The sequence below is a fragment of the Corvus cornix genome, chromosome 21 (assembly GCF_000738735.6).
Source record: "Corvus cornix cornix isolate S_Up_H32 chromosome 21, ASM73873v5, whole genome shotgun sequence".
In the NCBI taxonomy this organism is placed as follows: domain Eukaryota; kingdom Metazoa; phylum Chordata; class Aves; order Passeriformes; family Corvidae; genus Corvus; species Corvus cornix.
Window position 1 is genome coordinate 3,363,936 of NC_046350.1, and position 549,770 is coordinate 3,913,705.

General features: G+C 49.2%; 5 protein-coding genes and 1 long non-coding RNA gene across 8 annotated transcripts; 2 read left to right on the forward strand and 4 right to left on the reverse strand.

Moving 5' to 3' along the window:
* The first annotated feature begins 717 nt into the window (after nt 1-717).
* Nucleotides 718-16,161, forward strand: WRAP73 (WD repeat containing, antisense to TP73). Its single transcript, XM_039563970.1, is given in 13 exon segments — nt 718-822; nt 824-848; nt 1,943-2,095; nt 2,643-2,759; nt 9,835-9,907; nt 10,696-10,799; nt 11,585-11,671; nt 12,208-12,342; nt 12,429-12,506; nt 13,787-13,892; nt 14,363-14,488; nt 15,205-15,396; nt 15,696-16,161. Coding segments are annotated over 13 exon segments (1,347 nt in total). The 5' UTR covers nt 718-781; the 3' UTR covers nt 15,806-16,161.
* Nucleotides 16,162-16,560: 399 nt separating this feature from the next.
* On the reverse strand, nt 16,561-20,458 carry TPRG1L (tumor protein p63 regulated 1 like). Of its 2 annotated transcripts, none has more exons than XM_039563972.1 (6): nt 20,227-20,458; nt 20,059-20,150; nt 19,366-19,542; nt 18,635-18,788; nt 17,683-17,904; nt 16,561-17,472 (listed from the first exon to the last, which is right to left on the reverse strand). In XM_039563972.1, exons 1-5 carry the CDS (start codon nt 20,428-20,430, stop codon nt 17,710-17,712), a joined length of 822 nt encoding a protein of 273 aa, XP_039419906.1. In that variant the 5' UTR covers nt 20,431-20,458; the 3' UTR covers nt 16,561-17,472; nt 17,683-17,709. The 2 variants fall into 2 exon arrangements, with proteins under 2 accessions (XP_039419906.1, XP_039419905.1); XM_039563971.1 differs by having other exon boundaries at nt 17,679-17,904.
* A 2,518-nt stretch (nt 20,459-22,976) lies between these two features.
* Nucleotides 22,977-99,413, forward strand: MEGF6 (multiple EGF like domains 6). The gene is given in 37 exon segments (XM_039564033.1): nt 22,977-23,790; nt 25,043-25,177; nt 28,846-28,955; nt 69,107-69,229; nt 75,576-75,701; nt 76,504-76,626; nt 77,209-77,331; nt 78,927-79,064; nt 79,638-79,760; nt 80,545-80,667; nt 81,400-81,567; nt 81,791-81,922; nt 82,019-82,035; nt 82,037-82,148; nt 83,553-83,681; nt 83,791-83,925; nt 85,110-85,244; nt 87,623-87,748; nt 88,706-88,837; nt 89,233-89,361; nt 89,647-89,778; nt 90,065-90,193; nt 90,741-90,869; nt 91,279-91,407; nt 91,680-91,808; nt 92,000-92,128; nt 93,410-93,538; nt 93,774-93,902; nt 94,525-94,656; nt 94,954-95,082; nt 95,657-95,785; nt 95,925-96,053; nt 96,212-96,340; nt 96,774-96,902; nt 96,985-97,113; nt 97,527-97,658; nt 98,269-99,413. Coding segments are annotated over 37 exon segments (4,566 nt in total). The 5' UTR covers nt 22,977-23,704; the 3' UTR covers nt 98,337-99,413.
* Nucleotides 99,414-100,894: 1,481 nt separating this feature from the next.
* ARHGEF16 (Rho guanine nucleotide exchange factor 16) lies at nt 100,895-111,905 on the reverse strand. Its single transcript, XM_039564093.1, has 15 exons — nt 111,848-111,905; nt 109,538-110,108; nt 108,884-108,935; nt 108,293-108,462; nt 107,777-107,833; nt 107,179-107,339; nt 106,555-106,707; nt 106,052-106,181; nt 105,226-105,300; nt 104,289-104,381; nt 103,738-103,892; nt 103,223-103,402; nt 102,780-102,853; nt 102,304-102,405; nt 100,895-101,905 (listed from the first exon to the last, which is right to left on the reverse strand). Exons 2-15 carry the CDS (start codon nt 110,081-110,083, stop codon nt 101,766-101,768), a joined length of 2,088 nt encoding a protein of 695 aa, XP_039420027.1. The 5' UTR covers nt 110,084-110,108; nt 111,848-111,905; the 3' UTR covers nt 100,895-101,765.
* A 2,146-nt stretch (nt 111,906-114,051) lies between these two features.
* Nucleotides 114,052-404,752, reverse strand: PRDM16 (PR/SET domain 16). 2 transcript variants are annotated; one of them, XM_039564043.1, is made up of 17 exons: nt 404,604-404,752; nt 300,311-300,660; nt 258,056-258,106; nt 164,901-165,035; nt 157,063-157,165; nt 151,676-151,874; nt 146,270-146,417; nt 144,754-144,907; nt 139,644-141,045; nt 135,997-136,084; nt 132,128-132,297; nt 130,383-130,460; nt 124,880-125,049; nt 123,755-123,929; nt 123,025-123,255; nt 121,600-121,774; nt 114,052-119,481 (listed from the first exon to the last, which is right to left on the reverse strand). In XM_039564043.1, exons 1-17 carry the CDS (start codon nt 404,638-404,640, stop codon nt 119,347-119,349), a joined length of 3,801 nt encoding a protein of 1,266 aa, XP_039419977.1. In that variant the 5' UTR covers nt 404,641-404,752; the 3' UTR covers nt 114,052-119,346. The 2 variants fall into 2 exon arrangements, with proteins under 2 accessions (XP_039419977.1, XP_039419978.1); XM_039564044.1 differs by lacking the exon at nt 121,600-121,774 and having other exon boundaries at nt 119,383-119,481.
* Nucleotides 404,753-427,499: 22,747 nt separating this feature from the next.
* LOC120411115 lies at nt 427,500-436,707 on the reverse strand. The gene is made up of 3 exons (XR_005603540.1): nt 436,545-436,707; nt 432,344-432,414; nt 427,500-428,290 (listed from the first exon to the last, which is right to left on the reverse strand). It is a non-coding gene; the product is annotated as an uncharacterized LOC120411115 (long non-coding RNA).
* Between the last annotated feature and the right edge of the window lie 113,063 nt (nt 436,708-549,770).

Here is a 549,770-nt window from a genome sequence, read left to right on the forward strand (position 1 = left end):
CCCCCTGGCTGTTCAGTGGGGAAGGGATGCAGAGCAGCCTCAGCCCGCGCGATCGGAGAGTTTTGGGGACACTGACTATGTTTTGGGAACACAGACATCCCTGTAACCCTCCTCGTCCCCTCTTGGCTCTTCTGCTCCCTGGCGGCCGGCTGCGCCGGGAGGGGGCTGTTTCCCAAAGGAATATGTCCCCTGAGAGGGTTATCTGGGATCTGCCTCTTCCCTGCTGTGCCTGTATTTATTTATTTATTTATTGATCGGTTCCAGTCAGTTCACATCCTTTTTGCTGGGGTATCTCTATTGCAATTGTTAGTTCCTCGGTCCTGTCCGGGGAACTTGGAGGGACATCCCGCCTGTGCTGCCGTTGCTGTTGGTAATTAGCCGGCAGTGGTGATTAGCCGGAAACGGTGGTTAATTAGCCAGAAGGGCTGATTAATTAGCCCGGGCAGTCCCGGGCGCGGGACGCTGCCCGCGGAAAGGCGCCAAATAAGGGAGGGTCCTCTGAGGATGGGGAGAGGAGGGGGAACACGCCCCTCAGCTCATTAATCGCGTCATTACCCAGCTTATTAGCGGCTCATTTGCATACCAATGCGGCTCACGCGGCGCTTTCCCGCGCGCTTCCCGCCGCCGGGCGCCCCCTGCCGGGCCGGCGCAGGGACCACAAACTCCCGGCGTGCCCCGGGCGGCCCCTCCCGCGCGGCCCCCCTTCCGGCGGGCCCCGGCGGAGCGGAGCGGGGCGGGAGGAGCGCGGCGGGTTCGAATCCCCGGCGGCGCCGCGCCCGCCATGAACTTCTCGGAGCTGTTCAAGCTCTCGGGGCTCTGGGCCGCTTCTCCCCGACGGAAAGTGCCTGGTGAGTTGCCGGTCGTGGTCAGCGGGGCCGCGCGGCCCGGGACGGGGCGGTTGGCGGGGCCCCGAGCGGCGCCGCGCGCGGGGCCCCCCGGGCCGGGCCGGGCTGAGGGCGGACACGGAGCGGGCAGCGGTGGAGCCCCGGATCCTGCGGATCTGAGCTCGGAGGCTGCTGCCGAGAGGCTTTGGGTCAATAAGGGTCAATACCGGAGACGTGAGTTAGGTTAAATTAACCTTAATCAGTTAGATGAATTAGTACTTTAAATTCAGTAGTACCTGAAGGGAGCCTACAGGAAAGATGGAGAGGGACTTTTTACAGCGGTTTGGAGAAGCAGGACAAGGGGGAATAGCTTCAAACTGCCAGAGGAGAGGGTTAAATGAGATATTGGGAAGAAATCCTTCCCTGTGAGGATGGGCAGGCCCTGGCACAGGGTGCCCAGAGAAGCTGGGATCCCTGGCAGTGTCCCAGGCAAGGCTGGACATTGGGGCTTGGAGCAAACTGGGATGGTGGAAGGTGTCTCTGCCCATGGCAGGGAGTAGAACTAGATGAACTTTAGGTCCCTCCCAACCCAAACCATCCTGGGATTCTCTGAAATAAAATAATAGTTATAAGACAGAAAGTAATTTTTTGAAAACTGGAGTTACTTAGCCAGCAGTGATGGAATCAGCAAGGATTCTATTTATTACTGTAAAACCCCCTTTTTCCCTGGGTTAGCTGTTCTCACAGTAGTTTGCAGTGGAGCTCAGTGCATATTGAATAGAATTGTAGAATCCCCAACTGGTTTGAGGTGCAAGGAACCTTAAAGCTCATCTAGTTCAAAGCCCCTGCCATGGGCAGGGACACCTTCCACTGTCCCTGGTTGCTCCAAGCCTCGTCCAGCTTGGCCCTGGACACTTCCAGGGACCCAGGGGCAGCCACGGCTTCTCTGGGCAACCTGTGCCAGTGGCTCACCACCCTGACAGGGAGGATTTTTTCTCTAAAACACAATATTGATCCTCTCTGAACTAAACCTGGGATCGCAGCGAGCCTGGCAGGGGCAGTGCCGGTGCTCCATCCAGGATCCTGCCCCACCTCAGCCCTGTCCCTGTTCCCCCCAGGCCTCATGTGTGCAGCACCGGTTGGTGGTTCGGGATGCGAGCTCCCTGCAGCTCCTCCAGCTCTACACCTGCCTGGATCAGATCCAGTACCTTGAGTGGTCCTCGGACTCCCTGTTCATCCTGTGTGCCTTGTACAAGCGAGGCATTGTCCAGGTGAGGATGAAAGCAGGACAGGGCGTGTTCCCTGCTGGGATTGGGGTGTGATGTGAGTGAGAGCTTAACAGCCAGCACTAGCGTGAGGCTTTGCTGAAGCACCTGATGTTATTGATAACGCAGTTCGAGCATAACACAGCATGCCAGGATTTTGAAAGCCATGACAAACATCTTAGTTTGAAAAAGAATATTTAGGATAAAAATACCTAGCAAAACAGATCAGAATTGGAGATTATTTTACCAGTTTCTTACTGCAGTAGGGAGTAAATGCATGCAAGCTTGTTAAACGGACTAAGCCTGTTTAAATGTTGGATATTCAGAAAAAAACAACCGCACATCATTTGCCATTTCCATTATCACCCAGAGGTGTGGGACTCACTTTTGCAGCGGGATCCAGCGCCAGTCCTTCATGGCTGCGGGCGGTTGGGTGTCCCTGAGCTCCCTGGGGTGGGATGCAGGAGCCTGTTGTCAGCTGCAGGGAGTCCTCCTGAGCAGAGGTTTGGGTCAGCTGTTGCTTCCTGCGCTGTCTGGTTGCTCCCTGCCCCAGGTCTGGTCCCTGGAGCAGCCGGCCTGGCACTGTAGGATCGACGAGGGCTCCGCGGGATTGGTGGCTTCATGCTGGAGTCCGGACGGTCGTCACATCCTCAACACCACCGAGTTCCATGTGAGTGTGGAGGCAGGGTTGCTCCCCACGGTGTCAGATGTTGCTGTCTGCCCTTTGCCTCCTAAAATAACCCAACCCTTAAAGCTGCAGCGGTGGTGGAGAGCACGGATGCAGCTCTGTATTCCTGTGTGTAACTCAGGTTAACTCCAGGTTAGGTGTTTGTTATTCTGCTAGCACTTTGTCCTCTTGCTTCTGGTGATAAGATAGAAAATGAACACTTAAATTTGAAGGTGAAATTATGTTTGAGAACATGTCTTGGTGTTTTTGATTTTGATATTTTGATGGCATTCAACAAAGCAGTTTTAGAAATCCAATATATTGCTTTCACAGTGAGAAAAGCTCAGGATTTCTAGTTAAAAAAACCCAAACCATAAACATTTCAGAGTGATTTTAAATTAAAACATACAGGCTTAGGTTTATTGACCTATGAGATGAGATTTAGATCCAGATCCTGGAAATATTTTCCCAATTGTTTGATTTGACACATAGGAGCCAGACTGCTGATGGAACCGCTTGTAAAATTAAAATTAAAACACCTCTAAGAGCTTATTAAGACCCGTATTGGGGAACACAGACTCATGTAGAATCCAAATTGGTTTGTGGATGGTGGGTTTGTTGGAAGACCTGTGATTTCTGACTCTTCCACCCTTGGATTAGAGCTGATGATTCCTGTTATTCAGTACAATAATGAAGGGTCAGAAAACAGCCAAGAACTGCATGTGAGACACTTCCTCTTTGTGTTTACTCTTTCCAAACCTGTGGGTGGGTTTTGGGTGGCAGGCTCTTGTGCCATAACACTGGCTAGCACAGAATTCTCATGCTGCAATGCAAGATTCCCCCTTTTTTTGGGCAAATCCCAGTGTCAGTGGGATACAGATGCGGACTCTGCCCTGTGTGTGTGTGTGTGTGTGTTTGCAGACCCCCCTTCCTTGCCCTTTTAGGTAGGAGCCATGAGTTTAGGCCTTGGTTTTCCCAGGTGTGAATTGCCCTGATAGTGGCAATAAAAATTAAAAACAAGCCCAGAATTCCAGCCTGGAGGCAGCAGAGCCATCCCTGCTGGTCAGGCAGCAGCGGAGGAGTCAGAACTGCAGGCTGGGGCTGTGTGAGGCTCCCAGAAAGGATCTTGTGGCACGTGCGTGTGGGGGTGGACCAGCGAGGATTTATTGCCTCCCAACAGAACTCGGTTTGACCTTAGAGGATTTCATTAAGCCTTTGCCAAGTTGGCATCTGTGTTGGGATAAGTTTCCTTTCCAGCTGTAAACAGGTTGCTAAATTAGCTGTTGTCAGACAGCTGCCAGGGCTGGGCCGCGGTTGGAGCTGTGTTTACTCCCTCCCTGCTAAATCCACAGGCTGGGGGGATGGATGTGGGCAGTGCTCAGGACAAGCTTTGGGGATAATTAATATCAGTGTGTTATCAAATCCAGAAATTGCCTGGAGGGTTTGGGGGTTCCCTATCAGGCAGCTCAGCTGGGCTTTGGTGGCTTGATGCTTTCAAACAGCACCAAGTAAGCAGTTGTTCTCGTAATTCTTCAGGTTCATGTGTGAACTCCACTGAAAGCTCACAAGGAACTTCCTTATTCCCTGAGTTTTTTAAAGGTTATGGTTGTGCTAATTTCCTTCTAGCAGTCTGTACTTACCAGTGCCTCAGAAAAATCATTACAGAATCCCAGAATAGTTGGGGTTGTGAGGGCCCTCTGGAGATCATTCAGTCCAAACCCCCTGCCAAGGCAGGGTCAGCTGGAGCCGGTGACACAGGGACACATCCAGGTGGGTTTGGAATGTCTCCAGAGAGGGAGACTCCACACCCTCCCTGGGCAGCTGTTCCAGTGCTCTGCCACCCTCCATGGAAAGAAGTTCTTCATGTTGAAGTGGAACTTGTTGTGTTTTAGTTTATGGCCATTACTCCTTGTCCTGTCACTGGCACCAAAAAAAGGAGTCTGGCACCATCCTCTGACACTTGGAATTCATCAGCTAATTTGTAGGGTTTCTTTGTGATCAGTGTTCCTTCTCTGCTGAAATCCACTCTGGAAGGCAGTTCCGCGTTATCAGTGTGTCCTGTGGAAGGTGTTGAACCCAATGTGACTCCTTCCAGTGCCATCATTCCACCAGAATTTACAGGCACAGGTAGAGCTTAACCAAGAGCTGCAGGTGAAAGATCTGAAGGAAAGCAAATGGATCCTCTTCACATTCCTGGAAGTGCTCAAAGCCAGGTTGGACAGGGCTTTGAGCAGCCTGGTCTAGTGGAAGGTGTCCCTGCCCATGGCAGGGGGTGGGATAAGATGAGCTTTAAGGTCCCTTCCAACCCAAGCCATCTTGGGATTCTGTGATTCTCTGCTTCCTCATGATCCTCGTGTTTTGGGATAAATAGTGTGAAGATGTTCTGGAGTGTTTCTCTGAAGAGCTGTGCTTACAAACGACATACTTTGTACTTTGTCTCATGCCATGTCAGGTCCTTAAGCATTAAGGAGCTTCTTTGGAACTCCACAGCAGGGAGAAGTGTGTGTTTCTGTGTGTGTATCCCAGCTAATCCTTAGTAACTGTGCGTGGCTGCATCGGCTGAAAATTGCTTCCTGGCGAGGAATGTGCTCCGAATAATCTTCTGAAATCCAGTGCTGACAGACACTGCTATGTAAGGGGACCAAGTGACCCAGTCAAGTCTGGGACAAGAGTTGACAGTCATTTGAGCTGTAGGTTGTTTAAAAGTGTGTTTTTGTCTGCTGAAAATCACCAGTCCTACACCTGCCTGGAGCTGTCAACATCGAGCCGTGGTCCTGGGCCCGGCGCTGGAGACTGTTTATCACGTTACCATCTAAATACTTTTTATTTCTCAGCTGTTTTCAGGCTATTTTAAAAATGCTTCTGCTTTTGGTTTGTTTTTCCACTGCAAAACAACAGCTGAAAACTTCTCAGACACCATTATCATGAGGATTTGAGTTTGACAACTCCACTCAATGGAGTCATCTATGCTGAAGAGAAAGTATCCCCCAAAAGGAGCAGTGGAGAATGGCTTGCTGCAACTTATCTGACCACGGGCTGTTCTCCTGCTATAAAAGCAATTGTCCCTTCTCCATGAATTCCCTGAGAAAGGCAACGAGCAGCAATGGAAATTTCCTGTCATTTTTGAAGCGTTTGGTTTCTTTTTTCACCCTCTGTGTTTGGTGTTTCTGTTGCTCCTGATCCTGTCTGCAAGCTGTGACACAATCCTTCTAATCTTCTTCATCTCATTTATGTTGGCAACGTAAACGAGACTGTGGAATGTTCCAGGTGGGAATATGAGGATTTTCCCTTTCTGTTACAATTGAGTTGTAAACACAATATTAAGGGAAGGGGGTGTGAAATCCACACATTAAGCACGTAATGTGAGTTTCTCAGTTTGTAGGAATGTCTGAGTGGGCACAAATGGAACAACAGGAAAGGATTCTACTTTCAGGAATCAAAATGATTTGGTTTTGCCTGTTCCTAGCACTAGGCTGAACCATCAGGTTGTGTGAGCTGGGTGAGAAGTTACAATGGAGTTATGGAGTGTATCTGTGTGCTTCCCTCCGAGCCTCCAGCCCTTGCTGGAGAGAGCGGAGTTGAACAGACAAAAAGCGCCAGGATGGCGCCAAGCTGTGCCAGGGAAGGGTCAGGTTGGACACCAGGAGGAATTTTTTCATGGAAAAGGTGGTCAGGCATTGGAAGGCGCTGCCCAGGGAGGTGGTGGAGTCCCCATCCCTGGAGGTGGCACTCAGTGCTGAGTGACAAGGTGGGGATCAGGCACAGCTTGGACTGGACTCAGTGATCCTGCTGGTCTTTTCCAACCTCAGTGGTTCTGTGAATAGAGGATTTGAAACAAGATGATCTTTAAGGGCCTTTCCAACCCAAACCATGCGGTGATTCTGTGATCTTACTAGATGTTAAAGGCTGATAGATGGAGTGAAGATGAGGGCTTTGCTTATCAGACACTTAGAGGCATCTGGTTTAGTTGTAGTCTGGGTTTTTGCAGGTGTATTTTTGTGTGTGTGACTGTGCCATGAAACGTGTGCTGGCTGTGCTCTCTGGGCTCTCCCCAGTGCTGCAGAGGCACTGGGGCAGTTTGGTGTCCATGTTTTTGGGCATGCAGGGCAGGGCAGTGCCCCCCCAGCAATATCAGGGTGTGATGGCACCCAAATATCTGGTGCCAGGAGCGTGTGCTCAGTAGTGAAGAACAGGGAAACCATTATTGTCCTCTCTGAGGAGTTATAAAGCTTGACCCTTTTGGAGAAGCTTCTGTCTTTACAGCAAATGGAGGTTTAGATTGGATATTAGGAAAAATTTCTTCATGGAAAGGGTTGTCAAGCATTGGGACAGGCCCCTCAGGGGAGGGATGGAGTCAACATCCCTTGAGGGATTTAAAAGACATTTAGATGTGGTGCTTGAGGACGTGGTCTACGGGTGGCCTTGGCAGTGCTGGGGAAGTAGTTGGACTCTGTGGTCTTTGAGGGCTTTCCCATCCTACATGACTCTGTGGCTCCCTGACGGAGCAGAGATGGATGCAGAAATATTTCAAAACAAAGGTGGCCTTGCCTTTTCTTTGGCTGAGCCTCGGGCAGGGCAGAGGTGACAGTGGGAACTCAGTGGTGTTTCTCATCTACAGAGATTTTCCTCTTCCTGTGCACCTGAGCTCAACATGAGCAGCAAGGTTTTGCCTCCTGAGGCTTGAAGCAGCCAGTGTGGTCCAGGATGGAAGTGTGTGTGATGCCCAGCAGGCCAGGGGAGCTGTTCATGAGGCCGAGCAGCAGCACTTAAGATGCCTTTGTCAGGAAAAATGATGATCCAGCCCTCAGCATTCGAAGCCTGCAGCTGCTAAGCTTGTATTAAGTGGCTGGAGAATGTGTGCTGTGTGTTTTGCTTAAGGGAGGCAGGGCAGCCAGTGCATTTAGGGCTGCAATTAATAGTCCCCAGCAGCATTTCAGTGCTGCAGTTGCTGCAGAAGAATGTGTGGAGGCATCGTGTTGGTATTTTTAAAGTAAATCTTGCCTGAGGAGCAGACTGACAACGCTGGGTTTGGGTGGCCGGAAGTGAGCAGGCCCAGGGATAAAAGTTGATTTATGTTGTTCATCTTGTGGATTCCTCCAGGAGCTGCTAAACTTAGAGGAGGAGGTTCTGCCCCTCTGCCCCGCTCAGGTGAGGCCCCACCTGCAGAGCTGCCTCCAGCTCTGGGGTCCCAGCATAGGAAGGACATGGAGCTGCTGGAGAGAGTCCAGAGGAGGCACCAAGATCAGAGGGATGGAGCAGCTCTGCTGGGAGGAAAGGCTGAGAGAGTTGGGACTGTCCAGCCTGGAGAAGAGAAGGTTCTGGGGCGACCTAATTGTGGCCTTCCAGTGCCTGAAGGGAACTTACAGGAAAGATGGAGAGGGGCCCCTATTTCCAAGGGCCTGGAGTGACAGGACAAAGGGGAATGGCTTCACACTGACAGAGGTTAGAGTTAGGTGAGATACTGGCAAGAAATACTTCCCAGTGGGGTTGGACAGGGCTTGGAGCAACCTGGTCTACTAGAAGGTGTCTGTGTCCATGGCAGGGGGTGGGGCAAGATGAGCTTTAAGGTCCCTTCCAGCCCAAATCATTCTATGATTCCATGGAAAAAAAATTTCTGTGTTGTTTCCTCAAATCTCAGAAGTTTGTCTGACGTGTAAGGCAGAAGGGACTGTTCTGGGACTCCACGGATCTCTGATGGGGAGGCAGCATTTATTGGGATTCTGAGGCTTGGTTTGAACCCTGTAAATCCCTGGAATTGTGCTTCCCACCAAAACTGATCATGTCAGCAATAAAAAAACATTCAGGTTCTGTTGCAACACAGCCTGCAGTGTTACCAGTAAAGCAGATCCATAGGGTGCTCCCTCAGGATCCTTTGTCACCACTGAACAGTGCCAGGTACTTCAAGGAAGGAAAAGGTGTGTTGAGGACTAACCTGCAAAAAGGTGTAGCAGAACCTTCCTCCCAAGACTGCTGGGATGCTGCTGGGCTGTGTGGGATTTGGGAGGAGGAGGAAACGGAGACGGTGCTGGTGTTTTACATAATGGATCAGAATTAATTTTGGCGTTCAGTGGTTCAGGGAAAGGCAGCTTCGTGATGGAGGTGCTTCACTGCAAAAAGTTCTACCTGTAGCTCTTCCTTGGTGCAGTAAAATGCAGGAGAACACAAGTTAAAAACCTGTCCCTGGAAGCATTCCTTGCTCCAGCTCCAAATGCAAAGGTTCACGTGCCATGCTGGTGAATGCCCATGTGTCTGGGGCTGCCGTTGCTACGGGAGAGGGAGTATTTGTTTTTAATTGGGTAATGTGCAGATGGCGAGGCAGGGCCTGGAGTGCAGCTGTGACCTTGGGGAGCTGTGGGGAGGCTGGGTCTGCAGCTGCCTGCCCTCTCTGCAGCTCTTGGTGCTTGTGGAAGCACAGTTCTCCAGAAATCCCCCAAACAGCAGTGTAAAGCAATGCTTTGCATTAGCAGGTTTTGGGTGTCTTCGAATTTTTCAGTAATTCTGTAACGGTGCCTCCTTGTGTGTGGCTGAGGAGGGAAGAGCAAAACACAAATCAGCCATCAAAGCTGAGGGTGACTAAATGTTGAAAAATACAGCTCAATTTTCACACGTGGTAGCCTTTTCCCAAGGGATACAAAGTTCTAAAGTGGCTGTAACTTGTCATCCGTTCGTAAGGGCAGGAAACTCCCCATCTCTCCTCCAGATTCTGTGATGAAATGCGTTTTTCCAACTGCAAAGTGACTCTGGGCAATAGATTGGGAAGACACATTTGTGCTAATGTCAGGAAATTCAGTATTCGTGAAGAGCTTTTCTCCATATCAGTGGTTTGAATTTTGTATCCCCATCTAGAGTACCCATTTAAGCTTGGGGTAAATTCCCTGCTAACTGCCAGAAACTGGGAGACAATTCCTCATAGTTGCTTCCCAGGGCATTGTGTTATCCAAAATAGCTGCAGAATTAATTAATCACAGAAGGTTAATTGATCCACTTAGTGTTGCTGAATTAGGTTGATGTTTTCCTATTAATTCTTTTATTTTTAATCTACAAAAATAACTAAAACTGTTCCCTGTCTCTCCGCCAGCTGCGAATCACGGTGTGGTCCTTGTGCACCAAGTCTGTGTCTTACATCAAGTACCCCAAAGCGTGCCAGCAAGGTAAGTGTCACACATCCACCTGGGAATGATCCTTTAATGCGGCAGAAAGGGAAAGCGAATTTAATGTAGTGACAAACGCCATGTTTGGGAACAGGGGCTGCTCCCGTCCCTTCTGAGCAGCACCTGCAGCCAGGTTGTGGTCTCTGAGTGAAGGATTCCAGCTGATCCACGTGCATCTGTGTTGTGTTTGCTTTTGAGGGATCTTTTAAGACATTAAATTATGCTGGATGTGCTTGTGATGAAAAACATTAATCCAAAGTGACTTTTATCATCTTCTGCACATGGGAAGGTTGGAAAGGGAAGCTTGTGTCAGGGCTGTCAGACCACATGGCTGTGGTGAGCAGGTTGCTGCCCAAGGCTTGTATCCCACAGATGACAAAGACAATTATGTGTTCCATGCAAAATCCAAGTGGATGGGGAGCAACGCCTGGGAGTTGGTGGAGACCCAATTGTTGCATAACTGATCCACTTAGCCAGGCTAAATGAAGTGGTTATTTGAAATCTGTTGGGTTTCTATAACAACTGTCAGTGGTTAGATGTGTTTTGAAGCACGCTGGAGCTCTGCATCCTGAGAAATTGTACATTCCAAGCTTAAAAATTGCTGACACCATGAATCAGTAACACTGTGCTTTGCCTTGATTAATGCGACCGTCTGTGAAAAAATTGTCTCCTCTTTTATTTCTGCTTTGAAATGGGAGTAACTGTTCCTCGCTGAAGACTCATCAGCTCTTCTGCCTTGTTGTCTGACTTCTATTTAAGCCAGTTTTAATTAATCTGTCCCATGGCAGGGGTGGTTTTCACCAAGGACGGGCGCTACATGGCCGTGGCAGAGCGACGTGACTGCAAGGATTTCATCAGCATCTTCGTGTGCAACAACTGGCAGCTCCTCAGGGTAAGCTCTGCCTCTCCTCCCACTCTGCTGGGGGGTTTACATGCACATATTGCACACTACTCCATTAGTGACAGTGAGAGAAGCAAGTGCTTGGTACTCGGGGTATGTGATATAAACTGTTCACACATGGGATCAGGCCATGGAGGGTGGCATTGGCCACGGGCTGGATCTGAGCAATTAAACCTCACTAAGAACTTGTCTGTATCTTGTGTCACCTCTAATTTGGAAATTCTGAGTCTCACCAGAAGCTGAGAGAAAATCTGGGAAACACCACTACATGTTTGTTGTGTTCCTGAGCTCTTTCCTAATGAACCTTGTAGAGGAAGCTGTGGAGGCCCCTGGATCCCTGGAAGTGTCTAAGGCCAGGTTGGACAGGGCTTGGAGCAGCCCGATCTAGTGGAAGGTGTCCCTGCCCATGGGACAAGATGATCTTTAAGGTCCCTTCTAACCCAAATCATTCTGGGATTCTGTGATCCTCTACTAGGCTTTGAGACAAGGAATTAGGCTTCCTGGGTTTTTGACTGATTCAGTGTAACTAATTTAATTTTCTTATGAAATGCTGTTCATTTGAAGGTATAGAAACTTTTGGCTTTTCTGTAAAGGGGATCAAAGATCCACTGAATGCAGCATGTATTACAGGAGGAAATATTTCTGTTGCTACTCTGGCACACAAAAAGCTCTTTTGTGTTTGTGGTAGCCCTCGAAAGGTTAAAAGTGAGCATTCTGTTAGCTTAGGATTCCTTGACATATTTCAGATGGTTTTGTGGTTTCTCTTTTGTGAGCAGCATTTTGACACTGAAACCCAGGATCTGTCTGGGATTGAGTGGGCTCCCAATGGCTGTGTGCTGGCAGCGTGGGACACGTGCCTGGAGGTAGGAGGAAAAGCAGATTATTTTCATGGAGAGTTCAAGCTGGTCTTTGGCCATCATGTATAAAGCAGTGACTAAAATAATTAGTGTTTAAAAAGTTTCTTTTGGACATAGAAGGTTGTGGGTCCAGCTTTTGTTAAATATAACACTTGTATTGGGGATGGGTGTCCTTGCAAGTGGATGTCACTGTTCTGTAAATCTTTAATGACAGCAAATTATTTCTACTTGCAAAAAAAAAAAAAAGTGAACATTGCAGAACCTGCTTTTGAAATAATGAAAGAATAATGGAAGAAGAACATTGGAAGAATTAAGAGTCTTTTACAGCTTTACTGGCATTGCATTGCACAGTGATTTTACAGTTAATGAAAGTACTCATCCAAAAAGAGAGCAACGAAGCCTCTTAACTCATAGATAACCATTGGTACCTTTGAATTGAACTTGCTGCATGTTGAACAGGCAGTGTTTGGCAGGGATGATTTGCCTGCCTGTGGTTTTTAACACCTTTGCTGGCTTTTAGAGTGGCTCTGTCTGTGTTTCAGTACAAGGTCCTGCTGTACTCCCTCGATGGGCGGCTGCTCTCCTCCTTCTGCGCCTACGAGTGGCCCCTGGGTGTCAAATCAATCGCCTGGAGTCCCAGCAGCCAGTTCCTGGCCATTGGCAGCTTTGATGAAAAGGTGAGAAGTGTTTCCTACCTCTTTTATCTAAACCATTTTGAGAACTTTGTCCTAACAGTCTCCCCTTGCCACGCTTCCTGAGCCAGGTGCGTATCCTGAACCACGTGACGTGGAAGAAGATCACGGAGCTTGACCATCCAGCAACCATTGCCAGCAAAAAGACTGTAAGTGTGGATCCCAAATCCATGGAGTCCTTAGCAGAGCTCAGGTGCTGCTGTTTGTATCTGAAACATCCTGATGAATCCATTTGATTCTGGAGACTTTGCTTTTTCCCCACTAGGTCTTGGGAAATTGCATGGCAACCTCGGAATGTAAGAAAAATGTGGGAATCCTTTCAAATTTGATGGAGTATGTCTGTGTTCATCTCTCTTGAGCAGTAATAGATTCTCAGATGCTCCTGTCACGTGCCAGTGTATTTTTTGTGTAGGTGGTGGCTGCATTACAGGTTTGGGTGTGCAGCCAGCAGCAAACTGGAAAACTGAACAGGAGAGATTTGTCCCAGCCTTGTACAATTCCTGACTTTAAACAGTGCTGGAACTGGATTGTGTTCAGATTTTCCATCCTGTGTGGACAGGCTCATCCAGCTCACCTAAAGGGCATTTCCTGGAACATCTGTCAGCATTGATTTTAATCCTTTGTACCTGTACCTGCAAGGCCTGACGGATTCTGGGCTGTTGGCAGCAGGTGCAGAGCTGCTGTTCCCAAAACCCTGAGCTGATCTCATCCCTGGAGGTAACAAGAACGGTATAGAGGGACTGCACAGACCTCCTGGAAGAGTTTGTATGTGGATTGTAAGCTTGCAATATTCACATGACTCTGCCTCTTAACCAGAAGCAAGGCACGAGCCATTAAAGCACCTCAGCAAAGCTTCTCACGGCTGAATAATGCCTTAACTTCCAGTTAGGTGTAAAATATGTCATGGAAAACAAATGGAAATAGCTCTGTTAATCTCCACTACACAGACAGGAATTGCAGTTGCTGTGTTTTGTCCTGGTGCTTGTGTTTGGGAATATGTTGCAGGCACACTAAAATATTTTTGCTATTTTCCTTCTGCAGTGCTGCACTTTATTTGTGACAGAATCAGATTAAAGATTTTTGGTTGCAAAAATGAGATTCATGTTCCCACTGTAATGGGGATGATTTATTTTGCTGTCAGAAATACTGAACGAGGTGCACTCCCTCAGACTTACTGTTTGTAGACTTTAAGGTTTGTGTATTTGTCACAGGAGTGTTTTTCCTGATCAAGGTTCCACGTGGCCCACGATTCACTGGGAATACTGGATTCCATACCTGCCTGCTGAAGCCCTTTCCTCTGTTGATGAACCAGGGGATGCTGAGATGTAATAAATGTGCAAATGAGTCAGTGGGATGTGGGTATTTGGTAACAGCCCATGTTCAAACTCTCCAAGGCCCTTCTGTAGAGCTCTCACTTGTTTCTTTGTAGATTGTGTATAAAGAAGTGGAGAAATCCCCAACTGTTGACACAGAGAGACTTTCTTTCCCTCCAACAAGAGAATTGGCTAGTTCTCTCTTCAGCACAAAGAGTAAATGTAAGCCAAAGTTTACTCAAACCAGACACTTGAGTTTGCCTTGGGAAATCTTTAAATAAACATTGTAGATGACCTCTGCCCCTTGGATGGTGGAACAGATCCTCTGGATGTTCTCAAGGGCAGTAAAAATCAGAAGCAGTGTTTGTGGCACTGTAAATCACCTCTGGTTAACACTGTTAGAAATATTAGTTAAAAGGTAGTAGAAAAATTCATCTCTCCTCATTTTCCTGATTTAATCTCAGTCTTTCCTGAATCACCAGCCTTTCCTTTTCTGTAGGAGGGCAGGAATAGTAGTAGGGTGCCTGTGTGAAGATGTGATATCTTAAAGCAATTGCAATTTTGATTGGAACATCTTGAAGAAGAGTAAAATTTGGTCCTATCACTTGAGAGATGAGAGGTTTTAACAGTTGGATGTAAATGCATTGTCCTTCCAGGCTCACTTAGTGAAATACTTTCATTTCCCGTTCCAGATGACATTTCCCAGGTGCCAGTTTCTTTACAGTATGTCAAACCAGTTGCTGACAGGGCAAATCCCAAAGTGGGAGTTGGGATGTTGGCCTTCAGTGCAGATAACTGTTTCCTGGCAACCAAAAATGGTAAGTTCCGACTGCCCTGCCTTACAGGGGAAACCATGTGGCATGTGGGGGGTTTCCTTAGCAGAAATGATCCTTTGCTCTATAAAAAGAGCAAAGTATGGCCCTGTAAAATCAGCTCTGTTGAGAGATGTAACTACAGAGGAATCCCAGCCTGTCTTCTAGTGTGTGTTAACTGTTGTGAGCTGCCAGAACTGCTGATCAGGGCATGAACTCAGCCTTGGCTCTGTATTTAATGAAAATAGTGGGGTTTTATGTTTCTTCAAGTTTATGTGAGCTCACTGTAATGAAACAAATCTTCCCACTTAGAGCCTGGGTCTCTTGAAAGGCAGAACGCTGCACAACCTATAGCAAGAGGAATTCTGAATAGTGAAAGTCATGGAATTAATGTTCCATTTTTCCCTTTGATGGTCCTGAGGGGCTGTTCATGCCTGGATGCCAAAGCTCTGGGTCAGGTGCAAAACCCATCAGACAGACTAATTTGATAAAAGCCAGGGAAGGACTGGGAGATGGACTAGGTCACTTTTACCTTTCTTTGCAATATTTCCAAGGCTGACTATTTCCTGAAGGCTCTGCTTGGCAAAACTCAAGTGGTGGTAACCCCAGGGTGTACCTAAAGGTTTGTGTTGTATGAATTCTGTTTGTTACTGTGCATTTAGAAAAACCAAGCGTGATCCTTTTATCCTTCCGCTATCACACGATTGCTGCTTCCTCTCCAGACAACATTCCCAACGCCGTGTGGATCTGGGACATCCGGAAGCTGAAGCTGTCGGTGGTGTTGGAGCAGCTGTGCACAATCCAGTGTTTCCAGTGGGATCCCTGCCAGCCCCGCCTGGCCGTGTGCACAGGCACCAGCAGAGTGTACCTGTGGTCCCCAGCTGGCTGCATGGTCGTGCAGGTGCCTGGGGAAGGTGAGGCCCTGCAGCAGCTGCCACAGCCTCTCAGCAACTGCTCAGTGACAAAATGTTATTCCATTTATAAATTGATCTGAGTGTTGTCATGGAAAATAGCGCAGGTGTGTTCTTGGAGCTGCTTAAAAATGGCTGTTTTCACCCTTGGAAAAAGAGGAGTTCCTAAGGAGACACAGCAAATGTCTCAAGGGCAGCATGGGGCCAGCAGGGATTTGTGTGGCTGATTCCAGCTGCCTTTGTCTCTGGCAGGAGGACGGGCTGCCAGCTCCTTGCTGACACACTCTGATTTCTTCCCGCAGGTGACTTCCAGATTGTGTCTCTCTCCTGGCATTCCAGTGGGGACTCCATGGTTCTCCTGAGTAAGGACAACTTCTGTGTGTGTTACTTGGAAAGAGAAGAGGTAAAATAAAAGAACTAAAATGCATTAAAAGTGCTCCCAAGTCTGAGGAAGAAAGAGGAAAGGAGTCAAAAGCTGTTGCCCAGTCTGAAGTGTTTGTATTTATAAGTTATTTATTTGAAGGAGCTCCAAGCTCAGTGTGTGAAATACTGTGACTGCATTTGAATGAAGTGATGTAGCAAGTGAAACGTAGGGAACGAGCCTCTGTTGCAAGAAAACCTGAGTATTGATGGAGTTGAACATCTCTTTTTCAACTCTGAACTCTTATTTTCTAAGACTGTAGCTCTGTGTGTATATAATGTATAGCTATTATTTAAATTTTCTAATCTCCAATAAATATTTTGATAGTTACAAACTATAAACCTGCACCTCTGCACTTGAAAGTCTGTTTCAGTGTGATCAGTGATGTGATGATGTAGTGATTTATCCTAGCACAAGGAAACTGTTGCTTGCACACAAGTAATTTTGGGTGACAGTAACTGTGCCTGGGCCACCATGGATTTGGTACATGGAATCTTTACCAGAGGGATCGCAACTGACACTTCAGGACACTTCAGGTAACTGAAATGGGAGTTTTTGTCCCAACTCTGGTGCCAAATGGGAGTGGATGGTTTGGCAGGGAAGGGCCAGTTGGATATCCTTCCTTGTTCTCTCCCCTGTGTCTTTCCAAGGAGGGAGCCTCTTGTTTAGGAATTTACTGGATGTTTTTTCTTCTGCTACTTAATTTCACAGCCTCAGTCTCCAGAAAATGAAGAACAAAGACCAAATAAGAGTTGAAATTTAACTTTACTGCAAGGTTAATGAAAAGTGAACAGATCACTTAGAAAATGCATGGAGAAGCTTGGAAAACTGGAGTCAGGATGGTCTGCAACAGGAGTTTCACAAACACCCACATTAAGGTCAGAAAAACTCCCCACCACTGCAGCACAGTGTTTATCCAGCAGATAAACACTCTGATTGAAAGGGCATGGAGAGAAGGTCATGCACAAGGAAAAAGCTTGTTAGAGTCACCTCCTGAGCAATTTCAGCAGTAATCTCTTGGGCTGCTTCTGAATTTCATCCCTGGATGAGAGGTTCAGCGCAGGAATATATGAACCAAGGCTGACACACAGTGCTGAAAGTTTTCTAGAGTAGGTTTAAGAAAAATGGCTAAGAGTATCAATCTAACCAAAATAGAATTCCTTTTCAGTTTTACAAAGAACAGCTTTGAAGGCAGATGTGTTTGTGAGGCTTTTGGCAACGTTCTCTCACAACAGTCTTTATTCTGTGGCTGCAGCGAAGAAACAGAAGTAGAGAGGAAGTTCCAGTAGGTTCTTAGAGGGGTTTTTACAAGAAGCTCATAAATGCATATTGAGTTCACAGACTGCTGCTGAGCAGGTGGGACAGTGCAGCTTTAGCAAAAGCCAGCAAATACTGTTAAAGACTGACTGACAGCCTCGAAAATTCCTAACAGGCATTAATCAGAGCACTGAGATCACGGTGATTGGAACAGCAGCTCCTCTAAACAGCACAAAGCAGTCCCAAGCACACGACAGGATTTGACACCGTACACAGGGATACAGCAGGACCGTGGCACAAAGGTTCTGCTCTGCACTGGGGGTTTTAGCAGGTTCCAATGGCACTTCATGGACTGGGAAGAACAGGCACTGGGACACGGAACACGCCACTGCTCATTCATCCTGTGTAAGGACCAGTGAGGGCTGTAAATCAGGTGCACAGTACAAGACTGACACCACCCTGTGTCTGCTTCAAATCCAGCCTGTGCATTCCCCAAACAAGCTGGGAACTGCCCTACAACCACCCCCTTCCCTTCCCCTGACAACTCTGCTTTATCACGTGCTCTGCCCCTCAGCACCCTCTCCCCAGGGCACCACCACCAACTCACTTGCCCTTGAACAGATGACACGCAAGGGGGTTTAAAATCCAATTTTGCCTCTTGTCATGGAGTATCCCAGCTTGGCCTCGTTGTTGATGAAGGACATCAGTCCCAGGTAGGTCTCGATGAGGATGGGCCGCTCCAGCACCAACACCCCATTAGTGCTTCCTGGCACTGGGCCCTCCTTGTGGGCTTTCTTCACAGCCTGGATCAGCTGTGTTTGAAAGTTTTCCAGCTGAAAGAAAAGAAATCACCTTGCTTTTGCATTGTTTTACAAACTGTTACGCAGCTGCTGGTAGGGAATGGTGAAGGATTAGCACTAAAGCTGTAGCTGTCAGGGCTGTGTGTGCTGTGATAGTCACATTCTGATGTTTAACCTCAATGATTCAGTTAATTTCACACGGGACACTGCTGGTGTGTGACTTACACAGGGGCTGGATGGGTAAAGATGTGTCAGTGACCACGTGTTTTTTTCTGACTGTGGTTCTGCCCTGATCACTGATGTGTTACACTTAATAGCGTTCTAATTTTAGGAAAACCTTCAGAGGGAAGCACTTCTTGCAACAAGAATTGAGAACCACCTCGGTGAAGGTTTTCAGTGAGCAATTAAACCAGCTGTTAATTAGCTGGCAGCCCTAGATGAAAAGTCCATCAGCCTGTCAGGTAAGTAAGAGCACGAATAGCCCAAGATCCATATGCTTTTGGGTTTTACAGGACTCTGCACCTTTGGAGGTTTTGGCCTCCTTCGTGTTTCAGCCAGTTATGGGTGGCTGGCATAAAGTGGGCACTGGGGCCACCCTGCAAGTCAAAATTTGGAGACTGGGGAGATGGAGCTCCCAGCTCTAAGTTCTACCTCTGATATAACTGATTTTGTTTGATTAACTGAGGTATTGCTTCAAAATAATCTAAGTTATGTCCACCCTAGGAGCTCAGTGCTGCCTGGAGCAGCAGAGGCCATTCCTTACCCGGCACAGGGACGAGATCTTCTCGTCAGCATCTGCCATGGGGTGCTCGGTGAAGGTCACGTAGGGGATGTTGGTGGACCAGGGGTTCCACCTGTTGATGAAGGAGGCGCGGCTTTGCTTGTCCCACTGAATGCGGATACCGACACCTTCCCTCCTGATAGTGCAGAATGAACAGGGTAAGGCTTTCCAGTCTTTGAGGCAAGATTAACTAAACATGTTCTGTCTGAAAAAGACCTGCTTGAAACTGGAAGCTGAGATAAAAGTGATAGTAAATTTTACTGGAGACAAGAAATGCAAGGATTCAGCCCCTGAAACATGCAAAGGGACATTCTTAGGAGCTGAGAGCAAGAAGGTAAAGCTCCTGGGACACCCTGGCCATCCTTCACAGCCTGTGACAGTCCCTGTGTACAGGGGACCTGACATTCACAGCTTTCTAGTCATGCTAAGGTGGTATTACTGCTTCTTACTGCATTATGTAATGGTGATGAGCTTCTGCTCCCTAATCTACTCATCTTATCTTGAAAGTCCTTGAGCAACTCCCTGTTACTGCAGCTACTGACCATCCCAGCAAGCCAGCAGCTACTCTGAGGTCTTCCAGTGCAGCTTCAGGAATCGTTTGCAAAGTTAAGCAAGCAAAAGGAAGAATTCTCAGACCTTTCCAGTGGTTAGGCTGACAGCTCAAACTGTTCCCAATAACCATGTAAGACTTACATGTGGCTGTGGCAGCTTACTTGTTCAGAGATTTGGGTGGGAACTCAAACTCCCCCACGGAGATGGTGTCCACGGCGCTGAGGGCAATCCTCGTCACATGCTGGCACTGCAGGCTGATGAAGTTGTACTTGCAGACCAGGAGGGACCAGTCTGTGATGAGGACAAGGCGCTCCTTCTCATTGTTCCAGTGATCGATTCTGTGGAGAGAACACAACTGAGCGTTAAATGGTTTTGACTCCTGGCTAGAAACACTCAACAGCTTGGCAGACGGGAGAGTTGCTGAGGAGAACAAATCTGAAGTCCTAGTGCTGCTGTATTTTCTGTTACAGCCTTTGCTTTGCAGCAGCAGGGCCAGTGCAGGGTTGAGGGTCTGTGCCTCGCTGCACACTCGTGCCTTGGAGTCAGTTTGTTAAAGCTACGTCCGTGCTTTACCGCAGGAGTAGGTTGTCTGTGGGACTGCATTTCGTAAGGGGTTAACTGGGAAGCGTCGGTCTGGATCTGGAGGGCTGGGTTACACAGAAATAATGAAGTAACGATGGCTGCAGCCAGCCTGGGCCATTCCGGGCCTTGCGCGCGCGTTAATATTCACCAGCTTTAATAGAGAAAAGCGCTGTGCGATGTGCGGCTCTGGCCCAAGCCCGCGGGGCCGAGGCTGCTCTGGCTCTCCTCTCCCCCCGTCCCGAGCGCCCGTCCCCTCCCGCCGCGGAACTCACTCGGTGAGCAGCCACACGCTCTGCACCTCCCCGTCCTCGGCGGGCAGCACGACCACCCGGATCTCGCTCACCGCCTGCTCGATGGTGCCGGGCTGCGGGGGGAGAAGGCAGAGGTCAGGGGGTGCGGGCCGGGGCCGCGGCTGCCCCCGCGCCCCTCCCGGCGCGCACCCGGAACACGAAGTACTGGCGCAGGCGGCCGGCGCGGCCCGCGGTGCGGACACTGAGCGGCCGCAGCGTCTGCCGGGGCGGCGGCGAGGCAGCCTCGAAGGGCGGCCCGGCCCCCCCCGGCACCAGCGTGGCGGCCCCGGGGCTGCCGGGGCTGCCGGGGCCGCCGGCCGGGCCGGACTCGTCCGCGTCCCGCAGCTGCAGCATCGCGGCGGCGCCGGGCGGGCGCTCCGAGCCTTCCGGGGCGGAGCGGGGCGGGCGGAGCGCCCGGGGCCGCCTCTCGCTCCGCGCCGGGCCGGGAGGCGGCACTGCAACCCCGCCCGGGATGCTGGCCGGTGCCCGGGCAGAGCCCGCCCGGAGGGATGCGGGGTGCGGGGCACGGGGTGCGGGGCACGGCAGCGCTCCCCGCTCCGCTGCCCTGGGTACCGGGTGTTGTCACCGTCACACAGCGGCGGCTGTACCTGGGACCGTCACCACCGCGCACCTGGGGCCGTGCAGGGTGGTGGGTGCTGTCAGTGTCGCTTGCTCAGAGCGATACCTGGGTACCAGGTGCTGTCACTGTCACACACCCAGGGCTGTGCCAGGTATCAGGTACTGCCACCATAGGCACCTGGGTTGTACAAGGTACTGGGTACTGTCATCATCACACAGCAAGGCTGTACAAAGTGGTGGGTGCTGTCACTGTCCCCTGCCCAGAGCTGTCTCAGGTACGAGGTGTCATCACTGTCACGCACCTGGGGCTGTACAAGGTATGAGGTGCCACCACTGTTGCACAGCCAGAGGTGTATGAGGCCTGTCTCAGCTCTGCTGTGGATTTTCAGGGCTCAGACAAGAACCCACACACATCACACAGTGTACAGTGGGAAGCCCTGGGCTTAGCCAAAATGATGCTCTGCTCTGCCCAGGTGGTCTGGGCAAGACTCCGATATACCCACACAGGAACAAGATTTGTGGGTCTACAGAGGCCAGGCAGAGCTGCTGTGAAGCAGATCTGGGTCAGATGTGCAAGATCCTTAAATATCATCAGGACAGACCTTGGGAAGGTACCAGAGCAGTGTGGGATAGGGACAGGATTGTGCATGGAGAGCCCTGGCGCCCATATCACATCCAGCACGCTTGATAGTGAAGATTAAATAATGCTGGGGAATGAATGGCACGTTAATGTTTCGGTTTCTGTGGTCTCTGGCATGACTGCAGATATTATCATCAGTATTTATGGAGCCATATCATATCTTGGACCACTTTCAGGGCTGTTTTACCCAGAGCCAGAGGATGACATCCTCGGTGGGCGGCTGTGCTGGGAAATTATATAAAATTGAAAACATACTAAATTGACTTCACAGGCAGGGTTGGGTTTCAGATATCTGTCTTTCACATGTGTCCCACAAATTCCCGGCTGTGCTCTCCGCAGCCCTTGCTCACACGGGCCTCTTTAGGTGGGAAACCTCACTGCTGGCTTTAAAGGGACTTTAAAAGAACTGCAGAGAACTTTAAAGGGGCTTTAAAAGAGCTCTGTGCTCAGTCACTCCTCGCAGCGCAGCTTTTCCCATCGGAGCTTCCCCTTCTCCCTGCAGGCAGCCTGGCCGGGGTGGCTGTGGCTGGGAAGGTGGCCATGCCAGGCCAGCCAGGACCGTGCAGTGAGTTGTGTCCCGCCTGTGTCACAGCCGGGATTGTCACCTGAGGCAGCGTGGCAGCTGCGCCTGGACCCATCAGTCCCCTTCCTTGGCCTCGAGCCGTGTCCTGGAGAGGGAGCCCGACTCCCGGCTCTGCACGGTCCCTCCCCATTGGGAGAAATCCCTGGAACTCTAACTGGGAGCAGCCTGCTCCCTACTGTAAGAAAAGTCCTAAGTTTTTAATTCCAAACAGGAAAACAGAGGCCTGGATTTATTGTATCCTGGAGCTCTCTCTGTTGTTATAAAACATCTTTATGTAGCTGCCTTTCTTCTTGAGAAAGAATGAAGGATGTTTTCTTCCCATCCGTTAGGCTTGGCTGGTATTTTACTGCTAAGTGGAAGCATTAACCCCCTCACCTGCTCTTTTCTCTGACTTGAGGATTTATGGCACTGCTGTGACCTTGGGAGGTTTCTGGTGTAAGGAGCAGCTGCTTCAGTTTTTTCCAAGAGCCAGCAGCTTTTGGGCATGGCCCCTGGGGACTTTAGTCTTGATTAATGGTTGTCCTTCAGCCACAAAATATGTCCATGACACTATCCTAGCCTTCCTCCAAACCTTCTTATCCTGCTTCTCTGATGGAAATCAGCACCTGCTACAGGCCAGGTGAGCTCTGGAGTGCCCCGGGGCAGCTCACAGGTGCCTGGCTGCTGCTCTGGTTCCTCCTGGCCCTTGGGGAGGGTTTGCTGGCAGGTGCTTGAGATGTTTAGTGCAGCATCCCTGCTCTCCTCCTCCCCATCCCGCTGTGCCGGCTGCTGTGTGCAGTTGGAGGTGTCCCTGCCAGCAGAATTTCCTTGGGAAGAGATCAATTTTGTTATCTGTTAGAGTGCATGGGGAAGACTGAATCTCTGTGGGATGTTCTTCAAGCTTCTGAGAAAGGGATTTGGGGTGGTGTGTCCGCAGCTGGCCTTGGGTAGTCCAGAAGAGCTACCTGCAGAGAAACAGCCCCGAAGCACCGCTGCTCCATCCCTGCGAGCAGGGCCTCCCCCTCCCCTGCTCGGGGCTGGGCACAGCTCGTGGGAGGGATTTCTGACTGACAGCGAGGAAAGAGGCAAGAGAGCATGTGAGGGAAAGGAGCTGGACCTGGGAAAGGCAGGGGGAAGTTTTGTTACTCTCGTGAACCGCAGGGAGGCTGCTCTGGGGTGTGTGTGCCGGAGTTCCTCGCTCCCGGCCCCGGAGGAAGGTGTGGAGCTGCCGGCAGGAGGATGCCTGCACCTCTGGGGATGGAGTGAAGGATCACCCTGCCTGCTTCGGGAAAAGCCCCTGGGAGGTGAGATTCTCCTGCCAGAAGAGCACCCCTCCTTTTTCCTTCCCCTTGCCAAGGGCAGGATTTCACAGTGCCTTGGGAAGGGGGTCGCAGCTCTGGAGCAGCTCAGCCCACGTGGGGCTGTGCTGCGGGGCACAGCCCAGGTCTCGTGAGTCCCCAGGTCCTCGAGATTTGTCAGGAAGCAAATCCCAGAAGGAAAAGTCACTTCAGCGCATTTCACTGCGAGCAAACGAGCATGAGAAGCCAGGTTTGGTTTGGGGGAAAACCCAGCTGCAACCTGCACTGTAATTTGCAACGAAGTGAAGAAACCCGCTGAGCGGAACCCGAGAGGGAGGAAGCATCCAGGAATGGTAAATCCGCTCTCCCCCTGCGAGGACTCCCCCGTGCTCCGATAGCTTTGTCCTTTGCGAGGAGAGGCACCGGCAAGTTGGGAGCAGGAGGCAGCAGGAGCCTGGGAGGAGGAGGAACCGGCCAGCCGTGCTGGAGGAGGCGGTGGGATTCCCGGGACCACCGCTGGAAGCACCTGGAGGGAGAGGAGCGGCTGCGATGGAGTTTCCTGCAGTGGCACTGTCACTCATCCTGGCGCTGCGAATGTCTCCGCTGGCTGCTGGGAGCAAACTGCAGCCCCACATGTGAGTAGGAAGAAAGAGTTCCGGAGCGGTTTTGTCGGGCATGGAATGGAAAAGCAGGAGCCAAATGCAGTGTTTTCAAACCAGGGGTGAAGCGAGGAGCAGAGAGTGAAGGGGCAGGGGGGAGGAAGCTGTTGTGGGTTTCTTTATTTGCTACCAGATGTGCAAAAAGGGGAATAGAAAATTGAAAACCTGGATAGTCTTTGCCTGTAGGGGGGAACTCCTCGGTTTAGCTGAAATGCTACTGTTGTGTGAGTGCGAGAGATGATGCTTGTGTGAATACTTTGCCCTTTCTTCCCAGACCTGCTGCTTTTATTTCTCTTCACAAATCTTTCTTACTCCACGTTCCTCCCTGCCCGCTGCTGTTACTCCAGCAGCACGTAGGCTGCTCTTTTTAATTACATTTTACAGTTACCGTTTGGTGTTAATCATTTGGCTGCTCTGGAAAACTTCCTTGCAAATTTGGCCTCCTGCCAGAAGATGGTCTCTCGGAGCCAGGGGATCACTGTAATTCCCTTTGTCTGTGGAGCCAGTGTGGTGTGGGGTGCAGACTCCAAGCCGCCTTCCTCAAGGCATTTAATTCTTCAAAAAAGGGGTGTCCTTTAGCAGATAAAGGTTTTGGAAGAAGCAGCTTTTTCTCCCCACGTCAAGGTTTTGTGCTCCTGCCCTGACAGTTACTTTCAGGACTTCTTGGATGAGGCACTGGAGCAGAGCCCTGTGCCAGCACGCTGGGGTTGGAATCAAGCAGCCCGGAGCAGTCAGATGCCAACTGCAACCTCTAAGCTTCACCACGTCCAAATCAGTTATTTTCACTTCTTTTATAGAAAGTATCTCTGTGAAAACTCTGGGTCCCTTTGGAAGAGTTGGAAGCAACACAAGCAGCCCCAAATACCAAGTGTCTCACAGAGTCAGGGACAAATGTCTCCCTCTTCATCCTTAGTTAAACCCCCTGGCTTGTGCTTGGAGAAGGAGTTAGGATTAGAGAAAAAACAAGGTGCATTTCTTTGATTTATTGGAATTACCCTTGCAGCCCTTAGCTCTGAACGAGCAAGAAACCACCCCTGTGCCTGGTCCACCTGGCACTGTTTCTTTTCCCTGCAGTGATTGAACTCATTGAGGAGGTGGATGCTGGGGCTGCCCAAGCCCTTCCTGCGCTGTCAGCAGGAAATTTAGGCAGTGGGAGCACTGCAGCCCTCGCAGCTGTGACCCTCTGGATGCCCTGCCTCCCTCACATCCCTGCATTTCTCTGTCCCAGGCCGAACGTCTGCGCGGAGCAGGAGCTGGGGGTCGTGGGGCTGCGGCAGCCGTGTGTGCAGGCCCTGACCCGCGCGGTCAGGGTGTGGAAGCAGGACTGCGGGGGCCGCCGCTGGTGCACGGGCTACGAGCGCAGGTAGGTGCACTTCCCTCCGCCCTGGGCTGCTCCCCGTGGGAGGAAAAGTGATTGCCACTCCTCAGCAGCAGCAGGGAAGTGAGGACGGTGCTCACCGGCAGCGGCTGCACAGCTCTTGAGGGATGGGGACAGCCACCTGTGCGCCCATCCTGCTGCCCTGGCTGTGTTCTGGAATGGCAAACAGCCTCGGGAATGCCTTGGTGCCCTCCAAGGGGTCTCAGTGATGAGCCAGTGTGGCTGGGGCTCACCTGGATGTTCCACAACTCTCAAGGGAAAGAGGAGGAAACGCCTTGGAGGAAGCCTGTGGTACCTGGCACTTACCAGGCTAGTGGAAGGTGTCCTTGCCCATGGCAGGAGGTTGAAACTAGATGATCTTTGAGGTCCCTTCCAACACAAACTGTTCTGTGATTCTATGAGCAGGGGACAGAGCAGTTCCTTTACACTTTGATATGAACAGTCCCATGAGCAGAGATGTGGCCCTGACCCCACAAACTGCCAGTAAGGGGTGGAGCTACTTCACTGCTTCTTGGCTCAAAGCAGGAGACCACGAGAGCTTGGTAAACCCTTTGGACATTTTGCTGGAGGGGCTTCTGGTTCAGCCTGGCACTTCTGTGATGCTCAGAGTTATTAAGCTAAGAAGGAATTTCTGAAGAGAAGGTCTATCCATTGTTTTTATTCTGAAGGAGCTTTGTCCTCGTGGTGGGCTGTTTCCCGTCTTCAGACAATGTATGGCATCTGTTTCCTATGACCCAGGCACGTTAATGGAATGGCTTATTCACATCACGTGCACTATTCCTGTACTTTTAGATGTCTCCTCCTCAAAGCCCCTCAGTGCCTCTTGTCTCACAGAGCTGATGGCGGGAGCTGGGGCCAAGTGAGGGTTATTGGCTCAAACAACAGCAGATGTGGCCGTGGTGCAGGGGATGGGGTGGTGCAGGACCACCTGTGAGGGCAGGGACTGCTGGGGTGGTGCTCAGCAGGATTTGCTGCAGGGTCACCACCTTCCTTTCACTCCATGAGCTGGACCATGCTCAGACCCACGTCAGAAGAGCAGAGTTGGGCTTGCACAGGTGAGCACAGAGTTGGAACATACCCTGAGTTCTTGTCCACCTATCATAGCATCCCTTGAGTTCCCAGCTGGCCAGAGCTGGGAGCTCAGGCAGGAGGCCCTGCGGAAGGAGGGCTCTGGACATGTGTTACAGGACAAATAATGAACTTTTCTTACCTAGCCAGCAGCCAAACCACAACATGCCCAAGCTGCTTCCGTCCTCCACCTGCTTTTCCGGCCTCATTAGGCAGTTACAAGCCTTTACAGAGTACAAATGATAGTTGTCTTTCAAAAAAACATCTTGGACTCAAGACAGCTTTTAAGTCCTGACTTTAGGAATTCCTCCTAACCTGTAATTGCCAGTAATTACCCTGGTGATGAGATCTGTGTCCTGGTAACAAAGGAGCAAACAGAGTCTGACTCTTGGTTGTGTTTTCAGGGAAGGCTTTGAAAGGATGGGTGCCCTGTCTGCTTTGACTTCAAAGGCTGGGAGCTCTTCAGCCCCAGCAGCCCCTTCAGCTCCTTAAAGGATGGGTTTGACATCACAAATCAAGGGATTGAAATGAAATAACTTTCTGTTCTGCTTCATTACAAGTATCAGAACAGCCCAGTGCTAAAACTGTTCCTGTTGGAAACACAGAGCGGAAGCCACTGAGGGATTTCACCCCAGGAGTTGTGAAATCCAGACAGGGAAAGCACTATCAGCAGAGCATTCCTTGGGCAAGGTTTTGTCCCAGATCCCCTCTCTCCAAACTTGTGGGAGTTCCCATTGCAGCAAGCTTTTCCAAGAGCTGGGAGCTGTCCTGCCAAGTTCCCTTGTGCCAGGCAGCTGAGGCAGTGGAGCGCGCGGTGTCGGCGCTCACAGGGATGCTGGAGCTGCTCCAGTTGGACCAGCTCTGGCAGCGTGGGGCTCAGGAAGTGTATTCACAGCTCCAGGATCTGGCCTGAAATTGGCCTCGGTGTCCCTGAGTTCCTGGAGGTGACTGGGAAAAGCAGCATCTGCTCAGTTGGAGCATCCTCGGGCTGCGTTGCTCCGTGTGCCTGGCAGAGGGATGGGTTTGCTCCCGGCTGTGCAGCTTCCCAGTGAGTAATGACAGCAGGTAGCTTTGCTCAGCCCTCCATAGCCAAGCTTGAAGGAATCACAGTGCTATCCCAGAGGGGCTGGAAGGGGATTTTCCAGCAGCAGGACACAGCAGGATTTCCTGGGTTCCATTAGTTCTGGCTCATTCCCCGTTTTCTGCGCCAGGGATTCCTTAAAACAAAGGAAAAGAGAAACACTGAAGATAAAGTATCTCCTGTGTGGCTCTTTCCCGTCTGCAGCACCCAGATACCCAGAGGCACCGAGGCTGTCACAATATTTGCCTGTCCTTGAGAGCTGCCTGGACCAGCTGAAGGGTCTGGAGTGTCCGACAGAGCCGCCCAGGAGGGTGGGACTGAGGCTGCTCAGGGCACTGCTGGGGCACAAGGAGCTCTGAGCTGTCCTACATCACTATTTCTACCTTTTCCTCCCCATTCCTGAGCCTCCTTGTCATGTTCACACCACCCTGCATCCAGCATCTCCCCTTCTCCTTTCCGCTGGGCTGGGCTGGAGAGAGCTCCTGGTACCAAGAGGATCCTGGTGGGCTGGAGCCTGGTGCCTGTGAATTGCTTTCTCAGCTGCTTCTGGAGCACAACAGTTTCCTTCATAATTTGTTAACAGCTCATACAAAACCAAAAAAAAAAATTGGTATCTGCTTTTATTTTCCTCAGCTGTGCTTCCACATTGGCACGCAGGAGTCGCAGAAGGTTTCCTTCCCGGGAATTAACAGTTCACTGTTATTTGGGGTTTTTTCTGTAGGAACATTCAGACAAAATCAAACAACTCGACTAAGTTAGGATAAATATTTTCAGTGGACATGCACAACACATCTGCTGTGCCAAATATTTGTTGTTGTTTGCCTGATTTGCTTTGGTGGAGCAGTTTCATGTTCTGCCAACGGAGCTTTTTAAAAATCGGCTTCAGAAGTATTATCTGTGTTTCAATTCTCACAAACACACAACACCAAATTTCCGGGGAAAAAATGTGTCGCTTTTATTTATTTACGCTTCAGATCAGTCCCTGCTTTACTCCCCCAGCTCCCACCCTGGAGGGAACTATTGGGAGTAGTTAAAGGGACCCTCAGTGTTCCCTTGCCAAGCTGTGGAGCCTTGCTGTGTCCAACACAGCTCTTGGAGTAGCTTGGTGTTGCCATCAGGGTTGTGTCAATTTTTTAGCTCGCCAGCCCCTTAGAGACACCTGCTCCTGCTCACTAAAGCAGGAACACCTGTTGTTAAAATTTACATTTCCTTTGTGAGCAAGTAGTGCAAGAGAGGAGCTCAGAGCTGAGAAATAATCTAGAAAAGGAGAAAAAATAATCTGGGGTGCCATGAAAACCTGGGTGTTGTCTCTTATGTTCCTAATTAGAGCAAATTAGGAGTGTTTTCTTAGCATCAGTGATCACTGCCAGCCCACGTGGAAAACAATGGCAGCACGTTTGCAAACCCAGTTCCTCGCTTTGTTTGCACCTGCAGCTACAAATTCTGCTCTTCCCGGTTTCCTTGTCCTGCGGGAGCTTACCTTGGCGGGGTTTTTGTGTTTCAGGGTTGTGTATTACACGGGCTACAGGCAGGTGTACCAGCTGAGGTCCCAGACCACGTACAGGTGCTGCCCAGGGTGGTCTCAGCTCGCAGGGGATGCCGGCTGCCTGCACCGTGAGTGTCGCTCTCCTCGGCTCAACTTCTTTGCTTTTGGCTCATTTCAAGTCCTGTGCCTGCAGAAAATGCTCTAAAAATGTCTTTAAATGTCTTTAAAAATGTGCTGAAAAATAACTGTCATGGGGTTTTTTTAGTTTCATTTTTTTCTGGTGGTATTATTATTATTATTATTATTGTTTCCTTCTGGCTTCTTGGGAAGTGCTGCCTGTTGCTTTCCATTTTTTGAGAATTTCCACATTGCTGCATGAAAGGGTTTCAGGGTTCCAGCCGTTCATCCACTTGCCAAATGCTACTACATGTTTCAAATCAAGCCCAATTTAGTGTTTCCAATGGCGCCACTGGCAGAAGCTCTGGAAGCTCCTTTGAGAAGGTGTGTCAGGGGCTGGGTTTGTTATTTTAAGACTGGCTGAGTTTGGAACTGCCCTGTGAGAGGTTTGGGATCCTGCATCCCTCCCCTTGCCTGCTCCCTCCCGTATCCAGAGGGTGAGCTGGGCTCAGGGTGCTGATTTTGCAGTGTCAGCCTGGAGGAGGGGACACACAGCCCCAGAGGAAGGGGTGGCACTGGTCAGGTCTGGGGTGGAGACCCAGAACTTGAGGCTTTGGGATTCTGTGGCTGGATTCCTGCTCTCTCCCAGTGCAATTCCCTGCCAGACAGAATTCCCTTCCCCCAGCTGGGGGGGAAGCTGCGAGACGTATTCAGGTTTGCACATGATGGGGATGTGCAAATATCAGCCTGTAAGATGATTTTATGCTGTTGTTGCAGAAGACAGATGCAGCTTTATCCCTGTGGGCCCCACATTCCCTATTTCCCTCCAGATTCTCTGCCTGACACAGGAGGCAGCTGCTGTGTCACTCCCCGCTCCTTCCCCTAAACCCTGCGGCCACGTCCAGCTGGGGAAACATTTAACTGGAAACTGCTTCTGAGGTGTTGAGAGCAAAGAAAAACCTCTTGAATCGAGCCGAACTTATGTGTAGAACCAAATGTCACCTCGTGCAGAGCCCTGCATGCTCCCAGTGCTGCGGGGTCAGTGCCCTGCCTCGGTGCCTGATTCTTTTCTGATTTGGGCCTTGGAGGTGCTCTCCACGTCCCCCACAGAAAAGCAGCTTGGATTTAAGCAGTAGGCAGGAGAACCAGCAGAGCATTTGGGATCTGAGCTGCCCTGCCATCAGCGGAATCAGAGCCAGCCATGGTCAACTCCATTGTGGATTGGGATTGGGATTGGGACTGACCTCCAAGACAGGAAGATGTCTCCCACAGCTGCTTGCCTTTTGTTCTGTGAAGAGGCCGTCTGTGCCTGCCCTGGGCTTTGTTGCTTGAAGCAAAGGGTTTTTTTTTTTTTAAAAAAAGGGATAAAAAGGTGTTTTAAAAGAAACCCCCAACGGGATAAAAAGGTGTGTCAAACAACCAGTCTTTATTCTTCCTATTCCAAGCTGTGGCACAGGAGAGCAACCCACTGGGGAGAGGAAGCTCCACGGGTGCCTTGTAACCCCCTGTCAGTGAGCAGATAATAACCTCAGCTGAACTCAGAAAAGCACCTTCTGTGATGATTTTTCCTGCCAAGGAGATGAGTAATTCCACACAGGAAGGAAGCAGAGAAAAGGAAATAGAGCTGCTCAGGCCATGCTCTGAACTCATCCTTCTCACCACTGGGGCTGGGAATGGTCCTCACACGCTGCTCACTGCAGGGCTGGGCTGGAGTGAAGAAGAGAAGGACAGCCAGTCCCAAAAGCAGAGTGACAGCAGCCCAAAAACTCCTGCAGGAATTGCTGCTGGGCTGCTGGGGAGGTTGAGGCGGATCATGACCTGAAGCTGGCGAGCTCTGTCCCCGCTCAGCCCTTCAAACCCAGTTGGATACCACTGGTTTCACATGCAGGATGTGCTGTAACCTTGTTTCTGGGACAGAAAAATGGGTGTTTATGTACCCCAAGTGCAACAGGCACAACAGGGAGCTCATCTCTGCTGGCCCTCAGCACAGGCAGGGGCACTTCCAGGGGCAGAAAACAAAATCATGTTGCTCTGTGAATCATCTGAGCCCCTGGGGACAGCAGGAGAGCAGCCACCAGGTTAGGGCTGAGGTGGAGCAGTGGGAATTGTGCTCCCTTTTTCCAGACTCCCACAGGCAGCAGCTGGAGGAGCATCCCACGGGCAAATGGGACAGCTCTGCCTGGCCCCTGCAGGTGCCCCAAGCCAGGGTGTTTGTCCCCATCTCTGGGCTGTCCTGGGGAGCGTGTCTGGGCTCTGTGGAACCAAACCCTCATCCCGAGGAGCTCCTGGGTGTTGGTTTGCAGGGGTGTGATGTCTTTTCCTGCTGGTGGCTTTGGCCTTGACACCAGTGTGTCCTTCTGGAGCAGAGGAGGGGTAGGAAGGTCTGGCAGGGAGCTGTCAGTAACCATCAGTGGGGTGCTGGGGCAGGGGCACACAGCCAGGGGATTGTTTATGGATGTTGGAGCTTTCTCTGGTCGGTGTGTAGCAGTCTGGGGTCAGCCTGTGCTTGCTGCTGTGGCTCTGCTGAATGCCCCAGAGCTGTGCCAGAACATGTCAGCGGGATTTGTGGCCCTTCCTATCTGCCTCCAGAGATCATTGATCGTGTTCCAGGAGCACTGGGGAGGGGAAGGGCATGGCTGCTGACAGTTTAATTAGGGCTGTAGTGCAGTAGAAACTCTCCAGTGAGGATGTCTTGCTCTCTCTTGGGGACTGGCATCTCCTCACTGCAGGGCTCTGTTTGCTCTTTGCTGGTCATCACTTCTCCTTAAAAATAAAAATATCTAGTCGACGTGAGGGGAAATTTTCAGCATTGCAGGCTCGTGTGTAACCAGCCACGGCCTGCTGCCACCTTCTTGTTTGAACATGACAATACTGTCTAACACTGATGGTGATCCTAAACACCGTTATGAGATGGGAGGTCCCAGCACCCTCTCCCAGCTCAGGAGAGTTCTTTGGGCTCTCAGAGCTGGCCTGGTGCCTGGAAGAGGAATTTGCCTTGTTGCAGCTACTGCACTGGATGTACTCACTGTTAGCTGTTGGAGGCTGTTTGTAACAGAACTGGGGTGTCCTCCCCTTCCTCACGTGCAGCTTTGTGTGTCTGAGCTCTTACAGGTGGGGAACTGGACACTGCAGAGCTCTGGGGACAGTACTGGGAGGGTGCCGCTCTGCTGGGAGCAAATAGCTCAGAAAGAGATGGAAAATTTCACAGATACAAAGATCTCACCGATCTCAAAGAATGTTTTTGGTCCTCTCCTTGTGTGCCCTCTGAAATGGTGACAGCTGGCCTTGCTCCTGCCACCCCTGGGGCTGTCAGGGGTGAAGGCACAGAGCCCTGTCCCTGGCAGGATTCTGTCTTTTGTCCCTTCTGCTGACACCAGAGGGTGAGGATTTGTTGCCTTCCATTGCCCTCTGTCCTGGACCGTTCATCTCTTTGGGAAGGAGAAAGGTCAGACGTCAAGGCACCCTTTGCATTTTTAGGATGGCATCAGCTTCTTTACCTGCCTGATCCCTGATAATTTAACTCTCAGACTGAGCTGCCTGGTTTCAAGTGGCCTCTGAGATTCTACTTAAATTCCACCTGGGTTCAATAACACAGGTAAAGCCCTCGGTGATTAGGGTGAGGGGCATGTCAGGTAATCTCTGTGATCTCCACTTTCAGCTGGAGATGTTGAAAAGCTGAGTCCCACTGAGTCTGGAACTCTTGATGTGAGTGGAAGAGCTGCAGCTCAGCCACCCACAGCCTGTCTGTGCTCTTGGGCCAGCTGCTGGCACCTTCAGAAAGGACATGGTGAGGCAGAAAGGCACCAAGGAGAGCTGTGAAGAGGCTGAAGAGGAGACCTTTACTAGATTTAGTGCAGGTGACACTGTCACTGTTGCAATGTGACCTGGAGAAGCTCAGCCTGAGCTGTTGGTCTGAAGCTGGTCTAAGCTGTCTTTAACTCAATTTTTTATCCAGGTGAGATCCTGCTGTCTTCTGATTTTCAGCTCAGGTGGAGGTAAAGCCTGGCCCTAGGTAAGAAGGAGATTAATGCTCGTTTGAGGAAGCATCGGGGTCTGAGACATGATGAAAACCCATGGGAGCATCCCCAGTGCTGAGCAGAAAGCAGCTGAATTGTAATTGCCTCATTAAAAGAAAAACTTCTGTTAGTCACAAACGGCCCGTGAAAGGCTCCAGGGGGAGTTACCCCACACCGAACTGGGTTTCTTTCTGCCAACTCTGCCGAGTTTCCACCTGGTGAGAAGGGAAGGAACGCACAGGGGGACCTGCTGTGCTTGCTCTGTTGACACAGCCCTGGAGCCTGGCATAACCGTGGAGCCTGACACAGCCCTGGAACCCAGCATGGTCCTGGGGGCTGGCACAGCCCTGGAGCCTGGCATAGCCATGGAGCCTGGCATAACCGTGGAGCCTGACACAGCCCTGGAACCCAGCATGGTCCTGGAGCCTGGCACAGTCCTGGAGCCTGGCATAGCCATGGAGCCTGACACAGCCCTGGAACCCAGCATGGTCCTGGGGGCTGGCACAGTCCTGGAGCCTGGCATAGCCATGGAGCCTGGCATAGCCATGGAACCCAGCATGGTCCTGGGGGCTGGCACAGTCCTGGAGCCTGGCATAGCCATGGAGCCTGGCATAGCCATGGAGCCTGACACAGCCCTGGAACCCAGCATGGTCCTGGGGGCTGGCACAGTCCTGGAGCCTGGCATGGCCATAGAGCCTGACACAGCCCTGGAACCCAGCATGGTCCTGGGGCCTGGCACAGCCCTGGAGCCTGGCATAGCCATGGAGCCTGGCATAGCCATGGAGCCTGACACGGCCCTGGAACCCAGCATGGTCCTGGGGGTTGGCACAGCCCTGGAGCCTGGCATGGCCATAGAGCCTGACACAGCCCTGGAACCCAGCATGGTCCTGGGGGCTGGCACAGTCCTGCAGCCTGGCACGGCCATAGAGCCTGTCACAACCCCAGAGCTGGCACAGCCCTGGAGGCCAGCAGAACCCTGGAGCCTGGCACAGCCCTGGAGCCTGGCATGGCCCTGGAAACCTGGCACACCCCTGGAGCTCAACATAGACCTGGAGCCTGGCACAACCCTGCACCCTGTAACAACCCTGGAGCCTGGCACAGCCCCAGAGGCTGGCACAGTCCTGGAGCCTGGCATAACCTTGGAGCCCAGCACAGCCCCAGAGCCCGACCACGTGCACCATCATGGGGCAGGCAGCTCAGGTTTGTGGCACAGGTTGGAAGGCTCGGCAGGAAATGCGTCCGGCTGACAGTTTAACTTCCCTGAGAGGCGGCTTTGCTTTGTCCATCGCCTCCTGGCTGCTGGAGGCTCATTGTTTAGTCAGCTGAAAGGCTGTGACTGAACTCCTGAACCTCTTGCCTGCTGGCTAAAGGTCCATCATGGGCTCCCCTGGGAGCCCATCTCTGCCCAGGCAGGGGGTGGCTGGGCTGTACCTCAGGGAGCCCAAACGTTTCTTTTCTTCATTGCTCGTTGTCTTAAATCAGTCTCATGTCTCCGACTTCCCGAGGATCCTGCCTCGCTGAACCCTCACAAAGGACACTGCCTGAGCACAAGGCGGTGATGCTTCCCATAATTTATTCTTTCTCTCCCGTTTCCCCGAACAGTGTCATTACCCTTTTCCCAAATTTCATCGCATTAAACTCTGTCGCTCTGAATTAGGAGCTCGTTGGCAGGAGGCCTGGAGGGCACGGAGGGGGAGCCCCGCAGCCCCCACCCTCCCCCGGGCTGGGAAGTAGGTTATTATGATTTCCACTCGGTATGTGCCAGCCTGCAGCACAGAGCAGGGAATTGTCCAGCTCATTCAGGAAATCTGGGGCACTGCCAAGAATAACACCCCTGTCTTCTAACCCCTGATTTGTGTTGCTGAAATTGCTTCTAATATTTTCCATTGTTGTGCTTTGGGTCTCGCTGAGCTGCTCGGAGAGCCGAGTGCTGCCGGCGAGTTGGGCACCCTGGAGCCAGGCTTGGCTCTGCTGGGACCCTCATGAAAATGTGGTTTCTAGGTGTTTAAGGTGAAAGATTCAGGAAAAACCAAGCCACTTTGTAATTTGGCTGGGCAGCCCATTCTGTCTTACGGTGCTGAGGCCTGCAGGAAAGGACTAAAAGAAAAGACAGCCCCTCTTGCATGACCAGAGCTGGGAAAACCTGGAGGCTGCAGCCCTGGAACACCTTGGCACACACCTGGAGATGGGAAGTTGTTCCTGCCTCGCTGTGCAGGGAAGTATTTGCAATCCACAGACATCAGGGCTCAGCTGAGCAGGGTGCTTGGCAAAGAGCTTCCCAAGTTCCAGTGCTCTGCCAGCACGGGATTGACATGGGATCACTGCAGTCCCCAGGGATACGTGGCCATGGAAAGCGACTAAAGCGTTAGATGAGAAGATAACTGGCTTTGTGAAGCAGCATTTCATCACGGGCTCATTAGTTCAGGGAGACGAGTGTTAGGGCTTCAATGCTACCTTTGTGTTATAAATAATCCTCTCTTCTGCAGGGAGGGGGTTTGAAAAATCATCAGGTCCTTAAAAGAGCCAACACTGAGGCTTGAGGATTTCGGCTCCAGTGCATGGAAGGTGCAAAGCTGGTGGTGTTTGGCCTAACCCAGGATGTCCCTGTGTGGTAAAAGAATTGATAGAAGAAAGGTCCTTTAAGCAGGTACATAGCTCTGTCTGGCAAGAGGGTGTGTTTTGGTGGCAAATGTGAATATTTGGAGAATGGCACATTCACCTAAACCTTCAGCAAACCTCCCTAATCACAAAACCTCCCCAGTCAGCACCAGCTTTGGCAGAAGGTGTTGTGTGAGCCAGGAGCAGGATTTAGCACAGAGGAGAAATCAGGAAGTCAATTGTGTTCCTGTAAGAAAAAACAGAGCCAATATTTGATGTCTGGGGGATTCAATAGTGGGAACTCAGTAGCGTGGTTATTAGATTTCCATCTACTGCAGGTTAGAACTGATTTTTCAGGCGTGACAAGTTGACACCCACCAGCTTTGGGTTCCTTTTGGAAAGGTAATCCCTGCCCTTTCCCAGCTTGGATTTCGTGTGGCTGCCTCAGACTTTTGAGTTGTCTTTGACAATTGGTAACTTTGCAGATTTATCTCCTGGTGTGCACAAGCTGTCCTGCCCCAAAAGTGCAACCCCTGCCTTGCACTGTTTCCATCTGTGATCCCTTTTTCTCTGAGTGCACAATTAGTGTTTTGGAGCCAGCGTGGGGTGTTCTGTGCCAAGAATTTTAGAGCCATTTTGGAAGCCTGCGCGGGGTGCCAGTTATAATGACACAAAATGAAATGTGTTAATCACAGACCTGCTTTTTCTGTCACTAATTAGTTACAGCTTTAGCTGGAATGGGAAGAGAAGCCAGGGGGGCTCCCAACTTGCAAATAGGAAGGAGAAGCTGCAGCCAGCACAGCCCATGTGCGATGGGGACCCTCAGTTCAGTGAGTGCTGCTGTAATTGTTGCCAGGTGGTCCCAGATTGTACGAGGGGTTGTAATTTAATCACAGCTTTGTATGTTTAGTTGGTAACTGACCTGAAGGCCCTGTGACACCATTGGTGGCTGCAGTGTGTTCCTTCCTGGGATGCATCAGCTGGAATAGATTGGTCCCCACGGCTTCTCTTAGCCCACGGCTCTCCACAGTCCAGCCTGGGCTCAGCAGAGGGTTGGGGTGGGAGAGTGGGAGCTGCTGGACCAGGTGTATCTTGCTCTGTGTCATCAGTTGATGCTCTTTGTTCCAGGTTTGCCAGGTTTTTGTGAGATGTATTCCCATTGCTCTTGGAGTTTGTAGCAGTTTGTTCAACGAAAAGTGGAAGGAAAAGAGGAGGTGAGAGAAAAAGAATGAGGAGGAGAGGAGCTGGCCGTCACTGCAGCTCTGTCCAGATCAGTGAACAGAGAGAAAATTTCATTGTCCAAATCTTTAAACAGATTCAGAGAGGAAGATGGATGCTTGTTCTGCGTCCTTACCCCCCGACAAAGCACCACACACGTGACAGTGCCCCTGCTCACAACGTTTCTGCTTTTGAGATCAGCATTTCCCAGGGGCAAATATAAACCATGAACTGCATTTCATGAGTTATGAGAAGTACACACTTCCCTGGAAAAACCATAACCTTGTTTGTGGGTTTATGGGGACGATTTGGAAAGGTGGATTTCAGAAGCCTAATTGAGCATTCTGTGTCTCTGTGTCCATTTTACACTCCGCTGGGTGAGAACAGAGAAACGTGGCTGCTGAGGCTTACTTACAGTTTAGCTCCATTTCATCCTCTGGGCCGCCCGAAGGTGACGCACGTTGGGGTAGCCAGCTCCCGGCAAAGCCCGGTGCAGAGGTGGGAGCAGCTCCCAGCAGATTGTTCCAGAAAGATCCCTCCAATTTCAACACAAGTAACTTGTATTTGTTGCCTCGAGATCTTGCATGAGTCATTTTCTGACTGTTTTACCTACTTGTTGGCTGGAAAAGCATCATCTCACCACAGCCCTGATGTCTCCTGTGAGTTCCCAAGGAAAGCTCTTAGACATCCCCCGAGGTAATTTCCTTCCTGTCCTAAATGTTGAGACTTTGTGCATTGAGCACCGCACGGTCAAGCAGAAAAAAAATCAACTTTCCCAAACGATTTGATGGTGGTTTTTTATCACTACTCAAGTGTCCTCTGGGGCTGTGGGCATGTCACCAGTGGTGGGGTGTTTGCCCTTCCGATGCTGAGTCATCCTCTTCTTCCCCCTTGCCTGTGGTTACGGCATTTGTCTCAACAGTGGGAGCTACCGAGAGGGATCCTCGCAGCTCTGTCACTGCTCCTCTGGCTTCCAGGGCCCTCACTGCCAGCATGGTAAGCAGCCCTGCCAAATTCCTCCTATAACTCCAAGCTGGAAGAGGAGAGGCTTTGGAGTGAGGGATGCCCTGATTTATTTATGTTTTATCGTCGCTGTTGTTTTATCTGCAAAGCTCCAACAATCTCCTCTCGGCTTTCGTGGTGTTTGGGGAACTTGGATGTTTGGAAAGGAAACACTTATCGTGACTTGCTGTGAAGCACAGCTCCATGCTGTACAATAGCCTTTATTCCTGGCTGCCATCCGCAGTGGGATTTGCTGGAATCAGAGAAGGAAGCTGATTAAATTTGGGTCAAACAAAGGAACCCTGGGGTCACGGCCTGTGGGGCGAGCTGGGCCCGGGGCAGCGTGGCAATGAGTGCCACCTTGGAAAGGAACGTCCTCGTATCTTTGGCCAGGCTGCATTTTGGGGCTGCTAAGCTTTATTTAATTAACCTTTGTGTGATATTCAAACTCCCTCTTGAAGGTTATTGAGTTTCCTATGTTTGGTGGCTCACAGATGTTCTGGTTTGGGGACGTGGTAGTCCACAGCAAAAAACCCCTAAAAGCTGGGATGTTCCCTGGGCTGAGAACATGTTCCTTGGGCTGCAGGGACACACGGTTGTCTCTCTCCTCCCTCTCACTGCTGGGTCTGCAAGGTCCAGGGCAGTGCTGACTGCTCACATCATCTTCAGATGATGCTGATTTATAGCAGCAAATTAAAGAGTGAGACTTCTTTTCTTTACCATCCATGAGTTCCTTGAGTCTGTTCCTTCTGAGACCCACGGTTCTGTCGTCTTTTGGAACCAGAGATGTGTGGAGGTAGGGGAGCTGACCTGGAAGGGCTGGAGAGGAGCATTTTATCAAAACCTGGGACTCCCCTAACCCTGAGTAATCAGAACCAAGGGCAGAAAGGTGAGGTGTGAATCAATCAGTGCAGGCAACACACACGTCCTCTCTTGTCCAAGCTGGTGGAGTCAGTGTTGGGTGTTTCCCTGTGCAGAACCCAAGAGGTGAAAAGCGTTTTCACATTTGGAAATGTTTAGCAATTCCCACAGTTATAATTGGCTGCAGCTTTGAAAATAAACCACACATTTTGGAGACCCCCCAATATTTTATTAAAAGGGAAATGATTGGCTTGATTTGGAGGAGAGGAAAATACTGGAGTGGCACTGACATTACCTGCCTTGCACAAGGGACCTGAAGCTGGGGCTTTGGGTCCAACACGCCTGCCAGGTTTTAAATAAATGTCTGAGATCCTGAATATCTGTTGTCAGGTCCCACTGTCCACATTTTGGCAGAGGGGAGGAAATGGGCTGTGAAAAAGGGATGGCTGAGGATACACAAGGACACAAATTATGGCTAAGCTACCTGAAGTTAAAGGAAGAAACCAGTCCAAACTCTGGTATTCTGGAGTGAACTAATTACAAGGAACAGGGAAGAATGTGGAGGGGATAAATCATTCCTTGTGCTGCTTGTCCTCAGTTTGTAAAGCATTAATTGTCCTATTGCCTCCTGGCAGAGCAAAGCCCAGCTGAACCAGGAGCATTCCTCTGCATTTGCAACCTCAAATTCTTTTCATTCTCAGGTGAATTATATTTCACACCCAGGGCAGAGATGATTCCCCATCATCCCATTCCCTGCCATCCCATTCCCTGCCATCCCCTTCTGCCAGACAACATTTTGCTGTTTCCCAAGCCCATCATTTGTAAAGGTCTGAGCATTTTCATTACCTGCAGGTGAAGGACAGATACAGACCCAGGGGACTGGGGACAGTGTTCATTTTGCAAGCACCTTGAGGAAACTTTTCTGACTTTCCAGTTTCATTTTAACTTTTGTTTCCATCCTGCTTTTAAAGAGACGTTGCCCCTGAAAAATTCCACAAGACCAGTGAAACAGCTGTATTAGCCCTAGCTTGCAAAAAAATTTTTCTTTTGTCTGTTGCTTGATGCCTTTTGTTATTTGTAGCATTTTTCAAAACCCGCAGTCCTTGCCACAGAGAATGTGATGATGGAGGATACAGGAAGGCCCCAGTCACAAGATCATCCTTCCCTTCATTTCTTACTGACTCCTGTTAATGGTTCTTTTTGGCAAATACTTTTTCTGGACAGATTTCTTGTGGAAACCTAATTGTCTGGATTCTCATCTTCTCTTTCACTGTTAGAAGTGCTCTGGGGGGTTGGCTTTGCTCATCAGTCAACATTTGTGCTGGATTTTCCTAATAGGATGAGAGGCTGCTTTGGGGAAGGACGCCTCGTCAGTGACTCATTCTTTCCTCATCTGTCACCTGTCAGAGGAACCATCCTGGTGTTTGAGGTGATGGTACCTCCTTGAGAAAGGATGGAGCTGTGGAGCACTGGGCTGGAGTGGCTCTGGAAGTGGGCAGGATGAGGCTGTTTGGTGAAAAGGACATGAAAATAACCAGTGTGAGCGAAGCTGTGATACTCCATGTGTCACTTGTCTTCAAGAAATCCGGGTCTGATCCGAATGGAACCGTTTTTTCTTGCTTGGAAAGAAATACAGACGTGTTTGCTTTAGAGGCAGGACGCTCCCTGTCCTGGCCAGACTCCTATCAGAGCTTTCAGCACGGGATATTTTTGCTGGCCAGCCCCAAGCAGCAGCAGACGGGTGTTTACCCTGGCGGGGCAGCCAGCGGTTCCCCAGTGCTCGCCTTCCAGGGTGAGGTGCTGTCCTTCCTGCTCTCCTGAGTGCTGACAGCGAGGACATTCGCTCACTCTCTGGGTTAGATCCCCTCGTGGTGAAGGCAGAGCCCTCGGTGGGGCTGTGTGAGCTCTTGCAGGAAGCTCTGCAGAGCATCGCGTGGGCCCGTCTGGGTTTCAACGCCTTTTCTGTTGCCTCTTGGTGGTTTTTGATCCTGTCACACGCTGTCAGTGTAGAAATTGGTTTTTTTTCCTGCCATCAGGTGGGCTTTGCTTTGCAGCAAACTGCGGCAGAGGTTGAGCTGGACATAATCACAGTGACCACTGATTGCTTTTGAGCTGAGGAAGCAGCCGGGTTGTCCTGAACTCCTTTTTGGTATCTTCCACCCTTGGTAGATGAAAGGGTTGTAAATGGAATATTCAGAGTTTGGGGTGAAGCTCCATTTAGATCTCCCTTTTGGGGGCTTGATGTAAATGACCTTTCAGTGCAGGCTCGTTGCTGGAAGGAGGGGATGGATGTTGGAGAGCCTGGGCTCTGCTCCAAGCCTGCCCAGCCTTCCTGGGAATCCTTGGACCACCCAGCGCTCTGGGGTCTGCTGCTGGTGAACCCATCGGACCCCAGTGAGTGCAGCAGAGCGGGACCTGTGTGTGTGGGAGGTGGCTGTGCCCGGGGCTGTGGAGGTGGGTGTAATTGCATCTCCTGCTGTAAATCAGCTGCTCGGCTTCACCCTTCGCTTACTGGAACCTCCCAGCAGAGTGGATCGTCTCAGCAACACTCAGGCTCTCGGGGCTCTGATGTGGGAACTGCGCCTTGCCGGGGGGCCGGGACCGTTCCTAATTAGCCCAGCTGTGTTTTGAAGCATGGGCCAGCCCAAGCCTCCTTTGGCTCGGCACAAAGGAGAGGTCAGCTGTGGCGAGCAGGGCCGTGATTAGTGTCGGTGCCTGGAGGCCAGCTCGGATGGCTTTGTGCCCCACCGCTTCAGGAGACCATTATTGTCTCTTTCTTTTATAGCACTGCCCTCATTTACCCAGCCTTTGACGTGCCCTCGGTGGTGCTTGATTGACGAAGGACCTGATTTCTCCTGCTAATCGCTCCGAGCTGTTCAGTTGGAAGCCTTTGGGTGTGTTAGGGCTGGGAGAGAGGGGTTTGCTGGAGACCAGAGAAACATGGGACTGTGAAACACTCGAAGTCAAAACAGGAAGGGTTTAGTCTTTGGAAGCAAAGGAAAGCACAGGCAGTATTTTCTTGGATTCAGGAGCCAGATGCTCTTTCCAAGATGGAGAGACTCGCGTGACAGCGCCGGTTCAGGCTCAGGTGACTTCCCCAGTCCAAGGAGAGCCCGGTGCAGACTTCAGAATGACGGTAGCAAGATACTGTGATCGATGCTTCCTGGGCTTGCAGTTCATGAGGCCAATTTAAAATCTGTTTTGTGGAATTAAATGGCTGCAATTGTTCTTCAGCTGTCAGTTCATTGGAGAGAATCCACAGTTAATAATACCAGGGCTAAATTAAGCAGAGCACTTCTCCAGCAGCCAAGAAGTCCAAATACTTTTATTTATAAGCAGCCTCCTGATTCACAAGGTTAGCCTTCTGCCGGGAGGGGAGAGCAGCCTGAGGCCAGAGGAGATTCCTGCTGGGATTTTCTTGTATTTTGGCTCAGGAAGGCAGTGGAACAAGGGCGGCTTGTGCAGAGCTCGGCCGCGTCCTGTGCTATCGGCTTGTCCATCAGCCAAGCGCGGTATTTAAGAGCTGGCAAACAGGTAGAGCTGAGCTCTTTGAAGAAATCTGTGAGAGGAAACAAGCCAAGGCGATGCAGGGGCGTATTCAGCTAAAAACCATCTTTTGTAAAGGGAGTTTGGAAGAAAAGAGAAAATGTGTTGGAGCTGGGGGGAACGTCTGTTGTTGTACCTGCAAAAGAAATGTCCTGGGACTTGTACCCGTGGGATGACCCCAGGTCCAATGTCCATCACCCACTTGTTGGTCAATCACAGCGCCATTCATGGCACCCACCACCGCCTCTGGCCTCCACGTAACACAGGGCAGTAACTCTGTGAATAACTGAGTAGTTCATACGATTGGAGTTTTCAGAGGTGAACTGGAGTACGGCAAGGAGCCCTTTGGATGTGTATGAAGCTGTCCAGCTCTGGCCAGCTCCATCGGTGAGTGATGGAGCACGTGCAGAGGCAAAAGAATTGCCGGCCATTCGTTTAAAGGAACGCGATAGTGGGTGAAACAGAACTGAAATCTGATGGGCTTCAGTGGATTTGAAATACAGCTGGCTTTGGTCTTTTCAAGCTTTCCTTGGGCTGAGCTCAAGAAATAAGGATTTCATGATCATTTAAAAGAGATTATCATATTGGGTGGAAGAAAAGATACGGCTCAAGTCCTTTGGATGAGTTGTAACCCTGTGCTTAGGTTTTGGCAGATAAATCAGAGCGGAATCTTTTCACTGATTTGAAACTTTACTGCTCCTTGTGTTAGGGTCTGTCAAGGGTAAGAAAACTGGGAAGGAAATGACTCCTTGTGCCACCTGAAGAAGACAAAACCCCTGCTTTGTTTTGAATGATGGGTACCTTGGGCCAAGTCATGTGAAGTGCTGGATGGCATCTCCAGAGTGCTGCATCCCCTTCCGTGAGAGCTGAAGCTCCCCGGCACCTCCCGTGATCCCTCCTCTGCTGCGGCAGCGCCGGTCCCGTGGCAGAGCCGCAGCCCCCGCTCTAATCTCCCTGCAAGGATTTCCTTGGGGCTTCCCAGCCAGCTGTGACCAATTAAACAGGGGCCGTGGCTGCAAAGCCTCAGCCACTTGCAGAGCGGAGCGAGGGCTGCTCAGGGTTTATGGTTCTGAGAGCGGCGAGGTCTGCCCGAGGTGTTTTCTTCCCGTAAACCACCCGTGGGAAGCCAGGCTTGTGAGCTCAGAGGTGAGTCAAGGGACATTTATGGAGGAGAATGGATTATTTTCCAGGCAATGTGAAATGCTCCAGTGTAACTGGACCACTGGGATCCCATCGTGTAATTGGTAATAAGAAGGATTTGTTACATGAATGCCAAGTAGACTGGATTAAAGCTGAGTTCTTGGATTGTTTCTGGAGAGGATTGAGCCCATCCCCCTGGTCAGGTAGCCAAGGACCATTCCAAGCTCACAATTCCTCACCCATTACTGGTTTCTTGCAATGAGAGAGAACATGATTGTGAGCGAGACACCGAGATCCTCAGGTCTTCAGTGAATTCACAAAAGAGAAATGACAGGCCACAGCTTAACTCCCTGACTGTGACAGAACCATCGAATCCTTTAGGTTGGAAAATACCTTTAAGATCATCAAGTCCAATCATTCACCGAATCTTCCCTTCTTTTCAAAGGATCTGCTGTAAATCAGTGGTGTGGGAGCCACGCTAGCCATGGGCACAAGGGCCAGGTTCCAGCCAAAATAGGAGGATTGGTGAGCGAGATGAGGAGTGAGGGCCAGAGCAGGAATGAGAAGCATTGCTGCAAAGCTGCCTGGAATTTGTAGAATTAATTTACGCTCAAACACACAGCCCACTCTGCAATAAATCATTGGTATGTTATGCTTTCCTTTTCTCGGTTTGGAAAGGTTGGAGAAAACATTTTTTAAAATTCATTAAGTGCTGCCTTCTCTGAGGCATCGTTTTAAAGCCGTGTTCTCTGGCAGGTGATAACATCTTCAAGCAGCCTCTGAAGTGCCTTATCCCCACCTCAGCAACTGGTTTTCCTCTCGTTTTTTCCGTGTGTGTTGTGTTTCTGTTTCCTCTCCCATGCTGCATGGGCTCAGTGCAACAGTGTAATTGGTTTAATAATTCAGAAACAATCACATGTTGAGGTTCCAGTCATTACAAATACCTTTTTTTTTTTTTTGGGAAGATGCTCAGAGAATTCCCTCCCCAGAGGTTTAATCCATGTGAGTTATATGAGGAAGGGAGGACACTTTTCATATATCCTTGATCCAAATTTCAGTGCATGCAAGTTCCTGTTGTGCAATGGAGTTTTTCTCTTGGGCTGGAGCTTGATGTTCTGAGCAGCCTGGACCCAAACTGAGTTGTTTCATAGTGGAGGAGGAAATCTCCCACTAACAACCCCCACAGAGAAATCCAGGTGGCACCAGCCAGTGAAGGAGCTTTTTATGGTCACTTTTTCCCATTTTACAAAGTTCAAATGGAAAATATTACCCTGGAAAATGGGAATCCTCCTGCATCAGTGGCACCAGGATCAAAGCACCAGCTCAGGGAATTTGTTCCTCTGCAGCTTCTTCATCATGGAATTATAGAACTACAGAGTACCCTGGGTTGGAAGGGACCCACATGAACCATCAAAGCCACGCCGGAGCTGTGTTGTCGTGACCCTGGGACTGGTTCTCCCTGCACATTCCTCAGCAGAGGAATCTGGAGGCTACAAGGAGAGTCCAGGGGACCCTCACCATTCTGGGCTGAGATTCCCCAGTCCCAGCGTGGCTGGTTTCCTCCCAGACACACTTAATTTTATGGGGCTGCCGTTTCCCGTGGCTCGGCTCGCAGACAGTGACACATGTGCTGTGTGTAACGGTGCAGCCGCTTTTCCCTTGCACAATTCAGTGTTTGTGGGACCTTTGCAGCCCCTCCACATTCCCGCTGGCCACAGGGGCACCTGTTAGACCCTCGCTCTCTGTAAACCAGCCAAAACCCAGTTTTGGAGGCCAACAGGTGTTTCTGGTTTGTGGTATGTTAATGGATGTTGATTGCCTGTCTTCCCGCCTCTCCAAGCCAATAAACCCATGGATCTGGAAACCCTCCACTCCACGCTGGAGCAGCAGGCCCGGCATGGGATGCCAAGAGGACAAGCAAGTTCCTTCTCCACGGCAGGCGTCAGGCAGGCTCACGGGCTGGGCGCTGGGGCTGCTGGCCCTGAGCTGCTCTCCGAAGTCATTCCTTTGTGGTTGACTTTCCATTTTTCCTGGAATGTTGGCTGGAAAGCCAGGCACGCTGCGGCTTTCCCGGCACTGCCATCGCCGTTGGGTTTTGTCTTGCACGGGGCTGTGCGGAGCTGGTCCAGCCCCATGAGTGGCCACCAGTAGGTTGGTGGTGGAAGAAGTTTTTGGTGGTTTTTGCCCCACTGAGGATGTCTGCCTTCAATCATGGCACCTCCACGAGGTCTTGTTGGTGGCAGAGCCACAACCTTGGTTTGAGGTGGGACCCTGCTGCAGATGGGCTCTGCTAATGCAACAACAAGTAGAATAACCTGTGTTTGCTGGTTAAAATAGGGATTCTTTCCCTTTAGAGTTTGATGTGGCTTGCTTAAAGACTGGCTAGACCATTCCCAGAGGTCCAACCCAGCTCTGCTCACCAGGAGCTGTTTCGAATCACGGATAATGGGAGTCAGTTCTGTGATTCATGGTCCTGACCTGACTGTCAGAGATCAAAGGGCCAAACTAACCGAGCCTGGTGAGAGAAAGGCAGCGGCCGGCGGGGGCTGGGCTGCCCTCACTGGGTTGAGTGGAGAAAGGGGCAGGAGGGTTCTGAGCAGTTAGAGAGGATCCGGGGATACTGTGCCTTTCCTTGGCGTGCCACTGTGTTGGGTGAGGGGTGTTGGATTTCAGCCCCGCCGATGCGGAGGCGATGGCTGCCAGATGTGTGTCATTAGAGGATACCTCTCCTTACCAGCTGCAAATTGTCCACCGCTTCCTCTGCTGTTTTCAGCAGGAGAAGCTTGAATTCCCACTATTTCCTGCCGTCTCAAGCTGCTCTTTAGCTGGTAAGTCGCGGAGCTGTGCAGCCCAAACCAGTCACGTGTGGCAAAGTCAGGCATTGGGTGTTGATTTGTATTTTTTCAGGAGCTCCATTAGGATTTGCCCAGAACATTACATTTTGCATGTAACTTGCAAAACGAATCCCTAGAAAACTCCAAGGATTTAACTGGAAGAATGCTGGAGATGGTTTTGTACTTATGTGAGAAGAAGACGTGGCTTTTCACTTTGTGGTTTCTGGTGCAACAGGATATGCTCCTGAAAAATGTGTGTTTTTAAACTGAAGAAATGGTTATAAAATAGGAATACAGAGCGCTCATGGTACAGTTAGGGCTAAATTGATTAGGAAAATGTTTTCACACTTTACCCAGGCTTTTCATCAGCAGGAATCTGAGGTTTCTGTGACGTTCCGTGTGTTTGATACCTCGCTGTAGGGCACTTGTTGAGTTCTGTGAATGCGCTGTTTTCCAGGCCCTTGGAAGCTCATTCCTTCCTGCCTGTATCTCCCAGACAGAACACTTCAGCAAGCTCCCTCCTTGAAATGGCTTGAAAGGTCTTTTTTGTTTTTTTTTTTTTTCAAACCTAGAAGAAAGGTTCATTATAAGGAAAACAAGGACAGCAATTCCCTTTCCTGAGCACTTCCTGTGGCTCTTCCCACCTGGCTCTGTGCTGGCCCTGCCTCGGGGCTGTGTCTGGCTGAGAAGGAGGAAGGTGAGAGTATTCCATGGGCTCCTAGGGCAGAGGTGCAGGAGAAGAGAGGAAAAAGGACCTGGATCTCTTCTAAGGAAAGTGTTTGGAGGTACCTGTCCCTTCCATGCCACCATCCTGGCACATTCTGTGGTTGGAAGTGCAGGATTGGCTTTGACCATTCCCAATACTCAGCGGGGAGTGACGGTGCTTGAAATGCGTGGGAGAAACAGATGTAGAAAATGAGTTTTGGGACGCAGCAGACCAGGTAATTTTTCTGGTTTAAAATGATTTCGGCATTATCCCCCTCCATACAGGCTGGGAACCTGCCCTGGATTGCACAGCAGAATAGTGACTCCTGGCAAAAGAAGACATTATTTCAGTCTCCTTTTCCCCCAGTTGCTCAGGATCTCACCTCATTAATAGTGGAGATTTTGGAATGTCAGATATTTGGCGTTTCTGGCTGTTGGAGCTGTACAATAGGTCCCTGTGGCTGGCTGTCACTGAGCCCCATCCTTCTGTGGGGAGGTGTTTGATCTGCACCTGGTTGTGCTGGGACTGACCCTGCCCAGCAAACCTCTCCCACCTTAAACAACTGCTCCTTCGAGGGGGTGAATTTCCAGTTTAAAACATTACATTTATGCTTTTTTTTTTTTTTTTTAAAACTCATGAATCTCCCCAGAAGCAAATAGCCCTGACCCTTTCATTAGAGACAAAAGGGAGTGTGTATAAATGTCTTTTGTGGCTTGGCAGTAAACTTGCTGAGGACGACATAAAACGTGCTCATTAAATGCTCTTTACCCAGCATTGCTTTTTGTTTTCAGCAGCACTGTGATGTTTCATCCCACCATTAATTGCCTAATACCAATTATGGCATAAACAAGCCATTTGCTAGTGTAACTTTTTCCATTTATTTTGCAAGGTTCTTACTCTTGACACCAACTATGCATCTGGGAACACGAGGGGCAATATTTGTGGGGTTATATAATAACAAGATTGGTGATCAATAGTTTTACACAGACCTTCCTGGTGCTCTAAATGCGACCGGGCCTCTTGAGAACCTTCCAAAACGCTCTCCCCCACTTGGATGCTTTGTTGTATTGAGCTTAATTATATGGAGACAAAGAGACTTGGAGAAGACTCTTTTTTCCCAGGGATGTGGCAGTTTTTCGGTGTAAGACACGGGCTGTCCGTTGTGAGCTGGCAGCCGAGCGAGCGGCCTCAAGGGAGAGGTGGGCATTGCCTGGGTGTCACAGACACCCCAAACGCTGCCAAGTGCCTCGAAAGACTGGGCACACGCAGAGGGGCAGAGCTGACCCCTCCTTACAGCCCTTCTGCATGAGGTCATCGTCTTCTTTGTGGCATTTCAGCTTCTGGCTCTGTTCCGGCCAAAATCTGGGAGCTGGCTGGAAGGAGCAGCAAAGCTCCAGCAATTTGAAAGGTACTGGTTTAAGATTCCTTTTGGAATAAAGAGTGTGGCTTTTGGAGCTTCCTATTGAGATGAGTGAGGTTAAACCTGATAGCTGGAACATCTGGATGTCACACTGACTGTAGCTCTCATTTCGCACTCTGGTAGCAGAGCTTTATCCTTTGTCATTGCTGCTCCTGGAAAATGGTGTCAAGCCTGGTGTCCCCAGTGAGGTGCAGAGATGGGCACTGACAGGCTCCTTGTGTTAGGAATCACAGCTAGAGGGACTCCTGAGGTGGGAGAGACTTTTGATGTTTAGCTGGAGAAATGGGAATGGCAGGTTATGGGCCTTGGCTGTGGGAAGCAGCACAGCCAGGCTGGGATGTGCCTGGAGCCCAGACCTGCTGCCTGGGGCTGTGTGGTGCTCAGAGCCATCCACTCCCCCAGTCCCTGTCTGAACCCTTGACAGCTCAGCCTGGTGCTACAGCGTTTCTTCTGAACCCTCCAACTAGATCTTGCTAAATTTTCCCCCTTGATTCTGTGTGAATCTCTCTGGCTTCATAAGTGGTGAGAAGGAAGCTCCGTGCTTTTCTCACTGCTATGCTGGCAGCAAGTCTTGGTCACTGATGTCCATTCAGAACCCACCTGCCATGGGGACGCAGCACTGAAGGTCACCAGCTCCCTGGTGAGCACAGAGCTTCCCCCTGGCACAGATTTTGCTGTGAGGAACAGCTAAAAATGGGACAAACCTGCTGGAGACACTCAAACCTCCCTATGCTCAGCTTTGGCAAAGCCTCTGTGATCTCACAGAGCTGAAGTCGCTTCAAAGGGTTGGAAACTTTGAAGGAAGTCTCTTCACCTTCTCTAGAAGAGGAATACAGGTTCTTTCCCAGGAGAGTCATCTTCCCGTCTTCCCATTAAATACAGTTTTGGCCATACAGTGGAAAAAAATCATCAAAGCCCAGCCGGCGCTCTGAGCTCCTGAAGGGAAGCCTTGGAAAGCCTTGGAAAGGCTGCCAGGCACAGTATATTTTTTATTGCATCCATTATATAATGTGTCAAAAAAGAATTCTCTGCACTATGGGGAGATATTTATAGTCCACAGGGTTTTATGGCAGGAGTGGAGTGTCTCAGGTTACCCTCGCTAAGCCGAGCCAGGCTGCTGCCTCTGGCTCCACGGGAGCAGCTCTGGGAGCCTGAGGGTGACCTGGGGAGAGGAGCAGCTCGTCTGGATGTCATTACCTGTCCCGTTACTTCAGCTCCTGAGGAACTTTGGGAGGGCCAAGCAGGAATTTGCCCAAACTCTCAACAAAATGGGCATGGCAGCAGGTAGAAACCAGTGGTGGGATGTAGGAGTGGGCAGGAGGAGGATGTCTCTGGTGAGTGGCTGAGGCTCATATTGGGCAAGGAGCTGAGGAAACAGCAAAAGATGTGACATCCATAGGGAAAAATGTATGATCTGAGTGGAGAGGGGACATTTGATGGACATACTTGGCTTGGCCCTTAACAGAAGCTGTGTGGAAGACACCTGGCACAGGTATGGGAGTACTCTGAGGTCCGTGTAAACTGGCCTCTCTTGTGGATGTTCCCCCCAGAACATTTGCACAGCCTGACGCAGCACCTCGCCCTGACCTGGCACGCACATTCCAGTGGGATGGATGCAGATGAAGAGGTGACAGATGTTACTTTGAGTCTCCTTTAGGTTGGGAAGATTCCCCAGTGGCAGTTTCCCCTGGAAGGATGGTTACCTCGCCTTGGAAGAGGCAGCTGGGAAAGCGATGAGCAGAAATGTGTTTATCCGAACCAAACCACTTGAATACTTGAGCTCAATTTTCCTCTTCTTTAAAAAATAAATACCTTAAAGGGCAGATAAAACCCTTCACAACTTTTCACGCCACGTCAAGGAGTCGAGTTCCAAAAGACCTGCAAAGTTTACAGGCAACTTTCTTATGCAACTTTTAAGTTCATGAGGATTGAAAGCCCTGACTGTGGTATTGATTAAACCTTATTTGGCAATCTGACATATTTATATTTATGAGGAGTTTAGCGGGAGCCAAGACTGATAATGCAATCGCTCTGGGGAGGCTGGCTCGCACTAAAGAGGGGGTGTCAGATTGCACATGCTGCTATGTGTGGGAATGATGCCACTGTGATAAAGTGAGCCTGTGGTCCCTTCTCCATCTCTCCTGGGACTCCCCAGAATCCAGACAGGGCACGTATGTGAGTGTGCTTGTGCATGTGGGATCTCTCCACGTGTGGTGTTGTGTTTTCCTACATCCACATGTCTTAGAAATCATCCCAGAAGTGCTTCATGCTGCCCTTCCTGCCACAGCAGGTACAGCCCTGGTCATGTATGAGGAAAACATCACAGAATCACAGGATCAGTAATGTTGGAAAAGACCCCCAGGATCATCCAGTCCAAGCTGTGCCCAATCTTCACCTTGTCCCCAGCCCAGAGCCCTGAGTGCCACCTCCAGCCCTTCCTTGGGCATCTCCAGGGATGGGGACTCCAAACCTCCCTGGGCAGGCCCTGCCAAGGCCTGAGCACCCTTTCCATGGAGAAATTCCTGCTGCTGTCCACCCTGAGCCTCCCCTGGCACAGCTTGAGGCTGTTCCCTCTCCTCCTGTCCCTGTTCCCTGCGAGCAGAGCCTGACCCCACCTGGCTGCACCCTCCTGCCAGCTTCAAGACCGTGATAAACAAAAAACTAGAAAGCACCAGACACATCAGCAGTGTTTGAAAGATTACCCAAAGATGACAGATGACATCAGTTTGGATGGGAAGTTAGGAAGAAATAAGGGGCGAAGGAAAAAGCCTGTGGGAAGCAGTGCCCGTGGCACAGAGTCAGCGTTATCTGAGCACCGCAGGAAGCTGCAGAGCTGTGACAGATAATCTTCTCCCTGCAGACCCCGCAGCTCCCAGCAGGCACAGGCTCCTTTTATTCCCAAAAAAAGAGATTTCCTGGAGGTGCTGTCTGTCATGGCTGTTTTATTATGTCTCTGTTATTGTAGGTCAGGAGGAGCCAGGCTGGGCTTGTCTCAGCATTTGGTAAAATCCATAGAAAGACGTTGACTTTACAGAGTATTAGATTAATAAGGAGGAGAATCTGGAGAGGAAATCTGGAGATATGGGAAAATCTAAAATATATCCTTACAGTTTCTCTTGTTCACAACTCTGGTTACACCTTCATGTCTTGCAACTTGGCTTTGCCACCCCTGCTGGCAGATCTCCTGGAGGTACCATGGGGAGACAGGGATTGAAATACCCCGGTGCCAAATCCCAGAGTGTGCTGAGCTGGAGAGAGGGGAAACAACACAAAAAGGAAGAAGGAAAACAACAAAGAAACCAAAGCCCCACCGAGCCTGGATTTTGTGTGTAATCCCTGTGTGCTGGCAAACTTCAGCAGAGCCCCAACACTGGGGGGATTGTGCAGCCCGGCTCCGGCTCATCCCCCTGGCACAATTTCAGAGAAACAACGGACAGGCTCCTCTTTCATCCCAAATTCAGCCACGCAGAAGTGCCCGCAGGACCCGCAGCGTCCTGCCAGTCCTGTGCTTCGCTCCTTGCCTTTTAGCGCTGCATTAGGCAGATTCTCTGATTTCCCCAAGGTTATCAGGAGGGCTTGTTCCTGGGGGAATACTGATGAGTTTGTAAAGGGTGAAATCCCCAGGACACCGCAGCCTTTTCCCCAGTACAGCTGGTTTCAGGAAAACCACCTACAGCAGCCTCATTTTTCGGGAATAATTACCCAAAGCTTCTCCAAGAGCGTGGAGCAGCCAGAGTCTGTGCGGTGTCCTCTCGGCCAGAGGGAGGGGGTAGAGCATCTCTGCTGTGCTCTGCTCCGCTCCGATCCGTCCCTGCAGCTGCTCTCTTTGCAGTGCCTGTCTGCCATCCAAGAGCAGCAGAGTTATCCCTTTGGAATGAGAGAAAAACCGTTTTATCCCAGTTTTAACCACTTTTAGGGGCTCTAGTAGTTATCTTTTTTTTTTTTTTTTGGTCAAACAAAATGCAGAAACTTTTGTTTGGTTTTTTGTCTTATGAAAAGTTACTTCCCTCAAAAAAAAAAAAAAAAAAAAAACAAAAAACCAAAACCAACCAAACAAACCAAACAACAAACCCAGGGAAAAAAAGCTTTTTAAAAGATTATTGAGGGTTTTTTTTAAAATCCCATTGCAGATATGAGTTACCTATACGTGTGTGTAGTTAACACTGCAGATCTAAGTGCATATTCTGTTGGAAAAACAGATTTCCCCATGTTTTATTTACTTCAGGACCATCCTTTTAAAGAAATTAATCTGGAATTTGGAAGGGCAGCCTCCAGACTTCGCTGGCTCCAGCTGCGTGCTGTGAGCTCGGGAGCCATGACTTTTTTGTAATCTTGGGTTTAACACTTGGTTTTGGTCTCCCAGATGATCTTGGGGTATGTTCCTTATATTTATAGAGAATATTTCATTAAAAATCTGCCTTCATAGGATTGCTAAAGGAAAAGTCCCAGCAGCAAGGTGGCTTTCCCTGGATACCGGGAATGAATCTAATCTGCTTGCTGTGTCCAAGGTGAGGAACCTGCTGGGACGGGGCCGAGGTTGGCACATCGGCACTGAAGTTTGGACCCTGGTCCTCCTTCCCAGGAATTGTGAGCACGCAGATGGTTGAGATGCTTTGTGTGCTCTGGAGAGCTCTCACCTTCAGGGTCACCAGGATAATGCTCAGACATTCCTTTTTCTGTCGAGTTCCCTGCCCTGAGTCGCGGACCCCGGCCGAGGTGTGTGCTCTGGAGCTGGGGAGGTGGCTGTCACTTTCTGGGAAAGCTGGGAAGTTGTTCAAGGGAAAGCCAGATGCTTCCAAACTGGGGCCTCTGGCATTTCAGCTTCCTTCAGGCCTTTTTTACTGGAGCTGTAAAATCACCGACAATGGCCATGAATATTAATGGCTCTTAGCCCGAGGGCAGAGAGGGAGAAGTGGGGGTTTGTTACCAGGTTAAAAGCGGACGGCTGCTTTCATGCGGGAGTGTGTAACTTCCATAAATAAAACACCAGATGTGCTTGGATTCTGCTTTCCTTCAAACGACTTGGGAATTCTCATAAAGAGCAGGAATACCTACGGCTACCAGGACTTCATTTCAAGCCTCTCCTTGCAGAAGTCACGCGGGGGGAGCTGGTGAATGCCGGGGCACAGCAGCCAGGTCGCTGCAGGATGGGTACCGCCTTCAGGCGGGGTCCTGAGGCTCTGAACCTCCAGATTAAGCCAGGTTTACCTGTAAATCCTCCAAAACAGAGCCTGTCGGCTCACAGGAACAGGATGTTGGTGCACAGACCAGCACCGTGCCCCAGGGAGGGAATGATGCTGAGTCCCCCTTCCTTGGGAGGGATTTGGACTCAGAATATTTTTGAAACAAATCTTGCACAGGTGCGAGGCTGGAGGAGTGGGATGGGGTTAAATGAGCACGGATTATCTGGGAAAAAAAAGTGCTATATGGGTGAAAGTTCAGCGTGATGTTCTCTTTCCCGTTCCTAGCTCTTCCTTGAAAACAAAAAGCAAACGTAGGTGTTTCACAAGCAGATTATTTGAAACAGAGTTTTGACAGAAATCATGGAGGAAGATTCATATTGGATTTATTTATGTTTACACGGCACTTTGAATAAAACTAAGACGCTTTCCAGGAGCTCCTCGACATCCACTGCGTGTGACCTTGGAAATCAAGTATTGGTGGAGCCTGTGGGGTGATTTGAGGCGACCCATACTTGGTTTCAAGGGTCTGTGGGGCATCTCCAGGAGGAGTGGACAGTGCTCTGTGCCTGCTCCAGTTGCTGCACGAGTCCTTTGGTGTCTCACCACGACAAACACATGAGCACAAGAAAAACCAGCCCCTCACTGCTGAGGATCGAGGTGGCTCGGTAGCATTCCTGAATTCTGGCTTGTTTTGTTTTGAGAAATCACCTGAAAAGTTACATTTCTGGGTGATAGGAGTGATCTGGACACAGCAGCTGCACCCGAGTCATCTGTGCCGTGTCCAGTCCAAGCCAGCATCAGTCCCTCAGGTCGGATTTGAACTGCAGAGTTTGTCCAAAGCTCCCAGAACTCAGGATGGCCAAACAGCCCTAAAATCATGAGAGGAAAATCCTCACCCCCAGCCAGCGGTGATGCCGAGCCTGTGGTGAGCTGGGGGATGAGGAGCACTCCTCGTTTTATTTATGGATCGCGTGTTTCGGTCACGGAGGAAGGAAGTTCCATAATGCTTTGATAAATACAAGCTCTAGGGAGCTGCAGGAGTGTTTGCAGAGCCCAACCACAAAGCTTATTTTGACAAAATGTGGAGGCAAGGATCATTCCGGCTCTGGCTGTATCTGCTGGAGAAACTCAGGGCTTACGGGGAACCTGCTGGGACTGGGTCTGTTTGAAAGATTAAAGGGAATTTTATATGAAAGCTGCAGTTAAACCTCATCATAATAACAAAAACAATAATAATACTACTAGTAATAATAATAATACTTCAGGTATGCTGGGCTTCTTCTGCATCCACACACCTCCCCTCAAACAGATCCTGCATTTAGGCACTTGTGCCGCCTGAAAATGTAATTAGAATTTATGCATTTACAGAATCCCTCTTTTTAAGACCTGCAGAGTGCAAACTACCCAGAGTGCTGGGCACCTCTTGCAGCTCCCTTCCTGGACCCTGCCCTGCCTGGGCCCTGCCCTGCCTGGAGCCCTTGGAAGGAGCCGCTGTCTCCAAATGCTGGCAGGTTGCTGCAGAGAGGGGATTAAGCAAATATAAACCCTTGGGGATTTCATTAAGCTCTAGCAGGTCTTAGGATTTCTGAAAAGTAAAACAAAACTTGCACGGTCTGGTGTTTTCGAGCAGCCAGGGCGCTCTGAGCCCAGACAGGAGCGCATTAGAAGAGGCTGAGGGAATTAAATGCTGGGGTTCTTTGATCACATCAGCCTTGTTTTGATGGCTGTCCTTCTCCAGCTCTGTTCTTGGCTGGAAATACATTTAATTCTTCATGACTTGACAGGTTTGTGTGCTGCCCGCAGACACCTTTTACTGCTGTTACCGCAGGGCTGATCTGGGGGCTGGTTTATGCTGGATAAAAGCGTCACTGCCGGGGATGGCTCTGCAAGGACCTTCCCGTCACCATCCGTGTCCCTGCCACGTTCCCATCCCCACGGATTGTCAAAGGATTCCCTCTGCAGCTGGCCTGGGAGGCAGCAGAGATCTGGGAGCGATGGGAGTGGGGCTGGCTCTGGGTGAGCAAGGGAACACCAAGATTTATCTGCAGTAGCAGAAGGAAACCCAGAGTACGGCGTGGCTGAAGCGCGTTCCTGGCACAGCTGCAGCCCATTCTTCTTCCATCCAGCCCAAATGCCTTCAATCCCTATTTGTCTTCATTTTTCTACTCTCTTGCAAGAAGGAAATGCTGCTTTACGGAGCAAAAAAAAAGCAACTCTTAAGCACAGAAACATTTTTGAAGTGCTTTGCTCGGTGCCAAATGTCAAAAATTTGCCAGCAACTGATAAATCTTTTTGAAACCGCCCGTTATATTCCACACGTCCAGCTGAAACTTGGAATTTCCTAATCTTGAGGTGATTTTGATCTGCATCCGAAAATAATGGAATGGTCTAACAGTGATGCAGGGGTGGAGAGCATCTCCAGTGCTGGTGCACGGACTCCAGGGGGGATTTTGGGGAGGATGGAGGATGCTTCAGGGGAGCAGCCCGGGTTTGAGCTCCTTCAGCTCCCCAGTGGAGTCCGGGGAAGCCGCTGAGGAGGGAGGGAGGGAGGGATCCGGTAACAAGGGGGTGGTGATTCCTCCCTTCCAGCTGCTGATTAGTCCCTCACGCTAATAAAAGGTAATTTGAGAAAAGTGCTCTCTGTGCCTTCAAGGTCTGGCCCACATCGTGCTGAGGGGAAGGGAGATCTCTGGTTTGGGTGGGGTGTCTCATTCTCGACTTGAGTTACAAAAATCAGCAGAAAATGTGTACGAGGTGGCTATTTTGTATTTTTCCACCTTTTAGTTGAGTTTTCTGTGGATTGATGCTATCCAGGGTACTTGTGTGTATTTATTTGACAGAGTTTTAGTGGAAAGGATTGATAGTTCTAAGACGAGAATGTGAAACTTCTAAAAGAACAGGTTTATAATGCAGAGAAGCTTTGTCTTCTCATTTTCATGAACAAGAGGGCTGTTAGAGGGTGAGCCAGAGAGCTGGGATAACAGGTGTGTTGTTAACCACGTGAGTCCCTCCAGGACAGGAATCTTCTGGGCAGTGACACGTTGAGTGTTTGGGCATGGGAGAAGGGGGAGCGTTTTGTACCTGTTAATGTTGCTTTTTCCTATTGGCACTGGAAATTCAGAATGGGAAAAAGAGCTGCAGCAAAAGCAGTGGGGTTTGGTTTTGTGCAGCATCTCCAGCACAGGCAGGGCCAGTGGCCATGGTGATCCAGGTAGGAATCACGGCCGTGCCTGGTATTTTATTGCTTCAAAAGGGATGAGCTTTGTCCTTCCCAGTCTGCGTCGCTGTTCCCTGTTCCGCCTTAAATCTCCTCCCAAAATGGAGTGGAAGAGAAGCCTCAGTGTTTGTGAGTGGGAATCCTCAGTGGGGTTGTGAGAGTGCAGTGCCCAGTGCCAGCTGTGCTCCAGGTGGCCTTTTGGGCTCCCCCAGCTGCAATCTGCCCTGCCACGCTCCGGGTGGGATCTTCCCGGCGCTTCCATCTGCGTGAGCGCTGCTGCTTCGGCTCCGAGTTGGAGAAATGCAAAAAGCGCTTTGCTCATCAGAGCCAAGAACAAGATTACAGTTTTTGGATCAAATCACAGCTCCAGGATTCACTGACAGGTCAGGGAAAGCACCTTCACCAGGCTCCTGCAGAGCAGAACCCTGAACCCCCGGATTCCCTGGAGTGACATTGAAACACCTGCCCAGGGCACGCTGGGGGCTGCTTTGGATGGTCATGGCTTTGTGGCAGAGTTCTTGCATATTTTCGGCACTGGTTTGCTTAGCAGAAGGCCAAAAGTATTCAAATAATTAACAAAGATTGCTGACGAACAGGGAAAGAGCTGTTTCTGTGGATATCGGTTCGGACATTAAAGAATTCCACAGAAAAATGTCACTTTCTTGCCAATTTGGTACATTTGTCTTGTTTTGTTGAAAATAACTGAAAACTATTTCCTGGCTCTGTACCACTGCAGAGATGTGTGAAATAAACAGCTCTGCCCTTATCTTAGCCAAGCGAAAATATTTCCAGTTTCCCCAGAATTCCCCTGATGAGGATTAGCTTCTCTGGTGATTAAGAGGTTCAGGATTTTGGTGGAAACAAGCAATCCTTTTTTTTTTATTATTTTTTCTTTTCCATTTTTTCTTCTATATTTCTTCTACTTTTAGGGGGCACAGTGTGAATCACCTTGCACGTATTCTTGGAATAATTCATAGCTCTTTGCTCCGTCTCTCCCGCGTTGCCTCTGACTCTGTGTCAGGGGGGCAGTGTGTGCTTTGAGTGCCATCGTCCTCCTGGAGCCCCTCATCCATCCTGTGTGGATTTGCTCTGTCTGCAGGTCTCATCATGACAAAAAAGAACACTCAGGGAAGATTAAGCCCTAAATTAAGTGAGAGAAGAGTTTGCACTGGGCTGCCTCACTCCTGCTTTGCTCAAGTGTAAATCTTTTCACCCCAGCAAAGCGGGTGTTGAGTTATTCCCCCATGGCTGCACTTCTCCAACAAACCCACTACTGTGTCATGGGGGATCCTGCTGTCCTCACCACTTTTTACATTAATTTGGTTTTTTACATCAGATAAGAAGCTCTTTCCAAACTCCCCACATGCTCTCACATGTTTTCAGGGGTGGACGAGGTTGGATCCGTGTTTGTGCAGACGGGGAGAATTTGGGAAGACAAAAGGCACTGATTAATGTTTACAGTTTGCAAAAATATTCAGCTTGTCTTGGTCAGAGTCCTGATGGAGCTGAATAAAGTCCTGAATAAAGCTGCCTGAGCTCCAAACCACAGGGTCAGATATCTGGAGCCCTGCGTTGGCTGGGAGGGTTTGGAGCTCGCACCTCTCCCGAGGGCGGCCCAAGAAAAGGAGCTGTGGGTTCAGAGGTCGGCAGTTAAAAGGCTTCATCCTTGGGATTTCGTTCCTGGCTCGGAGTGACATCAAGCTGGGCTTTCAGAGTTCCCTCTGATGTGTCTGCTAAACAAACTGCTCTGCAACAGCATCAGCTTTGTGTGGAGAGGCAGGAAAATACCGGGGACCAGCATGTGCTGCTAAGGTAGGGGACATTTTGAAGGAACAAACTTCATCTCAGCCACTCAAGGGCTTCCCAACCTGACCTCTGGTCAGAAGGAGAAGGATGTTGTAGCTCCGTGTGCTGCTTTTCCTGCCCAGAATTGCCTAAATTGTGTTGATTCACTCTCAGCAGGAACACGGGCAGTGGGTGGGGAACCATTGCAGCAGCACAGGGCAGACCCAGGAGTTCCTTTCACGCTGGGGTTGTGCTTGGTTGGCTGAAGTCTGGGACCTCAAATGGAGCGTGAATGTGAGCCCTGCAAAGAAAGGCAAGAAACTCTGGCTGTGTTTGGCTGTGGGAGCTCAGCAGGCTTGTCAGGAGTGCTGAGGTGGCCACATGTGACACCCTGTGAGCCACAGGACCCCTCAGCTGGTGCCCACGGCACAGGGTTGGGCTCCATGTCCATGTGGGTGTGCACTGCTGGTCAGCCCTCGCCTGGCACCTTGTGGAGTGATTCCTGCCCTGGAACAGCCTGGCAGCAGCAGCCTTTGGCTCTCCAGTGTTTTCCCCTCTGAGCCAGAGGGATTACAGTTAGCAGGGATTTATTTATCCAGTGTTGGGCTGCTTTGCTCGAGCCACCAGGAGAGGAGCCAGTCAGTGCTGTGCCCGTCGGGGATCGGTCTGAGAGCCTCCCTGAGTGCTGGCACCAAGTCCCCCCAGTGGCACCAGATCCCATCTTTATTTACAAGCTTGGAATTAGCGATCCAGAGTGGCAGAGAACTGCCAAAATGATTCTCTTTTACGCGTGTCAATAGTGCACAGCTGATGAGGTGCTGGTTCGCTCCGCAGGGAGGAAGGAAACGCTCTCAGAAGAATAACAAATATAACAAGTTTGGGAGAAACTCCTCCATATTTGGTCTGTGCCCCAAACAAAACACTTCACACCTTTTTTCTGCTGCTGTTTTCCAGGTGAGCAGCAATGAGGGAAGTAAAGCAGCTGGGGGAGGACAGAGCTGGGCTGGGGCTTGGGGTCCCCCATGGCTGCATCCAAAGGGATGCCCAGTTGCCCCTGGATTCAGTGCCAGCAGGAGCCACGGCTGTGGACATGGTCTGTATTTCTAATCTAATCTCCAGTGGAAGAGCTGTCTGCAGAGTGCTTTGGGGACACCACGTGTTGGGGTTTTTACAGGAAACAAACAGGTTTGCTTTGTTACAATGGTTTTTGAGGCATGGCAGGTTCTAGGGGAGCTCAGGTGTTGATGTGCCCTGGGCTCTGCCCCAGCAGCAGGCGTGTTGGAGCGACGCAGTGGAGAGCTCTCAAAAAATATCATAAACCAACCCCTAAACCACAATTCTCACAAGCTTTTGTTTATTTTATCCCTCTAAGCACCACTTGACATAGAGAAGTATATTTGTACTTTTCACGGCCTTCGTAGGACGAGGGCATTAGCTCCAAAAGTAAATGAAAATTCACATTTTAGCTGGATTGTGTGTAAGAAACCTGATTGAGCACATGGGCGTCTCAGTTTAATTCCCAGCTAATGTTACACATAGAGAAGTTCAAAAACCTGTCTGGAATATATTTGAGCATGCAGCCCAGGACATGCAGGCCCCAAATCACGGACCTCATCCTTCAGCTTGTTCCTTTCCTCGCCTCTTCCATGTTCCACCTCCTGCATATTTCTGCTTTCCCAGTCTCTATTTGGCCATTTCCTTTTATCTGGAGTCCTTTTTTCCAAATGTCAGAAGAAACGTGGTTCAGGGTTTGGGTTGGTTTAGGATGAACATTCCAGCCCTCCCGTTTACCTGAGCAGGCTGACTGTGTCTGTGCAGGGATGAATTAACTCTGGGATTTGAATTAACTCTGTGGAGCACCACATCACCAGCTGTGATTTGTTTGGGTCCTTACAAGGATTTTAAGACTGAATCTGAATGAAATTCCGTGAGAGTCAGGGGTTCAGCCCATCTCGGGTCCCTGTTAAAGGATGTTGGTGCTCTCCTGGCTCGTTCCCCAGGCACCAGGAATGACCTGCTGCCAATCCTGATGTGTTGCCATACTCCAAACAACTCCTGGTACTTAATCAGCTGAAGTAAATTAGGTGATGAGGAAGCTGGAGCTGGCTCTGACCTGGCCAAGCATAACTTATTACATAAGCAGGGCTCAGTTTGTGTTCGAGCCCCATGTGCTTTTGATGCCTGTGCTGTACCTCTGAGCTGTCTGGAGGAGCCCGAGCCTCTCACCATGGTGAGGTTTTTGTCACAGTCTAAGAAACCAGGGGATTGAGCCGGTTTGTCACAGAAGTCACACTTGTTTTGTGGGCTGAGGAGCTCTTTTTTGGGAGCTGCATGTGCCCAGGCAGGAGGAATCCCCAGATCGTGAAGCCAGTGGAAAGCTCCCTTTGGTGGGTGCCTGAGGAGTCAGGGGGTCCCTTGAGGAGCTGCTCACTGTGGCCCATCTGCACTCCAGGCAAGGACAATTTAAGATAGACAAGTCCTGGTAACATTTTGGAACGGAGGAAGTCGGCCTAACTCGTTTTTCACAGCTCTGTGGCAACGTTTATTTCTGCTTGTCAGCACCTCAAGAGACGTTTGCAGGAGCGGTGTCAGCGCTCCCCATGGCAGTGCCTCGGGTCTGAGGCAGCGTTCCCAGGATCTGGTCTGGGCCAGCAAGGACAATCCATGTCTTGCCGCGGGGTGTTTTGGAATGGGTGAGGTATTTGATAGATTTAAAGTGGCTCCTGGCAGGGTGGCAGCGTGTCTGTGCACAGCGAGGGCTGTTGGAAGGCAGCACAACAGGGCAGGGGCTTCACTGTGGGACATGGGGAGCGCAGGCAGAATTTCTGGTGGCTCTCAGTGACTGCTCTGACACTTCCCCTCCTCCTGTCCCTCCCTCAGTGCTGAGCATCTCCCTGGGGACTCTGGTGGACCTACCAGGCAGCTTGAGGAAGGTGTGTGTGCAGGATGCAGCACATCGGGCTGGACTTTTCCAGACCACTTCCAAACGTTCACAGCATCCTTCAGAGAGGTCACTTTTTTTTTTTTGTTCCACAAAGTAACTGACCCGAAAATTTGTCTGTTATTTTTGTTAAAGTCAAAATATTAACGAGAAGCATGTGGGCTGTTGCCTTGTGTAAATATTAAGATGAGCTGAAGTGGTCCCTGAAATGTTAGGAAGCTGCTCTTGGAACAAGCAGCAAAGGGGACTTGTGACTGGAGTCCACCTTCCTTTGGAAATGGCTGCAGCAATAGCATGAAATCCCTATTTTCTTCCTGGATTCAGCTTGTTTCAAAATTTTTTTGTGGAATGCTATTCATTGCAGCCTAAACCACAAGTTTTAATTTGGAATTTTACTATGGCCAAATAATACTGTGAAAACGTCTCAAAGTAGCAGGGCCTGCTTCCCCCAGCTCAGCCCTGTGAGCACATTGTTACAAAACATTCCAGAAAGTTAAATGAGGCTTTTGAGCTTGCCTCTGGAAAATCCAATAAGCTATTCCTACTTCTTGTTTAATGAAAAAGGTAAAATAAAATTCTAGGCTCCGTCTTGCAGGAAACGGGAATGAGCATTATGGTTTTCTTTGGAGCAGTCGCGGTGGCTGTTCCTCATTTCAGCTTAAATTCAGTGATTAAGGTTTACTTTTTGTCGTTATTTTAAGAACAGCCCAGCCCAGGTTTGGTGTTGGGTGCTGTTTCAGCAGCTGGGCTTGTTTTGGGGAGGCGTGATGGTAATGAGGCACTTCCCAAGTGAAAACCCCCCGGTTTGGTGTAACCCCGGAGTCCCCCACACCAGCCTGGCGCTCCAAGGGGGAGAGCCTGATCACCCCTGCGCGCGTTCATCCCTCCTCAGCCTGGTTTGGGGCAAATCAGGGTTTATTTCGCGGTGGAGAACCAGCCCGAGCCCCGGGGGCCGGATGCCACCGTGGGTGCCTCGCCTCGGGAGGGTCGCGTTGGGCTCCGGGGCTGTCTGTCTGTCCGTCCGCCAGCCCCGCCAGCATCCCGGCAGCGCCCGAGCACGGCGCCGGGAGAGCTCCTGCCCGTGCCGGGGGGGTCCGGGGCGCTCCCGGGCCCGGCGATACCTGCGGGGGGCGGAGCGGGACCGCCCCCACGGCTGAGCCGCTCCGCACCGCCCCGCGCATCCCTCCGCTCCGTCCCGCTGCGCCCGCCTTGTGTCGGCGCCCCGTCCCTGCCGGGTCCCGCTCCGTCCCCGCTCCATCCCTGCCCCGTCCCGTTCTGTCCCCACTCCATCCCTGCCCTGTTCCGCTCCGTCCCCGCTCCATCCCCGCTCCGTCCCCGCTCCATCCCCGCTCCATCCCCGCTCCGTCCCTCTCCATCCCTGCCCCGTCCCGTTCTGTCCCCACTCCATCCCTGCCCTGTTCCGCTCCGTCCCCGTTCCATCCCCGCTCCATCCCCGCTCCGTCCCTGCTCCATCCCCGCTCCATCCCCGCTCCATCCCCGTTCCATCCCCGCTCCGTGCCGCGGTCATGGGCCGGCTCTGGGTGCTGCTGTGGTGCCTGGGCTGCCTGGGCGGCATCCCGGGCTCCTCCGGCGAGCACTACCGCTACCTGTGGAGGAGCTGCTACCCCTGCTACCTGGGGAGAGCGGGGTACCCCGACCTGCGGCCAGGTACGTGGGGGACCAGGTGGGAAGGTCCCTTCAGACCCGAACTCTTGTCGGATTCTGTGTAGCCGGGCTGGGGCTCCCTGCCGGGCTCTGCCTCGAGGGGTTTGTCCCCGGATCCCCCAGGTGCCGGGTGGAGATTCCAAGCTGGTGGCCACCCAAGTGACAGGCTGGTGACCTGGCTGTATATCTGCCTGTGCTTTGTATGATTATATTTATTTTTACTATATTATTATTATTATTATTATTATGTGCATTTCTTACTCTGAAAAGTCAGTTCTGGCAGATGGGGGAGAGAGAGAAGCAGGAGTTTCTTCACATATGTTGCTGTCCAGCTGGGTTAAAGATAGCTCCTGTGCCACATTCCTTAAAAAGCCAAATGCTTGCGTTACGCCAGGGTATGTAGATTTGTTTTTTCCTCAGCTCCAAGGGATCACGCCCCAGTCCAGGGCAAAAAGTGAAATTTGATACCGTTTTGTCCTGAAAAAGTTGTGCCTTTCTCTCTCTGTGAGGCTGCGGGTTTGTCGGGGCTGTGTGGGTGTTGCTCAGCACATTCTCACACAGGACAGGGCTCGGTGTTACTTGGGGCTGGATTTTGTGCGAGGGGAATCCTCTGGCAGCAGCAGCCAGAGCCGGGAGCTGGGCACAGCTGGGGGATGCAGGCAGAGGAGCCGTGTCAGGGCTCACTTCCCTGCGCTGGGACGTTCAGCCTCAGTGTCTTTTGGAAGCCAATTCCCAGCCTGCCGCAGCGTGGGAAGCTTGGCCAGACTCGCCGTGGAGCAGGTGGAGGGGATGGAATCCTCCGTGCTCCCATTGCACGTGGCTTACGTGGGGTGGGAGATGTGGACACGGAGCCAGGTGTGAGTTCTGCCAGTGCACACCACCCCTTCCCTCTCTGTGTGCTCGGCTGCCTCCACGGCAGGAAAAGTTCGTGGAGATTTAGGGAATAATAGAGAATATGTGAAGGTCACTAAAGAGTTGGGAAGCTTGGGTGTAATGTAGACATCAAGGAATGCATTATCTCATCATGAGATAATGCTAATAAATAAATGCCCTGAGCAGTCGGTTATAAAGTGATACCAGAATAGCTGTGAGATGTGCCAGACCTTCAGAAAAGGGGCGAGTCGCTACTTTGTTATTTATAGATCAGATGTTTGTCTCAAGCTCAGATCGTGGTTGCTGTCTCCATCCAACTGTGTTGGCTCAAAGCAACTCTCCAAGGCAAGCTCCCGAGATCCAGCTTTGCGCTGGATCCAACCTTCCCTCCCTTAACACGGAATTCATCGGATCCTGATCCCGACTCTGCTTCTTGCAGCTCCATGGACAGGTAGCTCTGTGCATGCGTGGCTTCATCCTTGGTGTGAGGTATCTCAGAGGCTGCACAGCCGAGGGGTTTTCTCAGGTTCACCCATCTTGCAGCTTATCCTAAGTAGGTATCGCTGTGGGTTTGGTTAATTTGGTTAATTTTTCCTTCACTGCTTGAGCTTCTCTTTGACAGGTAAGAGAAGTCCTCTTGGTGTACTTTTAGAGTCCCAGATATTCTCTTGGAGTGATTTTTAGGGTCTGTGTGGTGTTTTCCATGCAGCTCCTGTCTGCCCAGCTGGCACACACGTCCCCACAGCCGCCACAGCACAAGGCTCTGCTGTGTGCGCGTCACCGGCAGCTTCGTGTGTGACAGGAGAGTGAGGAGGTGCTTTGTGCAGTAATGGTGGGGGTTTCACTGAGGCCTGGAGTGCCTTGATGTGCCTCGTGAGTACAGCCAGGGCTCTGCTGGGTCCTGGTGTTGCTGCAATGGCCCGTGGCAGCGCTGGGTGTTGTGTTCTTACACAGCCGCCCTTACAGGGGGAGCTTTGTGCTCTGCTGGGGACTCGCAATCCGTCATGCCAGTGACGTGGACCTGGTGCTGTGATATCCTCCCTGTGAACCTCTAAAGCAGCCAGAAAGCAGCAGAGCTGTTGTTTGATCGTTTTCCATTAGCTCCTTCAACAGCGACCCTCATTTCCATCCGGGGGTTCCGTTCCCAGGTCTGTGTCTGGGAATCCCTTGGCCTCCACAGCACAGCACGGGAATATCTTCCACTCAGAGTGACAGCCTGCCCAGGGAACAGGGTGAAACAGTGATGAAAGAAGGTTGGAAACGGTGAGAACAGCAGCAAGTCCAGAGCAAGTCCAGGTGCTTGTTGCTGCGTGCATCTCTGCTCGGTGCTGAGTAATTCCTAATTACAGCCCCATCCCGAGGCAGACAGAGGAGCACAAGTGGGAGCTGGGCGACTCTCCCAGCCCCAGTGCTCGGGGGCAGGAAAAGGTGAGCTGAGGACAAAGCCAGGGACTGAGGCAAAGCAGCTCCTGATGGATTTTCACTCCCTCAGGTTGTTGTGAAGCCGATGCATCCATTCCTGAGGTGCCTTTGGGATCTGCTGCTGAGAATGGCACAGGTGGCGTGGGAAAGCTATGGGCATCTCCCACCTGGAGAATGGCCCCAAGGAATGCTGGCCCCAATAACTCCCTGCAGCTCATTAAGTGCTTTTAGGGCTTTCTCCAATGCCTGGTTTAGGACGAGATGAAAGCCGAGGGTGTGGAGGTGCTCTGACCGCCCCAAATGGCCTTTTACTTCCCTCCAGTGAATCACTCACATTCCCAACCGTCCTTCCTCAGCCTCGAGAAGGAAAAAACTTCCAGGGTAGCAGAGAGGAAGCATCGTGCCCTCCTCTCCCATGGCCTCCTTGCACTGTTGGACCTTGCCATGGCTGTTTTGCCTGCACACAGGGAGTGTGGAATAGCAGGGCATCCGAATTCCCCAGGTTATCCATGTTGGGACTGTGTGACACATGCAAGGGATGAAGTAATGCAGACTTTTTTTTGTTCTAATCTATGTCCATAGTGTGGGATGGCTGTGCTGCCCTGCCCAGCAGCTGTTGGGTCCTCTCTGTCCAGTCTCTACTTGAAATTGCTGAATTATCTTCAGCAAACTGGTACTGGAAAGATAAAGTCACTAAATCCCACCCATGCTCATCTTGATGGATTTTAATTAACCTTTTCCCCGCAGCCCTGCTCTGTAATCCAGGCTAATTGCTGCAGGGATGAAAGCCTGGCACTGCTGCTCGGCCAGACAGAGCGAACCTCCGCAGTGTTCCTCCTGCCTGTGCTTCCAGCTGGGATCCATCGCCTCCTCCTCAGCCCTGCAAGGAGATAAACTGCCTCCGTACCAAATATTTAATACTTTGCAGAGCTGCTGTTGTGACTTACATGTAGCTCTTGGAGATAAATCAGTATTCCCTCTGGAAGGACCTGTGTGTGTTCAGAGCCAGAGCCATCTCCTCACTGCATCCCCATTTTTTTGGTTTTGTGTTCACCTTCCCTGTGTTTGATTGCAGCATTACCTGTGTTAGTCCAAGTAGGTGTCTGAGGTTCCAGGCATTGTTCCTGCTCAGGGAAGAGGCTGGGGTGGGCCCTCCTTGCAGAAGGCATGAACTCCAGTTTCCCTCCACAGCAGGGGTGTTTCCCTCTGCAGTGATCCAAGCCCCACTCCCCAGCCCTTGCTGAGTTGGGCTCCTGCCTCAGTGGGCTTTGCCTGGTACCCACTGCCCACGGAGCAGGCAGCCCGTGGGCTTGGCAAACTCTGTCCTGGCACGGCTCTGGCTTCCTCAGAGTCAGCTGAAGAGAAGCCTTCATGCTTCTCATTTTCTCTCCTTTGGTATATTAATTTCAACCAGATTTTGTCAGCTCTCCAGGAGGAAAATAACTCCGCCGTGCCACGAACCGCAGCTCGCGCGGTGTCACGTAGGGCTCCGGCTCCTGCTGCCAGGACCTGCACCAGGGGCAACGTGACCCTTCACAGAGCTGCTCCTCCTGGCCCTGGGAGCAGCTCCAGCTGCTTCCCAGTCCATATTCCTGGCTGACTCACTCGCTCGTGAGCCTTGGGCACGCCTGGAGATGCCGCCGCCGCCGGGGTTGGCTGGTGGATCTGCCCCCTCGCTGCCCCTGGGGACAGTTTTGTTTTGGTCACACCAAAACAATGCGGGGTATGTCCCAAAATCTCCCTGGTACTGCAGAGGAGATCAGCGAGGCTCCAGGAGGGACACTGGGACGTGGTGGTTACGTGGGAGTGGTGGCAGGGAAGGAGGTGGGTGATTCTGCGGCCACGGCGCGAGGAAGGACTGGCTGCTGTCCCAGGCCGGGAGGGAGTTGGGATGGGGACAGCCCTCTGGAAGCACGGAGATTTAGAGGGTGAAAAGTACAAAGGGGGAAGAGGAGACACGGAGAGAGGAGATGTAAAATTACTGAGTATGAGTAATGGGGTGAAAGTAAGAAGTTTACTCAACACATCACTAACTTTCTTGGACAGTAAATTCTCTATGGTTTCAGATTAGAGTTGAAGGGAAGCAGTGGAATAGTCATTTAAATTCAGACCAAAAAACTTTATTATGCTACATAAAACCTTCCCAAACCCCAGTTTTCCTGTTCTTGAACTGAATAGAGCCAGTTCTGTGTATTAATAGCTAATCCTGCCCACAGAGATGAGTAGGGAGTGCCTCAGGGGCTCCAGGGCTCTGCAGCATCCCAAGTGTGTGCAGAGGAAAATGATTTAATCAGAATTAGGTTGCTTTGACCAGCATCTCAGACTCATGCCGTGGCATTTTTCCCCTCAAAAAGCCACTTTGGCTTTGGCTCACTCTTCAGAGAGCATCATTCAAAGCTTATGTTTCACCTCAAAAATCTACTCATTTTCCTTTCTTTCAGTATTAAGTGTCTTGGAAAAAACAGGGAGGAAATACAAAAACCTCCTAAAAGACTCAGCCCACTGAATAAAACAAAGGGCTGGCATTACAGAAATGAGCATTTTTCTGGCTTGATGGAGACCACAGCTCCAGTGGGGAGCTCTGCAGGAGGAGCCCAGCATGGCCAGTGCAGCAGGACCCCCCAAAACAAGGTTGGGGCTTCCCTGGGAATCACTGGGACAGGAAGGGTTTTTGTGATCTCTAAGCTTTAGGTTTTAATGCTTTAAGCCTTGCTAAGGAAAGTGCTTTGAGAACACAGTAACTTTGTGTTGTTATCACTGTGCAGCTCAGAAACACCGACTCAGACAGGCGTCACCTTTCCCGCTTCGCTTCCCGTTCCATCCCTGACCCGGACCGTTCCCTGCTGCTGGCTGATTTTCTTGGCAATTAATCCAATTAACGTAAAATTTGGCTCAGCCAGGGTGGTGTTGCTCCTTTTTTGTGCCCTTTGTGTGGCCGGTGGGTGAAGCAGAGCTCGGTTGGGGCTGGGCAGGTTCCTGCACCTCTGGCGTGCGAGGACACGGCCGGGTCCCCGCCCTGCCGTGATTCACTCAGGAAATGTTTCTTTATCTTCTCAGTAACACTCGTGGATGGGACCGAGATGGGAACTCAGCTCTGCTCAGGGCCGTCCTGGCTGGGAGGGGCTTGGGTGAGCTGGAGGTGCAGAAAGTGCAAAGAGAAACACGAAGAGACCCAAAGCTGCTGAAGTTTTTCTCTCCATGGGGAAGGGAATGGCTGGTTGGGCGCTTTGCTGTTTGTGTGGGTGCTCTGATCCTTTCCAGTCTGAAAGGTTGTGTAGGTGCACACCTGGGCACACCTATGCACACCCACAGATGGCAGGAATTAAGGAACTGTGCAACTCTACCCATATTTCTGATTATGGCACAGGAAAAAATCTGCCCCAGAAACTTGGGATTTCCTCTGACGAGCAAGAAAGTGTAAAATATGAATGACTCCATTATCTTGGGGTCAATGGGAAAAGTGACCCTGGTGAGGTGACCAGATGGATGGGTTGCACTGAGTGACAATAAGATGCCTTTGTTTTCTTTCAGTTCTTGTTCACTGATTGCAGGTGTCCCCCTGGCATTTCATAAATAGCTTGGCTGACCAAACATACCAAAATGGCCAATCTTGTTCCCTTTGCATTCATTCCTCACATCCGGACTCGGGCATCAGAGGATAAATATTCCTGAGCTCAGACACCCTCCTGCCCACTCCCCTGAGGTTTATTCCACTCTTCCCTTGTTTTCTTGCAGATGTTGACGAGTGCCAGGTCCACAACGGGGGCTGCCAGCACCGCTGTGTGAACACCCTGGGCTCCTACTACTGCGAGTGCCGGCCCGGCTTCCGCCTGCACACGGACGGCAGGACCTGCCTCGGTAAGGCTCCCTTGGAAATTCCTTGGGAATCTCTCCTTCTTCACAGCCCTTTTCCTACCAGAAAATCCATGGCAGCGTACAGAAAACCTTGACTTCCTCACTCCCACCCATCCTGTGTGGCTGGAGTATGAAATGATGCTGATGGGTTGTGTGTTCCTTTGTGTCCCTGTGTCTCCCCTCACGGTTTTTGTCCCTGGGTTCAAAACATTTGCTGTTCTTCCCCGTGGTCACGTACGACTGGGGCTGCTTTGCTGTCCCTGAGTTTATTCTGGTTCAGGAGAAGTAACTCCCAAGTGCTTTGGTGCCTCTGCTTTTGATTCAGGATGTATCAGATAGGGCAGTCTCAGAACAGATACACAAATAAAATGACGAGAAATTTAAACATAAATAAAATGATGAGAAATTTCAACATAAATAAAAGGAAGAGAAATTTCAAGTCAGGCTTCATTTTGAGCTCAGTATTTCCCCAGCCCATGCTGTGGGCAGCAGGTGTGACAGACAAGTGACAATAAATGTGGCTGTGTGTGGAACTGTGGCCATGATAACCCCAAAAACTTCTCTGGGATGCTGGTCATGCATCCTCTTGGATGATGCTGGTCCAGACATCACCATCCAGGCACCAGCTTTGCCTTGCAGCTGATTTTGGGGCCAATTCCTTGAAATGTTGTTGTCTGCCTGCCCCATACTGGAGGCTCGGAGTGGAACTTGGAGTTTGCCTCCAGCATCTGTGGCTGTTTTAATTAAACCACTTCTCCCTCACAGCTTCGTTTGACACACTTTTCCATTATTTGAGAGATATTTTCATGCAAGTGGAAAGAATTCCTGGGCCATGGTGTTTGCAGAGAGCATTTGCTGGGTTTTCTCGGAACACAGTCGTGCTCCAGAGTCTGCGGTGCGAGCCTGCGTGTTCCAGTTGGGAATGGTGATGGGAGCAGGAAAAATCCATCCAGGGAAGCTGTGCCCACCGTGCCCAGCTCTGCTCTGACGCACATCTGGCCACAGCTGCCTCCAGTACATAATGACACCCAAACAAGAGCAGTGAGGTGCAGGATCCCCATATTTCGCTGGAAAAATCCAGAAGGAGAAGGATGGCAAATAAGGGACAAAGCCAACTCTCAGAGCCCGCTGCTCCAGCTCTGAACTCCAGCACTCGTGTCGGGGTGACGTGCTGCTGCTGCTCACATGTAAGTTTGCTGTGGTCTGTCATCTCCTAATTGTCTCTGGAATATGTTGCTCCTTTCTTGTGGCGTGCAGCGATCCTGCTGCCGCCTCCGGAATAGAACATGGGACAGACGGAGAGCAGGAGCTGTCGGCAGCGCCAGCCCCAGAAGGTGGAACAGTTTTCAGGGAAAGCATAAAATGGATTGCTACAGGGAGGAATCTCTTCTTTAAGGGGAATTTCCATCGTTTTCTTTCGCTCTCCAGGCTTCCCTGCTGGTGTAGCTGAGCATTCCTGCAGGATCCAGGCAGGCAGGGCTGCCTGTGCCCAGCGCTGCAAACCTGCTTTGCATTAAACCTGTGAGCAAGTATTTGCCGTAATGTGCAGTGCTGGAATTCATCTGCCAAAAGTGAGGGGGCTCTGTTCATGAAATCTGATCCACAGGAGTGAGTGGGGCAGTTTCTGAAGCTCTGGGGAGAGGAGCCTGCAGGATCTGCAGTGAGTTCCAGAGGGACCCAGAGCCCCCAGGAAAGCAAAGAAAAGCAGGGCAAATAAAAACCTCTCACTGCATAATTATCTAATAATGTTTCTAAAATATCAACAGTTCAGGGCCTAAAATGGGGCTTTCTCACTTCAGGACTGGTGGCTTTTGCTCTTTACACATTTGTGCCTGTCCATGAGTATATGTCACACCTTCACAGAGCTCCGTACTAATCCTTTAAATTTGTGGAGGGGTGGAACATCTTTTCCTTGTAAAAGCTCAGAACAGAGCACAGGCTCAGAGGTGATTCCTCTGCTGGTGTTTGTGGCTGCCCTGTTGTAACCCACGGACACCAGGCTGCCTTGTGGTCCATTCCCAGGGATTAGGGGCAATCAATCAAAGCTGTTTCTCTCTTCAAGTTGGGATGTCCTCTCATTTTCTGGAGAGATTCTGTGCTGTTAACACACAAAGCATTGCCACTAAATTTAGGGAATAGGCCAGGAATGAAGGGAACTGGAGACAGAGAGCACCCATCCATCCCTGCATGCATCCATCCTTGTCCTTCTGCTCAGGGAGGTCTCTGCTCCACACTGGGACAAGCACAAATTTGAGCTGTAGGAAGCTCCTGGCAGCCCCAGCAAGAGTATTCTGGAGACAGAAAGAGCCCTTTGCAGTGAAGTCTCCAGTTAAGGGCTGTCAAATCACGGATCTAATTCTTTAAATGCTTTCTGCTCCCCACAAAACCCACAAAGGCTCCGATGATGGACTGGCAGCGCTGAGCTGGAGCTGCAGAATTCCCCCGCAATGCACCGGTGTGGCTGAGGCAGCTTTTCCAGAGTGAGCTGGTACCTGGGGTGTGACTCAGGAGAGCACAAAACCAGCCTGGAACCACCTTCCTGTGTCCAGCTCCCAGCCCTGCTGGTGCTCTGCAGCTCCGTTGTGCAGGATCCTTTTGTTGTGTCTTTGTTCAAATCGCTGCTGAAGAGAGGGAGAGAAGGAGCAGCTGCTTCCATTGCAAGTGAAACAGAACAAAGAGAGACCTTGGGCGTCCTGAAATCACCTCTTTCTTTATCAGAACCACATGGGCAGGAGGCAGGAAGTTGACATCTCCAGGTCCTTCTCCACTGTTTCAGCCGAGGGATGCAGGCCAGGCCGAGGCGAAGGGGTTTAATGGGAGCCAATTGCTTTTGTTGGCCCGCGGAGCAGAGAGATGGTCTGGATTAACACACAACATGTTTCTGGAAGTTGTCTGAGGTTAGGATAAATCAGTTTGGGATTACATGATGGATCCCTGTTTATACTAGGAGAACTTTGAATGAAGAAATCTCAGCTATAGGGGTGATACAACGAACGGAAGGGCCGTGCCAGGAGGTTTGTGTGGGCTTGAACTGTGTGTGCAGGGAGTCAGCGACCACGTGTGCTTGCTGGGGCTTTTCATTTTGCAGACAACTCGCACGTTTTAGGGAATTTGACCTTTACTTCGCCCAGTCACACATTTTTCAGCCTTTTCTTAGAATCGATGGGGTTTGCGTGATGCTGCAGAAGGAACATTCTGCTCAGTTCTGGTTACAGCTGCTCACAGTCACTCTCGGGGTATCAACTCGCTGCTTCTGGTGGCAAATCTCTTGGATCTGGAGGAAAGGTGAGAGAGAGGAGGGAGGAGAAGTTGGAAGGACATCTGCAGGGTGCAGAGATCAGGTACTAAATCAACTCCTGTGTTAGGCTGCTGCTGCACAGATCCACTTCCTGTGTGCAGTCAGCAGCAAAAACCTCCTTTCCATCCCTCCCTATCCTTTTCCCAGGCCTGAGAGGGTCAGAATCTGGGAGCGGCATCTTCCAGCAGCACTGCACTCCCCTCAGACTGCGGGGCTGGAAGGAACGTCCCTCTCGCAGACACTGAAATATCATCTGTGGAAAATCTGTCTGAGCTGTAATTACAAAAATCTGTGTGATGTACAGGATGACACTGGGCTTGGCAGCCTTGTCACAGAAATGTTGAGCTCGGCAGAGCATCTGGGAATGGAAATATTTTTAGAGTGGTTCTGTAAACAGAATAAAACCCCGAGCAGTAATTAAGGCCAGCAGCGAGGTCTGCTGGCTGTGACTCTGCGAGGAGCCAGCTAAGGAGACCCAGCCTCACACGGGTCCTCTCTCCTGAAATCTTGCGTGGAAGAACCCAGACTTTCGGTTTTTTCAGTTGTCTTGTAGGAGTTTGCAAGGAGGCCGTTGTTTAGACTTTGAATTCATCTGAATAGCTTCATCCTGGGAGGTTATTTTAGACATAAGATGCATTGGCCTGTTCCATGTTGGCCCAGTGCTTTTCCCAGATGAAGGAATGTTTTGGCAGGCATCGGCATTGTTTTACTTTTTTTCTTTTTTTTTTTTTTTTTTTTTTTAAAAAAAGCTCTCCAGCAAGCACGTTATTTATGGCTATTTTTGAATATATGTTATTAAACATTTTAATATATTGGAATATTTTTAAATGACCACCCACCTCTGCTAGAGCTTGAGTAGGGGAACTCTGACCCAGAGCTTTTCAGGAACGTTGAGTATTTCTGTTGTTTCCTTCCAAATGGATTAAAGGAAACAATGCCAGCACAACTAACATAAACCTCGAGTTCTTGTTCCAGCCCTATGTTTTGTATGGCAAAATCTCGACCCTGTCAAGCTGCTTTTATTCCCCCAAACGTTGTTTAGTTAATTAGAGGCATAAAACGAGAAGTTGAGTTATTTTAACATTTGGAATGAGGATGAGCCACAGCTCTGAGTTAAAGCACATTTTTTTGCAGGGGAATGGTGTGCAGAAAAAATTAAAAAAAAAATATATTTTCCCTTTATTTTCATCCTGAGCCAAACATTTGTTTTCACCAATGTACAAGAGCAAGGACCCAACTTGGGATTCAGGGGAGTGTTACAAGCAGAGACTTCTACTGGCAGCTGCTTTCCAGGCTCTCCTGCTTCCAAAGCCCCGGAGGTTGTGGAGGGCACTGTGACCACCTGAGGGATCAGCCTGGGGAGAGATGGTTTTCATTAGAGATATATTTAGCTTTCCTATAAGATTCCTCAGAGCCAGCACGTTAGTTTATTCCAGAGTTTGAAAAACAGGCCAGAAACGTGTGAGACCACAGCTCATCATTCTGCTCCGCTTATGGGAGCCAGGGCTGGGGTTCCATCCTGGACCGGGGCCGGCTTGAGCCACGTTCCACCAACCCAGTGGGTTGTGACACTTTGGTGGCTCCTAAGAGCCAGAACAGGGTTTAAAGGCCATTTTCCCACTTCTCATATGGGACACCTCTCTTTGGAGAAGCTCGGTGCATAAGGAGTGGGTGGGTTAACTCAGGAGACATTCAGTGCTCCAGGAGGGGACTTTGATCACTTTGGAGGCATGTCACTATCCCACAACGGCTTCTCTGGTGGAGACCATGAATCCAGCTCCACAAAGTCCTTCCATGCTTTGTTTCCTAGCTCATGTTCCTCCTGGATCCAAGGTCAATGGTCCTGGAGAGCTGCAGTAAAAACACGGCGTCAGACGCATTCCCCTGGCTGCTCACAAGGTGCTCACATCCCAGTTAAACATCCTGCCCCTCTGCTGGTCCTGCAGAGACATCCCAGATTACAGGAGGAGGAGGAGGAGGCTGTTGCCAGGCTGATTAATGATAGCAGGCTTGTGAGGAGTCCGTGTGCTGGGTCACAGGGTCTGTTTTGTGCCGTAGCCCAGGCAAAACCTTCTGTTTTCTGCCTCTTTGGAATCCGCTGGGCTCCTTGCGCAAGGCCACACAGAAACTCTGCGGCACGGCCAGCAACTCCAGTTTGGAAGCTCCATTCCCAGTTGTGCCTGCGCTGAGGACGAAATCAGAGCTCCTGCTGCTGTATCTTCGTGTGCTCTGTCTGGGTGACACTGCTGGTCACGGCATCAGGGACCCCACGTGCTCAGGTTCCACACAGAAATCTGCTCAGAGCCCTGAGCTGGGGGTTGTTACACCTGGTCCAGGTATGGACACACAGGATGCATCTTAGACCGTTTTTCTCTGAGTGTTCCCAGAACTGGCAGTACCTGCTGGGCCTCACCCTGTGTGATCGGTCACTTTGGCACATCACAGAGCCAGAAGTTCAGTTTTCCACATCACTTTGTTACAGGAAAACCTGAATGTGCCTGAGCACAACTCTCTGAGCGGGAATGCCTTGAACCAGCTGTGGCACTGCACCTGCAGGGACTGTCCTGGAACAAAAGGATGGGAATTTCGGCAGCAGCACAGAAGGCTGGCTGCTGACACGGCGCCCTTCGGAGAGGGTGGATGCCTGGCAGGAAACCTGCTTCCCTCCCATGTAGTGCTGGACAGGACCTAACCCCGCTCCCCATGTCCTGGAATCACCTTCAGGGAGAGTGCTGGAACCTCTTATGGTGGAAAAGAAGAGTTTTAAGTTCCTACTCAATACTCTTGAGCTGATCCTGCCTTGAAAGAGCAGGGTGCCCACCTGGCACGGTGGTGGGTGGCCTCTCCTGCACTGCCCACAGGCTTTTGCAGTAACATCTTCCACTGAACACCCTCCTTGCTCATGAAGTTGGCCATGAACTTGTCACTGGATGTGCTCCAGTCTTAAATTCTCACGAGCTTTAAGTGTGTGCACTCTGCCCTGGTTCTGTGCAAGAAGCTCATCCAGGTGCCATCCTTTTGTGACAAATCTCGTGTCCCTTTGCCTCGCAGCTCTGAACTCGTGTGCCCTGAACAACGGTGGCTGTGAGCACGACTGCGTGCAAGTGACGCTGGCCCAGCACCGCTGCCAGTGCCGGCACAACCACCAGCTGCACGAGGATGGCAAACGCTGCGTCCGTGAGTCCCTGGGGGGCTGGGGAGCCACAGCTTCCAGCTGGGAGCTGCGGGATGGGGATGCTCAGACGTCCGACAGATCAGACTGGGGGATTTCCAGTAAAAACTCTGTGTGTTTTGTTGTCATGGACATATCCTGCGGCTTATTCCAAGGGATGGGAAGAGCTGGAGGAGCGTAGCCAACAAAAATGAAATGGTATGAAGGCACAGGCTGCTGTGAGAGTGGAGGGACAGCAGAGTGTGGCAGTGGGGTGGGATCCTCTCCCTCTCTGGCTGAACTGCTCCTGGCTCAGGAGGGGGAGAAGCTGAAGGGGACAGAACACAAGGGTTTTCTCATTCATAGCAGTTGGCATTCAAGAGGCAGGAAGGAGGGAAGTCCTGAGCTGTGAAGTTGCTAAGGCAAAAGGAACAACTGGGATATTACAAATGCAGCAGTCAGTGGGGTTGGGAGCATCTGTCCCGGTCCTGGAGCAGGTCAGAGATTGGCAAAGCTCTGGATAGGAGCACTCGGGGAAAATTGCCAGCACTTGCTCAGTAATTCCTCTGCAGAGGGATGTGCCCATGCCAAACTTCTGCTGGAGGGGTTTTACCCAGCTTAGTTCTGGCCCTTTGCAGGATCTGACACGGTGCAAATCCTCCCGAACGGGCGGAGCAGTGAACGGAGCAGCAGCGGGGATTTTCTGCCTGGTGCAGAGCAGGCTCTCACAGACTGCAGGCTTTCCTGCTGCTCCGTGCTCTGTCTCCCACAGTGCCACAGGAGGCAGGATCTGTGTGGGATGACCCGGGCTCTCTGCTCTGCCTGCAGTGAGGAACCCGTGCGCTGACAGGAACGGGGGCTGCATGCACCGCTGCCACAGCCACCGCGGCCGCGCCCGCTGCGACTGCCACCCCGGCTACCAGCTGGCCTCTGACGGCAAGGCCTGCGAAGGTGAGTGCCCTGCAGAGCTCCCCTGGAGGGAAATCCCTGTGTCTCATGGATGAGGGAGTGCTCAGTGTGAGCAGGACGGAGGGATGCACACGCCTTCCCATGGATGGCTCAGCTGGTGTCTGTGCAAGAGCCCTGCTCGAGCAGTCTGTAACAACAGACAGCTGCTCTGGGGGAGGTTTAGGCTGCACATTGGGGAGAAGTTCTTCCAGAAAGGGTGGTCAGGCATTGGAATGGGCTGCCCAGGGAGGTGGTGGAGTCCCTGTGCCTGGAGGTGGCACTCAGTGCCATGGTCTGGTGACAAGGTAGTTTTAGGTCATAGATTGGACTTGGTGATCTCAAAGGTCTTTTCCAGGCTAATCGATTCTGTGATCCTGTGAACACCCCACTTTCATGTGATCCAATCTCCTGGGAAGATTTACAGCAATGCCAAACTTCTAACTCTGTGTCTTTGTTGGTCTGGACCTGAATGAAGAGTTCAGGGTCCAAGAAACCAGTGCAAAACTCAAATACCATAACAACAGTCCCTTTGGAAGGATGTTTAAGGCTCAGCCTGCTTATCTTACGGCTTTCTCCCTCTCCCAGATGTGAACGAGTGCCTGACGGGGCTGGCCATGTGTGCCCACCAGTGCCTCAACACCCGGGGCTCCTTCAAGTGCACCTGTAACCCGGGCTACGAGCTGGGGGCGGATGGCAAGCGCTGCTACCGTGAGTACTGAGGTCTCAGCCCTGCCCAGCAGGACAGGGCACACGTGGGCTGCTGCAGGCACGTGTTTGTCACTGCCCTTTGGGAATTGCCAGGGCCAAGCCACGGCAATCTCTGCTGAAGGATTTCACAAGCAGTTTTGGGGCTGTTTAGTCCCCCACCAAGATAAAAATCTTGGTCTGGTCTTTAAAGTCACCACGAAGCTACTTTAGCTGGTTTAGGCAATTAATTTGGAGCCATTTGGCCTCAAACAAGCCAAGTTCTGCTCTTGGGGACTCGGTTGGACAAGCTCAGTCAGCTGCAGATGTGTCACTGAAGGAGGAATTGAGCCAGTGAAGGGATCACATCTGCTCCCATCAAGGAAAGAAATAAACTCTGTGATGCAAGAGTGAGCCGGACTGTGCTCCCAGCTTTGTGCAGCTGGTGCCCCCCAGCAGGGCCAGGCTGAATCAGAGCCACCAGCCCCTCACAGATGCCAGCCACCGTGGCAATCCCAGTGGTGGCAGCTGGTGTTGCTGGGAGCTGCGAGGGTCCCCCTGTGCAGCTGCTGGAGCTTGCCAGGGGTATGAGGGCAAAGCTTTACAGGCCATAAATGGGTCTTGAAAGGCATCAAACAGAGCAATGCAGGGCATCAGGGTGATGATGTGAGGTTTAAGAGCCAAAGCATGTACACAACTTCCTTCTTAGGGACACAGCCAATCTCACACCGTAACCATTGACGTTGCCCTGGCGTCACCAGAGCAGCCTTTCCACATGAAAGGTGTTTCTCCCTGCCCTTCCTAGCACGTTTCTTTTAAGCAAAACCCTGTTTGTGCTGCTTTAATAAGAAAAGGGAAGAGAGGGATGACAATCATGTTGTGAAATGTGGAATAAAGTCTTCCACTGCGGCACAGCTTTTGTTTTTGACAAGCACAGATCCACTGGGAAGCATCAAGCTCCCTTTCTTTCATCCTCCTTGGGTCTGAATGCATGAAAAACTCAGTGTTCTTGAAGGCAGAAATTGTTTTCCTGAGGTTCAGAACTGAGTCAAAGCTCCATGAAACAAGTTCCTTTTAGTTTAAGAAAGCTTAATTAACTAGACAAGTTTACAGAAACCTTGCCAAGCTCGGATGATCTATGGCTGCAATTGATGTTTGCGCCGACCACTTTTGACATGTCAGGAACTAACGATTCTCGCTGTAGGCATCTGGATGTTTCCCTACTTAGCTGTGTTCTGCTGCTCCCATTTCTCCCTGGCACCAGAACAGCTCTGCTCTGAGGCTGAGCCAACTTTTGGTTGGCAGCACACGCTGCTGCTTGGCAGGAGTGGGAGCGGTTTCATCCGCAGCCTGTTCATCCCAGAGATTGTCCAGAGCCTGCTCCATGACTCCATCCCTAAGAGGTTGTGTGAGATCCAGAGGTTTCTTTTTATACCCCGCTTCCCCACCCAGCAGCAGCCTCTGTGCTGAGCTATTTCCATCCTTTCCCACTGCAGATCCCCCTCCTCAGCAGGGATGCAGTGCCAGGAGCTGGCGGGGGCGCGGCACCGAGGGCAGGCAGGGGCCAGCGGTGTGTGCAGATGTGTCCCACGGGATCCTAACCAGGCTGCCTTTTCCAGGGATAGAGATGGAGATTGTGAACAGCTGTGAAGCCAACAACGGCGGCTGCTCCCACATGTGCCACCACACCAGCTCTGGCCCAGTCTGCACCTGTAACTTCGGCTTTCGGCTGGAAGAGGATCAGAAGTCGTGCACTGGTAAGGAACAGGAAAAGGCCAGACCTTGATTTCCAAGCACATCCCAGGTATTGGTGAGGATCCCTCTTGGGATCTTAGGTCAGGATCCCCCTTGGCTGCTGTGTATGTGCACTACAAACAGGCTAAGGAGGATAGAAGCCAATGGAAAGTGAGAGCAGATGAAATATTGTTCTGCTCAAAGACATCCCCAAACCTCCCCTCAAGATATACTTGGACAGCAATTATGACTCGAACAGCAATTATTACTTCCAAACTAATTAGCTTTTCCCTGCTGAAACTGCCCTAAGCAGGAGTCAGTCAGCTGGAATCACCCTGCTTGTAAGGACACGAAACCGGTAACCACAGCCTCCAACCGGGAATCACAATGAGCTTCCCTCAAGGACTCAGGATTCCTCCCTCCATGGGGAGGATGATCTGCTAACACAAAGCTCCCTGACTTCAGGAGGAACTCAAGAATCCTGGCTCAGCATTTGGCAGCAGATCAGTAGAAGCTCACCAGAGCTAGTCAGGGAGCAGTTCAACAGTTCCTGTCACCACTCTGCAGTGCATTAACACCCTTTGTTTCTCATTTAGATATCAACGAGTGTGACGCTGGTTCTCACTGTTGTCAGCAAGACTGTTACAATTACCCTGGGGGCTACGAGTGCTCCTGCCATGCCGGCTACAGGCTCGGCACGGACGGCTGCGGCTGTGACGGTCAGTGCAAACACCATCACGCTGGGCTGCAGGCAGAGCCAGGGACACACAGGGTCCCTCTGCTTCTAATCTGCCTGTGTTCACTCTCCTCAGTTTGTTCAGTGTGGGGCAGCTCAGTTCTAACCCCTACACCAAGCCCAGCACAACTGGAGAGGGACAATGGGATTTTTGAACACGTCAAGTTCAGATCAGGATGACTCAGAGTGAGCTGGCCCAGGCCTGACCCCATTAATTCACAAAAACCATTTGATGTTCAACCCCAGAGGCCAACACTGCCCATCACTTTCACCCAAGGGATAAAGACAAATAACAGTGTCTGTAGAAAACAGCCAAGACGGTGACTTAGTGAAGCTTTTAATTAGGAGAACGAGAAATTGTCCTACCTGGTTGCGAACAGCCAAGCATTTCTTCCATTTTCTCCCAGCTCCTACCAGTTTTCCTGCCAGCCTTCTGATGAGTCACCTTCCCAACAGAAAGAATGTGGGGAAAAATCCCCCTAATAATTGTTCTCACTTCCAAAGCTCTCAACATTTCCCAGGGGAAGGAGCCAAACACACCCACCTGTTCTTACACAATTGATGATGGATGGGAACTGAAGCCCAGCACATTTCATGTTGAAACCCAGGCATCCCTAATCCCTAAGGTGGTTTAACTCCATTTTTAGAGTTGATGGCTCCACATATTTAGCAGAGAGGATGCCACCAGCCCATTACTGCTGCATGGCCAGGCACGGCCGGGCCCCTGTCCCTGCTCCTGTCCCACTGGAGTGTCCCATGTTTTGTAGATGTGGATGAGTGCTCTGCAAACAACGGGGGATGTGAACACACGTGCCAGAACCAGCCAGGGTCGTTCCAGTGTGGCTGTGACATTGGGCACAAGCTGGACGAAGACAGAAGGAGCTGCATCTGTAAGTGCCTCATCCGAGCTGCCTCAGGCTGGGCAGTGGGTCCATCCTCTGCCTCCTGTCCGAGCCAGGACCACACAGACTGGAGCTCCTTAGCCCTGAACCTCTCATTTTCCAGCTCCTTCACAGCACCTGAGCAGTGGCAGTGCCTCACCCCAGCCCTGGAAAGCTTTCCCAGACAGGACCAGTCCTGTTTCAGCCTCATTCACAGCACTGTCCAAAGAAGTGCAGGGAGTTCTGGCACAGCTACACCTCCAGCAGCTACACAGCCAGCAGTGAGGGCTCCACGTTAAAGATCCAGAGCCCCTGCCACAGTTGCCAGCCTCTACAGCTTTTCCTTATAAGAAATAACAAATTAGTCATTTGCAGCAGTACAGAGATCTGGAGGTCACGTAGCTGACCTGGGCCCACTCTAGCCAAAAAATCCCTGAACGAACAACTTGGAAAAGCTTTAGAGGTGACAAAACAGGGTGAGATCAGTGAGAGAACAGAACACAAAGGGGTCTGGAGGATCTCCAGCCATAGAGTGACCAATCTCTCTCTGCAGAATCAAAGAGATTTCTGTATCTTTATTTATTTTGTTATCAACACTGGGAACAACAAAATAAAAAATGAAGGTGGGCAAACTTGAGACCCACAGAGAGTGCTGGTTTCCCTTTGCTGTTGCAGAGGTCCTGCCCCACTGTTAATCTCTCAGAGACCTTGTCTCCTTTCCCTTTCTGTCCCTCCCCCCAGCCATAGAGGACACGGTGGAGGCTCTGGATGGCCGGCGCCCCGTCATCCGCCCCATCCCTCACGTCGCCATCCTGCGAGATGAATTCACCCAGCTCTTCAATGACGACTACGAGGAAGAGGAGGAAGAGATGGAAGCACGAGGGGAGCACACGCTGTCAGAGAAATTCGGTGGGCATTTTGCAGCAGCGCTCAGTGCCATGCTTTGCTTGGAACCCTTCAGGAATAATGATTCTTGCTGGGTTCATTTGTTTGGTGAACGCACAGGACCTGTCGAGCACTTTTCTGTGTCTAGCTCTGCTGCAGCCTCAGCAGGGGCGTTTCTCTGCCCAAAGTGCCCAGGATGCTGCAGCAGTCTCAGTGAGGTTCTCACCCACAGTGCCTCTCATTGCAGTCTGCCTGGAGCACACGTTTGGCCCCGACTGCAGCCTGACCTGTGACGACTGCCAGAACGGAGCCACCTGCAACGCCGAGGGCAGCGGCTGCCACTGCCCGGCCGGCTGGACTGGCGTGCTCTGCAACCAGAGTGAGTGGCAGCTCTGTCCCCTGCTCTGGGGTGCACAGGGATGCAGCCCTGCGAGGCTGTGGCTGGGCTGAGCCTCATCTCCCTCTCCCTCCCCAGCTTGCCCGGCCGGCACCCTTCGGCAGCAACTGCAGCCAGAGCTGCCGGTGCCAGAACGGTGGCACTTGTGACCCTACCACTGGCGCCTGCCGCTGCCCACCCGGTGTGGCCGGAGAGCTCTGCCAGGACGGTGAGTCCAGTGTCCCCTCACCTGCTCTGTGATGCTGGGGGCCATCCCCATCCTCCCCCTTCCTGGTGTCAATGTCTTAGCAGAGGTTTGCCATCACTGGGTAAGTGGCTGCTCTGGCCATCGCCAACGCCGCTCTCAGATGTCCCACATGTGCTTCTCTGAAGCCTGGAAGTGTTTCCCATGGGATTCCCTAAACTCATCCCTTTGTAGCTCTTCACTGACAGCATCTTTAAAGCCTCTTGTTGAACCATCCACCATCTGATTCCTCTGACCACTGAGTCTTGTGCGGAAAAAAGCCGTTTTAAAAAGAAAAAGGTGTGGTAAGAAGGACTCTTTCCCCACAAAACAATGCTCCAGGGGTTCTGCCTTGTCTTTGCACTCAGAGACCTTTGCAGTCCCTGTCCAGTGCTCAGCCATGACTAGGGGCAGAGATCTCTATTTCATGGGACATTCAGTGACAGACACAGGAAAGAATGTCAAACCCACAATTTCCATGGTAAATTTCCATGGAAACCATGGAGGTATTTTCACCCAAAGCATTGGAAAGCTGTGACAGCAGTAGTTACCTGAAGTACCCAAAGGAGGTGTTCACTGCTGGTGGTGCTCACTTCTTGCTCCCAAAGGGTTAAAATCTGGGGGACATAATCTGAAAACCAGAAAGAGGGAGACAATCGGAGATTCAGACAAAAGGACTTCAGTCACATGTTGGGAGCATATGGGAGCTATTACTGAAGGAGGAGAGCGAAGCAGAATGCAAATGAACATGAGAGATACCCCGACCTCTTCTTTCTGTAGGAAGGAGGTGATTGAGGGGGACAGAGAGAAATCAGGAAGGTAAAATTAAAATAAACAATGCAGAATTGCTCTGTTGTCCCAGAGTGGCATTTCCTCTGCTCCTCTGGTCGTAGGGACAAGGCCTGTGCTGCTGGGCAGCTGCTGGCCAGAGCACTCTGCTGGCACAGCCTGTCTGCCACGTGCTTCCATGATGATCTTTAGCATAATAGAGAAAAAACAATAATTTTATTCACTTAATAGTGCAAATACCCCTGTGGCTTTTCAACAGGAGCAGCCTTGTGGGTTGCTTTCTCACAGAGGACAACCTTGAGAGCCCTGTGGGTGGGTTATTTCTGTCCCAACCAGTGCAGCTGCTGGTCAGAGTGAGTGCAGAGCTGATGGGTGTCCTGGAGCACCACGGCGAGTGGCAGCAAGTGACATCCCTTGTGACACTGCACAGCTGATTTGGAGCTGGTGCAGGGAATCTGATCACTGCCACCCTGGCTGCATCCCTTCCCTCGGTGCATCCCTGGCCTCACACAGCTCTGGTTCCGCTGTGCTTCTCTGCTGCTGTTAAAATGACCTGCTGAAACTGGCTCATCTTCCCAGGAAACCTCTCTCTGTCACTAGGGTGCCCTAAGGGATTTTTCGGGAAGCACTGCAGGAAAAAGTGCAACTGTGCCAACCGGGGTCACTGCCATCGGATTTATGGTGCCTGTCTGTGCGATCCCGGCTTGTACGGCCGGTTCTGCCACCTGGGTAAGCTGGTCCTCATGCCTGCTGTTCCCCTTGGATCCCAGCCTTTCTGGGAAGGAGGTTTCTGCCCCTCACCCGGGGTCGCTGACCAGCTTTTCCCCTCTGCCTGCAGCGTGCCCCAAGTGGGCGTTCGGAGCCGGCTGCTCGGAGGAGTGCCAGTGCGTGCAGCGCAACTCGCGGGACTGCGACGCCAGGGACGGCTCCTGCCGCTGCAAACCCGGCTACCGCGGCCAGCGCTGCGAGCACAGTGAGTGAGGCACAGAGTCACACAGCCACACAGTCAGCTGGGTTGGAAAGGACCTTTGAGGTCATCGAGCCCAGCCTGCGACCCAACACCACCTTGTCAACCGGACCATGGCACTGAGAGTCACATCCAGGCTCTCATCAAACACCTCCAGGGGACAGGGACTCCACCACCTCCCTGGGCAGCCCATTCCAATGCCCAGTCACCCTTTGTGAAGAATTTCTTCCTAATGTCCAGCCTAAACCTCCCCTGGTACAGCTTAAGGCTGTGTCTTGTCCTGTCGCTGTGTCCTGGGAGCAGAGCCCGACCCCAGCTGGCTGTCCCCTCCTGTCAGGGAGTTGTACAGAGTGATGAGGGCTCCCCTGAGCCTCCCTTCTTCCAGGCTCAACAGCCCCAGCTCCCTCAGCTGCTCCTCACAGCACTTGTGTTCCAGACCCGTCACCAGCCTTGTTGCCCTTCTCTGGACACACTCCAGCCCCTCAACATCTGCCATGAACTGGGGGTGCAGAACTGGACACAGCACTCAAGGTGCGGCCTCAGCAGTGCCCAGTACAGAGGTAGAATGACTTCCCTGGTCCTGCTGGCCACACTATTCCTGATACATGTGCCACTGGCCTTCTTGGCCATGTGGGCACAGCCAGCTCACGTCCAGCTGCTGTCCATCAGTGCCCCCAGGTCCCTTTCTGCCTGGCCGCTGTCCAGCCGCTCTGTCCCCAGCCTGTAGTGCTGCAGGGGCTGTTGTGGCCAAAATGCAGGACCCAGCATTTGGTCTTATTAAGCCTCAAATCCCTGGATTTGTCCCATCCATACAGCCTGTCCAGGTCCCTCTGCAGAGCCCTCCCACCCTGCAGCAGATCCGCACTCGCTCCCACCTTGGTGTCACCTGGTGTCATTCTGTTCCCACGAAGCACCCCCGGAACATCCCCCTTTCTTGTCCCGTGGCCTCTTTTCCCCACATTAATTTCTGGGGGGGGGAAAGCTCTGCTCGCTTTCCACCCTCCCAGGCTGCCTCACCTCTTGTTCACTCAGGAGCATGCCCTGCTCACCCTCAGCCACGTTCAGTGCTCAGCAGGAGCTGTGTGGTGGGTGGTGGAGCTCAGGAGAGTGCTCAGCACCTGGGGCCGGGCTCTGCCAGGGGCGAGGAGTAATTTCAGAGCTTCTTTCTCTCTAATTATGGTTGTTCACAGGCTGTGACCCTGGATACCACGGGGATGGCTGCAAGAAGAAGTGTAGCTGCTCGCCAGGAGTGCCCTGTGACCCTGTCACCGGGGAGTGTCACAAGGAGTGTCCCCCAGGCTACCACGGGGAGCACTGCGACCAAGGTAACGCAGGGCCGTGCAGGGCAGCTCTGTGTGCGCTGGAAACTCAGCAATCCTCACACTTCTGCTTCACCAAACGACACAAAAGCACTTCCTGAATCCCCTGAGAGCCCCAGGCCACTGCAGGGGATCTGATGGGTGGCCAGTAGAGGCTTTGGGGGACACAGGAGCTGCCACCCACAGGTCTCTGTGAGACGCTGCCGCCTCCTTAAAGTGGGAGAGAGAATTGCTCATATAAAATGAGCCTGATTCAGAAGAGGAGAACAAGGTTTCACTTCACCCTGCCACTGGACATGTCTGTGTTGGTAGATGGAAGTGATTGGGATCTAATTATCTTTCCCTGGCCTTGATGTCTTTTCCCTTCCAGGCAATCCCTGCCCAGCTCAACAATATCACATTTTCTGCTCCATTCTCTATTCCATATTGAAATTCTACTTCATCTGCAAGGGCAAAAGAGTATTTTACATTTAATTTACATTAGAATTCAAACTTCTGCCTCTGTGTGAACCTCCTAGAGCAGTTTTGTGCTCTTCCCATGATGTTGGGAGTCGGTGGGGCGGTGACTGAACTGCCCAGCTCTGTGTATGTCTAACTGTGTCCAACTCTCAGGCTCTGAGAGTGCAGTTTTCAAGATCCTGGGGGCAGTTGGTGTGTCAGAGAGCTTCACTTTGGTCAGACAAAGGTGCTTTGAGAGAACCTAAAGGCAGTGAGTCACTGGCACGAGGTGAGGATTACAAAATATGAACACAGCGCTTGGAAAAGAATAAGTTCTGCCAACTGCAGAGCTGAGTGGAGACTGAAAATCAACCTACTCCTGCTCTTGTGAGGCTGGAGCCTCCTGAACCGCCTTCAGCTGGTTGGATCCTACAGAAAATGCAAAAAGCTGGACACTTGAGTCCACACTGGAAGACAGACTGCAGCAGTAGAAGACACTGCATGGAGAGGTTGGAAATGGCCACATCTGGATTTGGATTGGAGCATCCCGGGAGTTTCTGCAGCAGCTGATGTTCAGCCATGCACTGCTTCACCCCAGCCCAGAAGTTACAACCATCGGCCTCATTCATCTGCCAGCACAGGGTCGTGGTGCAGAGCCCCATCTCTGACAGGACTTGGTCGCAACAGGAGCTGCAGACAGCAGCAAAAAATCCCAATGCAAGTGCTACCATAGTGCTGGCAGGAGAGATGGGAGCAGCTCCTGCAGGGCTGTGCCCCCTGGCAGGGTCTGACAGCCCCGAGCCCCCCGTGGTGGGATGCTGTGGCCCCTGGAGCCCCTGGAGCCTCATCAGGCTGGGTGCTCCCGCTCGGGATATTTTTAAAAAGGGTAAGAAAGGAGCTGAAGGCTGTAGGGGGGAGTCACAGGAAATAACACAAATATTTGTATAGAAATAGTAGGCTCTTGGCTGTTGTTCGGGTCTGGAAATTATTAAAGGGTGAAGACAAACATCTGCCATCAATTAGCGAAGAGGAGGAATAACAAAAACTCCACTGTGTCACTGGAAATGGAGGCGCTGCGTTTCCCCCGTGGTTTGTCAGTGCCGGCGTGTTCACCTCTGCTGAAGCTTCACAGAGCTTTGGCTCTGGTGAGCGTGGAGCTCTTGTGGGGGACTCAGAGAGGATTTAAGGATCTTTGGGTCTGGGGGCCTCAGTCTGCATGGCACCAGCTAAATTGTGGCATGGGGTACAAAGATCAAACCGAGCTGCTATGGGCAGAACCACGCTGGCATCCAGAGCAGAGGGAAGGAAAAGCAATCATTCCTCCTCTGGATGAAGATGTTCTTTCTTTCCTGCTTTCCATCTGTGTCCATCTGTGCAAACCTGGCTGATTCTTAAAATCCTGGTGCTCAGATCCTGGAGGCATTCAGCCAGGGAGATAAAAACCCTCACAGTGTCTTGGGAAAGCCAAGGGGTGGTTTAGTGTGGGGCTGTGACCCCAGTGCTCTGCACCCCAGCCCACAGAGAGCAGGGTGGCTTGGGCACAATCTTTATCCAAACACTGGAGACCAGTTTGGCCTCAGCTTTTGGGGATGTGAGTGGTCACTCAACATGAAGAAATTCTTGTTGGAAGGACACACAACAAGAGAGAAGTGATGGACAGACTGACCACAGTGGTGGTGGGAATGCTGGAGGTGACCGGCGTGGCCCACGGAGTGGTCACGCCCAGGCTCACAGAACCATTAAGGTTGGAAAAGACCTTCAAGACCATCAAGCCCAACCGTTGAGCAAACACCACCATGCCCACTAAGCCAGGAGCACAGGTGGGAACCTCTCACAGCTGACTGTTCCCCACAGACCCAGAGGCTCCTTCGGGCTGCAGGGCTGGGCTGGTAAAATGCCCATGGGCACCTTGAGGGGGAAGTTCTGACTCTGCTGTTCTCCCACAGAGTGCCCTGAGGGGACATTTGGGGCAGGCTGTCGGCATCCCTGTGCCTGTGGAGGAGCATCCTGTGACCGGAGCACGGGGCAGTGCCACTGCCCACCCGGCCGGATGGGACATGACTGCGCCCAAGGTGAGCACGGGCAGCAGAGCAAACACATTGAGAGAGGGATTTAGGTACAGAGGGAGGGAGTCAGATGTAGAGCCGTTAACTTTTCTTTTGCTGAAATGCAGTTTAAAAACACCCAGTGCAATTAGAATCATCTTAGTGGAAAATTAGAAAAAATTGCAGCTTTTGATGGCGAGTCCTAAACAACAGCCCTGCTCTGCTGTCGAGGCTGAGGGAAGCACAAGCAAACACACACGATGAAAAAGATGAAGAGATGTTTTCGGTTGTTGCAGTCCTTAACGTAGGAGAGGAAACTTTCTTTACCCATGCATGTTTTTAATTGCCTTCACCAGATTACTCTTTAACTGCTGGAAAACTAGAGAGTCCGAAATGAAAAGCTTTTGCATGATTCTGCAGCAGCTGGAAGGTGTTAGTCACATAGAGATGTCCCTCTCCTAAGAGTTTGGCTGAGCAACGAAACTACGTGTGCACAGTGCTTACCGTACATTTCAAGCTGCCTTTTTTCCAGGCCCTGGAGCAGTTGGACCAGTTGGAGAAGGATTCTTGCCCTAGTTTTAGCAGTTCTTAGCCTTTTGCTCCTCCTTTGCGACTCACAGCGGGTCCTGGAGCAGTGACTGATGTGCTGTCCGTGGTGTGACAGCAGCTGCGGAGTCCCTGTGCCAGCAGCACCATTTCCCACTGAGGAGCCCTTGGAGCTCCCTGCAAGTGGATGCAAATCCAAAATTGGCATGAAAACCCTGGAGCGAGCTCAGAATAGCGCTGACAGAGGGCTCGCACGCTGCTTGTGGAACAGGCACGGCCGTGCTGTGCTCGCTGGTGGCCACGTGCTGCGAACAAAAGTCCACGTCTTGCATGAGCACAGCAATGACGGCGAGAGGGAGCCCAAAAGGGCAGACATTTCCCTCTGCCACCTGGGCTCTGATCCCGGTGCTGTGTGTTCTCTGTCTGCTCACGCTCCAGCTTGCCCTGAGGGTCTCTGGGGACCGGGCTGCCAGGAGATCTGCCCCGACTGTGCCAACAACGCCAGCTGTGACCCTGTCACCGGAACCTGTCTGTGCCCACCCGGCTACACCGGCCAGCGCTGCCAGGATGGTGAGTGTGGGCTGGGGTGGGTCCCTCAGCTGGAATGTCCATTTCCAGCTGGAATGGGGGGCGTTTCTGCTGACCTGGAGCATCCAGTGACCGACAGGCACTGCCACGCTCAGCAGGGCAGGCTGAGCACTGTGCACATCTCTGTTCCCTCATTCATTGGGGTGCAGGGTGGGGACTTCAAAGTCCCTCTAGTCCCCTCTCCACAGTGGTAACTTCTGCAGCAGCAGAAAGGGAGGCAAAATGCTGAGCCCCTCGTCCTGCTCAGCACCTGCACTCGGGGTGTCAGAGCTGTGGCAGTGCTCGTGGCTCAGCCGAAGCACTGCGGGATCCAGCGGCTCTGCCGAGGGCCGAGGTTCCAGCAGCCTCCTGCGGTCCCTCCCTGTTTCCCTTGGCAGTGTGTCCACCCGGCTGGTTCGGCCCCAACTGCCAGCTGAGCTGCAGCTGTGGGAACGAGGGACATTGCCATCCGGTGACCGGGACGTGCAGCTGCCCGCCCGGCTGGACGGGGCACCACTGCCAGCGAGGTACGGCACCCGTGCTCTGTCACCTTCCCTCCTGGGCCACTCTGACCCGTGCCAAGCTATGCTGCCATCGCTCCATTCTCATCTGCATGCCGTGCCTCTGCCAGGGAATCTCTCTGAAATCCTTTTGGTTTCTCTGCTGTGTGCCCAGTGCTGGCAGTGCCACTGGTCTTTCTGCAGCCGTGCTTGTCCCTGTGCCCGAGGGACGTTGTGACTGCTGGCAAAGACTGTGCCCACGCCGTGCTCTCGGGTACACACCAGTGACAGGCTCCTGCTGTGTTTTTCCAGCCTGTGACCTGGGCCACTGGGGCCCCGACTGTGCCCACACCTGCAACTGCAGCAACAGCGACGGCAGCTGCAGCGCCGAGAGCGGGCAGTGCCTGTGCGAGGCCGGGTACACGGGCAGCCACTGCGAGCAGAGTGAGTGCTGCCCCTGCCCTGCCTGCCCTTACACCCAGCAGGGGCTGCAGGTGTTCCAGGCACTGGGCCAGCCCAGTCCCCTTCCCTGGCTGGGGTGCTGGTCCTGTCCCCAGGGTGGCTGGGTGATGTGGGTACACACCTGTTAGGGGCAGATTGGAACCCGCTGGCTGTTATCAAAAAAGAAGCTGCCAGGTATTTTTATTCCATTCAGAGTCCGGGCCCCTGCCTTAGGATAGCTTCCCTGGGACCTGGGAAAGGTCAGGCTCCTCAGTCTCATTTCTTTCAGAATGCCCGGAAGGGTGGTTTGGGCTGAGCTGTCGGCACCAGTGTCAGTGTGACAACGGAGCAACCTGTGACCACGTCAGCGGGGCCTGTACCTGCGGCCCGGGCTGGCGGGGAACCTTCTGTGAGCACGGTGAGTACCTCAACCTGGGGACCAGGGCTCCATCCCAGACCGTTTGTGCTCCCTGTCTGACTTTGCTCTCCCACTACAGCAAAGAGAATCCCTCAGGATGGTCATGGGGAGAACAAGTCTGCAAGCTGCTGTCTCTGGTTTTATTTACGGAGGGAAAAGGTCTAGGGAAACAAAAAAAGACTATGGAAATGTAAATAATAGGTGACCCAGTGGTTGTACAGCTGGTGTGGTCACCCGAGGGTGTACGTGTTGCACACAGGGTCTTGGAGCAGCCTCTTGGAGGGGTCCCTGGATGCAGGGATCTGGCTCCCCCAGCAGCCTCTCCATGGTCAGGAGCCTCATGCCATCACTCTCCTGATCCACCACTGCCCTCTCCTGTACCTGAAATGTCCACAGTGGACTCACATCTAATATGTGCTGCCCTTAGCAGTGGCTGTCACACCAGTGCAGCCTCACGTCGGCCACAAAGGCCACCAAGGGACACCTTTTCCCACTGGGAGAGCTCCAGCTCTGCATTTTGTGTGGATTTCTCCTTTGCTTTCCACAGCCTGCCCAGATGGATTTTATGGACTGGAATGTCGGCAGGCCTGTGACTGCCTGAATGGTGCCCACTGTGACCCTGTGACAGGACAGTGCCAGTGTCCCCCCGGCTGGACCGGCCCCCGCTGTGCCCAGGGTAGGTGTCTGTGCCCAGGTGCCCACCCTGCCCTCCACGGGCACTCTGGAGCCAGGGCTGTCTCTGCTGCCAGGTCATAGGATACGGAGGTTTGGGTTGGCTGTTCCCCACTTGTGGTTTTCTCTGTGTGGGATTTAATTTGAATTCAGAGTGGGGGGCTCTGCCTGAGCATGTTGTGGTTGGATACAATGAGGAAAAAACTTCCAAATAGGTAGTGATGGCAGTGTCTGTGTTCAGATGTCTGGCCTGTAGGACACATTACTTCCCTGTAACACCACAAAACCACCTCACACAGCAGCCAAGCACCAGCATCAGGTCCTCTCCCAGCCCCTGGCATGGTTGGTAGGAGCCTGGCTGCTCTAATTCCCACCCCCTGCCCACCATTCCTGCCTGCTCTGCTCCCCTGCAGCATGCCAGGAGAACAGGTACGGCCAGGACTGCAGCCAGACCTGCCACTGCTTCAACAACGCCTCTTGCAGCCACATCAGCGGCCGCTGCCTCTGCTCAGAGGGGTGGACGGGACCCACCTGCCAGCAAGGTAACCCTTCCCAGCCCAGCCTGCCTTCCCTGGCAGCTCAGGAAGGAATGCATTCCTCGGGGTGGGCGGAATGCTGCTGCCTCTTACCCAAGCGGGTGAAATACCAAAAGTCATTTTGTGGGCAGCTGAGCAGCCTTGGGGGGGTCACTGGCTCCTCTTGCATCAAAATCAGCGTGGCTCTGTATCAGACCATCCACCCACGGCTCTGGCAGCGTGGCACAAGCCTCCAGAGCTGTGTCCTGACTGGGATGTTTGTCCTGCTTCTCCCTCAGCCTGCCCGGCGGGTTTTTACGGGAAGAACTGCCAGCAGCGCTGCCTCTGCCAGCACGGCGGCACCTGTGACCCGGCCACGGGGGCCTGTGCTTGCCCTGCGGGCTGGACCGGGCTGGCCTGCGAGCTGGGTGAGGAAACAGCTGGGGAAATGGCTCTGGGGCAAACAGGTCCTGGTTTGGAGTCCCTCTGAAGGTTGGAGGTGACGTGCGAGGGGTTGGGGTGCACAGTCCTTCCTGTGCGGGTGGGGCGGTGGGAGCTGGGAGGGTGGGAGCTGGGAGGGTGGGAGCTGGGGCAGTGTCTCACCCTGTGCCCCTGCCAGCCTGTGCCCAGGGGCAGCACGGCCTGGACTGCCAGCAGCGCTGCGAGTGCCAGCACGGGGGGCTCTGTGACCGCCGGACGGGGCACTGCTTCTGCCAGCCCGGCTGGACCGGCGACAAGTGCGAGAGACGTAAGTGGGGCGCGGGGGGCTCTGGTCTGGGCATCGATGGCTCTGGCAGCACCTGGTGCTGCACAGGGAGGCTCTGGGGTTTTAAGCAAAGACATAAAATTCAGATTTTGGCCCAGCAGGGAGCTGGCAGGTCCGTGGGTTTGGCTGTGCCCCGGTTTTGCCCATTGCTGCGCTTTCTCCTTCCATTGAATCCCAAGAGGGGTTTGGGTGGGAAGGGACCTTAAGGATCATCCAGTTCCAACCCCATCTGGTTCCTGTCCTCTGAGGGCTGTCCTGAAAGTGCTGGTGCACACCCAGAGCAGCCTGTGGCAGTGCTGGTGGGAGGGGGATGGATTCCCAAAGGCACAGATCCCCAGGCATCAGTGCAGAGCCACAGGCCCCAGGCAGGGATGGGGGCAGGACAGCAACCCTGCAGGGTGAAACCAAAGTGCCAGAGGAGGATCTTCCTCTGCCACAGTGGGTGACAGAAGAATCATCCCCTTCCCATTCTTCCTCCTGTGTGTCCTTGTATCACACTGACCCTCGGGGCCTGGCTTTGCTCCCAAGCCCCAGCAAACCACGCCATCTGTCCCCTGGTGGCTCCGTGTCTGCTGTGTCCTTAGCTATGACACACCCTGGCAATCTCCTTCCCACGAGGAAAGGTTGGAAAGGCTCTTGGCCTTCAGAGCAGTGACAGGGACCTCCTCACGCATCAGCACACCAAGCAGAGATCCACAAGCTTCTTCCCTTCTGGGGTCATGACACCCCAGCCTGGCACATCCCTAAATCAGGGCGTAAAGTCCAGTGGCAGCACTTGCCAGCTGAAGTCTGGCACAAGGGAGCTGCCACTGGAGCCTCAGCTGCCACCAGCCGCTTTCAGGTTTCCTGCTGGGAATGTTCTTCCCTTCAGGAGGCTGTAAATCAGCTGGCAGCTGAGGCTTGGCCACACAAATCACCTCGCTGGGTCCTGCTGCATCCCGAGGCACAGCGTCCCCTCCCAGCATCGTCACAGGCTCTCAGAGCCCCACACGCAGCCTCAGCAGCACCAGGCAGTGCTAAGCACTTCTATAAATTCTTTCAATACAAATTAATGAAGAAACCCACCCAAAAGGTAGAAATTATGTTGGTTTTTTTTTTAAAAGAACAAGCTAGGGTCCTATCAGCTCCCCAGGGCTGTATTTCAGGCTGCCTGTGTGTGCACAAGGGACAGGCCCAGTCAGCTGTGGAACTACTTGGAAAAAGCCCCAAAAAGTCACTTTTTTTGTGCAACTTGTCCTCTCTCCTGTGTTTTCATCCCTGAAGCTTGTCCAGAGGGGCTGTTTGGGGCACGCTGTGAGGAGCTCTGTGACTGTGGGGACAACATCTCGTGCCACCACGTCACTGGCGCTTGCGATTGCCCCCGTGGCTGGAGGGGCCGGCGCTGCGAGAAGGGTGAGGAACACCCCTGGGTAAGGGAAATCCAGGGAAACAGCAGATGCTCCAGAGCCTGGGAAGGAGGGGAGCTTCATTTTTGATGAGAATTACAAGTTGTGGCAATATATTTTGAGGCTGTTGGGCTGGCTTGGCACTGGGGCAGGAGCCCCTCGGGTTCTGATGCCTTCCAGGCATTAACATTAACTTAAAATCCAGGCAGGAGACTCACATCCCGTTGTTTGTTTTCCCACAGCTTGCCTGCCAGGCTTCTTTGGGAAGAACTGTGCCAGCCGCTGCGCCTGTCCCCTGGGAGTGCCCTGCCACCATGTCAGCGGCCAGTGCGGCTGCCCGCCGGGACTGACCGGCTCTGGATGTGAAAAATGTACGGAGATGGGAATGAACCTCTTACAGCTCTGCTGCCAGGCTCTGGGAACGTGAGGGGTCAAGCAATTCCTACAGAAAATAGAAGGGGGGGAAAGAAAAAGATAAACAAGGGAAACCAGCCCGAGCAGAGCTGTGCCAAGGAGTGACTCCCAGTCTGGCGGCTGGGCACATGCCTGCGGAATGTTAGCGGGGCAGAGGGAGCCAAGTGGGAAATCAGAACTGGGTATTTATCCAGAGGATTAGCAATAAATCACTATTAAAATGAGCTCCTGTGGGTATGAGCAAGCCTGGAAGAGACAGAGGTGCGTGAGCACATTCCTCATGCAGAGAACAGTGCTGGATTTGCCATCTCTTGCAGAAATGTGAGGGCAGGTGGGGCTGGCATAGCAAAAGGCACCTAATGCCTTTAAGTACTTGCTTTTCCTTTCAATCTAAGTATTTCCTGGAGTGAAGGAACCTTTTGCATGTGGGTCGCTTTGCTTTTTGGGTGACGGAGAACTTTTACTGCCTTAAAAGGCTCTCTAAATCCTGGCTAAAAATAAAAAGGGGGGAAAAAAAAAAGCCTTGCAAAGAGGGGTGGGATGGCTCCTGAGCCACCTTGGTGCCGTGTCTCCTCACAGCCTGCCTGCCAGGGACCTTCGGGGAGGGCTGTGCTCAGATCTGCCAGTGTGCTGGAGCCACCCAGGAGTGTCACCCTGTCACCGGGGCCTGTGTCTGCCCCCCCGGCTTCCACGGTCCCACCTGCCAGCTGGGTGAGTCCTGCTCTGGTCCCGCTGCATCCCCTTTGCAGGCTGTTGCATGCTGAAATGCCGGTGCTGTGAGGGAGGCGTGTGGGTTGAGTTCTGGGTGCTTTGGGGCTGCTCTGTGTGACAGAGTGGATCAGAACCCCTTGGGTGGTGCCAGCCTGGCACAGACCCGCTCCCAGCAGAGCTCTCTGCCTCCTCCCTGGTGAAACACCCACGCAAACCCACCTGGTGGATTTTCCCGGGGTGTCTGGACCTTGTGCTCATATTTTTGGGCACTGAGGCTGCTGTCTGTTGCCCCCTCAGAGTGCTCCCCGGGGTGGTACGGCCGTGACTGTGAGAGGCTGTGCCAGTGCAAGAACGGGGGCCAGTGTGACACTGCCACGGGGATGTGCCACTGCCCGGCAGGCTTCATCGGCGCTGACTGCGGCATCGGTGAGCCCTGGCTCAGCCAGAGGGGATGGGAAAGCAGGGGAGCCTCCTCAGGGGGAGGTGAGGGGTGGGAGATGCAGATCCTGCCCACAGAAGGGCTGCTGACCTTGTGGAGGATGAGCAGCGGACCAGGGACTGACTCCTGAGAAAAGCTCCTTGCGTCCCTTCAGCACCTGTGCTGGCTGCAGGGCCCTCCTGCTGTGTCCCAGGGAATGAGCCCACAGCTGATGGTTTTTGCTGTCAGCCACGGAAACATTTCCCTGCTCCGTTTATTTTATGATAAAGTGATTTCTCCTGACACACCGTGCCCTCGCTGTACATGGGCATGGCTGGGCAGGGCTTGGAGCAACCTGGCTTAGTGGAAGGTGTCCCTGCCCATGGCAGGGCGTTGGAAACAGATGATCTTTAAGGTCTGTTCTAATCCAAACCATTCCATGGTTCCGTGATACAGCAGTGCAGGGCTGGAGGTTCCTTCTGCCTCCCATCGCTCAGCTCCAGTGCTCTGCAAAGCTTTCCCTCTCCCACCTCCCACCTCCCCAGCCCTGCTTTGGCGTGACCAAGGTTTTCCTCCCACCAGGATGCCCCGCTGGCCGCTACGGCCAGGACTGTGCAGGGCTGTGCTCCTGCGGGGCCGGTGTTCCCTGTGACCCCGTCACCGGAGACTGTGTGTGCCCTCCAGGCAGAGCTGGCCCCATGTGTGAGCAAGGCAAGTACGGACCGTAGGATTGTGCATCAGGACTGTCAGGCAGTGGGTTGGGAGAGGTCCTGAGCAGGAACTCATTTCCCTGCCCTGAGATCTCTGCTCGCGGTCCCTGTGCCCACCACCGCTGCCTCTGCCCCCGCAGGCTGTGAGAAGCACCGGTACGGGGTGGGCTGCCAGCAGCCCTGCTCCTGCCACAACGGGGGGCTCTGTGACGCCGCCGATGGCTCCTGCTCGTGTGCGCCGGGCTGGACGGGGAAATCCTGCGAATTAGGTAACCCTGGTCCGGATGGATTGTCCTGCACCGACCCAGTAACTGTGGAGCTCACATACTGGGTCCAGTTTCTCTTGTGCCACCCGTGCCTCACCGCAGCCCTCTGAAGCGCAGGTGTGGGGCTGCTGAGCAGCTCTGCCGCTCCCTCTCGCCCGCAGAATGCCCTCCGGGAAGGTTCGGTGCCTCCTGCCAGCTGCGCTGCTCCTGCCTGCACAACGCCAGCTGCGACCCGGCCACGGGGACCTGCCGCTGTCCCGCCGGCCACTACGGGCCCCTGTGCGAGCACAGTGAGTGCTGGCGGCGGGGACACCCTCGGCTTGGGGCGGGGCGCGGTTTCTAAAGCTCGTCCGGAGAGCAGGGCCGCGGGACACGGGTGTGACACCAGTGCCACACACCGCGGGGCTCTCCCTTTCCCAGTGGTTCGCAGCGAGCGCTTCCCAGGCAGCAGCGGCAGAGAGGTGATTCCTGATCTCTGCGTGACCCCACGGCCACCGCGGTGCCCTGCCAAGGCACACACTGCCCGGAGGTGCTGGCTACCGAGCAAATGCCGTGCAGCCGCGCATGGTGCTCGGCAGCTGAACGCGGGGCTCTGCCACCGCCACGGCGCTTGCCTGGGCACTTCTCGGGCAGAAAGGCTCGCTGCTTCTCCCTGCTGGGCTGACCGAGGCGCTGCTGCGGGCTTGCACCCACGCACGCTCTAACGAGCTGTTCCCGTCCCAGGCTGTCCCCCGGGTTTCCACGGAGCGGGCTGCCGGGAGCGCTGCGACTGCGAGCACGGCGCCGGCTGTGACCCCGCCACCGGGCGCTGCCGGTGTCCCCCTGGGCTGCGGGGCGAGCGCTGTCACACAGGTACCGCCCAGCCTCGTCCCCTTCCCGGCGGATCCCGAGGGGTGGGCACGAGTGCGGGTGATGTGTTCCATGTCTCACACAGGCTGCAAGGAAGGCACCTACGGCGAGGGCTGCCAGCGGCTCTGTGACTGCCCCAGCGATGTCCCCTGCGACCCGGCCACGGGGCGCTGCCTGTGCCCCCCGGGCAAAACCGGCCCCACGTGTGCTGCAGGTGAGCTGAGGCACAGCTGGCCAGCGGAGGAAGGGGGCTGTGTGAGGGGAATTTTGCTGCCAGGAAGCTGGAAAGGGCTTTTTTTTCTGGTGTGTGTCACCTCATAGAGCGAGAGGGGCAGTGGCACTCTCCTCTCTGGCCCCTGTTTGCAGTGAGATCTGAATGCAAATTCTCCCCCAGCCGCCAGAGCCCGCGTGTTCAGATTGACACGGCCAAAAGGTTGAGGATTAAAGGCTGAAGGAACATCCTGGGGATGTTCTGACGTCCCGTGTCACCACGGCAAAAAGCTCTCTCTGCCCTATCCCACACCCAGCCTTCACCGCAAAGCTCTGCAGCATCCCGGGAAAGCTCTGAGCATTCCTGCTTGGCTGCTGCCACGGGCAACAGCCTGAGCAGCTCTGTACCCTCTGCAGACTGCCGGCCCACCCAGTTCGGCCCCGACTGCCGCCTGGCCTGCCAGTGTGCCCCCAGCAGCTCCTACTGCAACGCCAGGAACGGGCAGTGCCTCTGCCTGAACGGCCACACGGGACCCACATGCCGGGAAGGTGAGGGCAGGGCAGGGACAAGTGCAGCCAATGCCACCGGCTGCAGCCGCTGGGGAATCCCACAGCAGAACCCGCAGGAATGCTGTACCCTGCTCGGGCTGTGGGCGCTGCTCCGGGGGTTGGGTTTGGGAGCAGTAAATCAACTCAGTCCAGTCACTTAGGGTAGCACCTGCCTCTTGCCAAGCCCTTCGGTTGGTCTGACCCATTTGCTGTCGCTGCAGCCATGAGGGAGGTTTATGAAGCCTCAGAAATAAAGCTGTTTAGCAGCCTGGCCACAAATGTGCCCCTGGTAAAGCCAGGGCACAAATCCCACCCTCTTAGGAGCACGCTGGAACAATGATCCCATGGAACCGCAGCGGAACCCCCACACTCCTCATTTCTGCCCAAACCATGACTGAACCTGTTGGCTCAGAGTGACCCCCGTGGGTGCTGGACAGGGGGGTGGGGGGCAGGAGGGTCTGACCTAAACCCAGAGACTGCAACCAGTGCTCCCAGTGGGGAGGGGAATGGGGAGGAGGCTGTGCCCCCCCAGCAGGGCAGGGTGTGAAGGGTCAGTCCTGCAGCAGGGCTGTCTGCAGCGAGGACTGACCTGTCCTGTCTTCCCTTCCAGCCACTCAGTCCCTGCCACCCACCAGGCCACCACCACCCCTGGAGGGGCTCCGGCCAGCAGAGAAGTAGGTCCTGCTCCGGGGAGCACTCCCTGGGTTTAACCAAGCAGCCACCTGAAGAAGCCAATGACCTGTAATGAACTCATTTATGAGCCACATGAGCAGCTCCTGTCTCCTGGCAACCCCAGCTGCTGCTTTTGGGGTGGTCTGATCGAGGCCGAAGCGCCCAGTTATAACCAGTTCACTGTGCCAGCGCGGGCTGGCCGTGAGGACACGTGTGCCTACACCGGTGCATGCCTTTGGCCAGAGACCAGAGGACCAGCTCAGAAGGGATCAGTTCTGGCCAGGGGACAGTGGACTTTGACAGCTCGTGACACATTGCTGGCCTTCATCTTTTGGGTGCTGGGCTTGGGGAGGGCGCTGCAATCGTGGTCCAAATCAGGTATTCATGCATAAATATTTATGGGAAGCTGCACCACGGTGCTGTCAGGACTGATGGCCGACAGTGCCCGGCTCTCCTGAGACTGGGCCTCCTGTGGATGCGCCACTTCACTTGAATTATTTTTTTAAATTTGAATTTTCCGTGGTGTTTTACTGTAAATGACTGTTTGCCAGGGGAAAACACGCTGGGCTCCAGCACTCAGCTGCAGAGCTGGTGCCTCCTTGCTGACAGCACACGCTGTGCTGGATGAGCTTGGTGGGGGCCTGGAGTCTGTTCTTCATGCCAGGAGTTTGTGAGCCCATGGACCAGGAGTTTGTCAGCCCATGGCATTGCCCATGTCACTTATTCCAAGAAAAAGGAAGCCTAAATCAAGTGTGGCAATCAGAGACACTGCGTGGATGTGGACAAAGCTCTCGCACATCTGGTCAATGCAAATCCCAGTTGGAATGTCCTCGCCCAGCCCTGAGCCCTGAGTTTGCCATTCCAGTCATAGCCAGGAGCTGGCCACCTGCAGCAGCGGGGAATGTCACCACTCCAATGTCACCACATCGGCCTGGCCAGGGCCCAGGGCCCCCTTTGTTTGCACAAAGCTCTTGGGCAGGTGAAACCTGAGAGCCGACACCGCCAGAGGAATCCCAGCTCTGCAGAGGAGAGGGACAGCCCTGTCCCCTCCCATCCCATCCCATCCCATCCCATCCCATCCCATCCCATCCCGTCCCGTCCCGTCCCACCCCATCCCATCCCATCCCATCCCATCCCATCCCACCCCATCCCACCCCATCCCATCCCACCCCATCCCCTCCCACCCCATCCCCTCCCATCCCACCCTGTCCCGTCCCGTCCCATCCCGTCCCGTCCCATCCCATCCCACCCCATCCTATCCCATCCCATCCCATCCCACCCCATCCCCTCCCATCCCACCCCATCCCACCCCATCCCATCCCACCCCATCCCCTCCCATCCCATCCCCTCCCATCCCACCCTGTCCCGTCCCATCCCATCCCATCCCATCCCATCCCATCCCATCCCATCCCATCCCGTCCCATCCCATCCCACCCCGTCCCATCCCATCCCATCCCGTCCCATCCCATCCCATCCCATCCCATCCCATCCCATCCCATCCCATCCCACCCCATCCCATCCCATCCCATCCCATCCCATCCCATCCCATCCCATCCCATCCCCACTCCAGCGGCTGCAGCACAGCCCTGCCCAGGCGCTTGGCCTTTAAATTATTCCCACAGGGGCCAACTGAAAATAATAAAAGGATTGTTTCTTTTCCTGATGGAATTTATTTTAATCTGTATATAACTTGTAATTTTTGGGCTAATTCCTTTCTTATTTTATTTCTTCCTTAACAGTATTTTTTTTTGCATTAGATACCATTCTTGTGAAGAAATCATGTTAATAGAAGTATGTAGTGAAGGACCAAAATCGTGTTGTCAGGGTTGGATGGTGGATAAGCAGGGAGCAGGAAGATTTTGTCCATGTGCCAAATGACCCCAGTCAGTGCTGCTGCCGATTCTCCAGACAATCATCCCTCGGCTTCCCTGTGCCTTGAACTTCCTGGGGCCCTGGAGGAAGGTTCCAGTGACTGGGAGCAGCACAGGAGGAGGAGGAGGAGGCCAGTGGAGATGCTCTGCCTCGATGGCCCTGCTCCAGGAGAACATGGAAACGGCCTTAACCATGGGGATAGATCCATCCTGTCCCATTCCAGCTGCAGCTCTGTGACTCCTGGCAGCTGCTCGGAGCAAACCACGTGTCTGAGCATGGGACTGCAGCAACCCTGTACCTGTATTTTTATATAAGGTTCTTTTCCTGTTCATATTTCTTAATACAGTTTGTTTGCTTCCTCTTTTCTTGATCTCTTTTTGGATCTTCTTTAATTTAGCACTGATGAAAAACGTTACTTTCTCCACAGTTAAAGAGAAAGAAACAGAAAGCCTGGCTGAGTTTCTACTTACCTTGTCTCTCTCAGTCAAATACAGCTGACAGCTGCTCCAGGTGACAGCAGGCTGGCACTCAGGGTGTTTCATGAGATACACATTTTGTGTGAGAACACACAGAGGCCACAGCAATACCACCAGCAGGATGGAACTTCTTTTTAAGGCTTGTAGCTGGGACAGCCTGGCTCCTTGGAGCTGTCATACTCAGGGACACTGTCACGGCTAACAGAGAACACGTGGTTCATTGGTATCCAAGAATTTATTGCTACTTTAATTTACAGTTTAACAGTTTGATCAGAACAGACCTTCCACCAGCGCTGCCCCTGTGAATGTGAAGCTGGCAGTGTGCGGGGCTTGGCTCACCCCAAAATTGTAGCTGCCATGTCCCCTGCACGGGGTGTGATGGGCTGAGCCCCGGGCAGAGCCCCCTCCCCAGCTTGGGAGGAGGGAAAGGCAGGTGGCAGCTGCAGCACCGCTCCTCATCTTGCCCCTGCTTCCCCCTCTGCCTGGAGCATCCATGCCCGGCCCCAGAGCTGACTCCATGGGAACAACTCTGACATCAAGTATTTCATCCAGTGACAGAAATGTGTCTGGCATCACCTCACCTGGGCAGGTCCTGGGACAAAGGGCCCAAGAATTATTGTGGGGGGAAGAGACAGAAAAAAGAGAAACAAATGGTAAAACTGGGTCGAGGCCTAAGCCAAGCACATGGATTTCAGTTCCTAACAATCCCTGATTGGGGGGTGCTCTCCCCACACCAGGTGTGCAGTAGGTGCTGGCCCTGGTGCCAGCAGGGACGGAGACGGCGGCGCGGGCACCCCAGAGCCCGGAACAGCCTCGGCCTTTCCAACTGAGCCAAGGCCTGGGCTGCTCTTGGAGCCTGTTCCAGGTCACCGGGGCCAGCACTGCCAGGAGTGCCCGGTGCCAGCTCCCACGTGCAGGAGCTGCTGCGTCGCAGCTGTCACACAGACCCGTCCTGGCCGGTGAGATCTGCAGCAAGCACAGTTCAAGAACAGCTCTGCTGCTGCCTCCTCCCCGTGGGCTCAGTCTGCAGAGGTCTGGAGGTCCCTGAGGCAGGTCCCTGAGGCCGAGGGGTGCCTCTGGGCTGTCCCTACACGTCGGTCTCGATGCGCAGCCGCTCCATGCGCCGCACGTTGCCCTCCGCGGCCACGCGGCTCGTGATGGGCCGGGCACAGGCCTGGGGGAACCAGCCCCGCTCCCCGTCCCGCAGCCGCTCCCCCCAGCACCAGCCTAGGAGAGAACAGAGCGGGTGACAGGGCCAGGAAGGGCCATGGATCCTGGGGATGCACCATTCCCCGCCCTTGGAGGTGCTGGCTAGAGGAGTCCAGGGATGGCAGGGGAGGTGGTTTCTGATTTACTGCCTGTTCTGGGGTGCGTTTCTCCCCCTCCTGAGGCCTCTACTGCTGGTGCCAGCCACAGCCTGCACACAGGAGTCACCCCTAAGGAACACAACAGCTGCCCATGGCAGTGCCACCTCCCTCAGTCTCTGCTGGGACACAGCACCAGCAGCCAGGGCTTCCTGGAAGCTTCTGCAATTGCTGAAATCCCACTTTCTGGTGATCACTGAAGATTCTCCCGCCCTGGCTCTGCTAAGGTCAGAGCCTGCCCCTGCCCTCACTGGCACTCACCGTCCTCTCCCCCCAGCACCAGGACAACGTCTGCCTGCTGCAGGGACAGCTCGTCAGCCTCCTTGGCCAGGTAGGCGCGGATGATCTCCACCTGGCTCAGGTCTGCAGGACAGGGGACAGCAGGGACAGTGAGCAGACACAGCCCCCTGCTCAGCCATGACCCCCGGCTGCCCACCCACCACTCCACAGCACAGCGTGCTCCATTCCCTCCTGTCCCTGCCCCTTATCCCTCCCAGCTTGCCAAACCTCCTCTAACAACAGCTGAAGGCATTCCTGGAATTCCACTGCGCCTCCCAGGAAATGTATTTAAGGTTAATTGTGACTGATAACAGGAGGCAACTCCTAAGGAGCAAGGCGTGGGGCTTTCCTCTCCATTGGCAGGAGTGGAGGAGAACCAGGTAGAAACCTGGGCCTGCAAAGGCTCTGGTGTAACAGGGAATGCCAGCGGAGCCAGGCTGCCCTCTGGCACACGGTACCTCCTTTGGGAGTGGTGTCAGGCTTCTCCTTTTCCCTGTGCATCAGCGCCGCGATCCACCGGGCCCGGTCACTCCTGCCAGAGGGAAACACAAAGAAAGCCTTAGGGACAGCATCCCTGTGGCCAGCAGTAGCTGGACATTCCCAGCAGGATGAATGCTTTCCAGGGGAGTCATTTGATCTGAGTATTCAGTGTAAGGACGCTTTTCCCAAGTGGCACACACAGCCCAGCTGCTCTGCTTCATTTGGACAGGAGAAGCTGATACGGGAATTATATGGGAAATCTAAGAGACAGGAAGGAACAGAGCCTGGGAGAAGCCTGTGCACATCCCCGTTTCTGGGAGGAGGAGCATGGGGGTAAAGGGAGCTTTGCAGAAGCCTCAGAGGATTCCCAGGACACCAGTTCATGCCAGGAGCCAGAGCAAAATCCCAGCGTGCCACTCACAGCGTCTCCGCCGACAGCACCACCTCTTCCCGCCGGCCCTCGCTGTCCTTCTCCAGCACCACCCGCAGCAGGTGCCCGCCGGCCTTGCCAGGAGAAGGGGAGGGTGGGTCCATGCTCTCCACCTTCTCCACGGTGACCTGGTCCAGTGTGGCGTAGTTCATGACCGTGTAACTCTCCTCGCTGCGGCACAGACGGGATCAGCGCCTCAGCTCTGGGGTCTGGGCCACTTCCCAGCTCCCAGCCCGGCACAGGAGGCTCAGCAGGCACTGCCAGAGCAGCCTGGAGCTGATTGTCAGGGTGGGACATGGCTCTGGGGACTTGCTGGCCACCCACCCACCCACCAAGGCAAAGCCACTGGTGGGACTGGGCGCTTCTCTTCCGTCTGACAAGGAACACCTCAAGAAGGTCAAACCAGGGAAATCTCACGGATTTCTCAGGTATGTGCCGCTTGGGAAATAGGGTTTAACCCCCTGGCTGTTCTCCAGGGAAAGGCAGGGCCCTCCCCACAGCCTCACCTCTTCTTCTTGGTGATGATGAGGACGTCGTTGAACAGGAAGAGGTGGCAGAGGCGGCCGGCGCCGCGGCGGAAGATCCCGGCCTCCTCCGAGAGCAGCAGGTGCAGCTCCCCCCGCTTCAGCAGCCACCGGGACACCGAGATCAGCGGGAAAGGCTGGAACAGCGCCAGGAACAGGCTGAGTTACTGCCCTCCTCACCAGCAGCACTGAACCAAGGCAAGAACTGAACGTGCAGCGGCCCTGGGGTCAGCTGGGACGGACATACCACATGGGTTTAAGTGCCTATTCCAAAGGATTTTCCAGGAGGCAGGTGGAAGGCGGAGCAGCCGTGCACCCCACTCCTGCACAGCCAGAGATGCAGCCCCTGGACCCCAACAGCCCCTGGACCCCAACAGCCCCTGGACCCCAAGAGTGGGTGACAATGTCATGGGGCTTTACCACACCCTTTAGAAACCGTGTGCATCCAACAGCCCAGTCCAGGCTTCCCAGAAGGATTCCCTGTCTGGACAGGCCCCAGAAGACTTCCCACCACCACTTCCACAAGAGCTCACCTTTTTCTTCCCAAATTCCAGCTGTTTCTGCAAGGTGTACATCTGCTCCGTCCTCTCCATAGCCCGAGCTCCCTCATTGCAGCTCTTGACCAGCTGGGAAGAGAAATAGGTCCCAAGGGAAATGGAGAAGGGTTGGACACTGAGCCCCATCCACCTCCCACACCACCCCCAGCATTAGGGACTGTCCTGCTTCCCTGAGCAGGAGAAAGACAAATCCTGGCACAGGCTTCAGGCCAGGTTTGGGAAAAGGCAGTGGGATGCTCTCCTGGAGAGAGACGGCACATGGGCTCTGCCTGGACACTCAAGTGAACCTGCACCAAAACCAAGGAGCAGCAGGAAGAGGAAGAATTAATCATCTGAGAAGAGCTCCAGGCAGGAGGATGGACAATCACACAGAGGGGAGGACTCTGCTTGGATGTGAGAGTGGGACTGACTGGGAGCACCAGGAATGTGCTGCCAAGAGCAGCTCTGCAGGGGGATGAAAGGAAGAGTCATCACTGGCACGGGGGTGGCCACAGTCTCTGCGGCCCTTTGGCCCCTGTGACTGACCAGTGGATGGGAAAACACAGCGAGAGGACAGCCAGGAGCATGGACAGTGCACAGCTCATGATTCCTGCACTCCACACTTCCCTCTCTGCTTCATTCACTGCCCTTTGCTCAAATCCCCAAAAAACACGGCCAGAGTTGTCCCAGGAAGGACAAAGATGGGCCAAAGAGGAAAGAAGAAAAGAGGACAAGAAAAAGGAACAAACCAAGATCAGGTGACAAAGGTGAGAAGGGAAAAGAAGTGTTCATCCAGCAGCTGTTTGGAGCAGAGGAGCCTCAAGTGAGCCGACGCTGGGAGGGAAATGAGAGGCCGGAATGGCAGTGTTGGATCAGCGCTGCAGAAGGCTGAGCTGGCAGGAGGAGAGGTGGAGGGCTGGCAGCTGGGCCTCACCTTGCTGATGGCCTTCACAGCGCGGGTGGCAGCTCCATACGCTGCAGAGTGTGCGTTTGTTTTTTGCTGGACGGTCTGGAATTCCAAGATAAGAAGCTTTAGTGATCCTGCACCACAGGGGAGGGAGCAGCAGCTGCTTCCCAGGGATTTCAGGATGCCACACGTTGATTGAGCCCTTCCCGGGGGTCAAAGGAAGGTTTAACAGTGCTGGCAGCTGTGAATCTGGGTGCTTCATGTCTGATACGTGCCTGGCCACCCCCTGGCCCTCACCCCTGCAAACCACCACGGACTGGGAGCAGTTACTGGAAATCCCACATCCAGCAGCTTTGCCATGTAGAGCAGATTTCCACGAAGAATGCAAGACCTGCTTTCCATTGCTGGGCTGCCTGACCACTCATCACTCAGGACACCTGTGCCACCCCACCAGGGGACCCAGATATGGCACAGAAGAACCTCAGGTCTCCCAAATGGGTGTCACCAAGGCATGAAGTGTTCTTCACAGAGCTTTAAGCTGCACACCTGACACCCTGCAGAGAAGCAGATTGCTCTGGATACAAATCACAGAACCACAAAATATGCTGAGTTGGAAGGGACCCATTAGGATCATCAAGTCCAACCGCTGGCCCTGCACAGGACACCCCAAGAATCCCACCACGTGCCTGAAAGTTATCCAAATGCTTCTCCTGAATAAGTGCTCAGCATTCAGGCCCCAGCTCCCAGAGGGCTGGAAGTCCAAGCAGAGGCTGTCCCGGGCTCAGCAAACCAAAGGGAATAGCAGAGTCACCTCTCCAGAGGTGTCAAGCAATGCCACCGTGTGACTACTTACATCTAAGAGCAGGGGAAGCCGTGTTACCCTCTGCATGGGCAGAATGAGAAACGAGATCATTGGCAGGCCTCCACACTCTGGTTTCCTTTCAATTTGTTTCAGGGTCTCTTTAAATAAGGGGTTTGTGGTTCTGGAACAGGACAAGAAATCTCCATTAACTCTGCTCTTCAGTTGTCAGGATTTTCCAGCAGCTCTTCACACACGGGAAATGCAGGGCAGTGATGGCACTGCCTCGGGTGCTCATTGTCACTCTGCCGGGCTCAGAGTCCCCAGCTGGGCAGAAATGGGACTGATCCCACAGCAGGTGGTGGAAAAGCACCCAGAGACAGATGGTGAGCCCACCAAAAGGTGGGTAAAGCCACAGATGTACCAACAACAGACTCAAACTTGGCCTGGAGATGAACAGGGCCCATCCGTGTCCCTACGTGTTATTGACCCCTGCAAACCCTGGAGCCCAGAGCCCCTCAGAGGCAATTCCTGGTCAGCCCAAGCCCTGTACTCACAGCAGCTTATCCAGTGTTCTCTGCTGATAGACTTCATTGGAGCAGTAGCTGATGTAGGGGTTGAAGTGTTTTGAGGCGTGTTCTTCCACGATGTCACTGATGTCAGGGATCAGGAGGTGCTCCTGGTGTCGCTTCTCCAGCTCTTCAAAGAAGCTGAGGCGAGAATTTAAATGACCTCACCACATGACTCACCAGAGCTGGACAAACTGAATGTTCCCACTGCAGCTTCTCCCCAGTTTTCCCAGAGGAGATGGGGCCTGGATCCCTTCTGGCAGGGCAGCTCCAGCAGCAGGGACACCCACACCTTCCCCAGAGGCACAGGCTTCCACCATTCCTGCACGGGATCCCTCCTCCACCTCAGCCCTCCATGAGGTTTAGTTTCTGTCCCATGGGGAAGCCACAAGCCCTGAACGCCCCCGCAGCCATTCCCAGGGCTGCTGCATCCTCCTCCTGCTGCTTTCCCACATGGACACAGCTTGCCCAGCACCATCTCTCAAGGCATTTGCTCCCCCCCTCCCAGGGAGTACCTTCAACAGTCCAAGGGATGGTTGGTTTTGCACTACAAACAAACAGCTCAGAGTCCCCTCCCAGGCCTGCCTGGTGCCAGCCCCCAGCCCCACTTGCTTTGTGCTGACTGTCAGGATGTCACCGATGTTGGAGAAGAGGTGGTGGTGCTCTGTCTGAGTCATGGTCTCCTTCAGCTCCTCTGACCTCATGAAGTGGCCCACCAGGATGCTCAGGCTGTGCATGTAGGAGTACTCGGAAGTGATGATCTCAAACATTGCCTGGGGAAAGCAGGGCAGGGAAGATGCAACAGCACAAACTGACTGCACAAAGCTGGGAATTAATTGCTAAATCTTGTTTATACTCTTTTGGCATGAAGCCACTGGAAATGACTTGGCTCCATGTCGGTTCTCTCTGTCACCTCATGCATGCCCTGGCCAACACCAATAACCCCAGTGTGTTTTAGGACACCCAGTTGCTAAAAAGCCACAGCATGAAGATGTTTTCCCTTCCCAACAGCATCCAGTGGAGCTGCCTGTTTCTCCACCAATTCATGCAGGTGAGCCCTCCCAGCACTGCCCAGTCATGGAGCAGCTGGAAGCAGCAGCACCACGAACTGAGCTGAGCCCAGCTCCACCTGGAGCCGACCCTGACAGAGCCACGTGTGTCCCTTTGGTGCCTCTGCTGCGCTCCCGGGCATGTCCCAGGCTGCTCTCACCTCCTGCCGCTTGCGCTCCTCGGGGGAGATCCTCTGCAGGATGCCCGACTCCAGAACCTGTGGAGAGAGGCCGGGATGAGCAGGAACGATGGTCCTTGCACGCCCTCTAGTGCGGCCTGGGGCTGTGTCAGCCGCCCCATCGCCCATCCCACACCATCCCACACCACCACCCACCATCACCCATCACCACCCACCACCACCGCTGCCCATCATCACTCACTCCTGCATCACCCACCATGGCATCACCCGGCCCCCCAGCCCCCCGTAGCTGGCTGCTGCCACTCCCTGGATGAAGATGACCATCCCCACAGTCCGCAGGGAAAGCCCAGGAAGGAGCACCCGCCTTCCCCTCAGCTGTGGGTGAAGCCCAACCACAGCAGCACCACCAGCACCAACGGCCCTGGGCAGACCCTGTGTGTCCCAGCCAGGGCTGGACAGCCCAGAACATCCCAGTGCAAGGACTAACGCTGTGGAATGATCCTCTCAGAGCTCTCAGACTCTCTGGACTGCCCCTACCTCTGGGAGCTGGCTCCATGTCACCTGCGCCGGGCGGTAGCTCTGCACCACGATAGCGGCGCCCAGAGGGGACGGCTCCTCTGGCACGGGTTCCTCCAGCAAGTCCTCGTCTGACTCATGGCTGACAGAGTTCAGACCTCTCTCACGGATCTCCTGATACAGCCGGGGCTCTGTGGAGGAGAAGACACAAGGTCAGCACAGCCCCTCCCAGCCAGGCCCACGGCTTCCCTTCCCACCACGGCTGCCTTGCCCTGTTGGCCATGAGCCACCAGCGCCAGTGAGCCCAGGCCAGAAACTCCCTGATGAGGTTGGACTTTGCACTGCAGTGATTACCCTGTGGCTCCTGCTCCCAACAGCCTCCCACAGCTCTCCCATTTTCCCTGGGAGCCATCCAGATGCCAGCACGGCAGCAATTGGAGAGTTATCTGCCCCAGGAATGGGAAAGCAGGGCAGCATTGCTCCTCTTGCTTCGGGGAAACAGACACAAAAGCCATGGCCCCAGGCCGTGGACAGGGAGCAGCACAGTGGGAAGGGAAGCCTTGTAGGGATTTGCTTGGCTGAGGCAGAAGGGACAGGGATGGGAGCACTCACGGTCCTTGAACGAGCCGCCGCGCTTCTGCACCCGCTTCCGCCCGAGGGCTCTCTGCGAGGGCAAGAGGAGAGCCTGCTGTGCTTACCACACTTCTGAGGCCCTGGGAAAACTCCTTCAGGAAAAGCGGGAGTTGCCTGTGCCAGTCAGCCCACACTGCCCTGTTCTTTCAGCCTGGCTCTTGTCTGAGCTCTGTTTGCCTTACCCAGGTGACTCAGCCTTCACCTCCCGCAATCAGGGTCACGATCCCAACCATTCCGTACCTACACTGCTGCTGTCAAATCTCCCTTGCACCTGGACTTTGCCTGCTCTGGAGTCTCCCTTTCCCCAGACGTGCTTCACCCATGTTTGTGTATGCCTGGAGCCGCTCTCCCTGCCAGCCCCACCCTGCAAACATCCCGCAGCCGCCTGCCAAGCGGCCCCGGAGCAGCCAGCTCCACTCCCCACAAAAACCATGTCAGCTATTCCCAGGCTCTCCAGGGACCTGCAGCATCTGCTGGTGACACGGAGCTTCCCAGGCACCAGTCACGACACCAGGCTCAGCAAACCAGCTCCAAAACTGGCCAGAGCTGTGGGCCCTGCAGCTCCTCTGTCACCACCAGGAAAGCAGGACCCCATCCCTGCCTGACAGGGGTGACAGAGGGTGCCAAACCCACCTTGCTCCTGCCGGGGCTGCGGTCGGGCAGGACGCTGCCATCCTCGGACACGGGCTTCAGTGAGGGAGTAGCCTTTGGTGGCTCCAGCTCGGCGCCCAGGCCCTTCATGGCCGCGCGGTAGGACATGTTCCTCAGGTTGCGCTTGAGGGTCCCTCCGCCATCATCCTCATCCTCCGCCTCCAGGGCCAGGATGGGGACGGATGCCCTCTTCGGGTCGGGGCTCAGGGGTTCCCGGCTCGCCCCGAAGCTCTGGTGTCGGGAGGGGCTGTTCTTGGGCTTGGAGGAGACGGCCAAGCTCTTGGGGATGAGCTGCTGGGTGCCCACCTTCAGCGCGGCCGGGCTGTCCGTGCTGAGGATGATGCGCCGGGGCTCGGCCGAGGTGGGGGAGGTCAGGGGTGACACTGGGGTGGCACTGGGAGCCGTGGTGGAGCTGCGCTTCTCAGGGGGACAGGTTGGGCTGGGGGGCTCTGGCCGCACCGGATGGCATCGGTACTCCAGGAGCAAGGTCTTGTCATCCACAGAGGTACCAGAGGGGCTCCGAGACATGGTGGAGGCTCAGAGAAGCAGCAAGCTGAGGAGGACAGACAGACAGACAGACAGACACCTCCCAGTGAGGCTTCAGGAATTTACACAGAGCCACGGGAACCTTGGGACAGTGCAGAACTCGGCCTCCACCTTCCCAAGGTGCTCCACAGGCAGGGCCTGTATGGACACATTCGGGATGCTGTCACCGCCTGCGCGCCTCGCAGGGCCACCCGTGTGCCAGGGCCAGCCTGGGGGCTCCAGGACGTGGCCGGGCACCGGGAGCGGCTGGGCACAGGGAGAGGCCGGGCACCGGGAGCGGCCGGGCACAGGGAGCGGCCGGGCACCGGGAGCGGCCGGGCACAGGGAACAGCCGGGCACCGGGAGCGGCCGGGCACCGGGAGCGGCCGGGCACCGGGAGCGGCCGGGCACAGGGAACAGCCGGGCACCGGGAGCGGCCGGGCACAGGGAGCGGCCGGGCACCGGGAGCGGCCGGGCACAGGGAACAGCCGGGCACCGGGAGCGGCCGGGCACCGGGAGCGGCCGGGCACCGGAGCGGCCAGGCCGTGCCGCAGGCACTGGACAGGATCAGGCCTGAGCCGGGCAGGCCTGGAGCCTCACCGAGCCCCACTCCTGCCACACCTCCGTGTCCTCTTATTCCCCTTTGGGGTGCTGCCAGCCACCACAGCCAGTCTGCACCCTCCTGAATGCCACCTCCCCCGGGCTGTGGAATCCCCGGCGGCGGCGCCTGGCTGTGAAGCCTGTGCTCCTCCAAGCTCGTACCTGCCCCAAATCAGGCCGAGGGCGGCTCCACACTGCCCACAAAAACACCTGCCCCACTCCCTGGGGCACCTCAGCCGGGGTTAAGGTCACTCATCCCCTCCTGTGCCACCCACAGTACCGTGAACCTACGGAACTCTGCCCCCACAGAACACACAGAGCGTTTTACGCCCTCTGCTTATTACATAACTTCGGGAGAAATTATGGTTTAGCTGTCCTCAACTGAGATCCCATTGTGCGCCAGTGCCATCTCCAAGCTGTTCCTTTTCAAAGACCAGGAAGCAAACCAAGGCTGGACCGTGCTTTTCCCTGCATGAATGACTGGCAGGAGCACAACACAGACCCATCCACAACAGCTCATTTGACAGAGATGCTGCTCATTCCACTGTCCTTGGATGCGGGACACATGCTCTGTGTCCAGAGGGCTGCCAAGTGTCCTGCTGACGAGGAAAGCGCCACATTCTGCTCTTAACCCCATCCTGGCTGAGGATGAAGCTTATCCTAAGCCCTTGTAGCAATAAACAGGCCTCAATGCAGAGGCTCTGGGGGCTGCAGCATCGGTGCCGGGCTGGAGGGAGGCTCGGTGGCAGCACAGGCCATCGACCCCCCGTATCCCTGCCCACGGTGGCACACGGGCACAGGCACCGTAACTCGGTGCTTCCATCCCTGCGTGCCCAGGGCTGGGCTCTAAACGGGCACGGTAGGATACCCAAACCCCCCCTAGGATGGACCCAACCCCTCTCCGCATCGCTGGCTACCGAGACCCTCGGGGACAGCGGGGACAGAGCCGCGGGAGGACGAGCCCCGGCTGCGGCTCGGGAGGGACGGGACAGCCGGTCCCCGCCGTGCCCTCCCCGGAAGGCGCTCGGCAGCCTCTCGCTCGGGGCCGCCGCCCGCACGGCTGCCCGGGAGCCCCGGTGCCAGTGCCGGTGCCGGTGCCGGTCCCTCCCCGGGGTCCCCGGTCCCTCCGCAGCGCCCCAGCCCCGACCCCGCCGCGCCCGCACCTACCCGCGCCCCTCGGAGCCAGAGCGGCGGCGGCGGCGGGGCGGGCCGGGGACGGGATGGGAGGGACCGGCATGGGCTGGGAGGGACCGGGGCGGCACCGGGGGAGGTGCCGGGCAGGCCTCGGAGGCCGTGCCGGGGTGGAGGTGCCGCTCGGAGCTCGGAGCTCGGAGCCGCGGCGGTGTCCTGCCGGTCCCGGGTCCGAGGAGCGCTCTGCTCCCTGCCGCGCCCCGGCTTCCCAGGAGTGAAAAATTAATTAATCGTCACTAGGAACAGTGTTTTACTGCTTCTCGATGAGTCTTAAGCAGGTGTTTGCGCGGAGCGGCGCTGCCGGCCGCTGGGCTCTCGGCATTCCCCGTCCCCTCGAGCCGCCTCTCCGAGGTCACTGAAGGCGAGGGGATTATTCGGTGTCGTTCTGCTGGCGCGTTAATGGGTGACAAACGGGTGTGCCCTGGCTGTCCTCGGGGTCTGGCCGGCGCACACGCGGTATTTCAGCAGCCCAGGGACTGCCCCTTACTCCAGGGGCTCTTCAGTGGTCAAAGGTAACCTCAGGCGGTCCCTCTGGATGCACAAAACATCAGTTTCGGCTGCTTTTGGGTGCTGCAGCTACTGGGAAAGAGGATCTGGGGGGTCAGGCTGCTGACAGCTGCCCAGTAACCCAGCTGCCCAGTAAGGCTCAACAGTGCTCTGTGTCTTTACTGGGAACAGACTTTTCCTTGACCTTCTCTTTTGCCCCCCTGTTCTGCTCCTCCTCATCCCCCAAATGGGGCCATTTTCTCACTTGTTTGTGGTGAATCTCAAGCACTTTGTGCATGACAAAGTCCACTTGTCAGCAATATTCTTTTAAATGCCTCTGTTCTTTCCACTCCGGGGCCTGCCTGACAATCGCCCCATTATCACAGCTTTCTTATCCCATAGATTTTTTTTATCCTTTCCCTCCGGGGCTAATAAGGAGAAAGGCTCCAGCGAGAGGAGGGCTCCTACTCAAGGGTTCAGCTCCGACTGAAACCCTCCCGATCTCCGGGGAAGGGCCATTATCCCGTACGTGGGACACCATCATTTGATCACCATGAATGACTTTTTGAAGCGAGGCCATTCATCAGTTGTGTAATGGGGTTTTTAGCTCAAAGACCCGGCTTTCAAGTAATTTCTGCTCCCAGGGTCCCCTGGGGCTGAACCATCTGACCGCTATCACTGGGTAGTTCACTCACTTTGTGCTCTGCTTCTGAAAGGAAATATGCTCGACATTTTCCATCAGCTCACTGATGAACCCCATCCCAACACATTCTCCCACCCTGGAATACTCTCACTCTTCCCTGTGCAAGCATCCCACCCCTTCAGTGGGATGTGGCACAGCAGCACTGCCTGCACCTGCTTTGCACTGGGGAGGCCTCGAGTGCTGCATCCAGCTCTGGGCTCCTCACAACAAAAGAGACACTGAGGGGCTGAAACATTTCCAGAGAAGGGCACAGAGCTGGGGAAGGAGCTGGAGAAGTCCCGTGAGGAGCTGCTGAGGGAGCTGGGGGGGCTCAGTCTGGAGAAAAGGAGGCTCAGGGGGGACCTTGTGGCTGTGCACAACTCCCTGACAGGAGGATAACAAGAAACAGGATGAGAAGAAACGGCCTCAGGTTGTGCCAGGGGAGGTTCAGGTTGGACATGAGGAAGAATTTTTTAATGGAAAGGGTGCTCAGGCCTTGGCAGGGGCTGCCCAGGGAGCTGTGGAGTGCCCATCCCTGGAGGTGTCCAAGGAAGGGCTGGAGGTGGCACTCGGTGCTCTGTTCTGGGTGACAAGGTGGGGATGGGTCACAGCTTGGACTGGATGGTCTGGGAGGGCTTTTCCAGCCTTAATCATTCTGGGTTTCTATGATTCTGACCTCAGCAGCAAGTGGGGAGGCCATAATTTAACTTTTTGGAGCTCTTTTGAATATTACAAACCGTGCACACACAAGAGCAGACCCCAGAGGTCCCGCAGAGCAGCAAAGCCAGACAGTGACACACCCAGTGTCCCATTCCCGGGGCTGTTCTCCATGGTTATTCCATGAAAAGAAGCTCTCGGGACCACTGCTTATAAAAGCACACAGGTTTATTGCATATCAATCTCATGTATAAATTCATTGTAGCATTGGAAAGATTACATTTGGTATACATTCCTATTCTACAGCATTAACCTCAAAATCAGCTTTTTCTATTCATTATTTTAAAGGAATTTCTCTACACAAGTACATTTGTCTTTTATCACAAGCATCAAAATGAAATTTGTAAAATTGCCTTTTTGTTTTTTTTTTTAATTATTTTCTACACTTCATATCTCTTATTTCATTATGCTCCCAACAAAGCGATTCCATATTAATTAATAACTGCCAACACTTTTTTCTTTCTTCCTTGGCAGTTCGAGGCTTCGAGCCTCGGATGCAAAATCTAATCACATATACAATAAGTGCATCTACGGAATTTTTTTCTTCTTAATAAAAATTTCACAAACGGACACAATAATGACTGCTAAACACAAGTCATGCACAGTTTACTTATAAACATAACAGAAGCAATATACAATCAAGAATGATATGGAACAAGCACCATCCTCTTTCTCAATGTTTTTTAAACATTATATGAAAACCAGACATTTACAATTGATTTAAAAAAACACTATACAGGTCTAAAGGAAAAAAAAAATCCAACCTAAATCATATCTGTATTGTAACAATGGGAAAAGGAATGACATAGGATGCACAGATTTATGATTCTTGCAAGCACAATATATATATGTTTTAAATTACATCTTCTGCAGGCTGGAAATGACATCAGGGCAAAACATCTCTTGCTTTGAAGAGAGCAACGAGAATGTAAAATACACTGAGAATTACTTTCAGAATTACTTTGTTCACATGTGAATTGCACATTTGGAAAATCAAAGCTGCCTTTTTTTTTTTTCTTCGTTCTTTTTTTTTTTTTTTTTTTTTTTTTTTTCCTTTTCTTTAAATTTCTTCTTCCAAAGTGGTAATAAGAATTAACGACAGAAGAAAGAGAAAAAAAGGAACCTCGGAATCATTCAAGAATGTTTTAGTCACAGTTTCACTCAACACTACGGAGAAGTTTCATGGCTTTGTGAGAACACTACTGACCACCGGCGAGGAGCAGAGGGTTTTGCCCTCGTGTTTCCAGCACTGACCCGAGCCACGCCACTCCTGCCCTCGGGGATGGCCCTGTCACCACGGGCAGGGTCCCCAGCACTGACCACGGGCAGGGTCCTCAGCGCTGCCCCCCGGCCCCCGCCACACACACACACACAAACAGAGTACAGCACGTAAAAACCGAGTGTAGAGTCAGCAGATTGACCTGGGTGGGGGCACGGGGGGCTCACGATCCAGTGCTTTGATGCTTAGAGTCGAACTCGTTCACCTCTTTGTGCAAGTGCTTTCGAAAGGCTCCGTCCGCGCCACGGCGGCGAGGGGCTGCTCCCACGAGCGGCTAAGTGCTGATTGGGGAGGGGGCAAAGCTTCCTCTGCACTGTCTGAAGGAGGACAGGACCCCAGCAGGGTGTTTCTCCCTGGACAGCTGAGCACACCCGGCTGGTGTTCGCTGTTGGGCCCCGTTTGGGTTTGGGGTCCCCATCGACGTCCCCGTGGCGCCCGGCCAGGCAGGACCTGGCGGTGTGGGGCACCTTGGAAAGGCACCCACCCAGAGCAGCCTGAGTACCAAAGGGCACGTCCCAGGGAAGAACCCAGCACCCCAGCAGGAGAACTGGGTGCCTCAACGTGTCCTGTAGGACCTGGCACCTCAGCACATCCTGCGGGAGAACCTCAGTGCATCCCACTGGAGAGCTCCCAGCTGCCTGCTCCAGCCACAGCGATCACACCAGGACCAGCCACGAGCTCTGAGCTGCTGGGAAGCAGGGAATGCACAGACACCAGACCCACGTCCTCCCCCCTGACTGACTCAGGCAGGAAGATCCAGCTCTGGCCAAAGCGAGGGCCCTTCACAGAGCACCGACACTTCAGCCCTGCGCAGCTCCCAGCCCCACCTGACCACTCCAAAAATCCCCAGGGCTTCTCCTTTCTCTCCTCTGTGCTGTTGTAGCTGTGAAAATACTTTAAATAAATAGATCCTACACAAAGCTCTGGGTTTAAACCACACCTGGAGCGGTGCCCTGGCTACCGGACACACCGCAGCCACTTCCCATCCCTGCCACCCTCACCTGCCCTGGATCCCGAGCACAGCGTGTCCATGGGGTTGGACACCACAGCTCCACGTCTCACCAAAGCTCCCAGAGCTTCCTCGGCACTGGGAAGCCAGCAGTGCTCGGATGGCAGAACGTCCTGGACACAAACCTCTCGGGAAACAGCCTTGAAAAGATGAGATTCTCTGCTAAAGCAGCAAAACAAAACCTCCACACCTGCTCTGAGCTGCAGCACGTTTCAAGTGCAATCCAGTGAAAGGTAGAGATTAACAGAGGTTCAGTGAGGCTTCCTGTTTCTTTATCTTAACTGGAAAAATCAAATTACAAAGCTTGTAATCAGTGCTAAATTAGAGGAGTCAGGAGATTCTACAACATAACCTAGAGAAAATGGGGAGGAAACTGAAATAGGAAATATGGAAAGGGAAAAAAAAAATCATTTCATGATTTTAAGCCCTATATTTTTAATGTCCTCAATCCCTGGCTGGATAATACCTCCCTATCCCTGGCCAGGGGCCCTCAGGAGATCCATGGGGAGCCAGGATGAACCCAGGGAGGGGAACAGCGACAGCGTGAGCTCAGTCAGAGCAAGGACCTGACCAACTGCTTCTGGAGAAATGACACAACTGGCAGCAGGGCTGAGAGAGGGGTGGGGAGACCATAAATACCCCCAAAAAATCCCCACAGTAACACTTGCATTCCTTAATACTGGCCCACATTTTGGTGTCCAGCTCAGTGCCGCTCCCTTGGCTGCTCTGTCACCTCCCTGTGCTGAGGAGTGCAGTGCTAACCTGCCCTAAGGTTTCTTCAAGGATGAGCAAACCATGGCTCAGGGCACACAAACACTCCCTGCTGCCCACAGATCCTGTTCCAGCACGGCAGGCAGTGCCACAGCCCTACCAGAGAGATGCTCAGACACATGGTTTGCTCCGAGCAGCTGCCAGGAGTCACAGAGCTGCAGCTGGAATGGGACAGGATGGATCTATCCCCATGGTTAAGGCCGTTTCCATGTTCTCCTGGAGCAGGGCCATCGAGGCAGAGCATCTCCACTGGCCTCCTCCTCCTCCTCCTGTGCTGCTCCCAGTCACTGGAACCTTCCTCCAGGGCCCCAGGAAGTTCAAGGCACAGGGAAGCCGAGGGATGATTGTCTGGAGAATCGGCAGCAGCACTGACTGGGGTCATTTGGCACATGGACAAAATCTTCCTGCTCCCTGCTTATCCACCATCCAACCCTGACAACACGATTTTGGTCCTTCACTACATACTTCTATTAACATGATTTCTTCACAAGAATGGTATCTAATGCAAAAAAAATACTGTTAAGGAAGAAATAAAATAAGAAAGGAATTAGCCCAAAAATTACAAGTTATATACAGATTAAAATAAATTCCATCAGGAAAAGAAACAATCCTTTTATTATTTTCAGTTGGCCCCTGTGGGAATAATTTAAAGGCCAAGCGCCTGGGCAGGGCTGTGCTGCAGCCGCTGGAGTGGGGATGGGATGGGATGGGATGGGATGGGAGGGGACAGGAGGGGACAGGAGGGGACAGGAGGGGACAGGGCTGTCCCTCTCCTCTGCAGAGCCGGGATTCCTCCGGCAGGGTCGGCTCTCAGGCTCTACCTGCCCAGGAGCTTTGTGCAAATACGAGAAGCAGTTCGGTCACACTGCCTGGTGCTCTCAGAGCCTTGGGCACTTTCACAGGATGTTGTGGAAAACCAAAAAGGGGAGGGTAAATTTTCCTGGGAAACACACTGCTGCTGCTAATTTACCTTTTGTTCCCTCTGTACCAAAGCCACCCCCGACACTTTCCTGTGGGGGCCCTCTGAGGCTCCCCAAAATCAGCCTCACCTGTGCTCTTGGGTGCCAAGCTGACTCGCAAAGGTGTCGCACCCAACTCCAACTCTGCTTTGCTCAGGGAGCTGGTTCCGTTGTTTTGGCCTGCTGGAATGAGGCTTCCCACACTGGACTGGCTTAGAACCCTCCATCTGCCCTTTTCCATGGCTTTCCTAACCATTCCATAAAGGAATATATTCTCCAAATTCCCTGCTCCAGCAGCAGATGGGAGTTGCAATGGAGAACAGCACGAAGCCCACAGGATTTGTGGAGGCTGCTGTGTATCAGCAGAGAAGATGCAGTGATTCGAAATCATTCATAAAATCTCTGTGAGCAATTTTAGAATCAGAGCCACAACCAGATTCTTATCTCTGTGCTCAGGCAGAGCTCTGCACCCCTCAGGCTGCTGGAGCATGGAAAAGTTCCTCTTTCTACTTAAATTACAGGCCAAGCAGCAGCGGGCGGTGCAGAGGGAAAACCAGGCCAAACCAACAGTGTGAATCAGAGACCTGTGCCACAGATACCATCGGCATGGGGTGAGGGCACCCTGAAACCCCTGGCAGAGCAGACGTGTCCCAGCTGCCCCGGGTGAGGCGAGGCTCTCCCAGCACACATTTCCTTAAAGCTGGGGAAGGCTTTACCCCGTGGTGTCTCTGCTTGGGGAAATCCAAGCATTTCCAGGAGCTCCACCACCCTGGCTGAGCATGGCTCTGTCCCAGCACTCCCAGCCCATGCTGGGCTCACAGGTACCAGGAGGGGCAGGGAGCTGTCCCAGCCTTGCTCAGGGCACAGCTGATGATCCACGTGGCACATGTGTCACCCCAACCTCAGCAGGGTTCCAGGCTGGAGATGTCTCAGCTGGGAGCTGCATGTGGCTCGTGACGACCGCAGGCAACGTGGCCTCACCTTGGAGGAGCTTTGCCAATGTTTGGCTGGGGACAAAAGACAGGATGATGTTTCTGTGGGAGCGCAGAATTCTGAATTCTTTTGGGGGGGGGTTCAGTTAAATGGGTTGAATTCGCCCTTCCCTGGTATAACTCCAGTGGCTGTGCCAGAATTGCACCAGGGACAGGTCACACCTGGCTCTCTTCCCGTGGTGCTTCACCATTCAGCTGGATGGGAAGGAAATGCTGCCGTGGGGTTCCAAGCTGTCGCTCCTGCTCAGGCTGTGCTGGCTCAGTGGCACCGGTTTGGAAGGTTGGAGGGGCCAATCTTTGATTGCACTGTTGCAATTCGTGTCTTGCTCATGAAATCCTGGGGCTGCTTCAGCGTTATCCAGTTTGGGAGAGGTTCATTCCGATAAATTAGAAAGGAAAACTCTGGAGAGATAAAAATGCAGGACGTGTAGGTCGGATGCGACAGGTTTCCTTCTCAGCCCAAAGTCCAGACGACTCCCTGAGGCCCTCTCATCCATCTTCTGCTCGCTGGGATTTTGCTGGGATGGCTGCAGCACCACTGCCGCCTCGCCTGGGCTCCGGCCAGTGCCTTGTGGACCTCTCAGAGGTGGTTGATGGGGTTAAAGGTCCCCGACTCTGAAGCTGCTCCTGCCATGTCCAACCAAGCCCCCAGAGAGTTCTGGGAGGACGTGTGGAGGGGAGCGTTCTCAGACAGGGACAGCATCATTGCATAAGCCTGGGGGAGAGAGGGACGCAGAGGAAATGAGTGAGAACAGGATAGAAACACTCCGGGTAAGACACAGCACCCTCTAACGCCGCACACCTGGGCCAGCAGCACCCTCTGCGCTGGGCTAAGCTCACAGCCACGCCCCAGGATGGCACCTGCCACTCCAGACAGCAGATTTGTCATGGTTTATAGGGACAGGCAGGAGACAGCATCATTGCCACCAGCTGTCACAGGACTGAACCCATCCTGCACTGCCCTGCGCTCGGTCACCAACCCCCACATGATTCCAGGCTCTGCTCCCAGGGCAAAGCAGCTGCTACTGGGGCTTGTTCTTAAAAAAAGCACATCCCCAGACAAGCCAGAGGCTCGGGGAGGCTGGGCTGGGGCAGCAGTGCCTTGGGAATGGGGCAGCGATGCCCAGTGGGAAGTGGTGAGCAGCTGCTCATCCTCACTCAATGCCTGGCATGGGCCCACTGGCAATGCCAGTGTGGGTGTTCAGGAATATGGAATTTTCATTGTGGTCAGGGTGGGTTTATCGCTGCAGTGAAACCCTTAAAGGAGTCTGCCGAGAGACTTGTTTGCCCTCTAACAAACTGCTGGCTCCTTGGAACCTGGCTGCTCTCCCTCCACCAGGACACAGGATTTGTCTCACACACCTCTGTGTCCTTTCACACGCGGGGTGTGAGGACGTGGACAGATGATAACCTCATAGAGCAGAGGTGAAAGCCAATGTCATTGTCACCCATGGCCTGAAAAGGAGGAGGACACTGTCCCCACCCTCCCTGGCCCAGGGAAAAGGTACAGTTTTGTCATTTTGTGGACACACATGCTTCTAAAATTGCTTAAAACTAAGCCAAAGGAGTGCTGTGCTGCTCACACAAATGTTTCCTATTGATAGCTTAAATTATTTAAGTTTCTTATTGTGATTCAAGTGTAAAATGGAGTGAAAACCCAAAAATACCCTCCCAGATCCAAGCATGGGCTGGAGCCAGCAGGGTGGTACACATTGGGAAAGAGCTGCTCCCAAAGAGTGAGTGCATTTGGGCGTTAGTGACAGGACACAGGGAAGAGTCAGGCAAGTGGCTTGTGCTTAAATGGGTGTCACTCCAAAAACCTGCTGGGCTCTCTCTCCCAGCAGCACCCCCCCAGCCTCACTACTGGCACCCACTCTGAAGGAGGACAAAAAATTTCCTGAGTTTTGGGTGACGCTAAATCAAAAATCATGTTCTGCATGGTGGCTGCCCTATGCTACTGCTCTGCTGGGCATTTGAAATAGATTTGGGGATAAATTCTGTTGCTTGAGGGTCAGAAGGGGACTCTGAGGTGAGAGTTGCGCTCATCCCCACCAGGGGCTGAGTGTCCTGTCTCCAGCCCAGACTGCTGAGGCACCTTCATGGAGCAGTTCTTTTGTGAGAATCCTCATGGGGGGATCAAGAGATCAACTCCATAAACCCAGAGTAAGTATTTTGGTGAATGAAAAAGCAGAAAGCACACACAGACCTGCCCCAAACCTCCAGATTTCTCTCAGAACTCCAGTAATTCTGAGATGCCATTTGGATGATTTTTTTTGGTGGGTCTAAACTGGTCTGTCTCACAGATTTCTTTTTCCATTTTCTGGTTTACTTTTAGGAATCAAGGAGATAAACAGGGAAGCCCTCTAGACATGCTGGGTTGCAAGTCCTGGCAGTATTATTATCTTTGACACCTGTTTTAACCAAACCCAAGGGCACTTTGTGGCTGTTTCTGCAAACCAAACCTCAGTGGTGACCGACAGAAGAGCCACCCCAAAGTATAAATAAATAAGGAGTTATAAAAACATTTATACAGACAGATAAAAACAGACAGATGCCTCTCTCTTCCTGTATAACCCTGTTCTCACTGCACAGGCTGAGGTAAATCCATCTAAAGGTGATGCCCGCTCCCTTCCTCCTCTATTTCAGTTTAGTTGCAACAAGACACGTTCATGTGTGTGTTAGAATTCCTGCTGGAAAGGGGGAATAACCCTCTGGAAGGGGAAAAGAACCCGCTGGAAGAGGAAAATAACCCTTGGCTAGAGGAGGCCAGCTGCTCCCTGATCCTGCTGTACACGCTGGTGGCAAGCTAGGAAAATGTTCTGGATATACCCACCTGGTTTTTAGCCTGCCTGTACAGAGTCTGTTTTATTGTCTCAGAGTCTAAGGTGGAATTAAACACATCTTTAACTTCAAATGCTTCCTCGGCTGCTTTGCGGAGATCCAGCCCCTTCCCAAAATTCGGCATCTGCTCCAAATCTAACAGGCCGGCTTCGTCCTCCTCAATACACCTGTACCAATGACCAGGGGAAGGGGTGACCTGTGTTAGCTCGTCTGGCCCAGAGCCTGCATGCACCACCCACGGGGGCTCACGAGCCACATGCGTGAAGGGACGGACAGACGGACACGGAGACAACACGGGATGGGAGGAGCGAGAAGGAAGTGGAGAGCAACAAGCAGCAGGTGTCTGAGATCCTCTCTGAGGTTCTGGGTAAGGAATTGCTCAGTTTTGTGTGACTCCCAGAAACCAGGGCAAACTGCAGCAAAACCAGAGCTGAGCCTGGGCTCTGTGCAGCAATCTTTCATTTTAAAGGTGTTTGGACATGGCTTGACCTTGGGGGAAAAATCCTTCACTTCTAATAGAAGCATGGAATCTGGTTTGGGTTGGAAGGGACCTTAAAGTGGTCCTGTTCCACCTCCTGCCACAGGCAGGGACACCTTCCACTATCCCAGGTTGTCCTGTCCAACCTGGCCTTGGACACTTCCAGGGATGGGGCAGCCACAGCTTCTCTGTGCCAGGGCCTCACCTCCCTCACAGGGAAGGATTTCCCCTGAAGATCAAACCTAAATCTCTCCTCTTTCGGTTTAAATCCACTCCCCCTTGCCCTGTCACTCCAGGCCCTTGGAAAGATTTTCTCTCCATATTTCCTATGTCTCCCTTCAGGCACTGGAGCCTTCTCTCTCCAGGCTGAACAATCCCAGCTGTCCCAGCCTTTCCTCCCAGCAGAGCTGCTCCATCCCTCTGATCATCCTGGTGCCTCCTCTGAACTCTCTCCAGCAGCTCCAGGTCCATCCTGTGCTGGGACCCCAGAGCTGGAGGCAGCTCTGCAGGTGGGGTCTCACCTGGGCAGGACCAAGGGGCAGAATCCCCTTTTTACCAGAGCTCTGAGAATTCTTGAAGCCAAGAATATTTTGCAACAACCCCAAGGACCAGAGCAGCACCAAAGGCATTGCACAGAAACCTCTTCCTTGCCCTGACCAGAGTTTTGGAGAGAAAAACAACATCTGCTGAGCTGTGGTACCCTGAAAACTCTGAGTTTTGTGTCTCTTCTCCTGATCCAGACTCCTCAAGCCTTGGACATCACCCCAGACTCTCCTTGCAGTCCACTTGTCTCGTGTCCCCCACCGTGGTGAAATGGAATCTGGAGTGAAGGTTTGAATCAAACGCATGGCATGGCTTGGAGAACAAACCCACAGCACTCATGATGCACCACGGACACGGGCAGGGGGCTGAGCCCCCCGAGGGGAACGGCCCCCTCACCTTCGGGTGTGGTCAAAGCTCATGGTGAGAGACGTGGGCTCCTCATCCTCCTCATCCTCGAATGCTCCTCGGGGCTCTGCCGTGGGCGACGCCGTCTCGTCCTGAGACTTCCCCGTCAGGCTGTCGTCATCTTCCTCTTCCAGTTCTTCGTCCTCATCATCCACATCTTCTGTTTTCTCATTTGCTAGTCCGTGGCACTGGGAATTGCCGTCAATATCCTGGATTTCTGGCCTGAAATATTTGGTTGAAGGGGAGGGAGGAGAAGAAGAAGAAGAAAGAAAAGGAAAGAAAAAAAGATGGCAAATGTTTAAGTGATGTATTCCCACTGGAATGCCAGACTTTGGTAATGTCCTACGTAGACATGAACACAAAACACATTTATGTACACATATATGTTATTTAAAATCTAACAAGAAGAAAACCAGCGTGCTGCAGGCATTTAAAAATCACTGTTCCTGAGGGCCAATAAGCCTGTCGAGAATACACCAGCCCCAAGGCTTTTTGAACTATGGATTTGTGCAGTCTGGATTTAAATGCTGTTTTTTCATCTCTTTAAATTTAACATCTGTGGGACAAGCAGTCTTCTTCCTTCTCCAGGCTCTGTCCTTTAACTATTTCCCTTCAAGCAGCCAGGAGGAAGAAGCTTCTACCAGCCAGTCTGAATTCCCTCTCCTATTATTCTGCTGTTCATGCCTGTCTTACCAGCAGATAATTTCATTTTCTTGCCTACCTTTTATCTGCTAAAGCTGACGCTTGATTCATCTCGCTATTTGCAATAAAATTTCTGATTTCCGAGAAATAGGAATCCTCTTTTTCGTCTAAAAGTGCATGGTTGTCTGATTCCGAGTTGGGGGAGGAGGCGCTGGTCCCGAGGTGGTTGGTGATGACTCCGGAGTGCTGGCTCACTGCAGGGCAGGAACACGGAGAGACAACAGGACAGAGAACAGGAGACTCCATCAGGTGTTGGCAAGGCCAGGATTAAGAGGGGACATAAAGGAAGAAGGTTCTCAACAGCCCTCTCACTTTATATTAATGACTGAATACTCAAGAGGAAAGTCGTGGAGCAAAGCTCCCAAGGGAAGATTGTGTTCTCCAGACTGAAATCCAGGTGATGTTCAGCACTTATGGACAACACACACAACCTAAGAACCATTGCAGGGCTGTTTGCCTGTACCTTTTCCATAATAATTTTTCCCCATGCTGGGAAATCACTTACTTGGCTTCATCACAGGAATTCCTTCCTTCCATTTTTTATGTTAAAACAAAACTTATTTATCTTCTGGAACTTCCAAAAAAACCCTACAAACAACCCTACAAACTCATCCTTAGGGGACAGTGCATTCCAGCTGATGCCTTTTCCTGGTCTTAAAATCAAGAGTCATACACGGTTAGAAGGGGAAAAGGGATTTTACCTTGGTATTTATTTTAAGGATCCTCAGGTGCACACATCCAGGTCATATGCATCGAGATGCACCCTGCCTGAGTATCCCCAAAGATCGGGTATAACATTCTAGGTGTTACTAATTAGCAGATCTATCACAGATTCCCCAATGAGAGGCTCGAGTGAGCCCCCCTCCCCAAGGAACCTTCCCCTGGATGGTTCTATCTTGGTTTACAGAATGTGTTCTGGAGAGGACCTTGGGCTCTGGGGCACACTGATCCCTAACTACAAAGCCTCTAAAATGCTGAGTCTCTCTTGGACAAACAAGTCCAAGAACGTAGGGAAAAAACACTAGGAGTACAGAAGTTGTAAAAAGGTATAACAGGAGTATAAAAGAAAAGGCAAAAAGTCTTCATGGCATCAGAGTCTCCTCTCTCCAGTGATCCCCAGCAGAGCCACAGAGCCTTTCCCCACCTGGAACGTTCTCGTGCTCGTGCTTCTTCAGGTGCCTGTCGAGGTTGGTCTGCTGCCCGAAGCACCTGTTGCACAGGTGGCACTTGAATGGCTTCTCCTTGTTGTGGATGTTCCGGACGTGCCGCTGCAGGTTGGAGGAAATGCTGAATGACCTGTCACAGTATTTACACCTGAAAATGCCAAAGAGTAAAACGTCAGGGGGAAAAAACCCAACCCAAACTGCAAAAAAAGAGAGAAAAATTTAACTATCGATACCCCAGGAAATGTTGGTCTATAAATCTTGACTTGGTTGAGGGAAGCACAAAGCATTAATCATCCCAGACAAATCTGATATTGTTGTTACTCAAGGAGCACAAAGAAAGGATTGAGATTAATTAGGAAGCGAGTCGTCCAAACAAATAAGAGTTTGAAACAAAATAATTACTTTTCCACGCATGGATGTAGGAATGAGAGAGGTGGATTTATTCCTTCCACTTTTTTTTGTGGGGAATCAGGTGAAATATGGCTGTGGAGGGAGGACAGGGAAGGGAGAAGAAGAAAGAAGGGAGGTGAAATGTATAAAGTAGTTATTAACTGGCAAATCCCTGCATGACAGTTAGCTGGACACACAGAAAATTCCAGCTTTATTTGCGAAATTCCTTGCGGTACTGGAGATGCAGGGAGTGCAGCGTGGCTTTAAAGGTAATTATGGCTATTCTTGTAGCAAAACAGCTCCCAAGAAATCCACCATCCTTTCCAAGCAGGATAAGATTTACTCCTGGGAGCGAATATCTGGTTTATGATGAAAAGCTGGAACGCAAGGAGCCAAGCCAGGATGTTCAGGGGAGCTGCTGAGTGAAGAAATATTCCCTGTCTCAGCTAAATCTCCTCAGGACCCACGGCAGATGGGCTGGGGGGGGTTGTTCAAAGCCATCACCCCCATTTTGGGTTTAGATTGCCCTCAAATAAATTGGAATTGCTGAGGGTGGTGCCGGGCGGGCTCAGCCCAGCGCAGAGCGGGAGCTGCCGGTGGACTGAAGGTGGCAGCTCCGAGCTGCGGTGGAGAGTTTGGGTCTAAAACTCCTGAAAGCCTCATTCCTGCCCGAACCCGCCGGATCCCTCCTTACATCTCCCTTGAAACACGTCACTCGTACCTCAGCAAAGCTGCTCCCCCACGGCTCCGCTTCCAAAACCCACGAGCAGCAGAATCTGTCTCCGCTGCAGAGCTCCACAAACCCTGGGCACTGACAAGATTCAAACTCTTCCCAAGCCCTTGTAATTCCAGAACAAATCCACTCCAGCAGGGCTGCTCTGAGCTCCTCTAACCCACAGCGACATCTGCCCCGCGGAGCTGAGCTGCTCCTCGATGGGAATCCTGGAATTCCAGGATGGTTTTGGGACCTTGAAGCCCGTCCAGTGCCACCCCCTGCCGTGGGCAGGGACACCTTCCACCCTCCCAGGGTGCTCCAAGCCCTGTCCAGGCTGGCCTTGGAGACTTGCAGGGATGGGGCAGCCTGTGCCAGGGCCTCTCCAGCACTCCAAGACATGGAGGGGCATCCACGCAGGTTTTGGGAGTACCTGGAGGCAGCTGCTGGTGTGCACAGACTCACCCCGTGCCTGCCTCACTCAAGGATGGAACTGGATTTCCCTGGACACAGAGGACGGGGGGTTCTTCCCTACAGACACAACAGGTTCAACTGCGAGTGTGAAAGATCCCCCCTGTGAAACACACAGACCCCATTTCCAGATGTGCTCCAGCTGTGATTTTTATTCGGTCTCTAAAAATAAATGGATATTATTTTTGGAAAAAGCGGGGATACATTTATGAAACACTCTCCCTCCCTGAATGTTTATGGACTCCATGTCCACCTCTGAATTTCCTACTGCTAAATCTCCAACAAGAATAAAGATATTTCAAATAATGCACCTTTATTAGGATTAAGCAAGGGAGAAAGCAAAACCTCTTTTCAAACCACAGCTTTTCCAGATTTCTGAAGTCTTTCTTCTTCTTTTTTTTTTTTTTCAAAAAACCCCAAATAAATCCAGAAAACAAGATGTTATTTGAACATCAGCAAGGACAAGCACAGTTTCTATAAGGAGAGTTCAACACGGATTTCCAGCACCAAGGAATCCTCTCTCAGATTCCTGTTCAGCACTCCAGCAAACTGCAATGTCCAAACCTGCCAATATCCCCAAATTCCTGCTATTCCATGGGATTTTCATGAGCGGTTTTGTCCAGTTTAAATGAGGAGCCCCTTCCTCATCCCTGCTGATGCCAGGGCTTTTCTCTCCCTGCCTGTCCTCACCAGCTCCTAAAATAATGCTTTTTTCATGTGTCCCAGTGCCTGGCACAGGGGATACCTGGCACAGGGGATACCTGGCACAGTGGGCACCGGGCTAACCCAGCTCCCCAGCCTGGCTGTCCCTGCCATCACCCCCAGGAGCAGCTCCAGCCATTTAAAGGCAGCCCAAGGCAGGAGCAAGCCGGCCTCCTCCGTGTCCATTTATTTAGATGTTCAGGAAGCCTTTGAAAAGCTCCCCGTGACAAGTCCTCGCCTTAACCATGAGCTATGTGGATGCAGGGTCGGGAATGGGGAGGGATCAAGAGCTTGTTAAAAAAATAGGAACCAGAGGGGCACTGGGAAGGAGCAGCGAATGCCTGGGAGCAAAGGGATGAGGGAGATGTCCGGGGTTATTTGTGGTCCCAGAGGGGTCGGTGCTGGGAGCTCTGCTGGTTTTAATCTAAATAAATGGCAGAGGAACCAGCTTAAATTCAGGGAGAGGGGTGAACGCGGAGGGAGAAGAAGAATAAAACTCAAAGGCAGCGGTGTTTGCTTTGCAAACAGCCCCACAAAGCTTCTCCCTTATCAGCTTAAAGGGCTGCAAACATCCAAAGTGGGAGGGAGTGACAGCAAGGAAGGAGCCAGGGCTGCAGCTGGGGAGCGCTGGGGAATGACAGGAAATCCTGGGAGCTGGAGGAGCTCCGGTACCTGGGACAACACGGGAGAAAGCAGGGAGCAGACCCCGGGAGTGTGGGGAGGAGTTCCTGAGTCCCTCTCCCAAAGTTTTGCACCGATCAGTGTGAGCTGAAGAAGAATTGCAGGGAAAAAACCCACAGAACACATGGAGAGCAACTCCCCCTCCGAGCGACTCCTCAGCCTCGAGTGCATTTATAGCAGGGGGGAGCTCAGGCTGCGTTTTGAAAACCAGAAAATGAGAAATATCTTCAATATTTATCGAACTGTGTGCAATCTTAGGAGATGTCAGGTGTGGCTGTGAGTTCCAGCTTAATGCAGATAACAGGACACGAGGCCTCCAAGGGCCTTTTTATCACTGAGTTCTGAAATTCATAGCGCTGAATTTCAGGTTTGGTGCAGAAAAAATAAAAGAGGGAAAAGAAACTTGTTGAATTTTGCTGTAGGGCACAAGGTCTCGGAGTGTTTCACTTGATTTTTAGGAAGTGCATTACCAGGTATTGCTCACTCCTCAGAAAACACGTTGCAATTTCCCTTTATAAAAAAAATCTGCCTCCTTTATTGCTCATATGCTATTAATTCCTACTTTATGCGTAATTAGACATGTAAGAAGTTTGAGTGACTTCCTAACTGCCCCCAAAAAACTCCAAAAAACCCATCACTTGACCAAAGGCAATCAGGAATCGAACCCAAAACACCTTATTTTCTAGCCTGTTGTCTTTAAGAACATTTAAATTAATATTTGGATTAATATTTGAATTATTATATATAGAAATATTTTTATATAGTGACAGGGTAAAAAAAAAATAAAAATTGAACAATCAAAAGCAAAGTTGCAAAGGAGACAACAATAAAACACTGAGAAGTCAACAACCTCCTTTTACCTGCCTGAAGTCAGCACTTAAAAACCAAGCTTTCAAAACAAGCCTGGCTGCCAAAGCTGCAAATCTCAGTTCTCTGAGAGGAAAAGCAAATCAATGATAATTAAAGCTCGTCTGTAAACGCAGCCCCGGCTCTCCGGGGTGCTGTTAGAATGCAACATTGTCCAGGAGTCAGACCTCTAAAAAACCCACACAGGCTATTTGCTGGGAGAAGACCAGATCAAATAAATCTTTATTTTCCTAACCTTTGTTAAGTTGCAAGTCTCCTTTTTTGGAAGAAAAACCGAAGGAACAATCTCAGAATAATCGGGAGTGAGTGTTTCCGTGGACAGGGAACACGCAGGACCTATTCAGGCATCTCAAATAACACAACCCCAAACATCACAGCAGGGAATGGATCCAAAATATATGTCTGCTTTTTTGGGGGGGTGGTGGGGTGGTGTATTTTGAATTTACCTAATGTCTACACTTAAAATTCTGGTAGGAAAATAACCGTGATTCTCAGTGTAGCAGGGATTACAATGTGGGAGAGTCAATTCTTAGGTTAAACTGAGCATAAAAATGCGGTGTATTTGACCACACGGCCTTTTGCTGCTCATAAATTTGTGTTTCTCTTTATTTCATAACTGCTCCATTTGCTTTGTTGTGAACTTATGGCTGTGGATGAAACGCTGCAATGTCAGCTACCCAAAGAGAAACGGAATTGTTGCCATTGTTTGACAACCTGCAAAACACTCGCTCACGTCATGGCAAACACAATGCTGGACTTGCAGCGAGCTCTCGATTCACCATTCCTTCAGGTTTGCTCATTTCTGGACCTCATTCTAACAAAAAAAAAGGGCATTTTTTGCCCAAGTTTTTTAAACTGTTTGTAAAGCACTGGGAGAAAATTCTAAGGGGAAGGATTTCCATGAGAAATAGTTATTTATACACCTAGGCCCAGATAATATGTGCATTTTGTTGTGAATTTTATTCAGATTTAAACCCTGACTTGGACAGGAGCCACAGAATCCACTGGGCTGGGACACTGTCCCTGTGCACACTGAAGCATCAAAATCACATCACCTTGTCCCCAACTGACAGAAAACAGCTCAGCCTCCTACCTTAAACACTCACAAACGTGTGAGACTCTGTGTGAATCCCCCCACTCCCAGACCTCCTTTTAAACTCCCTGATTTAAGCTCAGGAACTACCAAAATTCAGTTTGAAGGCAGGTAAATTGACAGGGTTTTTCTTGCCTTTGTGGTTTTGATCCCTTACTCCAGGCACCTCTGATGCTCGTTAAGAAAAGGAAAAAAAAACCCAGCTAGCCCCAGCAGTGAAGGTCCTGGCAAGCCCTTCAAACCAGCCCGAATTTCAGAGCCATTCAGCACCTTCAGCTGTCCTTGAGATGAATGGTGAACGTGAGTGTGAAACAACACTGCAAATCAGAGCCCTCATTTGCCAGCATACATCTAAATATAAGTTAAGTGTCTATCTTCGAGCTGCCAAGCCTGATTATTTTTGGCTGGTACACATAATATACAACCCTATGAATCACTCTGTGTAATGCTCCAGGCCTGTGGAATTCTGCTGGCACAGCTTTATGGAAGGGGGGGGGAAGGAAAAATACCGGAGTGGTGAGTGAGGAGTGTTTGGGAAAGGGTTTTTTATGGGGGACAACATCACCTGTAAGGCTGCTCTCCAGTGTGTGTCCGCAGATGCCTCGTCAGGTTGGCTGAGCGTGGGAAGATCTTGCCACAGTACCTGGACAGGGAAAGCCAAAGGAAACCATCAGGAGAGCCCAGGGATGCCACAGCACATCCTGACACTGCTCCCAAAACCCCTTCGTGCGCTCGCAGCCGAGGGGGACAATGGGGAGGACGAATCTGCCACCCCGGGGTTACAGGGGTCACTGTGCTGGCATCAGAGCTCCAGGAGCAGCTGAGGGAGCTGGGAGGGCTCAGCCTGGGGAAAAGGAAACTCAGAGAGGACCTTCTCACTCCTACAACTCCCTGACAGGAGCGTGCAGCCAGGTGGGGTCGGGCTCTGCTCCCAGGGAATGAGGGACAGGACAAGAGGAAACGGCCTCAAGTTGCACTGGAGGAGGTTTAGATTGGATATTTGGAATTTTTTTTCACAGAAAGGCTTGTCAGTTGTTGGAATGGGATGCCCAGGGAGGCGGTGGAGTCACTATCCCTGGAAGTGTTCAAAGCAAGTGTGGACACGGCACTTGAGGACATGGTTTAGCTACAGCATTCCTGCATCAGGGTACAGAGGGTTTAATCACTGCCTGGTCAGATGGGCACTTGAGATGTTTCTGCATCTCCTTTATAGCCCTGTTGATGTGGTCATCATACAGAATCTGCTCTTTCATCCTTGGAATTCACAGAATTTTCCTCTGGATAAAGGCTGCAGCACCGTGGTGGGGGTTAGGAGGCTGGCAGGCTGCTTAGAGCAGGCAAACACAGCCACAGGAAATTAATAAAGGAAGGAACTCTGTTCCACAATAAATCTGGTTCACAGTAAAATCAAAAAGGTATAAATAAAAACACTAATTGGGAAAAAAATTACCAGGGATGAGGGGCTGCACTCTGTGACTATGAAACCTATTGTAGGAGGAAGCTATGACAGACTTCCTTAATTTCAGGGACCTTCAGCTGTCCTGAGGATGAACGGTTAATGTGAGTGTTCCCCAGCAGTGGAAATCCAAATGGTAACTTGTGAGTGTGCATCTAAAATTTAAGTTTAGTCCCTGTTGTAAGTAGAAACCTCAAATTTCTAAATACTCAACTGAAATCCGAGCCTGCAGCTTTTGTGGCAAAGTAGAACATAGAAGACACGTCAACCAAGGTTTGTACCCACTTTCTGCACCCAAAAAAATCTCCTCAGCAGGAGCCACCATGAGAACCTCGAGGTAAAATTGCGACAGCAGACAGAGGTTTATTATTAAATACCCGTGATCTGCTCCAATTTGGAGCAGTGATGGGTACGTGAGGACTTCTGTGGATAGAACTGGGTTTGAAAAAGTTGTTTCCTGCATGCTGTTTTTTAAAATTCAATCATTTTTCCATAGCTGAGGTTGGATACAGCCGGGACTGCCATTGGGAACACCAGAGACTTGGCCTGGGGAGTTGGGTTTGCTTGAGAATCTCCAGATCCGCTCCCAAGGTTATTAAAAATTACAAAGCAAACAGAAGATGCTGATTTCCTACCAGACAAAACAAACTGTTTCTGAGGGAATTAGTCATCCCAGCTCTGCTCTCATTTTGCCGCCTCTTGTTTTCCCTCCTGGCAGAGACGTCGGCGTGGAGCTGCCCCGCTCCGTGCTGGTGCCCAGCGCAGCTGCCCAGCTGGGGTGGCACATCCCAGGGTGTTTCCACATCCTGGGGTGTTTCCACACCGCTGTGGATGCCGTGGGATGCCCGGCTCACCTGCAGGTGTAGCGCTCCTTGCCCTTGCGCAGGATGGGGTCGGAGAGCGTGGGCGGCGGCGATCGGAAGTTGAAGGGGTGGTGGGGAAGGGGCTGCAGGGACGAGCCAGAGTCGGCCTTCATGGCTGCAAAGCTCTCCAGTTTCTCTGTCATCGTCTCGATGGCCGACATCTGCAAGGACAAGGAGAGAGCTCCTGTCGGTAAAATCCCCGGGAAGGGCAGGATCTGAGGCAGGAACACCAGTTTTGGTTGGGCAAAGGCTCCTGCTGGTGTCTGCTCTCTTGGAATTTGGAGGCACAGCGGGAAATGGAGCCACTGAATCCAGCCAGGAAAGGCAGGAGTAGTGTATTGGTCCTGCAGAAAGCAGGAAAGGCACAGATGGCAAAGCCAGGCATTTAGGTCCCAGAAACTAGCACTTGTTCACTTTCTGCAGCGTGCCTGTGCTCGCTTTCAGCACTTCAGATCAAAACTAATCTCAGAATACACCTGAGATATCCGTTTTTCCTGGGATAACACTGAAAGCAAATACCATGGTCAGATGCCTGAGGTAGAACTCACTATGCAAACCCAAACCAAAGTCTTGGGAAGCAGAGAGGTCTGACGGCTCCTACAGCATCCTGGGGGCTCGGAGGGACAGGCCAGCGAGGGGTGGGTGGGCAGGCAGGGACACAACCCCAGGATAGGGAGGACAGAAAATTTTTGGGCCCAAAGCAGAAGAATCCTGGCCAAAGTGGAGTGAGAGGGATATGTGATGGCTGCTCGGGGAGCTGAGGAGAAGCTGAGGCTGAAGGGGTGAAGAGGAGGAGTTGGGATCAGTCTCCACAGGGAGCTTGCCTGGTGAAGAGGCCAACACTTTAATTATGGGTAGGGAAGGTTCAGCAACTCCTAAAGGTGGTGGAAGGATGGGTGGGAGATGGCTGAGCTTCCTGGAGTGAAAGGGAGCTCCAGCCAAACCCCTGGATGTGAGCGGTGGCTGGGTGAGTTACGGTCAGGAGGAGCAACACCTACACATCCCGTTGGGATGGGAGCAGCTGGCAGGCAGGCCTGGAGATGGGACACCAAGCAGAACATCCCTGGATGCTTTATCAGATTTAGTTTGTATGACTTGGCCACGTTCTCACAGACACGAGATTGAACACCACACCAGAAAGAGGGAGAAAGGGAACAACCTGGAGATACAGGAGCAGGGGAAAGCAAAAGAAGGAAAAACTGAAGCTGGACTATGTGCAAAAAAAAAAAAAAATTAAAAATGGAAGTGCATAAAAATCCACTTTTACAGCACTTTTACTTTCATTACAGCGCAACAGGAAATCCAAGTCCAAGAGAGCAACGCAGCTCGGAGGACGCTGCCGACATCTCCAACATCCAGCTTCATGCACTCCTGAGAGCATTTTCGAGATAGCAGGGGCAGAAAAGAGGGATAAAGCAAACAAGGCAGCAATAAAGCTGCCTCCTGGCTGCGCTGACATCACGGGGACAGGCGGGAGCAGCCGGGGCGGCAGCGAGGAGCGGAAGGCAGGAGGAAGCCATACATCACCCCGAGATGCTCGATTGTACAGGAAGGGCTGACCTTTTGCACGTTTACACTTTATTAAACTGGGCTTTAGAGGGGGAGGCAGAGGGGGGGAGAGAGCCAAGATATTGTTTAAAAATACACAGCAATGAAAAAAAGTTGTCTTAATCACCCCCGAAGACATTGTGGAGGGCTGACAACCATTCATAAGCTGTGAAAGAGAGGAGCAGTAACCCCCATTTCCCGATAATAGATCCACAGCCCCTTAGCTGGAGGCTCCCAGCCCATGATAAATAGTAAGTAATACTTAGCACCAGCCACTTGAAAAGGTTACTTTATCATTTACAGCACCAGCTCTGCCCCAGCTGCCAGTCATGCAACAAAACCATCACGTTAAAAAGCTCTCCGGACCTTTCAGAGCTGTGCTCTCAGCCCTTCGCCCAGGTACCTGGAGCTCTCCTTTGTTGTGCCCTGTTCTTTAGGCACTTAGTCAGAGATATTTGCTGGCTTGAGAGCCGTAGGCTGGTTTTAAAATTCTAAACACTGGCCACGGCCTCTCCAGTGGCAAAGGCACTTTGCTATTTAGGGAACAACTGCCTGTAAAACAGAAAGGGGGAAGAAAGGAAACGTAACAGGTGAGGAAAGGCTTTCCATTAAGTTATCAAAAAGTTACACCGGTTATTTATGTTGTCCAGAGTTTCATTTGGAATAGACAGCATAGGAAAACTCCCAGAGAGCACAGGAACTTCTGCCAACGACTGGCTAAGAAATAAGAGCTGCCTGAGATTCGTTTTGGGAGAGGAAACATCTCCTGAATGCTTTTATCACATCTTCTGGCTTCATCACATCCCAGTGAGGGCACTCCAAGAGAGCAGGGGATTAGTCACAGAGGAAAAGGCCGAGACCAGACTCGTGTTTAGAGTGAGACAAGCCCGAGTAGAACGTGACTCTGACTGACCAGGCACGGGAACGTTGGTCCTAATGAAGAAAGCAGAAGCAGGAGCCCTGGAGATGTGATTTCTTAGGAAAAGATCCAGGATCCAGAATTCTTAGGAATGCTGGGTCCAGAGAATTGTCACGGCCCCAAGGCTGTCAGAGCTCTCAGACACAGGGTGGGATTGTTGGGCTGCCCTGTGCAGGGCACAGGTTGGACTGGATGATCCTTCCAGCTCAGGATATTCCGTGATTCTGTGATAATACTGGAAAGGGATCTGGTGTTCCAAACCTCCCATACTCTGGAACAAATGCCCCGTGTTCCTTCGCTGTGCCTGGAACACCTGACTGACTGCAGCATGGGAACGGCGCCTCTCCAGATCGAGTGATCTGAGCACAGCGCTCGCCCTATTAAAAATCAGTTATCAGGAAGCTTTGGGCTGGAGTGATTGTAAATTTGAGGCTATTCTGCGTGATAAGCTGTTAGAGATAACCAGACCTTCCAGATCTTTTCACTGCCATGGGAAGAGGACGTGGTCAGGATTTCGGGAACAATGTTAACAACCTTCCACCCAGAGCTTGCTCCTGCTCGGGGTCTGGACGTTTCTCATCGTCTCCTTGGGTTGCTTTGCCACGCTCCTCCCTGCTATCAGATTCTTTACAGGCAGATATCCCCACTATTCTAACTCACACAAACACAGGATGTTCCTGGCCAGCCTGTCACCATTATCCAGCCTGGATGAAGGAAAAATCGGGGGAAGTTATTAACCAAACTCTGAGGTTGGTGCGAAACAATGAGGGAACTAAGTTTAGCTGTGAACGCAACCAGGACCCAGCTTTCACAAACCTGCGAGTTATTTATCTAAGGTGGGAAACATTATCAGGGGAGAACAATGCCTGTGAATATAAAGGAGAGCACAATGAGGACCACGGGGCTGGGATCCCAGCCTGGGCACAGCAGGAGGGACGGGGATAGCTGGAGGCTGTCGCACGCCTTTGGAGCAGCACGGCTGAACCCACTGCCCGCCACTTCCACGCACTCCTCGGGATGGAAGAGAGCTTCAGGCAGGTAGAAAATGCTGCTGCCTGGGGGCTGCGCAGTCCTTCTCTAGTTTGTACCGCTTTAGATGACCCCCCCAGGTGTTCCCAGAGGAAAAAACACGCAGGCATTCTGTGAAAGAGGCATTTGGCAGATCCTATGAGCTGCTCAGTTTTTCTGGCAAAAAGAAGCAGCAAGGCACAACTGCCATCATCCTCCAACTGTGAATTAAAAGTGTCTGGAAGGAACTGGTAGGAAAATAGTGGAGTTTCCAATCAAGCCCTTGGATGAGGAAGAGTCTGACCCCAGTGATCCCAGGGATCTGTGTGTACCAGCTCCACCTCAGCATTCCATCAGCACGGCACGACAATGTCACTGCTGTTACCTGGGGGTGAAAAAGCAGCGGGGAGGGTCGCAGGTACTTCTCCTTGAGGGCACCCACGGGGTCTGTCACCTTCCGCTTCTCCACCCTGCTGGACAACAACACAGAGGGTTACATACCTCACAGGCAGCCCCACGCAGCCACACCGTGCTTAAGTTACACACAAGGTTGTTCTCCTGCTCACACAAATGTCTTCCTCCCCCTTCTTCTGGACGCTACAAATTCTGATGCACAATTACCCCGCAGAAAGTGCTGGAAACAACATAAACAGAAATCCCCTCCTTCGGGCAGTATTTTTGACTAAGGAAACATTTTGCTCCTGCTCTGCTGCAGTGGTTTATAAGCCTCTGCTGTTGTGAAATGTCATGGAAAACCCTGCATTTAGAGCAAAATTGTCTGAGCAGGAGAAGCTCTAGAGTCCACAGCAGGCAGCCCCTGCATGGAGAAAAAATTTTCTTTGAGAGTTTGTGTTTATCTGAAGAGTTAACAGTGGGCCAGACTTTGCAGCCCCAAGCGTGCTGAAATCATTAGGTGTTTCATATTTGTTTCCTCCCTCGCAGCTGAGACATAATTTGCATTGAGTTTCTTTGGCAAGCCCATGTGGACAACGGTTTAAAAAGTGAGGGACTGGTGGGAGAATTCTAAAGCGACTCAGAAACCCGAGTTGTTCTGATATCACCTCAGCCCGTTCAAATATTTCATGTTTAAGCACCTGAGATGCAGAAATGACCCTAATGTGAGGCTCCTACTTTTGAAAATACTGGCTTTGCTTCCACAAAATATTCTACTTCCAGGGAAACCCAAGTGTGGAACCACCAAAAAGACAAACTGAGATGTTCTCTGAGGGAAAAAAAGTGTTGTGGAAGTAACTCCAACAAACACAGCTGCATCTTTAAACAGCTGGAATTGAGTCCATCCAGCTAAACCAGTAGAAATCCAAGAGTAAGAGTGATTTTAACTACATTAGTCCAGCATAAATTGAGAGCAAATTATTTTAGCTGCATTTCAGCTGATTGGTGTGTGGATCAAATTACCAAAGAGTTTAAAGAAGAGCCCTGCCGAGTGCAGCCAGTGAACTGTGCTTAATCTGAATTTAATTCTTCTTGGGTAGAGGGAAAGAGAAGAGCTGGATTGGAAATGCAGTCAGAATTAAGGGGCTTTGGAAGGGACGTGCTTTTATGGGGCTGAGTTGCCAGAAAAAACCAAAGAAAAGTAAAAAGTTGCTCCCTGAGCCCCCCTGACGAGCACAGCTTTGCTCTCCGTGAGGTGCTGAAACATCCAAGGGAACATCCCTGATCCCAGCAGAGCCGTCTGGGGAGAGCCCTGCCTGCTCCACATGCGTAAAACCTGGTGAATTGACAGCACTTCCCCAGCTCTGCCATCTCCCAGAGCCGGGAATGGGAACACAAGGTCCGAACGTCCCCGTCAGAGCCGAATTCCGCAGCGCCCGGAGGATTAAGCCGATCGTTTCGGCCCAGTGCCTGAGAACGTCACCCCCACAGGCCGAGCTAAAAATGCCCCCATTTCAGGCTGTCTGGCTGCATTAATTATATCACCAGGAGAAAATGTCAAGGATTTAAGTGGCCTTTGGGAGCAAAAAAACGGAGGAGCCAAATGATGTGAGAGAGTCTGATAAAGGGAAGTTTAGAAACAAAATATTTCCATATTTTTCAAGCTGGGACTTGGAAGCTGGGCTGTTTCGCTCATTACATCAGAAGTCTGATTCGCAAGCAACGCCACCGCTGACTTTCTATTTTAACACATGACTAAAACTATGTGCATCCCATGGAATGCAACAAATGATGCCCCCATCCTTCCCTTCCATCTGTCTTCTGGGCCTTTACGGTTTTCCCGAGGCCGCTGTTTTAATTGGCAGCGCCTTTCCCAAGCTGTGTTATTTCAGCATTCCCGCTGAACGTGCCCAGAGGTGGCAGGACCCTACATGGATTCTTTTGCCTTTCTATCCCATTTAGTGATTTTTTTTTTTTTTTCTTCTTTCCAGGAGTACTTTTTACGAACGCTGCTCACACCATGCCTGATTTCTCCAGGGGGAGATGGCCACGGTGGGTGCCAGGCAGGGCACAGCACCTCTCTGGCTGGGAGGTGTCCCCCTCCCAGATGGCACTGTGCGGGCACGTCACCCCTGAGAGCTGCCAGAGCGAGAGACGCTCGTTTTCAGCACTGAGGGCTCACTAATCCTCATCCCAGCCGACAGCTCCTTGGCCTGGCCAGACACTGACATCACTTTTTCCCACAGTTATCAGCCCTGCGACAGCGGCCGGCGGTGACATCGGCGCTGTCGTGGTGCTCGCAGCTCTTTGAGTGCCCATCCCGGCGCTGGCACCGTCATACCGCGGTGGCTCTGAGGCTTTCCAGGGCCAGGGACACAGCAGATCCTGCGGGGGAACAGCCATCAACCTTCCAGCAGGCTGGGCACAGCAAGGATCACCACGCATTCAGCACAAGGAATGCAAGGACAAACCGGACAAACCGTTCACCTCCACGATCTGAATCCAGGAGCCCTCCAGGCCAAGCCCACGTATCCAAGTGGATGCTGTGGAGCATTTAGACATGGCAATGGCTAATTTAGAGGTGGCAATGTCTAAGTCAAACTAGCTCAGGACATGTCTTTTCCCTGGACTTTGCTAAAACCAAACATGCCACATCCACCTTATGCAAAGGCAATGCCAGATGGGTAACACACAGATTTACTGTCACCCTCACCACAAAGTTTTAATAATGTTCCTTTGGAAACAGGTTTTATAAAAAGCTCTCAAGCAGCAAAAGCCCCAAGTCTTCCCTTTTCGCCTCCTCCTGAGCTGATTCCTTCTGGAAGTTTAGCTGGCATTTGGATAACTTCACCCAGCCTGCTCTACACACGCCTTCCATGTTCAGCTCATTCTGACGTAACACATCAGGCCCTCCTCAGAACCATCTGTTCAAGTGACACCAGAAAGGCCTTGTTATCTCCCAAGAAAGATAAATCTGTGAGAAATGTATCCGGGAGAGATCTGGGTAGTAACATGCTACCATGTGTTTACACAGTACTTGTTACTCCAAGAGTAACACGTTTCGGCAGGTTGGGTCTGCACCAGCAGCTCCTCGGAAAGAAAAACTCCAAGAAAAGGCAATAGAAAAGGAAAAGGGAGGGAAGGAGGGAGGGAGGGAGGGAGGGAGGGAGGGAGGGAGGGAGGGAGGGCGGAAGAAAGGTGAAGTGGCTCACAAAAGGCCCTCAAGTCAGTCAGTGGGAGAGCTGCATTTCCAGGCTCCCAGGGCTCCTGACTCATTCCCAAGCCATGGGAGCCCGGGGCTCCAAGGCATCTGAACTCTGCATTCTTATCGAATCAAACCTCTGGAATTTCCCCAGCAGAAGTGCCATCTTAGCGATGGCTCGTGGGAGAGTCCTTAAATAGGTCAAGTTTCTTCTTTATCAAAACAAGGATGTGTTCCTCACACATTGAGTATGAGGGCTCCTTGCAATTACTCAGCCCTTTCCATTCAGGAGATTCAATGTGTTGAGAAGTACAGACAACTACAGGAGATGTTCACTTTTCTCCCCAACCAACCTGCATCCTCCCCTGCCTCAGGGTGTGGTGTCAGCTGGAAAAGGAGCTGGTTAGGGAAAGGCTTAAGGCAGGGTATGTTAATACCTGTAGATGGGGTCCATGAAAAAGGGCGATGGCTTAGCGTAGTGCAGGGAAGGCTGCTGAGGCAGCTGGGACTGGGAAATCTTAGGTAAGACCTCACTTGCCATCAGCTTCCTCTCCCCATAAATGTGGTTTTTCCGTGGCTCTCTCCCTCCGTTCTGGCTGGCTCGGATGCGGTTGCCAATGCTCAGATCCAGTGGCTGCTCCTCCCCTGAGGACGGGGCTGGGAGGACCTTGGGGGGCGGCAGGATTGGTTTAATCTCTTTTGGCTTTGTGGTGAGATCGAAGGGGGACTCCGAGCTTGTGCCGCCGACTTTGTGGAGGTCCCTGGGTGACTTTGGTTCTGCCTTGACCAGCAAGTTGTGATTGAGGGTCCGCTCCGTGAAAGGGTAGAGGGAGTGGGGAAAATTGGGGAGGAACTGGAAGGGGAACATGGAATGATATGGGAGCGAACCCATCTTTTTCTCCTGCATCCCCATAAAGCCAGGCCCAAAATACTTCTCTGCGATGGAGGCGATAGCTTTAATTGAGTCATTGGCTGCCCCCGTGGTGGGCAGCAGGTGCTCCTCGGGGGGAGGAAAGAAGGAATGCTGAGAATAGAAGAGAGGGATCTCGCTCGTGGCGTTGGTGGAACTGGCAGACACCGAGCTGCTGACGAAATCTGGCTTGGTCTCCATTTGTTTGCTCTTGTCTTTCGTTTTGTCCCTGTCACTCTCCGCGTCACTGTCCAGGTCAGAGCCGGTGCCAGTCGTGGTGTCCAGATCCGTGCCCGTGGTTGTATTGACATCCTCAAAGTCACTGCCATCGGACATGTCACTGTTCCTGGCTTTTAGCTTCTCCAGGTAGGAGTTTTCCAGGCTGCTTTCACATTTCTCCTCCCCTGAAGGGGCCTGGTTGCTGTTGCTCACTGCGGAGATCAGCGGGAGTGCTGGGTTCCCGAGGGGGCTGGGGAGCTTCGCGTCCGGAGTGTGGTTGAGGGGACTTTTGAGCAGTTGCGTGGGTGGTAACAAGGGAGGCCTGGGGTACAGAGAGGGTGGAAAAATCCCCGGGAATCCCGGGGTGAGGGCGGGGAAGGCTGGGGGTGTGGGCGAGAACGGGAGCCCGCCCGGGTGCGGGCGGGATGGGAAATACTCGTTAAAGCCCAGGCTGGCGTGGTTGAGGTTGGGAGAGGGCTTGGATTTGTCCATCATGGAGGTGGGCGTGAGGGGGAGGCCGGGGGCGAAGATGCCGGCGGGGCTGTAATGGTTCTTGCCCTCGCAGAAGCGCCGGTGCTTGTTGAGGGAGGAGGTAGTGCTGAACATCTGCCCGCAGTCCTTGCACTTGATCTGGGTGCGGCAGTCCGCGTGCATCCGCTTGTGGCGGCACAGGTTGGAGAACTGCGTGTAGGATTTGTGACAGACCTCACCTAAAGCGTCAACAGGAACCAACAACAAAAGCGATATGAAATTAACAGGAAAACGGCAGGGATTCGCCACGGGATTCACCAGCCTCCCTCCTCCGCCCCATCCCGTCCCGCCCGCTGCAGCCCTGGGGTCTCCCTTCCCCAGAGCAAGAAGGGGGAGAGCAGTGGAACATCACCACCTTTCCCTTTGGATGAAGCCCATCCTGGTGGATCTCTCAAGAAGTTGCTCCACACAAATCTGAGGGGATGTGCTACCTCTGCTCAAAGTTTTGGGGAACTTTCAGGAAGGATAATCATGGAATCACAGAATGGTTTGGTTGGGAGGGACATGAAGCTCATCTCATCCCACCCCCTGCCATGGGCAGGGACACCTTCCGCTATCCCAGGTTGTTCCAAGCCCCCTCCAACTGTCCCTGGACTCTTCCAGGGATGGGGCAGCCACAGCTTCTCTGGACACCCTGTGCCAGGGCCTGCCCATCCTCGCAGGGAACAATCTCTTCTGTATATCCAACCTAAATTGCCCCTCTTTCAGTTTGAATACATTCCCCCTTGTCCTGGCACTCCAAAGTCCCTCTCCAGCTTCCCTGTAGCCCCTTCAGATCCTGGGAGGTGCTGTGAGACTTCCACACAACCTTCTCTTCTCCAGGATGAACAGCCCCAGCTCTCTCAGCCAGGATCCATAGGGAAGATGTTGCAGTCCCCTCACAACTTCACTGCCCTGATCATACATTTTAATGATAACATCTCTTTATCCCAGCTCATCTGCTTCCCATTAGTCCTGGCATGGCAGGAAGCAATGAGGGCTGGAGGGAGAAGAACTCTGCCTCATTTAATCAAACCTGCCCTTCCTGAATGCCCTCAGTGGTACAGAACCCCTCCAGGGGGCTGCTCTATAAATCCCCTGCTAGCCAGGCCTGGGTTCTGCCAGGGCTGGGATCTCTTTTTTTAATCCATTAAATCAGTCCAACACCCCTGCCCTGCTAAGTGAAGCCACATCAGCGTTTTCTTTAACGACCTGTAAATACCAAGCTTTCAAAACATGGATTTTTATGACCCCTTTCACCTCCAGACTTTGCTGCTGTGGAAGGAACAGGGTGAAGTGAGACAAAAATCCCACCCCAAACTTTTCCACACATCAAAACGCTGTGACTTTTTATTATCTGGTGCCTCTTTCGACATGGGAATAAATGTGGTGGTGAATTAACACACTCCTTCCCCCGGGGAACTGCTGTTATCACCCTTTTGTGAGCGGGGAAACCGAGACAAAGCAGGGGAAGGACATTGTTTGGGCTTGGACAGGCAAGGACAGGAATCCAAGTTCTGACACTCCAGCTCAGGGACTGCTCAGAGCTCCTTCCTCCCTCCCTGCTTTACTGATGGGTGCATGTGAGCGTGATTTTCCCTGTATTGTCTCCTAAATCTTTCCTAAATCTTTAGGATTTACTTCAGTGCTTGAGTATCAAATGACTGGCAGGGGAGTATTTCACTAGCAGCTCTGAAAATATCATAATACAATAAATTCTAATTGAATTTCAAAGCAGAAATGTATAAAATTTAATGAATTTGACATTTTAGTTCAGACGAGCACCCCAAAATCCAAAGGAGTGTCACTGAAGGCTCTGGTTTCTGACTGCACTGGAAATTTAGGCTGCACTGTCTGAGCCCAGAGAGTTTCATTGTTGGGCCCTGACACAGCCCAGAGCTGCAGGGGAAGCACAGACAGAACAAGAAAATCATCACAAGAGTTGCAATGTTTGAACCAATCCTAATTTTTGGCAATCACACTTTAAAATCTTGGGCCAGGTCTCCTGAACTGCTCTTGGTGCACACACAGGGTTTTATGGCTGTTGTATTATTTCAGCTACCTTAGACTTGCAAAGAAAGGGTTTATTTGGCTTTTTTACTTCATTTTAAAGTGTTTTCTTAAACCCATTTCTTAAACAATATCCAGAGCTCTGAAAGGAAGCACTACTGAATTTATTTTCCATGAAAATTCAGCACTACTGAATTTTATTTCCACGACAGTCTCTTAATTACAGCAATCTCTGGTTTCTTTCCAAGGGAATCAGGAATCACCATCCCTGGAATTGCTCGAAAAACCTGTGGATGTGGCACTTGGGGACAAGGTTTAATGGTGAACACAGAGGTGCTGGGTTAAAGGTTGGACTTGATGATCTCAGAGGGCTTTTCCAACTGAACCAATTCCATGATTCCAGGGTTCTTCCATTTTTCACCCCGGGAATTGTTGTTAGATATATAAATACTGCACAAAATTCCCTAAAGGGAAGTGCTACAGCCCTGAGAGCTCCCACCATCCTTCTAAAACAGGAAAACTGGAAGATTTCTGTCAAATCCAACGATTTAGTAATTCCACATGGAACGTCATCTCTTGCCCTTCTGATTTCTGCAGTTATAAAGTCACAGGTTTGGGGTCTTTTGAAAGCCAAATATAATATTTTAAAAAATTAAACACACACACACACACAGACCCTTTTCTTCCATTGAACCAGGATAAAAAATCTTCCTGGAGAATCCTGCCTCGTGGATTTGAAGTTGTTAATGGATTCCACGCTGATGGACAAAACAACCTGACATGTCTGACCAGGCAGGATCCCTCTGCAGTTGTTCCACCCGCTGATTTGGTCTGACAACTCCCTAATTCTGATGAGGTGAGAGTGAGGAGATTATGAGGAGAAATCCCTCATCTCCCTGCAGCAATCCTGGGAGTCAAATTATCCCTTTCATGTGCCCAGTGAAAGATTGCAGCAAAATGAGCAAGAGGAGGGGTTCTTCTTCCTCTGCTGACACCCAGCTGCTTATCTCAGGACACTGATTATCTCGGGACATTAATGAAATGAGTCTCCCAGGATATTCCTGCATGCTGTTCCCATTATACCAACAGGGAAAAAAAGGCAGGAGTGGGCTCAGTGGCTTCCCTGCCATAACATCAAAGCCTGGAATCAAACCCAGATCCCGGCCCGTGCCTGAACGACGTGTTCTGAAGTGTCAGGAAGTGATCCCTGAAGTTCCTGGAGCTTTGTTGTGACACCATGCACCTCCCTGCGCAGTTATCCAAACAGAGGGTGCTGTGTCAATTAAAAAAATATACAGCCCTGGGAATGACAGGGAATGAGATGGGTGGCTCTCCAGGGAAAATGCCCTTCTGGAAATATCCCAGCGAGGAGAGCACTGGGGACACAGTTCATCTGCTGTTTGTTTGGCTCCCAGCATTATCGAGATGAAACACGCAGTAAATAAAGGAGAAAAAACCTTCTTTGTAAAAAACACCTTCTCATGTCTGATTATTCCAAGTTCTTTACAAAGGCTCCAGGGTTTGAGGCACCCCTGTAAAACGTTTCGATCAGGCTGAGCCAGCTATTTATTTATGTCACCAACAGGAGCATTCAAAAACGATTAAGGCAAAAAGAGAAGAGAGAAAGAAAAGATATGAGAAAATGGCATCGCTGTGACCGCTGAGAGACTCAGCTTTTAACTTGTCAAGAAAGTCAAAAACTGCCACGAATGTTTGCTGAAAAAACAGGGAGCATGCAAAAAAAAAAAAAAAAAAAGAAAGAAAAAGAAGAAAAAAAACCTCATCTTATGCTCTGAGCTATAAAATTACAGCGGCCAGGGATGGGAGGGCTGGGGGGCCTCTGCAGGATCCCTGCAATTACAGCCAGCGCCGGGCTGGTGATGGCCGTGACAACTTACATATGAAAGGTTTGACAGTGCTGTGGATGTGCTTGTGCTGCTTGAGGCCCGAGGAGGTGGCGAAGGTCTTGCCGCAGTCGGGGCAGGCGTGGGCCCGCGCGCCCACGTGCTGCGAGCGGATGTGCCGCTGGAGGTTGCTGGGGTCCGTAAACACCTGCGGGGGAAAAACGCCTTCAGGAGGTGGGGGAAAGCAGGAGGAGAAGAGCCTACATGGGAAAACCTGATTTTGTTCGGTTTTTGTCACTGCTGCTCGTGGCATGAGGAGCGCGGGGTGGACAGGTGAGAACGGGTCATGGAAGAGCTCCGTTCGTGCCCTGCCAGGCTGTGGCACCTCCCTGAGCGTGTGGTGCTCACGGTTTGGCAGGTGTGTGGCACCTCCCTGAGCGTGTGGTGCTCACGGTTTGGCAGGTGTGTGGCACCTCCCTGAGTATGTGGTGCTCACGATTTGGCAGGTGTGTGGCACCTCCCTGAGTATGTGGTGCTCACGGTTTGGCAGGTGTGTGGCACCTCCCTGAGCGTGTGGTGCTCATGGTTTGGCAGGTGTGTGGCACCTCCCTGAGCGTGTGGTGCTCACGATTTGGCAGGTGTGTGGCACCTCCCTGAGTATGTGGTGCTCACGGTTTGGCAGGTGTGTGGCACCTCCCTGAGTGTATGGTGCTCACGATTTGGCAGGTGTGTGGCACCTCCCTGAGCGTGTGGTGCTCACGGTTTGGCAGGTGTGTGGCACCTCCCTGAGCGTGTGGTGCTCACGGTTTGGCAGGTGTGTGGCACCTCCCTGAGTATGTGGTGCTCACGATTTGGCAGGTGTGTGGCACCTCCCTGAGTATGTGGTGCTCACGATTTGGCAGGTGTGTGGCACCTCCCTGAGTATGTGGTGCTCACGATTTGGCAGGTGTGTGGCACCTCCCTGAGTGTATGGTGCTCACGATTTGGCAGGTGTGTGGCACCTCCCTGAGCGTGTGGTGCTCACGATTTGGCAGGTCTGTGGCACCTCCCTGAGTATGTGGTGCTCACGGTTTGGCAGGTGTGTGCCACCTCCCTGAGCGTGTGGTGCTCTTGGTCGAACAGGTCTTTGCTCACCCACAGCCCTCACCGTCACCCCAGCACCCAGCTGGGAATGGCCAAAGGAGAGTGGGTCAGGACAGGGCTGAGATCCACACCCCCAGTGGGATGCCCAGGACAGTGAGGACACCTCTTCTCCCTGGGACAGGGACAGCAGGGTCACCTCTCCCTCTGTCACCCTGCTCTGGGCCAGCATGGGCCACCCATCCCCTGCAGCCCTTCCCCAGGTCCCAGTGTCCCTTTCCAGGTGAAGCTGCCCATGGATATTGTGTCCACCACTCCTTTCCCCAGATCCCAGTGTCCCTTTCCAGGTGAAGCCCCATGGAAACTGCCCTATGCTCCCTCCCCAGATCCCAGCACCCACTCCTAGATGAAGCCCCCACAGACACTGTGTCCTGCACCCCCAGGTCCCAGCACCCCCCCAGGTGAAGCCTCCCAGGTGTCCTCACTGTACCTTAACACAGTTTTCACATTCAAACCGTTTCCCACTGTCGTGAGACATCTGGTGACGAATCAGGTTGGATTTCCAGTTGAAAGCCTTGGGACACTGGTCACACTTGTACTCCCTCTCCTCGGTGTGAATCACCATGTGCTGCTCCAGGCTGGGAAAGAGAGACAGGCTGACCTCCGGGCCACCCAAACCAGGCAGGTCTGATACCCAGAGAGGTGACAGAGATGGTGACAGAGAACCAGCTGTGGGGCCTGGGGGGTTTCCAGTTACCTGGTGCCTCAGAGCAGGAAGGGAGAAGCTCATGGACTGTGAGAAGGGCACTGACACCCAAAAACCATTTGATGTTTTTGATATTTATCTCACTGGTGGAAGATGCCCTGTTCTGCCTCAAAACGACTATGTGTTTTACGCTATTTCTTATTAATATCTGAGTCCATTCTCCAGGGGGAAAAGGTTCCTTTTACCCAGACCTGACCCTGCAGGTTCCTGAGGGGAAAAATGGGCACTTTGTGACCAAAACTTCTGTGGTATCTGCCTGGGGAAAGAAAAGATATTTGCTGCTGCTGCTGCTGCTGCGACTCTCACGTGTCCATTTTCACGGGCACCAGGCCCACGGCTTCCCAGAACACAGGGACTCAGCATTGGGAAGAAACATGATAAGGTGCAAACACGTTTCACTTCTAAATGTCAGACATCTTTGATTACTTCACTCAGCAATTTCGCCTTCTGCCAACTGGCAGCGCCTCCCGGACCGGGGGGATGATGGCAATCCCGAGTGGCTGCTGGCACAGGGCCACGGCAGGGGTGGCACACGGTGCTGCAGTGCCCTGTGCCATGGGAAACCTGCACATCTCAGGCCAGGAATCCTGCACATCTCAGCCCTTAAACCCTGCATATCTCAGGCCAGGAATCCTGCACATCTCAGCCCTTAAACCCTGCACATCTCAGGCCAGGAATCCTGCACATCTCAGCCCTTAAACCCTGCACATCTCAGGCCAGGAATCCTGCACATCTCAGCCCTTAAACCCTGCACATCTCAGACCAGGAATCCCGCACCTCTCAGCCCTTAAACCCTGCACATCTCAGGCCAGGAATCCTGCACATCTCAGCCCTTAAATCTTGTATCTCTGAGGCCAAGAATCCTGCACCTCTCAGCTCTTAAATCCTGCACATCTCAGGCCAGGAATCCTGTTTCTCTCAGGCCAGGAATCCTGCTCCTCTCAGGCCAGGAATCCTGCTCCTCTCAGGCTGAGAATCCTGCACATCTCAGACAGAAATCCTGCTCCTCTCAGCCCTTAAATCCTGCGTATCTGATGCCAGAAATCCTGCATCTCTCCAGCTAGGAATCCTGCATCTCTCATGCTGGGAATTCTACATCTCTCATGCCAGGAATCCTGCACCTCTCATGCTGGGAATCCTGCACCTCTCATGCTGGGAATCCTGCACCTCTCATGCCGGGAATCCTGCAGTTTTCAGGCCAGGAATCCACTTCCTTTCAGTCTGGGAATCCTGCACCTGTCAGAAAGAAATCCTTCATCTCTCATGCTGGGAATCTGCACATCTCAGCCCTTATATCCTGCATACCTAATGCCAGGAATCCTGCTCCTCTTAGCCAGGAATCCCGCATCTCAGGCTGGGAATCCTGCACATCTGAGGCCAGATACCCTGTTTCTCTCAGGCCAGAAATTCTCCACATCTCAGCCCTTAAATCCTGCATCTCTCAGGCAGAAATCCTGTTCCTTTCAGTCTGGGAATCCTGCACCTGTCAGACAGAAATCCTGCATCTCTCATGCTGGGAATCCTGCACATCTCAGGCCAGAAATCTGGCTCCTCTCAGGCCAGGAATCCTGCTTATCTAGGGCCAGGAATCCAGTTTCTCTAAGGCTGGGAATCCAGCACCTCTCAGGCAGAAATCCTGCTCCTCTCAGCCCTTATATCCTGCATATCTGATGCCAGGAATCCTGCTCCTCTTAGCCAGAAATCCGTCATCTCTCCAGCCAGGAATCCTGCATCTCAGGCTGGGAATCCTGAGCATCTCAGGCTGGGAATCCTGAACATCTCAGGCTGGGAATCCTGCTCCTCTTAGGCCTGAAATTCTGCACATTTCAGGCCAGGAATCCTGCATCTCTCTGGTCAGGGATTCTGCACCTCTCAGCCCTTAAATCCTGCATCTCTGAGGCCAGGAATCCCAGACATGTCAGGCTGGGAATCCTACCTCTCTGAAGCTGGGAGTCTTGCATCTCTCAGCCAGAAATCCTGCACATCCCAGGCCAGAAATCCTGCTCCTCTGTGGCCAGGAATCCTGCTCCTCTGTGGCCAGGAATCCTGCACATCTCAGGCCAGCAATCCCGCACCTCTCAGCCAGAAATCCTGCACACCTCATGCCAGCCCTGAGAAACAAGGGAAGGAAATCTGCATCCTTTGCTTCCTTTGGGGGAAGTGAACAGGAGTTACAAACACTCCTCTTACTGTGAATTCCAACAAAGACCAGCTTGCATGGAATCTGCTCCTGCCTGACACCCCTACACGTGGATATCAAACCATTCCCACAGAACTTTAAAGCATGGCTGTATTTTTACAGAAACATTAAAGCTGAACTGGCAGTGAATCCTGCCAGTCTTCATTAAATGCCACAGGGAACATACTCCCTGTGTGCTTCCAGAGAGCCTGAGGGGTTCAGGATCCCAGGAATTGCTCAGCCTTGGCCACTCAACACCAAAACTCCTCAGCACCAGCCCTGCTCCCAGCCAGATAATTCATATTCATGGCATGCCCCTCATAAACTGCCAACCCTCTCGTTTTAAAGTGGCAATATTCATTTTGCTCAAGAAATGGTGCTCTCAAAACGACCAGATATTTTACACACACAAAGTATCACAAACCTTTCAGATGCACATCCAAAAATACTCTCCTGTTAACTGTGATTTATGAGTTTATTTTGGAGCAAATATGGACAAACTAATGTGCTGTTTAGAGGCAAGTACCTACTGGGATTAGCAAAACATTTATTTATTTAGTCAGCTGCTAAATGCTCAATTTCAGGTCCCCAGTGGCACCCTTGATTTCATCTGTATTAACTTTGAAAAATTCTAAGACCATCCAGGCACTCTGAGCAGGTTTATTTTGTGTTTTAGTGACTTTAAGCTTGGCAGATTAATGGGAAAGAGACAGAAGTGGACATTTCCTTCCCACCCCACCAATCCACCAGCGTGTCAAAGGCTGAACGGGGATGCTGCTGACTCTCTTTTCCCTTGTCAAAAAAAATCAGCTTTATATTACTTATCCTAAAATATTGGGTCTAAAAGGCAAAAAACCCAAGGCCACATTGCCAGTCAAGACCCCCAGGGAGCCAGGACTACACAGAGGGTACAAATAGGATACAACACACACATTTTAAAAGGTTAATTCCTAATTAACATGAAAATTAGAGAGCGCTGGAAGCTAAAGAGGAGAGAGCTCCTGACACCAGCAGATAAAAGAACTGGAATTTTTACTAAAATCCAAACCACTGAAAACATTTGAAGGAAGTTCTCCTTGTCTTGTCAGGTAAAAAAAGGAAGAAAATTGGAGGCTCTTATTTCTGATGGAGAGCAGCCAATGCAGAGACACAAGGTGAGGGGGAAAGATGCCACTTTGGGCTAAGAGGATCCCACACAGGATCCATCCCAGCTTCCACAGCTCCCAAGCTCTTTTCCATGCAGATACAGGGAATGCTCTTTAGGCTTCACCTTCCTCTACATTTTTTAAAATCGATTTTTTTTTCCCCTGACTTCCTCACCCAGATCAAAATATCATCAATACTTTCAAAGAGCTGAAAGTATCGCTGTAATGAAGTTCAAAGTGACAAATGCAGGTTTTTAAATGTTAAACTGAACTGAAGCAGGCTTGACACGGGCTTTAACCTCGAGGTTTTTGCTCTGCTCAGTCAGAGCCTGACAGGGGATTGCCCATTCTCACAGTTTTATAACAAATCTTGTGGTGCACGGGGTTTGTTCACCCAAGAAGGCAAAAGAAATGAGTAAGTGAGAACTTCAGCCTCCGGTAAACACAGAAAACTCTGCTTTTATAGAATTTTATAAAGGCTTTTATCAAGGCTTAGGATGCAAATAAACACAATCTTAGAGTAATTAAAACAACCCCTCAACTTTTAAAGCTGGCTCCTAATATTTAACTGTTTGAGTCTCACTTTGCCAATGAATTAGGGACTCAAAGATGGCTGTGTTAAAGCTGCATTTCATTACTACCACATTCTGCTTAAAAAATGCAGATTTTCAGCTAAAACCTGAGTTAAAATATTTTCCCATTTAAAGAGAAGTTTAATTCTTCTTTAGAGTAACCATATAATCATAATAATAACTGAATAATTGTGGAAAATAAAAAAATGAGCTGGAGAATATCCGATCTTTTCTTTTCCTTTTCACATGGCTGTCACAAGGACATTTGGTGGACACAAAGAAAATTAAAAATTTCATTGGAATAGGATTTTTTAATTGTTCCTGCCAGATCAAATAGGAGCTGGTGACCACATTAAGAGTTCCTAGGGCATCAACAGCTCTTTAAACCCACTGATCTCAAACATCCAAGAATTAAATTTAAAAGAACACTTCATGCACATTTTTACTGAACTCATGTTGGTGTTTTTTTCCTCAGAAGCAGAGCACAGGAGAGTAGATGGTGAAAAGGTCCCACCCAGGTCTCTCAGAAAACGACCCTTAAACTTCCCACCAACAACCCTGGGGTGCTTCTACCAACGAGCAATGAAAAGCACGAGGTGAAATAAAACACTGCCCAACAGCTACAAAGGGTCCCAAAGGGAACATTCCTAAACCTTGTAAGGAAAGGAAAGGTTTCTATGGAGAAAGGAAAGGTTGATCCCCAAAAGAACATTCCCAAAGCCTGTGGAGGGAGGAAAGGTGTCTGTGGAGGAAGGAAAGGTTTCTTTGGAGAAAGGAAATGTTGATCCCAAAAAGAACATTCCTAAAGCCTGTGGAGGAAGGAGGGGTTTCTATGGAGGAAGGAAAGGTTGATCCCAAAAGGAGCATTCCCAAAGCCTGTGGAGGAAGGAAAGGTTGATCCCAAAAGAAACATTCCCAAAGCCTATGGAGGAAGGAGAGGTTTCTGTGGAGGAAGGAAAGGTTGATCCCAAAAGAAACATTCCCAAAGCCTATGGAGGAAGGAAAGGTTTCTATGGAGGAAGGAAAGGTTGATCCCAAAAGGAGCATTCCCAAAGCCTATGGAGGAAGGAAAGGTTGATCCCAAAAGGAACATTCCCAAAGCCTGTGGAGGAAGGAAACATTTCTATGGAGAAAGGAAAGGTTGATCCCTACAGTCTTCCCCAGCCGCCCATCATCCCCCTTTGGCCGGGACAGAGAGGGGAGGCCAGAGGAGGGTCCGGCTGTCTGTGGGTACCTGTATTTATTGGGGAACATCCTCTCGCAGTCCTTGCACTCGTGGACCTGTCCATCTCCGAGGCCTTCCTGCTTGATCTCGTCACTGAGGCTGTCGTACAGGGCCCCCACGGCGCTGCAGCCGTACTTCTTGTGGCGCCGCAGGTCCAGCTTGGACTGGAACAGCTCATCGCAGTCCTCGCAGCGGAACGAGGGCTCCTCTGCAACACACACAGCAGCCCATGGTCAGCCCTGCCCCAGGAAACCCAACCAGCCTGGGTTGTTGTACCCAGAGAGGAGGCAAAGCTCCCCGAGTCCAGCAAACAAACAAAGAGTGAATTTGCAAGTGAGAGGGGAGAGAACCCAAGGGAGGCTGTGCCAGCAGCTGCTTTCACTTTGAGCATTAGGAGAAAAAAATAGATCACACAACCAGAGGAGATCTTGTTTGCTTTGTGTCTTGGCCTCTGCTGGGATGGAGAGACCCACAGGGAGTGGGAGATGCACAAAATTCTGGGCTCATTGCGGAGTGCTGCGCTCGTCTGCAAGGAGGGGTTTTGAAATTATGAACGAGTGTTTCCTCAAAAGGGGCTGCCAGGGAAAAAGGAACAAGCCAGACTCGAATAAACACAGATAGTGGGAAAAGCAAACTGCCCCAGCACAAACCTGGAGAAGCTTCTTTCCAAGAAATTGCTGTCTAATGTTCGCCTCTTAATTTTCCACTGCAGGAGCTCAGGGCTCCATCAGCCCAAGGAGTCCCAGCCCAGAGCACCATGGAGGGAAGAGCAGCGAGCCAAAGGCTTTGTTGCTGTGCTCTTTGCTTTTTTTTCCTTTTTTTTTTAAAAAAAAAAAAAAAAAGTTCTAATGCACATAATAAATTACGGCAGTCAAGGTCAAACAAATTAAAAAGAGGGCAGCTATTATTAAGTTTACAAGGCAGCATCCTGACCATGGTGCCAAGCCAAACAATCAGCTCCAAGCTGTAAATTTTCCAGGAGAACAAGCTCTGCGAGGGAGTCGGGACAGCTCTGGGTTTCTCCACCCTGCAACAGAAGCTTTCCAGCCCCCACTGAGTCACCGGAGCCGCGTTTCCCTGTCCTCCCCTACCCTCTTCCTCCACGCTCTGCTTCGTGTTCAGTGTGCTTCTCTTTTTCTGATGACTTTACTCCCAGAAGGAACAGCCTGTGGTGAGTGCCTCAGCTCCGAGGGGGGAGTGGGAATATTCTGAGAGCTGCGCCCAAAGGCGGTGGTGTGATGGAGCTGATCCATCCCCGCTCTGGGGAGAGGAGATGTTGGGGTGGGATGTGGCCATGCTCATCTTCTCCAGGCAAAATCTGCAACCCCTGAGCAAACCTTTGCTTTGAAGTCCCCCCTTGCACTTGTTTACGCCAAATTTTGCAACCACTTAAGCTGAGCTTTAAGGCCTGGAACGGTGTTTTATATAAATCAAGGTTAATTTTGTTCTGAATGTGGCAGGAGTGGAAGCACGGGCAGTGTCACACCCAGACGCCACCGTGCTCCCACCTGGGCACTCACCTCCTATCTCCCTTCCTCTGCTTAAACCTGAGGTTAAAACTGAGCAAGGCAAGGTCCCAGAGGCTGCAGCAGCAGCGATGTGGGCAGAGGAAACCCTCTGCACGCTCTGCACACCTACACGGAAAGTATTGACATGGGAAAAGTCAGACCCAGCTGAAAAAGAAAGTATCACCAAAGCTCAGCCAGCACAGCCTTGCTGGGCATCCCAGCAGCCTGCCCAGGGCTCCCAGAGCCACCCACACCGGGCACAGATAATCCCACAGCACCCACAGGGCTGCAGGAGCATCTCCTGAGCTGCACAAGAGAGGGCTGCAAAAAGAAATAAAATCCAGCAGGTCAGCAAAGGGATTTTGATTAAAAAAGGAGAGCCAAGGGAAGAAAATACCCAACTGTTCTCATTTCAGCTCGTTTTGGGAGTTCATGCATTCTGAAATTGCTGCCAGCAGCCTCAGCATGAGGGGGTCAGGCCCTGCTCTGCTCCTCACAGAAATTCTCTTTATTGGCATTTTGTAGACCAGGACCAGTGTGTATCTCATGTGTTTTATGTCCCTGGGGAGGGAAACCTGGAAATCAGGACACCAGTAAGAGTGGAATGGAGAGACTGTGCATCACCTACCATTAAAATAACCCAAACTACTTTTGAGGAGAGGGAGAGGGAGGAAAGAGGAAAGAGGAAAGAGGAAAGAGGAAAGAGGAAAGAGGAAAGAGGAAAGAGGAAAGAGGAAAGAGGAAAGAGGAAAGAGGAAAAGAGGAAAGAGGAAAGAGGAAAGGAAGAAAAAGTGTAGCATCAAACTCTGGAGATGTGGAACTGCTCTGGTGAGGTGTTCCTCTACCTCAGAGCCAACGTTTCCCCTCTTTGCTCTCCTGTCAATGCAGCAGTGGCTTAACCGGGAAGGAATTTTTGGAGGAGCAACAGAAATCCTCCAGGCATGGAAGCCCCAGGTCCCTTCACCTCTTAACAGGCTCCTACCAAACTCCCAGCATCCCTCAAGCTCCACCTGGCAAATCCCCAGCCGTGGAAACACTTGGAATGAAGGAAACAGGGTTTTTTTCCCCTTTCTTTTGACTTCAGAGAAAACTCAACAAAATTCCTTCCACAACGCCAGGTGGAATTCTTCCTGCTCCAGTTTGAGATTTACATGATTAATTGCAGCTTATTTCACCCAAACTCTCCTCTAGGAAGCAGAAATCCTCTCTGGGTTTGGAAAAGCAGCTGTGGAGAATAATTTCCTCCATACTAAAGCTGGGTATCTTCCTCCCCTCCCACAGCACAGCCCTGCCTGCTCTTACCAATGACAACGAGACGTTTCTGTCCTTGTTGTGATCTTACAGAGCAGGGAGAGAGGTGAAATATGTTAATAGTCTCAAGAATATTTTGGAGAAGACATTTTGCTTCTCGTTCTCCTTGTCCTTTGCCAGGCCTCACCCAAATCACGCACGATACAAGAGGACATCAAACACAGCAGCTTTTCCACAGGTGGAAGAGATGGAGGATAGGAAAAGCAATTCCTGTGCTTGAGAGTATCTGAGTTAGGAAAAAGAAATTTGTATTGAATGGAGACTTAGAGAGCTGACAAAAATGTGATTAAAAGCCTTGTAGCCACGTGGTATTCATGTTGCCACTGGCTGTAAATCCTGTTTTGGTGCTCAGGCAGGCTAAAGAGAGGAAAAAACTGTTCAGGTGGAGAGCAGCTGTGGCTGCCCCATCCCTGGCAGTGTCCAAGGCCAGGTTGGACGGGGCTTGGAGCAGCCTGGGATGGTAGGAGGTGTCCTTGCCCATGGCAGGGGGTGGAATGAGACGATCCTTCCCTTCCAGCCCAAACCATTCCAGGATAACAAATCCATATCCAGCCCCCGTTCTTCCGGCATTCCCAGTTCTGAGCTCCAGCAGATCCCAGACCAGACTCCTCCATAAATACCCTGCAGGGAAGGACCCGACCCGCAGGCTTAGGGCAGCCCCCTGCAAAACCGAAACCTCAACCACCACGGAGGCTCAGGGCTGAACTGAGACCCGGCATCGATTTTGTGCCTAAATCAGACACCCACGCTGCAGACTCCAGGTTCGTTCAAGTGTTCCTTTTTTCCCCCCCTGTAAGTACCAAAAATAAAAAGGTCGCCCTTCAAAACAAGTTCTCGTTGAAGTTTTCTCCTCTCTTTAAGCATCACGAACGCAAACACTGCCCTTCACCAAGGTAACTGCCGCGGAGTGTGACAGGGAGAAGGGGCTGCAAAGAAAAGAACAGCCCCAGTTACACCGAAATTGCTGCCTGTTCTCTGTGTCTGTTTGTCAGATCTGTGGTTAAATGTGCCTATCTGAAGTTCCATCAGCAACACTCAGGACAAAGCAGGAATGTAACAGAAAAATAAATCAGTGCCTAATAGCTTTCAGAGAAACCAAGGGGAACACAATTATGTGGCATCTACATGCTAATCTACCAGACTCGAATCTCAAAGGAGTTCAAGTGCCCTACTCAAAATTCCTGCAGTGATAAGGGGTCTGCTGTGTTTGGCTGGGGTTGGGAGGAAAGATTTTTATGATAATTATCTTTGTGTGGAACAATTTTGCATTTTCTCTCCCGTTAATTCCGAAGTGAGCTGGGGGTGCGAGGCAGCAGGGAGATAGCCCCGCTGAAAGTAAAAAGTATTAAGGAGTCAAATATTTAATGTTGGCCTGGCATAATTTGACAGCAATTATGCAGCAAAAGCACTAGACGTTACCAGGAAGATCCAGATAAATGTTCCATAATGACAGAGATGGAAAACAAGGAGCACTTTTTGCTTGTTCACATAAAAGCCTGTTAGAAACTGAAACGCAGAACAGCGGTGAGTTTTCATTCAGATTTCTCCTTGACATCAAAAAAAAAAAAGGTACAGAAATTATTCATCTCTGAGTGTTAGTCTTGAGGAAATAATTAACTTTTTTTGGGGAGGGAGAACAGTGAAAAAATAATCCCAAACTTGATATGAGTGAGGGAGTAAATACCACACTGCACCCCCAGCTCGTCAGCAAATGAGATTCCAGCAGCAAAAATCCTCAACTATTTCCAGAAGTATTTGAAACTAATTGTTCATTCCTTTTAAAGGATTTCACTGCAAATTCGAATCAGAAATTATATTCATGTACAGGTAAAAGAAATGTATTGTGGGATGCCCAGAGAGAACTCCAAATTCATAAATTAATTTTGTGGAGTGTTATTTCCAACTAATAGTTTAAAAACACCTGGTAAACGAGGATGTATTTGTAGAAATAAATCACTGAATAATGATGTTGGGCACATCCTGCCTTGTTTTCCTCAGAGATCAGTTTCCTGCTCAGTGTCTGTAGTGTCAGAGAATAGGATGAATATGGGAAAAAGCATCCTAAAGGAGGAAAATCAGTGCTGGGAGCACTCTCAGATTTCCAGAACACCCCCGTGTGTGTGTCCTGCTACCTGCTCACAGCTGTGGCAGTGATGAGGATGTCTTTATTCCAGCAATAATAATTTTAGTGAGGACTCTTCTACTCCCTGTCTGCATCCCCCTTTTCCAGATTCCCTAAATCTCTGCAGAGCGGTGTTTTCCCAGCCTTGGGATGCTTTGGCCATTTTTATTACACCCAAAGGCACCTGGCAATCCTGGGGGTGGAAAAGGCTCCTCTGATCATATCCAAACCCACAAAGAGAAGGAAATGAATCTGCTTGAGGCTGATAAAAACTCACTATAACGGACTGAGACAGCCGCTGCCACCAGGGGAAGAGTGAAAATGAGCACAAAATCCAGACAGCGACAGAAGGGGAGGTCCTGGCCCAGGTTTTGCCCCAGTTCTGCCCTGCCTGAGGGGCTCAGCACTGTCAGGGGCACTGCAGAGAGGAGCAGAAGCTCCTGTGGAGGCCTTACCTTCCATGCTGGGTGCCATGTTCCCGAGGGAATAACCTCCTTCCTTCAGGCACACCAGGAGCTCTTCTCCCGGCTCGATCTCTTTAATAACTTTATAATAGACCTGGGAATGAGGAACAGAAATGGAGAGGCACGTTAAATATGCAGAGGCTTGAGTTCTGTATTGTAACCAATAACTCAGATTTCTCCCGGCTAATAGGGGAGGCTGTCCCTTGATTTGGGATAATTGCTGCTCGGAGCTTGTTCTCCTGCTTTTATTTGACTCTTTGGGTGTCAGAGTTTCACAGGGCTTGGACAATAAAAAAAAAATTATTTTGGGCAACAGCCTCTCTCCCTAAAATTACACAAAACCTCCCCGTTGTTTGCCCTTCCTCCTAAAAGCTCAGGGTGTTTGTCACAGGGAAAGGAGGATTAAACTGATGGAATTGCCACGTTTAAGGCTCTGCTCTTGGAGCCAAAATTGGCCTCATGATTAGAGCCGAATTATCACATCTCCACGGAGTTATTTTGTTGATTATTCTCCCCATCAGCCTTGACCTGACCCCTAACCACAGACCTGAACCTCTCCAGGTGAGCAGTTTATCCACATTCTGAGCTCCTGTCTGAGCACAGACCCTGGACCATCCAAAATGTCCCCAGCACAGCTCTGTTCACCTCCTGGACCTTTGTCACTGCACCAGGAGAAAGCCCCAAAACAGAAACAGGATTCAGACAAGGAGAGCCCACGCACCTCATCATCACTGTTCTACCCCCCAACCTCACAGAAACCAGGGCAGCAGGGCCAGTGACACCAGGGTCACCCCAATGGCCTCATTCCCTCCCCTGGACCTGCTCCAGGGCTCCGTGTCTCTTGTGCTGAGGAGATTCAGTGTCTTCCATATGTTTTCCTACTTTTTGGAGTACACTGGACCCTGTCCTAACACAACACCCTGAGAATCCACCTGATAACAGTTATTACAGTTATTAACTTCCAGGTTTTAGCACTGCATTTAACAGCAATCCAAAAAATTCTTTTTCAGGGTAAAAACCATATTTCACCCAGAACAATCCCTGAAATTCACTGCCACTCCATCTCTGCCAGCCTGTGTTTATGGGGCAGAAAGACACGCAGCTCCTAAATTCCTGCCTGGCTTGCATTAATTGTGTCACCACGATGCATTTTTCCTCCCTCCCTGGCACGGAGCACGAAGCCTTGGCAGATGCGTGCCCCAGGCCCGGAGGGAGCGGCAGCTGCCCGGGATGCTCCCAAATTTGTCCTCCCTGTCCCGGAGTTGCCGCTCCGAAGTCCGCTCGGAGCTGCAGCTGCGGGGAGATGTGATCACAGGGAGAGGAATGAGATTCCAGGGACAGGCGGCTGCAGGGACAGGGGACATCCCTCCCAGAGCTGTAGGGACACGGGACATCCTCCCAGAGCTGCAGGGACACGGGACATCCTCCCCCAGAAGCTGCAGGGACACGGGACATCCTCCCCCAGAAGCTGCAGGGACACGGGACAACGCCCCCAGAGCTGCAGGGACACGGGACATCCCTCGCAGAGTGTAGGGACAGGGGACAACGCCCCCAGAGCTGCAGGGACGGGACATCGCCCCCAGAGCTGCAGGGACAGGGGACATCCCTCGCAGAGCTGCAGGGACAGGGGACATCTGTCCCAGAGCTGCAGGGACACGGGACATCGCCCCCAGAGCTGCAGGGACACGGGACATCGCCCCCAGAGCCACCACGCGGTGCGGCGGGGACCGTGGAGCGCGGTTACCGCTCAGAACCTTCCCTCCACACCGAGCTCGGGAAGATCCCGACGAATCGCCCCGCGTTACACCGAGCACCAAGACGGGCCGAGATCCGCCCCGGTCACCGCACTGGTCAGGCAGGAGCACCCGCAGGTCCACGAGCGGAGCCGTTCCCCATCCCGCGGGATAATTAACGCGCTCCGCCGCCCCCGCCGCTGCCCGGCGCCTCCCGATCCCGCTCCGGCGGGGACGGGCGAGGGCTCTCCCACAGCCGTACCGGGGCTCCCACCTCTCCCCGGGACACACCGAGCAAAAGTTGCCCCTCCCGCAGCTACCGGGACTGGGATGGGGATGGGGACCGGGATGGGGATCGGGGCCGGGAGCGCGGCCCCCGCCCGCCCCAGCAGGTGGCAGACGCCGCCCGCCACCGGCCCCGCCACGGCCGCAGGGACCCCGCCGGTCCCTCGGTGCCGGTCCCGGGCGATGCGAACGGGACGGGCCGGGCCCGTCGGGACGAACCGGGCTGGGCTGGGTTCCCCTGACCTGCTCGCTCCTGTCCCGCGGCCGCTGCGCTCCTCCAGTGCCGGCGGCCCGGCCGGTGGCGGGGAGGGCAGGGAAGGGAAGAGGAGGGAACGGGAGGGGAGGGAAGGGAAGGAGGGCAGCCGGGCCGTGTCTCTGCAGCAGCTCCAAGGCCGGGGCAGACGGAGTCACAGCCGCCCCCATGAACGGGGTGTCGCGGTCCCCGCGTGATGTGACACGGCCCGTACCGGGGTACAGCCCTTACCGGGAGCTCCGGTACAGCCCTAACCGAGTGCTGTGACACACAGCTCTCACCAGGGTACAGCCCTCACGGAGCAGCCGGTACAGCCCTTACCGGGAGCTCCGGCACATCCCTTCCTCAGCACCCTGCTCAGCCCTTTTCGGGAGCTCCGGTGCGTCCCGGTCCTCACGGGCTGTTTGCTGTCCCCGGCTGCCTCCCTCCCCGCCCCAGCACAGCCGCCACCTCCCCACAGCCTCCCTGAGAACTCACCCAAAAGTCGGTGCCTGAGCACCGGCACCCGGCACTGCCCGGGCATCTCTCACTGAGAGTTTCAAAGCAGGGACGGTCGCAAACACAAAGGCTTGGGATGGGAAATGAAATCCGATTGCTGGCCATTGGCAAAATACCCCAAACTGCCCAGAAACCCGTCCCTGCTCCTGCCGGAATCCTTGGTGTGATTCCACCCCCGTTTTCCACTGCAAACGGTTCTCCCAGTGCAGACACACCTGTCCTCATCCTGCACCCAGCTGAGAGTCCACAAAAGGGACCTGGTGCCGTGGGCAGGATCTGGGCATCTCCCTGGACCTGCACAGCTCCAAACCCCTCAGCTGGAAGCCCTGAGCAGCACGAGGCTGACACGGGACACCTGTGCACAGGTGAGAACAATTCTGAGAGACCCCTGCTCCGCCCAGCCTGGGGAGGTCATTCCTGGGGGTTCCACTGCAAAATAAAAAGCCGTCTAAAATGCTCCTTTCTCTCGTTATCTTTCTCATTTGCACTTCAGTGCTCCTCCCTGCTTGTTCTACAAAAAAAGCTTTTCCCAGGACCAAACCGCACTGAAGTTAATGGGAAAAGTGCCTGAAAAAAACCCCTAAAGGAAGCCCAGGAGTGAGCCCAGAGCTCGGGGCTGACTTGGAAAAACAGAGCTTGGGATGGGCCAAGCGAAAATAAAATAAAATAAATAGAATTGCTATTAACAGACATTTCTCTTGCAGCTGGCAACCCAAACCTGTCTAAAACATCAGCCATGGTCTAAAAGGTCCATCAAGTTCAGAGTCACAAATTTTACAGGGGAAAAATCCCTCAGAATTCCCCTGCCAAGGGCTGACACTGCCCCAGTCTCACCCTTTAACTCCTTTTCCTCTCCTGGTTGTTCTCAGAACAAAGCAGCTCCTTGTATTTAAAAACATCCCTCCAGAAATATAGGACAGGCTCCTTTAATGATCAGGGAAAAATTGGATTCTGCTGGAGTCACATTAGTTTCATCAAACATTTCATTATAATAATTAACTTCACCTCTCAGCCGTGCTACTGATGGTCTGGGCTCATCAAAGCCTTTTTTTTTTTTTATTTGCCGTGCACTGAAAAAGCTCAGATTTACAAATGCAACAAAAGATTTACATTCACAAATCAATTCTGTTTGTTTACAGAGAAGTTGCACACTTGATCAGTTCGTGTTTGCCACCACAGCATGGGCAGCTCTCCAAATTACCAGCTTTGTTTTCCACTAAATAGTTAACAGTAGGGTTTGGTAGTACTGAGAACACTCCTTGTCTTGATTTTTATCAGAATTATTCTGGGCATGGGGTGTTGAAGAAAGAAAAAATTAAAGGAAAGTTTAAAAAACCCCAAAAAACAAACAAAAAACCCAAACCAACAACAGAAACAAACAAACAAACAAAAAAAGGAAAGTAGAAATCATCCAGAGGAATCCTTTTCCAGCCTGGGTTGATGCAGGGAGCTACTGTTGATGTGAACTTGTGGCAGCAGAAATCTGCCTCTGGCTGTCTCCGTTTGCTGCTAAAACAGAACAATTTGGTGCAATCACCGAAATATCGGCCCTGCAGAACCACAGCAACCACGCTCTGGGGCTGCTCTCACTCAGAGCCCAGAACCACCTCCTCTTTCCACTGAGGAAAAGAGTTCTGGAGCAGACAGAGCCTGGGGATGAGGTTTAACCATTCCCAGAGTCACGGCCAGGGATGGAGATGGAACACAGTGAGTGGGAAAAGTCCACCCCAGAATTACCTCGTTAATTAGGGCCCTTCCTAAGAACCAGCCCCATTTCCCTGCTCCAGGGATTTATCTGAGCTCCCACACGTTTGTACTTCAGGGGGAAAAGAGCATTAAAGGGGGAGAAAGCAGCTGCTGTGTTCACCTAAAGATCAAAAACCCACCCTCAAACACATCAGCTGCAGCAGACGAGCTCAAAAACCCAAAACCAGCCTGAAAAAAAGGTTCTTTGTGTCCTTATCTCACCAATAATTCACTCCAGGGGCAGCCCAGTGAGGATTTGTCCCTCCTGCTCCCTCAGAGTTGTCCGTGTGTCCAGCCAGCTCTGGGCACGGAAAAGTTCAGCCTGGGGAATGTCCAGCCAGGACAGGGCTGCACGTTTTGCTTTTGTTCCCGTGTTTTCCTCCTTTGGAATTGCCTCCCCTTTGTTTCCACTCAGTCACATTGCTTCTGATTTCCTCTTTTTAAGGCTCTGTGTGAATCCTGACCGCAGTTACCGAAGCTGTGTAAAATACACCCAAAATTCTGCATTGCACACACACCTCACACTGGCTGATTAAGCAGAGGCCTGATTTTTTCTATCTCCTGTTACTCCTTTTTTTCCCCCCACCCAACACCTGCGCCCCAACTAAAAGCAGCAGCTGTCACCCTGATTATTATTAATACATAATAATTATATTAATGGCCATTAATAGAATTGCCCATGGCCATTAATGTAATTATTATATATTATAAATATGTTATTACATAGATTCTGTTTAGTATTTCAGACTCCTGAAATCCTCAAGTATTTTCCTTTTTAAGGCAGGAGTAGCAACAGGAAAAAAGAAACCATTTCCCTTTTAGTAAAAGATATCATTTATCCACATTTTTTTCCAGTCCTCCTTCAGAACCACAATTATCTCTAACAATCAAGGATCTTCTTTTCAAATACCTCTCCAGCACGAATAAATATAAAGAAAACTGGCTAATCTTATTCTACATATGAAAATTGGCTTCATATTTGAAAAGCAGTGAATGAAATGTCTCAATTAACCTTCTAAACAGAGAAATAAACTCATTTTATATACATTACAATCTGTTAAGGGGTGGGGGGAAAAAATCACGGAGTGGTGCAGATTTTGCTGCCAATTTCCTCACTAAAAATCCAGGAAAATTCACAGTGCATTCCTGGGACTGCTCCTGGATTAAAGAAGAACAGAAGGGGACACATACACTCAAAGCACCATCTCCCCATGTTAAAAATGGTCATTTTTTTCCTGAAAAGAAAATTATTTTGATGAAAATTTTGTCCTGGCCCTTATCTCCACCGTGCTGCTTGGTTATTTAGAGGGCAATCATTTATTGCACAAGATTTTCTTTTCTGTGGGTGCTTATGAGCAACCCCAAACCTTTTCCTTCTGCCTGAAGGGCAAAGATCAAACTTTCCTCCTGCTTTGGGGTAGGGAAAAATGAGGCCTCTGGTGAAATAAATGAAGTTAAACCTAGCAGTGCCAGGAGACAGCAGGAGGTAGGAACCAGTACTGCTTAATCACTCTGGAAATGGCTTTGGGATTCACTCTGGGAAGGGTTTGGGATGTCTCCTGAGACCTCTCCCTTTGGGGACCTCTCCCTTTGGAGCTCTCCCTGCTTGGATCCCTCCCCTCTGACCTGCAGGGTTCCCTCAGAAGAATCTCCCCTAAAACGAGCAGCCTGTGGGGCTCAGTGCACAGCAAACAAAGCTGGAAGTCAACACAAATTCAGTTTTCTAAATTTATCCCAGCGGGAAAATGAGGGGATTGATTTTTAAAGACCAGGGCGGCCCTGGCCAGGAAAACACCCAGATGTGAGAGCCCAGCTCAGCTTCAGCTGCTCAGGCTCAGGAAGAACGCGCAACATCCCTCTTTTATTGGCACACAACTCCCAGTGACACCAGCCAACCCAGAAGGAATAAAGTCTGAAGACATTTTGTAGCCTGCAACTTGTCTAACTGCAGTGCCTTTACCATTGTGTGCCACTCTTGCTGTGGGGTTTGGCAGTCTGCTGTTTCCAAGGACAGTTTTCCAAGGACCAGGATGAAAAATTTCAATCTTCAGCCTAGAAATTTTATGTTGAGTCTCCGAGAGCTCAAATGCTCTTGCATTGCTGGGGTTTGTATCCAAAAGGCACCTTGGCCACTTGGGAATTACGAATACACTGAGTTTGAGGAAAGCCCAGAGCAGCTGGAAACACCCTAAAAAGCCCTTCACAGCCCCAAATCTGCCTCCTGTCTGCTGAGCAAGACAATATTTCTCATTTAAGGTCGGTCTGAACAGTAACATCTATTTGGGTTGTACTCGATTGGAGGTTTGCGAAGATCACAGTGTGAATTGCTCATTTTCAATCTGGTTTTGGGTTTAAGCCTTGACGAACTTTGCAAACATCATCAAAATCCTATTAATTCCATATAAACCCCCTCGCAGGGACTGCTTTACCAGCGCTGCTCTAACCTGCCTGGCAGGTTTCAACTTTCTCCTCAGCAGACCCCAAACCCTCTCCCATTCTCACTCTTAAAAGCAGACAACAACTGAATTTCCACCCCGGGATCGCCCTCCCCACCCTCTCTGCCTGCAATTTCCATGCTTCCCATTTCCAGGGCTGGTTTCCAGCTGTCCCAGTGGGGTTTGGTGCCATAAGATGGGTTTCACATGATTTTCTCCACCACCAGAGGAATCAGGGACTGGATCATCAGTCAGGGACTGGATCCTGAGTTTGGGACTGGATCTTGAGTCAGGGACTGGATCCTGAGTCAGGGACTGGATCACAAATCAGGGACAGGATCACCAGTCAGGGACTGGATCCCGAATCAGGGACAGGATCACCAGTCAGGGACAGGATCCCAAATCAGGGACAGGATCCTGAGTCAGGGACAGGATCCTGAATCAGGGACTGGATCACCAGTCAGGGACAGGATCACCAGTCAGGGACTGGATCCCAAATCAGGGACAGGATCCTGAGTCAGGGACTGGATCCTGAGTCAGGGACTGGATCCTGAATCAGGGACTGGATCACAAGTCAGGGACAGGATCCTGAGTCAGGAACTGGATCCTGAGTTTGGGACAGGATCTTGAGTCAGGGACTGGATCACCAGTCAGGGACTGGATCTTGGGTCAGGGACTGGATCACCAATCAGGGACTGGATCACGAATCAGGAACTGCATCCTGAGTCAAGGACAGCACCATAAATCTGGAAGTCTGAGCCCATCCCAGGGCTGATCCACCCCTCCCCTGGATGCTGCCACTGCCCAGCAGCCCCTGCCCAAGCCCCCCCGGCCGTGTTGGGGTGCGAGGGGAGCCCGGCAGCCCTGCAGGGCGGTTACCTGCTCGTTGATGTGGCACACTGCCAGGTTCTGCTCGTCGCAGGAGCACGACACTCGGATGTACTTCAGCCAGTTCCCGGCCCCGCTCTGGCCGCCGTCGCCACAGAACTTCTCAGTGCCCAGGGCATCGGGAATCTGCGGGAGAATGGGACAGGAGAGGGGTCAGCTGGGGCCAGATGGCAGCCACGGAGGGGAGAAAGGGAGGAAAAAAGGTTTGCAGGGCTGAACTCCAAACATGAAAGAGAAAAGAGAAAGGTGGGTGATTTCTATAGTTAATAAAAAGACCTATGACAAGAATAACGTCGGCTCTCAGCTGTTATCTGAAGGTCCTGGCTGGCAGAACCTCCAAAGACACAGAGAGTGATCCATGAGCAAAAGGTTCAGGACTATTCTGGAAAACACAGCTCAAGTAATCAAAGCAGGGAACTCCTCCAAACTGCACTGATTTTAATGACAACGTCCTCTACTGCTCCATCTTCACATCATCTTTTCATCCTTTCCTGCAGGATTGTTTTTAACTACAAACCTTCCAACGAGCTTTCAAGCCAGGTCACTCTCCACAGAGCTGTGAGGTTCTGTTTTAAAGAACTCTCTACCAAGTGCACTACTTTCATTTATCTGAGTACAGCCTGGGAAACACAGCGGCCACGTCTGTGTGGCTGAAGGTGAGATACGACTTGGCTGCTGTGCAAAAGAGGAATCCTTCAAAATAAAACCCCTCAGATACTTAAAAGTCCAGGTGTGAGGGGGGAAAAGGGTTAATTAAGGGGTGGCAGTCCAAAGAAAGTTGCTGGTTTGCCAGGAAGAGACTTTTCCTCTCTTAAGAGTTTGGTGAAGGAACGAGAGGAGATGCTCAGCATTCCAGAACAACCTTTGGGATGACCCAGTTTGTAATTCACTCAAAAAAGCACATTTAAAAAATGACACAGGACATGCCAAAACCAAGGAAAAGCCCTTTGAGTCCCAGCATAGCAAGGCTCTGCTCTGCTCCTAAGTGGGCCTCCCTGCACCAGAAACTCCTTTTTTTCCTTAGATTCAGATTTCCCTCTATCCCGACCAGCCCCTGTGTCAGTGCAAATTACTTCAGTCATCAAAAGCTCTTAACATGCTTTTACCAGCAATTAATTCTCTCAGAATCTCGTGGGACGTGATAATACTTTCCCATCTATTTCAAGACACAGAAAAAAGAAAAAGGTGGGAAAACAAAGGAGAGGAAAAATTAAAGCCCAGCAATGACAGCAACAAGTTGAGCCTAAGGCTGAGCTGAGAAACCTCAGGGGACAGGTCCAGTTCAGACTCTGGCTCCCGGCTCTGAACTCCTGTGAGGACCAGGACCTGCCAGCACCACCAGAGAAGCTCCCAGCGCCCTGCACTGGTCCCAGCAGATATTTCCTGGTCTCATCCCCACCACCAACTCTTCCTTCTGCAGCTCCTTGTCTGACAAAGGGATGAGGGAAAATCCCACCTTTCGTACTGGGCTTCTTTCTTGCTATTCAGAATGTGGTGCTGGGAGTCACTGAAATGCTGCATTTTCTCCCAGAACGTGTTTGGGACAGAACTGGAAGGAGAAACAGCCTGGCTGTGCTCAGTTTCTTCATCCCCTGCCTGGGAACACTCAGGGTCATTCTCTCATCCCTAACTAGACCCTGGCACTTTCTAGACACCCTTGGTCACCTCCTGGCAGCACCAAAGGTCTGAGGTGGGGCATTGATGGCACAGGAAGACAAATCTGTGTTGTTTGGACTTCTGAGGAAAAAAAAACCCAACAATAAAAACCTGTTCTGAACGTGGCTGAAGCAGTGCTGAGTTGAATCAAGCTAAAGTATCAATAACTTCTGATTTATCTCAGGGAGCTCTGGGAACACCGAGGCTGCCTAAAGCTGGTGAGATTAAAGTGCTTCTCTCAGCCTTACTGACCCCAAATTGAGTAGCCCAGCCAAGCCAGCCCCTTGAGTGGGGACACACCCAGACACCAAGTGACTGCAGCTCCCAGGGAAACTGTTTGGAAAACCAAATGAGATGAATCATTGATGCTTAGCTGGTCTGAAGCCTCTGAAGAGTTTGGGCACAGCTTGTAGTGGCTTGAGGAGCACAAACCTCCCAGTGCCATTAATTCCTACAGCAGCAATTGGTGACGTTCAGTGGCCCTGGGAACACAAGATGGCAAATCCAGGACACACAGATAAGATTTTGAATTAACAGCTGTATCTTACAGATGTTCTCTTTCATCTTCTAGGATTGCTTGGGAGGACACTTAGAGACACTGAATGGCCTAGGATGGAAGGGACCTTAAGGACCATTTCGTTCCAACCCCCTGCCCTGGGCAGAGAGCTGGGGGAAAGCCCAGAATTCAGCTCAAATTCATTTTGCAGGGTCCTGCTCGCCAGCTCTGCCTCAGGAGGAGGTTCTGCCGTAGCTCGAAATCACCTGAAACTCTGTGGTTTTATCTGCGTGGGCATTAAAACCCAAGCTGGGGGTGTGAAATCTGACAGATCAAAACGAGAGAAAGAGAGGTGCTATGAGAGCCTGAGAAGCTGAGCTGCTGTTCTCACCCACACTCACTGCCCTCCACAAACAGAATGCGCCCCCAGGGCCCAAAGCCCAGCAATGGGGTCCCTGCACCCAGCCCTCCCTCATCCCTCTGCTGCCATCGAGCAGGACCCTTTGAAAATGCAATAAGCGGGGTGATCAGCTGGTCTCAGGGTGCTGCAGGACCAGTTCCAGAGCCAGGGGAGCTCCTGGGCCAGCTCAGCCCTCTGTGGCCAACACCTCTAATTAAAGACCAGGTTCACACGCTCGCACTCTTCGCTGATGGTCTCTATCAAAGTTATTTCACAGCTCAAAAGCACCGAGGAACACAGCAGCAATCACCCAGCGCTATCTGCAGTATCTGCTCGCTCTTCTGTCCAACGTTCACACACAGAATAATATTTTAAGTCTCTCTTTCACCCCCCAACCTGAGAAAGCTCTGGAAAAACAAACTGAAACCTTTTACCACATCTTCTTCCAGTTCAGACCAGAAGGAAATCAGAAATTTCCTCTGGCGAAATTCTGCAAACCAGCTGTTTACGAGTCTTTATCAGTGACCAAAAAAAAAAAAAAGAAAAAAACAACCCAAAAAACCATTTTCACTTTGAAAACACTCCTGGGATGCTCACACAGCACTGGGTTTTCTGTGTTCTTTGGAAGAGCCAGGAGATAACCTGTGCTCTAGGACAGGTAGAGAAGGAAAATGGGTGCAAAAAGTATTGGCTACGGGCAAATTAAAGATCCCAGATGGAAGCACAGAGGGATTCACCCCACTCCTGGAAGGCTCAGCTCCCCACAGCCACCCACCTGGGGATGCTCTCACCACAGCAGGCATCTCCAGCTCTATTAAATCTGTTTATTCACAGTTAAAACCAGAACAAAGTCCCTCCCTAGCCAGGATTCAGCAGCAACTTTAACCATAAAACCATCCATCCCTGTTTTCCCAGGCAGGTAAAGGCTGACAGCAGATATTTAGCACCAACAGCAAAAAAACCCCCCAGAGATGCCACAGAAAGACAAAAGCCAACAGAAAATGATGTGTAATTATTAGCAGGACTCTGACTTGCTGGAGCTGACTTGGAATTTCTGCCTGTGCTCTGTGCTCAGGCTGGCTCTGTATCAGTGGAGAAGTCTCTCCCGAGGGTAATTTGGCTTAAAAGAAGTTGTCAGAGGGAAAGGAGAGGTGAAAAAAAAGGTGGGAAGATATGGGAGAGGAGAAAACAAAATAAAATCAATTTATAATTAGTAATTGGTGCTGGTTTTGCAAGTCTGTGACCATCACGGGCTGCTGTTGCAGGCAGGTTTGGGGAATGCACTTCACCTCCTTGATCCCTTTGGCTCTGAGGCACAGCATCCCTGCCCCACGGAGCTGGGCTCCCTGCGGGAACACGTTTTGTCCTTTTTATTCTGTCCCCAAGTTAAACCCCAGCAGTCTGGGACAGCCCCTGCTCTGGAGATGTGCTGGAAAAGCAGACTTTCCTCTGGCCTGCAGCCTGCGGACATGCTCAGAAAGTTAATTATTGTGGGAGCACTTCCTCTGGCCACTCTTCCCTTTCATCCCTCCCACCCCATCACGGATTTCTCCCTGCTTTTCTTTTCATCACTGAACACGCCAAAACTTCAGTTCATCTTCTCTCCCTCTGCTGCAGATGGTGAGTTCAGTCTTTATTTATTAACCCACGGCACCTCCCAGCACTTTTGTCTTCAAATCCAACAGCTCATCTAAGAATTCCCAAATCCCCTTCCCCTCCCTGCCAGTAACAGTGCCATGATTTCGTCTCGTGGAGCCCTTCCCTGACTCTCACAGGTCGTTCACAGAACTCTCCTTGCTCTGAAGTCCCCCATCCTCCTCCTCTCCAATCTATCCCCTCCAAACAAATGCACCTTCATGTTCCCTGGGATTACAGGGCTTTGACTGAGACACGGATTTGGGATGCAGAGCCAGAGCTCCGGCTGTGGCTGCGGTTCAGACCCATCCCCAGCCAGCCAAAAGGAAATTGTTGTCATGTTCCAGGGCTCACTTTGCAGCTTCATCTGCCGTCTGCCGAGCAGAGCTCGGGCTTTGGATCCAAAAAGCTCCTTGATCTCGCAGAGGCTCCGCTCCGTAATTTATGAACATCAGAAATGCTGAGTTATGGGGCAGAAGTTATGGAAAAATCCTCTCGAACGTTTACAATTTTTTTTGCACATCATTTGAGGTTTCCTGCCCCTCTAATTTGTGGGCTCTCTGTTGGGTTGTTTCTTTCACGTTTTAATGGGCAGCGTCCAAGGTTTGGCCCCGGCCGAGGTGTGCCGGGGGGCTGGAATGCCTGCGGATCTGTCGTCAGTTGGCTTAATGGATTCCTAGTGTGCATGGAGAAACGGAGCAACCAGGAGTTTGCCATCACTGACCCAGCGTCCTGTTGCTATAACATCCCTCCCCAGAAGCCCAGAGTGTAATAAACTTTCTCATCCCATGGTCGCAGGATCTGCCTCTGACAGCTTGGCTGATGTGCGCATTTTATTTGGCAGGAGTCAGAGATTTTTGCCTTTTTTTTCCCCCCCTTTTTTTGCTTTAATGACCCACGAGCTGATTTAGAGCAATAAACTGTTGCCATGAAGTTTTGTTGTGTTTCTTTTAAATAAAGGGGAGGGAGGGACTGCTGCAATTTATGACTTTCAGAAGTAACTGAAACAGAAAGTCCATTCTTGCCATGAAATGAAGAGAAAAAGACTTCATCCAGAGAAACACCTCTGTCAATGTGTAGACACGCAGCCTAGATGAACTCATAAATTCAGCACTCTGCCTGCAATTAAGCAGGCTTCCTGGTGACTTGACAAAGAGTTAATGAGAAACGTGTCAGACAAAAACAGGTCATAGCTCTGGAAAGCGCTGGGAAGAGCAGCTGAGCCAAACCCAAGTTGTCTGCTCAGGGCCACAGGAAAAGCTCGGAGTGTGCTCAGGGAGAGCTACTTTGAGTGATGTACAGTCAGCTTCTTGTCCGAATGGAAGGTCCTGGAAGGAGCTCCCAGCCCCAAACCCACCAGATAAAGAGAGAAGAGGCTGCAGAGCTCCCACCACCACCCTGCGTGAGATGGTCACACCCTCATCCTCAGCGTGACCCCAGGGACCTGGGCAGTGCAGGGGGTCAAGGCTCAAGTTCTAAGGGCTGGGAAATGGCTGCAGGATCACAGAGCTCAGTTCATCTCCCTGGCTCTCTGAGCAGGCTCCTGTCCTCAGGAGTCTCCTCACCATTCCTGTCCCATCCCCTCTGGAAACCTTCGGGTTTCCACCAGCTCTGGACAGAACCCCAGCATATCCCAACACTGGGAATGCTCAGAGGGGAGGAAAACAAATCTTTCTGGTTCTCCTCCTATCAAACAAGCACGTTTCTGCTTCTTCCAAACTGAGCCAGGGCCGGGAGAACCACGAATGTGAGGAAACCCAGCTGGATTGCACGGGGCCAGCGGGATCGGGGAGGCCTGGCAGAGAATGCTGAGCCCAGTGACACAGCTGAGTTTGGTGACAGCGCCAAGCCTGGTGGCACTGCTGAACCCAATGACACTGTGGAGCCTGGTGACATGGCTGAGTTTGGTGACTGCTGAACCTGGTCACACTGCTGAGTTTGGTGACACTGCTGAGTTGGGTGACACTACTGAGTTTGGTGACTCTGCTGAGTTGGGTGACACTGCTGAGTTTGGTGACACTGCCGAGTTGGGTGACACTGCTGAGTTGGGTGACACTGCCGAGTTTGGTGACACTGTTGAATTTGGTGACACTGCCGAGTTGGGTGACACTGCCAAGTTTGGTGACACTGCTGAGTTGGGTGACACTGCTGAGTTGGGTGACACTGCCGAGTTTGGTGACACTGTTGAGTTTGGTGACATGGCTGAGTTGGGTGACACTGCTGAGCTGGGTGACACTGCCGAGTTTGGTGACACTGTTGAGTTGGGTGACACTGCCGAGTTTGGTGACACTGCCAAGTTTGGTGACACTGCTGAGTTGGGTGACACTGCTGAGCTGGGTGACTCTGCAGAGCCCAGTGACAGTGCTGAGTTTGCTGACCCTGCCGACTTTGGTGACAGTGCTGAGCTTGGTGACACTGCCAGTCCTGGTCACACTGCTGAGCTTGGTGACACTGCCAGTCCTGGTGGCACTGCTGAGCTTGGTGACACTGCCAGTCCTGGTGGCACTGCTGAGTTTGGTGCCACTGCAGAGCCCGGAGCCGCTGCTGGCTCGTGGGAGGCAGAGCGCTGCTACAGCCAATGGGAGAGAGGCTGATTCAGGTTTTTCAAAGGCTGGATGTTTTTGAACTTTCACTCCCACCCAAGCCACACGTCTGGAGTGGGAATTTTCCACTGGTGTGTGCATTTCTGAGCTGCTGCTGGGCTGCTGCATCCTCTGGCTTCATGAAGGGTCTGGAGGAAAAGCATCCCAGGGAAGGCTGGTCCTGGGACATAGTTCTGTCACAAGAAATAACCTTCTCATTCTTTTTTCCCACCACATCTAAAGCACACGAGGAATCACATGAAAAAAGGCTGTTTTCTCCCAAAAGTCCCTGTCCAGGTTCCAAGCAGAGGAGCCTGGATGGCTCACACGAGCTTGGGAAGCGAGGCTGGATTTCTGGAGAGCGTTTGAATCCAGCGGAGCCTTTTGAAGGGCTGCCCACTGTTAACTACTCCTTTCTCCCACACCAGCACAGTGAGTATTTCCCAAGTGTCTGCTCTGCATCAGGATAAAAAGGTCTGGAAAAAGCTGCAGCGTCACTGCTGTGTCCTTCAGGCACCGCAGATTCGCTCCAGCTGAAGGAACATCAGACCTGACCCTACACTCAAAGCCTCAGGAAGAGGCAGCAAGAATCACACAGGACATCATTTACATTAAATTTACATTTACACTCATGAAATACAATCTCCAGGAAAGCATCTCCTGCTCTCCACAGCAGAGAGGCACCATGGATACGCGGCAGAGCAATGGGGCAAAGAGGGGAAGCCAAGAAATCTTGAGAAAAATCCACCCTGGCTCTGCTTTCCCTCCCCTGTCCCTGTAACTCCTTGTACTCCCATGCTGGAGGTGCAGTTTTGCTACTCAGAAGACACCCTGAGTAGCACGGGATGTCACAGAAGGTGCTGCCAGCGCCGATTCCTGTCGATGCATGAAAGCAATCCCACCGCTTTCCTCCTCTCTGAGGGCAATCAGCTCCACTTGCACAGCAACATCTCATCACCACACAGAAAAACACCGAGTAAAGATGTCAAAACAGAAGACGACTTCCAAGCTGATGGCAGGCATTTATCTCAACAAAAGCTCATTTTTCACCAGTAACGTAATTCATACCACACTGATTTAAATTAAACAGTAAACCATAAAAAACCGTGCTCGAATCAAGTCCCAGGGCTGCCTCAGATATTGTACACACGAGGCAAGGAAGGGATTTTGAGTTCTTTGTAATATACACAGACAAAGGCTTTGAAGTTTTCCTCTGCACCGAAAGAGTTCAGGACATCCCGCTTTTGTATCCTACAGCACTTCGGCTCATCCCAAAAGAATTGTAATTGTAAAGTTCTAAAAGCTAAATAGATGAGAAAAAATGGGAACTTGGGAGAAATCTTCCTCTGATAAACAAAAGACAGAGGCTGTCACAGGCAGGGGAGGGTTTGGAGTCTCAGGACATTTCAGTGCATTAGGGAGAGGGAGCAGCAGCACGAGGTGCAGCAGTGCCGAGCTCCCAGGCCTGCTCCAAGGGGTTAAAACAGACAAAAATCACTTGTATCCCAGAGCTTTTGTGGTGATCCAAAACGCTTTAGGGTCTGATTCCTCTGCTGCTATTTCCAAAGAAAGATGTGGGCTAAAATGGCTCCCTAATGAGCGGGTGCCAATTAGCCCAGGGGGAGGAAGAGCAGGGCAGCTCTCCTGGCAGAAGGGAGTGGGCACAGAAGCTGAACAGAACTTTATTGTATGAAGATGGGAACATTTTCCGAGGGTAATTTCTCCAAGAGTCCTCTCAGCACTGAGGCACAGCTGCTTCCCTTATCCCTACCCAAAAGGTGCTTCTGACACAAGGAAAACACAGCCAACCTTAACAATAAATTCTGATCAGCTTCTTGAGGTGCATCCCGGGAGTTCCACTGGATCAGGACGGACAGAGGGAGCTGCTGCTTGCTTTAAATCATTTCTTATTACTCCAGCCTGGGTTTAGTAACATTTTGGGAACGGAGCTGTGGAACACCACGAATGTGGAGGCCTCTCCGGAGTGATTTATGGGCAGCACTCAGTGCCAAACCCATCTGCTGCATTTCACACTCTGGCCAAAAAAGTAGCAGAGCCTTCAACTGCCCATTCCTGGTGCTGACATCAGCTCCAGAACACCAGCCTGGCAAAGGTCACAGCAGGAGAAAACCCCCAGGAAATGACATTGTCTTATGGCCTCTTCTGAGCCTCCTACTTGGGAAGAATCCGGAATCCTGGCAAATCTGCTCCCTTCCCCTGCAAACGCTCTGGGATTACACTGGGTCATTAAAAATACGTGAAACAATTTCCGACAACAGTTACCCAGGTGCCCCAGCAAGAGGTGAATGAATTCAGAGAGCTGAGGGGCTTCAAATAGCCCCCACTTTTCCTTTAATTAATAGATTTTGGGGATATATGGCCCAAGTTCAGGTAACAGGGGGACACAGATAAGGAAGCCCGTGCCCTGTGGTGTATTTGATGGACACATCTGGGTGTTTCACTCCTGAAAACTAAGAGTGTTATTCTTAAAGCTCGATACTGGGAGTTACCCTGCAGCCTGGTTCTGATGGTTGGGCCATGTTTGGACACCTCAGCACAGCACAAATCAAACTTTCTCTTGGGGAATGAAAGTTACTGGGAATCAGAAGTGCAGGGAACTGAAGTTACTGGCAAGGTACGCTTTAAGCAGTGCAACAACACCAAGGTGTCAAATGTCTGGAGAGGCTGGAAAGGATGTGAGCTTTTATTCCATGTGTGACCAGTGCCAGCTGCACCCACGCAACAAAAACCACCGTGTTGGTCTCACTTCTGTCTTCTCACAGAGCTTCTGCACCCTGTCTTTGGTGCTGCTCAAACAAGGACTGATGGGTACCACCACACAACAGCGAGACACAACCACGGAAAGAAGGGAATCACCATCAAAAAGCTGCCAGAGGTGTGGTTCAGAGTGGCAAGGCAAGCCCTGAGACACACAGGTATCACACTCTGCTAGCACTGAATTTAGAAGGTTAATAGAGGATGGGACCAGAGAGTTTAAAGGGCTTCTACCCAAGCTGAGAGCACTTTTTCTTTAGCACCTGCTTGACTTCTTTTGTCTTCTCTTGTGGTCTTGTCTCTCCTAGGACTAGCCTTGGAAGAGACCCAAAGCTGTGGCTGTTGGTCCTCATACCTCTTTAGAGGCATAATTAATTAACTTGGGTTTTAGGCTAGCTAAAGCCACCACAGCTTTGACTGAGTTCTTGCCCTGAGGCTCCTGGCCGGTTCGGTCAAAGAGCTCTCGATCCTGGTGCCCGGGCTTTTTCTAATCTTATTTTACAATTTTATTTTTGTACTGTTCCTGATTAAATCTTTGTTAAATAAATTACCTTTTTATGGTAATTTCAAGAGTTGTTGGTTTTTTTATAACAGGAATCACCATCAAAAAGCTGCCAGAGGTGTGGTTCAGAGTGGCAAGGCAAGCGGTGAGACACACAGGTATCACACTCTGCTAGCACTAAATCTAGAAGGTTAACAGAGGATGATTATCCCTCCTTCCTTTCTCCATCAGCATGGATAACCACAACCCAGCAATCCAGGACCACTCACCTGAATGTGTCCACCTCTCCTCACGTTGGCTTGAAAAGCCTTCAATTTACAGGCCCAAGGGGCGCGTGCTCCCATGGTTTAACCATGACCTGACACTTTCAGAACAGAGATTTACCAAAAAAAAAAAAAAAAGAGGAAAAAAAACCCCCAAACCCCACAAAGCAGCCCCAGCAGGGCTGTGCCTTCCCCCACAAGCACAGCTGCACCCCGGCTGCCCTGACACAGGAAACCCCCCCAAAGGGCCGTGCTGGGACGGGGAAGCCGAGTCCTCGTAACCTTTCTTATCAGCAGTGGGGCCGGCAGCTGCTTGGCAGCCCCGTTCTCGTGCTCTTTAGGTGTGAAATAGATGAGTTTGTGAGCTGGGCTGGAACTGAGAAAGAGAATGAGAGGATATTTGAGGTTCCCCTGCCGGCAGCGGATTGGAAACAGCAGCAGCAGCCCCCTCTTTGAGGAGCTCGGAAAACAAAGCAGCCCAAGAGAGATTTCCTCTCGCCACACTCCCAATGTGCTGCTCACCCCTCAGAGAGCTGAGATGTGTGATCTCTTTAGGGTGATGTTTACCAAAAACATGACCCAGAGAAGGTGCTAAATGAGGCACCGAGGCCTGTGGGCCTGTCCCAGACTCCCACCACTGCCCTACGTCATGCACGAGAGCTGCCTGCTGGTTTATCTTATAAATATCATCAAACGTGAGGGCAAGAGGCCTTCCCAGCACAAAGGCAGGGCTGAGCCTTCCTGAGAGGAATTTCGGGGATGCTCAGGCAGTGTGGGCAGGGCAGGAGGGGCTCAGAGGATCAACCATCAGCTGCTGCCCTTGCCTTGGGCTGCTGGAAGGACAACAAGGACCTGGGATGAGGGAGTTGTTCCAAAGTTAAGAATTCCCTCTGCTGTGGGTTTGTGAAGCATCCAGGATTATCCCAGCCCTTTGCCTTTGGATGTTGGCTGAAGAGTGAGAGCAAGGCAGATCCTCAGGGCGCTTCCAGAGAATCTGCTCCAGGGCTGGTTTGCCTCCTGAGGGACGTGAAGATTATTCATATGATCAAAATCTTGAGCAAGAACTTCTTCAGTTTGTTGCTGTTACACACAGTTTGTTTTCAATGTGAGCACCACTGAAACCAGAACTGGTGACACCAGGGTGGACATTTTGCCTCAAGTTTGCTTCTACATGAGAAAAGAAGGTTTTGGAGTCAGTTCCCACCTAAAGATATAAAAGTCTTTTACAGAAGGGGAGTTCTCCCCCCCAGCCCGACAGCTGCCTGTGGTTTTAGCAGCAATCTCACTCTCAGACACACAAAGAAAATGTGCAAAGTGTTCTGCCCTCAGATTTATGCAGTGAGTATGATTCTTTCCCCCCCAACACAGTGACTCATACTTCTAAAGAAATTCTAGGGTGCTCATTTCCCACCAAAATCTCAGACCTAATAATTTTCTGCCCATTGGTTGGTGAGACATCCATGAGAGGTTCACAAAGCTTCAAACCAAACCTTGTTCCTCCTTTCCAAATTATGACAAGGAGGGACTGATTAAATGATTTCCCCCTGCAGCTCTGACCCCTCTGCAGCTGAAAGCAAAGCAGTATCTTGTCTGACATCACCAAAACAGCTGAAATCTCAGCCTTAAGGAAGTACAAGGGTAAAACTGCACGGTCCCAAGTGCCCCCAGGGTGAACTTTACCCCAAGCCAATTCACCTACTTATGAAATGATACATCCCAGGGAATTGATTCTAATGATAAATCTGGCCTTTAAATGTGCTGAGAAACAACATTTCAAAATCTCCAGCTCGGGTCTGATCCCATCTCTGGGTCAAAAGACAGCTCCGCAGAGTGGTGGTGTCGAGGTAAGGGCTCAGCTGGAGCCACAGGAGAGCGTAGAGTGAGAGGGACCCCGATGCCTCTGCTCAGGTTGTTTTAGTGAGGCAATGCCAGCACATCTGGTTCTCTGACAGCAGGGCTCAAAACAAACCTGATCTGACACTCCAGATAGCTCACACTGCCCCAGCAGGGGCAGGTTTGAGTTAGGGAGATGCTGATAAGCTCCACACAGAATTCCTTATCTTCCATGGACACCTGTGCCCAGCCCGAGACACAGCACCCAGCAGCTCCAGCCAGCACTCTGCCCCCTGATCCACGTCCTGACCTGGCAGGAGAAGACCTCTGCTCCTTTTAATTCAGGCTGTTTTGAAGCCAAGTGGGAAGGACAAAAAATATACCAGCATCTGCCTTTGGAGCTAATTTCTCACCTCTCAGAAAGCCAGACTTCCACCCAAAGGTGGAGCTGGGGATGGCAAATATTTGCTTTATACATCAGGATTCCCTGGGCAGGAAAAGGGAACCCTCCTCCTTCCTGGGGCACTCTGGTCTTTAAGGTCCTGTCTAACCCAAACCAATCCAGGGTTATTTTCTCAGTCAACTCTCAGTTACAATAAATGTAAGGGTGGTTTTGTTTCTTCAAACCAAATACTCTTGGGAAAAAATCAGACCTGAGGTATTTAGAAGGTTCACCTGATAATAATCTCAAAGACTTCCTCCTCAACAGATGAAAACACTTTTTTTTTGGTGACAGATTTCTTCTTATTTTGAAGTTTAAAATCCTCAGTTACAGAACACAAGACTTAAGAAATCCCTTTCAACCCCACTAAAAAGCATTAATTTAATGCTAAGTAGAAATTATCACATTTTTAAGCAGTGCTTCAGCATCCGAAACAAACCAACGTGGTGAGGACATTATTGTCCCCATTCCCTTCACAAAGACTCACACAAAAGTTGAAGCAACTGCCCAAGCCTTGAAATGCTGCTGAAACAGTTTCTTGTGCTCTAATCCTGCAGCTTTTCAACCAATCCATGGAATAAATGATTGCTGCCTGTATCTGGCAGCCCTGGGAGTTCCCCGAGGATGAACATAAATTCAATTATACCAAATTAAATGGGAACATACATAAGCCACGTAACATTTTAATTGGGGGTGATTCTTCACTTTTTTTGGAAGAACTCTACAATAGCTGAGTCCACAAAGATGATAGACACATCTGCTTTCTCCCTGCAGCTGCCTGCTTTTACTAATTACCCTGCAGAGATATATTTATATTGATGTAGTCAGTGTGTGAACAAAACCTCATGGACAAAACATGGTTTAATTAAAGGAGGAAAACGTGGTTTACGGGTGCTGAGAAAATCTGGTCTTTAGAGTCAGTAAAAGTTTCATAAGCGATTAGATAAAAATAAATCCTAGGGAAACATTTGCACCAAACATGTCTTTAAATAGCATAAAAAGAATTCCTGACTCCATAATCCATTGGCTGCACCTGGGGGTGAGTTCAGACAACTCCAGCTCTCTCGTTCTCTTTTCCCTTGCTCTGATTAACAAATCTGCCTCTGCTGCCCCAAGCTGCTCCCTCCCTGCGCTCCTGTGTCAGTGTCAACCTCCCAAAATTAGGCAAAGGCAGGACCAAGCTATGCCCTGTCCCACTCTGCCTCGTGATGCCCAGCAGCAGCACAGTCACTGCTGGACTGGGGAAGGAGTGAACAGGAGCAGAGGCTCTGCCAGAGCTTTTCCCTGCCTGTTTCAAGAGCCGAAAGAAGACTCTGCCTGTAAACGACCCAGAAATGTTGGCAAACCGCTTTGCAACGCCGCCGCTGGTGGCACTCAGGTGTGTACCAAGCACACCTGGCTGTGCCAGCGCGGGCCGCGCTCTGTGTCCAGCAGCAGACACCGAACGCGGTGCTGAAGGGAAGAGTTTCACCCCGTCCCTGCCCCGGGGAGGCAGAGAACAAGGCAGGGGAACCCGGAGCAGCGGGAGGGCCCCCGGAGCTCCCCCGCCCCGGCACAACGCGCTCTTTGTGGCCGACGATGCTCCTGCGAGAGACGCTGCCTCAGCCCAAAGCCCGGCCAGAGATGGAGATCTCACACGCTAATAAATAAAAATAAATATCTGACCTCAAGTAAAAGATCCTTCGTTTGACACTCCTGATCATTTTTTATACTTCAAGCTCAGTTTTTACTGGACGGGATCCAGCCATCCTATGGAAATGGAACAGTCTTTTTCTTTAGGTGAACAAAAGTCCTTTTCTAGTCCTGAGGGCCGGCGAGTTTATCCAAATATTCTCAGTTTACTACTAGCCGCTCTTGGAGCCGATACACTCAGTACAAGCACACTTTGTATCTGCGGGCAGCGCCAGGACAGGGCTCAGCTCAGGGGCCACGGACTGCCCCGCGGAGCCCCTGCCCTCCTCATCCTCCCCCTCTTCCTCCTCATCCTCCTCATCCCCCCCCTTGTGGTCTTTATCCTCCCCCTCGCCTTCCTCATTCTTCCTCTGCCCAGCCTCACTCTCCCCCCGTCCTCCTCATCCTCCCCTTGCCCTCCTCATCCTCCCCCTGCTCTCCTCATCTTCCCCTTTTTCCTCTTCATCCTCTCCCATGACCTCCTCATGTCTCCTCTGCCTTCCTCATCCTCTCCCTGCCCTCCTCATCCTCTCCCTTTTCTTCTTCATCTTCCCCCTTTCCTCTTCATCCCCCCCCCCCCCCCCGCTCTCCTCATCCTTTCCCTTGTCCTCCTCCTCTCCCCCCTGCTCTCCTCATGGCCCTCCCTGTCCTCTTCATCCTCCCCCTGCCCTCCTCCTCCTCCTCCTCCTCCTCCTCCCCGGCGTTGCTGCCCACATCTGATAGCGCCGCAGAAAGAAACCACAGAGACAGCGCAGCGCCTCCTCCTCTGCTGCCATCTCCCCGGGAAGAATGTTTGGGAATGCTAAACGGTCTTTTCCATGTTTCTACATCAGTTCTTATTTTGGCTGAGCTCGTCCAGCGGCTGCCAAGTGCATGAAGTAATGAGAAAGCTTCGGGAGAGGGGCTGACTTCACTCCAGCGGCGCTGCAAACACACCCAGCGTGTCCTGAGCTGTCAGCGCGGCGCTGCACGGGACCTCATTAGCGAATTTTGACTTTCCCAGCCGGAGGAGACGCGTTCCTGGGTGCCACCGTCCCCCTGCCCTGCCCTTCCCCGTCTCACCTTCCCCGCATCCCGCCCCGTGCAGCCGGGAAGTTCCCAGCAAAGCGCTCTTTGTCCCCAAACGTGACCTGGGGCTGGTGACAATGACCTCAGCAGCCCCGGAGGCTGCGGGGGGTGTGGAGAGGAGGAAGAGGCAGGACACAAACGCTCACCTGAAGCTCTGTGGCTGCGCGGGGACGCGGCTCCGGTGCCCAGCGCCCAGCGGCTGTGCTGGGTGAGGTCTGCCATAAGCTGCCCCCCCCCAGAACAGAGAAATGCTTCCCTGGCAGGATTAAGACTCCTCTGTGGAATTACATCCTGTTGGGGGACACAAAGGGACCGGGGCCCGCAGGAGAGGGAGGCATTTTCACATGAGAAGTGTTGGTACGGCAGTGGATGGGGCAGAGCTCCCCAGGGAAGAGGCGGAAACTGGAGACAGACAAGGGAATGAGGGTCTGGAAACTGGGTTAACTGGAGTTGTTCCATCTTGAGGAGACTGAGGGATGGGGTGTAAAGACGTTCAGTTCCGACACTGGGACAGAAACAGTCCAGAGGGATGAGCAGAGGGACAGTGACTGACAGAGATCTCAGAGCCTCTGTCTAAATACAGGCAGACAAACACCCAGCCAAATGTCTGGAGATCGTGCACTGGTCTCAGTGCGATTTGAACTGGAAATGGACGGATTTGTGTGCAGCAAATGGGTAACCCCAAGTTGTTACCTGGTCACCTCTGGAAATAGCTGCAAACTGCTCCCAGCACTTATTCTGCAAGTGCTGCTATTTGAGGGGGAAAATATTCAATGGAAATTCCTTCTTTCAGTGAATCAGCAGAGGAACCCAACCCAACACATCCAATCCCTTCAGCAAGGTGCTGCCCTGGGATACACTTTCAAAAAAAAGTCTTAGGAAGGGTGACTTTATTCATACAAGCCTTGCCCACACCAAAATTTCGGCAGATAAGGGTCCATAAATCTCTCTACCTTATTAGAACGACTCCTGGCTGAGGAAACGAGCCCAGCTTATCCCTGGAGCATGTGCTGCCTTTTGGACAAGGGCTTTGCAACAACACAAGAGAGCAGGGCTGAGCTCGGTGCCGTAATTTCCATGGGGCCAAGTGCCACAGGTGCACTAATATAGGCATTAGTGAATGATTAGGCCCCATAAAATATATGAATGCTGTTTCTTTAAGAAGCCATAAAATTTTATTGAGGAAAAAATCCATGTGCAAGGCTTTTGGTTCGTTTCATGCGGTCATTCAGAATTTCACTCATTTCTGACAGGACTATGATAATTAAAACTGTGGCCTGGGTCTGGTTTCTATAAAGTCCATCTGGCCTTCCGTGATGGAGACTTTTGGAAGGATGTAATTGCCTGGGCAGCAAATAACTATTTTGCCATCCGCAGTAGTTTAATTTTGTCCCTGCAGCAGGGGAGCCAAGTCAGGGGGGCAAAAGATCATTAACGTCTGTGGGGGAAGAGGGGCTCCCAGAGCCGGGGCTGGCCCGGATTTGTTGAAACGCTTGACACCAATGGGCCCCATTAATGCATGGGTTAGATACAATCTGTGGAAAAGGGTCTATTATAAAGGGATTATTTGGAAGTGTTCTGTAGTTGGGGGTGGGTGTGATTGAAGGACTTAAAACTGTTACATTAACCCTTAGGGCACTCCAGGCAGTAACAAACCTGGCATTAAAGCGCTGGTGTTTGTCACAATTTCTCCACTTCCCTCCTTCCCTGCCACAAGGTCAAAGAGATTAAAAACATCCATAATGCACTCTTCGGAGCTACAAAGATGAAGCTTGTTTTCTGTCCATTTTATGGCTGCTGCAGCACCCCCCTCCCCACACCTCCCCTGCTCTCACCCCAAACGCGATCGTTAAACAACAAAACAAATGGCAAAGGACAGACAGCGGCGATTATTTTATATATACATGGAATATAGGCATGTATTTACTGACACATCAAAGGAAAGCCAGCACAGATGGAGTGGTGACAGGAGAAGCTCTAGAGCTCTGCTTAAACACCCAAAATATGCCTGTTCAGATTTTGCTTGACTTGAAAACCGAGCTGGAAATTTCAGGCTCGCGAGTCAATACCTTTCCTGGGAAGCTGCCTCGTTCTGCCACGTTCCTTCGAATGTCGGCTCAACAAAACTACTCAGGGACTTGATAGACTCTCAGACACTTTCCAGAAATCCAGCTTCATTTGCATCTTAAACATTTTAAGCATTTTGTGGTTTTTTTCTGCCTTGTCAGCTGTGCATGTGTGACTCCCGTGGGAGACCAAAATCCAAACTGGGGCAAGGTGGGGCTGAAGCTCATGAAGGGATCAAAATCTGCACCACCAAGGGCAGCCACTTCAACCAGCACCCAGAACTGTTCAGGTTTGCACTTTTTACACCTGTGCACATCCTTTAACTCCCCCCATGTTCCACACAGAGGGATTTCAGCCTTCTATGCAGCAAGTCCAACAGCAAATCCAACCAAGCCATGTTTCTATTTGCCCTGAGGATGAGGTATGGCTTTGTCAATCATTTGAAAAGAAGAGTCTGGATCAGCTGAATTTGGACATTCCAAGTGTTTAGAAAATTAATTTTTGGGATAAGAGGCAGAAAGCATCACAAAAAATAATGGAAAGATCAACAAGGGAATGAAATATGTCTCAGTGTGGAAAACCCACTGGTGCTACGAGGGGTTGGGATCCTGGAACACTTGCACATCACCTCGAGATTCTCGTGTTCTCTTCCAGGCCATGGTGAGGGATGAAGGAGGAAAGGACAGAGGTAGGACATGAGCTCCAGGCACTGGGCAGACTCAATCCAGGAGGACCCAGAGCTCCATCCTCTCCCTCTGGCTGAGGCTTGTCAACGTGACAAATTATTTACACAACTTTGTGCCAGAATAACCCCAATGCCTGCAACCATCAGCCATTGCCAGAGCAATTTTCTATGGAATAAGTGACTTCTGTTTTGCTTTCTTTTCCAAGGGTTCATCCATTTCATCTGATCTTGTACGATCCTCAAATCAATCACCTGATCCACGGGGTGTTTGCAAGAATATTGAGAATTTGGGAAAAGCCCCATTGGCCAGAGAATGCCCCATGTCCCTGGAGTTTGCGCCACACTTGGCTGCGGGAATGCTTGTGACTGGCTTTGCTTCTCTGGGCAGCTCTGGGAACTCTGAGGGAAAACGTGCATAGGAAGTGTTCCCCAGACCCCACGGAAACAACAACAGAGATATGGCAGTGGAAAACACACTTCAGAGAGAATTGTTGAAATTGTGGCTCTTCCAGTACAGTAGAAATGTCAGTTTGCTTTGGCACATCCAGCCCTGCTCACCACAGCAATCAGCACCGTCAGAAATGATTGATAGCTAAAAATGTCTGCTTGGAAGAGCAAAAGGGATGATTAAACCCCATAAAGGAGGGGAAAAAAGGTGTTTAAAACCTTTGTATGAGCCCAACCCGCAAAGGTTTATCCAGACCAAGCAGTCATGAAAGCAAACCTCCTCATTAACAAACTCTTAGAGCTGCTAATTCTGGTTGGTTTCTTCATCTGCTGCTCCAGTGCTGGGACCTGTTTGATGAGGCAAAGCTGCCCCAGCAGCCTCGAGCCTGCAGGCGCAGCACCAAAGGCAGGAACCAGCTGCCTCCCCCTGCCTGAGCAAGACACCCAAATCAAAGCCCCAGGGCCACTCTGATTCTCACCAAGCTGTGTTTGGGTATTTGGCAGGAAGACAACGCCTCCCAGATGATGCCTTGTAGGAAGCACAGCCAGGAAGAGCCTTCTGCAAGGTGAGCTGCCCACAAATCCACCCCAACTCAGACTTGGCCAACAGCATCAGTAAAAGGACAGAACTCCTGAACTGCTGTTGGTGCTGACACAGTCATAAAGGGAAGTTTAAATGGGTTAAAACCCAGCCCCTGTATTGTCATCCTGCTCCCGAGGCTTCCCTTGGAGCCCTGTCTGGCACGCACCCCTCTGGGTGTCAAAAAAGTCTCTTTATTCATGGTTTTATTGGGATAAAGCAAAGATAAGTGGAATTCCAGCCAGCCTCTGCAACCACCCCTCATTCCCTCATCCTTTTTACTGCCTGAGCACCACCCTGTGCTGTCCTGCTCAGCCCATCAGCACTGAGCCCACCAAGGCCTATAATCTTCATCATTTTCATCTTCAAATTAGATATATCTGAATGAATCCACCTTTAAAATTTGTTAGAATCCTCTTTATGCAACCACTTAGAGCATGAACAGACTTTTTAACTACAAAACAAAATCTTCTGCTGCAAGTTTGCAGACAACTCCCCCAAAGATTTTATTTTCCTGTTTTTTTATGGAAATCATAATGAGCAACAGGGCTCCTTATCCTTGGAAATCACATTAAAAATATTCTGCTCTGAAGATATTGTAGATTCATGAAACCTGCATCTTTTCTAAATCAAGGAGAGTGAAATTCTGCCTGGCAAAGCAGGCGGAAGAGTGCCAAAAACCCTGAAAAGGTCTCTCAGAAGGGGAAAAAAAAAAAAGAACCAGAATAAAAGAAGCTGTGAAAGTTTATGAGGATAAACACTGATGACAGGTGGAGTAGAAGCTGAAATCTGAACTCCAAAGTAACTGCAAATATAGATTTGTTACAGATGGTTTTAATATGACCTAACACTGGGATGCCAGCTACAGCATCACTTTTTCCTGTAGGCTGGACAAAACCAATAATGGAGTTATGGAAACAGGGCTGCAGCAGCACAGACAGCGAGGGCACAGACCTGAGATATGGCCAGTAAACAGGTGATAAAGGGACACAAAGCTGGAACCAGCAACGTGTATTTGTTTTAAAGAGAGAAAAACACAGAATGCCAAAATCACTGAGGTTGGAAAAGCCCTTCAAAATCATCCAGGCCAGGCTGTGCCCCATCCCCACCTTGTCACCAGCCCAGAGCACTGAGGGCCATGTCCAGCCCTTCCTTGGACACCTGCAGGGATGGGGACTCCAAACCTCCCTGGGCAGCCCCTGCCAAGGCCTGACCACCCTTTCCATGAGGAAATTCCTGCTGATGTTCACCCTGAGCCTCCCCTGGCACAGCCTGAGGCCGTTCCCTCTCCTCCTGTCCCTGTTCCCTGCCAGCAGAGCCCGATTTCCTCCCCCGGCTGCCCCCTCCTGTCAGGGACTTGTGCAGAGCCACAAGGTCCCCCCTGAGCCTCCTTTGCTCCAGCCTGAGCCCCTTTCCAGCTCCCTCAGCCACTCCTGGGGCTCCAGCCCCTTCCCAGCTCTCCAGACCCTCAAGGTCTCTCTTGTCTTGAGCACCCCACAGCCCCTGGGGTGCCTCACAAGCGCCGAGTCCAGGGGGACAGTCCCTGTCCCGGCCCTGCCGGACACTCAGCTTTTGGTACCAGGGGCCAGTGGCCACTCACATCCCAGAGCCCTGTGCTGCTGTAACTGAGCTGGCACCTGGAGCAGCTTCCCTGGAACCTGCTCAGAGAGCTGGGACAGCACAACCTGCTGAGCTCCTCCTGAGCCCCAAATCCTGAGGATGCTGCTGGGCCAGTGCAAAGAGCTCCCTCCCTCCCTCCTGCAGTGCCCAGCAGCATCACCTGGAGAAGACAGATGAAGGCAAAGAAGCCTCTTCTCTCATTTCCCCCATCAATTCATTGCTTTGGCAGCTGGGCCCCGTCAGATAAGAAAACAAAACTGGATCTTCTTCTGGAGAGCTGTGAAATTTGTGTGTCTGAGCGCTGACCTCCACCCCCGTTTCTGGAATCCCTGCGTCATTCCAAAAGCAAAATCCAGCTGGAACACGCGTGGTTGCTACATCTCTGTCTAGACTTCAAGCATGTAACACACTTGGCAGGTTGGAGCATTCTTGCCGACATCAGTGGCCACTAACCTGCTGCACCACAATTCCAGGAGGATTTGGGGTTCGGTTTTTTTCATTGCATGGTAAATCTGAAATGCAAGTCAGGGTAGGAAATGCTGCACTGCTGCTGTAGCTCCCAGTATCAGCTGGCTCATTAAGTTGTCATTGTTGCTTCAGTCAGCTTTTGGAATGCAAAAAATATTAAAGAAAAACCTAGCAAGATTTTCAGAGGTGCCAAATGCCCTGATATTTTAAGCCATGTTTATCAGACAGAACTTAATGGGGAAAAAAAAGAACTTTAAAGCATTACTGCACTGAAATAAACGTATGAACCATTAATGACCACGGTACCCTATTAGCCACCCAAACCAATTAGCACAGCTAATGACAAGCCCAAAATGCAAAGAATTTACTCCTGTTGCACACTGCAGACTGTGCAGATGTTCTGTTTTACTTTTCCTGCATTTCTATGTTCTTCTGATGGGGCAGGATGAGTGCAGACCATGTGAGCAGTGTGTGAAAAACAACTGAAAACTCTGTATAGAGAAGCTGGAACATCCTGAGCACTAAGACAGGACCAGGGACTCTTCCCCCTCATCCCTCCCTCTCAGGATTCCTGCTCAGAATGCCCCAGGCTGGATATTTAGGTAAGTTGGCTTGGGAAAAATCCGTGTGGGGTGAGAGGAGCCACCAGCAATGGGTGTGTGGCTGCCTTGTCCTGCTCTGGCTGCCACTCAGGGCACACATGGAGCCCTGGCCTGGCTGCAACAACCAGCAGCTCCTCCCATTTGCCAGTAAAATCCCACGTTTACCTAAGAATATCGTAATTGGGAGCTGGAGAGCGTTCCCCATAAATTCCTGGGGCACATGTGAGGGTGCCGAGCCCGTTCCCACGTGGAGGTGCCTGTGGAGCACAGGCTGCTACGGGCTGGCAGGGACATCCCGTGGGCTTGGTGGGATGCCATAGCTCATAACAGCGAGTGCAGTCATCAATAAACCCAACATCAGCAATCATAAAGTTTTACCACTCACCTTATGTAACTTTTATTTTACACTCGATTAACTTTTATTGCCAGCTCCGAAGAATGAAGGCATTCTTAGAGTGGAGAAGTAGAAACAGCTTTTTGGGAGGGAGGGGAAAAAAGAAGAAAAGTGTATTCTAATACAAGCTGAATTTGGACATTCCAAGTGTTTAGAAAATTAATTTTTGGGATAAGAGGCAGAAAGCATCACAAAAAATAACGGAAAGATCAACAAGGGAATGAAATATGTCTCAGTGTGGAAAACCCACTGGTGCTACGAGGGGCAGCTCAGGAATATCAGGGGCAAATATGGTGTAAAACATGCATGTTTAATGCCAATGGAGAGCCAGCCTTACCTTCCTCCAGCCTTGTGCAGTAACCCCATGCCTTCCCAGCACGCTGTGCCCTGCACTTCCCAGGATCAGATTCAAGGGAGACACCGAAGCAAGAACTCCCCGGGCTCTGTCTGTGCAGTAACTCAGTGTGACAGCAGCTGATTTAGCAATTCCTGTTTGCTAAGGGCAGCCGGGGAAGACCCAACTGCACAAACGTTTGTTCAGATCACCGAGGTGGGTGCATCCGAGCTGCACACACACACAGCTATTTCCCAGGAATTTGGGGTAGCAAAAGCACGAGGAAGCCACGCCTTTCTGTATTTCCTTTAACTCATTATGCCCATTTTCTGGCACTTCCATGAGCGTCAATCACCAGCAGCCCGTGCTGAATACACCATTGTTTGTTACACTGGACAGTGCCTGGGCCATCATGCCTGAGAAGTCAGGGGACTGTCTAATGTCTGCTTTTAATATGGGCCAAGTCCTTTTTCCCCTCCTGTTTAGTATAATTTTATACTGGGTGGACACATTTAGGGCCTGAATGGTTTGACAGTAATGATTAATACCCTGCATTAGGAGATTCCAGTGAAAGTATTCAGGAGCACGCTGTGCAGTTTGGTTCTCATCAGATGGTCAGGTCTACAGGCCTATTAAAAACAGCAGGAGAGCTGCAGGCTTAATCACAGAGGCTGGGCCCGTGGAGGGAGGAAGAGTGAGAGACAAAAAAGGGAGAGAATGAATAGAAGGACAGAGCAGAGGTGCAGCAGAGCAAGGACCAACTCACGCTCACAGCAGCCACGAAACCAGGTGAGGGTTTCTTTAAAAGCTCTGCCCAAAAATGTTTGAAATGTAAAACCTCTTTTCGAAACCAAAGCAGGTAAGGGTGGAAGACTTCACGAGGCAGTAACAGAGAGTGGGAGGTGAGAATTACTTGGGGTTTGCTGGCAAAAATTCTAGAAAGACAAAAGAAGACTCAAAGCAGAACAGGTAACACTGGTGCTCCACACGGCAGCAGGCCCTGGATAAAGAAATCAAAGTAGTTTTAAGAGTGAAATCAGAGCAAGCAAACCACTCAGAGAAAGGCATCACAAGCTATTGCTGCTGTTTGGTGCCTGGTTATTAGTCCATGGAGCCAGAGTTGTCTCTGGATAGCAGGAAACCTCAAGCAAACACCGGCCCAAACGAGGTCGCTGGCGGCACAGCAGGAACGGGGACAGCTCCAGGCTCAGAGGGCTGAGCTCTGCGTGGCCTCCTGACCCTGCTCTGCGGGACAGCAGCTCTCCTATGTGGACAAAGACCTGCAGGTGACATCCCCATCAAGGTATTGTCACCTGAGTAATGAGGTATTGGGGCATCCTCCACGTGGATGGACAGGGGCAGGGACACTGAGGGACAGCCCTGGCTCTGAAGAACCCCCAACAAAGCGCTCAGCAAACACAGAGGGGTTTTTCTTCTGCTGTTTCTCTCTTAGAATAAAAGCACAGAGGAAACCCAGAGATGCTGAGGTGAGCACCACAGCTCATCTGGGGGAAGGTGCTCTGTGCAGAGGGTGAGGAGGAGAGGCTGCCACAGCTGTGCCTGGTTTTGCCCAAATGATGTTCTAAGACATCTTTTTGCCCAAATGATGTCCTCCAGAGGGTGAGGAAGCACTGGGGGCTGGCCAACAACACTTCCCAAGGTGCTGGAGCCCATCTGAGCCCTGGTTCCACTTGCAGCTGTTTTCCTCTCACCCTTTCCTGCATTTCAAACATTAAGAATCCCCGAAACTTTCCCTTAAACCACCTTTTCCCGCATTCTGAGCAGGGAATTGTGCTCTCCACCACAGGAGAAACACCAACCCAACCCCAGGGAGATGGTAAATCCACCTCACTGGGAAGTCTGGAACTTCAGCAAGCTATTTATTCCTTCACCCAGCAAACAGCCCCACAGAGCACTAAGCAGCAGATTACATGCCTGTCTCACGAGAAACATGATGCTCCCAATAAAATGAAGCCATCAGCACCAACCAAAATCCCAGGACATTCCATCCAGTCTAATCGCACCCACGCCATCGGTCTCTAATTTCCACGAATTTTTCCAAAGTCAACATTTGCTTGCAAGAGGTTTGCACGAAGCTGCATTAAAGGCTGGGAGAGGCACGTTGTGTTCTTGTTTTCCTGATGGCCGAGCCCAGCCTTCCTGCCACCATCACCTGCTTGTGGCACGAAAAGAGTTTGATTTTTTACTAAAGGAACACAGCCAAGGTCACCTAAATGTGTTATCCATTGTGCCACGAATCCATATGAAAATCCTCCGAAAGTACTGCCAGAAAATAGGATAAAGGAGCTCCATGGTGTGTTGATCAACTGGGAAAGGCTCTTTTTAGGAAGGCTGGAGCCCCCCAGCCTGCAAACCCAGCTTTTTGTTATTGAAAGTAACCAAAAAGTTGAAAATGGGGTGACTTCAGCTGTTTTATAGCATTTGCTGAAAGCCCAGTTCCTAAAGACCCAGGCCTGGGGGGATTTCTAGGGTCTTGTGGGGACCACGGTGCTGCTCCTGAGGTTGCAGTGGCTTCGTGGGTAACCCAGGGCTGCTCTGGGCAGGGCTGTCACCTTTCAACAGGGCTGAATTTACATTAAAACCCAAACCATCATTAAAACCCCAACAACACACAAGCGGCCTATAACAAAGCCCCTGAGGTGTTCAAAGTCTGTAAATCCCCTTTTTTTTTGAACCTCTGAATAACAACAAACCCAAACCAGGAATTAATTCTTCTCCAATGCACAGACCCAGTTCAGTAACAAGCGCTAAAAATACATCTGAACCTTAGAAACAAAAGAGGAGGCACGGAGCACTTTGAAAGTTTGCTCCAATGATTAAATAAATTAGACCTGAGCTGCTAAGAAGGGAAGGACAGAAAGTTCACCACCAGCACGACAAGACGTTGCCAGCTCTTGACTTGTTTACCAAGGGAAAAAAGGGCAAAACCCAGCATATTTCAACAGATTTCCAAATTCCGGGCATTTTTGATATTTAAGTGACAATGTGATTTTCAGCTCTGTGAGAGCTCCCTTGGTTTTTGACTGAGTGCACGGGCACAGGGCTCCGACAGCTCCACTGCTGCAGAGAGAAGGGGCTCAGCCATGGCTCCCCACCACTGCTGGAGAGAGAAGGGGCTCAGCCACGCAGGAGGGACAGAGACAATCCCAACGGGGCTCTCATTCCCCTTTCTTTTCTCTGCTCCTCTCTGAGCACTCCAGGGCATCTCCAGTGCCACCACCTGGGGCTGGTGCTCCCACACCGGCACTGGGATGCACTGGGACCCCCGGGCCAGCCCTTTCCATCTCCACAGGCGCTGCAGGGAAACTCCATCTCCTCCTCCCCACTGAAACCACTGCTCTGGAAACCCAACACTGCTTTTGTGACACACGAGGAATGTTCTCTTCGTATTTAGAAGAGTCAGGGCAAAAGGTCGTGGTCTGAGGACAGCAACTGTTCCCAAATCCACGCACTGGCCACAAGGATTTCACTTTTCAGCTGGAGAAAATTTATATCAAGTTTAGCACTCTCTGCAAGCTGCACACAAAGCTCCCCAAGCCCCACTTTTCCATCCTGGCCCAGAAATACTCATTCAATATAAGAACTCTCTTCTTAAACACCAAAAGAATGCAGGGCTCCCTGTGACAGCGCTTCACGGAGCCTGTGAGGAAATTTCTTGTATCCCACTGCTTTCCCATGGCTTGGATCAGCTCGGGGAGCCGCAGAAGGAATGAGTGTTCCCCTTCTGGGAGCATCACCTCTTTTTTTTTTCCCCTTTGATTGGGCCCTTGCCTGTGATGGACAGCGAGAGAACACGGGGACAGGACTGCTGAACACCCCGCTGCTATCTGCGCATTATTTGGATTTGCAGGTTATCAGTGGGGCAGCAACTTCGGCTATGACCTCATTAACTAATGTGGCCACATCAGCACCTCTCCGCGGCCTTTATCACTCATCATGTGTCATAAAGCAGCCCGCTGACACCTCCCGGGGAATGCCGCTTGTATCTTATCTCCCGCAGGGGGAGGACCCTCGCTGGGAGACAGAGAGCACGTCTAGGAATGCGGCGAGGAGACACGGCCGCCAGCGGCAGCTGACAGGGGATGATTTCTCAAACAAACACCGAGGGGGAAATTAATGGGCTTTGGTTTGCCACTGACAATGCCGAGCAGAAATACATTAACTCCCGGCTGCTATAATTTAAGAATTATGAGTGTAATTTCAGCCCAAAGCTACTGGGACGCTTCCATCAGCATCCAGCGCGCAGCTGCTCTGCGCTCCTATCATCACCGGCACAGGAGCGAGGGCCAGGAGCTTTCATTTGCAGCCTTATTCCTGGTGGCTGGACGCTGGAATTCCCTTCCCACAGCTGAAAACCACAACAGCCTTTTCTCTTAATTTCTTCCCATAAAAGCCCTTCCCAGGTTTGGATAGTAGGAGGAAAAGCAGCTCGCTCAGAACGGCGCCCAGCCGTGGGGCAGAGATTGGGGTGATGCTGGGACACCTCACTCTGGTTTACCTCGTTTCATTCTTCTGAAGATGGTTTATTAAAGGTGTGTTTTGCCAGGAAAATGCCACCTCTCCCTGGCAGAAGCTGCGTGTTCCTCCTGATGCCCACAGAGTGTGGGCACAGCAGGGAGGGAATGGTTTCACATCCTCAGCAAACACCTTCGGGAGGGTCCCAGGGAACCCTCTCCACATACCAAAGTGCATATGGGCACTGGATATTTTAAAGTATGCAAAACCTCCTGTAAAAAAAGTAAAAACGATGTTTTAAATTTAAAAAACCAACAAACCCAGCTGGCATGGAAAAGTTCCTCGGGCTGAAATCGAGGTAAATAGGACATAACGCACACTGTGAGCGAGTTGGTCACTGCTGGCTGAATCGGGAGGGCTCAGGAGACCGCAAGAGGTGATGGGCAGAGCAAAGCTGAAGCATCCTGCCCGCCCTCGCCAGAAACAATCCCTCCAAGGAACAATCCCTGCATGGAACAATCCCTGCAAGGAACAATCCCCGCGTTCTTCCCCTCCCGGCCGGCAGCTGGCAACCCCGCTCTGCTGAGAGCCAGGAAAAGGAACGAGGATCTGCTGCCCACGAGCACAGGGATGGCAAAGCCCCCGGGCATGTGCCCTGATGGGGAACTGATGCTCTGCCCAACCTCGAGAAAGTTCTGGAATGTTTTTTTCCTTAATGCCTCACCTGTAGAGTTGAGTTAATCACCTCTCTGAGTGGATTTAGAGCCGTCAGAAGCAGGCAGTGAGGAATAAGAATAGGGGGTGGGTAAGAGTTGAAAATCCCACTCTGGAATGGGGAAACTGGAAAGGCAGTTCCAGTGTGTAACTGGATCCCTCACTGCAGCCCCAGGATGACCCTAGCCACAGCAGGCCCCACCCCGTGGCACCACTTTGCACCAGACAAATGCTACATTTTCCTAAATTAATGCACTGCCTAGAATTCAAAACAAACAAACCAACAAGGAAAAGCACCCTTCTTGAGATCTGGAATCTTACTGCCAAACTTCCATCTGGTGCTGCCCGCTCCCTGTGGGGAGCTAAAGGGAAAAGCTGATCACACTGTCCCTGGATAGGGCGGCTGAGATCCACCTGGGGAGCATCTCCTGCCAGGGGATATCCTGCCAAAATATCATGGATGCTTCTCTTACCACTGTAAGACCTCTGGGATACTCCAGAGTACTTTTCATCCTGACCCAAATGTTCTCATTTTTTTTCCAATTGTCTTCTTTTTTTCTCTGCTTTTTAAAAGAGCGTCTTGTTCTCATTGGCGTTTTCCCTTCTGTAAATGATCTGATGGAGAAACTTGGAAGGATCAGCCTGTGGGACCTGGGAAAGCCACAACTCTGACAACCTGGTCCCACCAGCTAAACTGAAAAATCACTGTGCCTTCCCTTCTATTTCCTCCTATCCCCAACCTGTTACTGAGTCTGGAGACTAACAGAGCCCTCGCCATCAACACCGGGATAGAGACCCTTCTCTACGCCTTTTCCAGACTTAAAACCAGATCTTTTATTAAACCACATCAACCTAAACATCCTCCCTTTATTCCTCCCCTGCTGGGTAACACCGTGTCAGAACATGAGCTGCCAGGAACGCACCAGGAAGCTGTAAGAGAGGCCGACGAAACTCACGGAGCAGAGAACATAAACACACCAGGCTGACGTGTTTGTTCTGTGTGGAATAAAGTGACCAGGGACACCATAATGACTTTTCTCAATCGTTACAAACAAAAGCAGAGCCCAATAAACATTTTCCGTGCCCAGGTGCGTCAGGAAAAGTTGGTTTTGAAAGCGAAAATGAAATCGCGGCGCTCTGAGGAGGTTCCACTTGGGCAGGAGCAGCTCAGCGTGTCACAAAGCCCAGATTGTTTCAGTCTGCACGTGCTCGATGCTCTGCTGGGCTCTAGAGGCAGCATTGGCTCATGGATGGGACACGGGGAGCAGGACAGGCCCCAGCTCCACCAGCATCTCCAGCGCTTCACGTCTCAGCTGCTCGTGGTTTCTGGAAGTGGCCACTGATCCCCAGCCCTCAGCTGTGTCACCATTTCCAGCAGTGGCCACTGATCCCCGTCCCTTGGCTGTGTCACCATTTCCAGCAGTGGCCACTGATCCCCGTCCCTTGGCTGTGTCACCATTTCCAGCAGTGGCCACTGATCCCCATCCCTTGGCTGTGTCACCATTTCCAGCAGTGGCCACTGATCCCCATCCCTTGGCTGTGTCACCCTCAGCTGCTCCTCTTTGGGAAGTGCTCTGGAACCCCAAGTGATGACACCCACCCACGTGGAGGTCTCTGAGAGCTCTCTGCTGTGACCCTGAGGTGACAGCTCCAGGACTCTTGGGTGTCACACACTTGTCACACTGAGCTTTGGGGCTTTATCTGCCCTGGCCCACCCCTGGCAGTGGCTCTCCAAGGAGGAATCAGTGGGAAAGGCAACTCTCTCTTCTGGTCATATCTCCACCATGAATACCCAAGGCCCAAATCACACTTCAGAATAAACTCGAATTTGTGTTCCAGCTCCTTTTAACTTGAGCTTTTCTTCCCAGAAAAAAACCCCAAAAGGACCAAAATAAAGGATCTCTGATAATTGGTGGTGTGGCCACAGAATTCCAAATATTGTGCAGGTACTGCCTCGATGGGGAAGCATTTTTCCTTTCTCTCATTCCCTGCATTGCCACTGAAGGTGCCCGGCCCTCGAAACACTCAGGGAATTTTTTTACATAATATTTTTCAAATGATGCAAAACATCTCCAGAGCCTGACACAGCCTTTGTTAGAGTCAAAATTCATAATTTCCTGAAGAGCCAAGCACGGTGCTGTGAGTCAGAGCAAGGGGACAGCTCAGCAAACTCTCAGCCGGTTGTGCCACGAGGCTTTGCCCTCACCCCAAATTCAGTGTGACCCACAGGGACACCTGACCACAGCCCTGCCCTGCCCACCCACAGACATGGACATTGCCCCACACAATTCCCTCTTTTCCCACACGATTCTCTGGAATTTAATACCCATTCCCACTTGTTTGCATGGCTGAAGTTCTCCTCCTCATCACCTGGTGATGTTCCTTTGTGTAGGAAGTGCAGGGGATCATTCTGTCTTTCCAAGGGCCACCCAAAAGCACAGGTGCCCTGCGAGTGATGATGTGGAGTTAATAATTCATCCTGGTGCTGCCTGCTGAATTGTCTGAATCAAAATATGATCAATGAAAACCAGTTGGTTTATTGAGTTTCCTGTCAGTTTTATTTCCTGAAGACACGGGAGAGAGTGCAGGGGATGCCTGCTGTGCAGAGAATGCTGCTGCAAAGTTACACTGGATCGATGTGAGTTTGCCCAAAATAATTATTCTCTTAGGGAATGTTCAAGACACTCTGTGACACACCAACCTCTTGCAGCTGAAGCTTGGGAAGTTCAAAGCCTTTTGCCTGTGTCACTGTTTTCTTAGAAACTTGAGAGACTTTGGAAATAAATATCCGTGCTTTAAAAGCCTGCTTTTAATTTTTGCGGTATCTGTTTAATTTTTTTATTATCTGTTTAGTTTTTGTATTATCTGTATGAAATGGATGTGGCTGGAAGGCAGAATATGGAAAAAAGAAGTCAGCAAGCACGCTGCTGGTGGAGGCAGAGTGCTCCAGCACCTCTCCTCCTCTCTGGCAAGTAAATTCAAAGCATTTACTCCGTGCTTCATCTGCCTTCAGATAAACTCTGCAACAAGAGCAGGACCCCTCTGCACCAAGTGTCTCCCAGAGCCACACAAGAAACCCAGACTGAGTCAATGCTCCAAAGAAGGTGAAGGTGTTCCAACAAAAATAAAGGGGAAAATGAGTGAAAAAGAGGGCTTAGAATGGATATTGGGAAGAAGCTCTTTACTGTGAGGGTGGGGAGGCTCTGGCACAGGGTGCCTAGAGAAGCTGGGGCCACCCCATCCCTGGAAGTGTCCAAGGCCAGGTTGGAGCAAAATGGGGTAGTGGAAGGTGTCCCTGCCATGGCAGGGGGTGGGATGGGATGATATTTAAGGTCCCTTCCAACCCAAACCCTCCTGGAATTCTGGAATTCCCTGAGGGTTCAGCACACGGGTGAGCTTGGCATGGCTCCAGGGCCTGGGAAGCAGGGTGGGCGTGATAGTCAGGGAAGCAGGACAGGTGTGATGCTCATCCTCCTCCCAAAGCAGTGACAAGGGATTCTGGCCACAAGGACACCTCCCCTGAAGATCAGATCCCTTCCCCTCAAAGCCTCAAACACAACAACATTGGGGTCTCCCCGTGGTGCTGGTTCTGACCCTGTAACTGCCTCGGTCCCTAGCGGAGCAGCTGCATTGCACGGAGTTCTTTGAGTGGGAGCCAGCAAACCCCACCCTCCAGTCCCAACAACAAAACCTGCCCGGGAAAAGGGCCTGGAGAGGTGCATTGGGCTGTTTTCCCTCACACACTGAGAGCTGTGGTCTGAGCTCAGCACAGAAAGCCCCCAGTGTTTGCCTAAGATGGGATCTGACTTTCTCCGTCCCTTTCAAGTGCCCGGACCCTCGCAGGTGTGCGCTGCTTCGTTTTCCCTCTTTTTCTTTCTTCCTCTTTTTTTTTTTGGGGGGGGGAAAGATTGATTACAGGCTAAGCAGGGCTCCTTTAGCCAGCACTCCCATCTCTAATTATTAGCACTGCCAACTTTTCCAGCACAATGCTCAGTGTCAGATAAACGAAATCTGTTCCTGTCTGTTTTGTAACTGATATCAGCTCCATAGTGACCGTCCCTGACCTCAGGACCCCGGGCTTTGTTTGCTGCTACATCTTTACTCTGCTGAGAATGGAGTCCCCACACATCAAAAAAATCACCAATATTAATTAAACCCCAGATAGTGTTATCAACTTCAGTGAATAATGGGCTTTGTCAAGCTGCATGGAGTGGCCTCAGCGAGACTTTGCTACAGACAACATTCAAAATATTAGATTTCCAATACTTCTTTCATCTTGCCCACAACCTCTTTGAATTAGTGGTTGCTGCACTGCAACAGTCAGGAATCTGTTAAAAATCTATCTGGACACAGCACAGTATGCTACAGACACACGTTTAGATCCTAAATCACCCTTTTTCTAATGGAAAAAATAATTAACCATGTTATGAAAGATGTAAATACCCACATTCTGCTGCAGAATGGATATTCTGGCAGTGTGGATATTGTGGGGGTGTCCGGCACAACAGTCTCAAAGTAACAGAATTTGGGATTTATAAGTGCATATGATAGGAGTAACAGCATTACCTGGGACCAATGTCAAATCTTATGGATCCCTCAGCACAGCAGAAATACTCAATCCTGGCATTTACCAAAACTCTGGGACGAAGGGATTCACACAGGTGCTGCAGGGCAGGACAGGATCCACACCGGAATCTGGGGATCCTGCTTTATTCCCGAGTGACTTTTTTAGGCTTTATGTCAGAATTAGGCACCTTCAAGAGCCGTTTGGGGCACTCCTAAGCCACTAGAGCTAAGGGGGAACGTGTTTACAAGGGAATTTTTTAAAGCCCAATGCATGAAAGCTTCCTTTTTCATGTTCAAAGCTAGAGAATATTCAGAATGTAGACAATTCCTTCTAAAACATCACAGCCAAGCCTGGCTGTCACAACAGCGAGCTGGCTCCCTTTCCACTGCTGACTGCAATGGGAATGATGTAATTGAGCCTAAGAGGGCTGGTCCCAACTCTGGATACTTCTGTCAGACACAGAGAGAGAAGCTGGGAGACAAATCAACAGCAAATGGGTCATTAATAATAATAATAGTAATAATAATAATAACAACAACAAGAACATTACTACTACTACTACTAATAATAATAATAACAGCAAAACCAACAAGAATGCTGCTAAAGAAGTGAGGTCTCCTTCCCCACCTGAGCTCTAAAATCAAAAGCAATGAAAAGGAAATTTTTCAACACTGCGGAATTTCTAAGGCCTGACCAATGTGCGAGGGAATCCAGTCCCAATGTGACATTTCTTCAGCATGTCCCAAATAACAACAATCCCTGATTTGGAAGAAGTTTGACCGATTTTTCCTCTGCAGCCACTGCTGGTTCCACGAGCTGTGACACCCCCTGCAGCACCAGCTCCTCACACCTGGGATCCCATGGTTTTCCTGAGCAAGGAATGCTCTGCTCCAGCACAGACCAACACTCTCAGGCCTCCCTGGAACACTGAAAGTTGCAGCTGCTGCTGTAGCCGAGAATCAATTTTTGAATATTCATTACAAACTCACATCTCTGATCAACACGAAAATATCTACTGTAATCATCTCAATATTCCTCCTGTTAATTATTTCATTAGCTTTATTGGTTTGATGAGTTTCTGATTTTCCAGTCCTTTGGATTTCCGTATGGATTGGAGGCAAGGGCAAAGCTGAGATGTTTCCTGTCTGGGGAGGGATGCTTCGGTACCATTTGTTGGACTCCAATAAATTTGATATTAAGAAAAAATCCTTCCCTGAGAGGGTAGGAAGGCCCCAGAATGGATTTCCCAGAGCAGCTGTGGCTGTCCCTGGATCCCTGGCAGTGTCCAAGGCCAGGTTGGACGGGGCTTGGAGCAGCCTGGGACAGTGGGAGGTGTCCCTGCCCACGGCAGGGGTGGCACTGGGTGAGGTATAAGGTCCCTTCCAAACCAAACCATCCCATAATTCTGTGATTTGCTGTTTTTTTTTCTTGAAGGCTGCAATGACACTTCACAAGAAACTGGGAACTTGTGTTTTCTATAAAATGAATATAATCACCCTTCACAGGTGGTGAGAGAATGCACTTGATGTTAATTACTGGTCAGTAACTAAATTTGTTTTCAGCCCCCCAATCCTTTTCCTCCTCACCACACCTGCCCTGCTCAGTTTGCTTGTTTTCCCATCTCTGAAATCCAGCTGAATGATAAATCAGCAGAATTGGCACTTTTTGACATCCTCAATGTTGTCCTTCCTCCCGAAACTCTTTTTCCCCAACTTCTTTCCATGGCAGTTCCTAAAGGCCCGTTGATTACCTGGATAATTGACTGGTTCTGCTGTAACAGCACCACGGACTAATTGAAATGTATGAGAAACAATTACAGGTAATTGGAATCAATTAATTGACGATTTTCTGGGGAACTGCTGCTTTATGCAGGCAAATCCTGATTACATTTCCACAGGCTGGGAAAAACCTGAGGAAGCTGAAATCGTGGGGTGGATTTTGAAGTGAAACTGTGCTGTTTTCATCGGGGAAGTTTCTGTTTGAGCAAAGGTTTTCAGGGAGGGGAGAGGAGAGGAGAGGGGAGGGAAGGGGAGGGGAGGAGAGGAGAGGAAAGGAAAGGGAAAGGAAAGAGAAAGGAGAGAGAAAGGAGAGAGAAGGAAAGGAAAGGAGAGAGAAAAGAAGGGAGGAAAGAAGAAGAGAGAAAAGAAGGGAGGAAAGAAGAAATGGGGAGGAAGGGAGAATGAAGGCGAGAGGAAAAGAGGGAAGGAGAGGAAGGAGAGGAAGGAAGGAAGGAGAGGAAGGAAGCAGAGAAGCAGAGGAAGGAGAGGAAGGAGAGGAAGGAAGGAGAGGAAGGAGAGGAAGGAGAGGAAGGAGAGGAAGGAAGGAAGGATGGATTGTGGGCACCCACAGTGGGCACGTGGATACCTTTGGGATGTCAGCAGCTGCAGTTTCTCCTCACCCTCCCCACGGCAAGACGGCTTTGACACCCAGAGCAGTATTTTAGGTGTCTCTTCCTGAGTCCCATTGACATTCACAGGTTATTCCTCAGGGTTAACTAACGTCCCAAAACCTTCCTCTTGGAGTTCTGCCTGGAGCACCAGAACCTTTGCCTCCTTTCAGACTCAGAATGTTCCCTAGAAAGGGAAAAATGTGGCGAGAGAGAGGCCGGGAAGGGAAAGCACCAGGGGGCCAGGGCTGGGCAATGCCCCTGTCCCCAAACAGCACCCGATGGCACCGCTGGCGCTGTCAGTGCCCCAAAGAGCCCCTGAGGCCGCCTGGCTCGGCGGGCAGCGAGCAGAGCCGCCCGTCAGGGTTAAGTTTAGTGTCTGTTCCTTATCAGATGAGAGCAGGCTGGAGTTTCAGCGTCCTGACTCCTGCCATTCTCCCGCTTTCATTCCCACTTCCTGCTCGCTGAAAGTCAAGCTCCCATTGACAAAAGAGGGGCCTTATCTCCTTACCTCTTGACCCTGAATCAGGGCTGCAAACACAGGGTTTTCTTTCTGACAGCACCGAACAGGTGGCAAAGTCCTTTGGCTCTGGGTCTTGAGACAATAAAAGAAAACACCGTCTTCTGGCTCATTGGTGGGGTGTTGAAGATGGCAAATCCCAAGCTGCAAAACCCCTTTAAAACGCACCCTTTATAAAGCAATCCGCCCTTCATAAGCAGATCTGAGAAATTAGGAGTTTATCTGCACTCAAATCAGAATTGCCTCGAATTATGAGGAATTTCAGCAATAAAAAGGGCTGGGTTTGGTGGATGTTCTCTGTCACCAAAGCCCAAAATCCATCCGGCTCCTTCCCTGAGGATGCCCTGCACAGCAGCTCTTATCAGAGCTCCCTCTCAGCCCCAGGCTGGCTTTGGAGGAGCTTTATCACATCTCACAGCCAGAGCACTTGAGCTGAGGAGCTGCGGTGGGGAAAGGACTCGAGACAATTAAGGGAGCTACAACACGAGTGCCCCTGAAAACTTCAAGTGGCAGAAATAGATGTGCCTTGTTAAGGATTCGGGAGGAAAACCATTCAGTGGTGAGACAAAACTTAAATTTCTTCCCCTCAAAATTAACTGTCAGCCTTCAGAAGCCCAAGGATTTTTGGGTTTGGGTTTTTTTTTTACAAAACTGTGTTAAAAGAGTGTGGTGCCCCTGTGGGCTGAGGCTCTGCTCAGTGGCTGGGCACTGTCCTGGTGTGTGAGCAGACCCTCAGCCTGCGGTTTTACTCAGCATTTGCAAACTAAAACCACACAAAACCTCCAAACCTGATAAAAACCCCTACTTTTTACATTTATGGCGATTGGAATTTTTGCTACAATTTCTTCTAAGCTGTGTTTTAATGTTGAAGTGCTGGAACACCTCGATGTTCCTCCAGCAGTTCCAGGGAGGAGAGGCTGATCCCAATACCTGTGCAGCACCTGGCTGGTGCTTGTGGGAGGTATCCTTAAATCCCCATCCTGCCCTCCCCTGGACCCCTGGGTAACAGGAGGAGAACATTCCTCAAGGGAATCATCCCCCAGGCAGGGATGGGGCAGCCCCCAAGGAAAACCATCCAGGATCCCACAAATATTTATTAAAAAGAACGCAGCGCTACCTCTGTCCCCTTGGCTCAGGCGTGCAGGGTCAGATAAAAGTGACATGAAAGCATTTCTGCTGCCTGTGCCCCAGGGACAGTGCGAGGTGACAGTGCACAGTTGTCCCCAAATTGTTGGGCAAACTATGTCATGTCCCAGATAGCAGCGAGAGCCTGCCCCGAACAACAACGTGTCTGGGGCCCTTTGAACTCGTGATGAGCTCTGGGTGTTCTCTCCTCTTTATTTTTGTCGCTGCTCCAGACCCCGGCGCAGGTGGTGAGGAAGGATTGGGACAGGCTTGGGAGGAGCAGCAAAGCCTCGGTGTGAGGGGCAGGACAGCAAAAATCCCAGGACACGGGGATTTTCAGGATGCACAGCTATTGTCTTTGATGTGGAAACAGAAAAACATAAATGTTACCCCAAAAAATCTCCTCTTCCCTGGGAACCCAGTACCAATCCCCAAACATCTGCAGAGAATAGGGTAAACCTCCTTGTCCTCCTGCAAGAGCCAGGCTCCTCCTTCCAAAGGAACTGAGAATTGCCATCCTTTTTACATTAAATATTTGGGAAGAATCTTCCAAAGGAAGAGTTTGGGGGGATGTTTCTGGTGAGATTTCCCATTTTCCAAAATGCTGCTGTAATTAAAGCATCCCAGTTCAACTTCTGAATGTTCAGCTGCATCAACAGGTGATTAGAGGAATTTTGAGCTTCACTTTCGTCCCCTCTTAATTTGTTTATCACCTTTCCTGAACAAACAGGTTGATCTGGAATGAATTATTCAGGAGACCTTTCTCCCCAGCCAGGAGAGAGAAAAATGTCCTCATTTCACGATATTTTTATCAGAGGACATAAAGGTGAGAAATCCTTCCTCGATATCCTTTCCCTGCCTTTAAATATTCCAACTGCAGCATCCCAGGTGTCAGTGCAATGGATTTCACATGATCAGCAGGTGAGGGAGCTGGAATATTCCATATCAGAAACGTGAACAGCCTGAAGGTCAAATAAATAACTTATTGTCAGCATAAAGAGAATCACTGTAAAAGCCCATCCAGCTCTGCCCTAATTGTGGATGGATCTGTGGAAAAAGATTCCTGGAGCACCAAAGGGTGGCTGGGGAAGGGCTCTGTGAAATGGGGGCAGCAGCTGAGTCCTTTTGTACCAGATGCATGGATTAAAAAACCTTGGATTGATCCTGGAGCAAACGTAGGAAGAGCTGGCCCAAAGCTGTCAGTGTTCAGCACGGATCCTGCAGAAGGCACTGAAAGTTTTCCTTTCTGTGCTTTGGTTTGGGGTTTTTTCCAGAATGTTTGGATATTTTGCGTGCCTGAGGTGAAACATGGAAGGATGAGGTTGTCAGTGGGGCTGTGCACCCCATGTGTGAGAAGGGAGAGATGGAGATGTCCCTGGGCAGTGCCCAGGGCACAGGATTTACAGGACAGAAACTCCACGGAATTAAAATACCTCTGAAAGGTGTCCCTGCCTTGTCCTGTCTCTCTTACCCATCAGTTCTCATTTCAGAGCAGTGCTGTGAGGGCTAAGCCACTGCTTTAGAGAACACTGAGCCACTGGGACACTTCCTAGAATCACAGAGAATCATGGAATCTTGGAAAAGACCCCCAGGATCATCGAGTTCAACCTGTGACCGATCCCCACCTCGTCACCAGCCCAGAGCCCTGAGCGCCACCTCCAGCCCTTCCTTGGACACCTGCAGGGATGGGCACTCCAAACCTCCCTGGGCAGCCCTTTCCAAAGCCTGAGCACCCTTTCCATGGAGAAATTTCGTGTTCTAATCATGTACAGCCATGTTGTAACCAGAAAAGTGTCCAGCTCCAAATATCCACAGAGCTCATCCCAAGGCAGCAATTCCCATTCCCGTAACCTCGGAATGCACGAGATCAGCTCTGTCCCAACCACACCAAGGGGCAGATGGAAACACCCCGAGCCACAGGCAGGCTCTGATGCTCTGTGCACCCACCCAGGGCACTGCCTCCCTTCTACCTCCATTTTCCCCACTTGGACAGATCCCCCCAAGGATGATATTTGCTATTTCCCTCCCCAGCCTGGCACCTGCAGCAGCAGCAGTGCGGCGATCGCTGCGCCTTCAGCCTGCCCTGATAACAGGTTATCTCCATCACAGCTTATCTTATCACAGCTTATCTCATCACAGGTTATCTCCATTGCAGCTCGGGCCTCCCAGCAGGACAGATGCCTGGCAGTTGACTGAAAGCTGATTCCTGTCAGGAGCTATTTTCTCCCCGAGACAGAGGAGACATTGTGCCCCTTGGTGCTCGAGTGTGGCCTTGGCTACCGCCAAAAGACCACCTTTTTGTGTTTTTTCTTTCCTTTGCTGAGACAAAACAGAATCCCCCTGCTGTCAGCTCTATCTGGAGCTGCTGAAAGGGGATGTATAAGCCCAGTAATGCTGCTGGGGAGATAACTGTCAAACAGCATGAAAACCCCTGCCTGTCTGCCCTCGGAGGGGCTGGAGCTCCGTGGAGGCTACAACTCAATGCTCAACAGCTCCTGGCATCTGTGAGGTCTCTTTCTTAGTTGCTTTTTCATGCCCTGGTGAAAGGAAACACTGTGGGATTCAGAACCTGCTCCTGCTCGCCCAACTGGGCCTCTGGGTGGTTGCTGGAGATGTGGAAACGGGCATTGTTCCCCTTGGTAGGAGAAGTAGGGGGAAATCAGGCAGGGAAATGCACACAGCAGGGACGTGAACCAGATTTTCAACCTGCTTTACAGTGCTGGGCCAGGAAAACAGATAAAAAATAATAGTAAATGTGTACCAGAAGCACGAGAACAACACTGAGTTGCTGAGAGTCACCAAAGGCTTTTGCCACTGGAGTCATGCACAAAACCACCCACAAAGCAGTTTGCACCCACATCAGAATAGAAACGGTGATGGAAGTATATAAAAAATTACAGAAGTACTTAAAAAAGGATAAAATATGGGATTGATGAACATAAAACCCCCAAAATGACCCTATTTGTAGTTTTACACTAGAAACAGGCAAACTAAAGTTTCCCTCTGAAAACCACAGTAGTCAGGAGCCAATCCCCACATTATTCCACCCAAAAGCACCTTCTGGGCAGTGGCTCATTGGGATGAGGTCCAAAAGCTCCTCTAAGTGGTGCAGGAGCTCAGAAGCTCTCGGTGATCCCCATCTCTGGTTCAGAGATTTCAGCTGTCAGTCAGGGGGTTCGGTCACCACCACCTCTGACAAACTCTACAGACTTCAGTTTGCAAGACACAAACCAATCCCTGGCACAAACAAGAATGTTGGGAACAGCAGGCAAGGGAAAACGGAAAAATGGAAGTGAAAAAAAAAAAAATGGGAAAGAAGTAAAAAGAAAAGGCAAAAAAAGTCAATTCCAATTTAAAAAGACCCTAAACCCCATCAATTTCACATGAATTTCACATAATGAAAATATGAAGTTGATGAAGCTACATAATCCATATGGAGAATGCTCCTCCTTTTTATGTAGTGTTTGGGAATGAAGAGAAAGCAAATTTCATCACCTGAATATCAGAGTAAGCTGGACTAGTCTAGATTTGGTGGTGTTTGCCCTCCCAAAAATCTCTCTGCAAAATCAAAGCCATTAGGGTAGCACAAAGTCAAGTTCGACATTCTTGATTGGCAGCAAATTCCACAAACCCTCCATATATATCCCTGTAAATCCAGGTATTTTATCTGTGTGTGTGTATATATAAAGTCAATGTTAATTCTGGCTAAGTGTCTCAATGTCTACAGGCATCCTCCTGGAATAAAAAGAGTTTCATCAGGCTGGAAGGTCTGGGGAGGGAAACATCTCCCAGCTGTTTTAACCCAGAGTTTCTTTGGAAACTCCTAAAAGGGAAGAGCAAATTGGAATCAGGACCCAGCACACGATAAAACTGCTGCTGCAACCGTCCAGTGCAGCCCTCAAAGCACCCAGTGATTCATCAGATACCTTCTTTTTGTTTTCATTAATGATAAGGAAATCCACTTAGTTTGTGTGAGTTGTGCCTGCAGGGATTCCCTCTCCCTCACCCCTGTGCTGGGGTGGCAGGGAGCCAGCACGAGCCAAGCTCCATTTCCCAGCCTGTGTCAGCTTGTCTGTTTATTTCTTTTCTGGGGAGGGGGGCAAAAAAAAAGAAAATCAGTCTAGAAGGAATTGCTGGTTTCATTGTTTAGTTCTGCTTTTCCTGCACTTAACCACAATATCAGCATCAAAGCATCCCCTGATAGGGAAATACAAACTCCCATCTCCACTTCAGCCAGGAACAGCACGGCCAAGAGCAGCAAGCACCACTCTCCCTGAATGAAAAGAACAATCTTCACTCACATTTCATGCCTAAGAAAGTAGGTTAAATGACAGATTTTTATATATTTACAGACCTAATAATATAGAAGCCACTTTAGAGCTTATCGGTTACAATAACAAAAGCAGAACCTTGGAGATTTGGTGTGAAAATTTGGATTTGGCCACTGGAAAGCTTGGATTGGGCTGAGAAATGCCTCTTGGACATCACTGGATGTCACATTTCTACACAGCTGGCGAGGGGCTGCAAACACACTGGGAAAAGCCCCTGATGTTTCCTCAAGGTTCCCTGACACTCCTAAGCTGGGTTTTCACTGCCACTGCTTAAGGCACAAGGCCCCACTCAGCTTTAGAACTCCAGCCCCTGCTCCATAAGCTCCACATCCCCATAGAACAATTACAGAAATGATCCTGGAGACTGGGCTGCTGAGATCAGGAGAGATGAAATCCCAGTTCCCCATCAGCTCCTAGTTCAGAGGGGAGAAGTGGCACGAGGCCCCTCACCCTGGGTACTGCCGCCTTCAAATATTCACTGCTCCATTGTTTCAACCCCCAGACACTGACCCCCACCCCAGAACACGAGCCCAGGGTGCTGCAGCTCCCTGTGTCACACCAGCCATGAAAAAACACCGAAACACAAATCCCTGCTGAATTTAAAAATCTCTTCAGCCGCGAGACTGAAAGCAAAACTAACGAGCGCCGCAGCCACCTCAACAACCGATCATTTTTCTTAAAAATACAAACCCTCAGGGCCAAGAGGCCATAAATTGTGCAATAATCAGAAGAATCCACTTTTTAACAGAGGCACCTCTGCCAGCCTGAGTGTCTTTGATCAGAAATATTCGTGGGGAGAGGAGAAACCCCAACGTGTGAATTAATGACTCGGCTCTCCGTGGCCAGGCCAGGAAGCTGCTATTTGGCTCCAGCCCGGGCCTGTGTATGGGGAGAGTGTTATCTAAACCACTAGGACGACTATAAAATATCTTTACAGCTTCTGCTGCTTAGCTGGGAGCAGGGCTCCCAGTATCTAATATGAAACAAGTGGGCCAGGCTGTGAAAGGCAGCTCTATATTCGGAGGCCGCAGCGGCTGGAAGCTATGGGGTCGTCTCAGAAGCTCTCAATTGTTTTTAAATTCTGTTTTTACAAGGAGCGTGAGATTTATAGGCTCTTGAGGGGAAGAAAATGATGTAACTTGAGTAAATCAACAGGCCATTTATTCCTGGCCCTGTTTCCTCTCTGTCACTGAGCTCTGGAACGAGCCCCCAAGCACTCCCTCTTCAAAACAAGAGCAGCCCAGGCTGCAGAGACCTTGCAGGGACAGTTAAAGGCACAGCTCCTTCCTTCCCTCTCTGGCCGAACGGGGCCAGCCCAGGCACCCTCAGGGTGAGGGCACCCCGGGGCAGGAAAGAAACCGGGGAACTGCAGCTGCTCCCTGTGCTTGGAGCTGACACCAGCAGGGCCGGGGCTGCTCCACCTGGGGACGAGGCACATGGATCTGCAGCTGTGTCAGGGGTAAACCCCAACATTTGGGGTGTTTGATGAGAACATTCCCCAAAGCAGAGTGTGGGAAGCAGGACGAGCCCAGCCATGGGCAGGGAAACACTGGAAGGGGTGGTGGATTTTTTTGCCCTGTTTCTCCTCTCACATCCTGGCTCGTGGTTGATGATGGATCAGTTCATTATCAGCGTTTTCCAAACTGCTCCTAAACCTTCACTGCTGCTCGGTGAGCCCCAGCTCATGAAGTGAGATCCACTGACCAGCAGTGGTGGAAGTGGGGATGGAAGATCTGGAAGATCTGGAAGCGGGGCCAAGAGGGATGATTTTCCTTACCAAGAGGTGATTCCCACCCAAGGGCCTGCTGTGATTTCCTCAGGATGCATCTCAGATGAAAACGTGGCATAAGAAATGAGAAGCCTGGGCACCCAGGAATTCCCACTGGAAGCAGTTCCAGTAGCCACTGTTGGGCTGGGGCTGGCCCAGCTCAGTGCTGAGGGGCCTTGGGGTGTCTGAGCATCCTCACTCGAGGGGGAATGGCTTCAAACTGGCAGAGAGCAGGGTTAGATGGGATATTGGGAAGAAATTCTTCCCTGGGATGGTGGTGAGGCCCTGGAATGGATCTTCCAGAGAAGCTGTGGCTGCCCCTGGATCCCTGGAAGTGTCCAAGGCCAAGCTGGATGGGGCTTGGAGCAGCCTGGAATAGTGGAAGGTGTCCCTGCCCGTGGGACATCCATGGCTGTATGGTTTGTAAGGTCTCTCCCAACCCAAATCACTCTTTGATTCTCTAATTTTAACCTTTGCACTCTGCAAATTCCAACCCTTGTTTAGCACCCCCTCACCTGCTCCCTTCCCCTTGAGCAGAGAGCAAAATTTTGGGTTGAAAACCCGCCGTTTGCTGGATCTGGGGTGCCAACAGAGACCTTCACTCCCCCACCTCTCCTTTCCCAGTGCTCTGCCTATTCACAGAGCCCCAAACTTTTGTTTCCTGCTGACACCCAGCTGCCTCTGAGGCTCTGCTGCAGCAAGCAGGGCAATTTCAGCGCTCAGGTCAGGCAGCCGGGCTGACCCCTCACCTTTGACAGTGATCTTTATCTAGACTCCATCTTAATTATTTATCTCAGGAAGGTCAGAAAGAAAATGCCTCTCTCAGGACCCCCACTGCTCCCAGCCTGCAGAACTTGTTAAAATGCAAGTTCTTTGAGGATGGTAATTCAAGCAAGCAGCGGAGAAACTGCTGCATCACTTTTATACCCGTTCGGAAATGTTTAGGAAATTGCTCTCAGCTCACAATTATCATTTTCAAACCCAGCAATTGAGGAGCTTTCCTCATAAAACCGAGGCTCAGAAGGGCCACAAGAGCTTTGCTAACGAGACGTGAAAGATTTTACATCGTTAACGTGGTTTTGCCTGGAAGTTTAGCAAACACAAAAACCTCAGAGACAATAAAATTTAAAACCTCTTGGAAAACACAGGTAACATCTGTACAGAGAATTCTTCAGGGCTTCAGCTGTGTTAAAGCTTCAAGCATTTTAAGAAGTTTTAATAAAGTTATTAAAAATGCAACACTTTGTCCCCCCTGCAATGGTGTTTCCCAGCATAATTTAAGAAAAGCCACACACACAATAAAAGGAAGAAAAAAGGGGGGAAAAAAGCTTGCAGTAAAAAACTGGGGTATAATTTTCTTCAATCAACTCCAGCTCATGACTGCAATTACCCCAAATCTTTCCGAACCTTGCTGTGATACACCAGGGACAGGTCTTGGAGCCTCTGTGGGTGGCAACCTTTCATCTGCCTCTCAAACTGTTCTTTATTGTAAGGTTTCAAATTAGTGCTAGCAGCAATGAGCAAATTTGATAATTCGATCTCAAATTAGTTAATGTAATGTGCCAGGAACCACTAACTAAGGCTCTGCAAAGATGAAAATCTATCTCTGCCGGCTCGGGATGCAAAGTTAACCAGCCTGACAGTTCGGATTTGAAAAGTTGCTTTTTATTTTAATTACAACGAAATTCTGCTTTAAACGCCGCCCCCCTGCCCCTTTTCTCTCCCCGTGGTGTGTTTGCCTCCTTCTGCATGGAAAAACACGCTATAAACACACGAGGCACACATTCTGCTGTGATCCCGAAACTGCGCCTGACCCAGATAGCTGTGAATTGGGTGGAAATCATTAGGATCGTGTGTTCCGATGGAGCCTTTGTAGATAACAAAGTTAACCGGGGATCTGTTTCCATGGCAGCTTTCAACGAAACGAGCCCGTGATTCACATTGCAGATCCTTATCTCCAGTTTAGCCAAACTCATTTGTTCTGGGAATCACGCTGAAATATTTAACAAAAAACCCCCCACCCCCAGACACTGAGTTTTCCAGTGATTTTGGGGCTTGGAGGGTTGGGACTGTGAGGGAATTTCGCTACACCCTGGTGGCTTTGTCTTTAAAATGAAGCCAAAACCCCCAAGTTTGATCTTTATGTAATTTTGTCTTGGGGCAACTTCTTCTCTTCCACCTCTGCACCCGCTTTTTGTTTTCGGGGCAATTAAAGGAGCCCCAGGGCTCCCACCAGTCCTGGAGCATTTGCCTCCTGCTTCAACGCCCTTTTCTGCTGATTCCCTTCAGATTTCCATTCCCTGGAAAAGCTGTTATCCCCCTTCACCAAATAAAAACGTCATTATTCAGACAAAGTGAGATATTAAACAAGGCAGTCTGTGGGAGCCCCAGGTGGGAGTGTCTCAAAGTCACTGGGAAGTAAAAGTATGGGAGAATCGTGTTCTAGACCCTTCTCTGGAAAGGATTTCTGACATTTTTCAATACATTTTTCATTCAGTTAAAAATATTCATTAAAATTTAGCAAATTTGTGATCAGCTTCAGCCTCCTGAACAGAACTTTTTGGTGAATAAAGAGCTTTTAACATTAAAAAAGGTATCATCACCTGCAGGACCATCCAGTCTGTCTGGGCTGGATGAGTGCAAGTGGGACAAAAACTGTGCAAAACTTTGCAAAATCACAGAAGGTTCGGTGAAGGTTTGGCTCTTCCCCAGGGGTTATTCTAAATTAGATCACAGGTCTCTGCCTGCACTGAACTGGTATTAACCGGCACATTTACTCAAATAACTTATTCTAACAGTAAAAATTACATCTGAACCCCTGAAAAAGTTTGAAATAACACAGATGAGTGATGATTCACCCCAAGGAATGAACTCCCCATGCAAAATCTCCTTCAGTTTGGGGTTTGGTCAGGACAGAAGGACCCTTGATGGAGGGAAAATAGTGTAGGGACATTAAATTCCTAACCCAGCAGCTGTGCAGGGCTCAGGGGTGACCCAGCCCAGCCTTCCTCAGGGAACTGATGCCTGCAGTGGAATTACTGCAGCTTTCCTGTGCTGGGCACTTCACTTTAAACTTCAAGAAGCAAATTCTGGACGTTCCAATGGAATGAAGGACTGGGAAGGGTTTGAAAAGCGTCCCTGTTGCGGCGGCCTCTGCACCTCAGTGGGAGCCGAGAGGCCTCAGCCCGGAGCCAAGTGACAGATGATTCTCCCCTGAAATGTTTTCAGACGGAACAGAAGACGTTCTTTATCTGTGTGGTCTGAGCTCATTTACTCCAGGAGAAATCTCCAGCCCCTGCCTGACTGAAAGCCAGGTCTTGTTCTCCCATCTGATGGATGAATGGAATTCAGAAGTTTGATACTGTCCCCTGAGATGTCATTTAAATCCACAGATACGTTCAGCCAGCAGGTAAAGTTAGAATGTCATTCCACAGGCTCATCTCTCCCTCCCCGCCCCCTCCCCTCACACAGGAGTCTGTCTTCTCTTTTCCTTGCTGCCATGGATCCCAGCACCTCTAAAATGAGATGCCAGGAGCAGGGGGAATGGCTCCAAACTGACAGAGAGCAGGGTTAGATCAGATATATGAAAAAATTCTTCTCCATCAGGGTGGTGAGGCCCTGGCACAGATTGCCCAGAGAAGTTGGGCAGAATGGTTGGGAGAGACCTTAAAGATCATCTCATTCCAGCCCCTGCCACGGGCAGGGACACCTTCCACTGTCCCAGGCTGCTCCAAGCCCCAATGTCCAGCCTGGCCTTGGACACTGCCAGGGATCCAGGGGCAGCCCCAGCTGCTCTGGGCACCCTGTGCCAGGGCCTGCCCACCCTCCCAGGGAAGGATTTCCTCCTAACATCCAACCTGAATTCCCCCTCTTTAAGTCTGACAGACAAGCTCACTCCCTTCCTGATAAACTTACCCATCTCCTTGAGATCCAAACACAAATTCCAAGATCCATCCTAATCTTTTGCAAAGTATTGCTGGCAGTTTGATTTATTTTGCCTGTTCTGCTGCTGCTGCTGCAGATCCAAAGCTTAGAAACCAGAAGAACGCAGTGAAGCAGCAGCAGAACAGAAGGAAGTTTTCTCTTTTTCTTTGAAGCAAATGACTCATTTGCTGTATTGACATCCCCATAGATTCTTCCCCAGAACAGACTGTGCTCTGGAGCAACTGCTGAACTTGATATAAAAGAAATTCTTCCCAGTACAGCAACATCGAGACCATGAGAGGCTTTTGCATCTGATTACTCACCAAAAACGTGCCCATTCAGCCCAGCCCCAGCCTGCACATTTCCCCGTGTCTCTGAGGTTACCTCTGTTTATCACAAAAAGGGCTCCAAGACAGTCGGAGCTGCTACTGTTGTAATCCATCCAAGATGGATTGTGGAAAAGGCTGAAATAAAACCCAAGCTTCCTGCCCCATGTGTCTGCCAGACTGCTGCAGAAAGGTCAGGGGCATCCTCACTGCAGACTGGTAATTGCGAAAAATGAAGGAGGTGAACCCTAACCAGGAGATCAAAGGAGGAGAGGGAAGGAGAAGGTTTTACAGGGAGCAGACTGACTACGGGGGCAAGACATCGGGGGAAAAAGAAATATCTTGTACTAGAAAAAAAGGCAGTGTAATTAGCATTGCCTCCACGAATCAGCCAGATACCGAGTAAAACTCAGCAGATAACGAGATACAGTGGTCACCAGGCAGCTGCTGATTGCCACTGAAGTAGTACATGTCCGTGTTTTATTTAAGTAAACATTTTCTCTGAGGTGCAAGAGAAAAGCGCTGGAAAACTGGACCTTCATTTGCTGGGAGGAAACAGAACTGCAGCAAGATCAGGATCTTCAGAGACCACGGAATGTTTTGGGCACAAACATTGGAGAGATCAACTTTGTGCTGGGACACTCTGGGTGACTGTGGCAGCACTGACCCTAAACCAGCCCTGCCTGAGCCCAGCCCAGCCTTATCCCACCCCTGCCTGATCCCAGCCCTGCCTGATCCAGCCCAGCCTGATCCCAGCCCTGCCTGAGCCCAGCCCAGCCTTATCCCACCCCTGCCCTGATCCACCCCTGCCTGATCACCCCTGCCTGAGCCAGCCCTGCCTGATCCCAGCCCTGCCCGATCCCAGCCCTGCCCGATCCCAGCCCTGCCTGAGCCAGCCCTGCCTGATCCCAGCCCTGCCCGATCCCAGCCCCTGCCTGAGCCCAGCCCAGCCTTATCCCACCCCTGCCCGATCCCAGCCCTGCCCGATCCCAGCCCTGCCTGATCCACCCCTGCCTGATCCCACCCCTGCCTGATCCACCCCTGCCTGATCCACCCCTGCCTGAGCCAGCCCTGCCCGATCCCAGCCCTGCCCGATCCCAGCCCTGCCTGATCCAGCCCTGCCGATCCCAGCCCTGCCCGATCCCAGCCCAGCCCGATCCCAGCCCAGCCCGATCCCAGCCCTGCCCGATCCCAGCCCTGCCCGATCCCAGCCCAGCCTGATCCCAGCCCCTGCCCGATCCCAGCCCTGCCTTATCCCACCCCTGCCTGATCCCAGCCCTGCCTGATCCACCCCTGAGTGATCCCCCGCCCTGCCCGATCCAGCCCTGCCTGATCCCAGTCCTGCCCTGAGCCCAGCCCTGCCTGAAGCCCAGCCCTGCCTGAGCCCAGTCCTGCCTGATCCCAGTCCTGCCTGAGCCAGCCCTGCCTGAGCCCAGCCCTGCCCGATCCCAGCCCTGCCTTATCCCACCCCTGCCTGATCCCAGCCCTGCCTGATCCACCCCTGAGTGATCCCCGCCCTGCCCGATCCAGCCCTGCCTGATCCCAGTCCTGCCTGAGCCCAGCCCTGCCTGAGGCCCAGCCCTGCCTGAGCCCAGTCCTGCCTGATCCCAGTCCTGCCTGATCCCAGCCCTGCCTGAGCCCAGCCCTGCCTGAGCCCAGCCCTGGCCTGATCCACCCCTGAGTGATCCCCGCCCTGCCCGATCCAGCCCTGCCTGAGCCCAGCCCTGCCTGATCCCAGCCCAGCCTGATCCCAGCCCTGCCTGATCCCAGCCCTGCCCGATCCCAGCCCTGCCCGAGCCCAGCCCAGCCTTATCCCACCCCTGCCCGATCCCAGCCCTGCCCGATCCCAGCCCTGCCCGATCCACCCCTGCCTGATCCCACCCCTGCCTGAGCCAGCCCTGCCTGATCCCAGCCCTGCCCGATCCCAGCCCTGCCCGATCCCAGCCCTGCCTTATCCAGCCCTGCCTGATCCCAGCCCTGCCTGATCCACCCCTGAGTGATCCCCGCCCTGCCCGATCCAGCCCTGCCTGATCCCAGCCCTGCCTGATCCCAGCCCTGCCCGATCCCAGCCCTGCCTGAGCCAGCCCTGCCTGAGCCCAGCCCTGCCTGATCCCAGCCCTGCCTGATCCCAGCCTTTCTGTCACTCCCACCCCAGCAGCCTCGTTCTTTCCCGGAGCCAGGGAAGGAATCCAGTTTCATGCACACTGTGCCCAGAAGAATAAACCAGAACTGGACATGAACAGAAAGCCCCCCCAAAGCCTGGCACTCTCCATCCAGCCCCTCCCTGTTCCCACCCAGGCGCTGCCGGTCCCTCCGCTGCCCCTCTGGTGGTGCACATGCCCAGCATCCCTCAGCCCAAACTCTCTTCTGCTTTCATTCCTCTTAACAGCCTCAGGAATCCCTTCAAAGCAGAAAATGCTCCCCTCTCCCAAAGCAAGTCCAGCAGGGACTGCAGAGACAGTGCAGAGTGCCTGCCTGCTCCAGCAGGAATTCCCTCTCTTGCAGTCTGTGTATTTAATAAACTAATCCATTGATGACATTTCCTATTTAAATGAACAAGATTATGCAGCTAAACAATATTTTGCAACCAAAATGGCCAATAAATCATGCCTTTGGAAGTGCTAATGGTGCTCACATTTATTCCTATTAATGCTTCCTGGTTTTGAAAGCTGGGCCAATTCCAGAGATAATGTATTACAAACTTTCCTGCTGAAGGATTTGGGTTCCTCTAGGCTCCATTCCAGTTATAACTGGCAGCTAATACTTTCACACATTCACAAATCCCCAGCCCCTCCCCACGAGCAGAAGGGAGAGGAGAGGTTTTGGCTTGGGTCAGCACATTTGGGAGTGTTGCAGAAATGAATGGGAAGTGATGCAGTTCTCTTTGAACACTGGGCTCTTCATGAATGCGTGTTCAGCACCTTCTCCCCTCAGCCAGCCAGGCCTACACACCTGCACACCTATGGAACACCCCCAAAACCCCCAAAATTGATGTACAGGGATGCAGCATTCCAGGTTTTCTTGCAGCCCCACAGAAGTGCCACTTTGTGCCTGCAAAGAGGGGGCTGCTGTGCAAAGCAGCCGAGCTGTTCCCAGCAGAGCAGCCCTGCGGGGAAGGAAGGGCCTGGGGGTGATGCTCAATGAAAATCCCAATGTGAGCCAGAGGTGTTGCCTGGCAGCCCAGAAAACCCCCCCTGCCCCAAGTCCTGGGCTGATCCCAGCCTGGGCAGCAGGTCCAGGGAGGGAGTTCTGCTCTGCTCTCCTGAGATCCCACCTGGAACACTGCAAACAGTTCTGGTGCTTCCAGCTAAGGACAGGGAACTGCTGGAGCAAGTCCAGAGGAGGCCACAAAGTTGCCAAGGGCACTGGAGCATCTTCCCTACGGAGCCAGGCTGGGAGGGCTGGGAATGCTCATCCTGGAGAAGAAAAGGTTGTGTGGAGACCTCACAGCACCCTCTGGGGTCTGGAGGGGCTACAGGGAACTGGAGAGGGGCTCCACATTGGGAATTCAGAGAGGGGGTCTGCATCAGGAACTGGAGAGCCAGGATAAGGGGGAATGGGTTCAAACTGATAGAGAGTAGGTTTAGATTGGATATTGGGAAGAAATTCTTCCCTGAGAGGGTGGGGAGGCCCTGGCACAGGGTGCCCAGAGCAGCTGTGGCTGCCCCTGGATCCCTGGCAGTGTCCAAGGCCAGGTTGGACGGGGCTTGGAGCAGCCTGGGACAGTGGAAGGTGTCCCTGCCCATGGCAGGGGTGGGATGGGATGAGCTTTTAGATCCCTTCCAACCCAAACCATTCCATGATTCTGTGATTTTATGATCCTGAAAATCACAGCTGCCCAGGGAATCCAGGGGAAATGCAGGAAATGTGTGCAACAGGCACGGGTGTGAGTGGGAAATGGGCACAGGCTGGAACTGCATTTTCCTGAGACCAAACCACCTGGTTCCAGTCAAACCCAGCCAGAGCAAGGGATGCTGGTATTTGGAGTTTGCTGAGGGGTAATGTGGGAATTGAAAGTGGAAAGAGACAAACAGGCCCTTAGGTTGAGGACAGCAAATAATCTGTTGATTCCTTACTCTAGTCAATTAAATATCACAAAATACCTTAAATCACCCCAAAATAAAACTTTAGAAATCGTTGCATGTTGGCTACTGAGCCCATTCAGAAGACACTTCAAACTCCAAGCACCAGAGAGAGATCACCAGATGCACCCAGTAACCTCTCCACGGCGATTTTATGGGATAACAGCTCCGTAGGGTGCAGGAGAGGTTGTTATTTCCTAATGGCTCACAACAAATTGCTTGGAAAAGCTGCTCCAGTTTCCCAACCCAACTCCTTGCTTCTCAAAATCAGACTTAGCACACACTGTGCTTCGTAAAAACTTTCCCTGCTCTGTCTGACAACACCTATAGCCCAGACCCTCAGCATCTTTCAGAAGTTATTTCTGGAAATGTTGAATCTCATAACAGCAATAAAAGGAAAATATTGTAGCCAAAATAAATGTCTCTTTGGACCCTGTTTAAAAAGCACCGGGATGTTTGTGTGAGTTGAAGTGCTCGCCTTCACAGGCAACAGCTCGGCTGTTGGGAGATATCAAGGGGCAGGGTACATTTATAAAGAGCTCACAGTTGATTTGTCTGTTTAAGGGAAATGCTCAGGGAGATAAAAGTCTGAATTCTGATTCTTTCACAGTCAAATCAGAATCCTGTTCTCTCCTCAAGCAAAGCATGAAATCCAAACCAACAGCTGAAGAAAAGCCTCAGCACTGAGTGTTTTGATCAGGTTGTTAAAGGCTGAGTCAATGTTGCTCACGAGGGCAGGCAGTGAGAGCTCTCAGCAGACTTCCCGTGGCACCCCAGAAACACGGGCACAGAGCCGTGACACCCAACGAGGATGTGCAAAAATATTCACAGTTCAAGCAAAAGTGTCTGAGAAAACTGTATTTTCCAGGGTTCCACTAAAAATAATCTGGGTTTCCAAAAAAATCTGTCACAGTTTCTGTCACTTTGCATCTGCCTAAAGAGATCCAAAACGAGGGGTCTGGTCTGTGAAGGGCCAGTGAGATCCAGACTAGAAAAATCCTAATCTCATCCCAAATCTGACAGCCCACTGTGCACTATAAAATAAATGCCTCAGGTCGAGTCTCCCTTTTGGTGTGGAAGGGGAGCTCCCGGGCAGGGGTGGATGGGGCTGATGCAGGGAAGCAAGGTCTGCTTATCCAAGTGGAGTCAATTCTCTCTCCAAACAGCCTTTATACCTGTTCCCCCCCTCTAAAAGAATAAAAAAAGGGGGATGCAAGAAACATTTAAGACTTTAACTAGTGCAATTTCACTTATTTTGTCTGAACTTATTCCCGCTCAGATCTGGACCGACAGCACTGCAAACTGCCTCCCCTTCCCTTTTGTTCGTAAGGCTCAGCACACAGACCTGGAAAACAAAATTAACTTTATTTTTTCCTTACCCAGATGATAAAATAAATTATCCCTAGAAATATAATGTAGGGGTTCAGGGATTTTTTTTTTTAATTTTTTTTTTTTTTTTTATTTTTAGGAGAAACAACAATCCCGTTCCTCTGCGGGGAGGGCCGTGCCGGAACAGTGGGATGATTGTTGGAGGAGTGAATCTGGTTTTCATTAGAGGGAAGTGATGGGTCCGGTTTCTGCCCGGGACTGTTTGCTCGCATCTCTGTTTGTGTTCTGCGTTGGCAGTTAACCCTTTCCCGATGGGAGCGGAGCCTGCCCCGCAGATCCCACCCACCTGGCACACGTGGGGATAATGGGATCGCTCCAGGGACAATGGGATCGCTCCAGGCCGGGCAGAGCACTATGGAATTACTGCAGATACTGCTGGCAGCCAAGCTGAGTGGAGAGGGAACCTTTTGTCTTCGGTCTTCAAGTTGGAAGGAACTCAGAAATTGTTTATTAGGGCTGGAGAGGCTCTTTCCCCCCAAAAATCCCCCAAAACCTGTATTTATGGATCTAAAAATTGGCTAAAAGCTCGATATACAAATGAATATCTGCAGGACCAGGTGTCCCTCCAGGGGAGTTCAGCACCTGGGGAGGCTGCCAGGAGTGACCCAGCCAGCACGGCCAGGAGGGGACACGAGGGATGTGCCCCGTGCTGCCTCCACATCCCAAAAAAACCTCACACGCTCCCTGGTAGGGAGACACTTGTGCATTGTTAACTTCTAATTTAACACCCTAATTTAAATTACATATTTGCTGATTTTATATGGACACAATATGTGTATCATTTGTCTGTTTATACATCAGTAAACTGTTCTTCTGTGTTCAGTCCAAGCCTCACGCTCTCCAGAAACAATAAAATCCCACAGTTACACAATGGCAATGAACCACTGGATTCATTTCACTCCTTTTTGTTTTTATTCCCAGGTTTCTGTGGATTACCTGGTAAACTTTGCAATGCGTGCACTACTCAGAGCTACTGGCTTCATTTGGGAGTATTTCTGGATTTACAGATGCTTTGCTCTCAGCAAGGGAAGATCTCATTTATCCACCACAAGCACTGCCCAAGCTCTTGGATTTCCAAAGCAAAAGGAGGTTTTTAGGCATGGCAGGACATGGAATGAAATTTTCTGCCTTGTTCTTGGTTCCTTAAAAGCCAGTGAGCCAAAGACCCCCTGAGCAGGGCCTGGAAAATCCATCCTGAACAGGCCAAGGAGGTGCTGCACCCACCAGGCCCCAGAGGGAGGGATACAATCTCATTAAAAATGGTAATTTGGTACCAGCGCACTTCCAGCCTATGGATTTTTCAAACTGCATCTTGCAGGAGCAGCCAAAGTGAATATGAATATGAATATGAATATATTTGTCCACCTTTCCATGTGCTTTGGGGCTTCCAGGGTAATGTCAGCAAGGCAGATCACCCGGAGCTGGGTACGAAGCCTGAAAACTTTCCTCATGGGAGGTTTGTAAGTAATATCCCACCTTTCCCCAGCCCTGTTCTCACCAGGCCCCACCAGGCCAGGGCAAAACTGGTGTTTTGAAGCAGAAAACTGGGTTCATTTCCTTCAGAGACCCTGGATCCAGTGCCAATCACGGGGAGGTGTGGGAGCTCTGAGGACAGTCAGGGAAATGAATCCCAGGGATGATTCCTATAGCTCCTCGCTGTGTCTGGGCAGCTCTGGGCACAAACCCCACTGCTCTGGGCACAAACCCCACTGCTCTGGGCACCCTGCACAGACAAAGCAGGTCCAGGCTCTGCCAAAGGGAATTTAGAGTCCAATCCCCTTTTCTGCAGGAAATTCCCTGCATAGCCACTGCGAGGTGAGGGAAATTTTGGATGGGCTGCATGGAGCTGTTGATGCAAGTCCAGAGGAGGGACCAGGGTGATGAGAGGGATGGAGCAGCTCTGCTGGGAAGAAAAGCTGAGAGTTTTGGGATTGTTCAGCCTGGAGAGGAGAAACTTTGGGGTGACCTAATTGTGGCCTTCCAGTGCCTGAAGGAAGAACAAGAAAGAGGGAGGGAAACTGTTTACAAGGACCTGGAGTGCCAGGACAAGGGGGAATGGATTCAAGCTGAAAGAGGGGAAGTTTAGATGGGATATTAGGAAGGAATTGTTCCCTGTGAGGGTGGTGAGGCCCTGGCACAGGGTGCCCAGAGAAGCTGTGGCTGCCACTGGATCCCTGGCAGTGCCCAAGGCCAGGCTGGACATGGGGGCTTGGAGCAGCCTGGCACAGTGGGAGGTGTCTCTGCCCGTGGCAGAGGTGGCACTGGATGGGCTTTAAGATCCCTTCTACCCCAAACCATTCTGGGACCCTGTGATTCCATGAAATAAGGAAAGCAGGTGAGGTTATCAATGACAGCCTGAAGGGATGGCACAAATTTTGGGTCCATGATATGAGAGACCCAAAAGAAAACTGCAGTCAGTGTCTGGCCTGAAGTACCAGAATTGGACACAACCTGTACATAAAGCCCAGGCTTTGGTTAGGTTTGAACCACCTCTAGAACCCACGAGGACAAAAGTTCGCCTGAAATGAGATTTCCTGGCCTCTCCTCTCCTCAGGCCACCTCTTCTGCCAATCCCAATACCCAGAACTGGGAAGGCATCATGGAGGAAACCCCCTCTCAAAGTAGATTTTAGATATAAACTGACAATCACCCCCAGTTCAACACCTCCCCCAACCTGCTCTGAGCAGGTCTGCCCCGTTGCATTGCCCTTGACTCTACTCCTGATCAGGAAAAACAGGAAAACCCTCCGAGGCCCTGACCCCTCTGATGGCACCACCATCACATCCCCAGAGCACAGATCTGACCAAATAAATAGATGGAAAAATGACACAGTCAGAAGGCTTCCTGGTTAGATGAAGCCCCAGATATTATTAGTCAGCCACTAGACTGAGACATCAGAATATAAAGGAGACTAAAAGAAACTGTCACCACCTATTGCTAAAATTGTCTTCCACCTCCTGTTTCAGCCAGTCTGCATGTCACTGCTTCTCTGGAAGGAATTATCTTGGAAAGAAAATCCTGCTCTTCCTTTTATTGGAGGGAAACCTCTCAGACACTCCCCCCCTGTTCATGGAGCACATTCTTGCAGACATTTACCACAAAGGAGCACTGAGAGCACAGCAGCAAAAGGGACTTCATTTGTGTCCCTGCCCTCAGCCCCATGCCCAGCTCGTGTTTAGCTCAAGCACACATGCCAGGGCGTAAAGGATTCCTGGTGGTGATGCCATGAAGATTTTTTTGCCTTTTCTTTTATACCCCTGTTATACCTTTTTACAACTTCTGTATTCTCAGTGCTTTTTGCCTACATTCCTGGACTTGTTTGTCAAGCTGAGAGACTCAGCATTTTAGAGGCTTTGTAGCTAGGGATCAGTGTGCCCCAGAGCCCAAGGTCCCCTCCAGAACACATTCTGTAAACCAAGATAGAACCATCCAGGGGAAGGTTCCTTGGGGAGGGGGGCTCACTTGAGCCTCTCATTGAGGAATCTGTGATAGATCTGCTAATTAGTAACACCTATAATGTTATACCCGATCTTTGGGGATACTCAGGCAGGGTGCATCTCCATGCATATGACCTGGACGTGTGCACCTAAGGATCCTTAAAATAAATCCCAAGGTAAAATCCCTTTTCCCCTTCTAACCGTGTATGACTCTTGATTTTAAGACCAGGAAAAGGCATCAGTGGCATCTCCGAGGTGGCATTTCCCCCACTCTGCCCTGTGCCAGCACTTTCCAGCCTCTCCAGAGCAATGCATGAAACGCCTTTTTCTGTTCGGATAATTCCTCGTTTTACCCCAAAGACCCCGCGCTGCACCCTACACATTTATTAGAAACTCCGTGTCTTAAGCCAAAACATTAATTGCATCTTCTAGCAGGGCAAAAAAACCCCAACCTCGTTTAGTAATGTATTCATTAAGGGCCTGATTGACACGGCCAGAACCAGGGGGTTAAATTGAAGCCGGAGCGGAGGCCGGAGCGCTGGGAGCCGCGAGCATTGAGCTGCAGCAATCTCACCTCTCTGTGGTTTATCTCCGCCAGTCGGATAATTTATCCTCCTCACGGCAAGACAAAAAGGGAACTTGGCAGAGGGGGCAAGACAAAAGTAGACATTTTGTAACTGCTAAGTGCTAACGTTTCTGAAGATAATTTTTGCAAAAGGTTTCTAAACAGCCCCTTGTCAGCCAAGTTGTATTTTGTTATTTCAAAGTGACTGTGGGAGTCTAATCCAGTTCAAGCCCTTTGTAAAATTTAATGGAAATGCTCATACACAAAGGACAAAAAAAATGTTTAGCTGCTGTTAGATATTCAGGAAATCTAAATCTAATTTGCCCTCCTAATCAGCGCTTCGATCTCAGCAGTGCCTGTTGTTTCCCTGTTTCCTTATTGCAATTTCAACTGCAGCATCTATTTTCCATCAAAATACAGTTCTGTACAGACAATTCTACACAGAGCTCAAAATACAGCTTTAACCACAGGGAAAAAAAGGGGATTTTCTTGAAAAACAAACCCATGGTAATATTGCTTTGACTTAGAAATGTGGGGAAGCATGGAATAATGAAAAAAAAGGATTATATCCATCAACAACAAAGTGGCCTTTTGTTTCTACACTTAGGGGAGATGATAAACATCTGCAGCTCAAGCCACAGCCCCCCTGAAACAGGTGTGCAAAGGACCTTTCTCAGTGGAAAAGGAGCAGTGAGAGCTGATGGCTCCTGCCCAGGAAAGACAAGGACACGGGACCTGGGACAGAGCTCCCCTGAGAGGACACCACTGTCCCATCCATGGAACAGCAGGACCAGAAGAAATTCTAGGAAATTAATGGGAATGCTTAAATGGAATAAATTCTCAGAGGTACAAAAGGAACACAACTCCTGTGCCAAAAGCCAGGCAGCATCTCCTGGGCCTCCGGAGCTGAGGGGAAGGGAAGAACAGGGCCCATCGGGGTCAGGAACAGAAGAGTCTTGCCCTACAATCCTCTGCTCCCACTGCCCTAACTCGAGGCTGCAGAAATTTTGAGCCTCACTAATTATGGCTAATCCTACAAAAAATGAAGCTCATCAGGAACACAGACAGAGGACCTCCTTCATCGCCCAGCTGGGAGGGCTCAGCAGACTGCAGGGTGCGTGAGGAGACACAGGACGAGGCGTTCTGTCCATCCCCTGGTTTACACAGAGCTTTAGTCAAACTTCCTAAAGTTTGCCAGCAGCACAGCAAACTTCAGCAGTAGCTGTAACACTATTAAAATAGTGAGTTATTTAAATAATCCCACAGCAGGAAAGCAAGCTGAGGGATGAGGCCACAGCTGAAGATGTCTTTGGTTGGGTTTAAGGTTGGGTTAGGAGCGAAGATTTCACAGTAAAAAAAGTCACAGCTCTTAAAGGAAGTAGATGAGGAAAAGGGATGGAGAACCTAAAGCCATTGGTACTCTGGACTGCCATACACAGAGAATTCCTCAAAAACCTGTGCAGCAAACTCTGGACACAAGCCCACAATTTGGCTTGAGAGAAATTTTTCCCCAAACCAAATGCTATTCATTTACCTGAAGTGCATTCCCAAGCAATCACCAGCCCACAGACCTTAACCTATTTCCGAGGCAATAATGGAATTAGATTTGAATCAAAGTTCAGCGCCTTTGATAAGTCTGTGCTCTCACTTTGCCCCGGGCAATACTGGGCCTCTTATTAAAGCCTTGTCCTGGTTCTGAGCTGATGAATCACTGCACAGACAGCAGTGGGGTTTAGGCAGACTCTGTTATCTAACCCAGTGTCCACGGGCAGCTGTGGGGCCGGATGCAAAGGTTGATGCCCACTATCACAGTGATCCCTGCAGGTTTCAGCTCTGGCTGCTGGGATACGGAGGAGAAAGGACCTGCAGAGATCCTGGGTGTGCACCCAGAACTGGGCCCTGGCACTGGGCACCCACTGCCCCAACTCCAGTCCTGATACTGGAGGAGGAATGAGCTCCCGAAGTGTCCCCAGGAGCTCCCTGGATACCTCTGTGTTAAAGATTCTGCCAAGCTCATGGTGGTACTGCAGCTTTTTTGATGCAGGTTTTTGCAATTTTCTAATTATCCTTAAAAAAGAAATCTTAAATATGCATTTATAAAAGCCTGAAAAATTCCCTCAGAAGCTCTGCAATAGGAACACACCAGAAGAAAATCCCCATAGCTTGTTCACAGCATAAACACAGCCACACGCTGGGGGTTGCTGCAATGAAACGGAAAATGTTTAAAGAAGTGAAAAGAACTTAGAAAAGCTTTTGAATGTATCTAAAAATATTATAGAATCACATAATGGTTTGGGTTGGACCTTAAAGCCCATCCCATTCCACCCCTGCCATGGGCAGGGACAGCTTCCACTGTCCCAGGCTGCTCCAAGCCCTGTCCAACCTGGCCTTGGACACTTCCAGGGATCACAGCTTCTCTGGGCACCCTGTGCCAGGGCCTTCCTACCCTCACAGGGAACAATTTCTTCCCAATATCCCATCCAAATTTCCCCCTTATCAGCCTGAAAAATGATGGAACTGTTTCTAAGAATATATAACTGATACATTTAATTAATATCTTTCAGCTGCTTGTGTTAAACTCTTTCAAGGTACTGCTGTGTAGGATCTTCCTTACTCTCAAATTCTGCATGATACATTTACCCTCCAGAGAAAACACTTCATTTCAAAAATTGCAAACACTTTCTTTGGAAAAAAATTATTCTTTCGAGCTGCCTCATGACAAGACAACTCTCCCCTGCCTTCAGCTGAGGGCACAGGATCAGATTATTCAATACTGGGATTCCCAAACGGCCCTTTGGGAAGGGTCAGGGCTGCCCAGTGCCCACCAACACCCTTGTTGGTGGAAGGACAGCTCAGTGGGGTGACAAAAGCCAGGAAAAGGGATCCCATGGGCACAGAAAGCAGCATCCCCACGGGCTGCTCACAGAACTGCTGGGCCATAAACATGACTGTGTGACAAACAACCCCAGGAGAAGTGAGGAGGGAACACTCCTCCTCTTCCCCATCCCTGCTATCATGAGAAAATGTCATATAAAGTAACTCTTGTTCGTGTCCTTTATCCTCAAATTTATAACTGTCTCCGACAGTGCAGTCAAGGGTGAAGGTTATTTGTGTCATACTTGCCAAGAAAGTGCCCCTTTCAACACTTAAGGAACACAGTCAAACTACAGATAAAGGAGCAGACAAAAAAGATTCTGTCTTTCCCAAGTATTATTTATCTCCTCTATGTTCTTTGTTTCCCTAATGGTGGAGATACCAGCCAGAATGGGATTCACAGACGTAAATCCTTGAACCCAAGTGTGTAATTTAATTTTCTTTCATTTGGAGCTACCATCAGATGGGGATCCTGAGGGTCAGAGCTGAAGCTCACCCTTCTGAGACGCTCTGGTGTTCTTTTTTTTCTAAGAAATTGGTCTCAAATTGATACTCGGAAAATAAAATCAAAATAAAATAAAATGAGGGGCAAAGTTTATGGTAAAATTCTCTATGGGAAGGCCAGCTGGATCAAATATTATTGGGGTTTTTCTTATTCAGGTAAAGCTTGTCAATAAGAAAGAGTTGTTATAACTCTCAGTGTGTTAAATACAGTATTTAGAGATACTGACTCTGCTTCCAAGGCAATTCCCATTTCCAGGCATGGCCATTCAAATCCTGGCTTTGAAATGGCTTCAGCCCCTGGCACAGTCACCCAGGACCCTCTCCTGGTTGTCTCCCTTTTGTTGTTCCCATGCCAGCCCCCCCTGGGAGGAGGGACGGGCAGGAGCCCCACGGTGCTCACGGAGGAGCAGCAGGAGCTCAGAGTCACAGCTCACCTCTTTCAGGGAATCATGGAACGGTTTGGGATGGAAGGGACCTTAAAGATCATCCAGTGCCACCCCCTGCCATGGGCAGGGACACTTTCTCCTATCCCAGATTGCTCCCAGCCCCGTCCAACCTGGCCTTGGGCACTGCCAGGGATCCAGGGGCAGCCACAGCTTCTCTGGGCACCCTGTGCCAGGGCCTCATCACCCTCCCAGGGAACAATTCCTTCCAATATCCCATCCATCCCTGCCCTCTGGCAGTAGGAAACCATTCCCTGTGTCCTGTCCCTCCATCTCCTGTCCCCAGTCCCTCTGCAGCTCCCCTGGAGCCCCTTTAGGCCCTGGAAGGAGCTCTAAGATCACCCCAGAGCCTTCCCTTCCCCAGGTGAGCACCCCCAGCTCTCCCAGCGTGGCTCTGTGGCAGAGCTGTTCCAGAGGTGTTTCACTCTGTGTCAGGTTGCCTGGCACAACAAGGCATTTACATCAAGATTAGATCATTTTTTCCCCTCGTGCCGCTGCCGTTGCCGAAGAGATTCCCGGTGTTTGTGAGGGCCGGGCCGCAGGAGGGCCGGGATACAGGGAGCGATCCCTGTGCCCGAGCGGGGGCCGGGCCCTCTGCTAATAACACGGCTAAGACAGTTAATAAGTCTCCTGATGAATGATTAGGATGGATTTCTGCACTGCTAATTTCCGTAACTATCACTCTCTGAAAGACAGCTCCAGGGATTTCGGGCCCGGGGTGCCTCTGTCTCTGCGAACACAGAGCCGCTTTATCCGCCCGCGCTTCAAATTGGCGGATCCCCTTTCACTGACCTAATGTGCACTGCACTTTAAAATGATACAATATTTTGAAACATGCAACTGCTTTGCTGATACCGTCTGTGCCTAAAAGCCTCGCTGCAGCTCCAACAATGCCTCGCATCTCCTGCTTTGGGAGGTAACACAAAGCCTTGGCATGTGCACCATGAGCTGGTTTTTGGCCGTCGTTTTGGGACTTTGAGTGGGGATCTGCTTCCATCTGGAGAGCAGGGCCTTGCTCCCACCCCAGAGAAGCATTGCCACAGCCCCTAGGGTGGGATCCATCGTTGCCATGTGGCTGTCAAGGCTGGGCTGTGTCCCCGTGTCACACTGTGACAACACCAACCCCTTCTCTGCCACGCTTTGAACAAGGGGCTCGTGGCCTGTTGGCTCTGAAATGGCACAGAGAGGTCCTGAGCTGTGCTCAGCATCACCCACACACCTGAACGAGGAGCAAAACAGGTCTGGCTGTGGAAATTATTCTGCACAAAGCTGAGGAATGTAGGGTGACAAACTCCACGCACGTTGGCCAGGCAGGGAGCAGAGGCTGTGACAGTGCAGAGCAGGAGAGACAGATCCGTGTTCCTTCACACATACACTCATTCCAGGCCCCCTCCTCACTAAAAAGGCTCATTTTAGGCCAAAACAGACATTTTCACACAGTCCTTTTTTGTGAACAACTTGTTGGACAGGTTTGTTGCTCGCTCCACTATAAGCCAAAAACACTGAATTAATTTTTCCCCATCTCCATTCAACCCACACGTGCAGACACCTTCACTCAGCCCTGATTTTAGGAGAACTTAAAGCTGAACTTGTCCCATAAATTTTCCTTTTGGAAGCTCTTTCCTACATTACTGACCTCTTTGAAGCAGAACTCTCTGTAGTGGTCATCAACCCCCAAATTATTATTAGGAATTTAACCTGGGATTCTGGAGGCGAACCAAGAAAAAACCACCCCAAAGCCAATGACTGCATGAATTATTCCAAGTACTACTGCTGGGTTTAAGCAGCCCTCGTGGATCCCAGGAAGAATTCAAGATTAAAACACCAAGTCATCCTTGAAGGGGTGTTTATACACACAGATGACACTACGTGCAAGATACTGATGTATTATATTAAACAAAGTGTATTTTCAAAAATTACTTATTGCCATTTTCCCACTCTGAGCTGGGACACGGCAGTGAAAATACCTGAGAGCTTGAGACAGTGTCCAAGTTTCTGTCAGAACGGAATGTAATTAGTGCAAATTAAGCAGCATCCTGAGAAGGAGGAGGTCAGGGAGAACTGGCAGGGTCGAACTGGGTCATTACAAAGCATTTTTATAGCCAGGCAGGCAGGAGGGATCCCAAGTTACCTATTGCTGCTGTGTCTGAACTCCCCCTGCATCCCAGACCTGCTTTTCCACACAGATCAGGACCGGGATCTATGGATTTTATTGGCAGCAGGCAAAGAGCTGTGAATTAAAACTGTAAAAAATCAGCACAGTTGCTCTTCTCTTCTTTTAAATTTTGCATTTTAAAATTGGGAGAAACAAAGTGGGCTCATCAAAACCCCATGGGCTCTTACATTTCTGTGCTGGGTTTTGTGGCACTTGATGGCTCAGGAGGAAAAGCCTTAAAGCTTATTTATCCACAAATGGGAGTGTCCAAGGGAGGCACCACAAATTTACCCTAAAACCTCCACTCTTCCCCTTGTCTTCAGGCTTGGAAATGATGAACACTCATGGGGACACCTTGATCAGCCTTCAGAGAGATCCAAAACTTTGCTTCAGAGACGATATCTGAATAGTCAGAGTAGAATTCCTGATTGTAGAGATGTGTGTGCACACACACGTGTCTGTCTGTCACACGTGTGTCTGGGGACACAGGAGTACAGGGGTGGCACTGCGGGTACCAGCTGTTGGCCATCCTGGTTTTCTGGGTTAGGCTTTCCATAAGAAAAGGCTCTGTCCTGCTACTTTCGTGTCATTTCCCAACATGCTTTCCAGCCACGTGAATTGTTCGGCACCCCAAAAAACCTCCTGTGCAATAATCCAGTCTTTAATGAGTTACAGCCACAACAGGTTGGTTTTGCAGGATCATCCTCCTGAGCATTTCCCACCGTGCTGAGGTCTAAGGAAACTACTCCAAATTTCTGTCAGTGCAGCGGAACTCAGAGTTTGGTGTGTTCGGTGAACAGGGACCTTCTCACCTGCAGAGAAGCACCTCCCACACCTTCCCTGCAGAGGAAATGGTGCTGGACCTTCTGTGGAACAGCTGCCCCAGAGAAAAGCTCCACAGTGCATCAGGCATCCAGCCCATGGAATCACAGAATCACTGAGGGTGGAAAAGGACCACCGAGTCCAACCTGTGCCTGATTCCCACCTTGTCACCAGCCCAGAGCACTGAGTGCCACATCCAGTCCTTCCTTGAACTTCTTCAAGGATGGGGACTCCAGCACCTCCCTGTCAGCCCCTTCCAAAGCCTGGCCACCTTTTCCAGGAAAAAATTTCTCCTGAAAATCTTGGGCCAAAGTCAGTGGGATTTGGAGAGCATCATTCTCCCAGGCCCATGTGAAATCTCTGGAAGTGGAAGCTGCACTGGTCGGACTGGAAGCTGTTTTGAAGGCAACTGAAAGAATTTTGATGTGTGATGCTGGAAAAGCCCTTCATGGTGGATAATGGCCCTGTCTGTTTTCTGTAGAGGAGCACAAGCAGCAGGCTCTTCTCACAGGCCAGAGACAGCTTCTGCAAATGATTCCTTTCGGTCTTACTGGGATTTTACCACTCGGAAAAGTTCCAGGGTGGGAGGGATGGAGATGAGGAAGACAACTCTGAGCAACTCATGCTTCCCCTGCCTTCCTCCCCAGCAGCTGCTCAGCCCAGGATCTCTGTGCTATAGACTTTTTCCTGCCTCTGACAAAACACTAAAAACCCCTCCAGCATGACAACAAAAAATAAATATCAAAAGAACATTTGAAGAGCTCAATAAATTGATCATATTCTGCTGAACCTTCACCCTTGTAACGATAGTACCATTTAAATGCTAATGTCATTTTTAAAAAAGTCAATTACAGGAGTTTTAAAGTAATGGAGTCAGCAGTCTCGATGTAAATCTGTTATATTAATCTGCTCCCTACACTGTATCCATGGGCACTGATGCATTCACCCCCTTTTCCCTGGAGGGAATGTTCCCTTGCAGTGGTACCAGTAATTGAATCAAGTTGATACAGACACCAAAAATATTGTAAGTCTTGTAGGTAATGAAAAGCATATGTTGATAAAGCCAGTTGCTGTAATTTTGGATGGAAGAGCACTGACATTTGGGAAGTTCAAAATTGGAATTAACCCTTTGATGATGAGGTGACCTGCAATCGTCTTTACAAACTCTGCTAATTTCACAAAGAAAAACTGCTTGGAATCCGCCATGAGACAGCTGAGATGCTCTGCCTCCCATTTTCCCTGCTTATCCCAATTAAATTCACTTCCATAAAGACTTTTGCAAAAATATTTTTCAAACTGGTTCAGACAAAACATAACAGGATCAGAAAACAATCGTTGCTCAGGTCCAAATTAATTTTTGCACCTTTCACAGGCCTAAAGAAGCTGGGATGTCACAGCAAAAGAGGTGTTCGGGTTGTGCTGCTTAGGGAGGTGAATGGATGCAGCAGAAATCTCCAGGTGCCAGTCCCTACTCAGCAGATTTTGGGTGCAGCTTTAAACTGAACAGAATCAGAGAATCATAAAATCATTTTTGTTGGAAAAGACCTCCAAGATTATCAAGTCCAACCTTTGATTGATCTCCAATACCCAGTACACACAAATGGTGTTTAGCAGCATCAAATAAACCCAAGCCAGAACAAATTATCATTTGAGGAGGGAGTTTCAGCTGTGAACAAACTTGGATAAACCCCAACGTTTTGCAGTTCCTCTGATCACGTTGGCCCATAATGAACCATTGAAGTTATTGCAGTTCAAACAGATCCACAGCCTTCCCTACTCCCACAGCTCATGAAATGTTTCTCACATTAAACAGGATTCATTTTGGTTCAGGGAAACAGAGGATAATGAACCCTAGGAGAGAGGCTGAGCTCCCTGCCTGAGGTAAAAGCACAAATATCTGCACCTACCTGTGCGTTCGCCCACATACAAAGAGGTACCATCATTTATGGCAGAAGACAAAATCTGCTGAGAACTCCCAGACAGTCAGAGCTATCAGAAATAAAAGACTAAACAAACATATTTTTCTAAGTAGTAATAACAAGGGAGTTGCATTCAGCACTGCTCTGAGGCAGAAAGAGAACTTCCAGATACAATTGTCATGGAATCCATTCCACTTGTCACATCAACACTGCGCTGGGTTTGCTGGTAAGAAGGGACTGATTAATGGTTCACCAAGATTTTCCTGCTTCTGCTTTTTGTGAATTGATTCTCAAGTGCAGGTCTAATAAAATTTCTGCCACTGTCACACACGTGCTACAGAAATATTTCCAGTACCATCATAAATCCGAAATGTTTGGAACAGGGAGCTCTCAGGGATTTTGTTAACTCGGGGCCTCCCTCTGCCACAGCTCAGGGGTTAAAGGGACCCACAAATATTAAAACAAGGTCAGAGTTAAGCACAGAACCGAGGACACAGCTAACAGCATTTCCACATTCTCTGAGCTTCTGGAACTTCTCCTGAAATGCCGTGGGCTGGAGTGTCTGGAGAAATCAATCCAGAATTTCAGGGAAGTTCTGTTACTACCAAAGCAGCCGATATCCCTTCCCTTGGCATTCCCATTCCTCATGGAGCACACAGAGAAAGGCGCTGGAACCCCCTGGCGTGGCTCCCACTGCACAAAGTCACGGTGCCATCCCTCCTCTGGGACACTCCCAGATATAACCAGGAATATGGGATCATCCAACAAGGCAAAACCTCCCTGTGTTAGTGACGCTGCCAAATTCCCCGTGTTGGTATGAGGAAAGTGATGTTTTCTCAACAGTGTTTGGAGTAACTGAATAAAGTGACTCACAAGGCAACATTTCGCTACTTCCAGAGAAATCTTCCTGTTAAATCTTCTGCTGCTTGGGCAAAATTGAAAATCTCTATTCTGGCAAAAAACTGGGCTCTTTGAGCCCTAAAAACATCGCAGGGCTTCTTTGGGGGGTTTTTATTTGAGTGGTTTGTTTTTAAACAAATGAACTCTGAAGCTGGATCTCGTTCCTACCAAATCTTCCCACACAACTCCACTCACAACGCCCTGGAAGTCATGTATCCAGGCACAGCTTATTCCATTGGAATAATAATATCCAGAAAAGTGCTGTCATTTTTGATGTAGACCTACTAAGGGTTCCCACTATGGGGAACAGAACCCCAGTCCTTAAGGACTCGATAGAGACATAAAACCCTACAAGGCTCCTCTGAAACCAAACCTTCCTGGAAGTTGAGACTTTGGAAGAACAAGGAAAGGAAGGAAATCCTTCTAAGAGTGATGTGAAAGGGAATGATTCTTCCAATAAAAGAAATACCTGAAAGAAATCCTGGATCCAGGTTCGGCACTGGGTTAATGGCAACATCTCTGACGAGAGATGAAAAATAGAAGTTTAAAAACGGGAATTTCCCTATTCCAGAGGCAGGAGCGGGATGGGGAGGGGAACTGAGCCTTAAGGCAGTTCCGCGGCAGCGCCGAGAGGGGGAACCCTCGCCCAGGCCGAGCGTCCGGGGTGGACGGGGGATAACGGGAATAACGGGGGGGATAACGGGAATAAGGGGGGATAACGGGGGGATAACGGGGATAACGGGGGAATAACGGGGGAATAACGGGGATAACAGGAATAATAGAGGGTAAGGGGAGATAACGGGAATAATGGGGGGTAACGGGAATAACACAGGATAACGGGGGATAACGGGAATAATGGGGGATAACGGGAATAACGGGGGGAACAACGGGGGATAAAGGAAGATAACGGGATAACGGGGAATAACGGGAATAACAGGGGGGTAAGGGGAAATAACGGGAATAATGGGGGGGTAACAGGAATAACAGAGGGATAACAGGAATAACAGAGGGATAATGGGGCATAAGGGGAATAATAGGGGCATAACGGGGGATAACGGAGAATAACGGAGGGGTAATGGGAATAACGGGGGGTAACAGGAATAACAGGGGGTAATGGGGGATAATGGGGGATAACAGAGGATAATGGGAATAACAGGGGATAACGAGAATAACGGGGGATAACAGGAATAGCAGGGGATAACGGGGGGTAACAGGGCTCTCCTGGCCCTGCCAGCCCTGGGCACGCTGCTGTGGTGGGCACAGGGATGGGGAGAATCGGGAGCAGGGGATGCCCCTTGGCAGGGCAGCCCCGGCCCATCCATCGCAGCCGCCGGCGGTTCCTTGGCCAGCGGTGTTCCAGGAGAAGCCCACGGGAGCAGGACAGGGGGTTTAACTTGGGAAATTATGGGGAATGATGGAAATTATTCTATAGTTGGGTAATATTTGATATTGTTCTGTTTTGTAGAAAGATGCTCCCTGTATCCCACATCCGTGGGAATTCCACCCCGGACACCACACCGATCCCCTCGGGTTGGCACAGCACGGGGGTCACCTGGCTTTAGGAAAACTTTTGGTCAAGCCTGGAATGAAGCTTCTGTAATATCCTGAGTGGTTCTTCCAGGAATGCCAAAGGCCAGGCTGGTTCACTGCCCATTGGATGGAGCAGCACTGGGCACAGGGACACTCCCTGGGCATGCTCTCCAAGGGATGCTCTCCCAAGGGATGCTGTCCCAAAGAATGCTCTCCCAAGGGATGCTCTTCCGAGGGTTTTCCCTCCTGAGGGGCTGAGGCAGGTGGGGATAGGGCCCAGAGGTGACACCAAAATGCCCCAGGCCCGCAGAACACCTCACCCTGCCCTGTCACTGATCTCCCCCGATCTCTCCTCAAACAGCCATTAAGGAAACCTCCTCCTGGAGCAGGAATCTTCCACAAAGGCAGCTCAGACCAAACAAAACCGATTTCAAACAGTGTTAAAAGACAACGAACTCTGAAGTATTCCTGAAGAAACAGGGTGCAATGGGCTGGAGGGGGAACAACCCCACAGCCTCCCCCAGCCCGTGGTTCCAGCAACACCCTGCACACAAACAGCAGCCAAAGTGAGGCACCAGCTGAGGAAAGAGTGGAAGGAGCAGCCTGGAACCAGGAAAATACAAACAAACTGAGAGTGGAGAATTGTGTTTGCTTACAATCTTTTTTTTCCCTTTTCAATTCATAAAGTAACAAGGAAAAGCAAATGCAGGCCGAGCCCTCCTGCAGCCTGGTGCATCTCGATGGACTGGATGAGCCCAGAGGTCTATTCCAAAATAAATGATTCCATGATCTTCTGCCCCAGATCTGCACATTCCCAGCTGGGAATGGTTTTCCAGCCATTCCAACTGTTTTACCTGGCACAGCAACGTTCATCTTTCAGCAGCAGAAGCCATCATTAAACTGGGAGTTAAGAAATCAAGAAATCAGACCTGAGCAAAGGGGTGATGACTTAAATTTTTCTGACTCAAAGAAACCCACAACTCAGAGGAGTTGCCCTGAATTCCTACCACAGCCCCAAACCAATTTCACATTTAAAAGGTTGAGTTTTGCACTTTTTTTGCTATGAAACTGAGAGCACGAAAATATTCCTGAAACACCCGTGTAGGTCAGGGTAGAGAAAAGTTGGGAAGCAGGAGGAGCATCCTGGAGCCAGCCCAGCCTCTCACACAGACACGGCCATCCCAGTGCTCACCTGAACCTGCTGATGCTCAGGGGTTTTACAGCTCTTCACTGAGTAATTTACAACCAAACTGCAATGACTCTGCTATCAGTTAGTATTTTTTGTGGTTTTCAGTGGCTGCTCATGCAAACAGCCAAAGAAATGTGGGAAGAACACCCTGTCCTGTGGTGGTTTTGTCAGCACTGTGTGTGCTTGTGCAAATGCTTCCCCTTGAGACAGGTGCTGGATTAGCAATCCCAATCCCACCGAAATCCATGGGAAAACTCCTCCTTGCTCTGCTTGGGCCACAATTCTGCACCTGGATTTTTGGATCCAAGGACAACAAGTCCTTTAACTCCGTGTCCCTAATGCAGGTGCAGCAACAGGGATTGGTGGTTATCTAAAATTAACCTGTGGCTGTTTCTAGAGCACCAAGTGCTCAGAGTTTCCTTGCAAACATGAAGATTTTTTAACTCCTCTCATCCAAAAATTGAACTCCTCTCATCTTCCAATCGAAACTTGGCCATATTTGCTCGCAGGAGCAGGTTTTCCAGTTAGAAAATTCTAAAAACAAATGGTTCAGACATTTTTACAGGCACAAAAACTCAAGCCAAGCTGGTTAGTGGTTTCAGATGCTTTTTATTTGCAAATCAGAAAGGGCTTCATTTATAGATTGAAATGGTACTGGCTGCTAATCCTGAAGGCAGACTCAGGCCTTTGGCTCTGCTTGGAGAAGGAGAAATAACACAATTTAAAGACAAATTATTTCGTTTGGACCAATGAGTGCTGTGGTTGGACAGGACATTTATTTCCCAGCAAAACTCATAGGAGAAGTTCTTTGGATTGAGAGTTCCACCATTTTAAGGGGACTCTGCCCTCCACTGTGGATCTGCACCACAACCTTGCTCTCGCATGTGAAACTTGGGAATTTCAGGGATAATTCCTGCTCCTGTGTGGAGTACAGGCTCTTTACACAAGGTGCTTCAGCACGACACTGCTGAGGAGCTCCCAGTCCACCCCATCCAGAGACAAAATCGAGTTTCCCCTGTGTGGAAGATGAATCTGATGAACTGAGATGATGGAGGTGCTCAAGTGTCCCCACAATCTCTGCTGGGACACGCTTGTCCCAAATCCCTGGGACCACAGGCTGCCTATCCCAAATTTCGACCCAAATTTCGGAAGCTCTCCCCTTCCCGAAGCACAGTAGGAATTTTTGATTACAGAATCGGAATCACAGGATCACTGAGGTTGGAAAAGACCTCCAAGACCATCCAGTCCAACCAATCCCCACCTTGTCCCCAGCCCAGAGCACTGAGTGTCCAGGCCTTCTCCTTGGACACCTCCAGGGATGGGCACTCCAAACTTCCCTGGGCAGCCCTTTCCAAGGCCTGGCCACCCTTTCCATGGAGAAATTCCTCCTGATGTCCAACCTGAGCCTCCCCTGGCCCAGCCTGAGGCTGTTCCCTCTCATCCTGTCACTAATTGCTGGGAGAAGAGAATAATTAGTCAAGGTGGTTATTCTTCTCATTGAGTAACACATTCAAGATTGGAGAGTTGTGTCTGAGCTGTGAGCCTGCACCAAAATTTAATATTGGAGCTTTGAAAATGGCCAAGTTTTGGTCTCTTGCTTCTGGACAAGATGCACAAAGCAGGAAATATTGTTAAAGCTTCGTTCAGAAGGCAGGGATCAATGCACAAGAGCTGGATTATCTTTCCACACCTAAGGCAAGGCTGGACATGGAGTGTCTCCATTTCTTTCTGTCCTAATTTCCCTCATCCTGCTGCACTCAGTGCAAGACAAGTCTGCGACAGTTTTTGAGCTCAGCTCACCCCTTTCTCATCCTGCAGAGAGTGAAAACCAGCAGCCATGGTGGCAGCTCTGCACCCAGCTGCTCACAGCCCTGAAAAGTTCCACAAAAACCACTGGAACCCCTTCACAGCCCCACAACACCTTGCTTCTGTCCTCATCACCTCACACCTGCCTCGCACAAAGCAACAGTGAGAAGCTCCTCCAGCATCCCTGAGGACACTGTCAGAGCACCCAGGAAAATCCAGGAGGGATTGGCACCTTGGAGGACGTGCCAAGTGACAAAGAGAACCAAGTCCTGTTTCAAGGAATTCCTAAATTGAGAGTGAAGCAAGACATAAAAGAAACAGGGAAGAGCATGAGGAGGGCTCGAGAAGAGCTGAGCCAGGTTTGCTGTTTGCTCCCCAAGCTCCTCACATGCAGTTCCACAGCTGGGCTCACACCTGGGGGATTCCCAGGGATCTCAAGGTGAACTCACAGCCTGAACAGAGAGCAGAGAAAATTCCAGTGACTGCAAGGACAAAGGTGGCACAAAACCAACAGCAGTGGGAAACAATGGGCAAAACTTTACACCTCCTGTAGGAGCAGTTCAACAGTTACACGAAACAGGCACGGAACAGTTTCTGGTGGCTTCCCCAGCCCAGCCCAGAATGAATCCTGAGTACCATTCCATTAATTCCCTGAAATAATTCCTGGTACTCTCTCTGGTCTGTGGCCTCTACAATCCAATCCCACCCTCTCTGGCCTTCTGTGAAACTTTTTTTCTCTCTGATGGAAAGGAAAATCCCTGGTGCTGGGGGGCTGCTGCCCCTCCGCTTCCCCGGCCAAGCTCAGGGCTCGTTATCGCACCCGGGCAGCCCCTGTGCTGTCTCCTGCAATTGTTCCTGCTCAAGCCACTTTTTTGTTTTTTTGGAAGGGTGGTGCTGGTGTTTTGTAATTTATAGCGAAATAAGAAATGATTCCTTATAACAGAAACCATTCTGGTGTTGCAGAGTCCTTATTTAGCTGCTGAAAAGCTGTTCCGTCGCTCGCGATCGAACCACGCAGCTTCTTCTTCCTAACACCTCCCACAGGCCACATATCAACCCTGCACTTCCTACAAATGATAAGCAGCATTCAGTTTGATCATTCACAGTTGTTTTGGGGGTTGGTAGGTGATAGGCTTCTCTCTCAGTCTCTCACCTCCTCCCCAAACTGTCTGCGGCTCCCCCGTGCCAGCCGTGCCAGCGGAACCAGGGGGTTTCCTGCTCAGGGGAGGGCACAAACACGAAGCTGGGGTGTTCCAAGCCCTCCCTGCCACAGTGCCCACCTCCAGGGATTACAGACAGTCCCCTGCCCGACTCCTTGGAGATGCAGCTCAGTGTCTGGAAGCGACAGCTGCACCAGGAAGGTCAGCAGGCAGTGGGAGCACCCCCTGTGCCAGCACTGCAGAGCCTGACCTGGCTTTTTAACACCTCAAAAATGACTCCTGAAATTGCGTTTCCATGCTTGCAGAGGATTCCCTTTGCCACTCCAGGCCCTTTCAGAAACAGATGAGATTTCAGCCATGCTCCTCCAGCACCAGATGCCCTCTCCCTGCTCCCTCCAAGCAACAGGCTGAAGCTTCACTTGACTTTTGTCCTCCTCTGCTGGGAAAAATCCCCGCTCAGGCCTCACTTCTTTTGGGCAATCCTGGGATGTGGCATCCCCCAGGAGGGGCTGGGCTGGCTGTTTCAGAGCACAGAGCACCCCAATGTTCCCCGTGGGAGTCCCAGACCTTGGGAGCAAACCTGGGGAACACTGTCCCTGTTCTTCCCCACGTGCCCCAGCTGAATATTCCCGTTCTTTCCAACCGCTTTGATCTGACCACAGTTACCCAAAAAACAACCACTTCTTGGGGCTCCCGACCTCAGGCTGCATCAGGATCCCAGAACTGTGGTTTATCTGCTTCCATATCCCATAAAAGTGTGGATTTCAGTGTCCATACTCCAGGAGAAGGGCTTTAGGCACCTCAGCAGGACCAGCACCTCCCAGTGCAGCCCATCCCTGCCTGTGGATCCATGGGAAAGCTTCCCTCTCACCCCAATCCTCCCATAAAGCTGCCAAGCAAAAGTTCCCAGAGTGGCTCATATTTTTTTAAAACACTTCCCAGTCCACAAGCAGCCACCCTCGGTGAAAATCGTATTTTCAGGATTTAAAAGCATATTCCCTGAGAATTCTCCAGCTTATAACCACCCCCAAGGATGTTTTTAACATTCCAGTAAATAAGGGAGGGAAGAAGAACTCTTGATTAAACAGAAGAAAACTTGAACTGTTTCAAATTCACAAAACCTGAATATTCTTTAAATCCTTGACAGGGCATTCATGGCCTCGGTGGTCTGGTCATGATTTTAGTTTTACACAGTTTTCTCAGAACCACACGTTTGTTTTCCACAGATATCGAAGTGCCAAGGAAACCTAAAAATCTGCTCGGGAGGTACTTTGTGTTCACTTCTGACTACGAGGGACGAGCACTTGAACAAGTTTGGAGTGTTTGCAGCCTCTTCAGTGTTTCAAAACCACCTCGGAGTCCTCAGCACTGCCCAGGAGGAGGTTCTTGGCCTGAAAGCTGATGGGATTTGATTTCTTTTTAGGGACATTTCAGATGTGAACACTGCCCTGGTGGAAGCCTCCACTGCCTGTTGCATTTAACAAAACATTTTGTGCCAAAATACAAAATCTATCCCTTCCCAAATACCTGGGCAATGCTTTATTCCAGGGGCTCTTTCCCACATGTGAAGTGTTTGCTCCCTCACAGCTGAGTGTCCTAAGCCACAGAACAAGCCATGAATCTCACAGGATTCTTGTAATGGCTTTTAAACCCTGCATTGTGGGGTATTTATGGTGCAGTTGCATTTGCTTCAGAGATTTGTTTTAATGCTGTTGGTGTTATTTAGAGAGATATTAAATTCAAACAGCTTTATGGTTGCTAATAAACATCTATTACCATTACAGACATTCTGATATAAAAGCCTCATACAGGTGCTTTCTCTCAACTATGCAGATTTGATTGATTAGGCCACAGTAGTTTATTTTACACTTCAGTGGTCACTAAATCTATCATTAAGATTAAAAATTGCAGTTTGTGCAGTCTGGGAATAACTACACACTTAAGCTGTAAAATAAAAGTCACTTTACCAAAATTCAGGGGAAAGGGGGGAAGGGTGGGGGGAACACAACACAGGGGAGGGTAAAAGAAAAAAAAGTTTTGTAACAGCTTATTCAGTTCTTCAGAAGATGAATCTTACTGAATCACAGACTGGTTTGGGTTGGAAAGGACCTTAAAGACCAATTTGTTCCACCCCCTGCCATGGGCAGGGACACCTTCCACTGTCCCACACTGCTCCAAGCCCCATCCAGCCTGGCCTTGGACACTGCCAGGGATCCAGGGGCAGCCACAGCTGCTCTGGGCACCTTGTGCCAGGGCCTGCCCACCCTCACAGGGATTTTTTCCATATATCCACCCTGAACTTCCCCTCTGTCAGTGTAAAGCCATTCCCCCTTGTCCCGTCACTTCAGGGCCTCGTAAAAATTCCATCTCCTTCCTTCTTGTCCTCTCCTTCAGGCACTGGACAACCACATTTGGGTCACCCCAAACCTTCTCTTGTCCACGCTGAGCATTCCCAATTCCCTCAGCCCTTCCTTGTGGAAGGAGATGCTCTCCAGCCTCCCCACAAACACAGACTCTGTAAAGCCCTGGGCTGCAAAGCTGTGATGAAGATGAGTCTGCTCCATCTGTACTTTGTGCAGCACTGACCCCCTTCCCCTTGGGGCACAGCAAAAGCCCCCAGAATTGCCTATGGAGCAGTCCCGTGGCAGTTTTGCCCCGCTGCCACCCCGAGCAGCTCCGAGGAGGGACTTGGCCGACTCCAGGCGTGACATTTGCACTCCCAATTCCGCCTGCAGCGCGGTGTCATTTGTTACTGTCTCCTGCATGAGCTGCAGCACGGTGCCCACCAGCCCCGGGTCCATCCCCCCGTAGCTCCGTGGAAGCCCAGGCTGCCGAGCCGTGCTCCGACAGTGACCACCTGGGAGCAGCTTGATAAATGGCTGGTTTATAATGCTGTCATGCCAGCTTTGTCCTGGGGGAAATGTGTGTCTCTCTCAAAACAGCTTATTACCAACCTGTGGCTGGGGCCATGATCAATCACGCTGATCAGATATGGCAAACATGGTAACTGATATAAAGAAGATTTCTCGCTACACAGTTTGAGGTTAACGTGACAAATGATGGAGTGAGAAAGAATAACTTAGAGGGGAAAAGCCAAGTTAAAGGCTGAACTTAGGAGTGGTTTTGGGAAGCAGCGTTTACAACACGTCCTTTTAACATGAATTCCCTGCTCATTGAGGTAAGCCTGAATACATTCCCTCGCAAATTCCTCATAAGGAATGGTTTTTTAAACACACAGTCTGATTGTAAAGAGAAATTCAACCCCCCTACAGCCGTCCTTGGTACTTAGATCTGATGGGTTATGGTGCAGGAAATGCAAGATTCCAGGTGAAAAGCCCAGGGCAGAGATACGCCACATCCTGCCAAAATCCCAAAATATTTTGAGGGATTCTATTGTCAGCCAGAGCAGAGCTATCTGAGAATTATACTCTTCCCAGAATTCAATGGATTTGCCTTCAAAATCATGGAGGAAGAGCAGTGGAACCCTGCCTGGGTGTCACCCACCCGAGACACTTTTCTAAAACATGCCCATAAAACACACCCTGTAAAACAAGATCCGAGGATGGCTCCATTTGGTCCCTTTTCCACTCCCAGGATTTCTCTGAATGCTCTGATCATTAAAGCCTTTTCATTTCCCTGCTCCCGCAGTTCTGAGCCCTGATCTGGCAGAACTGGAGCCGAATCTGTCCCGTTATCCTCTTGGTCTGGAGCGGGGAGCATCCCTCCAGGATCGACACACGGAGCTGTGGCTCCTGGGAACCCTCTGGCAAACATCTGATATTATTCACTTCACTGAGTTTGTGAAAACGAAGCCTTATTTGCTGGCAAAATTAATGAGAAAAGAGTCTTCAATGAGACAATAATTTATGGCTTCCACCCGACAGGGAAACTCGTCCGACTCAATTCCTCACAACAGAGGCAGATATTTTTTGGGGAAAAGTGTGGATTTCTTTCCAGAATCATGGTCTGTCATTTCAAAATTGGGTTCTTAGCTGGGTATTTTTATTTTATGAAAGCCTCCCAGAACTGATGAAGGTTGGAATAAATGGCCCTTTGTTCCCCTTCCCGTACCAGTGCATTTAATGACAGCAAAATAAAATTCTGCTCCGTGGCTGCCCGCCAGAGATCCGATGATACAACCAGCTCACAACATATTTCAAATTTTGTGTTGCACTGAAAATCGAGACACATTCAGATGGGTTTGGGGCCGCACACACCCAGCGTTATCTCCCGTTACTGCACGGAAAAGCCAGGGCTGCGAATCGTATCCTTTTCCCCGAGACTCCCATCTCTAACCCAGCCATAAACACCAACTCTCTGCCTTTCAAACGCAGCAAACCACCACCAGAAAAGCCAGAAATGCCTCAGACAATAAAGAGAGGGATAATGGCCACCAAACTCCGCTCTTCTCCCCCTCTTTTTTGAACAGATAGGTTTTAGACTCTATAATAATCACGCAGCTAAGATACAAGGTCTCTTGTTGGCAATAACCTACATGACATGACTTAGAAGGCAGGTGTTACTGTAATTAGCTATTGTTTGACTATCAAAAGTCAGAGCTGATTAAAGCCACTAAGTACAAGTGCACTATTTTATTTCAAAGAATATTATGAACTGCATGCTGGGACTCTTTCACTGCGGCCCTACCTTCCGGAGTCTGCTAAGAGCCCATGCCAGCAGTAATCAAAACTAAAATCTGCATAAACCTTCAGGGTTTTAATTCAAGCAGAGCCCTTTCATTAGAAATATGTTACTTTATGAAATCTGGTCGCCAGCAAGGGGAGAAAAATGTGACTTCTTAAGAAAAGTGAATGGCATCTCTTTAGTGATTAACCCAAGATTAATGGAGGCTCCTACTGCTCGGCCTAAGTCCATTTTATTGCTAATTCATTTAGGTACTATTTCAGATGTACTTGATGAAAGTCACCTGCTAAGAAGTCATGTTTTGGCAAGCAAGGATAGCCATTATGGTCAAATCCCAAATAGAATTTTTATTAAAGAAGCTTTGAAAAGTGTCTTGTATTAGTCTTTCACAGACATACCATTTAATGTGCTCAATTAGTTAAAAATTTGGGGCCCAAGTCACTAATCAAATGTTCATAATGCTTTTTTTTCAATATTTTTTTAGTCCACATGCATCTCTTAATGTCCCAGGTAGGATGAACACCGCACTGAGCAGGGACATTTATATTCAGACAAAAGCAGCAGTGCTGAGACTCACCAAGAAGTGGGTGGGATTTGGGTAAGTGCTCGGTGGGATCCCTGAAATGTTGGCTTGGCAGAGCATCTCTTTGTTCCCCGGGATGCTGTGGGGAGTGGGGACTTATGCAAATCACATGTTCCTCAAACTGTACCTAATCATCCAGCTTTGGCTCGTGTGCACGTTTGGGGCATGAGCTTTGATCCCTTAAGCACGAATCATTTTGGGTTTTGACTTTTCTGCAGTGGGTTCTTTTGATAAATGAGAGTTCAGGGGATTCCATGGTTAGAGAGCCCAGAACCATGGCACAGTGTGTGCACCCTGAGATCTTTTCTACCCAGACCAAGCACCTCCATAGCCCATCCAAAGTTCCTCCCCAGTTTGGGCAAGATTTGCTTGATCCATGGGCAATTCCATCAGCATGGACACGCCTGTGAAGTGTTTCTACCCTTCCCAAGACACTGAGCAACCCACGAGAGACTCTGATGGTGTGAGCCTTGCTTCCCTGCACTGCTGAGAGGGGAAATCCTGCAGCCAGCCCAGAAACACACTCTGCAGAGATAAAAGCCCCATTGCAGAGGCAGGTCTGGGGATCACAGAGCTTTAAGTATGCCCTTCTCTCTCAAAAATGGAAAAAAACCCCAAAGGCGGTGGTGGGAAATGATCCCAGGTGAGGAAGATGCCTGGATGCTGCTGCTCTGCTCAGGCACCTAAACCCTACATCAGTGAATTATTGATAACATTACTGATAACCATCACTCATGTAAGTGCTCACACTGATCTGGGTGCTCGTGTACAAAGCCAGAGCCTGAGAACCCCCCTCACAACCTGCCCCGCTTTGTACCTGACATGGATGAGACAGTTTTGGTGACAGAAAGTGGCAAAACAATCAAAAAATGTCTGCTTTGGGTATTCTGGCTTGTTCAGAGCTCTATCCCCAGTGGGGGTGAAGACTGACTGGGACCCGACATGACCCAAACTCTACTCTGAGAAGGAAACAATCTGATTCCTAAATTCATTTATTTTTTTATTTGTTAATGACCAATCCAGTTTCCAAAATACTGACTGGAGTTGTCAGGACTAGCGAGAGCCACCAAACCAGGAGTGCCACGAAGCAGAGCGACAGCTCCCTGATGGGCGTCAACGTCCCTGCCAAGGGGAGCAAAGTTTCCAACACCCCTCTTGCAAAAAGCAGAATTATCAGCAATGGGGACACATCCCATGGTGGAATTCTGCTCCTGGGAGACTCCACACAACCCAGCCCGGACTCAAAGCCCTTGGCTGGGGGAATGTGGTGCTAAAGGAGCCGCTGGGTGTGATAACAAAGTTATCCTAATCTGTCCCTCTTGTGTGCTGGGGCACTCACACATGCAAATCTTGTCTTGTTCCACCGTGTTTGTTCACCTCCAGAGTCCTTCGGTGATTCAAATCTGTGTCTTACTATCCTATAATACCCTTGTCTAATAGTTCTTTTTAAATGCATGTGTTAATTATCTTGCCACCGCTGTAATTTCTCCCTGTAGTCCATTAATTAAGAGGTCACAATCTAAGAGCATGTTTACCCAATAAGCTTTCTTTTTTAATTATCCTAATTGCTTGGATACTGACAAAGACTCCATCCCTCCCCTTCCTCTGAGTGGATTAGAAAACGACATTTCAAAGCCCCACACAATGATGGGTCTGTAAAACACACACATATTTATATCTGTTTTTATAACTCCGTGATGTTCAAACATCAAAGGTCAACAAGACACAAGGCACTGCATTTACATGGCTGCATAAAATGTACAGAAACTTCTCTCCATTAATTGATCCATCAGCCTGGAATGCTCTGTCGGCCAGGAAAAATACAAGCAAAATCTTCAGAATAGGAACGAGATGGTTGTTCACAGCTTGGTGTGTCCTGGAGACCACCAGAGCCTCCATCCCTGCCTGCAGGGGTGGCTTGGGGTAAAAGCAGGCAGAAATAGAAATAAATAAGGAAAAAGGCACTTGGCTTTCACTGCAACAAAGATCAGTTTTATTCTCCCTGTCCCCAAAATTCCCTTCCCATGGGTCACATCTCGGTGAGCTGGTCCAAATACCTTTTTTACTGACTTTGCAGAACTCGACAGACAAAATCTCTACCACTTACAAAATTTTAAACCCCGCCTTTTGTCAAGTTTTTAAAAGGGAAAAGCAGCTATTTGAATTCCAGACAGGATTTTAACACAACAATTAGCAGAAATCATGTCCAGAAAAATTACTACTGTGACAGAATGTGAAACAACATTTGATTTGTCAAGAAAAGTGAATTTTTTGTTTTGTTTTAATAAGGCAAACGTCTCATTCAGACCAGTCATCTCAGGAACTATATAACAGAAGTATAATTACTTAGAAATTGCTTAGGTAAGCGTGATTGATGCATGGTAAATAGATGTTTCCAGCACTTATTGTTTCTTCCTGATGGATTAGGAAGAGTTGTTTAACAGTTCATTTGACCAGTCTCTCCTGGTGTTTCTCGAGTCTGGCTGTGCCAGTCAGCACCAGCAGTTCCTGGTAGTTTAAGTCTCTTTAATAAAGATTAAGATGTCAGAGGTCCTGCATTGCACAAAATCCCGATTTTATTAACTTCTCATTATCAGCTGAAATATGAAGTGCATTTCTTTTCATCTGGAGAGCGGCACTTTCTCAAGGGAAAGGACAGATGCATCAGATACATTTCGGGTGGTTTCCAGTGCGTTTACCCCAACCTTGGCTGATGCTGGGGAGCATTTTCTCACCCAAGGGCATCCCATATGTGGATGTTTCTCCCTAGAAAATGTTTGAATCCCGCGGCTGTGGACGCGTTACTGAGCTGGCCGTGCTGAAGGTGGGGCTGAGCACTCACACTCCAGCACTTAAGTCACTACAACTTCCATGAAAGAGCAGCAAAAAGTGCTGGGCAGGAAGACTGAAACCTCAAAAGTCAGGGCTCAGCCAACGTTCCTCTCCTCATACCCAGCAGATCTCGAGGAGTAACAGCATTAAGACCACACAAAACTCATTTAAAGAGATCCCGGAGGTGTCCAAAGTGCAGCCTGACCAGCAGGCAGATAAACTCTGATGCCATCGAGGTGAACTTAGGCAGCACCTGATAAAGTGAAACTGCAGCAGCCCCGTGCAGCTCCCGAATGTGTCGCTTGGGAAAGGCTCCTGTTCCGTCCCGTGGGTTTTACCACGTCTCGCCCCAAAGCCCTGCAGGTCACTGGTACACGGACAGATGCTGCAGCAGGATCACACTTCACCCGCCTGACACTCCCAGCCACGCTCTCAAGGGATTTCTGAAAGCTGACAAATTGATGCATTTTGCATATTTTAAAAGCAATTCTTTGTCGAACTTCTTGTTTTCCAGCCTGCTGAGTGCAGGGAGGGGAGAGCTGGCACTGCGTATGTTTGAACAGGCTGGCTCTTGCTGGGAATCTTTCCACGGAAAGAGTTAAGAGGGAAAAACAGTTGTAGTGGTGTTAGCCCGGTGCTGCAGCCCGGGATCCCAGCCCCAGCAGCCTCCCGGGAGGGTTAAGCTCTATTACTTCTGGTCCCTGACACTGCTAATGGCACTCTCTAACTAATTGCATTTCTATACCTCCACATACGGCTGGGCAACAAATAAGCCCTTTAATCAAACAGCTTCATCTACTTCTAATTAATTCCATTTCTATGGCTTTTTAAGAGCACAGGAACATACAAAGATAGAGATGATGGAGCGCATTCCGTGCCCGGCTGCCGGCAACTGCTCTGCTCAAGATGTGTCCCCACCTCACACCTTCCGTGTCCCAGCTGCCTGGGCCGGGCTGGATTCTCACCAAAGCCCACAAGTGGCTGTGTGGAATCATCTGTGATTCCCTCAGCGAGTTGCTTTCGCGTTTGCCGCGGGGTTTAATGGCTTTTTGTTTCCATCAGAACCAGTGCTGGCCTTGTCCTGCCGGCGCTGAGGGACGAGTGTGGCATCAGCTGAGCAAACAAGAGGGGGTTGTTTGCACTCCCAGACCCAACGCAAAGCCTTCCATTCGAGGGCCACCAACTTTGAAGGAAATGCTGATTCCTCCCCGACATTCACCTCTTTGATAAAACAGGTCGATTTAGCAGGGGAAAATCAGAATCAAAATCAAAATCCCCCCCTCTCGGTATTTAGGAAAGAGAGCCGCATCTGCCGGGAGCTGCCTGTTGCAGAGGTATGCCTGTACAAAAGGCACGATAAGTGGGCGCTGAGCAGCGAGGAGTGGCAATTATCAGTTGCACGTATCATTAGAGTCTCTCAGCTTTTCAATGGCACGGAGCTCCCGACGCCGTGTTTGCTGGGCCAGGTAAAAGGGGACTCTTAATGCTGTGCAAATATGACTTACCGAAGGACTTTGCTTTCTCACCTATTCTCGGGCTTTTCAAATCAACGTTATTAATTGGTGCCTTATCGGTAAGTGCTGTCTGGCAGTTAAAGGATGTTTCCACCCAGTGCAACGATACATAGAAACTCAGCAATGTCAGCCGCAAGGACAAAGAACTGCCACGCTCCAACACAAAAATGCTTCGACACCTTAAATCTTCTTTATGAAAGCACTGAGCATTCCAGCATTCCCTTGCAGCTGCAATCACATATTCTATCATCCTGGTTTTAACTTAATCTATTCATTCAGAACTCTGGGTTACAGTTCCAAGTACTAGGACTTCTACTTTCTTTCTTTCTTTCTTTCTTTCTTTCTTTCTTTCTTTCTTTCTTTCTTTCTTTCTTTCTTTCTTTCTTTCTTTCTTTCTTTCTTTCTTTCTTTCTTTCTTTCTTTTCTTTCTTTCTTTCTTTCCTTCTTTCTTTCCTTCTTTCTTTCTTTCTTTCTTTCTTTCTTTCTTTCTTTCTTTCTTTCTTTCTTTCTTTCTTTCTTTCTTTCTTTCTTTCTTTCTTTCTTTCTTTCCCTCTTTCCCTCTTTCCCTCTTTCCCTCTTTCCCTCTTTCCCTCTTTCCCTCTTTCCCTCTTTCCCTCTTTCCCTCTCTCTTTCTTTCTCCATTTCTCCCTTTCTTTCCTTTCCTTCCTTCCTTTCCTTCCTTTTCCTCTGCTTTCCTCTTATCCAGGTGTGTATAAACACACGTTTTAGAATCTGGATCAACTGGTTTCCATGCTGGAAAACTCAGCTACGTGGGACTTCAGGACTTTCAGCCCCTCAGATCACCTTCCTCTCAACTTGCCAGCTCTCCTGAGCACCAAATCCACTTGAAAACGGAGAAAAACATTCGGCTGATAAGGAAAACTGAACACAAAGAGCACGACACTTCCCAGGCACCATGAAAGGGAAGCAAAAGGAGTCTAAAACGAGAAGAAAAGCCTTCCGTGCCCCCAGCTCGCGTTTTTATCCCGTGCGCTCCGGGCTGCACGTGCGGAATGAAAGGACAGTGGGGCTCCTGCCTCCTCGGCCGCCTTTCACACTGATCAACAAGATAAACTTAGGAGCACCATGAAAACCCGTGTGCCTGCAAGGGAGCTGGGGAAGTGATCCCGGCTCCCCCTCATTCTCATGCAGGATTGTGGATATCCAGGCCAGCCTGGCAGGTATTTGGCTGAGCCTCTTCAGAGCCTGCAGTGGCAGGTGTTTGATCTCCTCCCCAGAGAGCCCGCTCGGCTTCTCAGCTATTCCAGGCTCTCGTTTTTCTCAGCATCCACCCCAAACCTTTCTTGCTACAAGGCTGGTTCCTCCTGGTCTTGTTCTGACAGATGTGTGACACAGATGAGCGACCCATAATGCAGAGTATGAATTTCAGCTGCTTCTTTTACAGCATGACACCTCCTTGTCTTGGAGAAATTTTACACAAAATCAGATGGAATTAATTTATTTCAAGGATTTCTGTGCCTTTGAAAGAGGGTTTCCCTCTGCCACCACGTTAGCTTTGTAGTTTCACAACAGCAGAACAGTGAATTGAGATGCTCAGCAGTTTTTTCTTACTCTTTTTCTTTTTTTTTTTTTTAAGGAAATGGTTATTCATTGATATTTAAAGAAAAAGCAAACAAATATTTGATGTTTGAAAGGGGGGAGCCCTGGGCAAGCACAGAGAACTCAGGTGAGCTGTTTTATGGGACTGAAAACAACGCAGGGATGGGGGAATGGGGCTGCTACAAAGGTAAATCCTGACTGTGTAAATACAGAGAGAGAGCTTTGGTTATCCTCAAACGGGAGAGAGAGGCACCAAACACACAGCTGTTTTAATCCAGCCTGACACATTTCAGCATCACAGAAAAGGAGCACAAGAAGAACAAGACTGAGGGAACAGCAGAGATACAGGAGGTCAGTGAGATCAGCAGAGTTTGTGTCCTACCCAGAGTCCAGCAGGTTTTCTGACTGATGCTAAATAATAATTTTACCACAGAGCTGAGCGAGGCAGCTGGAAAATCCCCTCTCCCTCTTAAAAGCCTAAAATCTGCTCATTATGCCAATCAATTTGTGGTTGTGCTTTGTGGACACCAAATCCATGTAGATATATTAAAAAAAAGTCCTTTCTCTTGAATTCTACTCCTCTGCAAGAAGCAAAATACACTCAAAACCTTCTCCAGCTCTAAAGGACTTCTGAACTTTCAAAGAAAAACTCCATTAGTTTCTTTTCTCATCATTTCTGTGCACAAGCTTCCAACACTTCCAGGCTTTCCCTGGCATTCCAAACAGGACAGAGAAAATGCAACAAGAAAATCTATTCCTTGGGTATTTCCAGCCCAGTTAGTTTGAGGAATTAGAAGAAATCTATGAAAGAAAAAAAAAAAATAAAGGCATGTGCAAGGTTTTCATGGATATTTTTCAGACCAAAGGGGTTCTGATGGATTTCAGAGATGCATCCAGACTTCAGAGTGAGTTTCCAAACCAAACACGGCTGCAAACCCTGACATCCATCAGCAGCTCGTTTGCTGACCTTCCTATCATGGAGCAAAAAGGACCATTGAAAATCATCTCAGAATATTCTGCTTTCATGGCCATTTTTCCCCGTAGCACTCCGAAGTCACCAGAACACAAATATTCATATTGCAAGTGGTCAAAGCCTTGCTCTGGGCTCAGCAGTAATGTGGACACACACCAGGGTCACACAATAAATCTCATTTTTCTGACTTCCTTCCTCGGAGAAAATCGTGCTATCAGGATAATACGATTTAAAATGGCCACAACTGACCCTGGTGGTGTCTTTTCTTGGAATTAAATGCTTTAAATAGCAAATGGATCATTGGGCTGTGTGAACACCAGCTGGACATGAAGTGTTTTGCCTAAAGCCAACCCAGCTCCTGGATGAGGATGGGATTTGCTGGATGGTTGGACAGCTCTGATGCAGCAGAAAAATGAGCATGATTTAAATCCCACATTTCCTACTCTGGGAGTGCCCAGTCTGTACCCATTTCTAGCAGGAGATGCTCTGGGGTCTGCAGGAAAGGCCATCAGAGCAAAGAGCCAACTAGCATATGGTGAGCAGCAGACCTGGAATGGAGGGTGGGACACCAATCCAATTCCAAGTTTTTGTTGGCAAAAGGACTGGCAAATATAAACTGCCAGGAATAAATTGACGTTGGAGCTCCGAGGACATGTTCTAGTCATCAGCAGACACAAAGCTGAGAGGAAGGATCTCACTTGGGGACAGCACAGCCTCCCTAGGAAAAATTGCACATCCTTCCTGCTTGGGATTGCAGGAAACCAGGGAAATAACCTCCAGGATTGCTCCAGAGCTCCGTTTCCTACAGGAATTTGGGTGGAAAAGAGACACCCAGCCAGAAAAAAGGAATGAGGTCAGTGTGGGGAGCATCCCAAGCCCAGACAGAGCTGAGTGTCCAGCTGGTTGTGTTTCCCTGTGCATGGATTCACGTGGCAACCCCGGCCTCAGCACAGAAGTTTTCCAGGATTCACCTTTTTTAAGATTCCCGTGACAAGGAGAGTGATTAATCTCCATTTCATGGCAGCAGGAGCTGAGCAAGAGACTGCTTGGATTTGCCAAGATAACCAGGAGAAAAGTCCAGCTTATTTCTGGGCAGAGCTACAGAAAGAGGGAAAAAACGGAATCAGGTATTAAGGGAAGAGATGAACAATGCAAGTCAAGACTTTCCTGGTTTTACCTATAAATATAAGTAATTGGAAGGGCAAACATTCAAGAAATGAAAATTCCTCTTGAGTCATTTTTAAATTGAATACTTAAGTAAAGAAGAATTCAGCACTGTCCTAAAAACTACCTTGAGGCAGCAGCACTGACACAAATTTCCAGAGTTTTCCCAGACTTTCTGTGAGGAAGAACCAACGCTCTGGGGGAGAGGAGCTGAAACTTAAGACTGAAATTCCAGTGGAAATTCAGAGAAGCAGTTCCTTCAGGCCTTGTGTTTTTTTTTCTTCTGGAACAGAAGGAATTATTGCACTGAGCAGGGTCTGAGATGTCCTGACAGCAGCAGTGCAGAGCTATCTCTGCAGCAGTTATTAATGAGCTGGAAAAACGCTGGGCAGCAAACTCGCCTCCCCTGCCCAAGGCCAGAATTCATGGCAACAAATCCCTAAAATAATCAGCTAACTCCAGAAGATTAGCAGAGAGGATGCCTCCACATGACAGAAGATTTCTTAATTTCAGTTACTTGCAAGGCCGCGTTGAGCAAGAGGAAAACTTCCTCTGAAGTTTATAAATGAGTTTCTAATCTATTCCCCAGCTTTCGGTGTTTCTGCTCTCTATTCCATGTTACAGGCTAAAATAAGGAGGGGAAAAAAGTAATAAAACAAATGAATCGCTTGGGTTAGCCAAGAAAGGATTGAAGCACCTCATTTGGACTCCTCCTGCTGCTACTATTACTATTATATATATATATTTTATATATTTATATGCATGTTTACAGAGCGTTGCTGAAATTTCCATGCTGAAACTTCCAGAGGGAAGGCACCACTGAACATCACAGAGGAGCTGACTTCTTGTGATTACTTTTCTATATTTTTCTTCCCAAACTGTCCCATGAAAAATAAATTTGGTTGGTTTTGGTTTTTTTTTCCCCCAGAACACATATTTTATTATCTCATAGAAATCTTGTAGAATCTAAAAATCAAAACACATCAAAATACACTGTGGTCCTGCAAGGTGTGTGCGACAACAGTCCCACCTTCACTGCTCAGCAGAACCTTGGTTTATTTCTAGAGCAAGGTATGAAAAAGAAAAATAAAAAACGCAACAAAAAGCATTTTCTGATTGTGTTATGTTATGTATATTTATATTTAATTATTTTCCACTGGCTTTCATTTTTACAGCAGCACCATCGGGGCTGGACCCAACTTTAAGTCAGGCTGGTGGTTACTCACCCCCACACCCCCTTTGCTCCCTCCCCAGCTGCTGTCCAGGTTTTCCCATTTATCCAGCGAGCTCCAAGAGGCTCCTGCCTGATCCAAATTCTCCTTATGATGGGATTAACCCAATCCTGCACAGCCCTCAGGATCCCAGGGTATGCTCACGGAACCATCTGGCCTCTCTAAGGTGTGGGACCACCCAATAAATCCCGACTCCTGATTCCCCCCGGAGCAGGATCCCTCCTCCCACACTGAGGGATATTCCCTGCTCCATGTAAAGATCTGGAGCTGGCACAGGGCAGGTCCTGCCTCTGCTGCTGGATCAGCTCCCACCCCACCCCAGGGGTGGCTCCAAATCCAGACCTGATTCCAGGACCTAATTCCAGCAAAACCTCGTGGCACACTCAGCTCAGGATCTGAGGAGGAATTGCAGAGCAGAGGGAGGGGAGGCGGGGGGGGTGTTACCTTCCCAGTTACCACACAGCCCCGAAATCCCACAGGCCATCATTCCAAAATTTGTGATGTTTTGTCTACTCTGGTGATTTAAGGTTTGTCAGAAAATGTCAGAAAGGCCACGGGGCCAAGGGCTTCCTGATGACTGAGGATTTTCTTTCACATGACCTTCCTGAAGTTGATTTTGGGCTCCAGACAGTGCTGCCTTCAGCCCTGACAGGGGCCGGCTGGCAGCAGATTCATGGGGATCTCTGGGGCATTCTGGCATTTTCAAACTGAGCCGGGGCTGTAATGCCTCCTAATCATCCAGAATATTGTTTCACTGGCGGGGTGGAAATGCCAGCCCCTCACCTGGCTTAGCAGGGAGAAGGAGCCTGTGCTCCAAGGGGTGCAGACAATTAAAAACTCTTCGGATGCGAGCGGGCAAACACGAATGTCGAGTGTCGGCATTTCATGTGTGACAGTGCACGTGGCTTTGAGCAGGGGAGCACTCACATGAGTTCCACAGACACAGAGAGAAAAGGAGGATTGGGAGAGAAGTGTTAAAACTGTTAATTTAACTCTTTACTTTATGTTTAAACAGGTAATTTGTGTTGGAACTGCTCAATGTGCGTTTGTGAGCGTTCCCACAAACCCCAAGCAAAGGGAGCAGGGACTGGCACGTGAGGGTTTCACACTCTTTAGGAAGCTCTTGGTTATAAAAAGTTTATGAATCTCGAATTTGCATGTGTTATCAGCATAAGTGGTTAATCAGCAAAATGTCTTAATGAGTCTCCTTTGTGCCCTGATCACAGAACCATGGAATGGTTTGGGTTGGACCTTAAAGATCATCCCATTCCCCCCCCTGCCACGGGCAGGGACACCTTCCAGCACCCCAGGTGGCTCCAAGCCCCGTCCAACCTGGCCTTGGACACTGCCAGGGATCCAGGGGCAGCCACAGCTTCTCTGGGCACCCTGTGCCAGGGCCTCCCCACCCTCACAGGGAAGGAGTCTAAATCATTTATTTTGCCAAGGGAGCAGCCTCCTGCCTCCTCATCTCCACAAAAATGCAGTTTCTAACTCAAAGCCTGTGTGTCTGGGCTTGAAATGCATCATGAGGACAAGGTGACCTCTCCTAAGTCTGCTCCTGGAGTTCAGGGACACTTTTACCCGAGGATGCTGCTCGCTGGAGCCGTGTGTCACCTGAGCTGTGCGTGCAGCACATTTTGGACACCTCCTCAGCCCCAGCAATCCAGGGAAATCAGACAGCAGGTGATAAATCAGTGCTGGAGAGCAGCTCGACATCACAGCTCCGGGGTTTGCACCGGAGGGAGGAGGAGAAGAACCAACTCTCTCACAAAAAGATCTCATTTAAAACTGCGTGAGGCGTTCACGTCGTATCCAAAATCCACATTCTTTGCTGCAGAGAAATGGGAGATTGGCATTAACCACTTCATAGCCTGGAGTTGTGGGAGCCCTGGGACTGCCACTGTTCCACCTTGTGCCGTGCGTGTGCCTGGGGCTGCCTCAGCATTCTGGAGATATGGAGAGAGCAAACTTAACCACTGCAAGTCCTCCTAACTTGGCCTGATTTATGGGCTCAACCCCCCCCGAGATCTCTTTGTGGAGCCATTTCTCATACCCACACTCGCTAAACAACCAAGCCCAAACATCTGTATCACAGAAATTCAACATACAGTGTTATTCCTGCGAAATAATTTAACCATCGGGTCCTTTGCCGACTTTTCCATGCCAGCTTTACACCTTTTTTTTACTTTACATGCTTCATTTCAGCAAAATCAAGGATGCAAACTTCTTAGAAGTACTTAGTTTCCATGGAAACCTAAGCTGACCGCAACATTATTGTTCTCAAGAGGGAACTGACTTTACTATATGTTCATTCACTGAATTAATGGACTCCTGGTTCTTTTATTACCAGCCCTCTAACAATAGAAAGAGAGAAATGTTATAAAAAAGACTCTCAGACAACTGTCCACTCTTTTGTCCAGGGCTTATTGGAATGACGCAAGTCTATTCAGGAAAAGATTATAAAAATCAACTCAAAGCTGCCTCTGTTTGTGGCCGCTAAATATACCTTTATTTCATAAAGATACAACCTATAAAACAAGCAAATTAAAGCTCTTTCTGAAATAGTAACAGTGAGGCAGCAGCCCCGGAGAAACGGGGCTTTAGCTCTGATATCTGGGATTGCTCTGGGGTTGTGGAGCATCTTTAACCCCCAGCTCTGTGTAAATTCTCCTCCAGGATGAGGATGGAGGGGGGCAATTCTCCAACGTACAGGAAAATGAAGAAAAATCCTTGCAAACTGTGGGCTTAAATCTTCCCTGAGAGTTGTAGGACACCTTCCATGAGCTGGGGATGATAGATCCCCGTTAAGTGCAGAAAGGCACGTGCAATTTGTGCTGCAAGGGCAGCAGCTTGGAGCAGGCCGGGTTCAGCTCCCCGCTTTGCTCTCTCAGGGTGCACAATGCGCTGCCAGCCCCCGCTCAGGCCTTGGGGGGGTTTGGCCTGCCCAGTAATTGCTGCACAAAAGACAGTGAACAGTTCCCTTGCTCGTCCCTAACTACCTTCCTGACTGCTTATTGAAGTCTGATTTCTTACTCCTCTGGGTCATCATTCATCAGCCCCGCAGATCCCGCCGGGAGAGCCCGGCCAGACCTCTCCACATCCCTCCTTGCCAGAGGCCATTCCTGACGGCCCCGTGATATAGAAAATGTCTTCACAGCGACCCGGCGGGACGAGCCGCGGCCATAATACCCAAATAATCATTTTGCAAATTATCATAATTATCAATCAATCATCCCTGTGCGAACAATGTGCTCCTGAAGTATCAGATGGTTCCTGTGACCTGTAGCATTTTGGATATAATAATAAACCCGGGGAGATTTATGGCCCCATCCCACCTCGCATCTGCAGCAGCAAAACACTCGTTGGGGTTTTACTTTTGCTTTAGAGCGGAAAGCTTTCCTCATACCTGGGTTTCTTGGTTGCTACTTGATGCTTTTCTAAGGGACCAGAATTTCTAATCACACCCAGTTTTCTAAAATTAACTTTATTTAAAAAAAAATAAAAATCAGTGTGATTTGTGAGTGCAGAATAAACTGCTTAAATTGCTTTTATTTTGCAGCCTCATCAGCATTATATTTACAGCTTCTAATATCTGGCAATGTAGGAATGAGGCCAGAAAAGGAGGGGGGGGAAATTGGTTTTGTCTTCAGTTTTTGTTGTGTTTTGCACAATGCCAGATTGAATCCAACCCTTTTGAAGCCGATAGCATCTCCCGCTCCCCGCGCAGCACATTCTTGTTAATGGATAAATTCAAGCTCTCCAGAAAGTCAAAGAATAAATTTAAAGCCTTTTGCCAAATGCCTATCCTATTGGATTTTGATAAGACGGCTATTGAGCTTTAATAATGTCTTCTATCCTTTTTCAGCTGGCCCTTAACATGTCTCTTTATTTGTCCCTAAAGCCTCTTCAGCGATGCCTTTTTATTACAAGTCTCTCAGCTTGCTCTCAGGGGAGACAGGGTCGACAAGAGTGATAGATAGATAACTCTATAGATTATCTCCCACAGATGTTTTCTCTCCAGTAGCCCCTCAGGCTATTCCCTCTAAGTAAACAGAAACTAAATAGAGAGTCTACTGAAGAGAGAAGTCCCTGAGGTCCCTTGTCACCACGGTCAGAAAAACAACCCGACCCAGGGAGCTTGGCTGGGAGCTCTGCACACACAGAGAATCCTTCCCCAGCATTCTGGAGCCCTCATCCAAAGTGACCCTTGGAGGGGAGAGAAATGCATCTACTTGGGGAAAAAAATATGGCGTGTAATGGACACAGGCCTTGCTTCCTGCTGGAGGAAGGGGAAATCCTTCAGCTCAGAGTTAAAGCAAAATGAACACGGGGACGGTGACAATGACAACGAGCTGTTTGTTCCGTTTATTAAATGCAGTGGGGAAGCTTGGAAAATTCAGAGGGAGAGGACACTGAGCTGCTCTCTAAGGAAAATAAACAGAGTGCAGGGACATGGGCTGGGAAAAAGACTTTTGGGAGCAGGGGACAATAAACCCACAGGTATAACTCATGGTTTTGTCTCTGAGTGTCTGCATTCAGGTCACTAAAATAACCAAAATAAGTGACTCTCCTGTTTTAGTATTGCTTCCACCACTGGTGATTTAAAATTAAACCAACAGGATGAGGAGCTCATGTGTATTTGTCTGAATTAAACTAAATATCAGCAAGCAAAGGTGATACAAGCTCGTTAGGAATACACCAATTTCAGTCCATGGAGCTGCACAGATATGGAAAATGATCCTGGATATGGCTCCTTTAATGACAATGAATTATTCCTGTCAGACCACCTCTAACAAAGAAATCAGCTTTGTGGGGTTAGTGGTCCCAGCAGAAATAACAGTAACACGAACTGAAAAATACTGGATATAGTGGGAAATACTTATTCTTTGTGCTCCAAGCCAAAGAAGAGCCTGTTTTTTTCTACCAGATAACAGGCTCTGCTGTGCTGCATCTTCAGACTTTTCACTGCCTTTCAGTTCATTGAAGTTATGTAAAAGAGCATTTTTTTCCTGGGAGCTTAATAGCAGAGAGAGTTCTGGCATCAGTTTTAAGCAGAGATTGCTTCCTGCACGTCTCCCTGCACCTCTCACTGCCATCACCTTCCCTTCCCAGCTTTTTCCTGGTTTTATGGATTTTTCTCTGCATCCCAGATTTTGTTTTTTGCTCTTTCTAGTCCTTGTTAGTGCCCAATTCTGAATCTGTGATGCAGCAGTCAAAGGAGGCACTGAAATTATGGCCTCCGCAGCTCCGATTTCCTCCCCTCCCAGTTTAAATCAGGCCACCCACTACAGTTACATTTGCCACCAACTCATCTCTGAAGGAATAGGAATAAATTGGAGTCAAATCTCAACTATTGTGTCTTCAGGGATATGACAACTGAATGATTTAGAGAGGCTGGAAAAGGAAATCTGCTCCCAAGAGGGTTTTGTGCCACCGGAGCCAAATGCCAGAGTGCTACTTCCAAACAATTGAGAGATCCTACAAAAATTGTCCAGAGTGATTTCTCATTCTTTAGTTTTCATTTTCTCCTGACTGAAAAGCTGTCTCGCAGTAGTCTTTTCACAAGCCATAAAGTTTAGACTTGAACTCTTTACCTTACTGCTCTGACCTCCTTTACCCCAGCTGTAAAACCCTACTGCCCATCCTTCAATAAATTTATCACCTCATAAACTCCCACTAGTGCTTCTCTACAATGCATTTAAAAGACACAAGTGGAAGGCCAGGCCTTCCCCCCTTGTCAAATATCATAATTGTCCAGTTTTATACCTGCTGCACGGGGAAATATTTAAGGACACGGCACTTTTCAAAGACCTGCAGTTTTTTGTAACAATCTCCCTTGAAATAAAAGCACAAAGTTTAAATATAAACCCATGGATTGAGCATATAAAACTGCCAGTCTCGTGTTTCCCTGTTTCACACAACTCCTGCTCTCTTTGGGGTAATGCAGATCCTGGAGGTGGGGATGGAGAGTTCATTTGTGATATCATAATTAAAGACTGAATAAGAAATAACTGGGCCCTGGAGAATTCCCTCCGTCCTTGTGAGAAGTGTGGGGGGATAATAAGAACCTGCCACCTTGTCACCACGTCTGTCCAGACAAAAGGATCCCACAGAGGCAGGGACAGACACCCCATGAGTTATGGAGGTGCCCAAGGTAAAAAGTTCAGCCCTGGTGCCACAGGTCCCTGGCGAGGTCACGGCGCGCTCAGAGGGTGTTTCCTCTTGGGAGCCTCGAAAATGAAACCTGCTTTTTTCTTTTTTATCGTGGTAAGAACAGAACAGGCCATACTGGACAAGTGTCTAAATCCCTTTTCCCAGCCTGACTGTGGAGCCTGGCAAGGATTGCATTTCCCTCTGTTCGGCAGAGGGAAGCAAGGGATTCCTTTCATCTTTCAGAGCAGAGAAGCAGCATCGGCGCTCGCCCGAAGGAAGAGCAGCAAAGGCAGCTGTGGCAAGGTCCAACCTCAGAGAATTCAAAAACTTCATCAGCAGGACTGTGAACATCCTTTGTAAGACAATTCCATATAAAAGGAGTCACAACCAGCTCCTTATTTCCATGAGGACACACAAGCTCCAGCTGTTGAGAGGCTCTAATCAAACCTGACTTGTAACGCTTTAATTAGCAGAGCTGTTAACCAACAAAATCTCATTTTAGTGCTTCTGAGAGCAACCCCAACCCAAACAGCAGCCTGGCTACCCAAATTTGCCATGCTGAGGCTGCCTCCCAGCTCCAGTGAGGACATTTGTGCAGCTGGGCTGAGTGTGGAACACATTTTATCTGGTCACTGTTACAGCTCGAGCCCCACAATGTGATGAAAAGCACAGACCTGCTCCTTTTCCCTTGGACTTCACATTAGCCACATTTACATGCTGAAGCAACCTCCAAAAATTTAGCACTTTTAACAAAGGACCAACATTTTCTTTTACTGGAAAAAAGGTAAATGAGGTTTCTCGCTTTGGCCCAGCAGCTGTTTGTGTTGTAGCAGAATCAAGGAACACCTCAAACTATTATTTTCTCTTTCATAATGACTGGAATCACAAAAAGACAGAAAAATACGCCAACAGAACCACAGCACTTAATCCAAAAAAGCAACAGCAAACACTGGAAAACTTTTACGACGTTATTGCCATCGACACCTTGGTTCAAAAGTGAGGGAAGAGTGTCTAAGCCAGGGAATAAAACAACTCCCAGAAGACTGAGCCATGTCCTACCTTTTTTATACTGCCCTCCTGGGAGGTCACCTCGGGATCAGTCAGTATTTGCTGAGGAGAAAACAGAACAGAAAGAAAATTGAGTTGAGTTGCAACTAAGAATGTTATAAAATAATAGAGATTATTCTTGCTGTTGTTACGATGATGAAGGAGGAGGAAGAATTAATATTAAATTATTGATAATAATGGCCAAAACTCTCAACAGTTTTTACCACAACTGTTAGATTTTAAGATTTTGTGTCGCTTCTGTGAATAATTCCCTCAGACCTGGCAGACAAGGACAGGTTTCTCTCCCACAAGGCAGGTGTGGACAACACGGGCACCAAGGGAACAGGGACCCTCAGGCTCTGGGGGAGGGAATCCCTCTGGAGCAGGGGATGCTCCGGCCCCCCAGCGCTCCATCAGCTGCTCTGGGAGCTCCTTAATTCCCCCTCCAGCCGAGGTGTGGTGGAACAAGTCATTAAATCGCTGCTGTGCTCCACCTCAGATTAGCTCCAGGTCAGCGGACATTCGGGAGGTCAAGTACCTCAACTTTGCATCACCCTGGATACCCCACCAGGGTAAACACACAGGGAACGGAGCTGATCGAGCGGCCTACGCCGGGAATTCCAGCGGCTCCCGGCGCTCCGGGGGGGGATCCGGGATGGCTGAGGTCAAACAGACCCCTGAGGACAGGGTGGGGCAGGGTGCTCGGGGATCCCGGGCCAGGGGGAGGTGATTGGGCTGCCAAAGAGCAGGAAAAACCTCCAAGGGACAGAGATGAATATGCAAGGAAAGAAGGGAAGGGAAGGGAAGGGAAGGGAAGGGAAGGGAAGGGAAGGGAAGGGAAGGGAAGGGAAGGGAAGGGAAGGGAAGGGAAGGGAAGGGAAGGGAAGGGAAGGGAAGGGAAGGGAAGGGAAGGGAAGGGAAGGGAAGGGAAGGGAAGGGAAGGGAAGGCAAGGAAAGGAAAGGAAAGGAAAGGAAAGGAAAGGAAAGGAAAGGAAAGGAAAGGAAAGGAAAGGAAAGGAAAGGAAAGGAAAGGAAAGGAAAGGAAAGGAAAGGAAAGGAAAGGAAAGGAAAGGAAAGGAAAGGAAAGGAAAGGAAAGGAAAGGAAAGGAAAGGAAAGGAAAGGAAAGGAAAGGAAAGGAAAGGAAAGGAAAGAGAGGAGAGAGAGGAGAGGCTTCATTGCACTTCAGCAGCTGAGGGTTTGGCATGAAGTTCTTGGCCCCCTTTGGCCATGCCCAGGTGAGATCGACTGATTTACAGATTCCCAGCCCGTTGCCAAATCTCCAGCTCAGCTGCACTAACAAGGGGCTGTGTTTCCATGGGAAGAACCCCAAACCATTCCGTGCTTTACACCAGCTCTAATGGACGTTGAAACTGCGGTTTCCAAAGTAGCTGAGAGCAAATAGGATCAAGAGGCAAATCCCAGAGCCATAAAATTCTGTGTTCCGACCCTGGAGCACCCTGACATCCCCTTGAATGACTGGAGTTAAACACCCATCCTGCCTGGCCTGGATGTCACGGAGCTTCCAGGGAATGCTGACTGCTCCCAGTGCTCTCACCAGGAACCAGCAACCCCCAAAACCTTTGGAGAATTAGGCCATGAAACTTTCAGAGCTGAAACAGAAATGCAAAACGACTCCAAAACATCCACGGGACGCAGCTGCCTCCAAATGAAGACACTTGCCTGTAATTATTAAGTGCAAAAAGCCTTTGGACACAATTGGAGAAGTGTGTGCAGGCAGAGTGGGTAATCCGCCCGTCCAGCAGCACCATAAACATGGAGGGGAAAGAAAACTCCAATGAAGTGCAAATTGGGCTGTGGTGGAGCCCTGTATAAACAGGCTTAAGAGTCAGGAATTCCTGAGTCGGAATCGAGATGCCAACACAAGCTTCCTTTTGTTGGTTTGGACAGAGCTGTGCTCAAGGGGCAAGTTCCTTCTCTCAAACCTTTTTTTTTTTTGCCTTTCAGTTCATTGCAGATCCTGAATTTTGAAGTTCTTAGAGAACAGAATTTCTGTGAAAATATTTCATCCACATTCCAAAACGGCGATTTTGCAGAAAATCCTCTGTAAGATCTTGCTGCTCGTTCGGAATATTTGAAAATGGCTGATTTTTGATATTTGAGTTTCCATCTATTACAGAACTTCTGGGGGACAAAAACCTCAATATCATGAAGAATTTTGATTTCGATGGAACCATCTCCGCACTCAAACTGTCAGAACATGGACAATTAATGGTGAACATGGTGGTGGTGCTGCACTGACTTGATGATCTTAAAGGTCTTTTCCAGCCTTCACAGTTCTGTGATTCTATGGGTGAAAAGGCATTTTAGCAGAAGGGGGAGAGTAGGAACTGGTTTAGATTAAATATTTCATCCTTACTTTACACGTGGTTTAAAAAAAAGATGTCCAAAATACAGTGTGGGTCTAAGCTCCACCACAGACCATCTGCATTGGCCTGGATATGTCCCACAGCCCAGTGTCCTGAATGTCCCATTTTCCTGCTCCAGCTGAGCAGGTTGGCAGCTTGGCACTGCTGGAGTCTCTGTGTAGGAGCAGAGGCCAGAATTCCAAACCTCCCCTTGCCCAAACCCTGCCAGGGCTCCGAACGAACCTCCAGAAACCTTCCTGGGTGGAGGAGAGCACCTCAAAATCGTCCTGGTGTGTTCCCAGTGTGGAATAAACACTGTCTGGTGACACCTGTCTCACCAGACATCAATCAACAGCCACACCAGGTGCCCTGGAGCAGAGCCCATCCCGGGATTCCACTCTCCACGGCATGTGGGAAGGGGGATGATGCAACACTGGGATGTCCATGGCACCTCCCCATTAGAGAGCAGAGGGAGAACCAGGCAAAGCAAGTCCCAGATATGATGTTTATTAAGAAAAAATAACAAAAGATACTTTGAAAATCTGCTCATTGGGTAATTTTAGCTCAGGCTAGGCTTCATCTCATGCGAGTGCCGCGAGACTAAATATAGAGCTCGACGTGTGCAGTGGGCTGCACTCCTGCACTTAACACAGATGTTCCTAAATGTGCTCAAAATTTACACCACATGCTTTTCCTATCAACTGATCTGTTGATTTTAGCCAGGAGAAAGACAACATGTCAGCAGCAGCCACGTCAGGAGAGCCTGTGCCTTAGGGCTGGGCTGGAGATGGATCTGCCCCACCAGTGAGGGATTTCCCCGCCCTTCCTTCCCTGGGCTCAGGGAATTGGTGGCAACAGGATCCTGCCTCAGTTCCACCAGTTAGGGATGTGCTAGAATTTTTGCAAAGCCCCCCGAATGTATACTAAACATGTCAGGGAACACCATGTGATTCTTTTTGAAAAACAGTTTACAAGCTGGCATTCTCCAGCTGCAGTTAACCCTAATTTGATTACATTACCGAGACAGATCACAATGAGCTTATGTAAATAGTAACGTTATCCATTCATTCCCCCAGCTCAGATAAACTGTCATTTAGGGGGGAAAAAGCCCCCAGCCCAAACTTCAATAGGCACAGCCTGATGCGTTCAGCAAAGCATGGTGTGGTCAGCAAACTCTGGGGGCGAAGATGACAGACCTGAGCCTGCCCCTGCTGGATCTCTGTGAGTCTGGATTTTAAACAGATATTTCTACATCTGTTCAGAGTTGGAAGGAGAGAATGCCCAGTAATTGCACAGAAGTCAGGAGGCAGATGACAGCACTCTCTTCAGTAACTGGGTCTTTATGATCACCTGATTTTTCAGTAAAAGCTCCGTAGGCCACTGATGGCATCAGTGATGCTCAAAGCTAAGTGAGCACTTCAGGGTTTCACCCACTGCCTGGGCACCTGCCCTTGGCAATGGCCCTCCCCAAGCACACTGGGGTCATCACTTCCAGCTCTGGAACCTGGGCTGTGCCACCTGCACCATCTCAAACCTGCCTCTTCTTCTGGGACCACCACGCAGCTGGGTCAGAACAAGAACTAGAAAAATGCTTCTTTTGCCTTAAATTAGCCAAGGGCCTGTGATGCTTACCTGCAAACAAGTTCACATGAACACTTCAGGTGAAAGCAGAGGCTCTGGCCCTGTTGTGCCTGCTTTGTGCTGTTCATAGTTGGGTTAATGGCAGACTCACTCTGCTTGGCTGTGACGTGATGGCCCCGTTGTCTGCATGGACACAGGAACGGCACGACCCGCAGAGCAAACAGCTCCTTCCAGCCAGCTTGTTGTGGCTCCAAAAAATGTCTCAGGTCAGAAAATCACAGAATGTCCTGAGCTGGAAGGACCCACAAGGGTCATCCAAGCTTGTGGCCCTGCACAGGACACTCCAACAGTCCCACCCTTTGTCCAGAGTTCTTACACACAGGTGTGGTACTGAGCAACATCTGGAGCAGCACAGCACCCCTACAACCTGGCAGAGTTCATTCCAACCCCAACCAGCACCCACCACCTCCAGGACATGGTTTCTGAGCAGGTAAAATCGTTTGGACACCACTGCAGGCACCTCTCCTGTCCAGCAGCTCGAGTGCTCACACACGTCACCTCCTCCCTGCACCTCAGTTCCCCCCCAGCTCAGGAGACAACGCTGTTATTAAGCTACAAGTCTTGTTCTTCATAATTCCCATTAATTATTCCCTTAAAAGTTTTATCCTGCCAACTCCTGAGTGGGCTGGCCCTGGCCCAGTCAGGTATTTAGGCAAGAAGTATCAGTGAAATGAATAGAACCAGGAGGGTTTCCATGTGTAAGTGCTCTTCTGGCCATAGGCCAGGAGCACAAAGGAACCTTGTGGGACCCAGCCCAGGCACAGAGCACCAAAACCCATGGCAGCTATTCCATGGGGAAGAGATTCTTTACAACTTTATATCCATTATCATACGGTCCCAGATGGGTTTGGGTTGGAAGGAACCTTAAAGATCATTTTGTTCTACCCCTGCCATGGCAGGGACACCTTCCACTGTCCCACACTGCTCCAAGCCCCATCCAGCCTGGCCTTGAACACTTCCAGGGATCCAGGGGCAGCCACAGCTTCTCTGGGCACCCTGTGCCAGGGCCTCCTCACCCTCCCAAGGAGGAATTTCTTCCCAATATCCCACCTAAATTTCCCCTCTTTCAGTTTGAAGCCATTCCCCCTTGTCCTGTCTCTCCGGGCCCTTGTAAACAGTCTCCAACTTTCCTGTGGGATCCCTTCAGGTACTGCAAGACCCCAATTAGGTCACCCCAAAGCTTCTCTTCTCCAAGATCTTCACACATATATAAATATATATATATAAATATACATTCGAATGCAGCAGCCAACAACCCACAGAGCCACATCACAGCACCGACGTGCAACCAGACATGGAAGAAACCCACAGAAAACCATTCCAGCACTTAAAAATTTGGTCTTGCAGCCATATTGTTAAAATACAGGGATTTTATAGCGTTTTCTGGCCAACAATTTACCAAAATCTTCCCTTTTTCTATCGTAAGCAAATCTGTGAGCCCTATTAACTCGAGGAAATTTTCAATATCCTGCCTTGGGAATTTGAAGTGAATGTGCCTGGAATTAAGAGGGAAGGGAGGAAAGCTCTTCTCTGAGGGGAAGAATTTCCTCTCCTTGCTGGTGAGGGAAGGAGGACGAAGAGCACAGCTCTGACTGGCAAGGAACAAACCCCGGGCTGAAAAGAGTGGAAAGAATAAACCAACCATTCAGTGCTAAGGGCAACCCCAGCACAATTGGGAACACTGGGGAGCAGCCAAGCTGTGGTTTGTGGCCCAGGAACAGCCTGCAGAGCCCTGCCACTCCACAGACCATTTTATAACCATTTATTTTTCAGCTGGGAGCCTGGGCAAAAAGGTGGAACGGTGCTGCAGGAAAAATGTGTGGAATTAGGAGGGATCCACGGCCCAAAATTTCTGGAAATCTGCTGCAGGGAGCACCTCTGTACTTGCTCGTGTCCTGCATGGCTTTACAGAGGAATCCTCCCTGTTCTCCAAATCCCAGGAGAACAAAATGCAGTTTGCAGAGGTGACTTAGGACAGGTTATCCCAAATGGGCTTGAAAAGAAAGGAACATCCTAAATCATCCTTTAGTATGAAATAATGTGTTTGTACCCACAGACCAAACTTCAGGGAAATGCCAGGGGGAGATAATGCGAAGAAAAATGAATGTTTAAGAACAAAGACTTGGAGAAAGAACATAAACCTGTGATTTCCATACCCGCTATCACAACTTTTATCGCTGATTTTTAAAGACATAACTCCTCCATGCCATTGGGATCGAGTTAACTGCAGCTACCAGGAAGTCAAACAGGATCTAATGGAGAGAATTTGCAGTGACTTCAATGAGCTGAGGACTGGAGACTTCCAGCCAAGACAAATACGAGAGGGGACTGATTAGGAAATGTCACCGTTTCTCCTGCCAAGCACTCAGGGCCTGGTGATAGGAGAGTATTAAATATAATCTCGCAGTCTTTAGGGGCTCTTTGATTTTATATTGCATTCTTATCGGGTTCTTAAAGTCCAGTGTTAATGAGCATGAGAAACTCACTTGATAGTTTGGCAGTTTTGCTAAAAGCAAGTGGAGTTCATTCAGTGCTGGCCCATGGATCCAGCTGGAGATGCCTTTCCCTTTCCTATGGCTCCACGTGGAACCTCTGGCTGCTCTTCTTCTCCATCCCAGCAATCCAACACCATCTTTACAACCATCTCTTCGTGACCATCACTCAAAAAAACCCAGCTTTTACCAATAATCAGAATTGCCCCATCCCTGGAAGTGTTGAAGGATGAAGCTCTGAGCAACCTTGGCTCATGGAGGTGTCCCTGCCCATGGTGGGGGTGGAAAGAAAGGAGATTTAAGGTTCCTTCCAAACCAAACCATCCTGGGATTCTATGAATGAGGTTTTTAAGGACCCAGGAGCGGAGATGAAACATTTACACAGTAAACACATCCCCACTGCACCCCCTTTGGCAACAGACAGGGACCCCTGAAAGCAGAGCAAGTCCCAGTTAGCAGCACAAACCTCCAAGTCTGGTATTTTGCTCACTTTCTCCCAGAGAAGAAACCTGTAACAGTACACATGAGAAAAAAAGTTTAAATTAATTATGCTTTTCTTTTAAAAATCCCTTTACAAGTATTACCTCCACTTTCCTTCCTCCTATAGAGAAATCCCATTATAAAACTGAATTCTGGAAAGATGAAAGAGACACTACCCACACCGAGCAGTGTGTGCAGTCTGAGGATTAAAACAGAAGTTGTATGTTTTAAGTTGTGTCTGATTTACTCAATTTGTTCCTCTCCAACATGAAACTTGCCTGGCACAGACTGTTGAGCTAAATAAATGAAATAAAACACAAGATTCTTGGACACAAGCAGCCACATCTTCACTGTAACCACAGAGAAAACAGCAGTAGAGTGGAAGTTTAAGGTCATCAGCTCTAAATTCTGTCTGCCATGGGCCCACATTGCACAGCCACTTAATGTAGCCAGAGCTATTTATTATCCCAGCAAAAAATCATCTTGAGGAGTGAAGTGCAATGTTTTGGTTAACAGATAAAGCCGGGCTGTTTGTGGGGATGTAAATGGATTGGATGGCTAAATTCATCCACGAGCCATCCATCTTTTGCCCTCGACCCTTTTTAGTTATAAAAATGACCTTGGTATTGACAGAATAATGTAAACGAACTTCCCCCGTGGTTCATCTATTGATCCCCACTTTGTTCAGGTGATCAGTAATAATCATAAGTAAATGAAGAGGGGCCGTGCATCATCCCGCGGTGGCAGCGCTGGCGCGCGGGGGCTGACGGATGGGCACCTCTGGGCTCGGCTGAGGAGCTCATAGCTCACCTTAAATTGCAGCTTTTCCACCCAGGACAGGCAGTGGCAGATAAATCCATGAACAGGCAGCTCGGTGCACTCGGACCTGGGTGTCCAGTCACAGCTGGTGTGAGCAAGGGGTCTCGGAATGCCCTCAAAGGGACATGGGATGGATTCAGCACCGACGCCATCCAGTCCCTGGGATCATTCATGATTTGACCCTCAGTCACCGATGCCTCCATTTGGGTGAGGTTCTGCTCATCACAGAATCATTTTGGTTGGAAAAGATCTCCAAGTTCACCCAAGGTCTCATTCTTGGTGTCTCTGTGGGGACTCTCAGTTCTGTTGGAATGTCCTTTCCAGAAACTCTCTTCTCCCTTCGGAGAGGCAGAGCTGCAGCACCTTCAACCCTTTGTGACAACATCAACGTTATTGCTCTTTTCTTACAAAATCCCTTTCATCACAGACAAGGCATTGCCACTGATGCTTTGATTGGCACCAATATCAAGGGAGGAGGAAACCTCAGCACTTCCGTCCCTCCTGGCAAACAGGTGCCAAGGAGAAGGACTGGCATTAGATGTTCCAAGGGAAAATATTTTCTTCTTCAGGTCTCAAGACACAGAGCAGCTGGCTCTGGCTTCTCCCACCACCCTGTACTGAATGACAGCCTCCATCCCTACTTAAATGTAATCATCAGGCAGCTAAATTTTGAGAAAGAACAGAGAAAAGTGACCTCATTTCATTCTCTTCCTCACAGCCTCCAAAGGCTGATAAGAATTATGAATTGTTTTACCACATCCAAAGGGTCAATCAGAAGTATCTTGGTTCAGAAGCCAAGTCCTGCCTCTGCCCCAGCATTGCACAACTTCCCCGAGCTCACTCAGAGTGTTCCAGTGCCCCACATGTCAAATCACAAACACAAACATAAAAACCAGCTTGCAAATCCCTGAATTTCCACACAGAATTTGCCAACCCCCAGGAAACAGCAGCTCTAGAGCTGCTCCCCAGTTTCAGCCCAGTAACAGCCCCCGGTGTAACCCCAGCCGCGCACCGGAGCGAAGTGCCCGCGGCGGTCGGGGTCATTAATCACACTTGGAGGGAAATCAAGCCAGCGTGCAGCATTCCCAGCAATTCCCAGAGTCTGGAGTGGGAAATGCACTGTCTCATTTGGCAGCCTGGCTTCTCTGCCTGAGCTGGGAGAGGCAGGAGTGCAAGGGCCTGGCCCAGGGGAGGCCGGGCTGGCTGGGAATGCATCCCTGCCTGGCACCCCGACAGAAAGGATGGGAAATGTCAGCTTGATACCCATCAGCAGGATAACCTCACTGTCACTTTAACATGACAAGGTCATCACCAGGCAGGGTGAAGCAGGAAGAAAAATGGCCCATTAAAGCCAGGAGCTGGAAGAGAAACATGAGGCTGCTGTGGAGGTGCTCGAGTGCCGTTTGTTTTTGGGGAAAGGTGCGGATATTCCGGGCTCCTTCATAAGGATGAGCTTTCCTGAAAGGAAACGAAGGCAGTGACCAGTGCAGCCACCACAGAAGCCTCTCACTGGGGCCTTGAGGGAACTTTACATCACTTAACTCTCATTTAATTTAGCAAAAAACCTAAAAACTGCGCATCTGAAGAGCCTGGGCTCTCAGCAGGAGGGGAATTCCCTGTGCTGGGGTGTTTCTTTTCCATGTTAACCACAAGGAACAGCTTTATGGAATAGCTGTATGGACAGCTAGATGGAATTTTGGAGGGATAAAAACCCCCCAAATTAAAACATTTCATGGAGCAAAAAAATCCCAAAACACCACAACGAGGCTTTCCCAAATTTTAAGAAGTCCATTTAACCTGTGACTTGCAGGCCAGCTAAAGCAGGAGCTCCCTGAAGGAATGACAGCACAAACGGGGGAAAATTTTTGGGAGGAAGAGAAAAGGAAGGAAAACAGGAATTTCCCTAAAGGACATTTCAAGGTTCTCACCCCACCCCCCAATATCCATTCCTGCATCGTAATTTCCTGTCTCTTCAAGGAGAGTGGCTGTTGTGTGTGCCACACTCTGCCCCTTGCCCTGAAGCTGCTCAGCGATGGAGTAAGGACTTACTCTGAGGTGGAAAGTGAACTCGGAGAGGAACTCCCCGTACTACACTCTGAGCAAGCAAAGAGAGCAAGAGAGGGACAGAACAGCACTTTGCCTCCCTTTATTTTGAGGTGATATTGAGCAAATGATGCTCTCTAGAAAGAAAAGTTAATGGGGAATTATTCCGTGGCCCAGCTTCAGACACAATCAGCTTTTTATTGGGAAGGCACACTGAGCTGTTTTATCTGAATTGATAGGGCTGCCAGGTGAGCTCCCTTTTAAGAGCTGTAGAAACAGTCTCAGACAGGACTGGATAATATTATGCTTGGAATGATAATATTGTGCTTGGAAAAGGTCAATATTTTATTTAATCAGACAGACAGAGAGTGGGTGGCAATTTCAAGGCATTTTCTTGAGACAGGAATTCAGGGAGTCCAAATGGAAATAAGGTTTTGTTTTTTTTTTTTCTCCTTGGGTTTTCTGGGTGACTGGAACCCCCTGATTAGAAGTGAAGGATGCACTGAGCCCCTCGAGAACTCCTGAGATGAGGGAATGTGGAGATTTTAGCTCATTAGGATTCCTTGCACTGCAGATGCCACGGGCATCTCTTCCACCCCCAGGCAGTGTATTCCTGACAGATGAGGTGGGAGACATCCCCCCCAGAAACTCAAACCTGCTGCTTCCCTCTTCCAAAACAGCACCAGGGAAGCACTAAACATGGGTGAATCTTCCTCAGCTGTTCTCAGGGGCGCCTCAACAGCTCCTCTGTATCACCCACTGTCCTGGAGATAAATCAGTTCTGGCCCTGGAAGCCAATTCTGGAATCTCTGCACAAGGTTTGCCTGAAGTGTGCCAAAATGGCCAAGAGATTAAAAAAAAAAAATCCATGATTATCCTTAGTAACTCCAATTATTTGCTGTTGGAATGAAACTGGGCTCTACATTTGGGGCTTCTTCAGAACAGCACCAGAAGGGGAAAAAAAAAAAGGACTTTTTCTTTTCATGCAAGGTTTTGAAGAGCACACACAGCCTGTATTGTTACCCAACACTCCAAGCAAGTTCTGAGCAAAATCTTGGGAGATCCAGCCCCGAGCATTGATTACAAGGAGTTTTTAATCTCGTGCCAAGAGGAACATTGAGGTTATAAGATGGCTCCACAACCATCTTGCCAAATAGCACAAATGTTTACATCTTCCAAACTACCACCAATAGATCATAGACAAAGAAATGTCCATAATGTACCCAGCTGCTGGAAACAAAATGTATTTAAGCCACTGAAGAGGGTTTAATGAAGTAAAGCATTTTTGTAACTGCCAGCTCAAAGTAAATAATCACTGATGTGAGCGGAGTTAAGAGATCCTGGCTCGCCAAATAATCTCAGTGTGCCATCGAGGAAGCTGCTGCTTTGTGGGAATAACATAACAGCACTTGAACATTCTCATAAACTTGGGTCTTGTCTTCCTCAACACCCTGAGCCTCCTGGGATGGGGGAAGTGTAAAAAGAACTTTACAGCATGTGCAGAATCTATTGCTTGGTGCAAGTACTAAAGGTTTAATTCACTCTGAAAGTCCGAGCTGTCGAAAACCCAAAACAACCAAAAATAAAAGGTGAAATACCTGCTTTGACTGATGCACAAGAAGCACCTGATTCAAACTGATACAGACAACTCTTTGGGGTTTTTTTGGAAGAACTTGCTCCGTAAGGCTCCCCTTCAGGAGTTTGGGGTTTTCACATTCCTGGCAGCTTTCCAGGATGTGTGAGCACAGCCACGGGCTTTCCTCACCCAGCACTCGCCTTCACTGCTTTGTTTAATCCAGGCACTGCCCTGGATGTTGTCCTGCAGGTATGGAAACATTTCTGCAGGTGAAAAGGAACATTTCCATCCCCTTTTTGGCTCTCAGAGCCTCTGTCCAGACAATCTGTGTAACTTCCACACTATTTTCCACCTTTGAGGATGCACAGTGACCTGAGCAGGTGAGCAAAAACCGTAAGATACAGCCAAAGAAGGAACAATCCGGCCTCCTGGCCTCACTTTTGGTTTTTGCTTGTGCACATGTGAAAATAAAAGCTGGTGTTCTGTGTATTCTCTATATTCTGTAGAGGGACACCTGGCCCTGTAGATTTTCTGTCCTAAATCACTTAAAAAGAGCACACCAAGCAGCATTTGCAACACTATCTCACGAGCCACAAGAGCAGCATTCAGGTTCCAGGGATGAGAGTTCCATGCATTTGCTCCTCACAGATTTCCTGCACTCTGCTTGAATATGAATTCAACTGCTTCGCTTTTTTTTTTTAGCAGAATATAAAACCCCTTTTCCTTGCACCACATAATTGTGTTCCATGGCAGAACTGGCATCCATCATTGCCCCGCTGTCCCCTGCCTAAAAGATAAAACATCCAGAGGGTAATAAATGTCAAACTATGATTATTGATGCTTTCAATTAAATTGATTATCTATTTGAGGTGCAGAGCAGGGTGATTTATTGCTGTCTCTTTACGTTGCACTTGGCACAACAGCTTCCCTGCAAGGTGGGTGAGCCTTTGGATTGTTTCCATGGATTTTCTATTAAATCTGATTTTCCAGAAGTGGCTCACGACCACTCCAATGGCACCAGATCGAGGTGGGAATGTCTTGGTTTTTGTTATCTCCTGGAGAGTGGAGCTTGGGAAGCAAAAGGGAAAATTAGGAAATGAAAACTTTGAAGTGTGGAAGGACAGGAGACACCCTTGATTTACATCCCTCATTCCCAAACTTGCATTTACAGACTGCATTAGACAAAACCTGTGCATAATCTGGAGCTCTGCTGAGCACTCCCTACCTCAGCAGAGATGAGATGAGATGAGATGACCTTCGGCTCGTCACTGCATTGTGTTTTTATTAGTTTCAGATAACAGGAGCTATAAAATTCAAAGCCATTTGCTCCCCAATGATAATCAGCAGCTGCTTCACAAACAAGGCTTTTTTTGTGGTGCCACGGGGTGACCTTTATCGGATCATTCCCTTGGAGAAATGCCTTTTGTGGCTGGACAAGCCAGGAGCACCTTCCACTGGTTCTCCAAAGCACAGCACAGGGTGGCTCAGTCTGCTCCAAAAAGCAAATTCAGCTCAAACCTGGGTGCAGCCTCAGCGAGCCATGCTTGTTTTGGGAAACGCCAGAAATTAGCATGAGAAAATGATAATTCTCTTCATGTGCTGCTCTTCCAGCAGGCAGATTTAGAGAACCTCAGTAAACAACCCCACCATTTCCATGGGGAAAAGAAAATCATTGCTGATGAGCCTCTGACTTTGAATTTGAGAAACTCCAATTTTCTCCATTTTTCTCCCTTATTGCTCACATCTGACATTTCCAAGCCCTGGGGAAGCTCCTTGGTGGAAAACCTCATGGCTGAACTTCCCAGGCAATGCCTGACCAAGTTTCCCAGCATTTTTTTATCAGGAGCACCAGGACAAAAGCCCAACTGAGATGTAAAACAGGAAGATGATTCTGCCTGAGAGACCTTGTGAAATAAGGGCAAGAGAAACAGCAAGCATGGAAAAAGAGAAGGATTCCTATCCCAATTTCAACAGACCAGAATGAGATGAGAAATTAAGTGAGGTCCCAAATCACCCAGGCTCTGGCATTTAGAAATTGAGTTTCGAGCTCCTTAGACCTAAACTTAACCACAAGGCTGTCAGTCCTGCTCAGATGGAAGCACCTTTGACCCCAGTAAGCTCAGAATTACACTCACATCCATTCAGACTTTGAAGCCTGGCTTATCTCGCAGCAGTGTAACTGTCCTCTCCACCAGAACAGGGCTAAAAACAAACACTCGAGGGAGATAAAAAAAGCAAAACAAAACTCCTGCAGCTCTGGAGAGATTTATCTATTTCACATTTCATAAAATCATAGAATTCCCTGAGTTGGAAGGACCCACAGGGATCAGTGGAATCCAGCTCCTGGTCCTGCATTTGCTGTGTCCCACCTCCATCCTGCTTTCTGAATTTGGAAGGAATCTGGGAAACACTGAAATGTGCCCAGCTTCAGAGAGGAACCCCAGCAAGTGTCCCACAGCCCAGAGCAGGAGTGGAAAGGGCAAATATTAAAGCAGTATTTCTATCAGATAATGAACTTGAGGATGCAGAGCACAGTGAGCCAGGCTCAAACCTGGCCAAGCAGTTACGAGTCTTAAAAGTCAACTCTCAAACAGCTTGGGGTCATCAGAACATTATTTTGGGCCATCAGCTCAGGAGAAAAAGGGACAAAACCCCTCAAGGCCTTCTCTTTTTTTTTTATTAAATGTCCCCTGTGGGAGTGTCCGAGCCTGGTAAGGACAGTGCTCCTCACAGGGACAGCACCTGCCAAAGGTGAGGCTCCAGAGAAGGAGCTTGGACATTCCTGCTGCTGGAACATGTGGATCCCCACAAAAAGTGACACCTCGGGGCTTCCAGTGCTGGTTTATTCAACTGGGAAGCTCCCTGAGAAAAAAAAGAGAATGAGAAACACCACAAGCGACAGGGAATTAGGACAAGTTCTTTATAAAACTACAGATCAAAAGCAATTTTCTTTGGTGTTTCTGGACATCAGAAGACTTTTTTTTTTTTCCATAAAAAACACCATTTTTATTTCCATAAAAAGATAAATATATGTGCTGTACACTTTCTGTGGCCAGCCACTGGCCCAGCAGCAGAGCTTAGAAAACGACACATCTGGTTTCCAAAGGATCCCTGCGTGGCCACACACAGCTGTAATTATGGCACCGATTTGGGGAGAACATGAATGCAATTTTTTGGCTTGAAGGATGACACTAAAGGCCTGGAGGAAACAAAAAAAGTCACCAAAAAATAATAAAATCAATAAAGAAAGGCAGGAAACCCCACAGGATGGAAGGCACTGACTCCCCTCCCTAGCCCTCATCCCGGGCTTCCAGATGCAGGAAACAAATTCCAAGTGACCCTCTGTGGTGGAGGTTACGGCGTCGGGGCCTGCCTGACAGAATGTGCCCGTTGTGGAGGCAGCAGCAGCTCCAGGTGGAGGTGTTTGCTTATGTAAAGTGCCTGGACCGCTTCCAGCCCCACAGATCCCAGGGGGAAGCACAGGGATGCAGGAGGAACACGGTGTCCAGGCTCCTGCCTGGCCCTGGCGTGGGCTGTGCCCCTGTCTGCACCCCCACATGGCCCTCAGCTCCTGCCTGGAGCCTGACAATGAAACAAAAAATGACCAAGTGACTCAAGGCAGCTCTGGTTTTATTTCAGAGGCTTGAGAAATAACCAAATTCCTTCACCCTGAACAACTCCTGAGCCACGAGTCCCCCTCCCTTGAGCACAAACTCTCTGCACACACGAGGCTGGGCTCAGCCTGCTTCTCACTCCTCGTTCCTTGGACAGCAGCAGAATGATTAAAAAAAAAAAAAAAAGGGAAAAACATTTATTGCTGCTTCCCATCCAAGTTTCTGCATAAAACTCTTTTTTTCAAAATTCACAGGGCAAAGTTCTGCCCCGGAACAGGCAAAGAAAAGGGGAATTGAACTGGAGGCAGCTGCGGTCACTTACTCATTCAAGCACGATGGCTCACAGATCGTCCCACCCAGCCCCAGCAAAAACTTCCTAAATCATCCCCAAAGTTTGAATCACTCTCTCCCCTCCTTTCCTTCCTGTACTAGAGGCTCGGATGTGCCTCTTCAAAGGAAACTCACTGCTGGATTCAGCGGCGGGCTGGAGCTCCCTGCCCTGGCAGTAGCACCGTGACGGGCCCATCTCAAAAAGGAAACACCTATTTGGCTTTCCACCATATAACATTCAAACCTGGGACCCAAAATAAACGGATTTTTTCCCTCTCCCTTCCTTCACATCCACTAAGCAGCCCCGTTTCCATATCAGACCGTGAATCCCTGAGCCTGCTGAGGTTTTCACACGAATCAAGGAGCCAGGAGCTGATTCTTTAGACCAGCATCTTCACTCTTGACGAAAACAAACTGCCCCACTCATACCTCGGAGTTATCTGACTCAAGACAAGCTCCTTTTCCCCCTTTTTTCATAGGGACACGTTGGAAATGTCACTGTGTTATCAGGGCAGCTGCTCAGCTATCAGCAGGGGCTGGGGCTGTGCCACAGAGGAGCCCAGCAGGCATCTGCTCTGTTTAACGCTCAGGAAGCACAGGGCAGGTTTTAAGAAGGATGCAGAGGATGTAATGGAGCCTCTAATGTGTTTGGGTTTCTCCAGTGGAATCCAGTTTTATCAGGAAACAAAGGTCCTGGTGGGATTATCAGCAGAAAGAAACCCAGGACCTGTCTGGTTGGGAGAGGGGCCGTGGGGGTTGTTGTGCCAAGGTGCTTCCTCCCGGCAAAACCAACAGCACTGGGCTCCTCCAACAAATTGTGTGGAATTCTGTAAGAATTTCAGCACAAGTAAGCGCTTGCCTGGTGCTGATTCCTCAGAGAAAGGAAAGAGAAGTCACAAGCACACTGAAATTACAAGAAGAACCAGCAAAATTAAATGTTATTTGCAAGTAGCTCATTAAGAAGCCAACGAAGCTCATCCCTGTTCCCCATCCGGTGCTGCCACACGCTGCCCATCCCAAGGAATCAGTGTCCAGAGCTTCCACAGGCACTTCCCACCTTCAATACCCCTGCTCCACCTCCAGCTCATCACTCCCCACAACACACACACAACGAGAGCAAGAGGAACCGAAAGTGTCAGAACCTTTGTCTCAGGCAGATAAGAAGGTTGTAATTAAGAAAGCAGTAATTATTTGCGAGCTTGATCCTTATCTTGTTGTTTTGGCCTTTTTTTTTTAATACCTGATTAATAAAACAATTATAATAGTTACTTAAATTCAAATACCAGCCTGTCTGCTCATCCAGACATCCTGGTCAAAGTGTTCCAGTCCACTCAAAACAGTGCTTGGGTTCAAGGGCTCTTGGCGAGGCCGTGAAATAAACACAACCCAGATGTCACAAACAGGGAGCAACAACAGTGCTGAAAACCACAGATTTTTGCTTTGCCTTCCGGACCATTGGCATCCTCCAGGTCTCGGGGATGTCTCGAGGGTTACACCCTTCCCGTGGGCAGAGGTGTCACACAAACCTGTGCCTGGCACAGCAGCCATGCACGGGGTGCCACTGCTGCTGCTGGGGGTGGCACGGTGCTGCCTTCAGGGTGTGGAGGGGCTGCACGGGAAAGATGGGGAGGGATTATTTACAGGGACAGGGGGAATGGCTTCAAACCGACAGAGAGTAGGGTTGGATGGGGTATTAGGAAGGAATTGTTCCCTGTGAGGGTGGGGAGGCCCTGGCACAGGGTGCCCAGAGCAGCTGTGGCTGCCCCTGGATCCCTGGAAGCGTCCCAGGCCAGGTTGGATGGGGCTTGGAGCAGCCTGGGATAGTGGGAGGTGTCCCTGCCCATGGCAGGGGGGTGGCACTGGATGAGATTTTAGATCCCTTCCAACCCAAACTTGTTCTGGGTTTCTGATTCATCCTCAGCCTGAGCCTTCATCCCCAGCACAAGGTTCCCCTGAGCCCAGCCAACACCTGAGTGGTACAGTGGGGTCTGGATGCGTCAGTGGGTTCCCCAGATGATCCCAGATGGATCAGGGGGTGTTTCACGCCCCTGCACAGCTCTCAGGGCTCTGTGTGTTCCCAGAGAAGCAGAGGATGAGCCCAGGCCCCTCCTGAGCGCAGCCTTCCTCCCCTTCCTCTTCCGTGCCCCCCTCCCGCCATCCCTGCCACCCCCTCACCTCCTCCACAAGCACCAACTAAAAAAGGGAAAGAATGAGAAAGTGAGTACTGCGGGGCTGGCACTGCAGACAATGTCTGTCTTGTGTGAGTAATTTAGCACTATGGCCAGTCAATCTGGTTTCTGGGCCCAATGCCCTGACCCTCTTTAGAGCCGCTCTCTCTCTCCAGCACAGTGTGAAACATTTCCTTTCACAGCACTGACACTTTGCAGATTGAGACGTCAGGCCTGTCCAACTGCAGCAAATTAGCAATTTTTCTTTTACTAATTGGAAATAAAAATGTTTGCTAAGGGAATAATTTGTAGGAATGCAGTGTTAGGTTTCCGGCTTTTTATAAGGATGCTTTAAACTTTATCCATGTGCACTTTCCTTCTGTTTTGATGCCTTGCGCTGTAAATTTTAATAGCTTACTTGACTGTTAACTTTACAGTCTCAGCCTTCCAAAGGATTAAATGAAGTTTTTTATTTATCTTCCTCTCCAAGGCAGCAGGATCTTCTTAAAGCCCTGCCCAGCGCTGCTCACCCACTTCTCAGCAAGCAGAGAAAGGGGACACAGCTTCAAAGGGTTAAAACCCTACACGGGGACGTGGCATCTGGATGAACCTCAGGCAGGCGATTTGTTTGCGGAGCCTTCAGCTCACAGCTCCCAAAGTTCCCTCGGAGAGTGGTGCAGAGAGATGGGCAGCAGATTCAGGAAGGCTTTCCAGCTTTAAATCTGCCAGGAATGGGCAATTTTGTAATTGTGAATCCGTGTTTTAGGGATGTGATGCCGGGCTCGGGCAGGGAGTGTCTTCCCTGCTGTCCCTTCAGCTTTGCACTAAGTCAGCTTTGCCCATTCCATGAGGAAATATCAATATTTTGGGCAGGGTTTGGTGATGACAGTGTCGTGATTTTTAAACTTCAGCATGGAAAAAAAAATGGACTGGGAGCAGCTCGATCTATTGGATCCTAAAATCCCCACAGTTCTCTTGGCATGCAAATAACAGCCAGGAAAGATCCTTCAGGTGCAAAAACCCCAAAAGTTCTTCGAGACAACAGGATCAGGAAAGAGCCTCCTGGAATTCAGAAAACCCAGATAAGAAACTAGAAGTGAAAACAAACGCCCTTGTGCTGAAATCCAATATTTTAGCCTAATGCCCCTGCAATTCCTGAGGCATGTAATGTCTTCCTGCACGGCGCTCCAGTGGTACATTAGCTCCTGTAACAATGCCAGCACATAAAGAGTTACTGTTCTTTCCCCCCTGCACCCCCCACCCCCCCATAAAGCATTTGACAGCCATGCCTAATAATTCTTTCTGGTGTGGTTTTTCTTTTTCTTGATGTCTTTATGTGAATATGAAGCCGGAGTGAAAGGCTTTGGGTGACCCCCGTGAGAGAGAAAAAGTATGAACTACAGAGCAAAAGAGTGAGATATAGACTCCCCGCCGAGCCCTCGGCATCTTCTCTGGCAGCTCACAACTTGGCTTCAGAGGGCCTTTGTGAGGGAAAAAGGACTCTTCTTCACTCAGGCTGTGACAATAGGTGTTTTGTCAGCGAGGGACAGGATAAAAAGCAGGGGGTGGGAGGCGAGATCATCATCGGCCAGGGGCTCGCCTTTGGGGCCTGCAGATGTTGGAAGGAGGATGATTTATTGCTCCAGTGTCCTCAGTGGCATTTGGCCACCTTCCCAGAGCCCAGGCTTGGTGGCTGGGAGGGTGGGAGGCGGGAGAGCAGCACAACAAGGCATCTCCAAACCTTCTATGGGCAAAGTGTGCTGGGGGCTGCGGGAGGGGGCACGGCCGGGGCTGGGACCGGCCTGGGACAGCCATGGAGGGAATGTGTTACAGAGCAGCCATTCCCAAAGCTATCGATTTTTAAATGATTATCTATAAATAGATCTATTTTAAACTCCCCCAGTCCAGAAAGCCCAACAAAGAGCAGGAGTTACCTGGGCGTGGATGATCAAATCCCAGGATGACTTTGTGCCGGGAAGCACCCAACCCAAATTCACCATCGTCATCCCAAACCTCAAGGTGAGAAGTTTGGGTGTGGTTTTGGGCTGTGGGTGTGCAGGAATGACCCTTCCCCAGCTCCCAAGAGGTGTCACCGTGTTTCTGCGTGGCCGTGTCTGCGTTCGTTCACCCACGAGGGAGTGAGCAGAGCCGAGGTGCAAAAATTCCTGTCTGGGCTCTGCCCCTGGCTGGCTGATCCCAAAGCCAATCTGGTTTGTGTGTGAATGGGATCTGGTGCCTCCTGCTCACTCAGGAGCTCCAGAAAGGCTTGGAAGCAGCGAAGGAGGATTTATGCAAATCAGCTGAGAAAGGGAACCACTATTTTGGATGTCTCTCCATACCTCAAAAAAAAAAGAAAAAAAATCCCAGACCCGTTTGAAGTCTGCCCACTGCTCCATATACTGAGTATATTGAAATGTATCCCAGATCACTGAGCCAGGAAATCCTGGATCATTTCCAGGAAGAAGGAATAACAGCCTAGCAAGAAATACACACCAAGACAGTGTATTGCCAGCAGTTTGATTTAGGACTTTTGCTCCAACTCCTTCCTTTTAATACACAGTTTTCCACCACACTTTCTATATAAATACTCTCTCCCGTGGCTGACAGCCTCTCTTAGTAGATTTATCCATTAGTGGATTTACTAAAAATGTTTTCTGCTGAAACAAGGGCAAATACTTCACCTCAGCAAAGGACAAATCCAGAGGCAGCATTAAAACCAAGCCCAGTAAATCCTAGACAAGATAGATGCAATGAAAAACTTTGAGAGTCACCTTGGACACAAATTCCAGGGAGAAAAATGATTGAAAAATTAGAAAGCAAATTCCAAGTGTGGAAAGTGGCTGAAATAGGCAAGAGAGAATATGTATCAAACCCCTAAAATAAGGCACAAAGATGCTTAATAAACCCCTCTGTGAAGAGACTTGTCCGTCTCAGCTGCCAGGACCCACCAGCATCTCGTAGGAGTGAAATCTCCAAATGCTTTCCTGAGTTCCAGACACACTTTCCTGCATGTCCTCAAAACTGTTATAGCCATTTACAGAAGGAAGTGAAGCATTCAGAGGATAAGTGACACGTCCAAGGTCACACACAGAGTCAACTGCAGAGTCAACAGAAGAGTAAGGAGAGCTTTGCCGAAAATCCCTTGGCTTTGACTGCCAGACAATGGCTCCCCCTCCCACGTAATCAACCAGTTATGGAAAGGCATAAATGCATATTTGCAGGGCTAAATATGTTCACTTGAGAATAAAAATGTTTGGATTATTATCTATAAATTATCTGACATTCTCCAGACCGCTCCGGTTTGGAAGTTGGATCGAAATTTGATGAATTACAAGCACGACACAAATGTTAGAGGAGAAGCTTTGCTTTGACTGTTTCTCTGGGTCCCTGCAAAAAAAAAACCCAAAACCCTGGAAGAATGGCAGGGATACACCAAAAAATACAATCCCCACAGAGCTGAGTTTCCAAAACCTCTCAAATTTCTATTTCTCTGGTATCAGGTTGTTTATCGCTACTGGCATTTAATATTCCAATATTTAATATACTGATCTTGCCACAAAATGATTTTTTTTAAATTAAAGCAGTGACCACAAAGTATGAGCAGAAGAAGTCTGTCTGACAGGCAAAAGAAATTTCTTCTGGACTTCCACAGGCTGTCAGCTCCCGAATATCTCCCGTTTTCTGATGACGTTATTAATGCTGGTCCAGGAACTCTTCCATAGTTAGGGAGCTGTAATTAAAATAACCGAGCTGCCTTTTTCATTTCTGTTTTTTCAGGCTGTGTTTGTCCACGTTCTTACACACCCAGATTCTCCTTATTTGTGGCAGCAAACCCTTTACTCTCCGTAGTGTTGAGCTCTCCAGCTCCTGAGGGATGTCATGGGACTGGAAGTAGAATTTATGTCAAACTCCCCTGCGAGGGAACACGCTGCTAAAAGCTGGCTTTGTCTCGTTTGGATTTTTTTTTTACTAGGCAGTGTTTGGGCTACAGACACGGATAATTCTGCATCTTGAATGCTTTGCACCAAATTGCCACATCAGCACTAAATACCTCCACTTAATTTTTCATTTGGACCCGATGAAACATTTTTTCCCATGGAAGGAAAAGTCTGGTCTTTGTGATCGTGGCACTGCCAGCCCAAGTTACAGTAAAGGTTAATCACAAACAAGAGACAAGTAAAGTAGACAAAGAGCATCATACACTTCACTTTTCAATGGATGTTTTCATAAATGTATGAATAATTTAAATTATCATTGCCGAGTATTTATTCGAGTGTTTCAGGGGAAAAAAATGCCTCCTTTTTTTTTTTTTCCCCTCCTTGATTCTTTTCATTTCTGTCTCATCTCTTTTATGTGCTGCATCGGCTGTTTTCTTGCCATCTGAATCAGTTTTTTGGAACAATGGGATGTATGAGGGCTGAGGGGGCAGTGGAAGAATACAGCCCTTGTTGTACACTCTGTGACTTGACATTGATTAATGAGGGTGCGGACATGGGCAGAATTTGATAGAGAGAGAAGGGGAAATTGGAGGACCTGAGGGCACCAGAAGGAGGAGGGCAAGGAGATGACAGAGAGGACCAGAAGGATGCCAGTGAATGCACAGCGAGTGGCGGAAGTCACCCCACCCAGGGCCATCCGCGGCCGGAGATCCGAATGGGGGAGAGACACCTCCGTGACAGGACAGGGTCCCCGCACAGTGACGGGGGCATTTCAGGGAGCGTCTCACACCTCTCCAGGTTTATGCTACACAGCAAGATCCTCTGTGCCAATATGTGAGCGTTTGCCCCAAAAATGCCGTTAGAAACGCCCTCTTCTCTTCTTCCCCTCATTCCTCGGCCTCCACCCTGTTGGTTTAACTCCAAAACCTGAACACACTGAGGTTATAACTTTCCTGCAGGAGCTTAAAACTCTGTGCTGAAACAACACTGAGCTCCAGACCTTGTGGATGTGAGGGGAGGGATGGATTGGTAGCATTTGGAGAGAGAAAAGTCTCCTCAATCCTGTTCTTTCGGTTGGATGTCTCTTATTTTCTCATGTAAGTCAGAAAAAGTGATGCTGGTCAGAAAAGAGTTTGTACACTGATAAACCAGAGGTGTTTCAGGAAAGCTGAAAGTTTGGTGTGGTTCTTAACTGATAATTTTTAAGAAAACCCACCTTCCCCCTTCAGAAGTAGAGGCCCAAAATGAGCTTAGTCGGTTGGTGAAGTTGTAGAAGAGCAATGAGTTTCTTGCTGGGTGGTTCAGGTTTAACAAAGCCACCAGGTTCTCTTTACTTGCAGTAAACTGAAAAAAGTTTGCTGTAAAACAGAAAAACTCAAAAAGAGGAACAGTGATAAATTGCTTCACTCCTTGGGGATCCAGTTCCTGAAGGAGCCCACAAGAAAGATGGAGAGAAACTTTTTACAAGAGCGTGTAGTGACAGGACAAGGGGGGATGGCTTCAAACTGACAGAGAATGACTTTGGATTAGAGATGAGGAAGAAATTCCTCCCTGTGAGGGTGGGGCGGCCCTGGCACAGGAAGGTGGTGGCTGCCCCATCCCTGGAAGTGTCCAAGGCCAGATTGGACGGGGCTTGGAGCAGCCTGGGTGAGTGCAAGGTGTCCCTGCCCGTGGAATGAGATGAGTTTTAAAGTCCCTTCCAGCCATTCTGGGTCTTTCCCACCCTGCTCCAGGACTGACTGTGGCTCTTCCCTGCTGCTGGTTTGCTGAGCTGGCAACTGCAGGGGTGAAGCTCTGGGACACACAAGGTGAGCCACATTTCCCTTTCCAGCATGTGGGGCACAGGTTGGGGGTTTGCTGCTTCTGCTGCTTCAAGAGGCACCTGAATAGTCCTGAACCAGTAACTCTGAGGTCTGGCCTCTGAGGCTGGACCTGCCCTCTGCAGAGAAAGATCAGAGCTGCTGGCTCAGACAGGGCTGGGGTGGTCCCCAAAGTGATCAAAAGCCACCTGAAAGCTTCACACTGCCCAGTGTGAGGTGTCAGGAGGAGGGGAACCAGCAGTGCTGCTCTGGCAGGGAATTACAGCACGTTTGGTACCCCAGTAAAGACAGGAGTTAGGGTACAGCTTGGAATGATTGCTATTAAAAACATCACTCTAATCCTACTGGTCAGAAATCTTTACAAACCCCACTTTTGATGAAACCTAGAAATGAAGCTGCAGTTTCAGAAACTTCAGCCAGAGAGAGAGAGAGAGAGAGAGAATTCACCCAAATCAGCCCATTCTCAGACTCAAATTCAAATTGTTTTGCCTCTCTGCAGCGCCCCAGATAAATTCGGTATCTGCCAGCCCATGGACTGTTCATGTGCTAATCCCACTCAGACCCTCATTCAGGGCTGGTCTCTCTTGCATAAAACATTAAATGTTGGTTTGAGGGGACAGTTGTCCCTACCCCCTGTGCGGGATCTCTCCCCACCAGCCTCTGGCCACTCTAACCCTGTCTCATTTTCCCAGAGTGAAAGATCCTGGGTCTGCTGTGTGTGAATATAAAAGGAACACAGAAAAGTCTCACTGATGGGCACAGAGTCTGCTCCCCGTCTCCCCTCTGCCCTGACCACCACCAGCTTTAATTCCTCACCCAAAGAGCACCACGAAAATCCTGCTCCTGGCTTCGGTTCATGCAACCTGTTGGGGATTTCTGGGTGCAGAGGCTAAAGCAGCGCCCTGTCCCCCAACATCTGGCTGAGAACAAGGTCTCAGACTTTTTCTCCGAGCAGACTCTTCCAGCCTTCCCCTTTCTCCCTCCTCTTTGCATCCAAGACAAGCGGCCCAGTGATCACCTGCAATGGCAGCCCCAGAGGGTGACCTGAGCCCTAGAGCTACTGCTGGAACAAATGAGAGAGCTTAACTAGAGCAAGACTGGCATAAAAAGGAAAGGGGAAAAAAGAGAGGAACAAAGATTCCGTCCAATTTGCTCTTTTGGGCATTGTAAAAACTGGCCTGTTTCCCAGTATATCACTCTGCCATTGAATAAGGTCAATTGCAGAGCAGTTCTTCAGTCATCCTGATGGGTTTTCATGAGAAAGTGAATGGAGTGCAAATTAGCCAAAGTCGTCACAAGCTTTTTTACTGTCACTCCAAGCCTGACAGTCCAAAGGAAAATGAGGATTAATAAATCTAACGAACTTTCTCCATTATCCAAGCCAGGTTAGGAAACTATTTATTGTCTCTCTTTTTCTGTGTTTCATCCATTTCGCCTACTGTGGTGAAGCATTTGGAGAAGAAAGGAACAACAGCCGCACGCACACACACGCTCACACACACCCCCAGAGCTCAGCCCCTCCAGAGCTGAGCACAGCCATGGCCACAGCACAAAATAAAGGCACTGCCAGCAAGAAAATCAACTTTTTAAAATAACTCTGCCTCGTACACACCGTGTACAGTTTCGGATGAATCCTCCTAATGGCTGGTTCCTGTTAATTAATATGTGCTCAGTGTGTTGAACATAAATATTTTATGGGAGGAAGAAGGGCTTCTAGAAAAGCTTTAAAATTACCTTTTTTAAGGGCAGAAAATTAGCTTCAAGTGAAAGGATTAGCTTCAAGTGAAAGGAAAAGTTTTTTTGACTATTACATCCACGTGTGGAGTGGGTTTTAGTGCAGCTTCAGCAATTTCTTTTTTCAGTAGCTACTGAAAGGACACAAATCTTTCCTAATTTATAAAAAATAATTCCTATTTGAGCAGCTTTTAAAACTTGCTTAACTTAGAGAGCTGGCTGAAGCATTCCCAGAGAACAGGAGGTCACACAGAAGGGATGCAAAAGGCCTCTAGGAACCATTTAGGCTTTTTGGGTTGGAAGTTTAAGTCTGTGTGCCTGTTTATGCAGATATTTCTGGATTTCAGTCAGGATAAGGAAAATCTGTCCAAGTTCACAGCTGGACAACACGTAACTCCTAATATGCTGTGATTCTTACATAATTTTCCCTCAACGTTCCCAAAATCCTTAAAAACTTCCCTGAACAAGGCCTTGTGCTGCCTGAAAAGAGATGTTTGAGCTTTCAGAATTCTTGTTTTCAGTACCACTTAAAGCCATTTCCCATTTGCAGTAAAACAGGTGGAGAAAAGGAGACAAAGGGATCAGTCCCTTGCTCCTGTCCTTGGGGGATAAATGCCTGGGAGGAGACCAGCCCAAATTCCAGGTTCCTACTGGAATTTCAACTAAAAGTGATCAAATGCCCTGGTTTCTGAGGATTTGGAATAAAATAATGGTGGGAGCGAGCAAAATGTGCAATATACAAAAGTTTGGCACCTGGATCCTCATTAAACCCCCCTGATATTGTGAATGAGGACAAAGATGATGAGGGAATATCGAGCTGCTCACACAAAACCAACCATGGCTTTTTGAAACTAAAATGCTGAATTTCAACACTGGCTACAGCCAAAAATGATCCCATTTTTTGTCTTTTTTCCAGTAACCATGAAAACTTATTTCAAATTGTGCTTCATGTTGGTGCTGACAACGAGTTATTCCTCCCCCAGCAAAATCTCCTAAACTTCCTTCATTAATAAGTAGGAAAAAGTTCAATGGACAAAACACAAGGTTTCATCCTGGAAGCTACTCCAAAAAATTGCTTTAATTTCTTCCATCTTTCTTTGATACAATAAAAACAATAGTAAAAAAAAAAAAAAATCATTGAATACCTGTTTGGTATTTTATCCTTGTGGCTGTGGTGGGTGACAAACCAGGGGAAAGCCAATTCCAAGAGTTTGTTTCAACACTTTGTTTGCAGCTTTTCTGGGCAGACACCCACCAGAATAAATTCCCCCTGAGGAAGCTCATGCTCCTGTCTGAGTAACCAAAGAAAAATTGTTGAGCATTCAGAGCAATCTGGGCTTTGTTGAGATTTCCCTTCTCCTACTTTTGCAGTCACTTGCCATTCCATTTAATAAGAGAGAAAACTTTCCTGACCGGCTAAATTATGCCATTCAAGACATTAAGGAAAACACACATACCCTGAAGTAAAGGTAAAATTATGCAGCAATCATCAAATCAGCCTTCTCTTCTTTATCCCATCTGTGTATTCTCCTTGGAAAAGCTGGAGCAGCGGCTCCACGAGCTGCACAGCCCTACCTGCCTGCCACTGCAATTGCTGGTATTTTAATCTCATCAAAGAATCTGAGTTTCTCTTCCTGCTGTTTTGACTTTGCTGTCTCTTAGCCCTGTCACATTCACTAGTTTTGAATAAGTGCAGAACTTGCATTTACAGAATTTGCAATCTGCGAGATTGTTTAAGTGATTTATCAAATACTTTGATTGAACACTTATTGCTGCTCCAGTCCTGAATCTCATTTAAATTGACTGGGCTTGACATAAGCCTTTGAAGTGAACACAGAAACGAGTCCAGGCTCTGGCAGGTACAGCACGAGGGGGAAAAAGTTCCACCTCCATCCACAGCACTTCTGGAATTACACCCTGATAAAATCAGTGCTCTCTATTCCTCACTGAGCGTTTTATGTCCGATAAAACCACAGTCAGACGGGCTTTATCTTATTGATGATGCAGCACAACAGCTCTGCAAGTTGGTTCAGAAAACACAGAGCACCCCCCAGGGCTCTAAAACGGAAAATTTGGATTTTCTCTCAGCAGAGCTGAAGGGCCCAGACCTTTGGCAGGCTCTGCACAGCCACAACCACGTCACTTAAATCCAAGTTAGAATCACTTTGCACTCACAGACAACACAGAGACCAGAGAAAAGCTGAGCTCTAAGTTCTGAACTATCTAAAAAGTTGGAAAATGGTGATTTTTTGTCATTGAATGGATGGTGCACCTCTGAGGGATGCTAAGCAAGACTGGGACAAATGGATTTGAAGGTCTACAGAGACAACAACATCCAAAGGGATGCAGCATAACTCTTCCAAAGCAGAACTCAATGCACCCCAGACAGACACCACTGGAAGGTTCAAGGCCTTCTGTTTCATGGAGGCACCACTTCGATTGAACTATTATTTTATTCAATTCATGCAATTCCCTCTTTTTTCCTAGGTTTGTGTAGAACAAACACGGCCTCCAAGACCATGTGCTGTCTGCCACATCCCTTTCCATGGGAGAACCGCTTAGAAACAAAACTTGGACATTGTTAAAAGCACAGGAGCGCTGCAATAAATCACAAATAACACAGGGAGGAGGGCTGGAGCCAGGGTGGATTCCAAGCACCTGGGATCCCGAGGTGATCAGGTACAGAGTGGTCACTGTGAGTAACGAGCAAGCAGAGGTGGAACAAATGAAGAGGATTTGTTTCAGCCCATCAGAGATGAAATGAAATGCTCCTGCAGCACAACGGGCCCGAGGCTTTCTTGCTAAATCTGTTGTCTTTCAGGCTCATGGCATTTTCAATGCTTCCTCCAAACTCATGTGGGATAATGCACTTCCAAAAAGTAGGCTCTAGGTATGCACATTCTTAAAATCAACCACTCAACACGCATCCAAATAAAAGTGAGCTTTCCTCCCCATTTTCCCCAAGAAAGGAAGCTCAGAGCCCTTTTATGCATTGTGAATGGCCCACCTAATTTAGACTGAATTATACCCTAACCTTCATTTCCCCTTTACTTCTTTGCTCCATTCAGCAGTTTCTGACTTCAGCTAATTCACTAACAATCCCAGCTGGTCCTTCCCAGCTCCCAGTTCTTTAGCACATTGTCCAAGGAAACTATGTGCTCCCATCTACACTGGTATTCCACTCTCCAATTAACCTACTGCTGAGAGGCTTTACCCCTTTCCACCATCCATTCCTCTGCACAGACTTTTTTTTTTTTTTTTTTAACCTTTTACTTCTTGAATTAAAGTGCAGGAGATCCCTTCCAGGTGAGAAGGTGTTAAATTTATTTGCTGAAGGTTACACAGGATGAGGGTGAGAGCCCTGAAGGAAAAACCTGCTTGATCCCCAGTGCATTTCAGAGCTGAGTGCTAAGGCACAGATGTTTAAGGTAGAAGTAAACAAATAACAAAAGAATTTCCACACTTGCTCTGTGACAGGCGTGTGCTTGTTCTGAGCACTGAACCCTTGCAGAGGAGCCAGCTCAGGCAGAGGTGTGCCTGGGGTTTGATCCACACACGGGTGGCGCTGCTGGAGACACGGCCAGGGATTTGTGTGCTCGTTATTTAAAATAATCAATCGAAGTTTTTATCACACAGTTCTGACTTTGGTGGCAACAGGAGGGAGGCCTGTGGGCCTGTGGGCCTGGAGGGCTCCTCACGGTGGAAGTTTTGCCACGTCTGCAAGAGAGAAGCCTTGATCCATGTTTCACCTCTATTTCACTGATTACCTTGTATATAAATATATATTTATAGATATAAAGCTTTAGTTCTGTCTGGACAGGAACAGAGATGACCCCAATCACTTGGGTGCCCGACCACATCCCATTCGCACGAATAGAACAAACCAGCCAGAAACTGTTGTGCCATTTTGGGATAAAGCCGAGGTTTCCACATCTTGGAGTGCCCTACCCAGCGCCATTTTACACCCAGAATTCCCACAGCAAATGTTAATAAACCTCTCTGGGCTCAGACTGGAGCCTTGTGTCTCTTACAATGAGGGCCTGCACATCACCCCTGCTGATAAAAAGTGTTCCCCTCTTCGCTTAAACTCTTACGGTTATCCCAAAAACTCCTTCCTTCTGTAGATTAAAACCATGTTTTAGAAGACCTGAACTTCCATGTGTGCTTCCTGAAATCCATTTAACATTTCCCTCTCTTCCGCCATGCCAAGTGCCTTCTTTCTGGGTAAATGGCCCAGATCCCATCATTGACAAGATCCCAGATAAAACAAAGACAGAGAAAAATGTAATTGCTGGCTATTAAACACCCACCTCCTCCAATTCCTCCTTTTCTTGTACATTTGCTTAGAAGCAAGTGAGCATAACAACAGCCCCGTGCTCAGAAAGTGGGGTTGGGAATCAGGCAGTGGGAAAGTCAATATGGAGCAGTGTGTCCATTTGTTTTGATTTATCTCACTAACTTCAATTGACAGTTAATTCATCAGAGGAGGAAAATGCCAGTCTAGTGAAAACACAGCTCGTGAAGGAGAGAGAACCGAGTGGAAAACACAGAGTGTGGATAATGCAGGTAATAAATTAAAGGATACAGTATCAGTATTTTATCATTCCCATTCTGGATTTGCTATATCCCGACTCCTGCCAATTACAATTTCTAGCGAGCAGTAAATTTACACTGATTTATTCCACACACACATACACACACACACGCCTTTTACAAAATGAGGTGACTTTGGAAAACAGGAAAAGACAGGGAAAGGAGTCACTTTGGCTCAAATTCCCAAATCTGAAATTTCCAGCAGCAACTACAAACCCTTGTAACAAACCATGGGCGAGATGAGAATTTACACTGAGAACGTTGGCTTGGATCTAAAATCCACAAAAATAATGAAGGGTTGAAAATGGGATTTGCTGCAGCAGTGAGGGTGCAGCAGTGGCACCAGTGCAGGGCATGGGGATGCACTGGGAGCCTCACATGTCCCTGTGGACTGATCCATGGTCTGCCTGGGCTCCCAGGGCTGAGTATCCCCCTTTATCCAGGGAAATGCTCCAGCTATCCCCTGGTTTAGCCCCCTGACCCCACAGCTCCTCCCTTGGAGTCATTTGTAATCACCCAGCAACATTCAATTGCTCCCTGCTCAGGGTTTTTTTTTGCCTTCAATGCCCCTCTCTCCCAAAGGATGTTTTTCAGGCTGGTCTTTGCCTGACCTTAGGCCAACATCAGTTACAATAAAAGCTGGAGATGGGGTTTAGGGAGGCTCTGAGAGCCTGGCCCAGTTCTACTGTGCTCACCCAGAACCCCCAGAGCCCAGAGCCATCAGGTAAGAGATATCAGACAGAACATTCCTCCTGGGATGAATTTATGAATTTATTTCACTCACACCATCCCCATCCTCTCTGAACCTCCTGATCTCCTGTGTTCTGGAATCCACCTTTCACTACAAAAAGCAGAACTTGCTTGTATTTAGTTTGAACACTTTTCCCAGTATTTTCGTCAGATGCCCCTGCTCCAAGGATCCTGTTTGTTCTTAGACAACAACCCTACTTCAAAGTTCAGCCTTGCACAGACACGGCTTGGATTATCCTTCCCTGCATATACTGAATTAAATGGCCTCATGTTTATTTGAATGGAAGTTAACCTGTGATCTTTTGGGCCCATTCACTGAGTTTCGCAGGGATACTGAACATTTTGGGCACCATCCCTGATGCTGAACTCCCATCTGGGAAGTGCTGCTCCTCCACTCAGCAGCAAACCCCAATTTCTGCTCCAAGGAGCACAGACAGCTCAACAAGGAGCTGAACTTCCTGCCTTTTTTTTTTTTCCCCCCCTTAAATCGCCTTGTACGCTTATTAAACCCCAAGCACAGCTGCAGGGGACTAGAAGAAATTAAGCTTCTTTCTGTCCATTTTCCAGGAAACTGGACAGGAGCCAGAAATAATCTGTCCTGGTTGAAGTATCCGCATTTTGCCTCCACAACTCTCCAGAAAGGCACCATCCCCATCTCCCTGCCACGCTGCTGAAATTCATTTTGCAGATGATAAAACCACTTGGGAACAGGAAAAGATCCTTCACTTCTGAGGGTGGGAGTGTCCATAAATCAGGGCTTGGGACAACGGTTCAGTTGGTGTTTAAGAGATAAGCTGCTCACACTTTTGGTTGGAGCACAAGTAAACTTACAACAAGGTGCAAGTTACTACCAGTGCAGCACTTTTGAATTGTTGAGCTAAAAAAGGGATTAAATACAACCTCCAAAAAAAAGATGGTATCAACTCTGAAAATCCTACATCTCCCCTATTACTGGCTAAAGGCTGAAAAGGCACAAATATGGGGTAGGAGAGAGGAGAGGGAAAGGAATCACAGCCTGAATTTTCACCCAAATTCCTAAATGAAATTACAAGTCTTGCAAAGATTTGGAGAAGTCTGGATACTTCTGTTACATTCACTGAGAGGGGGTTGATTGCTCAGAAAGGAAATTCCCAATTATTGCAGTGGGATTTGTTGGTGGGTATGGTCCCATAGGCCCAAATGCCAGGCTGGTCCAGTGAACAGGCTAAACTCCTTAAAATACCTTAAAAAAACAGGTGTACTCTTTTGTTATATAGGTATACAATCTTATATTATACAGGTATAACTCCTTAAAATACCTCAGAGCCTTAAAACAGTTCCAAAACATTGATCTTTTACCTGCACCTGGTTTCTAAACACCCTGTGGTTGATGTTTGGCATCACCTGACAGTGCAATACCCATTTCCCAAGCTGGTCCCACAGCACATTTTCCCTGGCTGCTGCCACCCACCCCTCCACCTGCAGCTCCACCCTTTGCCTCTTCCCGCCTTTCCAGCAAAAGCTGAAATATTCCAGAATGTTCTGATACACCAAAAATCCAAATAATCTGCTAAAGGTGCAAGCTCTGCTCTCAGAGGGGTTTTAGATGGGGACGTTCCTGCTCCCTGGCCGGGCCCACCAGTCCCACCAGGATTCAGCCAAAGGAGGTTCCCACCTTGCCAGAGGACACAAGGCACCACCACAGCCCCAGCAAAAACCAAAATCACTGGGGCTGCACTGAATTCTCCCCCTGCAAAAGCTTTTTCTTCACTCCAAGGAATCAACCACAATGACCCGAGTTTGGTGGATAAGTACCCCACTCATCTGAGCAGGCTGTGATTTAGCAGTGAAGTTCCCAAGGTGTTAAATAACCTTTTCCTTCATTACATAAAAGATGAAGGGAGCTAAAAGCTGTAAGCACTAAACCAGAATCTGATGTTTTATGGTGTTTGGGGGTGGAATTATCCAATCCCACTAAAGCTGCCTGTGCGGCACAGACAGGAAATTCAGCCCAACTACAGCTGACAACTCTCCCCTCCTTCAAGAGACAAATATTTATTCCCCTCCTCGCAGCAATTCTTTTGGACCATGCCTGTTGTCAGCTCCAGGAGAATCATGAGTTTCCTGTTGGGATCTTTGATACTTGTCAAGTTCACTTCAAAAAATTTCCCCTCTTGCAGCGTTAAAAACACACTCCCAAGGAAAGTTCTGCTGCTCTGCTGCACCAGAACACTTTTAGCACATAGAGACATAATCCAGTTTTTAAAACTCGTCCTCAGTCAATAAAATGGATTTAAATTTGCTTCGTTAACAGTTCTGAAGGAGCCGAGCCTGTCCCCCCTCCCTGCCCTGCTTGGGGGCAGACACGGAGCCCCTGGGAAGGAGCAGCGGCGCTGGAGACACTGCTCAGTCCTGCCACTCTCTGCCTCCGAGACAGGAGGTTTACCCAGCTCCTCACATCGCTCTTCTTTTCCAAACATTTGGCTGTGGTAGCTCCACCCCCCCCTTCCCTTCCCTTCCCTTCCCCTTGCTCCAAGTTTAAGGCAGTTCACCACTTACGGTCATTTACAGCTTACATCCCGGCAAATCCAGAAGGTGTCTGATGAAAAAGAGGGACTAGCCAAGCATCTTAATCCCCCTGTTCATTCATGCTCTCTGTAATGTTCTTTCAGGCCTCTGCTGAGAGACTGGGCTGAAATGAAGGCTGATAAATTAGTCTGGAGGGAAACAAGGCAGATTCTGCTTGTAAAAGGTCATTCCAACTTTGTTCTGGGTGAGGGTTTATCTTGACTGCAGCTGCGACAGACAATGGCCGGGGCCTAAACGGCAGAAATCCAAGCTCTGCTCACGAAATTACTGTGCTGATAAGGGAGAATGGGCTTCAGGGAGATCTAAATGGGAAAAGGGAGGTGGGGGGACAAGGGAGGTGGGTGAGATGTAGGGATTTTTGAACAGGATTGAACGGGGACGGCACAATGAGATGTACAATTAAAGCAGGGCACTGTCCGAAAGGGAAGGAGCACACGGCTGCCTGAGCAGAGCCAAGGGAGGAGAGAACCCCTTGTGTGTGCTGAGGGAAAGGGTGGGCACCAGGGGGCTGAATGTGGAGCAGACAGGTTGTAACATACACTAAACACAGAGGTGGCTCTGAAGGGTCAGGGCTGCACCACTAAAGGTCCAGGCATCGCTTCCAGGACACATCAGGGATTTATTTCCCCAGCAACACGCGGGCAAGAGCGGCCAAAATTAACCCCACCAAGGAGTGAGCAGGAGCAGGACACTGGGTGAGAACACTCCTCAGTGGAAAACATTTTGATTTCTTTAGTAATTTTTTGTGCCTTTTGGGGCAAAGAGAGTAAATGATGGTGAGTTGTGACGAGCCACCCTTCTGCCTGTGCTTCTGAGTCCCCTGAGAGATGCCTCCCCTGTACTGACACTGGAACCTGCACGTCCCCAGCAGTGCAGACACACTAAAGCGTCACAGCCCGCTGTCACCTCTCTGGAACCCAATTCCAGCTCCACTCAGGCCTGGAGCTGAGACTCCCCTGCCTCCACCCCTGGGATCCAGCACAGGATGGACCTGGAGCTGCGGGAGAGAGCCCAGAGGAGGCTCCAGGATGAGCAGAGGGATGGAGCAGCGCTGCTGGCAGGAAAGGCTGGGACAGCTGGGATTGCTCAGCCTGGAGAGGAGAAGGTGGCCTAATCGTGGCCTTCCGGCACCCTGGAGGGAGTCAACGAGAAAGATGGAGAAGAACTATTTACAAGGGCCTGGAGTGCCAAGACAAGGGGGAATGGCTTCAAACTGAAAGAGAGTTGGGTTAGATGGGATATTAGGAAAATATTCCTCCCTGTGAGGGTGGGGAGGCCCTGGCACAGGGTGCCCAGAGAAGCTGTGGCTGCCCCTGGATCCCTGGCAGTGTCCAAGGCCAGGTTGGACAGGGCTTGGAGCAGCCTGGGACAGTGGAAGGTGTCCCTGCCCGTGGGAAGCAGTGGAATGAGATGGGCTTTAAGGTCCCTTCTAACCCTTCCTACGATCCATGGTTTTGTTGTCTGTTTGCTTTGAGGACCAGGAAATCAGGAGAGCTGCACAACCCAGCCAAGGTGGAGATTTTACAAGGGTGCCTCACAAAGCAGCTGGGCCTCAGTCACAACTTGAGAAAGAGAGTCCATGACTGGGAATAACTCTTCCAAAGACACCCCCATGCTCTGGAAATGCCCCTTCCACCCCAAGGGCCAATTCCCCACCTTGCCTGACCCCTGGGCCTCCTCCTGCAGCTGTGATTCTTCCATTCCTGTTTCTAAAAATGACTCAAACTCAGCTTCACACCTTCCCTGGACAAGTAGCCCTTGTTTTGCAAAGCTGAGCTCTCTCAGTACCGGGATTTGTGACCAGGTATTTGTGATGCTCTGGCTGAAATCTTTATTGTGAGGGTATCTTTACTGAGTCTGAGCCAGTCCTATGTGGCAGATGTGTTGTTTTTGAAATATTGGTGGGTGGGTGTGTGACAGTCCAATTTAGAAAAATAGATATAAAAGATAGGACTGCCTTGTTTTGCACAGGTCCCAGCACTTTGCTGGGATGGAACTCGCAGAAAGAGGAATAATGAGCACACAGAAGGAAGAAAGGATTCAAAAAGAGGATGAATAATTAAGAGCTGTGTTAGCAAGCAAAGAACCGAGTCCCACCCATGTCCCACTCCTTCAGAAAAAGCAATGCCCCCAATCTTTCATTTCCATCCCTAAATACAACAAAACTCCCCAGAGTTGGCGTTTCCAGAGCCAAACAAGAGGCAGCTAAAGAGCCAAAATGTGTGAAGTCCTAAATCGCAAACAAAACAACTCTTGCTGCATTTACCAGCTCTCCACATCCGTGGTCCTGCTCCGAGGAGGACGGTACCAAATTATGCAGAGAATGTGATTTTCCCATTCTTTAAAAGTAATTAACACAACATTTCACTGGGGAAAATTCACTGTTGGTACCTCTTGCATCGCTCAGATTGAGGTAAAGAGATTTAATTTAGAACCTTCAGACTTTAGGATTGACCAGGCGCTCAGATGGGGTTCACTGAAGGATTTGCTGACCCTGAGCACATCCCTCACCCTGGAGCCCTCAGTGCCCCAATCCCACATGAACATCTCCGAGCAGTGAGGAGCGTGAGGCTGATTCCCAAAAAAACCAACACCCTCCTGAGTGCCTCCTACCAGCAGCCCGAGAACTCCACGAGGAGTTCCTCTGCATCGCTCCCGCCTTCCCAAGCAGCTGCTGAGGGAGTCCCAGAGCGCTGCCTCCTCCAGAGCCCCATGGATATTTATGGTTTCGCTTATGGATCCCTTCCTTTGCAAAAGCCCACGGTGTTCCAGGGCTCCATCAGCCAGGCTCTGCTGGGAGCAGACAAAACGCAGGTTGGATTTCTCTGTAGGTTAACATTCCGGAGGAAGAAGCAGCGCCCTGAGTTCTGCAGGGCTTTTGACAATGCAAAAAAAGCTATTTTTCAAACCCTGTGGTCACCACTGAGCTGTTCATGGGATTTTTCGTTTTCTTTTTCCTTTGTGAAAGCGTGGCTGATAAAATACTGCTCCAGGAGCTGGTATTCAGGGATGGCTCTTGAAGACTGAAGGAAAATATTTATTTCCTTTTTCTGCTTGTGAATCAGAATGTTCTATTTAAAGAAAGTGCCCTCTGCCGGATTGCTCATGAGTTATTACCCCTTATGGAAATAAAGGAGAAATATCAGGAGGTATTCTTAGTCATTCCCTTCCCCTGTCTCTTCTTTTTTTCCCTTAATTCCTTATATACCCATGTTTTAGCCAAGTGCCTAAGATAGAGCAACTTATCTTGGCATTCTTGGGCCTAAAAAAGGCTTTACTCTCTTAACCCTGGCACTGAAGCATTTGGGGAAATGTCAAAAAACAGGATAAATTTCAGTCCTTTCACTTGGATGCCATAAGGTGCATTTTTCACTTTTATCCAGGGTCGAAATTATTAAATTAAACCCCCCCAAAAGATGGAGCTGTAGACAATGGGATTTTGCCTGTGATTCCATCAGCTTCTTCCTCTCAATCCCAACCCAGTCCTTGTTCCTCCTGGCATGGGTTTAATTCCAAACAGCCCAACAATTGCCAGCACCTGGATCTGACCCTTCCTCTTCCTCGTGGTGGTCCTCTGACACCAGAACAAAGCCCAGATCCTGCGTGGAAAATCAAAGTACTGATGCTCTCCCAGATCTGCTCCATGGGAAGGGGATGGAACTGAGCATGTACAAAGCTGAGCAACTTCCTTGGCCCAAAACCTCATTTAAAAATTTAAATATTGAAAATAATTAAAATAAACAGAATAAAAATGAAATCTTTAAAATATTTAGAGGTCAGGAACTTATTTTTCCTCCTTGAGATTAATTTTTTTTTCACTTAGGCTCTGAGTTTTGGTCCAAAGCAAAAGTTTCTCTGCAGTTTTATATCCGTGTGCATAAAAATTCTAACTGGGGATGCTCTTGGCAACTATTGGGGGCAGTCCCAGGGTGCTCTGGCATTCTGCTTTCCTCATGAACCCACGGATTCCTTAATTTTCAGAGGGATTCCAGCCTGGCAGATCCGGGAAATGGTGAAGGAACCTTGCATGGGAAGCATTTGCTGTGCAGGTAACACTCTGCACCTGGGGGAGGAGCACAGACAGAATTCCTCAGCAACTTCCCTGCAAGAGCAGTTGGAAAACAGCAATTCAGGAGCCCCTTTTCCCCGAGGGAGAGAACTGCTGTAGGAACATCATTCCCCAGGCAGAGGGAAAGGCAGAGGCTGGGGAAAATGAATGAATCAGGGAAGGAAAACGAGCAGGAAATGTCATCACATCCTCGCAGGGCCCAGCTGAGAGCCCGTCAGCAAGAGAGGAGTGAGAGGAGCTTTGGGGATTTCTTTGCTCATTTAAAGGACTCACACTGCTTTCAGCATCTCTGGCTTGGACAGGACAGACAAGAGCTCGCTGCTTCAGCTGGATCAGCTTGTAAAGGGAAATGAAAGAATTCCTGTATGATCTGAACTGGGAAACACGGCAAAACCGTCACAGTTCAGGCCGTGCTTAGAGGCTCCTTCCTATTTTAATATTTTTAAGATTTTTTTTTAATATAATTTAAAAAAATTTCAATTTTGGAGATATTTTAGTATATTTAAGACTCCAGGAAACACAATATTATTCTCCTCCCAGCGTTTAAGGCCAGTCACGTAAAGTAAATTTCCCTCGGCACTTTGGAGTATTTCTAAAAAACAGAGAAAATAAAGAAGACCCCCTGCTAAAAATCTAAATTTTGCAGGAATAGGGAGGTTGGACTGCTGTGAATCAGTGACACTTTAAAGTGTGTTCAAAACCCAGCAGCTTTCCCTGGCCCAGATGTGGAGCCAGAACTCTGCTGCATCCTCAGCTGCTGCCTCCCATTTTTTCCCCCGTTATTTGTCTTCCGTGGGACAGCCTCTCTCTTCCCCCCCAAGTAGGAAATGAAAGCACTTATTTATTTTCCCTATGTAAAGGAGCAGCCTGGCTCTGACTTCAGCTGAGAGAAGCCTTTGTGCAAATAACCTCTCTTAAGATAGAAATTAAAATACAGACTAAAACAAACCGCATTTATCAGTGGTATTTACCCTGTGAAGCAAACTGAGCTAAAATCATAACTGCTTCCAAATTTCCCACAATCCAGGTGCTAAATTTCCCTCCAGGATGAGATTCCCATTCTTCTCTCAATTAGGAAAATTAACAGCGCCATGATAAATACCATTATTTATCCAAAGCGATCGAAATCATTATGTAATTATTTTATTTTCATTTTCCTTGGGTCCCAGAGGCCATAAAGCACAAACAGGCTGTGATTTATTCGGGGTGCTGGCAGTGCTGTGCTCTGTGTCAGTGGGCGGGGGGGGAATGGGATCGGGAGAAATGCAATCACGTCACACTCAATAATCACAGGGCTTTTAGGTGGGGTGGTGTCTTTTAAGGCACACAAAAAAAGGTGGAATAACACGATCAGCACAGCAGTGTCAGGGAATGAAGGAAAGCACCCAACAGGTCCTGCACAGGAGCCACTGAATCATCCCAGGGAGGGGCCGGGGGCCAGGATTGACACAGCTTATTTATTTTTGTGAGATGAGCATGAATCACTTGCTGCCATCCCGTGTCCAAAAAGCCCTTGAATGATAGGTGTGGTTTAATTCAAAGAAGATTTTTTAAAACATATCCCACAAAGCAAAGCAGGAGGCCAGATACGAAGCTGTGCTGCAGATAAGGCAGGACACGTGTTCCAACCATCCCAACCCAGCCCTCCTCACTGCCTGGAAGGAAAAGCACCTATAAAAAAGATAATTACTCATCCTTTTTCAAGATATGGCAGATAAAACACAGCATTCTGCATTCCCATGGGTGTTTTGGGCTATTCGTGAGTAAAACTGGAAGTTTCAGCAAGTAACACTCTCCCTGTAGCTCCTGGAGCTCGAGGTTTTCCATCAGAGCCAGGTCTGGAGCAAGGAGTTCAGATGGAAACAGGGCTGGCCCTGCCTCCAAACACAAACTGAATTTCCTGAGGACTTCGAGGTACAATTCACTGCTCTGTTTCATTCTCATTTTCACGAATCTGCCCTTACTGGAGTTTGAGAAGAGAAAGCCCTTTCTGCAGTGGTAATCCTTGGGTGGAAGAGAGAAACCCATTTTCACGTCAAAGCCCTCAGTGGCACGTTTTCCAACCCCCAAAATGTTGTTTGGGGGTTTTTTTTAAAGCAGGAATCAGAAGGAACAGGCGTTAATTATGAAGCACGTTCTGTACAACAACAAACCCAGCATTTTCGAGCAAAGCTGAGATGGTGCTGAGGAACGGCCACTTTGCAGCCAATTCCACTTCCAGTGACACTCCCAGTTTAGTCAAAGCCTGACAGTAAATGTCCTGTGATGAAGGGCAAGAACTTGTTGAGCCAAAGACAGAAACACTGTTCAGATTAAGGAGCTGGTGACTCCTAAAAACAAACAAACAAAGAGTCCAGGTTTTCAGAGTTTGGGGAGTGAGATGTGCACAGAAGTGGGATTATCAGGATTATAAACTACTGGAAATGAACTGAGAAATACGAGTAGAGGAGAGGCTGGCTGTGAAGAACACGTGTCATTCCTGAAGTAAATTCCTAATGGGAGTGGAGATTCAAGTGGAATATTGCTATCCCAATTGGCCATAACAAGGAGTTGTGTGGAAATCTTACACCAGCATTCAACCCACAAGTCCCTGCAAGTCAAAACTACAAATTCCAGAGAAATACTGACCAAAAAAATAATGGCAAACTGCAGAAGGAACGTTCCTTGGGATCCTACAAATCCCAGATTTGTTAAATTTATCACCACCGCAAGGAACAGCACAGAGAAGCAAAAGCAGCAAGTGCTAAAAACTTCTCCCCTTTCCCTTTTTTCCCTCACTCACTGCCCATTTCCTGCCTGCTCAATTTTACGAGATGGAAACACATCCCAAGTTACCATTTCCCAATTTGCCAACAGGTAGAGCTGCCTAGAACATCCCCTCAGGGCTTTTCCAACCTCCCATTCCAAGGGAACGGCTCAGACACCAACACCCAGCAGACAGTGCTTATTCCATGAATTCCTGCTCAGCACATGAAGGGATCCGTGGATGTTGCTCCCAAACGAAATTCTGAAGGCACAGACTGGAAACAGATCCCTGAAGTGTCTTCAAACACTCTGGGAAATGGGAAAATTCAAGAGGTGTCTGCAAGGCCAAGCAGAGAGTGCTGGGGTGGGTTTGAGGACACCTGAGGGAGGACAAAGCCCTTCCTTTGAGGTGTGAAATGTCCCTGCCCGAGCACGGGACAAAGGAACCTCTGGAATGGGAGAAGTGCCCCGGAGAGGGAAAGTTTGCTCAGTTACACTACAAAAACAAACAGTATCACAAAGTCAGCGGGAATTGATAAACACGGCTCCTATCAGAGTACTCAGAGGGATGTGGGGAACCTTTCTGAAAATCATGAGTGTAAATACCAACTTTTATCAGAATTATGAAACACAAGGACAACGTTTGGCCAAGGTCATAGGAAAAAAAAGGTTTGCACCATTCGACTTGGATCTGACTTCTGCCAACCAAGGAGGGTTGCACTTTGTTCCTAAAAATCAGCCTTAAAACAAAACAACAAACCGAAATATAAACTGAAACAACAAATGCCACCTATCAATAATTGGGTCAGAAAAAGAGGATTCATCTTTCACATTGCAGCCTACAAATAATTAACAGTGCATCTTCCTAGAGGAAAATGATCCTTATTTTCAGACACTCCTGGAAGTGATCAATACCTCCCTCAGGAATCCTGAGCTGCCTCACACCTACAGCCCCCCTGAACCAGACCATGTATTCCTAGTAAAATAACAGGGATTTTTTTCCCAAAACTCCATGTTTTGATGCTCATACAGTAATATCAATCAGATATTCTGCCAGGATATTCACAATAGAAGCCAACACCAAGAGGAACTTCAGAAAAATGTCATTGAAGGGGAGAGAGGGAATCAAAACCCTGCTGAATTCCCCTCTTTTCCCTGCGCTAGGATAGAAGGAAAAGGAAACTCTCAACTCAGTCATTCAACCAAACTCAGATTTCGGCTCTTCAGACACTTCCTGCTGCAGAGCAACAAAACGCAATTGAGTTTGGTTCTTAAAACAGGAATTTTTTGCTGTTTCCTGCACTTTGGACACACTGAGAAAGTAAACAAAACAAAAACATCTGGACCTGCTTCTCTGGGCTTCACTGGGTCTGGCTGCTCACTGGCTTTGACTTCATAATCAAGAGTGCAGCTATAATCAGAGACAATTTCAACTGTTAACGCTTCAGCCTGGCCTTTCTGACCCGGGTTTCTAAGAAAACAGAGTTCTGTCACTGCCCTGCTGCCTTCTCCCTGGGAAAACCTCACAGTTCCAGCCCTCAGCTGCTTCCCACCCTGTAAATCCTGCAGGATTTTGTGAACCAGTTCACCCCAGTAGTGGCTGATGGAGGAAACAGGGCAAGTCACTGCTTCACCCAGGGAAAATGAGGAGAAATTCAGCTCCCACTTTTTGGGATAGGCCTTTATCTACCCTACAGAAAAATCCTGCCAGGAAACCTCTCTGCCCCAACTGCCCCAGACGCAGCAGGGAGATGGAATGTTGGGATGGGCACTGGGGCCAGAGAGAAGGAATTCTCTAATGGACATTGGTTGTGCTGGGACAGGCCTGAGCACAGAGCAGGAATCCCAGGCTACACCTCACTGCCCACAGAATATTCCAGGATAATTAGGGATGTAGGTATTTTCAAATCAAGAATATGGGAGCAGAAGAGGCTAAGATGATTTCTGGGACAAACCCAGGAAAGCAGGGAGGAAGATGGGAGCTGTGGGACAGAGCCTTTTCCTGCTGAAGGCTGGCTTCTGTTCAGCTCTTGGGGAAAAATGACTTTCACATTTCTCCATCTTTGCTGCAGCACAAGAACTCGAGAACATCGGGGCCATTAATGGGTACATGCTATTTTTCCCTGCCCAGTTAATAATGCCTGCACCACTGACACGGGCTGGGAGTCAAAGGTAACACCCCCAACCACGAAACATGATGCGATTAATCCCATTCCCTCCACACGACAACTCCCGAACACAACTTGGAAATGACAAGCACTTGATGAAGTGACCCGACATCATTCAAAACCAGACTTCCAAAATGGTGCTCGAGCAGTTTTTGTGGCCCAAGGAGCGAACTTAAAAGGGATTTCTGCTGATTTTAAATTCCGCAGGTAATGGGGGTGGAAAGTTACGCAGGGAAACACGGCATCAGCAAAGTCACCACCTCTGTCCCCAGGCCACCAGGCCTCAGTCCAGCTCCACAAACACTTGGCAGAGAAGACAAAGGAATGTGGTGCCCACATTCCACACGCTTACCTCCCATCCAAAGTTTGTTTCCTTTAATGTGCTCCTCTGTACTGCCATATAGGGTCCAAATCTTTCCCCAACTTCAATCTTCTTTTTGGCCCAAATCCCTAGCCCTGCCCCTGGGATCGAAGATTCTCTGAGTTCAAAATCTGGTGGGATTGGAATGTCATCAGGAATGTAGACGGGAGCTTCATAGGGTGAGCCCTCCTTGGGAGTGAAGTCCTCACTGGTGGGAAAGGGTGACGGAGGTCCCACAGGGATGGGGGACATTATACTGTCCTCAGTTTCCTCCTCTGCGCTTTCGCCAGCAAGGAGATCGGGGTCGGTCTCGTACATATTATTTACAATCTCGCTGTCACCTAAAAGGGGAAACAGCAGAACAAAACACACTGAGATACTCACGTGAACATTGGTTAATCTCTGCCTGGGACAAAGTTTTGCTAAGCCGAGCTCGCACGCTTCGAAAGGGTAAAAACCTCCCTGGAGGAACTCAGGTGGAGCTGAGGTAGGGACACTGAAACTCATGGGGTGCTGCTGGAGGGTGGGGTGAGGCTCATTGCAGCCTGGAGTGTTCTGTGGGATCAAGGGTTCTCTGCTGTTTGCAGTTTAATTTTGGAAAGAGGGAAGAAAACACAGAAGAGGCGGTTGAGGTTCTCTTTAACCACTTCTCGCGTTAACTGGCTCAGTGCATTTTGTAAAGAAAAAGAATTTTAAAAAACAGAAAGAAATTAAGGTAAAATCCAAGTTTGGCAAGAAGAGTTTTCCTGGTGTTTGGGGTTCCTGCTCAGTGTGTCCCACAACAGCAGCTGTGGCTGTGAGCTCCCAGCGACACCTCAGCCGTGCACCTCTGCAGGGGTAACAAGAGCATCACTGCTTTGTAATCACAGACTCCTGGAATGGTTTGGGTCAGAAGGGAACTTAAAGCCCATCCAGTGCCACTCCCTGCCATGGGCAGGGACACCTTCTCCTATCCCAGGCTGCTCCAAGCCCCGTCCAACCTGGCCTTGGACACTGTCAGGGATCCAGGGGCAGCCACAGCTTCTCTGGGCACCCTGTGCCAGGGCCTCCCCACTCTCTCAGGGAAGAATTCCTTCCTAATGTCTAATCCAGCCCTACTCTCCTGCAGTTTGAAGCCAATTCCCCCTTGTCCTCGAGTGAAAACCCTGGACACACAGAGGGCAGTGAAGTTTGGGGATTTTTCCAAGGGGAATCAATTTCTAAGCAAGGCCGTTCCTGTAATGAAAACGGAGCTTTCTCATCCAAAAAGGAAAAAAAAAGGTGGTGGTGGGGGAGCAAAACATGAAGGGGGAAAAGAAAAACACATTTGTCACCCAATACAAGTAGCTGGAGTATTTTTGGGAGCAGATTTGCCCTCTCTCCATGAGCTGTGAGGCAGCACGGGCGTGCTCTCGGTGCCCAGCAGCTCCCACTGCGATAACAAACCCAACAACCGCCGCTTTGTGGGCACTCCCACAGGGCACAACTAATGCCTGACCCCTGATGTCACCGGGGGGGAGCAGCACCCCACCAAAACTGCAGTTTTCACTGGCTCCCAGCGAGGAACCATCAGGAAGAATAGCTGGAAAAGCACGGCTCGACTTGAGGTATTTATAATTCATCTCTCCGCTAACCTCAGAATGCACCTTCTGTCTGCAAGACACATCTCCCCCTCTATTGCTTTTTTTTTTTTATGCCTAATAAAGATTTTCCTGAGTTCATGCCTAAGAAACCTGGTGGCAGAGTCGACTAAAGAGGAGGATTTTGGTTCCTCTGCCAACATTTTTTTGCTCCAGCTTTTGGAGGAGAACAGGGAGCTGCCTGCTGCAGTTTGCATGGGTTTCCTCTGCTAGAAAGTGCAGCCCTCCCTACTCAAACATGTCACCAGAACCAAGCCTTCATGAACATGAGATACTTCATCATCCTGAAAATATTTGTGGTTGCAGTAAATGTTTTCTCGCCCAGTATTAGCAAGTCAAATTATTTTCTGCTCTATGATTAGCCTCTTTTGCACTTAAGGAACAGGAATTCCAACTGAGTTGAAGAGCAAAACTGGGTTTATTGGAGCACGACCTGTGAAAATTTCCAGAGGATACAAGTAAAGTATAAAGATACCTCGCTACTGTACACTGATAATTTAATTTCTTCTGTGGGACAATCAGGGAAGTTCTGATTAAATTTTGATTTACTCTTAAGCTGATCCCACGTCTGACTGACCTCATGTTTCAAGAGGAATCATCAAACACAGGTAAATCTGTCTTTTCAGTTGTTAAATGACCGGGGACTGGCAACAGGCACAAAATGACAATGAAACAACATTTGCAGGTCCTGATAGGTCTGATACCAGAGATTCCAGGTGGCATCTGTGGGAGCAGAATCCCACCCAGGCAGATGGGGGAATCTTGGGTTCCTCAGCACAACCCAGTGCTGAGATCAGTAAATTGTACCCAGCATTTATTGACCCAGGCCAGGGCTGCCAGGGAAAATCCGAGCTGTGCCCAAACCTCTCACTTCTTTGTGCACTGCCAGGTGGATTTCACAGGACCCCACAACCACTGAGGCTGGAAAAGACCTCCAGGATTATCAAGTCCAAGCTGTGACCCATCCCCACCTTGTCACCAGCCCAGAGCTTTCCTTGGACACCTCCAGGCATGGGGACACCAAACCTCCCTGGGCAGCCCCTGCTAAGGCCTGAGCACCCTTTCCATGGAGAAATTCCTGCTGATGTCCAACCAAAATCTGTCCTGGTGCAGCCTGAGGCCGCTCCCTCTCCTCCTGTCCCTGTTCCCTGGGAGCAGAGCCCGACCCACCCTGGCTGCCCCCTCCTGTCAGGGAGTTGTGGAGAAAAAAGTTCCCCCTGAGCCTCCTTTCCTCCAGGCTGAGCCCTCCCAGCTAAAACCCACAGGTGGGGGAGCTGATCTTCTCCACAGGTTTATTCCAAGGATTTGGGGCAAATCCAACAGCCAGGGTTCAGTTTTGATTATTCCACAGAATCTTCTAGATTGCCCCCACTGAACCACTTCTCACCCTCGGGGCTCCTCTCAGCCTTGCTCCAAACATTCCACAACTGGTTAAGTTAAGAAAATACGTTTTAAAAAAAGCAGGGAACACCTCATTTTCCAGGAACACCCCGCAGTTCTGCCGAGCTCCATCCCAAGCCAGCTGGCTGCCGTGGAGAGCCGGACGTGGCCACTCCGTGGTGACAACGGTGACAACCACGCCGTCCTACATCTGCCCCTCTGGAATGTCTGCCTGGGTGCAAAGCGGCACAGAAATACAACTTGACCTTATTGTTATTGTCATGAAACTAAAATTAGTCCCTCAAAGCTCCCCAGCGCAATGACTCGATAAAAAGGCTCATTGAAAGGTTGTTTCCACAGATAATCAGATATGGGCAGACGCTGAAAATCTGTGTGACACCAATGAGGGGCTGGCAACAATGAGAGGGATGGTTTAGGGGTGGTGAGAGACCTCATGAATAATCTATTTAGCAGCTGTAATGAAAGGGAAGGCAAGGCTGATGTTAAAGGAAATGGTGGTAGGCGAAATAACGTGTTAGGTTTGGGGTGGGTTTGTTATATATAGTTTTTAATGTATTTATTATTATTTTTATTATCATTATTGTCATTATTCCTGCTTAAATGATTATCATTGTTGTTGTTGTTGTTGTTAGGTATCTAATTCTGCTGCGGAAATACCCAATTATCTGAAATGACTGAGCACTTTTTACGCTCACGGATTGCAAAGAGCTTCTTTGACTTCTTCACTGGGAACATTAACAGAACATCCCAGCGACTGGTTTCTCTTGGGCAGGCAGTGCCTGATCACCAGCACAATCTTGAGTTTTGCTGACCTCTATAATTCAGCATTTGTGTGAAACCCAGGTATTTTTATTTCCTAAGCAAGGGGAAGAACGACAGGCATCCACTGAACTCACACTTTGCCCCAGAACCTCAGGCCTGAGGGAAATATTGGAGCAGAAGAGTAGAAAATACGAATATTCCCCGAGAATTTTGACTTTGTAGCTAAGAATGGAACCACACAGGCGCAGACCAACAGGTGCTTTTTTCCTTAGGGATTAACCGGGTCTTGGTTTTACATCATTATCCAAACTTTGCAGCTCATTCCTAGCTGTGAGTTTAGAATCACATGAGTATTAAAACCTCAGTGCTGTCTAGAACTGCTTGTTATGTGGTTATTATAATATATAATAATAATATAATAATAGAAATTATTATCAAGAAAATATCCATTAGGCATGGACTTCCCTGGGATTTGTTTCCATTTTTCTGGCTCTACAGGAAGAGCAGTGGGGTGACCTCAGACATCTTTTCCGGCCCAAAGAGGGACATCACCACCACCTTTAGAGCTCCATGGATGTTCTGGGCTGCCTGCACTGCGTGATTTTCCTTGAGAAATATTTCCCAGGGAGGAAAACAGAACAACCATACCAAACAATTCCTGATAAAGCTCCTGGTGAGGATGAAGGCAGGGAATATTCGAGCACTTTGAGCAGTATCTTGAGGGCCATTGAGCATCCTGGTCTAGTGGGAGCTGCTCGTGGCAGTGGGGTTGGAACTGGATAATTTTTAAGGTCACTCCAACCCAAACCAGTCTACAACGCCATGTTTCTTTATATCACACCTCCAGTAAACAAAACCACCCACATTTCTAACTCTGGGGTGACAGGATTCTGTCTCCATTTGCTGTGGATGCAGACCAAAAATAAATGCATTTTTCTTGACCCCTTTGTAGGCCAGAGGAGCTGGAACAGATCATCAAAACACAGCCCTGCCCAACCAAGAAGGAAATATTCCCATTAAGGATGTGCTTAACTACTGCTGACAGCGTTCATCACCTTGTGGTGTTGTGCTGCTCAGCTTAACTTAATTCGGCTGAATTCTAAGGAATACCTGCCCTCCATCCTGCTTTAATCCACCGGGAATTCTGCAGGAGCCTGGCTGCCCATCCCTCTGTGCCCTGCACAGGGCAGGAGCTGACAGCAGGCACAGCCCAGAGCTTGGCAGATGCGACCCTGAATCACAAAGAACCTTGGAAAGCCCAAAGAGCACCCACCCCAAAGTGCCTCCAGCACGGAATGATCCCAGTGGTCAGATTGCCACCTGATGGCCGCAGCTGAAATACAATAGGAAATCCCAAATCCAGGCCCTGCTCTGCTGCACCTGCCCAGCAGGACCAGCCCCAAAATGCAGCTTTCCTTGAAGGTGGTGGGAAGTGTTGGCATCAGTCAGCTCTGGATCCAGCCCTGGCATTCCTGTGTGAGTCCCTCTAAATCCCACATGAAACAAGAAGAAATGAGAATTCTCCCTAAACTTTCACCCTCCTCACAGATCCACACCTTCCTTCCCAGCCTCTTCTCCCTGCTGGGTGCAAACCTGAACCTGCAGACAGGGCAATGCCAGGACTGCCAGGGGCATCTCACTTCTGGGTGCTACAAACACCAGCCACTCTTTTCCTTAGCCTGGTGTGATGAGGGAGATGTACCTTTGTGGGTTAGATTGTGCCAGGCCCTCTCTGGAAGCTTGTGTGAAACACTTCTGCCAGAAAAGATGCAAATTAGTGACAAATGTCATGAGAGGAATTATTCCTCTTCCATTAAGGATGGGACTGAAGCATTAAATGCTTCACAGCCAACTAAAAATGGCTTTTCCCCCATCCATGGACAATACTAATGAGAATGGCTTTAAGGAAAGGACAATAAACAATAAGTTGTTTAGGATTCTCGAGCCCACCACACAATTTCTTCCTCCCATTCATTGCAAGAACCTTTCTCCTCCACCTCCATCCAAGCTGTGCTGGGATCTACAGCGTTTGCTGGTGGACACTGGTCTGAAATCAGCACATCCAGCGCCCAAACCAGAGCCTGTCCATGAGGAACCCCCTGGGCCCGGGGCTCTGCAGGGTCCCCAGACTACAGAGGATGCTCTGATAGCTTTTCCCATCACCTCTGACAGCTGCCAGAACGAGAGGAAATTCTGCTTTAAATGACCATTGGGAAATGTCTTTTTTTCTCTTTCGTTCACTCAAGAAACCCCTCAATTTTCACAAATTTAACAGTTGAAGAAAGGTTTGGGCAATAAATATCCAGGCAGGGAAGTGGCCACGAGTGGGAAGTGGTTTTGCCCCCACCGTGCCACGGTGCCAAGGGAATGTCACAGGGGCTGGTTTTACCTCTGAGAAATGGTGCTGCCCACACAATCCTTTATTTAATTTTTCACTTTAATGGGCACTTCTGCTACAACTTGCTGTGGTTTTGCCAACTTTTCTGAACATATCTAGAGATACCCAGCTTGGAATAGTATTTCTTCCCTTCAGATTCCTCCTGAATCTTGGACCTTTAACACCAGATGACACTGACACACCAAGCACCACAAATTATTTCTCAGTGGAGTAATCCTGTTCCTTCCTTAGATCACATCCAGAGCTTTTCTCAGCTCCCTGACACATGAAAACACCCAAAATGCTACGAGTGAAAGGAATTAGGGACAATCAAAAGGGCTGTGGGTGAGATCTGGTCTTCCATATTCCCTGTTCAAGCTGGAATGGTGGCACAGTTGTGACACGACGAGTCACAGGACACTGGCTTTGTCCAGCTGACAAGTGAAATTCCACTGAATAGGTGTGCATGGAAAATTCAGACTCTGCCAACCTCAAATCGCTGGGTACTCAGTCAGATCTGAGCTGGTCCCACAACAAACCCACCCAGCCCAGCTCCAGCAGATACCCAAACTCCACTCTCAGCTTGTTTCCCTTAAAACACTAATTAGATTTCACTTCCACTCTACCAAGCACAGAATTTTGGGAATGCTTGAGAAGCAGGAAGATGCAGATGGTGTAAACAGGATTCTGGAAGTTAGTGGTCAGGAACCCATCCCTGAGGGACCCAGCTGCTCCAAACTCTGCTGGCCAAGCTGCCTGTACCCCAAACACCCACATTTGCCAGGATTCCCAGAGAAATATTTATTTATAGCTGCCACTGAAATGAAATCCAAAGCAGTCACAAGTTTTAGCACATCCCAGTGTAAGATTCCAGACAGGAACAAGCGCTGAGCATTCCCAGCACAGGAACCTGCCCCAGGTACTGCTGAGTCCGGCTCTGGCCCCGAAATCTTTGCAACCAGAGTCAAGACAAAATACACGGAACTCCCCTGGATCTGGCTGATGCAGGACTGCTGCAGAACACATTAAAAAACCAATTTACTACTGAAGAATACTCAAAACTGCAGAGGCAGCGAGGGATGAGGCAGGAGGAAGAAGCAGGACGAGTGAAAAGGAAGAAGGACTCCGATAAAAACGAAACACTCAGAAACGCAGCCCCTTTCCCGTGTTTACTTTGTATATTCATTTTTCAAGTTTCACATTTATGCCCTGCTTTGTCTTAGCTGGAACTGCACCTCTCGAAGCAGCTTCAAGTCCTTTTATTAAAAAGAAACAGAAAGCAGATCCGAAAGGAGCAGTGAGAGCAGATGAGGACTGAGCAGAGTTAATCGGGTGCATTTTTCAATAAACATTCTGGAAGCAGTTGCTGCAGAACTTGGCTGTGAGAAGAACAGGTATCAAGGATTTCAAGTGCCTTTGGTTTTAAGCAAAAGAAAAAATGAAGTGTTTTCTTTTATTAAGGGATTTCTGCTGGCAGAAATGAAGAATAAAGCTCGAAACAGTATTTCAGTGTGTTCCTTAATACGCATTTTCCTCTAGTAAAACCAGCAGGGAAAGTGTCCAAATTACTCTGCTCTAAATGCCGGTATTATATTTCCAGTAAAAATCTGGTTCAACCAGGCATCAAAAATATTTCCACATAAGATCCTTTTAGAATCAAACTCTTCAGAGAATATTGTTGTTGTTGTTGTTGTTGTTGTTGTTTGTTGTCCATAACTTTGCTTCACCTGATCTCCCCGACGCCACAATTTTGTTTTAAATTTGAATTCAAGCTGACATTTCTACAAATTGTGCCATGTCCAAATATACACTTGATCCAGAAAGTTGGCTCTTTTAAGCAAAAATAAAAAGCAAAACATAAAAGCTCTGCTATCTTATTATTAAAGGCACTGGAAAAAAATATCAACCTTTGGGATTTGTGTCTCTGAACTATTTACGAGATAAAAGCTCCAGTGAAGCATCACAACAAATGTACAGTGCATTACCAGAGAGGTAACAAACATTTGGGGAGAATCTATAGAAATAACACAACAGCAAAAAAAAAAATTCGGGGAAGGAAGAGTGGAAAGCCTGGAGAAAAGCTCCACTTGGTGCAGAAAAATCGGCATTGCTTTGCAGTGGTTTGCTTATTTTTGCTCCAAAATCCCTCCCCTTTAAAAAAATCTATAGAAACGCTCCAACCCTGCTGAAAACGCAGCAAAGTGGAACTTGGGAAACGGCAGCGAGAGCGAATTCTCTGCTGGGAGAAATGCTACCTAGTTAGAATAAAGAAAGAAATGCGCTTGGGCCGGCTCTCCAAAAACTAACAGCCCGTGCTGGATATTTCTCTCGGTGCTGGATGTCAACCCATGGAGAGAGAATAAAGCGTTTGTGAGCCTCCAAAAGGAGCCCTCGCGATTGGAATTCACATCTCTGCCAAGCGGAGGCTTTGGGGCTGTTGTCACCGTCTCATTGTCATTCCGCTCACTGTGGCTTCCCCAGGGTCCCGAACAGGAGTCCTGGCATTATTAACACGGCAGATTAATAGCAGCGGGGAGAGGCATTCGCACAAACACGCTAAATATTAATATTAATCGATAACAATTTCCAGTTCCTGACGGGAGGCACACAAACATTCCGGGAGGAGAGGAGGGAGGGCAGAGCGGGGATGGGGACGGTGCCCACAGAGTGGGGGATGAAAGGAGAGCAGTGAATCAATGCAGGACAGAGGACGGAGCCGTGAGGTGGGTGTCAAAAGCAGGGCTCTATTTTCACAGGCACACACAGGCACACATTTTAATGCCACAAGATAAGTTGGATTTGCCTTGCCCCGGCCAAAAGAAAAAAATAATTCCGGGGGAGCTCGCTGGTTTTGTATCGGGGGAGAAACAGCAGAGCTCTGCAAAAACAGGGGGGGAAAATATCCTGCATCCTATTTTTGCCATCCCGAGTAGGGCTGTACTCTGCAAACTGTATTTTCCTCAGCACTCAGAACACCACACAGATATTTTTGAAATTCAGGTCTGTTCACATTGTACCAGATTTCTAGGTTTGTATTTCAAGCTCTTTTCTACTGCCACCCCTGCATTTTAAAGCCAAAAAAATCTGTAAAACTTCTTCCATCTTTTCTAATGGATCAGCCCAATTTTTTAAATTTGATCTTTGAAAGTCTTTATCATTATTTCACGCACTCTTTAATTACAAACAGCACAAGTAGAACGCGCAGGCCTGTTGCCAAAGAGGTTCCCAAATGCTCCAGCTCACGATATCAGTGAAACCAAATCCAACCATTCAAGCTCAAGACCTTTTAGCACAGACCCCACTGGGTCACTGAGCCGAGTCCTCCTCGAGCTTTGTACAAACGAATCAGTTTTTTACTCCAAGACACGTTTTTGCAGCAGCCTCAAAGTTCCAGTTGGAGCCAGGAATGTTCCTCCCAGACTGGAAGTGAAGATCTGGGTGAAAAGCCCTCCTTGCACAGAAGGGGCTGCCCGAGCTCTGCCCCACACAGGACACACAAAGGGCTCTCAAACACTCGCTGCAGCTTTGATCTTTTGGGCTGGGCTGGTTTCCTCCCAGAGAGGTGTGACCCACAAGGACAAAGCTCCTCGGACTAAACGTGGGCTGGGAGCAGAGGATTGTGCTCAAAAATCAGATGGAAATGGCTTTCACACTCCTTATGGATTCACTTCCAAAGCCCATGGAATGCTGTGGGGTTTTACAGCCAGCCCCTGACTCGTTTTGGGTTTCATTTTATGCTCCCACACATCCCACCCTGCCTAGAGCCCACCAAGGCACAAAATATTGGTGTTTTCTCAGTGTCCTGGGCATCTTCTGGGCACCTCACTGACCACATTGTCAGCCCTTCCTTCACAGCCACTCCCAGCAGGAATTCCCAGCTGCTTTTTCCTACCAGGAATGGCCCAGAAACTGAGGGTGCAGCTTTGGGAAGGGACAAACACTGACAATCAGGAGCTACGGCAGCAACTGAACCTCAAATGTGCACCTGAACTTGGATGGCTGATCCAGCCGTGCCCATCCAGCCAACTCGCATTTCACCATTTGCCACATTTTGAACGTGTAAATAAGGAAAATTCAGAGGTCTACCAAGAACTCCCCACCACTGGGATGAGGAGCCAGGTTCCTGATATTTTGGGACCAGAATGGAAACCCTTTCCCAGGCAAAACACCTTTCCTCTGGCTACCAGTGTCCTGGAGATTGCAGAAAGGTTTAGTTACTGTGAAAAATGGAATTTTAACAGGGCAAGTGATGACAGTAAGAAACAACTGGGGGTTTTAATGCTGTTCTCTGTCGACTTCTCCATCCCCCCTATCCCCAGGCCAGTTTCAATAAATGTTTGCATTGGGAGCACCTCCACAGAGCTGCTGTTTGGGGCACTTTTCTCCTGGCCACTCAAGTGCTCTTTTCTCTCTAAGAACAAGAACCTGACAAAGAATTGAGCGTGTGTTTAATCCTCCTGCTTTTCCCCACTGCAGGATATTTACAAGTCACTTCTGACAGAGAAAGTGCTCCCAGAGTTTGTCTGCAAAACATAGGACAGGAGAGATGGGGCGTTCAACGAACAGCAGTGGGATGTGACGCTCCATAAAATCCTTCCCAGCACTGCGTGAACAAGCACCGTTACAGGTGGGATTCCTGGGACAATCCCATCCTCTCCAAAGGAAGCTTGCCCAATTCCAGAGAACTCCACCGTTGTTTTTAGAGCCGCTCAGTTCATAGTCACACCACAGTATCCTCCTGGCTTAGCCTGGCAGATCCATTCACGTTAATTTTCATCTGATTCCTCCAGATCCTGCTTCAGTCAGAAGCTGGGAAGCTGTGCAGGCACAAGGATTTGGGGCTCTCCCAGGGCACTCCCCACACCCAGGCAGAGCTTCTCTACCCCGCTTCCCTCTCCTCCTTCCAAAGCAATCCTGGGTGTTGCACCCACCACCTGGCCCTATTTAAAGCCACTACATTATTCTAAAAAGGATTATTTATACTAAAAACACTCCCGGGACTACTGTATTTGTATTTCAGGGCTGCTGCATCCCCTATTTCCTCACTGCTCTAATATGGCCCGAGGCAGAGCGGCTGAAATGACTTGCGATGCCACTGTAATTTTTATCAAGGCTTGTTCCTGGTAAAAAGCCTCTTTGTTTCAAAGAAATGTGATTTGGCCTTTTTCCTCCTCTGCTCTATTCCTTGGTTAATATACCACTTCCACTCGCCCCGGGGCTAAGAAAGGTATTCCATGGAATTGGTCAAATCTCACTGTTTTTCTTCTAAATCACAACTGGCTTTTTTTCCTCGACCCTTGCTAAGCACTATCTAAGCTGACAGTCTGAACTTGAGGTTTTATTTGTGCCTTAACTCTTCAGCTCCTGGATTTGGAGCAGTCACATGGCCACGTTTAAGAGATGCACCAGGGCTGCTCAAGCTGCTCTGGCAAAGAGGGATTGAGGGCAAGGCAGGAGGAGCAGCTCTGGCTCGTGTTATTTATTCTATTGGCCATCTCTGAAAAGGTATTTTCATCCAGGTATTCATTTATTATAAATCTGAACACACCAGGGACTTATGTGAAAGTCCACCAAGTTGAAATTTAGAGTTTTCAAAGTCTTTTCCGAAGAAAAAAATAAAGGCTCTTCATTTCTTATCTCCCACAAAGAATTTGGTTTTAAACACAGTAACACTTAACCCAGATTTGGGATTGCCTAATCAAGTTTTAATTTAGTCTGTCTCATTGACAAATAGGGTGGATTTTCCTATGAAATATATGCCAAGTGTTGAAACACACTCATAAAATATCCCTCGAAAGCAGAAGCTGCTGCAGGATCTGTTTGTTGACCTGCATTTATACAACACCCACAGCCTCTAATACAGGGGATAATTAAAGATAAAGAAATCCAGTGGGTTTTTTTTGATGTCTCTAAACTGGTTCTGTTGGGAATCCAGTCCTCATTTGCCATCACCACCACACAGAGCTGAAGAACAGTTCACCTCAAAGGAAAAAATACATCAACATCCAAAATACTGTTGCATTTCTGCACAGGAAACAGAAGTTAACACCCTAATGGGATCTTCAACAATTAATACAAATCAACACCTTGCCTCAGTGTTTAGTCAGAGATCACCACCCTCCCAATTAGCTGGCAATTAATAATCCTTTATGCAGGAAGTTTTCACTGCTGTACAAAGATTTAAACATATTTCTAAACTTTGTTCCCCGTAAAATCATACACACATAAAGTGGATTAAAATCACCAAAATGACATCCTGCTTTATGGATCACCAGCAAATATATTTACATTCAAATTAAACGCAGACAGGAAAACTAATTCATTAAAGGAAAGGATATCAAAGTCTTTCTCTCCCAAGACAGCACCTACACCCAGCTGGGAAAAGTGAGGCATTTTTGAGTAGCACAGATATTTCTCCTCGTGTTCACCAAGAGAGCCTCTGTCAGAGCAGCTCTGCAGAACTCCAGCATTCCAGGCAGCCCTTCCCAAAAAAATAAAGCTGCAGGATCTCTCTGTGCCCTGGCTGCAACAGGAACCTGGGCACTTCAACGTTCCCTCCAGGAGCACACTGAGGGCTTTTGTTTGTTTGTTTGTCCAAAGCTTCCCCGTGTTTTCCTTCTCTAATCCCTCTGTTTTTCTGCTCCCTCCACAGCCAAATACATGGAAACTCAGAAAACCTTAAAGGTCCCTTGCAGGTCAAATGTTATTTTTCTTCATCTACCTGACTTTAACTGGTGAAATTGCTTGAAGATTTCCCTCACGAATTTGATAAAACAAACAAGGCCTTACAGCAGGGTTGTTTAACTCTTGTTTTCTACTCAACACCAGAATTTTCATGTGTCAGCCTAGCAAGAGTATAACAATTACAGCTAAGGCAAGCCAGGAGTTGATCCAAGCTCCCTGATAGGAATGCATCCAGCTGCAGTGGTCCCAAAAGCCAGCCCCAAAGGCCTCGAGCAGTGTTCCCACCATTCTCCCTGGAATTCTGAGGTGCTGGTGGGCTGCACCCCAATCCTGTGAGCGAGTTGCCTGCTCCAGGGATTGCACCTCAAAAATCAGCTCACTGACAGGACCCAGCGCTTCTCATGGGCACAGCCAGAGCCAAAAATCCTCACGAAACCAACCGAAACTCTTCTGTGAGCCAGAGCTCACTAATTAACAGGTAATCAAGTACCAGTTCGGGATGGAGAATCCCAAAATTCTGCTGACTTCTTCAGGGATGCTGCTTTTGCCATGACAGTTTTTCCTCTCGTACACATTCTCCCACCTGGTGTTGAAACCCACCAGGCACCAGACCAACCTCTCCCGAGGATCAATCCTGACTGGGTTTGGTGTCGACAATTACCTGAATCCTGGTGGAACTGGAGGCTGGACTGGGCAGGCAGTTGATAGAAAGGCAGAACCAGCCAGCACTGGGCAAGCTCAGAGGTGGCTTTGCCAAAGTTCTGTGCCTGAGAGCAGCCAGGGCACTCCTTGAAAGAATGAAGGCAGAGATCCACCACCTCCTAATATTAAATATTCATCTTTCCTCCACCAGACTAAACCTCTTTGTTTCCTGTCTCCTCTCCGTCCCGATGCAAACACAGACTCAAACTTTCAGACAGCCTCAGTGCATCCGAGCAAGCCCCTCCGGAGCACCAACAAAAGCCCCACCACCCCTTGCCACATCCCATCACCGCCGTAATAAAGATATTTATACTTTTAACCACCGAATAAAGCGCTCTAATTCCACCGAGCTTGTCCCCTCCACTCCACTCCCTTCACTCCACGGCTTCATTTAGCAGGCCGGCGGTAAAAAAAATTCATTAATTTTTATTAACAGGGAGCGCCATTTGTTCCCTGTGACAATATTTGACTTGTCGAAATGATTTTCACCTCTGCCATGAGGTGCGCGCTCCCCACATACATCACCCGATTACTCCGGGAGCGGCCAGAGTTGCAGTCATTAGCCAGTGAATTAACGACAATCCACAGCGCTATTAATCACGCTGACAAAAGCGTGAGCTCGCTGCTGACCCGAGCACGGCTCTGGGACACGAGCACAGGCAAGGAGAGCACAGCCACAGGGCTGGGGAAGAAAGGAATTTTTTGTTGTGTCGTGGGTTGTTTTTTTTTTTTTTTTTTTGTCTCAGGCTAAGCTGCTGAGGCAGGGAAAAAAGGAGAGGGGAGAGAAATGAGGGAGGGATGGTGGGGTAGAAGGTAAAGGCAGCTGTGGTCTGCAAGGTGAGGACATCTATTGCTGATCCTGACATCCCTCCTGAAACTTCTGAGCAGGAGAGTCCGCAGGAGTTCGATCTTAAATCAGCAAGGCTTTGCCAGGGACAATTTGGGAAATTCTTGGAAGCACAGTTGGATCAAAGCTTATTCCCCAATGCCTCCCCTCTCTCTCCCTGAAAATTTCAAGTATCGCCGAATCAGAGGTTGGAAAAGACCTCCAAGACCACCAAGACCAAGCTGTGCCCAATTCCCACCTTGTCCCCAGCCCAGAGCACCACCTCCAGCCCTTCCTTGGACACCTCCAGGGATGGGCACTCCAAACCTCCCTGGGCAGCCCCTGCCGAGGCCTGACCACCCTTTCCATGGGGAAATTCCTGCTGCTGTCCAACCTGAGCCTCCCCTGGCACAGCCTGAGGCCATTTCCACTCGTCCTGAGAGCAACCACATTTCACAGGGAACCGAGTGGATCCTCCCATCCTACCTCCAAAATATTGATCTCTGAGAACTGTTGGCTTCCAAATCCCAAAGTTCTGGCCACTCGTGCCTGGGAACACCTGGAAAGAAGCTACCAGTGAACATGGCATGGAGCCCTCATTGTTTTCCTGGAACGTGGCTTCTAATTTCAAGTTTCTGAACACTGCACAACGTTTAGAGAAGAAACACCCCAAAGCCAAGCACTACAACCCTTAGCAAACAGAATTCTTTCCCAGTGGCGCAGCCTTTGTGTTCTTCAGGACAGTGCTGCAGCAATCCAGGACAATGCATGGATATAACTGCAAGTTTTAAATTCAGAAGTCGTCAGAAAGGGCTGAAAAGGGGAATCTGGAGGAATGCGGCCCCGTACGAACGCACGAGGAAGGGGAACTCACACAAGCTCTGGAAGAACAGGGCAAAGAATGAATCTTTGCAATGGTTTGAATGTTCCTGCTGTACTGGACAATCCGTGGCAAGGAAAGCACATTCCTGCAGCCTTGCCCTGTCCCATCAGTGCCCAACTCCCACCACAGCAGCTCCAACAGTGAGACCATTCAGCGTTGGGAAGATGATAAAACCATGGTGAGAATTCCAAAAATCTCCTTCGAAACTTTTTAGTGCTGGGTTTTTTTCTTTCTTCCATTCATGACCTAATAAGGGATTTAAGGGCAAATTTTCAGAAGTGCTCAGTGGATTCTTCCCCCCAGTTCTGCAAACAGACACAGCTAAGTGCTGTGGGAGATGGTCATTCTTTCCTCAAAGCCAGATATGCTTTCTCCAAGAAAAATCTCTTAAAAATCAAAGCAGAGATAAAGAACCCTTCACAGATTTAAGAAAATTAATTTTCAAAAAGAGAACTTTCTGGAATAACTTCTAATAACCCGGGACTGTGATCACACAGCCCCAGTTTTTGCGATGTTTGTGGTGTATTCCCACCTCTAACAGATTTTATGCCTCCACTGCCACCCAGCATCTCCTGATCGATTCTCTGCAGTCTCCATTCCCTCAGTCACTTTCTCTTCCCCAAACCCCTTTCCTAAAAGAGCTGCTGCTACTCAGGTCGATGCTGCTTCGCTCTTACCACACAGAATAATTCTAGAACCTGTTTCTTGTTACTCACTTTCACCGGTTTAATTCTCCTTTTGCAGCGAGGAATGTCGTAAGGAAAGCCGGGCTCGGAAATCCATGATTTCCTGCCAGTTAATTCATTTCAGCAAAACAGGAGGCAAGGTGATATTGCTGTTTAATGTTGCAGCCCCTCTGCAGCGCTCCCCGGGGGCTCTAAGGGATCCCATGTGCGCCCTCGTCCCTGCCCCGCTGCCAGCACCGAGTAGCACCTTGGGCCAGTTTAGGCTCTTCCACCCCGAAGCCATTTTGTCCGATTTACAACTTTTGTGAATTTAGACATCAAAGCAGGAACAAGAACCAGTGGAGGTGCAAACCACGGGGTCCTGCAGCCCTGGCAGAGGTGCCTGTGGTCTCACGCGTGACACACGCGACGCCCTTTCATTTGAGAGCTCGGGTTGGATGTAAAAGTAGCTTCAGTGTTCAAAAGCAGAGTTGTGCTTGAAATTTGTGCCTGTCTGGAGTCACAGAATGGTTTGGGTTGGGAGGAGATCCTCATCCCACCCCCTGCCATGGGCAGGGATGTTTCCCAGTATCCCAGGTTGCTCCGAGCTCCATCCAACCTGGCCTTGGATGCTTCCAGGGATGGGGCAGCTCTTTGGATGAGCTGTGCCCGTGTGTGTCACCCAACCCAGCCAGGTTTGGGGATAACTGCAAAATCAGGGCTCCCCAGGGCAGCCTCAGCAACCCTGTGGCTCACATGGGAGCTTTTCCTCTCTCCCAGTCCCATTCCTTGACCCACAGAGAGCACAACTGCTGCGGGAGAAGAAGGGGAAAGTCTTATTCTCATTCAGGGAAGAGATGGGGGAAGAACTCTCAGCCTTACTGAGAGTTACTCAGACCTACCCCATGAGTATCCCCAGCTTCCTCAGGGATTCCACACTGAGCATCCTGATCTCCTCACTCACAGGAAGGAGATTATTGATCAGAAGAATGAAATAAAGTGAATTTTCCCATTTAACAACTGGTGCTTCCCACTCCATTCCACCACCTTTTCACCCGTGCCTTTACTCTCCACTATGAACATTCTCCTTGCAACCTGATAGGTAAATCCAGAAGGATTCCATATAAAAACCTATAAAACTGTGTAATTCCAGGTGGGATCTCCACACACAGCCCTACAACATCTCCTGCTCCTGTGTTACTCCTTCTAGAAATACTTCTGCTGGGTTGTACACCAGGGCAAAATAATCCACATTCCAGCCTGGCCAGTAACACCGAAATCCGAGGTTTTCTCTTCCCCCCAGCTCGGCTTTGCCAGGCCACAGCACACAGCAGTCAGCTGCAGTCCAACCAGCCATTTCTCTGCCTTTGAAGCTATTATTAAGAAAAATATTTAAGATAAAAATATTTTTACATTTTGCTTCTGCTGGCCAGCGATTGTCCCGCAGTCTGAAATATTAACTGCTGGCGAGTGGAACTCGGAGCTTTCTTCTAAAGAGGGAAAATTCTTACGCTGTCAACCAGGTGTCTGAAGGGCTGCTGCTTTTCACTGTTGATTTTTCAGGAAGTAATGCAGATGCACTGAAAGGACAGCACTCAAAATCAACATTTTATTTTGATTTAGAGTTAAGTTCTGTTCCTGTCAAGTGCTACCCGGAGAAACTGTGGATGCCCCATCCCTGGAAGTGTCCAGAGCAACCTGGTTTATTCTCTTTTTGAGATAATGCTTTAAAAATTACTTTCCTTAAATCAGGGATGGGTTCTTTATCTCTGTTTTGATTTTTAGGAAATTTTACTTTGAGAAAATAAATATCTGCCTTTGAAAAGGAGAATGAGCATCTTTTACTTGCCTGGGGCAAGGGCCAGATCCAAAATCTGAAGCTTCACTGCTCCTTATATCCAGCAGGAAAATAAAAAGCTGAATTACTTTAAAAAATAAATAAGTGAAAACAAAAACAAGACAATTTCCCCCCCTCCCCCCAAACAAACAAAAAAAACTCTTCACAACTTTTCCAACCAATTCCTGGATATGATCCTTGTTATTGTGGAAAATAATTTTTTAAAGTTCCTTTTTAAAGCAAAAAAAAAAAAAAATTAAAGAGCTCAGTGCATGTTAAATAACAGATTATTTTTCACATTTTCAATTAACTGAAAATAATAACAATTTTTTAAAAAATTAGATCATTCAGTTCACAGTGAAATCTGTTTTGCTACATCTGGGACATCTTAGTCCTTTTGTGCTTACTCTTTGCTGCTATTGAAATCAGGTCAGTTCAGGTCAGAGCTCAAATTTTCAGCTTTTCTGAAATAAAACACTACAAAAAATATTCAAGTCTGGCCATTTTCACAATTTTCCATTTTCTGATGGAAGCTGCTTTCCAAATCCAGTATTTTTTTTCTTCTTTTAGAAAACAATTATCTGTTTAAAAAACACCCAACTCTAGTTCAGCCTGGACAGAGCTGCCAATTTATCACTAATATCATCTTTTTTGGAATTTTAAGATCCATAAAGGCATTTATAAAAACATGGGCAACCAAGAGGAGGAATCTGAGCCTGGACATCCCAATTTTCCCCACCAGCCAGGGCTGCCCTGCCTTGGTGGACACGAATTGGGGACCCAGAGCTGACAAATAAAAGGGAAAACCTGGCACTCAAGAGTTTTTTTCTGTGCCACTTTCTGGCTGCTTTATTTCTTCTTGTGAAATGCCTGCTGAACGAAAACATCCCATGTCTCACAGACTTTTCAACTTAGGGTCTTCAGCCCCACATATTTTTCATATTACTCATATTCCCCTGCTTGAGTTAAACTCAAACAGGCCTGGAACAACTTCATTAACATAAAACCACATGATAATGGGAAACAGAGCCTTTTAATGGTTTATTTTCTTATTATCTTGTGATATATTTCATCTTCTCCCCCTTCTCGGAGTGCTACTACATTCTGGTTTCACTCTGCTGCCTGGGCCTGGCAGGGATCGAGCATCCAACACTGGATTCTGTAAATTCAGGAATTTTTAAGCTCACGGGATCAGTTTGGTACCAGGGAGATCATAAAAGCTCCAGTAAAAGTTAAAGAAAAAGCCCTTATTTATTTTAAATTAATATACTTGATACTCTGTTCTACCCTGAATGCCCCTGCAGAGCGTCACACTTCATCTGGGGGAAAAACCCCTGGTTTTACCCTTGAAATTTGGTAAGAATTCCTAGGCTGGGATAGTCAGGGAATATGGCAAGGGAAGATCTTTTGCAATACCACATTTTCTTCTTGTCACAAGACCACAATTTCAAAATTCAGGAGTTGCAACATTTTTTAGGAAGGTTAAAGAAATCAGGAATTGCATCTGGTTCAGGGTGACTCTTCCAGCCTATTTCAGCCATTCTTGTAATAATGACTAAATAAATCTTTACAGGATTTCCACTTCAAAGTTGTTGCTTTATTTCCTTGCCTTTTTAAAACATGTCTTAGAAATCTTTCTCAGTTGAAATGCTAAAGAATTGCCACAACTTCCTCACTATTTTGTCCACATTAGGTTAAACCCTAATTAATCAAAAAACCTCCAGGTAAGTGCATTATGTCTGACTATAAAGTCCATTAAATGGGTATTTACTCTGTATTTACTCTGTTGCTTGAGAGGCTCAGGAGCAGCCTTAGACTCGTCTCTAAAAAAAAAGGAATGGCAATTCCTGGGATTCACATTCTATCATAGCTCAAAGTGGGCTCTTGGAATAAATGGGAGATGGAAATCAGGGAGATATATTAGCACCACTCCTTATTTTTCATTTCCCTCTGTCTCTGCCTCCCGAAGAATATTGGTGATGAATTTGCAAATGGCTCTGGCTGATGACAGAGGTTTTTTTAGCCTTCATTATTTATCCCCCCCACTGCACACCTCGATCGGGGATTACAGTGACAAATGCAGGAATAAAAGGCAAAGACAATATTCCAGCAGCACGGTGTAAATCTCCTTTTACGCATTATTAATTTAAAGAAATCCATTATCCCATGGGGCTCGGAGGGGAGGACAAGGTTACATAAGAGCTGGTAGAGGCAGCTGGGGGTCACCTGGAGACAGAGCCCCGCTGCCACCACCCCGGGGTGCTCAGTTTCTTTGGAAAATGGGATTTTCTTGCGTGTTCTTCCTCTTAATTCCTCTCTTTGCTTTGGTTTGACAGAGGCAGGAGGTTGCCGAGTGCTGCCCGCCTCAGAGCGGGCACAGAGGTGTCACCAGAGGGTCTCAATGTGGGTTATTCATGGAAGGAACCACACAGCAAGGCTGAGAGAAGAATGAACCCTCCTTTGCCAGCCCAGCACGTTCGACCTCTCGCTGGAGTTGTGAAGAGAAGGGTGTGTGGGGATGGGAGAGGAAAGAGGGAGAAATTAGCACTGGCTGGAGAAGGTTTTTCTCTGTTGTGGGCCCCTAATTCACCATGACCTGGACAAGGGCCCAAACTTGTGTCGTGTGGGCCACCCACAAGCTCTTAGGTAGCAAAACTCCTGATCCTGCTCTGCCCAGGCTCCAAGCCTTCCACGCGTCCCTTCTCTGAAGCCTTTGAATAAAGGAACAAAAAATTGCTCCTTCTCCCCTCTTTCCCTCTTCTCTTTGCCCAAAGACAGGGATTAAATCCTGGGCAACGTCCTCCAACACGGGGCTAAGGAAGGCTTTGCACAGCTCCCTCTGCACCCCTCCAGCAGCGTCAGAAGGGGAGGAAATGCTGCTCCTATCGAGAGGAAGGAAAGAGGAAAACAGATGGAAAGTCCTCAGAATTGGAACAAGTGCCTTTCAAACAATACAACAGGTCCCTTTTACTCCAAAATAACAGAGTCCTTCTGTGGAAATCTAAATACAATCAGGGCATCGACAACAAAGATAACGGGGAAATAATTCTGTGAACCTGGACCTGGGGCCTGTTTGGTGAGAGCCGCCAAGTGCAGGCCTCAGCCCCATCCAGCCCCCTCCAGGCAAAGCCAGGCTTTGATTTCACTTGATTTATTTATTTTTTAAACCTTGCAACAAAAGGCTTGGGACTAAAATACCCACAGCTTGCACCCACCACCCACCCACGGGCAGGGATTTATCACCAGCTCGGGCCTTGTGCTGATTCCCTGGATTATTTCATCTGCTTGGCAAATCTACTCTGGTTTTGTGCTTTTTCTCTGGCAGTTTTCTGAGGGAATTGGTGGTGCTGTGATTAAGCTCAATCCTAAGATTTCACTGGTGTTCTGTCTCCATGTGCTTAAAGGATAACGTGAGACTAAGGATGGTCAGCACACTATATATTTTTATATATATAAATAAAAACATCCCATCTGAATATATAACAGTTCTGCTTCTGCTCCTGACGATGCAGCTCAAACAAATCCAAATAAACACATAAAAGGAGGGAAAAGATCAAATATGAAGTTTCTCAAAAACCTAATTAGGGTTAATTTCTGACTTGATCACCTTGTACACTCAGGACTGTTGGTAACTTCCCCCAGTCACCAATGTTTGAAAAGAACTAGGAAAATAGTGAACTTAGATTGTTTTTTACATTCTGAAGTACATCAAATTCCATCCCTTCATAGCTGGAAATAAATTATTATCAAAGGCACTGTTTAAAGCTTTCAATTCTAATTTAGGTGTCCCAGCATTTGCTTCCCACTGGAAGCACCAGAAAGGAAATGTCTGCGTGGAATGTGGGCACTTGCAGCTTTCTGAAAAATTGGGTTTCTCTAAGATGTCCAATATTGGAAACTTAAGCTCTCCAGTTCTCTTTCAAAATGTAGACTATGGTTCATTGATTTCTTCCCTTCTGAACTGAGGGACTCAGTCAAGGGGCTTGAAAATAAGATACTTAATAGTAATTTTAAACCTCCTAATTTGTTTGCCCTCCCCCATGCTCCCTATACCTTCACAATAAATCCTTTGAAAAACTGGAAATGTTTTAGTGAAAAGACTGATGGGAAATGTTAAAAAATATCAGGCAAGCAACATCAAGTTATCTCTGTTGTTTTAGGCCCAACGTGTTTCCTGCTTTTTTCCCCTTCAGGCTCCCTTCAGGCCTGCAGCAGAGCCTGGGCCATGTCCCATCCACGGCAGGTCCCTCGTGCTGGGGTTCCCTGGGGGACAAACCTCCTCCTGCAGCAGCACCTCCACCTGTGCAGAGCCCAGGAACTACCTGGGCAGGGCCCAGCCCAGGCTTGGGAAGAGTTTATCCCAACAAAATCCCAGCACATTCCATGGCTGCTGCCACGGCCATGGGTCCTGCCAGGAAGGAACCCAGTGATTTCTCAGCTCTGGGATGGGGGACACCTTGTAGGAAGGCTTTTCCTCCATAGGGACTTGAGCTTTTAAACATTGATCTTTCATCAAATGCAACACCTCGAAACCCACAGTGTCCGTGCCACCCTGCATCTGAAGAACTGCCACAGGAACTACTGCAACATGCTAAAATGTACAGAAAAAGCACAAAAATCCTTCCCTAACCCCTCACTGCAGTCAACGAAAAGGGTCATTATTGCACCTCGGTGCTCCTGCCCTAATAAAACAGAAATTAGTGTGTTTAATAACAGTGCAGAACGAAGGCTGCGGAGTACAGCAGTGGATAATTTGTCAGTGATTAGAAGGTCAGTGGGTCAACTCAGGAACAACCCAGTGGCCTCACCTGGGGGGAGCCACATCTGTAACAGGAGAAAGCCCCTCCTTTGTCCCAGCTAGGTCACCATGGAGCCTTATCAAAATAGAGCTGGGACTTATCAGTCACGAGGGAGGCAGAGCCAGGTGACTGCAGAGTCCCTCGGCAGGGCCTGCAATTCCCACACTTCACTTGAAATCCTTTCAAAGAACAAGAGGTATTTTTCCCCCAATATAAATATTTCCCCCCTTTTTCTTTAAAAAGGCCGATTGCACTTTCATCACAAACTTTTATGGGATTACATCACTTCTGCGGGGATATTTTTTTATCACAGGCATCTCAAACGGGAAACTCCGCAGGAATAACAATGGTCTTGCTCAATCCAGTTTGTAATCCCGGCACCGCTCACTGCTGACCCAATCCTGGATAACTCCAGGTCTGTTAAACACAATGCTGGTCTCATCACTGAACAAAACCCTGCAAAAAGAAAGTTTCTTGAGAACCCAGAAAGGTGAATTAGTACCTGCCACCCCTCGAACTCAAAGTTCTCTGTTTTTCTGTGCACCTTTGCTGGCGTCGCTGACAAGGGGCAGCCACAATCCCCACACTCTGCTGGGTTTTGGTGACAGCAGCTGTAACCAGGGAGGAAAATCCAGAGCTGTGAACTTCAGGCTCATGAAATTTCTGGGCATTTTCACATATTTGCATATCCATTGTAGGGGTCAGGATTTGTGTGCACCCAGCCCACTTCCAACTATCCCTCTGTGCCTGCAGTAATGTCATTCATAGAGGCCACAGCTCAGAGCAAGCCCCTCTTGTACCAGAGGCCAGAGAGACAAAAACTGCACAAAATCCATGCCCAGGAAGCTTCAGACTTGAACAGAAAAACGCCGATGAGAAACTAAACCCTGAAAAACCAAACCCTAGAGGTGTGGTTTGGCCAAGCTGATGGAGTGAGGGCCGTGGATCTGTCTGGGCTTCTACTAAATCCTATTTTAAAGCCTTTCATGCAAAACCCTCTCTGCTTTTCACTGCTGGGGCTCCCAGGAGCTGAGCCTGGTGCCAGGGATGCTGTGATGGGCACTCAGGCCTACATGGGCACAGAGCAGTCCTTGTCCTGATCCTCCTCAGGAATTCCACAGGGCAGGAATGATCCTGCAAAGTGCTGAGCACATTTCCTGGGAGCATCCCATCTGGTCAGTGAGTCCCACAGAGCTTCCCCTGCCCTGAGCACTGAGTTTAGAGTTCCACAAAGATCCCAGGCGTCACCTTGGCAGAGGTTTTCCTAACAATGTGTTTAAGGTATCCTGTGACCTGATATTCCTGTGGCCCTTTCAAAATTTAATTCACCAGTAGGCAGCAAAGACCAGATGTGGTCTTCGAAAAGGCTGAAAGTTAAGTTATGCAAATAATATTTATTATTTAAATGTAAAATAACAATTAAAACCAATGTAAGGTAATTCCATTAATTTTTAGCATAGATTAAAGAAGGTTGGACATATTAACAACAATTCTCAGTGCACGTGAGCACACACAGCAGCAGGTAGAGCAGCTCTGTTTCATGAGATCAGGTTCCATCCTGAGTGAAGGGACAGAAAAGCTGAATTTGAATTGATAATAACATTGTGACTTGAGCCCCAAGGAATTCCCTCCCACCCACGCCCCCACCTTTTTTTTTTTTTTCCCCTTTTTGCTTAAAATAATTAAATTGGATGAGGCAAGATACCTGAGCAGGGAACTTTTCCATTCCTCCATTACCAAGGAAATAAAATCTAGCAACAACTTTATGCAAAAGCTTGTGTTCTGTGCCAGTGGGTCAGTGGCCAATTTAACCATAACAAATAATAGTCTAGTCTTTCAAAGTTTCAACCATTTTTTTTTCTTCTTCTTTTTTTAAAATTTTTTTTTTTTAAGGGAAAAAAGAATCCGAGTGCTGGAAGACAGTTTGGATTTCCTCGGCATCCTTCCGCTGCCAAGTCGCGTTTTCCCTCTGGCTGGCGACCACATCTCCCTGTGAACATCTGCAAACTGCAGCTCCAGACAGCCCCGCTGCAGCAGGCCCTGACAGCAACTGGGGGCAGCTCTGCTCTGCAGTGATGTCATTCCCTATCAGCTCTAAACCCAGGGAATGTCCACATTCGGTGCCACTTCCCCAGCTTGGCTGTTTCTACAGCTCTGGTTGTGGAGGAGTTAAAATATTTCAGTTCTGAGTTAAGGAACAGTAAAAGCTCTAGTCCAGAGACACTTTTTTCCTGCTTTCCAATAGTGATTGGCTTCCCCTGCACCTCTTTTGTTTTGAGAATTTTGGAGTATGCAGACTTGTGTAATGCAGAGATTTCTTCCAATTTAATTTAGTTGTTTTGTCTTTTATCATAATGGAAAAGAGCACAGGATCCTTCCCAGGCTTTCTGCCATGAAAGAGGAGGCAGATTTCACCCCCGTGGCTCCCCAGAATGACAGGGGAGGGAGAGCAGGGGGAGAAGGATTAAATAAGATGCTCATGGAGGGTCAGACAGCAACTTCTGCACAGCCAGCAAGCCCCAAACTCTGCTCTTGGACTCTGTGAATTAACATTTGCACAGAATCTGCTGGGTGTCATCCCCTAAGAGGCTATAAGAACCCTTGAGCCCTTTCTAAGTTTTGGGGGTTTGTTTGGTTTGGTTTGGGTTGGGTTGGTTGGTTCGGGTTTTTAGGAAGAAATTCTTTACTTTGGGAAGGGAGGGGAGGCCCTGGCACAGGGTGCCCAGAGCAGCTGTGGCTGCCCCTGGATCCCTGGCAGTGTCCAAGGCCAGGTTGGACGGGGCTTGGAGCAGCCTGGGACAGTGGAAGGTGTCCCTGCCCATGGCAGGGGGTGGGGCTGAATAATCTTCAAGGTTCCTTCCAACCCAACCCCTTCTGTGATTCTCTTATTCCTGGAGAAGAGTGTGATAATGAGGGACACAACGAGTGGATCCTCTGCTTTTGGATCCAAAATCTGGTGTGGATTCAGATAAAGATACCACACACTTGGCCCCTATTGCCAACAGGTTTTCCCTGACCATATTTGATATTTTAAGCCTGTGCTGAATGGTTGGGTCAGTCACACTCAGTGCTTTGGGTTCTCAAACAGTTCATTTCAACTTTTTGCTGTTGAGCTTCCTTCCTGCAGGTCCATGGCAAAAATGCTGCCAAAATCCAGAGCTACACCTTCCAAAATTCCCTGCAGGGACCTGGGCTTGGTCACCGCAGACACCACCACAAAACAGTGCTTGGACTGGACCTTTTGAAACCAGAGAATAACAAAGTGGCTGATGGCTTCTCACAGAATCAATATTTGATCTAAAAATCATCATCCAGGAGAAACACACAAAGATTTCAGGGTTTAAAAATATTTTTCCCACTTAACAGATGATGCCACAAAGCACAAAATCAAACTACGGGTGCAAAGACAACCCTTGGGGGTTTCACTTCAGGTACACCCCAAACACAACAATTTTCTGGACAGCCTGGATTCCAGGACAGCTGGAGGTCACAAATTTTGTGAAATGGCACATCAGACATTAGAGCACCTGATTTTGGTGGCAGAGCTACTTCTTCCTATGGGAGGAAATGGATTTCATCACATTCCCAGCAGCCAGCCATCCATCCATCTATCCTCCTATTCAGCCATATGAAAACATCCAAGAAATATCACCCTGAAAGGATGAAGTAAATCCTGAGGACCAGAAGATCTTTGATTATTTCTGACCTTGCTTCTACTCTTACACCCACCAGGAAAACTCAGGATTTCTGTCACCAACTGCAAGGGATTATGAACCCAGCAGGAAGGTTTTATCCTGCTGGACAAAATGTGGGTCAGGATCAAATCACCTAAACCTGCTCTTCATATGGGAATAAACATCTCAGTCATTGTTGGTGGAGTGTTTTCCACTGCAGTGCTTTGTCTTGCTTTTAGTTCTTTACATTTTACAGTAAAGTACTTGAAATTCCTCTTGGAAAAGAGGAATAGGTACAGGAACTTCCAGACACACAGATCCAGTGTGGAATAAAACTGAATTGTTAACAGGACCCTTATACCAACAACAATCAGAGAAAACCAGGCAGAGAATTCTGTGATGACAGGACAGCACATCCAGCCCGCAATCCCGTGGGCATTCCCTCCTTCTCTGTGCACACTGGGTGTGAATCTTCCCAATGTTTGCACAGCCCCAGGGCAGACGCAGCCCTGCCTCAGGCAGGAGGCCCTGGGGCACGCACAGGTATGGATGCACAGGGTTATCAGTGTGTTATAACCATTCCTTAACAAAATGCCCAAGGATTTGAGGATACACAACACGAAATCAGCACATTCAGAAACTTCTCCAGAGGCATTTCCCAACAGGCTGCTTCAGCCACGTGGTCTGATAATCCCTGTCAAAAGGAGAGCGCAGATTACACGGAATCACAGAGTTACACTGAATTATGACACGCTACAAACATGGCAGGAGAGCCTCACTGCTTGATGTGTGGGATAAATTCAAATACCTGCTCCTCGTTCCCTCGGCCAGCTCGTGAGGCAGAGCTCTCAGTGATTTGCTGGAAACCCCTGCAGAGCGCCAAGTTTCTGATTGCACTGCTAAACTCTTCTCTAAACATGATTCAGCAAGACCCAACCTGCACCCCTGCAAGCGCAAGAGCTCCTCTGTTCCAGGGCTAAAGGGGTGGAGAGGAGAGAGGAGGAAACCCACACACAACACAACACAAACAGAGCCAAACCCTGCTGAGGTATTTGTCCACCTGCTTGGACTGCACAGGACTGGAGCAAAGCAAACACAATCCCTGAGCTATCAGCAGATAGCACAGTTCATGGTTAACTTCAAGTAGCACAGAACACACCTCTTGAGAAACAGCAGCAGCTCAAACAACTTCAGAACAAAACTGAAAACACACACACGCCCAGCACCCTCGGAAGGGTGGATGTCCCTGGCTCCCAAAAACCAGAACTGAAAGTACTCGAGGTCACTGCTGCTGTACTTACACAGCAACGTGAGGACAGGGAAAAAATGAAACCTTCTCTAATCCCTACCCAGGAGCGTTTTTCAGGTGCCTCATTTTCACTACATTAAGCCCCAAAAGATGCTTTCTGGCCTCTAGATCTCCACCCAGAACAAAAATCTCTGAGCTGGTTCTATCTCTGATAAGGGTTTGCAGCACGTTTGAGGGCGGGCCTTGCAGAGAATGGGCCTCTGAAATTCCCCGGGATGAACAATCCCAACTCTCCCAGCCTTTCCTCCCAGCAGAGCTGCTCCATCCCTCTGATCCTCTTGGCCTCCTCTGGATCCATTCCAGCAGCTTCCCATGCTGGGCCCCATGGCTGGAGGCAGCTCTGCAGGTGGGCTCTCACCTGAGTGGGGCAGAGAGGCAGAATCCCCCCTTTCCTGCTGCCCAAGCCGTGGGATCAAGGGCGTGGGATCAGCCCTGCACTCAGCGAGGTTCTGGCATGGGGCATGTCCAGCCTGGGACCCACCAGCACCCCCAAGTCCTTCTCCCCAGGGCAGTCCTTGATCTGGATTGGTCCCAGGGGTTGCCCTGATCCAGAGTGAACCTGGCAGCAGAGCAAATCTCAGGGAAGATTTTCCACACACAGCATCCATTAGAGCCCGTTAATATCAGGATTACAGGTATTAATAACTCTTCCAGTGGATATTAATATTGTGGGTTCGACCCTTTGCTGTCGAGCACCCACCCTGACAAACCCCTCTCCTCACACACTAAGCTTTTTTTTTTTTTGCCAAGCCATCCTAAACAGAAGACTATAAAATATCTTTATTAAAGTTTGGTCTGGGATTAGCAGGAGGGCAATAGCACCGTGCCTCTCCATCCAGCACACACATTTCTCCCCGCTAATGATAAAGGAAGGCAGAGGGAGGTGATGGCTCTTTCCACCCCCCTGATTTATAACTGGCCCTGGCTATAGGTCAAAGGAATGAGCAGCACCTGGGGAGCGCTGCCGGAGCACGGCCGAGGCCGGAGAGCAACCCCAGAGTGCAGAGGAGATAACTACCCCGGCTGGGCAGACAAATTAGATAATTAAATGGAAACAGGCGAGATAAATTGCACTTTCTTAATTGGGTTATCAAGAAACAATGGTGACTATGAATGACCTCACTGTCTGTGTAGTCTAACACTTTGCTCTGTAGGAACTAGGAGGGAGTTATTCGTCTAGGCCAGGGTTATTGTTGGCCTAGAAAATGAATGTTTAAGAACAACTGGGTTTTTTCCTCTCACCAGAAGCCATGGCAGATAAAAATCTTAGGTCTGCTGATTTGGAAGTGGGAGTGTGCATGGGATGGAAGGAAAAGGATTGCTCGAACCTGGGAGCAGATGCCTCACCAAAGTGAGCTGAAGTGCAGGTCACCGGTGAGAAATCTGGGCTTGCTCACACCCACCTGAATGGTTCAGGGAAAATGGTTGTGTGCTCTGTGTGTGTGCAAAGAGACACAAAACACTGCAGGCTCCTGAGGTGCTCCAGAGAGCACAATGGGCAGAGGGCAGGAGACTGGGAATGAGTCAGCCCCCAGCCAGACCAAAAAAGGACCCATAACTGGGATTTGATGGCTCAAACCTTCCCTCCACCACAAAGTCACAAGTGTGGATCTTCATGGAAGTTGGCACTGGGAGAGGGGAGAACAGGGAAGAGTGGACAAGTTCTCAGCTTCTCCTTGACCATGAGTGGTGGAGGTGAAGGGAATGAACAGACTCAGGACCACGGGATCCAAACCAACCTGTGCTGGAAAATCAGGATATTCTGACCCAGACTCCTGATGCAAGACCAGGATCAGACACTTAATCACACTCACCTTGGCCCTCCTCACTCCCTGGTCGCCCTAAAGGACATAAAGGAACTTGGCTCCTGGCTGAGCCTGGCTAAAAAACTGTCAAAAGCTGTAATGCCAAATAAAATCTCCTTTATTCTTTCTTGACAAGGCCCTGCACTGCATGGGTTTGGTATTTAGCAAATAAATTTTCAAGGGAATGAATAATTCACAAAAAAAGGCTTCACAGTCACCTACATTGCCAGACAAGGCAAGGTGGCCACTAATTTCTTATTTTTACAGCCCTGGTGAAAACAGACCTAGGAAAACATTGCTCCAAAAATGAGCGTGCGTAGACTGAGCCAGGGAAATACGGAGCCGTGTCACCTCTTCAGCAGAAATTGAATTACACCCACTTCTTACTATGCTGCTACACAACAGAGCCTGAAGCCATCCAAATCCACTATTTTAAAACATTCTGAATAATGTCAGGATCTTGATACTATCTCTGTGGAGCTATCACTCCATCAAGCTCAGATCCTGTTTGGAAAAAAACTTGAAAAAAAAGAAAAAAAATCATATCCAGAAGTCCTTTGGAGCAAACCATACCAAACAACTCCCATGCTCACAGGACACGGGGAGCAGGGGTGGAGAGCTGAACGTGGACTTTCAAAGAGCATTTGGAAGAAAGAACAAGCATATGGCTTATGTTTAAAAACTCTCTTGATTCAACGACCCCGAGGCTACGGGGCTGCCTTGAAGCCCCTTGGTCTGGCTCGTGTGTGTGCTGTATTTTGTTAAAACAGCCCCTTTTACCCTTCACTGAGTTAATGAACATTGTGATCTTACTCGTGCTCCGTTATTAACATGCTGAAATGGACTCTAATTCCACACACGCTGCCATGTACCTCTGGTCCCCATTTACGACGCCGCACCCGAGCGACTTCACAGCAGAAAATGCATTGCAGGATGTTTGCAGCTTGTTAGCTTGAACTTGAAGCGATTCCTCAAAGGCACTGCTACCTAAAGCTACTTTTACTCAAGGTTCCTATTAAGATACCACATTCTCCCCCCTTGTTTTTATTCAAAATGACAGGAAACCAAAAACATTGAGTGTGGACCCTCTCTTTAAGCCTCCAAGAGATGTAATGAGAAACATAACTAAGGGCTGCATCCAAGAACATGTTTAAATATTCCAGCTCTGGAAAGGCCACTGACATCCTTCAGCTGGTTTCCCAGAATGGGACACATTTGGGTATTTTGAGACCCAAACAATGTCAAGGAAAAGAAAGGAAGACTCTTCCATTTCTTCTGCACCTCGAGTTCAAAGGTCTTGAGCACTTGGGCAATGTCCACACCCTCGCTGCAGCAGGGAAGGACTGACATCCTCATTTTTAGCAATAAACAGCCTGAGGCACAGAGAAACACTGATCTTCTGGCTCCTAGACCATGCATAACTGGGGGGAAAAATTAATATGAACAAAAAAGCCATGGAGTGGTTGACCAGTCACACGCTCTGTGCACAGCCTGGGTCCCTTCCTGTGTCCCAAGCCATTAAATATTAACAGGCTGGCTGCAAACAGAGTGCTTTCTGAAAGAAAAGGTGACAGGGCTTTCCACCTTGAGAAATATCAGGAATTTACTCCATCAGACTCCAGTTGCCTCCAAACCCCTCAGGATATTGGCTGCCTGGTTGGATCTGCTGCAGAGAACAGGGACTGGGAACATCCCAGTTCTCCTTCTCTCACTCTCCCAAGCAGAGGAACCCTCTCCCCTCTTTACTTTTCAGGGAATTCTGAAATGAGAAATTGTCCCCAGCATTTTTTATGTAAATGGGTTTTTCTCTATTAGTGGATGGGACTCCCTCCCCCCCAAAAAATTCCCAAAATATCTGTAAACTGCTCTGTTAAATCAAGCATCTCTATAGGCTGAGGTTCAACAAGGCAACTCTACAAGAATGAATATTAACGTGGCGAAGTCTCCTACTTTTATCTTGTTAACATCAGACATGCAAATAAATCTTTCATTATTTACAACTTTGGATTTCCTGTGGCTGACCATTTGCAAGCAGACTAATAATTACATTTAATTTTAGCTAAAGTCAGGTCATTTTACTCCTAAATTTTTAAAAATAAATTAATTAAATCATCCCCCTAGCTGCTGCCAGACAACTAAAATTTGCTTTTGAATCCATTCAGCCTCTTCTTAAAGGAACAAAGCCATGAATGTTCCCCCAAAAGCAGTATCCGTGATGGATAATTTCCCTTTATGTATGAGATCAATGGATATGGGTTCAACATAAAAATCCCAGTTCCCATTTGGGAGATTTACATGAACCCTCTGCAGTCCTACTTTATAGTCAAGCAGGGGAGAGTTAATTATTTCTCCAGAATTTATCTTCTAAATGGATATTCAGTGGCTCTGTTATTGCCCCTACTTTGCAATGAACTCTGCACTTCCCTACTTTCCTCCCAGGAAGAGGCAATCGAAGACAAAAGCCTGCAAATGATAGACAAGGGCAGAGGCCATGTCCAACTTTGATATCTTGTTGATAACGTATTGTACAATTAGATCAATTTGACAATTTCCATTATGGCTGATAAAATATTTATCGAGCCTTGGAGATGATGTCTGATCCCTGTGCCATTTGTTTCACTAATGGGGGAGATATTTACCAAATCAGGGGAAAGCATTCAAATTTCACATCCTCATAGCCTCCCCAACATTAGATTTGCAAATTACTGGCTGAAGCCATAAATTACAGCAGAGCACAGCCAGGCTGATGCCAGGCTGACAGGGTAGGTGGATGGCTGGCGATGACATTGTTTCACAGGAGCATTAATCATAGCAGGAAAGAAAATACTCTCAAATTGGTCCATAAGTCTAAATATTAAGGAATGAGAAGCGGGTTGCCGGGAGATAGCTTTAGCTGCAGCTGGAAAATTAGGAAATGAAAAACCCTTTCTATTATTTAACAAATCATCTTAATAATGTTTTATACCATAGTGCCAGCAAGAAAAGGAAATTCCTATTCTTGCCCATTTGCTCTTTATCCTCATTGCTCTTTAATAGGAATATTAATAATCTGAGGATTGGTGCAGATGTAGCCCAAGCTGTATTTTTCTTCTGCCGTAGCTTAACTAAAACCAGGAGAAATACTGAAGGGAAATAGAATTTTGATTTCCATGTTTAAACCGTTTGCTTTGTCAGCAACACCAACAGGGGCTTTAGCTCCTCTTCTGTTCTGCTCAAGGTCAAGCACATGTTTACTTTCGTGCAGGCCAAACTTATTAAAATCCCACAAATCAGATAAACAGCAGAATCCAGCTTACCATGGATGAGAGAGAGGTCTGTAATCTCAGGGAAAAAAAAAATACAGGTATCATTGTTGCTTAAATACAAGCCCTGCTGATTAATTTAAGGGCAAAGCACCACCTTTACAGGGGTGATTAGGCAAGGAACAGCTTCAAATGCTCCGTGCTCAGGGCACTGTCAGCCCTGAACCTCCCAGCACCCTGGCCCAGGGAGGCTCAGACACCACTAAAATAAGTTGAAGGTGACACATTTGTCTGGCAGACGTAATTAAAGGTCTAATGTTGGTGCTGGAGGTCAGAGCTGTGGAGTCCTAAGGCAAAAGAACTTGGAAGGAAGGAGCTTAGAAATAAGGGAATGAAGAATGAGGTTGCTCAAGCACCTGACACCTCTCAGGGAGTCAGGGGAGGGGATTCTCTCTGCTCTGCTCTCGTGAGATCCCACCTGGAATACTGCAAACAGTTCTGCTGCCCCCAGGATAAGGACATGGAATTGTTGGAGCAACCCCAGAGGAGCCCACAAAGTTCCCAAGGGCACTGGAGCACCTCCCCTACGAAGCCAGGCTGAGAGGGCTGGGAATGTTCATCGTGGAGAAGGGAAGGGAAGGTTGTGTGGAGACCTCAGAGCACCCTCCAGGGTCTGAAGGGGCTACAGAGGAGGAAGAAGGACTCTGAACCAGGAGCTGGAGTGACAGGACAAAGGGGAATGGGTTCAAACTGAAAGAGGGAAGGTTTAGGTGGGATATTGGGAAGAAATTCTTCCCTGAGAGGGTGGGCAGGCCCTGGCACAGGGTGCCCAGAGCAGCTGTGGCTGCCCCTGGGTCCCTGGCAGTGCCCAAGGCCAGGCTGGACATTGGGGCTTGGAGCAGCCTGGGCTGGTGGAAGGTGTCCCTGCCCATGGCAGGAGGTTGGAAAGAGATGACCCTTAAGGTCTCTTCTAACCCAGACTTTCTATGATTCAAACTAAACTTGCAAAGTTCTGTCTCTCAAGCCTGATGTTCAGTTTTTCCTACTTTTCACCAGTAAAAAACAGGTCACAGAGTTCGGCATTCCCTACAGGATCCCAGCTGCCCAAGGGCTGTGCCCCGGTGGTCCCCACTGGTGGCTGGATTTCCAACAGAAGTCCACACCCAGGGCATACCCACATCTTCAGGAAACTCCAGCTGTTATTCAGTGCCTAAATGTCATTTGGGCATCACATTTTGGGTTTTCGGACACACCACTGGTGTTAGACACCTATTCTTCCTTTAAAAATCCATGGGAAATTCAGAGGAGAGTCCATAAAGGACCTTGAGACTGAGCAGGGAAGTGCTTGCACAGTCACAGTGTCAAATAAAACGCTAAAGAGTGGGTTTGCCTCAAGCTTTGCCTCTGTCAAAGCCTTCAGCACTATCTCTGTCTGCTGGATTTGTGGGTTCCATCAAAAGGAGCAGCACAAGGTGACCATAATGGTTTTCTGTTGTGTAGCTCCTCCTCCCCTTCCCAAGGGAAGATGTCATTTCCTTTTTTCACTGGGGAAAAATGTCTTAATCACCAGGGCCTGCAGACTGTCAACCTTTCCTGCTGAAGCAGCTCCTCCTGCACAAAGTGAGACAGCAGGAAATTGTCCCCATCAGCTGAACTGCTGCCTAAAGGTTTAAAGATGTTCTTCCTGTTAATAGACTGGGAATGAGTAAGATAATAAATAATAGCTGTATTTCCTCAGCAGATTTTCTGAAATCTGAAGAATCTTTACTCAGTGTCACCAAAACAAACGAGATGATGACAAATGAACAAGAGCTGCCCCATCCCTCAACTGAGCCCCTAAAAAAGAGAGGTTTTGTGTAGAGGAGTTACACAGGCAGCACATACCAAAACAGGGCCAGGTTTTGGGGACATTCTGAGGATCCACATCTCTCCCTGCACACCTGGAGCACTGAACTGGATGGTGCTTTGAACCTCGCCAGCTCCCACTCTGTCTCCTCTGCTCCACAGCCCAGCTGAGCAGTTGTCACGGGTTTATACTTCCCTAGGACTGTAAAATGTATTTCCCTTAGGCCTGGGAGATGTGTTTCTCTTAGGCCTGTAAGATGTGTTTTCCTTAGGCCTTAAGATGTTTCTCTTAGGCCCATAAGATGAGTTTCTTTTAGACCTGTAAAATGTGTTTTCTTTGGGCCTGTAAGATGCATTTCTCTTAGGCCTGTGAGACGTGCCTCTGTTAGGCCCATAAGATGTATTTCTCCTAGACCCATAAGATGTGTTTCTCCTAGGCCTGAGAGATGTATTTCTCCTAGACCCATAAGTTGTATTTCTTTTTGGGCAGATAGAGGTGTTTTCCTTAGGCCCATAAGATGGGTTTCCCTTGGGCCCATAAAATGTATTTCCCTCAGGCCCATAAGGTATGTTTCCTTTAGGCCTGTAAGATGCATTTCTCAGCACAGGACACCTCTCAAATAACCTCTCCTTTATGAGAGGTCATATTTCAGCACAGGAGAAAATTCACCTCCAAACTCTCTGCCAAGCCCTTGTCACTCTTGTAGATTTGTTGTATAAAACAAGAGCTGGTGGAAGCTTCTTTTAGGATGCTCTGGGATTCAGAAAAAAGTTGAACTTAATGCTTCCAACCTCTTAAAACCTGGCACAGCTTCCCAGAGACACCTTCATGCTCATGATTACACATTTTGCCAGACCACCACAGACCCAAACCAGCAACAAATCCCTGTTCCTTCCACCGCCTGACACCCTCACCCAGCAATTCCCAGTGGCAGGGGAGAAGCTGCTACACCTTTAAGAGGGAAATCTGCGGGCAGCGCTGCCTGTTTGGTTTGAGATAGCAAAGTTATTGTCCTTTGGGCTGTCTGGCAGCCCCTTGTGTCCCTTGGATTTATCTCACACACATGATGCAGCTTTGTGGAAGGGATCGCGAGGGACTTTGCATTCCTCTGGTGGGATGATATGAGTTTGTATCTAAATCTGTTCCATATGACCCACCTCACATGGTCGGTGTCTCGCCGATTCACTTGGAAAGGTCAAGGAGTGTTTGAGCTGAGGCTTCAAAGTCAAGGGGCTTGTTAATAAAAAAGAAAACCCTGCTGATAGAATTAGGATTTCATAAAGGTGCTGTGAACACTCCTTGTTCTTTTGCACTGATAAATTTTGGGGACAGAGCAGGCACAGGTGGGAATTCACCTGTGGGACTGTGGGTGCAGTGCTCAGGGTCTCACAACCTTCCCACCTTAGAAGACAGAGCCTTAAAACAATCTGGGATAACTAAAATCTTTCCAGGTCCCACAAAATCTGCTACATCAAGAGGGTTTCTCACCAGCTTTTTAACAACTAACAACACTTTCTGACCTAACTGAGACACTCTTGCTTTGCTCGTGGCCCAACAGAGCCTGGAAGCTCAAAGCTATGCAGAAAAGCGAACCAAAACCTACAAAATTGAGAGATTAAACATGTTCAAAACCATTCCTAGAAGCCTCCCAGGTCACTTGTCTCAATAATGAGCTACTGGGAACCAGTGACAGCAGCTGGGGCCAGCACTGGCCCCAGGTTTGTTGAGCAGGGTGTCGTCCCCATGCCATAACCTTGACGTTCACATCAACACCTCCCAACAACAAACATCTCACAGGGAATTTATCTCTGGCAGAGAAGCTCTCCTTTCTCTGGACAGCACAGCCTCACACTGAGTGCCTCCACTCCACTGCCATATATATTTTTGGGATATGATGGCAGACATCATACCCCAGTCTAGCAGGATCAGTAAAGCAGAAAACAGCCAATATTTTTGCAAGGAGAGAATTTGAGGGAGCGGTGTAAAGTACACCTGAGATTTTTTTGTTGTATGCAACGATTTCTAGAATTTAAATCTCTCCGAAGGGTTGAAATTTCAAATCAGGAAAAACAAAGCAGAGAAAGGAATGAGCAGAGAACTAAGTTTGCAGCCAGGGCTGCTGCATTTTCTGATTGCCAGGGTCTGAAGATCATCAGCAGGGACGGAGCAGGGAGAGGTAAAATGCTTTGAGATATTTCTCTGAGGTTCTCATTTCAGGGAAAAGGAAATCAAGCTTATTTTTAACCAGCAGGTAAAAGGAAGGCTCAGGTTGCCTGTTTCTGTCTCATTGTTTCTGCTGAAATTTGAAAAATAGCTGTGCTGCAGTTCTGTGCTTCACCTCTTCAGGGGATTGTAGGTAACATGGAAATACCTGGCTCCTATCAGGCAATACAACCCCTCTAATTACCAGTGATCCTCAGACGCTGGTGCTGTTTAATGCCAGCCCTCAAAACCCAAATCAACCAAAATAAATCTATGAAAATCACCATATGTTAAAAAAAAATCCATGTTGGCATTGGCTGGGATGATTTGAGGTTCTAATGCCTGAACACAGACAGGCAATGGGAGAGTTCATTCAGGAGCACTATTAGAAAATCTGATTATTTCTACTGGTTGGGATGGTAAAATCCATCCAACCTCTCTAAGTCAGGTTTGATATGTCCTGCTTCATTCTTGGTCCACAGGACTCACACAGGCCCCAGCCAGGAACAAGAGGAACATTTTTAGGACAATACCATGGACTGAGAGTTACAATCATCATTTGAACTCCCCACAGTGTTGCACATTCGTGAGTAGCTGTTGTCCCCTCAAACTGAACATTAATAGATTAACAACTGGCCATCTCCAAAATCACCACCTTCACCTCCTTCCTGATGCAGACACTTTAGAAATTTTCCATTTCCATGTGCCTGTCTTGAAGAATCACAGCAGGTTTGGGCTGGGAGGGACCTTAAAGCTCAGCCAGTGCCACCCCCTGCCATGGGCAGGGACACCTCCCACTATCCCCGGCTGCTCCAAGCCCCAGTGTCCAACCTGGCCTTGGGCACTGCCAGGGATCCAGGGGCAGCCACAGCTGCTCTGGGCACCCTGTGCCAGGGCCTGCCCACCCTCACAGGGGAGAATTCCTTCCCAATATCCGACCTGAATTCCCCCTCTTTCAGTTTGAACCCATTGCCCCTAATCCCGTCACTATCTGCCCATATAAAAATCCCCTCTCCTTCATTTTTAAGCCATTCCAGGTACTGGAAGGCTGCAACAAGTTCTCCCTGGAGCCTTTTCTCCTCCATGCTGAACATCCCCAGGGCTCTCAGCCTGTCTGAAGCTCTCAGAACCCCCAAAGGTGAGATTTAGGAACTTGAGTTCATTTCAGAGGCCACATGAACAGGCAGAAGCCAAAGTGGCCTCTGTCCCACACCTTTAGAGCAGGTCAGTGCTTACACAGCAAGCCCAGGGCTCCTTCCCACCGGCCCTGGGGATATCACCCTGGTTTTTGCCCTCGTTTAGAGCAAGCTTTCACAAACTCCTCTCTCCAGCAGGCCTGGTGGGTGGCCAGTGTTTTCCCTGCTGCACTGGCAACTCCGACTCCTAATCTCCCTGCTAATTCCCGGGGCTGATTCGCTTTGTTGGCCATGGATAAGTCATGTCCCTGGGTCCCACACACGGTGACTGGACACCACCTCTCCCCGCTCGCGAGCGAGCTCCGGGCCCAAACAAAAGGCAGCCTGTTTGGTCACCCTTCCTTCAGAGAGGCTTAAGGACATTTTTGTCATTTTTCAACAGCTAATATCTTGCAGAGGGGGGCAAAAAAAAGAAAAAATAAAAAAAGGTTGCCTAATCTCTTTAAATTTAATCTTTACTTCTTGAAAAATCTGAGTGCAGATGCTCAGTGCTGGCCTATGTTCCATTAGACTAATTAGGTCAAGATTACCTACAACGGCATGAGTCCACCAACTCAATTTAAATTCCCTCCCTCCTGTCTCGAAACTTGTACTGTTTGGAATTTTGCTCCCATTTTTCTCTCTGCTCCCCCAGAGAGCACAAAGTGTGTGGGCAACTATTAATAAAAAGAACCAATAAAGAAACAAAACACCTGAGTGAATGAATACCACAGGGAATCACAGAGTCCTGGGATGGTTTGGGTTGGAAGGGACCTGAAAACTCATCCAGTGCTACCCCCTGCTGTAGGCAGGGACACCTCCCACTATCCCAGGCTGCTCCAAGCCCCAATGTCCAACCTGGCCTTGGGCACTGCCAGGGATCCAGGGGCAGCCACAGCTTCTCTGGGCACGCTGTGCCAGGGCCTCCCCACCCTCACAGGGAAGAATTTCTTCCCAATATCCCATCTAACCCTCTCCTCTGGCAGTTTGAACCCATTCCCCCTTTTCCTGTCCTTGTAAATAGTCTCTTTCCATGTTTCTCATCATCTCCTTCAGGCACTGGAAGGCCACAGTGAGGTCATCCCAAAGCCTTCTCTTCTCCAGGCTGGACAATTCCAACTCTCCCAGCCTTTCCTCCTGGCAGAGCTGCTCCATCCCTCTGATCACCTTGGTGCCTCCTCTGGACTCTCTCCAGGAGCTCCACATCCTTCCTGTGCCACTGAACCTGAGCTTTAACACCACTGCCTGTCCATTCCCTCTCCAGATGGCCCCAGGAGCTGATTTCACTGGTGCTGTGAAATTATCCCCGCAGAAATCACCAGATCGGTTAAAAGGACTCGCTCTGCTGTGGCCTGGCTGGCCCTGAAGGTGCAGAGATAAGGGGAGCAGCCAAAGGGAGGGTTCAGAGGCTCAGCCCCACCTGGCAGGAGCAAGGACAGGTGAGGTCAGGCTGGGCAGGCAGAGCAGCACAGCTGGGACAGTTCTGGCCAGGTGACAGGAGCAAGGGGGTGACAGGAGCAAGGGGGTGACAGGAGAAAGGGGGTGACAAGGACACTGCCCTGAGCCCCTGCAGCAGCCCTGAGGTGCCATGTGCCACCTCCTGCCATTCACAGCAAAACAATTCAGAGAAAAGCAGAAGCTGCCAACGTCTGCTTTAAACATTTCATAACAGAGTTATGGAATCACAGAACATCCTGAGCTGGGAGAGACTCACAGGGATCATCCAGTCCAGCTCCTGGCCCTGCACAGACACCCCAACAGTCCCCCCCTGTACCCAGGAGCATTGTCCAAGCTCTCCTGGAGCTCTGGCAGCCTCGGGGCTGTGGCAGCTCCTGTTCCCTTCCGTGGGGGGTGGACGGTGCCACAGAGTGACCTCAGAGAGGCAACACAGCACCAACGCAAGCACTGAGGGTGAAGTTTGCTCCTGCTCACTAAACCAGCACTGCAAAGTGAGGTAGGATCAGGTGATTTACTCATCCGTTGATATTTTCAAGTTTTCTTTCCTCCAGATACAAATTTTAATGTTTAAACCTTTTCACACCGTGTTAAAATGCGTGAGACAACCCAGAATAATTCCATGGGAGGAAAAGATGTGAGTCAGGTATTACTGGGCTGGGTGTTTGCTTCTCCCTCTCACAACCAACTCCTCATGACCAGAAACAACCTTGAGGAAAAGCTTTATCAGAAATTCTGCTTACCTTCAGGGTAAAGGCTTTGAGAAAGTCAAAGGTTCCCCAGGATTTAAGCAAGAGCAGGCCTGGAGCAGTTCATTTTTCATCCCACAAATGCTTAAACACAAGCATAACTTTACACACTCATTCACCCAGTGATGCGTATCAAATGTGGGCTTGTCATTTCCTTTCCTTAAAAATATGTTTTATCTGACTTAATGTGGAATTTATTTAAGACACAAGATCAGTTATTAATATGTTCTTTCAATTTTGGGGAGATATGAATATCTCCTTTGGCTGGACAGCATAATAGTCCATTTATCAGTGAGGGAAGCCTCTGGAGGGATGAGATTTTTTTGTTTCAAATACACTTTAGCAGTTATTGGAAAAGATTCAGTGTTTTTCTGGGAGAAATATGTCATTAAAGTAGAAAGATGAGGGAAATGCTTGTATGCAACAGAGGCTTTTCTCTGATAGCAGCCTGGTGCCCGTCTGGACAGATCCCTGAAGACACAAGAAATCCCAATTAAATCATGAGTGCAGAGCTCTGCCTACATGGAGCTGACGTCTGGATCAAGACCTTGGAATGTCAGCTTCAAAATTTCCCTGGCAATTGCATCACACGGCCTCCTGATATGAAAAACTCGAGTGCAGGCAGGCATTTCCCTCCTCTTTCTATTTTAGGGACTTGTACCTCTAAGGGAAAAAAAAAAAAAAAAACGAAGACAAAGATGACAACAACAGAAACCACCCCACTTCAAAAAAAAATCCAACAAACAAACAAAAAACTGCTGCATTCAGCAGGAAAAGTGTGAAAGGAGGGAATCTGAGGGGTCACTGAGCCAAGGAGTAGCTGATTAAGTTCAGTCTGATAATATCCTCCAATATTTCAGTCAAATCTGTGGCATGAAACACAACATGAAATACAACACATATTTGATCTCTCTCACACTAACTCAGAGCGAGGCAATAAATATTTCCCTACAGAATAATTTCCCTGTAAGCAGAGATTTACTGTAACCCAAATCACAATTTACTCATTGCAGAGCATTAAAAGCTCATCGGCCTCTCACTGGAACTTGGATCACTGCTAGAGGATCCCACAGCACAACTCCCAGACAGTATCTGTAGGGAAAAAAACTGCTATAGATGTTTTATCCACTAAGCTGGGGGCATGGGGCTGATTTTTGTTGTCTTTGTAACCATCTAGAAGACAGGAAAAAATAAGATTATTAAAAGGAAAACAATAAACAATGGTGGCCTTTTCGTGACTGGGTGGTTATGTTTAGAACTAGCATTTCCAAACTAAAATTGACAGGAACTAAACACAATCAGGCTTGGGTCAAACAAAACTTCTGTGAGTAAAACAATGAAAACTCTACTGGCTCCAGCAGAATTCCCTGCCTTGGAAAGGTTAATTCGCTTTCCTCACTCGCACAAATCCGTAAAAAATTATATGTTTGCTGCATCGAGAAGTGGGGAAATTATATCTTCCCTATACGCCAAAAATTACGTGCAGCAAAGAGAATATGAAAGAAAAAGAGTGCGAAAAAGAATTTGGGGCAGGTGGACTTCTGGCGAGTTCAAACACAGGCGTTAATGGATTTTTTAATAACTCGGTGCCACGCAGTAATAGGGAAGCACCTGCCAAAAGCACAGCAAGGTCAGGCAGGTGTCACATCCACGTTACAGCCAGAGAAATTCCGTGAGCAGCGGCTCTGACCTTCCCCAGCACCGCCCCTGAAGTGCTCTCAGAGCAGCACGGAGGGTTTATAACTTGCTTTTTCCTCTGGTCTGTTTCCTTTTCTTTAAATGTGTTTGTTTTGTTGCACACACCCCAGAAATAAAGACAAGCACTTTGGGGTGCCCACGTTTCTCCCCTTCCCCACCAGCCCTCCCCTGCTCCTGCTCCGGCTGCTATCCCACAATTATTTGAGGAGGGAGAGTGTCAGGACGCACTCGGAGTCACTCAAACCCCACGGCAGGCAGAACAAACAGTGCAGTGGGAGCGTGTTTGTGTAAAAATCCATCCCTGGAGGCTCCTCTGGCTGCCAGCAGCCGAGCAGGGAGAGTGGCCAGGCACCCCTGGGGGCTCCATCCCCACCCGCCCCAGCTCAGTCGTGGGGAGAAACTCGCTTTAGTTGATCCATTCCCTCTCCTCCTCATCCCACACCAGCCCCTTGCCCTGCCGGAGGGGTCCTGCCGGTGCCCAGATCCTTGGAACACAGCCCCCCATGGGCGAGGGATGGCCCTGCTGGCAGTGACACGCAGGTGCCACCTGGCTGGCCACGCACCCGGCCTGGCCACTGCCCAGGCACAGGGAACCATGGAATGTCCTGAGCTGGGAGGGACCCACAGGATCATCCAGTGCAGCTCCTGGCCCTGCACAGACCCCCCAACAGCCCCACCCTGGGCATCCCTGGCAGCGCTGTCCAAACGCTCCTGGAGCTCTGGCAGCCTCGGGGCCGGGACCATTCCCTGGGGAGCCTGGGCAGTGCCCAGCACCCTCTAGGGGAAGAACCTTTCCCAAAATCCAACCTAACCCTGCCCTGGCCCAGCTGCAGCCGTTCCCTGGGTCCTGTCCCTGTCCCAGGGAGCAGAGATCAGTGCTACCCTTTGTGAGGAAGCTGCAGCCCCCTGAGCTCTGCCCTCAGCCTCCTCTCCTCCAGCTGAACGCACCAAGCGCCCTCAGCCGCTCCTCGTGTGGCCCCTCCAGACCCTTCCCCATTTTTTGCAACTCTTTTTTAGACACTTTTTTAGCTCTTCTGGCTGCCGGGACACCCCTGCTGCCACGGCCGAACCTCGGTCCTCCCAGCCCCGTGTGCTGACCCTCAGCCCCAGCCCCCTGCCCAGGCGGGGACCCCCGGCCGCCCTCCCCAGCCCCCCGAGCGCTGCTCCCCTCCAGCTCCCGGGGCAGGTCAGAATATTTAAACAGTTGTATATTCACAGGCCACAATGGAGGGACGAGAATTACCCAAGGACAGGGTTAGCCGTGCGATCAATGCATAATCAGATAACTGCTCCAGCTTTTTTACAAGTCTTTAAGCAAAGATCAGCCACTCAAATTCTAATTCCTTTTGCTAATTAAGCAGCCTGTTAATTGCTCTCGGGGTCTCTAATGCCATGTCATTATGCTTTTTAACAGCCTGCTTGACATCAATAGGGCTGCGAGCTCCACACAAACAAAGCGGGCACCCAGCACTTACTGAATTAGGCGGCCGCGGGCGCTGGCGCTGCGCCTCCCGCGGGCGGCACTTCGGTACCGCGGGACAGCACCGAGTCAGCCCTGTCCAACCTTCCCAGCAGGGCTGGACCCGCGGGCAGAGCCCAGCATCCCCCGGTCCCACCGCCCCCGCAGCCCCGGCTCACCTTCCCCGGGGCAGCCCCCGCGGGAACGCGCCTGACTCCATCCCCATCCTCATCCCCGTCCCCATCCCTGCCCCCATCCCCATTCTCATCCCTATCCCCGGACCCGGACCTGCTCTCGGCCCTGTCTCCATCCCCATCCCTACCTCCATCCCCCTCCCCATCCCTCTCCCCTTCCCCGTCCCCATCCCACCCCATCCCTATCCCTATCCCCGGCCCCGGGATGCTCTCAGCACAACATGTGGCTCCAGCTGAGCGACTCCCGTTTCCGCAGTCCATTATCCCGGAGGAATTCCCCCGTGAGCCGCTGAGTGAGGGGCCGTGGCTGCCCTGCACAGAGCAGGGGCCGGGACGGGAGTGAGGCGTGTCCACACCCCACAGGTGACCTTTATTCCACAGGGACAGGCACCCAAAGACACGATTCCACAGGATTTTTCAATCCCGCTCCCAGGATGGGAAAGCTGCATCCAGCAGGGTGAAAGGCACAGGGCCCCTTCCCAGCAGGAGGAAGAGGCGTGTGAGGAGTTTCTGTGCCCAGAGAAGCTGTGGCTGCCCCTGGATCGCTGGAAGTGTCCAAGGCCAGGTTGGACAGGGCTTGGAGCACCCTGGGCTAGTGGAAAGTGTCCCTGCCATAGAACTGGATGAGCTTTCAGGTCCCTTCCAACCCAAACCATTCCCTGATTCTGTGAATTGCTCTTGGGGTGCCAGGGGTGCCCTCCAGCCTCCCCACCAGCCCATGCCAAGCTGGGGGGCTGCAGAGCCGGGGGTCCCAAATTGCTGCCTCGGGCGCAAGGCCACCACCACCACAGGTGGCTCCTGTCCCCTCGGGATGAAGGCAGAGGGAGGCCTGGATTGAGGAAGGAGCACTTGTGGATCCAGCACCATCAGAGGGCTGTGACAAAGCAAAACCTGCACTCCCACTCCTGGCACTGGGGACATCTGATCCCAGCCTCAGCCCTCAGGCCCTGCAAAACACAGCCCTGGGACTTCAACCACACATCTCCACTTCAGGTCATCTTCTCGTGGCTGCTTTTGTCCCTGTTTTTGATGTGGACAAACTGAATTAATCCTTTTTTAATGTCCCCAACTTATCCTGTAGCAAAAGGCCTGAGCTGCCCTGCTCAGGAGCAGGTTCCAGGCAGCAGGATCACTCTGTTCAGCCCTGAGAGCAAAACATGATCTTTAGTTATGAGAGGTCAGGTTAAAACTCTGCCCTACGAGCACTCCCAGAGCCTGAGAACTGCCCTTAAGAATCTCAGATTGATGTGAGATCACCCAAAACCACAGAGATCTTCCCTGGGAGTGAGCAGCCATGGTTCGTGTCACAAACAAGAAAGGAAGGGAAGCAAGAAAGCAGCCTTGATTTCCCTGCCTCTCAGGAATAACGTTACAAAGATTTTGGCATCCTTAACACGCCGGGCTCTGCATGACCCACGCTGCAGCTGAGGAGTCACTGTTATAACGCATGGAAAATATTTTCAGTTCTGCTCAGAATGCATAAATTGTCTTATGTTCCAAACCAGGGCAAGCTTGGGTAAAAAATAAAACCATGAACAAGTTGCTAGAGCAGACAGATCTGCACTGGAGCAGAGTCAAAGCAAAGTAACCAAACCAAGTGTGAGTCGTACTGGATCTGCCCAAACTCAGCTCTTATTTCAGCCTTTGTTTTTACATCATTTAAAGAAATTGCCAGTGAGCTGAGGGAAGAATCCTGCACACAAAGATGGATCCGAAAAATCCAGGAGCACAAACAAAAAGAAGTCATATCCTAGAAATAAAATGAGTGGAGGTACAAACCATCGCTTACCAACCTTTGTTTCTTTAGAAAACTGAGGTCACAATCTTAAAAATGCTTATTCATATTCCTCATTTTTCACCAGTGTGTAGCCCAAAACATATTCATGTGATTTAAGGGGATTTAATGGCCTCATATGGACAAAGCTAAGCACAGTCTCAAACCACAGGTACAGCAACTCAAAGTAAAAAGATTAAGAAATAAAAGCTCTCCTAAATAAATTATAAAAGCATATTTTTGTATTTTGCAGCAGAAAACAAAAATGCTTTAGCACTTGGCAAAATATTCATTTGCAGGTAGGAGGTTTTTTAAAAGGCTGAGCATCAATTAATAGAACACGGAAGAATTATTATTAGAAGCTCATTTAAGGATAACTCCTCTTTTCTCTTGAGGACCAGCTGTTTGCTCTCCACTATCACGTTGTTACTGGCCCTCGGTGCAGAAATTTGGTGTTTGGGCAAAACAAATTCTAGCTGGGAGCTGACAACGCTGCTCTTGGGATCTCGGGGCCCCGGGCTGTGACAGAAGGGATCTTTCAGCACACAGAAAGCAGCACTTGGGGAGCTCTCACAGGTGATGAGAGGGTGAGTGCCTCAGGCTTGGGGATCTGAGTCTGGGATTGCTGAGGGAGTGACCCCTCAGCCTTCCCCTCTCCTCCTTCTCCTTCTCCTTCTCCTTCTCCTTCTCCTTCTCCTTCTCCTTCTCCTTCTCCTTCTCCTTCTCCTTCTCCTTCTCCTCCTCCTCCTCCTCTTCCTCCTCCTCCTCCCCACCCAGGATCCACAACAGACACAAACTGAGGGGACCCAGTGGGTGCTGCCTGTGGCCACTCATCATTTTTAAGCCCCAAGCAGACAGAGAAAGTCACAGGTACACCCAGCAGGAACTTTTGGCCAAGTTTTCTTGGTTTTCATCCAAAAAGCTTCGCCTTGAAGCAGCTAAAAATGTGGTGGCAAGGGAACCTGGGCTGGTGAGAATGGGAATTTTAACCAAGGTCCCTCTCACTGCAGGTAAATCCTGTCAGGATGGGAAACACCCTCCCCAGTGCTCTCCCTCCAGCAGGGAACTGGGGTTTGTTGCCCCGGGGCCACTGCTCCTGCCTGGGTGGGGTTGTTTTCAGGTGGGTCACAAGCTGAGGGAGACCCAGGTTTAAATGGGGTATTTGCCCCATTTATTAAGCATTTTGGAGACCAAATCTGTCTGGATTTTGGTGTAAATGCTGAAATTAATGTCCCTTTTGCCCAAGGGCAAATTTAAACCAAATTGTGCTCTTTTTTCAGGCCCAATTGTTTGGTCCCCACAGTGCAGCCAGCTCAGCTGCACTCATACGCCCCTTCCCCACTCGTTTTTCATTCTCTCCCCTTCTCTCCAGTGCAATCCATCTTTCACTCGCCTCTTCCCCCTCTCTTTCCCCCATTCCTTCCCCTGCCCATTTTCCAGCGGCAGCAGCAGCAGTGCCCTCACTCGCACTGACAGTTTCCATCTGGCCGCTCTCTCCCTGTGCTGGCCGGGCTCTGGGAAACTCTCCATGCTCTCCCCTTCCCCTCAGCATTTCCTCTGGATTCGGGGAAGCCTCGTGCTCCTCCAAAATCCAGGATGAGCCCAGAGCTCTGCACTCACAGCCTGGTTCTGTCCCACTGCCACCAGCACAATTCCAGGTTGCTTCCCTTCACCCTCTGCCTTGTTTCATTGCTCAAATCAGCCTCTGCAGCTCGTATCAAACATGCTCAGTTATTACTTAAAAATTAATGGCTCATTTCACTTTCGTCTCCTTTTGTTTTTTTGAGGAAATTTTGGTGCATCAGAAAGAGACATAGAAATATTTAATGTGTGACCTTCTGTACCGCGGGGTTGTCTAAGGAACAGCAACTCCTGGTATCACCCAGAATTAACCCTTTGCTGCTGACTTAAGATGTAACTTAAAAATGAGAAAAATCAGCCAAAAAACCACACATCTGCCGCCTCAAATACGCTGCTGTCCCTAAGTGGAATTAATCTGAGGTCCCTGTGAATGCCCATTAGTGCACAGATATTTATGTGACAGGTAAAAATGCACACACACACACACAGAGAGAATAATTTTCTGCATCTCCCATGTCTGCTGCAGGATGGCAGCACAATTAAGTCACCGTGACGGAGACAATTATCCCCAGAGCCAGTAAAATGAGATGTCCACAGTGAGCTGCAGAGTTCTGAAACATGTGGGAATAGAGTACAGAAACTCTGTAGAGTCATGCAGCTAATGAGCAATAAATACACACTGGCACACCCTCATCAATTTTAAAGTCTCGGTATGAAAAGAATGTAATTAATTAAGATATGTTGATTTATAAGAGGTGACATAACAAGATGGATAGAGAAATCTTTTCCCTCCAATCTGTCATGGTTTCTTTCTAGAAGACGGCCCAGCACGTGATGGCCTCTCCTTGGGCAGTCACAGAAATCCTCACTTCAGGTTTAATTCCCCCCACCATCCTAAAGAACTCAAGCTTCCTTTTCAACACTCATTTGCACTTGGCACAACTGTATTTAAAGCGAAACCATTTTAAAGACACAAAAGGGAAAAAAAAAAAGAGCTGAAAAAAGATTATATTTAGAAAAATCCTTTCCACTTTCCCCTGTCTTACGTTTCTGCACATGGAAACACAACCCCATTTCCCTTTCTCCCTCCCAAGTCAGATGACTTTTTTGTAACTTGGCACACAGACAGTCTGGTATAAGACAGGGCTGGAGCATTTGTTGAGTCAAGATGTTTAATTTTTTTTCCCCCTCACATAATGATCCTTTTTTCCCCTCCAGCCACTTGAGTTTTGTTTATGTTGCTTGAGCCCTAAACTAATACATGAATTCTCCTCCCTGCCAAGATGACGGCAACGGCACCGGGTGGGATGAGCCAGAGGAATACACTCGTTTTTAAGGAGAGAAAGTATTTTAAAAGACTTGTTTTCCAGTTGTGACAAATTAAATGCATTAAAGGAAACAACTGCTGCTGCTACCGGGCTCCGAGGAGGAGGAGGAATGCTATTTTCTTTGCAAGCACTTGACTTTTGCGAGGGGGCACTTTGCTCCTGTGCCAACTCTGGCTTATATTTTATTATTCTTAGAACAAAAGGTTGCAGTAATTAGAATTGGGGAAGTTGTGCTCAAAGAGATGGAGCCATCAGATAAATTTGATACCATGGAGTGGTTATAAAAGGTGGGATTTTTAAAAGCAAGAAGAACTGCTTCAGTATATTGGGTTTATCCTGTCAGGAGAAGATGGATGAGAAGTCCAGCTACTTTCACTCAGGCCAGACATGTAAACCTTGTACTTAATGACCGATGAGCAAAATTTTTTCTCTTCCAAGTGCAGATGGGCAAATCCCTCGCAATTACAAAACACAAGAAAATCTAATTTTACCAGGAGAAAGCAGCGCAGTGTCCGAATGTTTCCCAAGCAAGAGCTTTAGGTGCTTGTTGAAGGCAAAAAGAAAAAAAAGCCAAACAACATTTCTTCTAATGTGATCCATATTCTACCACATGCACATTTAATATAAAAGTTATGTTTGATATATGCCGCCAGAGCATTTTTCTATTTTAACTGAAAGCCTTTTGTTCTGTCAAGATTATGGGAGGATTTGCTTTCATTTTTCATGATGTTTCACTCAATACATCACCAACATTAGCAGGGCTTAATAAGCACCCACCTTCTCCTTCCCCCCGCCCTGCCCTGGCCCTTTTGATGCCCATTCCTCAGGAACCCTCAGCTGCTCCCCACACTTTGGGACGTGGCCTCTCCGTAGCCTCGCCGGGGAGAGGATGAGGAAGACGAGCCCGCAAAGTCCCGTGGGGTGGCAGAAGCACAGTGAGCAAAACGCTTTGCAGCTTTAAATCCTGCCCGTGCTCTGGTGGCTGTGCCGGGCTCCCCTGCCTCCTTCTCCCCGCTGCAGATTCACATCTGTTTCTCTGCAGTTTGAAACTGTGTTCATTTTTCACTGCTGCCCTTTGTCCCACACTCACTCGCTCCCGCCAAGGGCTTCATTTCACTTATTCAATAAGCAAGAGGCACTGCAGGCTGGGGAGAGCTTTAGGACAAAGCTCAAACTTCTATTAGGCCTCAACAAAAATGTTTTTGTTCCCTATCAAGGCACTTTTTCCCCATTGCTCGTCGTTGTTTTGTTTTTCAGGAACGTTTGTGGCCTGCGATGGCCTGAGCAGCTCAGGGTTTCCCAGCTTTAGGACGAAAAAAAAAAAGATGTAACAAAAATCTGTGTTATCTATTAGCAGGAATACTTTGTAGTAGGAAATCCCATTTGTCCCTTTTTTCCTCCGCAGGCTGTGGCTGGGAATATCCACAAACCCCACTGCAAGCACACGGTGCAGCTGTACCGCTGAGGGCCTGGCTTCTTTCTGGGCCCACACGCGTGTGAGCTGCAAACACACATTGTGATGTCTTGCTGGCTTTATACACTTTATTTTGGGAACCAGGAGAGAATTCCCAGCTGCCAATCCATCCCAGGCTGCTGCTGGTGGTTCCCTCCAGCCCATCCCACCCTCTCAGCACCGATGGCTACGCTTTGCCACACACCAAACTAGAGGGAAGAGACCACGTAGCTCTTTTCCCAACACAAGATTTTTGACATGTTAACAAGTTTATTATTTCCTGGTGCTGATCTAAATAGCGAAGAGCTGCTCTGTGGAGAGGGAGCAGCAAGGATGACACTTCCAACACTCATAGCTTAATGTCCACACATGAAATGATCAAACTCTTGTAGCTGAGCTCGTTTTGCCACAAGCCCATGAGTCAAATGCAGGGTTTTTCATACCAAATCACCCTCCCACTATGGTGCCAGGGTTAGAAACCCTCCTGTAAAACTATGAGGATCAAGAAGTATTTCCAAGTGCGTGTTCCTCAGCCTCAGGGTCCTGACAGTCCCATTTTTCCCGTTTCTGTGTTTCTTTAAAAGAACTCAGCCTCCACCTGGCTGAAGCTCATCTGATGCCACAACCCAGAGTTACCTGCATGTGTCTCCTTAGGAGTCACATCCTGTTTTACAGCTTGAGGCTTTAGAAGGCACAGAACATGAAAATCAACAACAAACGGATTTTTATAACTACATTATCGAAGGAGAAAGCAACAAATGACACCAGGCTGTTCGTGTTTGTTGGTTCAGTGCCTCTGCCCAGCTTTCACCTGAATGCTGCTCTCTGAGCCTGGGGTGGGCTCTGCTGGGGAAACACCCTCAGAAACACGGGCTGAGGGGTGTCCCACGTCCCTCCCCATTCCCATGTAATCCATGGTGTTCACCATCACCACCTGGTGCCCCACATCCTCCTGCCCCACTCCCTTATTCCACGAGAGCTTTGGGTAGTTAGGAGCAGGCCCGGTGTTCCCCCACAGCAGCCACAGTGCCAGTGCTGCAAACACGAGTGAGGAGTGAGCACTGCTCCCACCTGCCCTGCTTCCCTTCGGAATTTCCCACTGTATTCCTCCTATTCCTGCTCCACGTTACTGCAGCTGCTCCGGTCACACTGCTCAGTCTGGGCTCTGCCTCCTGACAAGGAGGTTCAGAGGGAGTTATCTCAATATCCAACCCCATTTGCAGCCTCCTGACTGTCTCAGCTCTTGTTTACCACCGAAGTTTGGAGTGTGGATGGGCTTCCCGACAATATTTACACTTGTTCCAGGCTCTGGGAATTCCATAAGTCAAAGTGAGCAACTGGTGAGAGCAATGAGGCTTCAGAAGAATGAAATTGGTGGCAACCTGCATCCCGTGGGAGGGGTGTTGATGATGGAAAAGGGAAACTTAATATTTGTGAAATTAAATAATGCTGAATAAACAAAAGGTCCAAACCAGACTGCATCCATCTTTTTAATTATTTTGGGTTTGGTGTGTTGGCTTTTTTTTAACTAGAACCTGACTCTTAAAAGTATTTCTATTTTCCCCAGGCTCCTCTGGGACACAGAAGCCTGATATTAAAAGCCTGAACATTGCTCTTAGAGGCCCGGGAGGGGTTTGGTTGCACAAAGCACCTTTAGAGAGATGAATTAATGCTTTGGTCCTCAGACACCACCTCCACAAACCTGCCAAGTTTCCATCCCAGGGGGATTTAGCATCTTTTGGAGAGAAGACCACAGAGCTACCATGGGTCAGTACTGGGAAGGGACCACCCGGGTTCATGGGTAAACTGGGAGAGAAGGGAAAGGCCGGAACAGAATTTGAGAGAAAAAAGCTGCAGCCTCTCTCAGGTGTCTCCACTTGGTCACCAAAAATGAAAGATTTCCCAAAATATCATCCAAGGCCTTTAGGAGTCGTGTATCAGATTCCTTAATACAGTATAAAATATCTGGATCTGTATTGGAAAACAGGGAGAAAAGAGAAAGGGGCAGGGGCAAAAAGGGGGAAGTGGAAAACTGGGAAATAGAAATTGATTTTTGGATTACAAGAAAGTTTTTGTCGTCTGACAGCTTTGCCTGACAGATTTTCACAGCCCTTCACTTGTTGAACCTGGTCAAATAGCTGCACTTCACTTTATGCTGCATTAAAAATAGTTAAAAGGAAGGAAGGAAAAAACTAACCATAAAACACGTCTCTGAGAAGAGGTGGCTTTCAGTTCTCTTTCTACCCCATCCAAGCTCTTAATATTTACACTTAAAATTGCCAGATTCTTCCCACTTCTTCCCATCCCCGCCTCAGCATCCGAACAAACCGGCCCATGAATATTTACAAAGAAATTTGATTGAAATATCATTCCAAGCTGGAAGATGTGAAAGATAATTAAGAGGGGTTGCAAAGGGACAAGCCCATGCCCGGCTCTCCCGTCTGGCAGCACAATGGGCCACCACTGTGGGAGCTGGCCCGGTGGCACTTCATTCATTCATCGCCGGCGTCTGTCCCCAGGCCCGCAGAAGGGACAAGCGCCGCTGACAGAGCCCGGCTGGGGCTGCTCGGGAAAAGGCAGCAGCCAGAGCAGGGCTTGTCCCGCTGGCACAGCATGGAATCCATACAGGAATCCCCCGGGGAAGCTCGGAGGGGGCGGGGGAATCGGGGGTGTTGTGCAGGAAGCGGCATCCCCGCGCTGGCCAACTCGGGACAGCATCCTGCGCGCTGCTCACTCCGCGAGGTATCCCTGCCAAAAAAGCCGAGTTTTCCCAGCCCGTGTCGTCCATTAGCGAGTGTTTTCATTCAAATTAGGGCCACAGGAAAGACAAATGACCGCGGCGCGTTCGAGGCATTTTTACTTGTCAAGCACCACGCACAAACTTCCCTCGCTGCGAGAACTCGCTGCCGCTGCCTGACGCCACCGAGAGCTCGTAATGCGCATCCTGCCTCTTTCCAGAGCTCCAAAATCCTCCCGAAAACGCCGAATTTCGTGCCACACACACACACACACGGGCGTGCGGATCGCCGGTGCTGCGCAAGTGAGGAATCCTTTGGTCACAGCCAAGTCCTTTTCCAAAGCTTTCTCATTTTCCTAAGGAAAACTAAATTAGCAGATTCCTCTGAGATACCTGAGCGGGGAGTTAGCTCGAATTTATTTTATACATCAACCAGTTCCAATTAATGCCTGTGTGAAGCAATCCATTTGTTACTGAGGGGAAGGGAGAGAGGGCTGTGAGCATTTCTTGGGATCCTCCGAGCTCGTCCTCACTCCCCCACCCTTATGAGGAGCAATTTCTCTGGCCCAAGCAACCCTGTTGCAAGGGAAGAGAAGCCAAAATAAATGTGAAACTCTTCTTTTCCTCCAGTTTCCTCCAGCACACATCATGCATAAATTACAGGGGGGGGGCGGGGGGGGAAGAGAAAAGCGAATAAGAGAGAGGTTTCTGTTTGTTGTTTGGGTTAAATTCCTGGTGTTCAAGAAAATTCAGGAAAACAGAGGCAACATCTGAAATATTTGCGAAATGGCTTCGCTTTCTCATTCCCAGCAAATCATCTCCATGATTTTAGTCCAGTCTGACAACCTCAGAAGCAGTGAGATCATGGCAGTAACCAAGCCAGCCAGACAATACCGAGACTAAACTTCTCTCTGCCTGCTCCCCCTCCCACAATTCACCCCCAAAACCTGACTTTAAGCCAGGTCAGCCCCCTCAGAGCAGAGATCCTCAGCTGGAAACTCTCTCCTCCAACCTTCCTGCGTCCAGGAATAAAGGCAAGGTAGATGAGCATTCCCTCTTCTCCAGCACTCTTGGAAAGAGGGGAGAGGATGTCAGTCAAAAAAGTATTTAAACAGCAAATTCCAGCTCCCTGATGACTCCCGTGCCTGAGCAATTCCCTTTCAGCTTCCTTATTGCCCTTGGGATGTGTTACTGGTGGGAAATTATGGGGGCACCAGCAAGGTGGGCAGGCTCTTCCCTCATGGAATGGCACAGGTAGGAATGGAATCCCAGCCTTCCCAATTCCCCATTTATCCTCCTGCATTGCACAAGGCAGCTCAGGATTTGCCCTCTCAGTGAGAGCCAGCCTTTCCAAAATGAATTTATTTTCAAATTATTTTATTTTACAAATCGTCCACATCGGTTGTTACAACTCACGGACATTTTAGCACCTCTGTGCCAACTGAGAGTACTTGATTTTAATTAAATCCTACACCATGAAAAATATTTATGTTGTTCATAGCTAAATTTCTCCATGACTTATTTCTATATATTTTGCTTGGAATTTAATTTGCTTTTTTTATTATATGGCCCTCACATAAACCCCCCCTTTCCATAGCATAGTTATATATATATATAATTTCTAAAATAGCAGCCTGTTAGACTCTAATAAAAAATACTCGCTGGACCTTCCAAAAAGTTCCTTCAGATTAGATAATGGCTATTTATCTAAAATATCAAATGGGTAGAGAGAAACGTCAACAGAGAAAGCGATAGGCACACCAGAGGCTTCCTTCCCTTCTCCTTCTGAAGAGACTTTAAAGCTGAATAAACACCTTGGAAAAGCACAGGCAATAGAGGGATCTCCTGGGTTCTGAACCTGACCTCTCCAAGTTAAAAATACACATTTTCCGGGCTGATCCTACAAACTCAAGCTCACAGGAGCCTCCACGCTGATTCCGTGGGATCCATAGGATGGGATCTCTCAGGCCACGCTGGAGTTTGTTAATTTTCTGTTTTCTGGAGCAGGCGAAAGCCTTCCCGCCATGCCTCCTCAGCATTCATTTCCTGCTCCTGCTGATTAGCATATAAATCTAAAAGCATGTGTTGGGAATTTTTTTTTCCCCCCATATTCAGTCCGACATTAATCTTATTAGCTCAGGTAAACAACTAACAGCTATTAAAGAGAGTGCAATTTATCAGGAAGCAGTTAACCCTTCGGAGCACACGGCACATTTCACAGAATCCCGGAATCGCAGAGGTTGGAAAAGTCCTTCAATATCACTGAGTCCAACCTGGGACCGATCCCTATCTCGGACCCCTCTAGGGATGGGGACTCCACCTCCTTCCCGGGCAGCCCATTCCCAATCCCTGAGCACCTTTTCCTGTCTGAACACCCAAATGCCCATCAGGAAACTTTGGTGACCCCTCCCTGCTGCTGAGGCAATGAGTAAAATTGCACATTTAGGGTTCGTGTCCCTGTCCAGGCAGTGCAGCCCCAGCCAAGCCCCCTGTGCACCCTGGGGCAGCTCAGGCTCCTTATCAGGCACTGGGAAGGGGCTGTACGGTCCCTGGGAAGGAAGGAAAGGAAGGGTGCAGCCAGGGTGGAAAGCAGCAGGACTCTGAACTCGGCAATCGTGGGGAGGAGTCTCCAGAACCTCCCTGGAGAACGAAGGGGATGAACCAAACTGGCCCTGGAATATCTGCGTCAGCTGGGGCTGGCTTGGAGGGTTGTACCCCAACAGAAATCCAGGTACGTGCTCCTGCGAGAGCAATCTGGGCTTTTCCCTGGGCTCTGGGGAGATGGAGACGGGCACACCCTGCCCGGGACAGAGCGGGACTCGCGCATCCCTCGCTCCCCTCCTGCCAGGGCAGTGACATCGCAGTGTGACACACACGTGTGCACTCTGTCACCTCTCCTCCTTCTCTGCCACGAAGGAAAGCCCGAAACTGCTTCTCACCTCATCCCCTGGGAGCTCCCTCTCCATCTGTGAGGATCGTTCCCATTTAGAGAGCCCATGGACCGTGTCCCCCCTGTCACCTGCCCTCACTGCTCACACTTCAGAGAAATTTTAGGACCCCAGTGGAACCAGCAGCTGAAAAGAACAAGCTGGGGAACCCAAATCCTTACTCCTACACCTCTGGTGGCTCCTCATTGTGGAAATGTGGCCTGAGGTGGAACAGGAGCCAGCCCAGGTAATGGGAATCCTGCCGGACAAGGAGATAGTGCTTGTGGGAGAGTCTGAAGGTTCCAGAAAATCCCCTTTGCCTGCACTTGGCATTGCCCCCACAGTCTGGAATCCAACATCCAGGCAGGATCTCCCTATCCCAGACCACTGCCAGCTATTTTTTTTTCCATGTGTATGAAAACACCTATTTTTGTTGAAGAAGTGCCACATTTCTGCGCCACCACAGCACAGAAACTCCCATTCCATCAGATTTTTGGAGCCCCAGAATGTGAGAGCTCACACAGACTGAACCCAGCTGATACCAACTGGAAGTTTGGGGAACAGAAGTGAACAAAGACAGGAGAAAAATTATTTTTATATCCACAGCCTCTCTCAAGGTTCTAGAAATAAACCTCTCTTTTCTGTCTCATAACTTCTCAATTCCCCCAGGGAAGACCTTAAGGAGTCACGTGGCTTCCTTAACATACAATAATTCCTCAATATATAATTAAGAATTCCTTAATATAATTAATAATTCCTTAATAAAAATTCCTTAGTATAAAATATTAGGATTCAGGTTGGAAAACAGGGAGAAAAGAGAAGCTGGCAGGGGGCAAAAAGGGGGAAATGGAACAGCTGAAAAAAAAAAAATGGAGCAGGGGAAAAAAAATGAAGCAAAAGCAAAAGAAAAGAGGTTTGGAGGAGAGAAACATCATGAGCCCAGTGCTTGGCAGTGCCCAAACTCCACAAAGACCCCGACTCTGCCCCATGGCCATTTCCAGCAGCAAGGGAAGGGTGAAGAATGGAAATCCCAGGGCCCAGAATTCCCCTTGCAGGCTCAGCCTGGGGCTTTAGAGCAGCGCTATCAGCACATCTCCCTGCCCGGCCCTGCCATTCACAGGGGCTGCAGCTCTCTGGCCTGATGGAGTATCGATCCCCCGGAGTGCAAAGTCCAGCATGCCATTAGTCCAATCTGTTTTCAAGCTGACACAATCCCGTCATTTGTCATCTTCTCCTGTCCTGCTGTGTTTGTTTAGGAGCAGGATATTTGCCTTATCTGTCACTTCCCAATCCTCACTGTATTCTTTGCCTGACACGGAGTTTATTGGGTCCACAGTTTTCTCAGAGTCGTTAAGGAGGGAGATTTGGACACGCTGATGAAATCACTGGAAAATGAAGATGCTGACAGCTTGGAAAGCATTTGTGAATTAAAATATGTTTGGATTTTATATCTGAAACCAGATTTCAGGGGAGAAATCCCTGAAAACATTTCACTTTCTACAGCAAACACATGCAAAAGGCCAGCAGAAGCCTGGCAGGTGACTTCATCAATGGGAGCACCTGAGAGAAACAGTCAGCTCAGAAATTTCCTAAAAGCAAGAATAGAAATCCCTGAAATCGTCAGTCATGACAGCAGAGCTTGAAGGAAATGCTCAGAGACACAAACCCCACATCAGGAGTTTGTTGCATTGCAGACTTGCAGTTTTCTCTTTTACCTTCCCTATTTAAGAGCTGTTTGCATCTCATAGCAAAAAATCTCTCCAAAAAATCTGCTGAAAGTTCTATTTTGTCATTTTCATCTATTTTACTGCTCACTGTTAACTCCAGAAATGGGAGCTAGCACAGAAATTTTTATCATAACCATTGGTATTTTTACACTTACAGACATAAAAAGCACCACGAGAGCAGCATCTGTTTATTGCCAACATTTACACCCATTTCATGGGTTTTTTTAATGCAGGTACCCCTTTGCTGCAGCAGCAGAAGCTCTCGTGGCTCAGGTGCCCATGACAGAGGCAGGAATAGTGCCTGACCAATTCCCCAGCGCAGATATTCCTGTTATTAAAGCACTAAACCCCAAACTTTGCCTCAATTTGATGAATTCACAACTAGAAACCTGCATCACCTCCCAGGGAATCCACAAACAGAAAGTGCAGGACTTCATTTTCCCCCTCCAAAATCCTTTTTTTTCTTCGTGGAGTGGAATATGCACTTTTTAAGTTTGCGGGTTCCATTGGTGCTTCCCAAGTTTTGTTATTGCAGAGGGTTTTTAAATCACTGCAAGCAGGGCAGGTCTCCCCAGGAGTGTTTAATTACAAAGTGAGAGGCAGCCCTGGGAGCTGGGGCTGCCAGCAAGGCACCTTCGAGCCAGCATTCCCAGGAAAACCAGGCCAGCTCTCGAAAAAGCCTCCCAATATTGGTTATCCTGCTCCTTTCCCAAATTTCAGGGCGCCTCTGTGGAAAGGGATGGGGTCCTGTGCATCCCACACTGCAGCTGGAGAGGTTTGAGGTTGTATTTAGTGGGCTGAGGTCCACGCTGCACGCTCAGAATATTTATCTGCATTGAAGAGCAGCTTCAGCCAAGCCTGGAAATGTCCCATTTTCAGCAGAACTGTCCCCAAACCTCCCTCCACACCTCAGCTGTGACAGCAGCACTTTGCAACTGCAGGTTCTGCTTTTGTCCTTCAGTGCTGTCTAATAATTGACTCAATATCAGAGCCTTTCTGAGAGGCAAACTGCTGAAACTGCTCACACTTCTTGCCTTTTCCAGTTTGGTTTTTAGAGCCGCTAGAACTCTGGGATATAAAAGGGTTAAAGTCACACTGATCTCCTTTTCTATCTCCCAAATTCTCCAAACTCCATTTGCCCCACTCTGGGTAAGAACACAGCACCCCTGGCTCTGCACATCCCCTCTCTGTGTGCCCTTAGCTGGGCCTTCCCCTCTTTTTTTTTCTAAAGCAAATGACTCAGTTTTCATATTGAAATATGTTCAGGGAGATGGGCAGAGCAGTAAAAGGACATGGAGGAAGTGAATGAGAAGCCTGGGTAATTTAGGAGGTGGTATTTCCAGGGTTCTGGAAACCTCTCTGAGCCCAGCATCCCTCTGAGATTGGGATCAGGGAGGTTACAGATCACAGGATACACTCTTCAATAAAATTTTAACCATTCTCATTAGCCAGCAGAAGTCCCCACACATCTGCCCAGCTGTTGGGGTTGTCTGTGCTCCCTCCTCTCCAGGACAGGGAGTTCCCACCAGGCTCTGGATCCCTGTCCCTCAGCCCCACAGATGTTCACCGAGTTTACAGCTCCTTGCTTGCAGGTTGCTGCAGTAATTGGTTGAAAAGGGAAAAAAACCACCCCAGCAAACTACTGTTAATAATATAATAAAAGCAAATTCTGGCCAGCACTATAAAAATGGGAGGCAGTTTATGCTTTCTGGGCCAGCAGTTTGTGGGTTTATGGACAAACAGGCCTCTGCCTTCTCTCCCTTACACATCTTGGGGGTAAGGTTACATTTCATTTGTAGGGGATTTTTATGGCAGCAAAGGCCACTCATTAAAGGAAGCAAAAGAGCAGAGAAAAAACAGATGATTGTTACCCAGAAATCCTCATCAGCTCTCCCCCAGTTGTTTATGCTTTTACTTTTTAAAGGAATTTTTAGACAAAGATGCTTTCTTTCCCCTCTGGAGAAGAAAAAGGAGTGGGGGGAAGACGTACAGTTTCACCCAGGCGCCTTTCAGAGCTCTCTGGGCAGCGCCCTGAAAACAACTTTCCCTTTAATGAAGACCTTTCTGGAGCTCTGTTCAATATTCACCAAAAAAAAAAAAAAAAAAAAAAAAAAATTAAAACTTCACAAGTTCATAAGGATGGATCCCTGGGTAGGACTTTTATTAAGTCTTTTCTATTTACTTCCTACCTAGATAAGATCTTAATCACAGCCCCCAAATTATCCGCAATGACATTTATCAACTCCAGTCATCTTTTCTTTAGCATGCTCCGCCTGACCAGTCGGCTTTTCTTCCACCCCTTCTTTTCAATGGAAGTTAATTTCGAGTACATGATTTATCTTGCTGGGCTAACAGCACTGAGGCAGCCCACCTTTTCAAAGGGCTGGCCAGGGAGTGAATTATAGCCGAGTTGTCCGGTGATTGCGTTCCGTGGGGAAGGAGAATAGGCAGCCAGTGTGTTGCCCCGATGTGGCGCTGGGACCTTTTCAGCGAGGGAAGAAAAAAAGATTGGGCCTCTGACCGTGGGGCTGACAGGCAGGCGTTATATCAGCAGACAAAGGCTCGAATACCTGAAAGGATCAGAACTCCATGTACTCCGAGATGTGATGTTGTTTACAACACCATACGCTGACCCTATCCCAAATTTACATGATATCGGTGCAGCGGTCCTTTAACCTCTCCTCATTCTTCTTCCTGCATCCTCACACGGCCATTAGCATAGGGAGAATTAGCCAGGGCCACATTCAATCCTGCAGCACTTTGAAATCCTTCGCACGCATTCTGCGGCGAGCGCCGCTGCGATGTGTAATTTCCCTGCACGCCCTGGATATATCCAGGGGCTCTGTTTGGTTTGGCAGTGGGTTTCATTCAGTATCTATTAACATTCAACTTCTATTTGTAAAGGGCATGTACAACCCACTCAAGTACATATTTGGCACAAGCCACAGTCATTTAGTGTTGGTCCAGGAGTACAGCTGGTGCCATCTGGGGCAGGATAATGGGAATCTTTCACAGAGCTGTGTTTTCATACTCCTTGTTCCTTCTCTGCCTCACACAAACGGGGGTGGTTATGAATATGCTGCATTTCAGAGTTAGGGGCTTGTCCAGAGCCACAAACTCCAACTGCATGAGGAGGGGATCTCTCCTGCAGCCTGGGAGGTGCCATTTCCAACAGGCACCCCAAATCTGCAGAGCCCTGGCTACCAACAGCTGAACAGCACGAAAACCCCTGCGGATTTGCAAGCACGAGGAAGATTTCCAGCACTTTCTGGTTTAATTCCAGAAAACGAGGCATTTCCTTGCTGATAATTCTGCTTTCCCTACCGACAGGGCTGGGGAATTGAGAAGTTGTGGCTTGCCTGAGGAAGAGGGAGAGGATTTCTCCAGCATAACAGAACATTCTGCGGGGTTTTAGTGCCAAAGTCTCAGCTGGTTCTTAACACACATCACTGCCCGAGTCGGCGGTGAAAGGAGATTCTGTACACACAGAAATCACTTGACACTGTTGAAAAACCTGGGGCCAGAGGACTGGCAGTGTTCTGCATCCACTGGGCTGTTTATTTTCCTGCTCAGGCAGTTATTCGAGACAGGACCCTGCACGACTCCGGCGTTGGCTTGGAAGGAATAAAAGCCCTCCACATTCCAGCTGGTTCATCCACTCCCACCCACCCTGCACAGGGAGCCTGGGACAGCAGCCTGCAGAGCGGGGACAGCCTGTCCCAAACCTGCCTGGGACCCTCAGCTTGGGATCCCAACCCTTGGAGCTGGGATCTGTTCCTGAACTGGAGCAGCACACGATGGGGATGAGCATCCACAGCCACTCTGAAGGGCAGAGGAGCGACTGCAGCCACAAGAAACCCACCACTCCACTGAGGAAACAGTTCTTAACATCAAATTATATTTGATATAAGCATACAGGGGTGGGAAATAGAGAAATAATTACATTTCTGGGCACTACCAGACCAGGGTTCCTTTCTCAAAAGAGATTTTATTGCCATATCCCAACTGTTTGGGTTTTTTTAATGCCATATCCCTGCACCTCCTGTACCCGAAAAAGCCAAGATGAGAACAGGAGCCACCCTCCACCATGACCACCTGGTCAAGCCAAGCACCTGCTTTGCTCCTCTCTTTTAACCAGGTAGAATTTATTTTCTCCATGGCTTCCCCGTGGAAAGATGCACATTTCTGTTAGTTTGGGGTTTTTGGGGTTTCAGGGGAAGGTGGTACTGCTTTGAAGAGACCAGTGACATTCTGGAAGGTCCATGGTAAATTTCCCATGAAGGCAACACTCAGAACTCACCACACAAACCCTCCCAACCTCCAAAAACCAGCACGGCCCTGATCGTCCTCAATGCTGCCCACAGGCAGCGCCTCCCAAACATTTCCATTTCCCAGCACGGTTTTCAAAACGCTTCTCCCCACTGCCCACGTTGCTCCAGCCTTTGCTGAGTTCCCGTGGAAAGCAGGGAATTCAGCAGCTGCATTCCTCCCACTGCCACCACCACGCCCCGCCTCGTGACCGGCCAACAGCGACTCTGCAAAGTGGGGACCTTTGCTTCTTTCTGATTCTCTTCAAATGCCTCAAATCACATTCAACGTCTAAAATATTCTGGTTTTTTTTTTTGCCTGAATCGTGATTTCCCCCCTGCCTGTCCCACATCACGAGGCTGCAGCTGTTAGAGCTGACCCAGAGCAGAGCCACTCCATAATAACTCTCCATGTGAGCCGGCCTGGGAGCAGGGGGGAATTTTTTGGGGTTCTTTCACTCTCAACTTGCAGCAGGAGCAGCTTCCCAAGGAGAGCTGAAACATGAGCTCCGTTATTCTGCATGGTCCCAGTTCTGTCCTGCAACTGGTGAGCACAGGAGCTGGAAAAGGATTCTTGGGGATGGTTTTATGTCCAAACGGAAAATTAAGTTCTGTTAAAACAGGAATGGAATTCCCAAATGCTGCTCCACCTGCAGGGAAGCCCAGCTGCCAAGAGAGTTGTTACCATGGAAAACCAAGGGCTAAACAGGCAGAATGCAAAATATCTGTGAAAATTATCAGTACTAAAGATAGAGTGATGATATAATGAAGTGTTCCACTGGGGAAAAATGAGTTGATAAGCAAAATAAACATTCATCCCTTAGTCAGCCTTTGTTGGGTGTGGATATTTGGGTTCACCAGTAGCCATTGATAAGGAGATGGTGAAATCACTGAGCTCCTACTGGGCTGTTAAAAGATGATCAGCTTCTGGAAACCTTGCAGCTCCCAAATTAACAACTGAAGAAGTCATCACATGTAGATAAAAAATTATTTCCAGGTTTTGCTGATGTAAAATTTGCCAACATTTTATGAAGAGGAGGAGAGACGGCAATAAAAGTGCATTTCTATGCTACAGATAAACATGATCCCAGAATCCCTGAGGTTAGAAAAGTCCTCCAAGACCATCAAGTCCAACCTGACCAATCCCCACCTTGTCCCCAGCCCAGAGCCCTGAGTGCCACGTCCAGGCCTTCCTTGGACAGGGATGGGGACTCCAAACCTCCCTGGGCAGCTCTTTCCAAAGCCTGACCACCCTTTCCATGGAGAAATTCCTCCTGAATGCAAGGTGAAGGAAATCACTGCTGCCTATAAGATAAACAATTATTTTAGGAAGTTAAAACTGTGTGTACCAACACTTGGGCATGAAATCTGCCCTCATTTAGAAGAAGACCATCTCATGATAAACTCATCTCCCAAATTGTAAATACAGCTCCTATTTTTACTGAAAACTCCGTGACCTGTGGTTCTCTCGATGCATACCCAAGAAGGAAACTCTGTTATGTTGGAGCCAGAGTGCTCTACTCACTCTCATTATTCATACCCTTGGATTTCAACAATGTAAGAATAAACTGCAGAGGTGAAGAGGGGAAGAATAATTAGGAGTGCAACAAAATGCACGAGCACATTAAGGTGTTAAAAGGGTTGGAGGTGTGAAACCCAAAAATAAACATTCTGCTCAATATCTCAAGGTAATGTTTTGATGTGTGCTCAGCAAATCAATATTTGAAATCGTGGTAGGAGCTTGCATTTCCAGCTGGTGCAAAGGCATAAAAACAGAACAGATTGTATTTAGGGCAAACCCTACCACTGCAGGCTCTGCAACAGCACAAGTTTGCATTTAGTGGCACATAAATGGTGTTATTCTTTGTTGACATTAGGATTAACTTTGTGGATTGACGCTAAAGAACTGTAAAAAGAGTTTTAAAACCTCCTCACTTTTGTGATCTCTCCTTAACCGCAGCAGCTACTGTAAGCTACCCTGGCTGCCCACAAAGACAACTGGATTTTGAGGGTTTTTTAAAGCAGGATCCTCCCAGGCCTGCTCCAGTTTGGAAACTGCCATTGCAAGGGCTGCTGGAATGGACCTGTTGGGACTTTCCCTCGTCTCAGCTATTAGAATTAGAAAACTTCCAAAAAATCCCCTAAAAACCCACCACACACCTTTCCAAGAGCAATGAACCTGCAGTTCTCCTTCTTCACCCTGGACTGGAAGTCACCACGAGGACCAGCAGCAAATGAAATATTTTGTGAGGGGAAAAAAAAAATGGAAACAAAGCAAGCAAACAGCTGATGGAATCCCCCAGTGAGTTTCAGTTCAGTTTCTCTCTCACCAGAGATAAAATCCTGAGGCTCACAGGAGATTCCTGATGGACAGAGCATCCCAGCAACCAACCCTGCCTAAATCTGGTGCCATCCCCAGCTGTAGAAAATCCCTCCATTCTCAAAGAAGAAACACCACAGCCCCAGATTGGAATGGCTGGATGGAGTAGGGCTGTCAGGAGCAAAAAATGGCATCCAGGGAAAGACCCTGACCATGTTGTCCCAGAAAAAACAACCAAGGGACTTTGTAAAAGCACGGGACAGGTGGAGGGCAGTGCCCAAAGGGACAAGCATCTTTGATTTTGCTGTGTTTCAGGAATGTAGGAAGCTCAGTTTCAGAACATGCCCTTTGTGCCCAGGCATAATTTATTCACTCATCCAACTTCCACTGAGCTAAATGGAGCTGAACCGAGCCAGGCCTGCTTTCATCTGAAACAGCAAAACCTCCGTGGTTAACGCAGTCTAAACAGTGCCTCAGTGAAAAAACCAACTTTGATTAGACCAGGTTAGCACAAATTCCCCTTCCCTGGGAGGGTGGGGAGGCCCTGGCACAGGGTGCCCAGAGAAGCTGTGGATGCCCCATCCCTGACAGTGCCCAAGGCCAGGTTGGACGGGGCTTGGAGCAGCCTGGGACAGTGGAAGGTGTCCCTGCCCATGGCAGGGGGTGGAATGGGGTGAGCTTTAAGGTCCCTTCCAACCCAAACCATTCCATGATTCTGTGATTCCAAGGAGAGGAGAGGGGGAAGAGCTCAGCCAAGCCACCAAGGCCCAGCCATGCTCAGGGTGGGAGCATCCCACCCTGTAACAAAGTCACTGCTCATTCTGAAGCTCAAGCAAACCTGGGACAACCCCCAGTGACACTTGGAGCTCACCATTAGGACCAGCAGATGCCAACCTGAGGCTCAGGCATTCCAGGGAGCCAAATTCCAAGGCAGCTGAGCCTCTCTGCCGAGGGTTTGTGGCTCTGCCAACAGGCCGGTCCCCACACAGGGCCAGCCCCGCCGCCGTGGAGGAGGTCCATCTTCATGGCCAATCTGACAAATGTCTTATTATTACTATTATTTTTTTTAAGTGGGCCTGTTCTCTCTGGGTCACTTTGCTCCAGCCTGCCCAGCCCTGGTAATAATGAGCCGAGGCTGGTTAAGCAGCTAATTAGCATGCCGTTTGTTAGACGAGTTAAGAACGTAATTATTGTGAGTAGGCAGAGCCTGCCGGTGGAATGCATTTCGAAGGTTACCATAGGAATCCTTCCTCGCTCTATTCATTCCCAGTGTAATACTAATCACTATCATAAGGAAAGGATTGCTTGGATATAGACTGTAGGTTAACATCTGATTAGATTGCCAGGGAACAAAGCCATGCAGGCACTTTGTTTGTTAACCCTTTTGGGGCCTGCACAAGTGTCCTGACCTGCAGGAAGAGCTCCCTGCTGCCCGATCCCCTCCCCTGCCCCTGGTTTGGAGTCCCAGCTGCAGGGATCAGGGCTAGGATGGAGGAGGGCAGGCTGAGTGCTGCCTCCAAACGGGCTGGAATTAGGGAGGGGTTCACTCCAACTGGCACAAAGAGCCATCCTCCCCTGTCCTTGTCACTTGGAGGTCTGTCAGGGGTGAGTTGAACTGGGTAATTCCAAGACCTGATCAGAATGGTCACTGGGGGAAACTAAAGAGTAGAATTCCAGCATTTTTATTTCTGTAAAATCCATGGTTCCTCAAGTTTTCGTTGTGGGATCCTGCAGAGAAACCCCCTGGGCATGGACTCATCCGAGCTCTGTCACAGCTCAGCACTTGCAGGAGGCTCAGAGCAAGAAGCTGACCACCACCAGCCTTCATCCCATCACCTGGGAAAGCACCGCCATGTGCTCACATCCCAAATTATTCCAGGGAATCCATAGGCACACTGCCCTGGCCACCAAAGGACCCTGGTGGGACAGACCTCAGTGCCTGGGCCACAGGAGCTCTCAGGTCTTTCCATGTTCCTCCAACCCCATCAGCAGGAGAATGAATCCCAAGATGCTCCAACCCCAAACTTCTCTCCCAGCCTCCCAATCCCTCCCAAAGCCCCAGGGAGTGCAGAGCCTGCTCAGTGCCATTCCTGGTGGGTGAGCATCAGCCAAGGGGTGGGAACGCGCTCCCTTTTGTCCTGCAGGAAACCCAGGAGCGTTTGTCCTTTGTTCCCCTGTCCCCGAAAGTCGCAGCCGGAGCTCGCAGCTCCCCCGGAGCCGCTCTAAAGAGCCCTGGATGTTCATTAAATCGCCTCTGCATATTTTGCTCCTTTTTTTTTTTTTTTTTATCCCCCCTCGAGGCTGCCTACCAAAATCTCCCCGTGGTGTTCCTTAGCTCTTATCCTAAAAGTGCTGCAAGAATGAAGTGGTGAATGCCCCAATCTGAGAGCATTCTGTGGCCAGCCCCACGCTGTTCACAGCTCGCTGCCGAGGCCCGAGGCTCGGTGGGAATTTACAATTCATCGGCGACCAAACTCTTTGAATGTTATCAACACATCTTTCCCCTGGCACACGAGAGTGTGACTTATGAGGAGAGGAGCAATTTGTTTCGTGAATTTCATCCTTTGTTATTGAAAGCTGCTGGATTTGGATGTATAAAGACCTGTGCCATTAAGCCCGCGGGGCAGAAGCATCCCATGGGCTGACAAGTTTGTTTGCTTGTTATTATTATTTTTAAATACAAATTACTTTGAAAGTAGCATTATGGAGGGCTCGGAAGGTGCTTTAAGGAAAGCTTGTGCCTTTTTCCAAAAGATTGGGGAATATGGAGGATAAAGCGTGGAGCAGCCCGTGACCTCAGTTCAATAGGGAACAATCAGCTGATTTTTAATCAAATTAATGAATGTTATCCAGTGGTTGTACATTGCCCAATGCAGTGTACCTCTAGACAAATCTGTTTAATAGAAAATATGGATGTGTTAAATCAGGAATCTATCTTTACAATTTAGAAAGATAGAGGAACATCAGTGTGAAAAGCCAGTTTGGCATTGACTAAAGGGCTCCTTTTTTTGCTGCAAAACACTGTCTGCTCAAAGCAGAGCCTTGATTTGTAAATAAAAGTCTTCAGAGTAAGGGGGAAATTGAAATAAATATTTAAGGTTACTGAAATGATGAAATAATTCGTGCTCAAACGCAACCCAGAGTGTTTGGAACAGGGGGATTTTGAGGAAGCCAGTGCAGGGTTGGGCTCTTTCTGCCCCAAAGCTCCAATTCCCTTGGCTGACATTGGTCAAGTGACCAGCAGGTAAAAACCACACCAAGGCACTGATTCCAGCGCTAGGAACATCATCCCAAACCTTTCTTGCATTCATTAACTAGCACAAATTTTGTGGGAGAACAACTCTGGGTTTTCCTTGAACAAAAACTTGAGAACTGAGACCATTTTAGGCAGCAAATAAATTGTATTACCTGAGACAGCAAGGGGCTAGATCAGCTCTTTCATAGGAAAGCTGAAAAAGGTTTTCTTTGTATTATCCAAACACAAAAAGAAAACCCTCAAAACATTATTCTGACCATTTATTTTCTCAAGGTTGCGTACTGGAACAAGAAGCCAGGAAACTCAGGGGAATAATATCTCAACCCAGCTTCCCCAGATTATCAGAACCAACAAGAAATAGAAAAAAAAAAAAGAAGTGTTCTTTGGGAACTATTGTTCTCCAGGCCGTTCTTTCACTCCATTTTTGGCTAATTAAATTAATCTGGTAAGCAGGTGTAAACCCACTTGTTTGGGTGGCTAAAAGGAGAGATTGGAGGTATTTGCACAGTGAGAGATTTGTACAGGGGAGCATTAAACCCTATCAACAAGAGGAAACTCCACTCAGGATGCAGAAAATCCTGTTTAGCACTTCCCAAATCACACCAAGGCCGCCTCTAATCCACCAGCCCAGCACCGAGGTGAGGTTTAATCGTCTGCTTGTGAAGCTGCAAAGCTGTGCTGGGCATGTTTTACCTGGTTAATATTTTATGTGGTAAATAGAAACATAAATGCTGCTGCCCCCCTGGCATTTGCATTGGAAATGCCCAGCCAGCAGCACCCTCAGCTTTGATTCAAGACCAGTTCAAGACCAACCTTTCGTTGCAATCAGGAACTTCTTCCACGTGCATTGATTTTGCAGAAATAGAAACCAACCAGGCTACCAATAAACACAGCATCACACAGCCCAGTCATCACCACAGGCACGGTAATAGTTAATAAAAAAGAATAAATTCCAATCAGAGACAGGAAAAGAAATAGAAATACTATCAGCAAAGAGGCAGAATTCAGTCTCACCTCCATAGTTATGATGGTGTCACCCCCAGTCTGCAGATATTAAAGATTGGTTTGGTGCAGTTGTTCTGATTTGGCACTAAGGAATAGCAGCTAACATGAAAAACTCGAGGTTTTTTGCCCTTTCCCCAGGTTAAAGCCGTGCTGGAGAAGAACGAGACCATCACTGGAGTGCAAAGGGAGCTGGACCCAACCTCCAGCCTTTGGGACCCCACAGACAGCAGAACATCCAACATCCCAAGCTCATTACGTGCCACCAACCTGCCACACGTGTCCCTCTTTGCTGCAGCTCAGAAGTGCTGCTTGGAACCCCCAGAAAGAGTGGGACAACATTCAATCCCTCAAGGTGGGATGGCAGAGCCAGCTGGGAATGCTGTGAGGGTGAGCTCAAAGGGAGGAGGAGGAGGAGGAGGAGGGGATCCCGGTGACACAAGTGTGTCCCCTGTCCCCGCAGTGCTGGGATCCTGCCAAGCACCAGAGGAAGCCTTTAGGGCAGCAGCAGTGGAGACTTTACACCTGCTCGGAACACCTCAGCTCCCACCGCAGCCCAGCCCCTCGAGCCCTGAGGGAGAGCCAAGTCCAGCAGCTGAGCCAAAACGTCACCAAACCCTCACCAAACCCCCTTCCCAGACCACCTGGGTGGCACAGGGTGCTGCCAGCACCCCGAGCATCACCCAAAGGCTGGTTCCGCCCTTGGGGACCCTAAAGAATGTCGCTGGCACACTGAGACTCCCCGGACTGTCCAAGGACATCCCTTTGCCAGCACCGCCCTGGCACCGAGGGATGCTCAGCGCCGCTCCTCGCTTTTTACCTCCCGATGGGAGGAAGCTGGACAGTCTCCCGGAGCAGCCGCTCCATCCGCCCCCTCCTTCGGCAATAACGACCTGCGACAACAATTAGCATCCCTCCTCTCTTCCCCCGGCCCAAAGCTCTCCTGCTCGTCCCCCCTGCCGCCCGCCCCTTCCAGATTTGCTCCTGTTTTTCGTCTATTTGTGAAGGTGCCCAAGACAGGAGCTCGCTTAATACGTTCCCTTACGCTTGTGGCGCAACAGCCTATTCAGGACAGATAAGCCCCTTTAGAAATGAAGGGGAATTTAATTCAGTGCTTGAGTGACAGCAGGAAGATTTATCCCCTCAGTAGACAATACGGCTTTTGGGGCTTTAATCTTGCCCAGACAATGGGCTGTTTCTCGGCCCTCATCTTGTGCTTTTCCCACGATGTTCGGTGATTAACCGGGGCTCCATTGGATGGAAGCCACTATCTCTCATTTAAGAGTGTTTGCGCCTCTGTCAAGGACCAGGCGAGGGAGGGAGGGAGGTGGGAAGAAGAGAAAGGAAGGGGAGGGGGAGAAAAGTTGAACTCATCTGGGAGAAATGCCGGGAGGCTGCGGGCCGGGCGCGGGCGGATGCCAGCGCTATCTGCAGTGGGCAGGGCAGGGTGACCAAGCGGAGGGCCACTGGCATTGTCACCTCCGGCGGAGAGCTGGGCAGGGCACTCCGCCTTTATTTCAGCCGGCAGAAGCTCCTCAGTAATTTCGTTGTGGTTGTTGTTGAGAACAGCCCTGGTCACGCACAAATCCACCGGTCCTTAGGTATGCGCCGCCTAAATTGAAGTGGTTTTATGAAAATTAAAGAATCGAAGCAGCTCGAAGGCGGAATTCACAGCTTGGGGTGAAAAGCTGGTGTTCTGTGCTTGCCCAGCAGAGATAACTGAGGTCCCGCGGCAGAGGACAACGAGAGCTGGCACAGCACAAACACCTGCAAATGCTGCAGGTGCCCCAACACCTCCCAGAGAAGCATTTACTGCCACACCTGCACTGCACAGAGCGCTGTGGATCGATTGCTCCGCTTTATTGAGGAAGGTCGTTTCTTCCTAAGGTGTGAAATCTATCTCAAATGGTGCAATCCTTCCCTGGGAGGGTGGGCAGGCCCTGCCACAGGGTGCCCAGAGAAGCTGTGGATGTCCCTGGATCCCTGGCAGTGCCCAAGGCCAGGTTGGACGGGGCTTGGAGCAGCCTGGGACAGTGGAAGGTGTCCCTGCCCATGGGATGGGATGAGGTTTAAGTTCCCTTCCAACCCAAACCATTCCAGGATTTTGAGATCATCAGAAAGTTCACCACCAGTAAGTTTGTCATCCCTAGGGAAAGGCAACCATGGCCTTCACTCTCATCTACAAATTAGTCCTTGTGGCCAAAAAAGACAACAAAAAAAGTGGCTTATGTCCTTCTGCCTGAAAGAAAACCCTGTGGACACCAATGCTGCAATTTTGGTAAAGAGTGGAAACACAGATTCAGCCTCAAAGTGACGTCCCACTGTTGTGAGGGGATGTTTGTTGCTGTAACTCTGTCAGCTCAGTCCTAATGGTCCCTTCCAAGTCAGGATATTCAATGATTTTATATTCAGGTATTGCAGTGTCAGGATCCTGATTTGGGGTCCATCCTCAACCACTAAACACAGCAGCAAGAGGAACAGAACCACTGCACCCAAACAGCTGTGAAATGGAGAAAAAACCCCACGTAAATAACGAGTTCAGTTTTGAAATCTCTGAATTTCTGAATTTTCAGCTCTCTGTTATCAACACCAAAAATTAAGAGGTTGACAAGATTTTTTAGGCAGGAATTGAACAGTGTGAGAGGTGTGAGAGCACCACAAGTGACAGCAGAGTGCACATGAATTACCCTCGATGGTGCCTTTCATAATTAAATGTACCCTCATGGCAGATTCATTTCCTTACTTTGTTTTTGCTCCTGAAATTTAAGAAAATCAACCTGGAAAACAACCTGAGCCTTTAAGCCTCAACACACATCAGCGTGAGGATGTGAAAGGGAATAGTTTAAGATTTCCTCCACATCATATTTGGGACTTTTCAGCTCCTTCGACTACAAGTTCAAGTCTCTGAGGAGTCACTTAAGTTCTTCAGTCTCTTTAATGAGATCAGCTGGGTGAATGGGGGGTTTCTGAGTGGCCTTTAAATGTAAATGGCTTGAAAAGGAATGAAAAGAAAAGGTTTTATGGAGCATTTTAAGGTTTTCATTTGGGCTTTTGAGTTGGTTGGGGTTTTGGTGGGGCTTTTTTTGCTGTTGTTTTGCTGTGGGTTTTTTGGCTGGTTTTTTTTTTTTTTTAGGGGGGTGAGGGGGAAGAGTTGTTTGGGGTTTGTTTAATTATTTATTTTAATTTGACCCCAATTAATTTGACCCACATTTTGCAACAGATTGGGAACTTCCAGGCCAGCACTGCTCACCTTTCTGTGAGCAAACCTCCAGGAAGCTTCAGGACAGGAATCACCAGTTTGGGGGAGAAAAATGTCTCTGAGGCAAATGAACTTGAACAGCAGATCCAGCTCATCCCAGTAACTCCCTGTCTGCACTCTCTGCCCTCTTGATTTTGTCCTTGACTCTTTTGAACCCATCTCAGCCTCCTCTGAGGTTCCTGGGAACATTTTCAACACCTTCACCCTGAGCTGAAGCAGAGTTTGACACTCCCAGCCCAGCAGCTCCTCTGGGCACCCCCCTCAAGGGCTTTGCTTTTCTGCCCCTCTGCTTACAGCACAAAATCCCTGCCTTCCCCATAACTCGATGTAACTCAGACCAGTGCCTCCCAGTAAGCAACTGGAGCTGCCCAGAGCTGGGCAAGGGTGGCCCCTTCCCTTCCCCACAAGGCACCAGCAGCCCCCAGACCCCTGCAAAGGGATAACTCCATGGAATATTTTCTCCATCTCGCCTTCCCAGCTGCTTCAAAGAGCGTTTTTCTGTTCTGTTTTAACTGGGGAGTGCAGGGAGGAGGGAGGGAAGAACAGCAGAAGAACGAAAATAAGATGAAAATAAAAGGCCATACAGGGAGCCCACAGGAAAACAAATGTCACAACCCCAATCCCACACTGGCCCAACCACCGTGAGCCCAGAGCTGCCCCATTTCACTTGGGGAGATCAAACTGTGGCTTATAATTCTTACAGCACCTTTGTCTGCCTCAGCATTTGCAGGAAGTGGGGAAAGTAGAAGGAAAATTATTCAGTACAGGCTTCCTGAAAACTGGGAGGGACTTCTGCACTAGGAGCAGCAGGGCAGGACAGCTCTGAGTTATAGAAATACACCGTAAAAATCAAATTTATTAAATCAAATTTATTTCATCACCCCTCTGACCACGCTGGTGCTCACAGCCAGGCCAGCACCTGTAAGGGACATGAGATCTGAAGGGAAAAATACGCCTTGCACTGGGATTTGGGGCTTGGATTGCAGACTGGGGGAACATTACAGGTTAACACAGGCTCAGGTTGCCTTAACTCATCTGGGGTGATGATTTGTGCTGCAGGGATCCCCAGAGACCTCCAATGGACACTGGGAACGATAGAATTTGTTAATAAGAACCAACAGATCCTTTCTTTGCTGGCGAATTTCACACTGCAGAGCAAAGAGAAGACGTGGCCACACCTGGGCCATCCTGCAGGGTGGTGCCAGAGGCAGAAATCCAACTTCCCTGAACCCAAACCCAGCCTTCCTGAACCCAAACCCAGCCTTCCTGACTCCAAATCCTCCTTTCCTGAATCCAAATCTTGGACTTCTGCCTTCCCAAATCTGAGCCCTGCCTCCCCAAGCCAGCCTAGCTAAGAACAGCTCAGCGCAAACCACACCCACCTGCCCCGAGCAGGAAAAAAAAGGTGTTAAATAACCCCAAACACCATCCCATTCATGGTGGGGCACGTTGAACACCGAGCTGCTTTAGCAGTTTGCTGGCTGCCCCGGAGCTCAGCAGCACGAAGCACTTGGAGAAGGAGCACAAACCCCTCTGCCCTTCACCAGCCTTTGCCCAGAGGGTGGCACATCTGGTGGCACCGAGGTTTCTCTGGTTTCTCTGATGGGTTTTTGTTCCAAGCACCCGTAACTTCCCGAGCCCCAGGTCAGGCGAACGTAAAAGTACAAGGATCCAGGAAGCTCCTTTGCTTTCAAACCGCTGCATGTTGGCAGCAGCAGCAGCTCTTCAGGGAATTACTCCTTTTCCTCTAATAATCCACTTAAATATATGTAGGGGGAACTTTGTCTAAGCTGCAGCCCCTGCAAGAAAACAGCTACGGGGAGCAGTGGCAAAAGTTCTATTTATAGGCCTTGCAGGCACAGCTGCAGGTGTGTGTTTGCTCCCAAATTCCTGCAGGGTCTCTATAAATTGTGTTTATTTCCCACCAGCAGCTGCTGGACAACCCAGATGAACTTGGCTAGGGTTAGATGTCAGGAATCCCTTCTTCTCCGGAGGTTTTTCCCCTAAAATAAATCCCTCCAGGCACAACCATGCCAGCCAGCCCACTCTGGCTGTTCCAGATGCAAAACTTCAGGGCCAGCAGAATCCCTTTGTTGAGGGAAATATGCTGAGACTTTTGTCCTGGCCCAGCACATGAGGCACAACTGACAGGCCACAGGATCAAAGTCTCCCCTTTATCACCATGCACTTGGCAGAAATGTAAACTTCCCCATACAGGGCTCAGAAATGCGTTTGAACTCACTCAAACACATTTGAGAGAGCCCAAAGGCGTCTCAAGGAGTGAAAACTCCCTGACCCCTCCTGAATGAGAAAGGCAGCCCAGGTATATCGTGCTGGGGAAGGGAATTTGTTCTTCCATCTGCTGTTTTTAGGTTTTTGGGGGAAAACTTTGTTAAGATTGGCATATTGGGTATCTTTCAATAACAACAGAGAGGTGAAAATAGAAGTATCAAAGGATTTTTCTTCGTATAAACACGATTGGTTTGGTGGTGAAGTGATTATTTACAGCAATAAGCGACTGGTGTGCAATTCCAAGGGGAAAGATTGTGCAGCACCAAATCCACCTCCCATCCCACCCCAGCTGCAAAGAGTGAGTGAGGGAAGAGCAGAGAAGCCAGGCAAGAGAGAAAGAACTGAAGAATAACCTCATCAGGAGGAAAAATTAACAGCAAGATGCAGAACCAGCAGTGCTGAACGGTCCCAAGTGGAGATCACCGAGAGCTAACCAGGCTGTGGCAAGGAAAACTCCTGGTCTCACACAGCTCTGCCATTCCTGCAGCCCTTCAGGAGGAGAACAATCCCAAAAGTTTGGTTTCAAAATTCCCTTGTACCATAAAAAAAAAAAAAACCAAACCAAACCAAAAAAACAAACAACAAACCAAAAACTGGGTTCTGGTGAAAGAAAATGTCAGTTTTTCAGAGCTATTCTATATTTTGAATGTTTCTTCCTGATTTCTGCAGCCGTCCTAGCCCTGGAGCACAGTGTGACACTGCAGGACAGAAAAAGTGCTGGGGGAGCTGGGAAGTGTTGAGTGGGTGACAGAGATCACTTGGAAAGGGGTGACCACAGCTCCCGGGCTGGGCTTCAGCCAAACAAGCCTGGCCAAATCCAGAGGATCCCATCCAAAAGCCCCAGTGGGTGTCCCAGGCTGAGGCTCTGACGGAGCCTAAAGACAAAGTGAGGGGCTGCCAGTGGCTGTAAAACCTCGGAGCCAACAACAACAGTTTAGGTGTGTGCTTGGATTTCATACCTGCGGGGAAGTGGGTTTTGTTTGGCAGCAGAAGGAGCCTTTCATATCCTCCTGCTCCGGGTCTGGGGCAGACTCACTCAGACACAGCCACACCAGCACCACTCACAACGCTGGAAATGGAAGGGAGCAGTGAGGAATCCTAAAGACGTGGCTGATAACATCACAGTGATAGAGCTGGGGGAAAGTTTAGGCTGAATTCAAGCAGAGTTGTGCAAAAACGATGCTTTTTTTTAAAATAAAAGGGACCTTTAAAGCAAAGTCATCAGTAAATAGAAGCACCTACCCGAAATCTGCCAGCAGCCTGCCTGATCCAGTGCTCCCCACGTTCTACTGGCCTGGGATGGAAATCTTGTGGGAATGGCTCTGCTGAAAGCCCTGGGCTGCTCCTCAGAGCTCAGATCCACAGCCCTCAGGTAAAGGAAACACCCGAGGCTTTTCCTCTCCTGAGGGACTGATGAAATGGCTTTACCTGAGCAGCTTCAAAGGAGAGGAATTTGAGATGTGGGTTTTGTCTGTGAAAAAAGGCAAGACAGCAGCCAGAGACAGAAAGGGGAAGGAAAGAGGGGAAGAACCAAGAAGGAAGTGCCAGTTCTTTGACACCTTTGCGATGGAGTTTGATTTGTAAAGCAGAACACAGCCCCTTCCCTTTCCCTGGCCTGCCCTCTCTAATCTGATTTTAGAAGAACTCTTTGAAATGAATCATCCCTGCCCGCCCCAGAAGTTCTGCCTCGGAGGGATTCTGCAGGTCACCTCTGCCCTGCCCTCTCCATGCACCCCCCCAGCACCCACAGGAGCTGCTGTGACCCCAAACCTTGGCCAAACCTGGGCTGGGGGTGCCCAAAGTGCCACCACGAGGCTGGGATGGTCCTTGGAGAGCGATGATTCCAGAGCAGGCCAGAACCCGGGGCTGAAACCCCCTCTACCAGGGATGTAAACTCCTCAGGTTTGGCTTTTCCTGCTCCTTGCACTTTGTCAGCAAACTCCTCTGATGTGCTGAGCCCAGATTCTCTCCTTGATCTCCCCAAAACAGGCAGGGGTTTGGTTTTTAGGAGGTGCTGAGCAGCCACAGCTCCTGTTCTCTGTGCTGAGGCTGGAGGAGGAGGGAGGGAGGGATGCTCAGCTCAGCATCCCTGAGAGCAGAGCCCAGGGAAGGACATCCCGAAGGAATGCTCAGCCTGGGGACCCGCAGCTGGGAGCCTCAGCCCCACACAGAACCCCTGGATCTGGGCCTTTGGGCTGTCACCTGGCTCTTTGCCACTGCAGGAGGGATGGGACAAGCTCTGGAGAGAGGCTTCTTATGGCACAGAGCTCTCCCCAGCTTTGTGTGAGCAGAGGAGTTGCCTGCTCTGAACTCCTCGTGGCCACAGGATTTAATTCTGGGGCTAAAGACACTCTGCAGTGGCAATTCCAGCAGAGAGCAAAACCTCTCCTAACTGCTCTGGCATCACAGAATATATCCAATTCCTGCGTTGCCCTGCGTTTGAAATCCCAAATCTCTCCTTTTTGCTTGGATTTGCCCACTCTATTCTCTCCAGGACACTGCAGAGCAGGAGCCACCCAGTGCCCAGGACACCCAGGCCTTCCAAGGGCCCAGAATCCAAGGGAAATGCTTTTATGGGCACCTCAGGGAAAAGAAACCATCTCAAAGCAGGACCAATCTATTTTTGATGCCTGGAAGTTTGTGAGACCCAGCTACAAGTGAGACAGCAGCTGTGCCTGTGCCACGTCACACAGCCTGGGCAGGAGAGAGGCATCAGGAGAAGAGCCCAAGGGCACACAGGGGGTTCAAAACAAGACCAGGAACAGATCCCAGCTGTCCTAAATCCCAGCCCTCCTTGTGACAGTCTTTGAAAATCTTCATTTCCTTCCTTAGCACCTCTTGAATGTGATGGATTCCACAGGGGCACAGCAGTGGCACTGCCCCTTGCCAGGTGCCAGTCTGAAGTTCGTGAGGAGGTGATGGAAGCAGGAGACATTTCCATGCCCCAGTGACCAGGAGAGGATTCTACAGCTAAATCTGACAAGCTGCTGCTGGCTGTGCTGCATTCCCTGGATGGATGGAGGAGTAACAATTCCATGGGCAGCACGGTGCAAGGGGTTGGAACAAGATCATCTCTAAGGTCCCCTCCTACCCAAACCAAACCAGTCTGTGGTTCTATAATCCAAATTTTTCCAACACTGTCCTGAGCTGATTAATTAAATAAAAATTAAGCAAATTAAATAAGCCGCTCATATTATATTTGAGCAGTGTCCTGAGGTGAAATTGATAAACATTAAATAAATTAAATAAGCCACTTGTATTTGACCTTCATATTCAACATTGCTGAATAAAGGCTGCAGGCTGATCTCCACTGCCATGAGATGTTCTCTGTGCTGCTATTTGGTCACTTCTCCTCACTTTTAGTTTGTTCAGTTCCCTGAGCAGGTCCTGGACCGAGGCAGGAGTGAGATTTAGTGAGCAGGGCACAGACACTGCTGAGTTCTGGGAGCCACAGACCTGTGTGTGACCACAGCCAAGTTCCTTCTCTCTCCACCACTGTTCCTTTTTTCACCTCTTTCTCTTTAGGTTCAGCTCATGACAGGATTTATGGCCTCCTGGTTTGACAGATCTCACCCATCTCAGGTCTTTTCAAAGCAGTGCTCATTTCCCTGAGCATCTCCACAGCACCTGCCTGTCAGGGCAGTGATTTCAGCTGGCACCAAACCCCAAAATACAGATTTTTAATTCATGTTGTTAAGAAATCTCCTTCAAATAATTATTTCCCTTCATTTCTGCATTGTCACTAGAAAAGCAACACAATAAACTGATTTGAAATGTCCATTACAAAACCAAACCAGAAGCGTGCAGCAACCTCAGGAAGAAAAAAATTCCTCTCTGCCAAAATTTACATTAAAAAAAAATAAAAATAGGTGCTTCTCCTGGCAAGCCTACAACTTTTCCCTCTGAACTTTGTAAAACTTCATCTCCAAATGGATTGACTTCTACATTATCTGACATTTCCTCATTAGCTTCTTTCCTTTCTCCCTTCTCCCTGCTAAAAGGCCTTGAGTCTAACGATGTCAGAAGTCTCTGAAATTTGACAGATCTTACATTTCCAGCTCATTTTCTAATGAGTTTGTACATCAGGACTGATTAGTGTAATAAAGAATTCATGAAGCAAATAAATGTAACACGAAGACACCTTGAAGAGAGGGAAGAAAGAGCCAGTCAAATATGCTGAGAAAAGGTCCGGCCTTTTTAACCTTCATTTAATCGTTCTGACAAAGACACTTCATCAAAGAGCCTTGGCAGGTATTTTGGACAGAAAAACCAGGCTTTGAACTTCTCCCGCCCTGCATTACCCAGGAGAACCCATCATTAGCCTAATTTAGGCACCTCCTTATCAAGCCAGGCTTTGCCGAGCATCCCCTGAGCTGCCACACATGACCGGGCTGAGGGAGGGGGAGAGGCAGCCCCGGGCAGGGCTGGCCCCGACCCCTGCGCACCCTCCGGGATCGCATTTCCCAGCCGGAGCCGCGGGCAGCTTCTGTCTGTTTGGAAATCCACGGGAAAACCTCCTCCGCTTTTCCTGCGGCAGCCCCCTCCCGCCTGAAGTCGCGACTTGGTTGGGGCGGTCTGGCTGAGGGAGAGCTCGAGGCTGCCCAGCAGAGGTGCTGCAGGGTTTTCCACCCCTTCCCCCCGCTAAAATGAATTAAAATAAATTTTAAAAGCAGAAGCGCAGCGTGCTCGCTGCTGGGATCCCACCCTGGGTTCACCCACGTTTTATTTGTACACTGAATTTCTTTTTTTTTTGAGTGCTCGCTGTCACTCCTCTGTCATCTTTTCCTCAGCTTCCCACAGAGCTTCAACCCACCCCCCAGAGCTACATCAGTTTTGTGTTCCTCCACAAATTTTTCAGGGGAGAACTGGCAAAGAACAACCACCCAGATGTCCAGATCCTATGGGAAGGAAATGCCAGTATGTTGTGGTTTTATTTATTTTTATCTCCAGCTTTAAAAATAGGCTTTGCTTAAAATAGGAGCAGACTTAACATCTTCGCTGAGGAAACTATACATTTGAGATGTTTACGTGGAAAACGTGCCAGAGGGCTTTTGACCAGCTTTAACTTGAGATCTTTCCCACTCTGGACATGACTTTTGGCATCAGAGGCCTCAGGCTGAGCGGGAATTGCACATGCTCTGACGACAGAAAGCACAACAGTAACGAGTATCAAGGAAGAATAATTCTTTGACGCGCGTCCAGCTGAACGAACACGGGGAGAATTTCAGCTTTCAGATCTGTTTCACCGCTGGCCACGGAGCAGAGCAGAGCAATCCTGCCCCTTTCCCTCAGGAATGCCTCAGCGTGCACTGCCCGGTTGTAATCCTGTTCTCCCCATGTCCTTCCCCAAATGGAACATTGTCAGGGCTCCTCGGGAAGCTGCAAGAAGATTCTTTTGAATAGGGACAGTATGGAAAATAGTTCAAAAGAGTCCTTGTCCCACACAGGCCAGATCTACATGGGAAGTTACTTTTTTGTTCTTCAGAAGAAAGCAAAAACCCACAAGGAGGAGGGGGGAAAAAAAAAAAAAAAGGAGAAAAAGAAAGGAAGCAAAGAAACCTCAAAGAGTTCAAAGAGTGTTTCATCAGCAGCTCAGGCCTCGAGAGCAAGGCCCCCTTTGCCATCTTTGGGTGACTGACTTCTCCCCTCGACTGGATGTGCAGGGAGCATCTGATGGGTGCTTACAGCCAAATCCTTGTCCCTGAGCCACGCTGAGGGTCCCTGCCCTCGACAAACCCCCCTGGCTCCTTCCTGCCCCCTGAGCTGTGGGCGCAGGGGCTGCAGCAGGATTGGTGCCTGGAACCCCTGAGACGGAGCATCCTCTGCTGCTGCAAGCATTGAACCCTCCTATGAAATTGTTCAAGGGGGAAAGTTCCACTAGAAATAAGAGGTTCGATTGAAATCGCGTTGTCCTTGGAATTATAAAGTTTTATCTCTTCTAGGTTCGTCCCTCTAATGTTTTAACTGAGGTCTGTCCTAAAAAATCCTCACAAGAACTGCAGCATGGAAACGCTCCCCCCTCTGCTCCACTTCTTATTTTCTGTGCCCTTTTGACCCCTTTTGTCCCAGCTACCTTTTTGCCCTTATTCTCCTTTTGCATCTGATCACACTCTGCATCCTCTTTATTCTTATCTCCCATCGCTCCCACTCTTCTCCCTCCCAGTTCTGCAAACCCCAAACCCCCTCCTCTGCCTCCATCCACCTCTCCACCAAACACCACAGCAGAAAATCCCTTTCCTTCATGGTGCAGCCTCTCTCTGCAAGATTTCCAGGCACAGAAAACCTCGTGTGACTTCCAAAAGGGAAAGGTCAATGCTCCTGCAGGTCCGTCCCAGCACAGAGGGATGCACTGCAGAGTGTGTTGGCATCATGATGCACTTTAATCATCTTTTTTTCCCGTTTTTTCCCCATTTTTAGAGAATTTGCCCAAGCAGCATTGCTGTAGCACAAGGTCACAACCGAGATTTTTTTTCCAAGAATGGGAAAATTCAACAAAAAATGAGAAGATGGTCAGAAACCTAAACTGGGAGCGGGATACTGGGAGAGAAGTGTCCAGACGTTTTGGCACAAGAAATGGTTTGGAACATGGATGATAAAAACAAGATACAATATAATTAGCACAGCCTTGGCAAAGTTCCAGAGAGCTGAGCTAAAGAAATGATTCTGTATTTGTTTTAAAGCATCCAGAGCTATTTATACTGTCAGCCCAGTGCCTGAGGGATCTCTCTTTCCTGGAGTCCCTCTCCACACCACACTGGTGCAATATTGGCCCTCTATTTCTCTCAGCCTTCCAAACCGAGCCTTGAACCCCTCCCAGGCTCCTTGCCTGCTTTTGCACCTCTCGCTTGTGCAAAATCACAGAAATCTTCCTCAAAAAACGCACGGGTGAGCCGGAATCTCCTGCCCCAGCTCCCATCCCAGCTCCCTCGGAGCCAGAGCTCAGCCTGGCAGAGCTGGACAGAGGCTTCCAGCAAGGGCCTTGCTGGGAAAAGACACTTCCCAGTTCTCGTTGTGACCCAAATTGGCCAGCAAAAAATACTGAAGCTTTTTCCATCTTTCCCCCTCCCCACCTTCCCAGTAGCCAAGTGGAAAAGGGAAACTCCACCACATCTGTTGAAACAGAAGTTTCCATAAGTTTTCCTGAAGAGTGTCCAACTCCTCACCCTCCTCACAGACAGAAAAACTTCTTTTCAAGACCTTGTTTTTAAGCCTTCAAAACTGCTCCGTTTTGGGGGAAAAACCTTTTAGGGCTGATTCCAAGCACCTCCTGGAGCTCCATCACCCTCCCTGGCCCCGAGGTTCTTCGTGCCCCTGTCTGGGCTCCGGCAGCTCCTGCAGGTCCCCAACTGTGTGACACCAACCCAGGAAAGCTTCCAGGTATTTCCACCACCTCACCACTTCTGTTAACAAACTTCTTGATTTGGACTGACCACGTGAAACAGCTTCACCACAGCAGCAGAAACTTTCCTTATCACCCAGGAGAGGGGCTGGGGACACCTTTTTCCCATGGAGAGGAGAGTTGGTGTGCAAGTGTCACTTCCGTGAGGCAGAGCTGGCTGTGGAATCACCCAAAAGCTGTCAGGGGCAAAACCCACAAAGATTGGAGCCTCCTCATCCTCATGGGCTGGCTGTGACCTCAACGTGGTCATCAATGCCACTGAAGTCCCAGCAGGACCAAGGCTGCCAGGTGGGTTTAAACACAGGGTTTGGAACAGTCAGGGGTGAAAAAAAGTCAGGGTTTTTCATAAAACATGCTGCAATGAGGTGGAAAATAGAAATACCTGCACTGCCCTCTGCTTTAATGAGCTCTGATTTCAGCAGGGGCAAAAGGAGACTGGCACCTTCTAAAATATCTTTGAAAACTAATTCCAACTTGGAGCTTGAAGTCCAAGGTAACAGTGGTCTCATCAAGGGCAAGGGCAAGGGCAAGGGCAAGGGCAGGAGGGGCAGTGCTGTGGTTTCCAGGCTGACCTCCTGCTCAACAAGACTTCCTCAAATGAATTCCTCTTCGGTGCACGCAGAGCTCCAGGAGGCTCCAAACTCAGCGCGCGAATTCTCAGCCCTGAGCTCCGAGTCTCTGCTGAGTTGTCCGAGCATGGAAGCGCTGTAGGTTTGAAGAACACGCTCCTGGCACACCCAGCAAAGGGAGGTTTCCCTTGCTGGTGTTTATGGGATGTGGGAGCTGCTCTTCCAAGCCCTTTTTCCTCAATTCCTACTTTTTTTCTTTTTTTTTAATAAAGGTGTTGTGGCACTTTTACCCCATTAACTCCAATTTTGCTGTAGGTGAGTGCTTCAAGGTGGCATTCCTGTCACCTTTCCACTTTCTCCTCATTAGACTAAGCAGATTAAGCTTCTGGGATAACAAGGAAACTGTTTATTTTGAGGTTTACATCTGCATTTTTTCATCAGAAGTTATTCATGAAGGTACTAAAGCCCATTTTGTGTCGTTCTTGTTTTAAAATCCCATTTCACAGTGAAATCCAAGGGAGAATCACAAACCAAAATGGATTATAATCCTCTTTTTTAAAATGTTCTAATGAAATTAAATGTGGAGATATTACAGTAGGGCCTTATCCAGTGCTCCCAGCTGAAAGAGGGAAGGAATTAAGTGACTTTAAAATGAAACAGGTTTCTCCTGTGTCTGACTGGAAGTTACAGGATGTTGGTAGTGAACCAATTAAAACACATCTTAAAACGATAAATACAAACCAAATGTACATTATCAGCATGTTCAGCCTTTTGTTTCTCGGTTCTATTTTGTATCAGCTTATTGCAATCAGATGTGTCGGGAAAGAGGGAGAAAATCAAATCATTTTAGGAAATAATAAATAAAGAATTCAGCAGAGGAAACAAAGGAGGGCTGCATTTGTTCAAACATAAAATAAACCATGTTTCAGAGAGAATGCTAAAGGAGAAGCCACAACATTCATGGACCAGTGGAGCTCAGAAATGTCTAGAAAACGTAAAAAAATATTAAAAAGTCAGTCCCAGCTGAGGATGGGGATGTGGCTGTGCAGGATCGGGATGCTCCCATTTTGCTTCTTCCCAAAACATCGATTTTCTCAGCTACCTCTTGTCCATCTCTACTTTTGTGTCACCTGAAATACCTTGTGACCCACACCATGTCCCGGTTCAAGCCAGCATTCAGCCTCTACTGCATCAAGAAGCCAAGAATCATTGAGGTTGGAAAAGACCTCCAAGGCCATCGAGTCCAAGCTGGGCCCAATCCCCACCTTGTCCCCAGCCCAGGGCACCGAGTGCCACCTCCAGCCCTCCCTTGGACACCTCCAGGGACAGGGACTCCAAACCTCCCTGTCCAATTCCTGACAACCCATTCCATGGAGAAATTCTTCCTGAATTTATTTTGTCGTTTATTTTTGCTAGCAAAGAGCCACAGATTAATGCTGGACAAAATTTGCCATTTCTCTCAAGCAGCAGAGTTTTCTGCAGTTGCAATGACTGGAATTAAGTCTCTGTGTGTATAAACATATTAAAAAATTACACCAACTACAGGCATTCACTCTTTTCACAGTAAAACAAACGCAAACTTTAAAAGTGAAAACATTACATTTTTACAAGCCCCACAAAAACTGATATTTCCCCCCCCCCAGCTTTTCCTTTCCCAAGACAGGAGGTTTTTTCCCCTTATTGATCTGTTCCCAACCCCCCACATCGAGTGGATTCTCCTTAGCTGCAGCAAGTTTGCACAATTTTGCCATTCTTTGGGGCTGCAGGTAAGTAGCTGCTCAGTGCTGTGCTTAGGGGAAGGAAGTATTGAAAATCTCCTTTGCTATTCCTCATTTCACGCTTTATAACGTGATACTTACAAATACTTTGGTAGCAGATTAAGCTCCAGAGAAATGAAAACATTTCAGAAGGAGCACAAAGCCTGCGAGTGTCCAAATGAGGGAGCAGAAACTCGGCTTTAAGCTGCAGGAGGGGGTTTATGGGATGTAGTGCCATGTGCCATACAATACAAGATAAACATCTGCTGTTATTTCAGCAAACCTAAGTCAGATGTTCAGCTTTTTCTTCAGGGGGAGAGTGGCACAAAGAGAGATTTTATGATTTTTTTTTTTAATTTTTTCCCCCTCTCTCTTTACCAAGGTGGCTGTTCCTGTGCCAGCAAGAGCAGGAGAAGATTCTGGAGGGGACTTAAACACCCTGAAAGTAATGCAGTGGTGATAAGGGGACCTATTGTCACCTCAGTTGTACCAGAGACCTTCAACCTTGGATCTCTGCCCAGGAAGATATTTATTAATAAGGCCAATGCTGCCAGGGAGGAGTTGTTCCATTCACACACTGAGGAGCGAAGGCAGAACTGGGTGAATCAAAGTTCTCAGGCTGAGAGTGTTGGGATTGTTCAGCCTGGAGAAGAGCAGGTTGTGTGGAAACCTCACAGCACCTTCCAGGGTCTGAAGGGGCCACAGGGAATTCAGAGAGGGGCTCTGCATTTGGGACTCGAGTGGCAGGACAGGGAGGAATGGGTTCAAACCGAAAGCAGGAAGGTTTAGGTGGATATTGGGAAGGAATTGTTCCCTGTGAGGGTGGGCAGGCCCTTGCACAGGGTGCCCAGAGCAGCTGTGGCTGCCCCTGGATCCCTGGCAGTGCCCAAGGCCAGGCTGGATGGGGCTTGGAGCAGCCTGGGACAGTGGAAGGTGTCCCTGCCGTGTCATGGGAGCTGGAATGAGATGAGCTGTAACATCCCTTCCAGCCCAAACCATCCAGTGATTCCATGATTCCATGAATCCAATGGAAAGATTTCCATAGTTCCTGAAGGGTTTTGGATTAATCTTTCCCAATCTTCCACAATGACCGCCCTGTGCTGGGGAGATGCTCTGGGACCCTGAGGGGATGAAGGGAAATACTCAGAGCCCCATGGTCACCTTAAGGCACCACAAGTTTGCTGCTCAAGGAGCAGCTTCTGCTTTGCTCCCAACTCCAGCCTGTTTCCCTCCTGGTTCCCCATGAGAAACCAGCCTTCCATTCCCAAGTGGAAGCTGCCCAGTGCCTGAACTGGGTGGCACCAGGGTGTGCCCTGTGCAGGGGACCTGTTCTGGTGGAGGTTTCCAACTTCAGTGCTGGGAATTGTTGGAAGAATTCCAGGCATGTGCTCCATCCCAGAGGGGAACGCTCTAGATGGGGGCACCTCCTGCAGCCCTGGAGGGGACAGTTCCACTGTCCCACAGCCACCTGAAGGGCTCCAGAAGCCTAAGGGAGGTCACACACTAAATTCCAAACCCTCCAGCGCTGATTTGCCTCGGTGGTTCCCTGTCAGCACCACCCTCGGATGAAACACCACCAAATAATCCAGGTTTAGATGTGATAGCCCACATTTTAAACTGCACAGGATCGCTCTTAATTGCTTGACAGCTTCCCTCAGGACACACAGAGGCACAGCCCAGTTAATATTCCAGGATGGCTCTGGTTTGGAGTGGTTAAAAGGGCCCAGATACCCCAGGCAGCAGCAGCAGCATCTGGAGCTCAGCTCCAGCCTTGGGCTAAAGCTGCCGGGGTGGTGCTGGCCACAGGAGGGGCTGGGAAAGGGGGAGGTTGTGAGGTGGGGTTCCAGGAGCCTTCCCCACACAGCAATTCCTGGCAAATAAAGCACGGAGCCAACGCAGAACTGGGAGTTTGTGCCCCGCTCCAGATGTGTTTCTGTTCAGCTTTTAATTCGGAAATTTTGGGGCACACAGCGGTTTAACAATGCGCTTTTACTGCCCTACCATGCATATATATATTTATATATATATTTATACACCTTTTTGTTTCATTTTTATTTACCTTAGCAGCACACCCAGACCTGCTGCAGGTTTTTACATTATCCTTTAATTAGTGTTTTTATAGATGAAAGACAAAGACAGCACTCAGCACAAACACACACGTCTACTGTGCTGCGTTTCCCAAGGCACACTCTTTAATACCCAGAACACCAAGGCTCTCTCCATCAAAATTAACATTCCCTTGCTGGGTGCTGGGTCCATCTGGTAGCTGGGTTTGGGAGCTGTGCAAGGAGGGAACAATGTTTGTTCTTCTTGTCGCAGTAGTTAATGTTTTATAAACTCGTGAAACTCCACAGAATTGGGATCACTGGGAAAGGAACCCAGGGCAAGCAGATGTGCCCCTGATTTAATTTATTTTACGTGGGTTGGGGGTTTTATTTTGTTGTTTTCTTTACTTTTTAATAGTTTCATATTCAACAGGGAAAAATGTGAGAGAAAAGGCCGGGACTTTCCCCAAAATGAGCAAGGAGTCCAGCCCTCCTCGGCATTCTGTGCCGCTTGTTCATCTCCACCTGTGAATTGTCCTATGGATTTTCAGGATGGAAACCTTTCCATCACCAGAGGGACCATCCCTGAGCCAAAGTGAGGGTGACCAAGGTGCCACATCACAAATCCTGGCACAGAAAGTGTCCAGAACCATTTTGGGGCTGCAGCACCTGGCAAAGCTGCCGGAGACAGGGGGGATTCAACACGGAAACAACCCAGACAAAACCCCCACATCCACCCAAAATACCCCATCAATGCCTCACTGCCCAGAACCCCTGAGTGGTCTTTGCTTCCCCATCCTCCCTCAGCTCTGACAGCATCATCCCACACCCCATTTGGGCTGGGAAAGCCTGGGAGAAGGAGGGAGAAGGAGGGAAGGGAAGGAGAGGGAAGGAGAAGGAAGGAGAAGGAAGGAGAAGGAAGGAGAAGGAAGGAGAAGGAAGGAGAAGGAAGGAGAGGGAAGGAGAAGGGAGGAGAGGGAAGGAGAGGGAAGGAGAGGGAAGGAGGAGGAAGGAGAGGGAAGGGGAAGGAGGGGGGGAGGGAAGGGAGGGAAGGAGAGGAAGGAGAAGGGAGGAGAGGGAAGGAGAGGGAAGGAGGAGGAAGGAGAGGGAAGGGGAAGGAAGGAAGGGAAGGAGAGGGAAGGAGAGGGAAGGAGAGGGAAGGAGAAGGAAGGAAAGGAAGGAGAAGGAAGGAGAGGGAAGGAGAAGGAAGGAGAAGGAAGGAGAAGGAAGGAAGGAAAGGAAGGGGAGGGAAGGAGAGGGAAGGAGAAGGAAGGAAAGGAAGGAGAAGGAAGGAGAAGGAAGGAGAGGGAAGGAGGAGGAAGGAGAAGGAAGGAGAAGGAAGCCCAGACTCCTCTCAAAGGCAAGCTGTGGTCGGTGCTTCCTCCAGGCCGCAGGTACAGGCTCCGAGTCTCCATCCTTTAATCCTGTGCAACATTTATGGAACATTCCTTCCCTCCTCCTCTGGAGCAAGTGCAAATACAAGTTTGGCAAAGAGGAACTGCCCGTGAGGAAGGAGCTCCTCGGAGCTGCTGCACCGGGGCTTGAGCTAAACCATAACATCACACGTCTGAATAACGCCGTGAAAAATATATAAAATCTGTTATGGCATTGGAAGTTTCAACCCCATAAATCTTCAGCGTGCTATTTACTGGGCTGAGAAGGTGGCAGGAACAACATTCTGAAGTGGAGTAGGAGAAGAAAAGAAAATGGAGCTGGGAGAGCAGGGGAAGCCCCCGGGAGCTGGCCAGAAACACTGGAACAGGCAGGGCTGGGGCTGGCAGAGCGACCCTGAGCACTGTGCACACACCCCCCACAGCAAACTGCTCCATTAACACTCTGGAAAAAGGGATTTACCGAAATAGATGGGAATCTGGAAGGGGGGAGAAAAGTCCAGTCAGGATTAGCAGCGAAGGAAACACGGAACGAGTGAAATTCACTTCTCAGAAGGTGCCATGGAGAGCCCCATTCCCTTCATCCTCCTGGTGCTGCTGGCTGGGAGGGGATGATTCCACAGAAAACAGGGATTAAAGTTGCCAGCTACAAGATTTTTGCCGAATTTCAATCCAAACTCGAAGTTCAAGCTGAAATAAACCCCCACGTTTTGTCAGTTTTCAAGCTGGAGCTCTGCTGAAGCATCGGTCTGGTCTGAGCTGCTTCCCACAGACACAATCCCTGTGCTGTGGCTCTCAGCTCTGTGCTACAGCACAGAAAATAGAATATTTCAGTAGTTACTGCAGCAAAGGTTTAAACAACCCACTGCAAATTCTGCAACCTGTCAGCCCAAACCGTGGGGGAGTTATTTGGGGGTTCCAGCTGGAGCCTATCCCTCATTCAAACCAACTTTCTTTCATTTATAATAGAGAACAAATTCCATTTTCATCTGTGACTGAACTTTTCGAGCCTTTGTAGCTTCAAGTCAGCTCATTAACATTACTTAGACATCGGTTTTATAGTTGAATTATACCATGTTTATACTGTGGAATTCCATTACTTAATTGCTTCACTACTGGAAATTTCAGTGGGGTTCTCATTTTTCGCATAAATCTCGAGAATAAACATGTTTCTGTATTTCTCTTACTTAATTAAGAGCATGTTTCATTAAAAAAAAAAATAGCCAACATAGACAAATTAGGCAAAGAATCATTTGTTTAATCAAAGGGGAAACTCGCGCCGTGAGCGAAGGGGGAAAATCCCAAAGCTTCAGCTCCAGCTTCCGGGAAGTGCTGAGGACTCAGACTCCTCCAAATTATCCAGATGTGTTCATCCTACAGAAAAGCTGTGCTGGGAATCCCTCCCAGAGAGCTCTTGCAGCAAAGCCAAAAATGGGGAAGCAGGTCCCTGTAAAATAACGAGGCTGGGCTGAGCCGAGGGGGCACCAGGGCTGGAGGGGAAGGAGCTGTGCCAGCCCCTCCACCCCACGCCAAGGACAATTAAATCATGGAATCATTAAGGCTGGAAAAGGCCTCCAAGGTCATAAAGCCCAACCTTTGACCAAACTCCAGCCTGCCCACCAAAGCACGTCCCACCCGACCACCCTGATGTGGAGAACAGCGGCGGCTCCTCTCCTCTCTCCCAGGAAATCTGCCCTGGCTTCACCTGGCTTTGGTTTTCTTGGGGTTTTTATCCAGTGAAAGTGTAGGAGATCCCTTTGGGTCACTGCAGTGCTGGATTTTGGGGGGGGGTTGTGGGTTTATCTCCCACTTTAATAGAAACCCCTCAGCAGCACTTGCAGCTCCTTCCCTCTCCCACTGCAGGAACACCAAAGTCGTTCCTGCTCCTTCTTTGAGGGAAAGAAGCAAGGAATGAAACCGAGAAACACCAGGAATAAATGTCTGAATTTCAGGTCAATAGTGGGATCATTTTGTCTTTTCACAAATTTGCTTCCCCCTCCGTTCAGAAGTTTTCACAGCTGAATAGGTTTGGGGTTTAACAAGGGATAAAAATAATGCCTCAAAATTAATGATGGCTGGAATTAAAGTAATTAAAGTTTTAACAGCTAGTTTCTGTGACGTGAGCTAAGGAAAAGAAGAACACACTTAAAAAAAAAAAAGATGGATCTGTTGCCAGCAAACTGTGAAAGATCCCGTTTTAGCCACTCATTCATTTTAATTCTAATTTCTGTTACTATGGATCTTTATGGTGTCCAGGCCAAGGCACAGGGTAGAACCTGGGCTTTCCCTGCAACTGCAAAATGACTCTCAGAACTCATTGCCTTTACCAAGGGTTTTGCCTTTTACAGCTGGAATCTCCCTCCACCGCAGCTGTTCCCTCCTGCAAAGCCAGTCAGACACTTTCTGTTTACCCCACGGTGCAAAATTCCAGCACCTGGCTCCCAACAACTCCTTTTGCCAGAAGCTGCTCCTACAATAATTGTGGAGATAAAATTCATTCAGAGAAAAAAACCCCAAATTTTAGCTTTTTTCTCCTGCTGTCCTTTAGAGGTGGCATCACCTTCCCCCTCTGCCCTTTCCTCACAGGAGTTTGCCCTGGGACACAGCTCTGTGTGTATAAGACCCAAAACTACTGAAAGATCCTATTTGGGGCAAAGTTTTACTCAAATATTTTAGGAATTATCACCTGGCAGCAGCAGCAAAAATCCATGGGAGCATCAGGACTCGGTGTCAGCACCTCACTCCTGAAACTCAGCCAGGACTTCCCAAAGGAGATCTGCCTGCACAGCGTCCTCCCCTCACATCCCGCAGGAATCAGGGGCTTTACAGCAACCACTCCATCACATCTGAAGGCTGGGCTAAACAATAATCAATAATGTATCAATATCTTTAATATGACGTTATGGGCTCTGCTTTTGCTCCCGCTGAGACATCTGGGGTGCTGTAAATGATGTCCCCGTGAGCCGGGGGGAAGGTTTGTGCACAGGAGTGACCTCTGGCAGAGCCATCTGTGCCACCTGCCCCCGGGAGCTGCAGCCCCTCCGTGTGCTCACAGGAAAACACCACTGCAAAAGCCACAGTGAGGAAAATGTTCCCACTGGGCAGGTCCAGGCACAGAGAAAAATCAAAGGTTTAATTTTTGAACCAAAAGAGAGGAAATTTGTGTTAGATAGATGGAAGGAATTGCTCCCTGTGAGGGTGGGGAGGCTCTGGCACAGGGTGCCCAGAGAAGCTGTAACTGCCCCATCCCTGGCAGTGTCCAAGGATGGAGGTGGGAGCAGCCTGGGCTAGTGGAAGGTGTCCCTGTCCTTGTCAAGGATTTGGAACTAACAGGTCTTTAAGGTCCCTTCCAGCTCGAACCATTCTGATTTTGTGATTTGATCCGAGTGCCCCAACTCACACATTTCAAACAGCAAGTTTGGGTTTTACATGTGGAGATGCTTCCAAACGTAGCTCACGTGTTCCCACTGATTTCTACAACACAAAACTTTCTCTTACATTCAAAACCAAGTGGGATCCCACTGCCCAGGGAGTTCTCTGCGGCTGGAAGGGTTTTAGGGCAGCTCACCTAAAAGATAAAGGACATCACTTAACTGCCCAGGAATGGCTCTTCCCTGGAATACCTGGAGGAGTCCCTAACCCACCTTCACCCCAAGGACACCACCTGGTGCCCTCTGAAGGGAGCCTGGCACAGAGGGAGGGTTGGGTTTCCAGCAGCTGGGCTCTCCTGCCCATCCCTGCAGCTCAGGGGGGTTACCCTGGGCTGGCGCTTTTGGTTCTTCTGGTAACCCCCAAAACCTTTCAGGTGCTGGCACAGAGAGGCCCTTTAATCTCATTTCAAGTGCAAAGCCCTCTCCCCTGGCCCAGAGCTCTGCCCCAGGCCAGAGCCCTCAGGGCGTGAAGCTGCCGGTGGCTTTGGGAGCAAACCCAGCAGCATTATTCCATTTTCTGCTGAATAAAAGTATTGAGGTCTCTTTGTCAGGGGAAAGCCAGGCTGGATTCCTTTATCCCCCTGCCCTCTGCGCTCACAATGCCAGACTCTGTCTGGTGGGCTGAGCAAGGGAGTCTCCCGAGAGATCCCAACAGGATTCAGTCCTCTGGTAATGGACTCCTAACACTGAGTGGAACCAGCAGCCTCCTGCACGCTTCTCTTTGAACGAGGGTCGTCTGTCAGGGGTGGGGAGCAATTTAAAACCACGGGGAAAGGGAGAGCTTAGGTGGAGAAGAATGATTTCTTATCAAAGCTGCCAATAGAGGAGACCCAGGTGGTCAGGCTGAGGGGGATCCCAAAGCCCTTCCTGCTGCCTGGAATGAGCAGATGAGGTTCAGGAACAAACGGGGGCTTTTAGCAGCTCAGCCCAGCCTCGGGAGGGGGACAATCAACACCTCTGCCAGGGGCAGGGCAGGGAGGCAGGAGCCTGGTGTCCTCCTGGGGGGTGGCAATGCTGAGATTTCCTCCTGGGAAACAAGAGAGCCACAGGTAGGAGCGGCGTTCCGGAGGGGGCTGGGATCCAGGGGCTGGTCAGAAATTCCATAAGGTATTTTATACACATCCACACGTGAGAGAGGTGGGCAGTGGGAAGCCACAAGGACATGCTGATTAACAGAGCTCTGTAAATCTTCTGGGGCTGAGTTTGGGGTGCAGAGGATGAGTCCAGCAGCTTTTGCAGTGATTTGGGGGGTTTTTGGTTTGTCTCTGATTTCTGGCCCTGTCAGAGGTGGGTCACCCCCACCCTCCCAGAGCTGTCCTGTTCTGCTCCATTCCTCATCTCAAGTGAAACTGAATTCTCATTTCCCTCTGTTTTCTGGGAAGAATAACAGCAGTTTGTGTCAGAAACGAGCCAAGTTGCAGGAATAAAGTTGTTCTGAGGCAAGGAAACTCAGCACCCACTGGCACCAAAGAGTTTGGGTTTAAAACCATTTAAAAACCTGTTTTAAAGCACAGGAAGCATCCCAGGCTTCAGTGAATACATTGAGAGTCCTTCTAATACCTTGAAGCGTGGGGGGGGGAAGCGTAATCTGTTTTGATAACTCCTGACATTAAACAGTGATAAATAATTAAATCTGTTTAACTGTTTCATTAACTAAAGATAGATGGGGAGAGCTCTGCAGATAGAGTATAGATCAAAAAGATTGAGGCTGGCTCTAAATTCCCCTGATGTTTTATGACACCATTTGTATTCTGTCACTCACTAGCTTTATGTATAGTCCAAGCTGTGAACTGAATACCCCATTCAGAAAGCCACTCACTCTGCATGTTATTGCAATTTAATATTTTCACACACAGACACATCATTATCTTGGAACCCGACACTGCAAGGAGAATTCAGTAATTTTTCAAGAGTGCTGGCTTTTGGTTTTTTTATTTTTTTGTTCTAATGCGAGCACCGAGGCACAAGGATCTAAATGGCCACCCTGCCAATATTTAACCTCTACATAGATACACCAGCAGGTTGGTTTTGGGCTGTTTTCGGGGGTTTTTCTCATTTTAAACGTGTGTGAAGTCACATTGTTGAAAGAATTGAAAAGGGAATTTAAGAATCTGCCACTGTAAAGAAGAAGAAAACTCCTTAAAGAGTTATAACTTGTGACTCTGGACTAGAAATACAGATATAAAATACATATATTGACATGGGAGTCCTTCAGGCTGTCTCTTCAGTCTTCAATTACCAAAATGTTGCCATGGAATGGGATCATCCCGCTTATCCTGGGATTCTGAGGGGGCAGAAACACACATTGCTCTGGGATGGCTGGGAAGAATCAGGCACAGAACTCTACGAATTGCAGGTTAAAAATTAAAAAAAAGAAAAACCAACCCCAACAAGCACATTTACAAATATTTAAAAGCCAAATCCCACCAGGAGAACTTCAGAAGTGGAGACAAAGGCAGGGCTGATTTTTTTCCGTGGAGATAAACCCGTCTTACCCCAGCCCCTTGGGGGTTAATCATTACCCAGAGCTACACAGGGGCTCAGACTGGGGGAAAAACTCTTTACATGGAAGCACCACGGATGTCCCAAAGATCCCAGAGCCTTCAGGGCCTGCTCCAAAGTCCAGCAAAGTCCATGGGAAGACCACCAGGAGCCACCAAGGACCTCAGCAGGTTTGGAGCTCCGAGCAGTGAGATTTTGATGCTGCCCAGGGTGAGCCCGGCCATGGGGATGATTCCCTCGAGGCCCTGAAGAGCTGCACAGGGGGGAAGGCAAAATTCCATCCTGGAATCCACAGTTCCTGCTGCTGAGTTGGGCACGAGCCTCAGTTTGCCCTGTTACACCCTGGGGGTGCTCACAGGGAGAGGGAGGAGGGCTCAAACCAACGCAGCGCTCCAGGAATCTGCCATTGTTTCACTTTCCCCCCACCTCATTCACCAAAGCTCTGGATGCTGCAGTAAATAACCAGGAATTCTCAGGCAGGGAAGGTGGGGAGGGCCATTTCTCTGTGCTTTTTCTCCAGGTGTGGGACTGGGGCTGAGCCACTGACCCTCCAGAACCTCAGCTCACTCCCAGCCCAGCCTGCAGGAACTCATTCCTGGCCTGAGCAGCCAAATTCCCCCACACACCACAAATGCCCTGGATGTCACAGGCACAGGAACACCGAAGAGCTGCTGGCTGCAGTTAATTCTGCAGCTCTGGTTAATGCCTCCTTTCACAAACTGCTAAACCACCATAGTTAATAACCAAAAAACCCTGTTTGGTTACTGTCCATTGGGTAAAAACAGATTCATAGATGGGTGTTAAACGCAGGCTCCTTCCCCTGACCCACTGGAACAGACACTGCTCTTCCAAAAATCAACATTTAGCTGGGAATTGACTCCTGGATGTGGGAGAAACTCTCTGGCTGTGGCTGGAGATGATGCTGGTGGCACCAAACTTGGGGACTCCCTCCAGAGCCAAGCAAAAATGCTCCTTTATCTGAAATGGGACTTAAAAAGCCAAGAGTGGGTTAAGAGAGGAAATGAAAAACACACTTGGAAACGTGGAACATCTGTATCATCCACCTGCTGCTCCGAGCAGCTGCGGGATCCAGCAGGGATTCTCCGAGGATGTTTCACAGGTTGGTGACTTTTTGCTCCACAGGTGACCCCATTTTTTATATAAATCATCCTAAACCCCAGACAAGAAATTATTTCAGGGAGCACTAAAATCACCTGAAAGGTCTAAACTGCCCAAATATCGTATCTGTGTGGAAAAGCAGGAATCTCTGGGTGTCTGAGGGAGCATCAGTAGCTCCTCAGGCATCTCCTTGAGGACACCAGTGAAGAAAACTTGGATTTCCTGCAGGCTCACCTGTGAAAATCCCTCCCTAATAAACACTCTCAGGAACAGAGGACAAAGAACCAAATTCTCTCCTGAACTTTCCTTGGATAAAGACTTGCAGGGAATTCTAGCAGGAAATGTTTAAGAACTTCCAAAGTAACCAAGATCTGGTTTTATTCTCCTACGTGGGATACATGAGCAGAACTGTTGCTGAGCAGAGGGCTTTTCAAAGTTCTCCACGAGGCATCAACTCCTTTTAAATCTGCCTGTTGTGCCATGTAGGGATTGAAATTTATTTTATCCCTATGTGATAATTCTGGAATAAAACATTTGATCACTCGCAAGTTGTGCAGGTTCTTTATTTCACATGGAGGCAATAAAGTATAAAATGAAACCAGCCCTTTTCTATAAACAGAAAAAAAAAATAAAATAAATGGTGGAGGGATTTTATACTACATGAACTCGCAGCACAGCCATTTAAAAATTCATTTACATGATTGAGCCCAAAAGGTCCATTCGCCGTGAAATAAAAACCACTAAACACTGTCCTGAAAGCAAAGAAAATGCCAGACTACAAGTAAACAAAAGCTTTTTTTTATTAGTGTCTGAGATGGAACGAGGGGTTTTTAGCCAAATATGAAACTTGCAAAAAAAAAAAAAAAGGGAAAAATCTGAAGCAGCAAATTCGACAAAATCATCCCAAGGACCTCGGTGGGAGCTGGACCGACACAAAGGTGATTAATGAGACACTGCTGATCCAGAAATCACAGCGAGGGGATCCCTCCCATGTCACAGATGGAGCAGCTGAGGCTAAATTATTTTTTTAAGCTGGGAAAGTTACTTTGTCAGCTCAGTAAAAGGCCAAATTCCTGCTTTTCCTGCGTCCTGGAGCAGGTAATGTTGTTTCAGTGTGCTCCAAGTTGGTTTTGTTGTAATAACAGGGCACAGGAGCTGCCCCCGTTCCACCACTGCAACTTTTCCATGTTCAGAGCAAAACTTTGGGTCAAAGTTCCTGCATTTCCTCCCAGCCAACAAATCCTGACCCCAAAGAAAGAGGAGAAACACGTCTGCTAACACAGCCCTGGAGCTGGGGGCCAGTCCTTGGCTGGAGCTGGTCCCAGCCTAATCCTGTGCCTAAACCCCAGGTAAAGCCACTCTGTGACAAGGATGGAAAAGTCTCTTTTTCCCCTCATCCTGCAGCTTTCCTGACACCCCCCCAGAGCCCAGGGAACCGACAGAGAGCTGTGATCCCAATCCCAACCCTACACAGCCACTCTGTGCCCTCCAGACCCAGGAGAGAAACTACCCCGAGCTCCTTTAGTGCCCCTGAAGTGATTTCATCCCAAGAAGGAAATAAAGCTGATCCTTTTCTGCCCTGGCACGCCAATAAAACAATAAATTGCTATCACTTCCAACAAGGTGCCGCTGCTGTAAAGTTAAAGATAGGGAAAGAAAATGAACTACTGGTTATGACAGCAGGGGAAGGGAGAAGAAATAAATAAAGCTGAGTGCGTGCAAGGGAGCAGATGGCTCATGTCCAGTGTGGCCCATCCTCCGTGGATTACTCCCCTGGAAAGGAAGTCCTTGCCACTTCAGAAAATAGCAATCTGTCTGAAAACTGCTGAGGTTATAGAATTGATCATTCCTTAAGTTGAGGAGAAAAACCAACCCAAGCCAAACTGCGTTTCTGCGTCTGATATCGATCTGCAGGCGCTGGCAGTGAACCCCCTTAAAGCTGTTCTAGACCCAGATCTGCACCTTTTATTGTGCACACACACACAAAGTCTCTGGGGCCGTGTCCTCAGCTGGTGAAAATTAGGTTCATTGATGTTGATGCTGATTTACATGAGTTGGGGATCTGGCCTCTCACTTAAGAAAGAAATCCTGAGTTTTATCAGTTTAAGCTCAGGATCAGGCGTGGGGGCTGTGCCCAGCGTTAGTCACTGGTTACACCTCTCTTAAACCAGCCCTGGGTGCTCTTACACAGGGAAAAGATACATTTTAAAAGCAAAAAAGAACCGTTTTGTGGCCAGATTTTGGCATCTGCAAAACACCCTGGTGGAGTGAAGGGGGTACAGTGGGAACCAAAGTACCGGGGTGCGTGGGTGTGTCGAATATTTGGGTTCAGAGGGGCTGTGCTGGGCTGAACCTCACGGAATCAGGGCTGAGGGCTAATTTTGGGAACAGAAAGTGGGATGGGCACAGCCTCAGCTCTTCCTCTCCCACCTCAGAGGCCAAAGGAATACTCAGAGCTGTGTTAGGATGTTCCCCACTGGGTCTCATGGAAAGAAAAGCTGTGGAAGGGAGGAGGAGGTGGAAATGATGCTGAATTTTTGAATATTCCTCATCTGCACAGCTGAAAAAAACTGCTCCTTGCGCTTGCCCTCCCAAAAGTGGAATTACAACCGGTGCAACACAAATTTGGTTCAAAAAAACACCGAGTGCTGAGAGTCCATCTCCAAACCAGGGAGCTCCAGGCAGACAGGAGGGGATTTTGTGCTGGGGAAGCAACCCATGAATCATTCAATAAAGCCTCCATGCGATAATGAATAGCCAACCTTCTCTGGTGGTGATAAGATATTTTAACTGGAAACATCAGGCCATGTTTAAAAAATGATTACAAATTATTTTAACAGTGTATTTGCAGAGGGTTATAAAAACAGCTATAATATTTTTGTCTTGGATTCTAGAATTACCGGGGTGACAGCTAATGCAGTAATGATTTGTTTCAAATGCCAGTGTTTAAGCTGTATAAAGCTGATTTTATACATTTTTCCAGTAGGCCGCATTGTAGTTAATGAAATTAAACACACCAATCGCATTTGTCCCCAGGGGATGAGGAACTGAACACGCCACTGGTTTATTTTTTTATTAAAATAAATTGCAGCCAGCAAGATGGACTAATTGCCTACAGAATTGAAAAAGAAACATTCCATTGATATAATTAAGCCAATTTTCATGGACAAAAATAGTTATAGTGGATATAAAATAAGCAGAGCATTCAGGGCAGTTTGACTTCTCTCCCCACCCCTCTGTATTTTGTCCAGAACATTAACTATTAAACAAATATGGATCTCAAACGGGCTGACAGCGTTATCTGGTAATGATGGCTAAATTGATCCCAATAGCTGAGGCCAGGGCATTGTGTCTCAGGGCTCTGCTGGGAGAGTTCCCAAGCCAAGAACAACAGAGCAGCAAAAAAAAAAAAAAAAAAACCAAAAAAAAAACCAACCCCCATCACCTCCCAAACCTGACCTTAAAGCAAAACACCTGAAAGATGTAAAACTATGGAGGCAAAAAATAAATCAGCACCTGGTTGCTTTTGGGCTGACACCTCAGCCCCGGTGGCTGTGCAGTCCCTGCTTTGGGGAGGGCCGTGGTCCAGCCAGCCCCACTCTTGTCCCTAATATAATTAGAAAAAGGGAATGGTGAAGAGAAGACAAAGTCTTTCCACACCAGCTCGGCGCAGCCCAAGATTTACCGTGATGGAGGCATTATTCTGTGGCCTACTGGAAATAATTTGGCTGTCTCAGTCCATTTTCACCTGGAAAATGTCTCCCCAGGAGGACTAGTGGCCTCGTTTGCAGCACAAAAGTGGGTTCAGTGGTACAGAAAAACCCCACCTTATTAACTATTTTTATAAATTGGGGTAAAACACCTCTTTTAGGGCGCAGGATGAAAGTTCAGTCACCCTCTGAACAGAAACTTTCCTTCCTCCCACTGTCCTGCACACCTCCGCACAGAGAAGCACTTAAATCCATGGCAAAGGAGTTCATTTTCCAATCCTATCCACCAAGACATCCCTTACTGCAGGGAGATTTCTTCCCAGTTCCAAAAAAAAAAAACCCGGAGATAAAAAAAAATCTCCTTATTCAGGGTATGAGCATTTAGGAGCGTGAAGCACACTTAGTGCGGGGATGAAAGTCATATTTCATTTTTATGAGCAAAGAAGGTGCCATCATTCAGGGAAGAAAGAGGAAGAAGAAATCCTCCCTGGGACAGGGACACTCCGTTGCAGATTTGGGCGCCTCACTATGCAAACCCAAGTGCAATAAAAATGAGAATAAACAGCCGTGAGGAGGTAGGGCTGATGCACGAAAATCCATTAGGAAAATAAAAGGAATAATAAGGTCATAGATCTTTTCCACTCCAACATCCCTGACCTGAAATTCCTCCAGAAAAAAAAAAAAAATTTAAAAAAAAAAAAAATTTAAAAAAAAAAAAAATCCCCAAAGGGTGAATTTAAGATCAGGAAACCCAGCAGGAATTTTGTTGGGGGATGCTTGCAGCACTGACATATCAACAGGCGGCTACAGAGAGTGGGAACAAATGAGTTTGCACATCCCCTTCGTATGTCTCCATCCCCAGCTGCAGACAGACACTGTGGACATGCATTTATTGATGTGCTGGCTCCTCACCCCCCTGGGATGAACGATATCTTTTGGGAAACAGGCATGAGAAAATCATTATTCGGCCAAGATTTGGATGTTTCCCGTTAGCGTCCGGAGTCGCGCGAGTTTGTCATTTAAATCATCTCTAACTCGGGAAAAAATAAACACATCCAGCACCAGGGGAGAGGCAGCAAGTTGTGGAAACAAAGCCTGAGCTTGTCCTGGCCCACGGAGAGCACCGACAATCCCAGGTGCCACCAGCCCTGTGCCACAGAAAGGGGCTGCGTTGGAAATGCAGGTTTTTCTTCCACTAAACAATTTCACACACCACAAGTTTAATGCAACAAGAGGGGGGGAATAATAATAAACAGAGAGAATGTATATTTTAGAGTTAGAAGGGCAAAAGCAGCTCTGAAAAATGAGGATTCTCCTCCTGATCCTGTCACCAGGAGCGGGAGGGGATCCTGCACAAGTCACTGCACACACCTCCTCCCTTCCCCAGCCCTGCCGGAGGATAACAACTCCTTCCCCATCATCCAGGTGGCTCCTGAGCCTCACCTCCTTCATGTTTGCAAACTTCTCAGGCCTTTGTCTTTAAAGCACCGTATTCGATAGCACGGAGCTTTTATAAAACACGTAAGCCGTAATAATCACAGCCATAATCACAATAATAACACTCCTCACTCAACAGGGCCTTTCCTTGCGAGAATCTCCGGGTGCTTTGCAAACACGAATGAGGCGCAGCCGCGCCTGGCGAGGCGATTTCCCCGTGGCACAGGAGATTCCCGTGGCATTCCCTGCAGGGATAGGAGCCCGCAGCCCGGCGGGCAGGTGGAACCCGGCGCAGCGGGGCTGCAGAATCCCGGCAGAATTCCCGCTCGTGGAACGCTCCCACCCGCCCGAGGAGCCGGGGTATCATTACAGAGAGCGGCAGCGATGAATTACAGCGCGGCCGTGTTGTGAAATCCAAGCTCCTGCCTCGCCTTTTGCCCGCGAGGAGCGGGGATTGTGCGAGCCTCAGGTGCGCTGCGCTTCATCCCGGCCGGCTCTTCCCAGCCCTGCTCCTTTCGGGACTGGCTTATCCTGGGATCGTGCGGCTGAACATCGAACAGAAGGGCAATTCTGTGCTCCTCAGTGTCTTCCCCAGGTATTTTTAATAGCAGCCCTCAGGAAAATGCTGGGTTTATTTTCATCCCCTCAGCTCGTTAAAGACCTCCTCTGCTATCCCTGAACTCACACAGCAGTCCCAGTGCAAAGCCTAAAAATAAAACAGGTTTAGGTGTTCGACGAAGTGTTTTAAAATACAGATTCAGTCCCGTTTGTGCACAGAACATTCTGGTCCGCGACCGCACAGTAGCTGTGATTTTATTGCTTGTTGTAAGACCTTTGTATGTGCACTGCCAGCCCGACAGACAAACGCCTCTGTACGGACACGTCTTGCACCGGCACGGAGGTTTCATGGGAAACGGGAACTCAGTGAAATCGGGAATTCGGCGAAATCGGGATAACGTGCCTTTCCCTGGTGCACTTTATAAACTTATATTTCTATCCAGACACGCCAGTGCCCCGTGAAGTGAACACACGTGGATGGACATCACACGCACCTCATCCGAGCTGCTCGGACACCCACGAGCACGGCCGGCAGCGAGGGCCAAACCCCAATCCCCGATCCCTGCGTCTCCTCCAGCACTTTGGCACCTCGGACCTGCAGCTCTGCGGGTGAGAGCAGCCAGTCCCCCACGTCAAAGCCCCAGCTCGGTGCCCCCGTTTGCCAAGTTCCTGCCCAGGCCAAGGAGAGGACGTGCTCTGCAGTTGTTCCCTCTGTGCTTTTTCCCAAATAACCCACGCGGGACGAGTGGGGGAATTGATACATTATATTTGTAGAATTTAAGGGGGGAAAAAAATTAAGAGTGAAGTGATCTTAAATCCTCGGCGATTTTTGTTGAAGCGCTAATTACGCATCACCTTAATTAGCGGATCAACCCCCCCTTCCCTGCCCAGCATCCCTAATTGCCTAATTGAACAGATCCGGGGCAGGACGGGGGGGGGGACCCAGCCACGGCGGGGACCCGGTGGCGGCGGCCCCGCACCTGCGCGGGGGCTCCGCACCCGCGGCCGCGGCCCGGGAGAGCTTTGGGGACGTCCCGGTCACCGAGGGCAGGGCACCGGGCCGGGCACAGCGCGGCCGCTCGATGCCTCCCTCGGCTCCCCGGTGTCCGCCCTCGGGGCCCGGAGCCGGGCTCTGGGTAGGAACAGGGCAGAGGGAGAGCTTTGGAGACGGGGGAAAAAAACAACCTAAACGTCCGAAAGCTCCATAAATTTTCCTCCTCCGCGCGTTGCAGCGTTGGAAGCATCTGCGGGAGCACAAACGGAGCCGTGCGCCGGGAAGGGGCGCTTGGGCTCCAGCTCTGCGTTCGCTCCTCTCCCTCTCCCCTTTCCCTTCAGTGTCTCATCACCCTTAATTAAAAAAAAAAATAATAATAAAATATCAGTAAACGGGAAGCCTGTTCTCTCTTCATAGGCGAAGCCTGAAACGAGGAAGCGGTGCCGGGGACGGCAGGGCTGGGTTTACAACCATTCTCCTGCCAGTCCAGCCTGCCCGGAGGGTGCACCTCAGCGCTGCCTGAAAACTCCGGCCCCGAAGTGTGCCTCGGTCCTATTCCCAGCAGTGAAAAGCAATCGGGGCTGCAGAAATATCAGCCACCGTTTGCCAGCACGAGCATTTATTTAGAGCCTGCGATCCTGCCCAGCCGTGTGTAGCTTGGTATTAAATTTATACTCTGAAATGCAGGGATTTCGAAAGGAAACGAATTCGCTTCAAGCGTGCAGCGCCCAACTCCTGGGTTATTCGCCTCCTCTGCATCCTCTCGCCAGCAGCAGCGAGACCCCCGGCTGCCGCAGAACCTTCTCCCCACTCACCCATATTTTATTTTCTCGCGGAGGGACGAGGCCCGTGGAGCCGGGGACGCGGCATGGCCTTCAACCTGCGCGTCCCGCGGATCCCCTTCGGGGCTGCGGGTGGCCGAGCCCCCGGAGCCGCGGGGCACAGCCCGGCCCTGCGGGGGATGCGGGGGCAGCGCTCACCTGGGCGCCGGCACCCCCGGGGCTGCTGCGCCTCTCCGCACCCTGACCGAGCCTCGTCTTTTGATTTACAGCCATTCCTAAAGGCTCCCAGCCCGGCCGGGAGCCACAAAGCGAGCGAGAACCATTCCCGGCTCCGGTTCAGCTCCGCTGCCCCGGTACCTGCCGCTCTCCCGGTGTGAGTGGAACTGAAATGGCCGAGAATTCCGCTCCCACCCCAGCGCACACGCGTTCGCCCCCTTTCCCAGGCAGGTAATAGAGCCGAATTCCCAGCGGAGCCTCACATCTGCTTAAAATATTGTCCAATGAAATGAAATTCTACAGCACAGCGTGTTTTTAAAGCCCCGCGTCCCGCTGCCTCGCGCGGCTCGGCGGCCGCGTACCGGGGCCGTGCGGGCTTTCCCAGCACCCGCAGCTGCTCCCGGGGCTGGAGCATCCAGGAAAGCGAGCTGGGAAGGGACCTGCGGGGTCCCGTGCGGTGCAAGAAGTTGTTGCTACCTTGCAGGGGAAAATACAGCGAGATCCCTACACTCGTGTCCGTGTTTAATCTGTTTCGCAAATAAATACTCCTGGGATATTGAAACCTTAGCTCTGGGCTACTGTTTTGAACTGTGTTCCCAAAAAATCCTCGGCTGAAACCCCATAAACCGTTGGGCCTTGTATTGTATTAAACACCTGATTTTAATCAGGGCTCAGCCCCCGAGCAGGCGCTTCCAGGCGTGATCGCGGCCACTCCGCGGCCGCGGCCGCAGCTCCGGCCGCCGGGAAGGGCTCGCTCCCGGCCGCGGAACTCCCAGCTCTTCCCCGAGCTCTTGAGATATCCAGGCACCGAAATCCTTTTAGCCCTTAAGCTGCAGGAGCTCGCTGAGAGCTCACGGGGGGAGCGTGGAGGGTCGCAGCCGCGCTCAAACGCGGCCGGATCCGCATCGCACCCACCGGCGCGCATCTGCAAGAACCCGGGGCCTCTTCAAGAAGTAAAAAGAAAGAGAAGGAAAGGGTAAAAAAAAAGGGGGAAAAAAAGGAAAATAAAAGTAAAAGTGAAATATTCCGCCTTATTTAACCATTCAACTTCGCTTTTCCAGCCAAGAGAGCACTGAAAATTACTCCTCGCTTTAACAATCTAAACCAGTAAGTGACGACTTTTTAAAAAGTTGTTATTTGAACGGGGACGCTTAAAACGAGTGTTTATTGAAAAAAAAATAAAATAAAATAAAATCCCAGGATTAATTCAAAGAACTTCCCGAATGACGCCCCGGCGATGGGGTGACAATGTTGACCACGTAAAGAGTGACCCATCCTGCCCTGAGCAGCGCTGGCGCCCGCAGAGCCCAGGGAGGTGTTCGGGGGGTACACGAACACGATTTGGGGACAGGGGGACCTTCCTGGAGCGCCATGGAAAATGTCGCGACACCAAGGTAAATCGCTGGGCCTGGGGCTGCTGCGTGGCGGCCGCAAAACAGGAACGGCGGCCGGAGCTCGGGGCCGGCGACAAACGCGGCGACAAAGAGACTTTGTGAGGAAAACTGGCCCGAGGAGCAGCGCTGGGTTTGGAGAGCGGGGTCCCCCCGGAACGGGGGTGTCCTCCCCGGGAAGGGGCGACTGCGGCTCATCCCGGGGGCCGGGACCAGCCCTGCCCGCTGACCTTGGCGGCGTGAAAAGGGTCCGAAAGAACGAACTTGAATGACAAAATCAACCTCGGAGCCCACGTGTGGGAGCGCTGCGAGCGCCCGTGACCCCTCGGCAGCCCCGGGAAGAAGCTGAACCCAAAAGGGTTTGCAGGGGGGGCTGCCCCCCATCACCTGCGGGGATCCCCTCACCTGGGGGGATCCCCCCGCCCCGAGCCCGGCTCTGAGCGGCCCCAGGTCCCCCCGGGGGGCTCCCGTGGAAACCCACGCGAGCGAACCGGAGCGGGCGCCGCTGCTCGCCGGACCCTCCTCCGAGAGCTACGAGCAGAGTTTCCAGCGGGGCACAGACTGCGCTGGAACTCCAGCTCCAGACATTTCGCACAGAGGCAGAGCGAAACAGAAACTAAATAATAGTAATAGTAGTAATAGTAATAGTAGTAATAATAGTAATAATAATAATAATAATAATAGTAATAGCAGAGAAGGACGGACAGGCTGCCCCGGCTCCGGGATCCTGCTCTGCCACCGAACCTAACAGGGAATCACCGAGGAGCCATCCCGAGCCTTTGCAGCGGGACTCTGCGGGAGCGGGGTCAGAGAGGACCCGCTTTTCCCTGCAAAAGCCGCATTCTCCTGCTCGGAAAATCCAGTCTGAAAAGGACTCGAAAGAAAGAACGAACGGGAGAGGGTCCGCTGGAAGACGGAGGGAAAAAGCTGCGCGAGACTTACGAGCTGCAATTCCACCCCCAAGTAAATTTTAAAAAATTAAAAATTAAAGACACTCCCCCACACTCCCCTCCCCCAGACCTTCTTAACCCCCAGCTGGGACACCCGAGCTGCCTTCAGGATCTTCCCTCTGGACCTGCGACTCCAAAGCCCCTCACTGAGAGCGGATCCATTTTTGCTACAAATTCTCTTCCTTCCCTCTCCTCGATAATTGTTCCCGAGACCAGAAGGGTTTCTCCCACACCCCCCCCGCCGTCTCTGCCTGTCTCTCTCCCCCCTCTCTCCAGCGCTCCGTCTCTCCGCTCCCGCCGGCAGATGCCAAACGCAGACCTCTAGCGCCCACTATTTCAGGACCCGGGAATATTATTTCACAAGACTTGGAACGACTCAATAAAAAAAAAAAAAAAAAAAAAAAAAAAAAAAAAAAAAAGTTGCTCGCTATCCCCTTTCGTCAACTTCCAGCTAACTTTCGCTTTTCTCCCCCGGCCCCGCACCGCCCGCCGCCCGCCCGCCGCGCCCGCTGTAGCGCGGAGCGGCGCGGGGCAGCGCGGAGCGGCGCGGGGCAGCGCGGGGGACCCGCGCCCAGGGGCGGGCGGGCGGCGGGGCTGCGACCGCCGCGGGGAGGGCGAGAGGGGCTCAGCCCCGCGCAGCCCCCGGCCCGGCTCCGTGCCCCCGGCCCCGCCGCCGGTACGCGGAAGAAGGGAGAGAAAGGACCTACTTTTGGGCAGTTTTCTCGCCCTCGCCTTGGATCTCATCGTGTCGGCGTGTGGATTCCTCTCCTCCTCCTTGAGCCCAGAAGCAGCTACACACTATCTTCATCTCCCCAGCATTGTCAGTTTGGACACCTTCGCACATGCGCACAGAGCATTCAATCTGACACCCTCACCAGGGCCAAAAAAACTTTCCAATGTATTCATCATCATCGGGCTGGTTTGGTCCTTTTTTTTTTTTCCCTTTTTTTTTTTTTTTTTTGTCCTATCCTCTTCCTCAGACCACTTATCTCTGCCCCCTCCTCTCTGCCGGCACCATCACAGCCTTCCCCTGATCTGCCCCTTTAAGAAAAATCAGCCCTCTCCGCTCCTAACCCTCCGCACACTGACCTTACACACTGGACAATATTTAAGGATCAAGGTGCCATCCTATAAAGAGGTGATTATTATTATATTATTATTATTACTACTAAATAGCAATGCTCTAGAGAAAGTTTATTAGCAGTTGTCATCTTGTAAACGTTCCTAGTTTAGACATGCTTTTGTTTTTAATCTGAAAAATATTTATTTACGTAACTTTTTAACCAGTGTCTGTCTTTATTTTCTTCTCTTTTTTTTAACCCTTTTTTTTTTTTTCCTTTCTCACCCTCTTCGGCTCAGGGGGGGTTGCCTAACTTTAAAAAATAATAACTTTTAAAATAACAGAACTCGCGCTGTTGTGTTTTGTCGGTATTTCTCGGGTTTCTACCAGAATTTTTTCCGGCGTTCGGCAGCTTCGCTCCTCGTTCCCGGCTCGGGTTGTCGGTGTTCGCGGGGGTTTTACCCTCGGTTCGGCGCGGCAGCCCCGCCGGGAGGGCCCCGGGCCCCGCACCCCGCGGGCAGCGGCCGTCGGGAGGGGTCGGGGAGGGAGGGCGGCCGCTCTGCTCTGCCTTTCAGGTGGAAGGCAGCGCGCTGGGGCAGCGCTCCCCAGGGACGGGGGAAGCCGCCAGACACCTGAGGACAGGGGGGAGAGGAAGGACAGACACCCCCGGAGCGCCGGGGAGCCCCCCAGGACCTGGCCGCCCCCCCCGAGCGGAGGTAGCGAGCGCTCGGGCAGAGCCGCTTTGAAGAGAGGAGCGAAGTGTAAATAGCCGGTGATTGATGTGCTGGCTTTGACTGCGGAGAAAGCACTATTTTAATTCAAGTGGCCAGGTCAGATGGTCACGGATGAAGGTTGAAAGGTAGGATTTAATGAGATTAATATGGAGAGAGGGAGAAACGCGCTTCGTCTTAAACATTCCATAAAACAATGGGGTGAGGGCAGCGCGGCGCTCCGCGCTGGAGGTGCGGACCCATCCCGGGGAGCCCTCGCACCGAAGGGCACCGCAAAAACAAAGCAAAACTTGTGTGGGTGCGTCAGGTCCCTGCTGGAAGCCATTCCGCCAGCTGCACTCCTGCCCTGCAGGTGGAACTGGGGAGGGGGGGAATATTCCTGCTAATTACCGGTTTTCCCCTCCTCAATAAACTCTTTAATTGCAAATGGGAGCAGGGGCCTTTCAGATGCTACCGAGGAGCCGGCGTTCGAGGGAAGGGTGGGGGAGCAGGAGGCCAAATAAAATAAATCCGTTTGAAGGGAACTCGTGGCCACGTGTCGCCTAAAATGCCGAGAGGTGCCTGTGAATTCCTGCCTCGAGGACGCCGTTCCACGGCGCGCCGGGCACCCCGAGGTTGGAAAAACAAGCTCTTCCCAGCCTCACCGGTGAAACAGGAGCTCGAGTGTTTCCAACTCATTGAAATATTTCTTCCAGCCATCCTGGACGCTCGCTGTCCCCGCGTCCCCCACCGAGCTGCTCCCGGGACGGGCGGATTTCAGTTTGAAAGCGTCGTCCCGTGTTATTTCTCGCTGTTATTGCAGCGGTCTTCTGGCAGAAGACCGGATAGAGCCGGGAAAGCCGCGGCTGGCGAGGGGAGGATGCCCCGGTCGCAGCCTCTCCGTCCCCGAGTCGGGGAACGAAGGTCACGGAGGGCCCGGAGCACCGGGCCGGCACCGCGGCCGTGCCCCCCGCAGCCCGAGCCCCGCACAGCCCCGGCTTTTGTTTTCTTGCCAAAACCCTCTGCATCCCCAGCATCCAGATTCCCCCAGGAATCAGCTCCTGCGGGGCGCAGCCGCGCTCCAGCGGAGCCGCTCGGGGATATCTGGGGAGAGACAAAACGCTTTTGGGGTTGCACGGTTGGGGGGAACTTGAGGGGTATCGACCACGGTTTAGGTGATGCTTCTGCAAACGAAGCCCCCGAGAAGCGATCGAAAGGCGCCGAGCTGGGGCTGCCCCGGTTGTCCCCGGCACCTCGGGTCTGCCCGTGCCGCCTCCCCGGCTCCGGCCGCCTTCCTGCCGGGCCGAGGCGGCAGCGGCCGGGCTGGAGCGGGGCTCCCGCAGCCACCGGCGGGCACGGAGCGGGGCGGTAAGGCCGGGCTGCGCCGCTTTGCCAGCCCAGGAAAGGGGGAGAAAGGGGAGGAAAAAAATCCCCTAAAATTAAAAAAATGATGGAAAGAGGGTGGGGGAAAAAAAGAAAGAGAGAGAGAGAACGAATTTTGAAGGGCCGGTGCCGAGGTGTGCTGGCCGCGGGCTGTGATGCGTGTGGGAAAGGACACGGTGCCGTCCCCGACACGAGTGGGATCCCTTCCCGCAGCGGGCACGGGTGGGGGGTTGCGGTTCCGCCCCCGGGAGCGGGCCCCGTCTCCCCAGCTCGCTCTAAGCCCAAACAGCTCGGGGAGCGGCAGGGCTGGCGGCGAGGGCAGGGGCCCGGGAGCTCCGGGGACAGCGCGTCCCCGGCACACGCTCCTGTTCCCACCGAGGCTTCTGCCTGGCTCCACACGTGCCTCGCTGCATCCCGGCACTGAGCCCCCCGTGGAAGGAGAGGGGCTCCTGGGCTCAGCAAAGCCCCGGAGCGAGGTGTGCGGCCCGGGCAGGGAGAGCCTCGCAGCCCCCCCCGGGATCCCCGAAGCCCCCCCCCGTCCCTCCGGGCGAGCATCCCGCGGCGGCCACCGGCTTTTGCAGCCTGCACCTGTTTGAGTGAGTGTCGCTTCCACGGGGAACGGCAAATTAATGACCGTGGAGGAAGGGAGAAGAGCCAGGAAGCTTCTCGGCGCTCCCGGGTCAAGCCGGGTGGCTGCCAATGAGCCGGCTCAGGGAGCCGGGGCCCTGCCCGGCCCGGAGCCACGCGTGCTCCGCCACTTCCCCAGGAACTCTGCCCACGGCCAGCCTGGGGCACCCCGGGGACGGCTGAAGGGGAAAACCACTCCACCGGAGGCGGCCGATTTTCCACAGAGACTTAACAACCGTCTCCTGCAGGGAAAGAAGCAGCCAAGTCCCTCTGCACCGCGCGTGCCAGGGGCCCGCGGGGCTGCCAGGGCGGCAGGGCATGGCCGGGCCGAGGGGTTTCTGTGGGGTCTGGGGGCACAGGGAAGCGGGCGGTGCGAAATGAGCCTGTTCGGGGTCGATCCCCTCCGCCCTCGCTCCTCTTTGCGCCTCCATGCTCGCCCCGCTAATTGAGATCTCAGCGCGCAGCCCCCGCGGCGTGGGGGGCTCCCCGCAGCTCTGGGGAGGGGGCGCTGGAGCGGCAGGAATTTACGGGTGGGTTCCTTGGCATCTCCAGCACGAGCCATGTGTTCCCAGGTGTTTTACAAGGCGGGCTTGGAACACACGCTCCAGGTGAAGCGCTGCGTGGGAGCTGCCCGGCTTCACTCCCTGCGTGGCCCCTCCCGGGAGCCCCGGGCTCGGGTGGGCACCCACGGGGGCACGGCAGAGGGGAAAGGCGCTGGGCGAGCTGTTTTGCACAAGTATTTTTAAGCGGTAAAGAAGATTAAAATGGTTGAGCTGGTCCAGCTCGTCCGGGCGCTGCCGCACGCCCCGAGTCACCCCTTGGCGAGGATTTTCGCATAAATCACTCCTTGTTTCTGCGCGCGGTTGCGGCGGGATTAAACCGGGAATTAATATTTGAAACTACGCAAGAGCCCGGCGGCACAGGACGGGACTGCGCTCCGCGGGGGTCAGCGAGCCCCGCGCGGATCAGGCGCTGAGAATGTCACACGCTTCCCTAGGGATTTTCCCTCCTAATCTGCCGCTAATTAGCGGCGGGAGCGCACCCACGGGGTGATGCGGGGCTGCCTCGCACCCACGCAATGGAGCAGCGCGCCTCGCATCCCCCGCTGCCAAGGAATTCCAACACCTCCGGGACGCGCCCCCGAGTCCCGGTCCCTGCGAGGAGCCGGCGCAAGGGGGCGGATAAGGACAGCCGGGAGCCCCGGGCCACCCCCGGGGCTGCGGGGACAACGGCGGGCCCGGGGGGAGTCCCCGCCGAGCATCCTTCGCCCCGGGCCAGCGGCGGGGGGCAGCTCGCGTTGCCAGCAGCAGCTCTGCCGGCGGCCGGGGCGAGGCGAAAAACATGAAAATACCAAAAATCAAACTCTCCAAAGGTGCCCTCGGTCCACCCCCCTCCCCCCCGTGCTGTGAGGAGGTGGCGAGACGCCGGCAGGGTCCTCCCCCCGGTGCCGGTGCCACCCGGAGCCGCTCGGGGTGGCTCAGAGCTGCTCTGCACGCAGGTAGAGGGTGATGGAGCTCAGTGCGGGTGTCACATCCTCCACCCCGCCAGACCCTTTCCTGAAGTGACCTATTTACGCTCTCATTGGTTTAAATTAATTTTTTTACCCGAAAACCTTTGAGAAGCGGGGGAACAAGCACCAGTGAGAAAGGCAGGAATGGCTGCATTTTGTACAGGGGAAAAAAAAAATAAAGAAATTAAGTCACTCTTGCTGGTCCCCTCAGAGATGAAATACAGGGGGAAAGGTCGATATCGCTGCATAACCTGTGCCTGCACGTCACTGTCCTGCACCTCTCTTCCCTGGTATTCCAGCTGCACTGAAACCCGTCTGTGCATCAAAATGAGGTTATCAGCCTATTTTTTTTCTTTCTTCTTAATTCTAGAAGAAAACACTGGCTCCCCCGGCCATGAAAAAACACCGTGTAAATTGCCATTTCAGATTTTTCAAAAAACATGTTCAGCTCTAAGAATTCCTCCGAATTCGTTACACTCCACCACGCGAGGCTGCGCCTTGCTGGTCCCGGCGAAGGTAAAAATTCACGTCCTAAAATAAGAAGTCGTAAAAAAAAAAAAAAAAAAGGAAAAGAAAAAGAAAAGCACCATTTACATTTGAATATCTAACTTGAACATGATTATAATTACAATCGTCAGACATCGAGCAGTGTTGTCTCCCATGAACAGACAGTTTTGGGGATGTAAACACAGCAGTTTTAATCGTGACGGTCTCTGGGAATGAAGGGAAATTAAGGAGTTACAGCAATTTTTTTAGACGTTTGATCAAAATATTTTTGCTCGGAGACTGCTTGCCAAATGAAAGCAAAATGGGAACGATGGGCGCTGTAATTCCGCAGAGTTTCGTCATGGAAAGAGCCCAAGCCCCCGGTCTCTCAGGGCAGTGGGTTCTCCTTCCCCCGGGGCTTTTTTGGGGAGGTTCTCTCCCGCGGGAAGTGGCCCTGGGAAACAGGTATCGGGGACGCAGTTTTCGATCAAGCATTTTCCAGCCGAAAAGCCGAATTCTGAAGGCACCACAACGATCGGCGTCGCCTTTTCCCTCGGAATTAACACAACTCCCCCCGATTCAAAGCTCGCAGGCAGCTGCAGGACGCGGCGGGGCCGGGGTGCGTTCCCCGTCCCGCAGCCCCGCTCCTGGGGTTCCCTTGGCCGCCGGGACCCCCCGCTCCTCCCCGGCAGCCCCGAGCCAGGCCCGCAACCCCGCGCGGGCTCCGGCCAGGGAGGGATTTGCTTTAATTAAATCTTGTGGGGGTGGCAAGGGGTGAACCCCAAAACGCCTTTTGCTGCCCTGCCAGAATTCGGAGCTTTCTCCGCTCGTCCCCGCAGAGCTCTGCTGGTCACTCCCCTCCCCTGGGGCTCCCCGAACTCCGACGGGGACCCCGATGGAGCCCTCGGGAGGCGTCCCCTCGCTGCCCCCTCCTTCCGCTGCCCCTGGCTGTGTGGGACGGAGGGTCACCCCCCAAGAGCAGCTCGGTGTGGGCCCAGGGGACACCCAAGGAGGCCTCTGCTACCCTCGGGGACCGCGACAGAGGCGCGGAGTCCCCGCTGTGAAGGAGCCGCGGAGCCCCCGCGGGTTCTGCGCCTGCTTTACTTGCGCTTCCCCGCTCAGGACGGCAGCGGAGGGGCTGCCTGGATAATTATTAGCTATTAATTGAGTTCAAGACCTTTTATGGCGATGGGAAATGAGGAGCCCGACCACTGATCCCAAGGAGGTGCTGAGCGCAGCCAAGAGCCGCGGACGCGCCATCCAGGGCTGGCGAGGCCCGGCCTGACACCGAGTCCCGGGGGCGGGGGGGAAAAGGGGCGACAAGAATTCATGAGGTGAAAATTATAGAAACTTTAGACCGAGGGATTTATTTACGAGACACCTTTGGGAGCTGCCGCGGGGAGCGGGGGGAGACGGGCGATGCCCGACGGGGCGGGCCGGGGGCTGCGCCGGGGTCCCCGGGCAAGGTGAGGAGCGCGGCCCGGCCTCCCCCCGGACCCCCAGCGAGCAGCGGGGCTGCTCCTGCCGATCCCGTTTCCTTATCTTTCCTCGCTTCCACCTTCCAATTAAACTTCCCCAAATTGCCAAAAGGCTGATTTGCATGCAAGGGACCCCGCTCAAAGATGCTAACTTATTGTCTCCTCCCAGAACTTAACATTTCTCTCTTCAGTTCCCACTTGAAAGAAGTTTTAGAACAGTATTCAAAGACTGTCCAAACGAACAAAACCTTCCCCTTCGCTCGGGAGAGAAATCCGGTGTATTCAATACGAGGGCATATTCTCAGAAGTTTGCAGATTTGGGTTTAAAGGCGGTATTGTTCGTGCCTTTTTCCTGAAGCTTCTTTATATTTTTTTTTTTTTCCCCTCAGACCACGGCTCACATGCCTGCAAAGGATTATTAAAATAAAACATCATAGAGCATTTTTCCTCCTATTTTTTTTTTCCTTCTTCACTGTTTAGAATTACTCTTCTGGAGGAGCTTTCCAAGCATCCCCCCCCACCCCGCAAGTCATAATTAAGAACACTTTTTTTTTTTTCCTTCTAACAAACAGCAAAATTAAAGAATCAAACCCTTCCCCGAATGCTCCTTTTTCTTTAAAAACTATCAGCGTTCTAAAATCGGAAACATTTATCTGTTCCCAGAACACCTGAAAACATTCTCGGGGCTGGACAGACGCTGTTCTTCCACAGCTGAACAAATTAAAGCGGCGAGATTTTGATACCAGAAGCATCTGTGAGAACATAAAATAACCGCAACCCTAAATTCTTACTGGGTTTGGAAAAAAAAAAAAAACCAACAAAAAAACCTGTTTACAAGGCGCCGGGATCTCTGCGTTCAAACACCCCCATACACACACACAGAGTTTTCTTTTTAGGATTAAAAGATGATGATCCAACGGGCTGAGGATGTAAAACTCCTCTGGGGAATGCGATAAACTGCAAAAAGCCAGTGGCAACTCATTCCTGATTAACTCCTTTTTATAAAGGGGCGGAATGGAAGCGAACAGGGACCCGACGGGACACGCACATATTTTATTCATTTAATACAAAGCAGCTTTAAAAAAAAAAAAAAATCTTTAAAAAGGCAGTTCAGAGCATAACTCACGAGCCGGGGGGGGAAGGCAAAAACCTGATGGGGTGTGAGGTGATGTCGCCGTCATCCCTCGCTCCCGAGGGAGCGGGGAACGCACCGGGCAGCGGGAGGGACGCGCTCCCCAGGCTGCGGCAGCGCTGCCCGGGCGGGGGGACCGGCCCGACCCCCCCGGGACCCCCGCTCCGAGCCACGGGGGGACAGCCCCGATGCTGGGGACCCCCCCTAGCCCCCCGGCAGGACTCTCCCCGCTGACCTTAAAGGAGGAATCAATGAAATCGTGTAAGTGCAGAGAGCACAAAGAGCTCCTGTGCTCGGCTCTGCAGATCATAACCAGAGATGGGAAAGTATTTACGGGACTCTCGGAGTGACTGGTCCATCACTACCGAAAAAAATAATATTTTTAACCGCAGGGAACCAAGAGTTCATGTAGATTTACAAACGAGGGCTTGCTGGAGAAAGTAACTGTAAGAACATGTGTTAAAAACGCAGCAGAAAGAATTCCATCGATTTCCATGAGATGTGGATCGCATCCAGGAAGAATGAGTCAACTTCATTCCTTGGGCAGAGCTCGCCAAACTGAGGAGAATTCCACCAGGCAAGCCTTTGGATCACCTTGTGTTCCCCCTTTCCGTGTGCTGCTGTCCCACCCATAACCTGTCAGGTGTGGTTGTGGGTTAGAACGAGGTGGGAATTCTTTTAAAAACGGCTTTTAATCCCCGGGAAATAATGTTCGGAGAAATAAATTCTCCCCCCGATGTGGCATCAGCTGCAGATAACTGCTGAGCCAGAAAGACTCTCACACACAGGACACCACCATCCAGGGCAGGACAGGAGAGCTCAGAGCTCAAGGAAGGCGAAAGACAAAATTTACACATCACAGGGATCCATTCCCGTGTTCTGGCTGCTAAACCCCGTTTCTCCTTTCCCCACAATTCCAGTGTTGAACTGAGCAAGGTTTTGGCTTCATTTCCACGGAGGAGGTTGAAAACTCTTGAAGCCACTGCAGTGCTTCCTCCCCAGCCCCATCCCCCAGGGCAGGGGGACCCTGTTCACCCCCCAGGAACGAGCAGAAGCTTTAATTGAGAGAGAAACCTTTCCCCACTCGCAAATGCACATTTATCGTGGTTTCTTTTTACAGGTGGAAGGACAAACTACTCGTTCTTCTCAGAGATTTGGGTTGAAACAGCAACAGCCAAACACTGCCAGAGTTCTGCTCTTTGCATCCAGACACCCCGAGATTCACACACACTCTCCCATCCTTCTGTTAATTAAAGAGCTCATCAAACCTTTAGCAGGGAGCTCATCAGGCTTCCCTCACCTTGCTGGTGGCTTCTTAGCCCACAGATTGGCCAAACAAGAGCTTGTGGCAGCCCCACAGGGACACCACGGTTTTGTTGTGAGGTGCAGCCCCTGATAAGCTCATCAATGAATAGTTAAAAACCGAGCTCCAAAAGCGTGGTTAGAAAATGAAATGCAAATATATACAAAATAGCCCATGATTCCTGTGAGTATAAATGCCTGTCTACCTCATGACTGCTATTTTCCAGCCAGCTTTCCAAGCAGAGCAGGCCTTGCACTCCTGTATCTACAATTGTGCCATTTATAAGCCAGGAGCCCACCTCGCCCAAGCGCTGGTTCCTGCAGTGACTCATGTTCCACTGGGTTCATTCCTGGGAAGACTTGTGCTGAAACAGAGGAAAGAGCAGAACCTTTGGGGGAGGAATGGGTGTGAAAGCACCAGACACTCACTATTCCTCCTCCTCCTCAAAAAGCCTGAAAGCAGCGGTTTACATCCTGTGTGAGAGAAAGGCCTTTCTAACTGGCATTAAAAAGAAAATGTTACAGAAGTCTGGATGAATAATTCTGGCTCAGGTTGCCCAGAGAAGCTGTGGATGCCCCATCCCTGGAAGTGTCCAAGGCCAGGTTGGATGGAGCTCTGAGCAGCCTGGGGTAGTGGAAGGTGCCCCTGCCCTGCTCATGGAATGAGATGAGCTTTAAGAACCCTTCCAACCCCAATCAGTGTGGGATTCTGTGATAGTAGAAGGGAATAAAGTTTCTGAATGAAGGATGAGGTGATTTATAAAAAAGCAGCACGGCAAGCTGCAAACTCGAAGCCATTTGACAGGAAGGGACATCTTGTTTTCTCAGGCCTTCCCCAGAACTGTGTTTCATTCATTTACTGTGCCCAAGTTGCCCGCTCTGCTGCTGGAAGGGCAACCTCCAGCCTCCCCAGAATACAGCAGTAAAACATGTTCTAGGTGTGAGTAGGTGGCTTTTACCCCCTCTGCAATGACAAAGCTGTGCAGGACGCCTGGGCAGAGCTCCTGCTTGGAGAGCAAACCCCCTTTGAACAGCAGAGAGGGCCCAGGCAGGCACCTCCCACCCACACAACCTCATCTGTCCTGACAGACACCTCCAGACCTCCTCCTGTTCTCATTCTGGATCCTTCCAGTGCCCTGGCACACATCAGGAGTTGCTTCATGGCCACTCAGCTGCAGCTTTGCTCCCTTGGTACGAGTGAGATGGGGAAATGGTTTCATTTCTCTGAATTATAAAGTTAAATAGAGCGAACTGAGAAGCTCCTTGAAAAATAATGGAGTGAGATCATCCATACAACGATTTAAATTCTTTAAGGGAGCTTCTCTGCCTGACCTGGAGCCGCTCTGGCAGTCAGACCCCCACCACAGAGGCTGGAGCCCTGTCCCAGCGGTGGCTGCAGCTCCCCACCCCCCCCATTTCCACAGCCAGACCAGGTTTCCTTCCCAGCTCCACCCCAGGTTTCCCAGAGCAGAGTCTCAGATGTCTCATTCCATAAAGCCGTGGATTCCTCCATAAATGGCTCCAATAAAAGCAGCCCTTGCATTCAGCATCTGCCCATGCACAGAAGCCCAGGCTGGTTTGGGTTGGGAGGGACCTTAAATCCCATCCCATCCCATCCCATCCCATCCCATCCCATCCCATCCCATCCCACCCCCTGCCGTGGGCAGGGACACCTCCCACTATGCCAGGATGCTCCAAGCCCCATCCAGCCTGGCCTTGGACACTTCCAGCTGCTCGGGGGCATTATAAGGGACAGCACTCCTTCATATGGGGAACATTTTTTCTGTAAAATCACTACTAAAAGCTTTTTAACTCCTCTCTCAAGCAACCCAGAATGTGACTCGATTACAGAGCATGAAAGGACTGGACATTTGGAAGGGAAGTTGAGTCGTAATCAGTGATTTTGTCCCAAAGTTCAGTGGAGGGAACCATCCAGGCTGTGAAACATTTGATTCTGAAGTGTGTCAGCCACCAAATATGGGCTGGGAGGGCACAACAAGGGCTGCAGAACGACTGGGAAGTACTAAAATGGAAAAATGTCAAAATTTCAGCAAGGGAATGAGCAGCCATTGTCCCCAGTTTATTTTTTAAGCAGTTGAGAGTTGCAGCTCGTTTTGAGCTGACACTGAGCTCTGTGAAAGGCCTGCCAGCAAAGCAGGTGAGAGTTCTGCTCAATAACTACCTTATCCTTTAATTTTTACTGCTGGACCTGGTTATCACCACCCACCTTCACCAGGAAATGGAAAAACATCACTTTAAACAAGGACACCCAAAATTCTGCATTTAACTGTGAATAAATAGAAATCAATGTGTTGGCAGTGTTGTCATTCACCAAAAAACCAAATTAAACATTTTCCCCTCCCATGAAACACAAACTGACATGAAATTGTTCATTTTATCACTCAGATTTCTGGAAAGCCAAAATTCTGACCACGTCTCCATTTACCCATTTTCTCACTGCTCCTACAAGCAGACATTCCACAAGGAAATTCTGGATGCTTCCAGATTAATAAAACTCCCAAATTTATCACACATCTGGTACAGATCTCTGGGAAATACAGCCTTAGGTGTATGAACTGTCCCAAACTCACAGAAGTAAGAGATGATCTATTAAAGAATTACCAAAACCCAGCTCACGTCACCCAAGAGCAGAATCACAACTCATTAAATTATTCAGTGGGTAAGTCCAGGATTTTTCTGTCCCTCATTCAAGTGGCTGCATTTTAGCAAAGGGGGAAAAAAAATCTCAATAAAAGAATTTTGTTCTGGTAGGATGAGAAAAATGCTAACCATGTTTTTATGGGAGAAACAGAGATAGAGCACTGGCTTGAGCACTGAAAATCTCTCATGCCCTGATCTATAAATAAAACTGGTTGGGCTTTTCTTTTGTACTAAATTTAAAGGAAAGTCTTTTCCATGGAGAGTTTTCTTTAAAGCAAACTCTGCCCCAGAAGGACTTTAACGATGGTGTTTCCAACAAGCAGCATGAATGAATTAAACAATAAGTGCAGGCAGAGAGCAGCTGTGTGTTTCTTTAACAGAAGCAGATGAATGTGCAGCTCCAACACGGCTGGGTTCTCCAGAAAGGACAATTCCTCATGGTTCTCACCCAGTTTGCAACCAGTTTTCCTCCTCTCTGTGCTCCAGGACCTTGGCTCAGGTGCCATTTGCCCTCCAGCACCATAAAAAGCTTCCAAGTTGGCGCCGGTGGCCGTCAAGCAGAAATTCCAAATTTTGTTTCACGCACAAAATGAAATTATTCAGCTTTTCTGGGAGTTATCCACAGGGAAAGAGGGAGGGAAGGCACTTGGCTGTCCTTGGCAGCTCCATCAGCACCACAGAGCACCCAGAGCCTCTCTGCTCGTCTGGGCACAGCTCCTTCCCTTCCCCTCGAGGTAACCACTGTCATTCCTCAGGCTGGAAATCACCAAGGCCTCCGTCCTCTCCTCACAGAACTCTTCCAAGGTCCCACCTGTGACACTTTATTGTGCCATAAATTGAGTCTCTCCTGAGGGGAGAGGACTTGTTGAAAGTCCTCGCAAGGAGTTTAAAAGATAAAGCAAGACGTCTTCTTTAGTTTCAATGCTTCCAGATAGTTGTTTATTAAGTCTTATCAGAGAAACTGAGCCACTAGCGTGACCCAGGTACAGCATGGAAAGAAGTAAAGTAGGAGTGAGAGCGAGAAAGCCTGATTATCAAGATGTACACAGCCTTTTAAAGACATTTTAACCAATAGTTACTAAAAACATACATTATTTTTACTTTCTTACCAATTATTCAGTAACACGACTAGGAACTGCGGCATTTTCTATCCAATCAATCCAAACTACTTTTACTGCAGAATATGGAGTGGTAGAAGAAGGAGAAGAAGGTTTAGAGAACAACAACAATCCTCCATTTTGATATTTCTTACTCTTATCTATTTACTATAAAGAGAAGCCCAAAACCTCTAAATTTTTCACCCTGTGCCAATCTCACATCGTAGTCTATCACCTAATTCACACCACTGTATTTTCTAGTAGTTATCTAATTTTTTCCAAGGTTTAAAGCTATACCAGTGGTGTCCAGAGGGGTAAAAACCCTTAAAAAGAGGCAGAGAAATATTCTCGGCACTCTGGGTTCCTACACACCTGGAGCCACGAGTTCCAAAAGAACCCCCTCAGAGGGGCACCACCAGTGTCAGCAGCAGCCCATGGCACAAAGCCACCGGCACCGGCGCCGCTCGGGGCACGCTGGGGCACTACAGGAGAACCTGCTGTGCTTTCCAGTGTTTGCTCGTTAGCCTGGCACTAATTATTGCTGTCTGCTGTAGCATCAGCCATTAGTTATTGTCTCCTGACTTTTCAGACACTGTCACCTTCATTTCCTGACCAAACTGCTGCCCAAAACTGCTGCACAGGCACCACGTTTCACCCCAAACCCGACAGCGTTCCTGCAGTAACCCAGGTCTCCCAAACCCCTTCCTGTGTCAGTTCTGGAGTTCCACTCACTCCCACTTTTCCTTCGATTTCCTCCCAGCCTCGATGCTTCCTGCCCTTCACATTTTCTAGAAAAGAAATGGGCTTTCTCCTCCTTTCAAGGGCTGCACCTGCTGTTCCCTTCTCCCTCTGCGGAGATTTCTCCTGACGCGCAGGAATTGGGGATCCACACCAGGCCCCAGCAAACCTGGGGGAGATGAATGAATTTGAAGCAAACCTCTCCCCCAGCCCCATCCCAGCCTGACCTCTGTGCCAGCAGAGCAGGGACTCTAAAACTGCTAAATTTTGTTCTAAGAAAGCGAAAAAACCACAAACATTGCAACGGCTCCTGCCAGAACCACCCCGGCCTTGGCTGGTGCTCATCACCCACAAGTGATTTCCTCAGTGTAAACTTTAGTGATGCAGTGCAGGTGCACAAACCGGGCATATAAACCAGGATTTGGGTGTGAGGACTCGGATTCTCTTCCCTGGAGCGGTGAACCAGCCTTCAGTTCACTACCCCAAATCAGGTAAAGGTCTCCGAGAGGATGGGGAGCCTCCAGGTCATGAGGAGGTACAGGGAGGAGTCCACAAGCGGAAAACTTCCCCTGATGAACTAAAAAGCAAGAAAAAAATCCTCTCACTGTCCCGGGCAGCACCACGCGTGGTGGCTGCTCCAGCTGGGGGGGCTGCTTTGTCCATGCAGGGAATTCCTTCATGGATTTGTCAGTGTTTGAAGAGCAGGAGAGAAAAATTCTGCCTGAGAAACCTGGGATAGCAGAAGTAGTCCCTGCCCGTGGCACGGGGGTGGAATGAGGTGGTCTTCAAGCTCCTTTTCAACCCAAACCATGCCGTGATTCTGTGATTCTCCAAGCTCTCTGACTGACTGGAGACATCCCCACTGTGTGCCTAAAACTCCTAAATTTTCTTTTAACAAAGCGAGAAAACCACAAACATTGCAAAGGCTCCTGCTCATCACCCACAAGTGATTTCCTCAGTGTAAACTGAGATCCATTCCACGACAGAGAGAGGAAAACCCCACATATTGAAACATCTCAACTCCCTGAGGCTGAAGACAGAGAATTAATGGATTTTGGCTGGGCTGCTGTTGATTCCAGGGATATATAAAGCTCATCCTGGGTCACTCAAATCACAGCTCCTCCTCCCCTCCATATGCTTGCAGTGACTTGGGAAAGGGAATTGTGGCAGCTTTGGGGACTCTGGGACGGCTGAGTTAGTGGTTATGGATCCCAAAGGGTCTCTATTTCATACTCATTAATGCTCATTATATTTCCAATGTTCAGAATGTTTTGTGAGCACAAAGGCTGAACTTCCTCCCACCTACCCTGGAAATACGTAAACCCTCAGGTGATTCGACCTGCTGATGTTTCTATTTCCAGGAGAGAGCAGGAACACTGAAAAGAAATTTAAAAAAACCACCCCAAAACAAGTTTTTCCCAGCAAATTCTGACGTATAGGATGTGACATAATGGTGCAAAAACTTTTGGCAAACAAAAAAAACCCGGGGGTTTTAAATTGCTCTGCTCAGGTTTTGCTGTGGTGGGAGGTTTAATGGGCTGCACTTCACTTCAGAAGGGACACAAAAGCACAGACAGTCACCTCCAGAGTGGCACAGGGAAGGGGAAAACAATTTCCAGGCAAAAATATATTGAGCCAAAAGCACTGCTTGTAGGTGACAGCAACCAGAGGCGTTTGGTGTCACGGGGCTCTCTGGCTACTGGGGACCTTTGCAGGGCCCCCGTGCAGGGGAGAGGTGGCAGTGACGAGGGGGCAGGGAGGGGACAGGGGACAGAGCCAGATTTCCCTTTTTCCAGGATAATTTCCTGGGCTCTGCGTTTCCCTGGGCGCTGTCAGGGTGGGTAAGAGCACCCTGAGGCACGGGCACGGCTGTGCCCACGCCTGGGGCTCTGTGGGTGTCAGGGTTCAGGTGCCACCCCTGCCACAGAGGAGGTTTTGGGGGTTTGGCTCCTTCAGCAGGGCCTGAGTGGCCACAGGGAGCTGTGGGCTGGGAAGGGGAAGAATTGAAGATGATGCCCCCCCTTATTTTGGGGGCTGCTCCCCCTGCAAGGTGCTCCTCAGCAGGGGGCAGAAGGGGTTTCTTCATCAGAAAAAATTCCTTCTCTAAGTGACCACGGTGTCTTTAACAAACTTAATTTGCTTTATTTCTAGGCCTTGGTGCAAGGGAGCTGCTCCTGCCGTGGTTTGGGTTTGGAGCATCTCCCCTGAGCACCTTCAGCCCCACACAGCCCTCAGCAATCCGGCCCCTGCAGCCCTTTCAGACCCCATGGGCCACGTTCCAGCAGGAATTTCCTCATGGAAAGGGTGCTCAGCCTTGGCAGGGGCTGCCCAGGGAGGTTTGGAGTGCCCCTCCCGGGTGGTGTCCAAGGAAGGGCTGGAGGTGGCACTCGGTGCTCTGGGCTGGGGACAAGGTGGGGACTGGCCAAAGGTTGGACTCTGTGATCTTGGAGGTCTTTTCCAACTTAAATGGTTTTGTGACTCTTTGATTCCATGATCTGTAACCAGAAGTGTGGGGTTTAAGGCAGGATTTTTATCCCATGCACACCAGTGCTCCTCCTTGGACATCCTTTCTTCCTCTCTTCCCTCTCCCTTTCCCTAATGAAATCTTTCCATATTATTAATGGCCAGGGTGGATCTCCAGAGTGTGTTCCTTCCAGGATTTTCTTGTTTGCTGCAGTCTTCGAGTTTTTCCAGTTCATTTCCTATTTTCCTGCTCTAAACCCCACTGCCAAAAACAATCCCTGAAGCAGACTCTGGTAGTGGAACAGAAAATCCTGATTTTTGAGGATGGACATTTGATCCAGACTCTTGTTAACCAGCAGCAATTCACCCCTCAAATGGGAGCCACATCCAGCAGTGGCTGACAGCTCCTCCAGGTGAGTTTTTATCTCGGGCAGAAGCATTTCAGTCACAGAAATGGAGAGCACTGAGTCACGTAATTTATGTGCAATTAGTAATCCAAGGGAATTCGGCCAAAATGCAAAGACTGGATTTACGATGGGCTGTTCCATCAGCTTCCTTTAGGAATTAAATTATTAGGAATTAATGAAATGGGTTTATGCCTAGATAAGCTAAATATCTCTCACAACCAAGGCAGGGACAGACACCCAAGAAGAAGTTCCTCCCTCCTGGATGGGAATGTTTGAAACCAGAGTGGCTCTGTAATCCCCCATGGAAAGAATTATTTGGATTTAATGTAATTCCTCACCAGAAAAATTGGAACCATCACAGACTCCACTGATATTGGAGCTCAAGTGCGGGATGGTGCCAGTTGGAACGGGTCTGGAGTTGGGGAATTCCCCGGGACATGCGAGGAGAAAAAAAAAATCTGATGTAATTTCATGGATTATTGTTGGGTTTAATCACTTCTGTGGCTTCTGAAGGAACAACCCCACACAGTTGCTCATGACTTGGACACTTCCTGGTAAACATAAACTGGGATTAAAAGCCTTTGGACATGGGTCAGACTGATGGAATTGCTGTTAAATGACTTTGGCAGCCTGGACTGGAGATTTTGGGGGTCTGGCACTGGGAATTAGGGCTGAGTTAATTCTATTGAATGGGGAGGATGTTGACCACATCTCTTTTCACTTTTAAATATCCTCAGTAACATTTTTGCTTGTTCATTTCTTCCAGCTTTCAGGTACAACTTTCCAGTCACAAAAATAATCTCACTCTGAACGTGGATTTCACCTTTTCCACAGCATTTCAGCGCCATCAGTTCTACTGACGTCCATAAAGAAGACACATAAATCAGGAACCCAGTCCCAAAAGATTTTATTTTCAGTAAATGGAGATGATAAAAGCTCAGAAGCTCATGTGCAGGTGAAGTCTGTCTCTCTGCCTTGTCTTAATCAGGGTTTAAAGTTTTTGGGTTTAGTTATAGAGGTCAGATGGGATGAACCCAGATGTTGGTGACTCGCCCTGGAAAGCCTGTGATGAGTCTGGAAATGTAACTTCCGAGGCTGCAAGCTGGAGGTTATCCAGGCATGCTGGATATGCAGGGATCCATCCCTCCCCTCATAAAGGAACAATGATCTCAGCAGAAAAAACCCCACAGTTCTGAATCAATCCACTGAAGGCAGCGGCTTTGCAGCAGCAGAGCTGGAATCAGCATCTGGGCTGTTGTCTTGGATACCTTCAACATCCATGATTTCTTCCTCTGGGGGGATGTGCTTCCAGGAAATCCATATTATTTTGGCTGAAAGTCCTTCAGAGGGTGTCATCAGACCACCAGCACCGCTCCCCTGCTCTGCTGCGCCGTGCTGAAAACGCTGTTTTCCGTAGGAATCCGGGAATGAAACAGCTTTGGCAGCGCCTGTATTTCCACTTGGATTTGTCAGGGTAGCAAAGGATCTGAGGGGCTGAATCTTTCCAGATCTCCTCAGCTCCTCTTCATTACAAGGGCCGGGGGGATCCTGGGTCAGTCCGAGGCTCTGACATCAGCAGGGTCACACTTGATCCGAGCTGTCTGGGGAACCTCAGGGGGAGAAATGTTTCTGACACCACCGAGTTCCCCTCTCTGTTCTCAGGGAGAGATTCCTGGCAAAACAAGTAGGAAACTCCCAGAGGCTGCAGGAGCACTGAGGGACAGGGGATGGAGATGGATGTACTGAATTGGGATGGGGAGGGTGGGATGTTACTCAAAGCCACTCAGGGCACTTCACTCTCCTGGTTCCCTTCACTTCATCCTCCCAATTCCCTTCATTTAATTCTCCCAATCCCCTTCACTTCATCCTCCCAATTCCCTTCATTTAATTCTCCCAATCCCCTTCACTTCATCCTCCCAATTCCCTCCACTTCATTCTCCCAGTTCCCTTCATCCTCCCAATTCCCTTCATTTCATCCTCCCAATCCCCTTCCCTTCATCCTCCCAGTCCCTTCATTTCATCCTCCCAGTTCCCTCCCAGGCATCCCAGTGCTGTGGCTCAAATCTGACACCCAATAGAAGTGAGAAAGAACAATTCCTGATCCTTTTTCCCACCAAAAATCCCAGCCATGACTGACAGCTGTCACATCACAGCACATTTTATTATTCCCATACTGTCACTCGTGGTCCCAGCTTTCCCAACATCAGATTTTTCTGAGTTTTCTTCCTCCTCTTCCTTTCCTTGCTTATAAATATCAGACTGGGGACACAGAACAAATCACCTTGCCGGGAATGGTCCTTAAAGACACGGATAATATCCTGTGCTCTCTGTCCCACATGCTTTTCCTTTTAAAATATTTGGCCTGAGAACGTGGGAGGTAAAGAAATTATATTTGGAGGCCTTTTTAAAACATCTCTTCCAGGCCCTGATTTACGCTCTTGGGGACTTGTTCTGTGTAAAACATTGAACTGGTTGATCTTTAGATAAAGGAAACATCTCAGGCATTGTTTTTTTGGAGTTTCTCATTCTTCTTTCCCATATATCTTCAGAAAATTGGAGTGCCACAGCCCTCCCTCGTATTCCCGAGTTCTCTTTTTTTTTAGCAACGTTCATAATAACACTTTAATATTCCCCTGCAGTGCTGGGCTCCTGGGTCCTGCTTAGTGGCTTTAAAGGACAAAAGAGCAGCTCAGGACACCTCTTGAGTAGGGCCTGGTGGTTTAGTTCCAGTCCCAGGTGATGCTGCTCAGTCCCCTCTGTGCTGTCCTGTGCTGTCCTTCTGTGTCACCCCCTGGGACACACACACTGAGGCAGCAGCAGAGCTAGGTGGGGATGCAGAAAAACCTGAATTAAATCGTAGAATCATGGAGTCAGGATATGCTGAGCTGGGAGGGACCCACAGGATCATCCAGTGCAGCTCCTGGCCCTGCACAGACCCCCCAACAGCCCCACCCTGGGCATCCCTGGCAGCGCTGTCCAAACACTCCTGGAGCTCTGGCAGCCTCGGGGCCGGGGACCATTCCCTGGGGAGCCTGGGCAGTGCCCAGCAGCCTCTGGGGGAAGAACCTTTCCCAAAATCCAACCTAACCCTGCCCTGGCACAGCCCCAGCCGTTCCCTGGGTCCTGTCCTTGTCCCAGAGAGCAGAGGGAGGGAGTTTTAGAGAGCAGAGAGGGAGGAAGTTTTGGAGAAAATCCCACTGCTGCATCCTTCAGCCAGGTTCTGAGGCAGGTGGTTCTTTCCACCTGTCTCTGCTTCCCTCTGGCACAACGGGATCATTCCATTCCTTCCTCCCTGTGGGCAGAACTCCCCGGGAGGTTCTGCAGGGCAAGAGGGATGGAGACACCTCAGGGAGTTCCCAATGTTCTCCCTCCTCCCTGGGGAGCTGCTCAGCCCCGTCAGCCCCTGGGAATTTGCTCATTAAGACAGAAGGGTGAGGAGAGGATGCAAACCCTGCTGGAAGAGCTCTCCTGGCTGTGCCCATGCCCAGCGTGGCACTGGGTGCCCAGACCTGCCACACACACCCCTGGTGCTCTGAGCAGCCCCAGCTCCTGCCAGCTGTTCCTGCAGCCACAGATCCAGGTGCCCTCTGAGAAATCAGAGTCCATTTAGGCACCTAATCCCGGGATGGCTGTGGGTGAATTGGTTTGGAATTAATCGAGTCTAACGAGGCAGTGAAAACCCCCGGAACGTGTTGGGCTGGAAAGGGCTGCAGCCCTGGGGATGGGAGGACAATGCATATTTTACACCGTGAATTTTTTATTAAGGGCTGGGGTTTTTTTTATTTTTTTATTATTGAATATGAATATTTTACACGTCCGAGTTCAGAACAATGCTTTTTTTGGCTGGCTCTGCACTTTTCATGGTTGTGTACCCTTGCATTGCATAACTGAGAGAGATCCATTTACACACAGGGGGAAAGGGGACTAATGAATCTCAGCAAAACTAACTTTACTGCGTGTGAAAAACCAGCACTCTGAAGTTTTCCAAATAAAAAAAAAAATATATGTATACATCCATAAAATCCTTGCATGGAATGGCTTAATAAAATCAGTGTGTGTGTGGGTGCACGTGTGGGTCTGGGGGTAACGACTGCATGACCCCTCTCACCCTGCTCCGTGCAGGGACACCTCCACCTGGAAAAGCTCTGGAATGTTCTTCCCCCCTTCATCTCAAGCCCCTCACACTCAGGGAGTCACCTGGATGTTTCCAAAGTGGGAGAAATGGAGCTGGACCTGCAAACTGCTCAGTAAATCATGGGATGGAGTTGTTCATGCTCAGTGCTGGGCTGGTGTTTTCCTGCCCCTTATGCTTCCTGGCCACTTCCAAATGTTCCAGAGGCTGTTTCACACCAGATCTGCAGGACATTCCTGCACTGCAGCCCTATCCCTCCTCGTGGCCCATCCCTGGGAATATCCAAGGCTGGGCTGGACGGGGCCCTGAGCTCTGGTCTGGTTGAAGATGTCCCTGCTCATTGCAGGGAGGTTGGACTAGATGGGATTTAGAGGTTCCTTCCAAGCCAAACCATTCCATGATTCGATGCTCCTTAGGCATTCCTGGGTTTTGGGACAGCTACTGCTGCATTTCCAAGGATCTTTGGTCACTGCCACGCTCCCACAAGGAGCTGCTGGGTTTGCCAGGGCCAGGCTGCCTGGAATCCCTTCATTCCGACCATGGATGGGGAAGAAAAACCCAATTTATCTGGATAATTCAGCCCTGGCCCTGCCTGCTGGCCCTGTTCTGAGCTCTCTCAGCATCACTCAGAAAACAAAGGTGCTCCTTTCCCAGCTTTTCTTTGCGTCCCTTCAGAGGAGTTGCCCTCAGCAGCTGTACCCAGCTGATTTTGGGACAAATTTCCCATCACCATCCTCCCTGAGACCTGCAGGGCAGGGCAAGAGCACCTTCCAGTGTGGGTGAGGGACAGGAGACTGGAATAATGAAGACAAGGACTGCCCAGTGTGTGTTTGAGTGCAGGGTTTCATGGTGAGTGTGATCACAGGGACAGAGCTCGCGTGCAGCTCTCCAGAGCCTGCACCAACAACGGGCAGGGTGACAAGGACTGCATTGTTTGGGGTAAGCACTGAGCATTGTCCTGGGCCGACAGCACAGAGTGCCCACAAAACCTTCAAACTCAAGGCAAACGGGCAAAGTGCAAAATGATGAATAGTTTGACATTTAAAAGAAAATAAGGAGCTGCTGCTGGATTGGAACTTAAATGAGGCTTGGGGAGGGAAGGAAGGAGAAATGACCAGAATTTGCTGGGATAAAGTTAATTTTCTTCCTGGTAGCTGGTGTGGGGCTGTTTGAGGTTTGTGCTGGGAGCAGTGTGGATAACAACGGGATGTTTTCACTAATGCTTGCACAGAGCCAAGGCCTTTGCTCCTCACCCCAGCAGGAGTGGATTGGGATGCACAAGGAGCTGGGAGGGGATACAGCCAGGACAGGTGACCACAATTGAGCCAAGGGATACTCCAGACCTTGTGGCATCATGGTCAGCACAGAAATCTGGGGGAGAAGAAGGAAAAGGGGGAAATTTGGAGTGATGGCATTTGGCTCCCACTCTTTAATCCTCATAACCAGTCCTCTGCTCACCAGACTGGTGCTGCTTTCCTGAGACCAGAAAGACCCCAGGAGTTTACAGAAGCCCAGGATAGCTGGGATTGGAAGGGCCCTCTGGAGATCATCCAAGGCTGGAGCAGGTGGCACAGGAATGCATCCAGGTGGGTTTGGAATATCTCCAGAGAGGGAGACTCCACACCCTGCCTGGATGAATCTACAATTTAAATCCTCCATGTACCCACAGCACAGGTGGGAATCCATCAGAGGAAGGACTTCTGCAACTCCTTGTGGTATGAAGGAGATGAGGGAATCAAGTCCCAAATGATTGAGACCTCAGACCCTCCAAAGCAAAACTGAAATAAAAGCGAGGGAATGAATTCCTGGTGCCTTGTGCAGCCACGGCAACACAAGATGGCCAGGAGGCTGGAACGAGTCTGGAGTCAGGGAACACGTGCCAAGTTCTGCTATCTTGTGGTGTGCCCTTGAGCAAAGTCGTGCCTGAGAAGGGGAATGGAAACAGCAAGGCCAGCCCAGTCCTGGGGTGCTGAACACCAGTAATGATGGGCTGTTGAAGGATTTTCAGCTGGGAGGAGCTGACCTGGGTCCCTGGATGCAAAATGAGCTCTGTATCAATGGACCCATCTGGGATTACATCAGCAGTGCTCTGTGAGGGTGAAGTCTCTTTAAAAGCACTCACAGACCTCTCTGGGTGTCACTCTGTGAGCACAGCTTGTGTCTGTGCTGGGTCTGCAGAGCTCCCTTCCCTTCCCTTCCCTTCCCTTCCCTTCCCTTCCCTTCCCTTCCCTTCCCTTCCCTTCCCTTCCCTTCCCTTCCCTTCCCTTCCCTTCCCTTCCCTTCCCTTCCCTTCCCTTCCCTTCCCCCCCATTCTGCTCACCCAGGTTTCCCTCTGCTTGCCAGCACAGTTTATTTTTCCATTTTTATTTTGCATCACACCTTTTTGGTGCATTTAAAAAAAAATTTATTTGCCTTAGATTAAACACTTCAGCCACAGAAAATCCCTCCCCACACGAAACTCAGGGAGCTGTGGAATATTTAAACTGTCCCCAGCCATCCCTTTTTGCTCACCCTTTTCCAGTGGGCTGCTGGAAAGTGACACCACAGACCGGAGGATTGTTGATCCTGATTTCAGAACAGCCCCAGAGAGCTCTGAATTCTTGCATTAACTTGATGGCAATAACATGGATCTCAAATTTGGGAAGCCTCTGGAGCAGGAAAACCTTGTGTTTTTCCCCACAACTCTTTGATTTCTTCTTGATCATGGAGAAAATGAGGTTTGGTGGGGTTTGTGGAGTTCTCCTAAATCTCTCTCCGCTCCCCTGCCCACGTCCTTCCAGCCCATTTGATTTCCCCCGTGCCCTGCCGAGGCTGGCTGAGCCCAGGGGTGGCCGTGCCTTCTTCAGAGCCCTGGGAATGTCCTGCAGGAGCAGGAAAAGAGCCCCTGATCCTTGCCAGGGCCGTGGGAAGAGGTGACAGGTGACTGCTCGTCCCAAGGCAGCAGAGGGCATCCATGAGTTTGGAGATGCATCTCCGGAGCTGCAGGAGCACCGGCAGGCCCTGGGACTGAAGGGTGAACGAGGCAGATTCCAGCTCTTCTCCTGTCAGTCCTGAGCAGATTCCTAAGTTCTCAGGTGTATCTTCAGGGGATTTCCCCCAGTCGCTCCTGAGCAATTTATAAATCACAGGGCCGAGCAGAAATCCTGGTGGGATTCCTCTTGCCTGCCTGGAAGCAGTGCACTGATGTGGCAGGTGCAGATAAAGGTCTCTGTAAACACAGAAGTTATTTAATTGAATTCAAATTTAATTGCTGGAAATTCGCACCTTTCCCAGGAATTCCTTAGCTCACTTAGCCAGGATATTTACACCAGTGGAATTATTTATAAACACTGAGCATGGCAGGGCAGATTTGTTCAATAATTTCAGCAAAAGTTTGCAAGATCATCACTTCCCCCAGCACTTGGTGATAAGGCACAGAGATAACACTTCCTCCAGTATATCCAGCTTTATCCAAAGAGGATTGATGCCAGCTTGGGATTGATCCCTCAGATCCCTGACATTAAAACTTTTCTTTAGCAGTCCTCTAAGAATGACCCCAAGTCAGGTACCTCTCACTTCATGCTCTCTAATTTACTAATTTTAATGAACATTATTATCTAAATTTAAACTCACACGGTTCTGACGCTGCAATAGTGGTGAAACTCCAGGGGTGGACAAACAGAGACGATGTTTTATGGGATGTGCCACAGCCAATCCCACAGGAAGGCTGCCGAGAGCACAGAGATGTGAGAGCACCTCTGCTTTAACAACCAGATCGACTCATTTTGTGAGCAAAAACAACCGTGGAGCTCCTGCAGGAGATCCCCAGGGCCATGGGGAAGGGTCACAGCCCCCCTGAGCCCCCTGGTTTCCCCTTCTCTTCCCAGTCCCTGGCAGCTTACAGGGAGTGGCACGGAGCCAGTCCCTGCGGGCACAGCGTGGAGGGGGCTCCTTCCCGAGCGTTTAAAAGTCTGACAAACTGTTTGCAGTTCTAGCAGGGATCAACACATTTCGAGAATTAAACCCAACATCTTGGATGGCCAATAGTGCTCCCAACAAGGGCTCTTTCTTTAGCCCAATGCACAAGGGACCTTTCTTCAGTAAGCTATAAAATCACTTACTATAAATCAATTATTTTTGTACTGATTTATTAACTGCTCTCCAGCTGGTCAGATTGGCACTTAAAAAAACCCAAAAACCTCCTGGATGGTCCTACTGAAATTTTCAAAAGGATTTTTCTCTGGAACACTGCTGGTCCAACCTCATTATGGTCTCCCCTGGTAGTCCCCATATTCCTAAATGCTCCTAAGCTGCCAAGCATGGAAGCACCAACCCACATGGAGCACATCCAGCCTCGGGGCGAAACAGCCCTGACATGAGCTGCCTTGGGAACTCCTGCCTGGAGCTCCTTCAGAAGCCTCTCTGCCAGCTTGGAAAGGAGGGAACTTGCCCAACAGGAGCACATTCTTGAGGAATTTGGGCTGGATATGCTCCCAACACTTGGTGATGCTCCAGAGGACCATCCTCCCAACCCCCAGCCCTGGGATTTCTGCTGCTGTGGGAGTTTCAGGAGCTTGGAATTGGAAGTTTCAGGCTCTCCTACCTTGACAGCCCATCCATCAGGGAGAATGTCCTCACAACTCAGTTTTTCTGGCTTTTCCTGCGTGTTTTGGCTGAAATCTGAAGCAACACAGCGCAGCTTGTGCTGCATATCCCTGACAATTTCCCTCTGCCCCGGAGTTTGGGCACTCACCAGGTGTTTGGTGACACCTCAGCCTGAAATCTAGGCTGGCAGTGCCACCTGGCAGGTGATGGCCTTGGCAGGGACCATGTGGTGGCCCAGGACCAGCCCGGCCTGGACAATTTCCAACTCCATCTCAGCCATTTCTTCTTCAGGGCACAAAGGACTGATGGGCCCCAGTCAGCTCTCAGCTTCCCTGTCCACACAGACACCTCCAAACCTTCTCCATGCCCACCCCAGGATGCATCTGCCCCAATTTCCACCAGGAAAGGAACACACAAAACGTCCCTTTAGGTCTGGGTTCCTTCCCCTGTCCAGCCATCCCTCAGGCTCACTCCAAACATGCCAGGTTTGCATTTGGAGCGTGCCACAAGAGCAGAAATAACCAAACAGAGACTCCAGCTGACCTCACAGTGTCCAGAGCCTGGCTGAGCTCAGGGGGCTGATTCCTGACCACAGGGAGCCAGACATCCCGGGTGGGAATGGTGCTGATCCACGGCGGCTCCTGGTACTGAGCTAAGCCAGAACCTTCCAGGTCCTCCAGTCACAAATAGGAACCATTCCATCGAGCTGCCAGTCCCCTGTGATCCCAGTCTTTTGTGATCCCAGTCCTTCAAGATCCCAGTCCTCCAAGATCCCTGTGATCCCACTCCCCCATGATCCCAATCCCCCATGCTCCCAGTCCCCCATGCTCCCAGTCCTCTGTGCTCCCAGTCCTTTGTGATCCAAGTCCTCTGTGATCCAAGACCTCTGGGCTCCCATTCCTTTGTGACCCCAGCCCACCAAGATCCCACTCCCCCATGATCCCAATCCCCCATGATCCCAATCCCCCATGCTCTCAGTCCCCCATGCTCCCAGCCCCCCATGCTCCCAGTCCCCCATGCTCCCAGTCCTCTGTGATCCCAGTTCTCCAAGATCCCAGTCTCCTGTCCTCTCTCTCATGTTCTCCCAGTCCCTCGCAGCTGCACCGGCAGCGCTGCCTCCTCCAGGGACCCGGCCAGCGCAGAGCCTTTGATTCAGGGCTCACACTGGAAGTGAGGTGGGGTGTTCCTACTTCCCAGATAAATTACACCCGAGAATCGATGGATTTTTCCAGCCCCGAGGCACAGAGGAGGGGGGGGTTCACAGTAATTGCATTTGCATTGATTTATATTTGGACTCTCTTTGGGGTTTTGCTGGGTTTCCAAAGGAAATGCTTTTAATGAGGTCAAAAATAATGTTCAGAGTCCAAGCCCCAAATATTCCAGAGACCTCAGAGGGAAGGATCTCCCAGTGGAGAAGGTGCTGCTCCCGCAGGGCTCAGGTCCTGCATCCCTGCACACCTGGGAACTCTGGGAGGGGAAGAGAGGAGAAAACCAGTGAGGTTTTTCATGTGTGCCTCTGGCTCTACAAATATTTCCAGGAGTTGGTGAAGTTGAGGACAATTTTTTCTCCTTCTAAATATTAACTGAGTTAGCAGTTTGCTTTTCTGAATAATGTCTGCACTGGAATCAGACCTTTTCCAACTGATCCGTTATAGGAAACTCCTAAAAATTGTTTTTAAATATTTAGAACTACCTTTGGCACTGATTCTGGCATTCTGGAATATTTTTCCCTTTCCTTGTGACCTCATTTAAACACTAATTTTTGGTAAAACCATGAAATCTTGAAATAATTTCATTTTGCTTCAAGAGAAGATTTCCCAAAGAAGGAAATCTCTATAGCTTTAAAATCCAATCAGATCTTACAATTCAAATCCGTTTACAGAGGAAATTTCCTTTAAAAAAAATGAATAAATGACTCTGTACCTTCAGCTTGAATCCGTGGCTGCTGGAGTTTAATTGCTTCTCCTTGTGGCCCTAAAACCAGGGCAGCTTCAAAGCAAGGGTGGCTTCTATTAAATTTAATTACCCTTTCCTGCAACTCGCATGGCAAAGGTGCTACAGCGACTCCAGGAAGGTGCTGATGAATCAGGGACAGGTTCCAAACAAAAATATGGATTAAACAGCAATTCCAATGCAAGCAAAAGCTGCCTGTGCGCAGAGGTGTTTGTACCCCAGATAAAATCCTAAAACACGGAACCAGGGGTCATCCCTGTGCCTGTTATTTCCACTCTGCTTCGACTCCAACACGTGTCAAGTGTCAGCAATGTCCCCAGTCCCCTCCGTATTCGTGTCCAGCCAGCCTGGATTTCCCCCCTGTTCCCACACACGCTGCTCTATTAATGCCAACAGGTGCCCTCAGCATTGCAAAGGTTGTTCCAAACATCCCCCAAGAAGCCCCATTTAATCCTGCCTGGCCTGCACATGGAGCACTCCGCTGTCAACATGAGGTTCAGTATTAAAACAAGGGAATCTTGATGGGGATGATTAAACCTGGACATGGGAATGCTCATCTGTTCCCTCAGATTGGTTCTGTCACCTTAAAAAAGGACATGTGCGAATTCATTTGGGCGCTGTGGGGTTTGCAATGAGGGGAAGGGCTGTTTGTGTTTAGCTCAAGTGCAGGAAATTGAATTTGTAGATGAGACAATGTGAGACATCAAACCCAGCCCGTGCTCACCTGGTGCTCTGGCTCGTGCTGATGTGACAGGATCTCGTTTGGGAACGGAGGGATGGCTCGTTTTCTGAGAGCTGGGGAGAGACACCAGAGGAACACGAGTGAGAGGAGCAAATCCACCCCAAATGAGCCAGTAACTCCTCTACAGCTTCCCCATGAGGGGCAGTTCTGATCTCTGCTCCCTGGGATAAGGACTGGACCCAGGGAACGGCTGCAGCTGGGCCAGGGCAGGGTTAGGTTGGATTTTGGGAAAGGTTCTTCCCCCAGAGGCTGCTGGGCACTGCCCAGGCTCCCCAGGGAATGGTCCCAGCCCCGAGGCTGCCAGAGCTCCAGGAGTGTTTGGACAGCGCTGCCAGGGATGCCCAGGGTGGGGCTGTTGGGGGGTCTGTGCAGGGCCAGGAGCTGCACTGGATGATCCTTGTGGGTCCTTTCCAACTCAGGACATTCCATGGGTCTATAATGCCTTGACTGGGTGGTACCCACTGTTTGGGGCAGAACATGAACTCCAGGCGGAGAAGCACCTTGGAAATGCAGGAAGAACTCAATTCCCACAACATCCCAAGCACGGATGAGCTCTGTCCCCACAACCCCCAGGTTGTGCCACAGTCACCCTGCTCCAGATACAAATGGAATTTGTGATTCTCGCTGCGACAGAGCTGGGAATCAGTCAGGCTGTCCCTGCCTGGAGAAACAAACCCTGGGAAGAGAGACCCAGCAGGTGGGAGAGCCAAAGCAGCAGGTCAGGGTAGGAGGGGAGGGAGACAGAAAGAAATCAGGGGCTGGGAGCCGCTCTGAGCGTAAGAAGTAATAATCACCCTCACAGATGCTTAGCTCTAACAGCCTGACAAGATCCCTTCCTTCACAGAAGAGCTATTTGATTGCTCCCACACTTGTTTCCATCCCAAACCCCCGGGTTGCAATGTCTTCGTGACACTCCAAATATCCACAGAGCTCTTTGAAGTTGAATTTTAATGTGTTTATTGACACCAGCTATGATATTTCAAAACACATGGGCTACAAATTGTTACCATGCGTGGCGAGTGTTTACAGTAATCCCTGTATTAAAACAAACTCAGCCTTTCCTGATGATTTTATATCTTCTTACTGACTCACTTGCCTGTGTTTATTTAAACTCCTGTTGAGGGTTTTTTTTTAATATTCAACACTTTTGAAACATTAAAAAAAACCAACCCCAACCCTATCTGCAGATGTCAGATAGTTTTGAAACATTTTGCCTTGGTTTTTATGGGCTCCACATGGCCCAAGCCTCCCTCTTGAATTTTCCCTGCATGAAAGAGAAATGGTTTAAAGCTCTCTGGTTTTAGTGTCTACTGTTAAAAGTGATGTCTTAGGAGAATCCCTACAGAGCACAAGACTCCTCCAGGATCCTTGGAGCACCGAAGTTCCTTGGAGGGAGCAGGACCCACTCCCACAAGTGCTCTCAGACATTCCCTCTGCCAAACAACTCCAAAAAACCCCATCAACTGTGGCAGGAACAACACCACTGGGAAAAAGAGCAAAACCAATGTTTGCTAGATGAAAAAAAATCTAAACTGGGGGGAAATAGATTTCCTTTGGAACTCCTAAAAGATAGGGAGGAAGGGAAATGGAATCTGCAAACAAATTATAAAATAGAAATCAGGCTACAAACATTGTTCTTTAAAAGGAAACTTAAATTCTGTGTGGCTAAACTGGAGCAGCTCTGGGGACTCTTCCGTGCCCTCCTTCTCCTTGGGCTCCCGAAGTCCAGCCTGTATCTCTGGGGGTGGCTGGATTCAAGGGCATCCTCTAAAATGTAATAAACCCTGCGAGTGATGGACAACTGGGGAGGTGCAGAACCCACCGGCATTCAGATTTAATTCAGTAGTTTGGAACTCAGCATCTGAGAACTACTCAGAGCTCACAGGTTATTTTTTTCCATGCTGGAGTAAAGCAGGCAGGCTCTGAGCATAAGAAGTGATGTAAAGTGTGCCTAAACAAAAGTCTTGGTGGAAAATTTATATATTTAGGGTAATGGTCTTGGTTATTTGAAAAGGAAGAGGAATCCTGGAAAATATTTCTATTTTTTAATTGTCTGAAGGTTCTGAATCGGTTTAAAGGGTTTCACTAACCTGAGATCCAAGCACTCATCCTCAAATTAACAAATTTCCTGGGAAATGGAAAAATTGAGGCCTTGGGAAATAACTCCGCAGCTCTGTCATGCTGCAGGGACCACCCCAAAACCCCTGGAATCACCTCCCACATCACCTCTTGCATCTCCAAAGGGGAATTCCAGGCTAGCCCTGGTCCCTCCCAGCGAAAGAACCGGCATTTGACAGGAAAACTGAAGGAAAGCAGCACTTCTATCATCCTGCACAGAGCACTCCGGGATGAACAAGTGGCACAAAGATGTCCCCAACATCTGCATCCAGCTGTGCCAGCCCCTCCCTGTCACACACACAGCTCAGGGGCTCTGCAGGTAAAAGAAATTGGAATTCCTGGGAGTTTTGAGGCTGTGTGATGGTGAACCCGGGAAAAGCAGGGCTCTCTCACCCCTAATTCAGCATTAAACAGGCCCCGAGCTGCTCTGCAATCTCATTGTTACTTCATTCAGCCCAGCTCCGAGCGTGTTCCGAGGGCTCTGGGCTGGGGTTCACGAGCAGATGGCTCAAAGCTGGGGGTGAGGGATGGAAGAGACAGGTGGAAAGCATTGCCACATTCCCATGGAGTGTGCAGGGTCCTCTGGAGCAGGGCCAGGGGCTCAGGTCAGAGCAGTCACACGTCCCGCGAGCTGCGCCGGAGCATCCCTCAAACCCAGCTAAGCAAACAGCCCCGAGAGCCAAGTGCCAGCTCCAGCTGGCATCCTGGGGCCTTTTCTCCTGCAGTTGTGGCAGTTTTGGGAGGTTATGAAAAGTTTACTAATGAGAAACATTTTGGGACACGGTGCCAACAGGCTCGGTCTGGAGGAAGAGCTGTAAATGACACGAGAATGTAAAACTGTGGTGGAAAGTCTGGAGCTGCGGCTCCACACCCTGAGCAGTGCTGGCTGTTTGTACATCCCAACAATTCTGGGCACCAGGGGAGTTGTCTGCCTGCTCTGAAGGTGTTTACACTGTGCTTTCTAAATATTTAAAGCCACTGATGACATTAAAGACAACTCGTGCTCCTCAGTGACTTTGTTCACTTCGGTTTGCAGGACCAGCTCTTCTTTTTAAAATAGGAATTTGATCCAGCAAAGGGCTGTGAGAGCCCTGAGCAGCCAGGGATCCTCAGCAAATAATTTTGGCAACTCTCTTTAACTCATCTTAGCCAATTTCTGTTGGGAAATAATATCTCGTTTTGATTTCTGTGTGAGAAGCACTTGCAAACAACTTTTTTTGCCCAGCAAGGACTTCCCAGTGATCAGCTCAACTCCAAACACCCACTCTGAGGCAGAAATCAGCACCAACATCGAAGTGACAGATGAGAAGGCAGCAAATCCCAACAGAAGCTTCCTCCCTGGTTGGTCTGCTGGGAGCAGTTCCAGGCAGCACTGCCAGGGCTGGACACCCATCCTCACGGGGAGCCGATATTTGGGTGCAGCAGGAGAGCAGGGCAGGCTTTGTCGGTGTCCCAGTGCTATCCATCACTGTGTTTACCATCTTTTCCTTTTCTTTCCATAACTCCTGGCTTCACTCACGTCTGGGTGTTTTCTAACCAGCCTTTAGGTAATAAATCAAAGCTGTCAGCGTTGGAAGAAAATTAATGTGAGAAGCTGTTCCAAAGGCCACCAGCCTTTTCCCTACTCCGTGTGTGCTGTGTTAATCCAGGATTCCTCAACAGCTTTCAAAGTTTTCCTATTTCCACAAAGTTTGGAGGCTCCAGATGCCTTTTTTTTTTTTTTTTTTTTTTTGAAGGGTGGCTTTGTACCCTGCAAAAACCCAAATTCCTGGAGTTTCAGAGAGAAATGAGGGTGCTCAGCACAGCTCCAAAGCTGACCCTGGGCTATCTCCAGCCAAGCCACAAGCAAAACCTGGACCCTGAGCTGGAATATGTCGGGGGCTGAATCTGGGTTGAACTTTTACAGAGGAAAAGGCCAAATAATTAGAAACCAATCCTGCTCCTGTGCCCTGTAGTGATGACGCCGGTTGAATTATTCATCGGGAGTTATTTATCCCAGGAATGTGGCTGGCATTTCTGCTGAATACATTACTTGCAAGTTTTGATTTCTCGTTTCATTACTCACCCTGCTCCGACTCCAACCTCCTCATTTCTGAAAGTCTCTTTTCCAAGGCTGAGAAAAGGAACGCTTGGGACACAACCTTCAGCCGATGTGATCCAGCAAACGCCTCCCTGGGAACGGGCAGCCTGGCAGCTCCGGCATTTCCCTGGAACTCTGGAAAAAGCAATGTTCTTACCCCATTCAGCTGCAGATGAACTCTGTAACCCCGGGCAAATCACTTTGTTCCCCGCACCTCTGGCTGCACATTTATAAAATGGACAGAGTATTTCACTGTAAGATACTGTAAGGGCAGATATGTTAAATTGCCCAGTTACTATGGAAACTGGGAAAGCTCCTAATGCAGATGGATGAGTGCAGGAGCAGATGCACCTGACTGAAGAATCATGAGCAGTTGGGAACTTCATCAGGTAAAATCATGGTGTAATCAGAAGGATTGTGGGAGCCACCAAAAATTCCTTTCATAGAAAGTACCTGCTTATTAAATTTGGCTCTGGGCTGACACTGAAGGTTTTCCCTTGAACATTTTCAAACTCTCACATTGAATTGTTCTGTTTAAATTTCTTCTGAGGTGTTCAGGTAGCAACTAAAATTCTGTCCTAGCAAACAAAGATCATTAAAACCAGAAGAGCAATTGCAAAATCAGCCCAGAAGTCTGAAGACTGAGACATATTGAGGAAGCAGTTTAATTCCCAAACTAAAAATCTCATGAGCCACTTAAAGAGAAAGTACCAAGCAACTGCTGAAGCAACTGTGGCAGTTTTCCCTCCACTCAGAGACTACTGGTTTTTATTAAATATCCACAAAACATTGGTGCTCCCTGCTTTTGGATCAGAATTCAGCTCTCAGCTGCCCAGCTGGACACCTAAAGGTAGCTCAGAGCTTTTTCCAAGCACAAATGGAGCAAGGACTTCATCACCCAGGCCAATGTGTGCCTGTTAATCCCTGCAGCAGAACCAGAAGAGAGAACCCACTTGTCTCCTTTGCTGATGTCCTAAATAAACACGGGATTTGCTTTCTTAGCCCTCAGAATCTGAGTGGTGGATTTGGTTTTCAAAAAGGTGTTTCAGATATGGAGGTTCCCCCTCACCTTCAGCACATCCCACTATAACAATTCTGAGGCATTTCAAACTTCAGACCTCGAGCTACTTCTCATTGTCCTATGAAATTATCTGGGCTTTTGACATGAGAAATGATGAGAAATCCTGGAAGTAGCACTTACTGAAGTGAGGCTGCTCAGTTTTGGGGGTTTCAAAATGGGTTTGCCATTGCCAGGGGCTCCTGAAGTCACAGCTGGGTCTCACTGGGGCAGAGCACTCAAGGCTTTCAATTCCTGCAGGGAATGAAAGCCACGGAGCTGCTGCCGAGGGAAATGCTCAGGATGAAAGCAGTGATCGTGGCTCTGGGGCAAGGAATAAATGCCCACAGGGTGAGGAGAGATTGGGTAAACAAAGCAAATCAGAGCCTCACGCTGCACAATGCCACGGGTGGGGATTCCAGCTGGCAGCGTCAGCCCTGGAGCACTCAGGGACCGCTTGGCTACCACTTGTCAGGATCCAGGAGTCAGAGCCACAGGTACCCCTCAGCAAGGCCCCCAAAGCCAGGGCTCACCAGAACTCCGCTCCACACTCATCACAGAGGGAGAACCCTCACCCAAACCCTGGCAAACCGAGAATTTCTACTGTGCTGCCCAAAGAGTTGAGCTCGCCCCGGGAGGAAAAGCCCTTCCTTGGGTAATGGGCATGGCAGGTCCTTGCTGATGTTCAAATCAAGGCCTCTAAGAACAGGTGCAGTTTTTTGGCCAGAGATTCATGCCATCAACTATTTTGAATTTGTTATTATTGAAATAGAAATGTGGTGAAATGCTGGTGGCAGCAGTGCAGTGACGGTAACTCTGACCTGGCCCCACATGGTGCAACCAAGACCCTCAAAATGATTCCAAACTGCCTCCTCCTCTCTGCTGCGAGAGGATTGTCAGCTGCTTAATTATAGTGAAAAGCAATTAAAAATGCAAATAGTTCACCGATAAACACTCTCTGCACAAGTCCCCGTGGCGCTTGTGGATAATACTCTTCAGTGGGATACTGTGTGCAACAGTGAGAGCATCCAGTTTGGAATGGGGGAGAACTGCTCCCTGCTGAATTTCAGGCTCCACCAAGACACTTGAGAACATCAGATGTCTGTGAAAAGCATTCTGTGATTCCACGGATCAGTTCCCAGCAAAGATCGCGGTGTAACCCAGCGCAGGTGAAGCTCCAAGTGCCTCCAAGGAAGCAGAACTCCGAGGAGGAGGGCAGCCAGTGCACAAGGACAAAACTCCCCAAACCCCAGCCGTGTGTCACCTGGCCCCTCCGGCAGGCAGGGAATCCATTCTCTGTCATTCAGGTGTCGGGTTCCACCTCGCTGTTCACGCAGGGAAAGGCGATCCCGCGCGGGGCACTGAGCGCAGTAATTTGACAGCGAAAACAAACAAGTGAAAGGAGGCTTTGGAGGCATCAAAGGGCAAAGCGTGGCACTGTCGGCAGCACCATCACCGGGGGCTGCCCCAGCAGGGCTGGCACTGCCCCAGGGCCACGGGTCAAGCAGCACTTTGCCCCTGCTTGTTGCCCTCGCCGTTTATTAGCCTGGATTTGCTGTGCTTAAAATTCATGTGAGTTGAATCTCCCCAGGCCGGGGATTGTCCTTCCCAAGGAGTGGATTTTACCCCTTACCCTAAGGTTGCAGGCAGGAGGTTAATAAATGGGAAATCCTTGGTGGGAAGGCACTTAATTTTAGGAATACAGACAACTGGGGAAGAAATCTGGTCTGGGATTTTAGGAGTGAGGAGTAAAATCTGCTGTTACACCTTTACGGGGTGGCAAAGTCGGAAAGGACTGGGAGCTCTTCATTCAATGCAAATTCAAACCTCACTTTTAAAAATTATTATTATTATCATTAATATTAATATTATTATTATTGGAATTTTTTCTCTCTAACAAACTGGCCTAATGATGGGAGTTAATGACACTGCAATGCCCACACTGTGGTTTGAGCAAGGCACACCCATCCATGTCCCACTGCCAGCAGCAGCCAGGGAGCAGCCGCAACAACGGGGAGGATTTTCCAGCTCACTTGTGAACCTCCCATAGCACCGACTGTAAATCATTCCCAACAGTATTATCCACCCATCTGGGAGCAGAGTGCAACCACTGAGACAACCTGAGGATCCCAGGCTCCTTTCAGCAGCCGGGGAAAGGAGCCTCATGGGTGGGATTTGAAGAACTCAGCAATTCCACGGCTCCATCCCACTCCTGCAGCAGGGACAGTGCTTCCCACTGGCTGCCTCCGGCACACTTCCCATGGATCAGGGGCTTTTATTCTCTTTATTTTCACTTCTATCCCAAAACGGTGATGGCTGGAGTGTGGTTGGGTGGTGGAGGTCCAGCTCCCAGCGGAACAGGGAAGTGGTTTCAGAGGAAAATCCCATGTTTTCCAAGACTTGGTTGTCAGATTGGCTTTGGTAAAAAGCCTCCTGCACCCTCCTTCTGCAAAAGCCTTCCTGGAGCAGGAAAATATTGGGATAATGGCTCTAAGCTGAGAGAGGCCACATTTAAATCAATTATTGGGATGAAATCCTTCCCTGTGAGGATGGAGAGGCCCTGGCACAGGGTGCCCAGAGAGGCTGTGGCTGCCCCTGGATCCCTGGAAGTGTCCAAGGCCAGGCTGGACGGGGCTTGGAGCCACTCAAGTCACTGGCCATGGTATGAAGAGCACACGAATGTGGTAAACCAAAACTTCCAGTGTTTTTCAGCATAAAAATCAGTCAAATGAAAGCTCAGGCAGTGAGAGTGAACCATCAGCAAACAGCTTATAATCAGGTTTTCTTTTTCCTTTTTTACACACACCTACAACAGTATTAGAGTTAAATAAAAATAACAGAGCTCACCGAGTCTATTCAAAGCATCATTTATTTTAGAGCCTCTGAATAATTCTCTGTAGGCTTCATCAATTCATATACTCACACATTAATTATCCGAACTGGTTGCCTAAATCCCAGCCAGTTCCTTGGCTCCAAGCCTATAGTTTTTCACATGTTCTTCATGTAAAAAGGAAGAAATGTATAAATGAGAAATTAACTACTTTTGTACTGCTTTTAATCCAAAAATATATCAAGAAAAAACCTGACTTTCAAACCCTTGCCCACTGCCTTTAATTATTTGCTGCAATCAATTTTGTTGGAGCAGCCCTTTGAGAGAAGATTCTTTTTTGATACAGAACTGGAATTTTCTTGGGGCAAACATACCCAGTTCCTTCCATTTCTTTCCAAAGCTGGGATGACTGACAAATCCTTTTCCCAAGGAGGCCAAATTCACTCCAAGTCTCTTTTGGGATGCCCCATCCAGGTGTCCCCTGCCCACCCTGTCCATGTGTTCTGCCAAATCATGGGGGTGATTTAAAGAACACAGAGACCAATGGAAAGAATGGTCTGATTTTACTTTGAATGTAAAGGCAACACAAAAGTGAAATGATACATCCAACAAAACTGCGCACTTGGCTTCAGCAACAAGCAAAAATAAGCCAGGTGATGCACCTGATCATTACTATAAGGGAGAAAGGAGAGTGATTGAGAAAGATCCGTCACCAGTGGCCTGAATACCTCACCATCACCCAGATGATGAAGTCCAGAGTCCAGAGTCTGCAATTGCTGGGGAGCTCCACTTTGCAGAGAGGACTTGGAGAACCCTTCCCAGCAATTGGGAAAATCCCACGCCGTGCATCCTCCCTTTTCACCCACATTCGCCCTGAAAGTTATTCCAGCTTTTCTAGGCCCAAATCATCAAGTCAAAGTGACTTGATTACATTTTTAGCACAGAAACTCCTGGATCTGATGGCACACGTCCCGAGCAGGCAGGGTCAGGCCTCGGCTGAGAGGGTTTTCTCCTAAAATACCCTCCAAACAGGCCTCTATTCATGTCAGTTGGGAAAGTTTCTTAAAGAAACGATCCATTTCTTGCAGATAACTACACAAGGTTATACAGAGCTAGCATGAGCGTCTTTGTCATCTATTTTTAGCTAAATAGCACTGATGGTGCTCACACAGTGTTAGGATTCATCTCGTAAGGAAGCTCTGGCTGAGGCCTGCGCTCAGGCCTGCGGTAGGTAACAAACGAAGCCTTTTTTCCATCATCACCTCGATCCCCAGCCCTCCTCAAATGTCACAACTTTTCACCACACCTGAGGCGACAGAGCCTCCCCTGTGCCCAGGCTACGAGGTTTTGCTGGGAGCCGTGGATTTGTTGTGTTTGGGAGCCCTCTGGACACACCTGAGCGGGTGGGGTTCCCTCTGGCCAGGGCTCACAATAACCTGGATAAATCATCACTGGGATTATGTGGGGTGAATGGAGCAGCTCAGGAGCGTGGCCTTGCTGCCACTGCTTGAAATCTGAGTGCTTCAGCCCCCCCAGCTCCCAGCCCTGTATCCCAAATAAGCCGCCGCCGTGGATATCCCGGTGTCCCAGCCCTCCTTCCCATTCTCTCTGTGCCACCCCTCCATCCTCGGCTGTGCCTCCCCCAGGCACCCCAGAACACGCCCCCATGTCTAAAAAGCCTCTTCGTTCTCTTGCAAAGCCTAAATGAGAGCAAGTTCTCCAAATAAAAGCCAGCACGAGCCCACAGATCATAAAACAGGCCCAGAGCCATCTCCTGTTCTTTTCTTGCTTGCAATGCCTCTTGATTTGGACTGAAACAGCTCTTATCCCTGCAGTCAGCTTCAAATATCTGTCTATACACATAAATATAAACATATAAATATTTTCCAATTCCAAGTAGCAGCTACTGAGGGAATATTTGCCTATGCAGACCAATAAACTAATCCTGAGTGCCAGGTGTGCCATAATAAATTTCTCTCTCCTCTGAGTGGTTTTGATATTCTTGCTGCTATCAAATAGCTCACACATCCTTAAAACAAAACTGATTTGTTCCAGAAAAATCACAGAGCAGTTTTATTCTTAGCATAAAAAGCATTGTATTCTTTATATCTCAGACTTCCCCAGACCAAGCACTGCCACAGCCAACAGTCCATGGCTGGGAATGGCTGAGTTCTGCTGCAGCAGGTTCCAAAAGCAAGAAAATCCCCATCTCACCCACACATACTTACCAGGATTGGGGATTTATTTGTCCTAATCTAACCTGAATGCCTGTTTGTAATGGAAGTGAATATCTAAACAGATTATTGCATGTAACAGCAACAGCTTTCTCCAAAAATCACTGGGATTATTCAAACCCTAGAAGGGAAGAAAGCAGAGAGGAGTGTTTGAGTAACGTGATCTGCCAAAACAGGACGGAAACTCTTTAATAGCACCTTGCCAGAAACAATGCAGGACTGAGTCTGCTTTAAACAAGATGATTTTTCAGAATATTGTTACTGACTTTTTGTATAGTGTTAGTGAGGTTTGTGTACACTAATAAAAAATGAAAGCTGCTATTAAAAACAAATCAATGGGCTGGGCCTGGTTTTGATCACACCAGAGCTGGCCATTTGCATCGGTATTTGCAGCATCTGTTCCAATTAAGACTTGTTTTCTAGTTTAAAGATATTAGTGCAATCACTAGAGTTCTGTTGAGAACATGAATAGAGCATTGTTCTGGCAGAATGCAGTTAAACAGACTCCACAGACTCTATTAAACAGCTTTGCTGCCCAATTAGAATGGGAAGGAGTCAGGCAGACAGGGCTGCACTGGGTACCCTCTGTTCCACATGGATTTTTATGGATTCATAGTCAATGAAAACGGCTAACGTGGAACATGTGTGGGGAAAGCACGGGCTGCAGGCTGGCTTGAGGCAAGGCAAACGGAGCATCCAGCCCTTTCTCGGGGTTTTATGGACACCAAGTTTAATGATTGTGGCTGCCGGGTGTCCAACAATGCCCAGGGATGGCACCATCTGCAGGAAGGTAAAAGGGGTTAATGTGGGAATGATGCACCAGGGGCAGAAATCCCACCAAAGGCTGGGCACAGAGGAGCCTCAATCCCAAGAAAAAATCCATCACCACCTCAAACCACACCGTGCTCCTGTGGCATTCCTCATTAGCAGCAGCTAAGAAGTCGAGGCTGTGGTCAGAGCCGAGTGAGGGCGATGCCAAAGGGCACTGCCCGCAACATTTTTGGGATCAACCTGCGATCCCACAGCTGCTTTCCCATCCACAGGACTGCTCATCCACTCTGGGCTCTGCCTGGTGTGCCAGCTCTGTGCCAGCAGGCATTGCCTCAGGGATCCCATCCCCGTGAGTCAGGATGGCCAAAGCCAGCAGGGTCTGGATGCCTGAGCCTCTGGGGCAGCTTTTAAGGGGAATGTTCTCTGTATCCCTGCTGCAGCTTTCTAAAGTATTCCGTAGCCGAGCGTGCATCCGAGCCCGGCTGCCCTGACTCCAGCTAATTAGCTCTTGGAGCTTTGATGGATGGATTGATTCCGCAGTTAAACAGAGATAAATTAACTGTCTGTCCAAACAGAGTTTGAGGGAGGAGGGAATTCTGATTAGAAAGTTATTTCATGCAGTGCTGCTCTTCCTTCTCAGCCAGTGCTGAAAACCTCTCACTTCCCTTGAGGAGGAAGCTCACGGAGCCAACGCAGACCTGCAGAGCTCCCTGGGAATTCAGCACACTCGGACCTGCAGAGCTCCCCCAAAATTCAGCACACTCAGACCTGCAGAGCTCCCCCAAAATTCAGTAAACTCAGACCTGCAGAGCTCCCTGGGAATTCAGCACAATCAGATCTGCAGAGCTCCCCCAAAATTCAGCACACTCAGATCTGCAGAGCTCCCTCAAAGTTCAGTACACTCAGACCTGCAGAGTTCCCCAGGAATTCAGAATTTGTTCATCAAACCCACAGGGGACACCCTTGGCTCAGGCTGTGCATTGCTAAAACCACTGGTGCTTCACTGATCTCTGCAGGTTGAAAAATTCACCTCTGGAGTTTAATTTCCCGACACTTTCAGGAGCATCTGAAATGTGTTTGATACTGAAACCCTCAGAACATCCAAAAACTAGCAAAAAGTTTGATTTTCTCCACACTCTAAAGGACTTTTATGTTAAAATGCTGCTTTTTTTAATCCTGAAATGGGAAATACCCAAGCATGTTTTTAAAGGTGCAATTATAGAACTAATGAAAAAATCTTTAACAACTGAGATAAGGGCTCAGAGAAAGATGGGGTTTGTTAGAATTTAAGTACCTTAAAGTGCAAATAGTTTAAAAAAACAAATGCAGCCATCACCTAAATATGTTGAACAAACAGGCATCGAGCAAGATGAATTGGAGATCATTTCATGTAAATATTAACTTTTAAAGCTTTCCAAGTGACACAGTTTAAGCAACAGAGAATGTCCCTTTACTTGCATCCTCGTACACTCAGCGGTCCTGGAAAGGAACCAGGAGGGGAAAAGAAACAAAAACAAGCAAATGCAAGGTGAAAAATAGCACTTAAGGTTTCTGCAGACGTGGCCAACGAAAGCTGGCACAGGGCTGGACTTCCCTGGATGCCTCACCTCCTCCGAAAGGCACTGGGAATGTTGGCCAAGTCCTAAACTCCCCCTCAGCCAACGCCGTTGTCTCTTCTCTCGAGTGTTAGAACACACGGGCCCAGCAAGCAGAGAAAAGTGCCTTGTTTCACATGAAAAAAACATTAAAAAGACTGATGAAGAAATAATCAGTCTCTAGGCAGGATAAAATTAAGGTTTTTCTGGTCTTTTCCTAAAATACTCTGACTTTTTTTAGCCACGCTATCTAAAAAGTCTCGAAGACGCCTGTAAGGTCTGAAGAATAAGATCTTTTCATGGTAAAAACAGGAGTCAGACCCCATTGCCCAGGTCCAGGCCTCACACAGATGGCATTGAGCCACCTCTTTCTGGTCACCCATCTTCAATCCAGCACAAAATTCGTTTTTTCCAAGGGCTGGAGGTCATCGACCTGTCTGCTCCAGGCAGCAGGAGCTGAGGCTTCGTTCTACCGTGTGCTAAAGGCAGATAAAGGCGGCTTCTCCCAGCTCCACAGGCCTTTTTTCCCCATCTCTTTCCCCCAATTCCAAAAGCCTTTTCCTGATCTCTTTCCCCAGCTCCACATGCCATTTTCCCATCTCTTTCCCCAGACCCACAGCCTTTTTTCCATCTCTATCCCCCCAGCTCCACAACATTTTTCTCCATCTCTTCTTCCCGACTCCATGAGCCTTTTCCCCATCTCTTTCCCCACAGCTCCACAGGCCTCTTTTCCTACCTCTTCTCCCCAACTCCAAAAGGCTTTTTTCCCATCCCTTTCCCCCCAAATCCACAAGCCTTTTTTCCATCTCTTCCCCCCAGCTCGACAATCCCTTTTCCCCTCTCTTTCCTCCAGCTCCACAAGCCTTTTTTTCCATCTCTTCCCTCCCACCTCCACAAGTTTTCTTCCCATCTTTTTCCACCCAGCCTCACAAGCCTTTTTTCCTCTCTTCCCCCCTAACTCCACAAGCCTTTTATTCTCTCTCGTTCCCCCAGCTCCACAAACCTTCCCTCCTCCACCTCCCAGGACAAATCCCTGACACTTGGTCACTGCTGTGATGCCTCTGATCTGCAAATCAGCCCCAGCTTTGCTCTGCACCATTGGTGTTCTGAAGGGAGGGACCAAAATGCCCCCCAAAAAAGAGAAAAATTGAGAAAAACAGGTGAAAATAAAGCAGAAAGGGAAATCTCTCTCTCATACCGAGCACATTTCTTTTTCTCTGGGTTTTTTTTCCAACTTCAAGGACCTTAATGAGGCTTAGTCCCACCAAGGAGAACCAAGGGTATGAGATTTTTCTTCTCTGTTGAAGAGGCTTTAGATCCATTAAAACTAATTACTCCTTGTTTTATGCTCCAGTAGGATGAGAAATTCCCTTGAAGCTGGGATGGGAATTAATGCCAGTGGGCAAATTTTTACTGTATGAGAAGAAAGGAGCAGGCAGCATCCAGTGGAGAGTTCTCTCCACACATTTTTTGAACAATCCCAGGGATGGTGACTCTACCACTTCCCTGTTCCAGTGTTTAACCACTCCTCAAGTGAAGAAATTGTCCCTAAAATCCAACCTGAACCTCCCCTGGCCCAACTCGAGGCTGTTTTTCCTCAGCCCATCAGTACCTTGGGGAGCACAGACAGGAATCAGCATCAGCCCCAGCGCTCCAGAGGGAATCACTTTCATCCCTAAGGAGCCTTGAAAGAGAGATTTTGGCTTTGCCGAGTATTTCCAAGGTCTGAATGCAAATTATTATTATTAATAGGATATTTTAGCCTGTCTGGATAAACTGTGCAAACAGCAGCGACATTACCCAGGGCTTCTCTTGTTTGTGCACTTCAAGCAGATCACCTTTCTCTCTGTAAGCACAGAATTCTGTCTTTATATCACATTTGGCCTTTTTTTTTTGCTGTTTCCAAAGCTGTTTAGCCCTTTGTTATTATTTTAACTGTTTATTTCTTTAACAGCTCATTATTTTCAGTGGGCTCCTGTGTCTCATTACACACAGTTCAGCTTTAAGGGGAAATGTGTCCTTTATACCGATATATTCTGCCTAAAAACATAATCAGAAGTGTTTCCTCCTCTGATAGTCATCTCTGTAAAGACTGTTCTGTGCTCTATGTCAGATTCCTTTTGTAGGAAGTATTTTACTTGCTTGAAGAGAACCAGAGAAATCACAAAAAACTCCAGAAAACATCCATGATCTGTTCTGATTGAACCTATGGGCAAGAATTTTCATTCAAGGCTGGTTATGGTGGGAAGAAAATAATTCTTTTCTTGCTTTATATTACTGCTGTTATTTCTACAGGAGAGAAGAACTGGGATGAAGGGATGTGATTCCATCAGCTCTGACTGCTGATGGTGGGCAGGAGGGAATCTGGGCTGACACGGAGCACCTTGGGCACTTCAAAAAATCAGGGAAAAAGTGAAAGGATGCAAATAAAGCCAGGAGAGGGGATCCTGGCTTCTGCCTGATGCTCTGCTTTCTTCCAGGTGCCCAAAGATGTGTGTCCCACCTGCACAGCCCCTCCAGTGTGTCACCCCCAGAGCTCAGCTCCCAGCACACCCCCCCAGCCAAGAACAGAGACCTGGTGCAGAATTTAAATAACCTGCCCCAGAGCTGCCAGCAGAGCCTGGAGAATGAGGCCTCAAACCTCAGATTCCTCCATAAATCATTGGGCTGAGACCCCAGTGAGGAGCAGCCCCGGGGTGAGGCCAGCACTGACCTACACAAGGATGGGAGGGAGGATCTATCACCTCCTGCATGTGGATGTTCAACCTTCATCCCCATCCTCTGGAGCCCCGTGACCTCACAGTGCACAGAACTGTCCAGAGCTCTGTCACCTCCTCTGCTCTGGGTTAGGGATACCCCTGAAGACCCCCACTGAAGCAAAGCAGAAGCATCTGACAAATTTCTGTGGTGCATCAAGGGTGTTTCTTTTCAGAACAAGTTGGTAAACTGAAATTTAGAGGCCACTTTTCCTTCAGCTCACTGGGACAAACTCTGAGGCCTAAGGGTTTAGTTTGCTTCTGGAGACACTCAAATCAGTGGTTTTTTGGGGTAGGGCCTCACATTTGGGGTCTCTGAGCCAGATGTGCACCAGCAGGTACCAAATGATCAATGAACTCGTATGAAGCTGAGGGTTTGAGGGCTTGAGAGGAGAAGATGTCTCTGTGCAGTGCTCTCACCCTCAGAAAACATATCTAGTGAGAATTTGGGCTCTGTTCATCAAGGCCCTGGGACCCAATGAAAGGCTGGGGGACAATTCCAATTTTAGGGTATTTCCAAGTTTAACAGCCCCTTATATCCATCAGGTGTTGGAGGGGAGAGTGGGATTTGCTTTCCAAAATAACAACTTTTATTATTTAATAGGTGACAGCAACACTCAGACACTCTCAGAGGGCACAGGATTTTTCACCACTCATGTCTGTCCCCCAGCAGGGTCAGTGGTGTCTCTGAGCATCCCCAGCAAGCAGAGGTGCCCCCAAAGTCACATCCAGTGTCACACAGCATCATCAGTGACGAGTTCTTTGCCCTTACCCACCCCTGTTCTTCCCCAAACAGCTCCCACAGGTGTGGGGGGCTTGGCACTCAGTGAAGCCCCAGCTCAGCCAAGACACTGCTGCAAAAGCAAACTGGTTAAAAAAGAAAAACAGCCCTTAAAGAATTTGGGCAGCTGATTTTCAGCCCAAACAAATTACAGGGAGAAAGAGGGGCTGCGGAGGGCATGAAGGAGAAAAAGAAGCCAAGCTCTGGAACCACTGAATTCCCCTCAATTCTCGGAGCCCGGCCAACACAGCATACGAATGATTGCCCAGACAGTTCCAAAAATGACACATCACCTTCTCTCCGCCTCACCCGTGGCAAACCCACAGCAATGAGCTCTTTTTTTTCCCTTGTAATGCCCCAGAATTGCCTTGAAAGCAGCAAAAGGAGCCAAAGCAAGAGGAGCTGAGGTGCTCAAACATCGCAGTAGCGCCCCGTATTTAAACACTTCTCCCAGCCCTGCCGGTCCCAATCGTGATCCCAGCCAGAGGCAGCCCTTTGCCCAATGCCTTCCTTCAAAATAGAAGCCCAGCAAAGGCTTTGACCTGTCAGCCCCACTAACCATTAATTAATTTTTTTTTCCTGAATCTAACCGAGCTCTCAGATACTCAGCCCCTCACAAAGGGGTAAGTCTCTGCCTGGCGTTTTTTTGGAAGGAAAATGTGGCATGCACCTATTTTGTTTCATTCTGTGCCAGGACCTATAAAGTTACTGTGGGCTGCAGCTCCTGCCAAGTTCTAAAGGTGACAGGGCAATGGGCACCCAAAGGACGCTTCTATCAATGCCCTTTTATTTCCCTCCCTTTCCCCTTCCACCAAACCTTTTTTTTTTTTCTAATAGAATTACTCTTATCTGCAAGTGATTTAAACTCTAAGGTTTACAGAAGATTTAAAGAGTGCGAACACAGTTGGAATGTTTTAAACTAACAGTACAAGTTGCATTTTAAGAAAATAATTAACTCCCAGGGGAGGTGTGGTTCTTGGAGTAATGACAGATTCAAGGCTGGCTTTCCCTATATGGAGTTTCCAAATAATAAAATATCTTCGGTTCCCTACTGGTGTCAGATGAGAACCTGTTAGTGTGCTAGTTGCTGGTGGACTGTCATGGGTTTGGGGGGGTTTTTTTGGTGTTTTTTCTTTTTTCAGTGGGCCCATTAGTGTTTTAAAGACACAGTGCACAGTAGGTAACCTCCCATGCAAAGCTGCAGCACAAAGCGCTGTAAATGCAGAGTTTGTGTGTTTACACCCTTGCCCCATCCCTTCTTCTGGCTAAAAAAAATGTTAAAATGCAATATTTTCTTCTTATTTTGCAGCCCTAACGCCTCTGTTCTTGCTGGGACTTCTCACAGCCACAGAGAAGAGCCAGCCCAGTGTAACTCCCAGTCTGCCTCCTGCCCCCTGGGAGTGATGACAGGGCACAGCCACCTGCCAGGGCACAGGAAGGGATGCAAACCCTCCTGTTTTTAAAAGGCGAGTGCTCATTGTTGGAGGAAAGCCTGCTAAGAAGATCCAACAATGAGTAACTCCTACTCAAAGCACCTCTCAGATAGTTCAGCAGTGCCTCAGGCAGCAAAGACCCCTTGTAGAATGCTGCAAGGAGCTGAGATGTGGGGCAGAACTTAAAGTCAATTTTATTTTATCTGTGACATCTCCTTTTGGATTGTGGCCACAATAATGGAAGGGAAATGCTGTGGCCTCTCAGGTTCCTGAAGGATGGCACAAAGGCTTAGATAGAGAGTAGAATAATTTCATAAAAAGCAGAATGGCGGGAAGACAACAAGAAGATTCACTTTGACTTGTGCACAAATCCTAAAACGATGCACATATTGCAAAGCCACATTTTAGGAGTGGCCTGCAGCACACACATGGTCCATGCCTTCTCTTTGTAAAGTGTGAGTAACTTAATGGATAATTTACACGTGAGATTCCCAACCAGGAATTTAAACCTGAAAATTAAACCTTTTTCTGCGATGTGTGTGAGTTACATCTCATGCCCAGTGTACTCAGATCATTTATTTTGCCCAATTAAAAAAATCAGAGGTTATACTCATAATTTCATAACATTTTCTTACTACAGTCATGAAACACGCACAGCTGTGTGCGTAACTCACGATGTAGATTAAAAGAGCCGCTCGGACTGATGAGTATCAGCCCCATCCCCATTCTGCAGAGTTCTCCTACTCCAGTTTAAGACTCCAGCACCACACAGGCACCAGCCTGTTCTCAGGAACACTCCCAGCCTCTCAGGGACAGCTCTTTCCACAAATTTAATTACTTGCAAAACCTTTGGTCATTAACACCCAACCTAAATTCTATTGCAGGTCACAGGCTATTAAAAAAATGAAGTGTCCCTGTTCCCCAAACAATGATTTGTTTAACTGGAGCTTGGATTAAACCCGAAGCCACAACAGCACAGGAATCCCATTGCCAACGTCCTCAGCCTGCTCCAATACCTGCTGGAAACCTTAGGAGGGAATTATTTCTTCCTGAGCCTTTCCTTGATGCTCCACAATTCCTCCTCCAAGGCCAGGTTGGACGGGGCTTGGAGCAACCTGGGGTAGTGAAAGGTGTCCCTGCCCATGGAGCAGATGAGCTTTAAGGCCCCTTCCAACTCATACCATCCTGGGATTCCATGATTCCATGCTGTTTGCCATCCCTCAGGCCACTGAGTGTCTGTCTGGGTGGATAAACGGGTCAAAACTTCTAATTCCCAGGAGGAAACAACATGAGCCACGTGCCCATTGTTAATGATGAGCATCACAGAGCTCAGAGGACACCTCTGCTCCCTGAACCTTTATTCACCACCCCGGCACGAGACTCCCCAGAGCTTGAGATCCCCAGCACAAGCTCCATGGATGGAGGGAGGTGTTTGTCACCTCCCTTGGGGTGGCGCAGGCTCCATCAGGGACTCACAGCCCTGCTGCTCCTCACCTGCCTTGCAGAGCCCAGGTCTGGCTGTCCTGGAATGAGGCTGGAGAGTGACACGTAACCAAATCCGAGTGTGTGTACTCGCAGAGGCACAGCCCCTGCAGCAGGGATGGTTTATTGCTTTCATAATATTTTCCGGGTTTTGAAACACAAACCACATGTTCAATATTTTTTTTTTTGTTTCAAAATTTACACATTGCACTTGCTGGAGAGTTTTCATTCCAGCACCCACAGACCCAGACCCTTCCCAAAAATGAGGAGAGGGAGGAGAAAGAGACTTCAAAACCTGCTGTCAGAGCTTTGGAACAGCCCAAAATCACTGCTCCTCCCCTACCTTGGTTTTACCAGGCAATAAAGAGGTAATTTGGATTATCTTGTCATCAAGGACATCATTGACATCCAAACAAAGGAGAGAAGTTTGAAGCTTGGTGCACAGGGAAGGGGAGAGAGCAAAGAGTCAGGAAATGCTCTCAGCCAAGTCCACCCGGGGTGCAAAACCCTTAAAATTCCTTCAGTTCCACCACAGATCAGCTTGACCACGGGCAGAATAAGCCCCTCTTAGCTGGGAGTAGCTGAGTAGTTGAGGCAAGCCCTAAACTTCTGAATATTGTTCCAGAAGATTCCCAAATTTTGGAAGATTCCTGTTTAAAAATAACCCAAGAATTTTTCAAAGCCGAGCTCCCCTTTGCATCATCCCTTCAGTAAAACTGAGTTTGCTGATGTTGTGGGTGTTGTAAAAACAAAGGAATGATCAGGAATCATGTCCTGGAAGTGGAGGCCAATTCCCTTGTGGAAAATCAATGGGAATTTGACGCCCAAGTGCTTTTGAAAATCCTCTTAAGTAGCTGTGGCATCCTTTAAAATCTATCACCCTCCACTTGAGTGTAAGGGGTGTGGAATCGAGCTCTGGGTGGGAGAACTGAGGGAAAAGCTCCAAAGCATCTCGTGAATACCCACACAAGCAGGATCCACGCTTCAGAGTCCAAAGGGAACATCCCACTGTAACATGGGATGTTCCATGCAGGGACCGGCTGGGAATGCTCCTGGACCAGCATGTCAGAGCCACCGAGCTCGTCCCTGAGGCCTCTTTATTGGTGTTGAATAAATCCCTCAAGAATGCCACATATCCATTGTAGAAAATGCTGGTATTGGGCATGCAGTGGTCAATCAAAATATTGGGGAGTTCAGTCTGATGGGACACATTTTAAAGAGCAGGAGCTCTGTGTCCCCCAGGCAGGCCCAGCCCACATGGTGCTTCGTGTTCCCTTCATTAGAACTCATTTTAATGGGATAAAAGGTTAAAAATACACATAAAACTCCCCTAAAGGGCCTGTATTTGTGTGTCAGGGCCGCTCTAATGTGACATTTTCACAGGCACCTCTCTTCACTCTCATTTCCTTGCAAGACAAAATGTAATTGGTATTTTTTACCAACTCCTGCCAAGCTGCAGCATCCCCAAAATGCTGCAGTTGTTGTCAGAGGCACACTTGGATCTCCCTGGCAGATGAACAGCATCATCTAGGGGCCAGAGATCAGCACTGGGAATCACACACACGGCCAGGAAACCCGGGGGACCGGCTCCTGAGCAGTCAGGGCACTCGTCAAGGAGAGGCCACTGCTTTATTCCTGTTTAAAACAACACCCTGTGCAACACCACAAAACCAAAACGCAGCTGAGCTGGTTTAGTGTTACCAATCCTCTTTATTTTGGTGGTTTTCCAGCAGAGTGAAATCACCCTGGACAAAAGAAAGCAGACCACAGCTTTGCCCTCAGAGCTGGAGGGATGCACAGCACCTTGTTCAGGTTGCCAAATCACAATAACATCACTGAACTCGCTGAAAAATCCTCTAGAGATGTGGCCAGGGTGAGTATAAGACACGCAAATTGGAGCTGGCACATCCTGTGCCTGCTCAGTCCCTGTGCCACCAACTTTGTCCCTCAAGGGGACACCGAAATCACCAAGCAAGGCCCAGTCTGGGCCTAGAGGCATCCACAGCCATAAATATGATATAAATACAAATATAATTTATATAAATATAAGGCAGAGACACTGAAATCAGTACAAAAAATCCCCTCCTGAGGTCAGCAGGGCCCAAGGTGGCTCAGTAAATGAGGCAGAGCAGGTTATGGCCACCAGCTCTCTGTGCCACGGCCACAATGCAGTGGCCCTTTGAAATCCTCATCTCCTGCAAGCTGCAGTTGGACTCTCAAACCAACAGGTTTCTGTAAAAAAGCACAATACCCTTAAAAATGGTGATTCTGAACCACATTGTGGCCAGAGGGGAGTGATATTCTATGAAAAGTACAAAAACAAATAAATGAACGAGCCCATCCCCAGGGGAAAATTCCAGGTTCTTGCTCTTGGACTCACATCCCATTCTCTGCCGAGGAATTTGGGCTCTAAGGAATTACAAGTGGAATAATCCCTGTGAGGCAGGGATATCCTAAATGACGGCCAATTTTCTTGTATGAAATTGTGATTTGGAGCTGAAGTTCTCACCCTGAGACCAGGAACTCCTGCAAACTTCTGCTGACAGGGTTCCCATTGTGACAAGTGTGGATTGAGCCACTTGTCTGCCACCACCAGATATTTGAGATATTTTGTGAGTGAGTGCTTTTATCCCAATAACACAATGAAAAATATTGTTTCCTTGTCTTATCACAGCAGGGACAAAGGATTTTGCTGGGTAGATGATCACACTTTTGGAGAACAAAAGCCTCTCAAACATGGTTAATTGACATGTCATGAAATGTGGTGTCCAAAAAGCACAGAAACAGAGTGAGCCAATGTCAGAAGTTACTTTTAGAGACTTAAAAATGAGCATTTTCTGTAAGGTGCTGTCAGCTGGAAGCAAAAAAGGCAAGAAACCACACAAAGGAGGGACCTGGGCTCATGTAAAGCCCAGCCTAACTATAAATGCTTTGCTAAACTGGCGGTTAACAGAAGAGAAGCTGCTAAAAATGACCCAAAAAACCAAACTCTGACAAGGTTCTTCCCGTCAGCTTCCCAGCTGGGCCATGGAGTGGCTGAAGAAGGCTGCTCCAGGAGGGCAGCTCCAGACTACAAAGACACCCTGGGCACAGAGGAAACTGCACCAGAAGAGTGTTTAATGTCCCTAAACCCACCCCACTAGAAAACAAATGAATGATGAAATAACAGAGGGCCCGACAGGCCCTGCTCCCAAACGTGGAGTTTGGGGCAATCCCTGGCTATTATTTTCACAATACCTTGCATTCATTACTTTATTTAAAAATGGTGTACTGTGTCTGGAAAACAGGAAGTAAGCCATAAATCTCTAGTTTAAAAGCCATCTGAAGCCTGTGGACCAGATATGTTCTCAATCAGTAGTCAGGCAGTAAATAAACATTTATATACAGCAACTGCTCTCAAGCAGCCTGACCTCCGGCTATTACAGGGCACATAAAGAGGAAATTTGTTTAGTCCCATAAAAGCCCAGGCAATATATCAATAGATTATTAAAAATGGAAACAATGTAGGCTAATGGATTATATTGATTTTAATAAACGTAAGTATATGGGATTCAAAGATAAGAGGCAGATATGACATCCTTCCAAGCTCACCTTTCGGGGTATCTCCTAAAATCAGCCAAACTACAGCTGTCAAGAATAGCAGGGGCTGCTATTTTTTGCTTTGCACATCGACATATTTTTGGCTGAAGGACTTCAATTGGAGGGTTTGCATTTTTGTTTCTGTTTGTGAACGATGAATGCAGTCAAAAAATAAAACTTGCACATCTTTTAATGTCGTCGCCCTACAGAAAAATAAAAATCTCAAGCAATTGCAGACTCTCCTCAGGCATCTTGGCTGGGAGTGCACAGATGCTGCTGGGCTGGGATTTTTAGGATTTGCTACACTTTTGCTACAGCAGATATTGGGGCAGACACTGAAGGCTGAATCTCTGGTGCTCTGGAAGCCTCGTGGGATGCTCAGGTAGCCCCAGCACATCCCTCTGACTGTTCTCAAGCCTGAAACTTGTCTTTGTGTTTTAAATAGTAGTTGAGTGCCCTGAACATGTGGCTGGTGGTCACAATCCCAATGTCTGTCCACTGCTCAAGTCTCTTTTTCCCCCTCTGTTCTCTGGCTTGGAGAGATCCCTTCCCTTCTTTCCCCGTGAGTTCAGCAAGCTGTGAAAAATAACTCTTGTTTTTAACTTCAGGAGAAGGTTTGTGGGAGAGCAAACTCGTCAGCCAGGAGTTCTCAGGGGATGAGGGAACAGAGAGACTGGAAAACCAGGCCAGGGCAGATCAAATTGCATCATCGACTGTGACAGAACTGTCACGACTGGAGGGAGCTGCGAAGTCACTGAACAGTTCAGGACGTCAGGGGAGGGAAGCAGGGTGTTCTGAATGACAATTGGCTCAACGTGATTACGAGTTTGATTTACCTCAGCAATCAGGCTACATTAAGGCAACTCTTGGTGCTAAAGAATGGAACAACAGCCAAAATCTAAGCTGCTTTTCCATTGTTTATTCCGTTTGTTTCCCATCAGCAGCAAGGCCTAAGCGCACACCTCCCAATTATTCACCTAAATTCACCCCTCACAAAGATCCTATGAAGTAAATTCAAGTCCCTAACTATGAACTTCCTTAAAACTTGGACTAACTAAGCTGTAATCTCTGTGGAAGGTCAGGACACTTCCCTGGTTTAAGGTAAGAGCCTGTGCCCTTCCTGCCTTTTACCCTACCAGCCAAATGCTGCTTGGAAGAAAATGAGCTCAGGGCTGACCTCACACAGCTGAACACTGATTCCAGAGCCCTCTGCACTGCCCAGGTTTGGTGACGTCAAAGAATGGTTATAAGAAATTATTTATTAAGAAATTATTTATTATGTAAAAAATGGAAAATCAAGGAACCACATGAGTTCCTTTCACTAAGTTGCCAGAGAGGGGTAGGAAGTTCTGATCCAAAGGACAGACCCATCCTCCTCTGGGCATCACCTGCCTTTGGCAAGTACCTGAATCACTGAAGGAAGATGCCTCACTCTTATCCTCCACAGGTTTTTAATTAAAACAAGCAAATCCTCAGGAAGGGTCTGGAGCACAAGTCTTTGAGGAGCAGCTGAGGGAGCTGGAAAGGGGCTCAGGCTGGAGCAAAGGAGGCTCAGGGGGGACCTTGTGGCTCTGCACAAGTCCCTGACAGGAGGGGGCAGCCGGGGGGGGTCGGGCTCTGCTCCCAGGGAACAGGGACAGGAGAGAGGGAACGGCCTCAGGCTAGGCCAGGGGAGGTTCAGGTTGGATATTAGGAAATATTTTCTCATGGGAAGGGTTGTAAAGCGTTGGACCAGAGTGCCCAGGGCAGGAGTGGAGCCACCATCCCTGGAGGTGTTTAAAAAACGTGTCGAGGTGGCACTTGGGGACGTGGTTCTGTGGGGAACATGGTGGTGGCACTGGTTTGACAATTGGACTTCATGACCCTAAAAGTCTTTTCCAACCTTAATGATTCCATGATTCTGTGATTCCTCCCCTTGCAAAAGGAGGGACTGAGAACAGGACCTAGAAAGGTCTGGGTTCCCCCCAAGTCAAATTCAGTGTAATTTTTAGTGGGGTGTTTTTTCTGATCACAAACCAAAGGCTGAAGTCTTCATTTGGGGTCAGTTGGTTGCTAAAGAAGAAGAAATGACTAAACTTACATCAATTTCTCCCACCGCTCATTAGCCCCCAACAGCAGAAATAACACCCTTGCTAAATCCTGAATCCACCACAAATTACTGTAACCTGCAATTATAAACTCCAGTGTTAATGAGCTTTGATTGCCCCTTCTTTGTGATGCCACCTCTAAATGCCACTTACATTTTGCAGCGCTTCGGGGTTACCAATCTGCCCGGGGAAGATCGCTAAGAGAAGTCAAATGGACTTTCAGGAACACCTTTGGTGAGGGCAATTTGTTACCTGGAAACCAAACACAGCCACGAGGGCCTCACCCTCGCCAGGGACCCACATCCCCTCCATCCTCCCCATCCCGGATTTCCCTCCAGGACTGATACTGGTCTTTATGCAGGAGGGTTGGATCTTTGAATTAATGAGAGCAGCATCTGAATTTTTCTGCTTGACCTTTAATCAGCTGTGTTTTGGGAGGTCTCGGAGAGGCCTAATTGTGGCATTGGTACTCTTCGGGGATAACGCGCCTCGCGAAGCAGCGCCGAGGGCAATAAACAGCTTTTACAAGAGATTAAACGCCCAAGCAGAGCCAAAGCATTTAGATAACTGCAAAAGCCATTTATTGGCACTGCTCTGATGCCCAAACCCACCTGTCTCAGACAGAAAAAAGCAGCAAACCCCTCTCACAGCCATTCCTTGTCTCCCTTTCTAAGAGCTCTCTGCGCTTTTGCCCCAGTTATATTCCTTCAGCAAATCCAAATAACTTCTTTTGGTTGGTTTGATTAAGAAAGAAAAGCAAAGCTCTGAGGGGTGACTGAGAAATGTTATTTTCAGACAGTGGATTCAGTTGCCATAACATGGGAAATATTTCACCCAAATCAAAGGTGGATTTGTCCTTCCCTGCTCAGCAGCACTGATCCAACCAGAACAGACCTGGAATGTCCAAACCCAGAAGTGGCAGCAATATTTGGGGTGCTTGGGGAGCCAATGGACCCAATTATCCGTGGATCTGGGGAGTAGTGTTAAAAAAGTTGGAGGGAAAACAGGAAGAGAAGCTGCCGGAGAAAGGAGGGAGTGAAGGACCAGGAAAATCTGAAGTCCAATTTGATTTCTCTGTTGATTTCTGGACTCCCAGCAGCTGTGAGCAGCAGCCTCTCACCTGGGCATCCCTCAAAACTCCACATTTCCCCTGGGATCATTTAATGCTGCCGAGGGAAAGGAAGAGGTCAGGGAAGTCTCTCAAAGAGCTTCAGCACCTGCAGTGTCTCACCCATGGAGGGTGTCCCTGCAAGATCTCGGTCTGGTTCCTTTAGGGTGTCATGAATTGAGTCTAAAACAGATGGAAAAACTGAATTTCCTCCCTCTCCTAAGAGATCTAGGGGAAAAAAAGGGGTTTTTTTCATTTTTTCTCATTTTTTTCTTTTTTTCGCCTGATTTTTCTCCTCTTTTTTCTTTTCTTTTCCTCTTTTTTCCTTTCTTTTTTTTTCTCCTCTTCTTTCTTTGTTCTTCTCTTTTTTCTTTTTTCAGTTCTTTTTTTCTCCTTTTTTCTTTCTCCTTTTTTTCATTTTTTCTCCTCTTTTTTTGTATTTTCTCCTCTTTTTTCTTTTCTTTTCCTCTTTCTTTTCTTTTCTTTTCTTTTCTTTTTCTTTTCTTTTCTTTTCTTTTCTTTTCTTTTCTTTTCTTTTCTTTTCTTTTCTTTTCTTTTCTTTTCTTTTCTTTTTTTCTTTTTTCTCTTTTTTCTCCCCTTTTTTTCCCCTTCTTTTTTCTTTTTTCTCCCCTCCTGGTTTTTTTTTCCTTTTTTTCCTTTCTCTTTTTTCTTTCTTTTTGTCTTTCGATGCTTCCAAATTCCAGCCATCAGACTTTAAAACCGACCACCAAAAAGTCTTGACAGACACAAGAGCTCAGTATAAAATGTTCCCAGTGTCATCTCTCCTGGAGTTTAAATCAAAGGGAGCCTTTCCTGGGTGGAAGTAGGAGACCCAATGCAGGCAAAGATGTTGAGGGTTGTTGAAGTTCAGAGGGAAGAAATTAAAACAAACCATTGGTGCTGTGTGTTATTGTCACTCCAGTGACAGGTAATTCCCAATAAACACCGACACAGGGAATCTAAACCCAGCACTGCTTCCAGGAACAGAGAATTCCCAGAGATGTCCAGAGCAGACAGTCTGGACAAGAGTCAGGAATCGCTTCCCATTGGGATGTTCCTTGTGTTGCTAAAAAAAGAGAGCTCAGGAACAAGAGGAAGGACTCTGGCACTCCAATTTTCTGAAGATATATGGGAGAGAAGAACGAGAAACTCCAAAAAAAACAGCACCTGAGATTTTCTTTTATCTAAAGTACAACCTGTTAATCCCAGGGTGGGATTGTTGGGGTGTCTGTGCATGGCCAGGATTTGGTCTGGAGGATCCTTGTGGGTTTTTTGCAGCTCAGGATATTCCGTAATTCCTGCTCTACCAGCACCTGATGTCCCTCCAGCTACCAGTGTACTGGGAGAACCATGGTATTGCTGAGTCCCACAGAGAAAAATATCTCCTGTACGTGGCAGAGGGAATGAGATGCTCAACTAAATGCATTTCTTAATTTTCCTGCCACAAACCCCATCTGCATTTACCCTCCAGACCTCTGGGAAATTCGTCTTCCTTTCACAGGTTCCTGCCAGTCCGTCACAGCCAGGAGAGGAGAATTAATGTGTCTCCCACACGAGTTAAGTACATAAACTGTCACGAAATATTAACACAGATATGAAGCTATTAGAACAAACCTCACTCCATAAACAGACTCCAGATAGGGGCAACCGAGATAACAGCAGAATAAAAGGACGCATTAAAGTTATATCCCTTTAAAAAATTAAACAAATCACTTTGATAGCGACAGGCACTTCAGAAAGCTTAGCTGGGGAGTCTGAGGGCAGTCAATAAGGCAGAGCTAATTGGAGAACAAATTGACATTCATAAGCTGGCATTGAACAGGGCCACGGTAAACAAGGTAATAGAGAGTTAATGCAGGGAACAAGGGCGGGGAGCAGGAGCCATCCAGCCTCAATAATGGAAAGGGCCCAATTGAGCAAATTCGAAGTGCAAACACTCTGATCTCAGCCTGCTTAGCAGGGCTGGCCCAGCAGCTCCCAGCCCTAATAGACTCATTTGGGTTGTTGTCTTTAGAGAATGAGTGTGTCAACTGAAAACGGCCACCGAATCTCCATAATGGCAAACGAATCCGGGTTACCGAGAGCAGGCACTGATAAGGCTCAGGTGGGTAAATACTGAGGGCTGCTTGGCACTGAGGGCTGGCTGAAATAACAGCAAGCAATCAGCCACTGCTGGAATAATGGGGCATTAGCTTCATATCAGAATTACAAAGAGTCAAACCCAAAGGAGCCACTGGAGTGAAGCTCTTCCTTCCACTGAAGCCTCTCGCTCCTGAAGGGGAGCTGCTCTCTGCAGGACAAAGCGAATCTGGGAGGGTTTGGGAGCTCTTGCTCAGCCAGCCACAGCTATGAACACTGAAAGGCTCACTAGAGATGTGCAATTTCATACCTCATCGTGTCCTGAGCTCTCCTAACGCTTCCTGCCAGCATCATTCCTTCTGGATGCATCAGTGCCGAAATCTCAGCATCACAACCACACTCCTGCAAAGTTGTTTTGTGGGCCAGGGCCTCACCTCAAGTTATTGTGACACTGTCATGGCACAAAAATGGCACAATCCGACCCTTAGAAGTTCTTTAGAGCCTTTTCTGTCAAGTGCTGGGAGGATTTGAGAGCGTTGAATGGAACAAGCAGAGAATTTTCTCAACTTTCAGCTCTCTTTAGGTCTAGGATGGGACAGGAGACAGAGAATAGGGAAAGCCAAGGCTGGAGCTCCAGAGATGAGTTTAATTCTCTGACTACAGGCCTTCAGATATAGACACCGTGCTGCTTCAAATCAGTTACGAATAAAAAATAATTTGGTTATCAGAAAGTTCTTGATCTCTCAGCAAGGAACATCTCTTCCCACATCACATCAGAAAGCCGAGGCCTGATTTGAGAAGTAGAAGTGAAATATTTTGTGTTAAAGTTTCCATCAGGTTTCATGCTCAAGGATACTCCAGCAGCTTTTGGAGTGGTTCCAAAAGGGGCTCGTTACCTGCTCGTGTACAGCCAGTTTTGGGTACCTTCACCTGAATTGCACATCAACCAAGCACCTTCCTTCCAGCATTCTTCAGGGAACAGCTGGGAATTCCTCTGCCCTCCTCCCCAGAGGTGCTGGGATGTGCCTAAAGCCTGAACCCAGCCCAGTTGGCAGGAGCAGGAGCAGCCCCCCACCCAGGCAGGATGTGCACGGGTTTACCATCAGGCAGCTACTATTGGGTTACTCCTCGGCTACACCTCCTCATCCTCAGCCCTGACGTTCAGCCACCCCTGCCACAGTTAACAGTGACATTTCCTTGGTGTCTCAGGCATTTGGGCTAAAATTAATGAAGTCCAGCCATCACCAGCTGTGCCTTTTACTCCTTTTTAATCCATCAGTGTTACCCCAGGGTTTAAAGTCTTCCCTGGCCCATGACTGATTCCCTCTGCCATCCCAGTTTGGATCAAAAGGAGAGATGATCCTGGCTGTACAGCTTCCAGGTTTTTTTCCTGGGTTTACTGGGGGCTTGCAGAGAGAAGACACTTTGCAGGGGTTGGTGATGATCCCCAAATGTCCCAGACAAGGCCATGATCTCCAATTCCCTTCAATACACTGACTCCTCTTGACACCCTTGGCCAGGAGAGCCTTGGAGCACTCAGGGAGTGATTTCTTTGGCTTTGTTTCATCCATTGATTAATCCAGAACTGCCAATATTGGGCTGCACAGGATTTTCTGCGCAGTTATCTCCTGTCACCTTCTCCCACAGACACATTTTGTCTAGTCTCTCTCAACACCTTTCCTCTCAACTCCGAATTCTACACCCAAAATTCAAGACAGCTATGACACAAATCAGCAACTCTGCTGCCAAAAGTAATCCCTTTTTAGTATCTTCCTATGCTTCAGATATTAAACTTCTTTTTTAATCCCATTGCTCTGATTTCAAATACCATCTTCAGCAGCGTTTTCCTTGTTTCCACCCCAATTTTGTTATTGTTGTTTGATTGCTCATTATTTTTTCAAACCTGACATACTTCCTCGTTGCCCTCCCTGCTACACATTGTACAAACTCTCTTCCCCAATGCCTTGGCTCTTCAGAAACCTGGCTCCCCTCCAACCCCAGTTTAGCCCTTGAAGGCTCTCAAATGTACCAACAAGCTGCTTTTTTCTCATCAACGAAATATTTGTGCTCAGACAGCCCTCGAAATAGATCTGGGAAGATTCTTAGCTATGTCTATATTAGGGGCACCAAACCAGAAGGGATATAATAAGCAGCAGCTTTTTGCAAGTGAATAGGCAGCTTTTTATTTTCCCCTTTCAAGCAATTCAGAGCTGGATTTGGGATATGGATGAGCAGCCACACCATTGATAACAACAAAGACTTTTGAAGCTCTGGAAATGCATTTCCTCAGTGTGAGGACAACCTCCAGCATGGAGAGCTTTCTGACAGACTCCACTGTACGTCAGTGATAACCTCATTTATTTTTGCTGCCATCCAAGGTGCTTGCAAGGCCGGTATTGATCATGGTCTGAGTCTCTCAAAGCCTGCAAATTAACCGACTGCACACGGCTGAACCTCGGCAGCTCAGCTGTGAAGGATGTTTCCTCCGAAGCACTGACTCAAGTAATTGATGGCAAGAGTTTCCCTTTTGCCTGGTAGCTGCTCCGTGGAGTGGGAGCAGCAGGAATCGCGTGTCCTCCATCGCTAAGTGACAGCCAAGATTCAGCAGATGCTCGCTGGGGTTTGATCCCTTCTGCAAACAAAGCATAATTTCCTTTATAAGCGACCTGACTCGTAAGGAATTGTGTGGGATGTCTATTCCGAGTTCCTTCCCCCACCAGACAGGACACCCAGAGCCCCCTGGGGAACTCAAGGTGACAATCTGGCCTGTGTGGAATAGAGGCACCCTTGAAATTAGAGGTAACTCCATTAAATCAGCTGCTACAACTGGGATACACCCCCTAGTAGAGCACCAGAGGAAGAGCAGTTTGTAATTGGAGCTCACAGAATCATCAGTGTTGGAAAAAACCTCCCAGAACGTCAGGTCCGAGTGTCAACCCAGCCCCACCACCATGTTAACCGTTCCACAATGTCCCCAGGTGTCACAAGCACGTATCATTTGGACACTTAGAATCTCCTGAGCTGGAGGGCACCCACGAGGATCATCCAGTCCAGCTCCTGGCCCTGCAGAGGCACCCCAAAGAGGCACCCAATCATCCCACCCTGTGCCTCAGAGCGTTGTCCAGGGAAGGTGACTCCACCACCTCCCTGGCAAGCCTGTCCCAATGCTGGACAAGACTTCCTATGAAGAAATCATTTCCTAATATCTCATCAAAACCTCCCTAGCACTACCTGAAGTAGATGATCAGCCCCAGCTTTCTAAGAATCTTCTCTCTCACCCAAAACCTGAGGGCAAAAAACCTCCCTGTAATCACCCTCAGCCCATTGCAATGATGGGACCAACACAGCTCCTTTCATCTGCACCATTCCTCCATCAGCACCTTAAACTGAGGGGAAAAAATTCCCAATATTATCAATATGAGCAGGGAGTCTCTTCCCTCACAGCTTGGGCTGCGACTAAAGGCTTTCACCCCAAATAATTTTTGATTTAGCAGACTTCCAGATGGGTTTGTGCCTGGGCACAGACACCCTGCCCCGGCTCGAGGCTTTAACGAGTTTCTGAAGACAGTTGCACACAGCAGACCTGGCACTTAATGAGCCTGTTTGCTCCGGGGGGGCGGGGGGGAGCAGCAGAGAGGCAACTGTTGGGAAAGAAAGAAATGCACGGGGATATAAAAGATGTCGAGGTTTATTTTAGCCAGAGTTGGAGTCAGGGCTGCATAGGGGCAGCTCATTGTTCTGTTTTCATAAAGTCATTTAAGTAGCAAATGGCCCCTGAAACTGATACTCTGATTTGAGTCATGTTGGAAGACATATTGAATTAATGATGCAGGTGTGGGTTGTTGTTCCAAAAAACTTTTTTATAGCAACGGTGGGAGAGGAGAAGGTGGAGGAGGGAAGGGGGGGAAGTTAAATGAAAAGATTTGGTCTATGTTATGTTTTTCTAATATTTGAATTTTAGCTAAGATTACTCTTTCTCCTCTCTTTAATATATTGTTTTAAATAAAAAATGCTAATAAATCTTGAGAGAAATATGTCATAGCAGAGTTTAAAAACTGTAGTGCAATATATAACAGTTCATAAAATATTCTATTCAAATAGCCAAAATTGTAGCGCATTTGGACCAGAAGTAGTTAACTGCAGGAACAGCATTTTATTAGCTACTAAAATTAAGAAAGAGTACTGCTGTTTCACAGCCAGATAATTAAGTACCGTTTTCTCTTTTTTAATACTATAAAATTAAACTTCCTGTTTAAATGGCCTGGTGGGGACTGTAGGCAAAGGGTCGTCTGATGAGCCCTCCGGGCAAATCCAGAAACACAACATAGCACTTATTCACACAAGGCTTTAACAGGGTGGAAAACACTGATTGAGGGGGGAAAAAAATGCTGCAGTAAGCGAAAAATTGCAGGTCATAAATCAGAGATCCATTTTTTCACATCATTTTGGCTAATCCATTAAATCTCGGTGCAAAGGAATCTATCAGAAACAGAAGCCACGGCCTTGGGTTCCCTGTCTCCAGATGTTATTAAAAGTGTATGAGCAGTGAAAGAACTCAATTAAAGCCAGAGCATTGATGAGATGTCCCAGCCGCGCCAGGCCACCAACCTCTGCTGGCTCCTCTTTTGTCAGGGACAGTGGTGCTAAGCCCCTTTTTCCAAAGAGATTTCACTCCCCACTTCATCAGGGGACAAGGTTTGCTCCGTGTTGTTCTAAAATATGATTTTTCTACTCAGACTCTGAAGTTCTGCACCAAATTAATGTCAGGAGCAGAATAACACGTGGGTTAACAACCTCTTGCACCCAACAATCTTATCCTGCTGTGGAGATGTAGGCTGCAAAAGTTTTGGCTGAGAAACACAAATACTGTAGGGAATTGTCCCAACTTTGCAAATATTAACCCCAATCCTGTCCATCTCTAATCCCACAGGGAATTCACGGTGTGTAAATGAAGGATTTCTGGACAAAGCAGGTGAGACTTTCCCATGAACCCCTCAGCTTCTGTTTCTGGAGGTGGTAGGGTGGGGTTTATTGGTCACATCTAATGGGAAACCTGCACCTCCCAAGGAGCAGAGGCCCTTCATCCCTAGAGCTTTTCTGTCCCTCACACCAGGAATCTCCACACCCAGCATGTTCTGACATCCAAAAAAAAACCCCAGCACACTGTCAAATACCTTGTTCCAGCTGCAGGTTGCTTTCTGTTTAAGGCTGGAGGTTGAAATCACCTGTGAAGGCTTCTTAAATCATAAAATATTGTCTTTGGTTCTACCACACGCAAGTGCAGCTGCTGCTGCTCTGCTCAGTGCATTATTAATTACAATCAAATGCTTCCAAACACCACCAAATCACCAAAAGGAAGAATAATGTTATGGTTAAGGCAATTCCGTGGGATTTGGGAGATTCAGGATCATTCCTTCCTTTGCAGATGAGTCCTTTGGACCTGACAAAAAATACTTGGTGGGAATTCCTCCCCACCACAGGTGAGCATCCAGGTGAGCAGGTACCTGGTGTAAGCTACTCACTGAACGACTTAAAGACTTCTGCACCACCTCACAGGAAGGGAAAATCAGCTCTATGCAGAAAAGGGAGTTCCAATTCATAAAGAATTCCAGGATTTTTAAATTCGTGGGTTTTTAGGCAAGAGCAAAATTCCAAAATAGCAAAATCAATTGGGTAATTTAAAACCTGAATGGATGGAAATATTCTATTACATCCAAACTTTAGTCCAGTTTCAAATTTCTAATGCTGTTATGTTCATTCTACAGAAAAATTTTTAGAAGAAATCCCTGAAAATCCAGAGTGACACTTGATAACAGCATGACCAGGATTTACTTTATTCTGCTACAGCTTTTTTTTCCTTCTGAAACAAAAATTCAGGAAAATCTGACTGAGCTCTGTGAAGCATTTAGATGCAGTGTGGTTTTGGCAACGTTTCTGTGTCGCACCAGAGCATCACATTTGTGTTGCAAAAAATATTCTGAGCAGAATGTGGGATTTGTTTTGCTCAGATTCCCCCCACTGGGGGGGTGGAATTTAGGATCCACCGGGTCCCTGGAATCCTGACAGTGCAGAAACCTCAAGAGCCTCAAGGAATGGGTTGATTGGGGAGGTTTTTTCCCCCAAGGTAGAAGGGAACAGGACATAGCTTGTGTCAATTTTGTTGTTTCCATGAGGATCCCTGAGATTGAGGTAGAACTCACCTGGCCAAGAATCCCTTAATTCCCTCAGGAGACCCAACAGAAAAATTTCATGGCATTTTTCCTTAGAGAAAGTGAAAATTAAGAAAGACACCCAGCATTCATCAACTCTGCCACAAGCGAAACAACGTTTAGATCCCAGGGAATGTGTCCCGTTGGCAAGCAGCAATTCCTGCTGGAAGGAACCAATTTTCAGTTTCCCCAACAGACAAAGCAAAGACAAAACAAAACCTCCTCCTTGCAGAGCCTCGTCCCACACACCGAGCACACTCAGCGCCGGGGATGCCCGCAGAGCTCAGCCAAGTGTCATTGCCAGGGAAGCTTTAGCAGAACCCAAACTCCTGGTTTAACTTTAGGTGGGTGTTTTTGGCCCTTCTCAAGCATCCCAATTCCCCAGCCCCAACAGGAGCTGTGGGGCTTTATTGGGGGCTTTGCTCACAAAATCCTTTGGTGCATTCCGGTAACACAACACCACATCTTCATCGGGAAATCCATCTCGGCCCTTAAAGGGGAAAATCAAGTCTTTTATGTCACTATTAAGTCTGAGCAAAGCCCAGTTATCGGGTTTCACCCCTCTGTTCTGCCGGGGCCGTGCATCAGATTGCTCTGGAGATAAGCCCCGAAATTCCGGGATCCCCTCGGAACATCCCGGGGAGAGACTAAACACTGCAAACTCTCCCCAGCAAAGCAGTGCTTTGCATTAGGGCAATAATAAACCACTGGGAGAAGGGAAAATCACCCTCTGTAGTGTTTAGTCTCATTTAATCTAATATTGGTGGCTAATGAGCTCTGATCTCGTGTGTGTACGCAAGGAATTCCTTCCGATTGGGCCAGCGGTGAGCTCAGCTTTTGTATTTCATTTGGAGCACTCAGCACTTGATACCCGAGGAGATCACTGAGAGCTGCTTTTAAATCAAATATCCAGAGCTGGAAATACACAGGTTATAAACCTACAGTCTGAGATTTTATTTATTTCCTATTAACCTTAGAAATTACAGGAAGCATAAAGAGATGGATGCAGACGCACCATAGAAAGGGTAAATGTTTAGGAAAAGGCGTCTTTAAGTTCTCCTGGATTTTCTATTTATTTATTTTTAGGAAGTCTCAGGACACGGCATAAATGTAAACCCCGTGTTAAGAAGGTCTGTGAGAATCAGTAAGTAGCAGAACACCTTCCAGATTTTTATTTTTTTGCTGAATTTCAGGAGTTTTAGCCAACATTAAAAAAACACTGAGTTAAGGAAAAAGAAAATATTTTAGGCTCCTTACTAAGGGCCACAACTGCTCTTATCCAAAGGAGCATCCTCCCATCCTAGGTGCTAACGGGACCAATGAATGAGGCTGGGTCAGATTTTCCTCTCCCACAATTTCACACATTTATTTCGCTCTGCACTCAGATAATTCCCCCCCTCCCAGTTTAATTCCCACAGTCCTCAGCTGTATTTAACTTTGTCACATCATGGTTGCAACGCTGCACAGAGCGTTGAAAATCTAAGTTGGTGATATTCATCATGTTTATAATACTTAGAGCAGGCTTTTGGATGTAAGAGGTCACGTGGAGCACTGGAAATGCAGTACTGGGAAATTACTGCTGAAATTGCCACAAAGATCATAGACCAGAAGTGTAACAGAAGTAGAATAAAGGGATTCAAGGAATCATGTTTTCTATCCCCTTAATTTTGAACGAGATTATCTACATTTGTGACCAGTTTGATTTAACAACGGAATAACAGCAGGAGGAAATATCTAACCTGAGGCTGGATGTACTTTACAACAGGGGAAATGTTTGTATCTCCTCCTCTCCCTTCTCCATAGTTGTACGTGGTGCTATTTTCATCCAAGAATTCCCAGAAAATCTTTTTTTCTCACCATTCCCCAAATGGTTTCAGAAGCCAAACCCTCCCAGGGTGCTCCCCCAGGCAGAGAGGCTGAGCTGAGGTTTGGGGGCTACTGAAAATTCAAAGTTTCTCTCCAATACAGAAAAGTTCAGACAGCCTTTCAGTGAACCCCAGACAAATTTCAAGCCCCCAAACCACACGGGCTGGGTGAGTTTCAGTGTGGAATTTTAGGGTTCATTAGCTCAACAAAAGACCCAAGAAATGGGCTGAAATCCCTGAAATCTGACCCAACGTCCTCCCAGACTGCTCCAGCCCCTACCTGCCCAGGTGAAACCCATTCCCCATCTTTTTAAACTCTGTTTTTATGGCACAGCCCCACTCCCCTCATCCCTGCTCTCATCAGTGCCAGGCAAGCAGAGCAGGAATCTCTGCATGAGACGCCCTAATTGGCAGCAGAGCCCTGGCCCGGCCGACATCTGCAGCTGGTTTTGGTGATAATAAATCAGGGCTGGGGGGGTTCGGCGTGGCAAGCTGCCAGGGAGCTTTCTTTCCCCCAGTTAGCCAAGAAATGGGAAGACAGCAGCGAGCACTGGGGCAGCTCTGGGTGGTTAGAGAGGGGGGGAAAAACCAATTTGATATTATCCATAACCAGCCATGAGCTTCCACTCCGAGCTTTCCAAGAAACAAGCTGGACTAGACAGCGAATGCCTTTCTTCATCACTGAGCAGCAACTTGTGCAGGAAACCTCAGAAACATCATTAAAACAAGGGCACAAACGCTGCAGCAATTGCTTCCCAGGAATGAAGGTTCCTGCCCCAGCCCTGGGAGGATTTGGGAGCTGCCCGGGCTCTGTGTGTGCTGTGATCACCCAACACTCACTGCAAACACCTCCACAGGTACGTTTGCAATCAGGTTGGATACTCAAGTGCTGGGTCTCTCCAGATGCCTGCAGCACTGACAGCTCAGCCCCTCACTCGAAATCCAGGTCAAAGAGAAACCCTGGATGTGAGGTAATCCCCGTTCTGAACGGGGAAATTCAAACTGGGGGAAGAAATAATAATCAAAGGCTGCAAGAGTTGACTGAAACCACTAGGAGACCAAAATTTGTAGCTGACAGAACTGTTAATTTAAATGTTGCTGAGTCTTTCCTGCTGAGCCTGGCAGCACAGTTCAGTACTAGGTTTTGGGGGAAGCTTGTTTAAAATCAGATTGCTGTGGCATTGAGGGATGGAGCAGAGGCCAAGGCGCTGAGCTCTGCTTGTGGCACATCCACACCCATCACGGAGCAGAAATTGCAGGCTCTGCCCTCTGAGGTGGCTGGTGCTGTATCAGTTCAGTTTGCAGATCATTTCCAATATTTCCATCCCCAGAGTGAGCCAAAGCCCTGCCTCTCCACGCCAACCTTCTCTTTGCACTGGAGCACCTCTGCACCCTCAGATATTTAGGTCATTTTTGGATCTTCATTCACCCATCACATCCAGGTCCCTCCCAGTCCTTCCTTCAGCCTTTCCCACCTCACAGTGCTGTCTCCTGTTGTTAAAAATTCCTTTTCCAGCTACAGCTCCCTCCCACAGCCTCCACTGCTCCAAGAGTTGTCTTCCCTAGGAAACATCCACCTCATTTACAAGGTCACAGTTATTTTAGCCTGAATCCAGTTATGCAAGAAACCACTCCCTCTCCAGTGCCAAATCCCTAAAGAACGATGACAAGTGATTATCTTGTGTGAGGATTCAGTCCTTTAAAGACAACAACAATAATTAGCACAATTAAGAACGCCTCTGATGCCACTCTCAACAACCACAGGCAGGTACTTCCACTGCTTGGAAGAGGTGATCCACATCTGCCAATGGAGTATCTGGCAGCAAAGATTTCTGGAGCTTATTTAAGCTTTAAAGCCTATGGAAGGAGCTATGCACAATATCCTGTTTGAAGGCATTTCTAATTTAAATTAATGACCTGAAGGGTATCTCGAGGCAATAATGATCTTATTGTACCAAATCCCGCCATAGCTGAAGTGAATTCTAAATTCCTCAGGCTGATTCCGTGGTTAACATTCCAAATCCCAGCTATCCAACGTGGTGGTGGAAGTTCCAGGAGCAGATTAGATGAAACCACACAGGCTGTCTTCAGCCTCCCTGCCTGGGCTGGAACAGGCAGGGAAAAAATGTTCTCCTCAGTCAGTGGGAAGCAGAGAAGCCCTGGGGGTGATGACTTTGGAGTACTCATTTTCTCCAGGCATTTTAGTCCCAAAATTTTGCTTGGAAGAGATGCTGGAGCATCCAGGTACCAAGTAGGAAGGTGAACTCACCACCAAGGTGCGAGCTGCTCCCCAAAAAAACACCAGGAGGGTTGTCATTGGCTTTATAAAAAGCACAATTGGGCTAAATGAGAAAAAAGCTCATTTTTCTCCTGAAATACCCCAAAATGCCCATTTTTCTCCTGAGACTCCCCCAAAATGGCCATTTTTCTCCTGAGACTCCCCCAAAACGCACCTTGCACACAGCACTGCTAATGGGCAGGGTCACTCTGGCCCTGGTGACGAGTTGCACATTTGTAAGTCCTTATGTCACCTGTAAACAGAACCTAGGAAAAATAAGGTGGGGGAAATTTCCCTTTGAAAAGGCAAGGAACCAAATTGCCCCTAAAAAGGGGCTTTCAGCAGCTGAGAAAAGCAGGCTGTTACTTCACTCATGGCCCAGTGCACATGAAGCCACAGGGCAGGACTTGCATTTCAGCCCCGTTTCATGGACAGGAGAACACAGACCTTCCCCTCTGTACAATCCAGTTCCTGCACAGATTATTTTATCCATTATCTGCCTTTTCTTGGACTTTGCCGTGTTCTTTAGTCCATCCAGGATGCCATGAACAAAGAATTGAGTCCCACCAGGGCTCAGTTTTAAGCTCTAAGTATATTATTAGTGTTAGGTTTTGTGCTCTGCTATGATATTCCATGGCATGCCAAGCTGTAAAATGGGACTCAATAAAAGCGCTAGCAAATCCACAATCCGTGTCCAAGTGAAATCTCCTCAGGTTTATTGTTGGGATACCTGAGTGGGAGGAAGTCAGTGTTTCCTTTGGATTTGTTTGAACCCCTAATTCAAACCACAGCTTGAACCTTCTCAGTCCATGCAGAAAAAAAACCCCAAAAACCTAAAATAAACAAAACAAAACCAAACCAAAACAAAATGAAAACAAACAAAAAACCCACTACAAAAACAAACAAACAAAAAACCCACTACAAAAACAAACAAGCAAACCCCTCAAAAAACCAAACAAAGAACCCAAAAAAACCCTAAACACGCAACAAAAATACCCCAACCCCACTGGTGCAAGTGTAAGTAAATCACCAGATCTTAATAATTAATTAAGAAGGACCTCGACAAAGAGGAATGGCTGAGCTGTAGTATCATCATCCTACACGACATCCCAAAATCAAGTAGAAACCTCATGCCCAGCGTGCTCCAACATGGAATAAAGTCAATATATGGGGACACTGGTCCCTACTGGTATTGTCCTGCTGCTAATGGGCAATTTATTCCCCTCACCCCTCTCCTTCCCAGGGCACACTTTGTTATTTTAAGGCCCTTTTCTCAGGGACAGACTTTGCCTCCCGTTATTTCTAGCTCGTACCTGGTGTTGAAAGCCCGAAAAAAGAAAGATAAATTAAATGAGAAGGAAATGTTTAAGGGTTCCTATTCATAACAAAAATACTTAAAGGCAGCTCGGGCCATGAATCTTCCCCCAGCAAGTCGAGATGTACATAAAGGCCCTGATTCAGAGGAGAAGCTGGTGGATGTCTGCTGCTCGGGGGATTTATGGGGTAGAAGCTGGTATGGGGGAGAGCCCAGGCAAGTAATTAGTTCCTTGCAGAGCTCAGGATGGAGTTGGCTTTTCCCAGTTGTTCAAAGGCTTTTCCCCCCGAGCCGTGGGGCAGCACGAGGCAGGGCTGCTCCACGTGCGTTGGGGGCTGCCCTCCACCAGTTGCCTCTGGTGTGTGAAGATTAATGAGGGCCCAAGCCCCGCTCTCCTGTCAGCACAGACACGTGCATCCAATTAAAGGATCCAGAAAGCTGGCAGAGAAGTCCCAAGGTGTTTTCCAAAGCCACCCAAAGTTTTCGCTGGGTTTAATTTCCCAGTTCTGCCCAGTTAATAGGGATTAACTTGCAAACCTCATTTGCCTTTTTCTGTGTGTGTCAGCTCTGGAGTGAGCGTGGTGGGGAAAGTGCTGGGTCCATAAATCCTGTGGATTTGAATCCTGTGTTTACCCACGGAACAGGAATGGGCCTGGGCTGTGGCAGAGGGGTGCCCCTGTCATCGTGATTCAGTGACACACAGGACCACCTTTTGGGTTAAATCCCCATCATCTGCCCTTCCAGCTCCGAGGATTTTCAATAAATACCAATTCCTGCCCACAAACCAAAATTCTGGGGCTTTTTTAGCCACGGACGGAACCAGGATCACCCCTTTTTTTGGAATAACAAACAAAACCAAACAGGAATTCCTCAAGAGCGGGTGGGACACGGACAGAAATGTTTAAACTTGGTTTTACAGGCTGCTGAGGATCCAGCAGCTTCTTTCCACAGGTGCAGCTCCATGGATAGAAAGGTTCTGCTCCCAGCCCTTCCCACAAGAGGGAAGGTCCTTTCCCTTGGCACAACTCCTTCCACAACCAGGTAATAACACATTTTCACGGATTGTTCACCCTGAACTGCAGCAGAATGAAGCCTGAGAAGCCAAAGTGCAGCTCAGGAGAGCAGAGCTGTGGGTGACAGCCCGGGAGTGCTGGATAACCAGAACTGGAAATAAATTAAGCACAAGTTAATCAGCCACGTCTGGGGAATAAAACAAATCTTTAAGCCTTGCATTAAATGCTGAAACATATTCATATATTCATCCTTAATCTGAGCCACCTCAACACTTGTGAGCACCAAGACCTTCCCGTGCAGTGTCTCCCAGCATCCAAATTTGCCTGGACTTTCAATTATCCAGACAATAATGAAAACATGTTGGCCAGGCGAGCGCTCGGGTTACAATCACAAATTCTTACTTCAATAACAGCCATAAAACAGAGACCCAAAGCATGTTTTTTGCTTTTTTTCCAAACATTAGCAACTCATCTGATACTTAGGCCAAGGATCCAGTTTCCTGCAAGCTGATGACATGTGAGACCACAACCCTGAGGCTGATATTAAATTATACATATATACATGTATAAATATACAGAGAGAAAACCTGTGAAACTACAGACACAGATGTGTTACTGGTGTCATAATTTTTTCCCATTAAACACCGTATTAGCTTTATCCCCTCTCTATACTCGAAAATCTTCGCATATAAAAGATGAATGGCAGCTTCTCCAGGGGATCCCTGTGGTTTAACCTTGTTACAGGAGGTCAGACACAACACACAAACTCTGCTGGTACAAAGGTGGCTGGAAAATGGGATTATTCCTTGGCTCTCCCTTCCAATGGAGAGGAAGGCAACTTTCCCATTCCTGCTCCAGCACCCCGAAAGGACTCGAGTGCTGCTCTTGGAGAAGTTTGAGGCGCACGTTTGGCAGAGGAAGAACCAAGCAGAGGCTGACTGGCAGCACAGCCACTGCTGAAATGCTGACCCACGGTGATTTGGGGGTGAACGAGCCCACATTCCCACCTGTTTTCACTGCTGACCCCCAGTTTAAGTCACTCCCTGCTCCTCTCACACAGCCAGACTGAGCTGACAGCTCTCTGCTCTTCTGGGTGGCAGGGAGTCCTTCAAATCTAAAAATAAAGAAATTAATCACCGTAACAAGCAGAGGTGGTCAGAAACGGTGTTAGAAAAATAACTCAGCTCCCTGCCCTTTCTGCCAGCCCTGTTTTCTCCCCAAACACAGCCCAGGAAGGCGAATCTCTATTCTCACCCACCCCATTTTCTAAACTCCTGCTCTGAGCCCGTGTTCCAGCTCTTACATCTCTACCATCACCCCATGAATTCATAAAAAGAGACTTGAACACAGAAGAATAATTCCTAAAGCATCTGGGGTGGGTTTTTTTGGACCTAAACCTTTGTGGGAATACACATCCCTTTGCCAGGAGGGTTTAGCTGCTGCCCGCTCCTGGAAAGAAGCCCCAGAAGTGCCCAATTTCCAGTAGTATTCTTTCATTTTCAGGTTCTCTTCTTGCAGGAGCTGGGTTAGGGGCTTGGAAAGAACCCCCAAAATTCCCTATCACTTTCCCACCTCAGAACCCACACAACCACCACCTTTCCCGCCTTCCCAAGTCTCCCTGTGCACAGGGCTCAGGAAGCAAGGACAATTCCCAGCCTGGGCAGCTCCAGAGGAGGAAAATTCCTCTTCACAGGAGCCACTGGCCACAGAGCAAATCCCCCAAAACATCTCTCCTTAGAGGGGCAGCAGTTAAGGGAGCCAGGGGAGCGCTTCAAATCCCTGAGGAAAGGCCTGGATGCATCAGGAAGAGAGAAACCGGCAGTGAGGAGCAATTGGGCACACGTGGAATTTACAGATTTATTTCCCAGCTCTGTTAAAGCAACGCTGACAATGCTCCGCTGTGGTAAGTGGGAATTATTTTATGTAAGTGGGAATTATTTTATATAAGTGGAAGGAGGCACTGCTGTGTAATTTGGGATATTCCTGATGATCTAAAACCTCTTATCCCAGGGATTCAATGCGAGCCCAGCAGGTTTTCCCAGGAGTTTTTTGGCTGCTGGGAGATGCTGCAAACCAAGATCAAACCCTTTATCAAGGACATTTCACCAGCAGCCAGGCACGGGAGGTAAATCCCACCACTGCAATTAACACCTCCAGGTATGAGAGATAGAGAGAAATATCAAATCCTTGCTTTCTCACAGCGCCCTCACTGCTGTATCCATTGGGATTCCACGAGGAAAAGCCTCCTTCTGGCCCAGCTGCTCGGCAGGCAGGACATCTGCAGCCCTCGTGAATCCCACACAAAGCATCCCAGCTTCCAAAGGAAGACACCAGCAGCAGCAGCAGGGCAATAAAGATCTTCATTATTTCTGCCTGACGTTTTCCTGACAGAATTCATGTACAACATGAAGAAAGCACAAGGCATGTTTACTGGAGGTTTTATAGTTCCATAAAACATAAATAAACAGCATTTTAGATCAAAGCTGCAGGAATAAGGAAGCACTGTGGCTTCTGAGGTCTGATCAATTTATCACATCATCTGAAGTTAAAAGGAGCACTCCTGACACTCCTGTTCTCCTCTGGAGCAATCCCACCTTAAAGGCACAGTGCCCAACACATGAGTACAGCTGAGGTGCTTTCAGGGTCTCATGGAGCCTTTTGGGATGAGATTTGTGAGGTTCTTTAAATGAGCTGGTGAAAAAGGAGCAAGCAGGAGCACTTCCAGGCAGGCTCAGGGTTGATTTTCCAGGGGTACAGTTCTGCAGCTCATCCCACACCATCAGGATCAATCAAAAAATCCAGCTTTCCTTGAAGGTGGTGGAAACTGTTGATGTCAATCAGCTCTGGATCCAGCCCTGGCATTCCTGAGCTGTGTGAGTCCCTTTAAATCCCGCATGAAACAAGAAGAAATGAGAATTCTCCCTAAACTTTCACCCTCCTCACAGATCCACACCTTCCTTCCCAGCCTCTTCTCCCTGCTGGGTGCAAACCTGAACCTGCAGACAGGGCAATGCCAGGACTGCCAGGGGCATCTCCCTGGTTTTACTCACTCTGCTCATCACACACCTGGGAGGATTTGTTGGATTGTGATGCCATGGGGTGCCATCAACCCTTAGAAACATTTAGGGACCAATGTACAAACCCAAAGCCTGATGTTGTTTGGTCACCATCCTAAAAAACCTTTCCCATGCTAGTTCAAGCAAACAGCCACGAGGAATTCTGGTGCCAACTCAGTGTTTACCTGCACATATTCCAGGACCTTCGTGATTTGCTTTTCCATTCCTGCCAGAAAATGTCAGGAATACGACTTCTGAGCATTATGGATGCTCCTGCCTGGCTCAGTTTCCTGCTCTGCAGTTTCCATGGGGTTCTTTGCAGGGCTATAGGCACTTGCAGTTATTTTGGAACTGCATCTCCTAATATGGGGTGGTGGGAACAGAAAATCCCACATGGAACAGTCCATCTTGGGATGTATTTATTAATCTGATGCCAGGCCACTCCTAAAAATACTCCTGTGCCCATCAAGCCACCCCTTAAAGAGAAGAAAACCAAAGTAAAATCCCCACACAGGGACCTTCACCCTGCTGAGTCCAGGACCTGCTCTGGCCTCAAGGATTCCCAAGTCACACTGGCTCACATGGACCCATGGAAGAACATTCCCTGCCTCTGCAGTGACTGTGCCCAGCACCTGAAGGCCAGGCTGGGCTTTTTCTGCCTCACACATCATCACCCCAGGCCTGAACAAACTGGCAAGGCTGGTGATGATGCGTGAGGCCAAACAGAATCCAGCCTGAGCTGCCAGGGATGCCTTGGCTGCGGGTGCTGACAGGGCTGGAAAAAAACTGCAGGCCAGGCTGGGAGAGCTGGATCCTGAGTCCCTGCAGTCAGTCTGAGCTGCAGGAGCAGACCTGGGGCAGGACCAGGCTCAGGGCAGGACCAGAGGTGGGGCAGGACCAGAGATGAAGCAGGACCAGGCCCGGGGCAGGACCAGAACCAGCGCAGGAGCAGAGATGGAGCAGAACCAGAGATGGAGCTGGAGCAGGACCAGACCTGGGGCAGCACCAGGGATGGAGCAGAACCAGACCTGGGGCAGCACCAGAGATGGAGCAGAACCAGACCTGGGGCAGCACCAGAGGTGGAGCAGAACCAGACCTGGGGGAGCACCAGGGATGGAGCAGGACCGGAGATACACCAGGACCAGGCCGAGGGCAGGACCAGCGCTGTACAGGAGGTGCTGGGAGCACAGGGGATGGACCAGCCGTGTCCTGGCAATGTCAGTGACTGGAGGGGGTTTCCCTGCAGCTTTCCTCAATGTGAGGGGACAGGAGGGTCCCTGACCTGCCTGAACACCCCTTTCCCAGCCCCTTTCCCTGCCGTGGTTATGTCAGGGTGTGTTTGTGCTCAGTCCTGCCTGTTCTATCAGGGCAAACCCTGCCCTGCTCAGTGCTGGGGTGGGCAGTGGTTCTCCCCGGAGCCCGGCTGTGGGAATGCACGTGGACATAGAGGAGACAGTGCCTGGCATAGTGCAGGAGGAGGAGAAGGCTTCCGCCCTCTCCTCAGTGCTCCCGAGCCAGCCCATGCTGCTGGGGCAGCATCCGTGCAAGGAGGGACCTTCCCCTGCCATCCCCAGTGCCACAGACACACCAGGTTGTCCCTGAGCACTCCAGAGTGGGTAATTTTATCCCAAATGTGCCTGTCTAAAAATATCTCACTTCTGTGTTTTTTGACCAGATGCCCAGGACCATGAAAATTTTTCCGTAGGAAAAAAAGCTGAAAAAAACCCTTAAACCCATAACATCTTGGAATGATTTGACCACTTTCTTCTCAGGACATTCTCTCCTTTTTTACCATGATGGGGTTTCTCCTGAATTTAAAACATCAATTTGGCCTAACATGAGGAGAGCGTTCGTTCTTCCAAACCATAAAGATCAGAGACTATAAACTGTTGTTCCTTAAATGTTTCATGGCAAAAGGCATTCGAAGCGTAACATTAACACCAAGTTTTTCTGTAAAACAATCTGGGAAGTGTAATCTCTGTAAGAGGTTTTTTATGCACCATGGCTAATTGTTCCTGACAGTATGATTTTACATCAGGCATTTTTTGTAAATTCAACACCATCCGAACTTTATGGCAGGTAATATTCCTTACAACTCCTAAAATCCTGCCCATGTCTAAATTACCGGTGCAGAGTGATGTTTGGGGGCTTTTTTTGGTTTTTTTTTTTTTATTTTATTTTATTTTTAGCTGCAAAATTTTGGGAGCAAATTCTCTCTCATCTCACAGTTGTGGCACTGGTAACAACTTTATGGAATTCTTCCACTCCTCTACGTGAGTCAGAAGGGGTTTTTACACCTTTTTCACACTTCAAAGTGCACCGTGGTGGGCCAAGGGCTTGTGCCTGGGAGCACAGCAGGCTTGTGGTCAGCTCTGGATGGAGGAGGATGGAGATGTACCCAGCCTGGGAAGCTAAACCTTAAAATCCTTAAAATTCAGATTCTAAACCCATCTGAAATGGCCACGTTTGAAATGTCAGAGTTTTACAGAGCCTGGCTCAGGGTTACCTCACCTGGTGTTCACCTGAGGGTGCCAGAGGGATCCAAGTGGTGGCATCCCATAGAATCATGGAACGTTTTGGGTCACAAAGGACCTTAGGGACCAACTCAATCCAGCCTCTGCCATGGGTAGAGACATCTTCCACTAGCCCAGGTTGCTCCAAGCCCTGCCCAGCGTGGATTTGGCCATTCCTGATGCCTCTCTAAGCAGTGCTGTGCCAATTCCCAAGAGTTTCTCCTCTCATCCACACCTTTGGATGAGACTTCCACATCAGCTGGGCCTGTGGTCCAGCCTCCTTTGCCAGGCTGAGTGACCTGTGCATGAGGCTGATTCACGTGCACACACACATGAAAAAACTCCTTTTGACCAACTCATTCTACCTTATAAAATAAAGGTTATAAAAAGTTTATGGAGCCTGTTCCTCCGAGGGGCTCATTCCAAAGCACACTACGCAAAACCCGGCTCTTTTATGGCATGGCAGAAAAGGGGCTCAGTCTGTGCCCTCACAGGATCCCGGGACAGGACTGGGGCTTCCAAACGGACCACACAGCCTTGCCCGGGTTGCTGCGAGGGCAGCAAATGAATTTGTGCCTGGGGTTAATTGACAAGTGAGGAAACACTGGTTCTTTCTGCTGGAAATTCCCCCTCGCCCCACCCATGAGCAGCTCCACCAGAAAGGTCAAAAAGGAGGTGATGGAATCGAGTGTGGGCCTTCGACAGGCAGCACAGAGGCACAGAAACTCCAGAAAAAACAACCTGGATCTGCCTTTGCAGGGAACAAAGGTCCTCCCTGAGGTGGCTTCACCCAGCTCGGCTCACCCAGAGGAGGGAAGGAAGCTCCAGAGGATTGTTAGGAGCATGTGGACTGATCTCCTCCTGAAAAAGGGAATTTGACTCCTGGCAGTTCCTGTACCTGAGCACAGCAAGGGCAATGCCCAGAGTGTGACATTTATGAAAATTAGAGAGTAAATCGGCATCAATGCTGTGAACATACAAAGCCCTTTATGTGGAAGCTCAGGTCAAATCAAAACAGTTCTCACTCCACCCATCCCCTAAACACTTTAACTGGGCTTCCATCTCCCTCCCTACTCTTTGTTCTCCCTGAAACTCCCCCACCTCCTGCTCTTTGAGCCTTTCCAAGGATGACCTTGACCTGCTGGAGAGACCCTGCTGACCTCCCTGCTTTCAAGTTTTTGCCTCAGCCATTGAACTCCTCTCCTGGTTTGAAGATCTGACAAAGAGCTGTTTCTGCAGGTGTAGCTGCTTCCAAAACGCCACTGACTGATTTTGAAATCATTTATTTCATTAAATTTTCTTTCATTTACAGTATCACCTGCACAGTGTAACAGAGACCCACTACTGGCTCATCTCTTGGGGTTATTCTGGGATAACTGAGGCATTTCTTTCTGAAGAGAACAAATTTGGGCCCGGTCCTACAGGCAAAGCAGCACCAAAGCTCTCCTGGCACAGGATTTAATCTCCCCTCTTTTCACAGGGCTGCAGCTCACACTTGGCTTTGCTGAGGAAGGCTGCAGCAGGCACTGGGGGAAGAACTTCTGCCTCTGAACTGTGACAGAAGTAAAAGAACTCCAGCGTCTTCTCCAGGGTCACCTGCCTGTGCTCTCTGCAAAGATTAAACAACCTTGTGGAAAATTCTTTAGAATAATAGGGACGCAGAGTCCCAAAAGCTGCTGAATCCTGGGGCTCTTCTGGTGATTTCCACTCAGTGTTCATTTTTTTAACTGAAAGTTGAAGTAAACTTGCTGTAGGACCCTCCCTGTCTGACCACAGCCCATCCCCTCAGAGCTGCCAGCCCACGGGTGATGCTCCCTCCTGCCCCTTGTCCTGAGTAACCAGACTGGAAATGTTTCAAACTTTCCTCTGCTGGGTTCCTAAAGGACTCCCAACAGCAGCATCCTCAGGATCCTGTGGCACCGTGATCCTAAATAGGACAGCAAAGACCACTCACAACAATATTACAGAGACCCTCATGCTTTACTCCCCTCATTCCTGATCCAAACTCTCAGTTTAGTTGATCTGGACCAGTTCACCCCCAGATTTATCCCACGTCTTCAGCAAATCAGTTTCCTCGCCGCAGGCCTGAATTATTCATTATACTTTTTTTTTTCCCCCTAGGATGCAGAAGTTACTAAAAGGTTCCTTTCTTGTATAAAGCATTTCCATGTTTGAGTATTAATTTTTAAAATCTCCTGCAAACCCACGGTACTTTGCAGGTCTTTGCTTTAGCCCTTTCCAAATTTGTCATTAAGGCTTGCGAGTGTGCACGCACAGGCACACACAGAGATAAAATATAGAGAAAAAATACAAGCAGACGTTCTCAAATTTAGTGCTGTTTTGGTTTTTTTACTCTGGCTCCTCAGGCATTTGTGTCAGCCTTGAAACCTGGGTTTGGGTCAGAAACACAACCCAGAGTGCGCTGAGCTGAAGGTGGACAGGAGAGCTCCGTAATTTAAGTGTTGGACAAATGTTCAGTGGAGGAAGAAGTCCTTTACGAGCCCCAAGGTCCATCCATCATCATCAGATGAACACATCCATCCATCTCACCAGGGCAGCATCCCTGGCACCTCATTTCTGAAGGAGATAACCCCATTTTTGGTGGTGCAAACATAACATTGTGTGCAGTGTCAATCCTGATTTCGTGGTCAGGCAGCACACAAACCTCCTGCTTCTATCTGTTCCTTCTGCTCTGCGTGCCCACTTCTGCTGGGAAATGGAGTATTTTAAAAGCTTCAGCAGCTCCATGAGGTCACTGTAGCTACAGAAAGCTGTAAAAACTGCCTGGGTTGATGGCTCAAGCAGCCACAGGTCTTTTTCATTAGAGAACAGATATAACTCTATGAAATTATTATAATAATAACATCATTTATTTCAACAGGACTGAAGCAAAAAAGCTTTATGATAGTGTTTTATATGCAACATGTGCACCATAAATATTTCCATAAAAATGTGTATTAAAATATAAAGTTGGCAGAAAGAAATCAAAAGTCAGGAGGAAAAAAAAAAAATCCAGTTAAAGAAGCATTAAAGCATAAGGCAGGGAGCAGGGAGCTGGGAGCCCCTGCCAGTCAGGGCAACAGGCTGCTCTTTCTCTGGTTTCAGCTACTTCCCAGCACAAAGGAAAGAGCCAAGTGGCCCTGGAGCAAGTCCCTGATACACTCACTTCCCCAGCCTGTCACTCCTCCCTCCTGGGAGCGTCAGCACGGGCATCCCAGAATCCCAGAATGGTCTGGGTTGGAAGGGGCCTTAAAGATCATCTTGTTCCAAGCCACCTTCCACTATCCCAGGTTGCTCCATGCCCAGTCCAACCTGGCCTGGGACAATTCCAGGGATGGGGAGTCTCAGGCAGGGGCTGAGCCTGAAGTTGAACCCAGACCTCACAGAGCCCCAGGAGACCCTTTGGGGCTGCCCTTTGCACTCACCTGACTCGAGACTCTGGGGCTGGGCTCAGGTCTCTCTGTTCCTCACACAGGACCTGTGGTGATTCCCGGTATCTCTAGGGGAAATACTCTGATTTTATGGTCCTGAGCAGGCACAGGGCCTCTCTCCAGCTTTCCCTCCTTCTCTTCAAGCACCACATTAAGGGGTCACAGTTACCGGCTTCAGATTGAGAATCAGAGAACATCCTGAGCTGGGAGGGACCCCCAGGATCCTTGATCCAGCTCCTGGCCCTGCACAGACACCCCTCTGTGCGGTCCTGTGCTGTTCTTCTGTGTCACCCCCTGGGACACACACACTGAGGCAGCAGCAGAGCTAGGTGGGGATGCAGAAAACCCTGAATTAAATCGTAGAATCATGGAGTCAGGATATGCTGAGCTGGGAGGGACCCACAGGATCATCCAGTGCAGCTCCTGGCCCTGCACAGACCCCCCAACAGCCCCACCCTGGGCATCCCTGGCAGCGCTGTCCAAACACTCCTGGCGCTCTGGCAGCCTCGGGGCTGGGACCATTCCCTGGGGAGCCTGGGCAGTGCCCAGCACTCTCTGGGGGAAGAACCTTTCCCAAAATCCAACCTAACCCTGCCCTGGCACAGCCCCAGCCGTTCCCTGGGTCCTGTCCCTGCCACAGAGACCGGAGCTGTCCCTCAGGAGGAGCTGCAGCCCCTGAGGTCTCCCCTCAGGCTCCTCCTGGATCACCAAACTCCTAAATACAAACAACACAGATAAATCCAGCAAAGGGATGGAAAGCAGCCATGGATTTTCAGAACAAGCCCAGGAGCTCTCAGGTGCCACCCCAGCCCCAGCTCCCGGCCCTGCTGCCAGCCCCAGGCACTGTTTACACCACGAGCACCCACACAACAAAATTCTGCTTCCCAGGCCAATTCTGCTGTAATCCATCATCCCCCAGCAGACTTGTCAGATTGGTTTGTCTACAAATATGTTCACACTTGGAAATATCTCCCTTCTGTGAGCAGCAAGCCATTAAACATGCATTTCTCTGGTTTTCCCATCTTGCTCTCTGTACATAAAATCAGTTCTCTGCTTTTGTCCCCAGTAAATGCCTATTCCACATTTTTGCATGTTTTAAATATTCACGCATACGAAAGAAGCTGTAAAAACATTGCATGGCTTATTTATTATTTAGTGCACACACTTTTTGCTGCAGAATACCAAAATAAAAAGACATTTTACTCGATTTTTTTTTTCCATTTCCTTTGTATTTCATTTCCATTACTCCGCTCGTTAAAGTTTAAAATCGACTTTGTTTCCTGACAGTGGGGATTTACGTGGCTCTGAGGCAGGGAATACATCTGTACCTGCTGGCAGGGGTGGGGGGAGATGCTCAGGGAGCTTTTGGTTCATCATCTCAGAGTCCAGAGGGTAGCAGGGAAGCTCAAGTCACGGCTGCTGGAAGTGGAGAATTCACCCCATTCCTCAGGATACAATCCCAGCTTTAAACTATCTCCATCCTCAGGCACCTGCAATCCAGTTTCTTCTATTTTTGCAACTGCTCCGAGCTCCACAAACCCCTCATTCCCACCAGGAATCACCTGTGCAGAAAATCCCTGTGTGGCTCTGCCTGGCTCTGGCATCAGGGAGTGGATGTAGCTTTTCCAAGTGTCTCAAAAATCTCTTTCTCTGGAAGGGGCTGGATCTTGTCACTGGTGCCATAAACACTCAGTTTTTAGAGAGTTTTAGAGATTCCTTGCTCCTGGATCAGGTGCCTGTTCCCAGGGCCAGGCTTCAGCACTGCAGTGAGGTGTGGAGAAGGGCAGACAGGCAACACAGCAAGTTTTTAGCATATTTCTGTGCTATTTTATAGCAGAGATGTTCAACAGCACAAGTGTAAATCCCCTTAAGTGTGCTACACAAACACCACATCATTGTGGATGGTGGGATATAATCTTGTCCTGCCAGGAAGCTGCACTGGGGAACTTAAAATACACTTTCTGTTCTTTTATTCGGGGGTTTTTCACCATTTCTTCCAAAGATTTTGAATGTCCTTTCTATTTCTGGCTTTGAGGTGGGCACAAGTCCCTCTGGAATGGTAAATACTAAATCCTTGCCCCCTCTCCCAGAAAGAAGGGAATGAATTTTCCTCACCTTCCTGTTACAAGGGAACAGCATCATGTCAGGCAGTTCAGATGGACTTATAGGAGAGAATTCACTGCAGCTCCCCAAGCGGGAAGAGGACGTGACCAACTCCACTGATTTCAAGGAATGCCATTATGAAATCCAGGGAGCTGGGCCTGGAACGAGGGAGAGTTTTCCTCATGGCCACAACAGGCATTTTCTGGGGGATATTCCTCACTTCTGGTTTTTTAATTTGCTGGAGAGCTCAGGAGTCCTCACACTGCTGTCCCCAAACCGTAAGGACAGAATCCTGCACAGCGCTAATTGTTAATGGTAATCACGTCACTGATTACCCGGGGATGGTGTAATTGCATATTAATTAATGCACTGAGGTATTTAGAAGGTGGGATGTCAGGGATTCTGGGCACTGTTGCTGCCAGACACCCTCCAGGCTCCTCCAGCTCCCACCCATGGGAGTGTTCTCTCAACACCCTTGTAACTCAGGGGTTACACCGAGGCTACTACAGATCAAAGCAGGAGTAAGTGACTGTCCCTGAGGCTGGCAGCTCCCCTCAGACCTTCTTTATCAGGTCAGAAGCACACACAGCCCCTGCTGCCCGCTCTGGGATGCTGAATTTAGGGATTTGAGGCAGGGCTTGTTCCTAATTATGGGTTTGCAGTGGTCAAGGCAGTGCAAAAACCATCCCCAAAAAAAATGCTGGATTATTGCTGTGTGTGCGCACGAGTGCCCGCGAGTGCGCTTGGAGCACCGAATGCCCTAAAGGATCAGGTAGTCCTGGAAGACAGAAGGACTAGAACAACACAACAGGATTCTGGAACATTTCAGTGTCCTGTTGACTCACGAGATTGGAGCAGACAGGTACAGCCCAAAGACAGCACGATGTAAATGTGGGCCAAGCTCTAACACACAGCAGGAATGTCTAATTTTAGTCTGTCCAGTTTTGGCAATGTCACCTTTAATTGCACGGCTCATTTGAATTGTAAAACACCTTTAAAAGCTAACTAGTAAGAGGAAATAGGCCGTATTTTCTAGACTAACAGTCATATTCCATTTTAACTGCAATGAAATTGGGTTTAAACAGTTAATGCACGTTAGGACTGGAGTCACCAGAGGGAAACCATGGCCTGCAAACACACAGGCACAAGTTTCAGGAGTTTAACTGGGATCACTTGGCTCTGCAAACTCTTTGTGTGACCCACAATTCCCTGGGATGGATTTTTCCTGGCTAAAAAGCTGCAGATTTCCACGCTGTGTGTGCTGGGGGGAAGTGAATTTCAGGTTTTCACACACAGGTCTTCTCAAATCATCCTCAGATCCTGAGGGGCAGCAGAGCCAGGCCACTTCCTCCTGTTTCCAAGGCACAGGATGGATGGAATGGCCACACAGCAGTGAGCAGCATCCTGGATGGGTCTAATATTCAATAAATTCTTTTTAATAAAGCACAGGGCCTCAACAGGCACACATACACATCACAAAATTTGGATATTAGGTAAAATCTATTTAGTAACTGGGTTGTTGTGCCAGTTTAAAAATCACACAACCAAAAATGTTGCAGAAGAGAAGATTTCCTGCAAGCCTGGGCTGAACTCATCAGCTCTAGCGAGGATGGATTTTATCTCACATTGAACACGGCTGCAACTCCCAAAATTGGTGATTTTGTGGGTGAAGCTCAAGAAAGCACCCGGTGGAATCACTGAATCCACGTGGGAGGATACCCCCAGCAAGCTGCTCCTGGTCAGCAGAGGAAGGAGAAACATCGGGGAGCGCATTTAAATAATCCTCACACGCATGAAATAATCACTCCCCGTCCCGGGAGCCCAGATGGGAGGACTGGCACCACTTTGTCGTGACTTCCAGTCCTGATTAGCCCAAAACTCAGAGCCAGCTTCCCAAAGCACAAACGGGCCCTGCCCTCCGAGGGCTGCAATCGGGGAGCTGCGATTGCAGAGAGCCAAATCCTGCTGAGCCAGTGATGGAGGTGAATATTTAAGGACTTTGCCACTGGCATAACCTGTGCTGCCACCTGAAACACACTTGACAAAGAGCACTTTTTTTTGTTGTTGCTGCTGACTGTGCCGCTCACACAACCCGGGAATGATTCCTGGAGCAGCGGCGCTCTGCCTCCCTCTAGAGCGGCTGCGATGGTACTCGCAGTGTAAACTCCTTTTTCTGCCTCTGTGCCATGCAGTCCGTGGGATTTCACTCGCTCTTTAGGGCTTCCTATAAACCTTTAAGCAGGGCAGGGCTGGCAGTGCAGCAGCTGAGCTCTTCCAGCCCATGAGGGGACATGTCCCAAGCAGGGACAAACTTGGTGTCCTCAGAGAAGGCCCAGCACAGCCAAATCCCTGTCCCCAAACAGAAAATGTCTGTCAATATTAAGGGGTTTAATTCTTTATCACCAGCAGGTTCCCTACGTTCTTAAATATTCTGAAATATATTCTGCACTATATTAGTGGTTTTTATGGGTTTTTGTTATCCATGGTTTTCCACCTGAAATCTGCTCCTCCAGCCCCACTCACTCCCTGGGATCTCGGATTATTTATCATCCCCTGGGATGAGCAGCACCCTGGGATTATCAATCGTCCCCTGGGATGAGCAGCACCCTGGGATTATCCATCACTCCTGGGATGAGCAGCACGCTGGGATTATCTGTCACTCCTGGGATGAGCAGCACCCTGGGATCATCTGTCACCCCCTGGGATGAGCAGCACCCTGGGATTATCTGTCATCCCCTGGGATGAGCAGCACGCTGGGATTATCCATCACTCCTGGGATGAGCAGCACGCTGGGATTCACTGTCACTCCCACCACAGTGGAAACCTGGGAATAGCGTCAAAATCTGTATAAAATGGAAGCAGAATCTCTGGTTTGGAGAGTGGAATAAAGAACCCAGCTGCCTGCACGGCCTCCTGCAGCACTGGGAAAGCTTTCACTGGGAGAGCCGGGGCAGCACTCCTGCACTGGGAAATGTGGGAGCCGGATGTTCTCCCTCAGAAGCATCCAAGACAAACAGGGACAGGAGGAATTCCACAGGCTGGGCTGAGGCTTGGCAGAGCCCTGGCCAGGAACAAGCTGAGCAGGACCATGAGGCAATTGAAAAGGGGCTCTGCCCAGCTTCCTAAGCCCTCTCCTGGCTTCTCCAGGGCCAAATCCAGGGAAGAGGCTGCTGGGATCTGCCTATTCACCACTGAAATGCTCCAGAAAAGGGGAATCCATGCCAGTGATGGACCTTAAAATCCGTGACCAGTTGAAGAACTTCATCGCGGCAAAGAAAGGGAATAAAGGGAGTTCCCCAGGACAACATCCTGTCCAAATTTCAGCAGGAACCCATGGAATTATTTGATATGTGGGGGTTTGTGCAGGAGTGGGAAATTGGGCACAGGCTGCAAGGCAGGGAGAGCACCACTGGAGACCTGATCCTTGCAGGAGAACAGATCTCTAGGAGCATCTAAAAAACTGCTTTATACAGCTGGAATTGTGGCTGATGCTTCACTTGAGGCTCACATCTCTCCAGTACCTAAACCCAAGGCCAGGCTCATATCCCTGTGTGAGATTTGGGCATTTTACACCCAGAGTGGAAAACCCCTCCCTGGCACAAAGGCATTTTCACTGATGGAGTTTGCTGACAGAAATCCCATGGAAGCACCCTTGGAGCCCATTTTTGGCACTGCTGGAACGGACAGAGGGTTCAGCAAACCCAAAATGGGCAGTGAGATCAGGAAACCCCAAATGGGCAGTAGGATCAGGAAACTCCAAATGGGCAGCATTCCCTTTTATTCCAGAGCAGAGATCAGCAGGTGCCCTCACGTGCCCCCAGTCACCAGCAGACAGCAAAGCACAAAGCCACAAAAAGAATTCGTAACCAAAAATGTCACCTTTTATTCCCTCCAGTCCTGATTTCACAAGGTTTTTAAGGACATGTCTAAATTTAATCTTCAGAGCTCTGAAATGATCCCAGGAGGTCCATTTACACATTAAAGGTCATGCATGCATCTACATCCTACAAAAACCAAAAAGACATCTTGACTGCATTTCTCGTTAGAGATAATTGTTCAAATAATTAATAAACAACACCTGGCCTGCAGCTTTCTTAAAACTGTTTGGTTTGTTTTACTTTGAATATCCTCAGCCCTTGAAATCTGAAGTCTCCTCTCAGGTTTTTCCTCCCTTAATGTACCACTTCCCTTCTGAGATGCCCAAAACTCGATGCAAGATCTTTGTTGGACTAAATTCTGTTCTCTCCCCTTAAGCCTAATGAGTCATTAAAAAAGGCAAGTGGGAAATCGCCTGGCAATTAAAAACAGAATATGGAGGGAAAAATTAAAGTAATGCATCCTTGGACTGTAATTTAGAGAATTTATTAGTCATAAAACCTTGATGAGTTATTCTCATGGCAAAACCTGTAATAAGAAGATGAAAAAAAAGTGATAAAAATAATGAACACATTTGTATAACAGAAATTGTGGCAAGCGTTGGGAATGACAGAAGCCTCCTTGGGAAGGGTTTGGCTCCATAACTGCAATCATATGGATATATCCTCATGCCATTATTTCAATAGTATATTGTCAGCTTTGCCTTGGAAACCTTTTCCACTCAAACTGCTCGATTTTATCTTTCAAAAGGAAGCACGTATCTTGTCTTGAAGCAAACTGTGCAAGAACATTCCCTGAGAAAACTGGAGAGTGCTGGGATTTGCTGGGAGGTTTGGGGAGATCCCTGCCTGTGCATGGGGCTGGCAGACACCTGCAAATGTGGTTTGTAAATCTGGGTGCAAAATCAGGGTGGGAAGGACACTGTGAGGGTGTCTCAACAAAAGCAGGAGATGGAAGGCATTCCATCTGGACACTGGGAAAATCAGCTCCTGGGGTTCAGCCACCAAATGCCAACTGTGCTGTCCTGTCACAGCCCCACAGGGAGCACCAGGGGCTGCAGGGTCAGACCTTGCAGTGCCCAGGACACGTTTGCACATCACCAAAGTCACACCCCAGGCACTGTCCGGGTCCCCCAGCGCAGGGGTGAGGGGTGCAAACCCCCAAACACAGCCTGAGCGTGTTTTCCACATCCTGGTGCCAGTCCCCACCTGGGCTCAGGTGCTGACCTGCACAAAGGGACCTGGCTGAGCCTGGGGACACCCCTGGGGAGAACATGCACAGTTCCTGGGGTCCCTTCACTTCAAACACTGCAGGAAGCAGGAAAAGAAAGATTTGGATCAAATCCCGAGGGCTGAATTTCAGAATTAGCAACCAGATCCTTCCGAAACCCCAACTGCAAACCAATCCTGAGCTGTGGGGCTCAGGTTTAACGTGTGCCTTCCCCCCAGGCTGCTTCCTCCCCACGATGTTTCTTTGTGCATCTCCTCAGGAGTCAGCCTCAGCATCTGAGCTGCTCCAACAGGGAAAAAAACTCCATGAGCAAACAAAAAATAGCTGGCAATAAAGAGAGGGAGCCAACAACAGGGCCAGTGTCTGTGTCAAGGCTCATTTCATTCCCCACACAGGCAGTGTCCTGACAGGAGGCTGAGTAACACCTATGAGGTGCTTGATGTATTTAATGGGAGCCTCTGAGCTGTGGGGTCCTCCCCTCACCGTGTGATCTCTTCCAGAAATAACCATCACTTGGAATGGAAGGGCTGTGATAGGCACAATCTGTTAGCAGCAAATTGAGCTGTCACCCTTGTATGTCATGTTCATTTGGCTGATTAAGGAGATATTAATCTACTGCCATTGTTACAGTATCTGTCATCCCGGGGAGAGAAAAAAACCCAACAAGGATATGCAGGCAGCTTTTCTGGAGGTATATTTATACACCCAGGCAGAGAGGAGGAAGCAGAGGTGTGTGGAATACAAATGAAACTCTAATCTGCTGCAAATATTGAACCAACTGCAATTGATTACAGATGCACGGGCAGAGCAAACAGCAGGTCCTGCTTCAGGTGATGCTCAGCCTGGGTTTGGGCTGGTCCTGACTCCCCTGCAGGGCAGTGAGACCAATCCTGAGCAGTCAGGCTGTGGCTCCTCAGGACACAAACCAGTTTCTAATGGGTACAGGGTGTCGTGATGAGGAGTTTCTGACACCACGTTTCGTTATTTCAGGAGGCAACATCAAATGCCTTCATTGCTGGTTTTGGTGCAGGAGTGTAGACTCCCCAGTTATTTTTGCTGAGTGGTTTCAAGGCAGGAAACTCCTGAAAACCTAAATAAGGTTAAGATTATTAACCTTAAGATTAAATAAGATTAAGGTCCAAACCTGATGGTTGGATTTGATGATCTTAGAGGTCTTTTCCAATCTTAACAATCCTGTGATTCTATGACCAAAGCCCTTTTTGTTCCTCAAATATCAGGACCTGTTTGTGGAATCCACAGCACTGAATGCCCACTGAACACCCCTGAGTGAATTCACCTGTCATTCAGCAGCACCACAAAACCAATCCCAGCTCCACTGCCAGACAATCCCTTCCTTCCCTCCTTCTTCCCACTCTTTGTGCCCTCCTTCCCTGTTTGCTTTTCCCCACTGGAGCAGCTCCTCCGTGCTGTTCTCAGCACCATCCTCTCCCCATTTGACCTGCAAGGAGATGAACACTGAGCTCGTTTGTTATTTGGGCAGCTGAGGTGGGGCTGTGGGAGATGTGAAGATGCCACCTCTGCTGTGGAACAGCAGAGCACTGAATGTGGTCTGAGGATTAAGCACAAAACGCCTCCAATTAAGGGTAATTAAGAAAAGTGTTGAGTTACAGCAGCACGTATTTGGTAAGTGAACACTGACTACAGATCCTAAAGGAACAAACTCAGGTCTGGTGTCCATAGGTACAGCTCCCACTGTCTTCCGCTTGAAAACTCTGGTAAAAAAATATAAACTTTGGGCAGTTTCCAGTGGAGATGGTTCAGGGTGCTCCTGTCAGTGCTGCCCTTTAACCAGAGCCAGGCTTCTATTTCAGAGCACAGCTGCCATTAAAACAGAATTTTAATGAACATGCATGTGCAAAATCTTGTCTGCGTAGGGTCTTCCTCATTTTTGTGGTGGGAGCATTAATACAACCTGAAAAGCCCTAGAATCCATCATTAAAAATAAGCTGTTGGCTTCACATTTTCCTGGACGAGGGAATGTATGCCAAGCCCCTCCAGCCCCCCCGACTTTTGCCAGAGTCTTCATAGTTTATGTTTGAATCAATAACTATTTTAATACGGGGAGTTTAGAAAAGTTTGATTCAAATTCCTTTGACACAGTTCCATCAACATCCAGTTATAGAGCCATTCTGCATATGACTCATTAAATATTTAAAAGATTCCTATTATTGAATTAACTATTTATTGATTTATAATTTAAAAGATTTATGCTCGGCCATTAAAAAAAATTCCGAGCTGACTTTCACTTAAAGAGATGTCAGGTGCCATTTGCTGCTGGTGAATGTCTAATGTAGCCTTTTCACCCCCGGAGTGAAGAAAGGACAATTACTCAAGGACCTCTGGTTCAATATTCGGGCTGCTCGGATGCTGAGGTCGGTGGTTGCTGATTTTTCCTGCGGCATTAGGTCATGCTCAGCAGCCTCCATCCATCCCACAGAACCTCCCTGGAAATGCACAGCTTGTGGTTTCTCTCCTGCTCCATTTATCGATTTGCATTTTGTCCTGGTTCTTGTATTCCCGTGGCTTTCCTGTGGCTGAGCTCACACGTGCAGAGGGATGGACACACGGACACGCACGGACCCTCCTCTTCTGCCACTGCTCTTCCAGGGCCTGGCTCAAACAGCTCCTCAGATTCCCCTCACCTGTGGGCAAAAAATGGGCATCGCAAAATTAAAAATGGATTGCAGAGCTCTGCTGAATTGGGAGCATGGAAATTAAAATCCACTCCGAGGATCACAGCAGCTCCCAGCTTTAAAGCAACACTTCCCACGCTGATACTTTGGGTTTTTTCCTGGAGTAAAAGATATGAATTTAATGCCTTTATTTAGCACCTTTAATCTGAGGCTCACAAACTGCTTTAACCCCATTAATTATTGAAATCTGGGAGAGCCCCCAGGGGTGGCTATTATTATAATACTTTTACAAATGACTAAACTAATGCACAGGAAGGTTAAGCAACTCTTTGAAGGCCACACAGAGTCCAGCTACAGCCTTCCAAAGAGCAGGAAAATGGGATAGAGCAGGATAAATGCTCTGTCTGCCCCAACTGTACAAACTGAAGGTTTTTCCAAATACAGACAGAGATACTTAGATCTAAAGGAGGGGAAAAAAGAAGCCCAAAACATGGGAATGGCTTTTTTTTCTGTACACAGCAAGCAAGGCTCTGCTTCAGATAATGATCTCTCTCTGTTTGTTTTACTTTTGACTTCGGGGACCTGAGTTTTAGTGATACACATTTTTCTACAACCCATTCTTGGCTCTCCATCAAACCCACACAGAGTAATTAGCACAGGTCTGTCAGACACAACTACAGCAGAATCATGCATTATACCCTAAAATTGGTGCTCCAGCTTCTCCAATCCGTGAATTATAAATAAAGGCTTGAAAAGGCTGCTTGCTCTGAGTAGTAACTATTTCAAGGCTGCCATACAGCTCTCCCAGTGGTATTGCTGGGGGTTAGGGATTAACCCTAGAAAAATAATTTTTGGAATATCAGACAGAAAACTGCAATAAACTGAGTTGGAATTGATATAGGAAGGGGAAAAGGGGGTGTTAGGGAGCCAGGGAGAGGGAAGCTCATGGCAGTGTGGTATGGGAGAATATTTAAACAAGTAGAGATACACACACATATGGATATTTTTGTTTGTCTTGCCTTTATTCCTCACAGATGGGAGCTGGGAAGCAACACTAGGACTCTGGCAAAGGTCAGACAGAAGGTCAGCCCAAACTGGGAAGTAAAAAGGTGGGGCTCAGACCAGTGAACAGCACAGGTATTCGTTAGCAGTGAAATCCAAACATGTTATTGCTGCTGTAGCTGTTCAGATCGATGCCTTGGGATGCAAACCCTCCCCAGTCCATCCCTGCTCTGCTGCAGAACCCCTGTGGCCACAGCCAGGAAACTGTGCCACCCAGATCCCCTCGGACTGGCCTGGCAGGGCCCCACTGACTGCAGACAAACCCTGGGCAGATCTCCTTTCCCTCCTCTGCTGCAAGCTGGGAGCAGCAGTTCCCACCAGAAGTGCAGCCTGACCTCGGCTGGGTCACAAATGTGCATTTCTGTAAATTAAAGAGCTGTAGATGCCCCACACGTGGCTGCACAAAATAACTCCCCGCTGTCCCCGGCTGTCAGGGGGGTGTTTCCATTTTTCCTTCCTGGCTGGTGGATCCAGGGCAGTGTTTGCTGGGGTGGCTCTTCCCCCCCAAGCAGTGGGGCAGAGCTGTTCACAACACAAACCTCCTTTGGACCCACTCAGAAGATGATGGGCAGGGATTTACTTGGAGCACCAAGCACTTGGGAAGAGGTTTGTCCCAGAGCTGCTGTGCAGTGCCAGGAGCGGGGTGTGGAGCAGGGACTGGTGGGGCTGGGAAGCTGTGATCCAGCTGTGATCCAGCTGTGATCCAGATCCCAGGGGAGCTCCCCCTCTCCTGGTGCCCAGCACGATCTGAAAGGTGTGAGCAGAGGTTGTGTGTGAGACAGGGAGGAATGAGGATTCTCCCCCCGGGGACAGCAGTGACAGACAGGCTCCTCATCAGCTCTGGCACCTGTAATGGGCTGGAAAGGGAAAAGCCCCTGAGCAGGAGCCCAGAGGAGCATCAGTCTCTCTCTGCAGAGCAGGAACTCCCAGGCAGGCAAAGATAAACCCCTGCCCTGCCAGTCCTCATTAGCAGCCGCATCCTCACAACTTGTTGGCTGTCGGGGGCAGGAGAATGCTCTGAGAGCAGATTCCCACTGGAATTTCTGTGAAGCCTTGGCCATGCAGTCACCCCCACTGGCTGGCGTGGCACCTTGTCCTACAGAGCCTTGTCCTACAGAGCCTGACCAGTGAATCCAACACCCAGAGCAGTTTTAGATGTGAGTGGCACCAATTCCAGAGGCAGAGCAGAGCCATGGGCACTTTGGACACCCACAGAAACTTCAGAGATTCCTCAGAACTCCTCTGACAATCCCAACCCCATCGGGTTCCTTCTGTGCAGATGAACAAAATATTCACAGAGCCACAGAATGGGTCAGGGAGGAAGGCACCACACTGGGTCACCTGTTCCCAGCTCCCTGCCCAAGCAGGGTCACCCCAGAGCACAGGATTGTGTCCATACAGCTCTGGAATATCTGGCGAGAGAAGCTCCACACCTTCCACAAAGATCTCTGGAGCTGCAGGTTCTCAGGGATGCCCAGGCACTCCCAGTGCTGTCCACACTCCTCAGGAGTGCCATCCCTAAAGGCAGCTCCTTCCTCCTGCTCACAAGATTTGCCTGACCCAAAATCCAGAAGTCACTGCCAAGCTGTGAGGGTGTAATCTGATTTTTGGAGATACACATCGCTGCAGAAAGCTGCCACCTGAGCATGGAATAACCCAAAATAATTTTTCTTTAATTTACAGCCAGGCCAAAATATCTGCCCTCATTTGCAAGTTTTTTTAATGTTAATCCTAGCTCGCCATCACAGCCACAAACAATGTGCCGTGTTTCACCTGAAAATCAAACCCTGGATTTTATGGGACAGCACTCGATGCTCGGCTATCCACGTGCAACCCCCCAGAATGGGCAGGAACACATGCAGGGAGCAGAGGCTCCACTGCTTTGATATTTAAGCACCTGCGAATTACAACACTTCGATGTAAATCCACACACCGGAGGCTGGGCAGGGTCCACCCCCGAGCAGGCTAATTCAGAAGGAGTGCGGGCAAAATGAATGATTCACTGGAGGTTTTTTATCTGCATTATTCACGGGATGCACGGGAACACAATCACCCACTTGGTCAGCAGACCTCTGCCCGAAGTTTGCTCCTCTGAAGAGACAGAAAAATTGAGGTTCGCAAATTGTGGCTCGGGCCAGCTCTGTGTTCAGCAGGAATCGCTGCACACCGAGATTAATAGAACATCATTCAGTGACTGGGAAAGCGAGTTATGATGAAGAAGCTGTTGAAACAGGAAACAGTTGATTTCCCAGGAGCCCCGTAAATCCACCTCTGATGTCCTTTCAAATTCTCTGTTATTGCTGCAAAAATTTTAAACACCAGTAAGGAGGTGAAGCAGCTGCCACGCTCATTTACTGGGAGAAGAATTGTGCTGTGGGCCTGCCCTTGCAAACTGGTTCAATGTGCTGGGCAGATACATCAAAAACCAATGACTTACTCCTCCTCCTCCTCATCCTCCTCCTCCTCCTCCTGTTCCTCACACCCAGGATCGACACAATTCAGCATCTCCCTGCCTTTGTTTTGCCCTCCTGCTGCCTCTCAGCACCCTCTTGCCTTCCCACAGCATTTTTTCCCTTCAACATCTTCTTTTTGGGGTCTCCAAACTCTCCTGCATCAGTAACATGGGAGAAGCCTGCTCTGACTGGGCTGGACATTCCTTCTGACACCCATGCCATAAATCCTGGTGAGGCATGAGCTGATCCAGCCGAAGGAACACTAATGCCACAGGATTTATTTGATTTTATTCTGTTTATTTTAAGTCGACTCATTTTATTCTAAATTAGGGCTGTTCTGGGTGTTCTGCCAACTTTTAAATTGAGCCACCCAAGAAGAGAAGGGCAGGTGCCATCCCATAGTGAGCTTCTCTGAGCTGTGAGTTGATGAAGGCAGCTCCAGGATCAGGAGATAACACCAGAGTTATAACTTTTGTTTCAAAATCCACCAATTATCCCCATTTCATGATCCATAATTAAGGCCACTGCAGCTGCCATCAGCACTATAGCCCATCAAAACCCTCCAGAAAACAGGATTTTCCCACTTGAGACCCTCAGAGTGGGGGATCTGGGTTCAATTTCCAGCTCTGTTCCAGCCCTAGCTCCTCTCTGAAGAAAAGTCACGCTGTCTGTGACTGTGCTGAGGAGTGCACAGCTCCTTGCTGGCCACGTACCCCATGTAGGCTTCAAGGTAACACCACAGGAAGTATTTTCCACCCTAAGAATCCCTTGACAGAAATGTCTCGCCAGGACATTAAAAATGACAGCGTTGAGAAGCTGATAACCAGCATGTGACTCTTGAGGAGTCGCAGAGCGTGGCATCCACACATGGACTTTGTTCGCTGTTGTGCTGAGAAACCAATTTTTCAATATCAAAAAATCCCCTTTTCCTTCATGTGCTGAAGTGTTATTAATTTCCAACTGCCTTCTTTAATTTTTTTTGCTAAAGATTTAAATCCACAATTGCTCAAGATTTTTTTCAGTGTGCTTTCCTCCCCGTTTGCCACTCCTGAAAATCATTGAATATCTTGAAAATCATGCATAAAATAAGTGCTGCTTCAGAACAGTATCAGCAAGTCAAAACCTTGATTCCTCCAGGAGTAAACTCCCTTTCCAAGCACCAGATGAATATTCTTCCCAACAGGATGAATTTTGGCACCTACAGTATTTCTGTGCTTGGGACAGAGATAATTAAAACCCAGCTTTCCCAGATTTAGGAATCCCAAGGACAAAAAAATTCCTGCCCTTTCCATATCCTTGCTGCTCCGTGGTGATGCCATCTCTGCATCCAGTGCTCCTGGAAGCAGCTGCTCCTGCCATCCTACACCCGCAGTTTTAGGAACACAAACCACATTTTAACCAACAGGTCCCATTTCCCAAATCCCAGCCATGCATGACTTCCCTGTGTGAGCAGCCGAATCTTATGTTTCCTCATCAAGGAGTTTTTCTTCCTGCTTTCTCAGCTGTACAGTGTCTCTGGGTTTCTTTTTTTTTTTTTTTTTGGCTTGAGGTCTCTGCCTAATTATCTGTAACCTTCTGTTCGAAGATCGCTGTCCTGGCCTGATAAAAACCAGTAACTTTGAAAACAAACTGGGCCTTAATTTTCCTTGACAGCCCTTCTTTAAACATGTGGGCAAAGCCCCGGCTTAATTAAATGCACATTCGTATTCCAAACAAATTAAGTACAATTAAGGACTCTGAGTTATGGGTATCTATCACTCGGCGATGTTTTTGTAAAAATTACCACATTTAGATCAAACACAGAGGACCCTTTGCTTAATTGCTTCATTAGGGCCCGATGCAATAGGCTTCATAAATACAGGGTCTGATGTCTCTCGGGGAATTGCCCAAAAGACGGCTCTTAAAGTAATTGCTTCCACATTTCTGCCCCTGCAACGTTCCTGTGCTCACCGATGGCACTTGATGTCTTGAGAGGCCACCTAAAAACAGAGACTAGACAAGAATAAGGGAAAAAAGGCAGGTATTTATTTGAAAGGCTTCAAAGGTACCCATAGGGAGCCAGAGGCTATTGCTGAGATGAACCCCGAGATGCATGACAGGTCACGAATTCTTCACACATTTATAGGTTTGGCTCATTTGCATAGCAGGGTTAATTCTCCAATTAAAGCTTCAGTTAATGATGGAGTTTCCCCAAGCTTACCCCCCCTTAAGATGTTGGTTTGCACATTTTGGGCCTAGGACGGTCTGGGTGTCCTTGCAGAGCAGGCCTGGAGAGGCTTTGTTATGTCTGCCCAGCACGAGAGAGAGAAATGAACAGGCTACAAGAAACTCCAGAGTTACACACCAGGCAGTGCAGGATTTGAAAAATAGAAAAGTTAAAACCTAAGGCATCAACTGAGGGCTCTCAGGCATGCCAGGAAGTGGGGTCCCACCATGTCCCCCAGCTCGGGGACTCCTGCTGGCTTTAGGCCTCTGCTGTTCCCTGTTCCAGGAGGAGTTTGGTGATTCCTGGGAGCACAGTGCTTCCCTCACCTAGAGATCCCACAAACAGGATGCTTCGGGGTTTTGTTTTTCCAGAAGTTGCTCTGAAACAATAACAAGCTCCCAGAAAACATCAGACAGCTCCATCCTGGGGATTTCATTCATTTTATCCCTTTAGCTCCTACAAACGCACCTGGTTTGGTCCTGCAAAGAGAGGTTTGATTTACAGTGATTGCTTTAGCTGAACACACCCTAATTGTGATTAAATTAAATAAATCTCCCTTCAAACACACCTCGAGTGAGGAATCCAGTTAAAGGGAACCCAAATGACCCCTTAAAGCCACTCAGTGCCTGTGGACAATGCGGGTGCACAAAGGGACCAGGGCACAGGGGTTTTTTGCAGAGGAGCTGTCAAAAGAGCAGCAGCAGCAGCAGCAGCGATGCCATTCCCTCCCTTTTGCATTTGTTCCTGGCTTAGTGACAGGCTCAGGAGTTCTGCATTTCCACCGTGGAAGCCAAAACAACCGGTGTGCACCCAGAAGCAACAGAAGCGATTGCAGCAGAGCTCAGAGGGGTGGGAGCTGCCGCGACAGGGCGGTGAGAAATGGCATGTCACTCTCAGATGAAAGGTTTGCAGCATTTCTGTATTGCTGTTCAAATATTCCTCTTCCTAACCAAGGAAAAAAGTGTAACTAAAATGCTTTCAGTTCTTTCTCCTCCAACTTCCTTTGTATCTTTCCTCTTTCTTCTTTTCTTTTTTGCTTTCTCTTGGAAACATTCAAATGGGAAGGTATAAAAGGGAAAAGGAAATCCATCCATCTTCTCCATAAAAAATGTTTCCAGGTTTGTATCTCACACTAAAAATACCCAGAAAGACGTTGCTTCTTTGATGAAATATTTAAGTTTCCCGGAAAGTGCAGTTTTTCCATGGAGGAGATCATCACTGGTTGCAGAGAGAGAACTTTCAGCAATTTAAGCCCATGCTGGTGACAACGTTTGTACAGAGGCTGAGCTGCTTCATTTATGAATACAATTATATGAATAACATTATTTCACACATAAATGTAAATTCATCCTGACATGATCAGTGCTGACAAATCCGGAGAGAGATGCAGCAGAAAAAGGTAGAAAAGAGGTGACAAAATTATTGCCACTGCTGCTGCGGGGATGGGAGTCCCCCAAACCTCAAGACAAGGTGAGGTGCATCCCTTGCACTGCCCTGATCAAAGTGATGGAAAATCCTCCAGAACAGAGTTTTCTTTGCCTCAATCAGCTGATGGACTTTAGGGCTGGAATTCCACCCCCTGACACCCTTCCCCTGCTGTTCCATGGAGAATCCAGGGCTCAGCTTCTGCCACCACCGACCCAACCTCAACACAGGGCCTGACCACCAACCCTGGGAGCCCCAGCAGCCCTTGGAGCTGCAGATTTGCAGATTTATCCTGCAGACAAACACCAGGATACAGAATTTAGCAGCCAAGGATCGTGCTGAGGGCACACAAACAGAAGCCAGCCTGATTTCCTGTGGCCAGAGAAACAGAGCTGCTTATTCTCCAACTGCTTTATTCTCCAGACCAATTTTCCTCAATGCTAAAGCAAAAAAAAAAAAAAAAAAACCACAGCAGATTGTCCAGTTCATGACTGGATGGCTGGCAACAGAAATCCTATTTCCAAACTGACCCCTGCTTTCCTGCATGGCATTCATTAATTCCACAGGCTCACATTTCTAGGAAGATGTCAGTCATGTCTGTGATTTTTCTATCAGCTATTAATGCCAGATCACAAGGTGAGAAAGCAGGGGTTTTAATCTCAGGACCCTCAGGAGATGGAGCTGCATACATTTGGTGTGAGCCATGTGTCTGGAAATGTCAAGGACAAATATTTTTAAAGTAAGGAGTGAGTGCTCATGTGCAGTCTGAAGTCCTACAGGAGCGATCCAAACCAGCCTTTTTCTCCCTCCTGAAGCCAGGAATTGAGTTTAGATATCCTAACTGGGCACCTCTGCATTTAAAAATTTGCATTTTTATACCAAGTGACATTTTCAGCCTCTCCCAAAGGCGTTGCCCATGGCACTGTTCTCTGTTCTACTCAGAGAAAAGTTTCTCTGTAGCAACAGCAAAAGTTCCCTATCTCCAGAAGCTGTTTGTCCTTTCATTCCAAATATGAGGCTGGTTCCTCACCTCTCATCTATTTTTTCATTCCCCATCAGATTTTTTTCCTGCAATTTCCCCTGATTGTGCAAAATCAGGCACTGAACTTGTTACAAAATCTATGATTTTTGATCTAATGATGTATCCCACCTGAGAAATGCACAAAATCTCCTTTTCTTCCCATCCTTAGCTCAGCATAGCTTAGTTAAATGATAGCTTTGAATCCCATCGTATTCCAGGTGTTACCACATAAATCCACTTCTCTCCTGGATCAGAAGTAACATTACTGAGAAACACACAGAAAACCCCATTAAAATGCCGTTTAGGCACATTTATTTCTAACTTCACATAAGAAGAACTAACTTTTCTTTTTCTGTGCTTTTCTTTTTCTCCTACAAGTTCCACTAAAAACCCCTAACACTGTGAAAGGTTCCCTCAAAACTGCTCTCAGAAAAGTGGAAAAAGAGACTAAATTTCTCCTTTTATTTTGGAAAATAACGGACTTGCTTAAGACACGCTACAGCGGAGGGCAGGAACAGAGGAGATGTGCATCCATAGGAGGACTCTTGGCTCTGAATCGCTGGGAATTTTAGTGGGAACACGAGTGGAGTGGGAGAAAGAGCAGCTACATCCAACCACTGCCTGCCCAGCTGGGGAAAACCCTCTCATGACACCTATTTCACACCCCACTGCCCGCTGCTGCCAGCCAGGAATGTTATTTAACTCCCAAAGGGTCGCAAATAGTTACTCATTTGCCCTTCACACGCTGTCACCGGTTTTCCTTCTGTGGGCCCTCAAGTCCGAGCCTAAAGGGTGTAAAAACCCTCGGCCTCGCTGGTGATGCCAACCAGGTGAGGGGAAAAAAAGAAATATCTGAAGGAGGCCGGATTGTTCACATGGATCTGCCCCCGCTTTCAGCTGCTAACTGCCACCTAACATATTCTCCTCCTTATTGCACCCAGCTCCAAACATCTTGGATCCGAGAGCGACAAAGGAGAAGGCTCCTTTATCAAGTCAATCTCCAAGCCCCATTATGTTCCCCTACAACAGTTTCCGTAAACATTCAGCAATTTTCGGTGTCTGGGCTGCGCAGCTGAAGAGGTGCATAAACAGGCTCCAGTGAAATGTGAAGATGACTGATAATGTACTAACATTGAGACCCCTTGCTGGGATTATTACCCCCTGAGTGCTCCTTACAGAATGTGCCTCTTATCTCACACTGACAACGCTAATAGAATATGCATAGCCCTATTAGCATACAAGATAATAGCACCCTGGAGGGGACAGAGCCATAAAACTTTAAGTAGAAATCAAAACAGAAGGAGGAAGAAAAAGGGAACATTGTCACAAGCCAAAAAGGAAAAAAAAAAAAAAAAAGGAGCCCGAGGGCAAATTTTGCTGCCGAAAACACACATAGTCATAATTCTTGTGCTAGTCACCATGCAAATGGTAATAGTCTTTAGTCCCATGAATACTATCAGTGCCATGTTTGCCGGGAAACATTAATTGAGATAATGTGCCCCTTTCGGATGCAGCGGGGAGCCGTATGTCAAATTGTACCACAACAAAATTACGGCAACATCTGCAAGAAATACACAGCAGCCATTGGGGTACCTTGCCTTGGATGAGTCCAACTGGGGCTTCGCCTGTGCAGATGGAGCCCGTGGAAGAGCGGGAGGGGAGGGAGCAGCTGTCCCCGCACGTGTGGACCTGTAGCTCAGCCCCGCTCGGGATGCTGCCCCTCGCAAAGCCTTGCGGGCTGGCTGGGTTATCTCCTGACCCCGCTCCAGCCGCTGGATCAAACCCCCAGCAGCCCTTTGAGTGCCAAAGGCCCTCTTTAGTCACGTCAGGGCGCTGCATTCACGTTTGTTCCCTGTAACCCCCCATTGTCCCGGGGCTTTCAGAGCTCACCCACCGCTGGCAGCCAGCCACGCATTCATATGCTTTCCATCTTCCCGCAAGAGCCAAAGTAAATCTTTCAGTGCTTGGCACAAGAGTGTGAATTCAATAAAAAGGGCTTCAAACAAGTTTAAGATGGCTTGTCTCTAAACAAACGAGGAGCAGCGAGCTCTCTGAATGCTCATTGTGGTTCAGTTCCTGCCTCCAGCTAAATGCAGATAACCCCCAGCAGCACTGACAGCCCCGGCTGCTGAGCAGTCACCTGTCAAGCGGGCATGGAAATACCTCCACATCCCGGCTCCGAGGGGCTGCAGGGAGTGACCTGCTGCTTTTCCAGGAGCTTCCACGGGGCACTCGAAGGTCCTTGTGGTCTTCTTTGTGGGATGTGAAACTCCCCAATGCTCTGAATGCCCAGGACCGCGGGGTACTCGCTGCACAGAGCCCTGGGTGCTTTTCCTTTACAGAGCTCCGGTGTCGGGAGGTAACGAGCTCGGCACCCCCGGGGTGCAGTTGGAAGCATCGTGCAAAGTTTTCTGGGATTCCTCCTGGCATTCACTGGGGTTTTCTATAGAGCCCAACTCTTTGTGCCGGTGGCTTTGTGTTGCAAAGTTTTGCAGCTTGTGTGAGTCTGCCTCGCTTCATTTTGGTTGATGGCACTTTGTGCCGAGGGTTTCAGCAATTAGGACACAGTCGGGAAAGGCTCTGGTAAAGAAAAGAGAGGCATTTTGGAAAGGGAAAGCAGGGGGGAATTAGAGGAATGATTCCTGAATGTACCTCCACATGTGTCCCCTGTGTGTTTATGCATGAATTCATCCTGCCATCAAGGTTATCACAGGGAGAACAGCTCATCTCAAAAATATACGGATTTTAGAGATTGCTGAAGCATTTTGTTTAATGTTCTTCTGCGGCTGATTCCAGCTCTGGGATAATTTCTTCTTTCTTCCTGGAAAGATAACACAACCTTTGCGTGCACATTGTGGGAACTAAAGTCACCTCATGTGAATCACAGCTGCACAACACTCTCAGATTGCCTCCATCCGAATTTTTTACACTCTGACTCTCTGACCAGTCTTCTTATCAGGGATTAAACAAGGAAATGCTACTTCCACAGAAAGATATTCCAGCACTGGCTAAGGAAATGCTTGGACACCTACACCTGCAGGAACAGCACTTTGAGATCACCTCCAATGGGATCTAAGGGGGGTTCTCTGCCCAGGACAGGGTTTTGGAATGAGTTGATCTTTAAGGTCCCTTCCAACCCAAACCATTCTGGGATTCTATGATTCCATGTCTCCAGGACACAGAGTGATGATTCAGCTGGAAAACCCCACTGGAGGTTTGCTTGGTTTGTGTGGGGGGGGTGGAATATTTTGTCCACTGTGTGATAAGAAATCACCCAGGTGAAAATGTTTCCTGTGTACAAAAAAAAAAAAAAAAAAAAAAAAAAAAAAATATATATATATATATATATATATATTAAAGATGCTAAAATTCGGAAAAAACTTTAGAAATATTAAACTATGAGAACAGAAAGGTTTGTGCACTTCAGGTGAAAGTGAGATGCCTCCATGGCAGGAGGATCTACCTGAACCTGGGATCTCCCCTCCCATCTGTACCTTTTTGCTCTCTCCACTTTGATGTCTCTCCTCAGTGAGGCCCAACCCCTGGATTTGCTCTCGCTGCACCTCACACTGCCTTCTCTCTTAAATCTGGCCTAACAAAGCCAAGGTTGTGGATGCAGCAGCAGCAGCAGACAGCAGTAGACAAGTAAAAAATTGTTAGTTGTGTATTCCTTACATCTTTATCCCGAGGAGTTTGGTGCTCCAACACAGCCACACTCAGGGAGAGAGAAACAGAGCAAACAGGGAGAGGCAGGATTATCAGCCAGCTCATTCCATGCCATTAATTATTGCAGGATAAATATCTGTTTTCCTTACATGAAGGCTTAACTTTCATTTAGCAGCCATTATCTCCAAGGATCCCGAGGAGCCCAGGACACGGCAGTACCGTGCAGGCTGGATGTTGTTATGTATTTATTAAGTTGTATCAGAGCCCATTTAGCAGCAGCTCTGCAGTTTATCACGTAAATATCGAGTGCCAAATACAAAAGAGAAGAAAATAGCAACATAAAAAATTTATCTTTGGGGGGAGGAGAGGGAGAAAGGGAGAGAGAATGGTGCTGATAATGTGATTGTGCCTTCAGCAATAGTGGCTAATATCCTTCTGCGAGGGGCGCGGTGTGAAAATATTCCAGGGCTGTGGGAGGAGGAGGAGAGGGGAGCTGAGCTGGTGTTTGTTTGTTTTAAAGTGTATTCTGGTTGCAGGCTAGGTCAGCGGGTGGCCAGACTGAGAAAATGAGTCCCCCGGGCTGTAATAATTGTAACTGTCAGGGAAAAAAAGTCAAGGTCTTAGATAGCAGTGGTCTGCTCTGACTTCTGACCATGGAGAAATATAGATGAAAACTATTGCCTGGGGCACTCAGCGAAGAAACCAAGAGGTTTTTAACTCGTGGTGGCTTGTGCTTATGAATTGGAAAGCCCATTTTGCACCTTGGTGGTTTGTATCTTTATGATTATTTTCATTTGCAGTATAAATGAAGCTCGGGGTGTTCCTCCTCCTGATGCCCAAATTTGTGATGCTATTGCCTGAGCAACTTTGCATTTCCGAGCCCCAAACAGCAGCGAGGTTTATCAGTGATCTTTTAGCCCTGGTTATTCACAAGGAGAGCCTGAATTTGATTCTCCCTTGCAGTGCACTCCCCATTTATCCCAGTGGTCCAGAGCTGCCTGCCATGGAATATTTTGGAATTACACACGGGTAACATCACTGACTTCCTCAAAAATATTCCAAGGATAAAAGCAGTGGGAGAGAGGGGTTGAAGAATTTAAACCACACAAGATTGAACCTTGCAAAAAGGGGAAGGAGGGGAAAAAAAACCATAAATCCTGTTTGTTCTTTTTTTTTTATTACACAGCCAAGGACCAGTCACTAACGGGTCAGGATTTTGTGAATTATGAATCTACCCATTTAGGTGAGGCAGAGTGGGAGTTCTGCTGAAAACTTGCTAAAAAACCTGAGCCCAAAAAGCACCGTTTTGGTTGTCTCTTAGGCAATATCAGGCACATTCCCTGCTCCAGCTGGGAGGGAGGTGACAATGCAGCCCAGCCACTTCCCTTCCTTTGGCAGGGCTCCGCTGAGCACAGGAGCAGCTGAAAGCAAAGCTCTGACCCAGCGCTGCAAGGTTTGGAGACCTTGCACTTGTTTCTATTTGCATGGGGTGAAAACAAAATCATCTGAGCAGTGGCAAAGCTCACTCATGTCTGGTCACCTCTTCCTTCAGTGTCCCTTTGTCTTTGGCTGGAGAAAACATTCTGATGCCCAGAAGCTTCCTCATCAAAATCCATGTCCTTCTGCAAAATGTTCTGGCTCTGGTGAAATGTTATTTATTTTTCACTGTAAAATGCTTTGTTCAAACACCCCAGCTTCTCTGACAGCCTTCTAATAGGAATTAATTAGTAAATGTAACACCTTTAATATGAATTAATAAGAGGAAATGGAAATATTTTTATACATAGACCCAAATAAACTACACAAACATCAAACAGCAACTAATTCCAGTCTGAGGGTGCCAGCAGCATGTAAGGTTTTGCTGGTAAAGGTGGATAATTATGCTGGGATGTGATTTCCTTGTTGAAAATCACTGTAGTAGTGATTTGAGTAACATTTATGGGCCTCATCTGTACTTTACTCTGCCTGTCTGTGTCCTGTGAAGACAGCAGAGCACATGGAAAGGAGAAATGGTGGTGGTTGGATGTTGGCAGTAAGGAGCCAAGTCCAGTGGAGCAAACAGGAACAGGTCTGAGGAGATAACACAACAGTGGTGTTTGTGTTTCATCCTTGCATAAAGAGCTCCCCTGCTCTGCCTCCCAGCAGCCCCAAATCTCAGGAATTCACATTATTTGTTGCACTTTGTGGGGAGGCAGCAGAAAGAAGAGACGCAGATTGTGGCACTGCTTTGGGACCCTCTTCAAAGCTCCTCTGCCTCTGGCCCCAGGAAATGCTGACAAGAGCAGAGTCTCAAAACCCAGAAGGAAGCACCAGCTCCTCTGGCCTGGCTGGAACAGCAGGGCCCAGACACTTCCGCTCTTACCCTGCACTAGACCTGGTGATTTGTGCTTGGAAAAAGAACGTTTTCCATAATGGCATCCAGTCTGCATGGCACAGGAAACCTCTTCCATGTGAGAGTCGCTCCAGCAGCTCGGGACATCCAGTGAGAACCATAATTTACCTTATTTGAATTTGCCTTCTCACCACTGATGGGTTTTTTGGCTAATGTGAGGCCTTCTGCAGGAATTCCCTACTCATGTAGAACCTGATGTACGTGGTACCAGTATTACCCCATAATCTGTGTTTTAGCCATAAGTATCGGTTCATACAGGCCCATCCCAAAGCTCTGGAATGGGGAATGTGGTCACTGGGCAAACAAAATGCACTTGAAACACCTGCAACCCCTAAAGCTTCCAGCTTTGGCAACAAGAGAAGGAAGGCAGAGTGGAAACCTCAGCTCTAAGGGACTTCCATGATTTTGAACCTCACTGAGCCTTCACTTTTGGGTTAGCTCAGCCTGCAGCCAGGCACAGGAACACACAGGGCTCCCTCTTCCCAGGTTTTCAGCAATTCCAGCTGGCTGCACTGTGCAGAAAGGAGACAAAAGTGCAGGTCTACATGCCCAGGGCTTGCAGCAGGTACCTGTGGCTCACCAATGCAGCAATCCCAGGGATTTTCTATTTTAAGGTGAAGGTGGAACACACAGAAGATCTCAATGTCACTGCAGAGCTGGGAGGGAGGGCTGCGAGGAGGAGGAGGAAGGCAGGAACCTTCACAACTAATGTCAATTTTCTGCATCAAATATTTTGATAATTAAACAAAGCTGATCAAGAGAGGAAAACAGCATGTCTCCAGAGCTCCGGAAGCAGAGGCCCATTAAATAGAAGAGTCAGAAAGTGCCAGAGGCGGCAGCCTCAGATTAATGGCACTCCAGTAATAGATTTTCCCAGGCACAGTCACACAGGAGACAACTACTGTGCAGCCAGAGCAGCGATGAGGCCGTTAAAGCAACAGTAACATTAAATCACCTGGTTCCAGGGGGCCAGCGGATGGATGGGAGCGCATCGGCTCCGGCGCCGCCGCCGAAGGTGGAGAGCTCAATCTGCTCTCAGGCACAAGGGCTGCATCCCAGCAGTCATTTCCAGCGGGGGAAGCTGGCAGCTGGGATGGAGGATGCTTATAAAAACATACAAGCAGCACATACACAGCTCCTTGTAGAAGGAGCACAAATATCTCTTCCTGGGATGGAGAAATAGGGATCAAACCTTGCAGCGTTTGGGTGTGTGGGGACCCACCGCAGCTGGTTTGGTTCAGCTTCTCTTCTCAGTGAATCTTCAAGTACAGGTTTCATCTCCAGTGTTCCTCTCCTGACTTTCAGGGTGTGAAAATACCATTTTGAGTTGGTTTAGATGTAGCCAAAGTCCAGGAAGGGGATGGGAGGGTGGGAAACCAGCCCTGTGCTCTTATTCGTGAGTCAGTTTTATCTCAGCAGTGCCTGAGCTGATCTTCCTTGAAACGTCCATCCTGTCTAAAGCATTTCTATCTATTTTTATAATACAATAATAACAGAAATGAGGGGTTCTTCCAAGCCCAGGCTGGCATGGATTAGAGTCCACCGCAAGAGGACTTTGCTCCCAGCTGGGGTGGATGGAAACCAGATGAAGTGGCTGAAAATCGGAAACAACTTTGAGACGTTCTTGAATCCTGATACGATCACATCACAGGGATGGGTTAAATTTATGATCTTATCTAGGATTTTTGTTTGTAATCAATCCCAGACCCACTGGCTATCACTCACTATAAGCTTATGATTTCCTGGTGCTAACAAGGAAAAGTTGGGACATCAAACTCTGAGGGAGTGAAGCCAAGTTAGGATGTTAACAGATAGGATCAGAACTGGAATGCAGCAACAACAAAAAAAAAAAAACCAAAAAATCAAACCCCACACTGCAAAAGGAAAGTGCCAGCCTCCTGTAGCCTCTGCATTTCCTTTGTCTCTTTTGGCTTCAGGTGCTTCAGGTGTGTGCATAACCCCATTTCCCAGGCAGAAAGATTTGGGGATAAAAGCTAAAACCACCAGAAATTAAACAGGAACACCCTGAGATCAAAGCAGAGCTTCAGCGTGGAGTACAGTTCATCCTTCATCCTGGGTATGCAGTGGGAAATGCAGCAAAATGCTCTGATTTCCTAAGATTTCTCTGAATGAATATGGAGAGGGAAATCACAGGAGTTTATGGCATTTTCTCCCATTTTGATTCAAAAAGAGGCCTGTTGGGATAAAATAATAGGGCCATTCTAAGGGCAGAAGATCTGCCCTTCCCTGAGCACTGTGTGTTTTCCCAGCTGATCACTGCTGAACAAGGGTTGGGTCTCTTGCGCATTTACCCACAGCATCTCACACTTTGGGGGTGTGACAAAACCAGCTGTGACAAAAACACAACAGAATTTGGATATTGCAGCCTAATTCTGTCACCCAAACTTGCTGGGACAAGGAATGGCAGGGCACAGGGAGCACACAGCCCCGTGCACCTGCATTGTTTCAGCTGTTCCCCCTTCTTAGGCTCTTCCAGATCCATTGACAGCTCTTCCTACACCTTCTCCTGGGGTACCTCCTGGTTCTCCGTGTATCTGTGATGAGGAGAAATGGATTTACATGTCTGAGTTATTATTATTATATTGTTATACAACAGTTCTGTTATATAAGAGGCAGTGAATTTCCCTGCCAGGTGATTTCCAGGTGCAAAGCAACATTTTTGTGTTTAGGAGGCTTTAGGAACATCGCTGCTTTGCACTCTGGACAGCTCTTCCCACAGCCAGGAGCTCCCAAATCCACCCTGAATTGCCTTTTTCCCAACTCTGCATGGATTAGCTGGGACTAAGAGTGTGACAAATCTGTTAATGTTCCAACAGGCAAGGCCTAATTTCGTCCATACCCTTCAGTCATTTTCCATCTGGACACGGAAACTTGTTTTTTTCTTTCACAAGCAGGCTGTTAATATTTTCAATATACGCATGAAAAGATGGTTCAGAGTGAAAAAGTTTCAATAGGAGGCATTCAGAGTGTTTCAAAAACTAGAATTCTTGAGTAGTACCTATGGGGTTTTGTACAAAAACCAAAGATATGTAGAGTATAAGTAGAAAATACAAGCCTAGAGAAGACTTTAGCAGAGGATGGGATGTAACCTATGGATCCCAAGCTCCAAACCCAATCCAAAGGGGTTTTTTCATAACTACTTGAGCATATTCAAACCTGCATTTGGTTCAGGAGCTCACAGCCAGCCCTATCGAGCTACAGCCAGCAGGATAATTCATCCCCCAAAGAAAACAGAGCTGTCCCAGGGAAACCAGCAGGGCCAGGCTTCTTATCGAGGATAAATCAGCTCCATAAATCAGGAGTGGCTCAGCTGAAGTCACTGGTGTTGCTCTCCTTGGGAAGGAATGGATCAGAATCTGCTCCACACAGTTCTGAAAATCAAAGTGTGTGACTCTATCAGTAGCCTGGAATTTCTCCTAATTAGCCCCAAATGTGGAACAGCTCATTACCGGGGCAAGGCCGTAAAGAAAAGATGGCAGAAATTGAATATAAAGTACGTGGAGAAACATGAACAGCAAACAAGTTCCACACACAGATAGGGATTGAGGTGTAACAGGCATTAAATAATAGCTATAAACTTTTATGCCTCTACATGAATCACAATATTATTTCTTCCCAACTGATACTCACAGTAGAGGTGTGGGATGTTTTCCACTCTCAGTGATGGAAGAAAAGCTCCTAAAATTAGCATGGAACAGGGTTTGTGTTGAGTAAATATCCTGCAAATTTGTGCTGGTGCCTGTTGGGGACACAGATCTATGAATTTTTTTAACCTTGCATGACTGTAATGGCTTTAAAACCAACTGGAGAAACACTGTGAAACCCACTGAGGAACTCACCAATACAGGTGCCCACTTCAGGGTCAGTGTCCCTCCTGCCACCTAAAAAAAGATAAAATTTGGGATCTGTGAATGAATTTGAGGATAAAAACACCCATAAAATCCTGAAAATCACAGTGTCAGGCAACCAGGTTCCTCATTAATCCTCAGAAGAGAAAGTGCTTGAGGATTCTGATGTTTATTCAAGCAAACAAACTTAATAAATCCTGTTAAAGTGTTACCAAGAGTTTGCTGCTCTACTTGAGATTTGTCCCCTCCAGTCTGAATGCTGGCTGAGGAGAGGAAGTGCCATTAACTAATACAGAAAATAAATCCTGCTTTTTTCCCAACAAAAGTGACTTCTTGACGTTCCCAACAACAGCAAACCATAAGTTTGAGTGATGCCATAACAACAAGGCCAACACGGGGATGTTGGACTTGATGGTCCTTGTGAGTCCTTTTCAACTCAGGATATTCAGGATATTCTATGACACTTTCTACTGGCAAAATGCAGCAATTAAATGGTAACAACTACCTGGATACATCTTCCTTCCTGAATTAACCTGGAGGCTTTTAAAGAGCACATCCTGAGGTTAATTGCATGGCTAATTAATGTGTCTGACCCACGTGTCAGGCCCTGGCACAGGGTGCTCAGAGAAGCTGTGGCTGCCCCAGCCCTGGCAGTGTCCAAGGCCAGGTTGGACGGGGCTTGGAGCAACCTGGGATAGAGGAAGGTGTCCCTGCCATGGCAGGGGTTGGAATGAGATGATCCTTAATCTTATCACTCTGATAAGAGGGAAACTCCCAACACTTGTAGCTGTTGGCGTGTCCCTAATTTTACACTATGCTGAAATATTTCAATTATCACTGCTGAAAAGGGTCAATTTGTGCTTCCAGAGGTGCTATTCTATTTTTCCCCAGTTCCATCAGTGTTTCAGAAACTCATTTCTTGAGGTAATTCTTAGCCAAAAATCACAGCACAACCTGAGCCTGGAAGATTCCTGTGCTAAAAGACAGCACCTCTGCAGTGCCTCAGGTTTTCCCCGTGCCAGTGACTGGCTGTGCACACTGAAAATCTCTGTTGTGCCCCAAAAAAGTCACTGCCCACCGTTCAGTCACACGGGGACCAGCCAAAACACCAGAGCTCTTCCACACACTGGCTCTCAGCCCCCAGCAAGCTCTGCCCAGGGAGAAGGCCACAGCCTGGCCCCAGCTGGCCCCCTCTTTCCCATTCCCCAGGCCCTGTCAGGAATTCGAGCTGCCACACAAACTCCTGGGCTTTCCCTTCCCCTTTCATGCCTTTTTGAGCCACAGGGGTGGAAGGGACCCGTTTTTCCCTCATGGTGCTCAGGAGCAGCTGCCTGCAGCTCCCACCTGGGCAATTCTTTGGAGTGACCTCCCCTTGCTCGCAGGAAGGGAATTCCTGAACTCCAGCTGCTGTGTGATCTCTCAGATCATCTGGAGCTGTGTCAGGGGAGGTTTGGGCTGGATTTCAGGCAAAGGTTCTTCCCCAGAGGGTGTGGGGCACTGAACAGGCTCCCCAGGGAATGGGCACAGCCCCAAGAGCTCCAGGACATTTGGACACTGCTCTCAGGGATGCACAGGCTGGGATTGTCTGTGCAGGGCCAGAAGTTGGATTGATGATCCTGTGGGTCTCTTCCCCCACTCAGGAGATTCTGAGTCTCACCTTGTCATCCACATCCCAACCTTGTCCCTTCATCCCAGCTTGAAGGAATTAATTCTGAAAGCCAGGCCTCGCCCTGCAAACACAACAATGTCCTGAGCTTCTGCAGACGGGCAAACTGGGGCACAAAGAGAGGAGCATGATCCTTTTCACCGAGATAATTCATTAAAAAAGAGCAGAGAGCTGCGTCCCAAGAGCTCCATTCACAATACCCAGTTTGTTCCCCTCGGGGTTTCCAGGCCGAAGTGCCTGGGTGGGAGTCTCCACATGAATAAACTGAGCCCAGGGAGAGTCACAACTTAAAGAGAGAAAAATCCTCTAAGCAGGCACTTTGCCTCTGGAGATGGGCAGCCCTGCTTCAGGGGGGAAACTACCGTGTGAATTGGCCCTAAAATTTAATTTTCCCTTTAAAACAAATCCCTGTGCTGGCATTTTAAGCAGGCCCTGTAGTGATTTACAACATGGAGTGACATTTCAAAAAAAAAGATAATGTGGGTAATGAATTATTTGCTGATCCAAACGAACAATTGGACATACCTACTTTTGGTGGATTTAATCTTCGCCGAGGCGTTAGCTGGCAAGCATGAAATATCACTTTTCGGGGGCATTCTGGTACATTTATGCAGGGTACAATTACATGAGGCAGCTTTATGACACATTGACTCGGCTGAGTGTGATGCAATGTAATACAACCAAAGTAATACGAGCTTTTAAATGCAACATGATGGCCAAAAAAATCCATCTCGGATCTGATCTTTGTTTCATTTCAGATGCCAACTGTCATAACTCACAGGGAGCCAAGCCCTGCTGGTTCTGCTCACGTGAGCAGCTCCGTCAAAGCCAGTGGGATGTGCCCTTATCAGGGAGGAAGCATCACTCAAAGAGGGGGGAGAACAAAATTAGTTGCAATATCCAGGGTGCATCCCCTGGGACACAAAGAAATGAGCTGCGATTCACAGGGGGTTACAAAGTGCCACGTTCAGAGGTGGCACAAAGGGTGCAGCACTTCCGAGTCCTGTTTTAAAGGCAGGAGTTTGCTCCTCTCTGCACTGAGGGGGGATTTGGGATGCGCTGACTTTCCCTGATCTATAGGAACAGCTCAACAAGCTCACCAGAGAAGATTTCCCCCCACCCCTGATAACAAGCAGCACCTGATAACACATTTCAGCGCTTTCCTATCAGCAGTGCCCAGGGCCTGAGTGGGAATGGTCAAAGCCAAGGCAGATTCAGGGAGAGGAGATGAATTTGTTCCTTTTTCCTGTCTCCTTGCATTTGTTCCCCCTCCTGTGAGGTATTTCAGCTCTGCACTCCTGCCCATCGGGGCCGGACAGTAGACAGAAATGTGTCCCTTCCAATTCCGATCCTGATCCTGGGATATTTCCAGCCCTCTCCATATCCTTGATAGATAATGGTTTAATAAGCGATCTGTTTTTTATTTAAAGGGTCGGTAGTAAAACCCAGATCACATTTCTCACTTGGTGGGTTAAAAAACCGCTTACGCTCATTTCTGCAATGTAAAACGACACTATATCAAATCAAACATTTCCAGATGTGGCCAGCCTGTGGGTGGAAGTGCGAGAGGAGCGAGCAGTCATGGACTGGGTTTCCCAGGTTTTTTTGACAGGATTGGAACCCCACCTACTGGCAGAGAGGGTTATTGTGATGCCAAGGCAAGAACTCACACTAAAAACTGCACGCTTGCAGCGAGGTCCTAAGTATTTCTTGATTTCCATACAGGCTGACCATCACTCAAGTCAGTATGGGCCCCTCAGTGCTTGAAACTCATAAAAATCGTATCTTAAGAATGTCCTAAATGCCAGTTGCAGTGGCAGACACAAGGAAAAGCACAAATATCACCTTAAAGCTGATAGGTGGTGTCAACACTTACGGTACTTCAGAAAAAAATCAGTGTTAGTAAATAATCTTGGTTTTAATTAGGATAATGTGGGTCAAATCAGCTTTACACAGATCTGGTTTAGTTAATGACCCCAAAAGTCTGTAGTTCTATATTCTAGTTTTTATTCTAGAAAGGCAGGAGGATGAAATAAATTTTATCCCTCTATCTTATGCCTCTTGTGGCAGATCAAAAATTAAGACAGAAATTAGACAGGATGGAAAAATCTCATTCTAAGTGCCCGCTCCTGAATTAGACAACTTAGAAATTAAAAGTTCTTATATTTCACTTCAAATTCACAAAAAGAAATCCCATCGTTTCCTGTGCTACAACTTTTCATAAAAAAAAACGAACAAACCCGTTCCTGGAGACCATCTCTGCAATCTTAGGTCTTGTTAAAATAGCTCAGTTAACAGCATAAAAATTTGCATTTTAACACATTTCAAAGCCAGGTAAGTTTAAAGAAAAGGAGAAATTCACGGAAAGCAATTTTCTAGCACTAGAAATCAATGTTTTAGCATTCCCAAATGAGACCATTTCTACTTGCAGCCAGAAGAGCAGAGCCCATTCCAAAGGCAGAAAGTCTGCTCCTCATGTTGCTCCATGGCTGCTGTTTTATTTGCATCAATCCCGGATGTCCCAGGTTTGATTTCATCACACAACAAAGTGTTGCAGTAATTTCTCCCTGGAAATCACAAGCAAAGACTGAAGAGAGAGCAGGGAGAGGGTGATAGAGAAAAAAAACCCCCACCCATTTCCAAAGGGACTCATAGAAAAACCTCTCTGGCTCTCCAGGGCATTATCAAACTATTCCACTGGTTTTTAGGAGAACAGAAGAGTAAAAAGCTTTCAAGAATTACAGGTGTGCTTGGAGATGTGCAATTTTATCCTTGGTATGGGCTTAAGTCTGGAAAGGAGGAGTTCCTGTAATATTTGCCCTTAAATCCCCATTGAAAACTCACAAAAGTGCCCAGTTTTGAACAAATTATGGAGTGGCACCAGTTCCCTGACAGCCCCTTCTGTTACTGTTGTCCCTTCTGTAGAGAGAATCCAGATCTGTCTGCCCCTGGAATGGCACAGAGGAAAAGTCCTGATGAAAGAGGAGAAATTGGGCTATTTGTGGAAGCTGGAACACACATCAGGCATGTCCAAATATGAAGAAAAACAAGTCTCTGTCCTGGGACAAAGTGCTGAGAAGGAGAAGAGGTTTCTACGAGTTAGAAAGTCCTGGAAGGATTTTCCTCACTGATTACAGAAGGATAAATGAAAACATCAGCTCTTTGGATGCAGCTGAGGTGGAGCCACCCTTCCCCTCCATGGGAAGGGAAATGAGATGGTCAAGCTCAGAGGGAAGTGTCAGCCCCTGAGAGTTTCTGCTGCATTTGGAGAAAATAATTCCTTGCAAAGTTGCATTTCTAGCACACTTGAAATGGAATGGCAAACAGGGAATTGTTATACCTGGCCAGAAATAGGACTCAGCAGGTACCATCTGCCACGGGGATGCTGTACCAGCCCTCCCCTGCCCCTCCTGGGAGCCCAAGAGCTGGACTGAGCTTAACAGAGGAGTTTCTGAATAAAAAAAAAGGAGTTTGCATCAGCACCGGCTCTGCTTGTCCTGCTATCTCCTGTGATCAAAGAATGCAAACAGCTGCATGTCTCAGCCCCCGGCAGTAAAAGCTGCAGCAGATCTGCTGTGTCTCCAGCCCACAGCTACGAGGAAGGAGCAGCCACAAGACTGAGGAGGGAAAAGCCAGCGAACACCCAGGCTGTGTTTAGCCACACTCCGCGTCCTCCTAAACTGCAATCTCTTAAGTGCCACTTACTCAATTAATCCAAGCTCTTCTAGTTTAAAAGCCAGGCTGTAACATATTTAAACAGCTCAGAAACCCTACCCAACAAGCCCTGCTCCGTATCTGATCCATCAGCTGCAGCAGTGACTGTGCATTAACTAAGAAAGCCCAAGGTTTGATTAACGCTTCCGCTGCCACTTTGCTGCTGCTGCTGCTGCTGCTCATTCCTGCTGGAATCCTGCTAAGGCTGCAATTTCTCAGCTTTTTTTAGTAGGGTGGATCTCATCTCAGTAGGGACTGTCTTTTGGACCAGCTCCTAGAACATCCTTGCAGCAGCTATAGTAACTATTTTTATAGGCAAGTTTTATTAGGAAAGTATTTTAAATGGCCTTCGAATGCAATTTAGCAGCTGGAAATAAGGCAGTTTGCCAGCATCATGTGAGCAGACAAGCTGTGGAGCACCAACAAGTGCTACCAGAGACCTTCAGTCCTCTCCAGGCTGAGCACAAAAACCCACGAGAGCTCAATGAGCCAGAAGGTGCCCTTAAACTGGAAATGCCTGAAGGGCTGAGCTGTGCTGTTCACAGGTCCCTCACTAGAAAAGGCCCGACTTTTGGAGGCCTAAAGGACATATTTAGAGCTAAAGTAGATCTGAAAGTGGTGGTTTCATTGCACACTGGGTGTCAGCTCACCATAAATACACGTAAGGACATCAGCAGCACCACTTGGATTTCTCGTGAGTGTGGAAAAGGAGTGTGAGTTCAGAGCTTAAGGGGTTGGTCTTGAACAAATGATCCAGGGTATAAAATGAAGTGGCCCAACATATTCACCTTCTGCCACATGAAGAAGCAAGAAAAGCTCTGGATTTGGAAAAGTGCTGAGCAGACACGAGGCCCGGGTGCTGCAGCCAGACTCCTGTGCATGGCCATGGCAAGGAACCAGACTGGCATCACTGGGAGCAATCAGATGACTGAGAAAGCGAAAAACAAAGCTTGAAATAGCTGAAGAGCCAGTTCCAATCTCAAGCCATCCTGGCACAGTTGTGTGGGGAGTTAGTGTGGTTTCAACTCATGCAAATAGGAGTGGAAAGTGGCCTCCAGTATGAGCACACACTGAGGGGAAAGGCAGCTTTGCTTTTAGACATGACTCCAATTGTACAGTCTGAGAGTCAATTAAGCTTTGCTTTCTCGATATATCCTTCCAAATAAAGGCTCAGTTTGTGTGCTAGGCATTTTTAAAAATAAAATCAAACAAAATCATACATTTGGCAGGTCCTGGCATTCCTACTACTAAATTGTTCTGTACTTTATGCAAAATCTTGATGTATTAAATAAAGAGAAGCAGAGTAGCCCCTTTGACCAGTGTCCAAGTGTTTAGAACTGTTAAATGTGAGTTTTTGCCGTGTTTACATGTGGAATGGAACACAGCCACTCAACCACAAAATGTTCCCAAAGCAAACATCCAAAACCTGGTTGCTGGCAAGGGACACTGACAGACTCGCCTGAAACCAGTCATTCACAGGATGCCAAAACAACAGATTACCACTGGGAAGGAGTGAGCCAGGTTATTTTCTTACCTCCAGGGAAGAGGCCATGGCAAGTGACAGGAAACAGTGACTGGCAAAGCGGAGTGTGGGCTCAGGGGGTTTCAAGTGGATGGAGAAAGAAGGTTGGAGTTATTCCAGACGTGCAGGAAAGTGACCATGGACACAGGAAAGTCCTCACATGCCAAGGGTGTGTGTGAACCCCCTGAAGTGCAGGGTGAATATTCTGCTAAGTCAAGGCTGGCTAAGCAGGAGAATCCCAGAGCAGATTGGGCTGGATGGAACCTTAAAGCTCATCCACCCCCTGCCATGGGCAGGGACACCTCCTACTATCCCAGGCTGCTCCAAGCCCTGTCCAATCTGGCCTTGGACACTCCCAGAGATGGGGCAGCCACAGCTGCTCTGGGCACCCTGTGCCAGGTGTCCTCTCACACCAATTCCTGATGCAGAGTCCCTCTCCATCTTCCCTGTAGCCCCTCCAGATCCTGGAAGGTTCAAAGAGGTCTCCACACAACCTCCTCTTCTCCAGGCTGAGCAGCCCCAACATTCCCAGCCTGGATAAAGAAATAAAGCAACAGAGGTAAAAGCAAACAGAAAGAAATTCCAGCAGGACACAGCAGCTCCAGATGTTTGTCAGAGGGAAAGGTGGGATCAGGAGGTGACCTGTGTTCCCTCAAACACAGGCCCATGTGACAGCCCGTGTTTGTCTGCCCCTGGCTCGTGTCACTGTGGGTCTGTGCTTGTTCAGATAAATGGAAATACACCCTTGAAGCTGGCACACAATGGAAGGAACATAACAATGTGCTGAGATCACCCTCTGGGATGTTGCAAGGAGGGAGAAATCTATGAAATAGGGCAAGGAATTACATCGCTGCAAAAAATGTAAGCAATAGCTCAGGCCACAGCTGGGAAGGATCCTTCCAAGGTCCTTCAAGGATCTTTCCAAGGTCCTTCCAGGATCCTTCCAAGGTCCTTCCAGGACCCTTGCAGGAGCACAAGTTTTAGGATGACTTCTAAAGCCTCTGCTCTAGAAGTGCTGAGAGATCCACCTGCCCCTCTTGCACATTCCAAACTTTTCCCAGACCTGCACAACCCACGTGCCACGGGAGCTCTCTCCTGCCTCCCAAAACAAGGTCAGGGCCACTTTCTGCCACCTCCAACTTCAACCTCTGCTCCCACCCCGGCCATCTGAGCCTCCCAGCTGGCAGCAGCAACCCGGGGTGTGCCCTGTTCCACGTTCCACCCCTCGCCCTGCCTGTCTCCCCTCTGAGAGCTGGGCCATTGCTAACAAAGCAACAAATAACAGCGTTTCACCGCGAGGTTTCCTTTCCTCCCGCATGTTAACACCTCCCCACTGGCTGAGTGATCCCTGCACACACCAAATTCGTGTTTTTATTCCGCCTGTGCATTGACACCTTGTTGCCTGAGCCGTGTTGATGGGTTGCAGGTGCCCCTCGCTATGAAACCGGCCAACAACCCACTCACAAATTTGCTCCACTTGTTAATATTAAAATCATATGGCCAAGGCCTCCCCTAAATTGGTTCAGGCTTGAGGTACTGCTGCTTCACAGTAGGAAGAGTGTTCCAACAGGCTTTCTGCAGGCCCTGCTATTTATGGTAAACACTCCACTTTGTTGAAATAACATAAAATGTTGAGATAAACCCATTCCAGCCAAGGAAACGTTAAAGTGCCACCGACTCTGCTTTGCAGCTTTGCAATAACTTGTGTTTGCAGCTGCCTCGTGGGGCTGGGGAAGACCTGAGCACCACATGTTCTCTGCTTAGCACTTGGAACCCAAGGAAATTTCTTTATTTTCTGCCTTTCCCGGGTTACAAGGTTGTCTGGGCAATGTCAGGGAGGGTTCTGCCTCTGATGTTTGGGACAATGAGAGCTCTGTGGGACCAAGCCTGTAAAGAGTGGTGGAAATTTTGCAAGGTAGGCCAGCTTAGGTTCTGAAGATTCACAGCTTGCTGAGCCTGGAAGGGTGGAGGGGAATATTTGCTGGTGCTCTTTCATTTATTTAGCAGAGGAGAGAGGGAAACTCTCTTTAAACTCTAATTTTGGGCTGATTTTTCATATGAATTGGCTTTAAGAGTGATGCTGATTTTTCACCTTCTCCAGCATTTGCTAATTGTCCCAATTATGATCTCTGGGGAGTTCAGCCACCATCAAAATAAAACCAAAGCACTTTAGAAGCCTTCAAAGACAACACCTTATCCTGAACACTCCTGTCATACTTCGTTGTCTGCAAAATATTTTAACAGGTGGACTGGCAACGGTGTCGAAAGCGATTTGAACCCAGAACTTTTTAGGTATTTTTGGAGATAAGCACCAAGCTGGGCTCCATTACCCTGCAGTGACAGAGAGGGCTGGAGTTGTTATAGAAACTGAGTCACTTGCCAGAGATCCAGGCAGGAAACATGGTCACTGTAAGAGCCAGAGCACCCAGCCAGAGCTGAGGAATTTGCCTATTTTCTGCCAACTCCTCGCATGGAACAGAAAAACAAAGTAACATGAAACATGGCCCTCGGTGCTGGCACAGGCCTAGAAAGGAGGCCTTGCCAGCCAAAAGCTGTTTCCTTCCTCTGAAAAGGTGACCACCCTACCTTTTGATCACAAAAATACGTGTCTTTGTTGCACAGACTGATTTGCAGGTTCGTGGCCACCCCAATTGTGCTCAGAGAAGCAAATAAAACCGATGGAATTACCCCTGTTCTCTAATAATAATTCCAATGAGCAAAGGTCTAGGGAAATAACCTGTGGAACAGAGCTCAGCTGGCCCCAGAACATCATTTATGACCTGCCATGGCTACTGTAAATCCAGCTGGAGCCATGCTGTGGTTGTGAGTGTCAGTTAAAGGCATCCAAAATCCATGAGATTTTCCTGGAAATCCTATTTACATGTCAAAAATAATGATTTAAAAAAAAAAAAAAAGAAGAGCGTGTGATTCTGCAATTAATAGATACTTTAAAAGAGAAATTTACATGGCAGCTTTATCAGCTTATTAAAATAATTCCTTGGAACGTGTTCCAAAGAATGAGTGACACCAACTGCTCTGGGATATCCCGTTAATCCCTCACAGAAGAACCTGTGGCTTCCCTCCACGAGCACATTCTCCAAAGCCTTGACTGAGAATCCTTCCATCTACATTTTAGATATTCAAGTTAGGAGCAGGTATGTTTAAGAGTCACGGATTTGCTCTTTGCTGGCAGCAGAGTTGGGGATCTCACTCGGGATGAGTTCAGCCCTGGATTCAGGGAGTTGTTTGATCTGTAAATGCGAGGCAGGAAAGCAAAGGGAGAATTTGAGGAGCAGAATCATTATCAGAACACATCAGCTCGATGCTGGGAGCTGCTAACAACGTCGTAAAACAAATGTGTGCATCTTCCAGGGGGATTTTCCCAGAATAATGGCGTGCTCTGGCCTTGCACTGCTCGTGAAGGCCACCCCAGAAGTTGATGGTTTACGGTAGTTGAAGTGGGATTAGCCCTCATGAAAGACTCAGGAATACTTTTTCTCAGTGAAAGTTTACAATAATATTTTAAAGACTCTCAACCAACACCCACACTTAAGCTTTGAAAACAGATAATGCATTTTTAATGGGATTGCACATCTGACAAGGAATTTGACTAATTCCTCTGATAGCAGACAGCTTCCTCCCCATAATTCATCTCAAAAGGATCAAAAATCAAAACACTCCCTGCCATCTTTGGAACAGCCCCCTCTGCCCCGGCCGCCTGGAAAGGATCAGATCAATTCCAGCAATTCAATGGCAGGAGAATGGAGCCACAGATACCTGACCTCCCTTTGGTCTGTCCTACCAAAATAAGGGCTGGAGTGGGGCAGGGAGAGAGGGAGAAGCCTGGAGGACAGGGGTGTGTTGGGCTGCTGACACTGAGCCCATTGTTCCCGATTGGCCACCAGTGTTTCAGCTCTCCCAGTGTTGGTGCAGCTTCCAAAACCTTCAGAGCTGTTTGAATCACACCACGTCTTTGTCTGGGGAACTACCAGGGGTGAAGCAATGGGAGGTGGCTGAATTCGAGGTGTTTTAAAAGCAAAAGCATGAGAGCTTTCTTCGGAATTTTTATAATTTGCCCAAATGAGGATTTCCTACTCATAACTGTGTGTTTTGCCCTGCTCCAGAGGAAGGGACCAGCCTCTGCTGGCCACAATCACATGGCTGTGCCTTTAACACCACTCACAGCATAATCCCTTGTAGATGCTCCCCAGCACAAACCCCAGCCAGGTCTGTCAAGGCGTTTTTAGCATTTGTTCTGTTAAAAAACAAGAAAAGAAACCCTGAGGTATTAGGGTGCACTAATCTTTAGAAAGGTTAATTTATTCATAGGGATTTTGACAGAGATGTATGGCTAGGCTGGAGTCCCAGGCACTTCTTCCCAAGGGGAACTGCTTGTGCAGAGCCTGACAGAAGGAGAGAGAGGCTTCAGAACAGCCCCAAACCACATCAGCGAGGGGCTCCCAAGTGTTCTGAGCACTGCACTGGCTGTGAGCAGCCCCTGCACCTCCCCCTGCTCCCACCAAACCTCAGCTGCCTGTTGATACAGCACAGACACCCTGGACACCACAGTCAGAGGAGCTCCAGACAGCAAAAGCATCCCTCTCCCTCCCAAAAATCGTGGATAATGAACCTCTTCCCCTTTTACGGCAGGTGAAAAGGCAGCTCAGGGTGGTGTGAGCTGAGTCAGCAGGGGCTGGACAGCACACGAGGCTGCCCTGGGGAAAAACAGCTCTTCTCTCAGACATCTCAGCCCAGGCTCTGTTTGATTCTCCACAATAATGTTTTGGATTTCCAGACAACATCTTGGATGATTATTCTCAGATTGATGTTAGCAACACGAAATGAAATCAGTTTTTCTTGATATTTGGGGATCTCTTCTCCAAAAACACCAGAACATAAATCTGTGGATGCTCCAACAGGAGATGTCTGCTAAAATAAACTGTATCCTTGAAATAAGCACATCAGAAAGGCAGGGGGGCATCATTCTAAAGTATCTGATCATGTCCTATTTTTTCCACTGGGAACAGAGTCTACTCCATAAAAAGATCTCTTACAGATTACAATCTCTTTACCATTCTAAATTTAGGTGGAGAGGATGTGGCAGGAACAAGCCAAACCTCGTCTCTGCAGAGGCCTCTGGGACCTGTCAGGACACTGCAGGAAGCCAAGATAACTGATCTGGCTGCTTCTTTTTAATTTGCTTGGAGTCTGTGCAATTAAAACTAAAGTTTCCATGGGCTGCCAGGAAGGACAGAGCCAATTTGTGACTGCCCTCCCCTTTCTGCAGCAATTCTTCAATGTCAAGAACACCTGAGCTGATTCTTTCAGGCCCTTGACCCACAAAGCAACTTAATCCTGCTGGTAGGTGGGCAGGGGAACCACATCCCAGGCTGTCCTGGCGAGGATGCAGCTGGCAGAGCCAGGAAAATGAGCCTCTCCCTCTTTTCCCATTGGGTTTGGAGCACTGTGTCCAGTTTGGGGCTCACCAAAAGGACCAAAGGACCAAAGGGCAGGGGCTGGAGTGTGACTTAGAGGGAGAACTGGAGCGAGGTGACTCTTTTTGGCACAAGGAGAAGGCAAAGGGGAGACCTCAGTGCTGGTTCTGAGCAGCGGATGCAGAGAGGGGACCAGGCTGTCCTTGGAGGAGAGGGGCAGTAGGGTGGAGGCACCAGGCACCAGCTGGAAGGTGGAACTTCCAAATACACATCAGGAGAACTTTCCTCACCATGGCAGCAGTCAAATACTAGAACAGGCTGTCCAGAGAGGTTCTGCAGGCTCTGCCCTTGGCGGTGTTGAAGCCACAGCCCTGAGCAACCCAACCTAAGTGGAGCTGCTTGACCACCAGGCTGGAACAGAGGATTTCCAGGGCTCCATTCCAACCAGGGCTCTGGAATTCCAGGATTTCTTTCAGTGGCTCTTCCTGACACGCTGGACACATGAAATGCCTCCCCACACAGAGCCAAGCACCGCTGGGAGTGCTGCATATTTGAACTGTGCTGCAGCAAAGCAACCTCTTATTTCCACAAAGAAAGAGCATTTTGCCTGAGCTGCCTGTGCAGAGCCCTTGCCTGGGCCAGGATCTCAAACCAGCAGAGCACAAATCATCCCTGAGTGAAGAGCTCACCCCAGAGCTCCCACCTCCCTCCTCTCACAGCCATAGTTTTTCCATCAGTCTCTTATTTCCACTCCAAACATTTCCCAACATCTCCCCCAGCACCAAAATCAGAAATGGCTCATCTGCAGCTCACCTGGTTTGGTCTCCACCTGCATTTCTGGCACTGCAAAGGACAAGGGACCAGCTCAGCTCGCCTGAGCCAAAAGCAATAATGCTCTGCTGACCAGAGCTAGTTAACTGCTAGTTTAGATTATTAACCTCTTGCACTTAATGAGAGTCCTGAGGCTGCTTAAGCCACAAGACTGAATTTCCCCTAACCACAAACATGGAATCCTCATTAATATGAATCCAAGACACTTTCCCAGGAAGAAATAATTTGTAGAATGTAGAATCTACCCAGAAGCAAACGATGCTGGATTTAGAAGTATGTTTGAAACTTCTGCAGTTCAGTTTAATTTGTCCCCAAGGAGAAGGAGGAAGGTCTGGATCACGAAATGGATTTTTATTTTTAATTGCCAGGTGTCACCAGACCTTAGCAAGAAAGATTTCTGATGTTTTCCCCAACACCCCCAAATACATGTAATTATTTTCTGGGGAATTTTACTTGAAAAACGATCTATTTCTAACTGAATTTAAGCCTGTGTTATGCAAACAGTAAACCAGCTTGTTTGAAAGTAATCTGTACCCAAGGGCTAGCAGAGGAATAAAAATAAATAAAGTATGAGAGGTTTTACAAAACCACAGACACCACCAGGTTTTCCAGGTCTGAGGGAAGAAAATCTCGTTCTGCGGACTCCCTTTCACATCTTGGCAAGTGGGAGTTTTTAAGATGCGTTACAATCGATCCCCGGGTCGAGTTTCGCAGCCATCAGCACCTGCTCCCTCTGAAGTGGAACGTGGCCGTGTCCAGCAGCAAAGCAGCGAGGACAGGAAGCCAAATTTATTGCATTAATTTGAAACTGCAGCAGGGAAGGGCTGGGCAGCACAGGGCCACTCGTGTCACTCAGTTGTGGGTGTCGCCACGGCTCGCACAGCACCCAGGTTCTGGGAATTCCTTAATGGCCACGAGTGGTCAAAGCTCCTCTGTTTCCCTGGATGCCCAAAGTGACTCGGTTTGAACACAGCTCTGGTGCTGTCAGGACCATCAGGCCCATCCTCCTGATCTGCTGAAGTGGTTCCTGAGCCGAACCTGGGCACAGAGCAGGACCTGGGCAGGGCTGAGGGCTGGCACATCCCTGCGAGGTGCTTTCATCTCCGCAGGTGTTCTGACGTGCCCCAGCTTTGAAGGGCCAAGCCAGCCTTTCCCAGGGTGGGATTAAGCTGTAACAGGAGCAGGGGGTCACTTTCCCCATGTTCTGCCCATTGTCTGAAATCCAACCCCCTCCTGGATCCTCAAAGGGCAGCGGTGCCGGGTGAAACCTGAGGATCGCAGGGAGGTGGGGGCATTTCTCTGAACCAGGGCTGGATCTTTAACTTGCACTGCCAAGAGGGGAAACTGTGGTTCGGGAACACACACCCCCCGATGGAATCACCAGCACATCTGCCGTGGAATCCACATCCTGGAAAGCATCAGTGTATAATGCATTATCCCCTGGTGTCTGAGCTACTGTGCTGGCAAAAGCTTTTCCTAATGACAATCACATCCCCCCAGCCCCTCACACTCACTGGTTTGCATTACAGAAAACATGGAACAACAGAAAGCCAATTTCTCCAGGCTGCAATTGGGTTTGGATTTTTTCCAAGCTGTCACTATCTCCCAATCTCCTTCCAGGAGTTCCCGCTCGCTCCTCCCGTATCAATCAACTTTTATGTTGGTATCTTGTTTTAATCTTTTCTGTCACGTGGATGCAAGTGCAGCAGCAGAGCAGATGGGGCTCAGTTTTGTGAATCACATGGCTGGGCCATAATGCAGCTGAAGAGCTCTCTCAGGTATGTTTGGCTCCTATATATGCAGTGTTTTTCATCAGATCTATTTCTGGTTTGGTTGAAATTTGAAGGATCAGTGGGGCAATTCTTCCTCTCTCTAATTTGACAATATTTTTTCAGATGCAGTACTTGCCAGTTATTCAACATTCATATTTTTTTCTGTAATAAATGTGGTTTTTTATAAAACACAGATATTTTAATTTCAATTCACAAAATAATCGTTTCATTATTGCTTGGCACAGGGATGTGTTGAATTCCCCAGAATGTAGGAACACCGAATTTCTGCTGGCTCTACCCATGGGGTTTGCTCTTTTTGGTAGGTCAGACCTGAGCCAAAGAAGGGCTGCTGCCACCCCTGATGTACAGCCCCTTCTGTCCATAGAAATAAATATTCCAATATTACTCCAGAGTCTGTTGATAAGGAGAATTCATGAAGTTCATGTCAAACCACACATGGTGCAGCAGAGAACTTAAACAGGACCCCACTACACAATGGCAAGGAATAATGGACTCTGCAGGTTTCATTCCTGGTGGTCATCCCTAGCTCAAGTGACAAATAAATTCCTCAGGCTTCCACCTCTTCCTGAAATCCAAGAGCTTTCAGGGATCAGCAGGGATCAGGACAAGCCATCGAGTGCTGCCCAGGCATCCCAGCAATGGGAGCTGCTCAGCTTTCCCTCCCTCCTGGGGACACAAAGTGGTGTCATCCTGACTGTTCCCTCCCTCGCACTCCCTTACATGTCTGAAATGTCATTTTGGTGTGAGTTCACCTCCCAGAGTGGGACTCTGTCAGACTTCCCCTCGTTTATTGGATGGTAAAAGCCACTTCCCAGCATCGTTTAAAAACAGCAGTTTTCACCAGCAAGGTGTAAAATCCCCCTGGTGCCATTCAGAATCTACAAGAGCTTAACATGCAAATAATGACAATAATCACAACCTCTTTTCTGCCTGTAAAGATATCACTGGGCCCAAAACCTGATTTTTTCACAGCATTTTTCCTTCCTTTTAACCTTCTCTTGCTGATGTATCTGACGGGTTACATCAGAAAATACCTGTCTTTATTGCCTCCTAAACAAACCCCTTTATAAGCACAAAACAACCATTTCCTCCACAGGTTCCTCTACCTGGGCACGGTACCCATGGACTCATGGAATATCCTGAATTGGAGGCACCCACCTGAATGATCAAAGTCCAGACACCCCAAAATCCCACCCTGTGCCTGAGAGCGTTGTCCAAACGCCTCTGGAACTGCCACTTATCCCAGCACTTAACAAATTCCATGGAACATTCCATGGCCTGATGCAGGGACATAGACCCTCACCCTCAGCTCTGATACCTCCTTCTGACCTTTTTTCTTCTCTGAATACTGCAGAAAATAATGTTGGAGGCTCATTTCGCCACATCTGTCTGAATAACAACTCGGATATCTCTTTGATTTTCACCAAGTTTTCTTTTTTTTTCCTTTTCTTTTTTTGACATTTTACACAGGACAGATGTTGTCACCACAGCTGCTCTTGTAAACAAGATATGGAGATGGTCTGGATTGGGTTACCTTGCTAAAATAGGCTAAAATAAATAAAAGGATGGTTGGTCTCTCTCGGATGAATTAGCTTGATTGGAAATGTCAGATTAAAAAGGCCTAAATAAACAGAGTTGGGCATCCACCCTTAATGGAGCCAAGGGACCAGGACAAGTAGTAAAGATACAGAAAATGAAAGCCTGGATCACGGAATTATCCCTGCACAGACACAGCTGATAGGAGGGGAAGCACCTCCTAAACCCCAGGCTGAGGAGGGTCCTGGATTCACAGACAGCACGGATTTAGCTAAAAGCTGTGCTGATTCTTCTTCCCTGCTAATAAATTATTTCACAGCAACATAAAAACATGAGTCAAGGGCACCTGGAGGTGACAGAGACTGTCACTGCCTGCCCTCACTGCTGGCTCAGGGTGAGGTGGGATGTTCTCCCAAGAGCTCTTCTTTGAGTGGGTTAAGTCCTTAAAAATCAAAGTTATTGCACTGATGTCTCCTTCCACAGGATTGCCCACATTTCTAGGATACTTATGGGGCTTTTGTGCTTGTTTCTGTGCCATCACAAATCCTTCTGGCTGCTCTGAACTGCTGAGCCATCCTTGATATCAAACAATCCTTTATCCTCCAGCTCCTATTTAATACATTTAAAAGCCCCATAGAAACTGTTCATGTGGTGCAATAGCAAAACACTGATAATTAAAGACTCTGGCTCTTTTTAGAGTACAGCCCTTTTGTACATTTAACACCTTGACCTGTCCAGACTGAAATTTTCAAAGTCTGTCTCAGGCCAAAATTTTTTCCCCCCCAAAAACCAGTCTGGGTTGGTTGGTTTGTACACAAACAAAACATAAAGAAAAGCACATTGCTTTGCCATGCTAAATAGCTTCTATAAATGGCACGGCCTGAAACATCCAGGAGGTTTAGATTTCAAGTTATTAGAAATTCTTGGATCCTGCGACTCTCCCCCAGTTACCAGCTCTGAGCACAGAGCTACCTACACAAAGAATTTGGCCCACAGCAAACATATATTATTGTAAAGTTGTCTAGAAAATAGATGCTGTTCAGACCAGAAATTACCTTAAATGACTGTTGAGTTGACGGGGTTACAATATTTTAAGGATCATAAAAATAAATATAGTTGTCCAAACAGCGAGGAGCAGGGGGTTGCCAAGGAAAACACGCGGCGTGGAGGGTGCTTACCCCGGGTAGCACCGCGCTGCCTCGAGACTCCGAGGCCCAGGATGAAGTGGCTCTTTGTTCGGGCTGTGTGTTTAAAAATTGACGAGTGCTCCGTGGTATCAATCACGCCTGTCAGCCAGCACAAGTGCAGATCTGTTACACTTAAAGGCTTGTCAAACCAGACATGATTTAATTTGTCATTTTTCTCTCCCTCTCTCTCCGCGCAGCGTGCACGTGCTCTTCATTACTCTTCATCATCAGCAAAATGAATGCATTTTTTGTATAATTTTTTTTCCTTCGCTCCGAGAGGGTGGAGGGATGGTTGTTTACCAATGACCCAGCACTTGTGAAGAGATCATAAGCAGCTGTTCCCTACATGCCCTCACGATCCGAGAATTTAACTGAAGCCGTGGGAGGAGTGGGAGACGAGAAGGGGCTTTTGGGGCCATTTTTTTTCAATAGACAAAGGCCCCAGTCCCGCACAGCTCTGCAGGAACAGAGTCTCTGGAGTTTGTCCTGCTTTCTATTCCTCCATCAAATTTCCCTCTTCAAAGTTCTCTAAAAGAAGTTTTAATGTGGTGCCTTCACGGTGTGGTTTTGGGAGCACGATTGTCAGAGTTTTGTCCACTTCAGGACTGCAAGGTTTAATTTTAAAACTTTCTGCTTTCTCTGTGAGCATGGTTTATTTTATTCTGGGGAGAAGCTTTACCTGTTGCCATAATCCAAAGAGAAAAGCAGACACAAGAAGCATCAGAATGTTTTTGGGGAAAACTCCTTTGTTTTACAGTTCATGGAGGATTTTTTCCATTTAAGATAAAGAATGAATGATAAAGGAGAAAACAAACAACATAAAGTGAAATATATTACAATTGGAGAAAGAAATAAAACCTATTGATAAACATAGTTTTGAAATTGATGAGAAACCTGAAGCTACATCCTCTAAAAAACTTTGAGATCCCTGTCAGTGCTGTTGCATCCTTTTCCTTCAAAACAAGACTAAACCAATTAAAAAGTTTTTAACTCTGGGCAGAATTGCAAATATTTTTTGAAACAGGTAAATCCCCTCTGCTGCCAGTGGGAGACGATGCCCCAGAGTTGGCCAAGGATGCCAGTTTGGCATAATAACATCATTTTGAAGAAATAATAATAATAATAATAATTTGATAGGATAAAGCTTTAAATTGAGACCCTTCTAAAGAGCTCTCAGCAGAGCCAAGGCTGTGTGGAGCTTGTCTTCAGCACTTCACAGAAATGGGTGTTTCCTCTGTTTATAGAGGAAAAAACCAGAACATCTCTAGAAGGAGGGAATGTCACAGGTCACTCATCTGTAAAAAAGGACTAAAAACTCTGGAACAAACTGCAGGAAAAACAAACCTGCTCCAAATGGGACGGGAACACCCCGATCCTGGGTCGAAGCCATTGTCTGAGCTTGGCAGTGCAGGAATTTAGGTACATCTTGCAATTAACCTTTCATTCCCTGTGAGAGGTTGGATAGGAAACCCTAAAGGCCAGGTTGTTTTACTTTTAACACTCTTTTTTTGTGCCATAAAGGAGCTGTCTGCCTTCTGCAAACACCTTCCCCCTGCAGCCAGCACCAGCCCAGCTCAGGAGGAGATGTCATGAGGAACTCCTTCCAAGCACAACAATGACAGTCCTGTCTCCCACGAAGGAAAGCCAAACCCAAGTCTCACTTATTCCCACATTTCCTCTGGAAAGGTTTCACAGGTCCCCACTGCAAGGGAGCTTGAATTAAGCTCAGTGTAAACGAGGCAACTCTGCCATGGTCCATCAGATCAGCAAGGCCCCATCAGCAAAGTGCAAAGCTTTTAAAAGCAGGCACCTCAATAACTGCAGTGAAACTCGATTTATTCTGGCCCACCGTGGTCCAGAGTGATCTCTGTGCTCTGAGCAGGAGGAATCCTTTCTGCAGAGCACACATTAACTTGCAGGCCTTTTCTCTCTCCAAGTAACTCCTGTGTCAGAGGCACAGATTCGTCTGAGGATTAGGTTCTGTGTTACCCACTTCAACTGAGTTTCTCTTGGTGGTGCGTTAAGAGGCTCAAATTCCCAGTATCTAAGAAAGAGAAGGAACCAACAAGGAAAATCGCATCCCTGAATGACAAGGAACCTATATAACACACATGAAGTGCAAGCAAGTTAAATAATAGCAATCCCAAGCAGTTTTTCCATGGTTTTCCATGGCACAGCCAGCCCCAGTGTCCAGGTACCAAGAGTTCTGAGAGAGCAGCAAAGCCCCAGGACACTGTGAGCCCTCCAGACAGCAGGGAATTCTCCTGGTGGCAGTTCCCAGTGAAGGATCACTGATCCATGGAGACAAAACCCAAATCCAGGGACCAACCACTGAGCTGCAGCCTTGGGTTTGGCCTGGAGCCCCTTTCCAAGCATCCCAGCTGCAGGAGAGCAGATACAGGGCTCCAGGAAGCTCCAGCCTCATAAAGCATCTCAGGACTGATGTTCCTGGGGCAGCCAAGAGCAGCAGTGGGGAGCCCAAAGGCCACTGAGCCTCCAGCACATGCTCTAGGGGCTTTCTGAACCCGGTCCCAAATCCTGCTTTCCCTATTAAAGTGAATGGCCCTATTGAATTCACTTGGACTGCTTGTGGGAATATGGATAGAAAAGTTTGGCTCTGCTTTGGTAAACTAAACTTCAGGAAGTCTGAGTATACCATAACAAAGCCCCTAAAGCCAGCAAGCATCATGAAAGGAGCTTATTTCATTACTAAATCAATTTATGAGTACAAACACTGAGTTATCTGACTAAAATATGGATATTGCCCACTTGAAATACTGCACCTCAACCCCACTAAATGTCACCAACAGGCATCCCTGAAGGAAGCAGGCAGCATGCTGCCTTTGGATGCCCCAACTATAAATCAAGAGATTTCCTGAAGTCTGCCTGGAATAGTGGAGAGTGGCCAAAATTGCATGAAGTGCTATTTGTGTGCTATTAGTTGTGGGGTGGGAGCAGGGAGGAGTGTGGGAAGGAAAAAGGGGAAGAAGGAAAACCACTTTCTTAATAGTTCCTACAATGTTTGGAAAGCATTCATTCATAGCATCCATTTATCAGGCTTGCATGTAATAACTCCAGGCCAAAAAAAAAACCCCAAAAAAAGAGGCTGGAAGGAGGTAGGTGGGGGAGAGGAACACAGGGATAGCGAGTTTTAACGGGGAAACATTGGAATGTTGTCAGTGTTTCCATGTAGAAGAAATCCTGTAATTACAAAGTGCTGTTTGTGCCCAGGTAGCAGATGTGTGCTCGGAGGTAGCGGATGATGTCAATTGGTTCTGCTCAGTGGTTTCACTTCGGAACAATAGCCCAGTCTGAGAACTTTTCAGATTTTTACACTCAGCCAACTGCAGCCTCTCACACCTTGATGAGTCCAAATCCACTTCAGGAATATCCATGGTGTCATTTCCATGGCTGGAAAAACCTGGCAGGTCCTGGACTCTCAGAGACCCCCGTGAGCTGCAGCTGGAACGTTCTGGGTTCTGTGCTAAGAAAGGGATTCTGTGATACCTTGAGGTGATGTGTGCATTAAAAAGGGATATTTATGGAAGGAAACACCCCCACTGCACACACAGGGCTCCACACCAAGGGCCAGCCCTGCAGTTTGTCCTTTTCCCTGACTGAAACATCCCACAGCCATCCCACGGCCCGGTGGGATCCTACAGGGAGAGTTGGCCTTTCCCAACATGAGAAATGAAAAGGTCCCGAGCAATCAGCCCTGCGATCTGATTTCATTGTGAATTTGAAAAATGCAGCAGGAGCCAGGACATGGAAATCCACCGATGTGCACGTGTGGAGCTGAGGACAGGGGATGGGAGCAAGGTGTGATCAGACACCGGGGCTGCCGGGAGGGCCCTCCCCTGCCGAGAGCAGCTCAGATGCAAAAATCCTGCAGCAACTGAGAAAGACAGATCCCCCTGCAGCCCCAGCTCCCATTCTTGTCCTCATATTTTAGCTGAACATGCTGGTGGTTGCCTTTTGATGTTTCTAGCTGAGAGAACATTTTCATAAAGCACAACAAAACAGAAATATCTCGTTGGGAATCCCTGTCGGTGCGATGGTTTTGATTAGTGCTAATGTTTTTCTGGCTGGCTGTGAAAATGCATTTAACTCTAATTGACTGGGCATTGTAACTCCAAAGCTTTCTGCAACAAAAACCCACCAAGTGACAATCTGATACAGAAATCTGGCAAAAGATGATGTCTCTTGCTCCTCAGAGACAAGTTTAATGGAATAAAAATATTGATCTAATATAGAAAGATTGGATATACATTTTCCTGTAACTTTCCGTATTGTCAAGGGGCTAAGGGAGAAAATTCTTAACATGGAAACCTTTTCATATTTGGAATAGTTTCCTCTTAAAGGAAATGGTGTAATTGTAATTTCAGCACTGCAAACCAGACAAAGCACCGAGGGCTGTGCCAGAGAGAGCAGCTCTGCACCAGCTGACTCCAGCCCATCTTCCCCAATTCCAATTTCTGTGATTCCATTATTTCCTTTATCACTGAAACTGGAAAAGCAGTGGGGAGGGAGGCAGGAGGAGGAAAGCAGCAGAATTTCCTCCCTGGGATCACAGTTACACCAGCGCTGGATTCAGCCAGGCAGAGATGGACTCAAACACCATTTCCCATTTCCTGAAGAGCTCCTTTTCAGGGGAGCCATGAGGAAACCACGTGTTTGCCCAACTCAACCTCAGAACTGGAAAAAACACAAGCCTCGGTGATTCTCAAACTGTAAATTTCAGTGGGGACTTTTTAAATAATGCCCTAAATTGGATCTTGTTGTGGGAAAAACAAATCTGTCAAGAGAAGAGGCTTTTTAATTTGTGAAGCCAGGAGCTCAGCTGTTCAGCAGCAACAGTGACACCATCAATTTGGTTCTGGTAGTTGATACTAAACTGGGAGGGGTTCAGGGAGATGGAAATAGCACTGACTGGATGGCACCAGGGACTGTCCCCTGCTCTCCCTTCACTTCTAGGGATGGGGGTTCCACAACTTCTCTTCATTTTAAGCACAGCAAAAGATGGGGATGGTTTTGAAAGGGAAAAGGAAAAAAAAATAAAAAGAGAGAAAAAAGACAGAAAAAAAAAAAGAATAACCCAAAAGAACACTGCGGATAAGGGAAAAAAAATCGCAGCATCGAATCAATTAATGCGAGTTCTTCCGAACTTCCATGCAAGCTTTGCCTTCAATTAGCATGATCTCACTGAACCCTCTTGTGTAGGCCTGGAGCAAAAGCAATGGAAACTTTCTCCCTTCTTGTTTTAATCTTTCACCAAGTCCTGACTTTCGCCTCCAGCCCGTCTAATTGAAACTAATCTTCGCGGGCGAGGCCTGTCTCTTTCCCTTAATCCCTCTCTAAGGAAGCTCACATGGTCCCAATTACAGCCACACCGGCCCCTTTTATTCCCCTCCTCGGCTCCTTCTGCCAGTTTCATTTTTTGAAAGTTTGCATTATTAACTCCATGCTTGCGAGTTCCTGTCTGTCACGGGGGCCTCGAGATGTTATCGGCGCTCGCCGCTGTCTAAGGTTACCATGAAAGCATTTTATGGATTACATTCTGCGAGGAGGCGATAGAGGCCACGATAGCCCAGCACAGTGGCGAGCTTCAGAGCAGCCCAGGGCCGCAATAAATGGGAGGCCAGGCAAGTGTTTATCTTGGATTTAAGTGTATACCTGCTCAGTTATCTGCAGGCACGGACAATAAGAGCTAAGAAGGGAGCGCTGGCGTTCCCCGCGAGCAGCTCACAGAGATGCTTTTGAGATGGGCGCTCCTGCCCTGGGAGGAAGGCAGGACACGGAGAGGAGCCCGGCTCAAGAATGTGCTTAACATTACAGAGTTAATGAGGTTAGAGGAAGGCAAAGATAGCCCTCGCTGGTTCCCAAGCTGGCTCCTAATCCCAAGGCAAAGCCTAGCCCGCTAATACTGAAGCTCAAGCAATTTATTAAAAATAGACAATTTTCTTTCTCTTCCTTTTTTTTTTTTTCTCTGCACTTCCTTCTCATAACTTGCAGACTCCCAGGGAATAACTCCTGTGTTCCAGGATTTCTTGCTGGCTTGCACAGCTTCAAAGCCAGGAATCCATGGTGGTGGTTGCCCCCCTGAACACATTTGAACTTCTCAGCATCACCAGAGTGACCTCCCTCCTTCCCATCCCCAAAGGCCACTCTGGAGTTCTTGCAGCTTTCCAAGAATGACCCTCCCAGCCTCACAGTCCTTTCCAAGAAGTCACACAAGAGATGGAAGTTTTCCTCCACAGCAGAGCAGATGAATCAGTGCTGAGCCAACTGGTGACAGGAAAATGAACGGAAGGCACATGTGGTCACATTAAATTGTAGGTGTGGTCTTCATAATCACAGTGGTTCTACAGTTTGGGCTGTAAGCAACCAAAACCACCAAACCACTGCCAGGAACCAGATGTTACTGCCAGGGACAGATGTTCCCATCACCAAAACAAACACAGCTCAACTCTGGAACCACCAACCTGCCCATTTCTCATTCCAGGGGGGTGGATGTCAAAGTCTCACCTTTCTCTGGCCACTACCACCAAAGATATTTAGTTGCCTACAGAAAGTAGTGTTTTCTCATATTGTTTCCTTTCACTTTGGAGAAATATTCATTTTTGAACATTTTAAAGTGTCTTTGCTTCAGTTCAATGAAGTTCAAAAGCAAAATGTCATTTTAATTGAAAGATGATAACTGCACTCTTAAAATTCCAAAACAACACATCTTGACAAACTCAAAGCATTTTTCCAAAACAAAATTCAAGTCAAGAACTGGTAAGAAACCATTCTCACAAAGACAAAATGGGATTTTTTGGAAGAAATAATAACTTGCACATCTGGATAATGAATTTTTTGGCCAAGGCTAACTCATGGACAGGGGTCCAGTGAGCAGCAGCTCCACCTGTAGCAGAGTCATAGTTAGATCCTCAAGGAATCAGCTAGGAGTGGAACTGTGGCTTTTTCAGCTACTCCTGAGTGAAGCCTGCTAACACATTGGCTTTTAGTCCTCCTAACCATCCTTATAATGGAAACACAACATGGGCTTTTCTCCAGTGGGTTTTTTCAGCATGGAAATCCTCATGATTCACTATATCCCTCTGTTTCAGAAGACGCTTTCAATAAATGCCTGAAAATCTCTCCCTTCAATAACAAAAGTGGTTTTGCCTTCTCCAGTTGAGAGTCAACCTTGAAAACCCCTTGCACCTCCACATTTTGACTGAAAAAATAATAAAATAATGAAATGATTGAGCTTTCTTAAAGTCTAACCAGTAGAGGTGCTGCACTAGTTTGGTGCAGTATGGTTTTTAAGTTTGCCCCACCAATATAGATTTTAAAAAGAGAAAACACATCAATACACACCTACATCCACCTGGATGTCTCTATCCTCTCTCCTGGGAGATTATGTGGTCTCTGAACACATTTATTCCACCTCCTTTTGGCCTGGAAAGCAGAGTCAGCAAGAAACCCCCACACTGCAACCTCTGGTTTGCTGCTGAATTTCTCACCTGCAAGCTGAGGAGCAAAAACTCATAGCACAACACCACCCATTTATGGCACAACAAGAATAAGTCGCTCTTTTCCTTTGCCCGGGATATTTATGAGGACTTGGAGAATGATTAACTGAGAGGGAGAGTGGAAATGAATCCTAAACAGCGAGGCTTTGGATTCTCCAACCAAACGAATGGCTCTTGTTCCAGATTTACAACCTTCCCACAGCCTGGCTGGGATGAGGGATAGCCTATCTTCGTCCTATTAAAGAATTTATTGGGACTATTTATCACCAAAGTAACATAACAAGGCTTGGGGAGGTTGGGAATTATGGGAGGAGAGCAGCCAACATTGCCCCAGCTGTTCACTTGCCCGAATACTGCAGAGCTGAAGTGGGGGTGGCACCTGCTCTGAAGGGAAAGTGTCACAGGAGAGTGGCTGGGTGGGAGAAAGTCCAGAGCCCAAAGGTGGGCATATGAAGGGAACAGTTCCAAAAAGAGGGATAGAGAATATATCTGTGTGCACTTGCACCTCTGGTTTTCCCTCTTTTTCTCCCAGGCTTGATGTTGGGGAGGGAAATAGGTTTGCAAGAGGGTATTTAGGTGGACTAATGAGGTTATTCTCCGTGGAGAACGAACTCCTCTAACAGCTGAGTCAGACCCTGGAGATGCCCCATCCCTGGAAGTGTCCCAGGCCAGGCTGGATGGGGCTTGGAGCACCCTGGTCTGGTGGAAGGTGTCCTGGCCCATGGCAGGAGGATGGAATGAGATGAGCTTTAAGGTCCCTTCCAACCCAAACCATTCCATGATTCCATGTTGCCCACAGCAGAAGGAACTTTCAGCAAACAAACAGCAAAGCTGAGCGAGCAGAGAGTGCTCTGGATATGAGGAGAGCTCCCCAAGGATGTCCTGGGAGCTATACAATTTTCCACACACTGCTGACTTGGATTTCCCCAGTTTTCAGCTGTGGAACTGTCAGAATTACAGCTGCCTTTCAGACTTTTCAGGTTGGGAATGAGGCTTAAGCCCAGGACAAGAAGAGTTTCAAAATTCACTCCATCCTTTGAGCTGAAAATGTCCCTCCTGAAAGAAACATCACCATCTCCTTACAAGAGACTCCTGCTAGCTGAGTTTTCCTCTTTGCAGAGGTTCCATCCTGATGGCAGCTCCAGCCCGGGGAATCAGGAGCAATCAGGAATTGGCTTCAGAGTCTCCGCGTGTAACTGAGATCAGCCCGTTCCACTTTGGAAGCAGGCTGTCAGTAAATGTCATATTTTATTTCACTTCTGAAAGACAAATATGGCAACACACGCTCTGCTAGCAGGCCAGGAAGAATTCTAACTGCATTTTGCTGAAAGCAATGTTGATTTGGATTTAGCCTAGCACCGCTTGTAAAACTGAATTACACTGAATTGGTTCTAAGCAGCTGCGACGTGAAGATCTTTACACACACACACACACACACACACACACACAGAGCTTCTGCTGGCTGGAGTGAAACTGCAGCTGATGCTCAGGGGAAAGGCAGCTTCTCTCAAAAGCACAGGAAGTCTCTATCCACTCTCTCCAGGCCTCAGGAGCCAGTGAAATAAGTGAGAAGGGAGAATTCCTAGACACTTGTAGGTCATCCAACACCAGGTCGGTCTCAGGGAGCAGAACCTCCATGGGTACCTGGGATCTCAGTCAGTGTCCAGCCAACAGACCCCAGAACCAAACCCCTGAATTTCACAGCACTTCCACTCCCCCTGCACAAGCACTTGGTGTTCCAGCCCAACCCACAGGCTGAGGGCACCAGGCAAATTCGAGGTGAGAAGTTTGCCAGAGAGGGCAAAGCCCAAAGACGGTGGGCACCACTGCAGCAAATGCAGGGGCTGGAAGGTAAAGAGGAAATCAGCAGGGCTGGGCTGGACTCAGACATCTGGCACAGCTGCAGAGGCATCGACGGGCTCAAGGCTCACACACCTTCCCAGAGGGGTGTGGCTGAGCAGAATGGCAGGAGGCTGATGTGAGGTGTTTGTGGTTTGCAAACCACCGAGTTGTTCTGGGTTTCTACTGCTCTGCAAAGACCTGACAGCTGGTGGAAAAGGAATGGGAGGATTCCTTGAGCACAGGGGAAGGCTGTTCCCTTCTTCATGGGCAGAACTATGACAAACAGACCTTCCCTGGATCTCCAGGTCCTGATGGGAATTTCCTCCCTCCATGGAGAGCTCTGGCATGGAGCATTTGCACTTCAAGGGCTCAGCTCAAACACTGCCTGTAGCTCGCAACATTCTGGTGGGGTTTAGGTCAGGTCTAACATCTCCGGGGCAGCAGTTCCTTTCTTTCCACAACGTATTTCTGTTCCATAGTCCAAAGAGTTCCAGGAAACTTCACAGGGTCATGCCCCAGTCTGAGACAGAGTCTGCTCCCAGAATAGGATCCCAGGTCTGCCAGTTTTGGGCTCCCTTGGCTGTGGTGTCTCCACCACTCTCACTGAGCTGCTGTGTTGATCCCTGACACCTTTTCCTTCAGGAAAAACGAGTTACAAATCACCAGGCAGAGCCTGCTTGTGGCAGTTGGTTCTGGTTTAGGCATGAGGGTGGATGAGGGGGTCACTAATACGACAATGATGGTTTCTGTGTTCCCAGAACACAATCTCCAACCCAACTCACCAATGCCAGGGCTCCAAGTTCCCAAACCCCATCTGCAGCAATCATTAAATAAACTCTTAACTGTGTCTTCTGTAGCTTTTAATAGACTGGAGTACTTATACTGTCAGTTTTTACTGGGCAAGATGTAATTTTCCAATAAACACGACCTCTTCCAAAAAGCAGAACTTTCTGAACTTTTTCCAGAACCCGAAGGTTTTGGCTGCAGCTGCAGCAATGGGAATCAAATTAGAAAAACAAAGATCCCTCCTTTCACTCCATGCTTCCAAATGTTTTTCCAGGGCTGAGACGAGAGGCACGCTCACTGTTTGTTTCTGCTTCTGTTGGCTTTTAAAAGTACGGGAGGGTGAAGGAGCTGGGTGGCTGGGACTGGAACTTTCACAGCTTGCTCGTGTACACAGTGCCATAACCTTTGTGTCTGGCTGGGAGCAGCTGCTCTGCCATTGTGCTCCTCTGCCTGACTGTAAACTGTGGCTGAGTATGGAAAACAGACTGTGAGTGATGGTGACTAATTGGAGAACATCTTGGGGGGACACCCTGAACGTGTGGGAAATGTCAGCCAGCTGGAGGCTGCCTTGGAGCCCTCTGTGTTAGCAGGGCCCACCAGGAACTTTGCAGATAAATGGCACAAGGAGCACCCCTTGTTTCAGCCTCCTTCATCTTTAGTAACTGATAATTAATCAGTGAAATTCAGGTATAAAGCTCTGATTTCCTCCAGGTCACTCAGATCATCCCCGGCTAGAGGAGCCTCTGGCAGTGGTGAACTTGGATAAATCAGCTGCCCTTTCAAAAATAAAAACAAAAACCAAACAAAAAACCCAAACAATAAAAACATCAACACACAAAAAAAAATCCTAAAACCACCCCCTTCATGATCTAAAATCTTTTCCCTGGTTCTGGCTCTCCCAGAGGGACTGACCTCTCCTAGAAACCCGTGGTACTCCTGGCTTGGCATCACTGCCAGTGCCAGAGACACAGGGTGGGAGCCCGTGTTCAAAATTCCAGCAGATCCTACACTCCAAAAGGAGAAGTTGCCCATTGGAAGGAGGGTTCCTGGTACAGGAACCAAGAATTGCACTGGGTGGAATATTAGGTTTGCTCAATTTTCAGACCACTGGCCAGTCATGGTGGTCCACGTGGAAAGGATGGTGCTCCCACCTCAGAAGCAATTTAGGATTTATCTGTCAAAGGCTTTCACTGCAGGTGATAAAGTCAAATAAATTCTGCAGGGGACTTCAAATGAAACCTCTACAATTTCTTTAAAATTACAGCTCTCCTGCATAAAAGACTAATGGGTCTGTAGTAGTAAAACGTACTTTTTAATGGACATAAAAAGTGGATCAGCTCTTTTCTTAAATACCATTACACAACATACTCTAAAGGAAAGAAGATCTTACAATTAAAACTAAGAGATTAACAAGAGTGGCCTAGAACAACCAGTTTTAATAAAAATATATATATAAACTATATAAAATAATGATATTATTATATAAAAATATATATTATAACAATATATAAAATATATATTTCTATATAAATATAACACTGATTCTGCTGGCCTGTGGGATATGGCCACAGCAATTGCCATTCAACACATCCATGACTGGGGCCCAGAGCAGGTAAAATATAGCAAATTATGATCATTAAAATGTTGCAGCTTTTGTCTAGGGAAGCCTCTAGAGCTGAGAACACGCAGGATTCTGTAGGAAATGGGGAGTGCTGGTTAAAACAGAGGGATTTGTGTGAAGGAGCCTCCTCAGGCCTGTGCAGTAACATCTCCACAGTCACTCTGCAGATGCTCCGTGCCCTCACAGCACAACACACGTTCAGAAACCTCCAGCAGCAGAGCCCCACAAAGTCTCCCATTGTTCCCTCCAGCTCTCCTGGCCCAGAACAATGGCTTGGTTGTAGTCCCAAGGAGCTGGGACATATCTGCTGTCTGTGTGCAGGGAGGGGAGCTCGGGGGTAACCCCGCTGTCCTCCTGGGTGCTGAAAAGCCTTTCATTTGCTCTGATATCCAGGGCCCTCAGTTAACCAGGGACCATCTCTGAGCACCTCTCCCTGGCACAGTGGGGTGGGATTTCAGCTGCGTGCCCATTCTGAATTTAAACGCCACCAGGACCACGGGGAGATGACCAGGGCTCAGAAGCAGCTCCTCCACGGAGCTTGTGCAGATGACCCATGATCAGCGGTGGGGTTGGGTTTTCCTGCTCAACCCAGGGGCTCAGCAGGAGCTGGGGGAAGCTCTGGAGGAGCTCCATGTGCTCCTCAGGTGGGGCACAGGAGCCTGGCCATGCCCGTGACCGGGGCTTCACCCCCAGCACTCCAACAGAGCCGTTTTGTTCCCCCGGCGTGGAGGGCGTCCAAACACCGAACGTTCAGCGAGGGCAGGAAGAGCGTTTGAAGCAAATTCTTGCAGAAATAAATGTGAATTTACTTAACTTACCATGTCTCCTGCTTTTCCCCTCAGCCCCCCCTTTTCCTTCCTACTGCTGTTCCTCAATAGCATCCCTCTCCTTTCCAAGTCATCCCTCACACTCACCGCTGTGTCCCCCGCTCCCTTTTGCCACCCACTGCCTGCTGCTTTATTTTCTTTTTAGAATTTCTTTCCCCTCCCTCCACCTCAGCACAGACTTCTTTCCAGGTGAGAATATTTTACCTAGTGACTCTGTTCAAACACGCTGGATAAAAAAGCTCTGACTCTCACCATTTTTAGCCCCTCAGAACGCACTCACATAAAGCCACTCCTGCAAAAAGGCACCCACAGAACCAAACCTGCATGGAAATATTTGTTTCCTGTGTTCTTTCCTCTAAGTGGATCTGAGGTTTTATGGCTTTTCTGCCACACAGATTTTTGTCCTGAGTTTCAGCACTTTGCATCAAGCCAGAGCTTTTGCCTGGCTGTACTTACACATTAATTGAGTTTTCCTTTACAGCACATTGTGGACCACAGGATGAACATTAGAAATACAAACCTCCGAAACCCCAAATGTTAAAACAATCTTTCAACAGTAATCTTGTGGCTTGAAGCCAATCTCATCATCTGGGGGCTGATTCCCTTTTTAAGGTTCCGTGGTGAGGCTGGGCCATCTCCAGGAAGAGCGAAGCACAAGATCTTGAGAATCTCCTCTCTGGAGAAGCACGGGGAGAAAGGACACGAGGAGAAAGGTGGGAAAGTGCTTTCCCACACTTCAGAGTCCTGCATGGAGCCCCCACACTCCCCCAGGGGCTGTGGGGACAGGTAACAGCCTCGCTGCTGTGTGGGACAAAAATGTTTCCCTTTCTATTCCTCAGTTGTCTCGTTTTAGGGATGTCCAAACTTCTCCATCCTCTGCCCTGCCATGATTGAACACAGACACCTCACTGAAAGCCTCCACAACAGCCTCACCCTCTCCCTCTTGCTGTCTAAATTCCCTACACAAATGTGCTCAGAGGGAACGTTTTCCAGAACAGAAATAGGAAGAGGACACATTCCCTGCTTGCCACCTGCCAACACAATTCCCAGCACTCAAGTTTGCCTTGTATGGCAGAAAAAAAGCACCTTTCTAACCCCCAAGGGTCTGGGAAGAGTTAAATCCTCTCTTGTTCAAGCTCCCAGGGCTTTTGGAGTGATATGTCCAGAATAATATCTAGGTTGCCATTAAGTATGTTATATTAATACTGTGTATTAAATTTTAATATAGTGATTACAGAGGAGAAAAATTGTCCTTCAGATTAGGAAGGTATTAAAGAGGTTGGGGAGAAAAAATTCGTTCTTTTGAAAGAAGAATTTATCAGGCAGTTCCCGGGACATTGGTTATTCCTCAGAGCACTTCAGTGGGATGTTCAGAGCCAGGGGCAGCCTCTACTTTAATAAAAATGGGAGATTCAGCAGCATCTCTTCATTTTAGTCCATCTGACATGGACTGCAAGTGTGTTCCCAAACCTAGAAAAGCACCTAATTCAGAGGGGCTGGTGATGGTTCCTCCCAGTTTTAATTATCAGTGAAGCACAGTGGGTTCATTGACTGGGCATTTTCTTTTCCTGACCCCATCCTTTCAGATACTGATGAAAAATAAACAAACAAACAAAAAAAAACCCAACAGCCCACTTTTGGCAAGGTTGCAAATCAAACTCAAGCCAGAGCTCAGCTGGATCCCAAAATCCCAGCTCCTTGGCCTCTGTGGGGATTTTTATGGTGTTCAGTTCTCCTCCAGACTACCTGGAAGGCTTCATATTTTCCAAAGGGAGGAAAATGCTTGTGCTGGGACAGCACTGGAACCATTGATCCCAGAGGCCCAGATCCTCCAGCAGCAGAAGGAAACAAAGGAGGCAGTGTTTTCTGGGAATGAGATGGAAGAAAAATAATTTTGGCTGAACCAGCACTTAGTAATGAAAACCCTTTTTGTCAGAAAATTCCCAGCTAAATCTACTGGTGGGAAAAATATCAATATCTTGTCCCATTGCTCTGAATCATCCTGATCCAAGACACAGCTGATCAGGGAGTATCTCAGGGAAGTTCCTTCCCTGGAGTGCCCCATGGCAGCAGCAGAGGAACAGTTTGTAAGGAAAAGCTCTTCTCAATTACAAACACCATTCCTTAGAAATATGTCAGGAGAAGAAGAAGAGCGGATTCCAATTTTCTTTTGAAATTACTTCTTGAGTTTTGTGTTAGCAGCATGAAGATGAAACTGGAATGAAACAGATCTTTCATCCTCATGGGGTCACAGGAAGATACAGGAGGCATCTGGATACTGAGTTTAGTTTCATGGAAATCTTTCACTACATTTTCTTTATCCTATTTTCAGACAGAAAAGACTGAGCATTTCCCAAAGTGACAACTCCAAGCCCTTCTTTGGCTTTCTTATATGCACAGGCATTGATAAAAGGCACAAAATAATGTTCAGTGCTAATTGCCAAGAGTTCCCTTAACTTCTTGTTTCCTTCAGGTGCACCTCGAAGACACATCAAACACAGCCAGAGCCAGCAGAGAGCCTGAATGAGTTCAGTGTCTCTGCACTTTCATTAGCAGAAAAGCCACAGTTCATTTCCTAAAAAAAAAAAAAAAAGGAAATTGAAGGGTTGGTTTTAATCTTGTCCCGGCCTGAGTGAATCCAAGAGCTGGAGCAAATGGGATCCCCGTAAATCTAACGGCAGCCCCGGTGAAACCTTATCCCAGGCCTTTTTTAGGAAGTACTTAGTGTAAGAAGTAGCAGAACTGGTTAGTGGAAACAGACCCTCTCCTCCTGCTGCAGCCGGGCCCTGCTGCTGTGACCCTGCCAGATGTGGCACCAGGGCCAGGGAGGGACCCTCGCCATGGAATTAATCAGTTCCCATTTTTTTAACCCCTCCCGTGCCCGTGCTGAGGGACTCTGCAGGGCCTGGAGGTTTCTGGGGCCATTCAAGGCTGCGAAAGGCACGAGCAAACCTTTCCTGCCCCCTGAGAGAACAGAAATCCAAGCAACCCATGAGATTTTGGGAAATCCCTGGTGCCCTTGGAGCCTGGTCCAATGGTGCTCCCAGGAGCCCAAGGCTGGTTTTTGGAGCTGAGGGAATTTGTGACAACAAGGAAAGGAAATTCTGGGCTGTGTCTTCACCTGGGCAGTGCTTGCAGAGTTCCCAGCCCCAGGTCCCTGCTCTGACATGACTTCACACCCTGGAACTCGTCCTTGCACAGACCCACCTCCCACTCTGCCCCTGGAATAACTCCTGGAGCAGCTCTAATTCCACCTCCAAGCTGAGTTCCCTATCTGGCTTCTCCCAGACTCACACACGGTGATTTCAGGGCTTGGGCAGCACAGTCCTGCCCTGCCCTGGGCCATTCCCCACACCCCCTGCTCACATCCCACCCCTGCCTGCTGATCCCGGTGATCCCAGTGCCTGAACTGGCCAGGAATCTTTGGGATACAGGCAGAGACTGCTGCCATCCATGGGGGGAGAGGGGAAATCTAACCCTGCAAAAGGGCTGAGCTTACACGGTCAGTGTGGTGGAGGGAAAACTGGAAAACAAAGGGATGTCCTGGAAGGGGAAAGGGGAAGTTGGAAGGAAAGCTTAGGAAGCAAAAATGCACTTTTTGGGTGTAAGAGGAAGCTCTGGTATCTGCACTAATAACGAGCAGGAAAACTACTGTGCTCCCTCTTCCCACCTGTGCCTGAGCAGCATTATTTCAAGCTTGCTCATGTTGTGTTTTTTATTTAATTTTCCAGCGAACGCACTCTTTTATCATCCAGAACCGTGAAAGTAAATTAAGAAGAAATGGTTTTCTTTCAATTAGACTCACAGTTGCTTTGAGTAACTGCCTATAATTCTATTTAATGAAAAAATAAAATCATTATTCCAGCTCTCCCTGTGCCCTGACAAGCACACAGACGGGCCCCATTAGCAAGCACTGTAGATTTACTTAATTAGAAAAATATTTTGTTTTCTTCAATTTTTAAAAAAGGAGAGAGAGAAGGGGAAAAAAAAAGAAACGAAAAAGAAACCTCCAGGCACAATATTAATCTAACCTGTTACCTGGTGCTTAATAACTTATAAACTAAAGGCATCTATCAATCCATAATTTAGTTTTCCCTTTGATCTGCTCCAGCCCTTGGCTCCCAGTCTGGCAGCTGCTGCTGTCTTACCCTTCCTGCTTCGCTTCCAAGCACGAGGTCCAACACCCTGCCTGGGCTTTAATGGGATTTTTGGACACAGGACTCTGAGGTTGGAGGGTGTAGAAGAGCAGAACTTACACCTTGAGCTTAAGGAAATAACAGAACAACAGGAGGGAGCCCAGTGCCCAGCCTGGAAAAACCACCCACCCTCCATCCCTTCCTCCAGGGTGATGCTCCCATCCCACTCTTGGCTGAGGCTGGGAGACTTTCAGAATGTGATCTGCAGCTGTCAGTGACTGCCTGGACTGGTTTCAACAGTTTGAGAACAAATATTCTGCTCTCCAATTGTTTTGGTGAGCATTTCCACAGCAGAAAAGCCAAATATCAGCAGGACAATGAAAAGACACGACCACGACACGGGCCCGGCTGTCCCCAGCTCTGGTGCTCCCCATGCAGTGGCTGTGCAAACAAGGACATTCCCCTGGGAAAAAAAGACCAAACCCCACATTTCTGACAACAAATCTCATGGAGCTATGGAGCTTCTACTGCAGTGCTGGTAAAATCCAACAGAAATTCCAGTGGGGATCCTTGAGCACGGCCATGGCACCGGGTGCCAGAGTTCCCCTGGCACATATGGCTTCCTGGGAACAATGCCCTCTCATTTTATCTGCATCTCCTTCTCTTTCCTGATGATTATTATTCCTCTGCAGAGGAATGAATGCCTCCAAGAAGGGGAAGTTTCAATTAGGACGCCGAAACCTTAAGCTGTAGTTTTATGGCTTTAAATTAACATATAGAGATTCGCTCCAGGTACCGTAACAAAATCAACATCCAGCCACGCTCTCTGATTACAGAGCTGATAAAGAATTTATGGAACATAGCACAGGAAGCTCTCTCTTTGCTGGCTGCCATTCCAGGGGCAGTGCCCCTCGCTAGGAAATGATGGGGGCAGTGGCAAAGCAGATAAAACACACGGGGCTGACCCTCAGCTGCTGTAAATCACCCACTTCACCCCCTTCCCGAGCCATGCAGGGCTCTGGAGCTCACTGGAGCACTCCACCCTTGTCTCATGCAATAGTTCCTTCCCCTTTCAGCATTCACTGTCTTTTCTTTGCCAAAATTACACATTAACCCCCAAGAACTGCAGTTTTTCACTGTACCCTTTATAGCCACTCAGCCGGTCTGAGCTGGGAACTTTCAGATTTTCACCCATCCTTACAAACTCTTGAATTTATAAGGGCCAGTGATGTGGCAGCAGATAAATTCAAATGCCAAAAACAAAAATCTGTCTGTCTGTGAGGCAAAAAAAGCAAGAAGAGAAGATACTTAAGACATTCTAGCTCCCCAAATTAACTCCTTCATCCTGGATAGAAAAGTCATGATTTTGCAAGCAGCCTTTTGGGGCAGGTTCTGTGCGCTGAACCCACAAGGCAGCGGCAGCTTCCTGCTTCTGTGCTCATCACGCCAGATGAAAATAAATAATAATTTCGGGGAATATTCCCAAACCGGCCCATTCCTGCCCTTTCCTGCGGTGCTCTGGCCCCCCCTGCTGGCGAGGGCCCGGCATGGCAGGGGTGGCGCTGCGGGGTGACAATCGAGGCTGCGCCGCCTTCTCGGCCGAATTTGGGAACGAACTCCTATTTCTTTACGCATCGTAACCACGGGAATCGTCATCTTGGTGGAGAGAATCCCTGGATTCCTGTGGAATGGGGAATTCAGCCCTGATTTTGGGCCAAAGCTGCGGTGGAAGGAGTTCTGTGGGATCCCGCATCTCCCAATGGAGCAGCAGCGATGCTCTGCAGCCGCATCCCAGGAAGTGCCTGGTTCCAGGCTTTAGGTCGGCCCCGCTGTCCTGAATCAGCATCAACAATACCCAAACCCTCTCTTACAGATGTTTATCTGAGCCATTCCCAAAATCCCTGGTGACAGATTCCACAACCTCCTCAGCCAGTGTGTTCCCATCTTCTGACAAAATTCCTGCTGCTTTCCATCAAATGATTGACTCCCGTTCCAATGAGGAGCTCTCTCGGCAGGCTAATGTGGAGTAATTCCCAGAATGACATTTTATCCATGGGATAAGAACAGGCTGAGCCTCATTTGGAGATTTTACCCATCCAGGATCTTGGAAAAATCTCCTAAGTCCAAATTCACCCAGGCCACTGCACCTGCCAGCAGGCAGAGTGGGCAGCACCACCTACAAACCACAGCTTGCATTTCTCCTTCTTATTTGGATTTGCCTTCCTTTAATTATTATGTCCTTTACACCCAGTTCCAGCTCTCCATTTAACTTCTGAGTGTTATTAAAAAAACCTTTAAAAAATTCTTCAAAATGCATGGGAGCTGGCCATTATTTATATTATAATATAAATAATATAATTATTATTTATAGTGTGGTTGGGGATGGAAGTATAACCACCTGCAAAAAAAAAAAAAAAAAACGAGAAAGTACAACTAAATATTCAATTTATATCTAAATAATCAAACTATATCTAAATTTTCCATTGAATGAACAGAAAAATTCTGCCAAAAAGGAAACAAAATGGGGAAAAAAATGAAGTAAATTAGTTTTTATTAAGAAATTCAGAATTTCTTAAGTAGATACCTATCAGGAAGGCTGAGACAGCCTTGTGCAAGGGTGCCCAGAGCCTGTGTGTGCACAGGGGTGTGCAAGGGCACATCTGGGGGCCCCCAATTGCCCAAAACAAACCCAAAACAAGCCCAGCACTGCAGCAGGACCAGCACAGGGAGAACTCCCTCGTCTGACTTCATTAATCCAACTCTTGCTCGTGTATCAAAGTGCAGCACGTTTTCTTGTAAAAATGATTAAGCTGCTAATTAAGCTGTTTATAACTTGTTTCCCTGGTTGCTAATGATAATTAACATGCAAATTAGCTGAGGGAAGAGAGGCACAGGGGTCCTCAGTTCATTACCAAGTTAATTACTGTTTGCATACTTAAACATAACAGTTATAAATGGTGGCATTTAATGTAATGGCCGAGATGATAATTATACCAACGACATTTTGAAAAGTCATTTCACTCTGTGCTATTTTTCTGGGTGATTGATGTTGCCACGGCTGGTTGATAAACTCGCTGCAGACCCAGGTGACTTGGAAACAGCAGAACCAAACAAGTTATCCCCTAACAACCTCCCCTTATCCCTGTTTGTTTGGAAAGCAGGGAAGGAATGAGGGGAAATAAGGGCAGAAAGCTTCAATATTAGCAGAGGAGGGATAAAGTGGGCTGGTTAAGAGTGTTTAATTTGAGCTGGCGATATTACCGGCTTCCCTTTTTTATCCCTCATGGTCTGTTATTCCAAGTTTCAGCAGTGCTGGGAGTCCCTTCTGAGGCTCAGCCCATCGAACTCATCACTATCCTCAGCCTCAAATGCTTGTATCCTAAATAAACATGGCAAATAACACATCGCACCACAGAAACGTCATGACCTTGTCACTTAGTGCTGGCAAGAACAGAAGCAGAGGGCACGGCTATTTTATTGGAATGCCACTTGCTTGGCATATTGAGGAATTTGTTCAAGCAAACCTGTTCCAGTGTCCCTCACTGGACACAGAGGTGCTGAGCCAGATGGAAAATCAGCCTCATTATGAGGGTGGGAAGTCTGGGGTGTTGGAGTGTTTGGATATCCAGAGGCTGGTCTTGGTCCCCAATCACACACGGCCCAACTGCTCCTGATTTCAGCACTTTCCATCTCGAAAATCTTGCGGGGCCAGGCTGGGAAATGCCAGTGGAATAACTCAGAGCAGGAAAGGACAAGATTACAGGGATGAATTTTGTAATACTCAGCCAGATCCTGACTGACTGGGTCAGATGCTAAAATGACCAGGCTAAAACTTCTCTGGCCTGGGCCACCTTCCACCCACACATTTGAGAAATCTCCTAAACTCCAGTTTAATACTGGACGTGGCACTCAGAGCTCTGGTCTGGATGACAAGGTGGTGATCGGTCCCAGGCTGGATTTGATGATCTTGGAAGCCTTTTCCAACCTCATAATTTTGTGCTTTCAGCTGGAAATTTCTACCTTTGATCCTTTGTATCAGAGGATGCAGCATCAGAGGGGTGGGCAGGTGTGTGAACATCCTAAGGGAACATCATAGGGGAACCTCCTTCATTCACCCCACAGATTTTTATTCCAAGTCAGACACACCCATCTGCCTGTGGAAAAGGCAGATCCACTTCCCTGCCTCACTAGGAGCCACTGCAGGACTCCCAGCACAAGGAGAACTGATTAAATACTGCAACTGTGCAGCTGAACCCCAGAGCCACAGCCCAGACAGCCACTGAGACAGCAAAGTCTGCGTGTGGTGACCTCCAGGTGCTTTCTGCTGTCACTGCTTTCATCTCCAGAACATAAACAAAGGGATTATTCCTTTTGCTAATGGAACAACCATGCTTTTCTTGTAGCCTCGCTCAAGTGCATCCTAATCCTGCTCCTTATCGAGGATCCCTGCGATCCTTTGTGTTGTCATTCTTATTGGGTGAGCACAGATGAAAATAGTCCAGTGCATGGAGAGATCATCTTGGCTTTCTGTGCCTTTCCTGTGCCCAGGGAGCACCAGGAGGTTGTGATTATCTGGTGAGCAGAAAAGTTTGACCCAAGAACTGTCTAACAGATTCTATAATAGGATTTTAAGTCCTGGAGAAAAGGAGGTTTAGAGGGGGACCTTCTTTCTCCACAACTCCCTGATAGGAGGGTGCAACTGGGGGCAGGGGTTGGGCTCTGCTCCCAGGGAAGAGGGACTGGATGAGGATAGACAGCCTCAAGCTGTGCCAGGGGAGGGTCAGGTTGGACAGCAGCAGGAATTTCTCCATGGAAAGGTGGTCAGGCTTTGGAAAGGGCTGCCCAGGGAGTTTTGGAGTCCCCATCTCTGGAGGTGCCCAAGGAAGGGCTGGAGGTGGCACTCAGGGCTCTGAGCTGGTGATAAGGTGGGAATTGGGTACAGGTTGGACCCTGATCCTGGAGATCTTTTCCAGCCTCAATGATTCTGTGATAAAAACAGCACACAAAAGACTGAGAACACCCTGAAAATGGGTATTTCCTACCAGACTGCATTAGGAAGCAGATCTATCACCAACAACCCTTAGAGGTCTCCATTTGAACTCTGCTTGGACCCAAAGGAACAGCAGCAGCTGTGGGGACATGGGGACATGGGGACACAGTGCTAGGGCTGCAAATTCCCTCCACGGGAGAAGGAGATCCTGCCTCAGGCTGACAGCAGAGCTCCCAGCAGCCCAGCTCTCCCGACAGACTGAGGGTGGGGAACGAAAGGTGCCCTGGGTTGAAATTTCATCGTGTGGCTTCACACACCAGCAGCGCTCCTCAGCTTCAGCAGGGAGGGCACTCGGTCACCCAGCCTGGATCATTTAGGA

Bases quoted from the DNA above. Each gene is read 5' to 3' on its own strand.
- TPRG1L (XM_039563972.1), bottom strand. From the start codon at position 20,430: ATGCTGCAGCTGCGGGACGCGGACGAGTCCGGCCCGGCCGGCGGCCCC. The intron at 19,543-20,058 runs GTGAGTTCCGCG...TTCTCTCCACAG, and splicing joins AGCGTGTGGCTGCTCACCGA to AATCGATCACTGGAACAATG. The intron at 17,905-18,634 runs GTAAGGAATGGC...CTTTTCTTTCAG, and splicing joins AGATCTCGTCCCTGTGCCGG to CTGGAAAACTTTCAAACACA.
- ARHGEF16 (XM_039564093.1), bottom strand. From the start codon at position 110,083: ATGTCTCGGAGCCCCTCTGGTACCTCTGTGGATGACAAGACCTTGCTC. The intron at 108,936-109,537 runs GTGGGTTTGGCA...TTGCCCTCGCAG, and splicing joins GCAGCCCCGGCAGGAGCAAG to AGAGCCCTCGGGCGGAAGCG. The intron at 107,340-107,776 runs GTGAGAGCAGCC...TGCTTTCCCCAG, and splicing joins AGGAGCGCAAGCGGCAGGAG to GCAATGTTTGAGATCATCAC.
- PRDM16 (XM_039564043.1), bottom strand. From the start codon at position 404,640: ATGAGATCCAAGGCGAGGGCGAGAAAACTGCCCAAAA. The intron at 151,875-157,062 runs GTAAGGCCTCCA...TGTGTGTTGCAG, and splicing joins CATGGCACCCAGCATGGAAG to AGGAGCCCTCGTTCCGCTGC. The intron at 136,085-139,643 runs GTATTAACATAC...GTTGTTGTCCAG, and splicing joins TTCATGGACCCCATCTACAG to CAGGGTGGAGAAGCGGAAGG.